Source organism: Theropithecus gelada, unplaced genomic scaffold (assembly GCF_003255815.1).
Source record: "Theropithecus gelada isolate Dixy unplaced genomic scaffold, Tgel_1.0 HiC_scaffold_15883, whole genome shotgun sequence".
In the NCBI taxonomy this organism is placed as follows: domain Eukaryota; kingdom Metazoa; phylum Chordata; class Mammalia; order Primates; family Cercopithecidae; genus Theropithecus; species Theropithecus gelada.
The window spans coordinates 1,359,173-1,840,446 of NW_020257640.1; the positions used below are offsets into that span (position 1 = coordinate 1,359,173).

At 43.8% G+C, this 481,274-nt stretch overlaps 2 protein-coding genes, 1 non-coding gene and 2 pseudogenes across 4 annotated transcripts; 3 read left to right on the forward strand and 2 right to left on the reverse strand.

Annotated features, from left to right (window-relative positions):
• Positions 1-6,905: 6,905 nt before the first annotated feature.
• On the forward strand, positions 6,906-7,417 carry LOC112617127 (annotated as a pseudogene).
• Positions 7,418-17,463: 10,046 nt separating this feature from the next.
• Positions 17,464-321,740, forward strand: LOC112617106 (CLIP-associating protein 1). The gene is made up of 40 exons (XM_025373821.1): positions 17,464-17,653; positions 60,100-60,579; positions 133,544-133,622; positions 135,108-135,211; positions 136,001-136,092; positions 137,960-138,035; positions 148,709-148,806; positions 163,712-163,779; positions 196,545-196,697; positions 201,634-201,707; positions 203,061-203,153; positions 204,127-204,272; positions 205,284-205,419; positions 206,499-206,569; positions 212,731-212,790; positions 213,591-213,668; positions 215,455-215,622; positions 216,155-216,204; positions 216,971-217,141; positions 231,307-231,411; positions 234,039-234,065; positions 236,173-236,340; positions 242,778-242,885; positions 250,503-250,606; positions 253,770-254,014; positions 257,020-257,083; positions 257,681-257,683; positions 259,829-259,992; positions 263,183-263,261; positions 264,300-264,443; positions 273,990-274,133; positions 274,667-274,773; positions 279,364-279,480; positions 284,115-284,265; positions 293,024-293,252; positions 295,542-295,732; positions 297,546-297,674; positions 312,568-312,774; positions 314,109-314,225; positions 320,314-321,740. Exons 2-40 carry the CDS (start codon positions 60,385-60,387, stop codon positions 320,398-320,400), a joined length of 4,602 nt encoding a protein of 1,533 aa, XP_025229606.1. The 5' UTR covers positions 17,464-17,653; positions 60,100-60,384; the 3' UTR covers positions 320,401-321,740.
• On the reverse strand, positions 132,860-132,985 carry LOC112617140. The gene has a single exon (XR_003117856.1). It is a non-coding gene; the product is annotated as a U4atac minor spliceosomal RNA (small nuclear RNA).
• On the reverse strand, positions 311,074-311,749 carry LOC112617107 (annotated as a pseudogene). The gene has a single exon (XR_003117851.1). The product of XR_003117851.1 is annotated as a 40S ribosomal protein S8 pseudogene (transcript).
• A 62,621-nt stretch (positions 321,741-384,361) lies between the features above and the next one.
• LOC112617117 (transcription factor CP2-like protein 1) lies at positions 384,362-446,110 on the forward strand. The gene is made up of 15 exons (XM_025373837.1): positions 384,362-384,423; positions 388,137-388,288; positions 420,866-420,942; positions 421,435-421,540; positions 422,251-422,357; positions 423,561-423,713; positions 428,051-428,161; positions 430,846-430,937; positions 432,667-432,715; positions 432,800-432,893; positions 435,200-435,290; positions 436,305-436,408; positions 438,500-438,642; positions 445,104-445,155; positions 446,064-446,110. Exons 1-15 carry the CDS (start codon positions 384,362-384,364, stop codon positions 446,108-446,110), a joined length of 1,440 nt encoding a protein of 479 aa, XP_025229622.1.
• The last annotated feature ends 35,164 nt before the right edge of the window (positions 446,111-481,274 follow it).

Here is a 481,274-nt window from a genome sequence, read left to right on the forward strand (position 1 = left end):
CAAAAAAAAAAAAAAAAAAAAAAAAAAAAAAAAAAAAAAAAAAAAAAAAAAAAAGGGGTGTTTATAAGCTCGATATAAGATACCTTTTGGAACATGGGTTCAATATGAGTTGTCGAATTTGTCAGCCAGCTCTAAGACTACTGAAATGCAGTCAGGATGATCTAGTTCTAGCTCTGGGTCTGTCACTAACTACGAGTGTGAGACCTTAACAGATCTGGCCTTCAGTTTTTCACCATAAAATAAGGGCAGTGGATTAAATGATCTCTAAGTTACCTTCTAGATCTAACTTTTCATGATTCCAAGGCAGAATTTGAGGCTCTGCCAAGAAATTCCTTGGCTCTGAAGTTTCTCTCTTGTAACAGTTCCACTAAGCTAGTTGGTTCAATACTGGACATCCCCAGGCAACTTTTAGGGAGGCTGTTTTCCATGTGCCCAAGTTGAAGGTGTGGAGTCCAATTACCCCATCTGCCATTAGGCAAAGTCCTGGCAGCTCATCTAGATATACACTAGTTATAGGTTAGCATTGTCTTTGTAACTTACACAGGCGGTTACCTGATAAATCCCTTGAAGTGGTTGATAGTCTCTTTACAATAACATTTTTCTACTTTTCCCGTTTTGCATTAATAGTAATCTAATTTGTTTTCTGAGGTATGGTACAAATACTCTTTGTTTATATTGCAATATTATGTTATCAATGGACAAAGAGGGCCCATTGATAAGAAAGGTATGATTTTGCTTTTTGAATTTATATAAATGTAACATACTAAGTTCAGTGGGAGTAAGAAGTGTCAGCTTCTAGTCAAATCTGTTCATTTCAAGAGGTGGCAACTAACTACCTGCTGCAGTCAGGAATTACAGGTTAAAAGCAACCAACGTTAATTTAATTCATGCGGTGTTTGAATACAAAATAAAGGAGATGGGCAAGCGGGGAAGTTTAAATATTACACAGTTAATAGCAGGAAGGATACCCAATCCCAGATGACTCAGAATGCCAATGCAGTGTGGTCATGATGTAGAGAAATACACTCCATGAGTGAGGGCAGAGCTGGGGAAGTTATGTAGCTATATTATGAACCAGCAAAGGCAAATTTTGGAAAGTGATAGAATCAAATACATTTGAGGATTCGTAACTATGAACAGACTAATGAGAAACTATGCTCAATGTTGTATACACTATATTTAAAAATTAGAGGAAACAATAGGAAAACTAGAAATCCTGGCATAAATATAAGTAGATTATCTGAAGAGATGAAAAAAGACTCAAGTTACTGCAAACAGCAGAAGACAAGAGAATTTCACCCGCAATAGGAAACTCTAAATAAATAATACTAGCTAGGAAATATGGCAAATACAAATCTTGAAATAATTTTAAAATGTGTTGACTTTTTTTTTTTAAGACAAAGGGTCTCACTATGTTACCCAGACTGGATTCAAACTGCTAGGCTCAAGCAGTCCTCCTGACTCAGTCTTCCAAGTAGTTAGGACTACAGGCACACACCACCTTCCTGGCAAAATTTGTTGATTTCTTAATGCATCATCTAACTTTTTAAACTGCAGGCTGACAGTCACAGACTCCACCTTCGTTTCAAGTACTGCATGATATAACTAACGTTGCAAAAACAAAAATAGAAGAAACACAGTCATGAAATTGCTGTAGTTGCAGTCCAAGATTCCCATGCATGACAATCAGGCAGTATGCCAACATTTGTAATAAATAGCTGGAATTATCTTATGCCTAATATAAGTGAACAAATACTGACCAGGATCTGTTGTCCTGAGGATTATCCTGCCTCAGCCTCCTGAGTAGCTGGGACTACAGGCGACCGCCACCACACCAGCTAATTTTTGTATTTTTAGTAGAGACAGGGTTTCATCATGTTGGCCCGGCTGGTCTCGAACTCCTGACTGCAGGAGATCTGCCCACCTTGGCCTCCCAAAGGGCTGGGATTACAGACATGAGCCACCACACCCGGCCTCATTTGCACGTTCTGATCTAGCTAATAAACTGTTTCCTCATTTTGCTGTATGAAAGTGACCTTGAAGTGTGTGTGCATGTGATGGTCCACAAAGTCAAAATATGCCCATTTTTGGAGATATTATCTGTGAAGCTCCATATGCCCTTGTTAAAATGGAAAGATGAAGGGGTGCTCAAAACTATAAGAGTAAACAAACCCTGTCCAAATGAGAACTAGTCTAAATCATTATTGTAGTTCTAAGAGTTTGAAATAGGTCATAATTGTGAGTTGCAATGTTTTGTTTATTTGGTTTAGCTCAAGAATGTTGCCTTCGTTCCTCCCCAGCTCTCTTTGACTCACCCACACCTGTTAGGCGCTCCCTTTTATGTTCCTATAGCACCCTGCACACATCTCCATCACTGTAGTAACTGTATAGTTTAGTAATAGTTGATTTTTTCCTATGAAACTTCCTTGAGTGTAAAAATTGTGTTTTTTCAGGTATGCATACCCATTATCAGGTAAATTTTTGGTGAAAGAGAGGCTAACAGACGGCATACAAATGAAAGAAAATTGCCCCTCATTTGGTTTTGAATGCCTCCAAATGGTTCTCTGCATTTGGATGGGTTGATTGAGCCACTGGCACAAGAGCCCATTTGCAAACTGGCATGGACCAGTGTTGCTTGAGAAATCTCAACGAGGGCAATTCAAAAGGCAATCTCCAAACTCTGTGTCAGGTTACTTACTTTTTGCTATTTGCCCTGGGTCCTTACTAGGTGTAAGAAGAGTCTTCAAAATGCCTGAGCAGGTGCAGATTATAACACACTGGGCAACAGTTAATGTTCAAATGGCTATTCGATCACTTGTTTTACATAAACACTGTCCATAGAACTGCCTGTATTTGTCACGCTTCTCACAAGAACCCTTTCAAACTGCCTTCCTTACTGAGAAGTGGGTTTTCTTTTTTTTTTTTTTTTTGAGACGGAGTCTTGCTGTGTCTCCCAGGCTGCAGTGTAGTGGCGCGATCTCGGCTCACTGCAAGCTCCGCCTCCCGGGTTCACGCCATTCTCCCGCCTCAGCCTCCGAGTAGCTGGGACTACAGGCGCCTGCCACCACGCCCGGCTAGTTTTTTGTATTTTTAGTAGAGACGGGGTTTCACCATGTTAGCCAGGATGGTCTCGATCTCCTGACCTCGTGATCCACCCACCTCGGCCTCCCAGAGTGCTGGGATTACAGGCTTGAGCCACCGCGCCTGGCCTTTTTTTTTGTTTTTTGAGACGGAGTCTCGCTCTGGCCCCCCGGGCTGGAGTGCAGTGGCCGGATCTCAGCTCACTGCAAGCTCCGCCTCCCGGGTTTACGCCAATTCTCCTGCCTCAGCCTCCCGAGTAGCTGGGACTACAGGCGCCCGCCACCTCGCCCGGCTAGTTTTTTGTATTTTTTAGTAGAGACGGGGTTTCACCGTGTTCACCAGGATGTTCTCGATCTCCTGACCTCGTGATCCGCCCATCTCGGCCTCCCAAAGTGCTGGGATTACAGGCTTGAGCCACCGCGCCCGGCCGAAGTGGGTTTTCTAATGTCAATTTTACTAGTCATGATAACACTGGAAACTAGAACTATCCCCTCCATTAAAACTAAGTAACCTTGGAGCTTGTGACCGGGCTATGTCACTCGTCTGGATCAGGCAGTGAGTTGATAGCTGTGAGGGCACCCCTTACTCTACCATTCTCCAGGAACTGCCACTACAGTGCTTAAAGAGGGGCATAGCAGCAGCATAACACCTTTGCACATGGGGAAACCCATAAGAGTAAACCAAACACCTGTATTTTCTCCTACAGTGGGTGGTACTTGCCAGGTAAGTCAAGTCATCAGAGTAATTGCTCTCCAGGGAGTGGTTATGAAGATGATTTAGCAAACTAGTTTTTAATCTTCTGCTTTCATCATTTACAAGAGACACACCCTGCCTTTGCCCATGTTTCTGTCACACCACTTCTCTAGCAGACACTACCTGTTCCCCAAGTAGTGCAAATCCAGATTCCATGAGTTATGACACAGACGTTGATAGCATGTATGTGCTATTGTCCTTCCTGAATCTTAATTTCTGTAGGCATAAAATATTTTTTCACTTACCATCTAATCTAGATGATTAAGAAGATTAAGTGAAGCTGACTATCTAATTAGTTACATGTAAGTCTTTATTACTAAAGTATTTAGGTTAACCGAGCATGGAAGATGCTGCCAAACTGAATTATAAGAGAAAGAAATCTACCTAACTCAAGTTTAGTGATTCTTCTTTGCTGGGGCATGTGATCAAAAATATGCTATCAAATCCTTTAAGAATAACTTTTAAAATATAAAAATATGCCTTAGTTGGGCATGGTAGTGCAAGCCTGGAATCCCAGCTACTTGGGCGGCTGAGACAGGAGAATTGCTTGAACCTGACAGATGGGGGTTGCAGTGAGCCAAGATCATGCCATTGCACTCCAACCTGGGTGACAAGAGCAAGACTCCGTCTCAAAAAAAAAAAAAAAAAAAAAAAGAAGTGCCAGCCATAGTGTCTCACGTCTGTAATCTCAGCACTCTGGGAGGCTGAGGTTAGAGGATCCCTTGATCCCAGGAGTTCAAGACCAGCCTGGGCAACATAGCAAGACCTTGTCTCTACTAAAAAGAGAAAAAAAAAATTAAAAAAATATACATACATATGTGTGTGTGTGTGTATATATATATAGAGTGTGTGTGTGTGTGTGTGTGAGACCAAGGGTCTCACTCTGTAGGCGGGAGTGCAGTGGTGCGATCTCGGCTCACTGTAGCCTCTGCCTCCTGGGTTCAAGTGATTCTCCTGCCTCAGCCTCCCGAGTAGCTGGGATTACAAGTACCCATCACCACGCCTGGCTAATCCACCTGCCTTGGTCTCCCAAAGTGCTGGGATTACAGGTGTAAGCCACCGCGCCTGGCCAAAAAATATATGTTTGTAGAATAAAAGAATACAAATGTAAGTTTTAAAATGACCAATAATCTTCCCACCTAGAAATAATAAATTGCTAATATTTTGGTGTATCTGCTTCCAGAAAGTTCTTTATGCCCAAGCTGAATTTGCTATATGAACTGACACCTGGGGCAGGCCTCTGCCAGTTAGTTGCTGAGTAAGACATAATCACAATGCAGACCAAAACCAGTAGGGCTAAAGATATTAACAAAAATAGCATCCTCAAAACTGTGGGAAAAATCAAGAATAGGCATAAAATCATAAAGCTTGCAGGCCTTTAGAGCTACTCATGCAATCTTTTACTCTATGGACAGGACCCTGAGAGGGCATGCTGATTAGCTGAAAAAATAGGCAGAGCCAGAACTAGAATCCAGAAAACAAAGCTTTTGGCCTTGGCTTCCTGCTCTCATGATACTTTTCACTTAGTTTTTATTTTTTTGAGACAGGGTTTCACTCTGTCATCCAGGCTAGAGTGGAATGGTATGTTCATGGCTCACTCCAGCCTTGATCTCCTGGGCTCAAGTGATCCTCCCAGCTCAGCTCCACCAAGTAGCTGGGACTACAGGCATGCACCATTGTGCCGGGCTAATTTTCGTATTTTTTGCAGAGATGGGGTCTTGCCGTATGGGTCAGGCTGGTCCTGAACTCCCGGACTCAATCAATCTGCCTGCCTTGGCCTCCCAAAGTGCTGGGGTTACAGACGTGAGCCACCATACCCGGCCTCATAATACTTTTAATGGACTCTGTTATATACTTTACTGGATTTCATGACTGACAAAGGTTGGCTTTAAAATAAACATTTTTGGTATGAAATGGGAATAACAACACAAGGTCAGCAGTTCCTTTTTAACTCACCCAAATCATTTTTGGTGAAGATCAAGTCCTCTACTTGTTTAGTCAGAGAATGTTAGAATAGCCAAAAGTCCTAGACATAGTATTAGTTTATTCCCCCATTCTACAGATGAGAAAACAGGTGCCAAAGAGGATGCTCAGTTAGTTGGGAGTAGATCCCATCTCCTGATTCCAGGGTTACTTATTTATTTATTTATTTATGTTTGAGACAGAGTCTCCCTCTGTTGCCCAGGCTGGAGTGCAGTGGTGCGATACCTCCACCTCCCGGGTCCACGCAATTCTCCTCTCAGCCTCCTGAGTAGGTGGGACTACAGGCACAAGCCACCATGCCTGGCTAATTTTTGTATTTTTAATAGAGACAGTGATGGATGCAGCTGGAAACCATCATTCTCAGCAAACTATCGCAAGAACAGAAAACCAAACACCGCATGTTCTCACTCATAGGTGGGAACTGAAAAATGAGATCGCTTGGACTTGGGAAGAGTAACATCACACACCGGGGCCTATCATGGGGAGGGGGGAGGGATTGCATTGGGAGTTATACCTGATGTAAATGACGAGTTGATGGGTGCTGACGAGTTGATGGGTGCAGCACACCAACATAGCACAAGTATACATATGTAACAAACCTGCACGTTATGCACATGTACCCTAGAACTTAAAGTATAATAATAATAATTAAAAAAAATAGAGACAGTGGTTCACTATATTGGTAACGCTGGTTTCGAACTCCTGACCTCAGGTGATCTGCCCGCCTCAGCCTCCCAAAGTGCTGGGATTACACGTAGGCTTGAGCCACCGTGCTCAGTCCTGACTCCAAGGTTCTAAGAATGGTATAGAATGTAGTACTCATAATCATCAAAAGACACCTCCCAAAAGATCTTACAGTCAGGACTGATTGATGCCCACTTACTCTGCCTTCTGTTGAACTATTTCAATCGTAATAATGAATCCAGGCAGTGGTCATCGATGACTGCCAACTTCACGAAAAGAGGTACAATTGGAAATTATGTGCCTGATAATCGATGTATAAATAGTTTTGCTGCTTTCAGCTCTCAGCTCGGAGGAGGCCAAGGTGCAACTTTCTTCGGCTGTCCTGAACCCGGGTTCATCCGACACCAGCCACCTCCACTATGCTGCCGAAGTTTGGCCCCAAGGAGATCAAAGTCGCGTACCTGAGGTGCACCGGGGGTGAAGTCGGTGCCACGTCTGCACTGGCCCCCAAGATCGGCCCCCGGGTCTGTCTCCAAAAAAGGGTGGTGATGACATTGCCAAGGCAACAGGTGACTAGAAGGGCTTGAGGATTACAGGGAAACTGACCATTCAGAACAGACAGGCCCAGATTGAGGTGGTGCCTTCTGCCTCTGCTCTGATCATCAAAGCCCTCAAGGAACCAGCAAGCGACAGAAAGAAACAGAAAAACATTAAACACAGTGGGAATATCACTTTTGATGAGATCGTCAACACTGCTCAACAGATGTGGCACCGATCTTTAGACAGAGAACTCTCTGGAACCATTAAAGAACTCCTGGGGACTGCCCAGTCTTTGGGCTGTAATGTTGATGGCCGCCACCCTCATGAAATCATAGATGACATCAACAGTGGTGCTGTGGAATGCCCAGCTAGTTAAGAAGCACAAAGGAAAATATTTCCATAAAGGATCATTTGACAACTGGTGGAAAAAAAAGAAATAGTTTTGCCATAAAAAAATCAAACCTAAATCACAATAAAGAACTACCTATCAACTAGCTAGGGAATAGAAGAACATGTTAATGACTTCCAAGAATACAATCAGAAAAATGCAGAATATGGGAAATATACAAGTAATTTCATTTCTTTTTTTTTTTTTTTTTTTTTGAGACGGAGTCTCGCTCTGTCACCCAGGCTGGAGTGCAGTGGCCGGATCTCAGCTCACTGCAAGCTCCGCCTCCCAGGTTCACGCCATTCTCCTGCCTCAGCCTCCCGAGTAGCTGGGACTACAGGCGCCCGCCACCTCGCCCGGCTAGTTTTTTTGTATTTTTTAGTAGAGACGGGGTTTCACCGGGTTAGCCAGGATGGTCTCGATCTCCTGACCTTGTGATCCGCCCGTCTCGGCCTCCCAAAGTGCTGGGATTACAGGCTTGAGCCACCGCGCCCGGCCTGTAATTTCATTTCTTCAACAAATATATACCAAAAAAAAAAAAAAAAAAAAATGAGATTGAAGGAAATCTATATATTACAAGAGACCTCAGAGACAAATAAATTGATTGTCGTGTATCAGAATTATTTGTCCTGATTTGAACAAACTGAAAAAAAGAGTATTATGGGACAGTTATATTAATACTGACCTTACAGAAATAAAGAGAATCAAAAAAGAATACTATGAATAGCTAAATGCCAACAAAATACATAACTTACATAAAATGGACAAGTTCCTAGAATAACATAAACTACTGAAACGGACTTGAGAAGAAATAGAAAGTCTGAATAGACTTATAATAAAGAGACTGAATTATTAAGAAAGAAAAACTACCCACAACAGAAAGCCCAGGCCCAAATGGCTTCACTGGTAAAGTCTACCAAACATTTAAAAAATAATCGATGTCTGGGCGTGGTGGTTCATGCCTATAATCCCAGCACTTTGGGAGGCTGAGGCTGGCGGATCATGAGGTCAGGAGTTCAAGACCAGCCCCTGCCCAACATGGTGAAACCCTGTCTCTACTAAAAATACAAAAAAACAAAAATTAGCTGGGCTTGGTGGCGGGTGCCTGTAATCTCAGCTACTCAGGAGGCTGAGGCAGGGGAATCACTTGAACCCAGGAGGCAGAGGCTGCAGTGAACCATGATCGCAACACTGCACTCCAGCCCGGGTGACAGAGCAAGAGTCTGTCTCAAAAACAAAGAAACAAACAAACAAAAAAACACAGAATGCAGGCTGCGCATGGTGGCTCACATCTGTAATCTCAGCACTTTGGGAGGCCGAGTGGATGAATCACTGGAGGCCAGGAGTTCGAGACTAGTCTGGCCAACATAACGAAACGCTGTCTCCACTTAAAATAAAAAAAGTAACTAGGCACAGTAGCTCACATCTGTAATCCCAGCACTTTGGGAGGCCAAGGTGGGTGGATCACAAGGTCAGGAGTTCGAGACCAGCCTGCCCAATATGGTGAAACCCCATCTGTACTAAAAATACAAAAATTAGTCGGGTGTGGTGACACACGCCTGTAATCCCAGCTACTCAGGAGGCTGAGGCAGGAGAATTGCTCGAACCTGGGAGGTGAAGGTTGCAGTGAGCCAAGATCACACCATTGCACTCCAGCCTGGGAGCCTGAGTGATACAGTGAGACTCCATCTCAAAAAATAAATAAATAAATAAAATACAAAAATTAGCTGAGTGTCACGGTGCACACCTATAGTCCCAGCTACTCGGTAGGCTGAGGCACGAGAATCGCTTGAACTCAGGAGGTGGTTGCAGTGAGCCGAGATGGTGCCACTGCACTCTAGCCTGGGTGACAGAGTGAGACTCTGTCTCAAAAAAGAAAAGTAATAATAATGAAAGGAAAACTTCACAAATTCTTGAAAAAATAGATGAGGAGGGAGCACTTCCCAACTCATTTTATGTGGCCAGTATTATTTTGATACCAAAAATCACACATCACAAGAAAATTAGAGACAAATATCGCTTATTTACTTATTTATTTTCTGAGACAGGGTCTCACTCTGCTGCCCAGGCTGGAATGCAGTGGTGCAGTTTTGGCACACTGCAGCCTTGACTTCCAGGGCTCAAGTGACCCTTCCGCCTCAGCCTCCCAAGTAGCTGGAACTATAGGCACACATCATCATGCCCAGCTACCGTTTGTATTTTTTGTAGAGACACGGTTTCAACGTGTTGCCTGGGCTTGTCTCCAATTCCTGAGCTCAAGCAATCCTCCCGCCTTGGCCTCCCAAAGTGCTGGGATTACAGGGGTTCATCACCATGCCCTGCCTCAATAGCTCTTATTAACAAAGATGCAAAAATCTTCAACAAAATACTAGCAAATCAATTTCAGTGACATATGAAAAGGATTGTACATCATAACCAAGTGAGATTTGCTCTGGGAATTCCTACACGCAATGTAATGTCCCATATTAATACAGAATAAAAAACACATGATCTACTGGGTGCAGTGGTTCACACCTGTAGTCCCAACTCTTTGGGAGGCCAAGGTGAGAGGATCACTTGAGCCCGGTAGTTTGAGATCAGTCTGAGTGACATGGCTAAATCCCGTCTCTACAAAAAAATTAAAAAAAAATTAGCTAGGCATGGTGGCACATGTCTGCAGTCCTAGGTACTTGGAAGGCTGAGGTGGGAGGATCGCTTGAGCCTGCGAGGCGGAGGCTGTGGTGAGCCAATATTGTGCCAGCCTGTGCACACACCAGCCTGGGCAACAGAGCGAGACCTGTCTCAGAAAAAAAAAAAAAAAGAAAGAAAGAAATGCAAATTGTCCAGGCATGGTGGCTCAGGCCTGTAATCTCAGCACTTTGGGAGGCCAAGGCAGGGGTTCGCTTGAGCTGACTTCAAGACAAGTCTGGACAACATGGTGAAATCCTGTCTCTACAGAAAATACAAAAATTACCCAGGTGTGGTGGTGCGCATTTGTTGTCTCAGCTACTGAGGAGGCTGCGACGGGAGGTTGAAGCTGTGGTGAGCTGTAATTGTGCTACTGCATGCCAGCCTGGGCGACAAAGTGAGACCCTGTCTCTCACATACACACAAAGCAAATCAAAATCACAAACACCACTTCACACTCAGTAAGACAGGTATAATAAAAAAAGGCAGATAATAACAAGTGTTGGTGAGGATGAGGATGTGGAGAAATTGAAACCCTCATACACTGCTGATGGGAATGTAAAATGGAGGCTTCACTTTGGAAAACAGTCTGGCCATTTCTCAAAAGGTTAAATACATGGTTACCATGTGATCCAGCAATTCTACTTCTACATTTATGTCCAAGAAAACTGGAAACACATGTCCACACAAAATCTTATAATAGAATGCTGATAATATCATTCAAAATAGTCCAAAAATGGAAACAATTCAATGTCTGTCAACTGATAAGTGGACAAACAAAATGTGGTATATATACTTAAAATGGAATTTTATTTCACAATAGAAAGGAATGAAGTACAACATGGATGAACCTTGAAAAAAATGCTAAGTGAAAAAAGCCAGTGCAAATGTATGATTCCATTCATATGAAATATCCAGAACAGGCAAATTTATAGAGACAAAAATGTAGATTAGCAGTTGCCTAGGACGGGTGGGTTAGGGGGAAATGGAGAGTGCCCACTCATAACAGTAGAGTTTTTCTTTATTTAAGATTTTAGGACTTTTTTTTCTTTTCTTTTAGTACCATTCTTTAAAGAAAAAAAAAAAAACTTTATATTTTAGAGTAGTTTTGGTTTTACAGTAAAATTGAGCAGAAGATGCAGAGATTTCTCATATACCCTGCTGTTTCCACACATGCATACTCACTCCATTATCAACATCCCTCGCCAGAGCGGTTACAATTAAAGAACCTACACTGACACAACATTGTCACCCTAAGTCCATAGTAATGTTTCTTTTTGGGGTGATGAAAATGTTCTAAAACAAATTGTGGTTGTGGTTGCACAACTTTTTTTTTTTTTACTTTTTGAGACAGGGTCTCACTTTGCTGCCCAGGCTGGAATGCAGTGGCACTCACTGCAATCTCTGCCTCCTGGGCTCTAGTAATCCTCCCACCTCAGCCTCCCAAGTAGCTGGGACTACAGGTGCATGACACCACGCCTAGCTAATTTTTCTAGAGAAGTGGTTTTGCATGTTGCCTAGGCTTATCTCGAACTCCTTGGCTCAAATGATCCTTTTGTCTTGGCTTCCCAATGTGCTGGAATTACAGGCATGTCCTACTGCGCCCAGCCTGCACAATTCTTTGAATGTACTAAAGTTGTTGAATTGTATACTTTAAATGAGTGCATAGTATATATGAATTATATCTCAATAAGCTGGTAGCAAAAAATGTTATGAGACAGTTGGGTTAATTTGAAGAACAACAGGGTAGTTGATATAAAGGAACGATAGCGGTCTGAAGTTCTATTTATTAAAAAAAGAGTTCTTTTAGAAATACTAAAAAATTTATGAAGTAATTTTAAAACCACTGTCTTGACCCCTTGCAGTTATCACTTTTCTGCCCCCTGTCCTTACAACCAACTCCGTCCCCAAATTATTCTTCCTCTCTCCAATTCCGTTCCCACCACTCTATTCTAAAGCCATTCCCATCAGGCTTTAGAATACTTACTACTTTACTATCATAAGCAGTGGCCAGTTAGAGCCCAGCAATTGACATGGTTGTCTTTCCTTGAGCCATTCTCCCCACCCAGTTCAACTGGGATTCTTTTCCTGGTTTCCTCTGATTTCAGTGCCTAAGATACCTTTCTCAAACTTCTGTCCCCACTTCATATGTAGATTATTTCGTGGCTTCCAATACTCTCTACATGCTGTCTCCCAAATTTACATCTCCAGTCTGGACCTTTCTAAATTCCAAACTCCTACATATCTAACTCTCTTCTCGATATTTTCATGTGGTATTCTAACAGGCATCTCAAATTTAAGTTCCAAAACAGAATTTTTGTCTTTTTGAGACGGGGTCTCATTCTGTCACCCAGGCTGGAGTGCAGTGGTGCTATTTTGGCTCACTGCAACCTCCACCTCCAGGGCTCAAGTGATCCTCCCAAGCAGCTGAGACTATGGGCATCTGCCACCATGCCTGGCTAATTTTTGTGGAGACGGGGTTTTACCATGTTACCCAGGCTGGTTTTGAACTCCTGAGCTCAAGCGATCTGCCTGCCTTGGCCTCCCAAAGTGCTGGGATTACAGGTATGAGCCACCGCGCCTGGCCCCAAATGGAATTTCTCTCTTCCCATCCCCAACTTGCTCCTCCATCTTTCCCATTTCATTTAATGGCAACTCCATTCTTCAAAATGCTCAGGCCGAAAATCGTAGTCACCTTGGACTCCCTTCATTTTCTCACATCCTATATAAATTGTCATCAAGTTCTGTGTGCCACTCTGAATATATCCAGATACCTCATCCCTCCACTGCTTGCACCTTTTCTATGCAACTTATCTCTCACCTAGAGTATTACAATAGCTTCCTAAGTGGTCCCCCTTGCTCCTCAATAATCTAGTGTCAAAATAGAAGTCAATATGATTCTTTAAATATGTAAGTAGAATTTCATTACTTTTCTACTAACGATGGCTTCCCATCTCCCTCAGAAAAAGCCAAAGAAGTCCTTAAAATGGCCTGTAAGTGCATACCCAATTTGAATTCCTCTTACCTCTCTGACTTCATTTCCTCTTTTACCCTCCTGTAGTTGGACTGCTTTCTGTTCTTCGAATGTAGTAGGCATCTTTTTGCCTCAATGATTTCCACACTTGTTATTCTACCCGGAATGTTCCCTGTCCACCCAAGGCACATTTCTTGTTCCTTTGCCTCCTTTAGATCTTTGTACAGTTTGCCTTCTCAGTGGGGCTCCTCTGCCTCTGGGATAAACAAAAACCTCTCTCCCTACTCTCGGCTCACCCTATTCCCCTCTCACTGCTTCACTCTTTCCTGCCAACACTTATTCTTAGTATATACTTTACTTATTAATATTTTTAGTCTCTGCTATGAGGACAGGATTTTTCCCTGCTTTGCTAAGTGTTTGGCACAGGGTTGGCACGCAGTATTTTTGAGTGTATGAATGCTATTTATAATGCACTATATTCTCTGCCTCTTTGTTTAACTATCACTAGCTCCATGGGAGTCTGGATATGCATCCCTGAGGAAGAACAGACTGACTAAATAGAAAAATTGTCCACTCACTCTGACTACCGTTATCTATCTCTTTAAGGGAGACGAAAGCATAGCAGCAATCCTGGAGGCTCAGGTTCCAGTCAAAGCTTTGAGACCAATTAGGCATGTGACATTGAGAAGATAATTTTTCCTCTCTAGCCCTTAATTTCCTCCTCCGCCAAAAGGAGATCATTTCCTTAAAAGACCTCACAGTATTTTTGAGAATGTAAAATGAAAGATGAAATGTTGAGTAGGGAAGGGTATGTCTTATTAATAAATTTCTCTACTACATACAAAGATATATTTACCTGGCATTTCATATTTGTTAAAGGTAATAAACCTAAAAGTAAACCCCAGGGTTCTTTTAGGAATCTTGCAAAATGTACTTCTGTTGTGCTGTGCCCTTATACTTACCACTAATGTAACAGCAAAGACTCTGATGTCAGCCTATTCTTTCTCCTGAGAAAAGTCACTGTTACATGTCATTTTTTTCTTTCAGTATCCTCATCCAAACCAATGAATAGTCAGTGCCTGCTGGGGCCTGGCTCCAATGGCAGTTTTCTTTCCTATTCTCTTGTGTGTACATGTGGTTGGTGAGCCTTTTCTCAGCCCATCTGTAACACAGAACCTTGATATTCTTGTCTGTAAATTGGGGTGCATAACAACTGGCTCGCATTTATTTTAATGGATTCATGGACCCATTGATAATTTAAATAAAGCAGTAGTACAATGCCTGGCACATCTAGAGGCCTCCATAAATGCTTTATAGAAATGGAGTATGTGTTCAGCTTCCACTGCCAGAGTTGCTTGCTAAAACAGATCTTTCTAGCCGGGCGCGGTGGCTCATGCCTGTAATCCCAGCACTTTGGGAGGCTGGATCACGAGGTCAAGAAATCGAGACCATCCTGGCTAATATGGTGAAACCCCAACACTTTGGGAGGCCAAGGTGGGTGGATCACTTGAGGTCAGGAGTTTGAGACCAGCCTGGCCAACATGGTGAAACCCCATCTCTACTAAAAATACAACAATTAGCTGGGCCTGGTGGCGCGTGCCTGTAGTCCCAGCTACTCAGGAGACTGAGGCAAGAGAATCGCTTGAACCCAGGACGCAGAGGTTGCAGTGAGCTGAGATCGCACCACTGCACTCCAGCCTAGGCAACAGACGGAGACTAAGTCTTGGGAAAAAACCAAACAAACAAACTCAAAACAGTTCATCATGTTACTATGCCTAGTCAAGGACCTCAAACAATATAAAGTATGAATTTCTATACTTGGTTTCAAATCTCCCACATTCTATTAATATTATTAATTTTTGAGACGGAGTCTCACTGTCAACCAGGTTGAAGTGCAGTGGCAAGATTTTGGTTTGCCGCAATGTCCACCTCCTGAGTTCAAGCAATTCTCCTGCCTTAGCCTCCTGAGTAGCTGGGTTTACAGGTGTGTGTCACCACACCTGGCTAATTTTTGTATTTTTAGTAGAGACGAGGTTTCACCATGTTGGCCAGGCTGGTCTCAAACTCCTGACCTCAAGTGATCCACCAGCCTCGGCCTCCCAAAGTGTTGGGATTATAGGCATGAGCCACTGTGTCTGGCCCCACAATCTATTAAAATCAGGGCTTTTCTTTTTTTTGTTTAAGACTAGTCAAGTGCAGTGGTGGGAAGTGGAGCACAAGTCGAATAAGGAGTTTGGTCTGTAACCGACAGTGAACAATCACGATAACTTACTATCTCTGTATCAGCCTAAAAGGATCTTGAAGAGTTATTTGTACATTCATATCAAAGCAGTATTATTCACAATAGCCAAAAGGTGGAAATAACACAGACGGTATATACATACAATGAAATACTATTTAGTCTTAAAAGGGAAGGAAATTCTGACACATCCTACAACATGGATAAACCACAATGAGATTATGCTATGTGAAATATGACAGTCACAAAAAGACAAATACTGTATGATACCACTTACATGAGATACCTAAAGTAGTCAAATTCATACAGACAGAACTAGAATGGTGGTTACCAAGGCTCGCTGGAAAATGAGGAATGAGAAATTGTTTAATGGGTGCGGGCTTTGTTTTGCAAGATGAACAGAATTCTGGGGACTGGCCGCACAAGGTAAATGTACTTAATACTAACGAATTATTCACTCAAAAATGGCTAAGATGATAAAGTTTGTTGTGTCGATAAAAAAATTTAAAAATCTATTTCATCTTTCTCATGAAATCTTACTTTTTATTTTTCTCTCGTTTCTATTTTTCCCATTTCAGTTAGACTGATCTCTTCATTGTACTTCCAGTATGCCTCTTGAGCCTTTGCACCACGGTGTTTCTTCTCTGGAATGGTCTTTCATTATCACCCATCTATTTTCAAAAGGTTGCATGTGCTTTCGTCCCAAAGACATTACTTTATAGATCCAACCAGGAGTCGCATCCTCCATGTCATCCCTACTCTTTGAAACCACAGACCTCTCCCTTTTCTACACTACACAGAAGAGCCTACACATGGCTTTCATGCTTTAGCTTAGCCTCTCCGACCATACCTCTTAAGACCCTGAGGATCAGGGGGCGTTATCTCACAGTTCTCCTGCACTTCTCTCCCATCCCAACACATACACATGATACTAGCGAGGAGCTCCGCACACAAGCTCCTCCAGTAAAAACGACGCACTAGGCAGTGCATCTCAACACATCAAATTACCGGCGCGCACAGGAGCCTGATGAGGCAAAACTGTGGGTCCTTCGGGATCCTTCAAAGCAGCACTATAATTTGCAGTTTTCTACCCTCCAAAACACTTTCTGGGCCGGATGTGGTGGCTCACTCCTGCAGTCCCAGCACTTTCGAAGACCCAAGCAGGCGGGTCACTTGAGGTCAGGAGTTTGAGACAAGGCTGGGAAACATGGTGAAACCCATCTCTACAAAAAAATATAAAAAGTACTTAGGAGTAGTGGTGCGCGCCTGTAATTCCAGCTACTCGGGAGGCTAAGGCAGGAGGATCACGTGAGCCTGGGAGGTCCAGGCTGCAGTGAGCCGTGATCGCGCCCAATGCACTCCATGCAGCCTGGGCGACGGCGGTGAGATCCTGTCTCAAAAAAATAAAAGCCACCACTTTCCTACTTGTTATCCCAGGGAAACGCACGCGACAGAGGAGCGAAGGAGCGTTTATTTGTGGAGGCGCTCAAGTAAGAAACCCTGCTCGCAGGCCGACTCAAGGCTCTCCGAAGCCTTCTCAGGGCTGTCTCCCCTCCCCAAAAGGTAAAGAACCGTTACAAAGTTTACTTCCGGCACAAACGTCCGCGCCTGCTCAGAAAAGGGAGCGTGGACGCACAGCTCTGTTACGGGAAGTCGCAGGGCACAATTTCCTTCATTGCAGTCGCCTTGTAGGCGGCCGCACCAACCCAGAAGTGAAAGACCCTTTCCTTCGAGTATCACACCCCCGACCAAAGGAAGTTCCACTTGGACGACTTTTACCCAGGGTTTCCCGACTTCTCTTTAGCTCTTCCTATCACGCTCCCTGCTTACTGGTGCATTGTTGCTGTGGCCACTTAGTTCCGACCTTCCTTGTGTAACTCGAGTTTTGTCGCAACTTTCCAAGGGGCCTAACTACACTGGGGGCACCCTTTCCTGAAAAAAAAAAAAAAAACCAAAAAAAAAACCAAAACCTTTACCCTACGGGTACCCATCAGGGTCAACCAACGTTCTCCGTGAGGGGCAAAGCTCCAGGGGACTTTACGCCCGCGAAGCCTAACACGGCCAGGCCGGCGCGTGCGCGGGGCGTTACCATAGAGAGGCAACCGCCTCTCTGGTATCGGTTTACGCTCTCTATGGTGCGGCCGGGTCGGTGGCGGTAAGAAGAAAAAGGGGGACCGCACTGCGCAGGCGCCCTCGGCGTCTCTCTCGCTCTCTCGGTCTTTTTTTTTTTTTTCCTTTTTTTTTTTTTTTTTAATCCCCGCACCAAGCGCTTAACCTCATTGGGGTGGAGGAGAAGGCGGCGGCTCTCTGGTCCGCAGCGGCAACAGTAACGAAAAACAGGGCTGTAAGTACCCGGTCAGGGGGTGGAGGGTCAGACCCGAGCCCTCCCGCGGCCCTGGCCCCTCCCGCGCAGTGGCGGGCGCTGGGTCTGGGTGGGGGCGATGTCCAGCGCTGTCATCGGCTCTTGGGTGCACTTTGGGGGGATGGGGCGGCTTTGAGGTGGGAGCCTGGCGAGGAGCGGGATGCGAGGGTTGTTTATCCAACCAGTAGGTCGCTGAACCCAGGCTGCTTTGCAGAGGGAGGGGATCGGCCGTGGGGTCAGTCGGCTTTGTGTGCCCCTCTCTGTTTCCCTTTTCCAGACCCCACCCGGGCCCCCTTCCTAACCCGAGTCTCCCCGGCCGGGTGGGAGAAGCCAGCGAGCCCGGGGCGCGTTTGAAAGGAAGGGAGGGGGCGAGGGAGAGAAACCCACAACAACTAGTCATCGGCGAGTGATGGGTGTGGAGAAAGATCCAGAGAGAAGGGGTGCCGGGAGGCGGGCGGCCCGGGCTCCCAACCGGGCCAGACAAAAGCTGCGCGAGCGGCGCCGAGCAGAGCGGCCGGCTTGATGGGATGCACAAGGTCCCCTTGGTCCCCGGGGCCTTCGAAGAGCTTCTTTCTGAAGCTGGGAAAGCGAACAAGTGCTGAGTTAAGCCTGTGCAGACTTCTCAACTTGCCTTTGTTGTTCTTTGGTATTGGCAGAGACGCTCTGACGAAGATGAGTGTGTGATCTTGCACGTTAGCCTGGCTAGATACAATGGAGCTAATCGAATTTTGCTTTCCATTTTCCGAGCTGCTGGGATGAGTATGGGGCTTTCCAGAGTTTAAATTATTACATAATATTTTTAAAATAGTTGTTCCTAAAATTAAAAAAAAAATTAATGTGGAGTCTGAAAGCACGCTGTGATGAGTTTGCAGCTGAGTTTGCAGCTGGGTGAGTTTCTGTGTAGTGGGGTGCTTTCATTAAATACTGACCATTCGTAGAAACTGTGAGCTCTTTAAACATGATACTTTAATTTGTAGATGTGGCAATGAGAGCTTCAGATTCTCTAGTCCTTTGGGAGACAGTGATGCAGAAGAATCAGAAGCGAGAAATAGTTTCATGCCGTCACGTACCTTGGACCCTATTTGGGTGGCACAGTCCGTTTTCAATTCTGGCATTAGAAATTGTTTTTATTGCTATGATCATTTACGACGTTAACTGATGTCTCGATATGAGGGGTCCTGGACATTGCCTCTGTTTGCTCATCAAGGGAGTGGGAGAATAGCAACATTGATGTAGAGACCATATAGATAAAAGGTAGCACAATGCCTCAGAGTACTGAATATTATTTATTTTTTACCTTTGTTAAGAAAGATTTAAATTTTGATGATTTGGTTATCTTGTTAAATTGTGTAATACACCTTTTTAGCAGTTGTTACTCAAATCTCAGTTTCTGTAATTCATTGTTTATTATGGGCTAGATGGTATTCATTGTTTATTATGGGCTAGATTGTAACACCATTTTAGACTTCTAAAGTTTTAGTTTTTATGAAGGAGTTTTCAGCCATAGCATTTAATTCTCCCAAGTAAGGTTAACCAAAGTCAGAACTCCTTAGAAAAGACTTTGTTGGTGGTGGAGGTATCAAATATTGTATCTCTGTGTTATAATTGAATTGGCAAATACAGAAGAGGCTTTTGCTAAGTTTGCACCATAAAGTTGTGTTAGAACGGAAAACCCAGATCTCCTAGTATGTCAGGCTTTTGAATTAACCTACCGATTAAACTTTATTTATGTAAAAGAGGTAAGCATTTTTTTTTTTTAATTGATAGCAAGTGAAACTCTCAAGCCTGGTGTATTATGCTTCAGTAACTAGTGGGATAGATCTCTTTAAGTGTAGTTCAGATGATGGGAACTTGCTTTTTATAGAGCAAGATTTCAGACGCTTAAAATAGTTTGACAGGGATGTTGAGAAATGATTGGCCAGAAGAACATTAAGTTTGTCATTTAAGTGTGTTGTATTTTGTTTACTGGTTTTATTTATTATTTATTTTTATTTTTGAAACAGAGTTTTGCTCTTGTCGCTCGGGCTGAAGTGCAATGGTGCAATCTCAGCTCACTGCAACCTCCATCTCCTGGGTTCAAGCGATTCTCCTTCCTCAGCCTCCTGAGTACTGGGATTACAGGCACCCACAACCATGCCCAGCTAATTTTTGTGTTTTTAGTAGAGACAGGTTTCACCATGTTGGCCAGGCTGGTCTTGAACTACTGACCTCCGGTGATCTGCCTGCCTTGGCCTCCCAAAGTGTTGGGATTACAGGCGTGAGCAGTCATGTTGGGCCCATGTTTACTGGTTTTAGATTGAGATTTTTTGCTTCAGTCTTGTTTATTTTCTTAAGTAGCTTAGTGTCATGATTTATAAGTTGAGTGAGATGGCTTCTTGGGCCTGAGACTTAAATTTACTGTTTGAGACCCGTCTATTCTTTTTTTTTTTTTTTTTTGAGACGGAGTCTCGCTGTGTCGCCCAGGCTGGAGTGCAGTGGCCGGATCTCTGCTCACTGCAAGCTCTGCCTCCCGGGTTCACGCCATTCTCCTGCCTCAGCCTCCTGAGTAGCTGGGACTACAGGCGCCTGCCACCACGCCCGGCTAGTTTTTTGTATTTTTTTAGTAGAGAGGGGGTTTCACTGTGTTAGCCAGGATGGTCTTGATCTCCTAACCTCGTGATCCGCCCGTCTCGGCCTCCCAAAGTGCTGGGATTACAGGCTTGAGCCACCGCGCCCGGCCGAGAGACCCGTCTATTCTTAATAATCTTCTACTTAATAATTTTTAGATTATAATTTTTTTTTATTTTGTAGTGCTATTGGTAAATAGAAACATTTAAGTGATTACAAATATTAGGTTCAACTGAGTTACTGAAACTGTCAGTTTTGGTAACTACATCTAGTTGTCAAATAGTGGAAACAGTAGACAGAAGTAAAACTTAAATGTTTAAAAACAGAACATTTAAAATATTTCCTAGAAAACAAGAAAAGAGGCTGGGTGCAGTGGCTTACGTCTGTAATGCTAGCATTTTGGGAGGCCAAGGCAGGCGGGTCGCATGGAGTTTGAGACCAACCTGGGCAACATAGTGAAACCCTGTCTGTCTGCAAAAAATACAAAAATTAGCTGGGGATGGTGGTGTGCACCTGTAGTCCCAGCTACTCGGAGGGAGCGGGGGATGAGGTGGGAGGATTGCCTGAGTCTGGGAGGCTGAGGCTACAGTGAGCCGAAATCATGCCACTGCACTATAACCTGGATGACAAAGTAGGTTGTAGTTACCAAACTGTAGTTACCAAAACTGACAGTTTCAGTAACTCAGTGAGACCCTGTCTAAAAACAAAAACAAAACAAGGGAAGGATCTGTTAGTCTTAAAAACAAAAACTAAGCGAAGTAGAAATCATTGATGATATAGTTTTTGGTTTGTAAGATGTAATTTTAAAAAATGAACTAACTGTTTTAGCCATTGCCAGCGGGGCATCATCGACAAAGTATGGGTATATGTGTTTGACTAAATGACCTCTAAAATGCCGGCATTTACTGCTTGTTTCTCGCTTGTTCTTCACCTCCCCAGGGCTTTTCTGCCCCCTTTATGCCCAGACCATTACTGCCACACAGTGATTTTCCTCCCCACATTCTTATGACAGCCCTCCTCCCACCTCCCCTCATGGATCCTAAAGTTCTAGCTCAGGTGTGCTCAAATGGTGACATTTCTTCCATAATACCTTTGTTAACTTCTGTCTTGTTTCCTGCCTGGAAGTTTCCTCACTGCTTGCTGCTTCCTGTTGTATATATCACCTTCCTGCTTGCTTAGATTCACTCTTGTGCATTTACTCTTCTCTAGATCTTTGAGGGCACAGGGAGTTTGTAGAACACAATGTGGTGTCCTCTGTTGCTTACTACGTGACTAAGTGACTTGTATAACTAATGGAAACTGTAGAATGTATGAAAGAGTAAACAAATGTATCCTAATGTAGACTAATAAAATTTGAGCGTTGGAGGAGTTGTTAGAGGCCCAGTAGTCCAACATCTTTCCTTTTGTCTGCTACATTCTGATCATCAGTGTCAAACTGCAGGCATCTGTCCCTGGACAGGTCTTGGTTGCCAGAAATGTTTTTAGACTACTCCAGTCTGCTCCCTCCCTTTCACCTATTGACCTTAGTTATACTTCCTGAAGCAACCTGAATTAAGTCTGTTTCTTCTTCACATAATAGCCCTTCATATTTCCCATGACAGATATGACACTTCTAGACTTATTGATTATTTATTAAACTCTCTCTTGAATTGAGCACCAGGTACCAAGAGGGTACAGTTGAAGAGACATCCATGGCCCCTGCACTTCAGGGGCTTGCAGTCTAGTTACGGAGACAACTATAACATGAATCGATGACTGGTTGTAATGCAAGTATGCAAACAGCCCTAAATCGTTAGTTCTTTCCTGGTTTGTTATGGCTCACCGTGCTTTCTTTAGGCAACTCTGTTTTTTGTTTTGTTTTGTTTTGTTTGAGACGGTTTTGCTCTGTTGCTCAAGCTGGAGTGTAGTGGCATGGTCACGGCTCACTGCAGCCTTGACCTTCTGAACTTAATCAATCTGCCTGCTTCAGCCTCTTGAGTAGCTGGGGCTACAGGTATGCACCACCACACCTGGCTAATTTTCCAAATTTTGTTTTAGAAATGTTTTGTAGAGGTAGGGTCTCACCGTGTTGCCCATGCTGGTCTCGAACTCCTGGGCTCAAGTGATCCTCCTGCCTTGGCCTACCAGAGTGCTAGGAAGCCCGGCCCAACTGTTTTTTTTTTTCCCCCTGAGACGGAGTCTTGCTCTGTTGCCCAGGCTGGAGTGCTGTGGCGTGATCTCGGCTCACTGCAGCCTCCATCTCCCAGGTTCAAGCAGTTCTGCCTCAGCCTCCTGAGTAGCTTGGGACTACAGGCGTGTGCCACCATGCCTGGCTAATTTTTGTTGTATTTCTAGTAGAGATGGGGTTTTACTGTGTTGAGCCAGGCTGATCTCAAACTCCTGACCTCAGGTGATCTCTGCCCGCCTCAGCCTCCCAGAGTGCTGGGATTACAGGAGTGACCCACCACCCCCAGCCGTTGTTTTTGGTGTTTTAATGTCCTTTAAATGCAGTGTCTGAAACAAAACAGAAGATATGACCTGACCAGAATATACAGCTGTTTTCTTCAGTTAGGAAACTGAATCAATGATTTTCAAATTTCCTTGTGCATTCTGGCTCTGCCACTTACAAGTGCTGTGATTTTAGGCCAGCTAAATAATCTCAATAATTTTAGTGTCTTCATCTGTAAACCGAGGGTGAGGGAAGGGCGGTGTTAATTGTAGCACCTACCTATGGGTTGTTGTCAGGATTAAATGAGATAATACATGTAAAGTGTTGAGGGCAGTGACGGGTATGTGTTAAGTGGGTAATACATGGTAGGAGTTAATAACCATGTAGTAATAGTTGCAGTAATCAAGTCACTGGACTCTCTTTGGGACCTTGTTAAAATACAAGCAGCCTGGCCTCATTATCTTCTACCCAGAGAATTTGTATGGTACCTGGGTGACCACAGTTTTAACAGTCCCCAGATGATTCTTAGATGACCCAGAGGTGGAGAACTCTGCACTTTACATGCATGATATCATTAGCTTTTACAAATTAAAATTTTAAAATTCCCCAAGTAATAGATGAATAGATCTTCCTGAAAGATTCAAACAATGCAGATACAGGTAAAGGCATGGCTCCCAATTTCAGAGTCCTGGAGAAGCACCCACTTAACCAGTTTGGAATGTATCCTTCTAAACATTGTTACCCTTTTTTTGTAAATTTATAAATAAATGTCTTCATAATAATAATGGCCAGATTTAAAAGATAAAAATGATTTTTTTTTTTTTTTTGAGACGGAGTCTTGCTCTGTCGCCCAGGCTGGAGTGCAGTGGCCGGATCTCAGCTCACTGCAAGCTCCGCCTCCCGGGTTCACGCCATTCTCCTGCCTCAGCCTCCCGAGTAGCTGGGACTACAGGCGTCCGCCACATTGCCCGGCTAGTTTTTTGTTATTTTTTAGTAGAGACGGGGTTTCACCATGTTAGCCAGGATGGTCTCGATCTCCTGACCTCGTGATCCACCCGTCTCGGCCTCCCAAAGTGCTGGGATTACAGGCTTGAGCCACCGCGCCCGGCAAAGATAAAAATGATTTTTAGTGCACTTTTACAGTCATAATCTTTGTTCCCTTCCAAGTCCTATGAGATGGGTAGGGGAAATAGCATCACGATCCTATCAATTTGCAGATGAGAAATCAAGGCCTGCAAGTGAAATTCGCCCTGATTGATCTAGAATGAGAACTGGGCCTTCTGTCTCTCAGCCTAATGTCCTTTTCGTGTGAACCACACTGTTTCCTAGCTGCATCATCTCGGCTTCTATTGAAGTTGTGGCTCATGAAGTCTTCTAGTCTTTTTGCCATGCCAATAGCTGTCAAATCAGATTTCCTCCTTTGCCTTAGTGTGTATATACTTGCTTTTAGAAAAATACTACTTTTAGAGTAAAGAAAAGAAAAAAAATAGGAAAAAAAGTAAATTCAAGGTTTTATATTTTTGTGTATCTGTTAAGATTGATCTTTTGGGGACAGAAATCTAGAACGGGCCTTGTGGCCATCTGATAGCATGGTGCGTTTAGGTGAGCCTGTCTAGCTGAGGTCAGTGTAGGACTTTTCCTCACTGCTGTCCAATTAACTCTCCAGGCAGAATCAGTTAAATTTATTTAGTCTTACTCCAATAATGTAGCAATAATATGGAAAGTTGAGAGACCAGTGGAGGAAAACCACATCAGACCATTTCAACATGAGCTGTTACTTCCCAGTGTATCACTCTTTGAGACTGTCCATGTGTCCATTCTTTTTGTAAGTAATTTTAGGTCTTCCATGTTTTATGAATGGTTTTCTTATAATTACATAAGATATGTAATTTTAAGTTTTAATAGCTTTGTCATTTTGAGTTAATATGGCAAATGTTGGTAAACTGTTTGAGATTTTTTTTGAGACAGGGTCTCACTCTGACGCCCAGGCTGGAGTGCAGTGGCGCGATCTCGGCTTACTGCAACCTCTGCCTCCCAGATTAAAGCAATTCTCTTGCCTCAGCCTCCCAAGTAGCTGAGATTACAGGCGTGCGCCACCATGCCCAGCTCGTATTTTTAGTAAATACTGCGTTTCACCATGTTGGCCAGGCTGGTCTCGAACTCCTGACCTCAAATGATCTACCTGCCTCAGCCTCCCAAATGCTGGGATTACAGATGTGAACCACTGCGCCTGGCCTGAGAGTTTTGACATGAAGATTTTCTTTCTTTTTTTTTTTTCTTAGCAAAAAGATACTTGCTCTGTCACCCAGGGTGGAGTGTGGTGGTATGATCATGGCTTACTGCAGTCTTGACCTTCCACCTCAGCCTCCTGAGCAGCTGAGATTAGCCAGGTGTATGCCACCACCCTTGCCAATTTTTGTATTTTTTGTAGAGACAGGGCCCCACTATATTGCCCAGGCTGGTCTCAAACTCCTGGACTCAAGCAATCCTCCTGCCTCACCATTCCACAGTGCTGGGATTATAGGCATGAGCCACTGTGTCTGAGTAGTTATTTATTTATTTATTTATTTATTATATGTAATCCAATAGTGACTATCTTTTTTGTGTAGTTTCTCCTGTGTTATTCCCTTAGGATAAATTCAAAGAAGTGGGATTATTGAATTGAAGGGTATTTATGACTTTTTTTTTTTTTTTTTTTTTTTAAAGAAGCAGAGTCTTGCTGTGTTGCCTAGTCTATATTTTTGCTATTATATGAGGTGTAGCTGGTACATTATTTTTATTTTTCATTACTTTTTGTGTTTATTTTTAAAAAGAATAAGCAATCATGAGGGCTTTCTGTATGAAGAAACCGTATGAAACTCACATTGGGTATTACGTGCAGGTGGTCTCTGTTACTTCCTTGGTTTCCAATCCTGTCTGGCATGACCAAAATTATTGCATTTCTTGATGGGCATAGAGGTGAATGCAGCCTTTGCTTTGTGGGACAGATTGTTGGAGTTAGACTGTCCACATCAGAATGTGATCTTACTACATTTTTGTGGCCTACTTTCTAGTGTTTCTTTAAACAGTTTTGTGCTAGGCTCCTGTGTAAAATATTTAGTAATCAGAATATCTGTGGATGTGGGCAATACCTGTTTTTTTTTTTTTTTTTTTTTTAACAGGTTCCCCAAGTGCTTCTGGGGCTACACAAGTTTGAGAGCATTCTCTGGGGAGTACGTTTTAGCTAATTTTCTTCACTGACTGTGTCTTTCCTGTGGATAGAGGCAGACTCTGTTACGAACAGTAGCCCAGACATGCCAACAGAGGCCTGTTGTATAGAGAGAATGAATTGTGTAGCAGTGCCTTCCTAAATGAAGAGTAGCTGGGTTCGTTCTTGGAACAATAAACCAGTCTTTCCTAAGAGAGTGGAACTGCATAAAAACAGCTCCTTCTCTGATGTTTCTCTGTGGTGCTGGTGGCTGTTTTATTTAAGTTCTGATAAGTCATAGTGTTCTCCCAACGCAAGCCATATCCTGCTCAGCCCTTGGTTGGCCGAAAGGTGGCACATAGACCTATTGTCACATGAGCAATTACCATGGGCTAGAACACTCACCATTTGCCAGGCAGTTGGATGGGTGCTAGAGGTATACTTCTGCCAGTTCTTACAGTCACATTTAAAGGCAGGTGCTATTGTCATTTTATAATGAGAGAAAGCAGAGACTTGGAGAAGTTGAGTAATTTGTTCATTGTCACACACCTGCAGAATAGCAGAATTTGGCTTTCAAAATCTTCAGCATGCTTTTCATTTGTCCCATTTTTTTTTTTTTTTTCCCCAGCTCAGGTTGTTCTTCCTTCGTGAAGGTCAGCAGGCTGCCTTGGGGAAAGGTCTGCTCCCACTAGCTGGCAGCATCTGGAAACCCCTCGCTAGTCAGGAGGGATGTAGAGATGCAGACTTCCGACTAGGGTTTCCATGAGGATTAGATCAGTGACTGTACAGCTCTTTTTAGATTTGAGTTCCTGATACGAAATCTAACCTTAGACAATCCAGATAACTGGAGACCTGATAAAGTTTTTTTTCCTTTTAAGTGTTTTATTGTAATAAAATGTACATAACATAAAACTGTCCATTTAAACCATTTTTTTGTATTATACTTGAAGTTCTAGGGTACATGTGCGCAATGTGCAGGCTCATTACATAGTTATACACGTGCTATGCTGGCCCGCTGCACCCATCAACCCATCATTTATATTAGGTATTTCTCCCAGTGCTATCCCTCTCCCCACCCCCTACCCCATGACAGGCCCCAGTGTGTGATGTTCCCCACCCTGTGTCCTAGTGTTCTCATTTTTCAGTTCCCGCCTATGAATTAGAATATGCGGTATTTGGTTTTTTGTTCTTGTGATAGTTTGCTCAGAATGATGGTTTCCAGCTTCATCCATGTCCCTGCAAAGGACATGAACTCATCCTTTTTTATGGCTGCGTAGTATTCCATGGTGTATATGTGCCACCTTTTCTTAATCCAATCTATCATTGATGGACATTTAGGTTGGTTCCAAGTGTTTGCTGTTGTGAATAGTGCCACAGTAAACATACGTGTGCGTGTGTCTTTATAGTAGCATGATTTATAATCCTTTTTTTTTTTTTTTTTGAGATGGAGTTTCCCTCTTGTTGCTAGGCTGGAGTGCCACGGTGCAATCTTGGCTCACCACAACCTCCGCCTTCTGCGTTCAAGTGATTCTGCTGCCTCAGCCTCCCGAGTTGCTGAGATTATGGGCATGTGCTGCCACGCCTGGCTAATTTTGTATTTTTTAGTAGAGACGGGGTTTCTCCATGTTGGCCAGGCTGGTCTTGAACTCCTGACCTCAGGTGATCTGCCTGCCTTATTCCCCTCCCAAAGTGTTGGCATTACAGGTGTGAGCCACTGCGCCTGGCCTAAACCATTATTAAGTAGCATTAATTCATTTATGCTGTTGTGCCACCATTGCTATAATCTGTTTCTAAATCTTTTCCGTCATCCCAAATGGAAACTCTGTAGCCATCAAGAAATTAACTGCCCATTCCTCTGTCTCCTAGCACCTGGTAACCTGTAATCTACTTTCTGACTCAATGGATTTGCCTATTCTGGATATTTCATGTAAATGGAATCATACCATATTTTCCTTTTGTGACTGGCTTGTTTCATTTGCACAGTGTTTTTTTTTTTTTTTTTTTTTTTTTTTTCTGAGGCAGAGTCTCGCTCTGTCGCCCAGGCTGGAGTGCAGTGGCACAATCTCGGCTCACTGCAAGCTCTGCCTCCCGAGTTGACTCCATTCTCCTGCCTCAGCCTCCCGAGTAGCGGGGACTACAGGCGCCCACCACCATGCCCGGCTAATTTTTTGTATTTTTAGTAGAGATGAGGTTTCACTGTGTTAGCCAGGATGGTCTAGATCTCCTGACCTCATGATCCACCCGCCTCAGCCTCCCAAAGTGCTGGGATCACAGTCGTGAGCCACTGCACCTGTCCCCATTTGTGCAATGTTTTCAAGGTTTATCTGTGTCGTAGCATGTATCAGAACTCCATTCTTGGCTGGGCACGGTGGCTCATGCCTGTAATCCCAGCATTTGGGGAGGCCAAGGTGGGTAGATCACCTGAGGTCAGGAGTTCAAGACCAGCCTGACCAACATGGTGAAACCCTGTCTCTACTAAAAATACAAAAAGTTAGCTGGGTGCGTGCCTGTAATCCCAGCTACTTGGGAGGCTGAGGCAGGAGAATCGATTGAGCCTGGGAGGCGGAGGTTGCAGTGAGCCGAGATCGTGCCACTGCACTCCAGCCGGGGCAAAAAGAGCAAAACTCTGTCTCAAAAAAGAAAAAAAGAACACCATTCTTTTTTTTTTATTGCTGAGTAATGTTCTATTTTATGGATATACCACATTTTGTTTATCCATTAATTTGTTGGTGAACGTTGGCTTGTTTCTGTTCTTTGGCTATTGTGAATAATGGTGCAGTGAACACTTGTACAATATCTGTTTCAATCTCTGTTTTCACTTCTTTTGGGTATATACCTTGGAGTGGAATTGTTGGGTCATTTGGGTGATTCTGTGTTGTAACTTTTTTTTTTTTTTTTTTTTTTTTTTTTTGAGACTGAGTCTGGCTCTGTCGCCCCGGCTGGAGTGCAGTGGCCAGATCTCAGCTCACTGCAAGCTCCGCCTCCTGGGTTTACGCCATTCTCCTGCCTCAGCCTCCCGAGTAGCTGGGACCACAGGCGCCCGCCACTTCGCCCGGCTAGTTTTTTGTATTTTTTAGTAGAGACGGGGTTTCACCGTGTTAGCCAGGATGGTCTCGATCTCCTGACCTCGTGATCCGCCCGTCTCGGCCTCCCAAAGTGCTGGGATTACAGGCTTGAGCCACCGCGCCCGGCCGTGTTGTAACTTTTTGGAGCAATTGCTGAACTGTTTTTTCACAGTGGCTGTACCATTTTACGTTATGACTAGCTATGTACAAGGGTTCCAGTTTCTCCACATTCTCACCAACACATGTCATTTTCTGTGTTTTTTTTTAATTTTAATTTTTATTATAGCCATTCTGTAATATAAGTAGTATCTGATTTTGGTTTTGATTTTCATTTTTCTAATGACTTAAGATGTTAGGCATCTTTTCATGTGTTTATTAGTCATTTGTATATCTTATTTGGAGAAATGTCTGTTCAAGTCTTATTTTTAAATTGAATTGTTTGCCTTTTTGTTTTTGAGTTTTACGATTGATGTATATCTTCTGGTTACAAGTCCTTTGTCAGATATATGATTTGCAAATATTTTCTCACACTGGGTAGGTTGTCTTTTCACTTTCTCGATAATGTCCTCTTTTGTTGCTTGTGTTATCTCCTTTTTTGTTTTTTTTATTCTTTTTAAAGTTACCTCTTACAGGAAGGATTTTTTTTTTCTTAAGAAAATAAAAAAATTTTTTTTTTTGAGATGGAATGTCACTCTGTCGCCCAGGCTGGAGTGCAGTGGCATGATCTCAGCTCATTACAACCTCCACCTCCTGGGTTCAAGCCATTTTCCTGCCTCAGCCTCCTGAGTAGCTGAGATTACAGGCATGCACCACCATTCCTGGCTAATTTTTGTATGTTTCATAGATACGGAGTTTCACTATGTTGGCCAGGCTGGTCTCAAACTCCTGACCTCAGGTGATCCACCTGCCTCGGCTTCCCAAAGTGCTGGGATTATAGGCGTGAGCCACCATGGCGGCCTAATTTTTTTTTAAGCTTTGTGTTTATGTTAGCATATCTAAGAATTTATTGCCAAATTCAAAGTAATGAAGATTTATCCATATGTTTTCCTCTAAGATTTTATAATTTTAGCCCTCACTTTGAGATCCTTGATCCATTTTGATTTAATTTTTGTACATGGTGTGAGGTAGGGGTCTGACTTCATTTTTTTTCATGTAGATAGCCCATTGTACTAGCACTATTTGTTGAAGACCAATATAAACGTTTTAATTACTTATTTTCTGTATCACTGAGTGGCATTTATAGTTTGCTTTGGGATTTTGACTTCATTTCCTATCCTCTCAACCTCCTCCTCTTTTCCTTATTTTATTCCCTCAAAACACAAAATGTTTTGTGTGTGTTATTGTTTTGCTGCTTGATATATGAGGCACTTAATAAATAAGAATTCCCCTCCTTTCTTTTAACTTTGTGTAGTTAACTTTTAAATAGTTTGTGTCCCAAAAACAGATTGTAAGGACCTTCGGAGTAGGAGAGTATATGTTCTGTTTCTTTCTCAATTTCCTCTTCTCTTGAGGAGAGGACATCACTCTGGTGTCTAGTCTAGTACCATACAGGTGGTATGCTTAACCTATATTGACTGAATTGTGAAGCTGAACATAGATCTATGTGAATACATTTGGGGTAGTTGCAGAAAATCATTCTTAAAAAATTACTGGGCCGGGCGCGGTGGCTCAAGCCTGTAATCCCAGCACTTTGGGAGGCCGAGACGGGCGGATCACGAGGTCAGGAGATTGAGACCATCCTGGCTAACACAGTGAAACCCCGTCTCTACTAAAAAATACAAAAAACTAGCTGGGCGAGGTGGCGGGCGCCTGTAGTCCCAGCTACTCGGGAGGCTGAGGCAGGAGAATGGCGTGAACCCAGGAGGCAGAGCTTGCAGTGAGCTGAGATCCGGCCATTGCACTCCAGCCTAGGCAAGATAGCCAGACTCCGCCTCAAAAAAAAAAAAAAAAATTACTGGTCAGTGTATTAAAAAGTTCTTCAGAGTTTTTTACTCTGGTCCTTTTAAGTCATTTTCCCAAATGTAGGGATTGACAATAGTATCTTGGTCTTTCAAATGCCTTAGGACTTTTTTGTGTGTGTGACACGTGGTATTTGGGTAAGCTCTAGTTAGGTAGCACAATATAGGGCTCATTTTATGGATGTCTGAAATTTAAAAAAAAATTTATTATTATTATTGTTATTTTTTTGAAATGGAGTTTTGCTCTTGTTGCCCAGGCTGGAGTGCAATGGCGTGATCTTGGCTCACTGCAACCTCCGCCTCCTGGGTTCAAGTGATTCTCATGCCTCAGCCTCCTGAGTAGCTGGGATTACAGACATGAGCCACCTCATCCTGCTAATTTTGTATTTTTTTAGTAGAGACAGGGTTTCACCATATTGGTCAGGCTGGTCTTGAACTCCTGACCTCAGGTGATCCACCTGCCTCGGCCTCCCAAAGTGTTGAGATTACAGGTGTGAGCCACTGTGCCCACCCTAAAATTTATTATTATTATTATTATTATTATTTGAAATGGAGTCTCACTCTGTCACCCAGGTTGGAGTGCAGTGGCGCAATCTTGGCCCACTGTAATCTCCACCCCCCGGGTTCAAGCAGTTCTTCCTCAGCCTCCTGAGTAGCTGGGATTACAGGTGCCTGTGCTGTGCCTGGCTAATTTTTATATTTTTAGTAGATACAGGGTTTCGCCATCTTGACCAGGCTCGTCTTGAACTCCTGACCTTGTGATCCACCTGCCTTAGCCTCCCAAAGTGCTGGGATTACAGGCATGAGCCACCGCGCCTGGCCTCAAAAATTTATTATTTTTTTAGAGACAAGGTCTCATTATATTGCTCAGGCTGATCTCAAACTCCTGGGCTCAAGCAGTCTGCCCGCCTGTGCCTCCCAAGGGGTTGGGATTATAGGCATGAGCCACTGTGCCTAGCCTGAAAATTTGTTAACTATTTATTTAAGATTCTGGTAACTGAATTTTGAATTGAGAATATACTTATTTTAGAGGTTATTTTGTATGTCTAGATCTTGCTTTTTCATTTTTGACAAATACTCTTAGTTTCAAAAATTATTTTGAGTTTGAGCAATGAGTATGTATTACTTTTCTAACAAAAAATTAAAATAAACAGCCTTAGAAAATTCTTGTCTAGAAATTCCAGAAGTTAACTAGTGAAGTCTCTGATCTTTCTCTCTGAATCTGTGTTATCATAGTTCCCTCCATCACTCTCTTTAGTGTTCGGTAGTGGCTAATGTTACTTGCCCTAAGAGATCAGACCTCCCTGGGGAGTCCATTTTGTAATCTACAGTCCAGATGTCAAAGAAGGGAAAGATTCAGCTTGAAGGTTGGCCTTTGCTTTTTGTTTTCCAGTAAATTTTGACTCTTAAGTAGGTATTTCTTATTATCTTGTTATGTAAACACTTTTATTATCTGAGGTGTTGGTTATTCATCTGTTGTCTTTTTTAGAAGCTATTTATTATTAACAGTGGAAACAAAGGAAGGAATTACTGTATTCTCTTTAATTCCAAGCAACATAACAACATCAGAGAGGCCAGAGCAAATACAGTATTTCATATGCTTTCCAGATAATTGTCAATCAACAGAGGGATTTCTCCCTTCCCTCCCCTCCCCTCCCCTTCCCCATTTCCCCTTTCCTTTCCTCTTTCCTTTCCTCTCCTTTCTCCTTTCTTTTATTTTCCTTTCCTTTCCTTTCCTTTCCTCTCCTTTCTCCTTTCTTGTTTCTCCTTCCCTTCCCTTCCCTTCCCTTCCCCTCCCTTCCCCTTCCCTTCCCTTCCCTTCCCTTCCCTTCCCTTCCCTTCCCTTCCGTTGGAGTTTNCCCTTCCCTTCCCTTCCCTTCCCTTCCCTTCCCTTCCCTTCCCTTCCCCCTTTCCTTTCCTTTCCTTACCTTTCCCCTTTCCTTTCCTTCCTTTTCCTTTTCCTTTCCTTTTCCTTTTTCTTTCCTTTCCTTCTCAGATACAATCTCACTTTGTTGCCCACGTTGGAGTGCAGTGTGGTGTGATCATAGCTCACTGCTGCCTGGAACTCCTGGCTCCAAGTGATCCTCCCTCCTCGGCCTCCTGAAGTGCTGAGATTGGATTGTAGGAGTGAGCCACAGTGCCTAGCTCTCTGAGAGAGTGATTTAACAAGAGTTTAAACCCACTTAGTAGGAAGCATGATTTTTGCCAGGGAGAGTAGGAAGGAGGGATGCAAACTTTTTTACTACCTCTATCCTTCTTTATGGAGAAGTTGGACTGGTATGTATCTGAATCTATAGCTATTGCTATACTTTTGTGCATATATTTTGTCTAAAAAGTTTGACAGAAGAGGCATTCTTTTTATTTAATAAATTATTCTCCAGACATGGGATCCTATTCTGAGGAAGGTAGCCCTCTAAAAAATGCTTTCAATGTGAGCTGTCTGGACTTACTGCTGATTGAGCGTACCTGTTGGCAGTGATTGGTGTGCCAGGCAGATTTCTTGTGATCTGTGACTGTGTTTCTAAAGTAAACGTAGTGGAGAAAGCTTGCCATTCTGTCTTTCTTTTCAGAACATGCAGTAGATTTCTGAAGTGGCCAAAAGAGAATTTGTTTGGACAGAGGGACAGTATTTAGTTTAATTGTAGAGTTACTGATTTTATGGAGTCATGAAAGAATGACTAAGCACTGGGAGATTAGAAACGTCTCATTGTAATCATCTGGTTACTAGACCTCTTTTGGGGTGGGGTAGGGAGACTGGAGGTGATGCAGAAAGGCTGTACACAAGGCATTAATGAGAAATGGACCTAAAAACAGAGAGTCTTTAATGAAACTGCTGACATTAAAATAAGAGCATTATTCTAGGGTATATCCTAGGTAATTACTAGAGATTGAACAAACTGTATAACTTGATCAAAATCTTCATTCAACAAACTTTGCTGTTATGCTTAAGGGCAGAGAGAAAGGCTGTTAAGCCTTGTTTCCAAGGAGCTCCATGCCTTAGAGGGAAGGCAGACGAGTAATGGTTATTATTCTGTGTATTAAGCATGCTACTATGGGAAAACTGAAGAGGGATGGGATCCTAATCTGGGGCTGGGGGAAGAGATGTGGCCCCTTCCTGTTTTGGCCTGAAGGATGTGAGGCCGTGAGCCAGGTGCACACTCTCCTGGTGGGGTACTCTGGGGTCTGTTTCGTTGTCTTCCATTTTTGAGAGAGCAGTGTTGGCTGGGGACCTAGCTTGTCACCATAAGACAAGGAGATTGACTTTTCGCTATAGTAATGTCATGGTCTCATTTTGAGAAGTGGCCGCAGATAAGAGGCAAGAAAGCACTCTTGCTGAGAGAAGAAGGCTGTTTGAAACTAACGTGTTGTAGAGAGTCCTAAATGTTGATGAAATCAGGACTCTTGTATTTTCAGATCCTTACTTGAATTATAAACTGGTCAGTGATTCAGTTTTGGAATTTGCAGGGCAGGGGTTAGACATTGTTCTTTTAGGAAACTTGTTGCTGTTGTGTTTGCTTCTGAATAGTGATGGCATTATTATTTTGAATTGTAGTTACAAGTTTATTATGTGCATTATTGAACATAGAAGTTTTAAGAAGGTATCTAAGGGATATATTTGTTTCTCTTTTTATTATGAGTGAATGTAAATGTATTATAGTTATATGAGAATTCGCTTCATCTTGCTCAAATTATCCAGAAGTGAGAAATAGGACTATTAGTTAAATGCATGAAATTTTAATATTATAGCTGTAGCCCAGGCTGGAGTGCAGTGGCACCATCTCGGCTCACTGCAAGCTCTACCTCCCGGGTTCACGCCATTCTCCTGCCTCAGCCTCCCCAGTAGTTGGGACTGCAGGCGCCCACCACCGCGCCTGGCTAATTTTTTTGTATTTTTAGTACAGACGGGGTTTCACCGTGTTAGCCAGGATGGTCTCGATCTCCTGACCTTGTGATCTGCCCGTCTTGGCCTCCCAAAGTGCTGGGATTACAGGCGTGAGCCACCACGCCTGGCCAACCAATGTTATTAATTATATTCATGAAAAAAAAAAGCCCATATGTATATATACACACCCATACATATATACATATATGCACACATACCTCCCTCCATTTTTGTACAGATCGTGGCTGATTATAGACTACTTTTGCATTTTGCTTTTTCTTTTCCTTTTTTTGGGACGGAGTGTCGCTCTTGTTGCCCAGGCTGGAGTGCAATGGCATGATCTCGGCTCACTGCAACCTCCATCTCCCAGGTTCAAGTGATTCTTCTGCCTCAGCCTCCCAAGTAGCTAGGATTACAGGCATGCGCCACCATGCCTGGCTAATTTTGTATTTTTAGTAGAGATGGGGTTTCTCCATGTTGGTCAGGCTAGTCTTGAAATCCTGACCTCAGGTGATCCGCCCACCTTGGCCTCCCAAAGTGTTGGGTTTACAGGCATTAGCCACTGTGCCCAGCCGCATTTTGGTTTTTTGAAACTTAGTATATCTTGGAAATCATTCTACATCAGTACATTAAAGACTTCCTCCTTTTTTTAATGAATAGTATGACTGAATAGTACGCTGTTGCATGGCATATCATGATTTCCTGAGTCCTCTATTGATGAACATTTAGTTTTATCTAATCTTTTGCTTTTATAAACAATGCTGCAAAGAATAATTCTATAATATATTATTTTTGCACATATAGGAATAAATTCCCAGAAGTTCGACATTTTGGGTTAAAAGTTATGTGCCTCAACATTGATATAAATAGATATTAGATATTCCCAGATTATTCACCTTGGAAGTTTTAATGAAATTCAGTGTGCAATATAGATACGTTTTTGTTTGTTTGTTTGTTTTTTGAGACAAAGCTCTATCGCCCAGGCTAGAGTACAGTGGCACCGTCTTGGCTTACTGTAACCTCTGCCTCCTGGGCTCAAACCATTCCCCCATCTCAGCCTCCCAGGTAGGTGGGACTACAAGTGCATACTACCATGCCTGGCTGATTTTAATATTGTTTATTTTATTTATTAATTTAATTTAATTTTATTTGTTTTGAGATGGGATCTTCTTCTGTTGCCTGGGCTGGAGTGCAGTGTCGTGATCTCGGCTCACTGCAGCCTCTGCCTCCAGGGTTCAAACAGTTCTCCCACCTCAGCCTCCCGAGTAGCTGGGATTACATGGGCATGCCACCACACCTGGCTAATTTTTGCATTTTTACTAGAGACAAGGTTTCACCATGTTGACCAGCCTGGTCTGTAACTGTTGACCTCAGGTGATCCACCCGCCTCGGCCTCCCAAAGTGCTGAGATTACAGGTGTGAGCCACTGTGCCCGGCCTGATTTTTGTATTTTTTGTAGAGCTGGGGTCTCAGTATGTAGCCCAGGCTATTCTCAAACTCATCAGCTCAAGTGATCCTCCCACCTTGGCCTCCCAAAGTGCTGGGATTACAGGTGTGAGCCACTGTGCCCGGCCTGCGATATGTATTTTAAAAATACATTTAAAAAATGTAATTTCAGGCCTGGCGTAGTGACTCATGCCTGTAATCCCAGCACTTTGGGAGGTTGAGGTGGGCAGATCACGCGGTCAAGAGATTGAGACCATCCTGGCTAACATGGTGAAACCCCGTCTCTACTAAAAATACAAAAATTATCTGGGCCTGGTGGCATGTGGCTGTAGTCCTAGCTACTTGGGAGGCTGAGGCAGGAGAATTGCTTGAACCCAGGAGGCGGAAGTTTCAGTAAGCCAAGATCGCAGCACTGCACTCCAGCCTGTGACAGAGCAAGACTCCATCTCAAAAAAAGTGAATAAATAAATAAATAAATAAATAATTTCAAAATGGTGCAGAAACATGTCATGTGTCATTTTTTGAGTGAAAACATGACCATAGTTCAGTGATCAAAGGCAAATTGGTCACTCTTCTCATTTCTTTCTTTTTTTTTGAGGCATAGTTTCACTCTTGTTGCCCAGGCTGGAGTGCAGTGGCAAGACTCAGCTCACTGCAACCTCTGCCTCCCGGGTTCAAGCGATTCTCCTGCCTTAGCCTCTTGAGTTGCTGGGATTACAGGCATCCACCACCATGCCTGGCTAATGTTTTTTATTTTTAGTAGAGACAGGGTTTCACCATGTTGGCCAGGCTGGTCTCAAATTCCTGACCTCAGGCAACCCACCCGCCTCGACCTCCCAAAGTGCTGGGATTATAGGTGTGAGCCACCTCGCCCGGCCTCTTCTCATTTCTTGTTTGCTTTTCTGTTTTGACTTGGCAAGAATTTTGTGACTGGACGAGGCAGGAATAAGTTTTGTTTCCTTGTAGGTGTCACCAATACTGCCTTCTAGAGATGAGTACTAGATACAGAAGATTTACTGAATAATTGCTTCTGTGTGTGTGTGTGTGTACGTGTGTGCACGTGTGTTTCTTTCTAATATGGTGATCTACCAAACTTTCTGTGGTTTTCAATACTTGTAGTAATGGATGATGATTGTGATATCAGGATTACAATTTGATTTAACTTTAAAAACAACTTTCTGGTATTTATTGGATAGATTATGATTTAACTAAAAAGAATAGGAATAGAGGCTGGGCGCAGTGGCTCATGCCTGTAATCCCAGCACTTTGGGAGGTGGAGGCGGATGGATCACTTGAGGTCAGAAGTTCGAGACCAGCCTGGCGAACATGGTGAAACCCTGTCTCTACTAAAAATGTCAAGTTAGCTGGGCATGGTAGTGTGCACCTGTAATCCCAGCTACTCAGGAGGCTGAGGCAGGAGAATAGCTTGAACCTGGGAGGTGAAGGTTGCGGTGAGCCGAGATCATGTCACTGCAGTCCAGCCTGGGTGACAAGAGGGAAAACACAGTATTAACATTTTGGTGTGTTCCCTTCCATACGTTTTCTATGCATGATGCATATAAATAAATACTTTTTATTTTTTATTTTTTTGAGATGGAGTTTCGCTCTTGTCACTCAGGCTAGAGTGCAGTGCCGCAGTCTTGGCTCACTGCAACCTCTGCCTGCCAGGTTCAAGTGATTCTCCTGCCTCAGTCTCTCAAGTACCTGGGATTACAGGTGCCCGCCACCATGCCCAGCTAATTTTTGTATTTTTAGTAGAGACGGAGTTTCACCATTTTGGCCAGGCTGGTCTCAATTTCCTGACCTGAGGTGATCCTCTGGCCTCGGCCACCGAAAGTGCTGGGATTACAGCCGTGAGCCACCGCTCCTGGCCTAGTTTGCTTTTCTAATTGTTTTCTGGATTGCTTTTTTCACTAAAATGATTGCAGATATCTTTACAGACCAATAAGAACAGATTTTTTATTTTTATTTATTTATTTATTTATTTATTTATTTATTTATTTATTTATTGAGACGGAGTCTCACTCTGTCACCCAGGCTGGAGTGCAGTGGTGCGATCTTGGCTCACTGCAAGCTCCGCCTCTTGGGTTCATACCATTCTCCTGCGTCAGCCTCCCGAGTAGCTGGGAATACAGGTGCCCACCACCACACCCGGCTAATTTTTTGTATTTTTAGTAGAGACGGGGTTTCACAGTGTTAGCCAGGATGGTCTCAATCTCCTGATCTCATGATCCGCCCCCCTCTGCCTCCCAAAGTACTGGGATTACAGGCTGAGCCACTGCGCCTGGCAAGAACAGATTTTTTATTATCATTCTTGGTAACTGCATGGTTTGCTGTTGTTTGGATGTCCTGTAATTTATTTCCCAATTCCCTATTCATTAACATTTAGGATTATTTCATTTAAAAAGGATGACCAAAATAAAGAAAGAAAAAAAAGAAGTAAAAGAAAGGATGACCAGCTGCAGTGAACAACTTGATATGTTCAGTTTAGTATACCTTTTTTTTTTTTTTTTTTGAGATGGAGTCTCGCTGTGTCAGGAGCCATGGCATCCAGCCCATTTTAGCATACTTGCTAAATTATTTCCTTAGATGCATTCTTAGATTTGGACTGATTGGATCAAGAGATGTTGCCAAATTGTCCTATATATTATTACTTTTTATTTTCATCAGCAGTGCATTTAATTGTTTATTTGATTATATTCAATTACACTCCTTTTTTTTTGAGACGGGAGTTTTGTTCTGTCACCCAGGCTGGAGTGCAGTGGTGTGATCTTGACTCTGCAACCTCTGCCTCCCTAGTTCAAGTGATTCTCGTGCCACAGCATCGGGAGTAGCTGGGATGACAGGCATGCGCCACCACACCTGGCTAATGTTTTTGTGTTTTTAGTAGAGACGGGGTTTCACCATGTTGGCAAGGCTGGTCTCGAATTCCTCACCTCAAGTGATCCACGTGCCTCAGGCTCCCAAAGTGCTGGGATTACAGGTGTAAGCCATCGTGCCTGGCCTCAATTACATTCTTAAGTGACCATTTTTGAAAATGTAGGACTAGAGTGATGGTTAGGTCTTTTGATATTTTAAGGAAAACCATGTTAATGTTGAATAGGAATAAGTTTATGTTGGAAAAATATTGAGGCAATCACAACTCATTTTGGAAACCGAGCTGCTGTATGTAGTACAACCCAGTTTATACTAACATTGTTAAGGCACAGCTCTCTTTTTGCACTTTTCTTTTGGAATTTATTTTTTGTAAGTCCATAAAACATAACTATAAAAATTTCATTTTAGTAAAAGCAGTGTCTTTCTATAGCTTATCTGAGAAATATAGCAAATTTTTGTTAGGTATAAGCTTAGTAAAGTACAGACTTAAAAGTATATGAGCTTGAAATATGATTGAATAGTGGTAGACAGGGTATGAAATTTCACAGTATTTCATAGTATATGAAATTGTATACAGTGTATAAAATTGCTTATTTTATAGTATATGAAGTTATCTTTTCAGTAGCCTTTGTCATTGCTCAGGTGACGTTCCACATTATTTTTCCCTAACAGGTCACTTAAATTGCATTGAAAGGGTTTGAAGTAACATAATAAGATCTAAATTGTCAATGAATAAATGAATCTCTAAAGCCCAAAATGAAGTTCTCTTTCTTTAGCAGACACAAAGTTCCTTATCTTTGAAGGTTGTCTATGACTCTGCACATTTTCCTCGTCCATCAGATTCGTACTGAGGAGTATGAATCTTGCCTAAGCAAGGTAAATATGCTTGGATGGTGAGGGACAATAAGCAAGGCCTGCATTCTCATGCTCAGGTACACCTAAGATGTAGCTTTATCTAGTGGTGCCCTTATATTTGTTTCACTGTTGTAGCCTTTCTTTTATCCATGTTTGCTAAGGAATTAGAAAAGTAGAGCCTTGCAGGAAAGCATCTTGATATACTGTGGTGGAATAGATTATCTACTTGTCTCTCTCTGCAGTGAACATGGAGCTTGTGGAGGGCAGTGCCTGGCAGATTGCCTGGTACATTAGGTACTCCATGAACTTAGGAAACTGGGACCAAGAGCCTTTTCATTTCATGTCTGTCTTTCCACTTTTTTCTTCTTTTGTTTTCTTTAACTTCTTATTTTGAAATAATTATAGATTCACAAGCAATTGCAAAAAATGTACGGGAGTTCATGTTTACCCTTCACCCAGTTTCCCCCAATGGTTACGCATATTTTGTTGTTTCTCCTCTTTTTCTTTCCCTACATTTTCCAAGTTTTCCTCTCTTTTTCCTATTTTTGATCATGCTTTTGGCTCACCATTGGCATCTATGGGATGTCCTGAACTCTCTGAACTAAATGTTGCCGATTACTGTCCTAAGCTACTTATGGGAATGCATGTGATGGTTCTTTCTCTTCATTTATTCTTTGTGGATCACTTGCTCAGTATGTGGTGCTGGGCCAGGTACTAGTTGTTCCTCTATATTCAAGCTTTTCGGCTCTTATTTTGAGAACATTAAATATGGTGCATATATCTTTCTTTTGTAGGTCTTTTTCCTAAATGATATGTATGTCTAAAGTACTCAGAGATGTGTGTCTGTTTTTGGTGAGAAGAAGGAGCTGCATTTTGGTGAAAATAGCCCTGGATTTTGAGTTAGAAAGCAAAATTCAAATCTTGGTTCTGGCCAGGCGTGGTGGCTCACATCTGTAATCCCAGTGTTTTGGGAGGCCAGAGTGGGAGAAACACTTGAGGCCAGGAGTTCGAGACCAGCATGGGCAACGTAGGAAGACCACATCTCTCTAAAACAAAACAAAACAAAAAAGGAATCGAAATCCTGGTTCTGTTTCATACTTGCTGTGTGACCCCAGAAGTCACTTTGCTTCTGAATCTTTTCTTCTCTGTAAAATAGGCATTATAATTATAATCTGACAGATTTTGTAGGGGATAGAGAAAGTAGCATTTGTATGATCACTTAACAAATTGGAAGGTACTGCTTCAAATATGAAGTAGCTATGGTTATTTTATTGATGAAATGAAAGGCAAGTTTTAAACTATTGGTGTGTTAATTATTTATAGCTTGACTTCTTTATTCGGTAACACAGAAAGACTTCTCTTGTTTTTTTAAATCCTCATCCTTCTTACACCTTCTGTCTTCACATTAAATACCCAGGACTTAATAGAGTTTTGTTTTTTTTCAACTGGGTATAACCTAGCTCCCTTGGGAAATTTGGGATGGCCATGTCAGCTGTCATACTGTATCAAATGACATATCAGATTTCTCTTCTCTCTCTCTCTCTCTCTTTTTTTTTTTTTTTTTTTGAGATAGAGTCTCGCTCTGTCGCCAGACTGGAATGCATCTCAGTGGTGCCATCTCAGCTCACTGCAGCCTCTGCCTCCCGGGTTCAAGCGATTCTCTTGCCTCAGCCTCCTGAGTAACTGGGACTGTAGGCACTGCCACCACGCCCAGCTAATTTTTGTATTTTTAGTAGAGATGAGGTTTCACCATGTTGGCCAGGATGATCTTCCTGCCTTGGCCTCCCAAAGTGCTAGGATTGCAGTTGTGAGCCACTGGGCCTGGCCTGTTCTCTTATTTTCTTACTCACCTAAGTCTGGGGATTTTTCTGTTTCGTGAACCTCTTAGAAAATCTGTCAAGCAGGCTGGGCGCGGTGGCTCACGCCTGTAATGCTAGCACTTTGGGAGGCTGAGGTGGGCGGATCACCTGAGATCAGGAGTTCAAGACCAGCCTGGCCAACATGGTGAAACCCTGTCTCTACTGAAAATACAAAAATTAACCAGGCCTGGTGGTGGGTGTCTGTAATCCTAGCTACTTGGGAGGCTGAGGCAGGAGAATCGCTTGAACCTGGGAGGCGGGGGTTGCCGTGAGCCGAGATTGTGCCACTGCACTCCAGCCTGGATGACAGTGCGAGACTCCCTCTCAAAAAAAAAAAAAAAAAAAAAAAAAGAAAGAAAGAAAATCTCTCAAGCCAGCATATGTGCTCCTTTGTGCTTAGCTTTTTAGTGGATTTCACTGTTAGAAACCAATTATTCATGTGTTACCAGAAACATTTTTAGTTTTGAAGGGAGACTTTCTTTTTATTTGTATATGCACATGGAATACTTAGTATAGAAAGTCATAAAATGAAAATTTAAAAATTGAAATAATTGACAATTTTTTTTTTTTTTTTGTAAACCTGATCTAGATACAGGCAAACTTTTAAATCATTAAGGTACAAACATTTATAGAACACCCCTTCCAATAATAGTAGGATACACATTGTTCTGAAATACATATGGAACATTTCAGGATAGACCATATGTTATGCCATAAAACAAGCCTCAATTAATTTAAAGGATGGAAATCATACTATGTTCTCTGACCATAATGAAATGAAATTAGATATCAATAACAGAAGGAAATTTGGGAAATTCAGAATATGTGAAAATTAAACTACACAAACTGAAATCACCAATGATTCAAAGAAAAAGCCACAGGAAAATTGGAAAATACTCTGAGATGAAGACGAAATGTATCATATCATGATGATGATGGTTGCAAACAATGTGAATGTACTTTATACCACCTAATTAATTGTATGTTTAAAAATAGTTAAAATGGCAAATCTTATGTATGTTTTGCCACAATTGAAAAAACAAAAACAAACAAAAAAACCCTGGGCTGGGTGCGGTGGCTCATACCTGTAATCCCAGCACTTTGGGAGGCCAAGGCAGGTGGATCACCTGAGGTCAGGAGTTCAAGACCAGCCTGGCCAACATGGCGAAGCCCCATTCTACTAAAAATACAAAAAATTAGCTGGGCTGGGCATGGTGGTGGGTGCCTGTAATCCCAGCTACTTGGGAGGCTGAGGCAGGAGAATAGCTTGGACCCAGGAGGTGGAGGTTGCAGTGAGCCCAGATCACATGACTGCCCTGATATAGCGAGGCCATTTCACAAAGCGGGTGAGGTCTCTTTTGGGCTGGATGTCCTGTCCAGTGCCGAAATTCTTAGGCCTTTTCTCAAACAGGGGATTCACCACTTTCTTGGCCCCTGCTTCTTCACGACAGCAGGGGCTGGAGCCACCTTCTTTCCCTTGGCCTTCTTTCCTTTCGGCATCTTGGGCAGTGGGAGGAGAGCTAGAGATATTTTTTATATAGATGGGGTTTACCATGTTGCCCAGGCTGATCTCGAACTCCTGAGCTTAAGTGATCCACCCACCTCAGCCTCCCAAAGTGCTGGGATTATAGGTGTGAGCCACTGCGCCTGACCAAGACAGGTATAGTCTCTTTGACACTTAGCTTTAATATTGTATTGGAGGTTCTAGCCAAGACAATTAGGGAAGAAAAAGAAAGAAAAGGCATTCATATTGGAAAGGAAGTAAGAGAATCTCTATTTGCAGATGGCATGATCTTGTATATAAAACATCTTAAGGAATGCACTATAAAATTGTTATAAGCTCCTCAAAGTTTCAGAATACAGGATCAATATACAGAAAGTAATTTTATTGTTATACATTTATAATGAATAATTCAAAAATGAAACCAAGGAAACAATTCCATTCACAATAGTGTCAAAAAGAATAAAACATTTGGGAATAAAGTTAACAAAAGAAGTGCAGAACTTACATTCCTTTTTTTTTTTTTTTTTTGAGACAGGGTGTCACTCTTGTTGCCCATGCTTAAGTGCAGTAGCACAATATCAGCTCACTACAAATTCTGCCTCCTGGGCTCAAGTGATCCTCCCACCTCAGCCTTCTGAGTAGTTGGTACCAAAAGGCGTATACCATCACGCCTGGCTAATTTTTGTTTTTTTTAGAGACTAGGTTTCTCCATGTTGCCCGGGTTGGTCTCAAACTCCTGAATTCAAGCAATCCACCTGCCTCGACCTCCCAAAGTGCTGGAATTACAGGCGTAAGCCACTGTGCTTGGCCAGAACTTACATTCTGAACTGTAAAACATCATTGAAAGATCTAAATAAATGGAAAGATACTCTATGTTCAGGGATTGGAAGACTTATTATTGTTATGATGGTAATACTCCCCATATAGATTTAGCACAATCCCTATTAAAATTCCAGGCCAGGTGTGGTGGCTCATGCCTATAATCCCAGTGCTTTTGGCGGCCGAGGCGGGTGTGAGATCGAGAGTTCGAGACCAGCCTGACCAGTATGGTGAAATCCCATCTCTACTAAAAATACAAAAATTAACCAAGCGTGGTGGTGTGCGCCTGTAATCCCAGCTACTTGGGAGGCTGAGGCAGGAGAATTGTTTGAACCTGGGAGGCAAAGTTTGCAGTGAGCCGAGATTGTGCCACTGCACTCCAGTCTGGGTGACAGAGTGAGACTCCGTCTCATAAACAAACAAACAAACAAACCCAGTTGCCTACTTTGCAGAAACTGATAAGCGGATCTTAAAACTCATGTAGAAATGCAAGGGACCCAGAATTGCCAAAACAATCTTGAAAAAAAAGTTGGAGGACTTTCATAACTTACTACAAAATTACAATAATTGAGACATCTGATACTGGCTTAAAGATAGACATATAGATCAATGCAATAGAATGAGAATCCAGAACTAAACCCTTTCATTTATGGTCAATTGGTTTTCCACAAAGTGGAAGGACAATTAAGTGGAGAAAGAATATCTTTTTCAACAAATGATGGTGGTACAGGTGGATATCCACATAACAAAAAGGAATTTGGACCCTTACCTCACTTATATATATAAATTCAGAATTCATCATAGACCTAAATGTCAGATCTGAAACAATAAAACTCAGGCTAAGCCTAGTGGGTCACACCTGTAATCCCAGCACTTTTGAGGCCAAGGTGGGAGGATCACTTGAGCCCAGGAATTCAAGACCAGTCTGGGCAACATAGTGAGATGCCATCTCTATTAAAAAAGAAAAAACAGGCCGGGCGCGGTGGCTCAAGCCTGTAATCCCAGCACTTTGGGAGGCCGAGACGGGCGGATCACGAGGTCAGGAGATCGAGACCATCCTGGCTAACACGGTGAAACCCCGTCTCTATTAAGAAATACAAAAAAAAAAAAAACTAGCCGGGCGAGGTGGCGGGCGCCTGTAGTCCCAGCTACTCGGGAGGCTGAGGCCGGAGAATGGCGTGAACCCGGGAGGCGGAGCTTGCAGTGAGCTGAGATCCGGCCACTGCAGTCCAGCCTGGGTGACAGAGCGAGACTCCGTCTCAAAAAAAAAAAAAAAAAAAAAAGAGAGAAAAAACAACTCTTAGAAGAAAACATGGTTGTAAATCTTCATGTCCTTGTATTGGACAATGGTTTCTTTTTTCTTCTTTTTTTCATACAGGGTCTCACTCTTGTCACTGAGGCTAGGGTACAGTAGGGGAATTGCAGCTCACTGCAGCCTTGACTTCCTGCTGGGCTCAACGATCCTCCTACTTTAGCCTCCCGAGTGGCTGGGACTACAAGCATGTACCAGCTAATTGTTGAATTTTTTATAGAGATAGGGTTTGCCACATTGCCTAGGCTGGTCTCAAACTCATGAGTCAAGCAATCTTCCTGTCTCGGCCTCCCAAACCTGCTGGGATTACAGGTGTGAGCCACCATGCCTGGCTTCTTCAGTATGACACCTAAAACATAGGCACTAAAAGAAAAACAGATAAGTTGATCTTCATTAAGACGGAAATTTTTTTTTTCAAATGGCACCATCAAGAAAATGAAGACATCCCAGAATGAGAAAAAGTATTTGCTTGTCATATATCTGATAAAGGACTTTTATCCAAAGTATATTTTAGAAATTCTTAAAATCAACGGTAAAAAGACACATAACCCAGTTAACAAATGAGCAGAGGATTTGATCAGATATTTCTCCAAAGAAGATATCCAAATGGCTAATACATCATGAAAAGAAGCTCAAGTCCAGGCTGATTACACCTGTAATCTCAGCACTTTGGGAGGCCAATGTGGGTGGATTACTAGGTCAATAGATCGAGACCATCCCGGCCAATATGGTGTAACCCCTTCTCTACTAAAAATACAAAATTTGGTTGGGTGTGGTGGCATGTACCTGTGGTCCCAACTACTCGGAATGCTGAGGTGGGAGAATTGCTTGAACCTGGGAGGCAGAGGTTGCAGTGAGCTGAGATCGTGCCACTGCACTCCAACCTTGCGACATAGCGAGACTTCATCTCAAAAAAAAAAAAAAAAAAGGAAGGTCAGTATCCTTAGTCCTTAGATGAAAATCAAAAGCACAATTAGATGCCACTTTGATTATAGGTAATTTCTGATCCCTAATCAGGCATGTGCCACTGGTCCTGCTAATTCTGGATAATTTCTTTCTTTCTTTTTTTTTTTTTGAGACGGAGTCTTGCTCTGTTGCCCAGGCTGGAGTGTAGTGGTGTGATTTTGGTTCACTGTGACCTCCGCCTCTGGGTTCAAGCAGTTCTCCCGCATCAGCCTCCTGAGTAGCTGGGATTACAGCCATGCGCCACCACTCCCGGCTGCTTTTCGTATTTTTAGTAGAGACAGGGTTTCGCTCTGTTGGCCAGACTGGTCTTGAACTCCTGACCTTAGGTGACCCACCCACCTGGGCCTCCCAAAGTGCTGGGATTACAGACGTAAGCTACCGAGCCCGGCCCTGGATAATTTCTAACAGATATAAAAGTAAAGAGATTTTAACAAACCTTGGAATACCCATCCCCAAGCTTCAGCAGTTCTCAGTGGATGTCCATCTTGTTTCATCTTTGAGGGAGTTTCAAGGAGTAGAAAAAAATAGAAGCAATTTTAATCCAATAGCCTAAATCTGCCACAGGAGGAGAAAAAATAGAATGAAACTGTGTTCTACTTTTACAGTTCACATTTAGGGAAAAATATATTTAAAATATCTGAGAGAGTTTTAAAAATTTACTTTATTAAAATACTAGTGAAGGTAAATTCTAATCACGAGTACCTTATCTGACACCTGTGTAGTATTTTTTTCTGTTATTTTCTGATGGCAAGTGTACTGTAATGCAGTGGCCTTTTTTGTTGTTGTTTGTTTTTACAGTTATTTGTGTTGACCAGCCTGTAGTATTTCACAACATGTTTTTATGGAAATAACTGATCTGCTAGCTCCATTTTCTTAGGAATTTTTTTCTTATTGTTTACTTCACTATATTCCGTAGTATTGAAAGGTAGGTTTCCCTCCACTATGAAATGATAGTGCCTGAGTTTTGAATACCATTTTTCTAGTTGTAATTATAAAAGTAATATGTATTCATCTTAGAAAAAATTTGGAAAACACAGGAAAGCAGAAAGATAAGATTAAGGAACCTGTAATTTTATCAGCTGAAAATTAACCAATGTTAATGATTTTATTTTGTTGTTCACGTGACCTGCCTTTTTAATGTAATGTGGTGAGCCTGAACCTTTTATTCATTTTGGTGCTTTTACATTGTGGTTGGGTTTTGTCGTAATTACATTGTAGTTAATCATTGTGCACACTGGAGTGAGGGATACAGAATGAGAGAAAATTAGTTTAACTTTGATTTTTTCCCTACTGCAGAATATTCTTGAATATACTTGAGTAATTCCAGCTTTTAATGTTCTTTCCAAGTTACACAATTATATATTCATCCAGTTTCTACATTCTCCAGTTCAGAGATGACTTGTATAGATTTCCCTGCAAGACCAAAGCACTGTTGACTTTTGGTGCTAGAAATTGACTGTTGGGTCTTATCTCTGTCCAGTCTTTCTGCTGTATGCCTGACTGGTATTTTATAGGCTTTTTGATAATTATTTCATCTTCTTAGTATCTAGAATTACAGAGCTCTAGAGAGCTCTAGTAGAATTTCTAGTATTTGTTAATTGAAATAAAAACATCAAACTAAGAATTTCGAAGCACTTTTTATGTTATTTTTGCGTTAAAAATTCATAATACATTCATAATGCATAAAGGTAAGCTTGAAAATATGAATACTTTCTCAGTATTGAAACACGAATATGAATATTTTGTCTGTATAGGAATTCTTGGTGTATGTATGGAATAATTATCAGACATCCTTTTAATAACTTTCCCCTTTCAGCCCAGGAGTGGGGATCAGTAATGTTTACAGGTTGGGAACCAGTTCTGTGATCTTTCTAGATTGCTTGTTTCCTCTGAACAGGCCACACACTCTTGCGTCTGTGCTTTGTCCATATGTATTTGCACATTCCTTTTACCTGTAATGTTTTTTGCCTTCTCCCTTACCTCTACTTCTAAGAAAGAATGGAACTCAACTTATGACTGCCAGTGACTGTTTGTCCTTTGATTTTCAGCCCGAGCAAACTTTATTCTTTGGACAAGTATTTCTGGAGTACCTTGTTTGGAACAGGCATTATAGGCATTAGGTGAACAAAATAAATTAAGTCCCTACCTTCTTGAGCCTGACAGTCCTGTTGGGAAATCAGACAGAAAATACGTGATAGAATTGCACCTTAAATGCTTGAAAGTAGAGAACAGCATGCAGTGACAAGGGAGTACCCCTAGAATGGCCTTCCAATGGGTCTCTGAGGAGACAGCATTTAAGCTGAAGTCTGAAAGATGAAAAAGAGGTAGCTGGGCCAATATAGGTGTAAGGAGAGTTTTTGGCAGAAGGAACAGCATAAGCAATAGCCCTCTGAAGTAGTAAAGAGTTTGGAACCAAAGGAGGCCAGTGTATATGACAGAGCCCAGAGGTATTTGGCTTGGAGATACAAATTTGGGAGACATCGGTTTATCGGCATGGGAATGGTTGCTGGTTATTTTGGAGTGAGCAGCATGAGGGGACAAGAGGCACTGGACTGAGCCCACCAACAGAGATCTGGAAGGTGGGTAGAGATGAGAGATGGTTTAGTAGATGCAACCAGAGAAGTAGCAAGAAGGCATAAACATTTATTTTCACACAAGTAGGGAATTTTTCAAGAAGGAAGGGGCGATCAACTTTGGATTGCTGCTGAGGGGTGCAGTTTGTTAAGTACAGAAAAGTCTTCCTTGGATTTGCCAACATGGCTGTCATTGGTGATCCTGATAAGAGCTACTCTTGTGGAGTGAGCGAGTGGAGCCAGATCAGAGGGTCTATGAAGGGGACAGGAAGTGCATCAGTGGAGCTGGCTGGTGTAGACAACGGCTTAAAGAAGCTTCACTGTTGATGGTGTCATTGATGAAAGGCATGTGAGCTCAAGAGAGGGCCTTTGTAAGATGAGTGATTTAGAGGACATTTACAGGCTGCTGGGAATGAGCTAGCAGAGGAGAGATTGCTGATTCCTGGGAGTAGACAACTGGAAGGTCAAAGGTCTGAGGAGGCAGAAAGGAGGAGTTGTTGTCATCTGTGTGGGTGCTGAAACCATTAAGGAAGCTGAGAGGAGATAGGGAGGGAGTCAGGGAGGCTGGAGTGTGAGTCTGCAGTGGAAGACAGGGAAGGACCTGTGACTGACAGATGAGAGCCGGGGCTGCCACAGTGCTGAGCTGCGTGGTGCTTAGTTGATAGGTGCAGTGCCCCATCCTTGCAATTCCTGATTGAAGCATTACTGAGTTCCCTTAGGCAGTTTTATCTTCCTTTCTCTTCTACCTACAGCACCTTCTGCAAACTTCTGGTTTAAGACTTGACAGCATACTATTTTGACTGTTTGTGTTTGTCTCTTTCTTCTTTCAGACAGTGACCTTCTTGAAGGCCTTAATGAAGTCTTTACTTTCTGTGATTTTTAGTAGTTAGCATAGTTTAATACCTGTCAGAGTAAATGCTTGCTCACTGAGTGAATGTGTGGGCCTCAAAATGAGTGGGACAGTGGGAGGGAGAAAAAAGAGAAGGAAAGGACAGAAGGAACAGGTAGAGTAAGAACAGACTTCCTGCTGGCAGGGCATGGCAGCGCATCTGTCTTTCTTCGTTTTCAATCATATTGTAATTGTTGCAGAAATCATCCTAATGCAAAAAAGCTTGTCTTATTGATAGAAACGTGCTGACTTAGTGTGAGTAAATCCTGCTAATTTCTGGCTTTAAACTATCATACCTTCTTTCTGGCATGAAACTATCATACCTTCTTCCAGAACTGGCTTTAAATTATCATACCCTCTTTCAATCCTATTTTCCAGGGAGATTTTGTTTTTTAAATTTTTTGAGACAGAGTTTTGCTCTTTGTTGCCCAAGCTGGAGTGCAGTGGTGCAATCTCCGCTCACTGCAACCTCTGCCTCCCAGGTTCAAGTGATTCTCTTGTCTCAGACTCCCGAGTAGCTGGGATTACAGGTGCCTGCCACCATGCTAATTTTTGTATTTTTAGTAGAGACGGGGTTTCACTGTGTTGGCCAGGCTGGTCTCGAACTCCTGACCTGAGGTGATCCACCTGCTCTCGCCACCCAAAGTGTTGAGATTACAGGCGTGAGCCACCGCAACTGACCCCAGGGAGATTTTTTAATGTGGTTATTGATTTATTGGTGCTGGTAATTTAATTCCTTCTTGATACTTTCGTATGGAATATTATTTTATTAAGGCTTCTTGAACTCCTTATTTATGATTTGACTTCATGTTTCTTAATTTTCTCCGTCTTATGCCCCACATGCTGTAGCTGAGACATTTTCATGTTTCAGTTAGTAAATGCCCATGCTTTGAACTTTCAGTGGAGTTTGTAGTATAGTGAAAAGAACACAAACTTTGGGGCCAGGCAGCTCTGGTTTTGAATTATTGCTTGACAGTTGTTTTAAAACCTTAGGCAGGTTTTTTGGTTTTGTTATTTATTTATTTATTTATTTTATTCTTATTTTCTGAGACAGAGTCTTGCTTTGTCACCCAGGCTGGAGTGCACTGGCACGATCGTGGCTCACCGCAACTTCCGCCTCCCGGGTTCAAGCGATTCTCCTGTCTCAGCCTCTTGAGTAGCTGGGATTACAGGCGTGTGCCACTACACCCTGCTAATTTCTATATTTTTAGTGGAGACAAGATTTCATCATGTTTGCCAGGCTGGTCTCAAACTTCTGCCCCCCTTGGCCTCTCAAAGTGCTGGGATTACAGGTGTGAGCCACCACGCCTGGCCTGTTTTTGTTTTTTTAACCTTTCTGAGTTGCAGTTCTGTATCTTCAAAATGAGAATAATAATGCCTACTTATCTCACAGGTATCTCACTGTGTCTGCCTTACCACACTTCACCTCCCTCATTTTGCTTATGCTGTTTTTCCTTAAGTGCCATAAGTATTTTTTTTTGTTTGTTTTTGTTTTTTTGAGATGGAGTCTCATTCCCGTTACACTAGCTGGAGTGCAGTTTTGTGATCTCGGCTCACTGCATCCTCCACCTCCCGGGTTCAAGCGATTCTCCTTCCTCAGCCGCCCAAGTAGCTGGGATTACAGGCATGCGCCACTATGCCTGGCTAATTTTTGTATTTTTAGTAGAGATGGGGTTTCGCCATGTTGGCCAGGCTGGTCTCGAACTCCTGATCTCAGGTGATCTGCCTGCCTTGGCCTCCCAAAGTGCTGGGATTCCAGGTGTGAGCCACTGGGCCTGGCCACCATAACTATTGAATGCACATCCTAGCCACATTTTAACACAAAGCTTAAGCTGAATCTTGTTTATATAGTTTTGACTTGGTCATTCCAAGCCTTCTTAATCCATTCCTTCCTCTAAAATTTTCATAGTACTTATTCATATTCCTTATTTGGCAGGTGCAGTGTTTTACTCATTAAAGCTACCAATTATCCATCTTGTGTTTGTGTTGACCTCCGACATTGATAAGCCTTTTGTGTGTATGTATGTCCTGTCCTCTCCAAGTATGTTGGAAGCTCTTTCAAGTGAAGTCATAGACTTATTTCTTTAGTATATTCTACAGTGAGATTTTATATTTGATAAGTTGATGAGTAAATAAAAGTGATTGAGATAGACTGGTAATGGATAAACAGGGTATGTGAATATATTCACTCCATCCATTTATTCATTCGACAAATACCCATTGCGTACATATGTGTTAGATTGAAAAACATGTCACAGTATTTTGTAGCTCCTCCTGTTGATTGGTAGAATCCATTTCCTCACACTTTTTTGTTTGTTTGTTTGTTTGTTTTGTTTTTGAGACAAGAGTCTCACTGTGTCGCCCAGACTGGAGTGCAGTGGTGTGATATCAGCTCACCACAACCTCTGCCTCCCAGGCTCAAGTGATTCTCCTGCCTCAGCCTCTCGAGTAGCTGGGATTACAGGTGCGCACCACCACGCCTGGCTAGTTTTTGGTAGAGATGGGGTTTCACCATGTGGACCAGGCTGGTCTCGAACTCCTGACCTCAGGTGATCCACCTGCCTTGCCCTCCCAAAGTGCTGGGATTACAGGCATGAGCCACTGCCCCCGGCTTCCTCACACTTTCAGTGTGGACTGGCCTTGTGACTTGCTTTTACCAGTAGATTATGGCAGAAGTAACATGCAAGTTGTGGATCTCAGGCCTCAGGAGGCCTGGTAGCCTCCCCCTTTGCCATCTTGGAGTGCTCCAGCCACTACATGATGAACTCTAGGCTATGCCACTGAATGGTTACAGATCATGTGTGGAGAGAGGCCCAGCCAAAAGCCAGCACCAGAGTCCCAGACATGTGAGTGACACCACTGTAGAGCCTTCAGCTGCAGTAAAAATGCCAAATGACTCAGCTGCATGAATAATCCCAGGAAAGGCTAGCACAGGATCTTCCCAGCTGAGCCCAGCCACCTCGTAGACTTATGAGAAATATTAATTCATGATTGTTTTAAGCTACTAAGTATAAATGGTCAGACTTTTAATTTCTTACAAAGAAGTCTACAGTAGACTAAAAATGTTGTCAGAGCTTATGGTTGATTCTGTTCTTCTTTCCATCCCGCATTGTTAATAGTTCTTTACTGATAGTGTGTGTAAGTGCCACAGGTAAATATGGTAATTAAGGGGCTGGAGATAGGTGCTATTTTTTTTTTTTAAAGGCTCTGTGCATTTCCTTTTCCATTCCTAATTTTATTTGATGCATGCTAGAGCTGGTATTCTCCACAGTGCTACTCAGGATTCAAGACCAGAGGCCAAAATTCCCAACTTGATGCCTCTTTTCATTACATCAAGATGTCTTTTTTTATTGTGTGTTCCTTCCTTTTTGTTGAAGTTGGTATTTTTAAACTTTTTCCTGTTGGCCTGCAGCAGAGTTGGCCTATTGTTCTGGTTCCTCCGATAATTTCTACTTTCCAGGGTACTATAAAGGAGCAAGACTAGGACAATTGTCTTGACCTTTTATTGTTTTGTCCCTGTGGACCAAGATGATGTGACAGGAAAAGGTTGAGCTGCTTGGAACCTAACTACTGTAGTGGGGGCATAGAATGTTGGTGTTGGGGAATGAAAGGGGTTTGGGTTTGGGAAGAGTTGGACCATTTTTTTAGAAATATCTGAAATGTGTCCCTTTTCTCAGGTGACGACTGATACAGTGACATTTAATGTGTTCAGTAGCCTTCATAGTAGATCTTGCTAAAGGAGAAAACTTTTCCTGATGAAGAATAAAGATGTTTTGCTATTGTCACCTCCTCTACTGTTTCTTCTGTATCATTTTAATGTCTCTCATGTTCTTTAGGAAAATGTATGAAAATTGAACTTTTTTTTGGACTCAGAAATAGTGTTACCTTCTGAATAATCTCTGATGTGAACACTGCTGTAAGATAATTCTCTGTAACACTACTCTTTTGAACATTGATTATAGAACCGACTGCAGGGATTGTAAATGGTAGTTCATGATCTCACTAAGGGCAGGCAAGGGCTGAGTCCTGTTTTGTTTTGTTTTGTTTTTTTTGTATCCTAGTGCCTCCCATTATGTCTTGAATATAATAGACCTGATTTTTACTTAGCTCAGCCATAAGTGACCACTGGTTATGGTTAACTTGAGACCTAGGTTTCCTTAATCTACCTTTCCCTCATGGAGAGTCTGGGCAGGATATGGGTGGATGGAAGAGAGTTTTACTTCCTCCTCCAGCTCCATCAGCTCCTCTTCCTCCTCCTCCAACTTCTCTAACTTCACCTCTTTCTCCTCCTTTTTCTCCTTCTCCAACTCCCTCAACTCCTCCTCCTCTTTTCCCTCTCCAACTTCTCTAATTCCTCCTCTTCCTCTTCCTGCCACTTTTCCTCCTCCTCCAGGTCCTTCTCCTCCTCTTTCAATTCTTCCAAATCCTCCTCCTCCAACTCCTCCAATTTCTCCTTCTCCAGTTACTCTTCCTCCTGTAACTCCTCCTCCTCATGCTCCACTTCCTCTTGTAACTCCTTCTCCTCCTCCAGTTCCTCTTCCTCCTGTAACTCCTCCTTCGTCTCATGTTCCTCTTCCTCCTGTAACTCCTCCTCCAGCTCCTCTTCCACCTGTACCTCCTTCTCATCCTCTTCCTCCTGCAACTCTTCCAACTCCTCCTCCTCCAGTTCCTCTTCTTCCTCCTCCTGTAACTCTTCCTCCTCCTTATCCTCTTCCTCCTGTAACTCCTCCAACTCCTCCTCCAGTTCCTCTTCCTCCTGTAACTCTTCCAACTCCTCATCCAGTTCCTCTTCCTCCTGTAACTCCTCCAACTCCTCCAGTGCCTCTTCCTCCTGTAATTCCTCCAACTCCTCATCCAGTTCCTCTTCCTCCTGTAACTTCTACTCCTCCTCCAGTTCCTCTTCCTCCTGTAACTCCTCCAATTCCTCCTCCTCCAGTTCCTCTTCCTCCCGTAACTCCTCCTCCTCCTCTTCTCCAGTTCCTCTTCTTCCTGTAACTCCTCCAACTCCTCTTCCTCCAGTTTCTCTTCCTCCCGTAACTCCTCCTCCTCCTCTTCTCCAGTTCCTCTTCCTCCTGTAACTCCTCCACCAGTTCCTGTTTCTCCTGTAACTCTTCCACCTCCTCCTCCAGTTCCTCTTTCTCCTGTAACTCCTCTCCTCCTCCAGTTCCTCTTCCTCCTGTAACTCCTCCAACTCCTCCTCCGTCAGTTCCTCTTCCTCCTGTAACTCCTCCAGATTCTCTTCCTCCTGTAACTCCTCCTCCTCCTTCTACAGTTCCTCTTCCTCCTGTAACTCCTCCAATTCCCCTTCCTCCTGTAACTTCTCCACCTCCTCCAGTTCCTCTTCCTCCTGTAACTCTTCCTCCTCCTCCTTATCCTCTTCTTGTAACTCCTCCACCTCCTCCTCTTCCTTCTCCAGTTCCTCTTCCTCCTGTAACTCCTCCTCCTCTTCCAGCTCCCCTTCCTCCTGTAACTTCTCCTCTTCCTCCTGTAACTAACTCTTCCTCCTCCTCCTCCTTATCCTCTTCCTCCTGTAACTCCTCCAACTCCTCCTCCTCCAGTTCCTTTTCCTCCTGTAACTCCTCCTCCTCCTCCAGTTCTTCGTCCTCTCCTAAATCATCCTCCTCCTCCTGCTCCTCTTCCTTCTGTAACTCCTCCTCCTCAGGCTCCTCTTCCTCCTGTAACTTCTCCTCCTCCAGCTCCTCTTCCTCCTGTAACTCCTCCTCCTTCTTCTCTTACTCCTCCAAGTCATTCTTTTTTCCTCTTATTTTCTAAGTTTTCTGCATTTTAAAATACAATTATTTTTTGATTTGTCTTTTTATGATTTAATTGTAAATGTTTAGAAAACTCTTCCTAGAGTATACAGGGAGGAGAACACATATATTTATTTGTTTTGATAGCTAAAAATATTTCTGAAAGGATACATGGGAAACTGGTGACATTACTTGCTTATTATTTATTTATTTATTTATTTTGAGACGGAGTCTTGCTCTGTCCCCCAGGCTGGAGTGCAGTGGCGCAATCTCGGCTCACTGCAACCTCCGCCTCCCGGGTTCTGAAAGGATACATGGGAAACTGGTGACATTACTTGCTTATTATTTATTTATTTATTTATTTATTTATTTTGAGACGGAGTCTTGCTCTGTCCCCTAGGCTGGAGTGCAGTGGCGCAATCTCGGCTCACTGCAACCTCTGCCTCCCAGGTTCACGCCATTCTCCTGCCTCAGCCTCCCAAGTAGCTGGGACTACAGGCGCCCGCCACTACGCCCGGCTAATTTTTTGTATTCTTTAGTAGAGACGGGGTTTCACCGTGTTAGCCAGGATGGTCTCGATCTCCTGACCTTGTGATCCGCCCGCCTCGGCCTCCTAAAGTGCTGGGATTACAGGCGTGAGCCACCACGCCTGGCCTTATTTATTTATTTTTTGAGATGCAGTCTCTCTCTGTTGCCAGGCTGGAGTGCAGTGGCGTGATCTCGGCTCACTGCAACCTCTGACTCCCTGCTTCAAGCGATTCTCCTGCCTCAGCCTCCCGAGTAGCTGGGATTACAGGCACGTGCCACCATGCCCAGCTAATTTTTGTATTTTTAATAGAGACGGGGTTTCACCATGTTGGCCAGGTTCGTCTCCATTTCCTGACCTCGTGATCCACCCGCCTCGACCTCCCAAAGTGCTGAGATGACAGGCGTGAGCCACTGCGCCTGGCCATTACTTGCTTTTAAGGAGAGACACGGGGTGGCTGGGAGGGTCAGGGGTGGAAGGCGGGTCTTGCACTTTTGTACCTTGTGAATTTGGAACTATGTGATTAATATTCCCTGAAAGTAGAGATGTAGAAAACACACAAAAGCATAAAAAAAGTCCAAAAACATCAGTTTAGTAAGAATAAGTGTAAGAGATAATAGTTACCTTGTTTTAGGAAGAAAAAGGAGAATTCAATCCGCTTAAAGCCTAGGGGCTTCCAGTCTCTTTCATTGTTTGCATTTCGTTCATAGGAATTTGTGACCTATTTCTGAGTGTACAAAGCCTTTATTGCATAATTACGTTCAAGAAGCATAAGCTTATTTGTTAGAAATCTTATTCAATTCTAGTTGACGGGGAGGTTTTCTGATGATATATTTTTATAAATCATGGTAGGGAGACCTGAACAAATGGGATCTTTCCTAGTGTTTACTTAAGGAATGGAGACCTTGCTCTCTTGCCTGTTGCTTCCTAGCTAAACAGGAAATCTGACCTCTTCTTGAGTCAAAACAGAATTAGGCTAAGACTTCTAATAATGTTTTCAAGGTGGGGAAAGGAAACTCATTGTCCATGCAACCTTGGAAAATTGCTTACCTTTACTTTACCTCAATTTCTTAATCTATAAATAAGGATGTTAACACCTACTTTATAAAATTGAAGAATTAGAGATGGTATTGTATAAATCAGTATTACATAAGCACAGAACCTGACACCTCATGTAGCTCCTTAAATTTTATTATTTTATTATTATTATTATTGGTTAGTATCTGTTCATTTTAGGCCCCTTGAAGGAGTAAACACTATGAAATTGTTTTTCATTGAGAATGAATGAAAATGAATGATAGTTGTTTAGGGGAAGAAGGAGTAGTATATCAGTTATCTGTTACTGTGTAACCAACTGCTATGAATATAGTGGCTTAAATAAAACAACAATGAAGTGTTATTTCTCATAATTCTGTGGTTTGGCTTGGTGGCTTTTCTGCTTATTTCCTTACACTTACTGGCATCACTGCAGTCGGATGACGACTGGAATGGGTAGATGGTCCCAGATGGTCTCACTCACATGTCTGGCAGTTGCTGCTGGCTGTTGGTCAGAGCATGTTGGTTCCCCACGTGGCCTTTCATGTCCAACAGGCTAGACCAGCTTCCTTACAGCATGGCCATCCCAGGGCAGCATTCTAAGAGGGCAAGTTCCATTGCTTGCATAGCAAGTCTCTGCTTGCTTTTGTAGTTGCTGATTTCTCAGGGTTAAGCCCAGAGTCACCGCAGGAGGGAACTTGGACTCCACCTTGGTGAGGGAGGAGTAGCAAAGAATTTGTGCCCATTTTTAATACACCATCAGCCTGGTGCTTATTTGGTCTGCTTCTTGGACTAATATTAGGTCTGGAAGAAATCCTTTTGGTTTCTTAAGTTTTCCCGTGTCGTTGATACCTTCTTTCGTCCAACATAAGAGATGATAAAGGAACTGGAAGTATCATATTTGTACTAAAAATTGGAATGAAGGATAATAGCTGCTTTTGAAGCTCTTTCCTGTGAGGGAGGGACTAGTTCCAGCATTTGGAAGTGACTGGAAAGCAGATCTCTCCTCAATATAAGGAAGGATTGCTCTGTGAGCTACTAAGTCCTGTTGAATGCTATCCCTCCCTCACTCTTCTGTGTTGTTGGAAGCAGTAAAGTAGAAGATGGATAGTTATGTGCTGGGGCTTTGAAGGAGGGTTTTCCTCACTGAGTGACTTGATGTATGTGATTCCATACCTCAGAAAGAATCTCAATGTTTTTATGTTGAGATGAGGGGTGGGGATGGGGTGGTATTAGAAAGGGAGAGAATTGCTGTGTTCAGACTGTGAGTTATTCTACTGAGAATTTTAATTTTACTTTATTTAGAAAACAAAGATATATTTTCTGGAAACTTTGAAAGTTGGGACTTACTATTGGTGTGAAAAAAACTTCAATTTGGCACAGTATCAGGGAGGTACTAAATCTTGAAGATAGGTTTCCTATGGGTCTTCTTGGTTTAAAATGAAAGGAATTAAGTAATGGTTTTAGGATAAGTAAGAAATAAATGTGTACAATGCTCCAGCAGCTGTAGGTTAACGAGAGAGCTTATGCAATTTGTGTAGTTAAAACAGTTTTGGGTACTTTTCCCATATCATGTACTTTGCCCTACTCAAACATGATTTTGCGATCTCCTAATTTTAATATCAAAACACTAGGCCCAAATGGTGCTATTGTTAGCCGAGAATACTGTGTCAATAACTGATCAGAATATGAGCCTGTTGCCTTTCTCTTTTTTTATTGAGACAGAGTCTTGCTCTGTCACCCAGGGTGGAGTGCAGTTTCACTGTGTCAGCTTACTGCAACCTCCGTCTCCTGGGTTCAAGCAATACTCATGCCTCAGCCTCCCGAGTAGCTGGGATTACAGGTGTCTACCACCACGCCCGGCTAGTTTTTATATTTTTAGTGGAGATGGGATTTCACCATGTTGACCAGGCTGGTCTTGAACTCCTGACCTGCCTTGGCCTCCCAAAGTGCTGGGATTATAGGTGTGAGCCACCGTGCCCAGCCTTTTTTTTTTTTGAGACGGAGTTGTGCTCTGTCACCCAGGCTAGAATATAATGGCGCGATCTTGGCTTACTGCAAGCTCCGCCTCCTGGGTTCAAGCAATTCTCCTGCCTCAGCCTCCTGAGTAGCTGGGACTATAGGCACTGCCACTATGCCCAGCTGATTTTTGTATTTTTAGTAGAGACGGGATTTCACCATGTTGGTCAGGCTGGTCTCGAACTCCTGACCTCAAATGATCTGCCTGCCCCGGCCTCCCAAAGTGTTGGGATTACAGGCGTGAGCCACTGCGCCCACCTCCTTTCTCTTTTTGTGTCTTTCTTTTCTTTGTTGTAGGGAGGAGGAGGTGGAGGCTACCACTTACTCCATTGTAAAGTAGTGTGATGTAGGTGCTGCCCTTGACTTTGTTTAATGTGACCGAGCCAGCCACTTTGGTCAACAGTGTTTTCTGTGGAGCCTTCCTCATTTCCCATACTTGGTTTTTTTTTTTTTTTTTTTTTTTAAGAAGACTGAGAGTAAGGCAATAAGCTGCAGTACCTACAGTGATTCAGACACAGAGTGGTGTTAGATTTCTGGTGGGAGATAGAATTGAAGTTACAAATAAATACTCTAGCTAAAGCAGAAGATTGCTTTCCTGACTGGTGCATTTACAAGCTGGGAAATTGTGGAAAACATCGACCCGCCAACTGTGTGGCTCATTGGCTCTTCTTTGGGCTTCGATGTTCTTCCTGATAAAAATAATAATTATGTTATTCCGATATGGTTGCCAAGCCGTTCGTGCTTCTCACTCTGCTTGTGACTATAAATGATTCTGCAGCATGAATTGCTTTGTCTTTGATTTAATGTTTCGTAACATTTGAGTGTTGTGTTATCTGTGCTAATTTGTCGTTCTCTTCTCTTACTTTTCAGAATGGACTGCTGAATTATGAAGTATTTCAGACCCAATAGTAGACCATCACTCTGCCACTCACTCCTTTATCTCCTACTAGTTATTTAAATTGGACTTTTAATATCCTACCAGCTGCTCTTCAGACACACATGGTGCATTGTTGCCATTCCCCAGATTGCATCTTTGAAACACAGGCTCTTAGTAACCTTCAGCGAACAAAGAGGCAACCTCCCAGATACGTCTGCTGGGAGGGAGTCATCCTGACTGCCCTCTAGCTTTTGCTGGATCTGGATTTGAATTCCACTATGGAGCCTCGCATGGAGTCCTGCCTGGCGCAGGTGTTGCAGAAGGATGTGGGGAAACGATTGCAGGTTGGCCAAGAACTGATAGACTATTTCTCAGACAAACAGAAGTCTGCTGACCTTGAGCATGACCAGACCATGTTAGATAAACTTGTGGATGGACTTGCTACCTCTTGGGTGAACTCTAGCAATTACAAGGTAAGCTGTGCTTTAGAAGGCACTTTTGGAGGTGGCTGGGCTGCACTGGTAGATCAAAATTGACCCTTATAAAAATGCCTTGTGAGCAGTCAGCATGCTTCCTTGGTTTCCAGTAAGATACTCAATCAGATTGTGGCCTTGGGTTGTTTCATTCTGGAGAAAGTAGAGTTTTCTTTGATACTCATTGAAGATCAAAAAATTCTTATCCTTTAGCACTTTGACAGAAGGTCAAGTGAACAGATAAGGGGAGGCTTTTTTTTGTTGGAAAGTTGGCAAGCATTTGTAGCCTTGAAGTTAATGTGTATGTTGTGTTTTGCAGCAAATAGGTCCTGAGACCTTGGTGAGTTGCCCTTTATAAATAACAAATGTCTTCACTGATTTTCCCTGGGGGATTGAATTGGTAATAGCGTGTGGAGCATTTTACCTTCAGGTCACTGTTGTGAAGCTGGCCCAGGTACCTGGACAGAAATAGGTTGTCAAGGACTTTTCTGTGACCTATGTGTAATGGCCTAGAGGATATCCTTCAGGATATAAAGGTCAAGGCTGTTCATGTGACCTTGGCAGGGGCTGGGGGTGGGGGCCAGGTCCCATGGGTCAAATGAGTTGTGAAGGTTGACCATTTTACCTTTCAGAGACAGTTTTTGTGAATGAAAACTAGATTGAACTTGAAGTGCTGAAGAGGTGGTGTTCCTTTCTCTGCTTCCTCCCCTATCCCCATCCCCTTACTCTCTCTTTTCATTTCCCTAGAGGGTGGCCCCTTTGGGTCAAGGTTGAGATGGAAGGAAGAGTGGAAAGCTTGCACGACTGCTAATAGGTGCTATAGACATTATAGAAGGGGCTTACAGAAATAGAATATTTTGTGCTGTTTTCATTGACTCAATCTTTTGAGATTGGTTTGGACTTAAAAAGTCACAGGACTCCTTTGCTCTGGTATGTACTCTGTTTTCTAAATACGTTACCTATGGCGCTAATACTTCACTCATCACTGGATATAACATTTATCCTACCTGTCTTCACATATTTATTTTCGAGACTGAGTCTGACTGCAGCCTCTACCTCCTGGGCTCAAGCAGTCCTCCCACTTCAGCCTCTCAAGTAGCTGGGACTACAGACGTGCACCCCCATGCCCAACTAATTTTTGTATTTTTGTACAGACAAGGTTTTGCCATGTTGCCCAGGCTGATCTTGAACTCCTGGCCTCAAGTAAGCCACCCGCCTCCTCGTCCCAAAGTGCTGGGATTACACTTTGGGACGAGTGCTGGTACGCCTGTGCCACCGCGCCCAGCCTATCCTACTTGTCTTAAAACTCTGGCTAAAATTCTATTTCATTCATCTGTTTATTCACTTAGCTGAAATTATCAGTTGCTTCTTACGTGTTTCGCATTGGTGCTGGATGGTGGGAGTGTTAAAAGAGATGAGAGGTGATAGAGTCTAGTCACTACAATTTTGTTCTTTCTTAAAAGTTATTTGTAAAAATTGACAAATAATTTTACATACTCGTGGGATACCTAATGATGTTTTGATGAATATAATTTGTAGTGATCAGGTCAGGGTAATTAGTATATCCATCATCTCAAACATTTATCATTTCTTTGTGTTGGGAACGTTTAATATCCTCCTTCTAGCTAATTGAAACTATATTACTGTTAACTCTAGTCATCCTACAGTGGTATATAACACCAGAAGTTATTCCTCCTGTCTAACTGTAATTTTGTATTCTTTAACAAATCTCTTCCTACTCCTCTCTTCCTCCTATCCTTCCCAGCCTCTGCTATCCTCTCTTCTGCTTTTAACGTATGCGATCAACTTTTATTTAGCTTCACATATGAGTGAGAACATGTGGTGTTTAGCTTTCTGTTCCTGGCTTATTTCACTTAAGATAACACCCTCTAGTTCCATCCATGTTGGCTGTGAAGGACAGGATTTTATTCTTTTTCATGGCTGAATAATACTCCATTGAATATATATACCGTATTTTCTTTATCTATTCTCTGTTGTTGGACATATAGGTTCATTCTTTGCTGTTGTGAATAGTGCTGCAGTGAACATGGGGGAGCAGATATCTCTTCCATATTCTGATTTCTTTTCATTTGGATAAATTCCCACTAGTGGAATTGCTGGATCCTATGGTAGTTCTGTTCATAGTTTTTTAAGGAACTTCCATACTGTTTTCCATAGTGGCTGTTCTAGTTTACTTTCCCACCAACAGTGGGAAAATGATAAATGCTGCATCCTCATCAGCATTTATTATTTTTTGTCTTTTTGATAATAGCCAACCTAACAGGGGTGAGATGATACCTCAGTGTGGTTTTGGTTTGCATTTCCCTCATGATTAGTGATGTCGAACATTTTTTCATATGTTTGTTGGTCATTGGTATGTCTTTCTTTGAGAAATGTCTGTTCAGATTATTTGTCGATTTTAAAAATTGGATATATATATTTTTTTCTGTTGAGATATTTGAGTTCCTTGTTTATTCTAGATATTAACCCCCTGTCTGGCTGGTCCAATGGTAATGAGTTATCAGAATTTAACATAGTGTCACTAAAGTTGGTATATGACTCCCCACTGCTAAATTTGACTGGCTTCAAAAAAAAAAATCTCCTGTCAGAGGAGTAATTTGCAAATATCTTCTCCCATTCTGTAGCTTGTCTTTTTACCTTGTTGTTTCTTGGTTGCCCTGAAGTTTTTTAGTTTATTATAATCCCATTTGTTCATTTTTGGTTTTGTTGCTTGTGCTTTTGAGGTCTTATTTATAAAGTATTTTCCCAGACTAATGTCCTGAAACATTTCTTAAATGTTTTCATCTAGTAGTTTTATCGTTTTGAGTCTTACATTTAGGTCTTTGATCCATTTACACTTGATTTTGTATAGAGTGAGAGATGGGGATCTAGTTTATTCTTCTGCATCTGGATATCCAGTTTTCCCAGTATCATTTATTGAAGAGACTGGCCTTTCCCCAGTGAGTGTTCTTGGTACCTTTGTCAAAAGTCAGTTGGCCGTAGATACCTGGATTAATTTCTGTGTTCCCTGTTTTGTTCCATTGGCCTATGTGTCTGTTTTTATGATAGTACCAGGTTGTTTTGGTTATTACAGCTTTGTAGTTTACTTTGAGGTCTGTTAGTGTGATGCCTCTAGCTTTGTTCTTTTTGCTCAGGGTTGCTTTGGCTATTCAGGGTCTTTTGTGGTTCCATACAAATTTTGGGACCTTTTTTTCTATTTCTGTGAAGAATGTCATTGATATTTTGGTAGAATGGCATTCAATCTGTAGATTGCTATTGTCATTTTAACTATATTAATTCCTCCAATCCATGAGCATGTGATGTCTTTCTATTTGTTTGTATCCTCTTCAGTCTCTTTTATCAGTGTTTTGTAGTTTTCCTTGTAGAAGTCTTTCATCTCCTTGTAGAGGTCTTTCATCTCCTTGGTTAAATTTATTCCTAGGTATTTTATTTTTGGTAGCTGTCATAAATGGAGTTGCCTCCTTCTTCTTCTTTTGTTTTTTGGAGACGGAGTCTTGCTCTTTTGCCCAGGCTGGAGTGCAGTGGCATAATCTCAGCTCACTGCAACCTCCGCCTCCTGGGTTCAAGCGATTGTCCTGCCTCAGCTTCCTGAGTATCTGGGACTGTAGGCGTGCACCACCATACCCGGCTAATTTTTGTATTTTTAGTAGAGACGGGGTTTCACCACATTGGCCAGGCTGGTTTCGAACTCGTGACCTCTGGTGATCCAGTCGCCTTGGCCTCCCGAAGTGCTGGGATTATAGGCGTGAGCCACTGTGCCCTGCCGGAATTGCCTTCTTGATTTCTTTTTTAGCTAGTTTGTTGTTTGGTGTATAGAAATGCTCATTTTTGTATATTTTGTATCCTGTAACTGTACTGATTTCGGTCATCAGTGGTAAGAGTTTTTTGGTAGAATCTTTGGGTTTTTCTGTATATGAGATCATGTCATCTGCAAATAGGGACAATTTTACCTACTCTTTCCAATTTGGATGCCTTTTATTTCTTCTCTTGCCTAATTGCTCTGGGAAGGACTTCCAGTACTATGTTGAATAAGAGGGTGAGAGTGGGCATATTTATACTGTTCTAGTTCTTAAAAGCTGAAAGCGGGCTGGGTGCGATGGCTCATGCCTGTAATCCCAGCACTTTGGGCGGCTGAAGCAGGCAGATCATGAGGTCAGGAGTTCGAGACTAGCCTGGCCAACGTGGTGAAACCCCATCTCTACTAAAAATACAAAAATTAGCCGGGCATGGTGGCACATGTCTGTAATCCCAGCTTCTCGGGAGGCTGAGGCAGGAGAATTGCTTAAACCCGGGAGGCAGAAGTTGCAGTGAGCCAAGAGCATGCCACTGCATTCCAGCCTGGGTGACAGAGCAAGACTCCATCTCAAAAAAAAAAAAAAAAAAAAAAGCTGAAAGCTTTTCCTCATTCAGTCAGATGTTATCTGTTATCTACGGTTGTTACATTTTTAAGGTCTGTGAAATCACTTTGTCTGTGTTTTTGAGTCACAACTCCACCACTTTTTCTATGTGCATATTAGTATGCTTCTAAGAGTAATTGGAAACTGACTCAAATGACCTAAAGTTCTCCAAGGAAATCTAGTGTCTCAAATAAATCCAGTAGTAGTTAAGGCAATGTCCTGGGAAGGAGAATATCTTCTTGTGCCTTTCACTTGGGGAAGGAAACCTTTCTCAGAAGCTCCCCAGCAGACTTTTCTTTCATCACATTTGCCAGAGTGGCTTTGCGTGCCCACCTCAGCACCACTGGAAAACGAGTGTCCGTAATTTCTTTTGAATGTCATGCTTAACCTACTGGTCTTAAGTAGGGGCCTCCCTTGAGTGAAGCATGTGACCATGTGAAAGAGGGCGGATACTTGAATAGTGTCAGGCTCGTAATAGGAAAAGGAGGTTTGGGATGGAACTGGGTTAGCATGGATGTTAAATTATTAGGTTGGTGCGAAAGTAATTGTCTTCAAGGAACTCGTAGTCTATGGAGAGGAAACTGATAAATAAACAAGTTACAGAACAGTGTAATGTGTGCAGTAATGCAAATATACAGAGTTCTGTGGAAAGACAGAAGAAGAAAGTAGTAACACTGTCTAAAGGAAATGAGAAGTTTGAAGGTTGGTTGGTTTTTCCAGAATGACATTTGCAGGGTTACAGAGGAGTGAAAGATTCAGACTTGACTCTTGGTGAAGTAATTCCTAAGCAAAGACAGATTAGTGTGAAGGAAAGTCAGGAAGTTGGAGTTTACTACTAACTTGCTTGTAACCATGGACAACTCAGTTAACCTGTTTGTACGATGCAGATGTTAGACTAGATAATCTCTTGGGAGCCCTCAAGCTCTAATATGTTATATGACTTAATAGAGGTGGTCTTTGCACTCAAGGGCCATGTCTTATGGTTTGTAAGTTCTCTAAGTGTAGTGGCAGCATCTGCATGTTCACATCTGGAGCCCAGAGTATGGAACATTGTGGGTGCTCAACAAGTACTGGTTCCATGAGTGATCTCAGGAACATAGACTCCTCAGCCACGTGTTGCTGGTTGCTTTACCGAAACCTGGAAACTACCTTTTAGGTCCTACTTCCCTTTTTTTCTTAATTATAAATCAAGATTTTAAAAATTGAATTCCTGAGGTACAGTTTCAGCTTTATTTGTCATTTCTTTAATAGATAATTCCTTTAATATTTTAGATTAAAGGGATTAGCTTTATATTTAACAAAACTTTGAAGCTTGGCTTCTTGAATTTTTTTTTTTTTTTTGACAGAGTCTCACTCTGCCACCCAGGCTGGAGTGTAGTGGCACGATCTTGGCTCAATGTAACCTTTGCTTCCTGGTTCAAATGATTCTTGTGCCTCAGCCTCCTGAGTAGCTGGGATTACAGGCGTGTGCCACCATGTCTGGCTAATTTTTTTCTGTACTTTTAGTAGAGACGGGGCTTTGCCATGTTGGCCAGGCTGGTCTCGAACTCCTGACTTCCAGTGATTTGGCTGCCTCAGCCTCTCAGAGTGCTGGGATTACAGGCATGAGCCACTACACCTGACCTTGTAACCTTGGCTTCTTGAACTTTTTTTTTTTTTAGACAGAGTCTTGCTCTGTCGCCCAGGCTGGAGTGCAGTGGTGCAATCTAGGCTCACTGCAACCTCCGCCTCTTGGGTTCAAGTGATTCTTCTGCCTCAGCCTCCCGAGTAGCTGGGACTACAGGCATGCGTCACCACACCAGGCTAATTTTTGTATTTTTAGTAGAGACAGGGTTTTACCATATTGGCCAGGCTGGTCTTGAACTCCTGACTGCGTGATCCATCTGCCTCGGCTTCCCAAAGTGCTAGGATTACAGGGGTGAACTGCCATGCCCGGCCTTTTATTTATTTATTTATTTATTTTTTTAATTAAGGACTTTCTTTTAAAAAGAGAACGGAAAAGTAATTTTGGCTTGCCCAACAATAGTACTTGTGTGTTGTTATTTCTTTTCTTAACAGGGAAGGTAGATGAATGTCAGCTCAATTGCTTATTTAAAAAAATATGGCCAGGTGTAGTGAATCACGCCTGTAATCCCAGCACTTTGGGAGGCCGAGGCGGGCGGATCACAAGGTCAGGAGTTCAAGACCACCCTGGCCAACATGGTGAAACCCCGTATCTACTAAAAATACAAAAATTAGCCGGGCATGGTGACACATGCTTGTAGTGCCAGCTACTCAGAGGCTGAGGCAGGAGAATTGCTTGAACCTGGGAGGCAGAGTTTGCAGTGAGCTGAGGTCGCGCCACTGCACTCTAGCCTGAGCAACAGAGCGAGACTCCATCTCAAAAAAAAAAAAAAAAAAAAAAAGTGGCTGGAGCTTCAGTATCTTTGCATTTAACTGTTTCTTAACAGATAAATGTGTATGTGGTATTAATGGCAATTTAATGGCTACCATTTATTCCTTACTTAGTTTGAGGTATGTTAATCTGTCTTACCTCATGTAGTCTTTATAACAACCCTGCAGGGTAAATAGATAGTGGTGTCCTAATTTTATACAGGAAGTAACTGAGGCCCAGAAATAATGAGGCAATTTTGACTAGTGATTATGGAACTAGATTTAAATATAGGTCCCTGATTTTCTGGCTAGTGCTGCTTTCATAAGAACAGGGTTTAGTGAACTTTTCCTTAAAACCCAGATAGTACATATTGTAGGCTTTGTGAGACCATATGCTCTTTGAAATATTCAACTAATATGAGTCACTGTATTGCAAAAGCAGTGACAGGTAATAGGTAAATGAACGGGCTTGGCTGTGTCCAATAAAACTTGATCTGCAGAAACAGGCTGAGGGCCACTTTGGCCCTTGGATCATGGTTTGCCTATCCCTTCACTAGAACATTGAGTACCAACTGTGTGCCACTTAGGTAAACACTTTTTCCTTCAGTGGTGAGAACCATTAGTGATTCATCTGGGAGATGGGTAGGAAGGCTTATCATTTGCATATAATTTGGGAATGGGGGAGAGCATTCGTTTGGATTAAATAGATCACGTTTGGTTTTAGACTACCTTATGTGATACTTCAGAAAAACTTGCCTCTCTCACTCAGACTCGTATTAGGATCAGTTTGAATTCTGTTAGCTTACTGCTAATCATCTACAGTGAGCTGGCTTGGACTTTCTTTGGTGGTAGAAGCCATCTGTGGGTTGAGTAATTGGTTATTTAAATAAGCATACATTCAGAACAGCACTGTGCTACACCATGGGGGTGCTGTTCAACATGGAAGAATTTGTGAAGGTTCCATGTTGTCATAGTGACCATGGGAATCCTGGCAGGAGACATTAAATAATAAAAATAACCCCAAATTTGGAATATGGCTGTCCTCATTGATCTGTTCTCCTCTTCCTGTCTGCCTTGATTAAAACTTTCTGAAAGGGAAAAATGGTGGGGATAGGTTCTTGCACTCATTTCCAGCTGCTTCTGTTCTTCCTTCTTCCCTCTTCAGGTGAGAAGAGATGAAATGTTAAGAATGACCTGTCCTGGAGAGACTGCCTGGGCTATACAACCGGAGGGAACTGGGGGGAACTTACGCTACGCAGTTTTCTCGGGTCATCTTGACAGCTTTGATTCTGCACAGCAGTGCAGTAACATGCAGCCTCACATCCACACCACACCACACCAGTGCAAGTACCTGCACCTTTACTGGGCTCATTGGAAACAACGCTTCCTAGCAGGGGCTTGGTGCTTTTTGTGAATACAGCCCCACAGGCCTTCCTCCGCAGTTTCAAAATTCAAAACACTCTGAAAGCCTGCTGTTTTTCATTACTAATTTGCCATTTTACCTGAAGTGGACTGACATGAGACTATTTATGGTCTGTATTTACCTGGCTAGGCTGTGTTTCACTACAAAATATTAATGTGCTTGATTGTGGGTTGCTGCCCTGGATTCTGTTCAAGGGGCTATATTACACCACCCCCCTGACACACACACACACACTCTCTCTCTCTGTGCACTGTTTTACCTTCCTAAAAATTTGAAAAATTCTGTATTCCAGAATGTATCTGGCCTCTAGAGTTTTGGATAAGCAATTGTGGACCTGTATTTAATACTGTAGAATAATAATGATAGTCTATGGCTGTGGTGCATTTACTGTGAGCCAGAAATTGTGCTAAATATGTGTTCATTTTTTAAATTATAATTACCATATGAGACAGACATTGTTTTTCCCATTTTACAACTGAGAAGACTGATGCTGAAAAAATTAGCTAACTTGTTCCAGGTGATAAAGCTAGTAATTAAGATTTCTGAGACTTGAACTCAAGTCCTTATGCAGCAATCAGAGTTAATTAAACACGTATGATGTGCCAGTTGCTACACTTATGCAGTAGGGAAAAACTGGGTATGGTCCCGGCCTAGTGCCTAGGCTGTCTAGGTCTGTCCAATCTGTGTGGGCTTCATCTCCATGCACATTTGTCACAAGGCCATTCTGTGCTGCCTTATATTTGAAATTTGTGGATTCCCTATTAACCCAGAGTTTCCTTTGTCTCTGCCCTGTGGTCTGATTGGAGGGACACGTAGGGCATATGAGAGGACAGCGCACAGTGTAGGATAGGAAATAATTCAGTGCTAAATTGCATCATAGGAATTTGTATAAATTCTGTCTTGTGGAGAAAGAAAAAATGTTAGGGTATGCTTAGTTGGAGAGGCCTTGACAGAGAAGTGGGATTCAATGGGGTTATAAAGAACCAAAAGGTGTAAGCTGCAGAGGGTTCTGAAAAAGTCTCTCTTCCTTTCCTGTTTCTCCCTTTCTGGGTAGCATTTTCTTGGTAGACTGTAGAAGATTTAGTCTCTCCTAAGCTGCTTTACAGAGCACATGATACCCCTGGATCAAGTGTGTTTATGGGCAGGAGGACACTGTGTTGACAGATAAGGGAGGTTACTCTCATTTCCTTTGCCTATCTCCAAAACCTTGGCTTTCATTGAGGGTTTTATTTTCCCCCTTGTGTCCTTGAGAGGAGAGCCAGAAAAGATTATTGGATTCATATTAAGTGACTTCTGTTTCCTTTTCTGGCAGTCCCCTTGCTGCTGCCACCAAGTGACACATCCTTTCAGAGACTGTCCATTCTTTCCAGGTTTTCCTTGCAGTGTTTGTCCTGTTGGCTGTAGGAGGTGAATTTCCATGGTGTAATCTAAAAAGACAGGTGCCTCTGTCATAAGTAGAAAAGCTACAGTTAGCAGCACTAAGCAAAAGCAAAAAACCTTAGGAAAGGTTATTTCAAGAAAATTTATGTGGATTGTTGGTAAAAATGGTGTCCTTGATGTATGTAATTAGTGGCATTTCTTCCTAAATGTGTTTACCTATATGCAAGGGCAACAAAGTGTACTGGAAATATTTTAGATTTGAGTGTGAATTGTCTGGATTCCTGTTCTGGCTCTGCCACTCATATCTTTGAGCAGGTAGCTTTCTCTCTAGAATGTATTTCCTCACCTGTAAAATGAGTCTGATGATATTTACTACATAGAGGATTCAGTAAGCCCATGTATATAAGGTGCCAGTGTAGTCTTTTAATATGTGGCATGTGGTCAGTAAAAGGAAGTTGACGAAAATGTATGTTATTGGGCCAAATAATCATAAAATCTGAGGAAAGTTAACTTTTATGTGGGACTGAGGTTACATGTTTTCTTGTGGCCTTGTCAGTTAGCCTTTGCCCTGGAACAGAGGCCTTGGGTCTCTTGTAATAAGATATGAATCCATCAGTTGTGCAGTGTTGATAATAAACTCCCTGAGTAGAGCAGCAGCTGGCTGGGAAGTCTGTGAAAGGTGAGTTAAAAACCGACTGGTGTAAACCAACCCATTGACTGAGGCCCCCTGTTTTAGGAAGATTTCACTTGTTTGTAAAATTTTTAACACTTATACTTTCCCTTGTTTCTGAAAACTAAAAATTTAAATAAGGATACATGCAACAGAAGAAGTAATAAAAATTGAATGTCAAGACAGAAAGAAAAACAGCTGGAGTGAGAACATGAAGTCAACAATGAGGCTAATAATTAACAGCTAATGTTTACTAGTAGCTAACACTTATTAAGCACCATTATGTGCTAGACACTGTTAAGCGTTTTGCATGCATTGCCTTGTAATTATGACATAGATGCTGTATGATAAGCCCTGTGATTATTCCCATTCTTTAACTGGGGACACTGAAGAAACTTGCCTGAGGTTACATGACTAGAAAGTGTCAGAGGCAGGATTTTAGTCTGAAGAAAGTGTCAGAGGCAGGACTTTAGAACCCACCACTGAAGCAATATACAGTATTTTCTTTATAATTTTGTAGCAGAGGTAATAGTAGCATTTATTGGAGCATAAAAGAAAAGGGTGTGGATGCACCCCATAGATCATTTCTTAAAGGGAGCGAGTTTTGAATGAGAGAGAAGCAACTTATTTTCGACTTTAATAAAAGATATTTAAGAGGAATATATTTAAAATAGTTCTTTGGTCCTATTAGAATCATGACCATACATACTTTTTAAACTTTTTATTGCAGAAAATATTCAGACATGTGGGAAAACATCAGAAAACAGTTAAAAGAATTTTCATGTATGTTTCACCTGGACCCCAGTGTTAACTCTTTATCACATTTGTCTTATTTTCTCTATTATTATGCTTATTGTAATCATTTGAGAATAATAGACACAGTGCTCCATTGCAATACACACATGCTGTGTTCTAAGAACAGTGGTTCTTAGAAATGAGGTCATTCATTTATATAATGTTAGTACAGCTATGTAAATCAGGATTAAGATTGATTGACTACTAATACCTTTGATGAGACATACTCACATTTCACCTGTTGTCATGGTAATGTCCTTTATAGCAACAAGAAAAAAATTTTTTAATCCTGTTTCATGATCTAGTCCTGGAGCGCAATGGTGTGATCTCGGCTCCCTGCAACCTCCCTGTCCCTGGATCAAGTGATTCTCCTGCCTCAGCCTCCCAAGTAGCTGGTATTATAGGTATGCACCACTTTGCCCAGCTAATTTTGAATTTTAGTAGAGGCAGAGTTTTACCATGTTGGTCAGGCTGGTCTCGAACTCCTGACCTCAGGTGATCCACCCGCCTCGGCCTCCCTAAGTGCTGGGATTACAGGCGTGAGCCACCGCGGCCGGCCATAGTTTCCTTTACCCTGGAACAGTTCATTGTCAGTCTTTCCTTATTTTTATTGACTTAATAATTTTGAAGAATTAGGTCACCTTACTGTGTGTAGTTCTTCAATTTGATGTTGTATGATGCTTCTTCCTGGTTAGATGAAGTTTATACAGTTTTGGCAGGAATTCTGTAGATATGACATACCCTTCTCAGTGCTTCACATCAGGAGGGACACGATATCTCTTCCTCCTATGTGGTTAAAGAGGTGTTTGCCAGGTTTCAAAAAGTTACTTTTTTCCCGTCTTTCTAATTAATAGGTATCTTGTGGGGAGATACTTCAAGACTGTATGAATATCCTATTACTCATCAAACTTTCACCTGTAGCTTCAGGATCCGTTGATGATTTTTACCTAAAACAGTTATTAATTACTATGCTGGTTGCCAAACGGTGATTTTCTAGTTCAACACTCCTTCTTCATTTATTAGTTGGATTCATATGTTTTTGAAATGCATATCCTATGTTGGCTTCATATATTTTTGAAATGTATAGAAAGAGTGAAGTGTATATTTTTTGGTAGTTATCACAAAAAGGAACTACTGTGAAGGAGAAAAAAGTGTTTAAAATTAATGTTACTTAGGTACATTCATATTCATGCATTATTTAAGGCAACCTAATAATTTAGTGAACATGTAATAATGCGATGAAGTTTGGTTTGAGCCTGAAGTTAAAATGGAGCGACGGCTAGCTAAAAGTTTTCATAAATATTATTAAGGGAATATAAAAAGACATGTAATAGCAAAATATCTTCCTGGAGTTAGCAGGATATTAAAGGACGCTTTGTAAGAGGGGAAGAATAGCAAAACATGCACATGGATGACATGGTCTGAGTGTAAGTGAGATCCAGGTTATTCAGCTGTAGACAGAACTCACCAGCTTGAACTGTGGGCTAAGGGAATTGTCAGACAGCATTGGAGTAAAAAGAAAACCAAGCTGGCAGGCCCTACCAAGTTACCTGTTTAACAGGTTAGACAGAGGGAGAGTCTGTGACAAGGATCATGGTAAGAAATCCAGAAAAATCAGGTGAAAATGGCTCCAAGTAGAGAATGGGAGGTCAACCTGGAAGAATTATTTCAGCTACAGCTGCATTTTACATGGGATTTTGGGAAGGAGCAAAGAGGGAGCTGTTAAAAGGTAGCTGTCCATTGTGGAACAAATAGATATGGTTATACATGGGGAGGAAGTTCTTTGATGATTGGTAGGAATCTCTCGGTGTTTAACCATCCTTAAAAGATTTGTGGATGAGATGGCCTTTAGGATTCTTTTGGATGAGGGACAAGAGATAGCTCAGCCGGCTCCATGAAGGAAGCTGTTCAGTGTCCTTAGTAGAGATAATATTCTGAGATACAAGTGGCCTGGCTGTGCACCAGTGAGGCTGAGCACATTTCCTAGGTGGGGGAGCCCTGAGGGCAATCGAGAGACTTCCCTGCAGCACTGTAGTGTAGGACCTTAGTACTGATTTGCAGGGCAGTGGAAGCCATTGAAAGACCTCAGGGAGAGGTGTCTGGGTCTCACCCAGACGCCGCAGCAGTGGGTGCTGAAGATTGTCTGATGAAGGCTTTGTGGACTAGGACTAAGCGGAAGTGAAGGAGAAGCTAATTTGAGTAATGGCATTAGGGAGGAGGACGACCTGGTGGTTTTTGGTATTAGTGTGCATATATGTGAAGGACTGGGATAAATTTGATAATTGTTTGAGATTTCAGGCTTCATGATACAATTTATTGGCTGTGGATAGCCTTGTGAAAAAAAGATGTCCAAGTTCTTTTTCTGCATGGTGCATCTGATTTCTTTTTGATTTAGAGAAGTAATTTTTAAAAATCAAATAATTTTTGAAGAACATTTAGAAAAATAGCCATGGAGATATTTTTGTCTTTGACTTCTTACTTTGGCTGAGAATCCTAAGCTTATGTTCTTTGTGATTTATACATATATCTTGGGAACAACCTTTTTCAAACACATTTCTGGAGGCTGCTTAGAGGATTTTTGCAAATGATAATAAATTTTTTTTTGTTTTTATTACAGTAAAAGTAATGTGTACTTATTGTATAAACAGGAACATATTTTTTAAAAGTTGTAATGAAAAAATTAAAATCACTCAGTCTTTTGCCCTGAGATAAGTATCTTATTGTTTATATCCATAGAAAAAAGATGGAAAGAATATTTATGTAAGACCGATCATGCTCTCTTGTCAGCTGTTTGAGTTAAACGTGTGTCATGATCATCTTAGCAATAAGTAAGTTATATCACTTATAAGATGATTTAAAATATTTTTAATGTAACACTCTTTTCTATACATGTGTAGCTTTCATTTCCTTTTCTGTACATGGTTGCTATCATCCAAGTGGTTTCTCATCTTTTGGCCAGAGCATCACTGCACTGACATCCCTGTACATACGTGTTTCTGCCTTCTTGTGTACCTCTGCGCTGGAAGTTCTGAAAAGCTGACTGCTGGTTCAGAGTCTGGCAGATTGCCCGCCCGTCAGTGTTGCAGGAGTGCCTCCATATTAATCCTGGGTGTTACCATTTCTCTTGATATTTTTCCTTTGGAATGGACCAAAGATATCTGTTTGTTGCTAGGTGCAGCAATGGAGACTATTTCTTCTGCTTCTAATCTTTCAGATAAGAGCACATTTTAAGAGGAAATAAGGTAAATAAAATGGTTTTATTTTTGTTGATCTCGTTTCCCCCTTAACTGATTGATGAAAATTGTCTGTCTGAGGTGTATTACACATTTGCAGAGCAGGAGATGCCTATATGCAGAGGAGGAAGACCTGATACCTCAACGATGTGCACATTGAAATGGATCTATTTGGGTCTATTTGTTGTTATTTAATCCAGTTATCTTTTTTTTTTCCCTCCACAAAATGAGGATAGTATTGATTTATCTCCCAATGGAGTTGTGAGAAAAAAACATCAAAATTCATTTCTTTGGAATATTCCACTCTTTTTTCCAAGTGCTTTCACACCTACTATAACCTAATAAATATCAGCTCATCTTAACTGGGCTAAATTGGAAGATGGTAAATAATACTGTCAAATACATAGTGGTATTTTTTGTTGTTGTTGAGACAGAGTTTCACTCTTGTCACCCAGGCTGGAGTGCAATGGCGTGACCTCGGCTCACTGCAACTTCTGCCTCCTAGGTTCAAGCGATTCTCCTGCCTCAGCCCCCTGAGTAGCTGGGACTACAGGCGTGCACCACCACACCCGGCTAATTTTTGTATTTTTAGTAGAGACAGGGTTTTACCATGTTGGCTAGGCTCGTCTCAAACTCTTGACCTTATGTGATCCGCCTGCCTTGGCCTCCCAAAGTGCTGGGATAATAGGCGTGAGCCACCACACCAGGCCCATAGTGATATGTTTTTGTTGGGTAGTGAGGGGTAAGTATGTGATTTTATTTGATTCTCCATATGATTCTAGCCTAACTAAAGAATGTTTTTCAAAAAACACCTTTGTAGAGAAAACGATGGTCAGTAATCTTTCTGATCATAGGGGGCAAGTCAGATGGATGGGCATGTCACTGGCCAGCGTGGTGGTTGAGATTGCTCTGGAGACAGCACTGCAAACTTGGTGGCGAGAACCGTGTTTCTGTCTGCCCCGTGGCTGCATTCTTGGACGTAGGCCTCTCTTCAGTGTTGTGTTCATGCTGTTTATGACTCCAGCTCACGTCTTGCAGCTCCACTATCAGAAGACTGAGTTTCTCTTTTCCCAGCTTGGAGTGAAACCACCACAAATCCCCAAACAATCCCTGTAAACCCTCAGCCCATACATTGTAGCCGGGGAGACATGGCTGTGCACGAAAATGGTCGCTCCCACTCATGTAAAGGGACAGGGCAAGGAGTACCAGGTTTCCTAAAAGAAGCGGGGCTTGGCTGGGGGCAAATGGCCCATGTGCGACCCTCGGGGGAATCATGAACTTCATACTTTAGATTGCTTGGGGGAAGCCTGGGGTCTAGTGGAAGCCTCAGGCATTGGGATCAGAGGTCAGGGTTTGAATCGCAGCTCTCTACTTACTGTTTGTGTGGATTTAGACATGCCATTGAGCCTTCATTTATTGTCCATAAGAGGAGACTACTGCATACTTCGTGGAGACCCGAGGCATGCCCAGGCACTGCACAGTGCTTGGCATAATACGTCTCTGTGTTTGTACTTTATTTCCTTTATTTTCTCTTCTGATGATCCTTCATTATTTGGGCTTTCAGCTGTGTTATCAAGCAAGAACTTTTCCAACTTTCCAACCTGTTTAAACCGAAGATTTATCCTTAGTGATTATACTAAATTTTGTAATTCTACTTGCAAAATACTAGTATTTTTATGGCATGATGCCATTTTTTCTATATAAATGTGAAGTTTGAATTCTTTAGGTATTGATATGTATAAGGGATTATATTCTGCTTTAAGACATCATACATAACACTTACCACATAAATTTAAAACCATGTTGTTGTTTTAAACTTGTTTAAAACCATCACAGGTATTGTGTTGTAGGGAATGGGAGTTAAACTAGTGAAGTTCAGCTTCTTTTTTTTTTTTAATTTTTTGAGACTGAGTCTCACTCCGTTGTCCAGGCTGGAGTACAGTGGCGCGATCTCGGCTTGCTACAGTCTCTGCCTCCTGGGTTCAAGTGATTCTCCTGCCTCAGCCTCCTGAGTAGCTGGGACTACAGGCGCGTGCCAGTACACCCGGCTACTTTTTGTATTTTTAGTAGAGATGGGGTTTTCACTATGTTAGCCAGGCTAGTCTCGATCTTCCTGACCTCAGGTGGTTCGCCTGCCTCAGCCTTCCAAAGTGTTGGGATTACAGGCGTGAGCCACCTCGCCCGGCCAGCATTGAGCTTCTTGTTTATTCATCACATATTTTTCTAAGAGCCAGTTTGCGCTCTTCTTTTAGAGGTCCCAAATGGAGGGGTTTTAAAATGAGAAGGGAAGGGGAGATGTTAAGGAAATTAAGAGGAGGATGTGGTAGTGGGGGTTAGGAAAGGGATGCTCCAGGACCAATTTCCAGCCCTGCCCTGGATCCAGGCAGGGGGATGTTCTAAGGATGGAGGGAGGGCGGGATTCCCTGCATACCTCTTACCCCTTGGGGTTCTGATCTATTCTCTCTCTCTCTTTTTCTTTTTTTGAAACAGAGTCTCATCCTGTTGCCCAGGCTGGAGTGCAGTGGCGTGATCTCAGTTCACTGCAGCCTCCGCCTCCAGGGTTCAGGCAATTCTCCTACCTCAGCCTCCCAAGTAGCTGGGACTACAGGCTCACACCACCGTGCCTGGCTGATTTTTGTATTTTTAGTTTAGACAAGGTTTCACCACGTTGGACAGGCTGGTCTTGAGCTCCTGACCTTGTGATTCGCAAGTCTTGGCCTCTCAAAGTGCTGGAATTACAGGCGTGAGCCACTGTGCCCGGCCCCGATCTAGTCTTTTAAGGCCAGATCTTTCTTCCCTGGGATACTTTATTTTAGCCAGGATCAGCCAACTTGCTTGGTCATGCTACTTTGAGAAAAGTATGTTCAGAGCAGCTGGGAGAAAGCTGTGCGCTTCACAGTACATACTGCGTGGGGGCTGAGTGTATGCTACCAACCTAGGCCTCAGGGGCTTCAATGTGCAGCTCTTCATATACAATGAAGGAGAAGGATTTATGCCCACAGGGCCCCAAAGCACAGGTGGATGTGGACACAATGGAAACACATTCGTGCACACTAAGGACAGTTGCCTTTTTTTAAAAAAATTCATATTGAGCATAGTTTAGTTTAAGAAAACCTTATGCCTATGCATACAGAAAAATCTGGTATGGCATATGCCAAACTATTAATAGCATATTTTTTAAGGGAGGTAGAGAGAATTATAGGGATTACTACTTTATAACTTTTTTTTGGAAAATTTTTAATACAACTATGATTTAAAATTTTTCTTTCTTTTTGAAGAATAGGGACCGGGTACAGTGTCTCACTCCTATAATCCCAGCACTTTGGGAGGCTGAGGCAGGTGGATTACTTGAGGTCAGGTGTCTGAGACCAGCCTGGCCAATATGGTAAAACCCCATCTCTATTAAAAATATAAAAAGTAGCCGGGCGTGGTGGCATGTGCCTGTAATCCCAGCTACTTGGGTGGCTGAGGCAGGAGAATTGTTTGAACCCGGGAGGCTGAGGTTACAGTGAGCCGAGATCATGCCACTGCATTCCAGCCTGGATGACAGAGCAAGACTCTGTCTCAAAAAAAAAAAAAAAAAAGAATAAGGTCCTCAAAAATGTCAAAGTACATGTCAGCCATATTTGTATTAGGTATGTGTTTGTTTCTTTCTGCCTGTGTCTGTTATCTTTAACTAAAGGAGCAAGTAGAGTGGTCAGGTTGAATGTGGCAGAATGGAAAGCCATCCAGAAGTCTGTTTTTCCCCCCAAGTAGCTATGCTGTTAAGAAACCTTAAGTATCTTGGGAGAAAGACTTTTTTTTTTTTTTTTTTTTTTTTTTGAGATGGAGTCTTGCTCTGTCGCCTAGGCTGGAGTGCAGTGGTGCGATCTCAGCTCACTGCAACCACCTCTGCCTCCTGGGTTCAAGTGATTCTCCTGGCTCAACCTCCAGAGCAGCTGGGACTACAGGTGCACACCACCATGCCCAACTCATTTTTGTATTTTTAGTAGAGATGGGGTTTCACCATGTTGGCCAGGATGGTCTTGATCTCTTGACCTCGTGATCTGCCTGCTTCGGCCTCCCAAAGTGCTGGGATTACAGGCAGGAGCCACCGCGCCCGGCCGAAAGACTTATTTTTATAGACTGAGATCTTGATTGCTTTCTCTATAAGGAAAATTGATCTGTTTTTTTGTTTTTTTCCCATCTCCAAAACTAGATACACCCTGTTTAGGGCAGGGGATGCAGTCCTAGAAATGGGAACACAGGCAAAGGAGAGCAGATGTACTTAATTTATGTGGAGCTGTGTTCTAATCTCACTTCGCAGTTGCTTTCTATACCTGCATATCCTTTGAAATCATGACCTACCTCTGGCTATTCCATCTGTTGTTTTTTGTAACCTGCTGACAAATGCTTTCAAGCTACAGAGATGTCTTAAAAACATTTTGTAATGTTGGGGCTTCCACTCATCAGTTCCTAGTGGTGTTGGTGTTCTTCTTCCTCTTTTTTTTTTTTTTGAGACGGAGTCTCGCTCTCTCGCCCAGGCCGGAGTGCAGTGGGGCGACCTTGACTCACCGCAAGCCCCACCTCCCAGGTTCACGCCATTCTCCTGCCTCAGCCTCCCGAGTAGCTGGGACTACAGGCCCCCGCCACCACGCCCGGCTAATTTTTTGTATTTTTAGTTGGGATGGGGTTTCACCGTGTTAGCCAGTATGGTCTCTATCTCCTGACCTCGTGATCTGCCCGCCTCGGCCTCCCAAAGTGCTGGGATTGCACACGTGAGCCACCGTGCCCGGTCTTCTTTTGTTTGAAGGTGACTCCAGCTATGTAAAATAGGCAATTTACAATTGAAAAGTTAACCTGGGGCCAGACTGTTTGGGTTAGAATTCACACTCCCCCTTTAGACCTTCCCTCACTAGCTGTGTGGTACTGGATAAGTTTCTTAACCTCTCCGTAGTTTTTCATCTGCAAAATGGGGACAGTGTTGATCCGTAGGGTTGTTGTGAGTATAGAAGAGTTCATGTGTAGAAAGTGGTTGACATATCGTAAGTGCTGACGTGTAGTAAGTACTTGTTAGCTTTATGATCATGTTATAGCATCCAGTGTGATAGCCTTCTTTCATTTCTTTGTGGTTGATCCGACATTCCAGCACTATCACTGCTGGCCTTTGATGACCTGTTACGGATTTAAATTGTACCCAAACAACCAAACAGTGGTAGAGAGGCCACAGATGGATAAACAGTTTGTTTGCAGAGCAGTCTCATTTTAAGAGACGGTAGTTGAGGGTGCATTGGCTGAGTGTCTTTGCAGTGCAGTGGGTGAAGGCTACTGGGCCAGGTTTCTCACTGCGTCAAAATGTGTACTAAAGTGGATTGTGGACTCCCACCTGGGTGACAGAGTGATACGCTGTCTCCGGAAAAAAAAAAAAAAAAGGATTGTAGGGTACATACCCCGCCTTTTTATTTTTTTAAATTTCTTCTGGAAATAAGCAATCATCTCTTTGTGAGGCATATCAGAATCACCTGGAGGGCATTTAGCCTCCCTCTCCACCTTTCCTTAAAAACCAGGCTTAGATCATGTCTAAGCTTCAGGTAGTTGATTCTCAACCAGGCTGGAGTAAGGGGGAGACTTTAAGTCACCATGTCAGCAGTAATTTGACTATTTAACTAATGGAGTGCCCTTCAAGTTTTTCAGTGTTGGAAGAAATTGCATCCAAATGAGCATAAAACTGATCATAGAGAATATCTTAGTCTGTTTCTGCTGCAGTAACCAAAGAACCACAAACTGGGTGATTTATAAATAATGAAAGTTTGGCCAGGTGCAGTGGCTCATGCCTGTAATCCCAGCACTTTGGGAGGCCGAGGCGGGAAGATCAGTTGAGCCCAGGAGTTTGAGACCAGTCTGGGCAACAAACAAAGTGAGATGCCCATCTCCACAAAAATAAAAAATAAATGTATTTCTCACAGTTGTGGAGGCTGGAAGTCTGAGGTCAAGGTGCTGGTAGGTTGAGTGGTGAGGACCTGGCCTTGGCTTCCAGGATGATACCTTGTTGCTGCATCCTCTGGAGGGCACAAACGCTGCGTCCTTACATGGCAGAAGAGTGGAAGGGAAAAAAGGGGTCTAGCTAGTTCCTCCACCTGCCCTCCCCCCCATTTTTTACATAAAGATATTTCAGAAAAGATCCTAACACTTTTATAAAGTATTAGTCTCATTCATGAGAGCTCTGCCCTCATGACTTCATCACCTCCCCAAAGCCTCAACTCTTGATGCTATCACATTGAGTGTCAGTTTCAACATAAATTTTGGAGGGGACACAAACATTCACACCATGGTAGTGAAGAACTAAAGAGAATACAGATGAGCAAGAACAGGGACGGACTTGAGAGGGGAGATACTAGCTTTGATAAACACTCTGAGTACTTGATGGGCATGCTGTGAAAAAAGGGAGGTGATTTTGCTTGAGTGAAGTCAAGAGTGAATTAGAAATGTTTGCTTTGCATATTTTGCCAAAATGGATAAATGGCGGTGGGGATTGTAGAAAAGAAATGGTCTGAACATTATGAAGATAATCACCATGTATTTGACTTCCTGCTCTGTGTCAGGTTTTTATATATATATATGCATTATTCTTCAATCTTATCACAATTCCCAGAGGTTGGTTAGCTCTGGGACTCCTCCGGGTTAAGTAATAGTCTCTAAACCACATAGTCAGCATTTAACTGGAATTTGAATGGTCCTTCATGCAGCCTCTGACTAATAGGTATAACTTTGCTTTGTAATCACGTTGTTTAGGGAGTATAAGAAAAATAAAACAAGTCTTGAATTTCCCTCAGGCTAATAGTAGTACGTAGTACGTTTAAATTTTCAGTGGAGGGAATAAAAAATTTCAGCAGATGCTCAGAAGAACAACAACAGTCCCTTATCACAGTGACTGGGTTCTGGCTTGGCATGCACAGATGAATAAGAAAAACACAGGCCAGGCGCGGTGGCTCACGCCTGTAATCCCAGCACTTTGGGAGGCCGAGGTGGGCAGATCACAAGGTCTGGAGATTGAGACCATCCTGGCCAACATGGTGAAACCCCGTCTCTACTAAAAATACAAAAAATTAGCCGGGCGAGGTGGCGGGCGCCTGTAGTCCCAGCTACTCGGGAGGCTGAGGCAGGAGAATGGCGTGAACCTGGGAGGCGGAGCTTGCAGTGAGCTGAGATCCGGCCACTGCACTCCAGCCTGGGCGACAGAGTGAGACTGCGTCTCAAAAATAAAAACAAAAAAGAAAAAGAAAAACGCCTTTGGCCGGCGCGGTGGCTCACACCTGTAATCCCAGCACTTTGGGAGGCTGAGGCGGACGGATCACTTGAGGTCAGGAGTTTGAGACCAGCCTTGCGAACATGGTGACACCCCGTCCCTACTAAAAATGCCATAATTGACCGGGCATGGTGGCAGGCACCTGTAGTCCCAGCTAGTTGGGAACCTGAGACAAGAGCATTGCTTGAACCTGGGAGGCAGAGGTTGCGGTGAGCTGAGATCACGCCACTGCCCTTCAGCCTGGGTGACAGAGCGAGATTCTGTCTCAATTAGAAAAAAGAAAAGAAAAGAAAGAAACCATTTTTTGAAGGTATACAGATTTTAAGTGGACTAGCACTTTAATAGCCAGAAGAATAATTTTGACTACCTTAGAACCAAGTTTAGGAAGAAAACTAACCCTTTCCCTTCCCTTCCCCTCCCTTCCTTTCTGTCTTTCTTTCCTCCCTCCCTCCCTCCCTCCCTTCCTCCCTGCTTTCTGTCTGTCTGCCTGTCTTTCTTCCTTTCTGTCTTTCTGCCTTTCTTTATCTTTCTCTTTCCTTCTCTTTCTCTCTCCCTCCTTCCCTCCCTCCTTTCCCTCCCCTTCTTCCCTCCCCAACTTGTTTCCTTCCTTCCAAAAACATGAATCTTTATTTCTCTCTTTTCCTCCGTCTCTCCCTCCCTCTTCTTTCTTTCTCTCTTTTCTTTCTGTCTTCTCTTTTCGTTTCTTTTTTGTCTTTCTCTCTCTCTCTCTGTCTTTGTCTTTCTCTCTCTCTCTCTCCTTCTCTTTCCCTTTCCTGTCCTGCCCTGTTCTGTCCTGTCCTCTCTCCCTCCCTCTGTTCCCTCACTTCCCTTCTTCTTTCTTTCTTCTTTTCTTTTTTTCCTTTCTATAGATTCTCACTCTGTCGCCCAGGCTGGAGTGCAGTGGCATGATCTTGGCTCACTGCCACCTCCATCTCCTGGGTTCAAATGATTTTCCTGCCTCAACCTCCCAAGTAACTGGGATTACAGACACCTGCCACCACGCCTGGCTAATTTTTGTGTTTTCAGTTGGGACAGCTTGGTCTCGAACTCTTGGCCTCAAGTGATCTGCGTGCCTGGGCCTCCCAGAGTGCTGGGATTATAGTTGTGAGCCACTGTGCCTGGCCTTTTCTTTTTTGAGACAGTATCTCACTTTGTCATCCAGGCTGGTGTGCAGTGGCACGATCTTGGCTCACGGCAACCTCTGCCTCCCAGGCTCAAGCAATCTTTCTAACTCAGCCTTCCAAGTAGCTGGGACTATAGGCATGTGCCACCCTGATCACCTGGTTTTTAAATTGTTTGTAGAGATGAGGTCTCACCGTGTTGCCTAGGCTGGTCTCAAACTCCTGGGCTCAAGCAATCCTCCTGTCTTGACCTTCCAAAGTATTGGGATTATAGGCTTGAGCCACCCTTCCTGGCCTTATTTCTTACTTCAGAACAAAAGGCCTTTGGTAGGCAGATAAATTATTCTAGGGTACTGTATAATAGTTCCTGAGATCCTTAGCTCTGCAGAGTGACCTTTGTGGAATGCTGGTCTGCCTGTGAATAGAGTCTAAATTAGAAATTCAAGGTCAGCTATATACGATAGCCATTACCAAAATGACATACAGGTAAACAAAATGAATCTTCCTTCCTCATGTGTTTGGTATTAAAGGTCAGGAGAGGGGTCTGATTGCACGTTTAAGATAGGAGAGAATGCTTTTCGACTGATTGAGGGCACGGCCTTTAATTTCTAAGTGGTTTAAAGAATGTATGGGTCATTGTTTGTTCATTCCAAAGTCCTAATGATATGGACGATGTTTTTTCTCAGATGGGAATGTAGTTTTTGGCAGTTACTCTGCATCACAATGGCTTGAAAATATCCAAGTCCTTTGGAACCAAATTATACGGCCTTTGTGCATGAGTTATGTGTCCAAGAAAAAATATGTGCATGATGATTTAAAAAAATCACTTGAAATAAGAAATAATGACTTTCAAATCGGGAAATCTTAACTACCCAGCACTAGGAGAATATAAGATAAATGTGTATAAGTGTTTACATGTTTATCCAGGTAATGGTGCACTCTGCAGCAAGTATAGTTTATAAAGAGTTTTCAGTGATGTGGGGGACATGCTAATGGAATAATGTAAAATGAAAAAGGCAAGTGCAAAATTTAAATACAGCAAAGTCTCAACTTTGTACAAATGTGTAGAAAAATGATCTAGAAAGAAATGAAAATGTTAATGGTGTTAATCTAATTGATGAAATTATAGATAGGTTATATTTCTGTCTTGCATGTTTAAAATACCTTGCACTAGGCATACATTATTTTATAAAGAGAAATTTAAAAATTTTCTTCTACAAGTGCTTTTGAGAAGGTATTTGTCAGGATATGATCAAGGATGATACATTATTTATGTTGTCTGCTACATGAAGAAATAAAAAATTTGTTGCAAAAAGTAATGCCCTTGTTAGGTATATAGTTGCAGTTCTGAAATTAAGGAAGATCACTGGTACCTCACAGTGATTTCTTAATGTTTTCTCTTGGAATTCTGCTCATAATAAAGTAACTTTGCATCTTTAACATATGGGCAATACCCAAACAATGTTACAGTTAGGATCAGGGATCCACTAAAGCATATTCCACTGCATCAGTCCCACTTTTTCCCTTAAATTTTAATCTGGTTGCTCTAAAAAGACAGAAATAAAAATCTGTAGAAAATCTCTTACACACTACATTTAATACTTGAACTGTTTTGATGAGTTTTGCCAGTGAGATGAGCAAACACTGGTATGAATTTAGCTTGTTTTAATGACTTCATTTACTACTTTTTACATTTAGTTTATTTTTTCATGGTAATTGCTGCAGATTTTCTTTTTTTGTTATTTTTGCCTCAGACTTTTGAGATAGAAGATTATGAAATATGCCATGCCAAATGTTCAGAGTTTATTAGCAATGCAGTCAGAGTAAGCCAAATCTGGCAGTTTGGTTTGATTTCTGCTTTATAGTAGAAGGATTAATTCAAGAGGAAGATGCTTATTTATCTTCCTCAATGCATAATGGTACATGGGGAATTAAAGCATGTTCTTTGTATATTACAAACCTCATAGAATAGAGATCCTTTGACTCAAGAATGAATGTCTTGCGTCTTCCTCTCCCCTTCACCAACAAAATAGCCTTAGTGAGAATGAGAATTGCATTAGTGGTTGCCAGGGACTGAGGGGAGGAGGAATCGGGAGCAGCTGCTAATGGATAACAGTTATTTTTGAGATGACGAAGATATTTTAGAACTAGATAGTGGTGATGGCTGCACAACCTATGTGTGTACTGTAAATTACAGAGTTGTACACTTTAAAAGGATGAATGTTATGGTATGCACATGAAACACCAATTTTTAACAAGTGAGCTAGAAGAGGGGAAGGGATTCCATATGTGAAGGAATCCCATACATGTGAGAAAGCTCCTTCAGATCCCCCCAGTCCCCTGTCTTCTTCATAGTAAATTACGGAGAAGCCTGGTTCTGAGAGAATGCTGCATTTTCACAGGCATTTGATGTGAGAGTAAAAAACCACTTGATTAAATGACTAGGCTCACCTCTAACATGTTGTGAAGTGACGGTCTAAGGACATGGATAATACTGTATTTTCAAAGATTTGTTTCAGAAGATACCTTATGGAGATGTATTAAGGAAGACTGAATTCTATCTTTAAAATGAAACAAATGTATATTAGGTGTCAACAGATAATTAAGTTACTGAACTGTACACTTTAACAGGATGAATTTTATGGTATTTATGGAGGAAGAGGGAAAGTGTATAAGCATATGAGTTTTAGACTTACAGAGTGAAGTTTTTTTGTTTGTGTGTATGTATTTTTTTAATTCCTCTTACTGTCACTTCTAAATGTTTGTGTTTTTAAGAAGTGATTGCTTTATTTTGGTTTTGGAATGTAAAAAAGCAAAAAGAAGAGGTCTAGCTTTTTTTTTTTTTTTTTTTTTTTGAGGCGGTGTCTTGCTCTGTCGCCAGGCTGGAATGCAGTGGCACAATCTTGGCTCACTGCAGCTTCTGCCTCCCTGGTTCAAGTGATTCTCCTGCCTCGGCCTCCCAAGTAGCTGGGACTGCAGGCATGCGCCACCACACTCAGCTAATTTTTGTATTTTTAGTAGATACAGGGTTTCACCGTGTTGGCCAGGATGGTCTTGATTTCCTGACCTCGTGATCTGCCTGCCTCGGCCTCCCAAAGTGTTGGGATTACAGGCGTGAGCCACTGTGCCTGGTGTGACTTTTTTTTTTTTTTTAAGATAGTCTCTCACTGTGTTGTCCAGGCTGGAGTGCAGTAGTGTAATCATACCTAGAACTCCTGGCCTTTAGTGATCCTCCCACCTCAGCTTCCTGAGTAGCTGGGACTGCAGGCATGCACCACTATGCCCAGGTGTTTAGTTTGTTTTTCATCTTTTGTAGCGGCAGGGTGTGGTGGCTCATGCCTGTGTAATCCTAGCACTTTGGGAGGCCGAGGTGGGCGGATTGCATGAGCTAATGAGTTCGAGACCAGCCTGGGCAACATGGTGAAACCCCATCTCTATAAAAAATTAAAAAATTAGCTGGACGTGGTAGCAGGTGCCTGTAACCCCAGCTACTCAGGAGGCTGGGGTGGGAGGATCACTTGAACCCAGAAGGCAGAGGTTGCAGTGAGCAGAGATCATACCAGTGCCCTCTAGCTAGAGTGACAGAGTGAGACCCTGTCTCAATCAATCAATCAATCAATCAATAAAATTTTTGTAGCGATGAGGTCATCTGTGTTGCCTAGGCTACTCTTGAACTCCTGGACTCAAACACTTCTCCCATCTTGACCTTCCAAAGTGCTAGGATCACAGGCATGCACCACTGCACCTGGCCTCTAACATGTTTTGAGTATCTAGTTATATGCCAGATCTTGTGATAATTGCTTTCAGTATTTTATTCATTAAATCACCACAAGAACCATATTTTCAACCTCATTTTAAATTTGAGGAAACTGAAGATAAACTTGAACCCTCTTGCCTCCCAAAGAATTACGTGGGTCAGTGTCTTTATGAGAAGTTCCCACAGAACAGTGAGGAAAATAACTTGCCTAATACATTACCTCCCAGAGATGCACACAGCATGGGGAACAGCGTCGTGGCATTTCTCTCTGCATATATCACATTAGAATTTCACCATATATGCTATTCTATAGCCTGTTTGTTTGTTGTTTTCTTTTACTCCGTGTAAAAAGTTAGCCAGATATGTTTTCTTGTTGAAATATGGTCATTTTTATGGCCTCATAGTATTCATTTTATGTGTTACAATCTACTTAATTTGTCTCCTAGTGATAGAGATTTAGGTCCTTTGCACATTTTTGCCATTTGAAGTATGCATTGTGATGATTATCCCATGCATAAAGGTGGATCTTTTTTCTCAACCTTTTGTCATGGATTTTTTTTCAAAAATACATAAGAGTAAAGAAAATGAAAGAATGAACCTCCATACTCATCATCCAGCTCCAACACTGTTAGTGTTCTGCTGCTTTTGTTTCATCTGTCTTCCCTCCGCTGGCCCCCAGTCCCCTGGAGAATTTTAAAGCCCATTCCATGTGTCCTATCGTTTTACCTATAAATATTTTAATATGTATCTGTAATAAGGTCTTACAAAATAACCATGGTACCGTTATCACGCCTAACAAAATTACCGCCAGTCCCTTAATGTCACCTACTAATTAGTTTGTGTTTGGTTATCCTCAGCTGTCACAAAAATAGGACATTTTCTAATTCTGTCATTTCCTTTAGTTCTATTATTTGGTAGCTGTGATTCTTCTATAAAGAACTTTGCCTCTTCAACTAGTTGATTATTCTGAAATACATTCTGTGTAGGAAAGGTAGTTTGACTGTTTTAGTGTTTCCTTAGATTTTCAGAACATGAGTTAGTGTCTACCAGTCTCCGAAAGTAAGAGGATCTTTTTAGTATTAATATAACTCATGAATTTAAATATACGTGGGTTCCATTCCATTTGAGCATCTTCTTGAGGTCTCATATTAGCCAGTAGGAGCCCTTTCAAGCCATGTCAGAGGGCACAGAGCTAATCTGAAAGGGCCAATTCCTAGTGAAAGGAATTGAGGCTCCTTGGAGAAATGGCTGGTTTCAAATCTAAGCAGGAAGTGTCCGAGATAGATAAGCCTAGAACATCTTGTCAGACTTGAACACAAGGAAGCACTTTACCTGGTGTTGCACTATATTGAAGCCTCTTTGTACAAGTCTTCCTCACTACATGATGAGCTTCCAGAGGGCAAGGACTGTGTTTTGTTTTTGAAGTCCCATAACCTAGATCTGTTCCTGCTGGGCATTCCTGCATCCCTTTTGTATGCCTTCAAAGCTTTACCTTGTAACATTTACCATGGCTTAATTTATGTTGTGATAATTTGAGTAATGTCTGTACCTCTCACCCCATATCTACCCCCTTTCTAAAAAAGTAATTTTACGTGTAACACCTTGCTTAGTGCCCGGGCACATAGTTGTTACTCAGTAAAATCTGTCTAATAAATGAGAAGACCCCTAACCCCTCCTGTTCATGGTATTCCACAAGATTTTTTCATGGTCAAATACGAATAATAATTGCAGGCCAGGTTGTGTAATACCTTGCCATTATAGAGGCCTATCCATCAGGGATTCAAAGGTTAGCTTTGGCCTGGGTCTTAGCAACGTCAATCATTTTTTAGTTGGGGGTGAGAATCTGCACCCTCTGGTGCTGGGTAGGGACACATTTAACTGTGTCTCCTTCTCTAAAGCTCATAATATGAAGCCCTGTAGCAGGTCATGAGCCTGGATATTTACACCGATGCTTTGGAGATTATGCCACTTAAGTAATGTTAGCTTAGGTGTATTTATCCGTCCTCCTCCTTTCTGCCTCTCCTCACCCACTCCTCTCCTAGTAGGAAATTACTTTTCCTTTTCGTATTTTTATATTGAGTTGTGAACACTTGCTTTACTCTGGTGTGTAGACTTGGGCAGACCACTTTATGTCACTGAGTCTTTGCTTCCTGGTTTGTACGATGGAGAGCAATAATACTACGTGCCCTACCTCTTTACGGGACTGTGTAAAGCTTATTATTCACGAATCTTCTCTTCCTTTCTCCCTTTTACTTTGTGGTCTGTGAGCTTCAGAATATGATACATTGTTATGCCTTTACGTATAAGCAATTAGCTCTAAAGCCTCCCTTTTTTGAAAAAAGTGTTTCATTAAAAAATTAATGTAGCTAGGTATGGTGGCTCACCCCTGTAATCCCAGCACTTTGGGAGGCCAAGGCGGGCGGATCACCTGAGGTCGGAAGTTTAAGACCAGCCTGGCCAACACATGAAACCCTGTCTCTACTAAAAAAAAAAAGCCAGGCATGGTGGTACGTGTCTAATCCCAGCTACTAAGGAGGCTGAGGCAGGAGAATTGCTTGAACCTGGGAGGTAGAGGTTGCAGTGAGCCAAAATTGCTCCACTGCACTCCAGCCCTGGGCGACAGAGGGAGACTTGTCTCAAAAGAAAAAAAAAATGTATTTTTAATTGACAAAAATTGTATATATTGTGTACAACATGATGCTTTGAAATACGTATATATTTTGGAATGGCTAAATCGAGCTAATTAGTATATGCGTTACCTCACATAGTTATCTTTTTGTGGTGAGAACAGTTAAAATCTCTCAGTGATTTTTTTTTTTTTGAGACGGAATCTCCCTCTGTAGCCTAAGCTGGAGTGCAGTGGCATGATCTCAGCTCACTGCAACCTCCACCTCCCAGGTCCTGGTTCAAACAATTCTCCTGCCTCAGCCTTCCTGAGTAGCTTGGATTATAGGCATGCACCACCATGCCCAGCTAGTTTTTGTATTTCTAGTAGAGACGGGGTTTCATCATGTTGGCCATGCTGGTCTTGAACTCCTGACTTCGTGATCCGCCTGCCTCGGCCTCCCAAAGTGCTGGGATTACAGGTGTGAGCCACTGCGCCTCGCTTTTTTTTTTTTTTTTTTTTTGAGATGGAGTCTTGCTCTGTCCCCCAGGCTGGAGTTCAGTGGCACAATCTCGGCTCACTGCAACCTCCACTTCCCTGGTTCAAGTGATTCTCCTGCCTCAGCCTCCCAAGTAGCTGGGATTACAGGCGTGTGCCACCACACCTGGCTAATTTTTGTATTTTTAGTGGAGACAGAGTTTCACCATGTTGGCCAGGCTGCTCTGGAACACCTGACCTCAGGCGATCCACCCATCTCGGCCTCCCAAAGTGCTAGGATTACAGGTGTGAGCCAGGGCGCCCAGCCATCAGTGATTTTTAAGAATACAGTACATTATTAATAGCTGTAGTTACCATATTGTACAATAGATCCTTTAAACTTACTCCGCTTGTCTAACTGAAATTTTGTATCTCCTCAGCAGAATCCCCCAGACACCCGGGTAACCACCACTCTACCCTCTGCAAAGCTTCCGTTTTTGTTGCTGGTCTCTGTGTGGTGAGAGCAAATAGGGTTTCACAGGACAGAGCTGTCCATTAGCATTTTTTTTGTTTGTTTTTTTTTTTTTTAAGGCTACCCTCTCCCTTTTAAAATCGAGGTAATCATAGATTCACATGCAGTTATAAGGAAATACAGAGATCCTTTTTATAAATGCCCAGTTTCCCAAAATGGTAACATTTGGCCAAACCACGGTATCAAATAACCACCGGGATATTGATACTTATACAAACCAATAATTTTACTCACATGTATTCAGTTTTATTTGTACTTAAGTTGTGTGTCTGTTGGCTTTTGAACAGAAAAGTCTTCTAATTCAGCATTTCAGATTTAAAGTGACAGGGTGATAGGAAGAAATATCAATTAATATGAGAGAATTAACTTAGACTTTGAAGAAATGTGATCTAACTGTAGTGAATGTGGTAATCCAGACCATGATACTTTTGGGCCAAATAGTGCAATAATGTTATTTAACAGGTGTCTTAAAAATTAGAGAACTAATTTATTAGCATATACATTCTTGGCATGCTGAAGACACTTAAAAAAGGACTTTAAACTTGAAAACTGTTTCTTAACCATATCCTGCTGTCACATTGTTTACATATTCCTTTGTTTATATTTATTTTGCTTAGAAAACTGTGTTTTCAGCTGGGTGCGGTGGGTCACACCTGTAATCCCAGCCCTTTGGGAGGCCGAGGTGGGCGAATCACCTGAGGTCAGGAGTTCAAGACCAGCCTGGGCAACGTGGCAAAACCCCATCTCTACTAAAAATACAAAAATTAGCTGGGCATGGTGGCGGACGCCTGTAATGCCAGCTACTAGACAGGCCAAAGCAGGAGAATTGCTTGAACCCGGGAGGTGGAGATTGCAGTGAGCTGAGATTGCACCACTGCACTCTAGCCTGGGCGACAGGGCGAGACTCCATCTCAAAAACAAAACAAAACAAAACTGTGCTTTCATGAGCATTGCAGAGTAATTTTAGTTCATCTCTGGGTTAGTGGGACCTGAGCTAGGTTTAATACCCTTTCCCTTTTCTCATTGGTCAGAAGAAGGTGGTGGATGAACTATGCATCCTTTCCTCCTTTGTTCTTGTTTAGGTTTGAGGCATGACCGGTCACCATCAATGGAAGTCTTTTAACTTAAAAAAGAAAATTTAGCATATATATATTTTTGATAGAAACGTGTTTTCACCATGTTGCCCAAGCTAGTCTCAAACTTCTGAGCTCAAGTGATCTGCCCTCCTCAGCCTTCCACAGTTCTGGGATTAGAGGTGTGAGTCACTGCCCCTGGCCCTAACTTTTAACTCTTTATGTCTCAAATGTTCCGCTCTCCCAGCACACACAATCCAATTGTCAATAAATTTTAGTACTTTTGTTTTCTCTGAAATAATTATTTTTTGTTCCCCCGCCCGCCTTAAGAATGTGTGCCTATTTGAAAATGGCAGAAAAGCATGAAGAAAATGTCATCTTTTTAAAAAAATTTTTTATTTTTTGAGATGGAGTCTCGCTCTGTCACCCAGGCTCTAGTGCAGTGGCGCAACCTCGGTTCACTGCAAACTCCGCCTCCCTGGTTCATGCCATTCTCCTGCCTCAGCCTTCCGAGTAGCTGGGACTACAGGCGCCCGCCACCATGCCCGGCTAATTTTTTTGTATTTTTAGTAGAGATGGGGTTTCACCATGTTAGCCAGGATGGTCTCAATATTCTGACCTTGTGATCTGCCCTCCTCGGCCTCCCAAAGTGCTTGAATTACAGGCCAGAGCCACTGTGCCTGGCCCTACTATTTTATCTGAAATGTCTGCCTGTCAGACTTCTGCCTTTTTTTCTTCTAAGTCTGCCTCTGCTGTAGGAATCAGATGCCATTTTTCTCTTCCCTAGCCTTTTGAAGCTGCTTTCCAACTAGTTTCCCTCCCTAGGCCAAGTGGTTTTCTTTCTTTTTTCTTTTTTTTTGGTATTCAGAACTACATCTTTTATAGGTGAGCTTTCTAAAACACAGACTTGTTTGTCCATCCCTGCTCCAAAGCCTTGAGTTCTCTGCTGCCTAAAGAAGAAAGCCCAAGCCCGTGAGCATGATACTCAACACCACCTAATATTTCTGTCCTAAACATGCCATTCTTTGCTTTTCTTCCACCACGTTCCCTCCATATTGTAGCCACACTGATTTGGTGCATCCTCCCGCCACCCCATTCTCTTTCCTCTGTATGGATTGCCTCTTGTTGGCCTTGTCAAGCTTCTTTTCATGTTTGAAGACTCAGCTTACATGGTATGGCTCCTGTGAAACCTGTGCTGATTTTTCCCAGTTGAAATGGCTTACCCCCATACCACTGAGCCCACACCACACTTTGCCAGACCATGTTTTGCTTTATGTCGTTGCCATTCGCATACTTGTTTCAGCTAAAATACTGATATTTTTGCAGAACAGGGCCATAGTTTGACTTTTCTTTGTGCGTCTCAACCCGTTGCTTGCACAGCAGTGCCTAGCATATAGTAACTGCTTATTAAATTTAATTATATTAGCTTGGGCAACATGGTGAAAGCCCATCTCTACCAAAACAAAACAAAACAAATGAAAAAACTAGCCGGACATGGTGGCGCACACCTATAATCCCAGCTACTTGGGAGGCCGAGGTGGAAGAATTGCTTGAGCCTGGGAGGCAGAGATTGTGGTGAGCCAAGATCACTCTACTGCACTCCAGACTGAGTGACAGACCCCATCCCAAAAGAAAAACAAGAAACAAAAACTAAATAAATACATTTAATTATAGTAAGCTGCATTATAAGTGTCTCCTGCTTGCTTGTATTTGAGGTGGCCTTTTCTTTGTGTTTTTTGCTTAATGTACCATGTCATTAAAAAAATAGAAATCCCCATGACAATTTCCTTTCTTATAGTTGTATCCTAATTCAGTATAGCTTTATGAGGGGGATGAATTTGTAGCCACGGTTTCTGTAAGGCAGGAAGATTCTAATGGGCATCCAGATCCCCTGGGTGACTTTCATTTCTCATGAGAATGAAGTGGGGAGGGGTAAGTGAGTGGGAGGGCCACCTGGGAATCAGCCAGGAATATTCCTTGTTTCCTTCCTGTCCAATAAATCCAGAAAATGAGTTTTAGTTGGATGAAAGCCTTGGCATCCATCCTAACCTTTGTTACTAATTGAAGAACTTGAATTTAAATTGTGATTTGTTCTCAGAAAATTCCAAATAGAAAAATCATGGTATTATATCATACAGGGTCCTAGTGAAGGAAATCTAGACATAGAAATTCTAGTTTTCACACTGTAGAAGGAATATTGATACACTCACCCCCTCTTGCCTTTTGAAGGGAGAAGCCGGGCTCCCTGATATTGAAAACCGCATGCTTGCTGTGATAGAGGATGCATGGCAGGCTGAAAGCCCCGTGGATCATTAAGAGTTCACTAGCTTCTGCCTGCAGCTGTTAGAAAATGAACAAGCAGGCGTGTGGGAGTCTACCATGTTGCTCAAATGCTCAGCTTTAATGACTTTAGCCACAGAGATATTTTTCACTTTGAGAAGGAAAACCTTTTTACGCAAGCTGGGCTTTATCTTTAAGGAACAGTGTTCCACTGAGTGCTGCACTAAATTCTAGGTCACATTTTGGGCATACCTCTTCCTCCCACCCTAGTGATAGTCTCCAGCAATAAAAAGGAGAGGCACTTTTTACTTTGTTAACAAGATTGTGCCGCCTGTCTCTTTCCTTTGGGGATTGGGTGGGGAGGGAAAGGAGGGAAAGAGAGAACAGACTGATATGCTAGAGGCCTCTTGGAAAGAAGTGTGTGCATATTAGTACATTTAGACACTTGGATGCCCCCCCTTTTTACCTTTTTTCCTTAACACGGAAACTAAAACAGCAAATATCTTCCTTTGACAGATGCAGAAACTGAGGCACATAGAAGAATTAATTTGCTCAAAGTTACACAGTTAGTACGTGGCAGAATCTAGGTCCAGAGTCTGCACTCTTAACCACCATGTGTTATTGTCACATCAGCACAGTTTACAAACAAGGTTGGCCATGGTGAGCCTCCAGTGCACAGAGCATTCCAAGTAATCTTTGTTTTTGAGACAGAGTCTCACTCTGTCCCCCAGGCTGGAGTGTAGTGCTGCGATCTTGGCTCACTGCAACCTCCGCCTCCTGGGTTCAGGCGATTCTCCTACCTCAACCTCCCAAGTAGCTGGGACTACAGGCACGCACCACCATGCCCTGCTAACTTTTTGTATTTTTAGTAGAGATGAGGTTTCATCATGTGGGTTAGGCTGGTCTCAAACTCCTGATCTCAGTAGATTTGCCCTCCTTGGCCTCCCAAAGTGCTGGGATTACAGGTGTAAGCCACCACGTCTGGCCCCAATAAATCCTTTAACATCATAAATTGGGTTTTATCACTTGTCAGCCTAACCTTCTCCAGTGTCTTCCCATTGTACTTAAAATAAAATTAAAATAGTTACTTTACAAGGGTAAATGGCCTTGTGCCCAAGGCCTAGCCCTAGCCGTCTCTTGGCCTTGTTCTCGTTCCTGCTGTCTTTTACTGTACTGCAGCCACCCTGGTCTCTCTGGCTCTAGACTGTGCTTCAGAGGGCTTTCTAATGGCTAGTTGGCTTTCCCTCGGTCTGTGTTACGAGCTGTATCCTGTCATTTGGGTCTCCGTTTCAATTCACTGTTTAGAAACCTTCTGGGACGTCGCTAGCTGAAATAGCCTCTACCCTCAGCCAGTTACTTTGCCACTATTTGAACTTCTTTCGACTTGAATGTAAGATTCTTGAGGCAGAGACCTCTGATGGCAGTTAAGCAAGACAGGCAAAGTCATTAGCGTTCTCTATTGCCCAAAACGGTGCTTGGGACATGGTGGCCACTCAATAAATATTTATTGAGTAACATTTATATCTCCGGAAGGCACATGGCTTTCCTGAGAGCAACCTTTTAGATCCCTCTGGCTTCAAGGATATATGACACCAGCTCAGGACAGCCAGAGGCTACCCTACCAATTCTGTTCCTCCACACTTCCTGCCACCTCCCTAACTAAAACTTGTGTGTAAGTTTGTCTCCTGCAGTGTCTCAGCAGTATGTGAAGATAGGGAAGACCAAGGACCTGGATATGACAGAGGTCTTCTCTGATTTGCTCTATTTTATAGGACCCTGGAAAGCAACTCTTGGACTTGAGCTCCACACAGTGGCTCTATTTGTAATGGTGACTTCAAGAAAAGCCAAACTCTAGAATATTCTCTATAATAGACATGTCTCGTACATTTTAGGAGATTTCTATTAACTAAATGGAAACTTAAGACATTTAGAATCGGTCCTCAGTTACGTGGAAAAATCCTTTCTCCAGATAGACTCATCCCTTCTTTCAGCTGTGAGCCTGTTACTTGCTTAGTGCTGGGCAGTCTTCACTAAAGTTGAGTTATGGTTATTAAAGACATGTTTGTTCCATTTGTTCTTTTGCTTATCTAGAATACAACACGTTTCTTATTTGAAATCAAAGGCTGAGTTTTCTGAGGGTCATTTGTTATCTGATTGGACTGCCCCGATGTGAGGACCAGGGGGCTCTGAAGGCCGCTGACCACCCGTCTCTGGTCCATTGTTACAGGTGCCCGCAGGGTTCCAGGAGGAATGGAAGCTAGGTCTCTTTGGCCCTGCTTAGCAGTAATGTGCTGTCTCTGAGCTCTGAATCATACTGAACCAATTCTGGCTGGATGTCATTAGCCACCCCTGTCCATTACTGACTCAGCCCTGAGTCTGAGAGCACAGTACACATCTGTCCGAAGCCCTCTGGAAAAGTGGATGAATCCTCCCTCTGTTCTGTAGTGGCGCTGTTCAATGCATGTTGGAAACTGGATACTCTGATGACATCCTGAAAGTCTATAAAGCCTTGATCTTTGTCTGTTTTTGATTCATGGGTGTAAAAGCATGAAAATCTTAGAAGTTCACCAGTCCACCAAAACTTTACCAGCTTCCCAATCCCATCTCGGAAGACAGAAGTAGTCACATAAAGAAAGAGACTTTATAACTTCTTAGCCAAGATAAATCACTAAACTCTGATATTGTGTATTTGTATTATGTGGCGCTCCAAAGGTACTTTTTTTCTTTCCTAACACCTCTTTGTAGTCCAGATTTCTCTTTAGGTTTCATAGGCTTAATCATAGCATGATGAGAGGATAATTAGGTTAGAGATTTATTTGCCTGTTTCACACATTTTGTATTTGTGTGTGTGTGAGTTAAAGGGAGAAAAATTCTATTCGCTGCCTTAGAACTAGTGATTATAGCAGAGGAGACGTTTGCACGGGAGGACCTCGTGTCGTACGTTACAGCCAACCAGTTACAAGAGATGCAGAGTGCTAAGTCCAGGCTGCCCTTCTGTGGGAAATAACTAGCAAAAGCTTCTGGAAAGGTGGCCCTGGAGCTGTATCTTATAAGATAGGCAGGATTTGGGCATGTAGAAGTAAACATTCCAGGTGGAAATAGTGCTGAGCAATGCTGGAGCAGGCTGGGGAAATTCCACGTTGGCCCATGGATCATGTGTAGTGAAGCTCTGGGGTACCCTCCCTCCCCCTATTCTTGGGTAGCTCCCGGAGGGAGGGCAAGGGCTTTGTTTTGTTCCATCTGTAAGCTGAGCATGGGGCAGGACAGTGCCTGGCCCACAGTGGTGCTCGACTGTTTGTTCAGTGAGTGGAAGAAGCCGAGGATCATGAAAATAGCTAACGTTTATGAAACAGTTCTGCATGCCAGGCCTGTGCTGAGCTCTTTTAGGCAAATTATTTTCCTGCATCCTCACAACCATCTTGTTAGTTGCTGTTGTAATTCCCCTTTAATAGGTGAAGATAAGTGGTAGAGCTGGCATCTGAAATGGGGCTATGGGTTCAGAACCCAAACCCTTCCCCTGAACTGCGCTTCCTAAAGAGAGATTGGTGCCCAACCTCAGAGGGCATGAAGGCCACACCAGGGCTGTTAAGCTGTTTTTTAAGCAGGCTCTGAGGGTTCATTGAAGGTTTTTGAGCAGGCTCCTAGGGTGTTCCAAGTTGCAGCTTGGAAAGTAAAAAAAAATTATGGTGGGGTGTCAGCCAACTTGAGGATGAATAAGAGGTTCCTAGAAAATAGTTCAGTGGGTAAGAGGTAATGAGATTGAGGGTGGGTTACTGGAATGTTAGGGGAGCTAATTGGGTACTAGTTTGAGCATTTGGGATTGGTAGGTACTTATCAAAATCACTAGTGGCATCTGAAAGTAATTTAAGACATGAGCTTATGCTTTGCACACAGTAAATCCTCAATAAAATGATTGTAATTTGTCTACAATGCTTACTGTTTTGGAACTTTGAATCTCCCTCACCTAAGGAAGTCCTGTTTGCAGACATCTTGGGCATCATGCTTATAAACAATATTTTTTTAGTTCTCTGCCATAGTTCTACTTGAAAACCCAGCCTTTCAAGAAAAACAGAGAGGACCAGGTTGTTTCCACTAACTGCTTACATTTTACAAACTATTACTTTTAACACAAAGTATGGTGCAACACAGAACACATTACAGAGCAATATAGTTTGCAAAGTAATTATAGGATTTATAAACATGGGAATTCACATTACACACCTACCATGTGATCTGATAATGGGGTCTAAGAAGTGCAAGGCACCTTGAGGTCTGGCCTGTGGTCCCACTGCTTTCCTCCCCATTTCTCTTTTTGCACCCACACATCTACCCCCTCTTGTGGGAGGACTTTGAGATGATTGCTTCAGAAGCACCTGAATAGTTTATGGGCTGGTCTCATTAGAATTGTTTGGTAGCTTGGATTAAAGCAGTGAAATGTAAGAAGGGTGCTGGAGGTCCATTAATAGGACTCACAGCTGTCAGTCTCAGAGCCCAGTGCTAGCTCCTGCTGTGTGCTTGTTTCTGGCCTTCCCTGAAACACCCCTGCAAGAAAGTTCACTTGTGCTTTTTGGGTATTTTCTCCTCGGAAAAGAGATAAATCCCAGGGCCCTTGTTTTAGTACCTTACCTGTGGATAGCTATAGCAAACTGATCTAAACAGGGAAAAGACTTAGAACAAGCTTTAGGATCGTTCTGCTCTTAATGTGTGTTCTGACTCTCAGTATTGCTGTCAGCATCTAGACTTGAGCATGCAGATCTGCTGGTCATGCCTGATGATCTTTGATTTGAGTTGCTAAGCCAGATAATGCCAGAATTGGAGCAGCCAAGTGAAAAAAGGTTCTGGGCTCACAGTATGGGGCATCAGCTGTCTCTGCAGCTCTCAGGGCTGTGACAGCCTGTCCCTGCCAAGGGAAGGATGAACCTGGAAGGTCACAGCAAGTTCAGTGGGAAAGTGGCTTCAGGGCAGAGCTTTGGTTGGCTGTGGATGTGGAGGAAGTTCATTTCAAAGCTCATTTAGAGAGGGTTTAAAAACAAATTTCTTAAAAAAAGTGCATCTCTTCTGTGAACACAGCTGCTGCATGGGGCTGTGACAGCGCCTCCTGGACTTGTGCAACAAGGCAGCCCTGGTAGAAATACTATACAGATTGCTGTTGGCAAATTCGATTTACTGGAGAAAGTAGTCACATCAGTTATTCTGCATGTTTACTGAGAGCCTCCTTGGTCTTGAGAATACGGAGCAGAATGAGACATGGTTCCTGCCCTGAGGAACTCATGCCTAGGGAGACCCTATGTCCACATGGCCCGGACATTCCCTATTTATGCCTCTTGTCCTGGTATAAGAGTGCGTCCTTTGAATCTCAAAGTTCCCCACTTCAGATGACAAATTATGTGGTTACCTTATTCATAGTCTAGTGGTAGGAGGCAATTATATGAACTCTCATCTCATCACAGAATCGATCCTTTGTGCAGGGGGCCCAGCCTGGCCTGTCGATAGGCCTCCTCCTCGTCTTTCCTCACCAGTGTATACAACTTATTTTCTCTGGCAGTGGCAGTCCCCTTGTCCACCTGCATTCTCCTGCTTATCCCAGTGTCCCAGTCCTTCTTGCCCCATAGCTGCCACAGGAACCCAGAACTTATTTAGGGACCAGGAGGATAAGCTTTCACGTCAACTGCAGCCCCTTTGGAGCATATTCTGAGTTGCGGCTTTCCCTCTCTTTTTTTCTTCTCAAATTGTGTTTGGGGAAAAAAATGTATTTGCTAATGGCTGCTTATGTTCTACCAATGTCCCAATTCTTTAGGTTGTTTTGGCGATGATCTGTACTTCTGTCATTCTGATGGACTGTCAGGAGTAAAAGTTGATGAAATTGTGTCCTTGGCTTCGCATGTTTAACTGGCATAGCTTTGGACTTGGATTCCTAATTCTCTCCACCCCTGGGAATAATCATCGTACCGTAGAAAGAGCCGGGCTTTGGAGCGCCTTGGACTCTTGGACTTGGATGTGAGTACAGGTGATAAATCTGTCACTAAAACAGGGTAAATCAAATACAGGGTGATGACCCAGGCCCTTTCTGACTAAAATCTTTGATAATTCTTCTTCAGTGGTTCTAAGTTAGGGTGAAGTCCTTAATTATAGAAATCAAACCATTTTAGTCATGATATGAGATTGTCCAGTGCTGGGCCAGAGAGGTTAAGTGACAGGGTCTCAGAAAGAATAGATTTGTAAAACATGGTTCATACAATGGAACATTTATAGAAGAATGGATAAATGTTAGCCCCCCTCCCCCCAGCTTTTTTTGTTTTTCATCAATGCCTTTAGCTAAGCAGTGAATTCCTCACTTGGAATAATTCCATCATGAATGATACGGTTTGGCTTTGTATTCCCACCCAAGTCTCATCTTGTAGCTCCCATAATTCCCCCATGCTGTGGGTAGGGCCTAGTGGGAGATGACTGAATCATGGGGACAGGTCTTTATTCCCACCCAAGTCTCATCTTGTAGCTCCCATAATTCCCCCATGCTGTGGGTAGGACCTAGCGGGAGGTGACTGACTCATGGGAACAGGTCTTTATTCCCACCCAAGTCTCATCTTGTAGCTCCCATAATTCTCCCATGCTGTGGGTAGGGCCTAGTGGGAGGTGACTGACTTATGGGGACAGGTCTTTCCCATGCTGTTCTTGTGGTAGTGAATGGGTCTCACGAGATCTGATGGTTCTGAAAATGGGAGCTTCTCTTGACAAGCTCTCTCTTTGCCTGCTGCCATCCACGTAAGATGTGACTTGCTCCTCCTTGCCTTCCCCCATGATTGTGAGGCCTCGAACTGTAAGTCCAGTCAATCTTTCTTTTGTAAATTGCCCAGTCTTGGGTATGTCTTCCTCAGCAGCATGAAAACAAGCGAATGCAATGAACTTTCATTCTCACCCCTTGCTCGTTCTGTTTTGTTTGTTTCTCCCAAATTTGGTCTTACTTACTTCTGAAATCTGAAATCAAGATTAGATAAGAGTGGGAGGTAATACAAAAGAAGCTAATTTCCCCAGAGCTGAGAATTTGTTCCAAGTTCTCAGGGCTTTCTTGTTTTACAAAAAGTTGGAAGTTAGAAGAAATTAGAGCAGCAAATTTATTTTTGATTTCCATATCCTACCTCTAAGCTTTCTATGCTAGAACAAGTTAGTATATTTTTTTAATAAGAGAATTCATTAAGTGTGTCGGCATGTTAATTTTTTATTTTTTGGCTAAAAGCATGGTATGTTTGAAAGCATGAATGAAATCCTGAAATGGAAGAGGTGACACTCAATCCAGATGTGAGGTTTCTACTGATTCTTTCTGCCTCCTCTTTAAAACTGCTACTGGCCTGTGACAAAGTCTTGTTGCTTTACCCATCTCCTTTTTCCGTGTGATGCAGACTCTGTCAACAAATCATCAGGCAGTGGTTTCTTGACAGCCTGTTCAGCATGATATAAACTACCCTATGAAAAAAGTGGAGAAAAATCAAGTGCCCACTTATGTTGTTCTCGAGGATTGTGGTTAGAGGTCAGAGAAGGGAGAGGGAAGTGAAGGCTGCTTGGCATTGGGGGAAGCCTCTAGTTGAGAAGAGATGCCTTGTACTTGATTTGAAAGGGGTCAGTTGGGAGGGAGGGCACACCTTAGGAGTGTGATGCCAGATGGGGCAGATACACTGCCCACCCCAGACCCCAAGGGCCTCAGCCAAGTGCCTCTGGGGAAGTGTCGGTCACACGATTAGCTTGGCCTGTGTTGGGACTGTCATCAGGACTCACAAACGTGCGTGCATATAATATTTTAAATTTAGAAGAGACATGAAAAATAATTTAGAACAACTTCATTTTACAGATGAAGGAACTGAAGCCTAGAAAGGACAGCTGGCCTCCTTTCCAGATTCTGAAAGAATAAAATCAAAAGCAGGAGAAAGTTCTCTGTACCAAGCCACATCACTGAAAGACAAAACTTAAAAACAAAACCTGAGCAATAATAAAACACCAGAGGGCAGAAGCCAAGCTTAAGTGAAATTTGCCTGTTGTGTTTCTGTGCTTGTGTTTGATCCCCTAGTACATAATTGAAGAGTTTGATGAGATAGCTCCCAAGTGGAAAGGTTTCTAGATTAGATTTGTCTGAAAATGTTCAGAAGAGCTGTTCAGTATTCTACTCAGTTGATTTTATGGAGGGAGTCATAGGACTCCATCAGTGTTGCAGTAACTAGTTGTGTTCTAGCCTGCCATGGCTTCGGAGTGATTTGTTCTTTGCTGGGTGACTAGATAAATCAGTAAAGACAGAATTCAGGAAAAGGGATGAGAGTTGGAATGGGGAGGAGACTCAGATTTAAAGAATGCCTCATGCTAGGCCACGTGCTGAGCATTTTCTGTAAGTCAATTCCCCCAGTCCTCTGAAGAACTCATATCCTTCAGCACATCTTTGTTCTGCACAGGTTAGCAGGGGTCACAGGCAGTCCCTGAGGGTGGACTGCCTGTCCAGGTTCCTATGCTGTGGCCGGCCCTGGGCTTTGCTCAGAGGAGACTAAGAGAAGTCACTTGGCCTCGGCTCTCAGAAGGCTTGCTGTCCAGGACAAAGGTTGCCAAGCTCTTTCTCTAAGGTTCATAGGGAGAAATCCGTTTTATGTTGCAACCTGTAGGAACACGTTAGTCCCACAGTCAGAAGTAAAGCGTTTCATCTCAAGAAAAACCACAGAAGACAAAGAATACTTGTCTAACATTAAGCCTTAACATAATGTAGTTTTGAGCCCCTTTCTTGTAAGTTGCCAGATTCCCTAATGAAAACAACGTTATCTCTGATTTTTGCAATCCTGATGTCTGCAGACATGTAACAACCCTGTAGATAAGCCACTCAAAGGTAGGAAACTGATGATTTTCTTCAAGGGAGAATAGTGAGTGTATCAACTCTAACTGTGGCATTTTTTTTCCTCTTTAAATACCTGCACCATCCTTTATTTAGGCAGCGCAGTGTTTTAGAAGGCGGGATTCACTTGCCCTTATCTCCATCTAAATCAAGCTTTCCAACCGCTGGCTCGGAGGCCCAGGATAGCTTTGAATGTGGCCCAACACAAATTCACAAACTTTGTTAAAACATTATGAAATTTTTTTGTGATTTTTTTTTTTTTTTTTTAAAAAGCTCGTCGGCTGTCATTAGTGTTAGTGTATTTTATGTGTGGCCCAAGACAATTTTTCTTCTTCTAGTGTGGCCCAGGGAAACCGAAAGATTGGACACTTGATCTAAATATTTGTCTTTTTGTTTCATTTTGTCTCTAGTTTTTCTGATAGTGATTGTATGAGATCAGTGCACTGCAAGCTACTCTCTTTAGTCACTGCAGTATTTAAGGTAAGAGAAAAGAAGGCTTTAGGATAGATTGTACAGTAGGGATTCTTTGCCTAGAATAATAGTCACGAGCCTTAATCCTGGTTCCCAGGTAATTAAGGAGAGATAGTTCCTGAAGATCAAACCTATAGGACACCTTTATTATTACTTTTTTAACTTTGTATTATGAAAATTGTGAAACATTGGGCTGGGCGCAATGGCTCATGCCTGTAATCCCAGCACTTTGGGAGGCCGAGGCAGGTGGATTGCCTGAGGCCAGGAGTTCGAGACCAGCCTGGCCAACATGGCGAAACCCTGTCTCTGCCAAAAATACAAAAATTAGCTGGGCGTGGTGGCAGGCACTTGTAATCCCAGCTACTTTGGGAGGCTGAGACAGGAAAATCACTTGAACCCAGGAGGCAGAGGTTGCAGTGAGCCGAGATCGTGTCATTGCACTCCAGCCTGGGCTACAGAGTGAGACTCTGTCTCAAAAAACAAAAACCAAAAAAACAAAAAATTAGCCAAGTGGTGGAGGGCGCCTGTAATCCTGGCTCCTTGGGAGGCTGATGCAGGAGAATTGCTTGAACCCGGGAGGCAGAGGTTGCAGTGAGCTGAGATAGCACCACTGCACTCCAGCTTGGGCGAAAACAAAAAGAAAATTGTGAAACATACACAGAAGTAGAGAGAATGTTATAAGGAATCCATGCACCCTGCATTTAACTTCAAGGATTCTCAGTAACTTGCTGTTCTTAGAATGCCTGGTACTGATGTGATACCCCTTATTCCCCGAGGTGGAAGTCACCGCGGAGCGGAGGGTTGTTCTTGGGTGTGGATTCCTTCTCCACTTTGCAGAGAAAACCTAGACGGAAGACCATCTTCCATTCCTTCCCGGCAGGCAGCTTCTGAGGGGATTTAAATGTGTGTGTTTAAAACTTGAAATGTTAAAAATTGTTTTGATTGTGGCTTTCTTAAATTTCAAATTTATGTGTATCTGCTGTGAAAATTGCATAATGCACACATGTATGAAGCACACGGTGAAAATCCTGTTCCCCGGCATACAAACACATTGCTCACAACCACGGCATGTAAGTGTTTAAGGAAATGTAGTCATACTCTTCTGCATACTGTTCTGCAGCTTGCTGTTTTTAAAAACTTCATAACACAGACATCTTTCCATGTTAAGTACATGTAGATATAAATTATTCTTTCCTGTAGCTGCACTGTGTTCTGTGGTATTGAAGTATAGTACTTTAAGTTTTTTCATTATCATTAAATTTTTTTTTTTTTACTTTTAAATGATTTAAGAGTTCCCATGTACATTTCACCCAGCTTCCCTTAGTGTGAGCTTCTTACAGTGCCATGGTACATTTATCAAAACTAAGAAATACAAGGGACTTGGTACAACACTATTAATCAAACTACAGGTTTTATTTGGATTTCATCAGTGTTTCCACTAATGTCCTTTTTCTTTTCTTGGTTCCAATCCAGGGTACCGTATTTCATTAGCCATTATGATGATGACATTGATGATGATGATAATTATTAATGTACTAAAATATAATTTATATATCATGAATTATAAAATTCTCCATTTTATAGTATACAATTAAGTGGGTTTTTTGGTATTTTCCAAGTTGTATACTCATCACCACTGTCTAATTTTTGAAGATTTTCGTTGTATTGAAAAGGAACTGTACCCATCAGCAGTCGCTCCCCATCCTCTCTGTCCAAAGCTTCTGGCAAACGACTAATCAACTTTCTGTCTTTGGATTTGTTTTTCTATCTCTATTCCAGATGTTTCATAAACTAGAATCATGCAATATGTGGTCTTTTGTATCTGACTTCTTCCATTTATATCGTAATGTTTTTAAGGTTTACCCATGTTGTAGCATGAATTCAGTACTTAATTTTTTTATTGCCAAATAATATTCCATTATGTAGGTATATCACATTTTGTTTACCTATTCATCCGTTGTTGGATATTATGTTTTCACTTTTTGACTATTATGAATAATACTGCTTTGAACATTCATGTTTTTATGTAGATGTAGATTTTTAAATCTCTTGGCTATATACCTAGGAGCAGAATGTATGAGACGTGGTAATTTTATGTTAAACATTTTGGGAAACTGCCAGATTGTTTTCCAGAGTGGCTACATTATTTTATAATCCCACCGATAATGTATGAGGGTTTCAGTTTCTCCGTGTCCTTGCCAAAAGTTGTTATGGTCTATATTGCTGTAGCCATGTTGGGTTTCTAAAGATTGAGCATTCTGCTGGGTTTGTCGTGAGCCATGTTGTTTGCACATCTCATGAGGTGTGGTCCACACCTTCTTTCCTTCCATCACAGTGCCATGGCTCTAAAACCTTTCTGTGTGATTTCAGACAAAGGATGGCTTTCAGGTACTCTGTGCAGTTAACCGGGGTCTGCTGATGCGTACAGTTCAGTGGATTGATTGTTCATAAAATATTCTTAAGGTACCCAGACCAGGTTGAAAGCTTCAGTTTGCAGGGTCATTCTTATGAAACGTTCTGAGCAGAACCATGAGAGAATCTGGCTAGCTCTGAAATTCTTCATGATTTGGAGTCTGAGGCACTTGGGAATATATCACCTTACCTGTCACTTTTGCCTGGTTGGCAGCAAGAGTGTATTAGTCCATTTTCTTTTGTTTATAACAGAATACCTGAAACTGGATAAGTTATTTTAAAAAGAAATGTTTTTTCTTACAGTCGTGAGGGGCAAGAAGTCCAGAGTCAAAGGGCCGCCTCTGGTGAGAGCCTTCTAGCTGGTGGGCATTCTCTGCAGAGTCCTGACGTGGTGCAGGGTATCACATGGTGAGGGGGCTGTGAGTGCTTTAGCTGAGGTTTCTCTTCCTCTTCTTATAAAGCCATTAGTTCCACTCCCATGATAACCCATTAATCCATTCATTCATTTGTGAAGACAGAGCCCTCATGATGCCGTCACTTCTTTAAAAGCCTCGCCTTTCAATATTGTAGCATTGTAGATTAAATTGATAACATGTGAAATTTGGGGGGCACATTCAAACCACAGCAGAGACGCTTCCTAGGATGCCTGGAGGATTTCTTTTTTTCTGTTGCTTTCCCATTTTCAATCTGCGTGATGCTGCTTTCATTTTAGATTAGTGGGTTCTGTGAGGGACAGGCCGGTGATTGGGCTATAGGAAGAACATTACAGCTCCTTGTTAGTATTTATTTTTCACCTAATTCTTTGAAGTTATTCTGTTTTGCATATGCTTTATAACTAAATTTACATAACAATAGATTGTATGATTTATAAGTAAATACACATAATAGATATTCTTTTTTTTCCTTTTTGAGATGGAGTCTCACTCTGTCACCCAGGCTGGAGTGCAATGGCGCGATCTTGGCTCACTGCAAACTCCACCTCCCAGGTTCAAGCAATTCTCTGCCTTAGCCTCCCAAGTAGCTGGGATTACAGGTGCCCACCACAACGCCTGGCTAATTTTAGTATTTTTAGTAGAGACGGGGTTTCACCGTCTTGTCCAGGCTGGTCTTGAACTCCTGACCTTGTGATCCACCCCCGCCCCACCCCCGCCTCCCAAATGCTGGGATTACAGGCGTGAACCACTGCTCCCGGCCTACACATAATAGGTATTCTTTTTTTCCAAGATGAAGTATTGCTCCATTGCCCAGGCTGGAGTGCAGTGGCGCAATCTCAGCTCACTGCAACCTCCGTCTCTAGGGTTCTACAATAGACTAAAAAGTTAGCAGAGCTTATGGTTGATTCTGTTCTTCTTTCCGCCCTCCATTGTTAATAGCTCTTTTATTTATTTATTTATTTAGAGACAGAGTCTCACTCTGTCGCCCAGGCTGGAGTGCAGTGGCGCAATCTCAGCTCACTACAACCTCCATCTCTAGGGTTCTACAATAGACTAAAAAGTTAGCAGAGCTTATGGTTGATTCTGTTCTTCTTTCCGCCCTCCATTGTTAATAGTTCTTTTATTTATTTATTTATTTAGAGACAGATCTCACTCTGTCACCTAGGCTAGAGTGCAGTGGCGCGATCTTGGCTCACTGCAACCTCTGCCTCCCAAGTTCAAGCGATTCTCCTGCTTCAGCCTCCTGGGTAGCTGGGATTATAGGTGCCTGCCACCATGCCCAGCTAATTTTTGTTTTTTCAGTAGAGATAGGGTTTCACCATGTTGGCCAGGCTGGTCTCGAACTCCTGACCTAGTGATCCATCTGCCTCAGCCTCCCAAAGTGCTGTGATTACAGGTGTGAGCCACTGAGCCTGGCCACATAATAGGTATTCTGTGTAATCAAAAAGTTTAGAGGCCACTGCTTTAAGCTATCTACTGAGTGAAGAAAGGCACAAACAAAACTTATCGTCTGAACTGAGAACCAGGTAAGAGTAAGTTCTGTCACGTGCTCTTGAGAAAGGCAGCAGTAGAAACCTAGGGCAGGCCCAGCAACAGGAATTGGCAACACTCACAGTGAGCAGAACTGCAGAACGGGGAGAATGAAGAACAGAATTCAAGCCACAGAGCTTGCAGAGTCTCACAGACCACTAGTTTTAGTTTCGTAGACAGTTGCCTCCAATGATGCAAGTATTAATAACACACCTAGAGTCATTTGGTAGCAGAACTAAGATGCAGGTCTTGTGACCCAGTACAGGACAACTTACATGGTACCACTGTTTTCATGGTGCTTTAGTTGTATTAGTTTCTCTTTATTTGTATTTTGGTATCACTTTTTAGCCGCAAGAAGTATGGGAGGGGAGTTGCATGTCAGGAGTTTTCATTCGTGTTCAACTTAATTTAGAACCCAACAGAAAGACATTTTCCCAGGTGAGCATTGAGGCCTGTCAGTGGGATTTGTTCATTTATTCAACAAATATGATTCTAGACAATAGCAGTGATAATCAGGTGAATATTTCTGTTTTCAAGGAGCTTATGTTTTACTTGGGGGAAGGAGCCAATAAGCATGTTAACCGTGAATTTTATGACATTTGAACAAAGACTTGAAGGAGATGCTGGAACAAGCTAGGTAGGTAGCTTGGGGAAGAGCATTCCAGGCATACAGAGCACCCGGTGCAGAGAGCGGAAGGGGTCTGGCACATCTGATGAACAGCCAGGAGGCCAGTGAAGGGAGCGGGCAGGGCCACTAGATAAGCTCAGAGAGGTAATGAGAGGTCAGATCATGAGGGCTTGTAGGCCATAGTAAGACTGGCTCTTACCCAAGCTGGGAGCCATTGGATGGTGTTGAAGAGAGGAGTGAAACGATATGACTTGCCTTTCAAAAGGACATTCTGTGGCTGGGCCTGGTGGCTCACACCTGTAATCCCAGCACTTTGGGAGGCTGAGGTGGGCAGATCACTTGAGGCTAGGAGTGTGAGACCAGCCTGGCCAACATGGCGAAACCCTATCTTTATATAAAAAATACAGAAATAAGCCAGGCTTGGTGGCGTGTGCCTGTAATCCCAGCTACTCAGAAGCCTGAGGCCGAGAATTTGCTTGAACCTGGGCGGCAGAGGTGGCAGTGAGCTGAGATCGTGCCACTGCACTCCAGCCTGTCTTCAAAAAAAAAAAAAAAAAAAAAAAAAAAAAAAAGCGGCAGGTAGGGGGCAGCTGCGGTGGCTCATGCCTGTAATTTCAGCACTTTGGGAGGCCGAGGTGGGTGGATCATAAGGTCAGGAGTTTGAGACCAGCCTGACCAACATGAAACCCCATCTCTACTAAAAACACAAAAAAATTAGCTGGGCGTGGTAGCGCATGCCTGTAATCCCAGCTACTCAAGAGGCTGAGACAGGATAATCTCTTGAACCCAGGAAGTGGAGGTTGCACTGAGCCAGGATCACACCACTGTACTCCAGTCTGTGTGACAGAGCGAGATTCTGTCTCAAAAAAAAAAAGGACATTCTGCTTGTCTGTTGAGAATAGACCTTGAGCGGGCTGGGATTGAAAGCAAGGATACAAGTAGGACAGAGTGATAATGTCTTGATGGCAGTCATTGTATTTGGGTTTGTTAATTGGAATACATAGTTCATGATATTTACGTTCTTTTCTGTTTGTCTTATTCAGCTTCCCTCCATCCTCCTCCTCAAAATTTGCTATCATTATAGTTGATGCTGGTGATAGAAGAATAAAAACCTGTCTTCTGGAAGGTTGCAGTCTGGACTCTTGGCATTAAAGAAATAGATGGTTTTAAAATCAGAGGTCACAAACGAGTCTGACTGCTGGAAGAACAGTATAATAGGTGGCTGGAAACAGCTTCTGTCTCAGACTAGTGGATATTGGTGGGAGGCCAGTGGAGTTGATGAGGCGTGAAGCGAGTCCTGAAAGAGGCACAAGAGCAGACAGCAGAGAGAACGCACAGTGCGGCAAACGGGAGCATGCGAGAGCACAGCACATCCAGGACAACTGCAGGGGATTCGCGGGCCACAGAGAGACCTGCTGAGGTTTGTGTGCAGCGTGAGCTCTCCAGGGTGTTCTCGGCTCCATTAGGACTCTGGGTCTGCACAGACCATGCTGCTTTCCCCCCACAACTCTCAGCTCCTGACCCAGGGCCTTCCACAACAGCTAGTATTTCTGGATAGAGAAATAAGAAATACTTGTTTTGGGCAGGTATGATAAGTTCTGTGCATAATTCAGTCACTAGAGACATCATAGGAGAATGATTTTAAGCCTAGTAACAGATTTTGCTTTTTTTTAAAAGTGGCTTTATTGAGGTATAATTTATATAGCATAAAATTTATCTGTTAAATGTACAGTTTAATTATTTTTAGTAAAATGACAGAGTTGTGCAACCATCTTCACGTTTCTCTATCAGCCCAAAAAGATCCCTCATGCCATTTGCAGTCAACCCTCACTTCTACCCCCAGCTCTAGGCAATGATATATCTATTTTCTGTTTCTACTGATTTGTCCTTTCTGGCATTTCCTATAAATGGGAACATACAATATGTAGTCTTTTAGTCTAATTCCTTTTTTTTAAGACAAGGTCAGGCAGGTATACAGTGGTGCCATCTCAGCGCACTGCAGCCATGAACTCCTGGGCCCATGCTGTCCTCCCACCTCAACCTCCTGAGTAGCTGGGACCACAGGCAAGTGCCACCCCTCCTGGCTTTTTTTTTTTTTAATATACTTTTTGTAGAGGCGGGGTCTTCCTATGTTGCCCAGGTTGGTCTCAAACTCCTGGGCTCAAGCGATCCTCCTGCCTTGGCCTTCCAAAGCATTGGGATTACAGGTGTGAGCCACTACAACCAGCCTATCTGATTTATTATACTTTACATCATGTTTTCATGCTTCATCTATGTCATAGCATGTGCCAGTAGTTTGTTACTCTTTACTGTTGTGTTATTTATTTTTAATTTATTTTTTGAGACAGGATCTTGCTTTGTCGCCCAGGCCAGAGTGCAGTGGGTGATCATGGCTCACTGCAGCCTTGACCTCCCAGGCTCAACTGGTCCTCCCACCTCAGCCTCCAGTATAGCTGGGACTACAGGCACATGCCACCACACACATCTAATTTTTTTTTTTTTTTAAAAGAGATGGCATCTCACCATGTTGCCCAGGCTAATCTTGAACTGCTGGGCTTAAGCAGTTCTCCCACCTTGGCCTCCTAAAGTTCTGAAATTGCAGGTGTGAGTCACTGTCTGTAGCCTGTTGAGTGTTATTTAACTATATGGATCTACCACATTTTGTTTATCCATTCATAATTTGATGGACATTTGGCTTATTTCTGCCTTTTGCTATTATGAATAATATGGCAGTATTTCATAATTATGCATTAATTAATAATTAATGCTGAATAATTAGAGATACAAATCTTTATGTGACCATACATTTTTATTTTTTACTTTTTTTTTTTTTTTTGAGACAGAGGCTTGCTCTGTCACCAGGCTGGAGTGCAGTGACACGATCTCAGCTCACTGCAGCCTCTGCCTCCCAGGTTCAAGCAATTCCCCTGCCTCAGCCTCCCTAGTAGCTGGGACTACAGGCACATGTCACCACGCCCGGCTAATTTTTTGTATGTTAGTAAAGACAGGGTTTCACCATGTTGGCCAGGATTGTCTCTATCTCCTGACCTTGTACTCTGCCCACCTCAGCCTTCCAAAGTGGTGGGATTACAGGCATGTGCCACCATGCCTGGCCCATTTTTCTTCTTAAAAAATGCAATACCTTGCTATTTTATTTTTTTTAAATTTTATTTATTTTAAAGTTTTATTTTAGGTTGCGGGGTACATGTGAAGGTTTGTTACAGAGGTGAACTCATGTCACAGGGGTTTGTTGTACAGATTATTTCATCACCCAGGTATTAAGCCCAGTACCTAAAAGTTACCTTTTCTGGTCCTCTCCCTCCTCCCATCCTCCACCCTCAAGTAAGCCTCAATGTCTGTTATTCCCTTCTTTGTGTTCATGTGTTCTCATCATTTAGCTCCCACTTATAAGTGAGAACATGCAATATTTGGTTTTCTGTTTCCGCATTAGTTTGCTAAGGATAATAGCCTCCAGCTCCATCCATGTTCCCACAAAAGATGTGATCTCATTCATTTTTATGGCTGCATAGTATTCCATGGTGTGTATGTACCACTTTTTCTTTGTCCAGTCTGTCATTGATGGGCATGTAGGTTGATTCCATGTATTTGCTATTGTGAATAGTGCTGCAGTGAACATATACATGCATGTGTCTTTATGGTAGAATGATTTATATTCCTTTGGGTATATACCCAGTAATGGGATTGCTAGGTCGAATGGTAGTTCTGCTTCTAGTTCTTTGAGAAATCGCCAGACTGCTCTCCACAGTGGTTTAACTAATTTACACTCCCACCAATAGTGTTAAGTGTTCCCTTTTCTCTGCAACCTCACCAGCGTCTGTAACTTTTTGGCTTTTTAATAATAGCCATTCTGACTGTGTGAGATGGTATCTCATTGTGGTTTGGATTTGCGTTTCTCTGATGATCAGTGATGTTGAGCTTTTTTTCATATGCCTGCATATTGACTGCATGTATGTCTTTTGAAAAGTGTCTGTTCATGTCCTTTGCCTATGTTTTAATGGGGTTGTTTTTTCTCTTGTAAATTTAAGTTTCTTATAGATGCTGGATATTAGACCTTTGTCAGATGCATGGTTTGCAAATATTTTCTCCCATTCTGTAGGTTGTCTATTTACTCTGTTGATAATTTATTTTGCTGTGCAGTGCTCTTAAGTTTAACTAGATCCCATTCGTAAATTTTTGCTTTTGTTGCAATTGCTTTTGGTGTCTTTGTCATAAAAACTTTGCCCGTTCCTGTGTCCAGAATGGTATTGCCTAGGTTGTCTTCCAGGTTTTTTATAGTTTTGGGTTTGACATTTAAGTCTTTAATCCATCATGACTTGATTTTTATGTATGTTGTAAGGCAGGGGTCCGGTTTTAATCTTCTGCAGATGGCTAGCCGGTTATCTCAGCACCATTTATTGAATAGGAAGTTTTTTTCCCATTGCTTGTTTCTGTCAGTTTGTTGAAGATCAGATGGTCATAGGTGTGCAGCCTATTTCTGGGCTTTCTATTCTGTCCCATTGGTCTATGTGCCTGTTTTTGTAGGAGTAGCATGCTGTTTTGGTTACTGTAGTATAGTTTGAAGTCAGGTAATGTGATGCGTTCAGCCTTGTTCTTTTTGCGTACGATTGCCTTGGCTATTCGGGCTTTTTTTCTGGTTCCATATGAATTTTAAAATATTTTCTTTTAGTTCTTTGAAGAATGTCATTGCTACTTTTGATAGGAATAGCACTGAATCTGTAAATTGCTTTGGGTAGTATGGCCGTTTAATGACATTGATTCTTCCTATCCATGGGCATGGGATATTTTTCCATTTGTTTGTGTCGTCTCTGATTTCTCTGAGCAGCGTTTTGTAATTCTCATTGTAGAGATCTTTTACCTCCCCGGTTCGCTGTATTCCTAGGTGTTTTATTCTTTTTGCGGCAGTTGTGAATGGGAGTTCATTCATGACTTGACTCTCTGCTTGCCAGTTGTTGGTGTATAGGAATGCTAGTGATTTTTGTATATTGATTTGGTATCCAGAAACTTTGCTGAAGTTGTTTATCGCTGAATGAGCGTTTGGCTGAGACTATGGCGTTTTCTAGATACAGAATCATATTGTCTAAATAGGGATAGTTTGACTTCCTCTCTTCTTATTTGGATGCCCTTTATTTCTTGCCCTTGTCTGATTGCTCTAGCTAGACCTTCTAATACTATGTTGAATAGGAGTGGTGAGAGTGAGCATCCTTGTCTTGTGCTGGTTTTCAAGGGGAATGCTTCTAGCTTTTCCCCATTCAGTATGGTGTTGGCTATGGGTTTGTCATAGATGGCTGTTACTTTGAAGTATGTTCCTTCAATACCTAATAACATGAAGGGGTGTTTAATTTTATTGAAAGCCCTTTCTGCATCTGTTAAGATAATGTGGTTTTTGTCTTCAGTTCTGTTTATGTGATGAATCAGTTTATTGATTTGCATTATGTTGAACCAATCTTGCATCCCAGGGATGAAGCTTATTTGATCATAGTGAATTAGCTTTTTGATGTGCTCCTGGATTCGATTTGCAAGTATTTTGTTGAAGATTTTTGTATTGATGTTCATCAAGGATATTGGCTTGAGATTTCCTTTTTTGTTGTGTCTCTTCCAGGTTTTGGTATTAGGATGGTGCTGGCTTAGTAGAATGAGTTGGGTAGGAGCCCCTCCTCCTCAGGTGTTTGGAATAGTTTCAGTAGGAATGGTATCAGCTGTTCTTTGTACATCTGGTAGAACTGGCTGTGAATTTGGTTGGTAGGCTTTTTATTACGAATTCACTTTTGGAGCTCATTATTTGTCTGCTCAAGGAATCAAATCATTTTCTTCCTGGTTCCATCTTAGGAGATTGTATGTGTCCAGGAATTAATTAATCTCTTCCAGGCTTTCCAGTTTGTGTGCATAGAGGTGTTCATAGTAGTTTCTGATGGTTTTTATTTTTGTGGGGTCAGTAGTAACATTTTCTTCATCATTTCTAATTGTGTTTATTCGGATCTTCCCTCTTTTCTTCTTTGTTAGTCTAGCTAGCAGCCTATTTATCTTATTAATTTTTTTTTTAAACTCCTGGATTTGTTGATTTTTTTAAATTGTTTTTCATGTCTCGATTTCCTTCATTTCAGCTCTGATTTTGGTTATTTCTTGTCTTCTGCTAGCTTTTGGGTTGATTTGTCCTTGCTTCTCTAATTCTTTCCGTTGTGATGTTAGGTTGTGAATTTGAGATCTTTCTTTTTATGTTGGCATTTAGTCCTATGAATTACTGTCTTAACACTGCCTTAGTGTGTCCCAGAGATTCTGGTATGTTGTATCTTTGTTCTCATTAGTTTCAAAGAATTCTTGATTTCTGCTTTAATTTCTTTATTTACCCTAAAGTCTTTCAAGAGCATGTTGTTTAATTTACATGTAATTGTATGATTTTGAGCGATTTTCTTAGTCTTGACTTCTGTTTTTAATGTGCTGTGGTCTAAGAGTATGTTTGGTATGATTTCAGGTTTTGGTTTTTTTTTTTTTTTTGCATTTGCAGAGGATTGTTTTATGTTCAATTATGTGGTTGATTTTAGAGTATGTGCCATGTGATGATGTAAAGCTTATATATTCTATTATTTTTGGGTGGAGAGTTCTGTAGAGGTCTATCAGATCCATTGGTCCAGTGTTGAGTTCCGGTCTTTAATATCTTTATAAATTTTCTGTCTTGATGATCTAATATTGTCAGTAGAGTGTTGCCATCTCCCAGTATTATTTTGTGGGAGTGTAAATCTCTTTGAAGGTCTCTAAGAACTTTCTTTATGAATCTGGGTGCTCCTGTATTGGGTGCATATATATATTTAGGATACTTAGGTCTTCTTGTTGAATTGAACCCTTCACCATTATGTAGTGCCCATCTTTGTTGTTTTTTATCTTTGTTGGTTTAAAGTCTGTTTGTCTGAAATTAGGATTGCAACCCTGGCTGTTTTCTGTTTTCCATTTGCTTGGTACATTTTCCTCCATCCCTTTAGTTTGAGCCTATGGGTGTCATTACATGTGTGATGGATTTCTTGAAGACAGCATACCATTGGGTCTTGCTTTTTTATCCAGCTTGCCACTCTGTGCCTTTTATATGGGGCATTTAGCCCATTTACATTCAAGGTCAGTTTTATATATGTGCATTTGATCCTGTCATTGTGTTTGTAACTGGTTATTATGCTGGCTTGTTTGTGTGACTGCTTTATAGTATCACTAGTCTGTATATTTAACACTGGTCTGTGTTTTTACATTTGTTGGTAGTGATCTTTCCCTTCTATTATATTAATACATTTAGTGCTCTTTTCAGTATCTCTTGTAAGGCAGGTCTGGTTGTAACGAACTCCTTCAACATTTGCTTATCAGAAAAAGGTTCCTATTTCTCCTTTGCTTAAAGAGCTTAGTTTTGGCTAGATATGAAATTCTTGGTTGAATATTTTTTTTTTAATTTAAGAATGTTGAATATAGGCCCCCAATCTCTTCTGACTTACATGGTTTCAGCTGAGAAGTCCATTGTTAGCCTGACAGAGTTCCTTTTGTAGGTGACCTGCCATTTCTCTCTAGCTGCTTTTAACATCGTTTCTTACATTTCAACCTTGGAAAATCTGATGATTATGTGTCTTGGGGATGGGGATGATCTTCATGTGTAGCATCTTGCAGGAGTTCTCTGTATCTCCTGAATTTGACTTTTGGCTTCTCTAGCAGGGTTGGGGAAGTTTTCATGGATGATACCCTGAAATATATTTTGTAAGTTGTTTGCTTTCTTTTCCTCCCTTTCAGGGATGCCAATTTTTCATAGATTTGGCTTCTTTATATAATCCCATACTTCTTGAGGTTTTATTCATTCCTTATTCTTTTTTCTCTAGTTTTGTCTGACTATCTTATTTCGGAGAGCCAGTCTTCAAGTTCCAAGATTCTTTCTTCAGCTTGGTTTATTTTGCTGTTAATACTTGTGATTGCATTGTGAAATTCTTGTATTGTGTTATTCAGCTCTGTCAGATCCTTTAGGTTCTTTTTTATACTGGCTATTTTGTCCTTCAGCTCCTGTATCATTTTATTTTGGTTCTTAGTTTCCTTGGATTGGGTTTTGCTGTTCTCCTGAATCTCAATGATCTTGGTTCCTATCCATATTCTGAATTCTATTTTGGCCATTCAGCCAACTCAGCCTGGTTAAGAACTCTTGTTGGAGAACTGGTGTGGTTGTTGGAGGACATATGACACTCTGGCCATTTGAGTTACTGGAGTTCTTGCATTGCTTATCTCTAAGCAAAGTTTTTTTGCTTATCTCTAAGTCTGGGTGTTCCTTTAACTGCAGTGTAGATTCAGTACAGTCAAGTGACTTCTTTGCTGGATGTTGTCACAGGGCTGAGGCTTTGTGTAGGGTCTTTGAAGCTGACTTCTTGTCTTTGGTTTCAGAGGGTGGTATGTTAGCGAGGTATTTTTGGTGTTGAAGCTTTGGGTTATGATCCCGTACGTGGCACATAGGCATACTGAGTCATGGTAGACTCTTGCTTGGTTGTGTGGCTCCCCTGTATTTCCTCACAGTTGCAGCCGTGTTCCCTCTCAATTCTCAAAAAGTGTGGGTTTCTCTCCACCTTAAGTGCTGGCTATAGATCGCAGCTTGGCACTCCTGAGCTGCCCACTGCAGCTCTGGGACAATCTCGGTGTTTATGTTTTTTTTCTAGTTTGGAGGCAGCAGAGGAAGGGACCTTAGCAGTGATTGTAGCCGAGGGTCATTTGGTTGTCTTCTGTGGGCTCCACCCCAGAGAGATGCAGGTCAGCAGTCACTCAGTGCCATCAGCCTAGGATGGCGGGTCTGTGCTGTGAGCCCAAGCTGGGGGTTCCCTGCCTGGTGAAGAGTAGGGGGGTGGGTGGGGCCCTTGGGAGACGGACCAGCTTCCCCTCCTTGTTGGAGGTGTGGAGAAGGCACTTAGGGTCTTTGCTCCTCTGTTAGTCCGGGGGTAACAAGGACAGTTCCACCGCAGAGGCAGTGGCAGAGAGGCTTTCAGCTGCTGTGTGGTCTCTGTCCAGGGAGTTGCTGAGTCGCTACTGGCAGGATAGCTCTGCTGAGGGGGTGACTGGAGGCCCAGGCCTGGAGGACCTGCCGATGAGGAGATACGGGAATGGGTGCCCACGTGATGGTCTGGCCACTTTTCTGTAGGGCTGCTGCAATATGTTGGGGGTCCACTCCAGTCCCCAGTTGCCTTGGGTTTTCCAGTACTGGAGGTATCAACCGTGAAGGCTGCAAAACAGCAAAGACAGTGGCCTGCCCCTCCCTCTGGGAGCTCTGTCCCAGGAAGGTACGGATCTGTTGTCAGCCCAAAGGCACCTGTAGGTGGTGGTTGGAGACCTTGGTTGGGAGGGCCCACCCACTGAAGAGGAATGGGATCGGGGACCTGCTTAAAAAAGCAGTCTCACCTCTTTTTCATAGAGCAGCTGTGCTATGCTCAGGGTCTGCTTCAGCCCCCAGTTGCCTCGGTCGCTTCAAACCCAAAGATGGAATTGCAGCTCCTTTTGCTCTGAAGCCCAGAAAGCCTGGGTGTCCACGGCTCTTGGGTCTTTGTTCACGCCTGAGCAACCACTCTGCCAAGATTCCACGTAGCTCTGTGTTGGACTGAAGACCCTGGTGGAGTGGGTTCGTGAGGCGGTCTCCTGACCCGAGGGTTGCAAAGAGATCTGTGGAAGAAGCGTGGGTTCCTGGGGTCCCATATTCTCTCACTGGTTCCCTGGATGGGGGAGGTTCCCCTGGCTCCGTTTCACTCCCGAGTGGGCCGTTGTCCTGTCTTGCTTTTCTCCCTTTTCCATGGGTAGAATTGTTTCCTTGATTGGTCCCAATGCGCGTACCTGGATGTTTAATTGGAGGTGCTGTATTTACTCGCCCCTTCGTTCCTCTCTGTGAGAGCTGCGCACACTAGCTGCTTCTGGTCAGCTATCTTGGCCACCCCCCTACACTTTCATTTCTGTATTTCATTTCTACGTGGATACCTAGGGATGGAATTGCAGTCATATGGTACATGTTTAGTTTTTAAATAAACTGCTGAGTTATTTCCAACATAACTGAGTTTTTTAGCTGTTCCTTGTTTTTACTTTTTCTGGGTATCCCCTGAAAGGTAGTCTCATGGCTAAAGTATAGAGATGTGATAAATCACAGGAAATGTGGTGGGGTGAGATGTGAAAGGGAAAGGGCCTTGAAATCCATCATTGGAAAGTACCTTGAAAGATCATTTCTGTTTCCAAGAGGCATTGCATGTAAAGCATGCCATACTTCTAAGAATCTTTCAGTTTTAAAAGGTGTATTTGAAGCTGTCATTCTATAGAACTATAAATGCAATTAAAGTTTTTTATTTTTTTAAGTAATGAGCAAACTATGATAGAATTTCAATTCTGAGACACTTTTTTTTTTTTTTTAACCTCTACAGTTTTACCATCTCTGATATCAAGATGAGTCTTTTCATCAATTGCGTCACTAGTTATTTCTTTGGTGTTCTTAAAGTCGGTGGTGTCTTAGATTTGATGAAATGTGGGAGATATTATTGGAATAAAGATTATAGTACCACCTATAAAATATTCTGGCCAGAAATGTTGAATCTGAGTCTAGTCAGATCTCTGGAGCTGACTTCCATCTGCAGGAAATGCACAGATAGAGGGTCAAGTTCAGTGATGCCCGAGGAAACAGACAAAGCTGACTGTGGCTGTCTCCGTAACAGAACTGACCGGATTTCTGCAGCATGAAAATGACACGCAAAGAAATGGGGTAGGAGGGGCCAGCTCTAGAGTCAGAGAGCCTTTAGAATAACCTTGAGTTGCCGTGTGCCACACCTGCTAAACGTCCTGTATGGATTTTTTTGGATCATAATTCAAGCAAATATCTGCTCCGTACCCACCCCAACCCCACAATAAAAAAACCAAACAAATAAAATAAAAACAAAAAGTTTTTGGAGACAAACTTGGAGATTTGATTTTGGAGCATCAGCTTCGTGTTCCCCTGTTGATTTCTGACTTGCTCTCATTCTCTCCCCTCGCTGTGCTGATTTTAATTAGGTGCCCAGGCCGGGTGCAGTGGCTCACACCTGTAATCTCAACACTTTGGGAGGCCAAGACGGGTGGATCACTTGAGGTCAGGAGTTCAAGACCAGCCTGGCCAACATAGTGAAACCCTGTCTCTACTAAAAATACAAAAATTAGCTGGGTGTAGTGGCTCACGCCTATAATCCCAGCTACTCGGGAGGCTGAGGCAGGAGAATTGCTTGAGCCTGGGAGGTGGAGGTTGCAGTGAGTCAAGATCCCATTACTACACTCCAGCCTGGGTGACAGAGCAAGGCTCTGTCTCAAAAAAAAAAAAAAAAAGAAAGAAAAAATTAGGTGTCCTGCCATCGTTCTGAGAATCCCTTTTGCTGTCATCTTGGTAATTGCCTTCACCTCTCTTTTGAGTAGGCCCCTCTGTTTCTAGGATCCCATGTTTTTCTCTTTTTTTGTTTATTTTCTTGTTTACTGACCCAGATCTTTATGTATGGAGTGGAATTGCAGTCATGTGGTACGTGTGTGTTTAGTAACTCCTTATATGTCTAACAGCTTGTTCATCCTACCCTTATACTTGATTGGTATTTGATCAAGTATATAGAATTCTAATAAGTGATCAGTAAATTCTAAGTAAATAAATGAATGCACCTTCCCCCTTTAAAAAAAAAAACATGCATTGCATGAGTTAGAGAGTATGTTAAGCACAGACTATTGTTACATTTTTCCAGATTTCAGTATTTCAAGAAAGGGTAGTAATATTATACATTTTTTTGTATTTTTTTTAAAGTAATAAAATGTCATCCTGGAGCTAAGATTTTTGTCGGGATTTCACCCTGGCCTGAACTCGGAGAAAAATCAGTGGACGGAGATGACTCCTGACTTCAGGAAGGAGTGCACTCGTTTCCCACAGTGCCTCTGTGGAGATTGGCATGCTGGGAGCTAGAACTAATTAGCCAATTCACAGATATTTTGGTCTCTAAAATTAGTTCCAGTACACTCTGGGAACAGCTTCTGTTACACACTTTTTGTCAGAAGCACCACCAGTGGGCAGATGGTTCTCTGGAAAAAGTAGACACAGAAGAGTGATTTACTTGGGTGTCATTACAAACGTAGTGTTCTTGGTTTGCCCTTTTGTAAGACTAACGGATTAATGTTATTAAACCACATAACCATGGAGTGACCTTGCCTCATTATTTGTTCATCTTTGGGGCTTAGTTTCCTTATCTGCAAAGTAGGCATATTTATAGGTATGATACTTGCCTCAAAATGTCGTTGTGAGGATTAAATAGAGAATCTCTGCAAGATAGAAGTTCACTGCCCCATGATTTCCCGTCCACCCCCACTTTTTTTTTTTTTTTTTTTTACAGTCTCTGGGCAAGTGAGTGGGTGAAAAAGGTTGTGTAAGAATCTGCTCTGCTTTGAGTAGTTTGTGGTCTTTTTGGAGAGTTGCTTAGTATGCATATAAAGGAGATAGAAAAAAGTACTATTCAGATTGGGGTTTAGAGAAATTAGGAGGCTGGAGACCTTGTGGAGGGGGCTAGCTGCAACTGTCTCTTAGAAGGATTGGGACCTGGGCTTTGGAGGAGTCTAGGGAGACTCCAGGAATCTTGGACCGGAGGAAGAGCTGTGAGTTCTGCTGGCGGGCTGGGGGCTGCTGGGAGAGAGAAACAGGTAGATCAGCTTGGAAGCATATTAGGGAAAAATTTGAAAGTCCATATGGGAAACTTGGATCTTTGTTTATTTCCTTAAACCATCACGAATGTCTTGGTGCCTGATCTCATGTTTATGGGATGTGTCTGGATGAGAGAGATTGCAAATTTAGAGGTCTGTGGCTGGATATGACCCGCAGATATGTTTTGTTTGGCCTCCTCAGTGCTTTAGAATTCTTTGGATAAGTTGGCAGGGTTTAAAATCTGGAGATGGGGCCTTACTGTTCTTCAGTCCCACATGTTATCAAGTGACTGGAGCTTTAAGAGGTACCCCAAGTTTCCATGGTCCCTTCACCTCCATCACATGACCGGCCATATTTCTTCTACCTGTGTGTCCGAATTTGCAGCCAGTGGTGTAGAGCAGCACTGTCCAGCACAGTAGCCAGGAGCCTCCTGTGGTGGTTTAAAGTTAGATTAAGTGAAGTTAAATGAAAAGTCCTGTCTCACATTTGCACTAGCTACATTTCGTTTGCTTAGTAACCATATGTGGCTAGTGGCTACTGTACTGGACATCACCGATGTAGAACGTTTCTATCATTGCTGAAAGTTGTATTGGATTGGTCTAGGTCTTCAAACAAAGGTTACTAACTCTGCCTCTCATTGTATTGAAACCTTGTCTCCTAGCGTGACTTGGCATATTGCTGCCTCATGTGTAATAAAAAAAAAAGTGGTTTGATGGTGTGATGATCCTAAATACCTTTTGAAGGGTAAAATCCTTTATATGGACGATTACTGGTAATAGCCCATAACTTTGCAAGTCCCAATAATCTAATATTAATTATGTATTTTAACAGACATTTACTTTTATGGTTCATACACTATCTCTGGAGGGCATTCAGAAGAGGAATTTTAAAAATAGACTGCCCAGTGGCATTGTTGTTGGGTTGAGCACCCAGGCATTTCCTAGGTGACTGCTTTGAAGGATGACAAGTTTGGGTAACGGTAACTACTTCTCCCATCTACGCGTGTATATGCAAAGTCACTGACTATCACACTTTTCTTGAGGGGGTATTTGTGTTGTGCTTTTATTCTTGAATGTGAAAGTAAGTACAGTGTAGGGTGCTAATTTCTCCTTACTTAGTGAGGTTGCAATCTAGAGTCTTTTAAAATAACTAAAAACTGTGTAGAAATCAGCAGGGCATAGTCCTGTGTTTAAAGCAGCACCTAGTGCATTACATTAAGAACAGAGCTAACAGTGTAATGTACAGTGTGTTTTCTTTTTGACCCAGCAAAGGTTTTCAGCATTTGTGCTAAGGGGATGATAGCACATGTGTGGAAGTGTGTGTCCATCATCATACTGTGTAAAATAATGAAAACCCTGCATGTTAGTAGAACTGGGTGAGTGATGATGATACCTAGGTACAGTATTATAAAGCCACTGAAAATAGGGGTGTAGATCTGTATTTATTGACTTGGGAAGATGTCTGTTGCACATTGAATGGAAAAATGTGCATGTGAGTGTGCCTAGATGTCACCAAAATAGTAACGGGGGTATTGTTGTGATGGAATTTTAGGCAACCTCATTTTCTTTTCTAGATTTTGTACCTACTTTGTTTGCCCCTTAACTCAGTAAGCCATGCTTTTTTATTATTTTTAAAAGTGCTGCTCTCATAAAGAAGGGAAATAGTACTTACTGGGTGCCTGTGATATTCTGAGCATTTTGTTAGGACTTTGTTAGCCTCATGTGTACTCTTTAAGGTAAACGTGTTGTTATTCTGGTTTTACTGATGAGCATTTGAGGCTCAGAGATGGAGCAGCGGCCACTGGGGGGAGAGCTGGACGTCAGCCCCGAAGCGGTGCATGCAAAGCCAGCGTGTTTTTTCCTAGCTAAGGCATTCCCAGAGTCTCAGACGGGTGCAGCGCCGAGGCTGACATTTGAGGTTATCTGATATTGGCAGAGAAGGTCTTAAGCTAGCTAGAGAGAGAGAAAGAGAGATGAAAAACACTAAAACTGTGGGGTTTTGTGTACATCATTATTATGTTATAGTGAAAATGGCTTTGGTGTACTCAGGAGGCTCAGGCTTGTTTGCAGTTTGGTCATTAACCACACTTTACAACCCTGGGTAAGTCTTTTGGTCTTTATTTTCCTTATTTCCAAAATAAGGATAATATATTCTCCATCTCAGGATTACTGTGAGATTGCTCAGATTCATGCAAAAATATCTTAAAACAATAAAATACAGTATGAGTGTGAGCACTGTTTTTACCTTAGACATCCAGTCTTCTGAAGCTTAAGAAATGGCCTTTTTTTTTACCACCTGGTTTGTCCCTTATGGATGTTTTTTGGAGAAAAGGATTGAGTATTCCTTTCACTGCCAATGAGCAGACCTCATGTATCTGGAAAGAGAACTGTTCCATTTTGGGGCCTTTACAAGTGTTTTGGAAAGGCAGAGACAAGGTCTAAGCCACTTGTTATAAACTTACAGGTCTGGTGGTCAGCATCACTCCCACTGCTCTAATTTTTAAAACTTAAAACTGTGAAGTGTGATAGAATGTGCACAAAACACAAAGACACAGTTTAAGAGTGTATTTTAAAGCTAATAGCTGTTTAATTGATCTTCCGGACAAGAAATAGAACATTGCTTAGGACATCGCCACCAGGACTCTCCTAAGTAACCACTCTTCTGATTTTTATGGTAACTGCTTTCTGGCTTTTCTTTTTAGTTTTATTATCTAAATATGCACCTTAAGATTACAGTGTATGCTTTTTTTTTTTTTTTTTTAAATGGAGTCTCACTCTGTTGCACAGGCTAGAGTGCAGTGGTGCGATCTTGGCTCACTGCAATCTCCGCCTTCCGGGTTCAAGTGATTCTCCAGCCTCAGCTTCCCAAGTAGCTGGGATTATAGGCACCTGCCACTATGCCCAGCTAATTTTTTGTATTTTTAGTAGAAACGGGGTTTCACCGTGTTGGTCAGGCTGGTCTCGTACTCCGACCTCTTGATTCACCCACCTCAGCCTTCCAAAGTGCTGGGATTACAGGTGTGAGCCACCGCGCCTGGCCATGTTTACTTGTTTTTTGAAAATTAATTATTTTTAGAAATGGGGTCTCACTATCTTGCCCATGCTGGACTTGAACTCCTGGGCTCCAGCGATCATCCAGCCTCAGCGTCCCAAGTAGCTGGGACTCTAGACACCACCGTGTCCACTTTATTTGCTTGTTTTTGAACTTCGTACAAATGTGGGTATGTTTGTTTCTGGCCTTTTGATTCATTCTTACAAGATTTTGTATTGCTGAGTGTAGCTATGATTCATTTATTTTCAATGTTTGTTGCATCTCTTAGTATGAAACCCACAACTTCAACATTCCACAGTGGATGGACTTATGAATTTCTAGTTTTTGGCTACTGTAGTACTATTGCTCTGAGCATTCTCGTGCATTTCACCTGTTATGTGTATACCTGTGTTTCTGTTGGGCATATTCCTAGCAGCAGTATTGCTGCATATCTTCACATTTGTTAGCTAATGCCAAGATGTTTTCTTCAGCGTTGATTATGCCAATTTACATTCCTGCTAGCATGTAGGAGGGTGTCTGTGGTCCCACATCCTTGTTAACGCTCAGTCTTGTGGGTCTTTTTCATTTTAGCCATTGTGAGTGTGCAGTAGTGTCTCCTTTAATTTGCATTTCCTTGATGACTAATGGAAATGGAACAGCTTTTCTTAGAATGATGACCGTTGGTATCTTTTGTGAAGTGCGTCTTCACATATTTTGCCGGTTTTTCTACTGGCTTGCTTACCATTTGCTTTGCAGAGCACCTTTATATATTCTGGAAACAAGCCTGTTGTTGCTGATTTGTTTGTAGTATCTTCTTCTAGTGTGACTTGACTTTCACTTTCTTCAGTGGTTTTGATATGCCAAAGTTCTTAATTCTGATTTGGTCCAGTTCATCAATCTTGTCCTTTATGGTTTGTGTTTATTGTGTCTTGGTATTTTCCTCTGTCCTGGGATCATGAAGCTATTATGTTATTTTCTAAAAGGTGTATTGCTTTGCTTTCTGCACATTTATCTACTGTCAGGAATTCATTTTTGTGCAGGGTGTGAGATAGGAGTCAGCTTCTTTTTAAATCCGTGTAGACACTCAGTTGATCCAGGGGCATCGATTTAAAAAGTAGCCCTCTTGTCACTGCTCTGTAATGCCTACTTTGTCATAAAATTCCCCATAGGCCCGAGTCTGTTTCTTTATCCTCTCTGTTGGTGTATGTGTCTGCCCATCAACTGACAGCACATTGTCTTAATTCCTATGATATTGTAATAAATCTTGATATCCACGGGGAGCAAGTTTTATCACCTTATTTTACCAAAAGAGTGCCTTGCCATTCATATTATCACATGTATTTTGGAATCAACTTGTTCTTAAAAAAAAATACATGTTTGTGTTTATTGGGGTTTTGAGTGGAATTTTATTGAATGTTTAGATCAATTTGGGAGAACTGAAAATTTCACAATACTGAGTATTCCAACCTATACTTTTTTTTTTTTTTTTTCTAATGTAAACACTGATTTATTTAAAAAATACTACAGAGGACAGATTTGGATTCAAAAAAAACACAGAGAATCATATACAGAAACAAAATGCACTGGACCCAGAGAAGCAGAGGAACCACCACAGGCATCCGAGGGAGCCAACCTATACTTTTATCTTTGTATTTATTTTAGCTATCTTAAAAAAATTTAAAAATTGTTACATAACTTTTTGGGCAGATATTTATTTTGGCTAGATTTATTCATAGGTGTTTATTTTTATGCAATTAAAAATAGGAACATTTTTGGCTTGTGAGAATAGAAATGTAATTTTTTTCATATATATTGGCTTTGTATTAGTCTTACAAAGCTTATTAATTTTATAATGCATCTTTAGATCTTTCAGTGTTTTTCTTTTTTTTTTTTTTTTTTTTCTGGAGACTGAGTCTCCCTCTGTCACCCCAGGCTGGAGTGCAGTGGCATGATCTTGGCTCACTGCAAACTCCGCCTCCTGGGTTCAAGCAGTTCTCTGCCTCAGCCTCCCGAGTAGCTAGGATTACAGGCGCCCGCTGCCATTCCCAGGTAATTTTTGTATTTTTAATAGAGATGGGGTTTCGCCATCTTGGCCAGGATAGTCTCAATCTCTTGACCTCGTGATCTGCCCTCCATGGCCTCCCAAAGTGCTGGGATTATAGGCATGAGCTACTGTGCCCGGCCCCTTCTAGATTTTGTTTTATGCAGTTATATTTTCCATTTAGAATGATAATTTTTTCTTTTTTTGCTAATTTTCATACTTTTATTTTTTTCTTGCCAAAATTAGTTTGCTAGGACTGCAGACACAATGTTGAACAGAAATTGTAGAGTGGATATTTTTATCGTGTTCCACTCTCAGAGAGAAAGCTTTCAGCACTTCATCATTAAGTGTGATGCTTTTTGTAGGTTTGAAAAAATATATCCTTTGTGAAGTTAAGGAAGAATCTTTCTCTTCCTAATCTGCTAAGAATTTTTAATCATGAATGCAGTGGATGTTAAATTTCTCAGATGCTTTGCATCTTTTGAGGTGATTAACATAATAAAGGGGAAAATCATGCTATTAATATGGCAAGTTATATGGAATGATTTATTGTTAAGCCAGTAGCACCAGGACAGTCACTAAAATTGAATTTAAAAGAATGGATAGCTTCTAAGATAAGTATTGAAAAGTTCTTTTAGTTTTTGTATGAGAATTATTTCACTTTCTAGGAAGGTGTATTTTACAGATCATAGAATTATAGGTTGGTGATTAGTAATTGTCTATTCACTTTGCTGATGCATTTCTTTACTGTTGGCAGTATTGGTCTTTATCTTTTAAACAATGTAGCTAATGTATCTAGGTATGGATTTCTTTTTCCTTAGTGTACTGTGATACACTGGGCTTCTTGCATATGTGGCTTAATGTTTTTCTTCAGTTTTTGGAACATTTTCAGCCATTATCTCTTCAGGTATTGATATACTCTTTCTTTTTCTTTCTTTCCTTCTTCTTTCCTTCTCTCTTTCTTTCTCTTTCTTTTTCCTTCTCTTTTTTTTTTCTTGGACACAGGATCTTGCTCTGTCACCCAGGCTGGAGTGTAGTGACAAGATCAGAGCTCACTGCAGCCTCAACCTCCTGGGCTCAAGCGATCCTCTCACCTCAGCGTTCCGAGTAGCTGGGACTACAGGCTTGTGCCACCAGGCCTGGCTAATTTTTGTATTTTTTTGTAGAGACAGGGTTTTGCCATGTTGCCCAGGCTGGTCTCAAACTCCTGGGCTCAAGTGATCTGCTCGCCTTGACCTCTCAAAGTGCCAGGATTACAGATGTGAGCCACTAGCCCGGCCTTTTATTCTTTTTGAAGGTATAAAATTCAGTGGTTGATAGTACCTTCACAGAGTTGTACAACCCATCACCACTAATTTTAGAGCATTTTTATTGCCGCATAACACAAGCTTCATAACCATCAGCTATTGTTTAAATAGCTGTTTAAAAGTTATTTCTAATTGTAGTAAGATATACAGAACCTAAAATTCACCATGCAACTAGTTTTGTGTACAATTCAGCGGCATTAAGTGTATTTGAATTGTGCAACCATCACCAACATCTATCTCCAGAATGTTTTTCTCTTGTAAAACTGAAACCCTGAAGCCATTAAATAATAACTCCCCTTTCTCCCTTCCACAACCCCTGGCAGCCACCAGTCCACTTTCTGAATCAGTGACTTTGACGACTCTAGGTGCTTCATGTAAGTGGAACCAGACAACATTTGTCTTTGTGACTGGCTTACTTTACTCCACGTAAAGCCTTCAAGGTTCATCATGTTGTAGTGTTTCAGAAAAGGCCTAAAGTTCCATTGTATGGGCAGACTGGTAGACTCCATTTTGCATATCCATTCATCTGTCAGTCAACACTTGAGTCGTTTCCACCTTTTTACTGTTGTAGGTAATGATGCTGTGAACCTGGGTTTACAACTGTCTTTGGAAACTCTGCTTTTACTTCTTTTGGGTATAGGCCCAGAAGTAGAATTGCTGGAATCATATAGTAATACTATGTTTAATCTTTTTTGAGGAACTGCTGTAACCATTTTCCACAACAACTCTACCATTTTACACTTCACCAGCAGTGTTCAAGAGTTTCAGTTTCTCTACATCTTCACCAACACTATTTATTTATTATTTTTTTAAATACCATTCTGGGCTGGGTGCAGTGGCTCATGCCTGTAGTCCCGGCACTCTGGATGCCAACACAGGCAGATTGCTTGAGTCCAGAAGTTCAAGACCAGCTTGGGCAACGTGGCAAAACCCATCCTCTACAAAAATACAAAAAATTAGCTAGGTGTGGTGGCACGCGCCTGTAGTCCCAGCTACTGGGGAGGGGGCGGGGTGCTGAGGCGGAGGATCCCTTGAAGCTGGGAGGTGGAGGTTGCAGTGAGCCGAAATCACGCAACTGTACTCCAGTCCTGGTGACAGAGTATGATCCTATCTCAAAAAAATAAATAAAATAAAATAAAAATAAAATTCTAATGAATGTCAGCCATTGCTTTATACCTATTGTGTCATTTCTTTTTTTGAATTCCATTTAAACTTTAACATTTTCTCTCTATTCTCTCTTCCCTGTTCTTTTGAATTTTCCATCTTTTTGCCTTTCTTTACTTTATTCTGGATTTTTTCTGCAGACTTAGTTTCCTGTTTAGTTCTCTTCATGTATTTACAGTGCACTTAGGAAAAAGAGCCCATTCGTTGAGTATTTAACTTTCTCTTGTATTATTTGTTTAATCTGTGTAACTTTAAAAGTTGTCATTTCTCTACCCAAAACTTTAATCATGTGTCTTAATAACAAGACATAATAAGGCTTGTTATTTAATTTAATTTATTTATTTATTGAGATGAGGTGTCTCTGTCGCCTAGGCTGGAGTGCAGTGGCACGATCTCCACTTGCTGCAACTTCCGCCTCCCAGGCTCAAGTGATCCTCCCACCTCAGCCTCCCAAGCAGAGCGGCTGGGACCACAGGCGCCCGCCACCACGCCCAGCTAGTTTTTGTATTTTTTCATAGAGATGGCATTTCGCCATGTTGCCCAGGCTAGTCTCCAACTCCTGAGCTCAGACAATCCGCCTGCCTCGGCCTCCCAAAGTTCTGGGATTACAGGTGTGAGACACCACACCCCGCCTGACTTGTTATTTTGAAGTCTGTTTGTAATTACTCTCCTATCCAGGCATCCAGAGTTCAGGTTGGTCTTTGTTTCTGCTAGTTTTCATTTATTTTGTCCTGTGTGCCTGGTTATCTTTGCTTGTGTTTCACATGTTCTCTGTGAAAAATTGTTACAGGAATAGGCCAGGCGCAGTGGCTCACGCCAGTAATCCCAGCACTTTGGGAGCTGAGGCAGGCAGATCGCTTGAGGTCAGGAGTTCGAGACTAGTCTGGCCAATGTGATAAAACCCCATCTCTACTAAAAATACAGAAATTAGCCGGGCTGATTACACATCCCAGCTACTCGGGAGGCTGAAGCATGAGAATCTCTTGAACCCAGGAGGCAGAGGTTGCAGTGAGCAGAGATCGCACCATTGCACTCCAGCCTGGGCGACACAGCGAGACTCCGTCTCAAAAAAACAAACAACAACAGCTACAAAAGAAAAATTGTTACAGGAATAAACCAAGGACTAGATTATTAAGATGATGTTTTCTTTATCCAGAAATGACATGTGTTTTTATCTGCTAAGGGCTTTTGGACACAAACAGTCTAAACTCACTTTAATCTGATGTCAGGGATTAGAATTTTTTTCCGGGCCACCCAGATGCTTGGAAACTGGGCTGCAGTCCCTGTGAAGGCTGTTTTATTTCCAACTCACTCTCCTCCTAAAGTCTAGCCATTTGGGTTTCCAGCACACGTGGTGGGGGTTAACTAGGCCACCAACTTTGGAGGGCTTTGGAATGTAACCTTTGCCCTCCTAGATGACCCACAAGGTTATTAAAGTGATTCTCTGCACCCTTTCCCAGTATATACATGGCCCCAGGGCAAAGAGAACCAGCTGTTGCAGGCTCATGTCTGTGGATTTTAGTTGTCTGTGTTTCTTGACCTGGAAGTTCTTCTGTGCCTTCTTACTTCTCTGATGCTGCAGATGTTCTTTTATATCCAGCATTCTTAGTTGTGCTCGGCAGGAGTATTGGTCCCAGTGACCTGGTCAGCCCTCTTCTCTCTTTTACAAAAGGGTCTTTTAAAGGATTTTAGGATAAAGAAGATGTTGGACCTTGAGAGCTCATCTATTCCAGTCTCCTTCACATCAATACAGTAGGGTTTATCAATCACCTACCTTGTACCCAGCGCTGTGCTATTTATTATGGGAATTCTGAGGAAATGCAAGATGGTAGTGTTCCTTACATTCAAGGAATGTAGCTGGGGAAACAAGCACAAACGTAGATAATTAAGTAAAATGTTGGAGGCAGTGCTCAAGGGTCACGCAGAGCTAATGGTGTTGGAAGAAAAAAATTACAAAAAATTTAAAGATTTTGAATGACTTTTATTTGTGATTTTAGAATCAGGTAACACCTCATTTCCATGAAAGATAATTGTGTATTCCATTGAGCCATGGAGAAGAAGTTGGTTTTATAGACCTAAGGGCTGAAGAAAGCAGAAACAGGAAAAAAAAGAAAGTACCCTTACCACGTGCCAGGCACAGTTTACATACACACTTGATTTAATCCTCACAACAACCCACGAGGTAGCTGTTACTATTGTCTCTGTTTTACAGATGAGGAGGTTTAGGCACAAAGAGGTTTTTACAGTTAATTATCAGAGTGGTCTTCTGGGCAAGGACTTTTTCATGTATCCCTTTCTTCAGTAGGGAAATGGAAGCCCAGGAGAAGGGCTGCGAAAGTCCCTGGAACTGCCTTTTGTCCTCCTGGCTGGCGCCCTGGGCCTCTCCTGTTCTGTTTCTCTGGGGACTCAGGTGCATCTACTCACTCAGTCTTCTCTGGGAGTTTCCACGCTCCCCAGTTCATCTAGGCAAGGCATTGAAACTTGACTGTCCGGGGCCTCGCGAGGCCTTCTCTGCTCAGACCTACCAAGTAAACTGCCGTCCTGGAAAAGCTGATGTCAGCCTTCCCCCAAGTAAACAACAGTCCTCTTCACCTTAGCCTTGAGCGATGTATGAAGGGATGTTTCTGTCATGAATAATACCCCTACTCGCAACCAGTAATGCAGCTGTGCAGATAAGCTTAAGATTTCACCAGACAAAAGCTAAATAACTCACTTCCATGAGGGGCTGTTCTTCTTAAAAAATAAACTACTTTTTTACAGAAAAATTGCAAAGGTAATATCGTCTCATTGTAATATCTAACATTAGTGTGGTTTATGACAATCAATGAACCAGTATTGATGTATTATTATTAACTAGATTTCATGCTTTATTCATATTTCCTTAGTTTCTACCTAAGGAAAAATGTCATCTTTGTGTTTCAGACTCTCTTCCAGGATACCTCATTACATTTAGTTGTTATGTTTCCCTCGGCTCCTGTTGCCGAGACAGGTTCTCAGAGTTCTTGTTTTTGATGATCTTGACTGTTTTGAGGGGTACTGGTCAGGTGTTTTGTAGGATGCCCCTCTATCGGAATTTCTCTGATGTTTTCCTCATGCTTAGACTGGGCTTAAGGGTTTTGGGAAGGACTGTCACAAAGGCAAAATGCCGTTTTCATGACATCATACCAAGTGTGCTTGATGTTGACCTCCACTGTCTGGCTGAGGTTGCGTCTGTCAGTTTTCTCTGCTGGATAGTTACTCCCCCACTTCATACTGTACTCTTTGGAAGGAAGTCATAGTGTGAAACCTAATCCTTTTTAGCTCGAAAGTAGAGTCATTATTTTAAAGTGTTTATACCATTATTATATTATTAAAAGAAAAATCTGTTTATAAATTGTCCTCTCTATAAAAGTTTTAAAAATTGTTTTCTTCAATATTGTCAAGTAGCCAGTTTCTTGCAAGAACATTTTATACGTTGTGGGGATTATTGGGCCAATTTGGATTCCTTCAGTTTTGAAGCAGTGGATTTCAAAGCTGAATAGAAAAGTCTGCAGTTTTTGCTTTTATCAGCCGCCAGACGCAGGCACAGGCTGCATGCAAGAAATCCTAACTGTTGCCCCGTCCTGTTTGGTTGTTGTGTGAACACTGGGCAGTGCTCGGCTTTGTGTTGGAAGCGTGTTTAATGAAGTCTCCCAGTGCAAAACTGCTTCCTACAGAGGAAAGGTTTACTCTGGCTATTGGACCATTCCACAGAAAGCTCACTATTTAACTTTTTTTTTTTTTGATACCGAGTCTCGCTCTGTCGCCAGGCTATTGCAACCTTCGCCTCCCAAGTTCAAGCGATTCTCCAGCCTCAGCCTCCCGAGTAGCGGGGACTACAGGCGTGCGCCAGCAGGCCCGGCTAATTTTGTATTTTTAGTAGAGAAGGGGTTTCACCATGTTGGCCAGGATGGTCTCGATCTCCTGACCTCTTAATCCGGCCGCTTCGGTCTCCCAAAGTGCTGGGATTCCATTTTATGTGGTACAAAGGCCCACTGAAACTTCGCCTCCTATGGAAACTTGATCTAGACTACTAGGCTGGCTCAGCGTAAAGCTGGAGTTACATGACAGTCGAAGTAGATGACCAGGGTAAAGTTACGTGGAAACCCTCCCCGTTTGCACAGCGAAAACTGAAAGAGTTTCGGTAAGAAAGTAAAATCATATATATTGTGCGCCACCTACTGGTTTAACGCACGACTACAGGAGTTCAGCTTATTTGCAGTTTACTTTCCTTTGAACTCACAAATACTGGGAAAAGCGGTTTTTCATTTTTCCAAAAATTGCACCAAGGTAAAGCAAAGCTTTAGTTGATGCGGGTGTGTTGTTTAGGCGTTAGCAGTACTGCCCTCACTATGCGCTCATTGGACAGTAGCGCAACCCCAAGAAAAGGATGGTTGCGGTGAGGGGTGCGTGCGCTGCAAGCAGGAAGCGCCAATACCTGATTGGCTTGTGGTGATTAATTTGTGAGTCCCGCCTTAGTCGGTCTGGTAGCTAGCTTACCTCCAGCCTCCACGGCTTTCGACGATACCACCAATTCTTTGTTTTCTGAGGCTCCTGAAGGGTCGCAAAAGCGGCGGCTCGGTTTTACCCAGAAGACCGCGCGTCGGCCGCTCGAAAATTTGCATACGTTTTCTCGCCGGGGCGGGGCTGGAGGGGGCGGGGCCACGGCGCTCTCTTGAACTCCACGGGCGGCTAACCTGGGTTTGGCTACGCTGTACTGCCTTTCATTTCGTTTCTCCTCACCGAGTATTTTCCATTATAGCTGTACACAGCTCTTTTTGTGGAAGATCATCCTTCCTCGTGCTAATCTCTTTGGTCCTCCAGTCGGCATGCGCGCTCTGGACTCTCGGACTGCGTCTGGGCCAGAAATGTCGAGGCGTCCCCGGAGCGGGTGGGCGGGAGCGCTGCCCCGCAGGCCGGCCGCTAACGGGCTCCCGGTGTTTCCCGCTGCAGGTGGTTCTGCTGGGCATGGACATCCTGTCCGCCCTGGTGACCCGGCTGCAGGATCGGTTCAAGGCGCAGATCGGCACAGGTGAGCTGCGGCACTTGTGGAGCGGACCCGGCCCCTTCAGACCCCCAGCCTTCCCTCGGTCTCCCGGCTTCTCCACTTAGCTGCTCCCAAACCCTCCCGGCCGCCACCCTGCCTCCCCTCCAGCCCCCTCGGCCTCCCTTCCGCTCCTCCCAGTCAGTCCGTCCCCGCCCTCCCCCGCAGCCCCCGTAGCACCCGCAGCCCTGGCCGGCCGCCCCGCTGCCTTCCCTTCCCGCTGGGCTTCCTGGCCTCTGGCCCTTCCCCTTCCCCATACCTTGTACTGGCTTCACTGTGTTCTCATACGGAAATTAGTAATACGTGTTCTAATATGAAATATTAGTGCCATTTTTATTTCTTATGCTAAATTAGCTGTCACCCTTTGTGCCAACCAAGTCATATTTGACCCTGACCGCGGTCCCCTTTAATGAGAGGCGGTTTTCTTTGAGAAATCCTGTAAAACCAAGCCAGTTGTATTTTTCCCCAGATGACTATGGTTGGCATTACTATTTTCACCTTGATTGTAAATGTCATTACAAGTGTATAGTAAACGTTCACTGTTATTCTGAAGGAAAAACGATGTGTCAGCAAAATGGAACAAACCCCACAGATTTCATAGATTTAAATACCTCTAAATTCCTGACCTCCGGTGTTTCATGGGGGCAGTATAAACACTAAGCAGCTCTATGCAACCATTTCCTTATGGAATTTCTCTGTTTTACATTGGTATACATGTATTGTTTTCTGTTAAGTTTCTGACCAATATGCTCCTTCTGAAAAGGTCGTGAGCTATTTTCCCATTCTAGCACCGACTGTTTACAAATTTTTTAAAAAAAACCTTTACTTTTAGAAATTTGATATTTTAATAGGGTTCCATTTTCCTCCTAAATTAGCTGAATTATTCAGGGATAGCTCTTGTTATAAAGGTTTGCAAGCTCTTAAAATAAGCTGATCTCTGGTTTATAGGTGCACTTGGAGCACTGGTGGGAGGGTCCACACTGGGTAGGTGGGGGAAGATGGAGAGCTGGGCTCTGTCTCATGTGTGTTTGGGTGTGATGTAAAACTAAAAATACACAATGTTGATGAAATGTAAGATTATTCATAAGTGCCTACCCCTTCCACCCCCAAACACATATGCTGGAGCCCCTCTCCTTGTCTTTTACCTAAATTTTCCTTTCTATTGACTCTTCCTATCAAGGTCTTCAATTTTTATCAGCTTACAAATACGTTTGGAACTGGCTGGAGGAACGTGGGGTAAGGAGGAAGACAAATAGTATATCTTTCCATTCAAAGGATTTTGCAGACTCTTTTGGTGACTCTCATGGATTTCAGCAAGGAGAGTAGTGCTGTGAGCAAAGATGAGTGGTTTTAGGAGGAGATACATCATTTGGGTCAGGGGTTTGTCTTCCCACGTAATTGAAATAGCAGTACTTGGTGACCGCAGACCCCCAAATAGGGTTTCATTTGATCAGTTTCCGTTTTGATTTTCAGTGCTGCCAAGTCTAATAGACAGACTAGGAGATGCTAAAGACTCTGTGAGGGAGCAGGACCAAACTCTGCTGCTAAAGATCATGGATCAAGCTGCTAATCCCCAGGTAGGGGCAAGAGATGTGTTTTGAGGTCAGCTGGCCAGTGCGCATGCATGCAGTTGCGAGGGTGTGTGTGTGTGCTTGCACAAACGGTGTGACTCCATAGACTTAAGCTGATGTATTACAGATAAAAATTTTCACAGCATTCCATCTGTTTACTCATGCAAGATAGTTAAATAAATAAGTCACAAAAGTATGAGATGAATAGTGGATTTAACATGGGGGTATTGAATAAATTAGTGAATCTAATATATTTAGTTTTAATCCATTAGACCCTTCAGCTCATTTATGTAACCGACTCTCCAGTTGTCTGAAAAGAGGAAGCCGTGGTGTCTGGGAGTCAGGAGGCCTGGCTGGAGCCCTGGCCCCTGTCTTCTGGTTAATTGGGGCTGCTGGGATGGACCGAAACAGCCTTGCCTTCCCAGCTTCCACTGTCCTTTATTGGGGGGTGATGAGAAAAAGCAGAGGGTGAGTGTGTGATCTTTGGCAACTCACTGGCTCTTTTGGCCTGGCTTTCCTCACCCATAAAATGAGGACAGTTGTACCTCCCTTTTAGGGTTCTTGGGAGAATTAAATGCTTGTGTAAATGAATGTGTTTTAAAAATTATAATTTAGTATACTTGGTAACATGATAGATGTCATCATTTTCCAGTATGCTCTTGAGAGGATTAAATGTGTTGGTAGAGGATGGGACTAATTTGGCACCCGTTAAGAGGCTTGCCTTCTGTTGCTCCCTTACTAAGTGACAGCTGCAGCAGTCTTCTCCTTTCCTCACCTGTTCTTTGTCATCTACAGTACGTATGGGACAGAATGCTCGGAGGCTTCAAACACAAGAATTTCCGTACTCGAGAAGGCATCTGTCTCTGCCTTATAGCAACACTCAATGCGTAAGTCTGGGATGAGCCTGACATTTTTACCTGGCTGAATTTTTTTTAACTTTTTACTTAGAAATAATTACAGATTTACAGGAAGTTGCAAAGAAGTGTAGTATGAGGTCTCACACCCCCTTTACCCACCCTTGCCCAGTGTTAGCACCTTGAATAACTATAGTACAGCATCAGTCCCAGAACATTGAGATTGATACAATCCCTAGAACTTGTGCAAGCGTCTCAGGTAAACACATGTGCATTTGTGTGTATATGTAACTGTACAGTCACTGCAGGGCTCCCTCATGCTGCCATGTGTAGCTACATCCTGACCCCTGGCAACCGTGAATCTGTTTGAATTTGCACGAATCTGCTCTCCCTGCCTATGATTGTGTCATTTCAAGAGTGTTATGTAAATGGAATTATACAATATGTAACCTTTTGAGTTTTATCTTTTTTTCACTCTGCATGATACCCTTGAGGTTACACATCACATTGATAGTTCATTTTATTGCTAAATAGAATTCCTTGGTATAGATGTATCACAGCTGGTTAAACTATTCACCTGTTGAGGAACATTTGGGTGATTTCCAGTTTTTGGCTTTTATAAATGAAGCTGCTGTGAACATGCATGTACAAGTTTCTACACGAACATAAGTTTCCATGTCTCTTGGATCAGGGCCCAAGAGTACACTTGCTGGGTCATTTGGTAAGTTCATTTTTAGTTTAAAAGGTACTGCCAGTTTTTTCCCCAGAGTTGTCCACACTGTTTTACGTTCCTACCAGCAACGTCCGAATGATCTGGTTTCTACATACCCTTGCTAGCCATTGGATGTTGTCACTTTTTTATTTTAGCCATTTTTATATGTGTGTAGTAATACCTCATTGTGGTTTTAATTTGTATTTATCTAATGGCTGTTGATGGTGAACATTTTTTTCATGTACTTATTTTTAGGAGAGGCTTTTTTAAAATTATAAATTTCAAGACTTTTTTTCTGGTTATGAAAATAATACTGTATATATCATAAAAATTTACACAAGGAAAAAATAAAGATTACTGTAATTCTGTTACCTTCAGATAATCATTTTATCCTAACCTGTAAAGTTATGTTATTTTTAAAAACAAAATTGAGATTGTAATGTTTATATTACTTGTACATTTTTTCCATCTTAATATGTTAGCTTTTTCAGTGCCATTAAATTTGGCCATAAGTAGCTGAAGCTTTAAAAACAAAAACAAAAAAAAAACCTCTAGCCTTTGATCACAGTAGCTCCAGTTCTAGGAATTTATGGTAAGGTAGTAGGCAGATTAACCAAGAGATTTTTATTCTCAAAGGCCATTTGTCATGGCAGGGATGGTGATGGTGAAAATTGTAACTCAAATGTGCCCCAGTACGGTAGTACTTGGCTCAGATGTGCCCCAGTAGGCAGATGCTCTGATTTGATTGCAGTCTTTTCATCCAGCAGTATTGCCTGACTGTCTACCGTAGCAGAGGGCTCTGCCACAGCACATGGGAGAGTTAAACAAAGTCCCTCCAGTGACTCGTAGTTGGCTTACAGTGACAGAACAGTACTGCAGAGGCAGCACCTGTGAGGCAAGCGGGACCGGGGGTGCTCTGGCCCAGCCTTAAAGGGGTAGGGCCGGATTGGCCAGAGCCCTGAGGGACAGGAGGAAGACTCATCTGGGAGAAGCCACCCTAGGTTTTGAACTCTGTGCAAAGGGGCCATCGGACACATTTACTTTGGAGCCAGTGTGGATGGGATGGAGAGAGACTTGGTATGAGGTGGTGATGGGGATTGGGGAGACACAGGAAGGGCAGGTGTGGGCAGACAGGCGTCTGTCTTTCTTCAGTTCTCACTAACAAGAAAGCACTCCTTTTGTTTTCAGCTCTGGAGCGCAGACTTTAACACTAAGCAAGATTGTGCCACATATATGCAACTTACTTGGAGATCCAAACAGCCAGGTGAGTGGGAAGGAAAACCCGCGGGGGAGGTCATTGCTTACAGACTGTTGAGATGCATTCTGGTGCTCTGTGTATACCCAATAGGTGGGTGGGACTGGAGTCCTAATCTTCATAGAACAATGATGATTTTTTAAGAGATCCAGTACCCATTAGCATTTATAAAATATTTATACATTTAAATATATAAAATAAGTTTGCGTTTACGTTTAAAATTGGTAAATGTGGTGGCCACTCTGCGCTCTTCCATACACAGGGCTGAGAAATCAACTAGCCTAGAAACTGATGTTTTCCAGACCAGCCTCCAGGATAAGATGTCTGGCCACCACCTCTGCAGCCAAAAGGGGTGGTGCTGGGGGTGGTGGTGCAGAATCTGCTGAGGTGGGGGAGAATGATTGGAAGAGGGTCTGAGGGGACTTTTCTGAGGTGATGGGAATGTTCTACATTTTGCTTTGTGGGGGTGGCTTCACTGTGTATATCATTGTGGAAACTCCTTGAACTCTGAACCCTTAAGAACTGCAGATTTTAGGCCGGGCGCGGTGGCTCACGCCTGTAATCCCAGTACTTTGGGAGGCCAAGGCGGGCGGATCACGAGGTCAGGAGATCGAGACCATCCTGGCTAACACGGTGAAACCCCGTCTCTACTAAAAATGCAAAAAATTAGCCGGGCGAGGCGGCGGACGCCTGTAGTCCCAGCTACTCGGGAGGCTGAGGCAGGAGAATGGCGTGAACCCGGGAGGCGGAGCTTGCAGTGAGCCGAGATCGCGCCACTGCACTCCAGCCTGGGCGACTAAGTGAGACTCTGTCTCAAAAAAAAAAAGAACTGCAGATTTTACGTAAATTAACGAAAAGTACCACTTTTTTAGTGTGAGGGTAGGAGAGGAGCTGGCTGTCTCACCTGTGAGTTACCAGGCAATTCAAAAGTTGTACAAGTCTGGACTGGAGAAGTAGCATTGAACTCTCCTCCCAGTTCAATGCTATTTCTCAACCAGAGTCATTTTTATTATGTCATCTCATACAAACTGATAAGAATGATACTTCATTAGAAGAAGGGACAGAAAGTGGAACAGTAATTTACAAGGTAAATATATATGGGCAGTGGCCTCTCTGTGAAATCTTGGTTGATAATTGCTAAGTTACCCTCCCAGGAGGCTGTATCAGGCTGGCCTTCCACCCAGCCTCCCTTGGCCTCTAGCTCCCCTGAGTCTGCACCCCTCCCCTCCTGCTCTCCAGGCGCTTTCCTTACCTTGCTCTTAGTTCCAGCAGCAGGTGTCTCTCCCTTCTCTTTGGCTGTTGTGCTGCTCCTTCCACTCCAGCCTCTCCCCTCCTCACTGCCTGTCGTCTGCTGTCTCCCTGCTTGCTTATTCCACTCATGCCGTTTTTCAGCCTTTGTTGAAAATATATAGCATTAGGCTGGGCATGCGGTGGCTCATGTCTGTAATCCCAGCACTTCAGGAGGCCAAGGTGGGTGGATCACTTGAGGCCAGGAGTTTGAGAGCAGCCAGGCCAACATGGTGAAACCCCGTCTCTACTAAAAATACAAAAATTAACCAGGCATGATGGCATTCACGTGTAATCCCAGCTACTTGAGAGACTGAAGCATAAGAATCACATGAACCTGGAAGGCAGAGTTTACAGTGAGCCAAGATCGTGCCACTGCATTCCAGCCTGGGCAACCCAGCAAGACTTTGTCTAAAAAAAACAAAAGAAAAGAAAAGGAAAATACATGGCATTGGAAAGAAATGCTTAGGATTTTTTTTTTTCTTCTAAGAAAGAAAAAGGCGAAGCCTCGCTCTGTCATCCAGGCTGGAGTGCAGTGGCGTGATCTTGACTCACTGCAAGCTCTGCCTCCCGGGTTTACGCCATTCTCCTGCCTCAGCGTCGCGAGTAGCTGGGACTACAGGCACCTGCCACCACGCCCGGCTAATTTTTTGTATTTTTAGTAGATACGGGGTTTCACCATGTTAGCCAGGATGGTCTCGATCTCCTGACCTCTTGATCCGCCCACCTTGGCCTCTCAGCGTGCTGGGATTACAGGCGTGAGCCACCACACCCGGCTAGACATTTTTATTTACTTAATCATACTTTATATTCAACGTTAATTTAAAAATAAATGGAACTATTTTTTAAAAAGATTCTAAATTACCAAATAGATGATTGTTTTGTACCCTTCCCCCTTTGGGTTTTGTTCCTGTTTTTGTTTTCCGTGGGAAAAATCCTTTGTAGAGACGGCACTCTGGGGGTGTGGCTGCTGCCACGTGGAGTGCTCTAGCAGAACAGAAAAGCCAACTTGCTGAGGTGATTCTGTCCTCTTGCTGAGGTGATTCTATCCTCTTTCAGTTGCTGACTTTGGCCAGACAGGTGATGTGAATGTTCACACTGCCTGTGGAGATCTTAGAACCTGGGGTGTGTGGTGCGGGGCTGGCTCCTCTAAATGCACTTCCGCGGTGGAGGCAGTATAAAAACACAGGCCAGACCTACACCGTCCAGAACGACAGCAAGGGACGTCGTCTAGAATCCGGTTTGGGGAGGGAAGCACTGTATGGCTGTGCACCACACTGCCGTCCATCCCACAGGGTCCCCTCACTAACCCGTTTCCCCTTCCTCCTCTTTTTCTTCCACGTATATTTAGCGAGAGCTCGTGCTGTGGGCCTGCCTTGTGTGTCTGGATCCTTGGGCTTTTTGGGGAAGGGGATGGAGATTACTAGCTTAATTTTGCTTCTGAGACTCAGATTTTGCTTCTGTGACTGAGGTGGACCACATCCTCTAGAGGAAAGTGAAGGAAATGCCTCGTTGTCCTAGGGCTCTTCACTGATGTATAACCTCAGTATTTCCCTGCCCAAAAGATCATGCGTTCGGTGTAGATTTTAAGAGACATTGGGAGTGGAACGTAAGCACATTTAATATTTTGAATGGGTCCATTCTCATCCTTGAAGCTATTCAGGTGAGCCTCGGAGAGTACCTTACTCTTCACAGGGTTTCCTTTTCCCTGAAGTTCTCTGCTAGAGGAGGCCTCACTTAAAGGTTCCCTAAAGCTTCGGTAGAAAGGAGACAGGTAGGGCCTAGTCTGCTTTTGTGTTGGGCTACTCTCTGATACTATTTTTTTCCTTTAGATCTAGAGTTAACTTGTAAGTTCTTTAGGGATTTTAACAAGATTTCCTTTATTTTAGAAGTACACAGATTAAATTTCAAACGATCAGCACAATCCCACATTCTCAAAATGCTGATTCAGTTGTTTAAGAATTTAAGATAATGTTGAGTCTTTAACAGTTTGACATACTGTTCTGAAGTTGCCAAAAGGCAGAGTATGTTAAATATTAATACTTGAGCTACCTGACGCAATGTAAGACACCTAGGTTAAAGGCATAGATCCCTGCTTTGTATGTAATAGCTGACCTTGGGGTCACTTGGATCTTGAACCTCAGTTTCCCCTTTAAAGTGGAGGCAGTGGTAAGTGCCCCACCCCTCAATCCTTATGAGAGTCCTTGCAGTGAATGTTCTTAGGTGCTGGCGTGACCTGTTGGTCCAAGTAGAAGACTCTCAGAAGGCCAAGTTACTCAGTAGTCTCCTCCTCATCTGAGATGGCCATTTTCATTTGCAGAAATCATGCACCTACCATGTGCCAGTGGGTTTCTGAGAAACTTAGGTGTATAGTGCTTTAAATATATGAAAAGCCTTAATTGTAGGATAGCCTTAGTGTCTTGAGATGTATTTGTGATACTGACATAGCCATACTTACCCCAAACATTGGCAGCCCTGGAGTAGACTGTGCACATACTGCCACATACCAGACACTAGTTTCACTACCACAAATCAGGTGCTCCTGACTGATTGTGGGTAATAGTAATAATACAACTGAAAAACAAAAGTAGTACATTTAAATGGATCACATCTTACTGCTGTATAAATCATAAATAGATCGTATAATTTTAAAAAAAATTTATGAAGAAACAGATAGTTTTTAAAAATAAGATAGAAAATGTGAGACTTGTTTAAAATGTTTCATTAAGTCAAAAATTCAAGTTAGCACTTCTTGCCTAGTGTCTTTAATGGCAGTTACACTTTTTGTGCCAGGAAGCCCTAGGCTTTGGCCAGGAGTTTGGAACCTATAGTGGTTTTGTGGGTTGAGTTCTAGGCCTGTGTGTCTGCTTTTGAGAAAATTCTTATTATTTGTTTTGTTTTTTAATTTCCCCCACCTCATCCGTAAAATGAGATTGTTACTCTATGGGCAGCTTTCAGTATTCTGTAGTAGACAGGATTTACGGCTAGAGTATTCCAAACTGAGACTCTGAAAATAATCCATATATTCACATGTGCCTTAGGAATGGTTTGTCCGCACATATATTTGCACACATAGACATGCACATACACAGACATACAGTCAATCCATATCTCTCTTCTGCCAGGAAGTTCTGCCATCCACCTCCCCGATACTAACCAAGTTAATTATTCCTGCTTCTGGGGTTCTTGTGTAGCTTGCATGTGCTTTTGCTGTTGCCTTTATTTTAATTTTTTCATTAACCTTTCCTACTAGTTTCTGATCCTCTAGATTTAGGATTATAGCTTGTTCCTCTTTGCAGTTCCCAATGCCCCATAATTATTTGAATAACTTTCCTTTATTTGCCAAGTCTCAGACCAGAGGGGACACTGTTGTATCAGCGTTGTCTCTGCCCTCAGGCGCCTCATCTAGTGGTCAGCCTCCAGCTCTTCATTTCCATACAGCCAGTGTGCAGAGAATCCTCTCAGCTCTTCGTTTCCTTAGTGGTCTGAGTGCAGTGACTCAGAGCAGGGAAGCCTTTCAGAGGGGGCCACAGGTGCACAGTGTGTGTGGGCTAGGATGCTTTTGGTTACAAGTGACTGAAAGCCCAACTGAGAATCATTAGAGCAGTGGGGAAATGTGTCACTCTGCATGATGACGGGTCCTGACATAGGAAGTTTCTGGGATCTGCCTCAGGCATCTCAGGCTGTGTGTGTTGCCCCCTGGAGCTCTTAGCACAGGTACAGCTGCTGTACGCATGCACAGTTGGCCTAGCAGAGGGGAGGCACTTCCTGAGCTCCTCTTCTGTTTTCAACTTTCATATTGAAAGGTTCAAACATACACATAAGTAGTGATAGTGCCATAAAGCGTCCCCATGTGCCATCAGCTCATTTGACAAGGCCAGTTCAGTTTTGCCTTTTTTCCCTCCTGCATCCCATTATTTTGAAGCAAAAGTTGGATTATTTTGAAGCAAATCTTAGGCCACATTTATTTAACTCTTAAATATTTTAAAAGATAGACTTTTTTTTCCTTCAAAAACATAACCTTAAATAACATTGTCACCTCGTATGCCCCAAGAATCAGCAGTTCTCTCCTATCGTCAAACACCCAGCCAGTGTTCACTTTTCCCTGAATGTCTTTTTCCAAGAGCAGAGAAATATTTTCCAGAAGCTTTCCTACAGACTCCCGTCATGTTTCATTGTTGGAGAGTTGCGTTCCATGCTCCTGTGTGACCCAGCTGCTGGGAAGGGATTAGAATTATGTGACGGCCATACACTAAGCCTGTCCCTCCTGAGCTGAGAGAAGCTTTTCTTCCCGGAGGTGTGGATTTCAGTACAAAGTCTGTGCTTGTTGATGAGGACAGGGCAGTGGCTGTAACAGAGGCAGCCGGTGGTCCAAGGCATCCTGACACTAGGAATTCCCTTGACTAGATAAGAAAAGCCTGAGTTCTGCCTGAAAACTTTTGATTTCATCTTCACAGCACCTCACCTCCCTTTTTGCAGGCAGGCTGGCAGAGGGTGGCATCCAGTGGGCCTCCCCATGCTGACTGCTGGCCCTCTTGTTGAGTTTGGTCATGTTTTCAAAGCCTAAAACATCTTGAAACATATGATGACCATTGCTCATTCCATGCTCTCTCCAGCTAGACAGAGCTCAGGAGGAGGGAGGAGCACCTCTGCTGCCGGCTTGCCAGAGCTCCCATGTGGCCCGCCACAGTTGTAGCCTGGGAGCTGGGGTGAGCTCTTGGGCCGGGCTGAGCTCTTGGGCCCAGCTGTGTGGGGTGCTGGGGTACCCATGCTCCAAGGCACTGGCTGTGGGGCTGTGCTGGGTTCTAGGAGGACAGGGTGGGTTTAGGGTCTCATCAGTTTATAGACTGCTTCCCTGTCCCGCACCCTAGGGCAGAAGCCTTCCTTTGAGTTTTTTCCTTTGCAGGAAGCCCTTATTTTGGCATCTGCATTAAGGTGCAGTGTGCTGGTAAGAATGTTGGCTTGCCCCAGAGAGGTAGGATTTTGGACCCCAGCCTGCCATTCCTGATCTGTGGGCCTTGGGCAGGTGACTAACCTTGCCAACCTCTACACCCTCCTCTGTGCAGTGACTATGAGGAAGGAAGGAACAACATGGTCAGACGTTGGAGACCTTAGATTCTGTAAAGCACGCATATGAGACCTGGCAGAGCATGCTGCCTGTATGGGGCTCTTGTCTTTTTGCAGTCTTCATGGCCTGACACGTTGCGGTGCCTTTCTGGGGTGAGCCTGAGGGCTCAGCAGGGAGAGGCAGTGCGAGACCAGTGAGAGCCTGTGTAGAAGCGAATAGCTGCATTGTCCTTCAGTCTCGGCTGAATGGCTTTTATTTAAACCTCTTCTCTGTTAGAGTGTCCTACTTTGCAGTACCGAAGAATATCTGTTCATCTGCAGTTCTTCAGTAAAGAATAGTTTAGACCCCTAAATGCTATCTGACCCTGTAACTTTCTAGGTCCAAGGAACAATTATTTTAAAGGATAAAGATGTTGGTTTAAAAGATGTAGATAACACTAGCCAATGTGTTGATTGCTTTATAGGTACAAACTATAGGCCACAAACTGCTGGCGTAAAGCTGGTTTCAGCCTGTAGATGTGTGGGTGTGTGTATGCTTGTGCCTGCAGAGTGTTTTAATTTTATATTTTGAATTCAAATGATTTTATATTTGGGAGATTTATATTTTTAACTTGTCTTGAAAGAATAGAAGGTCTGGTACAGCTGTGCTTCCATTCCTCTGTGGCCCGGTGGTGCTGGCCCGTCTGCCTGAACCTCTGCACCTTATCCCTGTTCTGTCCCTGCCTCCAGGGTTTCCTGCCAGTGCCATTCGTCACCCTGCACTCAGCCTGCTGCAGTAATTCATTCCTCATGTCACTGCCTGGCCTGTGTAGGCATTTCAGTTCATTTTCACGTAGTAGGCCTTCAAATATTTGTTGAATGAAACTGTTATTTCTTCCAGTCCTCAGAGCAATCCTCAATTTACAAAGGAAGAAATTGAGACCAAAGGAGTTCTAGTGTTTTGTCTAAGGTTACACAGCTCCCTAAATGGCCAAGTAGGTCCTTAAGTCTACTTATTAATAATTGACTCTAAAGCTAGTAATTTTTCCAGTAAATCTCTTAAACGTTTATGGCCCAGACTTTCTAAGTAGCTGACTGGGTGTTGATTGTTCTTTAAAGAGATCACCCATTGAGATTTGCTCTGAGCAGATGTGTTATCCCTAGAAAATAAGCAGTGGCGATACACGTTAATAATAATATTCAAGTTGTAGTAGCATTGACTACTTCTGTAATATGTGCATTTTTCTTTTTTTGTTTTTTTGAGACAGCATCTTGCTCTGTCACCCAGGCTGGAGTGAAGTGGTGTGATCTTGGCTCACTGCGATCTCCACCTCCTGGGTTCAAGCGTTTCTTGTGCCTCAGCCTCACAAGTAGCTGGAACAAACAGACAGACACCACCATGCCTGGCTGATTTTTTCTTTTTATATTTTTAGTAGAGACGGAGTTTCACCATGTTGGCCAGGCTGGTCTCCAACTCCTGACCTCAAGTGATCTGCCTGCCTCGGCCACCTAAAGTGCTGGGATTACAGGCGTGAGCCACTGCACCTGACTGCATTTTTCAATGTAAAAATGTTTCCTAACATTAGAAATTACTTTTTTTCCCCCCAAAATAAACTGATAATCTGTGTTTGTCAGCTCTGGCTGCCATAACAAAAAGCTGTTGACTGAGTGAGTTAAACAACAGAAATTAGTTTTCTTATAGTTTTGGAGGCTGAGTTCTGGTTGGGGCTCTCTTCCTGGCTTGTAGATGGCTGCCATCTCACTATGTGCTTATATGACCTGTTCTATGTGCCTACACAGCTCTCTGGCTTCTCTTATGAGGACACTAATCCTCTAATTTTAGGGTCCTGCCATCATGACCTCATTTAACCTTAATTGCCTCCTTTTTGTTCTTTTGTTTTTTGAGACGAGGTCTCACTGTGTCGCCCAGGCTGGAGTGCGGTGGCGTGATCTCAGCTCATTGCAACCTCTGCCTCCCAGGTTTAAGTGATCCTCCTACCTCAGCCTCCCAAGTAGCCGGGATTACAGATGTGTGCCACCACGCCCAGCTAGTTTTTGTATACTTTAGTAGAGACGGGGTTTCACCATGTTTGCCAGGCCAGTCTTGAACTCCTGACCTCAAACTCGCCTGAACTCGAACTCCTCAACTTGAACTCACCTGCCTGGGCCTTCCAAAGTGCTGGGATTATAGGCACGAGCCACCATACCCGGTTACCTTCTTTTTCTAAAAAAAAAAAAAAGCCTGAGTCTTGCTTTGTCTCTGAGGCTAGAATGCGGTGGTAGGATTATAGCTCACTGCAGCCTCCAACTCCTGAGCTTGAGTGATCCTCCTACCTCAGGCCCCCCAAGTAGGTGGGACTGTAGGTGAGTACCAACTGGCCCAACTAATTCAGAAAAAATTTTTTTGTAGAGGTGGGTGCTCACTTTGTTGCCCAGGCTGGTCCCACACCCCTGGGCTCTGGCTGTCCTCCTACGTTGGCCTCCCAAAGCACTGGGATTACATGTGTGAGCCTCTGTGCTCGGCCCTTAATTGCATCCTTATAGGCCTTATCTTGAAATATGTTGGAGAGTTAGGGCTTCATCATTTGAATTTTGGGGGCACACAGTTCAGTCCATAGCATGAGGTTTTGGGGGACAAGATAATATAGCCTAAGATTTGCCTTTTTCCGCTGGAAGAGATAAAAATTATGAGTAAAGTTACCTGTCATGTAACACTGCAAAATCAGAGGGCTACCTTCAGTATTTCAAACTGTAAATTTTTGTTTGTATTCCTACTTCTTTTCTCTCCATTCTGCACTACCTTGATGTTGTACTCCCATCTTTGCTTACTGAATTAAGCACAGCCTCCCCCAGTACCACCTGGCCTTGGTTCCATTTTATATTTTAAAAATGTTTTTCTTCCTACCTTTTTATTTGCAATTTTTTTAACGTACAGAGAAATTGAGTGTATTTACCAGTTAACATTTGTCACATTTGTTCTGTACCTCTGTGTATACACATACATACATATACAGACACACACTTTTTTCTTGAACCATTTGAAAGTAACATGCAGATACAATGATTTTTTTTTTAGTTGTTTTTTTTTTTTTTTATTTCTGAGACAGAGTCTCGCTCTGTTGCCCAGGCTGGAGTGCAGTGGCACGATCTTGGCTTACTGCAAACTCCGCCTCCTGGGTTCTCCTGCCTCAGCCTCCTGAGTAGCTGGGATAACAGGTGCATGTGCCACCGTGCCCGACTAATTTTTTTGTATTGATAGTAGAGACAAGGTTTCACCATGTTGGCCAGGCTGGTCTCGAACTCCTGACCTCGTAATCTGCCTGCTTCGGCCTCCCAAAGTGCTGGGATTTTAGGCGTAAGCCACCGCGCCCAGTCTATAACGATATTTTAAACCCTACACGTATCAGTGTGTATCATTTAATAACAAGGATATTTTCTTATATAAACTCGTCATTTTTCTCACCCTGGAAATTTAACATTGATACAGTGATGTGTAATATACAGTCAAATTTTCCCAGGTTAAAAAAAAAATATACCCTGTCTCTCACACCTTATTTCGTATTTCATGCTGCTTTCTTAGCTTGTATCTGGTCTGGCCAGACTGGTGTACTTCCTCTTCCTGAAGCATGTGCCGTACATGTCTGCTTTCGTGCCTTTGCACAGGCTGTGTCTTATTCGGCATCCGCTCATTCCATCTGGACCTGGTGAAATCCTGCTGTTCCAAGCACTTTGCAGTGGTTTTTCCTCATATGGCATCCCTTGACATCCCCTAATGTGTTTGCTCCCTTCTTTAAACCGCAAGCTCTTTATGCTCTTGAATAATGTCTATTGCATCATGCCCTGTAATGAATGTAGAATTTTAGGACTTTTTAAAAATCTCCTTCTTAGGACTAGGGGCTTCTTGAGTATGGAACTTCATATAGCCTGTACTCTCCATTTTTGTTGCTCATTAAGTATTTGTTTAGTTGACTTAAACCCAGAGTGTTTCACATGGTATTTTATTTTTAGTATAATTTATTTATTTTTAGTGTTGTTTCTTAATTTGGAAAGATGGTCTGAAAATTCCAGTTTTCTGAAATTATCTTAAAGAATGCAAAGAACTAAGGATATGGACTTTACTGTGTATATAGGGATGGGGGTCCCACGGTTTTACTACCCTTTGACATTGTATCAGCAAAGTGAAAACTGTCAAACATGGCTTTCTCTAGACAAATGTATATAAGGATTGTATTCACAGTTCCACTGGTAAAATGGTGATAAATTGGGGTGGTATATGGCCTGTTGTATCCCAGCAGGACTTGCTGGGGGATGACACAGAGCAGCTGTAAGATCTCTTCTTTTATATCTAGGTTCGAGATGCAGCAATAAACAGCTTAGTGGAAATTTACAGACATGTAGGAGAACGTGTGAGGGCAGATCTCAGTAAAAAAGGATTGCCACAGTCCCGGTGAGTGCAGATTTTTTCCTTTCTTCTGCTCTACCCCCCATTCTTTTCCAGTTAATATCTTGATTTGCAGTACTTTTTCTGTTGTGGTTATTTTATTCAAAGAATATACGGTTAGAGGGTAGTTGGAGATTTTGTCCAGATCATACATCAGGGGTCCCCTCCCATTCCACTTCCTCAGAAATGAGACTTTCTCACCCAGACTGGCCAGGTCCCATGCCACATACTGATTTTAAAAGCAATTGGTATTGAAAAATTCAGCACTCTTACAGTTTTATGGTTCTATATCTAAGATTCTGTATCTATATCTGTACAGACAGCACTTAGTATAGTAGGTGCCTAGAATACATTTGAATGAATGAAGCCATTCCAGGATGTGTTTGGATAAAAATTCATAAGTTATAATTTTAGAAATCATGTTTTAAATGTAACTTTCTGTTTTCATGTCATTCTCAGTGTGTATAATTCCATGCAAAGGGATCAGCGTCTCATCAGACCCAAGACAACTGGAGTCCAGAAATGTGACTTTGTTATAGTCCAAATTTTTAAAATAGTGTAATGATCAGATATGTATAATTTTAACTGTGATGGAGAAACTTAACACCAAATTAATTCCAAACTTTTACCCTAGGTCATTCCTTTAAGGGGGAAAGTAGTGTTAAAATTCCAGACAGAACTGGAGTGGACTCACAGGGCAGCTTATCTGAGCCTGTCATTTTGTCCATGCAAACCCCAGAGGCCTAGAGACATGAAGTGACTTTTGAGAGATTACACAGCTACTAAGAGTCAGAACCAAGTCCAAAACCCTGTTCTTCGGACTTGCCTTTAATTTTCTCTGCCCTGTTTCACAAAATAGTTGATGGCGTACTGGGTATCTGGAAATGGGATGGAATACTGAAATATACAGGAGTTAACTGTCTTGATATCTCCAAGGCAAATATGACAGCAGTGGGCCCCAGACCCTCAAGTGGCGGCTCCACGGGCAAACAAGTGGACTATGTTTCCTTGTGGTTGAGAGTCATGCCTGATCTGGAATTGCTCTCACCATCTGTGCACAGGATGATTAGATGGGAATAAAACTACTTTTCATGTTCTTTACGAAAGATAATCTGTGAGAATAGTTTTGTTTTTTTTTTAAAATTCCTTTGTTTTGTGAACCTCAGCCTTCTGGTCTTTGAATATACGGTGAGAACACAGGAGGAAAAAGAACTCAGCAGCAATACTGAACAATCTCTCAGGGAAAATTGGAGGGCACAGATGATCAGGGAAGGCATGATATCAAGGGAAGGGACTGTTAAATGACGAAGTCACCATGGTTGTTCAGGAAACAGGTCTTGAGAGTGAAACCCTGCCCTGCTGCAGGGCTGGCCTCACGCCATGCTGTGTAACGTGATGTGACCCCAGACCGTGAATCCACCATTTTACACAGTTTCCATCTTAACAGGAGGCTTCCTCTGTATGTTTGGAAAGTAACCACAGCAAACTAGCAAATCAGGGAGAAACGACATGGTAGAACTGAGGTCTAGAGAGGTGAGAGTACAGGAAAGAGTTCATGCAGCCAGCCTGAGACTGCTGTCCTTAGAAAGGCCTGCTTACAGGCCTGGCCCCAGGCTGGTGTCTAGAAATGTGGGTTTGGGGAGGGCCCCCACCATTCCCAACAAGTGGGATAAGAGTGGCTCACTGTGTCAAACTGCACAGCACAGTGTGGTTTATGCTGGATACCTGTAACCTCTCTGCCTGTTGGTCCCTAAAGCCTGTTTCCACCTGGACTGGCTGCCTTCACTGCCTCTTGGAAACCCATCATCCTGACATCTCTTTGTCATACTGGGTCTTTGCTTCACCTTTCTCGGCAGGTGCATCTGCTGTTTCTTGGAGACCAGGCCTTTTCTTTCTTGGTTCATTCATTCATTCATTTGTTCATTTGTTCATTTATTTAATTTTAAAAATTATTTTTATTTGTTATTATTATTTTTTGAGGCGGGACCTCACTCTGGTACCCAGACTGGAGTGCAGTGGCATGATCGTTGCTCACTGCAGCCTTAACTTCCTGGGCTCAAATAATTGTTCCACCTCGGCCCCCCAAGTAGCTGGGACTAGAGGTGCATGCCACCATGTGCGGGTAATTTCTGTATTTTTTGTGCAGATGGGGTTTTGCCATGTTGTCTAGGCTGGTCTCAGGCTGATTTTTTTTGAGTCACTGATTCAATCTCTACTTGTTAGAGGTCACTAATTCAATTTCTCTACTTGTTAGGGGTCTATTCAGGTTTTCTGTTTCTTTTTGAAGCAGTTTTGGTAGCTTGGGTTTCTGTAGGAATTTAGTCATTTTATCTTGGTTATTTAATTGTTGGCATATAATTGTTCATAGAATTCCCCTGTAATCCTTTTATTTTATTTTACATGCTCAGCAGTGATGCCTTCCCTTTCAAGGTTTTTATTTGATTAATTTGAGCCTTTGCCCCTCTGGTCAGTCTGGTTAAGGTTTGTCAATTTTTGTCTTTTCAAAGAACTAACTTCTGGTTTCGTTGATTTTTCTCTTTTTCCTGTTGTATATATTTTGCTTATTTCACTCTAATCTTTACTTTTGATTGGTTTGATGTACTTGTCTTTTTCCAGTTTTTTAAGATGGTTATTGATTTGAGATCTTGTTTTAATGTGGACATTTACACCTATGAATTTCTAAGTACTGCTTTAGCTGTATTCCATAAGTTTTGATATGTTAATGTTTTCATATATCTCAAAGATTTTCTAATTCCTTTTTGTTTTCATTTTTGAGTTGTTACTTAGGAGTGTTTATTTGATTTCTACATTTTTTGATTTCTCATTTCTTTTTGTTATTAATTTCTGATTTTATCCTATTGTAGTTAGAAAAAATAATTTGTATGGTTTCAGTCATATGAAATTCTTTTCTTTAAATTAAAAACATTTTTTTTGAGACAGAGTCTCACTCTCTTGTCCAGGCTGGAGTGGAGTGGTACAATCTTAGCTCACGGCAACCTCTGCCTCCTGGGTTCAAGCGATTCTCGTGCCTCAGACTCCCAAGTAGCTGGAATTACAGATGTACACCACTACACCTAGCTAATTTTTCTAATTTTAGTAGATATGAGGTTTTGCCACATTGCCCAAGATGGTCTCGAACTTCTGCCCTCATGTAATCTCCCTGCCTCAGACTCCCCAAGTACTGGGTTTACAGGTATAATCCACCATGCCCGGCTTGAAATTTATTGAGGCTTATTTTTGTGGCCCGGCATGTGGACTCCTGGATAATGTTCCGTGTATGCTTGGAAAGAATCTGTAAGCCAGGCCCAGTGGCTCATGCGTGTGATGCCATCCCTTTGGGAGGCTGAGACAGGATTGCTTGAGCCCAGGAGTTCAAGACCAGCCTTGGCAATGTGAGACCCCATTTCTACAAAAAAATAAAAAAATTAGTTGGGTGTGGTAGCATGTGCCTGTGGTCCTAGCTAGCTACATGAGACGCTGAGGCAGGAGAATCTCTCCAGCTTGGGAGGTTGAGGTTGCAGTAAGCTGAGATTGTGCCATTGCACTCCAGCTTGGGTGACAGAGAGAGACCCTGTCTCAAAAAAAGAAGAATCTGTATTCTGATACTGTTTGTTTGAATATCTTAGAGATGTTTGTTCTAGTTGGATTATAGTGTTATTGAAGTCTTTTATTTTCTTGTTGAGCCTCTTTCTGGTTTTTAAAATCCATTAAGGAATGTACATATTGAAGTTTCCAGTTAATACTGGTGAATTATCTATTTCTCTCTTCAGTTGTCACTTTTTGCTTCCTGTATTTTGGGCTCTGTTCTTAGATGCATGTATGTTCATAACTGTTACTTTTGTAACAATTATTTACATTAGGTATATCTCCTAATGCTATCCCTCCCCCCTCCCCCTTCCCCACAATAGGCCTCGGTGTGTGATGTTCCCCTTCTTGTGTCCAAGTGATTTCATTGTTCAGTTCCCACCTATGAGTGAGAACATGTGGTGTTTGGTTTTCTGTTCTTGTGATAGTTTGCTGAGAATGATGGTTTCCAGCTGCATCCATGTCCCTACAAAGGACACAAACTCATCCTTTTTTACGGCTGCATAGTATTCCATGGTGTATATGTGTCACATTTTCTTAACCCAGCGTGTCACTGATGGACATTTGCGTTGATTCCAAGTCTTTGCTATTGTGAATAGTGCTGCAATAAACACACGTGTGCATGTGTCTTTATAGCAGCATGATTTATAATCCTTTGGGTATATACCCAGTAATGGGATCGCTGGATCAAATGGTATTTCTAGTTCTAGATCCTTGAGGAATCGCCACATCGTTTTCCACAATGGTTGAACTAGTTTACAGTCCCACCAACAGTGTAAAAGTGTTCCTTTTTCTCCACATCCTCTCCAGCACCTGTTGTTTCCTGATTTTTTAATGATTGCTATTCTAACTGGTGTGAGATGGTATCTCATTGTGATTTTGATTTGCATTTCTCTGATGGCCAGTGATGATGAGCATTTTTTCATGTGTCTGTTGGCTATATGAATGTCTTCTTTTGAGAAGTGTCTGTTCATATCCTTTGCCCACTTTTTGATGGGGTTGTTTGTTTTTTTCTTGTACATTTGTTTGAGTTCTTTGTAGGTTCTGGATATTAGCCCTTTGTCAGATGAGTAGATTGCAAAAATGTTCTCCCATTCTGTAGGTTGCCTGTTCACTCTGATGGTAGTTTCTTTTGCTGTGCAGAAGCTCTTTAGTTTAATGAGATCCCATTTGTCAATTCTGGCTTTTGTTGCTGTTGCTTTTGGTGTTTTAGACATGAAGTCCTTGCCCATGCCTATGTCCTGAATGGTATTACCTAGGTTTTCCTCTAGGGTTTTTATGGTTTTAGGTCTAACATTTAAGTCTCTAATCCATCTTGAATTAATTTTGATATAAGGAGTAAGGAAAGGATCCAGTTTCAGCTTTCTACTTATGGCTAGCCAATTTTCCCAGCACCATTGATTAAATAGGGAATCTTTTCCCCATTTCTTGTTTTTGTCAGGTTTGTCAAAGATCAGATGGCTGTAGATGTGTGGTATTATTTCTGAGGGCTCTGTTCTGTTCCATTGGTCTATATCTCTGTTTTGGTACCAGTACCATGCTGTTTTGGTTACTGTAGCTTTGTAGTATAGTTTAAAGTCGGGTAGCATGATGCCTCCAACTTTGTTCTTTTGGCTTAGGATTGTCTTGGCAATATGTGCTCTTTGTTGGTTCCATATGAACTTTAAAGCAGTTTTCCAGTTCTATGAAGAAAGTCATTGGTAGCTTAATGGGGATGGCATTGAATCTATAAATTACCTTGGGCAGTATGGCCATTTTCACAATATTGATTCTTCCTATCCATGAGCATGGTATGTTCTTCCATTTGTTTGTGTCCTTTTATTTCACTGAGCAGTGGTTTGTAGCTCTCCTTGAAGAGGTCCTTTACATCCCTTGTATGTTGGATTCCTAGGTATTTTATTGTCTTTGAAGCTATTGTGAATGGGAGTTCATTCCTGATTTGGCTCTCTGTTTGTCTGTTATTGGTGTATAAGAATGCTTGTGATTTCTGCACATTGATTTTGTATCCTGATATGGTCCATCAATACCGAATTTATTGAGAGTTTTTAGCATGAAGGGCTGTTGAATTTTGTCAAAGGCCTTTTCTGCATCTATTGAGATAATCATGTGGTTTTTGTCTTTGGTTCTGTTTATATGCTGGATTACGTTTATTGATTTGTGTATGTTGAACCAGTCTTGCATCCCAGGGATGAAGCCCACTTGATCATGATGGATAAGCTTTTTGATGTGCTGCTGGATTCGGTTTGCCAGTATTTTATTGAGGATTTTTGCATTGATGTTCATCAGGGATATTGGTCTAAAATTCTCTTTTTTTGTTGTGTCTCTGCCAGGCTTTGGTATCAGGATGATGTTGGCCTCATAAAATGAGTTAGGGAGGATTCCCTCTTTTTCTGTTGATTGAAATAGTTTCAGAAGGAATGGTACCAGCTCCTCCTTGCACCTCTGGTAGAATTCGGCTTTGAATCCGTCTGGTCCTGGACTGTTTTTGGTTGGTAGGCTATTATTGCCTCAATTTCAGAGCCTGCTATTGGTCTGTTCAGGGATTCTACTTCTTCCTGGTTTAGTCTTGGGAGAGTGTAAGTGTCCAGGAAATTAACCATTTCTTCTAGGTTTTCTAGTTTATTTGCGTAGAGGTGTTAATAGTATCCTCTGATGGTAGTTTGTATTTCTGTGGGGTCAGTGGTGATATCCCCTTTATCATTTTTTATTGCGTCTATTTGATCCTTCTCTCTTTTCTTTATTAATCTTGCTAGCGGTCTATCAATTTTGTTGATCTTTTCAAAAAACCAGCTCCTGGATTCATTGATTTTTTGGAGGGTTTTTTGTGTCTCTATCTCCTTCAGTTCTGCTCTGATCTTAGTTTATTTCTTGCCTTCTGCTAGCTTTTGAATGTGTTTGCTCTTGCTTCTCTAGTTCTTTTAATTGTGATGTTAGGGTGTCAATTTTAGATCTTTCCAGCTTTCTCTTGTGGGCATTTAGTGCTATAAATTTCCCTCTACACACTGCTTTAAATGTGTCCCAGAGATTCTGGTATGTTGTATCTTTGTTCTCATTGGTTTCAAAGAACATCTTTATTTCTGCCTTCATTTTGTTATGTACCCAGTAGTCATTCAGGAGCAGGTTGTTCAGTTTCCATGTAGTTGAGTGGTTTTGATTGATTTTCTTAGTCCTGAGTTCTAGTTTGATTGCACTGTGGTCTGAGAGACTGTTTGTTATAATTTCTGTTCTTTTACATTTGCTGAGGAGTGCTTTACTTCCAACTATGTGGTCAATTTTGGAGTAAGTGCGATGTGGTGCTGAGAAGAATGTATATTCTGTTGATTTGGGGTAGAGAGTTCTGTAGATGTCTATTAGGTCTACTTGGTGCAGAGTTGAGTTCAATTCCTGGATATCCTTGTTAACTTTCTGTCTCGTTTATCTGTCTAATGTTGACAGTGGGGTGTTGAAGTCTCCCATTATTATTGTATGGGAGTCTAAGTCTCTTTGTAAGTCTCTAAGGACTTGCTTTATGAATCTGGGTGCTCCTGTATTGGGCGCATATATATTTAGGATAGTTAGCTCTTCCTGTTGAATTGATCCCTTTACCATTATGTAATGGCCTTCTTTGTCTCTTTTGATCTTTGATGGTTTAAAGTCTGTTTTATCAGAGACTAGGATTGCAACCCCTACTTTTTTTTTGTTCTCCATTTCCTTGGTAGATCTTCCTCCATCCCTTTATTTTGAGCCTATGTGTGTCTCTGCATGTGAGATGTATCTCCTGAATACAGCAGACTGATGGGTCTTGACTCTTTATCCAATTTGTTAGTCTGTGTCTTTTAATTGGAGCATTTAGTCCATTTACATTTAAGGTTAATATTGTTATGTGTGAACTTGATCCTGTCATTGTGATATTAGCTGGTTATTTTGCTCAATAGTTGATGCAGTTTCTTCCTAGCATCGATGGTCTTTACATTTTGGCATGTTTTTGCAGTGGATGGTACCAGTTGTTCCTTTCCATGTTTAGTGCTTCCTTCAGGATCTCTTGTAGGGCAGGCCTGGTGGTGACAAAATCTCTAAGCATTTGCTTATCTGTAAAGGGTTTTATTTCTCCTTCACTGATGAAACTTAGTTTGGCTGGATATGAAATTCTGGGTTGAAAATTCTTTTCTTTAAGAATGTTGAATATTGGCCCCCACTCTCTTCTGGCTTGTAGAGTTTCTGCCGAGAGATCTGCTGTTAGTCTGATGGGCTTCCCTTTGTGGGTAACCCGACCTTTCTCTCTGGCTGCCCTTAACATTTTTTCCTTCATTTCAACTTAGGGTGAATCTGACAATTATGTGTCTTGGAGTTGCTCTTCTCGAGGAGTATCTTTGTGGCGTTCTTTGTATTTCCTGAATTTGAATGTTGGCCTTCCTTACTAGGTTGGGGAAGTTCTCCTGAATGATATCCTGAAGAGTGTTTTCCAACTTGGTTCCATTTCCCCCCCTCACTTTCAGGCACACCAATCAGACGTAGATTTGGTCTTTTCACATAATCCCATATTTCTTGGAGGCTTTGTTCATTTCTTTTTCCTTTTTTTTTCTCTAGACTTCTCTTCTCACTTCATTTCATTCATTTGATCTTCAATCATTGATACTCTTTCTTCCAGTTGATCGAGTCAGTTACTGAAGCTTGTGCATTTGTCACGTATTTCTCGGGTCATGGTTTTTATCTCTGTCAGTTCGTTTATGGCCTTCTCTGTATTGATTATTCTAGTTATCCATTCTTCCATTCTTAAAGATTTTTAGTTTCTTTGCGCTGGGTGCATAGTTCCTCCTTTAGCTCTGAGAAGTTTGATCGACTGAAGCCTTCTCTCAGCTCGTCAAAGTCATTCTCCATCCAGCTTTGATCCGTTGCTGGCAATGAGCTGTGTTCCTTTGGAGGGGGACATGTGCTTTGATTTTTTGAATTTTTTGAATTTCCAGCTTTTCTGCCCTGCTTTTTCCCCATCTTTGTCATTTTATCTGCCTTTGGTCTTTGATGCTGGTGATGTACTGATGGGGTTTTGGTGTGGGTTCCTTTCTGTTTGTTAGTTTTCCTTCTAACAGTCAGGACCCTCAGCTGTTGGTCTGCTGGAGATTGCTTGAGGTCCACTCCAGACCCAGTTTGCCTGGGTATCAGCTGCAAAGGCTGCAGAAGATAGAATATTGCTGAACAGCGAGTGCTGCTGTCTGATTCTTGCTCTGGAATCTTTGTCTCAGGAGTGTACCCCACCATGTGAGGTGTGAGGTGTTGGTCTGCACCTAGTGGGGGATGTCCCCCAGTTAGGCTACTCAGGGGTCAGGGACCCACTTGAGCAGGCAGTCTGTCCGTTCTCAGATCTCAACCTCCGTGCTGGGAGATCCACTGCTCTCTTCAAAGCTGTCAGACAGGGTCATTAATATCTGCAGAGGTTTCTGCTGCATTTTTGTTTTTTGCTATGCCCTGTCCCCAGAGGTGGAGTCTACAGAGACAGGCAGGCCTCCTTGAGCTGCGGTGGGCTCCACCCAGTTCGAGCTTCCGGGAGGCTTTGTTTACCTACTTAAGTCTCAGCAATGGCGGGCGCCCCTCCCTCAGCCTGGTTGCTGCCTTGCAGTTAGATCTCAGACTGCTGTGCTAGCAATGAGGGAGGCTCCGTGGGCATGGGACCCTCCGGGCCAGGTGTGGGATATAATCTCCTGGTGTTCCATTTGCTAAGACCCTTCTAAAAGCGCAGTATTAGGGTGGGAGTGACCTGATTTTCCAGGTGTTGTGTGTCTCAATTTCCCTTGGCTAGGAAAAGGAATTCCCTTCCCCCTTGCCCTTCCCAGGTAAGGCGATGCCTCGCCCTGCTTCATCTCTGGCTGGAAGGGCGGACCAGACAGACTCTAGTGAGATAAACCCGTACCTTGGTTGAAAATGCAGAAATCACCATCTTCTGTGTCGCTCCTGCTGGGAGCTGGAGACTGGAGCTGTTCCTATTCCGAGTCTTATTTGTTTATGCAGTCTGACTTTTAAAAACTTTTCATTGGAGTGTTTAATCCATTTATATTTAATGTAGTACTGGTAAGGTAGAATTTATGTCTGCAGGTGTGCTATTTATGTTCTATATATCATGATTTGTTTCTTTGTTCCTCTGTTACTGCCTTATTTTGTGTTAAATAGATATTTTCTAGTGTAACACTATAACTCTCTTACTGTTTATTTTACTTTTTTGGAGAGGCTTATTTGCGGTTGCTCTGGGGCTTACAATTAACATCTTAAACAGCCTAGTTAAAATTGATACTATTTCAGTGTTAAAAAGCTTTACTCCTACTTAGCTGTTTTCTTTTTTGCTGTTGTCATGTAAGTTATATCTTTATACATTATAAGCCCACCAATGCATATAGTTCTATACTTATTGCTTTATGCAGTTTCTTTTTAAGTTATGTAGAACAAGAAAAGAGTTAAGAACAAAAAGTACCTTTATACTATATTTCGTATTTACCTATGACTACATAGGTATAACTATATTTTTACTTATTTTCTTTATTTCTTCATGTGAATTTGAGCTGTTGTACAGTGTCCTTTCATTTCAACCCGAAGGACTGTTGCTTTTTGTTTATCTGGTAATATCTTAAGTTCTCCTTTGTTTTTGGTGGATAGTTTTGTTACATATAGAATTATTGGTTGATTGTCTTTTTAATTTCAGAACTTTGAATATATTATCTATTCTCACGCTGCTCCACTCTGGCTTTCATGGTTTCTGATGAGAAATCAGGTATTGACCTTTTTGAGGATCCCTTGTGCACAATGAGTGGGTTCTCCATTGTTGCTTTCAAGATTTTCTCTTTGTCTTCTCTTGTGACAGTTTGGTTATTGTGTCTAGATTTGAATCTCTTTAAGTTTATCCTGTTTGGAGTTGGTTGTTAAATATATAGATTGTTTTATATCAAATTTGTGAAGTTTTTAGCCATTATTCTTCATATCTTTTTTGATAATTTTTCAACGTGGTAGTTGCCTGAGGCAACAATAACAACTAGGGCAAAGAATTGGACCCAAAAAGTCTTTGAAAAGTACCATATGGCCTTGTCTTTTTTCTCTTTTCCTGGGACCTCTATTATGTGACTGTGTTGGTACATTGGTTTTGTAAGATGATCTCTTGGGCTCTGTTCATTTTGTTTGTTTGTTTCTGTTACTTAGATAGGATATAATAACAGTTGACTCATCTTCAAATTTGTTGATTACTTCTTGTCCCAGCTCAGATCTGTTGTTGAACTCCTCCTAGTGAATTTTTAATTTCAGTTATTGTACATTTCGTCTCCAGAATTTCTATATGGTTCTTTTAAATATGTTCTTTCTCTTTGTTATTATTCTCTATTTGGTGAGACATTGTTTTTGCACTTTAATTATTCAGAAATAGTTTTCTTTAGATCTTTCAACATATTTATATTAATTGACTTGAAGTCTTCATTGAGTTAAGCCAATGTATAGGTTTCCTTACAAATAGTTTTTGTTGACTGAATTTTATTTCCTTTATATGGGCCATATTTTCTTGTTTCTTTATCTCACAATTTCTTGTTGACTCTGGACACTTTAAATAATATATTGTGGCAACTCAGGAAATCATATTCTTTCCCCTCCCCAGAGTTTTTGTTGTTACTGTTTATTGTTTTTGTTGCTTATTTTGGTCTAGTGACTTTCCTAAATGAATTCCTTAAAGTCTTTGTTCTTTATTTTATGTGGCCACTGAATTCTCTGGTTGGTTAGCTTAGCGATTAGCTAATGATTGCACAGAGGTTTCCTTAAGTGTGTTGAACCAGTAAGTCTCCCAGACTCTAGTGACTGGCTCTGTGTTTTGGGGGCATGCTTTCAGTGCTGTGAGAGGTGTTTTACACCTCTGTCTTCCTTTTTACTTCCTGCTTGTTCAGAGTGTCAAAGTCAGCCAGTGGGGGACATTAGAGCCTTCAGGGGTCTTTCCTGGGCCTGTGCATTTGCATAGCCTTGCACATATACCTCCCAGATTCCCAGGAGTATGTCAGTATATTCAGAGTTTGCTGTGGACATCTCAATTTCTAGCCTCCGCCCTCTTTTCCCGCCCCCCCACCCCCCATTTTTGGTCAGTTTCTTTGCTCCAGTTGTTATTTCTGTCTCGGGTATCCACCATATTGAACAGTTGTCACTGGTTAGTTTTGATCATCGCCTCAGGGAAAAGGCCTCTAACATTGAACAAGCTCTAAGTCAGGTCAGATAAAGACAAGCCCTACAATTGGGCTTGCAGGGATGTGCCAGGTAGGTGGAATGATAGTTCTTTGGGAATGGGGACTTTTAGGGAGCTCCAGACTTGGGAGCTTCAGCTCTTTCTAGTGGCTGCCAGGCTGCTTGTTTTCACTCTTACCATGATGGTAAGTTGATTTGGACAGTTTTTGCCAATGTTTTCTTTGCTTCTTTGAAGCAGATTTTCGAGGGTCCATACTCTGCCATTTTAAAGGGCTCCTCTCCTGTTTTATGATCACAATATTTTCTCTTATCTCTTTGGAAGCACTAATGACATTTTTTTTTAAACTTTTTCTTTCTTTTCAAAATCTCGTCTGTCCTCCAAGTTTGGATTTCTAAGTATGTGTTTATGTCGATTTCTCTTTTTCATGCTAGAAGCTCAAGTATATGGATGCAGCTTATTGACTGAGATTGCTGTGTTTAAGTATTTGCTTCCAGGAAATTATTTAAAATGTATATATAAAATTTTCTAGGAAGGAACTAATTTGAACTAAATCTTATAGTAAAATAAATTCCAATTGGATTGAAGAGTTTAATATGGAAATTTAAATTCAGAAAAAGTAGGGGAAGATGGTAGTTATTTGTCAAACCAGTAAAGAAATTTATTTTAAATGGAAATCCAGAGATTTAAAATAAAACAATTTGGTGGCTTCAGAGGGTAATCATTAGTTATGTATTCAATGTCTTTGAATATATAAAACTCATCCTTTTAGATTTGTGTGAATCAGTAGTTCCCAAGAGAGACATTTTATATTTTTGTGCTCAGAGCTAGCAAACAAAACCAGTCCTTTCATTCCTAAGGAATACTTTGTTGGTGTTAGACTGTCTCTTTAGGTGGTAACCTTGATAGGAGCTGTTGTAGCAGCATTAATGAGCAGAGAATGAGGGAGCTAGTGAGACAGGATTGTGAAAGCAGAGGGAATTCTGAATTAAGGTGCACATACCAATAATAGTTATGTTTATAGTGTTCTCATACCTAGTTGTTCAGGCCTGCCAGGTCGTGGGTAATGTGACCGCAGTGAGCATGCCTTACCACTGAGAACGAATCCACAGACTCCGTACACAATTACCATTTAGAATGCTGAATACTCTCCCAGGAATGGGAGAAATACTTGCCCTCTTCCAGTAATTTCAGGAACAACCAGACTAGAGGTATACCTTGGCTCCAACTTACAAACTTGCAGGCATGCTCACATCAGAGGCTGTGGTTGTGACACAATCAAGTAGTGCCTTAGTGAGGGCATGCCCTGGCAACCTGTGTCATGATGTTATTTATGAGTTTGTCAAGCCGTTGAAGATCTTTGTTACTTTAAAAAAGGGAAGATAATGGAAACATCATAAGAAACACAATCATGTAAGGCATCTTTCCAGTTCTTTAGTAACTGCTGGAGTTGAAAGTGAGTTATAGTTTTACTCATTTCTGGTCCTGAGATGGCAGTTGGAGTTTTATTCAGTGCCAGTTTTAACTAATGGGTAGCGTCTGCCTGGAATAGTTTTGAGAAGGATTCTGAGGGAACATCTGGGCTTGGTGGAAAGATGGCTTGAAAAGATTGTTGGTGTCACCTATGGAATGGGGAGAGGCAGTGCATCAGGCTGGTTCATCCCCTTCATTTGCTGATGTGTAATTTTGGCCTCTCTGTTACTTAGAGCATGAGCTCCAGAGGGTAAGAACTCACTAGCTCGGTGTTGGGCTCATAGTGGCACTCTAGTTTTGAGTGAATGAACAAATGAATGAACAAACACCAGAGCTTGTGTGAATACCCACAGTTTTCCAGAGTGAGGAGTTAGGTTTCAGCTGTCTAACATAGAGATGTAACTCCTGAGCGAGCATCTGCATGGCATACGTAGTGCTTGATACAAATACCAAGAGAGCATAGCTCACATCTCTACCCCTGAGGAGCTTCCATTCGCTTGAGAAGAAAAGACAAACATGTTTGAAATGATGAGAGCTGGCAGGATAGGATGGTGTGCTAAAAAGCACTAAAATGTCCCTAAAATTGAAGGCATAGATACATTACTTTGGAATCTCAACACTTACTCCAATATACCTGTGCTGTGCTTGAGAAAACCTCTTTTTTCTTTTTCTTTCTTTTTTTTTTGAGACAGAGTTTTGCTCTTGTTGCCCAGGCTGGAGTGCAGTGGCGCAGTCTGGGCTCACTGCAAGCTCCACCTCCTGGGTTCAAGCGATTCTCCTGCCTAAGCCTCCCTAGTAGCTGTGATTACAGGCACCCACCACCACATGCAGCTGATTTTTTGTATTTTTAGTAGAGATGGGGTTTTACTATGTTGGCCAGGCTGGTCTCGAACTCCTGACCTCAGGCAATCCACCTGCTTCAACCTCCCAAAGTGCTGGGATTACAGGCGTGAGCCACCACGCTGGGCTCAAGAAAGCCTCTTTTTAAACTTTTTCTATTAAGTATGATTGCATTCTCCCACCTTTTTCTTTCATTTTTGGTGTCACTAGGATGGAGTATTTAGACTGGTTAAGGAATTTTGCTTTAATTTAAATGCCAAGGTGAAATGATCCATTAATAGAAAATAAATGTAATACAGATTTTTTTTAAGCTGAAGATTATCCAGTCACAGCATTTGTTTCTAGAGAAATTATTTCTAGCATTTTTGGATTGAGCATGAATCACAGCAGGAAGCACAAGCCTTTGTAATGTACTATTAGTGCATTTTGAAAAGCTCCATCCTAAGTAATTGATAGTTTGCACTAAGAGAGAAATAGGAGAAACACACACTTCTCATAATATATACATTTTGTGTAGAGTAGTCAGTAATGTCTGAGAGCAGGGGCTCTGGATTACTACTGTCAGGGCTAGAATCCCCACCCCACACGTATGTCACCTTAAGGAGATTAAATGAGCTCTTTCAGATAGACTTCTAGGCCCATTCTTTACCCATAGTAAGTGCTCAGTTATTGTTGGCTGTTGTTAATGTTATTGATTTAGTCACTGTGTTTCGTTCTTAGGTGGGTCTGTATCATTGATTTTTGGGGGGCGGTGGGGATCAACTTCACATTAGCATTTTAATGTAATTGGCTATGAGCAGTGATGGTTAATAGTTTGTTTACATTTTTGCTTTCATACAGATTGAATGTAATTTTTACAAAATTTGATGAAGTCCAGAAATCTGGAAACATGATACAATCTGCAAATGGTGAGTAGAAAAAGCATTCTCTGCTTTTGCTTTTTCAGTTTTACATTTGTATCATTTATGTTATATGTGAACAGCTGAATTAGGTAATTTAGTAAGAGTTTCTAACTCTTAAAACTTAACCTCCATTCACCCAGTTTTCCAGGCCAGAAACAGTGGAGTGAATCATCACTGACTTTCATAACCTGTACTGAATTTAACTAATCCTGTTGGCTTTACTTTTAAAATTGCATCCTGAATCCCAGGAACTCTCATCATCACTGCTACTGTCTTCCCAGCGCAAGCTGTCATGGTATTTTACCTGGGCTCTTGTGTTTCCCTCCTAAACAGTATCTTTTCTTCTACTGTTTCCCCATACCTAAAGCCTGTTTTTCATATAGCAACCAGAGTAATCCTTTCAGAATACAAGTCAGGTGATGTGAATCTTCTTCCTAAACCTCCAAAGGCTTCCCATCACTCCCAGGCTGCAATTCAACAACTCACCATGGCTCACTGGGCCTTGAGTGATCTGGCACCCATCACCATTCTGATGTCATTTGAATTGTTCTTTGTGAAAGTTCTCTTTGCTCTAGCCACGTTGACCTCCTTGCTAATTTTGAACATTTTGAGCATCTCCTGCTTCAGGACCTCTGTGCTTATAATTCTTTCTGCCTGAAGTGTTTGCCCTGTGGGTATCATTGTGGCCTCCTGCCTCCTCCCTCCTCCCTCCTCCCTCATGCCATGAAGATCTCACTTCATACAGTATCACTGCATTACTGAAGGCCACCGGAATAGCACGCTCTGTGCCCTCACCCTGTTGGAGTGTTCTTCTTAGCGTGTATCACTAGAAAAGTATGTGTTTACTCATGAGAGCAGGACCTTTACTTTATTCCCTTTATTGTTCTTTATTTGTTTCTCAATGAGCGTGAGTTCAATGCCTTGAAGAGTCCCTGGCTTGTGATAGGTGTGCAGTAAGTATTGTTGAATAAATAAAGTAATGATTTTGATGTGAATCGTAACCTGTTGTTTCCGGTTCCTATATTCCTTTCCCTATACTTTGTGATGATATTTGAGAACTAGTGGGTAATTCTTGTGAGTCCAGGAGAGGAAAAGACAGGAATGAATTACTCCTGTATGAAGGAAAGAATATCAAAAAGTTAATTGCTGAGAAAAACTTTTCTAACTCTGGATACCTCATTGTATCATAGCTAGGCTATTTTAGAATTTTTAGGTATATTAGATTACAACCAGTACCGAATTCATTAATCATGTTGGATTTACTTTTAAAACTGTACCCCGAATCCCAGTAATTCTCCTCATCACTACTCCTGTCTTCCTAGTACAAGCCTTCACATTTTGAATATCTTGAGATTGTAAAGAAAAGTCTGAGTGCTTTTCCTCAAAGTAAGTTGGTACATAGGGCAGAGCGGGTAACCGAATGCAAGGCTTTTGACTTGCGCTCTGCTGTGTACCTATTATTATTCCAGAGGAATTTTTCTTTGAACAGCATGTTTCCTATATAAAATGCTTAAAGTGATCTAAAAATGCTTCCGTTAATCCTCCTTATCTCTTTTTCGTAGATTGTAAAAAATAATAGAAAACAAATATCATAATTCAGCTATTACCATCAAAAATCATTTTTGCTATATTAGTTCATTTTCCTGTAACAGTATAATTTGTATATAACTATGGTGTGATTTTCTCTACTTTACCCTGTACTTTAGTGTACATACTTTGATATGTACTTTAAAAAACATATCATTGGTAGAGCCAATGGCATCTGAGTGGTGCACTCGTGATGAGTGGGGTTGCTTGGTGTCCACAGGCAGGTCTTCACAGGCAGTTAGTTGATGGACACATGCTTTTACTTTTGTGTGGGTGTATTTGTGTGGTTTCTCAGTTTAAAAATTGTTGGCACTGGGACAGAGCATGCTGGGCAAGTAAGTAAAAGCAGTGGCAGGAAAGTGAGTTTGTGCTTCATAAGCCAGTATAACGGCTGTGAAACAGAATCTCATTATAGTGCTGGCATTGGGGAGAAAGACTGCATCCACATTGGGGATCTTGCCTAAAAGAGTGTACGTACACTCCATGGGATCCAGTGATGTGACAAATATGATTTCACCCTCAGGAATGCCAAAACTGTGTGGCATTGGATGTATCACAAGCAGCATTTTCTATGTGGTTAGGTATAAATATTGCCCCCAAATTCCCTTTTGTGTGTGTGTGTGTGTGTGTGTGTGTACGCGCGCTCATGCACACACATAGGTGTAGGGTTGAGAATGGAAACAGTTCTTTTAAACATCTGTGTTAAAAATAGCAAATGGTAAGGAAGCCTTAACAAAATTTCTTGGAGGTCGATAATTTCAGCTTTTTGCTTTATATATATATAGTATTACTGTTTTAATTGTTAGAGCCAAAATGTTTAAGGAAACTAATATATAGCCATATGTGTAAAATTTTAGAATTTCTAACCTAAATGATTTTCATCTCTTTACAGTAACTTTGAGAGACCAATAAATTGTTCAGTTGCTGTCAAAAAACAAACCACCTGATATCCTTCATTGCACATTTAGATGGCGTAGAGAAACTGCAGTAGTGATGGAATAAAACCTGTCTCCCTCTTTTATCTAATTCTCTCTCTCTCTCTCCCTCCTTTTCTCCTCCTCCTTCTTTTTCTCTTTTCTTTTCCCTTCCTTCCCTCCCTCCTTTCCTTTTTCAACTCTTTTCTTCTCTTTTCTTTCTCTCTCTCTCTTTCTCTTTTTCTCTGTCTCCCTCTCCCTCTCTCTCTCTCTCTCTCCCCCCCACCCTCCTCTTCCTTCGTGTTTTTTTTTTTTTTTAACACAACTCCCGGTGTAATTCTTTGATCTCTTTTGAACTTCAAACCTTTGACTGTTCAGCTTTCTCTAGATCCATCCATCCTCTGCTTTCTCCATTTCTTACCTTATATGGCTTATATTACAACCTTTTTGAACTTATTAGTTGTAGGAGTTTTTGTAGCGTCTGTGGAGTTTCCTACATATACAGTCTTGTGATCTGCAAATAGCAACAGTTTTATCTCTTTCAGATACGTGTGCTTTTAATTTCTTTTTCTTGCCTTATTGCACTGGCTAGAACTTCCAGTACTATGTAAAATAAGAGTGGTGAGACGGGACATGCTTGTCTGGTTCCTATCTTAGGTGCTAAGTATGGTATTAGCTGTAGGATTTTTGTAGATGTTCTTTATCAAAATGAGGTAGTTTTCTATTTACTTCTGTTTATCTTATCTTTTTTTTTTTTTTTTTCCCAGAGCAGGAATAGAAGTTTATTTAAAAAGGCTCAGAACAGGAAAGAAAGGAAGGTGTGCTTGGGAGAGACCCAGGTGGGCACATGAAAGTTAAAGAAAGAAAGTTAAATGCCCTTATCTGAGTTTTTGTCAGAAATAGGTGTTAGGTTTTTTGTGAAGTTATCAGTATATTTTAAAAATTGAGATACTTTCTCCTAGTTGCCGTTCATTTAAAAATTAAAAATTGAGATTATATATAATTAACCTACTGGTGTTTCACTTTTTAAAGTGTGTGCTTTAGTGTTTTGTTTTGTTTTGTTTTTTTTTTTTGAATATTCACAAAGTGTGGAACTGTTACCACTATTTAAATCTAAAATACTTCACCCTCACATCCCATTCCCATTAGCACTTACTCCTTATTTCCCTCTCTCCCCAGTTTCTGGCATCCTATTTTCTGTCTTTATGTTGCCTATTCAGGACATTTTGTATAATTGGAATCATGTAATATTTGGCTTTTGTGTCTGGTATCTTTCACTTAGCATGGTGTTTTCAAGGTTCATCCATAATGTAGCATGTATCAGAAGTTCGTTCCTTTTTATGGCTGAGCAAGATTCCATTGTATGATTAGACTACATTTTCTTTATCCGTCTGTTGATGGACATTTGGGGTTGTTCAACTTTTTGGCTGTTGTGAAGAATGATTCTTTGAACATTGTTGTAAAAGATTTCATGTGGATATGTATTTTCATTTCTCTTGGCTGTATACTTTGCAGTAGAATGGCTGAGTTGTACATTTAACTTTTTGAGTAACTGCTCAAACACAGTAAACACACAGTTTTCCAGTTTTGCGGCACTATTTTATATTCTTACCAGCCACCTGTAAGAGTTTCCAGTTTCTCCACATCCTCGCCAATAGTTGTTATTGTCTGTCTTTTTCATTATTTTCACCATAGTGGGTGTAAAGTGGTATCTCATTGTGGTGTTGATTTGCTTTACCTTGACGAGTAATGGTACTGAACATCTTTTTCATGGGCTTGTTAACCCTTTATATACCTTGGTTGGAGAAATGTCTATTCAAATAAATCTTTTGCCCATTTTCTAAAGGGGTTAATTGCCTATTTATTGTTGAGTTATAAGAGGTCTTTAGATGTGCTACATACCAGACTCTTAACAGATGTGATTTATTTGCAAATATTTCTTCCCATTCTGTGGGTTTTCTTTTCACTTTCTTGATAGTGTCACATGAAATATGAAGTGTTAAATTTTGATGAAGTCCAATTTATCTGTTTCTTTTTTCTTTTGTTATACCTAAGAAACTATTGCCTATTTTTGGCCAGGTGTGGTGGCTCACACCTGTAATCTCAGCACTTTGTGAGGCCGAGACGGGCAGATTATCTGAGGTCAGGAGTTTGAGACCAGCCTGGCTAATATGGTGAAACTCCATCTCTACAAAAATACAAAAATTAGCCAAGTGTGGTGGTGCACCCCTGTAGTCCCAGCTATGGGGGTGGCAGGTGGGGCCCTGAGGTGGGAGGACTGCTTGAACTTGGGAGGCAGTGGTTTCAGTGAGCTGAGATCGTGCCACTGCACTCCAGCCTGGTCGCAAGACTCTGTCTCAGAAAAAAAAAAAAGAAGAAGAAGAAACTATTACCTATTTTTACCACAGAAAAGAGGCCAGGCATGGTGGTTCATGCCTGTAATCCTAGCACTTTGGGAGGCCAAGGCGGACAGATTGCCTGAGCTCAGGAGTTCCAGACCAGCCTGGGCAACATGGTAAAACCCCGTTTCTGCTAAAATACAAAAAATTAGCTGGGCGTGACAGTGTGCACCTGTAATCACAGCACTTTGGGAGGCCAAAGGCGGGGGATCATGAGGTCAGGAGATTGAGACCATCCTGGCTAACATGGTGAAACCCCGTCTCTACTAAAAATACAAAAAATTAGCCAGGCGTGGTGGTGAGCGCCTGTAGTCCCAGCTACTCGGGAGGCTGGGGCAGGAGAATCGCTTGAACCCGGGAGGTGGAGGTGGCAGTGAGCAGAGATTGTGCCACTGCACTCCAGCTTGGGCGACAGAGCCAGACTCCATCTAAAAAAAAAAAGAAGAAAGGAAAGCTGGGTCTGACCTCCTCCTGGTTTCTTCCTGCTTTTTGGGCTGCACCTTCTTAGCTTCCTTTATCTAATGTCTACTAATTAGTCATTATATTCCTAAAGCTTGATTCTAGGCCTTTTCCCTTCTCAGGCAGTGCTTTTTCCCTGGTTACAGATATCCATAGCTGTAATTTTATTTATTAGCTATATCACATTTTTTCATAAATGTTTGTCTCCTATACAGATCTTGGGACAGGATTGGAACTGTATGTGAAACAGCTGCCTGTCTGACATTTCCTCTTGTATTTGAAACATATATCTAAAACCAAATTTATATTCTACTTCTGGCTGAAAGACAAAACACAAAACAGTAAATATTGCTCCACCCTAAATGTTTTCTGTACTCCTTATAAGCGTGATTGCTCCATTATTCATCCTGGTATGTTAAAGGTTGGGTGTCATTTTTGATACCTCCCTCTCCCTCGCTTTTCATAAATATTACCACTGATTCGTATGGAGTTTAACTCAAATATTGCTTTTTTATTGAGGTAAAATCTACATATATAATTAACTATCTTTACCATTTTTAAGTGTACAGTTCAGTGGTAATAAATACATTTATATATATATTTTTTCTCTTCACTCTTCCCCCCCCCCTTCCTGGCCTTTGGTAACCACCAGTCTAATCTCTACCTTCGTGAGATATACCCTTTTAGCTCCCACATATGAGTGAGAACATGTGATATTTGTCTTTCTGTGCTTGGCTTATTTTATGTAATATAATGGCCTCTAGTTCCATCCGTGTTGCTACAAATAACAGGATTTCATTCTTTTTATGGCTGAATTATATACCATTGTGTATATATACACATTTTTCTTAATTCCATTCATCTGTTGTCCTCCCAAATGGTGTCAGATCCCTCTGTTAAATGTGGGCAGGCACCCCCTACCCCACTGCCTGGTAGGCATCATTTTTGCAGGTTTACATTTGGCGATTATTTGACTAATACCTATCTCGGCACTGGACTGTAACCCTTCTGCATACAGGGGACTGTGTGTCTGTTTTTGCTCATTCTGAGACTCGGATACCTTGCAGGCTGTCCTCTTAGTCCCAGTGTTCTCTGTGATTGGTTTGTTTCACAGGAACCAGCTTTTCTTCTTTGTCTCTTAGTAAATCTTGAGTGCGTGTACGAACATTTAGTATCTGAGATGACTAGATTCTTTTTCTCTCTGCTTTTTCCCATGGATTCTTATATACCCACTGGGTTCTGGAGTGTTGCATATGAGCTGGAGCTGAGAGAGAACTGAGCAAAACACAGGAGAGAATGAATGACAACGTGGGGCTCATTTCCAGGCTCCTAAACGACCTCTTGGGCAGAGGTTCTGATCACTCGATAGCTGCCTTGGTTGGTTAGCGCTGCATGTCCACAGAGGGGCTTCCTAGGCTGACTCAAAAGGGTGTCTATTAAATGATCTATGTCCTTCTAATGCCCATTTGTGAAAATTTAGCAGCCTGTACTCAGCATAAGGACTTGGCAACAAGTATCTGTTTAATAAATGGTGACAGTAGTTTTGGTTGTTAATTGTGGAGTGTGGGTGCCCCCATGCCTGCATGTGGAGAAGTGTAGGCAGTGTCAGGGAGCAAGCCTAAGGGGATTGCTTTGGAAATGTGTGACTGTCCTTCCTCCTTAGGAAAGGCATCTGTGCCCTGCTCTGCAACGCTTTAGCTGTGGGACTTTGGGCAAGTGACTTAACTCTTGTGAACCACATGTGCTCATCTGTAAAATGGAGTGAAGACCTTACAGAGATTTGGTGGAGAATAAATGAGATTGTGTGTAAAATTCTTAGCACAGTGCCTGGGACATGGTTGGTGCTCAGAATAATAGATTCTCCTCCAGTTGCTCGATTTTAGGGGTATATTCATTTTTTAAATAAAAATAATATTTGAGAATAACTGTCATGCTTGTAGACTTTCAGATTATTTTGGAGTACATGTTTAAAATTTAACATTTATTTACTTTTAAAATTGTTATTATTATTTTTTGAGATGGAGTTTTGCTCTTGTTGCCCAGGCTGGAGTGCAGTGGTGCGATCTTGGCTCACTGCAACCTCCGCCTCCCGGGTTCAGGCGTGTCTCCTGCCTTAGCCTCCCGAGTACCTGGGATTATAGGCGCTCACCACCATGTCCAGCAAATTTTTGTGTTTTTGTCTTTTTAGTAGAGACGCGGGGTTTCACCATGTTGGTCAGCTGATCTTGAAATCTTGACCTCAGGTGATCCACCCTCCTCGGCCTCCCAAAGTGCTGGTATTATAGGCGTGAGCCACTGCGCCCAGCCATTGTATTCTTTAAAGTGACAATACTCTTTAAAGATTTTTATATTTTATCTTATTTTGTTTTATTTTATTTTATTTTATTTTACTTTTTGAGATGGAGTCTTGCTCTGTTGCCCAGGCTGGAGTGCAGTGGTGCAGTCTCGGCTCACTGCTACCTCCGCCTCCCAGGTTCAAGGGATTCTTCTGCCTCAGCCTGCCGAGTAGCTGGGACTACAGGCACCCACCACCATGCCTGGCTAATTTTTTGTATTTTTAGTAGAGACGAGGTTTCACCGTGTTAGCCAGGATGGTCTCGATCTCCTGACCTCAGGTGATCCGCCCGCCTCGGCCTCCCAAAGTGCTGGGATTACAGGCGTGAGCCAATGTGCCTGGCTCAAGATTTTAAATTTTTATGGGCATATAGCAGGTGTATGTATTTATGGGTTACATGAGGTATTTTGTATAACAGTCACATCAAGGTAAGTAGGGTATCCATCAACCCAAGCAATTGTCATTTCTTGTGTTACACTCTTTTAGTTATTTTAAAATGTACAATAAATGTTGACTGTAGTCACCCTGTTGTGCTATCAAATACTAGATCTTATTCTAACTATGGTTTTGTACCCTTTAACCATCCCCACTCCCTTCCCCACCACCACTATTCTTCCCAGCCTCTGCTGGTAACCGTTATTCTTCTCCCTATCTCTATGAGTTCAGTTGGTTTAATGTTTAGCTCCCACAAATGAGTGAGAACATGTGAAATTTGTCTTTCTATGCCTAGCTTCTCTTAACATAATTTCCTCCAGTTCCATCCATGTTGTTGCAAATGACAGGATCTCGTTCTTTTTATGGCTGAATAGTGCTGCGTTGTGTGTAGGCATCGCATTTTCTTTATTCTTTCTCCTGTTGATGGACACTTAGGTTGCTTTAAAATCTTAGCTATTGTGAACAGTGCTGCAGTAAACATGGGAGTGCAGATATCTCATCAATATACTGATTCCTTTCTTTTGGGTATATACCTAGCGGTGGGATTGCTGGATCATATTGTAGTTTCAGTTTTAGTTTTTTGAGGAACCTCTATACTGTTTTCTGTAGTGGCTGTACTAATTTAACATTTCTGCCAACAGTGTACAAGAGTTCCCTTTTCTCCACATCCTTGCCAAAATTTGTTATTGCCTGTCTTTGGATTAAAGCCATTTTAACTGGGGTGAGATGATACCTCATTGTAGTTTTGATTTGCATTTCTCTGATGATCAGTGATGTTGAGCACTTTTTTAATATGCCTGTTTGCCATTTGTGTGTCTCCTTTCGAAAAATGTCTATTCAGATCTTTTGCTTATTTTTAAATTGGATTATTTGGTTTTCTTTCTATTGAGTTGTTGGAGCTCCTCATATATTCTGGTTGTTAATCCCTTGTCAGGTGGGTAGTTTGCGAATATTTTCTTGCATTCTGTGGGTTGTCTTACACTTTGTTGATTGTTTGCTTTGGTTGCCCATACTTGTGGGGTGTTACTGACAAAATCTTTGTCCAGACCAATGTCCTAGAGAGTTTCCCCCATGTTTTCTTTTAGTAGTTTTATAGTTTGAGGTCTTAGGTTTAAGTCTTTAATTCATTTCTATTTGATTTTTGTGGTGAGAAATGGGGGTCTAGTTTTATTCTTCTGCATATGGATATTCAGTTTTTCCAGCACCATTTATTGAAGAGACTGTCCTTTCCCCAGTGTGTGTTCTTGGCACTGTTGCAAAAATGAGTTCACTGTAGATGTGTGGATTTTATTTCTGGGATCTCTATTTTGTTCCATTGGGGTCTGTGTGTCTGTTTTTATTCCAGTACCATGCTGCCACAAAAACAGCAATGGTAATAGTATAATTTGAAGTCAGATAATGTGATTCTTCCAGTTTTGTTCTTTTTGCTTAGGAAGGATGGCCTTGGCTATTCTGAGTCCTTTGTGGTTCCATGTAAATTTTGGGATTACTTTTTTTATTTCTGTAAAGAATGTCATTGGCATTTGATAGGGATTATGTTGGATCTATAGATTGCTTTGAGTAGTATGGATAGTAATGCTCTTTTAAAATTGCTTTATTGAAATATAATTTACATACCATGACAGCATTCATTTCAAGTGTATAATTCAGTAATTTTTAGTATATTCACAGATAGCTGTAACTGTGCATCTATTGATGGACATTTGGATTGTTTCTACCTTTGTCTATTGTGAATAGTGCTGCTTTGAACATTTGTTTACAAGCTTTTAAACACCTGTTTTCAGTTCTTTTGAGTGTATATCCAGGAGTCGAATTGCTGTATTATATGGTCATTCTATGTTTAACTTACTGAGGAACCACTAAACTGTTTTCCACAGTGGCTGCACCGTTTTATATTCTCTCTAGCCATTGCCCAATTCTCCACTTTCTGGCAATGCTTGTTGTTTTTTGTTGTTGATGTTGTTTTAATTTTTTTTTTATTATAGTCACCCTAGTAAATACGAAGTGGTATCTCATTGTGGTTTTGATTTGCATTTCCCTAATGACTAATATATTTGAACGTATTTCCCGTGCTTCCTGGCCATTTGTAGATCTTCCTTGGAAAAACATCTATTCAAGTCCTTTGCCCACTTAAAAATCGAATTGTTTGTCTTTTTGTTGTTGAACTATATATGATTTGCAGATACGATTTGTAAAATTTTTTTTTTTTCTTTCTGTGGCTCATCTTTTCACTTTTTTTATTTTTTTGGAAAGGGAGTCTCGCTCTGTCGCCCAGGCTGGAATGCGCTGGTGCGATCTCGGCTCACTGCAAGCTCCGCCTCCCGGGTTCTCACCATTCTCCTGCCTCAGCCTCCCAAGTAGCTGGGACTACAGGTGCCCGCCACCATGCCCGGCTAATTTTTTTGTATTTTTAGTAGAGACGGGGTTTCACCGTATTATCCAGGATCGTGTCGATCTCCTGACCTCGTGATCTGCCCGCCTCGGCCTCCCAAAGTGCTGGGATTACAGGTGTGAGCCAATCTTTTCAGAATTTTTTTTTGGGATGGAGTCTTGCTCTGTTGCCCAGGCTGGAGTGCAGTGGCGCATCTCAGCTCACTGCAAGCTCCGCCTCCCGGGTTCCTGCCATTCTCCTGCCTCAGCCTCCCGAGTATCTGGGACTACAGGCGCCTGCCACCACGCCTGGCTAATTTTTTTTTTTTTTTGTATTTTTGTAGAGACGGGGTTTCACCATGTTAGCCAGGGTGGTCTCGATCTCCTGACCTTGTGATCCTCCTGCCTCAGCCTTCCAAAGTGCTGGGATCACAGGCGTGAGCCACCACGCCCGGCCTCTTTTCACTTTTAAGTATCTTTTGGTGTATGAAAGTTTTAAATTTTGATGAAGTCCAATTTGCTTTTTTTCTTTTGTTGCTTGTGAACAACAGTGTCCTTTTGAGTAAGAAATAACCGTTCTGGATTTTAGCTAAGTTGGAAGAACCATATTTAATGGTGATACTCCTAAGAAATAATAGGGTTTTATCCAGGGTTTGTATATCTTGACATGTTCAAAATTATGTTGTTCTCTGATGCTTAATATTTATATGAAACCCATGGACTTAATTTTTAAAAGCGTAATCAAATTGTGACTAAAACAGCAATGAAAAAGCAGCCGAGTGGCAATTTGAAATGGGCTTCCTGTCTGTAATAGAATACTTCATCTTTGTGTGATTCCTTCTTGTTGCTAGGTTACCCGAAGGCCTTTCGGCTTTGAATGGTGAGAATATGAGAGTTAAAAATATGTTGCTATATAGATGTTTCTTCTTTTTTTCATCTCTGTGTAATTAGCAAGCCCCTTGAAGCAAAAATTACAGTTTTTCTTTCCATGAGTTTCAAAAGGCAAATTATTTGTAAGTTTTTAAATCATGCAGATGTGCTTATGCTCATGGGAGAATTGGATTTTCAGAATGAAAGAGCCAGTAATTATGGACTACTCAGTGTCCTTTATCTGCAACCACTTAATGATCTTTAATTGGATTTGATTGAAGCGAGGCCCATGAACATTAATTTGGTTAAAAAATACACAAGCTTTTGAGTTTCTTGAGCAAAACTAACATGTTTATGAGGAAAGATACAAACTATCATTTTGGTTAAATCCATGATAATTCTATAATAAATTTGTAGCTAAAGTAAAAGACCCAATATTTATTTGCTAATAAAACTATAAAGTAGGTAACAAGTAATCATAACATTATTGACTTTTATACGTGAATGTACCGAGTATCATTTTGTTACCAAATGCATTCTGCCTTATGGTTTTACACTTAAAAAACTGTAACTTGAAAAATATTACAGGTATCAGTTCTACTTTGTTGGAAATGAGAAATACCTGTTCAAGTCTGAAAACAGACCATTGACAGATTGTGTTAGATAAGATCGGAATTATTGCCTGGTGTAGCTAGGACAAAGCATTCATTTAAAGGCAAATCAGTTGTCTTTTCTTTATTAAGAAGCCAAGCCATTATTATCCATGCTTATCCTTTAAAAGCAATGATTGTGAATAAGTGGATCAGGTGCCAATACTAGGTTCACACTCTCTCCCTGTGCTTGTTTATTAGACTATGCATATTACAAGGTTTGGGATAGTGGTTCAGTATCTTAGGAAAGTGTTTCCATAGTCACGAATACAAGGATAATGTGTTTGTTACAAGGCTGGCATATGTGTTGAGCTGTGCTAAGAAGCCCACCTAAAATAGCCTGGAAGAGACTGCTTCTGATGGCAGCATAAGTCACGTAAGCTGCAGCGGACAGCTTATTTTATTTTCTATGTGGAAATAAGATTGCTTTTTGATACTTTTCTATTTAAGATTTGTGTTAGGAATATTCTTCTGTTTCTTGAGGGGGAAGAACTGATTAAAAATTTTTTAATAGCACTTTTAAAGAAGACTCTCTTACATGAGTAGAGTTGGATGGAGAAGGCTCACACCTCCCCCCAGCCCCCACCCCCCAACCCTTTTTAAAAAATCAGTGTTAGTCTAGGCTTTTATTTTGGAATAGGGTGGCAGTTGTCATTGGTGCCGCCGGATCACACTGAACAAGTGTGGGTGGAGGGTTTGCTGATGCTTAAGTTGCTGTGAGTAGGTATAGCTTTCAGAGCAGTGTTTTTATTTGGTACCAGGACTACTGACAATCATGACTACTGGTAAAGGTAGGCTGTTCTAATATATTCTGAAAAGTGTTTATAATTATTGCTGCTTGGCTAGGAAATGCTTGAATATTTTTATAATTCCTTTGATAACTAAAAATCCTGGGTGAAATATGGGAAAGATTGTTATGAATTTTGTTGGTATTTAAGCAGGGAAAAATTGTGAAGCCTACAGGGAAATAAACATCAATGTTAACCTTCTAAGACTAGGACCGAGGAAGTAGGCACAGTAGGCTGAGGCTAGCTGTGTTTTTATCTTCTGTTTATTTCATGGGCTTTTAATTTTTCTCTGCTTTCCTATGTTCACAGTATGAGGGTTATGAACATAAATCTATTTGCAATTGCAGGGTATTTGTTAATAAAGCTAAGCGGTCTGGAAAGGAATCTACTGGCTAGAAATTTCTAAGTTTTCCCAGTAGCATATAGAGGAAAAGCATAAATGATAGCAGTGCAAGGATACTGCTTCTGTCTTAAGTCATTATTTATTTTTTTCCCCTTTAAAAGATTTGCATTTTTAAAATGCAGAAATGTACAGGAAAACTACAAAAGAAGTGTTGTTCACAAAAAATCTTATTGATTAGCTGTCAGTCTTTCCACATAGCTTTTTCCCAGGTTTGGCCAGTATCGAAGTGATTTTAAAAGAGTCTGTGTAAACAGGGTTTGCATTCAAAGGTGTAGGGTGCAGTTGATGTGATGGGAACAACCTGTATCGCTGTCTTGCTTTCCTAGGGGATGGTTTTGCTGGCAGGCTCTTAATTTGTTGTCTCCAAAGGGTATTTCCAGACTCTTCTACTGAAACAGGTATTGCACAGAGGAAAATTGCATACAGTAACAAGTGTTTATTTGTCTCCTGCTGTGGGGAATTGGGCCCACATCCAGGACTTTTGCTCAGTGTTTATTTTGTAGTAGATTATTAAAGGTTTCTACAGCTATTTTCTTAAATTTGGTTAAGTTGGGCTGAAAGTACTGGAAGATGCTACATTTCTGCTCATATTTTTAAATCGAGAATTTAAAGTATATTTGTATTTTTTAATTGAGGATTTAAGGTATACAGTGATAATATTTTTATTTCATACCTAAGTAGCGTATGCTATTTTCAGGTTAAACTGCTGCAGGAAATCAATACCTGGGCAGGAGAGTTAAATAATTCATGTTCTGAAGTAACCTCTCCCAGAGCCTTTCCTTTGAGGATTTGAAAGTGTGTCACTTATAAGTGGCATTTGTCTTAAGTTGTGATATTTTCATTTGTATTTAACAACAGGTCAACATAATATGGGAGCCAACTTTTTCATGTTAAAAGCCATGGAGATAGCCTCCTGAATCTGAGTTTAAAATAAAGACTGTTCTTTCACTTAATATATTTTTTCAAATTGCCTGCCTCCTTAGTCACTGTCACCTGGAATTCAGGCTTAGATGCTTTGGTAACTTTTACCCTCAGTAACTGTAATCGTGATAGGAAACAAGGATTAAAATACTGTTTCTTATGGAAGTGGCATATTTGAATCATATATTAATTCATGACCATTAAAAATCTGCAAAATGTAACAGCATGGGTCTTCCAAGGTGTGTAGGGTACTTTAGTGTTTTCAGAACTCTTTCCTGCATTTTGTGTTTTATGAATGTCACAGCAGCCCCATGAGGAGTAGGAAGGGCGGCTTTTCAACACAGATACCAAAGGGTTTGGGTTTTCTAGAATTGGGTTAGTTGCAGGATAGGGGAGAGCCCTAGTTTTTGCCATCTTAGACCTAAGTCTTTCTTCCAGAAAGCCATCTTGTCAGGCCAAGTGCTCTGGAATCCTTCAGACAGGGTATGAGTGCCACCACTGCACGGGCAGTATGTGATCTGGGACTGGCAGCATGGCTGTCCACCTTCATTTTCTCATGTGCAAATTGGGGATGATAGTCCCTATGCTAAGGAGCCAGTGGGGGCCTTGGGCCTGGCACATCAGTCTTACCCTATTGATATAGGAACACATCCACTGTGGCAGCTCCAGATGATCTCCTAACAGGAGGTGTGAAGGTTGAACTGAGGTTTAAAATAATACAATTGATCTTTTTGTGTAGATAGGGAAAACTAAGAAAACAAGATGCGGAATCAAATGTATCCTAAGATCTTATAAAAAGAAACCGCCATTCAGTACGCAGATCTTGGTCACTAATACCACCAGGGCTCCTTGGGGAAATGGCTGAGTTTAGGCCTGGAGCAAGGTGAGCCAGTGTATCTCGCAGGGCTAGAAAGTAGGGAAGTGGTTGAAAAAAATCAAGGAAAAAGCAAAACAAAACAATAGTATGGGTATCTCTGAGAGACACAGGAGTCAACTGAAAGTGCTTCCAATAGCCAAAGCTAGAACACTTGAAGCAACATAGTAAAGTAGTGTTGGGTTTTAACCCAAAGTATAAAATAAATGTTAATGATCCATACTGATGTAAATAAAATGACTGAAAAGTGTGTAAATGGAGATGAAGAGATGAACCTCTTGTGCAGAATTATTCCAAATCATTTATGCAAATATCCCACTCTAAAGGAGGGGAGCATAACTTGCTAGTCTGTCAGTGTGGTGGGTGTTCTTGATAGGATGTGATGAGAATGGCATTTTACGTCTGTGGTCTTCCTCCCAAAGCCCCATAAGCTCTGTGGAAACATGGCAGAAGCCTCAGACCAACCCAAAATGAAGGATATTCTATAAACTCCCTAACCATGTCAAGGTCATTGAAAACAAAGTCTGAGAAACTGTCACAACCTAGAGGAGCCTAGCAAGGCAGGATGACTAAATGGTGTCCTGAATGGGATCCTGGAGCAGATAAAGGACCTAAGTTAGGGAAAAACTAAGGAATGCTGAATACACTAGGGACAGTAGTTAAAGGTAACAGTTGGTCTGCATGTTGGGTTATGTGCTTTAAGAAAATCTTTTTCACTGTTTCGTGTCTTTAAAACATGTCATTAAAAAAACAAAACACACAAAGATTAAAGACATGGACACCAGTAAGGATACTATTTGGTAATACAGATTACCTGAGGGATGAGGAAGACCCAAATTAGGTCGGCCTCAGTAGGACTGGAGAGGAACTGGAAGTGAGAGGTGGTGGTTCGAAGCAGCACTGACCACACCCAGTGCTTATTTAGGGCAGTGGGTGGAGAAAGACCTGATAGGAGATAGGAGGGGAAGAGTTAAGAACAATTCCATATTTTGGCCTGGACAAATGGTGGTAGGACCAACTGAAGTGGGGAGCCTGGAGGGAGAGCAGGTTTTAAGGGTAAGATGATTATAGGTGATTATAGTTCTGGATACTTGGACATAGAATTTTGTTTGTACGTGAGTTTGATTCAAATGGGTTTGTATCTTGGAGTAGAGTTGAGATTGCTATTAGAGGAGTAAGTATTATTGGAACATGGATATTTATGTTAAATTGTCATCTTATTTATCTTTATCTTCGTATGTAGCAGTATGGTATTTGCCTCTCTAGCTAAACAGGGTTCTGGAGAATGAGATCGTTAAAGCAGAGATGGATGATTCGAAGAATTATTATTATTTGCACAAATGGCAAGTAGCTCTTAGTGTAATTACTTTAAAGTATGAGAGAACATTCTGGTAGGAAACCTTTTCCAAATTTGGCTCTAAGTTTTCCCACCTGATTTACTTTTGTGCCTATGTAGTGATTGTCAAAAAGAATTGGGTCAAGATTGGTACAGTGTTAATTAAAATGACATTTCCAAAAGAGCGCAGGGTGTAGATCTGATATCTGTGGGATTTGGGTTCTGACATTTATAACTTTCAGGGCAAGTTGGAAGGTAAAATAAGTACTGTGATCAAAAGGAGAAATGAACATTTAATCAATGAAAGGATATATGGTGACTCTTACGTAATATGACACTCAGATTAAGGTGTTGAAATTGTAGTTGTTGACTTCTGGAAGTCTCAGTTTTCAGTCATCAGTATGCCAACTTTATTCACATCCCTTCGTGTTGCTTAAAACTTTCCCCTTTTCCATGAAATAGTAAAAATATAAGTTAGAATATGTCCACTTAAGGCCTGCGTGGTACCTTTTCCGTTCCTTTTTAAGGGATAAATGATGATTTCACTGTCCTACTATCCTCTAACCTATTACAAGGAAGAAGTTTGTGGTTGTCATTATTATTGTAATTATAGTCACCCATTCTCGTTCATTAATGCCTTTGTGCCTTTGCCATTCCTGCCTTGTCCCTTTCTTGCCCCAGGAAGCTTGCACACATTATTTTCACCTAGAATGCACTTCACTTTCCTCATGCCTGCCTAGTTTTCAGGTCTTGGTGCAGAGGCTTCCTCAGAAATGCCTTGCCTGGACTTCTGTGGCTTCTAGGAATTCGCTTTCCTAAGGCTCCTTATGCTGGCTTATGATCGGCTTTGTGGAATAAAGATGGGAACTGCTGTGTTCACCTCTGAATTACCAGCAGCCAACCGAGTGCCAGGCACAGGGTGGGCATTTACAAATATCCTGGGCATACACAAAGGGTATGTGAGCTGGGTGTGGTGGCCCATGCCTGTAATAGCTGGGATTACAGGTGCCCGCCACCGTGCCCTAATTTTTGTATTTTTTTTTAAGCAGGGATGGGGTTTTACCATGTTGGCCAGGCAGGTCTCAAACTCCTGACCTCAAGTGATCCACCTGCCTTGACCTCCCAGAGTGCTGAGATTACAGATGTGAGCCACCATACCCAGCTCATGGGTCTTTAAAATACAAAATTTGAAGGAAAAAAACACACACACAATTGGAAGGCCCTCTTTTCTTTGTAAAAACAATTTTTGGAGTCTTTAGTGTACTTGGATTTCTTTGTACAGAAATGAAAATGGTGTTTGAGCTTGGCTTACTGTATTCAGTTATCTGCAGTTAGGCCAGGCTCTGATAACCTTTGTGCATGTGCTGCTGGCTGTGAGGCTAGACCCACAGGGTAAGTAAACCCATTCCAAAGAGAAAGAGTACATACACTTTTTGTAGGACCTCTCTCCCTGTCAAAACAATGAGCCTTGCCCTGCTGCTTAGTCAAAGGCATTCTTTTGCTTCATTGTTCAAGGCAAATTGGAACCTTCCTTCTACCTTTCTCTGCCTCCTACTCTTAAATTCCGTGTCCATGACAGAGATGCCTGAGTAATCCTGTCCCACGTAGATGAGGTTATGCCTTTGGTAAAAGGCCTGCAGCATAGTGTGATTTGGCCTTCTCTGAGCCACCATGTCCAAAATGCCTCTCACCACCCTCTGCCTTTCCCCTCACTTTGTTACAGAACACTGTTCTTTTCCTTCTTCGCCTTTATCACAGATTTGTCTTTACAAATGTTGTTCCCCTTTATAGTGGAAAGTCCCTTTGGGCAGTTAGCATGAATGTTTTGTTCACACCGTATTCCCAGGAACTAGTGAAGTGCCTGAAATGTAGTAGATCCTCATCCTCAGTGAATAAGCAAAAGAGGGAGACAGTTATCCAAGTCAGGTGGCAACAAGCCATCTCCTCCTCCTGTAAATTATCTTGGCTGTTATTTCTTGAAGTAAATTAATGCTTTACTCATGAACTCAGAGCTTAAGAAAGAGAATCTGTTCTCCTCTTCCATTCTCCATTTGTTCCTTTCTTTTCCCCTTTTCTCCCACCTCTTCCCCACCATGTTCTCTTGTGTCCTTCCCTTGTTTCCTCCCACTGCTATCAAGAGGTCCATCGTCAGCTGGAAGAGAATCCTGGCCTCCATAGTCACAGCATATTTGTGAGCTGGATGGAAGGCCTGTGATGGGGCCCAAGACCCTGGCCCCGCACCATTCGTGCTCAGAAGTTCCCTGCATGGTGGTGTTTGTGCTCAGCAAGGCTGACTTTTTGGCATGCAGGACAAAAGGGAGCATGGGATGTTGGTGCTTATAAATTGGGTGTGAAATTTCTCACACAGTGGTTGTCTTTGGCATAAATTGGGCAATGTGATTATTACGTGGGCGGTTGGCTTGGGAGCTGGGGAATACAGATGGAAGCTGAAGGTAGTGGTGAGCAGGCCTCAGTGGTGGCCGAGATGATGGAGATGTGGTGTGTGGCACACTCACTTGACCTGTTTGGGCTAGAAAATAAGCATATGATCAAAGTGTGGGGACAGTTATCAAATAAGTACTTTCAGTAATATAGCTATAATTTACAAAAATCTCTTTAAGGATATCCTGTACCTTACATAGAATAATTGCACTTATCTGCACTTCCTCCTCCTAAAATATACTTGTTGAAACCTCTCATGATGTTGATTCCTCCTAAGCTTTGCTTTCTTCCTGTTTTTAGCCTGCAGTTGTGTGGCCTGTATACCCGGCCATGCATCAGAATGTCTGGACAATTATCTAGACAAATGATAGCAGGGAAGCTGAGTGCCATTTACATTTAGGTTTGTAATAATATCCACATATAATTAAAAGAATTTCAGAAAGCTAACTACTTTGAAATTTTGAGACAAGTTATTTTTGGTTTATGTTAACTCTTTATAATTATGTAAATACAGCAATGAGCACTCTAGATAGCTTTTGTTTTAAGTGTATGTATGCTATAGTTATCCAAAGGTCTTATTAAAATCATTGAAAATCATCAACTAAAATATGACTTTAACGTTTCAAATTGTAGGACTGGAATTATTCAGATTTGAATGAACATTGCACCAAAAAAACAGACATATTAATATTGATTGGACAAAATAAACCCAAGTTCTTGTGTGTGTGTGTGTATATATATATACCCTTAGAGACAAAAAGCAAAGGAAGGGAGCACAAAGAGACTGGTACTTTAATATCCAGAGTACCAAAGAGCTCCCTGGGGGTGAATTAGGGAAGATGGGAATAAACTATCCTTCCTGCTGGAATAGCTAGTCCCCGACACAAAACCCTCTGAGCACCTGAGCTGAGCCCACAGTATCATTTCCTGGAACGACACTCACACTGAAACATCCACAGGAACTCAATTCTCCATAGAAATATCCACCATTCCTCAACATCCACAAGAGCTCTTAGACCAGGCCCTGTGCGGGGTGTGGAGGGGGAAGAGGGGCAGCTAAAGCAGGATGCCCAGATGGCGGAGGTCAGTTCTTCTGCCAAAGCCCAGGAGAGCTTTGGTATCTAAAATATATATATATATATACACACACACACACACACACACACACATACACACACACACACACATATTCATTCATTCTCTCTCTCTGTCTCTCTCAGATAAATGCTAGGAGAAACCTTCAGATTCGTAAAGTAAGAACTAATTTTTTCCTTCACTACAATGGCTAATTCTTTTCATCCTATCCTGAGCTTTACTGAGCTATTGTAGATGTTTATAGTCATCATGTTTCCACAGAGACAAGCTTGAAAGCAGCTAGAAATTCATGACCAGAGAGTACAAAAGTCAATAGTGAGGTGAGTCACAAACTAGCTTTCTACCAGGCCCTGTGTGGGGCGGGGAGGGGGAAGAGGGGCAGCTAAAGCAGAATGCCCAGATGGATGAGGTCGGTTCTTCTGCCCAGAAGAGCTTTGGTATCTAAAAGAGGAAGATTCCTATTGATGACCACTTATTTCAGCCCCTTTCCCCTCCCTCTCTTGCTGGATGAACTCTGAGTTAAGTGACTGATGGAGGGTACTAGAGGACAGTCCCAGCTCCGCGAACCTGGCAAGTAGGAGAAGCAGAAGCAGCTCTCTTGGGGAAGGCTCTGTCTGTTTTCGTCTTACCCTGGGTCTGTCCGGTCCTGGGCAGAGTTTGAGGCACTAATACACTTAGGTCTGGGAATGATGGTCCTTAACGACACATGAAGCCAGGCTTTCAGTCTAAGAGCTCTTGTGGATGTTGAGGAATGGTGGATATTTCTATGGAGAATTGAGTTCCTGTGGATGTTTCAGTGTGAGTGTCGTTCCAGGAAATGATACTGTGGGCTCAGCTCAGGTGCTCAGAGGGTTTTGTGTCGGGGACTAGCTATTCCAGCAGGAAGGATAGTTTATTCCCATCTTCCCTAATTCACCCCCAGGGAGCTCTTTGGTACTCTGGATATTAAAGTACCAGTCTCTTTGTGCTCCCTTCCTTTGCTTTTTGTCTCTAAGGGTAAGTTTATAGTCTTTCTGACATATGTTTGGAGATACTCTTCTTCAAGACTGATCTTAAATACATCACTCTTGGCGTGTTGCTGTAAGTTCTTTTCTCTGAGGAAGGCTTAATATTAACAGGGTTAACTTAAACTGGGCCTCCAGTTTGGCCAAGAGATTCTAACTTCAGGAATCCTAACTCCTGGGCATGACTTGGGAACTTTGCCTTTAATTCTCTGTTCCGTAGTGTCCAGGATGGGCACACAGAGTAGTGGGGGCAGGGGGAAGCTGGCTCATTTTTTCATTATCCCGTCAGGAATTCCTTGCCTCTGCTACATCTGTTCAGCAAGAGTCTTTGGAATTTGTTCTCTTTCGGTGTATATTCACTGAGCCTGGTAGCCCAGGGTGTTCCTGAGTTAAGTAGGATGTACACACATTTAAAGCCTGTCACACTTTTAGTCAATGTTAAGTGGACCAAAGTAGTACGGATCACATCCGAGGGTTGGTTGGAAGGCACAGTGGATCCTTTCTAAATCTGTCTGGCCCTACTTTGGATTCATATGTCATATTGTGTGTGTGCTGTTAGGAAAACCTCACACTGAATCCTACGTGCTGTTGACTGTGTTCCCACGTCGGACTGTGCACTCCAGAGTGAGAACCATGACTTCCCTTTCTACATGCCAGCTCCCAACAAAGTACCTGGGACACAAGTGTGCTTACTAGAGAAGTGCTAGAGGTATTCAGAGGTGGTATGCTCTCCAGTAGCCTCCCAGTAGTAGAGGCTAGGGTGCTCTGGGAGTCCAGTTTTCTTACAGAAGTAACAAAATGATTACTTTGAGACCAAATCACCTGTAAGGTGACCCTGTGCTCTGGACTCGAACTTTCAAGTTCCAGGACATGGAGGGTTTGGAGAGAGTTTAAAACATTGATGCCACTTGATGGAAGCATATTCCTAATTGAGTTTTTTCCTTTTGCTTACAAATGACAAATTTCTTTCTTGTGACCCTGAGAAACTTGTCATTGAGACCTCTTAAGGACACTTGACAAGGGGGAAATGGGTACTTTCCCTTTGGAATCAGTTCTAGAGAAGGTGGTTTTAACCATGCCTTCCTCCATTTCTCTATAATGTCCATACATTTCTTTCGGCTGCCTAACTTGAATTAGGTGTATGGCCTTTTAAGCACATTTTTAAAGAAAATTCTGTTCCTAATTCCTCACTTCTGTTGAAATATTTTTGAAGAGCTGATTTTTTTGCATGCAAAGCATAGCACAAATAATGAGGGTGTAAAATAGCTGCCATTTGTCCAGTACTTATGGTTTTCCTGTCTTTAATGCATTTTGTCTAATCTGCATGACATCCCTTTGATATAGTACAGAGATGCTTTGGGTTGCCAGCAATACAGGCCTCATTCCAAGTGGTATAAGGGAGAAGGGGAGTGACTTGGCTCGTGGAACTAAGTCTGGGTGTGTGGGTCTTGCTGCCCTCCTTTGGACACATGCCAGGCATTAGGCCTCAACTCTCACTGCCTCTCACTCTACTTTCTTTTACTTTGCCTCTCTCTTGGGCAGGCACTGCCGTTGGTTGGCTCCAACAGCTCTAGGCTTGTACCTGCATAGCTCTAAGTCCACAAGAAGGGAGGTTCTAGAATTAATTGCTGTGATGGGTTGGGAGAGCCCGGATGCTGTGGCCAGGATCCACTGAGGCAAACAAAGGTGTTGTCACTCTGAGAGTGGGGGAGGTGGTTACCCAAGAACTGCCCTGGGCCGTCAGTAGAAGAAGGGGGTTGATACTGGGTGGGCAGCGCATTGCATAGGTAGACAGGATCATCCTTTTTTCAGACAGGGAAACAGAAGCCTATCTCTTTTCATTTTCTTTTTATACCTCACATGAGGTTGGTCTTGCTGAAAGTGCAGGCCTGTGACATTACAGCTCTGTCCCAGGGCAGGCTCACTGCCCAGTGCGAGCTGTGGATTTCTCCCTGCACAGAACCATCCCTGGGCTCCTCTGTTGTGAGTATGCCTGCATCTCTCTGGAGCCTGGTTGTAAGTTATATAGCAGCAGCCAGGGCCTTTTCCCCAAGACCCAAAGAGGAATTAATTGTGCCTTGATCTGCACCTGCAGAAGGCACTCAGCAGCTCTTACCCAGTGTGAACTTTGAGCTCCTACAGTGCCTTCAGGAGCAGGTATCTATGGAAGTTTGTTTTCTGCCCTCCTCACAGTTCATTTCCCTCTCTGGTTTCTGTTGGTGTTTTCCTTGCCTGTCTTTCCCAGCAGAAGGTTTTGTCCCTTTTTAACTCCCTTTGTGAAGGACTAGTAAAGCTGAAATGAATTTGTGAGTTGCCACCTGTCTGTGCTCCAGTTCTCTCTTCTCACATTATCTCTACCAGTGGTGTCATTGTTGAGATCGTCTTAAAATGCCAGCCCAGCTTTTTGGCAGCAAGCTTTTGGGCGGAAGGAATGAAACGTGATCCCTAACTGGCAGCTTGATTGCATTCCAGGCTCACTTCTGTGGTAGAGGATGGATTACTGGTGCCAAAGGGCAGAAGTAGCACTCTGCTAGCACCCTCAGAGCTTCTAGTATGCCATTTCCACTTTCGTGTTGTCAAAAATGCCAACATTTCCAGCCAAGTTGGAAATTTTTATGTTCCCTGTGTTCTGACAAAAGCCTTCTTTAATTTTGTAAACAGGGAGAGGAATTTTTGTTTCAGAATATGGATATTGAAGGATTTTTTTGTACAGAGTGGTAGAACCGGCCCTGTTTAACGCTGGTCCATATTGACTGGATTGGGGGTGATACGTGTACCCCGCTTCCCATACTTTGATGGAGAAAGGGAGGTAAAAACTTGGAAGAAAAAGTCTTTATCCAGCCGTTCAATTCATACAGTGTGTTTTGCACTTTTATACTTTTCTATTTATCCAACTTTGGTTAAAATTAAGAGGGAACAGTTGGGCAAGGAATATAGTTTAGATAATGAGCAAAAATTCCTCCGATATGTGAACATGGAATATCTTTCTATTTATTGGTTTGTCTTTAGTTGATCTTAACAGTGTTTTGTAGTTCCCTTTTGTTAAAGTTGTTAGGTGTTTTTATTGATGCTATTGTTAATTGTTTTCTTAATTTGATGTATAGAATATACAATGGATTTTTTAATACTGGTTTTATATCCTACAACCTCACTGAACTTGTTTATTGGTTCTGATTTTTTGCGTGCATTCTTCAGTGTTTTCTACATACCAAATCAAGTCATTTGTAAATGGAGATAGTTTTAGTTCTTCCAATTCAGTCTGCGTGCTTTTTTTTTTTTTTTTTTTTCTTTTTCTAGTCGGATTTCCCTGGCTAGAACGTCTACCACAATGTTGAATAGAAGTAGTGAGAGTAAACATCTTTCCTCGTTCTTGATCTTAGGGGGAAAGCATCTGGTCTTTGACCATGTTGTTGATGGTGTGTGTGTGTGTGTGTGTGTGTGTTTCTTTTTTGAGATGGAGTCTGGCTCCATTGCCCAGGCTAGAGTGCAGTAGCGCAATCTCAGCTCACTGCAACTTCCACCTCCTGGGTTCAAGCGATCCTCCTGCCTCAGACTCCCGAGTAGCTGGGATTGCAGGAGTGCACTGCCACGCTGGGCTAATTTTTGTATTTTTAGTACAGATGGGGTTTCACCATGTTGGTCAGGCTGGTCTGGAACTCCTGACCTCAGGCAATCCGCCCGCCTCGGCCTCCCAAAGTGCTGGGATTACAGGTGTGAGCCACGGCGCCTGGCCTGGAGGTGGTCTTTATCAGGTTGAGGGAGTTCTCTTCTAATCCCTGCTTGTAGTGTTTTTAGCATGAAAGCATTTTACTGTGTTTAGAGAATATGTTGTTTTTTGCCTTTTATTATATTAATATGACAACTATGATGTATACTGAACAAACATTACATTGCTGGGGTAAGTCGCACTTGGCCATAATGTTAATTCTTTTGATATGTTGCTGAATTGGGTTTGCTAGTATTTTTTTGAGGATTTTTAATGTTTACATTCATAAGAGATACTGAAGATACTGTACTTGAGAAATTATCTTAAACAAATAATTTTAAGTAAGCAAACATCTGCAGTAGGAATTAAACAACACAACGTGCGGAACACACTTAGCACAGTGCCCAGCACCTACTAAGCATCAGCTTATGGGAATTGCTTTTTTTTGGCAGATGGTCGTTTAATGTCGTGACTCAGAGCATAGGATGTTGAGTTGAACAGGCCTGGGTTTGAATCCTGGCTTCCTCCACCTCCTTGTTAGCGGTGTAGCTTTGGGCATATTGTGTCCGGATGCCTTAAGTTTTTTTATTTTTAAGACCAAAGTGACAATAGTCCTTCTCTCAGGGTTGTCAGGAGGATTTAATGTGACTATGCACAACCAAACCTAGGACCTGGTACACAGTTAAGTGCTGTGATTCTATTAGTTGTTACTTTTCTTGTTACTTTTAAAGATACTGACTGCAGTGGTATTATGAGGGTGAAAAATTGAAAACAATTCAACTATCGATAAACAGATGATTGATTAAATATAGTAAATGCACACAGTGTCATAGTAAGTAGTCTTTAAAATTGACTAGATTAATACTGATCTAGAAAAATATTGGTGGTGTGCAAAAAAGCAGTTTTTATACGTGTGTATAGAATTCATGTTTATGAATGCATTAAAGTCTAGAAATGCATATATATCAAATTGTTAGTTTAATTTGGGGAGCTTATGATTGCTTATAGTGGAACTGTGACTTAATTTAAAAATAGGTGTATGTTTTATTGGGAAAGAAGGATATACATTTCTTTCTAGCAGGAAAATTTGGAAGCTTAAAAAGTATTTGAGGTTTTAATTGTGTTTGTTGATTTGTCCTCAGTTATTTTCATAACCTTGTTTGAATTTATTATCTAATTAAGCCATATGCATGTTAAAAAAAGTAATAAAAGCTTCTAAAAAAGATATATGAGAAAAGATTTTCATCCATTCACAAATTTTGCCTTTCTTCATGTGGACTACCAGAATTAAATTTTTTTGACTGTCTACTGGTTGTTGGCCCAGACTCTGTTCTAGATGTTGTAAATACCAAGAAGAATACAAAGTGGTCTCTACCCCGGGGACAGAGAGACCAAACAGATCTGCAGCCAGCTGATTTCAGGGGGCGATGGAGTAAATGTTTAGCACACGCGTGGTCAGAGCCGAGCAGGGTCTCAGGCTAGCAGTAGACTTGTGTTTTCAAGAATGCATAGGGGTGTGTCTGGCAGACAGGACAAGAATTGCAGATAGTAGAAACAGCCTTTGCAAAAGGCCTGGAGCTCTGCAAATTCAAGAAGATATTTATGAAAAGCAGCCAGCCTTCGGGCTCATTATCCTGTCTCTGTGCAGCTTCCTCTTGAGAGAGCTAATTATAGTCTAGTTAGTAGGCTGCCACATTTCTTACTCCCTTGGAGAAGAATCTCAATTAGCAGGGAGTGGGTGAATCTGAAAGCCTGTCAGGATAGCAGCTTCTTCAAAGTGACCCTGCTGCAGTGAAGCAGATAGTTGTCTTTTCTTTAGAAAATGAGGCATTTTCTCCCCGTTGTGCTTCTGTCCGTCAAAGCCTGCCTCAGGAGAAGAGAAGGAAAAGCTTTGTAGTTTAGGTTCTGGCTTTCCTGGCAGATAGGCAATGAGCAGATATTTCTTAGTTTCTGTGACGTTTTGTTGGTCCTCATAGATGAGTGTTTAAATTTTCTAAGCGAACAGTATGGCCCAAAGCTTCTAATTCCAAGTTCCAGACCTCAGACTTGAGTTCATGTTTGTCTTTAGACTGATAGCACCCTGGGGTGATTCAGGGTTGGGTGAAAATTATAATATCACTCTGTAGAAATTTCATGAGTCATTTTTAAGTGGTTTATCCTGATTCTATAAAAGGTGGAATGGAGCTCAGATGATTTTTAAAGAATCAAAGGAGGTGATGCTTGCTGGGAACTGAAGGTTCCCATCTGCTTATTTCGGATTTCTACCTGAGACTATCAGATGAAAGAAGTGGCCCTCCGATGGCCGTCTTTGCAGTGGTGGCTGAAGATACAGTTAATTATTTCTTTGGGCTTAAAGAGAACTTCCCCTTAAGATGATTTTATGTGTAACACATGCTCTTGTATTATGTGAAAATGTTAAAATTGATGTAATGGCACAAGCCTGCAGTTAAAAATACTCAATTTCACACGTTTCTGCCTTAGTTAAAGCTCTAGAAAAAGAGGTTAGATACTGCCAGATGTCTGCTTAGCAGAAAAGCCTAAAGAAAATGGGAATCCAAATGGCTAGTAGAGTTCAGTACTGGTTAATTTAGCTGAGAAATACTGAATGTTAAACCTGGGTGTGAGACTCTTCATCTTCTGCTGTAACCATGGTCCAGTTGCAGATACAGCTTATTTGTCCAGTTAAAGAATGGCTCATTCTACATAGTAGAATTTCCTAGTTAACTGAAACTGGGTACCTTTCTGATGATCCAGCCCTCCTTTTAAATTTAATCTTAATTTCTGGTGTCCAAAAAGCTAGGAAACATAGGCTAAACTTATTTTTAAACAGTATGTTAGTTAAGTTTTCAAGTAATTGGCTCAGTTGGTTTTTATCCTCCAAAAGCCTTTGCAGGTGTTTCAGTTCAAAGCATTGTGTCCAGCTCTTAATCTAGAAAATAAATATACTTTTGTCCTTTGTTTTCCTGAATTTCCAATTGAAATGGGAAGTGTGAATTACATTCTTCACTAGCACACAGATCACTGAAAAATTGAATCTTAAGTTGTTGTGCGGGGTCATTGTGCTGTTATTGTACAGATATGATTTGACCCCTGTACTGTCAACCGTATTCTAAGCATTTTGGGTTTAGGTGTTTTTATGTGCATGTGTTTGCTTTTCGTAGTTTCTATTAGGCTATTAGGCCTTCAGCTCACTTATTAACATTACTTTGCACGTCCTCCTTCTCACTATCTCTGTAGTTAGTTGCTTCTAATCTGCTTAGGGAATCAGCTAAGTAAGCTTGTTAAATTTGTTTCCAAAGGGTAAGTAAAAAGACAGGTAGAACTCCTAAAGTTCAGTTTAAAAAGCCCTTCATTGGCTGCTTGGTATGCCCTTTCCTCCTTCCCTTCTTATTTTTTATTTTTTTTATTTTTTTTTGAGACGGAGTCTCGCTTTGTCACCCAGGCTGGAGTGCAGTGGTGCTGTCTTGACTCACTGCAACCTCTGCCTCCTGGGTTCACGCCATTCTCCTCCCTCAGCTTCCCGAGTAGGTGGGGCTACAGGCACCCGCCACCACGCCTGGCTAATTTTTTGTATTTTTAGTAGAGACGGGGCTTCACCGTGTTAGCCAGGATGGTCTCGATCTCTTGACCTCGTGATCCGCCCGCCTCAGCCCCCCAAAGTGCTGGGATTACAGGCATGAGCCACCGCGCCCGGCGTCATCCTTCCCTTCTTTGGGAGACATTTCATACAGGTGTTGGTGATGAAGGGCGTGCCTTCTCGGTATGGTTTGTGATACACTGTTGTGTGACATCTTCAGGCAGTTTAGACAAGTTATGATCAACTTTGAAAAATATATGCTCTTTGAGGACCGAAACGGAACTGCTTCCATTTTCTTCATGCCTTCCCTGTGCCTTATTTCCCGTATTGTTTTGTGTGTGTCATCTAGTACAGCAACATATATCCTAATTATGGTTCCTCTGGCCCCCAGGTTATTGGCCTATTACATGAGAATATAAAAAGAATGAAAGCTAAATATTTTTGCTTTAAACAGTCAGTCATCTTTTATAGAAATGGTAGTGTGAAAGAATTAAAACAGGAGAATAAATAATAAAATATGAGAAGAAGGTCTTATATTCACATATTTACCGTATCTACTGCTCTTTATTTCTTTATGTAAATCCAAGTTTCCAACTGGTATCATTTTTCCTTTTGCCTGAAGATCTTCCTGTTACATTTCTTGAAGTGCAGGTCTGCTGATGACAATTTCTGTTTGAGTTTTTATTTTGCCTTTATTCTTAACAGATGTTTTCACTGGATATAGAATTCTAGGTTACTTCTAGGTGAATACCATTTTCAAGCTGCCATTTCCATTGTGTTCTGGCTGGCAGGGTTTCTGATGAATTCTGCTGCTGCTGTTATGTTTGTTGTTCTGTGTACTATGTCTTCCCCTGGCTGCTCTTGTCTGGGCCTAACAGTTTGATTATGGTGTGCCTCAGTATGCGTTTCTGTGTGTGTGTCTTGCTTGGGGCATGCAGCTTCTTGGATCTGTAGGTTTCTAGTTTCTCTCAAATTTGGAAGTGTTCTGGCCATCATTTCTTAATCTTTTTCTGTCCTTCCCCTTCTTCCCCTTGTCCTTCGGGCCTGCAGTGTTGTGTGTGTTAGACTGCTGGATATTATCCTTCAGGTCTCTGAGACTCCATTCCTTTTATTTATTTTTTCAGCCTATTTTGTTTCTGTGCTTCTGTGCTTATTTTGGATAAATTCTATTGCTATATGTTTAAGTTCCCTGATTTTTTTCTTTACTTCTGCAATGTCTAGCCTGCACTTAATCTCAATCAGTGAAATTTTCATTTCAGATAATTATGTTTTCTTAAAATCTGTAAGTTCCACTGGATTCTTAAAAAAACTTTCTTTTTTCTTATGAATATCTATGTATTCTTTTAATATTGAACATAGTTATAATAGAAGTTTAATGTCTTATCTCATCATTTCTCAGAAGTTTACTATTTTCTGATTTTTTTTGCCCCTCCTGATTATGGGCCACATTTTCCTCCTTCTTGTCATGTTTAGGAAATTTTTTTTTTAAGGCTTCTCTGTACATAGTGAAGGAATTTTATATTAGATGTTGTGTATTGTGAATGTTACCTTGTTGAGTGTCTGTGTCTTGTTTTATTTCTTTTAGGAATATCACGCTTTGTTTTGGCAAAGCAGTTAAGTTACTTGCAGGTCTTTCTAATGCCCTGTAGGCCTGCTTTTAAGCTCTGATAGGGCAGATTTCATTTAACTTTCACTCCAGACATACTTCAATCTCACTAAGACCTGACCTCTCTGGGGGTCTCCATTGAATGCCTTGGGTGGGTCACCAAGAACATTCCACTTTGGCTGGTTGGAGCTTCCCTACTTGTGTAAACTCTAAGAGTTGTTCATTTCACACCTTCTTGGTCATTTTCTGCCTTGCTTCGTGGAAGTTCACTCACACATGTGAGGCCTAGAACTCAGCACATTTCTGTAGCCCTCTTTCTGTGTAGCTTCCTGTAATTTCTAGCACCCTCAACCTCTCTGAACTCTGTTCTTTATTGTCTGCAGTATCTAGTCTGCAGGGCTACTAAGTTTAATTTGAGGTCCCCTTCCCTGTACTTGGTGACCTGGAAATTATTAACACCTCCAGACAGAAAGTTGGGGTGATTGTATAGCTTACCTTGTTTGTTTCTTTTCTTGCAGGGAGAAACAAATAAATCTATATCTTTATGCAAATTAGCTGAGCAGCCAAGTTCTGCACTGCCTAGTATCCAGTGCCTGCACGTAGTTCTTTCAGATATACTCTCAGGTTTTCTAGCTATTTATTGCAGGAGGTTAAGTCTGGTCCACACCTAGTCTATCACTGATGCAAGCAAAAAATTTCAGGAATTCCATTGAAATTGGTCCATTGAAAATAATTCTTGGCAGCTGAGTACTGTTCTAAATGACATGCCTGCATGTGTTAGAAGACCGAATTAAACATAATTTACATGAATTTGTGAGTGAAGCATGATAGTGTCCTCATGTCTCCCATTTATTTTTTACCTGTCCCACAGACTAGAACTGTTCCTACTCAGCAGAATGATTATGGTTTAAGGTAGTAGAATAATGACATCTGTTCAGATGTTCTTAGAGCTCCCCAGAGGACAGATAGGCTGAGTGAGATCTGTCCTTGTCACCGCTAATGCTGACAGTACTCAGTGGGTGACTTCTCCTTTGGGTTGTTCTTATTCTTTACGTTAGACTTAAATTTTCATTTTGGGAAGGCCATTATGAACCACTTTCTGAATCCACGGGAAGTCTGTGCTAATAGCACTGTGCATGTGAATCAATAAAAAATGGATGTATGGGTTGAAAGAACCATCTTGAAATAGCATGGCATAACAAGACAATCTGGGGGATTTAAAGGCACAGTGAAAGGAGCTAATTTGCATAAGGACATGGATTTGTGAGGATGTCTTTCTCTCCTCCTCCCCCTACCCTGTGTTGAATAAACTGAGCCTTGTAATTTGGAGTGCATTGTTGTTGAGTTTCAGGGAGCATTGGGGTCTTGAGTAGACACAAGACTTCGCTGTTGATAATTTAGCTTAAGAAGCGACTAGATCAAGGAAAACAGGAATTCTGTATATTTTTTGGATCACAAAGATTTATTTCAAACTTATTGGTAAAGAACTAATGCCCCTTTGAGAAATCATGAATATTGCCAGCTACAGATGTTGGTTTTTGTTTTATTTAAATTACTCTTAAGTTCTTTGTTTAGCCTCCTAAATGACTCACTCTTATACTTGATGCATAAACTTTAATTTTGCATCATTGAAGTGTTGTTATAAATTTGTTGATTTTTAAGAATCCAAAGATGTTTCTTTTTTCTTGACACAGGGTCTTGCTCTGTCACTCAGGCTGGAATGTAGTGGAGTGACCCTGGCTCACTGCAGCTTCAGGCTCCTGGGCTCAAGTGATGCTCCTGCCTCAGCCTTCTGAGTATCTGGGACTACAGGCACATGCCACCATATCTGACATATTTTTTTATTTTTAAGAGACAGGACCTTGCTATGTTGCCCAGGCTGGTCTTGAACTCCTGGCCTCGAGCAGTTCTCCCATTTTGGCCTCCCAAAGTGGTAGGACTACAGCTGTGTTTTTTTTTTTTTTTTTTTTTTTTTTTTAATTTTAAATGCAACTTGAGGAGTATTGATTGAATCCACTGCTGTTTAAAAAATTTAAAAGTTAATGAGCTTATGAAAAAAATGTTCATCTTCACTAAAAAAGAAATGCAACATAGAAGATGAAGTCTTTTTTCCACCTGTCAGATTGATTAAAGTTTAAAAATGGTAATATTAAATGTTAGCAGTGGTGTGGAAGGATGAGTACTTCTTTGAACTTCTAGGGGAAATGTACATTTATATGACCTCTCTGATAATTTTGGCACTATGCATCAAGAACTTTTACACTCTTTGACCCACTGTTGTTGCTTCTAGGGTTTTCATTCCTAAGACGATTGGAAATTCAAACAAACAAACAAAAAATGTAGGAAGGCATTTGCAATATTGCATTTCTAATGGTGAGGAATTAGAAACACCCTAAATGTCTAACCATAAGAGTGCTTCACTTGTGCCATTTTCCAATTACAAAGTACCATACAATTATTAAAATGGTGGTTATGAAAAATATTTCATCACAGAGGAAAAATTTACATATTTGAAGTAAGCACTATTCCAATATGATACATACTCATCTCAGCTGCTACTTTAAAATACCCAAGTGACCAAGTACAGTGGCTCATGCCTGTAATCCCAGTACTTTGAGAGGCCAAGGTGGGAGGATTGAGTGACAGTAAGACCCTTTATCTTAAAGAAAAAAAAAAAGCATGGATGGTCAGAAATGTCCCAGAATGTGAAAATAACTGTTTCTAGGTGGTGGTTTTATGAGAGATTGTTTTCTTCTTTTTATTTGTTCTGTTTTTCAAAATTTGAGTGCAAAAGTATTCTGGGTATGTGAAAGCAAGTATGATCTTTGTAGCTTCATTCTGGGCTTAACCTAAGGCTTTCCAGACCCTAGAGGGGCACCTCAGACTCCAAAAGAGTATGCAAAAGTATGAAAAAGTGTGTGTGTGTGTGTGTGTGTGTGTGTGTGTGTGTGTATAGTTTTTGTTTTTTAAAAAACATTGGTTTCTGTGCTTACTGTTCAGATAAAAATTTCGATGATGAAGATTCTGTGGATGGTAACAGACCTTCCTCTGCTAGTTCTACGTCATCCAAGGCGCCACCAAGTTCTCGGAGAAACGTTGGAATGGGAACCACCCGCCGGCTTGGTTCATCCACCCTGGGATCCAAGTCTTCAGGTTAGTCTAAGCTCTGTGTGGCGTTCTAGGGTCAGCTATGCCAGCTTTTCAAACCAGAGATGCAAGTACTTGCCTGTGGTAGCCCTCAGAAGTGATACAGTCCCCGTATGCAGCAGGTTTCTGCCTGCTATTCTTTAATTGAATTAGCATTGCAGTACTGATGCTGATTAGCTGGTAAGTTGTAAATTTGAGCTACTGTGTTGACTTTTGCCACATTCTGCTAAGGCGGAGCCTATAGAAGAAGGAAACTAGCACAGAGGAAAGCATAGCTCCGAGATAAAAGCAAGAGCGCACCCTCATCGCATTGTTTAGTTATCTGGATCCAGCAATGCCTGAAACCACTAGGGGCGTTTTAGACAATTTCTATTTAACAAGACTGAGAATAATCCAGAAGTCACACTGTAACTCCTGTCTTTAAAATACATCTTGTGGACCGGCCCCTAGGTATTGGGGCGTGTGTGCATGCTCCGCATGCAGGTCGGGCTGTGGGTGGTGGAGACAGCCACCTCTGCTCCAGTTCCCGGTGAGCCATGGTGAGGTGGCAGCTGTTGGTGTGTCTGTTGGATGGTAGCGTGAAGTGAAGCTGGGCCAGCGGGAGGTAGCTCTGTGGGAGTGGAAGGCCCATGTTTCTCTACCTGGACTGCAGGCTCTTCATGCAGGGAGGGCAGAGCTCAAGACCTCAAAGACAATCTGTAGAAAGCTGGGTAGCAGCAGCTCCACAGAAGAGTGACCAGACTGTTAAAAGAAAAACAAACAGAAAACGGCAACCACAAAAAACCCCATCCAACAGGCCACAACCTCAAAGATCAAAGGTAGATAAGCCCACAAAGATGAGAAAGAATCAACACAAAAGCGCTGAAACATCTTTTCCTTCAGATAACCGCAACCCCTCTCTAGCAAGGGCTCAGAACTAGGCTGAGACTGAGATGGCTGAAATGACAGAAGTAGGCCTCAGAATATGGATAATAATGAACTTCACTGAGCTAAAGGAGCACGGGGTTGGGGTTAGGGTTAGGGTATTCACATAGGAAGAGAGGAAGTCAAACTATCTTTATTTGCAGATGACATGATCCTATATCTAGAAAACCCCATTGTCTCAGCCCAAATCTTCTTAAGCTGATAAGCAACTTCAGCAAAGTCTCAGGATACAAAATCAATGTGCAAATATCGCTAGCATTCCTATACATCAACACCAGGCAAGCAGAGAGCCAAATCGTGAATGAATTCCCATTCACAATTGCCACGAAAAGAATAAAATACCTAGGAATACAACTAACAAGAGAAGTGAAGGACTTCCTCACGGAGCACTACAAAACACTGCGCAAAGAAATCAGAGACGATACAAACAAATGGAAAAACAGTCGGTGCTCATGGATAGGAAGAATTAATATTATGAAAATGGCCATACTGCCCAAAGCAATTTATAGATTCAAGCTATTCCCATTAAACTAACATTGACATTCTTCACAGAATTAGAAGAAACTATCTTAAAATCCATATGGAACCAAATAAGAGCTCATATAGCCAAGACAGTCCTAAGCAAAAAGAACAAAGCTGGAGGCATCACGCTGTCCAACTTTATACTATAAGGCTACCCCTAACCAAAACAGTGTGGTACTGGTACAAGAACAGACACACAGACCAATGGAATAGAATAGAGAACCCAGAAATAAAGACCCCACGACTACAACCATCTGATCTTCAACAAACCTGATAAAAACAAGCAATGGGGAAAGAATTCCCTGTTTAATAAATGGTGCTGGGAGAACTGGGTATCCCTATGCAGAAAATTGAAACTGGACCTCCTCCTTACACGCTATACAAAAATCAACTCAAGATGGATGAAAGAGTTAAAATTTAACTCAAATTGTAAAACCCCAGAAGAAAATCTAGGCAATACCATTTAGGACATAGGCATGAGCAAAGATTTCATGACAAAGACGCCAAAAGCAATTGCAATGAAAGCAAAATTTGACAAATGGACCTAATTTAACTAAAGAGCTTCTGCACAGCAAAATAAACTATCAGAGCAAACACACAACCTACAGAATGGGGGAAAATTTTTGCAATCTATCCATCTGACAAAGGCCTAACATTCAGAATCTACAAGGAACTTAAATTTACAAGAAAAAACAACCCCATTAAAAAGTGGGCAAAGAAAATGATCAGACACTTAGGAAAAGAAGACGAACATGCGGCCAGCAAACGCATGAAAAAAAGCTCGACATCACTGATTATTAGAGAAATGCAAATCACAATGAGATACCATCTCACACCAGTCAGAATGGCTATTATTAAAAAGTCAGAAAAACAGTAGATGCTGGCGAGGTTGTGGAGAAAAAGGAGTGCTTTTACCCTGTTGGTGGGAGTGTAAATTAGTTCAACCACTGTGGAAGAGACTGTGTCAGTTCCTCAAAGACCTAGAGGCAGAAATACCATTTGACCCAGTAGTCCCATTACTGGGTATATATCCAAAGGAATGTAAATCATTCTGTTACAAAGATACATGTGTGCATATGTTCATCCCAGCACTATTCACAATAGCAAAGACCTAGAGTCAACCTAAATGCCCATTAAGACTGGGTAAAGAAAATGTTGTACATATATACCATGGAATACTATGCATTCATAAAAAGGAACAAGATCATGTCCTTTGCAGGGACATGGATGGAGGTGGAAGCTGTTATCCTCAGCAGTTTAACGCAGGAACAGAAAACCAAATACTGCATGTTGTCACTTATAAGTGGGAGCTGAATGATGAGAACACATGGACACATGGGTGGGGAAAACACACACTGGGACCTGTTGCAGGGTTTGGGGTGGGAGGAGGGAGAACATCAGGAAGAATAGCTAATGTGCTGGTCTTAATACCTGGTGATGGGGTGATCTGTGCAGCAAACCACCATGGCACACGTTTACCTATGTAACAAACCTGCACATCCTACACATGTACCCCTGAACTTAAAAGTTGGGAATAAAAATAAATAAGATAAAATACATTTTGTTCTTACAAGTAACGTGGTTCCTTGTGAGACCAGTAAGGATGTTGCATTAAATAAATTGTAGGAGATTTCTCCCATAAATTCTTCCTTTCACTCCTAATGTAGACAGTTTAGTTGTTATATACAACTCTCATTTTCTGTCAAGTTTCACATTTACATGCCAATTCCTTCCGAAATTTACCTCAGAAAAATTGTGTAGCTGCTGCTTTTAGAACCATTTTCACTGATGGCTTTAGCTTTTGCGCTCTTGGTGGTGGTGGGGATAGTGGTGGATGGGGAATCCCATGAGCCAAAAAAGATGAAGCCGAAAGGACCAAATAAAAGCTATACTTGTGATTAGCATTAAAATGCTGTCTCCTGATGGCCTCTCCTGAATTCTGAACTGGCCCTAGAATATTGGTATCTTGACCAGACCAGCATGGGACCACTCTGCCTCCTGACCCCAGCATCCGTGATAGAGGAGCTGTAGGAATGTTAATTGTACTTATTTCCAGTTCTTTCTAATCACTTTTTTGGTGTATTTTAAAACATTTTACTTTTTGTTATTGAGTTTAAATTCACATAACATAAAATTAGCCATTTTAAAGGGAATGTTTTCAGTGTTTCATCTACCTTGTAGCATATATCAATACTTTGTTCCTTTTAATGCCTGAACAGTCTTTCTTTTTTCTTGATCTATTCTTGGGTAATTTTCCGTTGCACAAACAAGGCTTAGAAAATTACTAGACTGGTGCTTTCCTTCCCATCCCGCATCCATACCCTTTCCAGAAGTCCCTGCTGTGTAGATTATGTACATATCAGCTCGGTTTTCCCTTCAGCCCTGCACTTATCCTTTTTTCCATGTTGTTTAAAACCATAGTCATGAATTTCCTGGTTTGCTCCTCCTCATCAGATACCCTAGGCTCAGGGACTGTTGTTGGCCTGTGAGTCCTCTTTGGTATGTGTGAGTACATGGTGTAGGGCTTCATGCAAAGGAGGCATTCAGGGCCTATCTGCTCAATGGGATCCGGTTTTTATGCTGAAACAGACACAGAGCACCACATCACAGTGAGTAACTATTGGCCTTTAGAGTAGTTAGCTTTTCCACGGTGTGAGTGATCTTCAGCAAGAGTGATGACACACATTTACTGCTACCTGGGATTGTCTTTAAAGCTCCTTTCTGTCTGGATAATTATCAGGACCCCGAACACCAGATACATGTGTGGTAAGAAAGTCTTAGAAAAGCAATCAGACTAATCCATGTAAATCATTAATGGGGGTTATGAAGATGACTATAGACACCAGTTTTTAAAATGTGAAAAAATCTGATAAAGCATCACTTGATTTTCATGCATAAAAGGGAGCTCAGATTAGCGAAAACAAATACTTTCTTCACATACTTTTAAGTATACAAAGCATCTTAGGATAACTTTGTAGGAGAAACTTGTAACTGATTCTTAAATGAAAAAAATGACAGTTATCATGAGTTCAAGGAAATAGAAATGTTTTCAAACTAATATAAAGTTAAATAAAACTGAAATTATTTAGGACTGGTTTGAATAGTCACAAATTTGTAATGCTGAATTCCTAGTAATTACAGTTTAAGTTATTCCCTGAAGAATTAAATTTTCTGCTTGATCCATTTATTAGGAATCTTTCAAAAGACTTGTATATTAATACAATATCTAAACCCTTTAAAACCATACCCTCCCTGCTTAAACAGGTAGTCTAAGTGACCTTAAGCTAATGTATATAGCATTGTAGAATTACTATATTTCATCTTGATATGAAGTCAGTAATGTTTGTCAATTTCATGACACTCCAAAGTTATATAAAGCCTTTCTAAAAAATAGTTCTGAATCTTCCAAAACAGAATTTTGATTGTGTATGTTTAGATTTCTTCAGTGTATGTGTTATATACATTGTTTCATATTTTTTGAAATTCTTTTTTACAGCTGCAAAAGAAGGAGCTGGTGCTGTGGATGAAGAGGATTTTATTAAAGCATTTGATGATGTACCTGTAGTACAGGTCAGTGAGGATATTTGAGTATGATTACAAACAAGGGTAGACTTTCTTCACATTTTATTTTTCAAGTATGCCTGTGTAATGTTCTTTACTAGGTCAGGTAATTTTAACTGTCAACACTACAGGAGATCTGAGGTGCAGACTAGAAAATGTTGGAGCAAAAGTCAAGGCCCAAGATCATCTTTCAGTAAGAACAGGAAAGACATTGGTTGCTCTATTATTAAGTTTATGAATCAGGTCACATAAAAGAGAAAGAAATAGGTGATGCTCAATTAGAAAATAAAAAAGGCATATTTATTTAGGGATTTTTTTTTTTTTAGAAAAATTCATAAATTTGAAGGATTTTGGTGTCTGAAAAGTTACAGAGAATGATTTAATAAGAGCTTAGTTTATACCTTGTTTGATGCTTCACTTTAAATACCTAACAGATGAAACAAAGATTATTTATAAAAATTGGGATACAGCCACAAGTTTTTGACTGCTTTGTGCCTTAGTATCATCTATTGCTGGTTGAGACTAATACTTTTCCTCAGCCTACACCGGCTGTCTGTGCTCTGGATTCCTGTGGCACTTACAAGTCTGTTATGTACAACTCTCTTTGCCACCTTCGTTGCCGTATGTGTATAAAGCAGGTAACAAGAATCTCAGTGGCCTGGGCAACATGACAAAACTTCATCTGTACAAAAGATACAAAAATCATCTGTGGTGGCAGATGCCTGTAGTTCTAGCTGCTCAGGAGAGTGAGCTGGAAGGCTCCCTTGAACCCGGGAGGTGAAGTTTGTTGTGAGCTGAGATTGCGCCACTGCACTCCATCCTGGGCGACAGAGTGAGACCCAGTCTCTTAAAAAAAACAAACAAAAAAACTATCTTGGGTTCAGGTTCATCCTTAAGTACTTGACCTGACCTTCCCAGCATACATCAAGATTGATTATACCCTATACCCTACCTGTTTTCTAAGTAAGATGTGGAGATAAATGAGAGTGTACATTTGAAAGTCTTTAAAATTATAGGTATAGTGTCATGTTATAAATAATACTAAGAGTAAGAAATGACTTAGGCATCACTGACTGTTTCCCATTAGGCTTGTTTCTCTTTGTACATGAAATCATCTGTTAAGTTTATAGTAAAGCTACGTTTGAGGCAGGGTTGTTCACATATGGCAGCAAATCTTGTGGGTACACATTTATAGTGAGAAAGATCCTCATTATAGACAAAACTCTGCAGATATTTTCTCATAGGTGTTTCTTAAAAATTAAATAATTTCTTTTATTAAATGGTCTTGACTTCATGTATTTAAGAAGTAATCTGTTTATTCTGCATGTTTTTATATTGATTGTAAATTAATTTTGCTTACAGATTTATTCCAGCCGAGACCTTGAGGAATCCATAAACAAAATTAGGGAAATACTATCTGATGACAAGCATGATTGGGAGCAGAGAGTAAATGCTGTAAGCTGTTGACCTCATGTGATTACATTTTCATAAGATGTATTTAAATATCTCATACTTTATTATGAAATCAGGGCACAACTCTAATGAATTTTAAATAGTATATATTTTAAATACAAATTATCGTATTTACACTTCACCCTTTTAGTAGAGTATCTCCTTTTATTTTTATTTTGGAAACACACCAACTTAAACCTTTATGAATCATCTAGTCTTTTAACAAAGACCTAACTGTGGAGTGTATGGTGACAGCCTCCACTCTCACCTTAGGAGAAATTTCATTCTGTGATTGTTTGCCTTTAAAGTGGCTTTTTTGTGGCAGTTTTAGTATATGTCCCCCAATATTCTTTTCTTTCTTCATATCACTTGCTAGAAAGTTGTGTCTCCTTTATTTTTAAAAGTAGATTAATGGAAAGTGGGCTGGGCGTTAAAGCGAGGGTGTGTCTGATCTGAGAAGGCTATTTTCTACTGGTTGGCTGGCAAGAAGGGAGGTGGTACCATTGCCATTGTATTGTATTTTAAATTCAGACCAGCCAGTTAATGGTTCAGTGGAGGATAATGGTTCAGGTAGGAATGCTGCTTCCTTTGGTTCATTAAATAAATGGCAGTTGAAGCGGGGTGTGAGGGGAGGTAAGCTTAGGAGGGGCTTTTCACAAGCCAAAAGTTTTTAGTTATTTATCATTAGTGTTGTAGGATCTATAAATACTTTAAGATATTTCAAATGTAAAACTTTTTTTGCAGAAATTACAATATATGTGTCACAAATACTCCAGTTAAAAATTATTTAGTCTTATTTGTGGTATGTAGATTTGTTTATTATATTAGCTAATATTTAACTGGCTGAATTCTTTTGGGAAAGCTTTCTAATCAGTTGAACTTAAACAATTATCTCTTTTGTATTTGATGGCTTCTGTTTTGTATATTCTGTGTTAGAATTGTTTTCTGTTATTCTGAATTTTCTCTATTCCATTAGCTAAAAAAGATTAGATCTTTACTTTTGGCTGGTGCCGCTGAGTATGATAACTTCTTTCAACATTTGCGTCTTTTGGATGGAGCCTTTAAACTCTCTGCTAAGGATCTGCGGTCTCAGGTAGTGCGGGAGGCTTGTATCACGTTGGGGTAAGGACTGCGACGCTCCATATTCTCACCATAAAATAGTGTCACCACAGAGCTTCAGAGATGTCTCCTTGAACTTGTGAGCTGGGTCTCTTTAATGTAACTTCTGACTAGTCTTCAAGACCCATTCCAGTTAACACTTCTGTCAGTGGTTTTACAATACTTTTTGCTCAATTATGTGAAGTGTGACAGATTTTAAATTTTATTTTATTCAGTGATATAGCTCTGAAGCCTTTATTTCAAACTTTGAAGCAGTTATTAATATGGAAAGATGAAACTCTATGAAATCCTGTTTCTCTCATTTTTCATTGATTTTTGCTGGCAGGCAATAGTGTGGTTATCAGAATGTTTGTTCCTAGAAGAGTACTGTAGTTATAAAGTTAAAGGCATTTACTGCAGTAAAATTTTATTCTAGCTATATGTGTACTGGTGATCAAAGCTAATAAAACTTTGTGTTAGAATGTATCTCAGAATATCAAAGCAGCAGCAGCAAGAGGAGGCATCACAGCTGTTTAAAGTTTTGGCTGCAGTCAGATTTTGAAGCCTGAATATTTTATGTTAAGATAAAAGAAAAAATATGAAAAAGGAGCCAAGGGTGCTTTTTCATATTTGTGTTTTATTAATATATCATCAGTTTGTTTGGTATTTTCAGACTAGTTGGGGCAGGTGGGCTGGTATCTGCCTGGAGTCCCTTCTACTTGGAAAGCCAAAGTGGGAGGATTGCTTGAGCCCAGGAGTTCAAGTTCAACGCGGGCAACATAGTGAGATCCTGCCTCTAGAAATCAAAAAGCTCCACAAAGACTAGTTGGAAATTTAAAAAAAAAACAAAAAACAAACAAAAAAACACTTTTGGGCTAAGAACTATTTGCCAAGTTCTCAACATGCACATTAGAAATCTTAGACCCTGGTCCTTTCTAGATAACTTTAAATGAAGGCTCTAGATGTTAAATGGTTTATGTGCTTCACTGTTTCTAAGAAAAATAACTACAGTCCAGTATCCATTTCTTGTTTTAGGCATCTGTCATCAGTTCTGGGGAATAAGTTTGACCATGGAGCCGAAGCCATTATGCCAACTATCTTTAATTTAATTCCAAACAGTGCCAAAATTATGGCCACGTCTGGTGTTGTAGCTGTTAGGTTAATTATTCGGGTAAGTATGTTATAGGCCATACATGAAATAAGCAAGTGGTAAATACCGATGGTTGATAAATATTAGAGGCATTTTTGTTAACATAATTATATTGAGTAATTAAATTTATTAGCATAATTATATTGGAATTTTATATATATATATATATCATCTTTTCCCCCTACTTAATTGTGGCATATGAGCTTTTTATAATCCATAATGTGAATTATGGATGTGTTATAAAGTTAATGAGGTATTGATTGTTAGCTCACTATTGGTTTAAAATATTCGAACATCCGGTGTCTGCTTCTGAGATTATATTGTATTCTTGTTACTTACATATTACTCTTAGTCTTAACCTCCTTAATCCCAGTCCTTCCATTTTAGGTATTGGTACTTGTGGTTTTGCGGTTCACCCAAAAGTTCAATTAATTGCACATAAGCACAGAAACAAAATATTCTCTTTGGTTAGATTTTCTAGGCACTTATTTGTTCAAATTTAAATAATTATCCAAGTAATTTATACACAAGTTTTTAATAAAATCTAATAGTTCACAAAGGTTTAAAATGGTTTTCCACGTTACCTCCCCACCACTTTCAAGTCCTTTTTGCCCAGAAGCAGCTCTTGAAGCTTTGAGGCTTGATGATATTGTCTAAAGTCTATCCAGAATATTCTTGATTATTTTGGTTGTTTACTTTGTATTATTAGTTCTTACTGTTCTTACTTGCACTGCCTACTTTAACTGTTAAACCCAAGGTCATTATTGGACATTTCCGTTGAAACAATATCAAAATACATTGGTCTGATGACTCCTTTCAAACCCACTCAGATCTCTACAGCTGAGATAATTTAGACCTCATAGTAATGATTGTTTTAGGCTTACCTTCATGTCATCATGTTGCCTGTTCTTAACTCTGTAAATTTTCTAATGCCTTTTGACAATATCCTGTGAATTATTTTTTTCTTTTAAAACTCACTGACATTCTAATCTGAATGTATATGTGCTATATAAGTAGATTAGTGAGGAAGTGATTCCTTTAATTTTGTTTTACTTTTGTATTTGCAAGTGTTCACCTCTGTTTTTTGTTGTTCTTCACAGCACACACACATCCCTAGGTTAATACCTGTCATAACAAGCAACTGTACCTCTAAGTCTGTCGCTGTTAGAAGGTAAATTTTAAAGGGTTTTCTCATTGTTTTTAAATTGTTTAAAAACCAAAACAAATTCCAAATCTCCGTCCATGGATAAAATTTCATGTTTAAAATGCTTAGTATTACTTAAAATCACTGCAATAAATGATTTTGAGTTGAAGAATCAAGATCTAAATATTTTGGGAAATGAATATGGACAACCTCTATTATGTTTCTCTCTGTGTGTGTGTGTGTGTGTGTGTGTATGTGTCTGTGTGAGAGAGAGTGAGTTTGGGGGCTAGTGGCAGAAGGAGAAGGGGAGAGGACCCCCTGTACATTTTTTTCCTGTGATAATCCTCCTACCTTTGTCATTGGTCTGCCCTATTCCCTGAGTAAAAGCAGTAACTGCATGCAAGAAAAAAATACCGTAAACATCAATGGCAGTAGTTTCATATTTGAAAGGTAGGTGTTGTTTGCATCTTCTGTTTAGCGATTTCTGGGATTCTGAATCTTCACTATTACTTAGTTCTGTGCAGTTGTGGGAGATATATCCAGAAGACACAGGCAAATACAACCTGGGTAACTAGCTAGGGGTTTGTTCCCAAGTCCCTGTCTTACATGTGCTGGTGAGCTGCCCTAAACTACGTGTGAGGAGTAAAGACTGTGTTATTTTAGCTCAGACCTATGAAAGAATCCTTCACTCTAAGATTTAGAGCCCGGATGACTTTTGCTAGCTGTTTGCCTTTTTCCCTGGGGTGTCATGTTGATCCTGCTGGGTTTCTATGGGTACAAGACCCTCTTAAGCATGCAGCAGCTCTGGATTTGTCGTTTTAAAATTTATTTTATTATTTTTAGCAAATTGGCCACAGACTGCCTTTTTAAAAATTTTCTTTCCTTTCCTTTTCTTCTTTTCCCTTTTGTTCTCTTCCCCTTTTCTTTTTCTTTCCTTTTTCCTTTCCTTCCTTCCTTTCTTGCCTTTCTTCCTTTATTGCTTTCCTTTCTTTTCTTTTCTTTCTTTTTTTTTTTTTTGAGATGGAGTCTGGCTCTGTTGTCCAGGCTGGAGTGCAGTGGCCGGATCTCAGCTCACTGCAAGCTCCGCCTCCCGGGTTTACGCCATTCTCCTGCCTCAGCCTCCCGAGTAGCTGGGACTAGAGGCGCCCACCACCTCACCCGGCTAGTTTTTGTATTTTTTAGTTAGAGACAGGGTTTCACCGTGTTAGCCAGGATGGTCTCGATCTCCTGACCTCGTGATCCGCCCGTCTCGGCCTCCCAAAGTGCTGGGATTACAGGCTTGAGCCACCGCGCCCAGCCTCTTTCTTTTCTTTCTTTCACCCAGGCTGGAGTGCAGCACACTGTAACCTCAAGCTCCTGGACTTCCGAGTAGCTGGGACTACAGGCACACCCCACCATGGCCCACTAATCTTTTTTTTTTTTTTGTTACTGTTTTTAGAGACGGGGGTCTTATTCTATTGCCCAGGGATGATCTCGAACTCCTGGGCTCAAGCAGTCTTCCCACCTTGATCTCCCAAAGTGCTGGGATTATAGATGTGAGCCACCATGCCCAACCTTTATTTTTTTAATTGGCAAGTAAAAATTGTGAAGACTTATGGTGTACAACATGCTGTGTTGATAATGTGTATACATTTTGGAATGGTTAAATCAAGCTCTTTAACGTGTATCACCTCACATACTTACTTTTTTGTGGTGAGAACACTTGAAATCTACTCTCAGCAATTTTAAAGTATATAATATGTTGTTACTAACTATAGTCACCATCACTATGAAGTACAATCGATCTCTTGAACTTACTCATATCTGCCTGACATTTTGCATACTTTACATCTCCCCGTCTCCCAACCCCCAGCCTCTGGGAACCACCATTCTACTTTCTGCTTCTGTAAGTCCAACTTTATTTGCTTTAGAGGTGGTACCTCACTCTGTCACCCAGGCTAGAGTGCAGTGGCACACTCATGGCTCACTGCAATCTCTAATTTCTGGGCTCAAGTGATCCTCCCGCCTCAGTCTCCCAAATAGCTGAGACCATAGGTGTGTGCCATCACGCCCCCAGCTAATTTTTAAATTTTTTATAGAGATAAGGTCTCACCATGTTGCCCAGGCTGGCCTCAACCTCCAAAGTGCTGGGATTGCAGGTGTGAGCCATTGCACCAAGCCTGAGTCGACCTTTTTGGATTCCTCCACACATAAGTGAGATCATGCAGTACTTGTCTTTGTATGCCTGGCTTATTTCTTTTAAGATAGTATTTTCCAGGTTTATCTGTGTTGTCTTAAATGACAGGCTTTATTTTGTTGTTGTTGTTAAGACTGAATAGATTCTGTTGTGTATGTATGCTGCATTATCTTTATCTCCTCATCTGTTGATGGATACTTAGGTTGATTCCCTATCTTGGCTATTGTGAATAGTCTTGTAATAATCATGAGAGCTCAGATATCTCTTCAACATACTGACTGCATTTTTTTGCGATATATACCTAGTAGTTGGTTTTAGATCCATCTCATTAATAGCTACATGAAAGACAAAAAGAGAAAAGAGGAATAATCCAGCTATCTAAAATCATGAAAAAAGAAATTTATACCTTTCACTGAAAAAATATAACTCCATACTGTGTGACTCAGGTGTGTACCCCCAGCGAATGCAATCTACCCTTGACCTAGGGTTCAGCTTCTCCTGGGGTTAGAGTGGAGCAGCTTCAGCTCCCCCTAGAGATGAGAATGTAAAGTCAGCACACCAGAGGGATGATTGTGAACTTCAGAACCTGACGAGCATCAGTTGAAACATTCCTCTCCCACTTACTCGTCTGACTCATTAGGTATAAGGGTACCCCTCTATAAGGTTTGGAGGATTCAGTCATTAGGTAAAACATTTAGTGAAAGCTTAATTTGTTGCAGCTGTGGCTGTTATTTTCATCTTGCTGCTGTTTTCATTTCGCTAATGTTAGGTTTCCAAGAGAAATTCAGAATGTGTTTTTCCTTGTGTAAGGCAAAATTTCTCCAATAAGATGACACAGATCTTTGTTGTGGAACGTTGCAGGATGTTTAGGGGATTCATCATCTTGGGCTGCCATTACAAAATACTACAGACTGGATGGCATGAACAGCAGATTTATTTCTCACAGTCTAGAGCAAGCTTGTCCAACCATGCAGCCCAGGACAACTTTGAATGCCCAACACAAATTCGTAAACTTTCTTAAAACATTATGAGATTTTTTTAAAGCTCATCTGCTATCATTAGTGTTAGTGTATTTTATTTGTGGCCCAAGTCAATTCTTCTTCTTTCATGGTGGCCCAGAGGAGCCAAAAGATTGGACACCCCTGGCCTAGAGGCTGGAAGTTCAAAATCAGCGTGCCAGCAAGGTCACATTCTGGTGAGGACTCTCATCCTGGCCTGTAGACCAGTGTCCTCCTGTGTCCTCACATGGGAGAGAGGGAGAGCAGGGTGGGAGGGAGGAGAGAGCAAGCTACCTGTTATCTCTTCTTATAAGGACACTAATCTCATAATGAGGGCCCCATTATCATGCCTCATCTAAACCTCATCACTTCCGAAAGGTCCCATCTCCAAATAACCGTCACATTGAGAGTAAGGACTTCAACATATTAATTTGGTGGGGCAGGGAGATAAAATTCACTTCATAACATTTAGCATTTCTGGCCTTTGACACTAAATATGAGTAGCACCCCACAGTCATTGTGACAATAGAAATGCCTCCACCCTCACCAATTTCTGAACCACACACTCAGATTGTTGTTTCTGTATTTAGCCAGTGGGTGTCAGTCAGAACTGTATGTCTTAATGCTGAGAGAAGTAATAGGGACCATCTTGCCCAGTCCCTCTGCCCTCTGCCCTCAGAAAGGGAGAGGGAGCTTAAGAGTGCAGTGTAAGCAAAGCAGTGCACCTTCTGTTACATATGCAGCCTGTACTTAGCTTGGTTGTGTAGAATTGGTAACAAATGGATTACACACACTCTGATGTTATCATATATATTGTGGAATTAGGAGTTCAGATACAGCAGTGATTAAAGCTTGCTGATGTTTTCCCAAGAAGCTTCATAGATGGGTTAAAAATGAGCCACATTTTGAAAGATGAGTAGGAATAAGTGCAGTAAAGAGCCAAGAAAAACCTAGACTGGGAAATGCCACAGGCAAAAAGGTGAAAGTAGAATAAACATGGTCTAGATTGGGGCAGGAATAGGGAAGGTGATGGTGAGGAATGGGTGTGTGTGTAGTTGGTGTCTTTTCCTTTGAAAAGACTTGCTCACCCCTCTGGCCCCACCACTGCCAGCCCTAGGACCAAGCTGCAGGGCTCTCCTGTGAGCTGCTGGAGCCCCAAACAGTCTAGCAATGTGACTGTCTCTTTTGTTCTCTGGGCTGTGTCTTGGTTATCATTGGATCTCCAGCATCTGACACACGGTAAAGGGTTAGTAAATAATTATTTTTATTTATTTATTTTTGAAACAGGGTCTGACTTGGTTGCCTAAACTGGAATGCAGTGGTGCAATCATAGTTCACTGCAGTCTCAAACTTCTGGGCCCAAGCAATCCACCCACCTCAGCTTCCTAAATAGCTAGGACTTTATTAGCGCATGTCGCCGTGCCCAACTAAATTTTTTTTTTTTTTTTTGAGGCAGAATCTCACTCTGTCACCCAGGCTGGAGTGCAGTGGCGCGATCTCGGCTCACTGCAAGCTCCGCCTCCCAGGTTCACGCCATTCTCCTGCCTCAGTCTCCCGAGTAGCTGAGACTACAGGCGCCCGCCACCGTGCCCGGCTAATTTTTTGTATTTTTAGTAGAGATGGAGTTTCACTGTGTCAGCCAGGATGGTCTTGATCTCCTGACCTCATGATCCGCCCGTCTCAGCCTCCCAAAGTGCTGGGATTACAAGCGTGAGCCACCGCACCTGGCCCAACTAATTAAAAAAAAAAAAAATTTTGTGGAGAGATGTCTCACTTTGTTGCCTAGGCTGATCTCAAACGCCTGACTTCAAGTGATCCTCCTGTCTTGCCCTCCCAAAGTGCTGGGGTTACAGGCATGAGCTGCTGCTCCCAGCCTTGATGTATTGAATGATTGTGTATGGATTATAAGTTGTGACTTGGGAAGATTGTAGGAAAGAAAGACTGGTCATTTCTTTAGAGAAAGATTTTACTTCTGATTTGTGTGTTCTTGAATGGGTTCCTAGGACTATTAGGATTTATTCATACAAAAATAGAAATGCTAGACTTAGGAAAAAGAAAATTTTATTTATTTGTTTGTTTGTTTATTTGACAGAGTTTTGCTCTGTCGCCCAGGCTGGAGTGCAGTGACACGATCTTGGCTCACTGCAACCTCTGCCTCCCAGGTTCAAGTGATTCTCCTGTCTCAGCCTCCCAAGTAGCTGGGATTACAGGTGCCCGCCACCATGTCCGGCTAATTTTTGTATTTTTAGTAGAGACGGAGTTTCACCATGTTGGCCAGGCTGGTCTTGAACTCCTGACCTCAAGTGATCCGCCTACCTTGGCCTCCCAAAGTGCTGGGATTATAGGCATGAGCCTCTGTGCCCAGCCAGAAAAAGAAAATTTTGTAGAGGTAGAACCTGAAGTGGTGATGTAATCTAAATTGTTTTTGTACACAAATCAGACCAAGAAAAATCATAAAAGTGAAAAGGCTTAAAGAAGAATGCTGAAAGGTTGGTCAGAGGAAAGCATAGTAGTTGGAGAAAATCCATTGTAAGCACTACTTAGGGCCTCCTTAGCGTGAAAATATAGAGAGCACTTAGTTTTTCAAGGTACTTTTAACTTTTTTTGTGCAAAGCATTTTCTGAAATTAATGCAAAGACCTGATTCTGTCGTGTTTCTTGATCTTCTGTGCATGCGTACATTTTCTATTAACATATTACTTAGGATAGTGTAAAAACGAATGACAGTGGTAAGTCCTTTTAGTGATATTGCCATGAAGTGCAAGCTTCTGATTGGAGAGAAATGCTTGGATCCTAGCCCTGTGTCCCTGTGGTACCAGTAGGTGCTTCATTACTTTCATTTGCTTTGGTTTTTAGTCAGTTCTGATTCATTCTTTATGTTCTGTTTTTCTAATCACAAAAATCAGAAGAAATTTACTAATTATAAAAAGCAGTATTGGGTCACTTAAGAAAAATGCTGTTTCATTTTCACTAAAATATATATTAATAAGTTGTGTATTTCTTAATACTTTTTAGGCGCTGTTTTGAATTTTTAGATTTGCTTTTACAAGAATGGCAGACACATTCACTAGAACGGTGAGCATCTGATTTGAAACCATTTTTCCCTCTGAATTGAATCTTGAGAGTGAATGCTTTGGTGAGTGGTCCAGCTGGCTTTCTGTAAGAATGGAGGAATATATGCGTTTGTTTTCATGACTACGTCTGTTGTTTTACTGATGTTGGTCACATAATATTCGCAGACACTTTTAGTGAATTTCATTGGTTGAAATACTACTATGTCCGTGTGCATTCTGACAGGTGCAGAGCCAGTAGAAACTCTTACTGACTCTGGCCCTGCTGCTTGACATCCCCTTCAGTTCCCATGAGGTAACTGTTTAAAGTTGCTGTTAGTAGACAAGTTGTAGCTGTTAGGTCCTTCAAGGAATTTCATTCATTTGAAAGTTTTCTTTTTCTCCCTCTGTATTTGATGTAGACAGCCTATTCAATATTAAGGTCATTATCTCATAATTTCCTTAGAAACTAGTTCTGATATGAAAAACACAAGATTTTGTTTTTGGGGTTCATAAAAGATTGAGCTGTAAGTGCAAATTTTGAAAAATCAGCCTTTGTTTTTTAAAAAAATCCCACAAGAGAATAGAGTTATGAAAGTCTTTAGGTATGGGTGGGTTGGAGTGGAGCTAGGGTGTTGGGGCAGGGCTGAAAATTAAAGGATTGTAGGAGTGCTCTGCTTTGCCCAGCCACCTGGGAATTGACCAGCCTTGGCACAGAGACTCCCAGCTCCATGTTGCTATTTGGAAGTTATTTCTCCCACCTGGTTTCATCCGCATTAAACCATACATTTATGATTGTTACTGCTTTCTTTTCTAAATATCTAGACACATATCAGTATTAGCTGAAACAATAAAGAAGGGAATACATGATGCTGATTCCGAAGCAAGAATAGAAGCCAGAAAGTAAGTTTTTATTGTACCCCACTTTTTAAATTAACTTCTTCTGTATTTCACATGAATTATATGGATTGCCTTATTAAAAACTTGTTAAGTTACTTGAACATATTTGTTAACCATGAATTTTAAACATGACCCCCAATAGGCCATTTTGGAATATTTCTGTCTTTTTTAAATAACATCACTCAACCTTGTGAATAAACAGGACTGAGGGAGACAAAAGAATGCTCATTTTTACATTCATCACAAATTATCACATAGCTCTGGAAGGCACTTGTATACATGCTGCATGTATTCATTTATTCATTAAGCCATATTGTAATCCAAAGCTGCTTTAATGATTTACCATGAAAAATCGTGGCCACAGGGAATTCTCTTCCTGCAGTCACTTCTTTGCAAGCATCTGTGATTCCTTGGTGTGAATCATATTAAGGGGAGCTGAATTGACCTAATGCCTGGGATTATCACAGTGATAACTTGCTGTTTCTGTCTCACAAATGAGGTACTTTTGCCATTAGAACTGTTTCCTCCAATCATGTGGGCATGGCCTCTGTATTTGTTACCTCCTTGGAAATTTTTTTTTTTTTTTGAGATGGAGTCTCACTTTGTCACCCAGGCTGGAGTGCAGTGACACAGTCTCGGCTCACTGCAAGCTCTGCCTCCTGGGTTCTCACCATTCTCCTACCTCAGCCTCCCCAGTAGCTGGGACTACAGGTGCCCGCCACCACGCCTGGCTAAGTTTTTGTATTTTTAGAAGAGTCATGGTTTCACCATGTTAGCCAGGATGATCTCAATCTCCTGACCTCATGATCTGCCCGCTTTGGCCTCCCAAAGTGCTAGGATTACAGGTGTGAGCCTCTGCGTCTGGCCTTGGAAATAATTTTTGCTACTGTGACTGTAAATACCAGAAGTTTGATATTAAGACATTCTCTCTTGGGCAGTGCATCGATAACTGCTGCCAATGTTGCATCTGTGGTTTTTTTTTGAATTTACTCTCATAGTTGACCAACTCTCCTAATTGATACATGCTAAAATCTAATCTGCATCATTATGGTTTTGCTTAGCTGCAGTGATGCATCCTGATCTAGTACTTGTTGATCTTTGACTGCCTTCACAGTTAAATTATATTTCACTTGTTTCTGAGCTTATTATAACTATGAAGTGTTCGTGCCAATTTTTTCTTGGCTGGTTTCTACCAAAATAAGTGACATAATTAGTCATTGCTGAAAACTGTTAGGAATGGATTTGTTAATGATCTGTTTATGCTGTTTTTATCCTTGTATTGGACCCTTCCCATCCCCGGCCCATTTTTTTCTTGGTCTTTAGTCTTAATGTGATACCGATTTCAAGTAGCTCAGAACATTTTAAAATTTTTCTTTTGCACATGTTACCTAAGGCAATTTTAAATATTTTATATCAAGAGATGTGTAATTGAATTTATAATAGCTGCCATTTTAATGAGCCTGTCCTGTGTTCTAGGTATAGTCCTAGATGTTTAGCTGCACCTTCCCTAAGATTCCCCAGTTTTGCAAGTTAGACTCTTTAATTCCCATGTTATAAATGAGGCTGACATTGAGAGAGGGTAAGTGACTTGCCCATTGTCTAAAAGACAGTAAAATTGTGAGGCTGGGATTCGTACCAGGTCTCCTTTGTTCACCCTCTCCTCCTGCTACTATTAGCAGCTAAACTGAGGCTTCCAGTCCTTGAAAATCCTCTGTGGTGTACTCCAGAGTTCAGCGAAAGACCTGTGTGGATCCTTGGATTAGAACAGGATTTTGTGTGTTTCCTCTAGATGTTACTGGGGTTTCCACAGTCACTTCAGCAGAGAAGCAGAACACTTATACCACACCTTGGAGTCCTCCTATCAGAAAGCCCTGCAGTCCCACCTGAAGAACTCAGACAGCATAGTGTCTCTGCCTCAGTCAGACCGCTCGTCTTCCAGCTCTCAAGAGAGTCTAAAGTAAGGGATTCATCTTTGCTTATCATTCTCGTGAGAATTTGTGTTTCAAAGTTTGTCGCATGAGAACACAAATTCTAGCTATGTTTTTACATGTGTGCTTGTTACAACACCCCCTTACTTCAGGTAGATCCTGGTGCAAAGTAAGATACCACCACGGAGTGGTAAGAAATGGGTTGCTTTGGTCTCTGCCATACTATTTTTCAGTTAAATTGATATGGCAGTCCTAGAATACAGTTTTAGAGTAACGTAAGTGAATTATGGAGTAGTGTGAACTATACACACCAGTGCTTCAGAGAGTCTTCTCAGAGGATGTAAGTGTGAACCTGGAGACAAGTTTGGAAATGGAGGGCGTTCAAACTCCGTGAATTAATATATTGTCATCTCTGCTCTGTGTTTGATTTCTGTCTGTAGTGACTATGTCACTCTCTGTGTTTGAAATAATTCTTCATCGTAATAATTTCCTGTTGTAGTTTGTATTTGTATTAATTCGGATAAAGTACATGTAATAAATAGTATACATCTTTACTTTTAGTCGTCCGCTGTCTGCCAAAAGAAGTCCTACTGGAAGTACCACATCTAGAGGTGAGACTGACAGCCGCGGAGAAGGCCTGTTCTCGGCTCTGGTGGTCTGTACGTGCAGCTGTGAGAGGCTGCCCAGGCACGGGAGGCCGGCAGCCTGCTCTCAGTTCCTTCTTAGGCTTGAACATAGCCTGCTGTGCCCTGCTCTGACTCTCCGGCAGAGCTCCGCTTTGTCAGGGCCACTCACTGCTGAGGACAACATTGACGGGGTGACTTAGGGTTGAAGCTCTGTGACCTTTTCTCCCCACCTCCCCTGCATGTTGACACTGCCACAAACTGCACCTCCTGTCTCTGATCCTTTGATGAGACAGTGAAGACATCTTGGTGGCATTTTGAGCAGCAGCAGCAGTGTGGTGGTGGTTAGTGGTGGGAGAGTGGCGTGTTCCAGAAGGAGGAGGGTGTCTAGGTAAGAGGGCGTGGCGCAGTTATGTCATTTCATGAGGAGACTCCATATACGTGAGCATTTTTTCCTTATCTCACTTCTTCATAGCAAGCAGAAACATGGTCCGTTTCCTTGGGGTTTATAGTCTTCGATAACAAGAAAACAAATGTAATTGATACATTACAGTTGAGGTCACTTTTAGTTTCCTTCAGCATTGCCTGAACTCTCTTCTGGGACCAGGAAAAACTGTTGGTCAGTTTTTTATGCTCCAACATTTGTTAAAACGTGGTATTTGTTTTCAGGAAAGCAAAACAACATCAAACTTTAGCAGTGTATTTTCAAAATTCTATGTAGTCCTTATTCATATTTCCTCCTTTATCACTAAAGCTTCTACAGTTAGTACCAAATCTGTGTCAACGACTGGGTCCCTCCAGCGATCTCGAAGTGATATTGATGTGAATGCAGCAGCCAGTGCCAAATCCAAAGTCTCCTCATCTGCGGGCACGACGCCTTTCAGCTCTGCAGCAGCTTTGCCTCCAGGGTCATACGCATCCTTAGGTAACCACACCACTGTCACCCTTTCCCTCCTGCACTGCTCTGCGAGAGATGACTCTTACCTCTTAGCAAAATACAAAAACCCATGATTGAGGCAAGTCTCACTGTTGCAGGGCTACTGTTTAAATCTAAGTAGCTTTGTGCGCTTGCTGCTGATCAGCCAGCTACCCTTGTTGAGTGTCCCTTTCTTTGGTGCATCATCCGTTTTAGTGATGAGTAAGTACACAGTACATGCGTGCTCAGAGGGTGGGTGGCACTGAGCACATCCTTTCCTCAACTCTTCCTCCTCCTCCATGGCAAGCCCAGCCACCTCCCATATTGTCAAAGCTAAGTTTTTTCCACCTCTGACTCTGGTGGGAGCAGAGCCAGCAGGTTCAGTGAGGAATTCACCAAAGGTAGTGTAGTTAGGTATTTCTCAATTTGAGAATATAACCAGAGCTGGTAGGGATCATTGGATTGGGTTGTGGGGAATGGCAGGAGGAATCTGAAGGAATGTGATGAGCTCATGAATCAGCATAATCCTGTCTGTGCAAACGAGTGTTGTCCTTCCATGTATCACTTTGGGAGGAGCATGCCTTCTGAGGATTGCCCAAAAATGTTTTAAAAAATTACTTTCAAAATTTTTACTATCTCACATAGTGACAAATCAGCTACTCATATTTTTTAGCAAATGCTTAACACGTACTATGTGTCAGGCTAATTGTTTGTTTCGTTTTGTTTTTCTAAGAGCCAATTCATCCAAAGCCAGAATCTAAGGATTTAGCTGGATTGGTTCTAGTTTAGATTTTACGGAAATGAACAAAATTTAAACTTCCTGAAATATTGAGGTGGAGTTACTCATGTAACTTTCAAACAAATTCCGGAGTCAGTTCTAAAACTAATGTTCAGAAAACGTTTCCAACGTTGGAAGTACAGTGAACAGATAGCATTCAGAGAAGATTTTAGGGTCTGCCATTTATTAGCTCTGTGACCTGGAGCAGGCCATGGAATCTGTAAGTCTATTTTCCATACCTGCAGATTACTTGTAATAATAGCCACCTAACTCATATATGAGGCAAAACAAAATTATATAAAGGTTCTTTATAAACTATTGTCCTGTAAGGTGGAAGACAGTGTGATTGTGATAGGAACATTATTAATTTGAAAGATACGTGTTCTGGAACATCTGCTCAGTCAGTCTTGTTTTTATGGAAATACCTCATACACACATGACAATTGAGAAGAAACAATGTCATTCAGAACTCTCTTTTTTAAATCGTTTTAACTATTCCAACATTATGTAGGAGTGTTGTCCATATGTAACCATTGAGAAGAGAAAGGAGAAGTAACAACTCTTCCCTCCTACGCTGAATTAGTTCTGTTAATTTTAGTTCAGTTTTTCAGTACTTACCTATGCTTTAGTATATTAGATCCACCTTTAGTATTTGTAATTAGTGTTTGTTTCATTGCTGGAAAAAGTGAGTAAAAATCAGCCATTAAAATACTCAGTGTTTTTGTTTCTCTGTCTGTATTTGGAGTGTTTGAATATGACTGGTCTAGACTTCCCCCAGTGCTAGTGAAAGCCCTCACATCTTTTGGTATGATAATATGGAACTGACCCTTCAGAAGCACTGATGGTAAGTTTTCAGTCAAGTATTAACCTCTTCAAAGAACGAGACTGGAGTATTCAAATTCTCTGTTTCCTGAGAATTCTACCTCAATTTCCCTTATTTTGTCCCCAAACGAAAACACCAAAAAATTGAAATATGACACAATCCTAGTGAGAATTTGTTACAGTTGCTACTTAGGTTGACACATGACATCTTTGCAAAAGTGTAGCATTAAAGCTGATGATCCTTTTCCAAACTTCTAGAGTCCAGACACATGAGGGAAGACATGGAGTACATAGGCCTGGACTCAGGTACCATGCTCGACAGCTTTCGCTGCTGGACGTGTAGTTGGGATAGGCATTGCTAGAGCAAGCTTCTCTGAGCTTCTTACTTGGCTCTGCCCTTTGGGTAACTCTTCAGTATTTTATCTTCTAGTTCCTCCTCTCTGCCCTGTTCTGCTGGTACTTTCTTCCAAGAAAAAGGAACTCTTAAGAGGATTAGAGTTGGCTAAAACAAAAAACAATCTTTCTTTCAACTGTGGCACTACCCTGGGTTGCCCTTCTATGTTTTATTTTCCAAAGGCAAAAAAACCATTATGCTATGTCAAGCTAATTTCAATACAAGGCACACTTACTTGCTTCAGACTCTGCTTTGCTGTTGAACTTGTTTCCCTTTTAATTTTGTTTTAAATTGTACTTTTGCTTTTTTAGTAGCTAATAACATTTGGCTTTTTAATTTTTTGAATGTTACTAACTGTTCCCTGTTATCCCTTCCCTTGTTTTTTAATTTGCTTAAAGATGGTACTACCACTAAAGCGGAGGGTAAGCGGTTTGTTTCTGTGATTGAGGTGTGTCTCACTTTCTCTGGTCCTCTGTTCTCACCGAGTGTTGCCCAGTACCCACTTGTCCTCACCAAGGTCCCTGCATGAGATGTTGCACGCTGTCCCTCCTCCTCTCTTTTCATTCTGTCTCCATTGGGTTTTTGCCCTACCTCTACCTAAGTTCTCCTTCCCTTTCTTGTTCAGTCTTTGTTCTTGTGAATTTTAGCACTAAAGTATGCTGTGCGTGGTTTTTCATGCTGAGTCCACACTCTGGGGAGGAGCGTCGATGTCACACTGTGTGCTGCTGTCCTCATGGACTGCCTGTCTTGGGTTTTATTACTCCTGAAGCACTACCTTAGCTTTTGTTTCCTTTTCTTTCCTTTTGTGCTTTTGTGGGCCTCTCAGGATTTGCCTTTCCTGTTTTGAAAGTAAATTTCAATGTCAATTATTCAGACTAAAGGCTGGTAAACGTTTTCTAACAGGTAATTTAAAGAAATTTAAAAAAAATTTTTTTTCTCTCCTCTAAAGGTACTACTGACTTACATGATGCTATTTTTTATTTGTCTCATGGACACACGCCCCATTCATTTATTTACTCTCATTCATCCCCTCATCAACCATGTATTAAATGCCTTCGATGTGCCGTGTTCTGTACTACACACCAAGGATATAACAATGCTGAAAGAAATAGGCATATCCAAATCCATTTTATTTTCTTTTTTATGCCATTCTCAAGAAGCTCTTCCTATTTTTGCATTACCTTTAGAATTTTAGACATAGTTGTTTTAGTCTCTGCAGGTTTTTGATAAGTGCATATAAGACTATTATTCCTTTGCTAGATAGAACGCGTGATAATGCTTTAAGTAATTGAAATTTAGAGGAACAGTCTCTGCCTAAATAGAGGCTTAGACCCACCAACCTTCAGGATAATTACTTAACAATTAGGAAGAGCTAGTTCATTTTCGTATATTATTTAGTCGCCCCAAAGGGCTAGCAGGCAAAGTTGGCTGGGTTTAGCTTGATGTGTGCAGCTCAGTTCCTTTAATCCATGTGTTACTTTCTAAGGACTCATAAAGGAAAGAGAGGAATGGATTTTTTTTTTTAAAAGGTGAACATGGTCCCAAGATCAGTCTTTCTTAAATTTATCACATCGTGAGAATTACTTGGATGCTTACTAAAAAAATACTCTTAGCTCCTTCCCCCTGAAGATGCTGATTAAGTTTGGAAGGAACCAGAGAATCTGAATTTCTACTCAGCCTCATTGGTGGTTCTTAGGGTTGGACAAGTTTGTAAAACAAAAAATTTCCAGAATTAAAATAAAGACAAGAAACCTCTGTCCCGATGAGCACGTCATGTCTGACAGCAGAAGGCAGAGGCTGGTGTGATTGAAAAGCTGGTTGATAATTTTCTTCATTTCTTAAGCTGATATGGGCAAATTTATGTTTCTCCTCCCCAAAGAAACAATCCTGAATGTTTTCTCAGCCTTGCTGGGAGGGGAGTAGGAGAGTGGAAGAGAATAATGTAGATGAAATGGAAAGCAAAGACGTTACATGGGAAATTATATGTTTTTCCAGAATGTCCTGATTTCCATGCCTATGTAACAGAATCGAAATCAGCCTGTTGTTCCACCCAGCCCTAGAAGTTTTTAACCTTTTTTTTTTTCCCCATCAGTTCCACAGTCCTGAGTAAGGTCAGAATTGCCGCCTCAGTTATTGCACAGGAGATTAACTCTCTGGTTTTCCTTCTGCTGGGAGAAATTGCTTTTCTAGAGAGCTCAGATTCCGACAATAGAGACCCTTGCTGGAGAAGCACAGAGAGTGTCAGTGTTTGTGTACTGGGGCTGCACAGGCTGTGCCAACACCTGGCTAGTCAAGGCCTAGAGGGACCCGTGAGTCTGAACACTTCTAGGTTGTCATTGTTCTGTTGGTTTCAGCAGTGAGACTGAGAGAGCCTGTTCTGTTTAGAAACGCCACAGTGGTTTTTAGGTAAAGTCTGCAGGAAATGTCACTTGGTGCCTTTTCAATATGAGTTTTCCATCTGCATTTTTGGAACCATTATGGGCCTTTTAAAAATTTATTAATAAGTCTCTTAAATATTTTATAATCTAGCTTATGAGACAAGATGATTTTAAAACAGTTGTATGCTCTAAATTAAAAACTTACAGGGTGGGTGTAGTGGCTCACCCCTGTAATCCCAGCAGTTTGGGAGGCCAAGCAGGTGGATCACCTGAGGTCAGGAGTTCGAGACCAGCTTGACCAACATGGTGAAACCCGGTCTCTACTAAGAATACAAAAATTAGCCAGATGTGGTGGCATGCGCCTCTAGTCCCAGCTACTCAAAAGGCTGAAACAGGCCAGGCACAGTGGCTCATGCCTGTAATCCCAGCACTTTGGGAGGCCGAGGCGGGTGGATCACAAGGTCAGGAGATCGAGACCATGCTGACTAACACGGTGAAACCCCGTCTCTACTAAAAATACAAAAAATAAGCCGGGCATGGTGGTGGGCGCCTGTAGTCCCAGCTACTAGGGAGGCTGAGGCAGGAGAATGACGTGAACCCCGGAGGCGGGCCTTGCAGTGAGACGGGATCGTGCCACTGCACTCCAGCCTGGGAGACAGAGCCAGACTCTGTCTCGAAACAAAACAAAACAAAACAAAAGGCTGAAACAGGAGAATTGCTTGAACTCAGGAGACAGAAGTTGCAGTGAGTGGAGATCATGCCACCGCATTCCAGCCTGGGCAACAGAGCAAGACTCCATCTCAAAAAAAAGAAAGAAATTTAGGCAGTACATTTGAGTTTATTGGCAATTTTATTACTATAGTAATTGAGAAAAATATATATTCCTTAGGAGCTATTCATTGTCTACATCAAGGAATCCTAACACTTATGGCTAATTAGAAAAATACTTTTTGTAAAGAACAAAAAACTCAACTTCTGGATGAAAGTTTATTTTTAGGTTATTGTCTTCAGTATATTATGTTCAGTAATTTTGGAGATTTTGATGAGGGAAACATAATGTCTTTTATGTTGCACATGAGGAAGTTTATGATTAGATTGTCATATGGTAAATGAATGCATTCTCATACTTTTTAAAAAAGCTATTATGCTTAGGAAAAGCATTCATATTTTTCCCCAAATAAGTAACTTTAAATGAAAAGTTACAGTGCTTGGAATGGCCTGTGGGACTGACAACCATTGTTTGTTTTGGGTAATAATCATGTTTATTAAAATGTTGTCAAAAGCCATATCAACTTAACTTTCGGTGTTTTTAATTAAGATTACACAATAAAAACCATATAGCCTTGTCTTCAGGAAAAAGAACTTAGATTTTAGTACAGTTTTACTGGGAAATAAAATGTAAAAAATTATCCAAGAACTGTAAATTTTAGGTAATTGGTCTTTTTATACAATGGGAAAAGTACACATGTCTATATATTGAAGTAAAAGGGTGTTAAGCCTCTTTTAAATTTTTAAAATATGAAGGATTTTTTTTTTTTTTTTTAAGGCAGGGTCTCATCTGTCACGCAGGCTCTGGAGTGCAGTGGTGCTATCACAGTTCACTGCACCCTTGACCTGCCAGGCTCAAGTGATCCTCCTGCCTCAGCTCCCTAACCTGCCCATCAGAGGTGGGGAGCTGGGACTACAGGCATGCACCACCATACCTGCCTGGCTAATTTTTAAATTCTTTTGTACAGATGGGGTCTCCGTATGTTGCCTAGTCTGGTCTTAAACTCCTGGGCTCAAGTCATCCTCCTACCTCAACCTCCCAAAGTGCTGGGATTACAGGTGTAAGCTACCATGCCCAGCAGGAAATTATTCTTTTGGGGAGAATAGTCATAGGTAGCGAAATTTAGAAATGATCAAGTTCCTCGGTTTTGGTTCTATGAAAGATGTCAGTGTATGAGTAAAGGCTGGTTTAATTATGCCCCCAAGCAGTGAAATGTACAACAGATAGGTATGCCAACACGTCCCAGTGTGATGAGAACGGAGACTTACTTTGAAGACCTTTTAATTTTATAATCTGTAATCTGGGAATTTGCTGAAACATTTGAAACATGCAGGGAACAGAAAAACCCTAGTGACATGAGGCTATTTAGTGGTTTTTCATTTGCCTAACAAGGAAATAGGGAAACCAGGCCCACAAACTAGACTTGGTACACAGGCTGAATTTCTCCTGGTTTGGAGTCTTTTCTAGAAGGAATGGCAATGTGAGTGAAAAAGAATCCTTAGGAGCAGTATTTAAAAGTCATGAGATGAATGATCTTTCTTTATTCCATGAAAGTTGAAGGCTTTGGGAGCCGCTGTGGCTCAGGCGGGTTGCCCTGGGACTCGAGGAGGCGAGGCTACACGTTCGAGGCCAACCTGGTCAACACTGATTTAAAAAAAAAGAAAAAGAAAGTCGAAGGCTTTGCGCTCCTCTTACAAGTCTTTGTTTTCCTCTGAGTCTGGCTTTGCTCTGGTTAGGTTTGTTTATTGTTGTGTATCTCGTTCATCCCTCCCTCCAAAATTCTTTTTGCCGTACAGTTCTTTACCTCTTTTTTTTTTTTCTGTTACTTGTGCTGACTTTTTTTCTTCCTTCACATCTATCTGCTTGTCTCTGTTACTTAATAGATCATAATATAGAACTGAAGTATATTTTTACTGTTTGTTGCTTTATTTTTATTTATTTATCTGTATTTTGAGATAGGGTGTCACTCTGTCACCTAAGTTAGAGTACAATGTCATGATCATGGCTCACTGCAGCCTCGACTTCCCAGGCTCAAGTGATCCTCCCACCTCAGCCTTCCAAGTTGCTGGGACTACAGGTGTGCAACACCATGCCTTGCTAATTTTTTGTGTTTTTTTGTAGAGATAGGATTTCACCGTGTTGCCCAGGCTGGTCTCGAACTCCTGGAATCAAGTGACCCTCCCTCCTTGGCCTCCCAAAGTGCTGGAATTGCAGGCGTGAGCCACTGCGCCCAGCCTGCTTGTTTCATTTATTGAAACTTTTTTCCCCTAATTACCACAGAGCATTTTATGTCATCTTTTAAAAACGTACACAGGTACTCATAGTAATATTACCAAATCAATAGACTGAAAACAAAACAAAATGAAACAAAAGACACCTCTTCCTATAAAATAAATATATATCTGAGTTTTACACAACAGAGACCCTTTAAGCTGCATAGCTGTGTTCCCAAAAAAGTAAGGAAATGTTCAAAACCAAGAGGTTCACAGACTGGAGTGACAAGCTTGAAGTGATTTTTAAGGCTGTCCCCGAGGGCTCAGTTATTGATGTGAATAGCTAGACACACAGATCACAAGACCTTGAGTTGACCCAAGGTGAAGATTGAGAGTTGGCATTAAGCATTGACAAGGGGCTATATATCCATGACAAGATGGACAAGTGAGAAAAACAAAACAACACAAAAACTCCTCTTTATCTTCAAATTGATATGATGTCTGTCTTGACTTTGCCTTAGACAGAGGGGGGAAAAAACCCCTAATCTTTTTTCATAATTTGTAACTAAGCTCTCTACTCACACAAGTTGTGGTTTTAAATTTACTTCACCTGTGGTCTTTGGAAGACTCCAAGCTAATGAACTAAAGTAGTTTGTGTTTATAGCCCCCAAGGGTGCTTGCCAGGAACAAACATTAAACTTCTGTAGCGGAAGCGGCTGTCAAATCTAGTTCCTCGGGTTTCCTGCAGATGGAAGTCAGCGAAGTAAGAGTTCATATGCTGAGTTATATCCATTATGAGTAAGAGACAGCAGAGAAAAAGAATAAAAACAGAATGTACCCTTAAGGACTTAAGGATCTGTTACAAAATGTAAAGTAAGTGTTTAAAAGAAATAAGAAACTTGTATTTTTTAAGGATATATACAACTTAGTAGCCAGAATAATCCTCCCAATTGAGAATATATTACTGTTCTAGAGTAAAAGCAGTGAATCCACACAGCTTCAAACCTAAGCGTGACAGGAGCCTTGGTGTGTCAGGGCTAATGCTGGCCGTCACCCTAAACTCCTTGGGCATTTGATGTGATGATTGTGCAGAACAGAAAGGACAGAAAGCCCAAGCCCACTTAAGACCTACATCGTCATTGGTGAACAAAAAGTTAACTCTACTAAACTGAAAAGAGCAATGGAGAAATTTGCCCATCTTAACTCTGGTACTGGTTAGAGGGGGAAAGTAATCTCCCTCGAGAATGCACAACCAAAATCTTGATGCAGGATTCTGGTCAGAATTTACATTACCTTTGTAGTCTGAAAAACCCAAATAGATAAATCATTTTAAGTTGACTGTAGATTACTTCTGTCCACAGGACACAAACAAAATCAGAGATCTTCTTTGGAGTAATTCAGCTTTAATCTAGATCTTAAAGAATTTCCGTAAATTTCCAAGAAGAGTAATCATTTCATTGTCTTAACAGTTAAAGAAATAAAGTGAAATTTTAGAAAGGGAGTTAAGAGGCTGTCAAGAATGACCAAGCAGATTTTGAAAAAGAACAAATGGAACTTCTAGAAATGAAAATATAATAAATTTTTAAAATAAAAAACTGGTCAGGCACAGTGACTCACACCTGTAATCTTAGGAATTTTGGAGGCTGAGGCAGGAGGATTGCTTGAGCCTGGGCAATATAGTGAGACCCCATGTCTACCAAAAAAATTTTTTTTACAGTTAACCAGGCATGGTGGTGCACACCTGTAGCCCCAGATACTTGTGAGGCTGGGGCAGGGGGATCCCTTGAGCACAGAAGGTTGAGGCTGTAGTGAGCCATGATCATAACTGCTGTACTACAGTCAGGACAACAGAGCAAGACTCTGTCTAAAAACCTGCATGGGTAAATTGAGCAGTAGAATCAGTGTAACTGAAGAGAGAACTCATGAATTAAGAAAGCTAGGAAGAAATTATCCAGACAGAGTTAGAAAATATGACAAAGTTGTTAAGTTACATGCAAGATAGTAAAGCAATTTAACATGTCTAATGGGAGTTTGAGAAGAAGAGGGAGAATGGGGCACAGACAATATTTGAAGAGATGATGGTTGGGAATTTTTCATAATTGGTGAAAGACACTGAAGCCAGGCACAGTGGCTCACGCCTGTTTTCTCAGCACTTTGGGAGGCTGAGGTAGGGCTCTCCATGTTGCCCAGGCTGGTCTCAAACTCCTGGCCTCAAGTAATCCACCTGCCTCAGCCTCCCAAAGTGCTGTGCTTACAGGTGTGAGCCCCTGCAACCAGCAAAATTTCAGTTTTTGAAAATACTGATAAAGTAGGCAAACTTTTGAAAAATGACGAAATACAGAAAAGGTACAAATTAACTGTTAAGAATAATAAATTAGGCATAAATGTGGATCAGTAGAGTTTTAAAGGTAATAGGAAGCCAGGTACAATGGCTCATGCCTATAATCCCAGCACTTCGGGAAGCCAAGGTGAGAGGATTGCTTGAGGCCAGTTTGAGACCAGCCTGGGCAACATAGTGAGACCCCCGTCTCCACAGAAAATTCATTAATTAGTTTGTCGTGGTGACATGCACCTGTAGTCCCAGCTGCTCCCAGCTACTAGAAGGCTAAGGTGGGAGGACAGCTTGAACCTGGGAAGTGAGGCATCAGTGAGCTGTGATCACTAGCCTAGGCAGCAGAGCTAGACTCTGTCTCAAAGAAAACATAATAATAATTTTTAAAAATTAAGGTAATAAGATAAATTTATGACAGCTTTGTTAACAATTCAAAAACAAATTGCACAAATTTCAAGAAAACCCAAAACTGTTTCTTCAAAGAAATGAGCCATGTGAGTGGTTTTAAGACTGCTCATTAAACAATTTGAATCAGTAGTTAAATTCGTTGCCCTATTCCCGCCCTGCCAAAATAAACTTAATAAAAATGGAAAAGATACTCTAAATTCCTGCCATGCTCAGATGGTTCCACACGCAAGTATCAAACATTGGATAATTGCATTGTCAGTTTATCAGTGGAGATGCAAAAAAACATAATAAAAACAGGTAATTCCAAGCTTACGTAAACTCAGAGAAAAGGAAAAGAGGGAGTACTTCCCTCACTGGTTTTATGCAGCTAGTATGACCAGAGTACATACAAACATTGTGTATGTGAGTGTATATGTCATGACCATGTAGGTTCAGCCCAGGTTTAATTTTTCTTCTTTTCTTTTTGAGACAGAGTCTCACTTTGTTGCCTAGGCTGGAGTGCAGTGGCACGATTTTGGCTCACTGCAACCTTTGCCTCCCAGGTTCAAGCAATTCTCGTGCCTCAGCCTTCAAAGTAGCTGGCATTAGAGGCCCGCACCACCATGCCCGACTGATTTTTTGTATTTTTAGTACAGATGGGGTTTTGCCATGTTGGCCAGGCTGGTCTCAAACTCTTGTCCTCAAGGGATCTGCCCACCTCAGCCTCCCAAAGTGCTGGAATTATAGGCGTGAGCCGCTGCGCCTGGCCTAATACTTTAAAATTTATTAATGTAGTTCAAATTCAGGAGAAAAACCCTCTTATCTCAAAAGATCAAAACATCAAAAAATTCAAACGTTTGTGATAAAAATTCTTGGCAACTAGGCACAGGAATGAATTTTCTTTTTTTTCTTTTCTTTTTCAGACAGTTTTTTTCTCTTTTGCCCAGGCTGGAGTACAGTTGCACAATCTCGGCTGACTGCAACCTCTGCCCCGGGTTCAAGAGATTCTCCTGCCTCAGCCTTCGGAGTAGTTGGGATTACAGGCGTGTGCCACCACACCTGGCTAATTTTTGCATTTTTAGTAGAAACGGGGTTTCTCCACATTGGCCAGGCAGGTCTCGCACTCCTGACCTCAGGTGATCCAGTCACCTCAGCCTCCCAAAGTGCTGGGATTACAGGCGTGAACCGCCGCACATGGCCACATTTTCTTAACCTGTTGACAGATATACTTTCTGTGAAATTTCAGAAATTCTTTTAAAAAATCTTGTTTGAGTCAACAGTGCTTACCCTCACTGCTTCTATTTTGCATTGTATTACATGACCAAGACACCACAATAAAGGCAAAGAAGTAAAAGTGAATTATTTCAGGGGAATAAGCTGATGAGTTATTTGTGGGTTTTATTCTATTTAGATAACCCCAAATCTGTATACAAATTAGTAGAATTAATAAAAGTTTAGCAGAATCCTAGTGTGTTAAGATCAAAATATAACGATTCCATTCTTACCTGCCAAGAACAGACAATATAATTTAATAAAATATAAAAATAAAGCAACTTTAAACAAGTCTATAAAAATTGAGTAAGAACTTTGAAAAAATGATCAAACTTTACCAAAAGACATTGAAAAAGTTAAACATAGAAGATACAATGAATGAGAAGACCAATGTTATAAAGCTTTTCCCCTTAACCCAGACTTTCACATAATGCCAGTCAGCATTTCAACAGGTATTATTGTGTCTGCACGTACATATGGAAGAGAGCAAAGGGCTTAGGAAAAGGTGAATTTACTTGTCCTGCCAATTAGCAGGATGTCCTTTAAAAAAAAGCTCATCACAGGCCAGGTGCAGTGGCTCCCGCCCATAATCCCAGAACTTTAGGAGGCCAGGGCGGGTGGATCACTTGAGGTCAGGAATTGAAGACCAGCCTAGCCAACATGGTCAGATCCTGTCTCTACTAAAAATACAAAAATTAGCCAGGTGTGGTGGTGTGTGCCTGTGATCCCAGCTACTGGGGAGGCTGAGGCAGGAGAATCGCTTGATCCCAGGAGGCAGAGGTTGCAGTAAGCCAAGATCACACACCACTGCACTCCAGCATGGGCAACAGAAAGAGACTCTGCCTCATATATTAATTAATTAGTTAATAAAAAGCTAATCACAGTATTGTGATGTCATGTAGGTATGAACACATTGACTAGAAGGCTGAGAAACCCAGACACACATAAGTGCTGCTTGATAAACAATGAAGGTGGCATTTTAATCAGTAAGAAAGCTGTTAAGTAAATTTATTTCAACATTAGTTAGTTATATGGAAAAAATAAAGTATATCCGCTCTTATCCATACGTACATAAGTGACTTTTCCAGTAAAATACTAGCGAAATAGTATGCTTTAGAAAAATATAGACCTTGTGTTATAATTTTAAAACTTTCTAAATATGTAAAACAAAACCACATAGTTACTGGTTGTGAAGACATGTATTTACAAAAAAAAAAACAAAACAAGGGAATGCTGAACACTGCGTTTAGGTTCATGTTACCAAATGCTGGGGGAAAGTAGAATACAAGAGGGTTAGCAAAGAGAGTTTGTATTTTTTAAGCTAAATAAGTATACATGTCCATTTAAAAAGTCATTGTGACCTAAATATTTTATAATGAGTTTAAGAATTTAAATTCAGTTGGTTTTTCATGTTCACTTTGCCTTTGTGACTGCCTTGATTTAGCTCGGTGACTTCCTTAGGAAAGTCAAAGGTCATCACTCATAGCCTTGCCAGCCAGCCAGGCAGGCACAGGTATCTAGACCAGTAGTGTCACATTGGACAAATTGATTTATTTCCCTGTTTCTCGGTTTTCTCATCTGTAAAATGGGAGTAATTACTTTATGTGCTGTGAGGATTCTGAATTGACTCATATATAGTTGTTAGTAAATGGTATAGCTTTTCACTTCTGTATAGATTCTAGAGTTTGTTTATAAGTTTTTCCTTAAACTGTTATTAAAAGTCATTGATTCTTAACTACTTTTACTATTTTTTTAATGCCAGCTTTCTTTCATTGCTCTTTACCTTCCTTTCTTGAACCTTTTTCAAGCTTTAGGATTTGCTTTCTGCGTTACTTCTCTGTAAGCTTTTTTGCTTGCGGGGGTGGAATTGATTTTGAACAACATAAAAAGCCAGTGGGAGTTCAAGTTGGTTGTGGTTTTCCCATTGAATTATGACTGGAGAGGCATTTTGTGCTCTTTGGAAACCAAAAAGGCCAATTTTTTTTTTTTTTTAAGTTTAATCGCTACTCATACTAGTCTGATCACTAATGATTTTGTGTTTCTGAATTCATTTTCAGTTTTATGTCTTCATGGTTCAATAATTGCTGTAATTTTTTCATAACTGCCTACAGCATTGAATTATCTTTGGGCCATCATTTCTCTTGGTACTCCTAATACTGATTCTTTTTAGCTGTATCTCTCTCTTTAGCTTTATCTTTTCTTTATCTTAGAAACTTACTGACATACATGCTTTAAAAATAGAAGTTTAATGCTACATATCAAAAACACGTTTATTCACTGGGGAGCTATCGCTTCTATGATGGCTGAGTTAAGAAGGTAGACTTTTTTGTTTTGGGTTTGTTTTTTGTTTTTTTTTTTGCATTACTCTTATTTTCTATAGTTTTTTTTTTTTTTTTTTTTTTTTTTTTTTTTTTTTACAGTGACAGCTAATATTTTCTGTTTTTGGAAATTTGCCAGATTCGTAGACCATAGAAAAGAAAATTTAATCTGGAAAAAATTATGGGAAATGTCCTCAAATGGATATCACTTCCTTGTCTGAAGAGATAACATACTAAGATAGTTGGAACCTACACAACTGCAGGTCCATGGCTCCATCTCAGGAGTTCCTGCTGTGTCCGTAGAACAGTTACGCGTGGATCATATGCACGTGTGTGTGCATTCTCACACAGGGGGACGTGGCAGACCTCATGTGGAGGATCTGCTCACACATGCCGTTGCTCCCCTGTAGTTGGCTGGTCAGTGCCTCTCTTCTGGGGCGTGGGTTCTTTTCTTGAGTAGGTGGCACTTACTGGAAATGTTGTGAAACCCTCTTTTTGCTATGTCCTCCAGGTCGGATCCGCACAAGACGGCAAAGCTCTGGGAGTGCCACCAACGTCGCCTCTACACCTGATAACCGGGGCCGCAGTCGCGCTAAAGTGGTTTCACAGTCCCAGCGTAAGAAACATATTTTATGCTCTTGCTTACCTCAGTTTTATTCAACAGCTCATTCTGCGGTTGAACATTTTACAATCTTTATATTGACTTCAGAGGGAAAAACACATTTTTTGTGGCTCTAAGATACTGTGAGTATTCTTACTGTTTGTTGGGTAAGCTTAAAAAATGAAACATTCCAGGCATACATTTGTCTCCTGTCCAGGTGATTTACATTTTCGTATTGTTAAACATTAAACATTAAAATGTAGTTTTTCTCCCTCCTTTGAAGCCTGTCAAATTGTAACTTAACCTGTTCTGTGACTCATTTTTGCATTGATAAGGAATCCTTCTGATGTAATTTTAGAACGGTACCTGGGCAGAAAACTATTAATGCTATGTTCTTTCCAGTGGTAAATAAGCAAATCCATTGAAAGCTCTCCCCCTTTAATTCTGTGCTCTAACATTTGCAGCCCACACCTCTCTTCCTGCCATGTGGGCTCTTGCTTTGCCTAGCTGCTTCCATGATTGCGTCTCTGTATATGTGAAGTCAGTTGGTTTGTTAGCCTTAGCCATGAAAGCAGCCACAGCTGGAATGAATTTATTCTGGCCACTCTTCAGATCCTCCCTTGGTGTCTCACTTTCCAGCCACACATAAACTTTAAGGGGCCCGCTTCCCCTGTGTGCATGTCGAGTAGAGCTGGGTAGCAGAGTGCTCCTGGGCAAGGTGAGCATGGGAAGGAAGTCTTCCTGTCCCCAGGAGCTGCATGTGGTCCCACAGCATAGCACTCACTAGCTGACATTTGTCTGCCTCCTTGGTGACCCAAGGAACTGTCTGTCTGTTGTAGAGAGTGCTCAGTCTGCACCAAACTTTAAGAGCTCTCTTAGTATAGAGAATGGCCTTGCTTAACACCTTCTGAATTTAAATTCTTTCCCTTTGATAACTGCAGTCCTCATGTTATATAATTTCTGCAAAGAAAGCAGAAGATCACTTATAGTGCTGCCTTTGGTGAGGCTACAGAACCTTCCTGTGGCCTAGGTTGTATTGTGTAGTGTGATACACTACAAGCATGGGCTTCAGTGTCAGACAAAACTGGGTTTGCATCCTGGTTCCAGTGTGATGTTGGGTGAGTCTTTTAACCTTTGTGAGCCATTGTTGCATTGTCTGTAAATTGAGTGATAACAATTCCCACCCGCATGGGGTTTTCATGAGGATTTAATGAGCATTAGGAGCTTAGCATGTGATAGACAGTAAATGGACACAAGCTTTATAGTCATAATTGCTTCAGATCAGCAGACTCCCATCCTAGCTGAAGTTGAGCGTCCTTGATCCCTGTCTACTTCAGTAGGTTTAGGAAATAAGGCTAGGAATGGAGTTACATGATAAGGGATGCAGTTGAAGATGGCTTTTGAGTCCATTAAGACCAAGAATGCTCTCCTTACTGTAGAACTTAAACCGAGTTTTCATTCAGATCCAGGGTGCAAGTGTAGTCCGGAAGTGTCTATCTTGGGAACAACTTCTTGGCTCTGGTTATTCTGTTGAACCCTAGTGATGCCTGGAGACACAAAAGGTTATTTGACTCATACATATGGGTCAAATTTTACTGCAAAGGAATTGTTGACAAAAAGTGTTCAAATCTCAGAACCTAGGTCGATATAATGAAATTAAACCAAATAAAAAATGTCTAAGCGTGTAACTATGCAGTGTTACTTCCCTCTGTGGAGGCTGAGGGTTGAACAGTATTTTACGTGTTTCATTCTAATGCTGTTTATCAGCATTGGGGTCTTTGGGATTCCCTGCCCCAGCTAGGTCAATGCTGTAGTTTTCTCTCTTATATTGTAGGTTTTAGGAATGTGTGGGTTACCTTGGCAGGTGGTGAAGATTACACTTCCTTCTCTAATAGTGGTTAGGGTGATAATACAGCTTTAATTTTTCAGTCTTATAAAAATACTGTACCTAGCCTTGGGGCTCCCCTTTTAAAACTCCTTAGTTTTACTTCACTCACCAAATTATACTCAGGAAGAGTGACCACACTAGCCAGTGATCAAGCCTGTACTTTCAACTTATGCATGTAAATTAAAAGTTTAAACAATTATTTTAATAAGTGGTAAATATAAGCATATATATCACAAATGTAGATATACTAGTATTCATAGTCCTGATTTAATACTAAGTAGGCTTCATTAGTATTAGATTTAGGGCCCTTAATAATTGGCATATTTTAAATATTTGAGGTTTAGGGGAAGTCAGGACAGGTGAAACTAGTTAACAGCAGTTTCAGTTAGTTGATGTTTATTGAGCACTTACTATGTGGTAAGCACTTTTGAAGATGGTAGTGATACACAGATGAGTACGTTACAATCACTTCCCTCAGGTTGCTTAAAGCTAGAAAGCAGATATGAGCCTCGCACATTGTAGGTTTAAAAGTGTTTTATGAACAGATCTGAAATAAATGCTAATGTAGAATGACAAAGATAAACATAAACATAAGTACAAAAATAGGAGGAACAAGTCCTAGGAAATATAGCTGTTTTGCTAATGTATTTGTGAACAAAGACCTTTGTGTCGTGTTGCATGCTGACCTTCTGTATTGTGTTATTGTCTTTTAATCCACTTTTTGCCTGTCCTTTGGTCTGCTCTCATAATCAAGGATCCAGATCTGCTAATCCTGCTGGTGGTAAGCCGTTTCTCTTCTTGCCTTTTTGTTGTTGTTGTTGGCATTCTCCCCGACCCCATGCTCCCTGCACAATATTAATTTCTCTCTTTATTGTAAGCTTAGTTAATCTTTCTGCATTTTTCTTTGTGTTCAAATTCTAGAGTTTGAAATGGATTTCTTTCCCCTTTATACATAGTTTAATAGTTTATTAGTATGCCCAAATTTTATGGGTAAGATTAGTAGGTCCTGAGACAAATTCTTCATTGGTTTTTATAATGATTTTTCACTTCAATTTGTAGTTAAATCATTATAAACTATTAATTTTTGTGAGTATTCACCTAAGTGTTTCATTTGAATGATGGTGGTTTTGATTTATATAATACTTATTTTTAAATAATATATATTTAAAATAAACACACATATAAATTTACAGGTAAGTGTTGCTTCAAATGTTTTCTTCCTCTGGGTCATTCTATTCTAGTACATAAAAAATGCATCCTTTATATTTTAGAATTGTATTGCCTTCTCTACTTAGGGAGGTAATCTATCAATGCAAATGATTGCCATTTGAGTGTATTGGTGTGATGCTTAAAATTTTGTTGTTTTCTCTAAGAGAGAATTATGTCCCACAAGAAATAGTAATATATGTATCTAGCTACTTATCTATTAATAAAAATTATCAGCCATATTATTTGTTTTCAATTTCCAGTTTTATTGCATACTTCTCAGAGATTGTGGTCCATGTTATTTCTACTTTTGTAGACTTTTTTTTTGAGATTTACTTTGAGGCTTAATACACGATTTTTGTTTTTAATATTCATGTGCGGAAAGGTAAAAAGAATGTGTGTTCTATTTGTTGGGATATATATGTGTATGTGGGAAGTGTGTGTTTGTATACATACATGTACACACACAGACACAATTTTGACTGCTCTGTCAATTTCTGTGAGGTATATAGTTTTTCAGTAGTATTAGTCTTTCCATGAGGTCTTTCGGTAGGTGTGACTTTTTCCATTTCTCCCTGTACTTTTATCATTTTTTAGTTTTATATTTCAAAGCTGTGTTGTTTGCAGCATAAAGGTTCGTGATTATTGTATCTTCATGGACAATTATTCTTTCATAAATATTAAATATCCTTCTTTGTCTTTTTTAAATGTTGTGTTTTATTCTATTTGTTTTTGTTTGTGGTGTATTGTTTGACTCTTAAAAATACCAGGCAGCTGAATTTCATTTTATTTTACTTTGCATTTTCTTTTCTTTTTTCTTTCTTTTTTTTTTTTTTTTTTTTAAAGATACAGGGTCTTGCTCTGTTGCCCGGTCTGAAGTGCAGTGGTGTGCTCATGGCTCACTTCAGCCTTGACCTCCTGGGCTCAAGTGATCCTCCCACCTCAGTCTCCTGAGTAGCTGGGACTAGAGGCATGTGCCACCATGCCTGGCAAATTTTTAAAAATTTTTGGCGAAATGGGGTCTCCCTGTTGTTGCCACACTGGTCTCAAACTGCTGGGCTCAAGTGATCCTCCCACCTTGGCCTCCCAAAGTGCTGGGACTACAGACATGAGCCACCAGCCCAGGCTTGTTTTAATCTCTTTTAAATAGATGAATTAGTCCTGCCACCTTTGTTATGATTAACTAATATGTTTGAACTTCTATCTTATTTTGTGATTTTTATTTACCAGGTTTCTGGTTATTTTATCCCCCTACTCCCTTTTATATCATTTGTCAGATTAATAGAATTTTCTTGGATCTATTTTCTGTAGCTAATGCTTAAGAAAATTGTTATAGTTCTACTTCTGCTCTTCTAGCAGTGACACCTAAAATTTTTAACATAATCAGCTCTTACAGAATAAAAAAACCAGAACAAGAATAAACACCTTTGTAGTATTTGTAGATATTTACTGTGGAATAAGGAGGCTATTCTACCAGTAATTCTTCTAAGTATATTCTTTTATGATATTCAGTTGTCTTTTATGCTCCTACATTTTAAAAAATTACCACCAAATAAAAATTTATTTTTATATAAAATTCTGTATTTTAGCCAAATTAATGTGTAAAACCTGGCTTTTGAAAGTATTATAGTTTATTCCTACATTTACATTTACTATTCATTGTCATTTTGCTTCACTTTTAGCTGGCAGCCGGTCAAGTTCCCCAGGAAAATTGTTGGGAAGTGGTTATGGTGGACTTGCTGGGGGCTCCTCACGAGGCCCACCTGTGACACCGTCCTCAGAAAAGCGAAGCAAGATTCCCAGGAGCCAGGGATGTAGCCGGGAAACAAGTCCAAACCGAATAGGATTAGGTAAGGATTCTCAAAGATCTTGGAAAACCATTCCCAGCTTGGTCATAGTTTTGATTATAAGCTAATGACTATGTCTAATGTAGGAAATATAGATCTATTTTTTGAACTGAGGATGTCACTTTGCCTGCGTGTGCTTTATACAGATTTTGGCACATTGAGGTTTCAGTTAGAAAAATATGTGAGACTTAACCATTCAAATTGATGGGAAGGAATTATGTCATTATAGGCTTTTGTATTTTGCAGTCGTTGTACCAAGCACTGGAATTGGGGAAATAGGGTGATTCCCCCACAACTAGAAGCAGTGTTGCTTTTCATTTTCCTTTTACTGATTAGCACTAAGTAGACATTAACCTATATGAATTTTTCAAAAACAACATTTAGGGTCCACATTTATTTTAATTCTGATCTTCTCTAATTGGTGAAACTTATGGTTAAAAAATATGTATAGTTACTTTTGACATAGATTTGTTTAAGCATGCAAGCTAGGAATTGATTCAAACCAATATATAATATTTATTTTTGTGTTACTTAGCTTCTTTGTAATAGTGTGTAGAATCATGTGAATTACTCTCAGTAGCTTAAATATATTTTACTCCATTAAAATCTAATTCATATACTACCTTTTTAAATATAAAATTTAGAAGTCTTTGTGATATAATACAAAAAATCTAAATTAATACTCTATGACTTCTTTACTTCCTAAGGGTAAAATGTATTAATATAAAATCAGACTACTGTATTCTTACATTGTGTTGGCTTGTCTTTCTCATTTATTCATTTATCTCATCAACAGTGTTTACTGTGATGTACCAGGCACTTTGTTAGACCTGAGAATTAGAAGATACATGACATAGATTTAGATTCTGACTTCAAAAAGCTTGATATCTGTTGGGGAGAGGTGGAAATGTAAGACAGTAAGACAAATACTATGATGGGGTGCTCCCCATAATCAAAACTATGACCTAAAAAAGGAGTATCTTAGACCCTTGGCCACCCCAGATTTCCTGCTAGGGGAGGCTGCCCAGTGTAGGTTCTGGTTTCATGAAGTACAAGATGGGATTGGTCCAGGTGGGGAGATAAGGGAAAGGTTTCCAGAGGAGAGAGAAGCATCTGCAGAAGCAGTCAGGCAAGAGGCAGCCATACGTCATTCATTTGGCTACTGTACCGAAAGTCAGAGTGGGTGGGAGTTGGGGGCAGAGACTGGTAGAGTCCAGCTCATGAAAGTCTTTGAAGGCCACCTTAGCTACGAGAAGGCAGGAGAAGATATTTAAGAATGGATAAGGTTTGATTTGAAATCCTATTTCCAAAGCAAGTAGAAAGTATTTCGTGGTTTTAGTAATTCTCTATGATGCCAGCTTTTTACTGGCATTGCGTAGTGTGGTCTCTTAGCTGACAAGTTATTTGGTTGGCGATGTGGATTCAACAATAGAAAAGGGCACAGCTGGAATATCTGAATTTTATGTCTGATGCTGTAACATATTTGTGTTTGGAAAATGCATTTGATTTTAAATCTAGGTGTTATGTTTTAGCTGTCTTTTTCCATAGTTAGTTGTTTAAGTTTATAGGATGTCTGTCTGCAATCCATGTTAGTTTTATACATTGAAAGATTCTTTTCTGTTTTGAGATTTTTTTCTTTTTATATTATTGAAGATGCCAATTTAATCTTCTTCTGAAAACTGGGAGATAACCCAACTTCATTTATCTAACGTAATTCTAATGTGTTCCATGATTTTAACTAAGAGGTTTGTGTTGTGTGTAGTTGAAAAGACAGTATTTTATACGTTTTTAAAACAGGTATTATGGAGCATCAGTAGGAACTTAAGAGAAGCCTGTTCCCTTCCAAAGAGTTATTTGAACCTTTATTTGAAGAAAGTTACTTCCTTGATGCTAAAGGGATCAGTTATGTGTGGAGCTTTGAGGTCATATGAAGGAAGATATTTTCTTTAAATTTCCACACATTGTGAGAATATATGCTTATAAAGAAATATATATGAATAAAATGTATTTTCATTTTTTTCCTGTGGTATTGCTTAGAAATTCCGTTTAATAGGGTGGCAGACGTAATAGCATTATTCAGTAATAGATTATATATTACTATTATCGTTTAGTATATACTGGATATATGCCTATGTTTCTTAACATTTGACTCATTGTATAGCAATTTTCAATATAATTGTTGAAAAAAAGAGGAGGAACATCTTTTAGGAATATTTTCTATAATTCCCAAACCAACGAATTCAACAGTTTTAATGATAGCTAAACTAGGTTTGGAATTCGCACTGAGAATTAATTGTAGTTATCTACAAATTGTGTTTGGTTCACCTATGCCTCTTTTTGTTTGAAATGATACTTCTTAACAAAATTTTCTTTTTTCATTTGTTTTAAAACTAATGCCAAGGATCTTCTTTGGCATTTAAATTTTCTTAAGCAAAACAGCCTGCAATTCCTGTTGAATATTCAAGAAGCAAAATATATCCCTGCTGCTCTCTTTTTTCTTGGTGATTTGTTCCCTCATAAGCTGTCCGAGTAGGAAAATATATTTTTAAGTTGTTTTATTTCTGTATGTCCTAAAGATAATACTTTATAGATACAATAATGTCACATAAATCACCAATATCTGTAGTGATTATATTTTGGAAGTTTGCCCTTGTTCTCTTCTCCCACTCATCTATGGAAAGGCTATGAAAACACATTTGATATTTTTGCAGCTTTCATTCTGTGGATGTGTATTTAAAATGTTCTTAAAGTTTTCTGGTTAAAATACTTTGAAATAATTAAACATTAATAATAGTTCATTTCAACTGTGAAATGAGACTACTGTCTTAAGACCAAGACATGAAAATGTCTAGACCAGAGAGACATTTCATGTCTTTAACTTCTGGTGCTTTTTATTAATTCTCTTATATTCTGCTTTCATGAGTCCTGGTTGGACCCTTCCTTAAGATGTAAAAGTCAAGATTACCATTAAAACACTGAAGTAGGGTAGAGTGTCTATCAAGAAATGTAAACCAATTAAGTGGGTATCTTATGGATCTTATGGCTTCCCAGCATTTCATGTAAGCAGAAGACCCCAGAGGTACCTAGGAATACTGCTTTTTTAGGAAGTTCACCGTACAAGTATGTTTTCCTTGTCTCTCCCTCTTATGCCTTCTCCTCTGTAACATATTTTCACATAGAACATTTACTTTGGCACCTAAAGAGACAAATTATTTTGTTGTTGTTTTTTTCTTTTAGTTTTGATCACCTAATTAATTCATTTATAAAAAATCATGTATATACTTATTTTAGGCCAGGTGCATTGACTCACGCCTGTAATTCCAGCACTTTGGGAGGCTGAGATGGGTGAATCCCTTGAGGTCAGGAGTTGAGATCAATCTGACCACCATGGCAAAACCCCATCTCTACTAAAAATAGAAAAATTAGCTGGCTGTGGTGGTGCGTGCCTGTAATCCCAGCTACTTAGGAGGCTGAGACAGGAGAATCACTTAAACCTGGATGGCGGAGGTTGCAGTGAGCCAAGATTGTGCCACCAAATCCCAGCCTGTCAACAGAAGGAGACTCTGTCTCAAAAATAAAATATAGGCCGGGCTCAAAAATAAAAAATAGGCCGGGCGCAGTGGCTCACGCCTGTAATCCTAACACTTTGGGATGCTGAAGCGGGTGGATTGCCTGAGTTCAGGAGTTTGAGACCAGCCTGGGCAACATGGTGAAACCCCGTCTCTAAACTACAAAAAATTAGCTGGGCGTGGTGGCGTGCACCTGTAATCCCAGCTACTCGGTAGGCTGAGACAAGAGAATCACTTGAACCTGGGGGGCGGAGGTTTCAGTGAGTTGAGATCATGCCATTGCAGTCTAGCTCAGGTGGCAGAGCGAGACTCCATCTCAAAAAAAGAAAGAAAGAAAGAAATGAAATAAATAAATATGCTTATTTTAAATTCTTTTATATTAGTCTTTCAAAGTAGTAGTATAAGTGAGTTTGTATTTCTCTTGTATTTTAAATTATTTAACATTTGAACCATTGATGTCACCACTAGATTTACTTTGAAGAGTAAATGATGCCAGAGCTCTTGAAGTTTAGGGTAACTATGGCCATATTTTCACAAAATCATAAACAGACAGAGTTATTTTTCTTTATATTGCTACTAGCCATATGTTAAAGGAGAAAATCAGCTCAAATGGGTGAATAAACTGTCTCTGGGTGAAATACGGGGGGTGGGGGGTAAACCTTGTTAAGAAATTTATGCATACTGTTATTTCAGAGCATATCTGTTTACTACTGTTAATGCTTTTTATTGTATTCACAAAACAGACTCAGACCAAAAAGAGAGCATTTTTTCCCCGTTGTTCTAGCATGTATATGAATTTAAGGAAGGAGATGGGGCTGGGAAAAATTCAGAAATAATCAGGCAAGAACTATTAAGAAAATGCTCAACTAAGCATGAACTTGTTTAAACAACTATCAAGACTTTTTATAGCTTTTTTATCATTTGTTTTGGAGTGAGCAGTGGAATACGACAAAATTTTCACGTGTGCTCTTCAGCAAGAGACTTGGAAATACTTATGTATGCGCATTATCTCACAGTACCCTTCTCATTTAAGATGAGGAGACGTGTTCTTTTTCCTCGTTTTCCTAATGGGAGGCTTGAGACCCAAAGAGGCCAAGTGGCTGGACCAGTGAGATGGCGTGGAACTGGAATGGTCAGTTTTTGACTCAGATTTGGCACTGGTTTTCTAAGGATGAGTGGTATTGCTATGTACATTCTAGGAAAGTTTTCCAGATTGGTAGAGCCAGTACATGTTCCCTAGTTTTTTAAGCATTTAATTTGGCATCTCCTTTTGTCATCATTGTAGGAGCTGTTTAGAATGTCATCAAGAATTGCTGATTAAATCGTCACTACTACTTTGAGTAAAAATTCAGTGCTTTCACATCACTCTGGCAAAATTAAGGAGAGCTTAAGAATTTCTGGTGAACCCCCAAATAAAGCCCTTTATGTCTACATTGTTGAGATTATGTTCCTGTGCTTGACTTCTTTTTTTTTTTTTTCCTGACCAGTACTAAGCATTTGGATTTCACTTAAATGCCTTCAGAGTCTAGTTCTACTCTAGCACTGAGCAGCTGAGCACAATAGAAAGTTGACTTTGGTTTTCCCTTTCATATTCTTTTTTTTTAATCAGGGAGTGTTATGATTCTGGTTTATAAGACATTCTTGTTATACTTTCGCTGTATAACAAATCTTTGCTCTTAAATAATAGACAATGTTTGTTGCAGGATGGAAACATACTTGTTTTTAGATCAGTGATGCAAGTATTTTCTAAAATCTCTTGACATTTTTTCTAGTCCATCCTCTCAAGATGGAAGCGTATATTGTCCCTATCAGCTGTTACATTAGGCAGTCCACGTTCATGTATTCAATATCTAAGGTCGTTTTGGAGTATTTTGCCAGTAATGTATCTCCATTTTCTCAGATGGAGAAACAAGGGTATTTTGTGAGCTTCACAGCCCCGTTTTTATGAGACCCTGGGCTATCCATGCAATTCTGTCTTGTAGTCTCGGTGTTTTATAACATGAGAATGATTAACTGTATCCGTAGATGATCAGAAAGTTATTTGCTGTTCTCAGGTCAGTGGAGGGATCTTTCCCCCAAGTACTGAGAGTATTGATCTACTTGCTGTAGACACAGTGTGGAAGACTGGGTCAGTGGCGGTGCTTGGTAGAGCACAGGCAGATCTTTTTGGATTCTCATAGAAAAAGCAGGGATAAAATGTTGGGATCAGTTAAGGAAAGGATAACAGTCCCCACTTTTTCTACCTGCTGGTTTCGAGAATTGGATATGTGTGAAGCATCTGCACACTTACTTGGAGTGGGTAGGCTGTCTGGTTATGTCAACCCTTATGGCTTCTCTTGGTGAAGATGGCCAGCCTGGGAGCAGTGAGCCCTCTTCCTTTTCATTAGGTAAGTTCATGGACTTCAGTGACCGACATGGTTGTTCTGTTTGTTAATCCAAATTAAATTACCTTTCTAAGAAACAAGTGCATATGAATACAGCTTTGGTTTTTTGTCCTCTTGTTGAGAATCTCGTTTGCTAAACTCATAAAAACTGATCGTTTCTAAAAGGCCTTTGATCTTGTATTTTCTGATGCCAGTTTGTTGTTCGGAAAGATTTCTTTTCACTTCTTACATTTAGGTGTAATTTCACCTTCATACTGAAATTCACAGCTTTCTGAGGCATTGAGCATAATCACATTTTACCCAAACCCTCCCCTGTTGGCATGTCAGTCAGTGAGACCTCAGCATGGATAGGTGGCTCAGTCATCAGAATTCCCCAGCGTGAACAATGTTGTAATTACATTAACCAAATGTGACTGACATTTTGTGAGTTTTTCTGTCTTCATTAAACTTGTTCACCTTCTCTGAAACCCTTCATGCTGCACGCTAGCACGGAGCAGCCGTATCCCTCGACCCAGCATGAGTCAGGGGTGCAGCCGCGATACCAGCCGTGAGAGCAGCCGAGATACAAGCCCTGCTCGGGGCTTTCCTCCACTTGGTGAGTACACGTAGGCGCTGGCTGAGGAGCAAAGAGTTCCTTACCCTGCTTGTCCAAGACACTGCTAGGTGGAATGACCTGCTTTTCCTCCTTTACTGTCCTTGTGGTCCTTTCTTCTTTCTTTCCTCTTCCTTAGTTACCCCGTTGTCCCCCTCTGCATGCTTGAATTCTGGCAACTTCGAATTTTTATATATTAGAGGAAAAAAACACCACTTCACTCTGTACTGTTGTCATTGATGACCACTTGCTCTCAGCAAGCCCATCTGTGTTGTCATTTCTAACCGAAGGCAAAACTCAGCCGAAGTTCGTTGCTGCTTAAAAATAAAGTTAATCCAAAGTTTATTCTGAGTCATTGACTTTTTACAATTTATCTTTAATTCTACTACAGATCAGTCTGTGTGTAATTTAATTCAAAGAAGGAACAAAAGTACAATTGCAATAATGTTTAGAAAAGTAAATGAGTTTTCTGTTTAGTGTTAATAGTCCTGCCTTCTAAAATGGACACATAATAAACCCTTTTTAGTTAGTATAAACTGTTGATCCCCAAAAGACATCTGTCAGCACATACTTTTGTGAAAAGGAATATTTTGTATTCTTCAATAATTATTTTTGGCTGCTTGCCATGTTAAGTGCTGTACAGATGTCCATTTTCCTCTTGATAAGCATAAACGTAGAAATCATTTTGTAATAATTAGACCTAGACCTGAAATTATATGGATCTTTGGACTCCAGCAGTCTGTTAATTTTAACTATGTATTTATATAACTGGTCTTTTGAAAACTATACATGTCACTACGAAAGAGGGATGTTAAAAGCATAAGGTCTTAATATATGCCTCTACCTAGCTCGTTCTAAAAATGTTATTCACTGCTTCTGATCTTTTTTCCCTAATCAGTATCGATAATAAAAATCTAGATACATTTCTTTATGACCCATTGTCCTTAATGAGATTCTGAAAAAGAACAGGCAACCACATGCCAAAGCCCTGCTAGACGGTCCCTGTGATTTAGCGAGGCAATACCTGTTGTGAGGTGTTCCACCTTGTTAGCATGAGCCCCTGAGTGGGGCAGCTTACCTATTGCATGTCACCTATTCCACAGCAGTCTGAAGCATTACAGCAGAATTCTCAATAATCAGAGGTGGCAATGATGATTTTTTTTTTTTTTCTGAATGAACTGGTGATTTTTCCTTTTAAATTAAGGCTGTATATCTTTGCATCCTTGCTCACTATTTGAACTTCTGAACAACCTATTTATGAGTGAACAATTCAGTCCTTTATTCGTTATTTTGTCTCTTAGAAGCAATTCAGTGTTTTCCTTTCAAATATGTACTGTTATTTTTGATACTGTCCGTGGAAGCCTCCTTTGGTATCTGGCACGTGGAGCAGGCGAGGTGTGCTGAATTCTTGAGACCCTAATTGAACTCTGAGTGGTTGAGTGAATCTTGTCTGTTTTGTGCATTGTTTGATTAAGTGGATCTGCTTAGCTGTCTTGGTGACAACCCAGAATGTTGAAATGTGTAATTGCCACTACCAAGGCAGAAGGTGTGGGTCCTCACAAACTCTAGCATCAGCACATGTCTTCTGTTGTGGTCAGGGCAGTAGTTAAGTTCTTCGAGCTAAATTTTTGTATCATGCGTTTCCCCTCCTTAGGTTAAACCTAACCCTAAAACTTATGTCCGGCAAGAACAACAGCATTGCTCATGTGTATGCACACCATTTGGAGCAGTCAGCAAGCATAATGCTGTGTGGTCCCTGTTCATCCTCTGGGACAGGTATCATCATCATCAGAGTCTTAGGGAGAATAAGCCACTTTCTCAGGATCACACAGCTAAATGGTGGAGCCAGGGTTTGAATTCAGATTTGACTTCAAGCCTGCCTCATTTGGAAGTAGTTTGGATAATTCAGTGTTTTTCATCTGTTCCTTGAAAATATATTAAATGCTCGTTCTGAGGCTTCTTGATGGGAGGGTGATTAGAAGATGTTTCTGAATCATTTATTCCCAGGCTTGGGGTTAGGACCTGGGAACTCAAAGATACATCCCAGAAGGTTGTTGTCCTCAGGGGAGCTTACTACACATCCTCTGAAGGTTTCTTCTTTAGCTCATTAATTTTAATAATCTCTTCCCACCCCTTTTGGAAATTAGTGAGATCGTGTGTCAGTGCTTCTTTGAATCCACTTACATAGCCAACTCTTTAACAACAACAAAAAAAGAGTAAAAGTACTTATATTCTAGTGAATATATATTTTTAAGTTTGCATTTTTATTGTTTTGGACCATTTCGATGGTACGAATGTATATGGTTATGGTGAGAATTTTTGATTAAGGGAAATAAGGGCTCTGGGGTGCTGTAAATTAGGCTCTCACATAAGTGGGTCTGCCTAGGATTCCAGTGTTGGGTGTTAACTTGTGAATGTGACAGAGGACTCATGGCATGACAGATTTTTTTTAGAATATTCTGTTGAAACTGAACCAAAGGACCACCTGGTAAGGAACCTGCATATCAGGTACTGCTTAAAAACTATTTCAGTCTGAACTATCAAGATAGTGATGTGCTTGTACAAAAATGTATAGTTTGCTTCAGTCTTAACACAAGATATTTTACCAACTTCCTTTTTTAGGGAAAGTGATAATTTTATAATATTCTTTGCCAATTTAGTTTTAATTTTTGTGAATCTTGAGAAAGGGATATTTTCCTTTTTTTGCAAACTGGTAAAATTTGCCAGGTAATCTTTGCTATTTAATACCACATGTGCCATAGGGACGCACATTTTACAAAGTAACATGGACCTTAAAAATTATATTAAAGAATTCGAGGTATTGATATTTTATGACTGAATGTGAGAGCGTTAACATGTACAGAATAGTAGTGTGGATAAAATGTGGCACTGCTCAGTATTATTTTGTTAAACCTATACATTTTCTGTGGTATAATCACTGTGAATTTTTCAGAGTAATGAATGGAAGAATATTATCTTTTGTTTTTTCCTGAGGTTAAGGAAAAGCCATATGTTGCATGGAACTATAGTCAATAAGTTAATGTTTTGAACCAAGTCTTTATTTCATAATTATTTCTAAAAGTTATTTTCTGTCCACATGAGGACAGAATTTAGCATGTATTTCCTCAGGTTGATGAAGTAATATGCTCTTTAGGAATACTTGTTAATAAAATGGTACTATAATAATGTCAGATCGTAAATTGGAGGTTGCTCTTATCTGTTACTGCCACCACCAGCACTACCAACGCTACTAACCATTGTTTAAGTGCTTTATAGCCTCTTTTAATCCTCTCACTAACTCCCAAGAGGTAGGTAACATTAACCGTTATTAGCACCATTTTACAGATAAGATACTGAGACACAGATAGATTTAGTACTTTGCCCAAGGTCAGTCCTATGGCTAGTTGTGATCCAACCAGGGTTTACAGCTGCATTACTGAGCTGGTACTCATAACCAGTGTACTGTAACTGCTTCTCCAGGGAAAAATCATTAAACTTAATACAACCAAATTCCAACAATTACACAAGTACTAATAATTAGGATATGGTCGGGCGTGGTGGCTCACGCCTGTAATCCCAGCACTTTGGAAGGCTGAGGTGGGCAGATTGCTTGAGCCCAGGAGTTCGAGACCAGCCGGGCAACATAGGGAGACCTCGTCTCTACAAAAAAAATAAAATAAAATAAAAAAAATAAAAAGCCGGGTGTGCTGGCACATCCCTGTAGTCCCTGCTACTTAGGAGGCTGAGGCAGGCGGATCTGCTTGATTCTGAGCCATGATTGCGCCATTGCGTGTCAGCCTGGGCAACAGAGTGAGACCTTGTCTGAAAATAATAGTAATAATAATAATTAGGATATTCATGCAACAGAACAACAAACATTTTGACTGGGGAAAATGGAATTCCAACTGTTGAATCCCCTTCCTGTGATTTCATTTTATTTCCGTTGAAGTAACATTATGAACTTCTATGCTTGTTTTTGGTGCATGGTTGCATATGCATCACGTACTGATAAAACATCTCGTGAGCTGAGTTAACAGTCCGTCTTACTGCCGTTCCACTCTGGGATGTAGACGGTGCTCTGTGACTCCTGCTGTTCTTCATGTTGCATATTTCCATACTGGCTGATAGAGGCTTCATGGCGTGAAAATAACCCTGGAGTCCGAGTTGGTTGATGCATAGTTTGGAGCACCTTTAAGAGTGCCTTTGTTGTGCCTGTGTGTTTAATAGCTGTGCGAGAGCCAGCGGGCCACTGTGGAGTTTGGGGACTGGCACTTGCTGTCCATTCATATCCAGCACCATTTCTTCTCATGAGAAAACATGGCCTTGTTGGTAGCAGTCCCTGCATTTCCTTTGGACTGTGGCGTTTTCTGTCTCTGGTACTTCTGTGTTAATCCTGTGGGTGTTGCCATTCCTTTTACCTGCAGCCTCTCGACGTCATTCCAGGTCCACTAGTGCTCTCTCCACTGCTGAATCTGTTGGGCAGTCAGGTGAACAAGTGCTAACTGCATGACTTGGCTTCTTCATATGTTCTAGTTTCACACCCATGTTAACATTTGTTTTCATCTGTGTCGGCTAGCACTTGGCATGTATGCACCTCATTTTTTTCCCCAATGTGCTTTAATTTTTTTAAGTTATTGAATGTTTATAGTTCTGTTAATAGGCTGTAGATGCTTTATAGCCTGTTTGACAACATCGTTTCTCCAGTATTCATATTTACGTTAAAACAAAACATAAAACAGGGAAGTAATTCCCTTCCTGCCACTCTGTCCCCAGGAAAATAACCAAAATTAGGTATTATTTAGGGTTCCTGTGGGGCAAGGGGGCATGGATATCACCCAACAGATTCCCTTCCAAAGTCTTTACTCCGAATAAACTGCCAAATATTAATGCTAGTTATTAATGTCAAGTTCACATTTTTTAAGGTACCATTTAGTTAACAGTGTTGCAAATTATAGCATACATAATTTCATATGTATGAAAATAAGTGTATTGTTCTCAAAGTTTTATGGAAAAACAAGATCAGGATTCAGGTAATCAATTCAGGCCAGAGGTATCCTTTGCAGCCTGCAAGCCCCAAACCTGCTCCCTCAGTTCTGTTTAGCAATACTCAACATCCACTGGTTAGCCACAGTGGCAAAAAGTAAGCATACAGTAATATATCAGTTTGTTAGATTTCATGCTAACAGTCCCTAATGACTACAGTTTTCTCAATTGAGTAAGGTAGAATCTATGAATTTGCAGACCGTTGATGGTGACAATTGTTACCAATTCACTGAGTCTGGTATTTTCTCTTTTTTCCTCTAGATGAAGCCCCCTATACTTTGTTTGTTTGTTTTTGGTTTTTGGGTTTTGGGTTTTGCAACAGGGTCTCACTTGTTGCCCAGGCTTGGAGTGTAGTAGTGTGATCTCGGGTCACTGCAACCTCTGCTACCTCTGCTACCTGGGCCCAAGCGGTCCTCCCACCTCGCTCCCCAAGTAGCTGGGACTACAGGTGCGTGCCACCACACCCAGCTAGTTTCTGTTGTTTTTGTAGAGACGGGATTTCACCGTGTTGCCCAGGCTGGTCTCGAAACTCTTGGGCTCAAGCGATTTACCCACCTTGGCCTCCCAAAGTGCTGGGATTACAGGCAAAGCCACCATGCCCTGCCTCCTGTATATTCTGATTATGTACATTTCCCTGAAGATTAGGGGCCAGACTGAGAGCACAGTCATATGTGTTCATCTCTTGGAAAAATTGAACTTTTAATAGTATCAGAGCCTTGAGACTATGGAACAGATTTTGCTCTGGTGAAAACACAAAGCTTATAGTTTTGCTTAGATCTGGATAAACATTTCCCCTTAAGATTTGAAATTCAAATTGTCTATGATATATATCAAATGATCTGTAGTCACTATGTATGGCAAAGCTGTATGCATCTTGGAAGCACAGAATAATTGCATTGTTCTTATAGTTTTAATTTTGTGTCTGAAAAAATCTGTATTCTCCCTGGAGCAAGAATTGCTGGCATGAGATTTTTTTTTTTTTTAATTTTGTTAGACTTCGTTTTATTTAAGTTTATGCTGGGTAATTTTTTAATGGCTTATAATTGAATTACTTTCATTCTGTTACTCATAAATCTACTATCTACCCTTTTTTAATGAAAAAAAACTTGAACAAAGATCGTCTATAAAACTATATGTGCACAGTAAATCTCACATTTATACTTGTTTCATATTTCAACTGATAAATATAGATATATGTAATTTTTAGTGGCCTGTTTTAGTTTATATGGCACATTACCTTTTAAACATAATGACTAAGATGACAGTTGGAATGACCAGCAAATGCATTAAAAAAGGGGATAGTATAACATACAGTTTTTGTTTCTTTTAAAAAATTCATGACTGTATAACTATTGATAAGCAGTGTTTAAATTTTTCTCCCTTTCTATGGTGGTGGAAGGTATAATGTTTTGAAATTGACATTTTTAAAAAGCTAAATAACAATTCGCTTTTTAAGTTCACCAGTTTGTAGGCACTGTCTTGTTACATATCTAAAATTTTAAATATGTTGTTTTATAGGAAAGATCAATTCATGTAAAATTAGCTTCCCTTTTATTTTAGATGCTTCTAGAATGTGGCTAACATAGAGATTTTCCTTGTCCAATGTCTTATTTGTTAACACAGAGAAAATAGAAAATATTTTATCGTAACATTTTTCTTCCAAAGGTTTTTATATGTTAGACTTTTTAAATAAGAAATTTTTTACTGGTAGATAATGTATAACTCACTTAATGAAGATACGACTTACACTGCCTTTCTCCTAGTGTAGTTTTAATCTCCAGCACTTCCTAAGGAAAGCTGGTCAGCTAATTTAATGGGACTTTAAAAAGTGAGTTTTCATTTCCATGTTCACAAATAAACTTAAAATTATTGTTTGAACTACTAAATTTGTTTTAAATTCTTTGGATTCTTTCTGTTATTTTGTTTATCTGTATAAAGATTACCATTCTAAATTATTTGAGGAACCCAAGTAAAACTTATATTATCTAAATTTTTAATGTTCATCAGTGAAAGTGCAAGATTTTTGGTGATTATTAATTTTAATAAATTGATTTTTAAGTAATTTTTGTTGACACAGGTATCATGACGAACAAATATCTAAAATGAGTTTAGCAATAAACAGTAGTGACACTAATAAAAATTTGCACAGAAATCAATTTGTTTCAAATTTTAATTTTTTACCACACATTGCATTAGAACTCTTATGAAACCATGAAGCTTTCTAATTAGTTTGACCAAACATCAAGGCCACTTGCCTCTATAGGGAAAGCTAAATAGATTAAAAGATTCAACTCATAGCCCAGCTCCCATAAGTTCCCCCTTCCCTCTCATATCTCAGAAACTTTTCAATAATAAAATATCATGTTTGAACAATTTTGAGTGACAGTGCTTTGTGGCACAATAGCATTAAATGTGAACAGCTTAACCTCTACCACTGGTAAAGTCAAGTGTAGTTAAAATTGGCTAGAGATTTTTCAGTGCTTCTGTCTACTTGGTGGGAAGAGGCAGTAGTCCTTGCAAGGAATTGAGATAATTTCAATTAAAGTGACACATCTTTTGCTTTTGTTTTTTAAATAGATCGATTTGGGCTTGGCCAGCCAGGAAGAATACCTGGTTCTGTGAATGCCATGAGAGTTCTGAGCACAAGTACAGATCTTGAAGCTGCTGTTGCCGATGCTTTGGTAAGAGGCACAGTATGTATGTAAACAGAGTCTGTTTGAAATACTCATCTGCATTTCTCTCTGTCTTAACAGGAAATTGCCCCCAAATCAGGTTATTAAATCATCTTTGACACTCTTTAAAATTGTGTAACTGTTGGGTAAATTTATATTGTTATTGTTTGCTCCTTAAACTTTTATCTCTGCACACATATAAGTGAAAATGGACTTTACAGAAAATATTAGCGTCAAGTATTTCTTATCGGTGCTCTTCAGTATCAAGGAGCTTTTGATGACACTGGACTTCTCAGATGTCACTGGGCTTCTTTTTTTCTTTTTAACCATGTTTTTTTTTTTTTTCCCCTGGCACTTCCTTTTTTCCATTCTGTTGCTTCTATTGCTTTACAGACTTTGATGGCATAACCTAGACATTTTATTATAATAATAGGTAATAGAGTTTGAGGTTTGAAAGTCTTGCGTTTATTCTATTATCTTGTCCGTTTGATTTTATGTTGTTTTTCCTAAATCTTTGAGGATGTGAAGCAATGGTGGAGTATGTTTTTGCATCATTATAGTGTAATATCTGAAAACCATAAATGATCATGGATCCTTTAATTTTTTGGTTATGCCAAAAAGTTCCTTGGTAGAATCGGCTTGTGGTCAAATTGCTTTTTAAAGATGTGTTTCAGCTAGTCACACAGTCTCTTGCATATTCCGGTTTATGTGCTCAGCATTTGAAATGGATGTTCTTTAGAACTGTCTGATCACTGGCCTTGCTCTTGCTGTTTTAAGATTTATTCTCTTGTAAAGGAAAAAAGTATGTAATATCCTGCTTTCAGATTCTTAAGTTTTTAATCCAGCCATGTTTTGTCAGATCAACATTTTACAGTTTATGGCTATGGTGATTCCAGTTTTCGTTCCTTCTTGTCTCGCCCTCATTTATTCCTGCTCAGTCAGGTTCTTTGACAAGTATCTGTGAGCAAGCAGTTTGCTACTCTCATAATGCTTTTCCTGTAGGCAAGCTGCCTGGCCATGTTATTCCTCAACCTTATGTATAGAAAGACTTTTTTCTGGCAGGTGCTAGAGTTCAGAGTAATTGCTCTAACTATGGCTTTAAGAGTCAAGAGCTTGAACAGAATTCTCTGAAACTGTTTGTCCTTCCAAGTTGCAGCATTTAGAATCTGTATCTTATTCGTTCAGAGACCCTGGGAAGTGGAGGTCAAAGGGGTGGGAAATGATGGATGTGAAGCCCTTAGTTGAGATTTCCACTTAAGTCAGGGGAATTTCTTAGTTCTTTAAAGAACTGCATAAGGGACTGTGTGTAAAGTTCTAGGAGGCAGAATAGGACTTGAGAGTTTGAGCTTTGGCTTGACTTGACTTGAGCTTTTCTCTGAGCTCTGGCTCCCATTAGATTCATACTGCCCTTGTTACTTTTTGTCCAAACTTTAGTCTCTCCAAGTGACCTGCTTCTGAAGAGAAAACACAGAAATGGTACAGAATCTTTGCCTCACTGAATAGACACCACGGTGCCAGACAGAATGTCTCAGAGGAAGAGATAGAATTAATGGTGACCTTAGAGATTTGCCTCACTGGTATGGGAAAAGTTTTAGCAAAGAATTACAGCAAGTTACCAGAAGGTCTTCTGAGACATGGAGGAGGGTTAGGAAATGCCATTTTGAAAGCATTCTTTATTATTATTCGCTTGATATGAAACGCTTGCTAACCTGTGTTTTTGGTTTGCTAAGATATGTTTTGCTGTACACTTTTGTTGCAAGAACAGTCCCTACATATGCTTCTGACATAATTCTCTATGCTTTTTCCCCATCCTTCAATATTTTCCTGCCTACAGCTGTTAGGAGACTCCAGGAGCAAGGTACCAGTGCTTTAACTTTTGTTTTACAACTTTATTTCTTCTGTTGCAAGTATTTCTTTCAGAAGCTAGTGAAAACCAAAAAATATAGTATAGAAATTCTGATCTGAAACATGATTTTGCTGAATCATAACAGTGATTCACCATCATTGTTGTCTTTATTCATGGTGGAGTCAGTCACCTTTCATGTACATCTGTTTGAGTATTTATTTCGAATGTCAAGCTCTGCTCGTTCGCCTAGTAGTGTTTCATTTTATTAACTCAATTTGTGCCTATTCTTACGTCGTCATGATTTCATGAATGGATTTATCAACATTTTTCTTATTTTAGGAATCTGGTTTTTGTGTGACCATATAATTTATTATCCAAACAAAAATGCTTTTGAGATTAAAAGGGAGATGCTATTAATAATTATGACAATAGGCTTAAGGCAGAACAGTCCTGAGCAAGTTGGATTAATAATAATATGCCATATTATTAGAGAAGTGTATTTGTATGGTTTAAGCCAATAGCTATTTGTTTTGCTTCTATCAATTTTATATAGTTGCTGCTATATCATATTTATGGGTATAGCAGTTTTGTGTTCAGGGTCAGAGAAATGAATAAAGTGGGTATTATAGTCTACTTTCAGAGAAGCCTATTTGTGTTTCAAAACCCTAAGTCTTTAATAAAAGTGGCCAGGAGTTAGAAACCAGCCTGGGCAACAGAGGGAGATGACTTAGGAATCCTTTTACATGGGCTGCTTCTGCCACTGACATTTCAAATTCTGACTTTTTCAGGAAACATAAATATTCACACAAGTTTATCCATAGACCATGCTCAAGATATATTGCTTTTGACTGCGGAGGGGCTGTTGGCTGCATGTATTTGCATTGTGCCAGGTGCCCAGCTGAAATATTTAACATATAATTTCATTTAATCCTCACAACAAGCCTGTATGATAGGTATAATTATTGTTGTCTTAAAGATGGGGAAACCGAAGCAAAAGGCCTAGGAGGCTTTCAGAAGTCATGCAGCCCAGTCAGTGTTGGCACCAGGATTGTGATCTGTCTGTCTTCCTGTAAAGTCCACACACTGTACTAGAGGCCACACTCTTTCCTCTCTACTACAGAGTGCTTTGCTTATTAGTTATTTTACCTAATGGAAAACTGCTTTTCTGTTTGTATTTCCATAATCTGTAAGCACAGGAAAAGTGTGTGTGTGCATATGTCTTTCTACACTTAACTCTTTGTTGTAGATTTTGTTTGGTATGACTCACGGTCATTTCACCTTTCTATTTCTTCCTCAATCACTCCCATCCCTCATTGGTCCTGTCAGAAGAAGCCTGTGAGGAGGAGATATGAGCCGTATGGGATGTATTCTGACGATGATGCCAACAGTGATGCCTCAAGTGTTTGCTCTGAGCGCTCATATGGCTCCAGGAATGGTGGCATTCCCCATTATCTGCGGCAGACTGAAGATGTAGCAGAAGTTCTCAACCACTGTGCTAGTTCAAACTGGTCAGAAAGGAAAGAAGGGCTTCTGGGCCTGCAGAACTTACTGAAGAGCCAAAGAACACTGAGGTGAGGACCACAGCAAGAATATGAGCTAAGTTTGAATCCCCTGTTGAACTCTTCAGGGGCTTAAAGGGTTTTCCTATAATTAATGGAGTTTTCAAGAGGTCGCTTGCAGGAACAGGCACTAAAGGTACCAAGATGACTGAGAGACAGTCCCTGCCATCCAGAGGCTTTGAAATATCTGGCAAATATCCTTTTTCTCTTTCACTTTTTTTTTTTTTTTTTTTTTTTGAGATGGAATCTCGCTCTGTTGCCTAGGCTGGAGTGCAGTGGCATGATCTTGGCTCACTGCAACCTCCGTCTCCCGGGTTCAAGCGATTCTTCTCCCTCAGCCTCCTGAGTAGCCGCGCCACCACGCCTGACTAATTTTTGTATTTGTAGTAGAGACAGGGTTTCACCATATTGGCCAGGCTGGTCTCAAACTCCTGACCTCGTAATCTCTGCCTGCCTTTACCTCCCAAAGTGCTGGGAATACTGGCGTGAGCCACTGCGCCCAGCCCATCTGGCAAATAGTCTGTAACTTATTAGGCTGATAAAAGATTTAGGGTGGACACAGTGGCTCATACCTGTAATCCCAGCACTTTGAGAGGCCAGGGCAGGAGGAGCACTTGAGTCCAGGAGTTTGAGACCAGCCTGGGCAACAAAGGGAGACCCCCATCTTTTCAAAAAAGTTAAAACGTTAGCCAGATGTGGTGACATGCATCTGTAATCCCAGATACTTCAGAGGCTGAGGCAGGAGGATCACATGATCCCAGAATTGGAGATTGCGGTGCATTATGGTTACACCAGTGCGCTCCAGCCTGGGTGACAAAGCAAAACCTTGTCTCAAAAACAAAACAAAACAAAACAAAAACCCCATGTTTGGTTCCCTTCTGTTTCATATTTGTCCAGTAGATGTTATTTGAGAAATGTCTATGTACAGTATGCAATTCAGGTTTAAAATAAATAAATAAAACAACCCTGCAGGTTAGTACGGTTCATTATACTTTAGAGTCCTAGATAGGATGTTATCAGTCTTAGTCTGGAAAATGTTGATGCACATGTGCATATATGTAGCTTATAAATGTACATAGTAAGGAGGTAACAAAATGGAGCACTCTAGTAACAGCATTGTCTTTTAAATGGATTGTTTTTGCTTTTTTCTTTGTTTCTGTTTCATGAATTTTCTAAAGTAAGCGTGTATTATACATACCAAAAAAGTATGTGGTTATACCATATTTTGTCAAATCTAAGGCACCGTACACACACACCCTTATTTTTAGCCCTTTAATAAATGTCACGTGTATTAAACCGTGACAGCACAAAAATGTCATTGATTATAAGATGACTCAGTTACAGAGATGTGAAAATTAGAGAAAGGAGATGTGAATGGGAACTAAGAAATGGGCGACTTAGAATACATGAAATGCAGTCTACTTTATCCTTTGGATAGTTTTTGTAAGATAAGTTAATGGTCATAGATGGGCATCCGTCTTGGGTTCTGTAAGGCTAAGTGAGCACTGGCTGATAAGTCGCCCAGCTCTCACTGTGGCTCTTCAGGCCATCTGACTCCAGCCTCCTGTACTCATACCTGACCCCCATTATTCATCTGTTCATGAAGGCGATATAGGAAGTTTTGTCATGTGCCTTCTGAAACACAGGCATCCTGTGACGCTCTGGTCACCTGTCAGAAACAGAAGATGGTTTGTCACGATTGTTCCTCAAGAATCTGTTTAATCCTGGTGGTCCCACTTTGTAGATTCTTAGTGTTCACTAAGTACCTATTAAATAATTTCTAGGAATCTGTTGATTGGCATTGGTCTAATCTAGGTTATATCGTTAACAATATTGAAGGGTCCTTGAACCAACTGTCTCATCCACATAAGAAGGCATTAATCAGGGATGATTTGTGGAAGAGAGGACCCTTCTATCAAACTTTAACCATGGGACTTGGTGGTTGTCAAGGATCAGAAAAGACAAAGGGCACCAATGTGAAATGAATGTTTGCTTTGTCCTAGGTGCAGTAGAAGGTACAATGTGTTATCTTTTTTCATCCTCTCAGCAGCCACATGACATGGCTTACCCTGTTTGACCAATAAGGAAAAACCAGGCTTAAAGATAGCAGAGTACTTATTTATTTTATGTATTTATTTTTGAGACTGAGTTTCGCTCTTGTTGCCCAGGCTGAAGTGCAATGGCGTGATCTCGGCTCACTGCAACCTGTGCCTCCTGGGTTCAAGCGATTCTCCTGCCTCAGCCTCCTGAGTAGCTGGGATTATAGGCACTCGCCACCATGCCCAGCTGATTTTTGCATTTTTAGTAGAGACGGAGTTTCACTATGGTGCCAGGCTGGTCTTGAATTCCTGACCTAAGGTGATCCACCTGCCTTGGCCTCCCAAAGTGCTGGGATTACAGGTGTGAGCCACTGCGCCCGGCACAGAGTACCTTATTTACAGCAGAACTGAGATTAAAATCCAGGTCTGTCTGACCCTGAAACACATGCTGTTTTGTTTTTTGCCTTTTTCGTTTTGTACCTCTCATTACAATGCAGGATAGACATGCTTTTTAAACTTTATTCCATTGCTTTTCAATCGTGGCATGTGGAAGACACAGCTGGGATAAAATGAAAAAGATTTTGGTGCATGGCTTTATCACTTCCAGATGTGTCCCCTTGAGTAAATCACTCAGTCTTAGTTTCCTCATCTTAAAATGAGAACCGATCTCTGGTTTTGTATTCCTATTTGATTTAGCTACAAATTAAGTAAGAGTTTGTGAAAAAAAACCTTGTTATGTAGATATAAATTATGTAAAGCTTATGTAGTTGACTGATCAAACAGATTACCCAGGTGTGGTAGTGTTCACCTCCCAGCTACTCAGGAGGCTGAAGTGGGAGGAACGCTTGAGCTTGGGAGATTAAGGCTGTAGTGAGCTATGATTGCACCACTGCGCTCCAGCCTGGATGATAGAATGAGACCCTGTCTCAAAAATAATACGAGTAGTCAATTCATTGAATCCTGTTTTATTTCTTCTAGTCGAGTTGAACTGAAAAGGTTGTGTGAGATCTTCACCCGGATGTTTGCTGACCCTCATAGCAAGGTAGGTCTGGAAGTCATGCCTGCCCTGTCTTTCCCCCTGCATGTCTGTGTGCTCTGTGTGATATACTATCCAAGAATGAGAGCGAATTCCCGATAGTGCAGTTCCGACCTTACAGAGTAACACCAGTTTCAGCACTAGTGTATGTTACATCTTTCAAAAACAGAATTCTTGGAAACTTACATGTGCATAAAATTTCAAGTTAATTAAGTGTGCTTCAAGTAAGAGTTATCAGGGAGAGAATCAGATGGTCTTTCTTACATTCAGCAAATATTTCTGTATGTCTCCTGTTAGCCAGACAGTGAGGTAGGTGCTAGGGTATAAGATCGTATTATAATATCATGCATTTTTTAATGTTATAGTATATAGTGAAGAAAATAAGTGTATAATTATTTTTGTATCCCATGTAGAATATGTCTGTATAGGACAAGATAGAAAAAATGAAAGTATTTAATGGATTTATTGAAAAACCAGATTATTTCTTAAAATAAGATTTTGCTGTTCCCAAGAACTTGCTGAATTGGTGATCACTTAGGTGGTGCCCACACCTCCTGAGGGCCATAGGGAACACTAAGCCTGAGGAATGCTTTTTCTGAGGAGAGAGTCCCAGCTGAGGGGGAAACGCCCATGCGTATGGGACAGAACACTTTCCAGGGGTGGTGGAAAAGGGGTGAGAGAAGGACTCTTTACAGAAATTTACTTGGGGTCTAGATTTTAAATACCATTGTTTGGGAGGAGGCCCTTAGAGACTATTAAATGCTTTTAGAGGAAGAAAGTAGAGGGCAGGATGAAGATTTAGGGAAAGGGGTAGATAAAGGACAAAAGTAAGGTATGGAAATGGATAGAACCTTAAATGAGCAGAAGCAAATCTTTAATGCTGACATGCAGGATCAACTAGTTTTCCTAGTAAAGATGGCCTCCTCCGAGTCTTCCTGGAAGAAAGAAACCGGTGGCGGCCAGAGAGCCCAGCCAGTTAGTCATCATCATCTTTCTTTTCCTATCCTTGCTTCCTCGTAGGAATTGTCCTTGAAATATCAAACATCCATCCACCCATTCATTCACCCAGTCATTTAACATTTACTGAGTAACTGCTTTGGGGCGGGGATATAGAAAAGAAGATATGGCCCCAGCCTTTTGAGGTGCTCAAGAGCGTAAAGGGGAGTGAATGCAAGGGTTCTCCTCCCCTCTCCCCACAGCTCTCCTCACTCAGTGTCATTCTTGAAGCATGTCTTAAACTTTCTGCTATGACCCTCACAGCAAAGTCAACATTAACAATATTAATAAAAATCCACTGGGCACGGTGGCTTACAGCTGTAATCCCAGCACTTTGGGAGGCTGAGGCGGGTGGATCACTTGAGGTCAAGAGTTCGAGACCAGCCTGGCCAACATGGCGAAACCCTGTCTCTACTAAAAATATAAAAATTAGCTGGGTATGGTGGCGTGTGCCTGTAATCCCAGTTATTTGGGGGGCAATCACTTGAACCTGGGAGGCGGAGGTTACAGTGAGCTGAGATCGCACCACTGCACTCCAGCCTGAACAACAGAGTGAGATTCTGTCTCAATAAAAATTCAGGAAAGACTGAGCTTAAACCTTTAAAGGCCACATAGATATCCAAATTTAAAATGTATCAAGATTCTTCTCTAAGGTAGTGTTAAAAGCAGTAAGATTTAATGCATAAGCATAATTAGATTCTTAAGATTTAAAACATAAGCACTATTAGATGGTTTAGAACATTGATAAATTTCTGTTACCTGTCACCCCTAGATTGCTGATTCAGAAGCAGAATGTGAGGATAAAGAAGGAAATTTGTTTCCATCAGAAGTCTCTTGTACAGTGAGTTTGGAGGTCTCAGTTTAGTTAATATTTGTTAGCTGCCTGTAAGCTAAGCCAGGAATCCCACAGCTAAATGACCTTTTTCCTGAGCTGTCTCACAGGAGACCCCTGGTGGTGAATAGTTGCTCTACTAGAAATGAGGCGGTATAGGGTTCATGGGCTGTCCAAGTAGAACAAGTTTCGTTAGCAAGGTAGGGATACTCAGTGCTACTTTTCTCTCTGAAATTGGTTCAGAGATATTCCACTATGCACTCTATTTTGCCTTAGCAAAAATTATTACACAACAGCATGAGAATTATGTTAATATCTTTTATTCTAAGCTGTAACCATCTGTTACTTTATGATAGCTGAAATTGGTGTACATCAAAATATCTGACGTGAAAAGCAATAGCTACACACTAGTGAGTAGGTGTTTTTATTGGCTTATTTTATAATAGTATGTGTTGACTGCTAGATAGTGAATAAGAATACTATAGAATTAGGACACAAGGATTTGTTGTTGTTTAAGAAAGAAAAGCCTTCATGATTAAACTCAGAAAAGTTCATTTCTCTCTGTACTGCTTTTTAAAGACGTATATTGAGGGAGGAGAGAATATTTCATTGGTTTGTAGCCTTTTCAGGTTTTCTTAAACGCATGAAAATGGTATTAATTCACTGCCAACTAACATGGAATTTGTTTTGTTGCATGGCCTCGTTTGCGGTGGAATTCACAACAGAGAGTAAGTTCCATTCCTTTTTCCTTTATCTGTTTTCTGCACTACATTTTCCTTCTGTACTAGGAACAGTTGTTGACAGTGTTAACCTAAGTTACAAGAGTCTGGGCAAAGCACGTATGGGCATTTTTAATGTTTTGTAGACTTTGGAGGAAATTGTGAATTCAATATGTGAAGTACTTGGTTTTCATTTGTGTCTAGGTTTTCAGTATGTTTTTGGAGACTCTTGTGGATTTCATAATAATTCATAAGGATGATTTACAAGACTGGCTTTTTGTTCTTCTCACACAATTACTTAAGAAAATGGGAGCAGATTTACTTGGATCTGTGCAAGCAAAAGTTCAAAAGGCTCTAGATGTCACAAGGTAAGTGTTTAAGAGTTAGTTTTGACATTACAGGATACTTGTAGGTGACTTTTTGCCATTCTCTTTTGTTACCCATGGCGTTTGTCACTCACTTGAATATCTTTTACTCAGTTCTCACTTTCTGTTGTTGACATACTTGTTGACATGTCTCACCAATCCATGAAATGAAATACCATATCTTCCTTGTGTTGATATTACTTTTGTATTTAAGACATACATAACAAACAAATGTAAAACTTTGGAAATTGATTCTCTTCTCATTAAAAAACATTTAAAGAAAACATTTAGAATATTTGTTTACATTTTTCTGAAGACCTTAGTGTTTTTATTACTTCAACTTACAAGTCATACTAGAAATTGTTCTATCAGTGTATGATGTAGAGTTTCCATTGGTCCAGGAAAATTCTCTAAATTGACAGTACATTGGCTCAGAGATTAATAGCACATTTGCAGTAGTTGTGACCCTTCTGGCTGTTATGAGAAAAGGAAAACTGCTGAAACCCAGAAAAGTTAGAAAAGACTACGTGCTGCTGCTGTTCAGAAACTGCTTCTCTATCGTCTGCGCAGTTGTGGGTCCTCAGTATGCAAGTATGAGAATTAAAAGATCTTGGAAGACACTTTGCAGTAATGTCTTGGTTGTGATTTGGTGGAATATGGATGGGGGGGAATGTCAAATTGGTGAACTTTTTTAAAGAACAAAGGAATAACTTCCAAGTGACTCAGAAAATTATCAGGGCGATAACTTTTATAAGTTACTACAACCTGGAATAATTATAGTTATCATAGAATTTCAAGATGAAAGGACCTTAAAGATGATGCTCATTTTATCAGTGAGAAACAGACACTTTACCTTGACTTTGTGTTAGTGGCTGTTTGGGAATGAAAATCCAGGATTTCTGATGATTGCACTGTTGTCTGTTCTTATTGTTGCAGGCTGTCTTGTGGGTGTGTGTCCTCACCTCCTGTCAGGGCAGGGGGGTGGTATGGATAGCACTAGAGCCTTCTCTTCCCTTTCTGGCTCCCTTGACTAGCACAGTAGCATATCCTGCCCTGCCAGCTTCCCTATATGTGCAGCTGTTACATGACTCTGACTTCCAAGTATGCATCTGTTCCTCTACACCATGATGCCAGCTGTTTTCTTTTGGCCCTTGACCCTGTCAATCTGTGTAATTGCATTGCTCTAGAATTCTATTATCCAGAGAGATTTCCCTTCTGGTTTTTAATGAACTCAAAGTAATGTACTTGCGTCTGTTGGTGAGGCCTTAAAAAAAGAATAATAATAAATAAATAAGAATGAAAGTAACGTACTACATTTGCAATAAAGCCTTCAAACTTTGTCATTCCTTTGCATGGCTAAACTTAGTGGAGTTAGGGGGCATTACAGTACACCATTATACCAGTGAATTATAAAGGTTTAGCCAAGATTGACTGAGGGGTAGGCTGATAAGCTGGTATAATCGAGTGGAGTAGATAGGAGGGCTCTTGAAAGGCTGGGGCCAGTTGTGACCACATTGGGACATGGGCTCAGTAGTACCAGACTTTTAAAGAAATGTGAGAAATGTGGATTTGGGCAACATATTTGAGAATTTTTTAAGATACTGTGAAGGCCAAATAAAACACATATGAGCCAGACTTGGCCTATAGGTCACTTAATTTAGGTGAATTAACCAATGACCAGATCCATTTCATATTTTTAGGAATGGTAGGACTATTAAGATTGTATTCCTAAACTTTGGTGATTAAGGAATACAGTTGTGACTTCCTGTTAGTTTTCCTGGATGCCCCTTTAAGAGTCCTCATCTCAGTAGATTTGGTCTGAGTGCCTAAAGCATTTTTAATATTCCCTTCTTTTTCTCAGCAGTTGGGATACACAGTTGTTTAAGCTGATCTACAATAGTCAGTGACTATTAATAGGAGGTTTTAGTGATGGCTGAGAATTGCTTCTCAGTTTATAGACTTCAGTGCTAATCTGCCTCAGTTTCCTTTCCTTTGCCTGTGCCTAACAATGGCGTATTTCCCGATTATACACACCCATTACTGAAATGTCTTCTCCATCCACCCCATGCTGCCAGAAAAAGGGAGGGACATTTTGTGGGTGGCTTGTTGACAGTCACGTAAATCAGGTATACTAAAGTGTACTTTCCTTCCCGAAGCAATCTTCAGAGATTCCAGGGTACAACTAGATGGTGGGAGGAAAGGGTACTATTGGATCAAATTCACTTTTTATTAGTAATTGTATGTAGGCTAACACTGGTACCTAATATATGCCATGTGCTTTTTATTTTTGTTGTATGATTTTATTTACTTTTCAAATCAATTCTATTTGCTTCATTTTAAAGAGTCAAACCTACTTCTTTATTTTACTACATTTATGTAGATTGGGAAAAATCTCTAAGGGGGTCCAAAGAAAGCAGTGTAGATACTTGCCTTGCATTTATCTTTCCTGTTAATATGGACGTTACATCACCATTTTCCACATGGGCCCCATTGTGCAATTTTTAACTAATACTAGTAATTACAGCATTTTAACAGAAAGAGCACTGACTCTCTGGCCAAGAGTCCCTGAGGGCTACTTGATTGGATCAGAGATGCATGATGACCACGAGAAATAAGATCAGCAAAGGCAAGAATGGAGCAAGAGAAGGGGCTCCTGGGGCCCCAGGCTTCTGTGTGTGATTTGTGGCTGGATGGGAAATGTTTTGTCGCCGTCTCACAGGCGACACACTTTTGTGGTGTGCAGGGACCCTAAGCCGTGACCAGGACCAAAGAGGATGGTGCGGTTAGTTTAAGCAGGGTCAGCTGTAAGCAGCCCAGTCAGGATGTAAAAATGAGATTTGGGTAGCAGAAGCGATTTTTATGTTGACGCAATATCCAGAAAGGTAGCTGGAGGGAAAATGAGCAACTCCCTAAAAAGGCGGGTAGAAATTTCTTCCTTAGTTTATTGCTTAGTCTTAATTTTTTGAATAGCCACTCAAAGTAAGTTCAGTTTGTGTTTGGGGACTGCAAAAAGATTTTCCTTTTTCCATATTTTCTGTATAACATGTATTACTTTACATAAAACGAAAAGCACTGTTAAAAATGTGAACAGGGTTTTACATACATTAACTTACAATGATATGCTTTTGTTAAATAGTTTTATATTGTTTTGTAATAAATTTCTTTAAAAATCACTTTTTTCCCACCATCCTAGGGACTCCTTTCCATTTGATCAACAATTTAACATTTTGATGAGATTTATTGTGGATCAAACTCAAACTCCAAACCTCAAGGTCAGTAATTATTTGTCGTTACAATTCAACCCTGGAACTCAAATTTGCTTAAATTTTCTTTTGTTTGTACATGACCCATGTTTAGCTATTGTGAATAAATCTGCTGTGAGCATTCTTGCTTGATTCTTTGTGGACATGTTCCTGTTTCTCTTGGTTTGGTACCTAGTAGTGTATTTGCTGGTTCATCGGATAGGTATATGTTTAGCTTTTTTAGAAACCACTAAAATGGTGGTACCATATTGTATTCCTACCAGTAGTTTATGAGAGCTCTAGTTTTTCTGCATCCTCACTAACATTTGGGCAGTACTAGTCTTTTTCACAATTAATATTTAAACTAGAAAATTAAGACATTCTTATGTGTGGAAATAGGTATCTTGTTGGAATGTTTAATATTAACATTCTAAGCTATGCAAGTTAATTGTTACATGTTGTGGAAAATCATACCTGTAATAACAAGACCAAGTTTGAGGGAGGATGTGTGTTAATTTGAATTAGGTCACGTTCATTGTCTGTTCTTTGATCATTAACTTTTTGGAGGTTTTAGGATGAGCCTAATAAATAATTACCTTTTTCTCCTGAAGTCAAAACTAGTTGAGAAGTTGATGGTGAAGTTAGGGCAGAGCATCAGCTTGATTACTGAAAATGCTGCCTTACAGAACATGGCCTAGAATGTGTGACAAGACTAGAGCTGAACGTACCCTGCAGTCAGTGGCAGAGCTGGAAATCCCACAGGCCTCTCGCAAGGGCTCCTGCCCCGGAAATGTCTTGCAGCATAGGTGAGGGGGAGAGCACACTTCTCTACAGGCACCTAAAAATGAAGAGAACTGGAGTCGTGTGCTTCTTCCTGTCCCCAGACTTACCAGTCAGTCATTTCATGCTTTTTCCCCTGTTGGATGTCGCTCCATGTGGAAACTATCAATACAGGAGAAAGAAAGGAGATCCCTCTCAACAGGGTTTACTTTTCTCTAGCACCTGATAAGAACTGTGTTCAAAGATGCATCAAGTGTACTTAATGTTTATAGTTATTGGCTCTTTCAGGTCAAAGTTGCAATCCTGAAATACATTGAGTCTCTGGCCAGACAGATGGATCCAACAGATTTTGTAAACTCTAGTGAGACAAGGCTTGCTGTTTCTAGAATCATAACCTGGACAACAGAACCAAAGAGTTCAGACGTGAGAAAGGTATGTCCGAGAGAACTGATGTATAATTACAGATTGTTCCTGGGCTTGTGGTAGACAAATGTATTTAGAAACTTGAAAACCACGCCGCCCACACACAAACCTTTTGTCCCTAAGGCTCTGCTGTTGCTCTTTTCTCTCTCTGGCTCTGCCCAGTTTTGAACATAAAAATGAAAATCTGAGCTCTTGCACGATGGCCTTGTGGTTTCCCCAGGCATCTATTTTATATATTTTCTAATATGAAATCACTAGTAAATTAGTGTCTTTTACACAGATGTTTGTTTTCCTTATATCAGTTTGTAATACATACTTTGAAGACAAAATTGCAGACCTAGGGCTGGCTGGCTACAGGGTCCCTGATCGTTAAAATGTAGTTGAAAAGTTTGATAAGATGCAATAGATTCTTAAAAAAGAGCAAACGTCTTTCAATATGTAGCACATAAGTATGGGTGTGATATGTGAGTATGTGCTTCTGCGATGGAATGTTACTTAAGTATTGCCTGCTACAGGCTGAAACATATTTTAGATTTGCATATTACCTCGATTAGGGCCTGTTTGGAACAAACGAGCTTTGATGATAATGCCCACTCCCTGTGGACGTGCACATTAGAATATTTGAACAAGGACTTATTGTCCTTACTATTCTATTCAGAACATTACAGATAATTTTGAATTATTAGCCTGAGGCTCCAAAAACCTCAACTTATTTTAATACTAGCTCAAGCCAAATATAAATAGAACATTAGATATCTTGCCAGAAATCACTTCGTTCATTTACTGTTTGAATGAGCTTCAACACTTGTTTCAGTTATTTTGGATTATACAGTGTTACTTCGCAAAGCTTTATCTCCACTGACGTGCTACTTTCCATGCCTGCCCCCCTACTTCTCCTTTCCCATTGTGAGGTGTACTTAAATCCTCACCTTCACACCTAACTTATACCTAGGTTCTAGGACAATAATCCTGATCTTCAGAGGAATTTGAGAAGATTCAGATTTAATAGTTCCCAGTCCTGGCTGCAATTAAAATCAACGTAGATTTCTGAGCTCTATTCCCAAGGAATTTGATTTCATTGGTATAGGGCAGAACCTAGACACTCTGTTGTTTTTTTGATGGGCGTTCCTTTCACTCTTGGCTGATTTTTAATACACAGACAAGGCCTAGTATTTTGGGCCATGGCCCTGGAATGAACCTCAAGACATACAGACTACTGATGTAGTCTTGATCTGTTTCTTGCAAATTCTCTTGCTAGGCAGTGTTGCTCCTCAGTATCTTCAGGACTAGGCTTGGCCTCTGTGTTCCCTGGCATCTTCCCCACCACCCTGCCTTGGACCTAGAGTTTTTGTGCTTCCTCTAAACCCACTTTAGTGGTTAGGGCCCTGTTACCCTGGGCAACTTCCTTCAAACTGATGGAATACTGGCCTGGTTTTCTGTATGTTGTCACTCAGTGCACTCTGTATTAATCATAGAAAGCTTCCTAGAGAAGATAAGATTCATCCTCAGATGTGGAATATGGATGCAGTTTGCTTAAGCGATGAGTTTAGGGGAAGGACAATAGTCCTGTTTAAGAAATGAGATTTGTCTGGGAACAGTGAAATAGACTGATATGTCTGAAGCAGAGGGTTTGGGAAGTTGAGCAGTAAGGAGACTGTTTTGCTCACCCTGCATGCTCAGTGCCTGGCATATGCCTGGAGTAACATAGTAGGCATTAATATATTTTGAATGAATTAATGAATGATAACTACCCATATGGAATGATTTCATTTCAAATGATATTTTGAAGCCATCATTTTTAAAACCATAGTTTTGGAAGTTCCCTTCTTTTGACTTCTTTATTCGTTTTCTATTGTATAACAAATTACCACATACTTCCCTTGAAACAATACAGATTATCTCACGGTAATAAATCAGGAATCTGGCATGTGTTCTCTGGGTCCTCTGGTCGGTGTCTCAGAGGCTGAAACAAGATGTCATCTGGATCTGCAGTCTCATCTGAGGCTGAGATCTTCTTCCAGCTCATTGGTTCTTGGCAAATTTCAGTCTCTCGCCGGTGTAGAACTCAGCCGCCTGCTTTCTTGCTGACTGTCAACTGGGGAGCCATTCTCAGATAGTAGAGGCTACCAGGAAGTTTGCTTATTCAAAGCTATCGGGAGAATACATGAAGAAATAATAACTAAGAAACTCCCCAAATTCGACAAAAAACATTATACATCTAAGTAGCCCAACAAACTAAAAAAATTTGGATTTTTTGTTTGTTTGTTTATTTGTTTGTTTTGAGATGGAGTCTCGCTCTGTCACCCAGGCTGGAGTGCAGTGGTGCGATCTCAACTCACTGCAGTCTCCGCCTCCCGGGTTCAAGTGATTCTCCTGCCTCAGCTTCTTGAGTAGCTGGGATTATAGGTGCACACTACCACACCTAGCTAATTTTTGTATTTTTAGTAGAGACGGGGTTTCACCATGTTGTTCAGGCTGGTCTTGAACTCCTGACCTCGTGATCCGCCCGCCTTGGCCTCCCAAAGTGCTGGGATTACAGGCGTGAGCCACCGCGCCCAGCCAAGATCTTTTAATAAAAGGATTCACACCTAGACACATAATATCTAATTGCTGAAAGCCAAAGCTTGCTGAAAGCAGCAAGAGGGGAGAAACTCATCCCATGCACAAGATCCTCAATAAGATTAACAGCTCATTTCTCTTCAGAAACCACGGAGGACAGAAGGCAATGGATGACATTGAAGGTGCTGAAAGAAAAAAAGCGATTAGCCAAGAATTCACTGTTTGGCAAAACTCTAATTCCAAAATGAAGGAGAAATTAAAACAAAGCCAGCCATAGAATCTCTCTCATTTTGAATCTCCCTGATGCCCTTTTTTTTTTTTTTTGGTGAGACAGAGTCTTGCTCTGTCGCCCAGGCTGGAGTGCAATGGCCCGATCTCAGCTTACTGCAAGCTCCGCCTCCCAGGTTTACGCCATTCTCCTGCCTCAGCCTCCCGAGTAGCTGGGACTACAGGCGCCCGCCACCTCGCCCGGCTAGTTTTTTGTGTGTTTTTTTAGTAGAGACGGGGTTTCACCGTGTTAGCCAGGATGGTCTCAATCTCCTGACCTCGTGATCCTCCCGTCTTGGCATCCCAAAGTGCCGGGATTACAGGCTTGAGCCACCGCGCCCGGCCTCCCTGATGCCTTTTAAGGGCTTGCCTGATTAGGTCAGGCCCACCCAGGATAATCTTCCTTTGGATTAACTCAAAGTCAACTGATTAAGGGCCTTAATTACATTTTTCGAAAATCCCTTCTGCCATGTAACACAGTCATGGGAGTGATATCCATTATATTCACAAGTCCCGCTCACTCTAAGGGTGGGAGGGATTATATAGGGTGTAGTACGTTATGGGGAATCTTGGGGGCCGTCTTAGTGTCTTGACTACCAGGACTTCGATGTCTCTTTTAGGGGGTTGGCAGAAGGCTACCGTAGTTATTCCATAATTCCTTGGCTCTTATTTTAGGAGGGAGCTTTTTTACCTATCTATGCAAATTATGATGTGGTTCAAGTTACTTAGCAGACGCATTTCTGTGTTCTGTCACCTAGATTTTTTTTTTTTAAATCATCTAAGATATCCGTGGCTCTAAACTATTTGGCTTTCAGTAACATTCCGCACTAACTAGTAAAGCATTACTTTTGATTCAAATAGTTGTATCATAGGACAGTATTAAAATAGATGTCCTCAAACTCTACATTAGGGCGCTGCAGATTAATCCTTTTTGGAGGTAGTTTCACTTTTATTTAAATTCCCTGTTTTGATGTACCATCCATTGAACATTTATAAATATAGTTGCTTTTGTCAGTGATGCAGCTGCCTTACCCAGGAATATGAGATGTTCTTGAAGTACTGTCAAAATGAAAGTAGTGCCTAAATAAATTAAAATACTTAGAAGAATTGTGATATAGCATATATCACTGCTCTAAGATCTAAAATTGATAAGATTTAAAATTATTTTAAAGCTGTATAAAAATAAAACTAATACCATTCTTATCTAGATCATTTAGCACACTAAACGTAAAATACATGTCTGTATAAATAAACTTTGTTCTGCCTCATCCTTCATTTCCAGAGTTTTTTAAAGGTTATATTAGGGATTATGGAAATCTTGGTGATTTAAAAGCATTTTGTGACCTTAAACCAAGTTCTTCTGTTAATGTCCTGCTTTAATTTTTTTAGGGTGGGTGTTCTAAATACAGAAGAGCCCTTCAGTCTGAAATTTATACAGTAAATTCTCAGACTCATCTCTGGAGAATATTTTATGTAAACAGAGTACCTGGGGACTTTTCAGACATTCTCTAAGTCCATACAACCATGTTTGTGAAAGCACTTTTGAAGCATTTTAAACTAATACAAGCTGATATAACTCAGATTCATTGATTTTAGCATTTTTAATATTTTGTTTTCCTTCTTAGTATATTGGGGTGTTTCACATTGTGGAGGGAGGGGTGCTTAAATTGTTAAGGTGTTTTTAAAATCAAAACACGAACGAATCACCAGTGAGGTGTGCTTACCACACTGAGACTGGTTTGGACAAGACGAAAAAGCCCAACCCAGTCTGTAACTGGCCTACTGTATTCCAAAAGTAAACTTTTCCATTTTCTCAGTGTGGGAGCCCTGACTAATTTAGTTGTGTGATGAAACTATGCAGACATACACTAGACCTTTCTTAATGCACTGTATTGACATAAGATAATAGTATATATTACTGATAGAAGGTGGGTTCTGGAGTTTGACCTCCATTTGACTTCTGCGTCTGCCACTCACTGGGGTCAGAGCAAGTAATTTAATCCCTGAGTTCTTGTTTATTGTCTATAAAATGGGAATAATAATACTTGCCTCAAACTGGGCATGGTGGCGCGTGCTTACAATTTCAGCTTCTTGGGAGGCTGAGGTGGGAGGATTGCTTGCACCCACAAAAAGAGACCCATCTCTAAAATACATAAGTAACACTTGCCTCAGGCATTACTAAGCGGATTAAATTTTTATTAATATATTAATAAAATATATTAAAAACTAGACATTTTATTTGCAGTTGCAGCTCTGCTATTATTTTTTGGTGATTGTTTTGGTTTTGCTGCTGTTGTTATTTATGGAATAAACTGAGTACCAGAATTTTTTCTAAGATTAGGAAGCCATGTGATCAGTCAGAGGGAAGGTGGTAATGGCAGTAGAATTTTAATTGTATGTTTACATGTTGGAATTTAGAATGCCTGTATGTTAGCTTATCACATGTGATTCTCTTTGTCAAATGAAGCAACAGATTTAGCCCCCAAACCTTGTTTTGAGAAGTGTGGGCAATGAAGGCATGGCAAAGAAACCTAGAAGTATAAAGATGCTGTTGGCTAGAGCAGGGAGAAGTATTAATGCATAAATTGCATTGAAAAGGTGAGATTTCTAATTGACTTTAAAAAAATATATGATTATAAAGGCAGCATGCCTCTAGTCTGAAAGCTAAGGGTTTTACTATCAAATAACTGAATCTCAGCTTAACTGTGACTGTGAGTCTCTTTCAAGTCTTTTCTTGTTGTTGTTGTTGAGACAGTCTTGCTCTGTCATCCAGGCTGGAGTGCAGTGGCACGATCTCAGCTCACTGCAACCTCCGCCTCCCAGGTTCCAGTGATTCTGCTGCCTCAGCCTCCTGGGTAGCTGGGATTACAGGCACATGCCACCACACCCAGCTAATTTTTGTATTTTTAGTGGAGATGGGAGTTTCATTTGTTGGCCAGGCTGGTCTCAAACTCCTGACCTCAGTTGATCTGCCCACCTTGGCCTCCCAAAGTGCTGGGATTATAGGTGTGAGCCACCATGCCGGACTCTTTCAAGTCTTATTTGGACATCTTCCATTTCATCACCTGAAGCAAGAATACTACTTTTAAGTTTATTAAGTAAAAGACCTAGTGATGCTACTGAGGGTTAAAACTGGCAGCTACTGTTATTATTCTGATTCTTCCTAACTTTCAATCATGTGTGTCTCGCTGATTTTATCTAAGAAGCCAAATGCTTTTGTAGCTAACAGATTGCCATGTTTAGGCACTTTCTGCTTCTCTCTGATTCAATCCTCCCACCTTTCCTGTTTGCCAGTCCTCGCTTCAGCGTAGTCGAGTAGGTGAGGATTTCCCCACTAGGTCAGCTTCAACCTGCTCTGGGCCTGGAGAAGGAAACTTGGAAGAAAGTTGTAAACAGGTAGATTGAAAACTGTGTACTAATTTCAAACAGCACACTTCACTGTTTGCATTTTAGATTATTAATACCAGTTGCCCTTATGAAGGCACTGGGAAGCTTTTGATAAATCTAAAATTAATATAATACTATATCAGCGTGTGTATGTGTGCCTGTGTCAACCTTTGTGTTGTGGTGTGTTTTATGATTAACTACCTTCTCAGTGATATAGCCATGTTTGTGTCGACTGCTACCATATTTTAATAGAATAGTAAAAAGGAGAGATAGTAGGCTGGAGCAGTAGCACACGCCTGTAGTCCCAGCTACTTGGGAGGCTGAGGCAGGAGGATTGCAGGAGTTCGGGTCTGCAGTGCACAGTGATCATGCCTGTGAATAGCCACTGTACTCCAGCCTGGGCAATATAGCAAGACCCCCATCTCTTGAAAAAAAAAAAAAAAGGAGAGATGCTAAATGAGAAATGACTGAAGGTTTTGAAATAGTTTCTCTTTGGTGACTTCATGAAGCAATTTTTATTGAGAGTCTGAAGGGAGCAGTGAGTTGTTTAATAAATTGGAAAACTCTGCTTTTCCTCTCAAATTTTGTTTTCCCAAATTAATAACAACACTGAAGTGTTTGGCAAAGCTTTATTTTGGTCTGATCTGCTAGGAAGAATTCCTTTCTGCTATAAGGTGTGCAACATTCAAGACAGTTGATGTCCCTGGGAGTTCTCTTCATATGGTAGCAGTGAGATATGAAGAACCTTTTACAAATCCCACCTCTCAAATTCCTCTATGAGGGTGTGTGTGAGAATCATTTCATTTTAAGTTGCCATGTGATCCTTAAAATAAATTGCCCTAGGGTTGCCCATTAGAAAAAGTCAGCAGTACTCTTGAGTTTTTCATCTGGCTGCCTAATGGTCTTGCCTCTTACGAAGACAACAGTTCAGATATGCAGACAAGAACAGTGGCGTACTCCGCTTTTTGAGTCACTGGTGAACATGAGCTATGCCCCAGGCTTTTTAAATGCATCTCTCCAGCCCAGTTCTATATCTGGAATTACTTGTTTAATGAGATCATATTGATGGTAATGATAAATATAACCCAGTTTTCTTCCTTGCTTGGATTCCATTTTAACTTCTCACTAATTCAGAGGGTCAGAGATAAAATATTTGAAAATAATAACAGTCTAATTCCTTGCAAAACTCTGATATAAAATCTTTTAAAAATTGGATACTTGGGCCGGGCACTATATGCCTATAATCCCAGCTACTCCAGAGACTGAGGCAGTAGGATTGCTTGGAGCACAGGAGTTCGAGCTGCAGTGCACTGTGATTGGACCTGTAGATAGCCACTGCACTCCAGCCTGGGCAATGAGACCCCCGCCTCTTTTCGTAGGAAAAAAATGTATATTTCAATGATACTTTCTACCAGTTTCTAGAACTTGGATCTTATTTTTAAAAGATTTTACTTTGGAAATACTTTAAGCTACTAAGTTTATAATTTGCATCATGAAAAGCCTCAAGTTAGCTTGAGACATTAGATAACATTCTGGGAAGAAATATTGTCTCTTAAATAAAGGCAGTGGCACATTTGACATAAAAAGCATACTATTCAAGAAGGTAATTATATGTTTTATAACCTTCAGATGCCATTTTCAGTCAACAAAATTTAAGTGCCAATATTTTTTAATTAAATTGATGACATCGATGTGTTTTTCCTGCTGCAATTCCAGGCTGCTGCTTGCTTTCTTCTTGTAGTGCATTATTTTTCTGCATGCATTGGTTTTTTCCTAACACCTAATACAATGTGTTTTAAAAATATGCAGGCTATTTCGCATGAGTTTTGGAAAAACTTGTTCTGTTATACAAATGTACATATCAAATTAACAGTACATTAAATTGTTGGTGAAGTAGATTCCTTCAGATAATTTGTTTAAAATGTTTCCAAAATGAAATGTAGAAAAGCATATTTTAGTAAAATCAATAATAATGTTTTTTGCCCATGTCATAAAAATATTTTGGCCACTTATGATTTAATTTGGGTGGAAAAGGTATTGATGACTGTATTTGAAATTAAAGGGGGGAAGAGTAATGTACTTTTGCCCAATGCTTTGATGAATGATTTCAAAATGTTAAAGTAATTTTTGATTATATTTTTAAATTCATAATTCTTATTTTTGGTTAAATACCTTTGGGTTTTTGGATTTCTTTTCCTTCTCCATGCACAAAATAGTAATTTTGTCCTAACTGGACGTATAATTAATTGTAGCCTTATAAAATCCTTGAACTATTTTGTGATTTTTATTTCCAAAAGATTCTCTCTGCAAGCACATTTTTTGTGTAATATTCTATGTCATGGAAAGAAATTCTGAATAATTACTGCAATCTTAAAAATTACGGTCTTTGGAAAGACTTTATGTTTGTAAAATCTTTATGGTTAAAAACGAAAAAGAAGTGATTATATTCACAGACAGTTTTTTGTGTCTTTTTCTTTCCCTTGACTCTTAGAAATTAATAAGAAATGCCAATTAGTATTTACTAAATTTTTTTTGGCTTGGCTTTTGTAAATGAAAACTATTATAATTAATTCCTCAGGCATTGTGCTTTAAGCTCAGATTGCCTGCTACTAAATCCATAGAAAGCACATCACTTACTAGAAGCCCAAGTCTTGTTGACTACTCTTACTGCTTTGCCTACCTCGCTACCGCAGTCATTACAAGCAGGCTTGCAGTGTGTTGACTCAATTAATAAGCAAAAGTAGAACATTTTCCAAAAGGCAGAAGAGCACGTTTTTAATGTAGACTCCTTCAAAGTCCGGTTTGCTTCTCAGAAGTCTCTCTCCTTGGTTTATAGGTGTAAAAGTAGAAGTTTTTCGGAGGTATTTATACTCGTTTTCTCGTGTTTCTTAGTCAAGAGAAATGTGGCTTCTCAGGATAACCTAATGCAGCTTGTTTAAAAATATGTGCTCTCCAAGGTGCACTGAGATCCCTGTTCAGTTCTGAATTATTCAAGTGGGATCAGTCTTAAACTTTTTAAACTTTTTAATTGTTTCATTTAGCTATTTACCAGCTTCCTTCCTAGTACCAGATAACGAAAGAAAAGTTCTAGGAATTTATTATTAGTGTGCTGTGGAATTCCAAGGCCAGGACATTAAAGTGAAGCCAGAGTTTATTTTCCAGATTGAAGTCAGACTAATGATTGATATTATTTTCTTCAGATGCTTCTTTGTTTTTGATGCCTAGAATGCCCTCTTGTTAGTGATTTTATGTATAAAATATTTTTTAAAAACAACTTTTATCAACATTTTGATGAAGGACCTATTGTACGTTACATAGATTAATCATGGTTCCTTTTTCTAGGCAGCACAAATTGTGCTAATCTCTCTGTTTGAATTGAATACTCCTGAATTTACCATGTTACTTGGTGCCTTGCCAAAAACATTCCAGGATGGTGCCACCAAACTCCTGCACAACCACCTCAAGAATTCCAGTAACACCAGTGTGGTGAGTGCTTTGGTCACGGTTGGTGCCTCTGTGATGTCCATGACCTCTGCGGAGCCATTACCTAGAACCTACTCTCATAGAGTACCCCGTTTCCTTGTCCTCTTTCGGGAAATGCCGAGCATCCTGAGGATGGGGCCATCCTGAGCCCCGTGAATGAATGAATCTGATATTTAAGTATGGCCTTTTTCCTTAGGTTGTTCAGTCAGCTACGTTTTCACTAGGCTATCCAATTAGTCATTCATTCACTGAGTTGGTCTTATTTTTCAACACTGGAAAGATGCAGATGCTCAATTTTGTCTGTCACTCTGGCACACCCAACATCAGGCACTCGACTCCAGGAGTGCCTGTATGATGATTATGCATTTTTGGTTTATATGCACTTAAAATTGGCCTTATGATTCTGAGGGGCGGGGGAACCATCCTGGGCAGATTCTACCCATTTATTTACATGTGGATTAAAAGACCAAGGAGAGAATAGAATAATATTCTATGTACAGCACTGGAATAATGATGCCTATTCTGCTTCACCCCAGGGCTCTCCAAGCAATACGATTGGCCGAACGCCCTCCCGACACACCAGCAGCAGGACCAGCCCCCTAACCTCACCCACCAACTGTTCCCATGGGGGTCTGTCTCCAAGGTAAGGTCATTTCTTTACTTTCCACAGAATTAAACAAACTAAAGCACCTTAATTGCTGTGCAGCCTATTTCTAGATTTTTTAGACTAAGCTAAATAACAAAAAGAATATTGAGTATCAAGAACCATGGGTTCTAGTCCTCACTCAAATTGTAACTGTATAATCTTCCGCAAAGGGGTTAACTTCTATGGTAAGATGAGTGGTGTGTGCTGAATGTTCTCTGGTTCTAGTAGCTCTAAACACTCACTGGTACCTAATAGTACCTACAACTGAAAGTTTACATTTAGTACTGTTTTGCATAGAATCCATGTAGAAGCTCATTACCTGTTCTGCAAGTGGTAGAACCTGAAGGTATTTAGTCATCCAAGCCAACTTGTTATAGTCAGTTACACCAAGTCTGGGATCGTTTTTTAACCCAAGTAGTCATTCTAAACATAGGTGCTGTCATGTTTGAAGCAGAATGCTGCTCTGAAGTACTGTGATTTAGAATCTGAGAACTAAAATTGGGTCCACATTTCATACTCTTATTGGGACCATGCAAATATTGGCCCTATAGAAGCTGAGGCAGTGACTTAAAAAGAGAACCTGCTTTGTCGGGATCTTTAGTAATACTTCACCATCTGACCAGAGCCTTTAGAAGTCTGTGTGGTGGCTTTAGTGACCCCCCTCACATGAGCTGGGAGTGACCCATGGCCCCACTCAAAGTAGTTGCCCTACAGGCGAGAATTTTGATGAAAGAGCCAGTGTCTGGACCAGCAAGGGGCACACATGCTCTGTCTACAGGATTAACTCTTTGGGATCACTAACAATACAAACCAGTAAGCTTTTGTCCTGAAGGCTGCTGGCACCGAGATCTGAAAATGAAATGAAGTACGACAAGTATGCTGTTTTCCTTTTAATAGGACCTTGTTACTAGGAAGATATCAAAACATAATTGCTTTTACATTTAGTTTTTTAAATGATCGAGAGTCTCCCACACTTCTTCCTTATCACTCTAGATTTCCAGTTCCTCATATCCTTTAAATACTTTGGAACATAAGAAATGTGTATTTTCCTCTTGGTGAAACCAAGTATTTTCTGTAGCTGTCTTATCTTGCTGTTTAGATTGCCCTTATGTTTACTCCCCCAAATGTCTCTCTGCACTATATTTAGGTAGATGGCAATGTGATATTATGTCTCCAGATTTGGTCTGTATTGTCATGGCTTCAACAGGCTGTTACAATTAAAAAATTGAGACCAGAGACTAATGAAAATATGCTTGACTTTCCCCAGGTGTGACTGAGGTTTAGCCATTTTTTTTTTTTTCCTTAATACTACCATGTATGTCTAAAGAATATGGTGGTACAGTGGTGACAGTAAAATCATAAAATTGTCTTTCCTAGTGGAGAAACTTATATGCAAAACTTGAATTTTCTGTAAATTGTTGCCTCTGTCTAGAAGAGATAGTTACACAATATTAATTGGGAAGTCTTTTCTTCCATAACATACAGTTCATACGTCTTTTAGTTATTGCATTCTTAGGGTGGCACATTCTTTAGATAGTAAGTCAAAAGGTATAACTCATATTAAGCATTTTATTATTATTTGTGCTACTAATCTAAGTAAAAACTTGTTAATGCTGTTAGTATCATTCATCAGAGCTGAAACTGGCTAAGTCAATCTCCATGGGTCCTCAAGTCATTAAAAATTTTGTTTTTCAAGGTCATTATCCCTTCTTAATTGGCCTCATCTTAACTTTTATTTATAGTTACAGATCAGTGGAGGAAACGAGATTTATTTTCAATATTCGGTAGTTCATGTGTGGTCTAAATATTTTCTTGTTTTCAGATTCTTCTTTAGGGAGTTATTTATGTAGTTTCTTTCTTGGAAAAATACATTTTTTTAAACTTGCCATCATTCAGTGCATAGATAGCCAGATGGCCTCAGCCAACTTGAGCTCACGGAAGAAATAGTTTTTCTTGCAACTAAAACTGTCCGGCAGTGGGAAAAACTGCCTCATGTTATCATGTCACTAGAAATATTCAAATAGGCTACATATTTTCTAAAGGAAAATGATAAAAGAAATGGATTACTGCACTAAATAGAATTGAGTAGGTTACCTCATTTAAGGAGACTATAGAAAGGTAGACAGATCTGTTTTATATAATCTCAGCTATTTTTTCTGAGCATTGCTCTTAAATTGTTGATTTTCTGCAACCTGCCATTCCTTTGAGTTATCTTGACCAAACAGTGTTAGCCTTTTATTCTGTAGGGGAAAAGCTATTACCAATTATTTGTTTTCAGTCAAATTTATTTATTTATTTATTTGGAGACTGAGTCTCACTCTGTCACCCAGGCTGGAGTGCAGTGGCATGATCTCTGCTCACTGCAACCTCTGCCTTCTGAATTCAAGCGATTCTCATGTCTCAGCCTCTTGAGTAGCTGGGACTACAGGCCTTCACCACCACGGCAGGCTAATTTTTGTATTTTTAGTAGACGGAGTCTCGAACTCCTGACCCCAGGTTATCCACCCACCTCTGCTTCCCAACGTGCTGGAATTAAAGGCATGAGCCACCACACCTGGCCTGTTTTAAGTCTAATTTTAACTGTCAAAATGAACTTATACTTGGATCATGATGATAGTAAGAAACTATTCTAAAATGATAAATCTGATAATTGTTTAAAAATACCACTAGCGGCTGGACATGGTGACTGATGCCTGTAATCCCAGCACTTTGGGAGGCCAGTGTGGGAGGACTGCTTCAGCCCAGGAGTTTGAAAGTAGCCTGGGCAACATAGTGAGATCCTGTCTCTACAAAGCGTAAAAAGTAGCCGGACATGGTGCCACACGCCTGGGAGGCTGAGGTGGGAGGATTGCTTGAGCCCAGGACATGGAGGCTTCAGTGAGCTGCACTCTAGCCTGGACAACAGAATGAGACCCTGTCATATTTATTTATTTATATATATACATATATAAAAAATATATATGGATATATCTCTCACCAGTGAGGAAGTAATTTTTTTTTTTTTAATCAACCCAGTAGTAGTAGAGATGCTGTAGATAATAGGTTAAACTTTTGTAAAACATTCTGTTAGACATCATTTCTGTGTGAAAGAGTAAACTGCCTATATAAATATGTGAAGTACATATTTATATTTTACCCAATGTGATTTTATGGTAAATGAAACACTGAGCTGCACGGGGCTTCAGAAATCATCTGAAGTCCATTTCCTTTAAGAGAAAAAAGTATATGGTGGTCCTTGCTCTGGTCTGCCATCTGTTCTTGGCAAACATGTCATAGAGCGGGATGACTCTGTAAATAGCGTGCGTGTCCCTAGCAATAGGAAGTCATTTTTAGTGGCCCTCTTGTGAGAGGATCCAGAGTATGGATCGAATCAAAGTGGGCTTAACAGGGAGACTCCGCCCCACACTCGGAGGTGGGTGTGTCTGCCCCTCCTTCCCCAAGCAGACGCCCAGCCGGAGGTGTCACCTGCATCCCTCCTGTGCCCTCACCTCCAACCCACTGTGTGTGTCTGACCCAGTGTGTGCCTCACATAGAGGCCAGTGTGTCTTTAGGCCTCTGTACGGCAGTGACTTCACATCTCCATGACTTATTTTCCTTATAAAGCAGAGCTATACCTGTGCTCAGGGAAGACTAGCATGCAGAGGCTCCCGCTGTGATGATGCCAGTGAATGCCAGTGGCAGGCAGGGCTGTTCTGTAGGTGCCCTGGCGCTGATGCCATGGACTCCACCCTGGCCTTCCCCCACATCACCAGCCAGCCCAGCTCCCCACTTTCCCAGGCTTTCCCTCAATCCTTTTGAATTGCAGCAGTTGTTAGAACTCTCCTTCAGAGCCTCTGCAAGCCCAGGCACCCAGTGACATTTGCAAAGGGAAGATGAATACTTGTGTTCCCAGAAGAATTTCAGTTCTCATATTAGGTGACATGAGCAGAGAGGTTTGTTTTTTATGACCTGGTACTCTGAGCTGGCCAGCTGAGACTTAACACACTAGCCCTCTAGTGGTGCTACTCGTGTTTCAGAAGGAAACAGCTTGTGCTGTTTCTGAACACCATCCAACTGGATCACAGCCCCAGAGAATGCACTGCTCCACATTGGAGAGTTCTGGTCAGAGTAGCACGGTCTCTGAGTCCTCCTTCTGGAGTCCCTCTGGTCCCATTTGAATTGAGGCCCCATGATTTTTATTTGGTTCTTTCTAAAATAACTGATGAGTTAACTGAAAGTGAACATCCATATTTTCTTGTGTATTGTGTTATGTCCTTCCCAGTGCATGCAGATACACACACCCCCTCATACTCCCACATACACACAGTCTCTCACATAGACACTCTTGGAATCTCATGTGATTTTAAGTAGTAAACACATTCCATGGTTGGGAGGGGAAAGAATAAACCAGTCTCATCAAGGACCAAATTGTAAAACAAAATTTGTTCTTTTCTCTGTATGATGAAGTGCTAATTTTGCTCTGATTAACTTTAATAGAACTTTGTCAAGGAAAGAAGAGACTAAGACACTTAGTGTGTAGTGCTTTCCTGCTCCCCTCCCCTTTGCTTTTTGTGTTTCTCTCTGATTTTCCTCTTCTGATCACTGCAGTCGGTTATGGGGTTGGAGTGCCGACGGGTTAGCGAAGCACCCACCTCCCTTTTCTCAGCCTAACTCCATCCCCACCGCTCCCTCCCACAAGGCTCTCAGGCGCTCTTACTCTCCCAGGTAACAAGCTACCTGTCAAACTTGTCTGAGGTGTCACAATATTATTGCGTTTCCAAGGTCGTCTCAGGTCTTTGGGAAAGCCTCTAAGCTGCCTCCAGTGTGGTCCCTTTCTTGGTGTCACATAGCAGGAGTAGAGCCTTGGTGAGAAGTGTGAGCAGGTGCGTGATCTTTGCCAAATCTCACAAGTACGGTTCCTGCTGTGTCACAGGGACAGATGACCCTTTATAACCTGATCAGATTCATCACCGCCCACTATTGTGGGCCTTTCTGTACATGGCAGTGCTCAGCCCCCAGAAAGAGCTCAGGAAATGCTGTGAGGTCAGCGTGGGCAATAGTGGGAGCTGTTTCCTTAGCATGTGTCTAAAGTGCAGAAGGCATTCCCCTGAGAAGCCAGGAGACCTACTCTTTCCCAAACCACACCTCTCACTCTCAGCCATGCTATTGACTATATATAACTGATTTCTTTCCTAATATACTGTCATATGAGGGTAGTCTGAGCACACACATCCAGAAAGGAATCCCCACGAGGCAGGATAACTGTTTTAGCTCACTAAGGATGCCCTGCCTCTAAGAAGGAGAACTGTCAGTCACCTCATGCACCCCCACAGTTGATGCCGAGTGCAGCATCATGGACACTGGTTATGCAACAGTTATTTATGAGTCTGGAAGACGGGGTGGGCTTCCCTCAGATGCTGACAGATGGTGCAAAGAAGGGTCCACATAGTACTGCAGATGTCTATTTCAGGGTCTCTTGGGGATGCTTTTTATAAGGTCCAAAGATCAGAGAATCTCTTCCCTAGAAACCTGTTAGAGCACCGGGCAGTCCAGCTGTCATTGTGCTTTGTGAGATGAGTTTCTACCCTCTATGATAGAGGGTGTGATAGGAAAAGGGTTAAAAAAAACAAAAAACAAACAAAAAAAAACGGTCTGTTACTTTTGAAATGCTTCATAGATAGCTTTTGCACAGATTTGTATTCTGACTTTTGTGGAATACAAATAATCTACATAGTGAAGCCAAAAACAGTAAATGAAATATTTTAACAACACCTTCCTTTTGAAGCTCTTATACCTCTAAAAGTCATTTCTAAAGTGTACAGAGAACCCTGCAATGAATGTTTCTAGATACACAAGGTTAGGGCAAGCAGACGAGGAGACGGCTACTGTCTTTAATGTTAACAAAGCAGGTCACTCCTTTTTCTTTTTTTTAAGGTTAGCTGTGCCTCCAAGTGTAAGATCAGTTTGTTGACTATCTCCCAGTATGTTGACCCGTATGCCCTCATGGGCACTCAGCTTCACTGCCAGCCACACATCAGGATTATCCCACCAGAGCACATCCCATTCCTAGGATCATGTTTCACATATGTACACAATAATACGTGTTGACCTAACTCATTAAGAGAGAATGCTTACTAAATGCTTACAACTTCTGTTGCCCATTGGAGGCAGGGATAGTTGACTAGAGACTTTTACATTTAGAAAACCTATCAGTTACATAAAACTAAGAGGGAATCTATATGCCTGTTTCTTTGCTCTGTGCCAAAATCCTGTTGATTCCATAACAAAGAATGACTATGCTCAATCTATACATTGTACCCTTTTGCTACAAAATGACAAAGAAGGCAGACTTCTCTCTCCAGTTTCTCTCTCTTGGAGACCTGACCCCATGCCCTCCTCCCTCCCCACGACATGAATCCTTCAGCGGGCAAGCCCAGGGCCGCATTCAGCTTCCATGTTGGGTGGCATGGCCTGACGTAAGCCTAACCTTAGGTCAGTGACTATTGACTGATTAAGGAATTCTCCCTAATCTAAAAAACCCTAAGAGAACCCTTCTGGAGTCTAACCAGAGTATTTACAGGTGATCAGGGCCTGACCTCTAACCCAAGAATTATGTCCTGGGGTTGTCTCAGGGCTGAAACAAGACGGGCTGTGGGGCAGATGGCAGACTGAGGTTTCCCCAGTTCTCTTCTCAGTCCACTTCTGAGGCCGTCCTGCGGCTCCCTCATATACCGCTTGTGAGGACATAATATCTACCCTCCTTGATAATGGCTTTCATGGGAAATTCCTTTTTCCTTTAAGTGAGAACTTAACAGATACTGATTTGGAAAACTACAAATCAAGCCAAAGCATAAAAATAGCAAAGAAAGTAGCATGGTCCATTTCCTCCTAGAGCTAAGCAGTTATGCCTCTCACCTGCAGCTCACTGTTTTAGCTTCATACCAAGGAGATACTTCAAACCTCAGGCTAGTGCGTCTAAAAGAAGACACCTTCGATTGTTCTTAGTTCTGCAAATGGTGCTCCTAAATTGGGAGTTTGAGTTGGTTTATTAATTCAAAGTGAGAAGGAGGAAATTACCTGGCAGAATCCTTTATTTTCTTATTCTAAAAAGAGGCTATTGTAATAGTGAAGTGATGTGATCTGAAATGAAATATTTTTAGGAAAGTTCAGGTTAAGAATAATGAGATGAATTATCTGAAAGCTGACATTATCTGAAGCGACATATGGAAAATAATATTGTGACATCCCTTAAAAAACTTGAACGTTCCGCCAGACTTCCTCTTGTCCATCCCATCGTTCTTTCAGTTTTTTGGATTTTTTTCTTTTGCATGGGCTATGCTGTTATTTTTGGTTGTTGTGATTAAAAGTATTTTAAGGCATTTTTTTTTTTTTTTACATCTTGTATATATATTTTTTGTTTGAGTCATAATACTCAGTCTTTATATATAAAACATAGTGTACTGGCCAGATGTATAAATGCCTTGTCTGTACATGAGCTAGTATTGTGGTGTCCTCAGAAGGAGGAGGGGAGCCTCTGGCCCCTTGGTCCTGCCTTCCTCACGTCTAAGGAGTGTTGCCTCTTTGACAGACAGCCTTGTGAACATAGAAGAGGTTGAGATCTTAAATTCTGTTCAAATTTTTTATTCTACCTCCTATCAGTTGAGACATGGAATTTCAACAGCATACCTGTTTAAGGTTCACATTTCTTTTTGGTTGATGCTCAAGTCAATCTTCGAGTTGAAATTTTTTTGTTGTTGTTGTTTGTTTGGTTTTTTTGTGAACGCTCCGAATACAATTGGGTTATGTATTTTCTTTCATTCATCAGGAAAAGTGGGTTTTATCTGGGCCGTATTTGCAATTCTAGACAAATAGCTCCCATCTTTGAGATTGTGGTCAGCTCTTGGGCTCTAGAACTTACCAGCCCTAGAAAACACTTGGATCATTGCAACATCAAGCCAGTAGAGATCTGGCCACTCCAAGTGAGAGCTCTCCAAATCTTACCTTGCTCATCTGCCCAAACCTTTTTTTTTTTTTTTTTTAAGGGCAGAGTACTTAAGGAAGAGTACTTAGTAAATATTCATCATTTTTACATTACAGGAAACTCACTTTGGGGGAATGTATAGGATTGGTCGTGTAGGAAGGATACTTAGTTTCTTCAGTTACTACTCTCTTGAAGAACAGGAAGATTGCTTTTCTTTAGTCCTTAAACAGTGTTGCATGCTTACTTACATACAGCCAAGGATTCTTTGCGTGTCCCTAGCAATCCTCAGTATAGCTCAGGACTATTTTAAAAATTAAATTAGGTGAATTCATCTGATCTTTTCTTGAAACAAGTGACATTTAAACTAAGATTTTTTTTTTTTTTTTAACTTGCCCTTGGTTGACTGTTGCTTCATGTTTTGTTTGCTTTATGCTGGTATATCCATCCCATGCTTTTAAAACTTTTATATTCTCAGGATGGTTTTTGTTCTCAGGATTCTCCCTGTTTCAGTGCACTTTCCAGACATCTACAGGGCACTTGTTGACAAACTATAGTGCACCAGAAAGGATTGTTTGGCTTTTTTGCTTCATGTTTTGCTATGCCCAATGTCTATAAAGACAGCAGTCAATAACACTTGTCCATGAACAACAAAGATTTCTTGCTTTTATGAGGATTCTTAGATGTCCATCCAGGAATGTGACTTTTTATAAAATCTGCTTTGGTTCTAAAACTCCAAACAGAAGCATGTAGAAGAGTCAGGCTCCTGGGTGAGATGATGTGTGACTTAGACTTTCTGGGCCCGTTTGTAGGGTGGATCTGACTTTGAGTCTAGGATTGTTTTGTTTTTTTGTTTTTGTTTTTGTTTTTTTAATAGGGTTTTATTTGTTTTCTGGATTGGATACCTGGGAGTATAACCTTGTCTCGTGAGGTTATTTACTTTGCCCCTTTGAAATTTGCTAGTAGTACTAGCTTTATTTCCAACTGCCCATTCCTCTTAAGTTTGTACATTTGGGACCAGTAACAACCAAACTCCTTTTTTCCATCTTCAAAATGAGAAAGTTATTTTTCCACTTTCATTATCTCGTGCCTTCAGTCACCAGTGTCACTCTTTGAGTTCCTACATTCTCGTGGTTACTGTTGTTTCCCGCTGGTTTTTATTGAGTGCTGATGTAATGTGTTTGGTAGTTTTAACAAGGAAGATGTGTAATTGTCCGGTGGTGGTACTCTAACAAAATATGCCTCCTTTTCATTCCAAATCACCTGATAAACAAAACTATAAATATGTCTTATTCTTTAAATTATGGGAAGTAACTTATGCCCACCTCTCAGTTCCATGTATGTACCTCAGTTTAAGAAATAAATTATTTTTTATCTTTAGCATGCTGGACTATGATACAGAGAACCTGAACTCTGAAGAAATCTATAGTTCTTTACGTGGAGTTACAGAAGCCATTGAAAAGTTTAGTTTTCGAAGCCAAGAAGATCTGAATGAGCCCATTAAACGAGATGGCAAAAAGGAATGTGATATTGTAAGTATGCCTAGGCTAAAAGAGAACTCTGTATCAGTTAAATGACAGATAATGAGACTTCTGAACACTGAACATCATGATTACTGAGCTTCATCATTATTTTTTTCCTGTAGTTAAAATAATGTTTTCCTTTTCGTTTTAGTTGGCATGTAATAATTGTACACATTTATGAGCTACAAAGTGATATTTTGATACATGTGTAGAATGTATAATAATCAAGGTAATTAGTACATCCATCACCTCATTTATCATTCCTTTGTGTTGGGAACATTGAAAATTCTCTCTCCTAGTGTTTTGGAGGTACACAATAAACTGTTGTTAACTGTATTTACCCTACAGTACTATACAGCAGCAGTCCCCAACCTTTTTGGCACCAGGAACTGGTTTTGTGGAAGATAATTTTTCCACAGACTGGGCCACATGTTGGGAGGATGGTTTGGGGATGATTCAAGCACGTTACATTTATTGTGTACTTTATTTCTGTTATTACTATATTGTAATATATAATGAAATAATTATACAACTCATTATGTTGTAGAATCAGTGGGAGCCCTGAGCTTGTTTTCCTGCAACTAGATGGCCCTATCTGGGGGTGATGGGAGACAGTGACAGATCATCAAGCATTAGACTCTCATAAGGAGCACGCAATCTAGATCCCTTGCATGTGCAGTTCACAACAGAGTTGACGCTCCTATGAGAATTTAATGCTGCCACTGATCTGACAGGAGGCAGAGCTCAGGCAGTAATGTGAGCAATGCGGGGTGGCTGTAAATAAGATGAAGCTTCACTCATTTGCCCACTGCTCACCTGCTGTGCTGCCCAGTTCCTAACAGGCCACAGACCAATACCAGTCTATGGCAAGGGGGCTAGGGACTCCTGCTATAGAGGATTAGAACTTATTCCTCTTACCTAGCTGTAGTTTTGTAGCTATTAACCAGCCTCTTTTCCTCCCCCACCCCCACCTTTCCCAGCCTCTAGTAACCACAGTTCTACTCTCTACTTCTATGAGCTCAACTCTTATTAGTTCCCAGAAATGAGTGAGAATATATGATTTTGGTCTTAATGTACCTGACTTTTTTCACTTAACATAATGTCCTCCAGTTCATGCATGTTGCTGTGAATGATAGGCTTTCATTTCTTTTTATGGCTGAATAGTATTCCATTGTGTATATATGTCATATTTTCTTTATGCATTCATTTGTTGAGGGACACTTAGGTTGATTCTGTATCTTGGCTGTTGTGAATAGTGCTGTAACAAACATGAGGGTGTAGGCTTCTCTTTGATATACTGATTTCCTTTTCTTCGGATGAATTCCCAGTAGTGGAATTGTTGGTTGTACGGCAGTTCCATTTTTAGGTTTTTGAAAAACCGCTGTTCTGTTTTCTATAATGGCTATACTAATATACATTCTCACCGATGGTATATAAGAACTTCATTTTCTCCACATCCTCACCTTTGTTATTTTTTGTCTTTTTGATAATAACCATAAAATAGTAGTAAGAGGCCCAAGGTAATTAATTTTACAAAATTTCAATTTCAAAAGAGTAGCCCTCAGCTATCTTTTCAAGGAATGTTAAGTGCCTTTTTTCTCAGTTTGCTTTTGTTTATTCTGGACATAGTTATGTTTCATGATGTAATAAAAATAGTGAGCCTGAACCAGACACCACCATGGCTTTCTGAGAGCTCCAGTCTCATGGGAGAGGCAGACAGATAAGCACAAGATCCTGGTGCAGTGAGTATGGCCACTGCTCAGCATCCAGGAGACCCGTGGCTAGTTGTGGTACCTAGGGAGGATGTTGTATTAGTCGGTTCTCACACTGCTATAAAGAACTATCAGAGGCCGGGTGCGGTGGCTCACACCTGTAATCCCAGCACTTTGGGAGGCTGAGGCAGGCAGATCACAAGGTCAGGAGATTGAGGCCATCCTGGCCAACATGGTGAAACCCCGTCTCTACTAAAAATACAAAAATTAGCTGGGCTTGGTGGCGCACAGCTGTAGTCCCAGCTACTCAGGAGGCTGAGGCAGGAGAATCACTTGAACCCGGGAGGCGGAGGTTGCAGTGAGCCGAGATCACGCCACTGCACTCCAGCCTGGCAACAGAGTGGACTCTGTCTCAAAAAAAAAGAAAACTACCAGAAACTAGGTAATTTATAAAGAAAAGAGGTTTAATTGACTCACAGTTCCACAGGTTATACAGGAGTTGTGGCTGGGAAGGCCCCCGGAAACTTACAGTCATGGTATAAGGGGAAGCAAGCATGTCTTCACATGGTGACAGGAGAGAGACAGTGAAGAGAGAAGTGCTGTACAGTTTTAAACAACCAGATCTGGTGAGAACTCACTATCATAAGAACAGCAAGGGGGAAGTCCACCCCCATGATCCAGTCACCTCCCACCAGGTCCCTCCCCCAACACTGGAAATTACAGTTTGACATGAGATATGGGTGGGGACACAGAGCTAAACCATATCATTCTACCCCTTGCCCCTCCCAGATCTCACGACCTCACATTTCAAAACACAGTCATGCCTTCCCAACAGTCCTCCAAAGTCTTAACTCATTCCCCCATTAACTCAAAAGTCCAAGTCCAAAGTCTAATCTGAGACAAAGCAAGTCCCTTCCAACTATGAACCTGTAAAATAAAAAACAAATTAGTGACTTCCAAGATACAATGGAGCTACAGGCATTAGGTAAATGCTCCCATTCCAAAAGGGAGAAATTGGCCAAAACAAAGGGACTACAGGTCCCATGCAAGTCTGAAACCCAGGAGGGCAGTCATTAAATCTTAAAGCTCCAGAATAATCTCCTTTGACTACATGTCTCACATCCAGGACACACTGATGCAAGGGGTAGGCTCCCAAGGCTTTGGGCAGCTCCACCCTTGTGGCTCTGCAAGGTACAGCCCCTACAGCTGCTTTCATGGGCTGATGTTGAGAGCTGTTGGTGGATCTACCATTCTGGGATCTGGAGAACTGTGGCCCTCTTCTCACTGCTCCACTAGGCAGTGTCCCAGTGGGGACTCTGTGTGGGGGCTCCAACCCCACATTTCTCCTCTGCACTCCCCTACTAGAGGTTCTCCATGAGGGTTCTGCTCCTGCAGCAGACATTTGCCTGGACATCCAGGCATTTCCATACATTTTCTAAAATCGAGGTGGAGGCTCCCAAACCTCATTTCTTACCTTCTGCATACCCACAGGCCCAACACCACATGGAAGCCACCAAGGCTTGGGGTTTACACCCTCTGAAACAACAGCCCAACCTGTACTTTGGCCCCTTTCAGCCATAGCTGGGGCTGGAGCAGTTGGGATGCAGAGCACCATGTACCAAGGCTGCACAAAGCAGCAAGGCCCTGGGCCTGGCCCACAAAACCATTTTTCCCTCTTAGGTCTCCAGGTCTGTGATGGGAGGGACTGCCATGAAGGTCTCTGAAATGTCCTGGAGACGTTTACTCCACTGTCTTGGCTATTCACATTTGGCTTTTAATTACTTATGCAAATTTCTGCAGCCTTGAATTCTTTCCCAAAAATGAGTTTTTCTTTTCTGCTGCCCGGTTGGGCTGCAAATTTTCCAAACTTTTACCCTCTGCTTCCTTTTTAAATAGAGGTTCTAGTTTCAGGTCATTTTTTTGTTTGTGCAAATGAGCAGAGGCTTTTAGAAGCAGCCAGGCCACATCTTGAACACTTTGCTGCTTAGAAATTTCTTCCACCAGATACCCTAAATCATCTCTCTCAACTTCAAAGTTCCACAGATCTCTAGAGCAGGGGCACAGTGCTGCCAGTCTCTTTGCTAGAGCATATCAAGAGTGACCTTTACTCCAGTTCATTATCTTCATCTGTGACCACCTCAGCCTGGACTTCACTATCCATATCACTATTAGCATTTTGGTCACAACCATTCAACAAGTCTCTAGGAAGTTTCAAACTTTTCTTTCATTTTCCTGTCTTCTTCTGATCCCTCCAAATTGTTTCAACCTCTGCCCATTACCCAGCTCCAAAGTTGCTTCCACATTTTCAGGCATCTTTATTGTAATACCCCACTTCTGGTACCAATTTTCTATATTAGTTCTTACACTGCTATAAAGAACTACCTAACACTGGGTAATTTATAAAGAAAAGAGGTTTAATTAACTCACAGTTCTACAGACTATACTGGAGGCATGGCTGGGGAGGCCTCAGGAAACTTACAGTCATGGCAGAAAGGCAAAGGAGAAGCAGGTAGGTCTTCACATGGTGGCAGGAGAGAGAGAGCAAAGGAGGAAGTGCTACACACTTCTAAACAGCGAGGTCTTATGAGAATTCACTCACTATCATGAGAACAGCAAGGGGGAATTCCATCCCCATGATCCAATTACCTCCCACCAGGTTCCTTATCGAATATTGGAAATTGCAATTTGACATAAGATTTGGGTGGGAACACAGAGCCAAACCATATGAGCTGTGCAAAAGAGAGGATGTCGTCACCTCTGAACTGAAGCCTGGAGGTCCAGAGGAGTTTGTCAGGTTGAGTAGGAGGGTTGTAGTCAGAGGAGGGCCTGTTCGAAGACTAAGACATGGCCGTGGGCATGGTGTGATTTCCTGTTTGAAGTGGATGAAGTGGAGAAGACTGGGCATGAGGAGTGGTTGGGGAGATTCAGAGCAGAGCTGCAGAGGCCAGCTCAGTAAGGATGTGCTCACTGGGGTATTCCCAACCAATGCTGTGACTTTACCCTGGTGATATTAGAGTCATTGAAGGATCTTTAAGCAGCGAAGTGGCATAGTCATACTTATATTTTAGACAGGCTACTGTTAACTTTGGAATGGAGAATAATTCAGGAGGAAGTGGGGTTGAATAGGGCATGAGCAGAAACAAGAATCAGAAGTCTTCTGGGGCTATTGAGCAAATGCTAGTGCAATTCAGTGAAATATTACTCTAGAAGGAGATGCTGTCTTTGAAATACAATGAATGCTCTTTTGAATACATGCAAGTTGCAGAAATTGTGGAATATCTAAGCAAATATATCCATCAGGACTTTGGATATACCAGTCTGTTTCAGCCAGTGATTCAGGCTGAAGTTCGACATTTGAGAGATATTGATTAGTTGCTTGAACATAACTAAAGAAAAGTGAGTAAGTGAAATCACCAGGTAAAGGATAAGGACAGAATCCTAAGGAGCATCAGCACTAAGGGAAGGACAGAAGCTAGAGCTGACAGGAGGGAGACCAGGAGAGGGTAGTGGCATAGAAGATAAGGGAGACTATTTCAGGAAGGACATTCTAGCCAAAGGGGCCATGCTGCAGAGATAACGGGTCACATATGAAATGAAAAGGCTCCATTGGATTATTTGTTTATTATCCACGTTAAATGTTCTATTTTAACCTAAAAGATATAAAATACACATTTACTTGCCAACGTTTTGATGTAAAGTTAAGACCTTTCCTTTGAGAATGGACTCACTGGACTTGCATGTTTTTTCTTCTTAAATAAACTTTACACGTAATTACAGTCTGCAATATCCAAATTTAGTTTCTTCCAGGAGTACATTGGCTCTTGTGAGCATAGTTGAGTGCAGGGTTGAGAATGGAAACCAGATCACAGTGGATGAAGACGTTGAGGAACAAACTGGAGAGAAATGAGGATCACGGGGCATTTCAGATGGGAAAGATCTCTCCCAGCAGGGCCGGTGGAGAGAAGCACCTTGCCTACACAGCGCAGGGGAGCAGATGATTGGATGCGGATCCTTCGGGATGTGGGGATCTGAGGTTAGGACCCAGGTGGAATGACTGGTCTTAGCTAGGGAGGAGGGCAGCTTTAGGGGCTTGAAGCAGGAAGTAGAGCGTCTTCCCACTGCTGGTTTCCCAGGGCAGTGGAAGGAGGCCTGCTTTGAAGCGGGGGACTTGTTGTGAGGAGTGTGAGGAATGGAGCAATCTGACTAGGGAAACAGAACTACCAAGAACAGTAGAAAAGGTGGATGCATGAGGGGTTACTTTTTCCAGTTACGGTGGCTCACGCCTGCAATCCCAGCACTTTGAGAGGCCGAGGCGGGTGGATCACCTGAGGTCAGGAGTTCAAGACCATCCTGACCAACGTGGTGAAACCCCATCTCTACTAAATACAAAAAATTAGCCAGTCGTGGTGGCACATGCCTGTAATCCCAGCTCCTTGGGAGGCTGAGGCAGGGCATTGCTTGAACCTAGAAGGCGGAGGTTGCAGTGAGCCAAGATTGCACCATTTGCACTCCAGCCTGAGCAATAAGAGCGAAACTCTGTTTCAAAAAAAAAAAAAAGAGAAAGAAAATCGAAGAATGAAGGAGCTTCAAAATTGACTTAGCCACCACTTACCATATTTTTAGCTAAAACATTGAGGTGAATATAAAACTGTTAAATGTGAAAGATTCAGGAGCCAGTACATCTCCTCTTAAGCCTAACAAGGAAACCAAATCTAGGGAGACAAGCCATAGGATGAATGTCAGATGCAGTAGGAGGGTGGTGCACACAGCAAAAATGAAGACATTCAACATAGGGAGAAAGCCCATCCTTATGGTCACTTACAGAAATACAGCAGACTTATATCAAGGTTCCCTTCTGCTCTGCTTTAATAGAAATTATAACATTTAATACTAGAAAGAGTATAAGGATCTAGTGTAATGTTGGTGCGATGGGAAATTGATACAATGTTTTGGAACTCAGCAAAATTATATTTAGCAAAAGTGATTTGCATATTCTTTACCCAGTATGGTTAGTCTACACTAAAGAAAGAACTCAACAGAAGAAAAAAATATATATGTCATTTCCATAAGGTAGCTTATTTCAGCATTATCTACAGTAGCAAAAATATTAAAGGGGAACATCTGAGTAAATCTTTTTAAAACCCAAGTAGAGGTAGTGGTGTGATTAAACATGGTGGTTACAAAAACTTCATCCACGTGGGAAATGCTTGCACTGTAAGGAAAAAAAAACAGAAGGCAGCGTGCACACAGGATTCCTGCTGCGCAAAGCCTGCGTGGAGACACACACTGAGGTAGTAAGGTTTTGTTGTTAACAGTGATTAGAATTGGCAGTTGAGCTTTATTTTTAAAATGTCTGAAGTTTTTAAAACCTTTCTCTTTTTTTGTTGTTTTTTTTAAACCTCCTGTTCAATGGCTTACCTTTTTCTTTTATAAATAATTTTTCATTATAATAGTAGTATTTTTAGAAGACTTATAAAAAGAAGCAATTAAAACCATCCGTGAATTTTCTTCCACCCAGAGAAAACCTCTGTTAAGATTTGATTTATACCTTTTTAGTCTTAATTTGTTTCTGTCTATGCATATATTATGAATTCTTTTTACATCTTAATTAATATAAAATTTTGTTTGTGGGTGTTAAAAACCAAATGCATCCTAGCACCTCCACTAGATTCAAGTCCAAAAGAATTGAAAGCAGGGACCTGAACAGATATTTGTGCACCATTGTGTCATAGCAGCATTATTCACAAGAGCCAAAAGGCGGAAGCAACCCAAGTGCCCATCAGCAGATGAACAGATAAACAGAATGTGGTATATACACACAGTGGGATGTGCTCAGCAATTCCACTTACCTGAGGTACCTAGCATAGGCAACCTCCGAGAGACAGAGTAAAATAAAGTTTATCAGGGATTGTGGGGAAGGGAGAGGGATGAGGATGCAGGGTTTTTGTTGGGGATGATGAGAAAGTTTTGGGTATACATAGTGGTGATGGTTACATATCATAAATGTATTTAATGACACTGAATTATATACTTAGGAATGATTAAAATGATATGTTACATCTACTTTTCTTTTACAACCAGAAAAAAGTGTAAATGCATTAGCACAAGTTGAGAGAAATGTATCCTGTCATCAGCACAAGTAAAAATTTTGCCATACGTGTCACCGACGTGTTCTGGCTGCCTGGAATGTTTCCACCGTTGTTGGATAGTCAGATGTCTGGGATGAGGAAAACAGTCTGGCCCCGTTGCCAGCACCAGCCCACACCCGCTGGGCTACACTGCCACCTGCAAAGGGGCTAGACCAGTGGTGTGCCCCATATGAGAGGACCCTAAGAGTAAAAGTGATTTGTTCTTGTCAATACCATGGCAAGGGGCCAGTCAGAAGGCCAGCGGTTGAATTTGTTGAAGACAACATTCAGAATATACTAGCAAAGAAAAACAAAATTCGGAAGATACTAAAGACCTGTTCTTTGACCCAGCATAACAACTCTGAGTCAGAAATATCTAAAAGAAGGATGATATGCCTAGGAGGTGCTGAGTTCTCTGTCACAGGAGGTTGTGACACATTGAGGCCCAGCACTAGGCAGGAATACATAGAGTACAAGGAATTAATTTGGGGATGGATGACACCCATTAGACTTAATGATGGCGGTTGGAAGAGCTTCTGTCTGTGGATGTGGGCAGGGCCGCAGTGCGAATCCCCCATTGCTGATCTGGTCCTTGAGAGCAGGGGTGTGAGTGGACAGCCTTTCCTTCTCAAGGAAAGGCTTCTGAGCCTTTCATCCCTCAGGAAACGTCTTGGTAAAGTGAATCACCAAATTACAAAGGAAAGGAGATTTGAAGTGTAAAGACTAGATGCAAATGCAGGCATATTGTTCCTTTTATGGTAGTTTATGGATTTGGTGTTTTTACACTGCAATACTAATAGCTGTCCTTTTGTCACTGGCCATACATATTTCAAGTGAAAATCTCTGGCCCTCTTAATATTTCTGAACATTCAAAGGAAATGTCCATTACAAGTCCCAGAAGGGAACTGACAGTGTGCTGTGCTCCAGGTGTCCCGCGATGGGGGTGCTGCCTCTCCTGCCACCAGCGAGGTAGAAGGAGGCCGGACAGCTCTGGATAACAAGACCTCGCTACTCAACACCCAGCCTCCGCGCGCCTTCCCGGGACCGCGGGCACGAGACTACAACCCGTACCCCTACTCAGATGCCATCAACACCTATGACAAGACTGCCCTGAAAGAGGCTGTGTTCGATGATGACATGGAGCAGCTTCGAGATGGTTGGTGTCTCTTTGCTTAACTGTCCCCACCCAGAAGTGCTTCCCTTGTGCTCCCTCCTGTCTGGCCAGTACCAGGCCCACTGGTCAGATGTAAATGGAGACGCTGGGTCTGTTCTTTCTGCTTAGTCATTTGTTCAGGCACTACTTACTGAATCCCTACTGTGTGCTTAGGCACGGGGAACACGGCAGTGAACAGAAGCACAAGTGGCAGGGCAGTGAGGAAATAAACAGTCACACATGATATGAAGTAGCCACTGCCACAGCTGAGCGTGAGGGAAGGCCAACTCTACTATCAGGGAGGCTCTGCTGCAGAACCCAGGGCCCAGGCAAGCCAGGGGCGTAGGAACAAACATGGCGAGCATGGGCTCAGCCTTTGTGAAGGCCTTGGACCTGCGCTTCCCAGCTCCCTGAGCTGTGGAGTGAGATCCTGAAGCACCGCTCCGAGGCTTCCCTCTCCTCTCACACCTGCTTTGTAACCAGGTCTTCCTGGAGCTGTGTTGACCTCCGTGCTGCATTTGGGAGGCAGGGGTTTGGCATACACTGACCACTTGCATTACCGTGTGTGGTGCTAAGCTAAGCGTGGGGTCAGAAAGATTTGCCCAAAATGTAACGTAAGCACATAACATAGGAAGTAGGGAGCAGAGGCAGAGCTAGTCTGGTTTCTTTCTGGCTCCTGTGTTAAGACCAGTGTCCATTATTGAATAAACTAGTGAGTGATGAGTATGTATTTGTGCAACAGTATTTTTATCCAAAACTTAATTATTTGTTTTTTCATCTCTCATGTTACATGATTTGGTTTATTTCAATTTGATAGTGCTTTTAAAAAATTATGGTTTTGAAGCCTGTTTATTTCTCAAGCTTGAATGAGTCATTAGAACCTACATTAGAATTCTAAATAGTTAAAATTCACTGAGGGCCTACTGTGTGTCATGAAGTGTATGGGTTGCCGGGGACTGAGGCACAGGAGACACAGTCCCTGGCCTCAGAGAGCTGACGGTCTGTCAGGGAAGTAGACTGATAGCGCCAGAGAAGGCCTGTGCTGGAGGCAGATGCCAGATCCAGTGGGGGCCCAGAGAAAAGAAAGCTGATCCTCTTGCAGGGATCAGATAGTAGGGGAATGCTAAGATAGAAGAGAAGTTCTCTGTTTGAAAGCAGAAGCGGCTGTAGGGATGAAAAGCCAAATCACTTGGCTATTCATTGCTTATGGACTGGTGGGTAGCGTCTCAGACTCTGCCCACACTCTGCTTACTGGGCAGTGAGCGAATAGGGTGTAGTGTTTGTAAGGACTGGCACTTCTTGGGAGAAGTGGACTACTTGTTTTCATTGCTTATAGAATTGTTTACCTTATCCTTGATAGATCTCGGTTAAGGTAGAAATTACAATGTTGGTTATTCACCAACTGTTTACTAAAAGGCTTAAAGAAAAGGAGAAAAAGGTAGGAAGGCAGGAGGAAATGACAGAGTTCTTTACCGTTTCAGGCTTTCTTGTGTGTTTGCTACCCCATCTTAGAGGCTAAAGAAGTATGCAAATACCCGTTTAAGTAGTTCCTAATAACTTGTCTGATGTGTTTGTTTTTTCATCCTCTCTATTTAAAGTTGAATATTCAGAGTTGAGGTTTCTTAAAAGAACATGGAGGAGAAAGGATGTGCCTTTCTGCCATAGAAACCGTGTTCACAGCCCTGCAGGTAACTATGTTGAGTCATCTTGGGCCAGTTTTTAGTCTCCACATAGATAGTCCACCAGTAGTCCAAACACCTTGATTGGTGTTTGTTCACCATGCTGGTTCCTAAGCTATAGACATTTGAGAAGGGGATGGATGATAATCAGATGTGTTGGTGAGGAGGCCTTGAGGAACATGTGTGTATGGGAGTGGATTTGACCCTGGTAAAAGGCTGTCCAGTGGTGGGGCTGACTCAGGACCATGGCAGTGGGAGAGAGTTTCAGAAAATAAGAGGGTTGAAAAGGGACTTTGGTGGATGCAGGCATTTCTCCTCTCTATCTGAAGTAGAAGGGAAAAGATAGCAAGGAAGGGTGAAGACGTTGACTGTTGGTACTGGACAGCTGGTCTCGCACCTCTGCTTTCACAGTGAACTTGGTGAGAAGGTTGGTGGAGGGTGTGTAGGCTGAGGCCGGACAGTGAAGTGGAGTGGAGGTTGGGAGGGGAACCATGAAGGAGGTGTCGCCTCTGGGAGATGAGGCAGGAAGGGAAGGACCACTGGGCACCACTGAGGAAGCCCCTGTGCCGGGCATTTCCTCACGAGGTGATGTATGTGTGGTGTGTTTCACCAGTGCCCATCGACCATTCTGACCTGGTGGCTGACCTTCTGAAAGAGCTGTCCAACCATAACGAGCGAGTGGAGGAACGGAAGGGAGCCCTGCTGGAGCTGCTCAAGATCACGCGGGAAGACAGCCTGGGTGTCTGGGAGGAGCACTTCAAGACCATCCTGCTCCTGCTGCTGGAGACCCTCGGAGACAAAGACGTGAGATGCTGGTTTGGCCTTACCTTGCCCCTTTCCGTGTAATGGGGTCACAATGTCCTTTTCTTGCTGGGCTTGGCTTCAGCTTTACTTTCTGGGTTGTGCTTACTGTTTACATCAAAACATTTATTTGTTCATTTTTCACATATTTTCTGAGCACGTTTAGTAAGGTCATGTTTTTATCAGCAACAAGCTGCTTCTTGGCTTACGTGCATGGTCTGTAACTGGGTTTATAGTAGTTGAGGGAACCTCGTTCCTGCATCTAGTTGCTTTAACACAGAATTTCTTAAAACTTCATTAGCATAGAATGTGGTCTTTTAGGATACACTTTTTCACTTGTGAGTTTGATTTTTGTTTCATATGTAATTGAGAAATAAAAAGGTCCATTTTAAAAGACCTAATTAAATGCTACATTCCATGAAATTCCATCTTGGTTCCCCCCTACATATGTTAAGAGTTCCAATAATTTTAATCAGTCAAGTGGCAGGTTCCAGAAGCATGATTCTGATTTTTGTATTATTAATTTTAAAATTAAAAAACTTCATTATGCTGGGACATTTGAATGTGACAAACTAGGCATTTGTGACATGCCTGGTCTGTGATCTGCACATCGCACATAGAGAACTCTTAAAAGGGGGAGTAATCTGGTCAAAGTCCTGCCTTCTCCCACCTGTGGAGCTGGTCCCTTATATGGAAACAGGAATAGATGCTGGGAATTACCAGAATTAAACCTCTGCAAGAAAAACTTTCTCCATCCACATTGGCTTTGTGTAGGCCAGCAGAAATGAGAAGAGAGTGCTGTGGTGAGGGGCTGGAGGAGGGGGATGGGAGGATTGCCAGGAGGTGACAGGCCATGCCCACGGCCAGCTAGAGGGGACTTGCATGGCCACCGAGTGACAGGGAGGCTGCTGCGTGCCATGCTGTGGAGACTCAGATAGCTTTCTGATGCTTCGGATTAATAGTTTGGTTTAGGGATAAGTAAAGATAGAAGAATGGTAATAAGTAATCTGTTTTACCTTTTTTTAAAAAAAAACTTCTTAAAAATACTTTTTAAAAAAGACAAAGTATTGGCTCGTAAGGCAGTTATGCCTTGTTAGCTCTGTTGGGAGACAAAGTGATGTCATGTAGAAGACAGGTAAAATGGTGTATTAGTGTGTGAATTGTACAGATGAGTGACAAAGAATCAGGATGTACTTTCTGGCTCTGTTTGGTGTAAACTCCATTCTCTTTTATTGAGATTAGGAGTCTGTTTGGAATGGCTTTCCTCCAGATGCATGACTCTGGCCTTAACCAACTTGAGGCCTCTACACACCCAGTGATCTCATCACATGGAAGGTCAGGAATAATGACAGGCCTTCCACTGTCCTTAGGTGGAGTTCAGTCTTACAGGCTGTGTTGATGAAACATCCAGGTGCTTTGTACACATTCTTTCATACATTTTACAGAAGCATAATTTGTAGGCTGAAGCCTCAGGAAATCTGAAAATCCCCAGAAAACTGGTAATGAACTTAGGTGTATCATCCTCATTTGGTCTCGAGTGCACGGCTTGTTTGAGAAGCTTTTTTCAGTGCCTGTCAGGCACTGGGTCCTGGGAATGTCACCCTGAGGCACAGTGCCTGCCTTCATGGAGCTGATGTCTAGAGAGCCAGTGTCAAGTAAAGCTGATTTCAAGTAAACCATGTGATCTGTGTAGAGGGTTCTGCAAGGTTCCAGGGAACCCAGAACTGGGTGCTTGGCCTTGCCGAACCTGCTGACTGCCATGTGTGAAAGTGCAGTGTGGTGTTTGGTGATGTCTTCCTTTCCCCTTGTACTCTAGCATTCAATTCGAGCACTGGCATTGAGAGTTTTGAGGGAAATTCTGAGAAATCAACCAGCAAGATTTAAAAACTACGCCGAGCTGACGATTATGAAGACTCTGGAAGCCCACAAAGACTCCCATAAGGAGGTGAGTCAGTCACGTGGCCGGGGGTGCTGAACAGGCGGGTCATGGGGAGCTGCTGGGATATGGAGATAGAGGAATCAGAATCAGCCCACGGCTTAAGAGCCCCTTCCTTGGGTCTCGGCCATGTCGAGTCCCATTGCGGTCGTCCTTGTTGAGCAGTGGCGCAGTTCCAGGGCCAGTGCCATTTGTTCAGTTCCCAGCTCCTTCTCGCTGTTTCCAACAGGCCTGCCCTGTTCCTTAGATGTGTTCCACGCCTGGGCTTCCGGCTGCCTTTGTGGGAGGGAAGGGTCTGCTGCTGCTTTCTGGCATTTAGCCTCTAGTAGTCTGGTGTGGGAGGTGGAGACCAGCTTTGGAATCACAGACATGCAAGTCCCAGAACCAATGCCTCCTTGCTCCAAATATGTGGACCAGTCATTTCACCTTCTGAGCCTCCGTTTCCTTGTGTGTAAAACAGGAATGGATATTTCCACAGAGTTTTTCATGAGAATTAAATGAGACGGCCAGGGGTGGTTCCAGCCCAGCTCCTGCCAACAGCGGGTAGCACGCTGCTGTACTGACCTTCCTCCCTGCCGGCATTCAGTGTGCTTGTCTCTGCAAGATGAGGCTGATTGGAGGTAGCCCTGCTATGCCCCTTCCACTCGCTGTTGAGTATTTAAAACGCTAGCAAGCCATCTCTGCAGTTTCTGGCATTGGGACGTCAGCTGCCTGGTAGAGAGCGGCAGAACATGTCTCTGTATCCTGCACACGTGCCATGGAGGGTGCACACACAGCAGAAACTCAGCCTGTTACTTACTGGATTGTCCAACCCCTGTGCCTTACCAGGCTTTCAAGTAGCTAGAAGCCTACAGAGAATGGGGAGGTGGCTGGAGCTGTCCTGATACAAATGATTCGGTGACACCCTTCAGTAAAATGAACTGTGGGAAACAAAATCATATATTGGAACTTCAGAAAACAGCCTGCCAGATAATGGGTTTGACCCCAAAGTGAGACATAACTACTCGCCCGGTTTGATCTCTTGGCTCATGTGTGACTGTCATGTGAGCACACTCATGGATTAAGGGAATTGTAATCAACACAATTCTTCCATCTACATAGGGAGACCGTAGATCATAGTTCTGTTTGGCATTTGTGTGGCTGCTTGAGCAGGGACTGATGTGACCTCTTCAAAACTCCACCACAATTGTAGCTCAGCAAGGGCGAGGGTCTTGTCCTCAGACTGGGCCTCTCTCCACCTGCTAGTCCTAGAAAACAGCACACAGTACACAGGGGATGGATGTGTTTTCAGACTAATAACTGGGCTTCCAAAATCTGGCTTGGTTGCATGATGGCGATAATCACTCACATTTGAACAAAGCACTTTTCATTTATAATAACTCATTTAAAAAACGTGAAGACCAGGTGAGCTGGTACGATCAATATAGTGATTCCCAGGTGAGGAGGGAAGGTCCTAGATTAGGGGGGTCCAATCTTTTGGCTTCCCTGGGCCGCATTGGAAGAATTGTCTTAGGCCACACATAAAACGCACTAATGATAGACGATGAGCCTTAAAAAAAAAAAAAAAATCACAAAATACTTTCATAATGTTTTAAGAAAGTTTTTGAATTTGTGTTGGCCGCCCTGGGCCACGGGTTGGACAAGCTTGTCCTAGAGGAACTGTATGCACAGTAGTTACTGGCAGAACTGAGATATAGCTAGGTTTTGTGTCTCCTTTAAGGGGCAGCTGGCATTTGCTAACTTTTTAAAACCATAATTGCTTCTCCTTCATGAGAATACATGATCAAAAAATGAAATTAAAATGTTCTTTTTGTTTTGCTTTGTTTTTGAGACAGGGTCTTGCTCTGTCACCCAGGCTGGAGTGCAGTGGCACAAGCTGTGCTCACTGTAACCTCCACCTCCCAGGCTGAAGCAGTCCTCCTGCCTAAGCCCCCCGAGTAGCTGGGACTACAGGCATGAGCTACCACACCCGGCCTGATGTTCTTTTACATAGAGATGATATCAGTTGTTTTCATGGGGCAGTACATACTTAGACTTGGGCATTTAAATGAAACGCCAGGCCGTCCATGGTGTCTTGGCACGCACTTACTGACTCTCCAGTTGGAAGATATCTATCTAAAGTGAGTCCTAAGAAGTATAAGTTAACAACATTAAGTAATTGATTTGTTATTTGCTGTTTTCTTGGAAGATCTTTTGTTTTTTCTGCAAAATTAGAAATTTAGGAGAGAAAATTCTCAGGTATGAGGCGCTTTAAATTGCCCAAGGGAAAAGAGCAGAACATATGTCCTGCTTAACATAAACTTAGCAGCACTCAGGTTCAGGGGCCTCCATGCTGCCGTTACTGACTTGTGGTAGAGCCGGTGGAGGAGATGTGTTGGGAACGGTGCCTGCATTGGCAGGCCTTCCTGCTTTGCATAGTTTGACTCACCTTGACTCATTGCCCTTGGAGTTTCCTTATAAAACTTTACTCTGTCACTTTGCCAGGAGCCACTATAATAACTCAAGAATCTGTATATTTAGGTTTGGGGTTGGGTTTTCCTTTTTCGTTCCTTTTTTTTCTTTTCCCTTGAAGTTCTTAGCTTCCTCTTATTTTAACCAATCTTTTTCCATTCCTTTTTGCTGTTTTTTTAGGGTAGAAGGCTGAGATGCGCATAAAGTTTGTGTTGTAGGCATCTTGTTGGCACATAATTGTTCTCTAGTCCTTCCATTTTCTCATCATTGTATTCAATTCTTACGACTCCAAACATTTATTGAAAAGGATCTGAAATGTTTCTAGACTTACTTTATTAGTCATACAAAGACATAGTCTATTTTCCTGTCTTACTAATACTTCCAAAGTATGTTTATCCCAGAGTGAGCTCTCTTGGAACTTCCTTCTCAATAAGAAGCTGGTTGGTTTTGTATTCCCAGACAAAAACTGGGCTTCAGCAGGAGATGAAGAGCATAAAGACTCGGCAGGTTAACATGGGGCTGCTTGTAGAGACACTGGCACCAGCTGCCCTGCTCTTGCCAGCGTGATGTTACCACACCAGCACGTGCACTGTGGCTCTGACTGTGTGACTGCAGTGAGGAAGGACAGCTTCTTGAAATACAATTTCTGTAAACTGAAATTTGTCACAAAAACTATTTGGGAAGATGGATGAGGTAGGACTGATGATAAGATGGCTTGTTTTCTCATGTAAGCAAGCATCTGCTTTCTCAGTTTCTTTTGAAAGGAGCTATATGTGCAGAATGTGTTTCTTACACACTGAAAATGTGCCAAGTACCAAATCTGTCTCAGACACCATTCATCCAAAGCTAACATACATGTTCTGTAGTAAGCAAGATAGATGAAGGATTTGGACACCGATTTAGAGTGTTTATTTTAAAAGTTGGTGTTTCTGAGCTTAGACATAATGTTTTCATAGTCCCTATTTGAATAAGTCTCTTTCATTATCTAACTTCTTTTTTATGTTTTTAGTAAACAGATTTTGCTATTGAGTTTCAGTGCCTCATTCATGAAGCCACTGTGGTCTGCAGTAGAGTTGGCACTTAGCAAACACCTTAAAGGGCTAAGGCCTTGAGAGCGATCTTTTAAAATTTTGAACCCGTTTTCTGTTTCCAAGAGAACTCCATTTATTTAAACTCTTCTTATGTTAGAATTTGTAATCTGTTTCTTAGAGCTGGTACAGAACCTCTCCTTTGGTGATTAAAAAGAGAGGATTAAATAAGAAAATTGATACTACAAAGAGATTCTGGGGTCAGTGTGAGATACGAATCTTGAGGCAGAAAACCTGGTTTTTAGTCTCGCGTCTCCTGTTGTCCAGCTGTTCCCGGTTTCTTCATCTCAGCATAACCCTGAATAAGCAGTTCTGTTGTGAGAATGAAAGATATTATGATATAGAAATACACTTTTAAAATTGTCATATGCTCTACAAATGTTGCTACATAGAACTGTTCTCAGACATCCTTATTCATTTCAGAAGTGCCCATTTCTGAGGAAACATACTAATTATAAATCATTGTATGCACATTTAATGCAAGAATATTTGTTGCTGCCAGTCATTGCGATGTGCCTGTAGTACCCATAATGTTGAAGTTCGCAGTAAATGTTTTATTTAAACCGGAAAGAAGCCCAACTCGAAAGAAGCCCAACTCTGTTTTTTGAAGATATTCTGTAATTGAGGTTTTCCGATCACTAGACTTAGCTTATTCTGAACTTTGCCACGTTAGTGCATATCCAGTTACACTTGTCTGTTAAAAGAGGAAAATATTAGCATCATTCATGTCACCGTGCTGGGTCACCAAACATTTCTTGCTACACACACAAAGGTCGTGGTGTTTAAGGCACCAGAATCCAGCTTCAAGTGGTTTGACTTGTTTTGGGAAGTTTGATTCTTAGATAAATATAAAACCACCAGTATTATGTCTTCAGGGGTTTTATTTTTAAATCATTTCTGGTTAACTTTTTATTTTATGACTTTAAAGAATTAAAATGGCAAAATCAGACCAAAGTTATTTATAAAAGAAAAGAGAACTTCCTGGGAACTTGTCTGGTTTCTGATTCGCCCAGCCAGCATGGTGTCTCATGCAGTCCTTTAGACAAACACCGTAGCCAGAGAAAGGCACCGGTGTGCCAGAGGTCTGTGATCAAATACCGGTTAGAATCACTAGCTGACCTCATCTCAGCCAGATCCCCTGCACTCAAGAATGGCCCTTAGATGCCTTTCAGGGCAGCAGTCATTTGTATCCGTGGACACTGGGAAATAATACACTGCATGAACTCTGGAGAAATGCCTTTACCCCTCTGTACTTTGGTTTTTCCTTATCTTTTATCGTACCAAGTGGACTAGATGATTATCTGTGTTTCATCCAGCCTTAAGATAATACAAGTTGCTATTGAGTAACAAACCTAAATCCTCAAATTCTAAATTTTCAGTTTTCCCTGGGCCCAACCTTGGGATGTGACCAGAAGCCCCATTTTCTTTGTAGGTTTTTGCTTTTTAATAAAAAGACAAAACCCCAAAACCTGTATAGCTTCATCGAGAGGTTCCAAGTTACTGAGCCAGCAGTCACACTAATAGCACAAACTCCAATAAATGTTTTATAATTGATGGGTAGTGGTGTACTGTAGTCTTCAAGGGCCTTGCGATTTAGTTGAGATTAAAGCAAAGAGTCATGTGTGCTTCCAAGTGAAGTGCACCAGGAGTTTAGGAGTGGGCCAGAATAGTCAAGGAAGAGTTCCTTAGGGAGTTAGAACCTGAGATGGGCTGAGAAAGAGCAGATAGGGAGAGAACTCTAGGAGCCAAGGCCACGTGGTCAAGGGAGGGGGCATGGGTTGGAAGACACTCCTGGGTTGAACCCCGCTGAGCCAAGACGGCAGGAGACTTACCATTTTGTGAGCCCTCATATTCTCTCTGGCGAGTGAAGAAACATAGCCCACCTCACAGGCTTGTGAAGTGCCAGGCACGGTGTCTAGTTCTGAGTGGCGGCTGTGGTGGCGGCTGCTCCTGCCGTTACTCATGGGTAGTTCCGCCTCGCCAATGAACTGACTCTCAAGGAGCCAGAGGTGACACCTGCCCTTTTAGCTCTTGTAGCTTCAGAAAGAGCCATTGCTTAATGTTAACACCTTTGGGTTTGGGGTTTGAAGGCCTGGGTTCCCATGCTGCTTTTGCTAGCTCGGGCTGCAATTGTGGACAAGTCACAGACACTCTGGATATCTAAAGCACTTGTATGCTGGGTGGGAGGTGGGGGGCAGGTGCTTTATACCCTGCCCTGAGAGGCTGGCATTAAGTCAAGTGAAGTAAGGTGGTTGACATTGTTGAAAATTGAAGATAGTATCTTTTTTATACTCTTCCATTGAAGAAAGTAGACTGATTTTGAATACAATTGTCAAGTTTTAAAAATTCTACATAAAGCAGTTACAACCGCATTTCTCTAAATACACCTAAGAAGCTATTAAATGCAATTGAGCAAATTCTAAAACACCAGCAAAAATACGACTTGTATCTTTTGGCTACTGCTTTGTTTGGAATCCGTCCATATTTGAGCTAGGGTAGCCAGTACATTGTCCGCGTTAGGCTAGGAAATGCCATGGGTGTTTAGAGATGGATACCAGAATTAGAATGCCGAAGAGGAGCCTTACACGTGCTGCCCAGCTTCCCATCTAATGCTGAGCACCTCCTGAGAGGCCAGCCCAGCCTCTGCAGCATCTCCAGGACAGCAGGACACACCACCTCCTGGACTCTCTGCCACTCTTTCCACTTCTCATCATGTGCCCCGTTGGCCCTAATTCTACCCCTTAGAGTAGAACAGAATAAATCTCCCACGTAAGAGCCCGACCGCATTTGAAGACGTCCATTGTGTTGCCCTGAATCTACTTTTCCAGGCAAGGATGTGATGACTGTCTTGTTAGAGGTCATTTCATATAGACACTACTCCTCAGGCTCTTCAAAGTTCCTTGGAATTTTGTGCATGCACATTTTTCAGGGGAAGAGACTCATCAGGTAGAGTTGGATGATAAGATGTCATAATCTGAAATACCTTTAAAATAATTGATTTAGGTTCTCCCTTTCATTTTACTGATAAGGAAAACCAAGGCATAGAGATTGAAGAAATTTACCCCAACCTCACTTGGCTAGTTGATGCCAGAACCAGAGCCAAAACTCAGGTCTCCAGACTTAGAGCCTGGAACTTTTATTTCCCCTCCCACTGGTACTGAGCCTAGCTAAGTGAGGACTCTTGTCCCAGGTTCAGGGCCATGCTGGCACTCTGTTGTAAATCTCAGGACCATGTCAGTGCCAATCTGGGACATTGGTCGTTTTTTTTCCCCCAGTCTACTGGTGGATACTTAAACTCATAGTCAATCCAATTTTTTACGGTCTTCCTGGCCTTTCCCAGAAGGTGGCGCTAAACTCTTCCTTAGCTTCCACACGATTGAGGAGCTACGCTCAGGACATCTACTATGAAGAGTTCTTTGATTCCAGCCACTGTTGTTCCTGGACCTTTGCTTTTTTTTTTTTTTTTTTTTTTGACTCAACCAGTTATTCTGGTGTGTCTGTGACAGAGCCAGATCACAACCTTGTGAACCTAAACCATGCAATCCAAAGTTTGAAAACTTTATGTGCTAAAAGAAAGAAACCTTTAAGCAAACACTCACCAGTATTCTGAGTAATAATCCCATTTTTAAAAAGCTGGATGTGAAAATTATGTTTTTCTTAGCTAGACACTATTACTTCACTGACTCTGAAAGGGGAAGGAGTCCTGTGTTTCTAATGAGACTGTAGCAGAATTGGAACAGTTTTTGATGACTTCAAGGCAGATTAGAACCCAGAAGGCTTTTTGATCCTGTCCTCTTTGAATAGTCCCTCACCCCTTTCTAACTCCTGCCACTTCTGGCCACCGTGTGTACTAAGTGGTATTGTCTTCCTTTGTTTCTGCTGCCCATGTTGACTTTTGCTCTCTGTTTGCTTACATTTATAATCTTTGCTTCTTATGTTACATAGAACACAGGGGCAGAACCTAAAGTTCACCCTGATTCAGGCAGCTCGCCAAAGCCAGGGGTTTGGCATATAGAGGGAAGTTGAGAACACCTACCTGCCTTGCCAAAACCAGCGTCTGTCTTGGGAAACTTGCTGTAACTCCAGCGAAAAAGAGGACCTCAAACTACCCATCTTAATGTGCAGCTTCTGACTTTATTTTCAGACATTTTAGAACCAAAGCCCTCATCCACGTTAGATACATTTGATCATCCGGGTGTGGTGGCTCACGCCTATAATCCCAGCACTTTGGGAGGCCAAGGCGGGCAGATCACTTGAGGTCAGGAGTTTGAGACCAGCCTGGCCAACATGGTGAAACCCTGTCTCTACTAAAAATACAAAAAAAAAATTAGCTAGGCGTGGTGGTGTGCACCTGTTGTCCCAGCTAGTTGGAGGCTGAGGCAGGAGAATCACTTGAACCAGGAGGCTTCCACCAAGATGGCGCCACTGCACTCCAGCCTGGGCAACAGAGCAAGACTCTGTCTGAAAATAAAATAAAATAATAGATAAATTTCACCAAATGCTTCCTGTAGGCCACATCCAGAATTCCTGGATTTTTGTAAGATGAAGGGCTCCTTGGGTTTGGGTTTCAGCACAGCAGATCTGAAACAGCCTTTTTTCCCAGCAGCTGCCTGTAGGGTAATTCACTTTAACCTGCATGGCAATAGAGTGCGGGAGATGGGGAGGAGAGAAGGAAAACTGTGAGTTCTCACCATGAACCCCACAGTCGATTGCCTGGTCTCACTAATCCTCGTTGCAACCCCAAAGAGCACCAGGAGGCCTTAGCTTGCTCCTGTCAAGCCTGGAAAGCAACGCTGCCAACTCTTGAATCCTGTCTCCAGAGCCGTGTTCTTTCCATCCACTGAGCTGTTTCCCACCTCCCAGGGGACCTCAGATACTGACTTCTGTGCTTCAGGGCTTTCTAACTTTGATACGCTACAGAATCATCCAGTGTTTCCTGACCTTTTATTTCTTTTTCCAGGTTTAAAAACAGAGGCCTAAAAGTTCCTCAGCTTTTAGGCTGGTGTGTTAGGACACTCGTGCAGTGATTTCTTACAGTAGAAAGCCAGCAGTTTCTGAGCATGGTTTCATTGCTGGGCCAGATTAGAAAAGAGAGGGACTGTCTCCTTCCACTTTTCACCATCCACTCAGCCGTGTGTAACTCAGCCACATAGGTGCACAGCCACGTGCTTGGCTCTCCCAAACACACACAGATTCAGAGAAGCCCTCAGGACCTGCACAAATGGGGGAGGAAGAAGAGTACCCCGTCTGAGGTAACCCATTACCCGACGGAGCTCTTCCAAGAAACACGCCAGTCCTCCTCAGACAACTGGTGACTGCAAAGCCTGAGCTGAAGTCTCTTTTCCGAAGAACTAGTCTGTTGCTTTGCCAGTGTGTCACCTGGAATGGTACTCTCTGGGCCTTGTACAGTTGATTTTTCCACAGCCCAAGCTGATCATTTGTAGATAACCTGCCGTGCTCCTAGTTTTCTGTGCTAGCTCTTTAGGAAAAGTGTAAATCCAAGTCAATGCGGCATGCTCCAGATGTGACTTTGTGAGTCATGAGCATTAAAAATATGTACGCTGGGCTGAGTGTAGTGGCTCATGCCTGTAATCCCAGCATTTTGGGAGGCTGAGGTGGGCAGATCATTTGAAACCAATTTGGGTAACATAGCGAGACCCCATCTCACATACTGAGACCCTTCAAAAAACTTAAAATATTATGCGTGCCTGTAATCCCACCTACTTGGAGGCTAAGGTAGGAGGATCTCTTGAGCCCGGGAGATCGAGGCTGCAGTGAGCCATGATTACACTATCGCACTCCAGCCTGGGCAACAGAGCATAGACCCTGTCTCTCTCTGTGTGTCTGTGTCTGTGTCTGTGTCTGTGTGTGTGTGTGTGTGTGTGTGTGTGTGTGTGTCCCACGCTATGGGGAAAGTAGTTCAGCTATTTATTGAGCACCTGGTATATACTGGACATTGTGCCAGGCATGGGGGATAGAAAGATGGCTGAGATGGGATCTTGCCTTCAAGGAACTTTTAGTCTAGTGGGAGGGAAAATTTCAGCAAAATATTTACCTGCAGTGATAAAATGAAGCGTACACATGATGAGGCTTCCTGGGAGTTGTGCTGCAGTAAGTCCTCAAGGTGACTTAGGCCAGGGGCATAGAGATGTGGCTGGGCAGGGTGTGGGCAGGGAGAGGAGGCACCACATAGGCAGGAAGGAGCCAAGCCTTGCTGAGGAGCCTCTGGCATCTTAGAGGTCATTGGAGAGGGCAGGCCCGTCATGATGTTGGCACTGGACCCCAGGGAAGGAGCTGGCTTACCAGTGTTATCCATTCTTAGAACATTCAGTGTGATGACTGGCCCTCTGTGGAGTCTCGGGGTCCCAGAGCTCTGCCCCCCTCACTCCCCATCCCCAGCAACTTGGGAGCTCCCGGCTCAGCGGCTGTGCCTTCTGGTAGCGCCTGTGCTGCTCAGCTCCACTCTGGTGTCATTCCTCCACCAACACCTAGCTTGTGTTTTGTTTTTGTTTGCAATGGGGTTTCTCCATGTTGCCCGGGCTAGTCTCAAATTCCTGGGCCCAAGTGATCCACCCAGCACAGCCTTCCAAGTTGCTGGGGTTATAGGCGGGAGCCTCCATGTCTGGCTTAGCCATCATGTGTTTTGTAGCTGAAATATACCAAGCTGGTTCACATCTTGTCTCTCTTAATTCAGATAACTGTCAAAGTAGATACTTTAAAATCCTCCTTTTAGGCTGGGCGCTGTGGCTCACACCTGTAATCCCAGCACTTTGGGAGACCAAGGTGGGTGGATCACTTGAGGCCAGGAGTTTGAGACCAGCCTGGTCAACATGGTGAAACCCCATCTCTACTAAAAATACAAAAACTAGCCGGGTGTGGTGGCGGGCACCTGTAATCCCAGCTACTTGGGAGGCTGAGGCATGAGAATCGCTTGAACCTGGAGGCAGAGGTTGCGGTGAGCCGAGACGACTCCATTGCACTGCAGCCTGAATGATAGAGTGAGACTCTGTCTCAAAACAATAAAAATAAAATCCTCATTTTAGGAGTTTTTAATTTAAAAATGGAAGCTCAGACCAGGGAGGTTTTTTGCCAGAGGATTGAACTAAGGTTTGTCTCCTGTCCTTCCCTCAGAGGCTGAGAATGTGCTCATCTAACTCTGGAGGCTGCCCTTGTTGGGGCAAAAAAGTTAAAGGTCGTGTATACACACCAGGGTCCAAACAGTACTCTGCTTTCAGGTGACCTGTGTGGCAAAAGCTACCTTTGGCAGGAGTTTGAATTGGCAAGAAATAGAAATCACAGTGGGCTTTCTTCAAATAGGCTCCTTCCTGTACGTTCGTGGCATGCAGTGAATGCCATCAGCATTGAGTCTAACACTTTGGCTGGCAAGGGAAGGCCTGCTCACTGAGGTGCCTGGATGAGGCAGAGGCAAGGTAGGCTGGCCGTGCATGGCCGAGGGCCCTTGAGCTGGAGGAAGGCCCGCAGAACACCAAAGTAGCCTTCTGCACACATCCATTCTCCTTCCTCCTCCCGTCTAATCCTGGCCACCCACAGGAAGTGCATCAGGTAGCAGGTCCCCGCCATCTGGTTCCTTCCTGGGTCTCCGCACCCTCGTGCTGCCCCTCTGCATAGACTACCCTCACTCTGCCCTGAACCACCAGAGCATGGCCCAGTCCTCAGCTCTGTGGCCAGAGCTCTGAGCTCAGTCTCTGACACACAGGAGGCACCTGGTCAGTGCTGGGTGAACAAACGTCCACACAGAGCACAAATGAGAGGAAAGAATCCTGTCAGGTGCTTGAGAGTTGGACATGACTTTTAAAATAAAATTGCCTCTCTACAGTGCTTTGTCCTCGAGCCTGACCTTCACATTCATAGTGAGCATAGGCGAATCTTGGGTGTTGTGACCTGTACACAGTACTTACCCTTAAGCCATGCTGACCCGGGGCTCCATCAGGGATTCATCCATAATCCCGGTGTAGGCCCCAGAGGTGGCTGCAGTGTGTTCACTGTAGGGTGCCGGCTACGTGGTGATGCATGTGGTGATCTTACTTCATGAGACTCCTCGCCTTTCCTCCGCGCTGCAAGGAGTTAGCGGGTCCTCCCAGAGAAAGTACAAAAGGTCTCCACAAGAAAGACTTGAGGGAGGTAGGGCTTCTTTAAGTGGGACATAGTCTCGGACAGCCAGGAGAATGAATTATCAGTCCCTCAGTAAGTACTAAACTCCTGGTAAATGCCCAGCTTAGTGGGTACTTAGGTATGACAGAAATGTTTCAGTTCCTAGCTGTTTGGTAAGAAGAAACACACACGGAAATGCCACCAAAAATACAAAGCCGTCTGCATGTGATGCCATATGAGTGTCACAGACAGAAGAACAGAAGTTGGGGGAAAAGTGTCACCGGTCTGATAGGGAGGCCTAGGCAGGGGCTGGGACATGTGTGTCAGCCACATCTGAGGGACGGTGAGTTTTGTAGTTCAGCGGACGGGCTTTATGGAGAGAGTGGGAGGTCAGCAGGAGCAGTCATGATGATGGTGCTGGCTGCACCACAGAGCACCTCCCATATGCCGGGGTGGGGTTCCCTTCAGGAATCCAATGAGGCGCAGCCTGCTCCTCAAGTGCACCGCCCTGCCACCTTCCACCCTGAGCCAGGGCTGGGCTGCCGGCTTTCCCTGGCCTCACACAATTCAGGTAGATTTTCTGGAATACATTTTCCTTGCTACCAAGGTTATATTGTAATGGTAAAAACTGCAACTAATTTTGCACTAGCCTAATGTTCATTGCAATTTTTCTATCTAAAAAGTATGAAGAGGAAAACAGTTACCCATAATCTTACCGCCCTGAGAGAAGCAGCGTTAACCCTTGGTGCACTTCCTTCCAGGGGTTTTGTAGTGATAAGTGTCAGGTAGTGGGTGTGAGTAGCCAAAGCTCATATGGGGCTTTGTAATGAAAAACCCACTGTCAGCAGCACGGCCGGCCCCAAACATGTCCATCGTGAATGGGATGAACTCAGCTGTCTAGTTGGAAAAATTTCCCTTTGCCATTCCACAGAGCAGAGCTGACAGCGTGGACTCACGCACACTCCCTGAAGTGAGCCGTGCTCGTGCGGCAGTGTAGCCCTGGGCCGAAGGTGAAGCCGAGCCTCTTCTGTGCCACAGTCTCTTCCCAGAGCCCAGGAGAGCCTCAGTGAGGGCCCCAAAGTGACCCAAAGCAGCTTGTATGGCCTCTGAGCCCAGCCCTGGGCCTGTCTGCTACACAGCTCAGGTGGCCTCTCTGTGGGCCTCCTGTCCATTTGCCATGCTCCCTGACTTGTGCAGACTTCTTCACCCCCTCCATGCCCATAGCTAGAAGCAGCTTTCCAGATGATCCGTATGCTGTTTCCACGGGCCTGTCTTGCTTCAGTCACAAGGGCTGGGATGACTGGAGCTGTGGGCTGGTGGTCTTCACCTTTTTGTTGTATGAAGTTAGAGCTGAGTTACTTTGAGTAGCAGAACATAATGCAGAGAGGAATCTGGATGGAATGAGCAGCCCAGCCAGGGCAGGCAGTAGGCGGAAAGTGTTTTGAGTTCGGTTGTACTTTGTAAGAAAATGCATGTGCGTATAGCCTGGTGCCTGTCTTTATCTGTCATTTATACAATGTGGACTCTGTGCCATTGATAGGAGGAAGCATCCTTTACTGACTACTGTATCTTGAGTACTGCTTACCATTCATCTCTGTGACATCCCTGTTTTACAGATGAGGACATGGAGTTTTAGCATTTGGGACTGGCGTGACAGGGACTTGCTCCCTGAGCCCAAAGCCCAGGCTCTTTCCACAGGGCCTTCAGCTGTCCTCTTTCTTCCTCACTGGGTTTTTTGTTTGTTTGTTTGTTTTTTTAACAGAATAATAAACACCTTTATTACACGGGTGAAGACAAAATGAGGATTTATTTGCCTTTCCGGGCCTTGATTTTCCTAAGATAGAACTCCAACTCTTTGCCCTCTAGCACATAGCCATCTGCTCGGCCACACTGTCCCGGCCTGGAAGCAATGCACGCAAGAAGCTTGTCCTGCTGGAACTGCTCCTCCAGGAGACTGCTGATTTTGACATTCTTTTTCCTTTCATCATATTTCTTCTGAATTTTTTTAGATCGTTTTTTGTTTAAAATCTCTTCTTCCTCAGGAGTCAGCTTGGCTCCCTTCTTGCGGCCCAGGGGCAGTGCGTGGTGGGACTCGTACCACTGTCGGTACGGTGTGCTGTCGATGAGCACGATGCAATTCTTCACCAGAGTCTTGGTACGGACCAGCTCATTATTAGATGCATTGTAGACAACATCGATGATCCTTGTTTTACGAGTACAACACTCTGAGCCCCGGGAGAAATTCCCTACGTCCAGCCTCAGGGCACGGTATTTCTTGTTACCTCCCCGCACACGGACTGTGTGGATGCGGCGGGGGCCAATCTTGGTGTTGGCAGCCGGGCGCCCCAACTCATACTTCCGCTTCTTGTGGTAGGGCTTTCTCTTGCCCCCGGTTTTGCCGCGCTTGTGCTAGTTGTCCCGAGAAATGCCCATCGCTCGGCGCTGGCTGGAAAGACTCCTCACTGGGTTTTGCATTTAGCTTCCATCTTTATTACAAGAGGGTCTTGTGGCCCTCCAGAGGTCAGAGGCTGCTCCTTTGACCATGAGACGGCCATTTCACGAACCTCCCTAAAAAATGGAAGGCAAAGGGGTCATCGTGCACAGAGTCGTAGAAAAGCAACTTTCCAGCAGAGATTCCTCAGGAAAACCCTTTCAGGGGCTTCTCTCTGTGCCTTCCCAGCTGCCTGGCAGGTGGGCCTCTTCCAGGAAGTGTCAGCATTGAAGTCACTGATCTCCTCCAGGCTGCTTTCCAGATGCTCCAGTTGTAGGTGTCCCACAAGCCATTGGGAAGCATTTCTGTATTCAGGTCCTAGTCTTCTAGGCCAGAGGTTCTCCAATTTTAGTGTGTCTAGAAATCACCTGATACTTACCAACACAGCTCGCTGCACCCCCTCCCTCAGTTGGGGCCCACCTCTGAGTAAGCAGGTCTGGGTGGGCCTGAGAAGTTGCATTTCTAACAGGCTCCCAGCACTGCTGCTGGCGCTGACGGGGGGCCGCACTTGGACTACCACTTTTCTAAGGTTTTTGCCAGAATCCCCCAGACCTGCCTTTCCGTGGCCCACACTCCCCTTTAAAATCGCCCTGCAGACCACTCTGTGTTTACTTTAACAATTGAGCCAGGCGAAGCAATGGCTGTCGTCTGACGTTGAGTGAGGTCATTGTCCTTTGGCCTCTGAAATCAGAAGCGATGTTTGATCTTTTGCTTCGTGTGGCCTGTGGAGCTCACTGTCTTGGGGAACTGGGTGTTTCAGGTGGTGAGAGCGGCTGAGGAGGCTGCGTCCACACTGGCCAGTTCCATCCACCCGGAGCAGTGCATCAAGGTGCTCTGCCCCATCATCCAGACGGCCGACTACCCCATCAACCTTGCTGCCATCAAGATGCAGACCAAAGTCGTCGAGAGGATCGCCAAGGAGTCGCTGCTGCAGCTCCTCGCCGACATCATCCCAGGCTTGCTGCAGGTAGGCCCGCGTGTTGGTGGGGCCTGCCCCCGGCCTGGGTGGGGCTGCCTAACTTGAACTAACGTTTAAGGGCTTTGTGCTCCTCCTTCACTGGCAACCAGGCAGGACCTGTGAGGCCGTGCGGCAGGGACACTTTACAGCCTCCTCTGCGGCTTCCAGCTCACCCCCTCTCCTGAATGCACTGAGAAGACTTTCCTGGCGGCTCCCAGAATGAACTTTCTGTTTACTATAAACATATTTTGATCATTTTTTTTTGTCCATTCCTTCAACAAACCCTTGTTGCACACCTGCTGTAGCCGCAGCCCTGGGCGAGGTGGGCCATTGAGTGTACATCAAACAATGGTCCTTGGTCTCACGCAGCACACAAATACTTACTGAAACTCTTCTAAGCATGAGACAGTGAGTGAGACAGACTGGCATCAAGCAGCTGTGTTCCACTGTGTGGACGGCCTCAGAAGATTTTCAGCCTACTCTGCAGCCACACAGACAACGATAGGTGTCACCATGGGCTCCATGACAGTAGAGAAGTGGTTCCGGGCTGGGGTGGGGGAGAGAGGGTTCATAGAAGAGGTGGGTTCAAGTTGGCCCTTGGCGAGGGAGTTTCACTGGGGAAAGGTAGAGAGGAGTCAGCATCACTTTTAATCATTGCTGCTGTTTGCTGGGTGCTTGGCTTGGGGATTAAACACTTAACTGTTGAGGACTAGATTATTCCAAACCAAAGGAAAGACACAGAGGCTGAAGAGTCCCCAGCTGTTTGGAGAACAGCAGCAGGTAGCCCCAGCTGGGTGTGGGCCAGGATGAGGCCGACAGATAGATGGAGGCCCAGCTGCAAAGGGACACGGACATCAGGCTGTGGGACCAGACGGTCCCCAACAATTCCTGGAGGGTAGAAGGGTTTGCTCACAAGAGCGAGTGATGTTGTTCTCATTTCTTTAAAGGCGTTTTCACAGGGAAATTTGCTTGACCTTTGGGAGAAATGGGAACAAAGCAAGTTCTTTTTCCCCTTCATTGCCTTTTCTCATTCTCTCTCCCCTGCAATGTTTCTTGGGTGGCAGCTTGTTACACGGTGGTGCCTGTGCAGACGCAGAGACCAGTCTGGGACTCGCCACCCTCCTGCTTCCGCGCCCCAGAAACCAAGTTTCTGTTGATGCTAAGTTGTGACCTCTTTGGGGTGAAAGCTGTCTGGATTCCATTGCGGGGCTGAGGTCTATCCTGGTTGTTACTGACAAGTCCAGGGTTGAGCTCAGAGGGCATTTGTGGAAACGCTGATGAGATGTTGGCTAGGGACTGAATCTTTGATCTGGTTTCCTTTTCGTGTTCCTCTGGCTCTCCAGGGTTACGACAACACTGAAAGTAGTGTGCGCAAGGCCAGCGTGTTTTGCTTGGTGGCAATTTATTCCGTAATCGGAGAAGACCTGAAACCTCACCTTGCACAGCTCACAGGGAGCAAGGTATGTATAGTGTTACCTGGGCTGAGAAGCACACCTGGGCTCTGCCAGCTCGTCCTAAACCCATTTGACTGCAGCTCTGGATTCCAGACAGGTTTTGTTCATTGTGTTTTAGCGGGGCCTTATTTCCCCAATAGCATTTTTCTAAATATAAAAATGAACTATACAGTGAAATCAGTTGAAGGTAACACTAACATTATACAACATAGTCTGCCTCAACTCCTGTTTATGAAATGCTGATTTTGAGCTGCTGCTTTATTTCCAAAAGAAAAACAGCTTTAATCAGAAACCATCCGGTTTTTCATGGAAACACTAAAGAAATGTACCTGCTTGCTTAGCAGTTGCTGAATCAGAGCTGAGTCCCTCATGGGCATCAGTAGTGGCAACAGCTGGCTCTCACCCTGAGCCTGCGGGGCAGCCCCACGCACTCTGCATGTGTTGACTCATGTTTACAGCAACATCCCTGTGGGCATGGTCATCCCCTTAACCTGCCCCGGGCACAGACCTGACTCCAGGAGGCAGACTTCTTCCTCACACTGCTGCCTCTCATGTTCCTTTAAGGGTGTCTGGAATTAGGGGAAGAAAATGGACCAAAATGGGTGTCACTGAAAATGAGAGTGGCTGGACTGCTTATTGGTTTTAGTTAAAAGAACAATGACATCACTCAAATCTGACGTGCTAGGCTGGTGAGAGCAGATTAAAAACCCGGCCTCATGCTGCAGCAGGAGAGGCATGGCGAAGAGGTGAGGCCTTGGCTCCCGGAGAGGAGGCCAGCTGTGCCTGGGGCCTCAGGACCTGCCTGTGGAGAAAGCACATCTCTGTGGGGTTTAAAATCCCCGCCTTTTTATACAAACCACTCTATAAGACAAAGCCAGTGGAAAGCATGAAACCAGAAGCGCCTGCTCTTACGAGAGGAGGAATTGGCAAGTGGGGCCCATTTCATTTCAGATTGAGCTGTTGCTTTGATACAGCTGGTGAGCATTACAGCTGGAGCCTTGCTTCTCCAGAGTTCTGGGGAAGCGAAGCTCTGGCTGGGGTGTTCAGAGCAGGGTTTCTCCACCTTGGCTCTGTTGACACTCTGGGCCGCCTTGTTGAGGTGGGCCGTCCTGTGTGTGGTAGGAAGTTTAAGCAGCATCTCTGACCACCACTGTCTATACCGACATGTGCCAATAGCACCCCCTGCCATCGTAAGCATCCCTGCTGTCTCACACCTGCCCAGATACCCTCTGAGGGGCAGAATCACCCCTGTTTGAGAACAGGTGGTCCAGAGGAGACACTTTCCTCTTTTTGTAATCAGGAATCAGCAGATAGGCTGGAAGAGGTGTATGAGGCAGGTGTGCAGTGCATAGTTTGGGAGTGACCTAATTCTGTTCTCCAGTTCCTTCTCCTCGCCCTACTGCTGCACAGGCTCCTCATCAGATCCCCTTCCTGATTATCTGAACGGTCCTGAGCAAAAGTCCCCCCAGCTCTCCTACCTCCATCAGGGATTTGTAGGTGATTCCTGCTGCCCGGGAGGACCTTCAATGGTACAGTTCACAAAGGAAATTAGATTTAGAAAATGGAAAATTCATCCAAAAATAACATGAGTCACACCTTGGTTTTGTCTGGCACTTTTTACTTTCCTGAGTAAGAGAGTTGCCCCATCAACTCATTTGACCCTTTGGATGAGGGACGGAAAATCCAGGCGCTTTCTCCTCCCCATTTGGCAGTGGACCCACTGCTGCCACTCTTGGTGAAGCTTTGGGTCCAGAACCCACGTTCCTGACCAGGAGCCAGCACCTTCCCTCACCCAGTTACAACCTTAGTTCCTCAGGGGTTTGGAGAGACTGGCCTTCACATCTTTCTGCTTTGGTAGCCCAGTTCATCCAGCCATTAAGATTTTTATTGTTATTATTATTTTTTTTATATATGGAGCCTCGCTCTGTCACCCAGGCTGAAGTGCAGTGGCACAGTCTCGGCTCACTGCAACCTCTGTCTCCCAGGTTCAAGCGATTCTCCTGCCTCAGCCTTCCAAGTAGCTGGGATTACAGGCGTGTGCCACCACACCTGGTTAAGTTTTTGTATTTTTAGTTGAGGCGGGGTTTTGCCCGCCTGACCAGGCTAGTCTCGAACTCCTGACCTCAGGAGATCCTCCTGCCTTGGCTTCCCAAAGTGCTGGGATTATAGATGTGAACCACCATGTCTGGCCTAAATTTTTTTAATGTAATAGCTCTGGTATATTCGTATGAACTTCATAGACTCAGGTACACATCTCCTAATACAAACTCCCTCCCTTCCTCAACTGGATGGTAGCTGGCAGAACCTGGTGCTAAGTCTGTCTCAGTTTCCTTCACCAGAAACAAAGAGAATGAAGTCATGGCTCCCTGTGTTCCAGTGTTACAGGCCTATGGGAACACCCTCTCCTTGTGCTTAAATGAGGTTAATAAATGAAGGCCGGGTGCAGCGGCTCACGCCTGTAATCCCAGCACTTTGGGAGGCCGAGGCAGGCGGATCATCTGAGGTCAGGAGTTCAAGACCAGCCTGACAAACATGGTGAAACCCCATCTCTACTAAAAATACAAAATAAGCTGGGTGTGGTGGCGCATGCCTGTAATCCCAGCTATTCAAGAGGCTGAGGCAGGAGAATTGCTTGAACCCGGGAGGTGGAGGTTGCAGTGAGCCGAGAACGCACCACTACACTCCAGCCTGGGCAATAGAGCAAAACTCTGTCTCAAAATAAATTTTTTTTAAAAGAAAAAATAAATGATACCAGGGCCTGTAGGAAGAGGTCTGATGAAGGGAAGGAGCCTGTGTAGTACATTTGGAGAGATGCCATGTTGCTAGGGCAGCAATACTAGCTTCGGGGTCAGCTTGCCTTCTGGTCTCTGTTCCCCACTTATGAGTTTTATTATCTTGAACAAGCATTCTTTTCTTCCCCCCGCCCCCAATCTTTTTATTGTGGTATAATAAAATTTACCATTGTAACTTTCTTTTTTTGAGATGGAATCTCACTCTGTCACCCAGGCTGGAGTGCAGTGATGTGATCTCAGCTCACTGCAACCTCCGCCTCCCAGGTTCAAACGATTGTCCTGCCTCAGCCTCCCAAGTAGCTGGGATTACAGGCACCTGCCACCATGCCCAGCTAATTTTTGTATTTTATTAGAGACAAGGTTTCACCATGTTGGTCAGGCTGGTTTCGAACTCTTGACCTCAAGCAACACCCCCCACCCCCCAACCTCCACCTCCCAAAATGCTGGGATTGCAGGTGTGAGCCACCGCACCCAGCCCATTGTAACTATTTTTAAGTGTGTGGTTCATACTGTTGTATAACCATCACTACCATCCATCTTCGAAACTTTTTTCATTTTGCAAAACCGAACTTTTGTACCCATTAAACAATAATTTCCTATTTCCTTCTTTCCCAACCCCTAGCACCCACCATTCTACTTTCCATCTCCATGAATTTGACTACCCCAGGTATCTCATATACGTGGAATTACATCCTACGTGTCCTTTATGGCTGGCTTATTTCATTTAGCATAGTGTCCTCAGGGCTTATCCATGTTACAGCATTTGTCAGATTTCCTTCCTTTTCCAGTCTGAATGTCCATTGTGTGTAGATAGCGCGGTTTGTTTATCTGCTCGTCTGTTGATGGACCCTGGGTTGCTTCCACTTTCTGGCTCTTGTGAATAATGCTGCTGTGAACACTGGTGCATCTGTTCAAGTCCTTAAGGTTTCGAGGAACCTCCCTGCTGTTTTCCACAGAGATTGCACCATTTTACATTCTGACCAGCAGTGCACAAGTGTTCCAATTTCCCCACTTCCTCACCAACACTTGTTACTTTGTTTTTATTTTTCATTTTTCTAATTTATTCTTAATTATTTCTAATAGTCATCCTCTATGAGATGAGGATGGGTGTCTCGTTTGTTGAAAAGACATACCCAATGGCGATTTCTCATCTGTTAAAAATGATCCTCTCCCCATTGAATGGTCTTGGCACGCTTGCTGGAAATTATTTGATTGGGCCAGGAGCGGGTGGCTCACGCCTGTAATTCTAGCACTTTGGCAGGGTCACTTGAGGCCAGAAGCTCCAAACCAGCCTGGGCAACAGCAAGACCACGTCTGTGCAAAAATAAATAAATAAATAAATAAACATAATTTTTTTTGGTCACCCAGGCTGGAGTTCAGTGGCACAATCATGACTCACTGGCACCCCTGACCTCCTGGACTCAAGCCATCCTCCCGTCTCAGCCCCCTCCCCAAGTAGCTGGGACTACAGGCACACATAATCCAAGCTAATGGTTTAATTTTTTGTAGAGATAGGGTCTTGCTGTGTTGCACGTCTGGTCTTGAACTGGTTCCAAACGATTCTCCCACCTCAGCCCCCTACAGTGCTGAGATCATAGGCGTGACTGTGCCCAGCCAGTTTTCTCTATTTTTCTATTCTCTGTTTTGTTTATCTCTGCTCTAAATCTTTATTGTTTGCTCCTGCTAGCTTTAGATTTACTTCTTTTTTCTAGTTCCTTAAGGTAAAGTTTAGCTTGTTGATTAGAGAGGTCTTTTTTAATGTAAACATTTATAACTCTAAATTTCCCTCTTCAGCGCTGCTTTGCTGCATCCCCCAAAATTGTCTTTTCATTTTCATTTGTCTCAAGATGTTTTCTAAGGCCAGGTGCGGTGGCTCATGCTAGTAATCCCAGCACTTTGGGAGGCAGAGGCAGGAGGATCACTTGAGCCCGGGAGTTCAAGACCAGCCCGGTCAACATGGCAAAACCCCATCATACAAAACACAAAAATTAGCTGGGCATGGTGGCGTGCACCTGTGGCCCCAGCTAGTCAGGAAGCTAAGGTGGGAGGATCACTGATCCTGGAAGGTCGAGGCTGCAGTAAGCTGAGGTTGTGCCACTGCACTCCAGCCGGGGCTTCCAAGTGAGACCCTGTCTCAAAAAAAAAAAAAATTCTGTTTTAAATATGTTTTCTAGTTTACCTTATGACCTCTTCTTTACTTATTGGTTGTTTAAGAATATGTTACTCAGTTTTTACAAATTTATGAATGTTTTAGTTTTCCTTCTATTATTGATTTCTTACTTCATCCCATTATGGTTGGAGAAGATACTTTGGTATCTTTTTAAATCTATTGAAACTTTATTTGTGATTTAACATGTGGTCTATCCTGGAGAATAGGATAAACCATATGTTAAATCACACATTAAGTTTCAATAGATTTGAAACTTGACGTATCCTTTGAGAAGGACGTGTGTTCCGTTGTTGAGTTTCATATACATCTGTTAGATCAAGTTGGTTTAGGGTTAAGTCCTCTATTTGCTTGCTTATCATCTGTCTGGTTCTTTTATCCATTATTGAGGGTGGGGTATCGAAGTCTTACCTCCAGAAGCTTTTTTGATGCCAAGTCTGTTTTGTCTGATGTTAGTATAGCCAGCCTTGCTCTCTTTGACCACTGTTCCATGGAATATCTTTTTATATCCTTTCATTTTCAATCCATTTATGTCTGTGGATCTGAAGTGAATTTCTTATAGACAGCATATAATTGGATCAAATGTTTATCCATTCCACCCATTTCTATCTTTTGATTGAAGAGTTTAATCCATTTACATTTAAAGTACTGCCAGGCATGGTGTCACACGCTTGTACTCCCAGCTACTCAAGAAGCTAAAGGTGTGAAGGTTAGAGGATTTGCCCTCTGACCTTGGCCCAGCCACTTCACCCCTGTGGAGCGGGGTTCTCACCCTACTTTTCCCCTGGCTCTGATGGAGCCTTTGGGCTGCAGTCGCCCTTGAGATGAATGGCCCTGCCCCCGTATCCCTTCCTCCATGAGCTGCTGCGGCCCACCTAGTTGTGACACCTGGTGGTGTTCTTGTAATTGCCCACTGCTTTTCCCTCTCCTCCTCTGTGTCGCTCTGTGTCCCTAGCATCTGGCAGATGCATTGGATGAGCAGCAGGCACTCAGAACATGTTTTTATAATGAATTCCTGAACCAAGGGAACGAAGGGACTTGCTGTTTTCTTACTGTCACCTGGGATTCTTTTTCCTGTCTTCTACTTTCTGACTGCTTTTCTTCCTGCTAATTCAGTTTCATCTTCTCTTTTCAGATGAAGCTACTAAACTTATATATCAAGAGGGCCCAGACCACCAACAGCAACAGCAGCTCCTCCTCCGATGTCTCCACGCACAGCTAATGGCAGTACCTGTCTCTTGTGTAGACCTAGAAGCAATCGGTGGTGCCTCTCAGAGACCTCTCCCCACCCCCTTCATCGGCTGCCCTGTCAGTACAAGGAGGCCCACAAATATTTATTACAATCAGTATTTTGGTCCCTTCCAGCTTTTCTGTAGAATCTTACTGGTATTGAATGTAAAGGAAGCAAGGCCTGTATTGCAGTCTTCATACAAAATGAAAGGAGTAAGAACAGAAAAGAGCCATGCTGAAACATGTCTTGTACAGCCTGCTGCGATGGCGAAACCATGTGTGTGGGGTGCAGTTTTTAAAAATCAGAGCGCTGTAGCCACTACTTGGTAGAAAGTAGCATTTTTTTTTTCAGTTAATAACGGATTTGGGGGTGGGGTGGGGTGTTACTTTGTGTTCCTCCTCCTTAGCCTATTTTCTTGTGAGTATGGTCTGTGTGGGGCCCCTTTCACAGCTGACACCATGAAAGGTGACACATCTTTAAGTTGTGTTCTGAGACCTACTAAAAATGGGAATCAAGTCTTGGCAAGAACGGTCTGAAGATGGCCTTTTAACAAACGCTGGGAATTTTTCTTGTCATATCCGGACTGGAGGCCGACTGCCCTGGCTTTCAGCATAGAATTGGGAGTGCACTCCAGGAGTCTCCTTCCAGCCCTCCCTAATCAACTCCACAGACAAGGTCCACCCAGAGCTTCCATGCAAAGGAATTCTTCAAATTTAAATCTGGACACAAAAATAAGATAAATGTATGGCATCATGTAGGGATGCCTGAGATGGCAGTTCGTGAAGCACAGAAGATAAAAGAGAAGTCTTTCATCTTTACTGCTGAGATTCTTGGGAACACTGTTGTCATGGGGGTTCTGCCAAGATCACATCCCTGGGCTACTTGGTGATTCAGATTTAGCAGCAACCTCTTTCCTCTCCCCGAAGTTCTGCTGAAGCTGTTCAGTTCTAACATGGTCTCAGTTAATCTGGTAAATGCCATCTTTACCATCTTAGTTCTGACTTCTCCATTTAATGTGGGATTAAGAGCAAAGAAAAGCCTAGAGAGACTGGATATCACAGTTTTCTTAATGTTATAAACTGAAGTCGTTCCTTGAATGTCTGTTGATGAAATAGTCACTGTTTAAGGAAAATAATTATGAGGTGTAGCAGATTGCAGAAAAACAGGATTAGAAATACACTTAAAAAGAACACACGTTTAGAGTCTGTCTTCCTCCTCAAGGAACCACTACCCCCTTTTACACACACCTTTAGAGCCTGATTACTCCAATAAAAGCAACTAGAGGTTTGCAGTCGGTTTAAATAAATTTTGACTAAAATTCTTAAGCCAAATGGAAATTCTTAATGCAATCATGAGGACTTCTATTGTCTCTTCCTGTTGTATTAGATCCCATAAATTGAACTGATTTTTCCATAAGGAAAACGCTTGTTTTGAGATTAATTCTAATAATGTATTTGCTATTCCAGTGCAGAGCCCACTGCAACTGCTAGGACTGAAAGCAGACGCTGGGTGCCAGAGCACATGGTTCTCACCATCATTTCCACAGACCCCTCTGCCCTGACCCTCCAGATTGGATGTAGGAAGCTGGGAAAGACTGATGTTGTATTTGGAAACATGCGCTGAAAATGAAGGCCTCATAATGTGTAGGAACAGTGAAGCCAGGGTGCTGACCGTGTGTGTGTGTGTGTGTGTGTGTGTGTGTGTGTGGGGCGTGTGGTGTGTGTGTGGCATGTGGTGTGTGTGTGTGGTGTGTGTGTGTTTGTGCGTGCACCCTACACGTGTGGTACCTCACTGCTGCTGTTTAGGGAACTTGAGGGATGCATTTCAAGGGGTTGGGTATTCCTGACTAGCTTTGGCTTAAAATATAGCAGGACCAGGTCTTTTGTTGATAAATACTGTTGGTTTATTAAAATGTCATGAATAGTATTTCTTTTTTACACTCTACAAGTGAATTAGGGAGTCTTTTGTTGACGCGTCTGTTGTGGGAATGTGCGTCGGGCTAGGTTATCCGTGAGTGTCTTTATGCCTCATGCAGTTAGAAAGACCTTTCCTTGAGCTCTTTGACTCCAGAAGGCCCTGCAGTCCCCGGTGTACTGAGAAAGGATCTTGAACATCGCTGGACATCCTCATAGTACTCACAAAGGGCTAGCCTTGAATGTCACTTGCCCAGTCTTCAGTCTCCTGACAAAGAGAGATACAATCACGTCACAGGTCTCTTGGCCTCAATCTGAAAACTGCTGCCGCCGCGCCGAGGAGACTCGCATGCCGCCACCACCTCACTGGGAGGGCGCCGAGCCCACCGTCGCCCCCTAGACCCTGACAGCTGCAGCTGCCTTGCCTTGCCGCCGCCTCCCTGCAGGGCCCCTGTTCCAACGAAAAACAGAACACACAAGAGCAGAGCACCTAGGCCTGTCTCTGCCTCCCCGTCTACCTGACTGGCCAGGGCCGGAGAGCCCTGCTGCTCCACTGCGGGGCCGGGAGGGCTGACTCCCTGCTTCCTCCAAGCTGCTGCCTCCCCTGCAGCCAGGGTCTGGGCAGGGTGCGGCCAGTCCTTGGGGCACGCAGCTTCCTTCAAGTGCACTGTGTGTGCTTTCCGGACCTGCGGCGATGCCGCGGGCCTGCCTTTTCTACGCGCCTCACTAGCTTACACCCTGTGCAGGTAATGCAACTGACTTTGTCTCATCAGCCTTTTTCTTTCCCTGCCACCCTTTATTTATCAAGCATAATGTTACACTTTAAAGGACAGCAAATAAGAACTTTGTAGAATCCCACCAGGACTTTGCTAACAATAATGTTTGGAAATAAAGAAATGCTCTGAAAAATATCAGCCACCAAAATAGTTTTGTTGGCACTGTGTTCACACGCATGGTCCCCACATCCCCAGGTTGGGTGGGTTTTTTGGGGGTTTTTTTTGGTATTTTTTTGTTTTTGGGCTTTTTCATGTTACATCCATATCTGTATTTATATCTTATTTGTTTCACTTTCAAGTGTATCATGGCAAATGTACAGATTTTTTTTGTTAATAATGTGCTAGGATTTGCTAAAAAAGAAAACAAACAAAAAAAAACCCTTTTGAGTTTGCCCTAGAATAAATGAGACTTAATTCAATGTTCTGCTTGATGATGTCTTGATCACCGCCATGCGCTGCAGATAGCTGATCCCCTCCCCCTGCCACCAGAACACAGCCATTTCTATAAAGGGTCTGGGAGGACTCATACATCAGGAGAGCTTCTTCCCCTCGTGACATCAAGAGGTCAACCTGTGTGATCCCAGCATTCTGGGAGGCCGAGGCGGGCGGATCACTTGAGCTCAGGAGTTTAAGACCAGCCTGGGCAACATGGCAAAACCCCGTCTCTACTAAAAATACAAAAATTAGCTGGGTGTGGTGGTGTGCCTGTAATCCCAGCTACCCAGGAGGCTGAGGTGGGAGAATCACTTGAGCCCGGGAGGCAGAGGCTACAATAAGCCGAGATCGCGTCACTGCACTCCAGCCTGGGTGACGGAGTGACACTCCATCTGAAAAAAATATAAATATATTTTTTTATTTAAAAAGGTCAACCTGGGGAAATGTCACACTTGATGGAGTCGCCTGGGAGCGGGTTGCTGTGCCGTGTGTGCAGTGACAAGGTGGGAGATGAGACGCATGGGCTGGAATCCCAGCCACGCTCCCAGAGGCCGCGTGAGCAGGGGCCTCCCTCATTGGCTCCATTTCCTCCACTGAGCAGTGAGAACAGTAGCTCCCGGAAAAGGTGGAAGCAGGAGGAAGCCTCAGCCTCGAATCCTGAGATGAGCTGGAGAGCCGCTGAGAGCAAATCAGGCTCCACTGAGAGCAGCCGGGCTCCCCTGCGTGCCTGCAGTTCTTCTCTGCCGCTCACTGGGGCCTGGAGCAGGCTGGGCAGGGCAGGAGCGGAGCCTCTGGGAGCCAATGCACATCACGGTCTCCACAGCCACTTCTTTGAAGCCCTTTTTTCCTTCAATTCTTAAAATTGTGGCAAGATACACATAACACAAGATTTACCATCTTCACAATTTGTAAGTGCGCTGTTCAGCGGTGGTAAATATATTCAGGTCATTGTGCAACCATCATCATGGTGTTCTGGAATCCCTCTATAGGGCTCTCAGCTAGTGAAACAAACCCTGTCCCCATGAAGGGTAACTTCTCCATTCCTCCCTCCCGCCAGCTCCTTGGCAACCAGCATCCTACTTTCTGTCTCTCTGAATTTGACTATTCTGGGCACCTCGCATAAGTGGATCACACAGTATTTGGCTTTCTGTGACTGGCTTATTTTGCTTAACATGTCAACGTTCATCCATGTTGTATGTATCAGAATTTATTTTTTTATTTTTTCTTTAAACACATGTTCACCTGCATTTTTTCACATTTTTAATTTCCTTCCTAAGGCTGAATAATATTCTATTGTATGGATAGACCACATTTTGAAGCTTTTTACTAAAAAGTTGTTTTCCATCGTGTTCCATGATATATCCCGAGTGCCACTATCCAGGGACTCTGTGCTCCTTTCTCCTGTGGCCCACCACCTTGCACCCCTGCCTGAGACACCACAGCGTGCTCCGGATCGCAGATACGTGGATTGGAATCCCAGCTCCACCCCTGCCCCCCTTGGGCAGGTCATTTCCTGCCTTAGTCTTTTCATTTATGAATTGGGTTAAGAACTGCCTGGCTGTGTTCGAAACTATAGAAAAAAATAAAAAATAACTGCCTAGCAGAGGTGCCATGAGAGTTCATGGAGATGATGTAAGTGAAGCAGCTGGCCTGAAGTAAATGCTTCCGATGGTCACCTGCCCTGCCTCCTGTGGACCCGGAAATGCACAAGAGGGTGATGTCACCCCCCTTCCCTCCCCACAGGCACACCTGCGTGTGCAGAGCCCATTATTCATTAGTGAAAGAGACACCCCGGGGGGTGGGACCAGGTTCAGGCACAGCAGCCTGTTCAGCTTTCTGTATGTGGTTCTCCAACCCTGGTGCCATTGCCCTGCCTTACCAAAGGCTGCCAGGAAGTCCTTGCCATTTTTCAGAGGGTCACAGGCCACCCGTGAAGAGTGGGGTACTGAGGCTCTTAGCATTCCTGACTGACGAACTTCACACTTTGCAAGATTCTGGTCTGTAGCATCTTGCTGATTTTCACAGCAGTCCTGAAATGCCATCGAAGGACACACTGTCGTGTTCGGTTTCCAAATGAGGAAACAGGCACAGGAGGAGCCCCGGCTAAACAGTGACTGATGGAGTTGGGGCCAGGCCCCGCTCTGCTTCTGGTCCGGCAGTGCTCCCCCACCCTCGTCAGGCCTCGCACCCTTCCATCTCCCCTGGAGTTACCAGGACTCTCCTCAGAGTGCACCTCAGAACCCCTGGGGCCTTGTGAAGCCGATCATGGCCGGCCTGTGCTGCTGACCCAGTGGGGCTGGGGCAGCCTGAAAACGTGCATCTCCACAGAGCGCCCAGGCAATGCCGCCCCTACAGGGCTGGGGACCCCACTGGGGGTACCGCTGTAGAGCATTTTGCTTACAATGTGACAGGTGGTTTGACCCCAAGGTTGGGGACGATCCCACAGGCTGTGGCTGAAAACAAGGCATGGCCTCAGGAATGTCAGGCCATCCCTGTCATTACAGGTAAGTATAGTGACCAGCTAACTCAGCACTGGTCTGGGATGCCGTTAGCAGAGGAGACCATGAGGGCCTAGGCCGTGGGGGCCAGAGCTCCCTCCTCAGGGCACAGCTCTTCCCCCGCAGGCTCGGCCCACCTCCTCCAGTATTTATTAACTCACTGCAGCGGCTCCAGGCAGGAACGGACAAAGGTCGTGTGAATGGGTGTCTCATCCCAGCTACGGATTTAAAAGACATTAAAATGCCTCGTGCTGTGCTCTGCTCAGCTGCAGGGGCCCGGCCTCCAGGTGGACTTGCCGGGCCCTGGAGCCCCGGGAGACAGTGTTCCTGGGTCACTTCCCAGCAGCTCCGGGATGCCCTGCCTCCCCCTGTGCCCTGCCAAGGGAACAGTCTGCGTGGGGCGGGCAGTGCGGCCTCCTACAGCGGTGGTTCGGGCTCTGCACCACAATGGCCTCTGCTCCCCCACCGTGAGGACTTGGAAGGGTCCAGAGGTATGTCCAGGGCCAGCACCCAGGCCATGCCTCTCCTCTGGTCTTCTGCTTTCCTGTCTGCTGTCCTGCCATTCCCACTGGACACTTGCTCATTCTTCAGTGGGGACAAGAGCTGGGACCTGTGAGTGCTTACTACTGCCAAGCTGGCCGGGTGCAGTGGCTCATGCCTGTCATCCCAGCACTTTCGGAGGCTGAGGCGGGAAGATCAATTGAACCCAGGAATTCAAGACCGGTGTGGGTAACAGAGGGAGACCCCCGTCTCTACAAAAAGTTTTACAAATTAGCTGGGTGTAATGGCAAATACCTGAAGTCCCAGCTACTCAGGAGGTGGAGGCGGGGGGATCGCTTGAGCCCAGGGGATCGAGGCTGCAGTGAACCTTGACTGCACCATTGCTCTCCAGCCTGGGTGACAGCGAGAGACCTTGTTTCAAAATGACAAAACAGAAAGCAAACTCTGTTCCGATGCTGTGCTGAGCTTTCTGATGTAATCCTCACAACAGCCGCATGAGGCAGTTCCTATGATAATTCCCATTTTGTACATGGGAAACAGTGGCACGGAGACTCTCAGTAACTCACCTGGGGTCACAGGTCTCTCTTGTAAAGGAACTGGGATTCAAACCCAGGAAGTCTAGCTCTAGACTGAATCGGAGCCTTTTGCTTTGTAACTCTGTCCCTTCCCTGAGCCTCTGTTCCATTCACATCCACCTGACTTCTTAGCAAGTTCAGATGGGCCGTGGTCAGAGGCAGGCCCGCCCAGCGTTTGACACCAAGCTCATGGTAAACATCTCCACAGCACTGCCCGGGGACTGCTCACTGGGCCTGGGTGGGGAAAGGCCCACCTGGGTGCTGGAATCTGGGGCTTAAATCCAATCCTGAGTGTTTTGAAACCTGTGACTTTAGCCAAATGACTCCAGCTTATGACGACCTCAGTTTCTTCCTCTGTAAAACCCTAGGAGATGGGAATTGGGGAGGTAGGGCTGGGGTGTGAGGGTGTGAGGATTAGCGCACTGTGTTAAAGTCCCTGACACCCTTCCAGAAGCCTGAGCAAATGTCAGCCATCATAATTCCTGTATTATTACTATCCTCGAGGTCCCTGCCCCCGTTTCTGACACATGACGCTCAACAAAGGTCTGGACAAATGAACAACCAATGTAAAGTCTCTGCCCCATCACCCCTCAGTCCACGTGAAAGATTCACACGACAACTGTGGGCTTTCAGGCACCTTTCCCTACCTCGGGGGATGATGGGGCTGGGGACAGAACGGGGCCAGCATCCCCTCCCATTCACCCCTCACCCCCTACGCCTGCCGGGAGCCTCCTCCGCGCTGTCCTTGGGCTCCTCAAACCTAGCGCAGCCCGGCCCGGCTTCCCTGCCCGTCTCCCACTGCTTGCTGCTCTCTAGTCTGTGGATGCTGATGCCAGGCTCTCCCCACCCTGCACTCCCCCTTCAGCGCCCCCACAGCCCCCCGCAACCCGCCTCCCATTGAACAGATGCTGCTGGGACCCTCTCCTACCCGGCCCTTCGCTCCCAACTCCCTACATCCTCCACCCCTTCTATCCTCTTCCCCAAAGCTGCATGGCTGCTGGGTTTTTCTTTTGTATTTGTATTTTTTGTTTGTTTGTTTTGTATTTATTATTTTGAGATGGAGTCTCACTCTGTCGCCCAGGCTGGAGTGCAGTGGCGCGATCTCAGCTCACTGCAACCTCCTCCTCCTGGGTTCAAGCCATTCTCCTGCCTCAGCCTCCCCTGTAAGCTGGGACTACAGGCATGTGCCACCACGTCTGGCATGTATTTTTAGTAGAGACAGGGTTTCACCGTATTGGCCAGGATGCTCTTGATCTCCTGACCTCGTGATCTGCCCGCCCCAGCCTCCCAAGGCGCTGGGATCACAGGCATGAGCCACCGTGCCCAGCCTTTGTTTTTTGTCTTTTAGAGACAGGGTCTCACTCTGTTGTCCAGGCTGGAGTGCAGTGGCGCCATCATGGCTCACTGAAACCTCAGCCTCCTGGATTGGAGCACTCTTCCTGCCTCAGCCTCTTGAACTCCTGGCCTCAAGTGATGCTGCTGCCTCTGCCTCCCAGAGTGCTGGGATTACAGGCCCGTGCTGTTTAAAAAAAAAAAAAATGCTCCTCTGATGTATCATTCTTTCATGTCAAACCTTGCAATGCCTACCTCCTACCCGTCACTGCCATACACACTCTATGGGATAAAATTCCAAAATCTTGAACATGGCCTACGGGGCTTGCCACCTGGCCCCTGCCTTCTCCGCCACCCCATCTTGTGCCACTGTGCCCCAGGCACTGCCTCCCGGCCTCGGGGCCTTTGCACTGCTGTTGGCTGTGTCTGGCCCCCTGTCTACACACACACGCATGCACTCACCTACACAAGCACTCCTCTGGCTAACTGCACAGATCCTTCAGGTCCCAGCTTCAGTGCCAGGCCCCCTTCCTTTTTTGGAGAACATTCTAAATTAGACCCTTTTGCTTTTCCTTCCTAACACTTGTTACGCATTTTGTATCTATTTGTGCAATTATTTGTCATCTGAGTCATCTCTGTGGCTAAGAACTGGACCTGCATCCTTTACCTCTGTATTCCTAACACTTAGCCTGGCCCATGGTAGGTGGCGGATGGATGGATGGATGGATGGATGGATGGATGGATGGATGACTGGTTTATGGTTCCCCAACTAGGATGTGGTCTCAGAACGTGACTTGGGGCTTCGAGTGTTTTCTATTTAGCTGGGAGCCCTGCCATGGTACTTGAGAACACAGTGGCTGCTACTAAACTGCCTGGGCTCAATTCCTAGCTCTTGTGTGACCATGGCAAGTTACTTCACTCTTTGTGCCTCAGTTTCTTCCTCTGCATGGAAAAAGTGCCAATGGCAGCAGTATCTACCTCATGGGATATTTGTAAATCACTGAAATATAACAGCACATGGCCAGGCGTGGTGGCTCACACTTGTAATCCCAGCACTTTGGGAGGCCGAGGTGGGCAGGAGTTCAAGACCAGCCTGGCCAATATGATGAAACCCTATCTCTACTAAAAATGCAAAAAATTAGCCGGGCGTGGTGGCTCACGCCTGTAATCCCAGCTACTCAGGAGGCTGAGGCACAAGAATTGCTGGAACCCAAGAGGTGGAGATTGCTGTGAACCCAGATTGCGCCATTGCACTCCAGCCTGGGTGACAGTGAGATTCCATCTCAAAAAAAACAAAAACAAAAACAAAAACAGCAAATATGGCTGGGCACAATGGCTCATGCCTGTAATGCTATCACTTCGGGAGGCTGAGGTGGGAGGATCATTTGATCACAGGAGTTTGAGGCCAACCTGGGCAACACAGCAGGACTCCCATCTCAAAAAATAAAAAACAAAAATAAATGAAATATAAGAGCACGCAGCCACCGCCCACACATCCTGGCAGCCATTGTGCTTTGTCTGGTGGGCAGTTGAGCCGGTTCAGTGGGGGAGCATGCTTGGCCGTAGAGGTGTCCTGGGGTCCAACCCAGCTTCCCCATTTTTATCTGCAAACTCAGTGAGTCTTTTGGCTTCTATTAGCCCTACAGTTGCAAGCAGCATGACCATTGTGGAAAACAGTCTGTAAAGTAGAAGATGTACGTACCTTACAACCCGCAGTTCTGCCTCTGGGACACACCCTGCAGCAAGGGTGTGCGAAACAGGACACAGCCCAAAGGCACCTGGGGAGGAGAAGGGATCAAGAAACTGTGGACTGCCCACATAAACAATACCATGAAGGGAAAAGGAAGGACCTGCAGCTGCGTTTATCACATGGGGAATTGAAAACGCCATTTTGCGGGGAAAGAGAAAGTCACAGAAGAAAGCATAGAGCATCTTGACTTTTTCTCTTTGTCTTTTTTTTTTTTTTTTTTTTTTGCGGGATTTTTCCTTTTTTTTCCCCGGCTGGGGGGCAATGGCGTGATTTTGACTCACAGCAACCTCCGACTCCCGGGTTCAAGCAATTCTCCTGCCTCAGCCTCCCAAGTAGCTAGGATTACAGGCGCCCGCCACCACGCCCGGCTAATTTTTTGTATTTGGTAGAGACAGGGTTTCACCATGTTGGTCAGGCTGGTCTTGAACTCCTGAGCTCAGGTGATCTGCCGGCCTCGGCCTCCCAGAGTGCTGGGGTTAGAAGCGTGAGCCACCGCGCCCAGCCGCATCTTGCCTTTTTTAAAGGCCAAAATAACTAAAACAAAACCACGCATTTTCTTAGAGACACACGTGCGTGGTAAAACTCTACAAAATGAGTGGTTAGGAAACAAATTCAGGAGAGTAACTGCCTATCTGGGGGAGACGGGACTGAGATCGGGGGAGCATGTCATCAGTTTCAACGACCAGATGATGTTCTGCTTCGTAATTTGGGAGTGGGTTCACAGGTGTGTGTTTTGTTGTTATATAGCCCATAACTCTCATTTATGGTCTATGTTTTCTTTTGCATTATCAAATGTTTCATAATTTAAAGACGAAAATTGTGTGAGAATCCCAAGTTATAAGGTGGTCATTTAGGTGAGTCTCCTGTTGATTCTTTAGACAATGACAGACATGAAAACCCCCAGGTGTAAAATTCCTGTAGAGAATTTACAGAGCCTTGAGAGCACCTGTGTGGAACTCCCATCCAAGGAAAACCACCCCACGTGAGACAGCCCAGTGTCCTAACAGGCCTGTATCCACACACAGGATATTGTCAGCCTTTGTGGGACACTTTCTGCACATGGCGGTGGGGAAGGGCTGGGCATTGCCCTCCGGCCTGAGCATTAATGGGCTCTGTCTCCTTCACCACCTGCTCCTCCTTGGCTCCTCTCTGCCTGGTTTTGCCTCCTAACAAAAGCCAAAGGGATTTGAAATGGTCTTGATGCCGTCCAAATTAGCACTAATCACACAGGCTCCTGCTTTTCCAGCCAAGTCTGAGGTCCCTTATTCTCTGTGAGACATTTTCCGAAAGTATACGAAAGAGGACCCAAGAGAGACACACTCAGAGAGGCAGGTGCACGTGGGGTGAGGGCTACTCTCGAAGTGTCAGGTTGCAGCGGGGAGAGGTTGAGTCTCAGGGCCATCCCCCCATCATGCCTTCCTCTATGGTGGGACCCAGCTTCCTCTCCCTCAATGCTAGGGCTTTGTGTATGGCCAGGTTCTGCCAAGGAGATAGCTGAACCTCACAAGATGAGAAGCAGCTTTTGTTGAGGATGGACACAGTGGTGGTGACATTTGGTTTTTGTGGGGCATCTCAGGTGCAGGTTCTAGCTTGTCCTCAGTTTCAAAGCTACCAAGCTGCAAGTGGCAGCCACTAAGATTTGGAAAGAAATTTTCTCTGTCTCTTGTTGTTCCTGGTTGAGTGGCACCCAGCCCTGGCACCCTGGCCCTCCCAATGATGATGTCCACTACCTGTCTGTAAGAAGTCCCATTCTGCTTAAACTAGCTGGAGAGGGGCTGGGCGTGGTGGCTCACACCTGTAATCCCAGCACTTTGGGAGGCCGAGGCTGGCAGATCACTTGAGCTCAGGGGTGTGAGACAAGCCTGGGCAACATGGCAAAACCTCATCTCTACCAAAAAAAAAAAAAAAAAAAATTAACCAGGCATGGTGGCACATACCAGTATGCCTATAGTCCCAGATGATACTCCGGGAGGCTGAGGTATAAGGATCACCTGAGCCCATGAGGCGGAAGTTGCAATGAGCTGAGATTGCACCACTGCATTCCAGCCTGGGTGACAGGATGAGATCCTGTCTCTAAATACATATATAAACTAGCTGGAGGGGGCGCCATCATCTGTAATAGAGAACTCTGAGCCATGGAGAGACAAGACCACTAAAGCATCCAACTGAAGAGAAAACATCTCAATAAATGATGGCTTAGCCTTTTGGTGGAAGACCATCCAGCCAGTTAAAAGTGTATGTCCTACGCACAGGCAAAGATTTCATGAAGAAAACACCAAAAGCAATGGCAGCAAAAGCAACCATTGAAAAATGAGATCTAATTAAGGAGCTCCTGCACAGCATAAGAAACTATCATCAGAGTGAACAAACAACCTATCAGAATTAGGGAAAATTTTTGTAATGTATCCATCTGACAAAGGCCTAATATCCAGAGTCTACAAGGAGCTTTAACAAATTTACAAGAAAAAAAAAAGACCCCATTAAAAAGTGGGCAAAGGACATGAACAGACACTTCTCAAAAGAAGACATTCATGTGGCCAACAAACATGAAAAGAAGCTCAACATCACTCATCATTAGAGAAATACAGATCAAAACCACAATGAGATACCATCTCACACAAGCCAGAATGGTGAATACTATTAATAGAAAGTCAAAAACCAACAGATGCTGAGGTTGTGGAGAAAAAGAAATGCTTTTACACTGTTGGTGGGAGTGTAAATTAGCTCAACCACTATGAAAGACAGTGTGGCAATTCCTCAAAGATCTAGAGGCAGAAATACCATTTGACCCAGAAATCCCATTGCTGGGTATATACACAAAGGAAGGTAGATTATTCTATTATAAAGATACATGCACACATATGTTCATTGCAGCACTATTCACCATAGCAAAAACATGGACTCAACCTAAATGCCCATCAGTGATAAACTGGATAAAGAAAATGTGGTGGTACATATGCACCATGGAATACTATGGAGACATAAAAAGGAACAAGATCATGTCCTTTTCAGGGACATGGATGGAGCCGGAAGCCATTATCTTCAGCAAACTAACACAGGAACAGAAAACCAAACACAGCATATTCTCACTTATAAGTGGGAGCTGAATTATGAGGACACATGGAAGAGAACAAAACACACTGAGGTCTGCCAGAGGGAATGGGGGAGGGAGAGCATCAGGAAGAACAGCTAATGCATGAGGGGGCTTAATACCTACGTGATGGGATGATCTGTGCAGCAAACCACCACGGCACACGTTTACTTATGCAACAGATCTGCACATCCTGGGCAGGTACCCCTGACTTAAAATAAAATTTGAAGGAAAAAAGTGTATGTCCAAAAAATTATTCAAGACATAGGGATTACTGACAGTTAATATTAAGTGGAAAGTAGAAAGGTAGGGAGGATTTCCTCTTCTGATAATGGTACGCTAGATGATTTTGGGTAAAGCCTCCTGCAGAGGGTAACTAGAAAAGCTGGACAAAATATTTTGTACATTTATTGACAGTATTAGAGAGTTAACGAGGTAGTAAACAATTTCCAGGAACTTGCAGGAGAGAATGAGAGGATGACAATCTGGAGAGATGAGCCTAGCATTTAGGACAACTTGTGTCCCAGGGGTGTTCACTGCTCCAGAAGAGACAATTGAGATGCCAGGCAAGGCTTTTGACAGCCACATTACCTTTAATAGAAACAACTGGATCCAAGTTGTTAATGCCCCAAGTTCCTGGCAGAAACAAACCTAAAGCTTCTCTGGAGGAGGATAACATCATTCAGGCCACAAGATACTTATGCGATTTTCAGGTACACTGTTTAGCCCACCACATGAGGAGACAGCGTCCACAAAGACCCATGGAAAAACACACAATGGATGAAGACCCACAAAAGGCTCCAACTATCTGAGTTATCAAACAGACTTTAAAATAACGTTAACAAGTTTGAAGAGATAAATGACAAGATTGAGGGTTTCTGCAGAAGACTGACTAGAAATTTTAAAAATTTGTCATACTATACTAAAAAAAAGAATATGACAGAATTTAAAAATTTTTTACAATTGAAAGACAAAATAGGCCAGGCACAGTGGCTCACGCCTGTAATCCCAGCACTTTGGGAGGCCAAAGCAGGTGGATCAGGAGGTCAGGAGATGGAGACCATCCTGGCTAACACGGTGAAACCCAGTCTCTACTAAAAACACAAAAAATTAGCTGGACGTGGTGGTGGGCGCCTGTAGTCCCAACTACTTGGGAGGCTGAGGCAGGAGAATGGCATGAACCCAGGAGGCAGAGATTGCAGTGAGCCGAGATCGCGGCACTGCACTCCAGCCTGGGCGACAGAGAGAAACTCCGTCTCAAAAAAAAAAGAAAAGAAAAGAAAGATAAAATAGTTGAAATTAAGAACTCAAAGGATAACTTTACCAGTAGATTAGATATAGCTGAAAAGATTAGTGAACTGGAAGACAAGTTGGAAGATGATATCAAGAGGGAAGCACAGAAAAACAGAAAGATGGAAATACAGAAGCCATGGGAGGAAGCATAGCAATAAAAAGAATACTCAACTTCACTTAATGGGGGTCCCAGAGCCAGGGAGAAACAGAGTGCAGCAGAAGCAGTATGTTAAAAGATAATGGCAGTTGGGCACGGTGGCTCATGCCTGTAAACCCAACACTTTGGGAGACCGAGGCAGGTGGATCACCTGAGGTCAGGAGTTCAAGACCAGCCTGACCAACATGGTGAAAACCCGACTTTACTAAAAATACCAAAAAAAATGAGACAGGCATGGTGGTGCGAGACTGTAATCTCAGCTACTCGGGAGGTTGAGGCAGGAGAATCATTTGAACCCAGGAGGGCAGAGGTTGCAGTGAGCTGAGATTGCACCATTGCACTCCAGCCTGGGTGACAGAGCGAGACTCTGTCTCAAAAAAAAAAGGACAGAATACACCAGTGAAATGACCAACATTTTTAGATTGGATTTTTAAAAACCACAACTATATTCTGTGGCACATCTAAATATAAAGATATACATAAGTTGAAAACAGATTGGAAAAAGACATATGATGAAAACACTAACCAAAAGAAAGCTTTGTAGCTGCAGGAAAATTCATAAAATTAGGGAAAGTAGAGTTAAGCAAAAAGCAGTATTAGAACTAAAAGATAAATTTCAAAATGGTAAAAAGTTTGATTCATCAGGGAGCTAACACAGTTCTAAAGTTGATGTACCTGATACATCAGCTTCAAAGTGCATGGAGAAGAGAGCTAACAGAACTAAAAGGAGAAATGGACAAAAACCTCAATCATAGTGGGAGATTTTAATACAACTCTCTCAAATACTAATAGCAAAAGCAGCCCAGCTCCCTTACCAAATTAGTAAGGATATAGAAAATTTGAACAATACAATTAATAAAGTTGACCTAAATGGCAAATATATCAAACTCCAACCAGCAATGGTATAGTCCACATCCTTTTCATGCACACAGGAACAATTCATAAAAATTAAGCACATACTGGGCAATAAAGTCTCAATATATTTCAAAGAACTGAAATTATGGCTGGATGCAGTGGCTCACACATGTAATCACTTTGGGAGGCTGAGGTGGGTGGATCACTTGAGTTCAGGAGTTTGAGACCAGCCTGGGCAACATGGCAAAACCCCGTCTCTACCAAAATACAAAAATTAGCCTGGTGTGGTGGTGCACACCTATAGTTCCAGCTACTTGGGAGGCTGAGGTGGGAGGATCACTTGAGTGCAGGAGGTGGAGGTTGCAGCAAGCCAAAATCTTGCCACTACACACCAGTCTAGGTGACAGAGTGAGACCCCATCTGGAAAATAAAAATCAATAAACCTGACCAGGTGTGGTGACTCATGTTTATAATCATTTCATTTTCAGATGCTGAGGCAGGAGTTTGAGACCAGTGTGGGCAACATAGTGAGACTGTCTCTACACATTTTCTTTAAATTAATAAACCTTTGGCAAGATTAATTGAGACAGAAAGGAAAAGGCATGAATTGTCAGTATCAGGAATGAAATGAGGAACATTATCAGACATCCTATAGATGTTAAAAACATAATTGGGAGCAACTGGAATTCACATGCAAAAGAGTACATTTGGAACCCTATCCCACACCATATACAAAAAGAGTACATTTGGAACCCTACCCCACACCATATACAAAAATTAACTCAAAATGAACCAAAGACCCCCAACATGAGAACTAAAACTATAAGCCAGGCATGGTGGCATGCCTGTAGTCCCAGCTACTCAGCAAGCTAGGGAGGGAGCTTTTTCTGTTTGTTTGTTTGTTTTGTTTTTTGACAGTATTTTTCTCTGTCACCCAGGCTGGAGGGCAGTAGTGCAATCACAGCTCACTGCAGCCTCGGCCTCCTGGGCTCAAGTGATCCTCCCACTTCAGCCTTCTGAGTAACTGGGACTACAGGTTTGTGTCACCATGCCCTACTAATTTTTTTTATTTTTTGTAGAGACAGGGTCTCACTATGTTGTCCCGGCTAAGGGAAGATAGCTTGAGCCCAGGAATTCAAGGCCAGCCTGGGCAATATAGCGAGAACTCCATCTCTAAAATAAAGAAACGATTAAACAAAAACTATAATACTCTTAGAAGAAAGCATATGTTAAATCTCTGTAACCTTGTATTAGGCAATATGACACCAAAAGCACATGCAAACAAATAAAAAATGGATAAATTAGACTTCATCAGAATTAACATTTTTTTTTGCTTCAAAAAAGCAAAAATACAGACCGGGCACAGTGACTCATACCTGTAATCCCAGCACTTTGGTAGGCCAAGGCAGGAGGATCGCTTGAGCCCAGGAGTTAGAGACCAGTGTGGGCAACATGGCAAGATCCTGTCTCTACTAAAAATTAAAACTTTATATGAATTCACATTATAGATTGAAAAAAATTAAAAATAAAAATAAGAAATTTAGCCAGGTATGGTGGCACATGCCTGTAGTCCCAGCTACTGGGGAGGCTGAGGGAGGAGGACCTATTGAGCCCAGGTCATGGAGGTTGCACTCCAGCCTGGGCAACAGAGTAAAACTCCATCTCAATAAAAAAAGCGAGGGCTGGGTGTGGTGGCTCACGCCTGTAATCTCAGCACTTTGTGAGGCCGAGGCAAGAGGATTACCTGAGGTCAGGAGTTCGAGACCAACCTGGCCAACATGATGAAACCCTGTCTCTACTAAAAATACAAAAAAATTAGCCGTGGTTGTACACACCTTTAATCCCAGCTACTCAGGAAGCAGAGGCAGGAGAATTTCTTGAACCCGGGAGACGGAGGTTGTAGTGAGCTGAGATCGCCCCACTGCACTCTAGCCTGGGCGACAGAGTGAGACTTGATCTCAAACAAACAAACAACAAAAAAGTGAGAAAACAACCCACAGAATAGAAGAAAATATTTGCAAATCACAAGTCTGATAAGGGACTTGTGTCCAGAATATCTAAGAACTCTTACAAGTCAACAATAAAAAGATGAACCAATTTAAAAATGGGCAAAAGATCTGAATAGACATTTCTCCCAAAAGACACATAAATAGCCAACAAGCACATGAAAAATGATCAACATCATTAGTCATTAAAGAAATGCAAATCAAAACCACAATGAAATACAACTTCGCACCCACTAGAATGGCTAGAATCCAAAAGACAGACAGTAACAAGTGCTGACAAAGATGTGAAGAAACTGGATCCTTCATATATTGCTGGTGAGATTGTAAAGTGGTACAACCACTTTGGAAAAGAGTTTGGCAGATCCTAAAAAAGTAAAACATAGAGTTTCCATATGACCAGCAATTTCAAGCCAAGGTATTTACTTAAGATAATTTAAAATATATGTTACATAAAAATATATACAAGAATGTTTGTAGCAACATTATAAAAGTCAAAAAGTGCAAACATAAATGTTCATCAAGTGCTGAACAGAGAAACAAAATATATAGCTATACAATGGAATATTATTTGGCTATAAAAGGGAATAATGTACTGATACACACTGTAACGTGGATGAACCATGAAAACATTACACTAAGTGAAAGAAGCCAATCTCGAAAGACTACATATTATATAATCCCACTTATATGAAATGTCCAAAATAGGCAAACATATAGAGACATAAAATAGGTTAGTAGTTGACAGGAGCTGGGGGAAGGGGAGAACGGTGAGTAAGTGCTAGTGGATGTAGTTTCTTAGGAGAATTATTAAAATGTTCTGGAATTTAAATAATGGTGATGGTTTCACAACTCTGTGGCTATAACAAACACTACTATATTGTACACTTAAAGATAAAAAAGGCCAAGCACAATGGCTCACGCCTGTAATCCCAGCACTTTGGGAGGCCGAGGCGGGCAGATCACAAGGTCAAGAGATCAAGACCATTCTGGCCAACATGGTGAAATCCCGTCTCTACTAAAAATACAAAAATTAGCTGGGCGTACTGGTGCGCGCCTGAAATCCCTGCTACTTGGGAGGCTGAGGCAGGAGAATCGCTTGAACCCGGGAGGCGGAGGTTGCAGTGAGCCGGGATTGCGCCACTGCACTCCAGCCTGGCAACAGAGTGAGACTCTGTCTCAAAAAGCAAACAAACAAAACAAAAAAGATAAGTATATACAATATAGCAACAACAATATTATGCCAAAATGTAGATGAAATGGACTAATTATAGAAAAATAGAACCCAAGACTAATACAAGAAAAAAGCAACTGTTAATGGTCTTATTACTTTTTTTTTTTTTTGAAATGAAGTCTCAATCTATCGCCCAGGCTGGAGTGCAGTGGCACAATCTTGGCTCACTGCAACCTGTGCCTCCCAGGTTGAAGTGATTCTCCTGCTTCAGCCTCCCAAGTAGCTGAGACTACAGGTGTACACTACCACACCAGGCTAACTTCTGTATTTTTAGTAGACATGGGATTTCACCATGTTGGCCAGGCTGGTCTCGAACTCCTGAGCTCAAGTGATCTGCCCACCTCAGCCTCTCAAAGTGCTGCGATTACAGGCGTGAGCCACCGTGCCTGGCCAGTCTTATTACTATTAAGGGAATTTAATAGATAATTTAAAACTTCCACCTGAAGAAAACTCCAAACCCAGATGCCTGCACTTGTACATTGACCAAACATTCAAGGAAGAAAATAATTCCAATTCCATGCAAACTCCTCCAGAGAATAGAAGAAACACTACCTTATCAGGTCAGCATAACCTTGATACCAAACCTGATGAAGACATTATGAGAAAGGAAAATTACAGGCCATCTACTCATTAAACATAGATACAAAAATCCTGCACAAAACATTAGCGAATGGAATCTTGTAACATATAATGATCAAATAGTGTTTACTCCGAAGTTGGTTTAAATTAGAAATCAAGGCTGGGCGCGGTGGCTCACGCCTGTAATCCCAGCACTTTGGGAGGCTGAGGCAGATCATGAGGTTAGGAGTTCGAGACCAGCCTGACTAACATGGTGAAACCCCATCTCTACTAAAATTACAAAAATTAGCCAGGCGAGGTGGCATACGCCTGTAATCCCAGCTACTCAGGAGGCTGAGGCAGGAGAATCACTTGAACCTGGGAAGCAGAGGTTGCAGTGAGCAGAAATTGTGCCACTGCACTCCAGCCTGGGTGACAGAGTGAGACTCCGTTTCAAAAAAAAAAAAAAGAAAAGAAAAAGAAGAGAAAATCAGTTAGTGGAATTTATCACATGAACAGAGTATAAGAGAAAAATCATAATCATCAGACATATAGAAGCAGCATTTTATAAAATTCAACATCCATTTATGATTTTTAAAAATACTTTTAGCAAACTCAGAATAGTAGAAAATTGTGTTAATCTGATAAAATGAACTTATGAAAAAACCTACAGCAAATATCATACTTAATGATGAGATGTTGAAAGCTTTCCCTCTGAGATCTGAACAAGGCAAGGATGCATATTATCACTACTTCCACGAAATGCTGTGGTGCGGTGTGAAGGGCAAGAAGAAAGATTAAAGGCATAAGGATCAGAAAGAAAGAAGTAAAACTGTCATAATTTGTGACTGAAATGACCATGCAAATAGGAACCCCCAAAATATCTAAAGATAATTATGAGAATTCATAAAAAGTTTAGCAAAGTTGCTGAATAAAACTCAGTTAAAACTGTCTATAAACATAAGAAGAAAGTGAAATTTTTAAACAAATAATGTTTACACAGAATAAAAATTTTGAGTATCTAGAAATAAATATTTTAAAAATGGGCAAGACTTTGAAAAAAACTATTAGAAAAATTTTTGCGGTAAATTAAAGGTTTAAGTAAATGGAAAGATATGTTCATGGATCGGAAGACACAGTATTGTAAAGTCACCAGTTCCCCCCAAATGATCTGTACATTTAATGCAATTCTAATAAAAATCCCAATGGGAATTATTATACAGCTTGGTAAGCTGATTTTAAACTTTATATGGAAGTGCAAAGGAATAACAATAGCCAGGACACCCTTAAGGAAGAGGAAAATAAAGGTGGGAGGATTTGTTCCATCAAAATCAATAATTTTGGAGGCAAGCTGGGCCGATCACCTGAGTCCAGGAGATCAAGACCAGCCTGTCCAACTTGATGAAACCCCATCTCTACTAAAAATACAAAAGTTAGCCAGGTGTGGTGGCGGGTGCCTGCAATCCCAGCTACTTGGGAGGCTGAGGCAGAAGAATCCCTTGAACCCAAGAGGTGGAGGTTGCAGTAAGCTGAGATTGTGCCACTGCACTCCAGCCTGGGCAATAGAGTGAGACTCTGTCTCAAAAACAAACAAACAAAAATCAATAATTTTTACAAACTTCAAAATAATTATGGTAGTGTGGTATGCGTCAGTAATAGACAAATAGATAAAGAGAAAATAGACCCGTGCATGCTTTGGTTTAAAACAAAGGTGGCACTGCAAACAAGTGGGAAGAGGAGAGCATTTTCAATAATAATCTGGGCCAACTAGATACACATGGGAAAAAAAAAGAAAAGAAAAATGTGACCCCTACCTCACACCATGCACAAAATTAATTCCAGGAGGATTATAGGCCTGAACATGAAAGACAAAACAAATAATTTAGAAGATAATTAAGGCAGATATCATCATGCTCCCAGGGTAGAAAAGATTTCTTAAATAGAAAACAAAGAGCAATATTCATTAAGGAAGGGATCAATAAATTGACTCATTAAAATGAATAATTTCAGTCCAGGCATGGTGACTCAAATTTGTAATCCCAGTATTTTGGGAGGTGGGAGGATCACTTGCACCCAGGAGTTCAAGACCAGGCTGGGCAAAACTTCATCTCTATGAAAAAGTCAAAAATTAGCCAAGCATGCTGGCATGTGCCTAGGCTGAGGCTGGAGGATTGCTTGAGCCCAGAAGGCCAACGCTGTAGTGAGTCATGATCACACCACTGCCCTCCAACCTGGGCAACAGAGTGAGACCATGTTTCAAAAATAAAATAAAATACATAAAATATATAGTTTCCTGTCATCAAATGAGTTATTAAAAGAGTGAAAAAGTAACCTAATGTAAATGACGAGTTAATGGGTGCAGCACACTAACATGGCACATGTATACATATGTAACAAACCTGCACATTGTGCACATGTACCCTAGAATATAAAGTATAATAAATATTTAAAAAAAAAGAAAAAGTAACCTGGATAATGGAAAAATGCATTCGCAATATATTTAACCAATAAACCGTTCAATATCAAAATATATAAAAGAAAAACTCTTTTAAATCAATAAGAAGGAAAGACAATTTAGAAGAACAGTGGGCTATAGAGTAGTGGTGTTCACAAAACTAGAATCCAAATGAGAGTATAAGAAAAGGTGCCCGCCGGACGCGGTGGCTCATGCCTGTAAGGCCAGCACTTTGGGAAGCCAAGGCGAGTGGATCACCTGAGGTCAGGAGTTCGAGACCAGCCTGGCCAACATGGTGAAACCCTGTCTCTACTAGAAATACAAAAAAAATTAGCCGGGCTTGGTGGCACATGCCTATAGTCCCAGCTACTCAGGAGGCTGAGGCAGGAGANAAGAAAAAGATGTTGGCTGAGCCAAGTTCCTTTCTGGAGCTCGGCGTCCTCTTGCAGGCTCACATGGTTGTTAGCAGAATTCAGTTCTTTGTGGTTGTAGAACTAATGTCCCTGGACTCTTGCCAGCCATCAGCTGGGATATGCCCTTACCTCCTAGGGGCTTCCTTTCCTACCACTGTCTTCTGCCCTGTGGCCCTCTCCACACGTGATGGTTTGCCTCCTCCTCTTGGTCCATGCCAGCTGCTATAACGTCATAGAGTACCATCACCTGGGGGTTTGTCAACAACAGAAATTGATTTCTCACCGTTCTGGAGCCCGGAAGTACAAGATCACAACGCCAGCAGATTCAGTGTCTTATCAGGGCCTGTTCCTTATGGACAGTGCCTTCTTGCTGTGTCCTCCTTAGTGGGAGGGGTGAGGGCTCTCTCTTGGGCTTCTTGTTCTAAGGGCACTAGTCCCATTCATGAGGGCTCCACTGTCATGACCTAATCACCTCCACAAAGCCCCACCTCCGGATACTGTTACCTTGGGTAAGGATTTCAACACAGGAATTTTGGGAGACACAGTCAGACCACAACACTCTTTAAGGCCAACAGAAAAGCATCTGTTGCAGCTTCATCTCTCTCTGACTTCATCCCTGACCTCTAGACCCGGAGGTAAAGGGTTCATGTGATCTGGTCAGGCCTGCCCACAGGCAAGGGAAGGAGATTTTACCACGACCTGGCCAGTGGGGCAGGAATCGTGGAACCCACATTGAATTCTGCCTATTTACCCTGAGTAGCAGAATTAGGGGGTGATCTTTATTAACTTATTTTACATTTTTTTAACTTAGTTGCATTTTATAAAATATTAACTTAGTTTATATTTACCTTTAAAAATAATAGCAGGCCAGGCACAGTGGCTTATGCCTATAATCCCAGCACTTTGGGAGGCCAAGGCAGGTGGATCGCTTGAGTCTACAAGTTTGAGAGCATCCTGGGAGACATGGCAAAACCTCATCTCTACCAAAAATACAAAAATTTCACAGGTGTGGTGGTGGACACCTGTAATCCCAACTATTCAGGAGGCTGAGGTGGGAGGATCTCTTGAGCCTAGGAGGCAGAGGTGGCAGTGAGCCAAGATCATGCCACTGCACTCCAGCCTGGGTGACAGTGAGATCCCATCTCACAAATAAAAATAATAACTTATTTTATATTTAAAATTTTGCATTTTGATCTTTTGATGGTTGTTAACTTACAGTACTAAATGTTTTACAATAAACACGTCATTTTTCATCAAATTGTCATTTTAAAAATTCATTACTTGCTCCTTAGTACAGTGAGGAGAGAGAGGAGCTTTGGCTGTCACCATGCTACCAGTAACTGTGGTCCAATTTTCCAGTGACATTCTGAATGACGTGGGCTCTGGTTAACATCCTGGGATAACCTCTCCACCACTGGGTCTAGGGTAAATAACGTTGCTTGCACTCCATTAGTGAATGTTTAGGCCACAAACCATGTGAATATTTGGCACTGCCAGTGTTGTGATTTCTTACTGAGATCCAGTGTGCAGTACTGGTTTTAAACACGGTAGGCACACGGTTGTGTTTTATGTAATCATTTACTGGTTCATTCAACCATCTGTTGTCCATTCATTCAGCCATGTTGATTGAGAATCTGTGTAGCAGGCCTTGTGATAGTGAGAGGTGAAGCCAGCTAGACTTTCTGGGTTGAGTGGGGACTTGGAGAATTTTTCTGTCTAGCTAGAGGATTGTAAACACACCAATCAGCGCTCTGTGTCTAGCTAAAGGATCGTAAATGCGCCAATCAGCACTTTGTAAAAACGCACCAATCAGCACTCTGTGTCTAGCTAGTGGATTGTAAATGCACCAGTCAGCACTCTGCGTCTAGCTAAGGGATTGTAAAACACCAATCAGCACTCTGTAAAAATGCACCAATCAGCACTCTGTGTGTAGCTAAAGGTTTGTAAAAGCACCAATCAGCACTCTGTAAAATGGACCAGTCAGCACTCTGTAAAATGGACCAATCAGCACTCTGTAAAATGGACCAATCAGCAGGACGTGGGTGGGGACAAATAAGGGAATAAAAGCTGGCCACCCCAGCCAGTGGGTCCCCTTCCATGTTGTGGAAGCTTTGTTCTTTCACTCTTCATAATAAATCTTGCTGCTGCTCACTCTTTGGGTCCGCACCACCTTTAAGAGCGGTAACACTTACCGGGAGGGAGAACCCACCAGAAGGAAGAAACTCCGGAAACTTCTGAAGGAACAAACTCCAGACACACCATCTTTAAGAGCTGTAACACTCACCACGAGGGTCTGCAACTTCATTCTTGAAGTCGGCAAGAGCAAGAACCCACCAGAAGGAATAAATTCCAGACACAAAGGCCCTCGATTGTCCAATGAAGACCCCATCTGAATCCCACTCCAGTCCCTAGCAGTCCTACTAGTGCTGGAACTGGGTGTCTGACAGTTTAGATCCATGAGGTCGTCTGGAGAGAGATAAGCCTCAGGGAAAAGAAATGGAAACAATGGCTCAGGAAGACAAACATGGGCACAAGTCCGAGAAATGGGAGATGAGTCGAAAACTGGGGTGGAGCCCATGAACAGAAGACAGGGGAGGCCAGAGGAGAGGCGGAAGTGCCCAGTGGATCAGAGGAGAGGCGGAAGTGCCCAGTGGATCAGAGGAGAGGCGGAAGTGCCCAGTGGATCAGAGGAGAGGTGGAAGTGCCCAGTGGATCAGAGGAGAGGCAGAAGTGCCCAATGGATCAGGAGAGATGTGGGGTGGGTCCTGGGCCTCTGCCAAGCAGGCCTGAGGGTCTACAACTCGTTTTGAGAAGGCTTTTGCCCATGGTAAATGGATAGCCAGGGCAATATGAAGCAGGAGGGGCGGACAGAATGCTGAGCACCCTGGGATGTTAGCCCCAGAAGCGGTTTACGTTTGTGTTTGCTGCACGTGTCAGGAATAGCAGGGACAAATTATGCAAGGTAGAGCCCATGTGTTCTCCTGTGCAAGTCCTGCCCCAGGGCTCGGTGCTGGAGCGGTGGCGGCACAGTCATCCGAAGCAAGGCTGCTTCCCTCCCTGCCGCCTTCTGCATCACCCCTAGACTCTGGACTCCAGAGACCAGAGGGAGTGCCGGCCAACCACCCAGGCTCCAAGAAAGGCACAAAGGCAGGCGGCGAGTACCCCGGGATTTCAGGCCGTGTCCGGGTACTGAGGTCACTTCCCCTCATGTCCCATTGGCCAGAACTCAGTCACATGGGTTCGCCCAGCACAAGGGAAGTGGGGTCTGCCTTCCGAACTTCCACCCATGTGTCCAGCGGAAGGTTGGGGTTCATGGTAGAAGGGAAGAGCAGATATTAGGGGCAATTAGGAGTCTCTGCTACCACATTCTTGGCAGCCTTCCTTTCTCTGGACTACCTTCCCCAGTGGCATGGGGAGCTCCAAAGGTGAGTGTCTCCATTTCCAATTTAATTTAATTCTTCTAGTGGATACATTCATCCCTTGAGTGTGGATACATTCATCCCAAGACCACTTAAATAATAGAGCCCAACATAGTGGCGATGTAAAACAGGTGTCAATCAAAACCACAATGAGATACCGTCTCACACCAGTTAGAATGGTGATTATTAAAAAGTCAGGAAACAACAGGTGCTGGAGAGGATGTGGAGAAATAGGAACAATTTTATATTGTTGGTGGAATGTAAATTAGTTCAACCATAGTGGAAGACAGTGTGGTGATTCCTCAAGGATCTAGAACCAGAAATACCATTTGACCCAGCCATCCCATTACTGGGTATATACCCAAAGGATTATAAATCATTCTACTATAAAGACACATGCACACGTATATTTATTGCAGCACTGTTCACAATAGCAAAGACTTGGATCATCCCAAATGCCCACCAACGATAGACTGGATAAAGAAAATGTGGCACATATACACCATGGAATACTATTCAGCCATAAAAAAGAATGAGTTCATGTCCTTTGCAGGGACATGGATGAAGCTGGAAGTCATTATTCTCAGCAAACACAGGAACAGAAAACCAAACACCACATGTTCTCACTCATAAGTGGGAGTTGAACAATGAAAACACATGGATACAGGGAGGGGAACATCACACACCTGGGCCTGTCGTGGGGGCGTGGGGGGCAAGGGGAGGGAGAGCATTAGAACAAATACCAAATGCATGAGGGGCTTTAAACCTAGATGACAGATAGATAGGTGCAGTAAACCACCAAGGCACATGTGTACCTATGTAACAAACCTGCACGTGCTGCACGTATATCCCAGAACTTAAAGTAAAATTAAAAACAAACAAACAAAAAAAAAAAAACAGATGTCTTGTGAGTCGGTTATTAGTTGTAGAGTGAGGTACACCTGGACCCTTTCGGGCTGAGAGGAAAAAAAAGGGCCAGATATTCAGATATTAATAAGGGATTCAGGGCATATGCCATGTTGTCTAGAAGAACAAAACTTTGAGAGGTGTCATCTCTTAGCTGGTGCTGCAACTGAGTCTTCAAGAGGCCATTCCACCGTTCTATAGGACCAGCTGCTTCAGAAGGATCAGGTACATGGTTAAGCCCGTGAATCCCATTGGCATTCTTAGCCCATTGCCTTACTTTTCTTCACGCTGGGAAAGACATTTCTTGATCAGCAGCAATGCTGAGTAAGGCCTCCAGCAAGTCCACAGATGGTGCTAGCAGGAGAAACATGGCAAATAGGGAAGGAAAACTCACTTGCAGAATTTTATTTTATTTTTTGATGGAATTTCACACTTGTCGCCCAGGCTGGAGTAGAGTGGCACAATCTTGGCTCACTGCAAACTCTGCCTCCCGAGTTCAAATGATTCTCCGGCCTCAGCCTCCTAAGTAGCGGGGATTGCAGAGGCGCATCACCACACCCGGCTAATCTTTGTATTTTTAGTAGAGACGGGGTTTCGCCATGTTAGCCAGGCTGGTCTCCAACTCCTGACCTCAGGTGATCCTCCCACCTCGGCCTCCCAAAGTGCTGGGATTACAGGTGTGAGCCACTGGGTCCAGCCTCACTTACAAAATTAATCACTACTTCAATAAGGAAAAAAAATCACTGCCCCCTCAATAACCGAGGGAACTCAGTACAATCAACCGCCAGCAGGAGTCAGACTGGTCCCCCAGGGTATGATGCCATTTTGAAGGCTTAGGGTTGATTTTGGCGGTAGGCTGCTTGGGCACTCAGTAGTGGCCGTTGCTAAATTGGCTCTGGAACGGTCAACTCCATGCTGCTGAACCAATATATAACCTCCATCCCCTGCCACTGTTCCACTCTGTCGATGAGTAGGTACTGGTTAGGGAAAGCGATTATTTAAAACCTCCTCCGCAATGGGCACCCTTTGGGGAACATTCACAAAAGACACAAATATCCTCATATTCTGGGTTCATTCTACCTCTTTCTTTCTTTCTTTCTTTCTTTCTTTCTTTCTTTCTTTCTTTCTTTCTTTCTTATTATTATTATTATACTTTAAGTTCTAGGGTACATGTGCATAACGTGCAGGTTTGTTACGTATGTATACTTGTGCTATGTTGGTGTGCTGCACCCATCAATTCGTCAGCACCCATCAACTCGTCATTTACATCAGGTATAACTCCCAATGCAATCCCTCCCCCCTCCCCCCTCCCCATGATAGGCCCTGGTGTGTGATGTCCCCCTTCCCAAGTCCAAGTGATCTCATTGTTCAGTTCCCACCTATGAGTGAGAACATGCGGTGTTTGGTTTTCTGTTCTTGTGATAGTTTGCTAAGAATGATGGCTTCCAGCTGCATCCATGTCCCTACAAAGGACACAAACTCATCCTTTTTTATTCCATGGTGTATATGTGCCACATTTTCTTAATCCAGTCTGTCACTGATGGACATTTGGGTTGATTCCAAGTCTTTGCTATTGTGAATAGTGCCGCAATAAACATACGTGTGCATGTGTCTTTATAGCAGCATGATTTATAATCCTTTGGGTATATACCCAGAAATGGGATGGCTGGGTCATATGGTACATCTAGTTCTAGATCCTTGAGGAATCACCATACTGTTTTCCATAATGGTTGAACTAGTTTACAATCCCACCAACAGTGTAAAAGTGTTCCTATTTCTCCACATCCTCTCCAGCACCTGTTGTTTCCTGACTTTTTAATGATTGCCATTCTAACTGGTGTGAGATGGTATCTCATTGTGGTTTTGATTTGCATTTCTCTGATGGCCAGTGATGATGAGCATTTTTTCATGTGTCTGTTGGCTGTATGAATGTCTTCTTTTGAGAAGTGTCTGTTCATATCCTTTGCCCACTTTTTGATGGGGTTGTTTGTTTTTTTCTTGTAAATTTGTTTGAGTTCTTTGTAGGTTCTGGATATTAGCCCTTTGTCAGATGAGTAGATTGCAAAAATTTTCTCCCATTCTGTAGGTTGCCTGTTCACTCTGATGGTAGTTTCTTTTGCTGTGCAGAAGCTCTTTAGTTTAATGAGATCCCATTTGTCAATTTTGGCTTTTGCTGCCGTTGCTTTTGGTGTTTTAGACATGAAGTCTTTGCCCATGCCTATGTCCTGAATGGTACTACCTAGGTTTTCCTCTAGGGTTTTTATGGTATTAGGTCTAACATTTAAGTCTCTAATCCATCTTGAATTAATTTTCGTATACGGAGTAAGGAAAGGATCCAGTTTCAGCTTTCTACTTATGGCTAGCCAATTTTCCCAGCACCATTTATTAAATAGGGAATCCTTTCCCTATTTCTTGTTTCTCTCAGGTTTGTCAAAGATCAGATGGCTGTAGATGTGTGGTATTATTTCTGAGGACTCGGTTCTGTTCCATTGGTCTATATCTCTGTTTTGGTACCAGTACCATGCTGTTTTGGTTACTGTAGCCTTGTAGTATAGTTTGAAGTCAGGTAGCGTGATGCCTCCAGCTTTGTTCTTTTGACTTAGGATTGTCTTGGAGATGCGGGCTCTTTTTTGGTTCCATATGAACTTTAAAGCAGTTTTTTTCCAATTCTGTGAAGAAACTCATACAAGGGATGTAAAGGACCTCTTCAAGGAGAACTACAAACCACTGCTCAGTGAAATAAAAGAGGACACAAACAAATGGAAGAACATACCATGCTCATGGATAGGAAGAATCAATATCGTGAAAATGGCCATACTGCCCAAGGTTATTTATAGATTCAATGCCATCCCCATCAAGCTACCAATGAGTTTCTTCTACCTCTTTCTTTAACCCTCTTGTTACCAGTCTTTCCCCATCTTGCTTTTTCCAACTTCCTGACCACTGACCATTAGCTACCACACACAAATTAGGGAGGTCCACACCTCATATCATCTCTCCTGGACAAGAGGATCATGCATGATGTAATCCTTGAGGTTCCACACTTTAGGGAGGATTTCCCATCTCCACTGTCCTCAGAACCCCACTGAGTAGGGCTGAGCTCCGCGGAAGTTCATCTTCTTTTTTTTTTTTTGAGACAGAGTCTCGCTCTGTCACTCAAGCTGGAGTGCAGTGGCGCGATCTTGGCTCACTGCAACCTCTACCTCCTGGTTCAAGTGATTCTCCTGTCTCAACCTGCCAAGTAGCTGGGATTACAGGCACGTGCCACCACATCCGGCTAATTTTTGTATTTTTAATAGAGACAGGGTTTCACCATGTTAGCCGGGATGGTCTCAACCTCCTGACCTCAGGTGATGCGCCCACCTCAGCCTCCCAAAGTGCTGGGATTACAGGAGTGAGCCACTGCGCCTGGCCCAGAAATCCATCTTCTGCTGGTGCCAGCATATTGTTCAGAGCCATCAGACACCAGACTCCATTGCTTTCCTCCCTTGTCCACTGCTCCTGGTGTGTTTGAGGGGAGGAAAGATGACAGGAGTAGGCATACGGGTGGGTGACCACCTGCTCATGCAACTTGCCTGTGCCCTCCAGGATTGCATGAGCCTGCTCCCATCCATTCGAGGGCAGGGTGCTGCTGGCACACAGACTGCATGGCTTGGTGGATCAGAAAACATTCAGTGCACGTTGGGATGTTCAGTTCCACGGTCACAGTCATCTGGTATCCCATGGATATTCACTCTCAACCACAATGGAAGCTGTTTCTCAGGAGACTGGCCACTCACAGAAGAGCATATGGCTGGCCAGGCGCGGTGGCTCACGCCTGTAATCCCAGCACTTTGGGAGACTGACGCAGGCGGATCATGAGGTCAGGAGTTTGAGACCATCCTGGCTAACACAGTGAAACCCCATCTCTACTAAAGATACAAAAATTTAGCTGGGCATGGTGGCGGGTGCCTGCAGTCCCAGGTACTCGGGAGGCTGAGGCAGGAGAATCGCTTGAACCCAGAGGCAGAGGTTGTAGTGAGCCGAGATCGTGTCATTACACTCCAGCCTGGGCAACAAAGTGAGACTCCATATCAAAAAAAAAAAGAAGAAGAAGAAAAGAAGAAAGAAGAAGAAAGAAGAAGAAGAAGGAGGGGAAGGAGGAGAAGGAGGAGAAGGAGAAAGAGAAGAAGAAGAAGAAGAAGAAGAAGAAGAAGAAGAAGAAGAAGAAGAAGAAGAAGAAGAAGAAGAAGAAGAAGAAGAAGAAGAAGAAGAAGAAGAAGAAGAAGAAGACGACGACTACAACGGAGGAGGAGAAGGAGGAGGAGGTATGGCTTTGCTCCAAAGCCACCACAGACACATTGAGCACCACTGGATCCATTGAGGTATAAGTGCGTCCTGTAGGATGGACAGTGAGATGGCACGGTTCTCTATGTCGTGGGCCAGAACCAGAGAGGTGACATTGTTCCAAGGCACAGTGCCAAAGGAATGTTTAGTTCCTTGTCAGGTACAAGTAAACTTCTGCATCTTTTTGGGGTCATAAAAATGTTCCAATGTAAGCATAGTGATAGTGGCACAACTTTGAGAATATACTAAAAATCACTGAATTGTATACTTTAAATGGGTAACTACTATGGTATATAAATTATGTATCAATTTAAAAGAAAACTCCCAGCCAGGTGCAGAGGCTTGCACCTGTAATCCCAGCACTTTGGGAGGCCGAAGCAGGTGAATAGCTTGAGTCCAGGAGTTTGAGACCAGCCTGGGCAACATAGGGAAACTCCATCACTACAAAAAAATACGAAAATTAGCTGGGTGTGGTGGTGCATGTCTGTATCCCAGCTACTTGGGAGGCTGAGGTGGGAGGATTGATTGAGCCTTGGAGGTAGAGGCTGCTGTGAGCCGTGATAGTGCCACTGCACTCCAATCTGGATGACAGAGCAAGACCCTGTCTCAAAAAATAAAAATAAAAATAAAATTCCTAGTGTTTCCTGTTTCTATTGGGATCAACAGCTGAATGCCAGGTACCAGGATCAATGATTTGTATCAGTGAGGAGAGAGTCTGTGGAAGAGCTGCATTTGAAGTCACCACCTGATTAAATTTTCCAGTACCCAAGACGTGGTGGCTCACGCCTGTCATCCCAGCACTTTGGGAGGCCGAGACAGGCAGATCACAAGGTCAGGAGATCGAGACCATCCTGGCTAACATGGTGAAACCCCGTCTCTACTAAAAATACAAAAAATTAGCCGGGCGTGGTGGTGGGCGCCTGTAGTCCCAGCTACTCGGGAGGCTGAGGCAGGAGAATGGAGTGAACTCGGGAGGCGGAGCTTGCAATGAGCCAAGATCGCGCCACTGCACTCTAGTCTGGGTGATAGAGTGAGACTCCATCTCAAAAAAAAAAGAATAATAAATAAATATATTTCCTCCTTCTCGTGATTTTCTTAATAACATTTTCTTTTCTCTGGCTTACTTTAAGAAAAAAAAAATCAGTTGTCTTGTCTACAGGCTAAATATATGAAGTCTGTGAGGCCACGGTATGGATGACCTCTGCATCTTTGAAGTCTTTGATGGTGGTATTAATCTTTGAAGTTCAAACAGGGATGTGGTGCAGCTTTCAATAAATTATTTTCATAGACAGGAGGAACCCAGAGGTCTCTGTTTGGCTCTTCCAACAGTAACAGCACTCACTTCTGGGTCAAAGTGCCCCAGCGAAGATTCTGAAAGTTGTTAAGGGACAGTAGCCACAGGATATGTTTACAGACCTACCTCACACAAGATGCCCGTGGGCCTGAAGTCCACCTATTATCACCTGATGTCCATAAACCCCCATTTGACCAATGGACTGCAGCAACAAATTTTTTTCCTTCCTAAGAATTTGCATGAGCTCAGATTGTGGCCAGACCAGGTGCAGTAGCTCACACCACCTAGCACTTTGGGAGGCCAAGGTGGGAGAATGGTTTGCATCCAGGAGTTTCGGACTAGCCTGGGTAACAACAGAGGGAGACCCTATCTCTACAAAAATAAAAAATAAGCAATTAGCCGGGTGTGGTGGTGTGCACCTATAGTCCCACCTACTCAGGAGGCTGAGGTGAGAGGATTGCTTGAGTCCAGGAGGTGGAGGCTGCAGTGAGCCACAATCGAACCACTGCCCTCCAGCCTGGGTGACAGAGTAAGACCCTGTCTCAAAACAAAAACAAACAAACAAAATAATTGAAAAAAAAGGTTGTGTCCAGTGCACAGTTACTCTGGTAAACATCCACATGCACCTTTAGGGAAGACCCAGAGGAGGACTGAGAGTCCATCCTCGTGATGATAGCATGGGGTTCTTTCTCAAGACTTCTAGCCTCCCGTGCACTCTGCGGAACCCAGGCTGGAGCTCTGGGAATTGGGTGAGGGGCAGGGACTCTGTATCCTGCCTTCTCAGGTCACACATCCATCCTCAACATCTGGAGCTTCTCGGTTGCATAAATCAAGTAGGAGCTTAGCTGGGCTGCCACATCTCATTCAGTCCCAGAGAACCCAGGCTCAGACAACGTCACCAGAAGGCTCATGGACTTGCCTCTGGAGGAGGTGCTACATGGCCTCTGCCACCCATGATCTCTCCATCCCTGCCAAACACGGCCCCTTTCATGGCTGCGTTGTCCATGTCACCACAGGCTTTTTTTTTTTCTTTTCCTTTTTCTTTTTTTTTCAGACAGGGTCTCATTCTGTTACCCGGGTTGGAGTGCAGTGGTACAAACATGGCTCATTGCAGCCTCAACCTCCCAGATTCAAGGAATCCTCCCACCTCAGACTCCGGAATAGCTGGAACTACAGGCACACATCACCACGCCCACCTAGTTACTTTATTATTTCTTGTAGAGATGGAGTCTCACCTTGTTGCCTGGGCTGGTCTCGAACTCCTGGGCTCAATCAATCCTCCTGCCTCAGCCTCCCAAAGTGTTGCCATTACAGGCATGAGCCACCATGCTCAGCCTCAATATGTTTTTGAAATAGATCATGCAGATTGAATATAGAGCGAGAGAAAAAAAAAGAGCTCAGGCTGACTCCAACATTTTTGGCCTGAGATCTTGAAAGGCAGGATTAGGCAATTATAGTTGATCCTTGAACAGCATGGTTTTGAGCTGCATGGGAATACTTATGCATGGATTTTCCTCTGCCTCTGCCAAGCCCTCCTCTTCCTCCTTCTCCTGAGCCTATTCAACGTGAAGAGGACAAGGATGAAAATCTTTATGATGATCCACTTCCACAGACTGAATAATACATGTATTTCCTCCTTTTTGTGATTTTCTTAATAACATTTTCCTTTCTCTGGCTTGCTTTAAGAATACAGTAATATATATACACACACACACACACACACACAAAATGTGTTACCCAACTCTTTATCATATTGGTAAGGCTTCCAGTCAATGGTAGGCTATTAGTAGCTATGTTTTGGGGGAGTCAAAAGTTATATGTTTATTTAGGCCAGGCACGGTGGTTCACGCCTGTAATCCCAGCACCTTGGGAGGCCAAGGTGGGCGGATCACTACTTGAGGTCAAGAGTTCAAGACCAGCCTGGCCAGTGTGGTGAAACCCCATCTCTACTAAAAATACAAAAATTAGCTGGGCGTGGTGGCGTGCACCTATAATCCCAGCTACTCAGGAGGCTGCAACAGGAGAATCGCTTGAACCCAGGAGGTGGAGGTTGCCGTGAGCCAAGATCGTGCCATTGCACTCTAGCCTGGGCAACAGAGTGAGACTCTGTCTCAAAAAAAGAAAAAGTTATATGCACGTTTTCAGCTCATGCAGGGTGGGGATCAGTGCCCTAACCCCTGCACTGCTAAAGGGGCAACTGTACAGAGATGGGGAGGGCTGTCAGGGGAGCAGATTCAGGAAGTACAGTCAAGAGTTTTGGGAATCCCAAGATCTGAAGGAAGTACACCTATTTTCAGAACAGATCCAGGTCTGAAATTTTGTTCCTCCCGACTTCATCTTTCATTCTCAGAATCCACTCCCACGTTGACTCCCTGAGTGCTTTTTGTTCCTGATATAAAATACCAAAATCTTACCATCACTTCTGTGCGTAAGCTTGTCCCCCCAGGCTTTCTTTGTAAGTATTGTCCTAAAGTATGCTGGGATTTGGAGGACACTCAAAGGTCAGGTAAGGATGGGCGTAAGGAGGATTGTCACACCTGTGCAAGGGTCTTCAAACATGGCGGGAGCAGCCTCCTCCCATAGGGGAGTGAGTATCTCCACTGGCAGGACAGGGAGATGGAGAGGGCTCAAGACTGTGGGATCCTTTGTGTCCCTGAATCCTCCTAGGCAGTCCTCCGACACCTGAGGTCCTGCTTTTTCTCTGTCCATGCCTTATTAAAAGAGGGACCTAGGCTGGGCGCGGAGGCTCACGCCTGTAATCCCAACACTTTGGGAGGCTGAAGCAAATGGATCACCTGAGGTTAGGAGTTCAAGACCAGCCTGACCAATATGGTGAAACCTCGTCTCTACTAAAATTAAAAAATTAACCGGGAGTAGTGGCATGCGCCTGTAGTCCCAGCTATTTGGGAGGCTGAGGCAGGAAAATCGCTTGAATCCGGGAGGTGGAGCTTGCAGTGAGCTGAGATCATGCCACTGCACTCTAGCCTGGGCAACAGCGAGACTCTGTCTCAAAATAAATAAATAAATAATAAATAATAATAAAAAAGGAACCTAGTGAGGCTGGAAGTTCAACCTACACTGTGATTCAGGGGCCTATAGAGTCAAGTCTGCTCCCAAGTTCTGGCTACATCAGTCCCAAAGTTTTAAGACATAAAAGATTCTCAGTGGTTCTCTACTGGTGGTGACTTGGAGATGTGTGGTATTTTTGGTTGTCAAAAATTATCAGAGGGGTCAGCGGTGGTGGCTCACGCTTTTAATCCCAACACTTTAGGAGACTGAGGCGAAAGGATTATCTGAGCCCAGGAGTTTGAGATCAGCCTAGGTAACATAGTGAGACCCCCATCTCTATGAAAAATTAAAAAATTAGCAAGGTGTGGTGGCACATGCCTGTGGTCCCAGCTACTTGGGACTGAGTCGGGAGGATCACTTAAGCCCAGGAATTTGAGGCTGCAGTGAGCCTTGATTGTGACACCTAGGTGACAAAGCAAGACTCCAGCTAAAAAAAAAAAGAAAGAAAAGAAAATTACCTCTAAGACTGACATACTTTTTGATGGTATAAAGGGAAATTATTTTAATTTAAATTTTTAATTATTTGCACACTAAACTGTATTGTGTGACGTTTCTAAATTCTCTTTTAAATTCTTGTAATTATTTTGCAGAGTTCTCAAGAATGGAGACAATTTTAATTCTTTCTTCTGGTCTGTGTGCCTTTTTTTGTTTGTTTGTTTTTGAGACAGGGTCTTGCTCTGTCACCCAGGCTGGAGTGCAGTGGCACACTGAAGCTTCAACTTCCCAGGCTCAAGCAATCTTTTCACCTCAGCCTCCAGAGTAGCTGGGAATACAGGCGAACATCAGCAGGCCCCACTAATTTTTGTATTTTTTGTAGAGACAGGGTTTCCCCATGTTACCCAGGCTGGTCTTGAACTCCTGGGCTCACACAATCCATCCTCCTCTCCCTCCCAAAGTGGTGGGATTTTAGGGGTGAACCACTGCACCTGGCCTGCATTTTCCCCTCCCTTTTTCTTGCCTTCTTGCACTGGCTAGGGCCTCTAGCACAATGTTTAGGGAAAGCAGACATCCTTACCATTGTCTTGATATTAGGTGGAAAACAAGGTACACGTTTACACTGAAATAAACTAGATTCCAGGCCATAAAACAAATCTGAATACTTTTTTCTTTTTTGAGACGGAGTCTCACTGTTGCCCAGGCTGGAGTGCAGTGGTGTGATCTTGGCTCACTGCAACCTCCATCTCCCTGGTTCAAGTGATTCTCCTGCCTCAGTCTCCCCCAGTAGCTGAGATTACAGGCATGTGCCACCATGCCCAGCTATTTTTTTTTTTTTTTGTATTTTTAGTAAAGACAGGGTTTCACCATGTTGGTTGGGCTAGTCTTGAACTCCTGACCTCAAACGATCCGCCTGCCTCGGCCTCCCAAAGTGCTGGGACTATAGGCATGAGCCACTGCACCCAGCCACAAATCTGAATAAATTTTTTAAAAGGACTGATATCACGCATGGCATGTCCTCTGACCACAGTGGAATTACACTGGAAATAATATAGTCCCCACCATGTAAAATGCAGAAACTTTGGCTGTGCTTATGTAGATACATGTACTCTCCCCATCCTTTAGTAATTGTCATATGTATCACCTCGACATATGCTGTAAACCCCATACACAATGCTATGATTTTTGCTTTACACAATCAAATGCATCTTAAAGTCATGAAAAGGACCAGCCTGGGCAATATGGCAAAACCTCATCTCTACAAAAAATGCAAAAATTAACTGGGCCTGCAGGTGCACCTGTACTCCCAGCTACTTGAGAGGCTGAGATGGGAGGATAGCTTGAACCTGGGTGGTGGAGGCCGCAGTGAGTTGCGATCACGTTACTGCACTCTGGCCTGGATGGCAGAGCAAGAGCTTGTCTTAAAAGAAAAAAAAAAACAAAAAGTCAGCCAGGCACAGTGGCTCATGCCTATAATCCCAGCACTTTGGGAGGCCAAGGTGGGTGGATCACTTGAGGTCAGAAGTTCAAGACCAGCCTGGCCAATATGGTGAAACTCCATCTCTAATAAAAATACAAAAAATTAGCTGGGCATTGTGGCCTGTGCCTGTAATCCCAGCTACTCAGGAGACTGAGGCAGGAGAATTGCTTGAACCTGGGAGGTGGAGGTTGCAGTGAGCCAAGATCACACCACTGCACTCCAGCCTGGGTGACAGAGAAAGACTCTATCTCAAAAAAAAAAAAAAAAAAAAAAAAATCAAAAGAAAATTGTATATTTATATCTATACACATTTTGTTTTTCTTTGAGACGGAGTCCCGTCTAGGTCAGAGTGCAGTGGCATGGTCTCAGGCTCACTGCAATCTCCATCTCCCGGGTTCAAGAGTTTCTCCTGCCTCAGCCTCTCGAGTAGCTGGGATTACAGGTGCCCACCACCACGCCTGGCTAATTTTTGTATTTTTAGTAGAGATGGGATTTCACCGTCTTGGCCAGGCTGATCTCAGTCTCCTGGCTTCAAGTGATCTACCCACCTTGGCCTCTCAAAGTGCTGGGATTACAGGTGTGAGCCACCTCGCCTGGCTATATTGATACACATATTTAGGATTTCTGGAGCTCTTCATTCCTTCCTAGATATTCTTTCTAGTATTACTGCCTTTCAACCTGAAGAACATCTTTTTGTATTTATTATAGAGAAGGTCTACTAGTGATTAATTGTCTTTGTTTTTATGTATTTGAAAATATCTTTTTTTTTTTTTTTGTGAGACGGAGTTTCACTTTTGTTGCCCTGGCTGGAGTGCAATGGTGCGATCTCGGCTCACCACAACCTCCGCCTCCTGGGTTCAAGCAATTCTCCTGCCTCAGCCTCTTGAGTAGCTAGGATAAAGGCATACGCCACCATGTCCGACTAATTTTGTATTTTTAGTAGAGACGGGGTTTCTCCGTGTTAGTCAGGCTGGTCTGTCTCGAACACCTGACCTCAGGTGACCTGCCTGCCTCAGCCTCCCAAAGTGTTGGGATTACAGGCATGAGCCACCGCACCCAGCCAATTCTTGTTTTGTTTTGTTTTGTTTTTCCAGTACTTCAAAGATATTGTTCCACCATCTTTGACTCTCATTGTTACTGATGAGAGGAACACTCAAATTTTTTATCCTCGATCTTCTATATATTATGTATTATTTTTCTCTATTTCCAAAGTTTTTGCTTTATGTTTGATTTTCACTTATTTGACAATCATATGCCTTGTGATTTTTTTGGTATTTATTTGGTGTGGGGTTTGCCGAGCTTCTTGAATCTATAAATGTATGCCCACAAAATTTGAGACTGTTATCATGTCTTCAAATATTTTTGAGACCTCATTTTCTTTCTCTTCTTTTTCCAAGACTCCAAATACAAGGGAATTAGGGTTTTTAAATGTTGTTTACAGTTCCCTGAGATTGTGTTTTTATTTTCAATTTTTTGTTGTTGTTCTGTCCTTCAGATTAGATCCCTTGATCTAGCTTCAAGTTCATTTATACTCTGTCATTTATAATCTGGTGTTAAGCCTATCCAGTAAATTTTCGTTTCAGACGTTATCTTTTTTAGTATAAAATTTTTAATTGATTCTTTTTTGTAGTTTCTGTTTCTCTGCTAAAGTTTTAAATTTCGATGTAGTCCCATTTGTGCATTTTTGCTTTTGTTGCCTGTGCTTTTAGTGTCATTATTAAGAAGTCATTGCCAAATTCAATGTCATAAAGTGTTCCTCCTATATTTTTAGAAGAGTTTTTATAGTTTTAGCTCTAACATTTAGGTCTTCTATTCATTTTGAGTTAATTTTTGCACATGTTGTAGGATAAGGACCCAACATAATTCATTTGTATTTGGATATCCAGTTTTCCCAACACCATTTGTTTAAAGTACTGCCCTTTCCCCATTAAATGGTCTTGGCATCCTTGTCTAAAATAATTTGGCCATACATTCAGGGTGGATTTGTAGGCTCTTTATTCTGTTGCATTGTTCTATGTGTATGTCTTTATATCAGTACCATGCTGTTTTGATTACTGTAACTTTGTAGGAAGTTTTGAACTCAGGGAATGTGACACCTCCAAATTTGTTCTTTTTCAATATTATTTTGACTGTTTAGAGTCTCACAGATTACATATGAATTTTTTTTTTTTTTTTTTTGAGATGGAGTCTTGCTCTGTCACCCAGGCTGGAGTGCAGTGGCACAATCTCAGCTCATTGCAAACTCCACCTCCTGGGTTCAAATGATTCTCCTGCCTCAGCCTCCCAGGTAGCTGGGATTACAGGTGCACACCACCACACCTGGCTAACTTTTGTATTTTTAGTAGAGTTTTGCCATGTCAGCCAGGCTGGTCTTGAACTCCTGACCTCAAGTGATCTACCTGCCTTAGCTTCCCAAAGTGCTGGGATTATAGGCGTAAGCCACCACACCCAGCCCCAGGATTTTTCTATTTCTGCAAAACACAATGTAGGGATTTTAATGTGAATTGCATTGAGTCTAGATCACTTTTAAGTAACATTGGCATCTTAACAGTATTAAGACTTCCAATTCATGAACATGGGATGTCATTCCACTTATTTGTGTCTTCTTTAATTTCCTTCAGCATATTTTGTAGTTTTCAGTATAAGTTTTTTGCCTCCTTGGTTAAGTTTATTCCTAAGGATTTTATTCTTTGTGATGCGTTATAAATGGAATTGTTTGCTTAATTTCATTTTTGGATTCTTCACTGTTAGTGTATAGAAGTTAACTGATTTTTGCATACTGATTATGTATCCTGCTACTTTGTTGAATGCATTTAGTAGTTTGTATATGTGTGTAATCTTTAGGGTTTCCTACATGTAAGATTATATTGTCTGCAAACAGATAATTTCCCTTCTTCCTTTCCAATTTTTATGCGTTTCACTTCTTTTTCTTGCCCAGTTTCTCTGGTTAGGACTCTTCCAGTACTATGTCCAATAGAAGTGGTGAAACCGGGCATCTTTGTTTTCTTTCTGATCTTAGAGGAAAAGCTTTCAGTCTTTTGCCATTCAGGATAAAGTTAGCTTTGGATTTTTCATATATGGCTTTTAATATGTTGAGGTATTTTTCTTCTATTTCTAGTTTGTTGAATGTTTTTGTCATGAAAGGCTATTGAATTTTGTCAGGTGATTTTTCTTCATCAGTTGAGATGGTCATGTTTTTTTTTTTTTCATTCTGTCACTATGGTGTATTACATTAATCCATTTTCATATGTTAAACCATCCTTGGAGTTTTTTATTCCAGAAGTAAATCCTATTTAGTCGTGGTGTCCCTTTAATATGCTGTTGAATTTGGTATATCAGAATTTTGTTGAGGAATTTTGGATCAATATTGATAAGCAATATTGGTCTGAAGTTTTATTTTCTTGTAGTGTCTTTTGTGTCATGGTAATGTTGGCCTTACAGAATGAGTTTGAAAGTGTTCCTTTCTCTTCAATTTTTTGGAAGACTTTGAGAAGAAGTGGTGTTAGTTCTTCTTTAAATGTCTGGAAGAATTCACCAGTGAAGCTATCTGGTCCTAGGCTTTTCTTTGTTGAGGAGTTTTTGGTTCTGAATCCAATCTCCCTCCTACTGATAGGTCTTTTCAGATTTTTTGTTTCTTTATCATTAAGTCTTGGTATGTTGTGTGTTTCTATGAGTTTGTTCACTTCATTGAGGTTATCTAATATTTTTGGCATGCAATTATTCTAGTACTCTTTTTTTTTGTTTGTTTGTTTTTTGAGACAGGGTCTCACTCTGTTGCTCAGACTGGAGTGCAGTGGTGAGATATTGGCTCACCACAACCTCTGCCTCCCAGGATCAAGCGATTCTCCTGCCTCAGCCTCCTGAATAGCTGGGATTACAGGCACACACCACCACACCCGGCTAATGTTTGTAATTTTAGTAGAGACGGGGTTTCACTATGTTGGCCATGCTAGTCTCGACCTCCTGACCTCAAATGATCCACCCACCTCAGCTTCCCAAAGTGCTGGGATTATAGGGGTGGGCCACTGTGCCCAGCCCTCTAGTACTCTCTTATAATTTTTTTTCTGTAAAGTTGAACGGCCTTTCTTTCATTCTGATATTATTTTACATTTCTCTTTTTTTCTTAAGTCTACTTAGTTAAAGGTTTGTTTTCGATTTTGTTGATCTTTTCAAAGAGCTAGCTCTTGGTTTTGTTGATTTTCTGTATTGTTTTTCTGTTCTCTATTTTATTTATCTCTGCTTTAATCTTTATAATTTCTATCCTTCTGCTAGGTTTGGGATATTTTTCTAGCTCCTTAAGGTGTAAAATTAGGTTGTTGATTTCATATCTTTCTTCTCTTTTAACTTAAGTGTTTATAGCTATGAATTATCTTAGTGCTATTTATACTACATCCCATAAGTATTATTTTGTGCTTTTATTTATTTTATGCTGTTGTCCCAGGCTGACTGAAAATATTATAACATGGCAGAAAGAGCCAAACAGCTCCATGTGGCATTTTACAATTCACCCCAACTTCAGGCTGAGTGACCTGCAGGTTGGACAGACTGCCAATGTCCAAAAGCTTTAGCATTTCCTCAGTGTCAGAATTTACTTCAATGATCTCCTGATACAGGACTGAGACCTCAGGAACAGAATTCTCTCTCCTTTTTCTCTCCTCCTCCTGAAACGTCATGAAGATATTTCTCACTGGGACCCTCTGAATCCTCTGCATCAGATGTGTGACATAGCCTGCTATCTTGTTGCAGGGCTTCCTACTGGAGATAGTAGCAATCTACACACACAGACACACACACACACACACACACACACACACGTTCATGTGGAAGTTGTTGCCCAGGCTCATGTACGGCTTTTCTGTGATGACCCAGGCCACCTTATTCATGGCTTTGGTGTGAACATGACTCATCTTGGTGGGTCCCTGGTGAAAGAGGAAACCTGTTGTTGTTGTTTTGTTTTGGTTTTTTAATGGTAGCAACGGCCTTTATTGGCTGCAGCAGGAAGTGGAAGAGGGGATGCGGTATCTGCAGATTAGATCACTGCTCTCCAAAACAGCAGAACCCTGTTTTCATTTTAATTTGTCTGAAGATATTCTCTATTTTCCCTTGTGATTTCTTCTTTGACCCATTGGTTGTTTAAGAGCGTGTTGTTTAATTTCCACATATTTGTGGATTTTCAAATTTTCCTCCTGCTATTGATTTCTAGTTTCATTCCATTGTGATCAGAAGAGACTCTGTGCATAATTTCAATCTTTTAAAATTTATTAAAAACGTATTTTGTGCCCTAACATACGATCTCTTCTGGGTAATGTTCTTTTTTTCTTTTCTTTCCTTCCTTCCTTCCGTCCTTCCTTCCTTCCTTCCTTCCTTCCTTTCTTTCTTTCTTTCTTTCTCTTTCTTTCTTTCTTTCTTTCTTTCTTTCTTTCTTTCTTTCTTTCTTCTTTCTTTCTCCTTCCTTCTTCTTTCTTTCTCTCTCTTTCTTTCTGTCCTTCCTCCCTTTCTTCCTTTTTCTTTCCTTTCTTTCTTTCTTCTTTCTCTCTCTTCCTTTCCTTTCCTCTTCCCCTCCCTCCCTCTCTCCCTCCCTCCTTCCTTTCTTTCCTTCCTTCCTTCCTTCCTTCCTTCTTTCCTTTCCTTCCTCCCTCTCTCCTGGACGCCCTCACTCCTTCTTTCCTTCCTTCTTCTCTCTCTCTCTCCTTCTATTTCTTTTTTTTTTTTTTTTAGAAAGGATCTTGCTCTGTTGCCCAGGCTGAAATGCAGTGGCATGATCATGACTCACTGTAACCTTGACCTCCTGCGGTTAAGTAATTCTTCCTCTTTAGCCTTCTAAGTAGCTGGGACTACAGGCACTTACCACCACCACACCTGGCTAATTTTTTACATTTCTTTTTGTGGAGATGGGGTCTCTCTATGTTGCCCAAGCTGGCCTTGAACTCCTGGGCTCAAGTTATCCTCCCATCTGAGCCTCCCAAAGTTCTGGGATTACAGGTGTGAGCCACCCTCCCTGGCCTTTGTGCACTTGAGAAAATTCTGTGTTGTGATGTTGCTGGGTAGATGTTCTATATATATCTTTTAAGTCAAACTTGTCTAAAGCATTGTTCAAATCCCCTATTTTCCTATTGATCTTCTGTCTGGTTGTTCTATCCATTATTGAAAATTGGGTTTTACAGTCTTCTACTGCTATTGTAGCGCTATTTCTGCCTTTAATTCAGTTGATACTCATGTCATATAATTAGCAGCTCTGATGTGTGGTGCATATATGTTTATAATTGTTGTGTCTTCCTTGTGAATTGACCCTTTTATCATTAAAATCGATTTTGTCTAATATTAGCATAGTCATTCCTGCTTTGTTTATTACTATTTCCTTAGAATATCTTTTTCTATCCTTTCACATTTAACCAATGTATATCCTTCAACCTAAAGTGAGTCTCTTATGCTGTTAACATAGAGACACTGCTTTTTAAAGCCATTCTGCCTATCTATGTCTTATTATTGGGAAGTTTAGTTCATTCACTTTTAAAGTAATTACCCACAGGGAAGAATTTACTATTGCTATTTTGTTATTTATTTTCCATATGTCTTGAATAATTTTTGTACATCATTTCCTCCATTACTTCCTTTCTTTATGTTTACTTGATTTTTTGTTGTGAGATGTTTTGATTCCCTTCTTATTTTCTTTTGTATGTATTATATATCTATTTCCTTTGTGGTTACCATGAGGATTGCATATAATATCCCAAAGCTATAACAATGTATTTTGAACTGCTATAACTTCACTTGAATTTCAAACAAAATCTCTTCCTTTATAGCCATGCCCCCTCCACTTTACATTATTGATGTCACAGATTATATCTGTATATATTGTGTACCCATTAACATAGATTTATAATTATTTCTTATCCTTTGGTACTTAAATTACATAGAAGAATAAAATGTGAAGTTCTAAAATAAAATTGCAGTAATACTGGTTTTACATTTGCCCATTTATTTACCTTTACCAGAGAATTATATACTTTCATACAGCTTTTAAGTCACTATCTGGTGTTCTTTCATTTTAACTTCAAGGATTCCCTTTAGCCATTTTTGTAGGGAAGTCTAGTGATAATAACCTCTCCCAACTTTTGCTTATCTAAAAATGTTGTAATTTTTTCCTCATTTTTGAATGATGGTTTTGCCAGGCATAGAATTCTCTACTGACAGGTTTTATTCTTCCAGTACTTTAAACATATTATCCCATTGCCTTCTGGCCTGCATGGTTTCTGCTGAGAAATTTGTTGGTAATACTGAGGACTGCCTGTGCTTGATGAGTTGCATCTCTCTTGCAGATCTGAAGATACCTTCTTTGTCTTTGGCTTTTTGACAGTTCGATTATAATGCATCTTGGTGTGGGTCTCTTTAGATGTATCCAGTTGAAGTTCATTAAGCTTCTCGAATTTGTATATTCATGTCTCAAATATGGGATGTTTGGGGCCATATCATTTCTTAAACTTTCTCTGACCCTTTCTCTCTCTTTTTTTCTGGGACTCTCATAGTGACTGTATTGGTCCACCTAATGGTGTCCCACAAGTCTCACAGGCTTTGATCACTTTTTCCTTCACTCTTTTTTCTTTTTTGCCCATCAGACTCAAGAATTTCAAGTGACCTGTCTTCAAGTTTCTGATTATTATTTTTCTGCCTTTTTGAATCTGTTATTGAATACTGGTAGCAAAATTTCCAATTCAGTTATTGTATTTTTCAGCTTCAGAATTTCTGTTTGGTTCTTTTTATGTATACATAATTTCTATCTCTTTGTTGATATTCTCTGTTTTCCGGCCTTCTCTTACTTCTTTGTCCATGTTTACCATTAGTTCTTTGAACATATACAAGGCAATTGTTTTAAAGACTTTGCGCAATAAGGCTGATGTCTGTGTTTATGGAGATTTATTTGGGTCCTTTGAATTAGCCATGTTTTGCTCTTTATTTGTACACTTTATGATCCTTTGTTAAAAATTGGGCATTTGACAAAACAGCCACCTTTCCCAGTCTTTGCAGACTGGTCTCATGCAGACCACTAGTCAGCCAGGCATGAAGGCATAAGGTGTTCCCAGGTCTTTTCATAGGTGCAGTCGTAACACACTACTGCTTCAAACTCCTGGGCTCAGACAATCCTCCTGCCTCAGCTTTCTGAGTAGCTGGGACTATAGTCATGTACCACCTACCTTTAAACGTCCCTTAAGATTAAGGGAACTTAATCTTAAATTCCCTTTAGATTCTCCCCCTGCTTCCTCTCAAGGTCTTAGGTATTCTATTGTATTTCTTAATCAGTAATTTCTTAGCTCAGAGGTCTGCAGGTCAGTTTTCAGAAGCTATGACCATTGCGTCCCACAGGTTCCTCCAGCTCGAGATCTGAGCATTGTCACTTTTGGCTGTCTGAGCTCCAACTTAGACAATTACAGAGACCAATCCCTCAGGCAGCCCCTGAGGCTAGAATGTGGTATACTTGATTGGTTCTTCTCCCTCTGACTTGTGGAAAGAAGCAGGAAACCAGGACACTGCCTCCCCCAAAATGTACCATCTGGGGAGGGGATGGAGCACAGGCAAGTAAAAACATCATGAAATTTTCTTGTTTGCTTTAAACCTTGACTGATTTCCAGAGCTTCCATAAAGGCATTTTAACCAGTCTCCAGTTGTTTATTTAATGTTTCCATGGAGAATAATGACCTGGATATTCCTGGTCTACCATCTTACTGATGTCTGTCCTGCATCCATTTTTTTTGTTGTTGTTTTTGAAATGGGGTCTCACGCTGTTGCCCAGGTTGGAGTACAGTGGTATGAATGTGGCCTCCTGCTGCTCTCAACCTCCTGGGCTCAAGGGATTCTCCCACCTCAACCTCCCAAGTAGCTGGGACCACAGGCGTGCACCACCACACCTGGCTAATTTAAAAATTTTTTTTTGTAAAGATGGGCTCTCACTATGTTGCCCAGGCTAGTCTTGAACTCCTGGGCTCAAGCAACCTTCCCACTTCAGCCTCCCAAAGTGCTGGTATTACAGTCACGAGCCACTGTGCCCAGCCCATCCATGAGTTTTGATATGTTGTTTTCATTTTTATTTGTCTCAAAGTATTTTCTAATTTTCCCTGTGATTTATTTAACCCATTCTTCATTTGACTGCTTAGGTATATGTTGCTTAATTTCCACATATTAGTGAATTTCCCAAATTTTCATTTTTTACTGATTTGTAATTTATTTTAATTTCTATTTATTTATTCATTTCGACACTGGGTTACGAGACTGGCTAATTTTTGTAATTTTGGTAGAGGCAGGGTTTTGCCATGTTGCCCAGGCTGGTCTCAAACTTCTGGCCTCAAGCAATCCACCCACCTTGGCCTCCCAAAGTCCTGGGATTACAAGCGTGAGCCACCACACCTGACCTGATTTGTAATTTAATTCCATTGTGGTGAGAGAACATACTTTATATGATTTCAATCTTTTAAAATTTACTGAGGCTCATTTTATGACCTAGCCTGTGGTCTATCCTGGAAACAGTTCCACGAGTGCTTGAGAAGAATGTGTATTCTACTGTTGTTGGGTGGAGTGCTCTATAGATGTTTTTTTTAGGACTAGTTGGTTTATAGTGTTGTTAAAGTCTTCTACCTGCTCAGTTCTATCCAGTATTGAAAGTGAGGTGGAAGTCTCCAACTACTAGTATTGAATTATCTATTTCTTGGCTCCTTGATTCATCACGGAATTCTTCCATCTTTCTGTGCTACCATCTAATGATAACACACGATTTCTGTCCTAGTCAGCTCGGGCTGCCATAACAAAATACCACAGCCTAGTTGGCTTAAACAGCAGAAATTTATTTTCTCACAGTTCTGGAGGCTGAAGATTCAACATCAAGGTTCTTGGCCAGGGTTTGGTTTCTGGTAAGGACCCTCTTCCTGGCTTGAAGACAGCCACTTTGTCTTCATATAGTCTTTCCTCTAAGTATGGAAAGTGGCACACAGAGCCAGTGGGAGCGAGCAAGGGAGCTCTGATTTCTCTTCTTCTAAGGTCACCTATCCTATAGATCAGGTTCTATCCTTATGGCCTCATTCAACCTTCATTACTTCCCTACTCTAAATGGAGTCTCACTGGGGTTTAGGGTTTCAACATATGAATTTGGCGGGAACACAGACATTCTGTCCACACTTCTATCATTAAAATGCCTCGGCCAGGCACAGTGGCTCACGCCTGTAATCCCAGCACTCTGGGAGGCGGAGGTGGGCAGATCACCTAAGGTTGGGAGTTTGAGACCAGACTGACCAACATGGAGAAACCTTGTCTCCACTAAAAATACAGAATTAGCCAGGCGTGGTGATGCCTGCCTGTAATCCCAGCTACTTGGGAGGCTGAGGCAGGAGAACTGCTTGAACCCAGGAGGCGGAGGTTGCAGTGAGCCGAGATCACGCCATTGCACTCAGCCTGGGCAACAAGAGCGAAACTCCGTCTCAAAAAAAAAAAAAAAAAAAAAAAATGCCTCATGATCACAAGATTTCTACTGCTGTTTCAACATTCATGTCCATGTTCCGGACAACAGAAAGAAGGCAAAGGTAGAAGGGTACTTGTTAGCTGAGTTATATATATATATATATATATTTTTTTTTAAGACGCTTTCCCTGATGCGTCACTCAAATTTCACCTGATTTCATGGGTCAGGACCTTGTCACATGGTTGCCCAACTGCTAGGGAGACTGCTAAATACAGTTTTTGTGTTTGTTTTAGCTAAGCACATTGTTCCCCCAACAAAATCAGGGTTTGATTAATAAAGAAGAAAGGGGATGTTTATAATGGTGACCAAGAGCAGTCTCCACTCTGTCTTCTCCCCCGTTCCATCTACCACCCATCACGTGCTCTTCCCATCCACGGAACACATGTGCCCTGCCCACCTCTCATCCAGTGACTGTAACCAGCTCAAAGTCCAGGGTTCCTGGGCGGTGTGTCGTCCTCCTCTCCATCAGGGTGGATGTGTCTTGTTAGGGACCTGCAACTCATAATCTGAAAGATAAATCATCGGGGTATCCACAACAAAAACTCACTCAAAAAAGAGACACTAGGAAATACGTCACAATCACCACCCCAGAATGTGATCACATTCTGAAGCCTTGCTGCCTGGGCAGTGGAGTGAGTCCTGTGGCCAGCTCATGAGGCACTGCTGGGTGTGCCATCCATGGGGATCTTCCTGACCCATTATCCCTCCAGGCCACGGCTGGTGTGGGCATTGAGGAGGTGCCCCTCCCAGAAACCATAATTAGGGCTTTAGCAATGGCTTCCTCTTGGCATGAGTTCAGGGTCAGAGCCTTGTGGCCAGCCTTTGATTTTCTATTTTTTTGTAATATAGTAACTTTGCTTGCAGGGTATATTACTCTGGCCAAATCTATGTGCAAGTCACCACAGGCCAATAGCTTGCTTCTCCCAGATTTTTTGTTTTGTTTTGATTGTGATTGATTTTGTTTTGTTTTGATTGTGAAACGTATCATATGTAAAAGAGCGCATATCATAGATACGGACATTTCCAAATGAAAACAAACCCCCACGTTCTCCCTCCACTCCCCACACTTAGGTTAAGAAGTGGAACATATAATTTAGAAGCCTGGGTCCCCTCTCCAGTCACATCCTCTCTCTCTCCCCAGGGAGACTTAAATCCTGATTTTGTATTAACCATTCCTTTACTTTTCATTTTCCCACATATTTACATATTTCTTTCTATTATATTGTTGAGTTTTTCCCCTTTTTGCCCTTTCTACAAACAGAAAAAAAATCCTCTTACAACTTGAGTTTTTTCTTTCAACATTATGCTTCTCAGATTGAACCCTGTTGATGGATGTGGCTACACTGATTCCATTTTCACTGCTAAGAAGCATTATGCCATTCTACAGTTGAGCATGGGTCCTTACTGCCCCTATTTTTCTTTTCTTTTCTTTTTTTTTTTTTTTGAGACAGAATGTCGCTCTGTCACCCAGGCTGGAGTGCAGTAGCACGATCTTGGCTCACTGCAGGCTCTGCCTCCCAGGTTCACGCCATTCTCCTGCCTCAGCCTCCCAAGTAGCTGGGACTACAGGCGCCCGCCACCACGCCCGGCTTATTTTTTGTATTTTTAGTAGAGATGGGGTTTCACCGTGTTAGCCAGGATGGTCTCAATCTCCTGACCTTGTGATCTGCCCGCCTCAGCCTCCCAAAGTGCTGGGATTACAGGCGTGAGCCACCGCACCTGGCCAACTGCCCCTATTTTTACATGCACTGCCGCTCTAAAGATTTTTTGCAAGTGATCCCTGGTTACATGTTCAAGCGTTTCTCCAGAAAATACAAACGTTTGTCAACTTAAAATGGGGTTACATCCTGATAAACCTATTGTTAGTTGGAAATACTGTAAGTTGAAAATGCATTTCATACACCTGAGCTACCGAGTATCATAGCGTAGCCTAGCCTAACTTAAATGTGCTCAGAACACGTACATTAGCCTGCAGTTGGACAAAAACATCTAACATAGAGCTTATTTTATAAAGTATCAAAGAGCTCATGGAACTTATTATTACTATTTTTTTTTTAGATGGAGTCTTGCTTTGTCTCCAAGGCTGGAGTGCAATGGCGCGATCATGGCTCACTGCAACCTCTGCCTCCCAGGTTCAAGCGATTCTCCTGCCACAGCCTCCCGAGTAGCTGGGATTACAGGCATGCGCCACTACGCCCAGCTAATTTTTGTATTTTCAGTAGAGACAGGGTTTCACCATGTTGGTCAGGCTGGTCTTGAACTCCTGACCTCAAGTGATCTACCTGCCTCGGCCTCCCAAAGTGCTGGAATTACAGGCATCAGCCACCATGCTCGGTCTTCATGCAATTTATTAAATACACTACTGGAAATGAAAAACAGAATGGTTGTGTGGATTCTCGAAGTACAGTTTCTACTGAATGTGTATCACTTTCGCAGCATCACAAAGTCGAAAAATCATACGTCAAATCACGGTTAGCATAAGCAGAGAAGGTGTGCATATTTAGGAGTGGAATCGCTGGGTCATGAAGTATGTACATGTTCGACTGTTTCCCGATAGACTATTTTCCGCAGCGTTACATCAGTGTACACTATCACATCCTGGCCAATACTTGATGTCTTCCGAAAATGTTTGCCAGTCTTCTGACTGTGAAATCCTATCTCATGGCCAGAATTTTCATTTTTCTGATTACTAATGAGGTTGAGCAATGTCTGATCTATTTATGGGCAATTTGTGTTCCTTCTTCTGAGCAATGTCCCTTCAATTCTGTTGCCCATTATGTGATTGGGTGGTTTGTTGCATTCCCATTGATTTATGGATAGTCTTAATATATTCTGGACACTAATCCCATCACTATTATACTTACTGCCAAAATCTTTTTTTTCAGTCTGAAAATGTGGAGCTCTGTAACTGATTATCTCTGCTGTTTGCCCGTGCCCCTCTGCCCATGCCCCTCTGCCCATGCCTTGAGGTCATTTGAAACATAATCCAGGTGGAAAGGCAACACCTTCAATTAGATCTTGCCGGTGGGCAGAAAACTCCCTTCCTTCCTTCCTTCCCTTCCTTCCTTCCTTCCTTCCTTCCTTCCTTCCTTCCTTTCCTTCCTTCCTTCCTTCCTTCCTTCCTTTCCTTCCTTCCTTCCTTTCTTCCTTCCTTCCTCCTTTCCTTCCTTCCTTCCTTCCTTTCCTTCCTTCCTTCCCTCCTTCCTTCCTTTCCTTCCTTCCTTCCTTCCTTCCTTCCTTCCTTCCTTCCTCCTTTCCTTTCCTTCCTTCCTTCCTTCCTTCCTTCCTTCCTTCCTTCCTTCCTCCTTTCCTTCCTTCCTTCCTTCCTTCCTTTCCTTCCTTCCTTCCTTCCTTCCTTCCTCCTTTCCTTTCCTTCCTTCCTTCCTTCCTTCCTTCCTTCCTTCCTTCCTCCTTTCCTTTCCTTCCTTCCTTCCTTCCTTCCTCCTTTCCTTCCTTCCTTCCTTTCCTTCCTCCTTTCCTTCCTTCCTCCTTTCCTTTCCTTTTTCCTTTCCTTTTTCCTTTCCTTCCTTCTCTTTTCCCTTCTTCCCTTCCCTTTCCTTTCCAGCTCACCAAAACTTAACGTTTACAGCCCCAAACCCAACCCTCTCCATTCAGCCAATTCCCAAACTGCAGATTCTATAACTTGCAGCCCCGCTTTGAGATACCAAATTGGGATCAATTAGTATCAACTAGGATCTGATGGGTAATCCAAGGCTGAAGTGATGGCTTTGGGATGTCTCCAGGGATTCAGGCTCCTTTTGTATTTCTGCTCAACCTTAGAATGGGCATCTAGCTTTCCCAAGATGGCTGCCCGAGCTCCAGCCTTCACATCAGCCTTCAAAGCAGGAGGGAAGCAGAAAAGGCAAGGGCAAAGGGAGGCTGGTCAACTGATTCGGCTCTCTCTCCCAACTTCCTTTGTTTTAAAATGTATTTGTATAAACTATTAGGAGCTTTTAGGTGGGAAGAATGCTACCAGATTTCACCACTAGGTTCAATAGAATATAACGAGCCAGTGCTGTATCCAGTGTTAAACAGGCGTGGCGCATTGCAACAAATGCTGCACACGACCACCTAATCTGCAAAAAAACTTATAATCATATTTTAAAGCTTCAGGAGGTAAAACTATTCCAATTTAAAACACTAAGAAACAGTGCCATCATGAAAACCAAAATCAACTTCTGAGGGTACCAAAAGGGGTACAGGACAAACGTGAGGAAAATCAGCATTTGTTGAGTTACAAATATGGGTTTTCTGTAAGACAGACATTAAAGAATTCAATGACAAACTTGAAAATACAAAATAAAACCCAAGTCAGTGGTCATATAATTCAAAATTTACTTCAGAAAAGGCAAGGCAGGCCAGGTGCGGTGTCTCACGCCTGTAATCCCAGCACTTTAGGAGGCCGAGGCAGGAGGATCACTTGAGGTCAGGAGTTTGAAACCAGCCTGGCCAATATGGTGAAATCCCGTCTCTACTAAAAATACAAAAATTAGCCAGGCCTGGTGGTAGGTGCCTGTAATCCCAGCTACTTGGGAAGCAGAGGCAGGAGAATTGCTTGAACCCAGGCGAAGGTTGCAGTGAGCCGAAATCATGCCGAAATCGTGCCACTGCACTCCAGCCTAGGCGACAGAGCAAGACTCTGTCTCAAAAAAATAAAAAACGAAAAATAAAAAAAAAAGAAAAAAGAAAAAAAGAAAAGAAAAGGCAAGTCAAGGCAATAGAGTCAGCTTCTAGCCTGTCAAATCTTTCCTGCACTAACATTATCTACAGAAACACGTGGCCGATTTCTGCCTAGAGACTCCTATCACGCTGAATGGGAATCAGGTACAAACCTGTGTACAGAACCAAAAGAATGTCCCCTGTCTCCTGTGGGGGTTATCAATAAACAGCAGGAAACCTAAAGCTTCATATTTTTGTTGCCTTACCAGAATTCCAAATTTAGTCATATGGTTAGCCCTCTCATGGAGGAGCCTGGGAAATCCAGTTTTGTTTTTTTTTAGCTGGGCACACACTGCTGACACCCCATAAAATCAGGGTTTTGTTAACAAGGAAAAAGGAAATAAAAGATCTTAAGTGGGCCTGGCACAGTGGCTCATGCCTGTAATTCCAGCACTTTGGGAGGCCGAGGCGAGTGGATCACCTGAGGTCAGGAGTTCCAGATCAGCCTGGCCAACATGATGAAACCCCGTCTCTACTAAAAATACAAAAATCAGCCGAGTGTGGTGGCGTGGGCCTGTAATCCCAGCTACTCAGGAGGCTGAGGCAGAATAATTGCTTGAACTCGGGAGGAGGAGGTTGCAGTGAGCTGAGATGGTGCCATTGCACTCCAGCCTGGGCTACAGGGCAAGACTTTGTCAAAAAAAAAAAAAAAAAAAAAAAAATCTTCAGTGGGCAATTCTAATTAGTCGAGGCAGAGAGGAATTTATCCCCACCAGAATTGCTAGAAGGGCTAAAAGAGCAGGTCCAGGCAAAGCTTCCAGAAACAACGCATTGCTCAATTGTTGTGATGAGCCTCAGAAACACTGCCTCTGCTGCCTCCTACACCAGCAACAGACCACCTCCGCCCATCCTGCTTCCTCATGTTGCTTCCAAATCAAAGTCTCCTATGGGTGCATCTTATTGATGGAACTTGGAATCCAATGAATGGTGTGACTGAAAGAGCTGTAACACAAACAAGACTGAAGCATGTCCCCTGCGTACCACGTGATGGGCAACAAGAAGGAGAGACGAGCTGTGGCCCTTCTGGGAGCCCAGACCTCAGGGCTCCCCAAATCAGGACTGTGACATGCTGTAACACCCTTTTTGGGGCTCTGTGGTTCCCAGTGTCTCCGAGTTTTCGGGTGCCATTGCATTCCCCTTGTCCAGATGCTGGTGCCCGCAGCGGAAGCCACTTGCGGTATGTCTGGTCCACCCTCAGCCTCGCACAGAGCCAGTGCCTAGAGCTGCCCTCCGTGCCATAGTTGGTGCCCCTGGCCGTGAGCAGTAGCCGGACCCCGCACGCGCTTGCTCACACACCCCTCAACGCTCCCACCTGGCTCAGCCTTAGCAGGTGTGGCATCCAGGCTCGCCGTGCAAGCCGAATGCAGCCTGCCAGGCTGAGTGGGAGGAATGAGCCCAGCAGGTGCAAGCAAAACCCAAGCAGAGGTGCCACCAGCCACAGAGGTTTCTGGCTGGCGAAGCAACGCCCTAAGGATCCTGTGACATCTTCAGCCTGGGCTTGTGGGGCTGTGAGGTTGCATTGAACCAACATCTACAGAGCTTAGAGTGAAGGAGAGGAGCACCTGGCCTACTCTTCTGGGCGGGTACGGAAGGCTTCCTGGAGGAGGTGATGCTGAGCTGAACCTCATGAAAGTCAGCTAGGCAAACTAGGGCCAGGGAGGAGGACGCTGAGGAGCAAGTGCTCTAGGAAGTGGGAACAGTAGAGAAGCAAAGAGCTGAGGTGTAAAAAGTACACAACCTTAACAGCCTGTGTGGCCCCAGGTGGGTACTGACCTGGGCATTCAGATGAATGAGCAGGTGGTACTTTTGGTGATTTTCCTCTGGGTGGTGCAGCCACATGCCAGGTACATGGCTTGGTGAGAGGAGCATGGGTTGAACTTCAGGTCTCCCATCCCCCACCTTGGCTAGTGCTTCCTGCAGAGCACCAACTCTGCAACCATATGCTGCAGACCTGCTACCATGCGCCGTGTGTGTGCTATTCATGGGGGCTGGCCCAAAGGACACAGTGACCATCCATTGCCTTCCTGAGCTAGAGCTCGGGGATGGCCAATGCCGACACTAAGAGATTCCTTTTTTAATTTTTTTTTTTTTTTTGGTAGAGACAGGTCTCACTATGTTGCCTAGGATGGTCTTGAACTCCTGGCCTCAAGAGATCCTCCTGCCCCAGCCTCCCAAAGCACTGCGATTACAGGTGTGAGCCACTGTGTTTGTCCCCAATAGATTCTTTTTTTTTTTTCCCTTGAGACAGGGTCTCACTCTGTCACCCAGGCTGGAGTGCAGTGGTGTGATCTCAGCTCACCACAACCTCCACCTCCTGGTTCTAGCAATTCTCGTGCCTCAGCCTCCCGAATAGCAGGGAGTACAGGCGTGCAACATCATGCCCAGCTATTTTATTTTATTGTTTTTGTATTTTGAGTAGCGACAGAGTTTTGCCATGTTGACCAGGCTGGTCTCAAACTCCTGGCCTCGAGTGATCCAACCCACCTCAGCTTCCCAAAGTGCTGGGATTACAGGAATGAGCCACTGCACCCAGCTCCTGACAGGTTCTTAATGGCTTCTCTCTGTGCGCAGTCTCTAGTTCCTCCCATTTGGTTCCGGTCCTCAACACTCCGTTGCTGCATTTGTGTTTTGGTCTCTTTTACGGTAGAGCCCCTTCTCACGTGCTGAGCAATCCACGATTACCTGCTCATATTAGGGGGTGCCCTGGTAGCTCAGAGTGTATGGGAGCGGCTGTTGACACATTGTCACTACAGGGTGATCTGGCTGTGCTCTTTCACTGGGGAGCCCCCAGTGCGTCGAATTCTTCAAGAAAATTCTTCCAACTTCTTGTCTGACCTGTCCTTTCAGCTTGGCACAGCAGATGAGGCCTGGGCCAGACCACCCCGGGCGCTGTCCTGGCTCTACTGTCCTCCAGCTGTGCAAGTTTGCACAAGTTGTCGAATCTCAGGGGCCCGGTGTTCTCATCAGTGAAGTGGGTGTGACGACATCTGCCTCCCTCGGATGGTGAGAGTGAACTGGGCTAACGAATGGGGAACATTTGCGTTTTCTCCTTCCGTGGCCTCAGCCGTGCCCCCAGCCAGAGTCTTTGTGTAGTCTCACTCACTGTTTTCCTCCGTGTCTCTGGAGCCGCAGTCCCTGGGTTAGAGGTGCTCCCCGGGGCCCCTGCAGAGACTGGCACCTGTACCAGGGCGGTTTGCAGAAGGAGGTGTGAAGCAGATAACAGGGTGCTTGTCTGGCCCTAGAGGGAGGGCACTGTGCCAAAGGGTGTGTGGCCAGCTCCACCCAGGGCAATTCGCCGTGACTACTGAGCGGGGAGCGGGGCAGCCCTTGTCAGAATGAGAATACTTAACCTCTGTTGGAAGGACTGATGGGAGCAATCTAGGCCAGAGAGGGAGGAGGAGGAGAGCACAGCGGGGTCTTTGCATGGGAGGTTCATCCAATCCTTCTGCCTTGAACCTCTTGACTGGGGTTCAAGGCAGAAGGATTGCTTGAGGCCAGGAGTCAAGACCAGCCTGGGCAATACAGTGAGACCCCATGATATGGCTTGGATCTATGTGCCCACCAAATCTCATGTCAAATTGTAATTTCCCCCAACCCCAGTGTTGGAGGTGGAGCCTGGTGGGAGGTGATTGATCATGGGGATGGAGTTCTCAGGAACGGGTCAGCACCAGCCTCTTGCTGTTGCTCTCGTGATAGTGAGTGAATGAGTTATCACGAGATCTGGTTGTTTAAAAGTGTGTAGCAACTCCCCCCTTTCCTTTCTCTTCCTCCTGCTCTGGCCATGTGAAACGTCTCACTCTCCTTTTGCCTTCCAGGACTGGAAGTTTCCTGAGGCCTCAGTGGAAGCCAAGAAGAAGCCGTTATGCTTCCTGTACAGCCTGCAGAACCATGAGCTGATTAAACCTCTTTTCTTTATAAATTATCCAATCTCAGGTATTTCTTTATAGCAATGCAAGAATGGACTAATATACCCCATCTCTTCTGAAAAAAAAAAAAATATATATATATATATATATATACACACACACAAATGTACGGCCAGGTGTAGTGGCTCATGCCTGTAATCCCAGCACTTTGGGAGGCTGAGGCAGGAGGATCACTTGACTCCTGTAGTTTGAGACCGGCCTGGACAACATAGTGAAACCCTATCTATAAAAAATAAACAAAATTAGCCAGGTGTGGTGGTACGTGCCTGTAATTTCAGCTGCTCAGGAGGCTGAGGTATAGGGATTGCTTGAGCCGGGGAATTCGAGGGGGCAGTGAGCAAGCTCACACCACTGTACTTCACAATCCAGCGCTCGCTCTCTCTGTCTCTCTCTTTCTCTCTCTCTATTTTGTCATGCACCAAATAGCCCAGGTTGGATGGGGACTATCTATCTATCTATCTCCCACCCAGTCTGGGAGGAGTTGCTATACCCACCGTGCGGGGATGTATATATATATACACAGGCGCGGTGGCTCATGCCTGTAATCCTAGCACTTTGGGAGGCCAAGGCAGGTGGATCACCTGAGGTCAGGAGTTCGAGACCAGCCGGCCAACATGATGAAACCCCGTCTCTACTAAAAATACAAAAATTAGCCAGGTGCGGTGACAGGTGCCTGTAATTCCAGCTACTCAGGAGGCTGAGGCAGGAGAATTGCTTGAGGGCTGTAGGTGGTGGTTGCAGTGAGCCTAGATTGCACGACTGCACTCCTGCCTGGCCGACAGAGCGAGATTCCATCTCAAAACAAAACAAAAAATATATATAAATAGTATGCCCCCACCCAGTCTCTGCCCTGCCCCCATTTTGTCATGCACCAAATAGCCCAGACTATATACCCCCACCCAGTAGTAGCCCCACACCAAGGCTACTTGGTGCATGACAAAATGACTAATGTCAATGATGCAGGTGAGTTTTGCTTCAGGAAAACCAAACCACACTTGCCCAAATTTTAAGTTGACCATTTGAATTCTGAAGAAAGATTTTTAAAAGAAATGTTTGTATTTTGGCATAATTCTAGATTTACAGAAAAGTTAACAATATAATAAACAGAACTCCCATATCCCCTTCCCCAGGTTTCCCCCTCTGTTAACATCTCGTATGACCATGTCCATTTGCTAAAGCGTAGAAACTGAGCTTGGGGTTGTCCTCTGAAGGCCACATCAGACTTTATCTGAATTTGAAGAAACATCTTGGAAAACTAATTCTCCTTTCTTGAGAAGCTAGGATCAGACATGAAGATGAACCACGTCTGAGGTGACAATACGGGACGTTGGCAAATAGGGTTCAAAGGACACAAACATGATGGAGCCAAGTCTGCAGGACAGCAGGGTGTGATGAAGAGACAGTCAGGAGTGGGGAGGCCTCAGTTCCTGCTTGGGTCTGCCATTCACTCTGTGTCTTGGCAAGTCCCCTCACCCAAGTGCCTCAGTTTCTTCATCTGTAAAATGGGAATAACATTCCTTGCCTGGTGCCCCGGCAGAGTATGGCTGGTACTAGTTTCCCCCTCAAATCCATTCTCCCAACTTCCTCAGTAAGGACGTCTGCTTTTTGGCTGGGCACATGCCACTCCAATAAGCACTACATTCCCCAGCCTCCCATATAGCAAGGAGAGGCCAGGTGACTATGTTCTAGTCAATAGGAAAAAAGCAGAAGAGGTGTGTCCATCTTCCTCGAAGAGAGGTGTGCCGTTTTCTCCCATTCCTTCAGCCTGTGGCCGGCAGGAATACTGTCACAGTGGCTGGAGCTCCAGCAGCCATTTTAGACGGTGCCATGACCTGGCAAATGCAAGGTTCACCTGGCAAACAAACACGGCATCAGAAGGCTTCCCTGACATTGTAGAACCTACTACCTTTAGACCAGGGTTTCCCAGCCTGAGTCCTATTGACACTGTGGGCTGGATAATTCTTTGTTGTGGGGGCTGTTCTACGCATTGTAGGACGTTGAGCAGCATCCCTGGCCTCCACCCACTATACACCAATAGCACTCCCACCCACCAGACTGCCATTGTCCTCTGGGGGCAAAACCACCTCTGGTTGAGAAACTGCTGCTCTGGGACAAACTGCATCCAATAAGAATATAATGCAAGTGGTTGCACACAGTGGCTCACGCTTGTAATCCCAGCACTTTGGGAGGCTGTGGCGGGCGGATCACCTGAGGTCAGGAGTTCGAGACCAGCCTGGCCAACATGGCAAAACCCCATCTCTACTAAAAATACAAAAAAAAATTAGTGGGGTGTGGTGGTGGGCACCTGTAATCCTAGCTACTCAGGAAGCTGAGGCAGGAGAATCGCTTGAACCCAGGAGGTGGAGGTTGCAGTGAGCCGAGATTGTGCCATGGTACTCCAGCCTGGGTGATAAGAGAGAAACTCTGTCTCAAAAAAAAAAAAAAAAAGAAAAAAAGAATACAATGCAAGCCACAAATACCAGCTATGTATGTAAATGTTTAAAAAGTAAAAATAAGCCAGGCGCGATGTCTCACACCTGTAATCCCAGCACTTTGGGAGGCCGAGGTAGGAGGATGACCTGAGGTCAGGAGTTCGAGACCAGCCTCGCCAACATGGTGAAACCCTGTCTCTATTAAAAATACAAAAATAAGCCGGGCTCAGCTACTTGGGAGGCTAAGGCAGGGAGAATTGCTTGAACTCAGAAGGCAGAGGTTGTGGAGAGCTGAGATCGCGACATTGCACTCCAGCCTGGGCAACAGAGCAAGACACTGTCTCAAAAACAAAACAAAACAAAACAAAAACAACTAAAAATAAACAGGTAAAATTAATTTTCATAATAATATTGTATTTAACCAAATATATTCAAATTGCTATTTACTATATGATCGGTATAAGAATTACTGAGGGGCTAGGTTACATTCTTTTTTCATATACAGGTTTTACATTTCAAGCACATCTCGATGCAGACCAGCCAGATCTCAAGTGCTCAAAAGCCGTACGTGCCAAGTGGGTACCCTAGCAGGTGACATTAACTCTAGACTTCTGGTTCTCGAGGGAGAAATAAGGCTCTATCTCTTCTAAGCCACTTCATTTTGGAGTTTCTGTTACTTACGGAGAATGTAATCCTTACCAGCACACAGGGTTTTTGATGAACCACACGCTGTTGGACACTCAAGAAGAAATTAAAGCAAGACTGCTGCCCCAGGGCTGAAAAGCGAAGTGCCTTAGAGAAGCCAGGCGAGCCTGCCCTGCACACTCCGTCACTGTCTTGGTGCTCCCAACGTCTCCATCAGGGAGGCATCATCATCTTCATTCCATAAACAAAGATTCCGAGGTTGGAGAGCGTAGTAGGTGCCGCCATGTCCAGCCAAGGTGTCCCCTCTCCAGCCACGGCACTCAGGCCCCTGCTGCAGGGAGCCTTGGCAGGTGGTAACCCTGACAGGTCCCTCTTCAGGACTCAACTGAGCCGCTTTGCCCAAAGTGATGTCCTTTCCCCAGGGCAACCACATCTTTCCATGACTGGTCAAGGTAATGTATAGAGGCTTGAACCCCTGACCAAATTCTGGACAACTCGGAGTGCCAGCCTGGCCCCGGAGCTTACATAGGATCTACCGAGGCCACACAGCTTAACTCTGTCCTCTGCTCACTGCTTCTCTCATTCAGAGCTGCTGATCCCAAGATAAACTGTGATAAACACTGTGAAAAACATGTGTGCACTCGCTTTCCCTCTGGCTAAATCCCACCCTCTACCTTGGCCCATCTTCAACTTCTCTTCATGCCTTAAAACCATCGGCCTGGCGCGGTGGCTCATGCCTCTAATCCCAGCACTTTGGGAGGCCGAGGCGAGTGGATCACCTGAGGTTGGGAGTTCAAGACCAGCCTGGCCAACATGGAGAAACCCTGTCTCTACTAAAAATACAAAATTAGCTGGGCATGGTTGCACATGCCTGTAATCCCAGCTACTAGCGAGGCTGAGGCAGGAGAATCGCTTGAACCTGGGAGGCAGAGGTTGCGGTGAGCCAAAATCACACCATTGCACTCCAGCCTGGGCAACAAGAGCGAAACTCCGTCTCCAAAACAACAACAACGAAAAACCATCTTCTCAGACGTGAAGCCCCCAGTCTTCATCGTGACAACTTCCGAGAGCAGCTGGGAATCCCTTGCGGAGCTGCTAAGGGGGTGACTCCTGAGTACTCAGCGGGCCCCTTTCCGCTGTCTCTGCAGGAACCCTGGGGTGATCCTGGGAGTAGACGACATCTGGTCGCAGCACCTTTGCCTAGCGTGGGGCGAAGAAAGGAATGCTGGGCCTTCAGACAGGAATGGGTGAGAGCCAGAGTATGATTGCTGAATTTACAGGCCTGGCCCCAGATCCCAGCTGTGGCCTCCCAAGCCTGTTTCTTCAATGGGAAGGTCAGATGATGTTTCTACTTCTCCGTGTCGGGAGATGTCAGTGCATGGCTCCGGGTCTGGTGCACAGTAAAAATCAATGGGAATTGTGAACATTCATAAAATAAAAAGGAACTGGCCGGCCACCCCCTGCACATCTGCCTCCTCCTCCTCAGCAGACTGGAAGCCCCAGGGGTCCAGACTAGGCCTAATTGTGCCCTGTAACACCCAAGAGTCATGGGCAGAAATATGCACTTTGGTTCACACAGTGTGACTCAAATGCTGTCTCTGTAGGCATTGCTGAATTCTACCCTCCCATAGCTAAAAGCCTACAAAGAGAGAGAAGGTAGGCAGTGACCCAAAATACACAGAGTCATACTTAGGTCATGAGAGCCATCATCCCTGAGAAGCTAAACTCACCTGAACCTAAGCTTGACCACAACCATGGAATGAGGCCTTATTATTCCCATAGCAAAACCCAGATCCAAAGGGCCCAGTGTATCATGTTTCCATTTGCATGAAACAAACCAGCCCACAACTTAGTGGCGTAAGGCCACAGCCATCCATTTGCTCACAAGCCTGCATTTTGGGCAGGGCTTGGGCGGGCAGGGCTTGCCTCAGTTCTATGAGGTGTGGTTGGAGGCAATCTACTGGGGCATCTTAGATGGGCTCTGCTGGGTGGCTGGAGGGATTGGAGGCTGGCCAGATCTCCCTCTCCAGTAGGGCATTTGGACTCTACCTGGTGGCTCAGAGCTCCGGGAGAGTTCAGAGAAGCTGCCTATCATGCCTGTAATCCCAGCACTTTGGGAGACTTAGATGGGTGGATCACCTGAAGGTCACGAGACCAGCCTGGCCAACATGGTGAAACCCCGTCTCTAATTAAAATACAAAAAATTAGCTGGGTGTGGCGGCAGGCACCTGTAATCCCAGCTACTCAGGAGGCTGAGGCAGGAATATCGCTTGAACCCAAGAGGCAGAGCTTGCAGTGAGCTGAGATCCCGCCATTGCACTCCAGCCTGGGCAACAAGAAACTTCGTCTCAAAAAAAAAAAAAAAAAAAAGAAAAAGAAAAAAGAAAAAGAGAAGCTGCCTAGGGGCCAGCCCAGAAGAGAAGAGTATTACTGCCACTGCATTCTATGGTTAAAGTAAGTCGCAGGCTCAGCCCAGGCAGAAGGGGGAGGAGAAGGAAACAGACACCACCTCTTGATGGGAGAAGCAGCATGAGGTCAGTTTACTCCACCAAAGGTCACATATTCAGATGGAGCTAAGTAGTAAACCCAGGTCTGAGCCATCTAATAATATTGACTGCCCTTCCTCCAGGCTTCTGCAGGAGCGTCTACTGTGGGGGAGACCTCCCTCCATCCACAGATTGCTTTCACTTCCACTCACCCATCCATCAGGAGACAGCACTTCACGCTCGAGCCTCTTCGGAGCTCCAGAGTCGTCCTCTGCGTTCCCAGGGCAGCCTCTACGTCCCTGATCACACTGTACTATCACTGCTGCTTACCCATGGGCCTCTCCTGTTAGAACTCAAGGACGAGTCCAGCAAAGGACATGCTCTTTCCAGACCACCCCAGAGTGCCTCCCATTTAAACAATGGGTTTGGCATGGACCCTGATGGGGTGAGTTTTGTTGTGGGGGTTGGTGTTCAGGATGTTTCTTTGGAAGCTCCCATAAGAGTAACCCCTGGGCAAGGAACTGGAAGGAAGCAGGAGGGAGACCCTGAGCAGGACACAGGTCTTGTGACAGCTTCGACTGTCTTCATGGGGAGTCTTGGGGCTAGAATACCCCATCAGCACTGTCCCCAATCGGGCAGAGATGGCCAGGCTTTTATACTCCGGCTGGGATAGTCCCTGGGATGTGGGCTATCCCAGGAGGGACATGACTGCTGGAGGGCAAGGCTGCTCTCTGAGCAGGGGCAGTTCCTGGAGAAGCCGATGGCTGGGGGACTGTCTGCTGACAGCACCACCTGTAGCCGGGGAAATATTCCCATTCTCCTAACAGGGCAGAACAGTGGGGAGGTGGCAGTCCTTGAGGGCTGCACGGAGGAAGTGGTTTGCCAGTTGTGACCTGTGGCTGGAGGGAGAGGGGCAGGAACAGCAGAGGGAGGGAGGGTTTTACCCACATCCATGCTTGGGGAGCGGGGAGTTCTGGACCCAGGTCCCCAAGGGATGTCATTTGACTGCATTAATAGTCAGGGACGGAATCCCCATCTCCTCTGTGCCAGGTGCTGTGCCATGTACTGGAGGACCAGATAGCACCTGGATGTGGGTCAGGGCTCCATGGAACTCCACTCCCTCCTAATGGCCCTCCACACCACCCCATGACCCACTGTCTACACTGCTGCCAGACCGATCTTTCCAAAAGGCAAATCATACATGTGACTCCTCTGCTTAAAACACAGAATAAAATCCTAGCTCCTTGTCCTGGCCTGCCAGGCCCTCTGATCTTCCCCACCCTCCTCACCTCACCTCCTAAGCTCTCCCCAGGACCAGCCATGCCAAGGTCTTCCTCAAGGCTTTGGCAGTCACTGTTGCCAAGGGGGTGGGGAACTATGCTTGGAACTATTTTTCTCTAGGTGTTGTTCACAGACAGCTTCCTCTGCATCCATCAGGGCTCAGCTCAATGTCACCTCCTCCAGGAAGCCTTCTCCGATTACTCTTTTGGTGCATTCCTTTTTTTATTTTCATGTTTACTCAACAAGTATTTATCTTAACTATGTCCCATGCACCCTTCTATGCAGTGCAGGTAACGGGGTGTTAAGAGAGCCAGGCCCTGTCCTCTTGGAGCTTACAGTCTAATGGGAAAGACAATCAGTACACAAGTAAAAATAAAAAATAAAAAAATGTCGGCCCGGCTCGGTGACTCACGCCTGTAATCCCAGCACTTTGGGAGGCCGAGGTGGGCGGATCACCTGAGGTCACGAGTTCGAGACCAGCCTGGCCAACATGGCGAAACCCCGTCCCTACTAACAATAAAAAAATTAGCCGGGCGTGATGGGGGGGCGCTTGTAATCCCAGCTACTCGGGAGGCTGAAGCAGGAGAATCGCTTGAACCTGGGAGCCGAGGTTGCAGTGAGCCCCGAGATCGCGCCACTGCACTCCAGCCTGGGTGGCAGAGTGAGACCCTGTCTCAAAAAAAAAAAAAAAAAAAAAAAAAGCCATGATTTCAGAGCGTCTGAAGTGCTATGAAAAAACAAGAACAAGGAAAGGAGACAGAGAGAGCCTAGGCTGGATATCTAGGAGCCGCTCTGGAGACTGGCCTTGGGCGTAGAGTGGGGAGCAGAGGGTAAAGGGGCCGCGTGGGGCAGGTTGGCGGCGGCAAGGGTCACCTGAGCCCCACATCGGGGGTTGGGGGAGAGCGCCCAGCCGGCCCTAGGTCCCTGTGGTCTGGCCGCCCCGGAGGCGCGCTCGTTCGCCGGAAAGGCACGCGCGCGTGTCGGCCAGGTGCGGCGGCCGTGGGGAGCCTTCCTCCCGGCCGAGGTTCCTAGGGGGCGGGTCCCGCCGCGGTCCCGCCCCTGGGCCGCCCATAAATGCGCCCAGCCGGCCGGCACCACGGGTTCGGAGCGCGAAGCAGTCGGTGGGAGCTCCGCGCGGCCCGCGTCTGTGCTCGCTGCCGCGCTCAGGTGGGCGCGCTGGGAGCTCCAGCCATGCTCTTCTGGCACACGCAGCCCGAGCACTACAACCAGCACAACTCCGGCAGCTACCTGCGGTAAGGGCCGCACGCCGTCTCCGCGGGGCTCGGGGCGGGCCGGGCGCCGTTGCACGTCCAGGGGCGGAGAGAGGGCGCCCCTGCTGGGTCCTGGCCTCCCTGCTGTCCGCCCTCTGGGGACCGAGAGACCCGCCCAGCGTCCCGCCTAGGGACTGACAGACGGACGCCGGCGGGACCCGACGTGCGGAGTTGGGGGCCCTCCGGGGAGGCGGGCGCGCAGAACCCTATGCCTGCGAGGGCTCCTCCCCGACGGCGGAGAGGGTGCAGGGCGCGCACCTGCCGGCCCGCCGCCTCCCCTGGCCCATCCACCTCCCGCGGCCCTCCTCTCCCCGCGCGTATCGGAGTAGAGGAAACTTCCTGCCAGCAACCTGGTGCCCGGCCCGGGGAAGTTCGTCCCCTGCTCTTTGCCCGTCTCCGCCGGGGCCCCTCTCCCAGCCTTGCGCCCTCTGCAGTGCCCTTGGTCGGACCAGGTGCGGGCGGCGGCCTGGGGCGGCGCGCTCGGAGGGGCACGCCGCCCCGCTCCCCGCGGTAGTCTTGCGCGTGTTCGCCCGAGGCCCGCGTGGTTATTGCCCATGATGGAAATCTTTCTTCTTCTGCAGGGATTTGAGTAGTGCCCTTCGGAGGGGAGAGTAAGTCCTGCGTGTTTTGCACGGTTCCCCACAACCCCCTCTTAGCAGTAGGACCCCGTGTGCCCTGTCTGCCGGAGGATTGTTTTTCCCTGTTCTGCCGCTGGCCGGGACTAATGGGCAGTCATTTCACTTTGTGAACTCGCCTGAACCAGCTTTAGCCTGTCCTTATTTCCATCCTAGTCACAGTTTATGAAATGTGCCTAATTTAACCCAAAAGGCGTTTGATATGGGCTCAGGGAAAATGAATTATGAGGCCGAAGGAGTCACAGGCATTGACAGTCCCCATACCAGAGCTACATTTAGTGCTAGTTTTGGCCCCAAGAAGTTCCCACTTAGTTCTCAAAACGTTATTTGTAATTCCTGGCTGCTGGTAGGTATTTGCCCTCCCTGAAGACGTCCCCTTTTCCTGGAGGCGGGGGAATGATTGGGTTTAGCGGACGTATCTGCTGTTTTTATTCATGGGCCAAAGTAGTTGGAGATGGCAAAGGTCTGGAGCCTTAAAGGCTGGCAGCCACCCGGCAGACCACGGTGATGTCACCAGACGGAAGCTGCTCTGGGGGATGTTGGAAGCCCAGGAGGAGATGTTAATCACCCACAGATTAAGTGTCCATTCACTTACAAGAAATGCTACAATGGAATACATTTTTACTGAAGTTTTAGTTGTAGCTTTGCCTGAATTTTAATTTGCAGCCATTAAGTATGTTGCCATATCTTAACAATGAGTTTCAAGGTGACCCTGAGTTGAAGGTGAGTGTACTTAAAACTTCTAGATACCCGCAATGTCATCACCCCATTAGGGAACAGTTGTCCCTTGCCTGGGAGGTACAGTTCTGACGTCTGCTACCAAGATGGAAATTTGTCCCGAGTAGCTCAGATACCTTTTAGGATTTGGTGAAAGGAGGAGGGTGAGCATTGGGAGTGGGTGGTGCTGTAAAGCCATATTGGCTTCTGGGGTCATCGGGGGACTGTGGATAAAGAAGTCCATGCTCTTTTTTTTATTTCACTTCTTGGAAGCTGGGAGTTTTTCCCTCAGTGAGGGCCCAGGTGGGGGTTTGTGCATATGTCCTTGGTTCCCCTGACTCTATAGAGAGGGAGGGTCTTGTCCTTTTCCTTGCGTTTTTTGTATTTTATTTTTGGTCATCTCGTCACTTGGCAGAACTTCTGCAAGCTGTCTGACCTCACCAGGGTAGAGGCCTTTACTCCCTTCCCCTTTTCTGTTTGATGTTCTCGTGACTTTTATTCCTTGGCAAATAAGGATGCCAGGCTTGAAACAAGTTACTGTTGAGCGATGGTTCTTAACTTCCTCCGCCCTCCCGCCCCTTTTTAAAAAATTTAAAGGCAGCAGTCCATGGATTATTAACTTGACATGGTCTGGGCAAACATGAAATTATGCAATCCCCAGTGTTCCTAGAGAACCACCCGGGCTGGGAGCGTGCCCTGCCCTCACAAAAGGAAGACGCCCTGTGGGGGAAGCCGAGATGGCCTTGCACCCTTATTTTTCAGTAGTGGATAGTGACAGGGGAGGCCCACACAGGGCAGGTTTTCCAGGTGTGTGCTCAATGCCAGGCTTTTTCTTCTGAAAATTGATTAGATGTTGATAGAGTGTGTGCTGGGTTTGTGTTGTAGAGACGCTGGTTTATGATGTGCGAGGAACAGATTGTACCAGTGACTCTGTTTATACAGACAAGTGGGGTTAGGTAATTGGATTCCTAGTCAGGGACCCACGAAGGGAAGAGGGTTATCAAGATAAGAGCATTGGTACTTTTTTGGCACCTGTTTCTGTGCTGCTCATAATTTAGAGGCCTTAAACAAGCCTTGCCTGCCTGTAGGTCATTCATGTTCTCAAGGAATTCTTTGTCCTTTGTAAGGGCATTTTAAAAATGCTAGGTTTTTTGTTTCTTTTTCCTTTTTTTTTTTTTTTAAGAGATGGTGGGGTCTCACTATGTTGCCCAGACTGGTCTCAAACCCCTGGCTTCAAGCAGTCTTCTCACCTCTGTGTCACAAAGTACTGGGATTTCCGGCATGAGCCACCGTGCCTGGCCTAAAAAATACATCCAGAAACAAGTTCCTCACTAAGTCGCAGGATGATGACTTCATTTTTTTTTTTTAAATGTGGGGAGTTTTGTTAAGAGGTGGAGGAAGAGAAACTTAAAGCAAGGATTTCAAGATTTCCCACTTGGATAAGAAAACGGACTGGGCCGGGCACGGTGGCTCACACCTGTAATCCTTGTACTTTGGGAGGCCAAGGCGGGTGGATCACCTGAGGTCAGGAGTTCACGACTAGCCTGACCAACATGGTGAAACCCCATCTCTACTGAAAATACAAAAATTAGCCAGGCGTGGTGGCTCATGCCTGTAATCCCAGCTACTCGGGAGGCTTGAACCTGGGAGGTGGACGTTGCAGTGAGCCGAGATTGTGCCACTGCACTCCAGCCTGGACAACAAGAGTGAAACTCCGTCCACCACCCCCCACCCTGCCGCCCCCCCCAAAAGAAAAAAAACCATACACACACAGACGTGAAGCCAAGGTCCTTCCTTCCTTCCTGTTTGCCTTTTGGACAGATTAGAATGACCCTGAAAACAGTGTCCGGTTGTCCTCTCTTTAGAAGGGATGGAGGAATGTCTCAACCTGGGTACTCAGGGAGGGAAGGAAGTGGTGTGTTCATTTGCATAGTTTACAGAACCTGGAGGACAGGCTTGTATTGCTATGAGAAGTGGCTAGTTAATGGAATTGTTGATTAAAAAATGAAAACGTTTGTGTAGATTTTTATTCTAAAAGTGAAACCTTATGAGTGATCGCTTGTGGATAGAAACCAAATAAATGGAACTTTGCCCTTTTACCTCCTTGGTGGGCTGATTGAATCAGTGTTTTGGGGGGTCATTGAGTGAAATTAGAGTCATGAAGGAGTGGGTTCCTCTGTTTTAAAGCATCTGGAGTGTGCAAGGGTTGCAGGAGTGCAGCCTGCGTGCGATGTGCATGCTGTGTCGCCCTGGGTCCTGGTGGTCTGCGTCGTCTCTCCAGCCCTGGCTCTGCAGGAGCCCCCTGGGGCTCTGTTCCTGACCTCTGCTTCCTGTGTGTTGCAGTGATGTGCTCGCTCTGCCCATCTTCAAGCAGGAGGAGCCCCAGCTGTCCCCTGAAAACGAGGCCCGCCTGCCACCCCTGCAGTACGTGTTGTGTGCTGCCACGTCCCCAGCCGTGAAGCTGCATGAAGAGACGCTGACCTACCTCAACCAAGGTAGTGACCAGAGGCCCGGGCCCAGTGGAACCCGGAAGCAGTGGGGAGTTGATGTGAAAGGCCCACTTGGGCCTTGTGACTTTGTTACGGTGGGTGAGGTGGGGCTCGGGAAAGAGAACAGGTGCAGGTTCAGGTTCCACTTCCCAGCTGCGTGACCCCTCCAGCCCCAGTGTCCTCATCTGAAAAATGGAAACATCAGATACCTTACGTGGGTAACAGGGTAGCACTCTGCATTCCTCCTGGAGCCCCTCCATGGAGGAAATGCTCAGAGACTGGTAGCATTATTACTGCCTCCCTTCCTTCCCCTCCCCTCCTCTCCCCTTCTCTTTTTGAGACAGGGTCTTGCTCTGTGGCCCAGGCTGGCATGAAGTGGCATGATCATGGCTCACAGCAACCTTGACCTCCTCAACCCGAGTGACTCTCCCACCTCAACTTCCCGAGTAGCTGGGATCACAGGTGTAGGCCACCATGCCCAGCTAATTTTTAAATTTTTTTGTAGAGCTGCAGGGGGTCTCACCATGTTGCCCAGACTGGTCTCAAACTCCTGGGCTCAAGTGATCCACCTGCCTGGGCCTCCCAAAGTGCTGGGATTGTAGGCCTAAGCCACTGCACCTGGATATGTTGTGACTCTTTATTGTGACCATGATCATGTCCTTTGAAGGCATAGACTGAGTACGGTCAGCATCCCAGGTCCTGGAGCCGCACCTGGCAGTGGTGGGACGGCTGGCCTGTGTCCTACGCAGCACCGGAGCAGGGTTCCATCCGTGCTAGACAAAAGCCCTCTGGCAATGGAGACAAGTTCCCTCACCATGTCCTGAGAGAAATGGGCTTTGGAGTTTGAATTCCAACTCTGGCACTTCCTGGCTCTGTGACTTGGAGATGCCTCTTCTTTTTCTCTGAGCCTCAGTGTTTTCGTGGGTAAAACAAGAAGTATAATTTTGCGGAGTTAGAAGAACGAAGGTCTGTGAGGTGCCTGGAATGATAGTGGTTGTTCAGTTGCTGGTTCCCTTTTTCAGAACACGTGGGCGAGTGTCCTGATGGATGGTGTTTTTTGATTCTATCATGATTATGAGTATGCGTTTTTTGCACTTTCTTTCTGGGTCATCTCATGACCACCCTGGCGTTATGTGGATTCGTCACCTTCTACTTTATCTTCTATTGTGTGTGTGCCCCAGACATGAAACAGTTCTGGCCACCCACCCAGGCATCCAGCAAGGATGAGCAAAGGACTGTGTCTCTGCTCTACCCCTGACTGGTGTGATACCCCTCTACTTTCAATGGGCAGAGCAGACGAGCAGAGGAACGCTGGTTTCTGTGGGGTCACAGGGAATTGCAGGGGAGCTGCAGTGTCGTAGCAATTTGTCTTACATGTGCAGCTTCCTCTCTGCGAACTTTGATTCCTCAATTTGGGGAGCCAGCCAGGGCGGAAGTCCAACGTGGTCATCGGGCTCTCTGCTTACTGCTGAACTTGCCAGCTTCTGGGCCAAGAAACTAGCTCAGAAGCAGCCGCTGGCTCGGTCTGTCTCCCTCTGAGTAGAGGTACCCATTCTCATTGTGGAGGGGCCGCCGTGGAAGGTGATGCTGTATCCGCGGGGGCAGCTCTGCTGGCCTCAGTGGGTCTTGCTCAGCTGAACTCCCTCAGCTCTAGAGCTTCCTGCTCAGGCCCTGAGACCTGTGCACCATCTGCAGCGGACGGTGGCCATGGTTGGTGGGTGGTGTGGCCGAGTGTGCGTGTGTGCTGTTGTGTGGAAAGGTTTCTGCTCTATGCCTTTCACTTTCATGGAAGGTCAAGTGCTACCAACTGGTTACGCACCTTTAAGCACTTTCTTTCCTCTTTGGGCCTCTTTTTTTTTTCTTTGCTTAAATTTAGCAGGGAAAAATGAGATGTTTATAGCATCCGTTGAGCTTTGATGTGGTTCTTCTTGTTGGCTACGTCCTGTGGTGCTGAGGAGTGGGTCCAAGGTCTGAGGTCTTGCTCCTGGACCAAGATATTGGGTGTCTGTCCATGCCCTGGCCCCTGCTGTAGTTGGTAAGGCCATTAGCTGAGTTCCTTACCTTTCCTCCACCCCTTCCAACTCCTTTTTTTTTTTTTTGAGACAGAGTCTTGCTCTGTCTCCCAGGCTGGAGTGCGATGACACGATCTCAACTCACTGCAACCTCCGCCTCCCCGGTTCAAGTGATTCTCCTGCTTCAGCCTCCCAAGTAGCTGGGATTACAGGTATGCGCCACCACACCCGGCTAATTTTTGTATTTTTAGTAGATATGGTGTTTCACCATGTTGGCCAGGCTGGTTTCGAACTCCTGATCTCAGGTGATCCACCTGCCTCAGCCTCCCAAAATGCTGGGATTACAGGCGTGACAGCCACCGTGCCCGGCCTACTAGGTTTTTTTAAAAAGAGTTTTAGGCCGGGCGCAGTGGCTCACGCCTGTAATCCCAGCACTTTGGGAGGCGAGACTGGTGGATCACGAGGTCAGGAGATCGAGACCATCCTGGCTAACACGGTGAAACCCCGTCTCTACCAAAAATACAAAAAATTAGCCGGGCGCGGTGGCGGGTGCCTGTAGTCCAGCTACTCAGGAGGCTGAGGCAGGAGAATGGCGTGAACCCGGGAGCCGGAGCTTGCAGTGAGCCAAGATTGCGCCACTGCACTCCAGCCTGGGGCACAGAGCGAGACTCAGCCTCAAAAAAAAAAAAAAAAGTTTTAAAAGTTGATCCTCTCATAGATCAGTTAAAAGAGAGAAAAAGGAGTTACCCCTGTGGTCTCATCATCTTATGTTAATTTGGTATATTTAGATATTTTTAAAATTATATTTTGTAGGTTATTGAAATAATCTACTTTATAGAATGTTTGAATAATTTGGAAAAGCAAAAGGAAGAAAATTAAAACAAAATTAAAATCCCCTCCAATTTCACCAGAAACCACTGCTAACCTTATTTCTACATGTTTGTGTGTATATCTTTCTGCTACAGACATTTATCCTTTTTTTCATTTACTATATTTGTCACCCTTCTCATGTCATTGAAAATGATTTGAGGACTTACATTTTTGTAATGACTGCATAGTGTTACGTTGTATATTTCTATGACTTTAACCTGTTTCCTTTTATGGCCACTTAGTTTCCAGTTAGAATTTAAATACTGCAATGATGAATAACATCCTTGTATATAAATCTTCCTGTGAAATGTTGATTATTTATGTATTTTAAAAATAAATACTTAAGAGGTAGAATTTCTGGATCAAAGGGTTTGAACATTGAGGCTTTTGATGCGTATCACCAAATTGCCTTCTCAGAAGAATGTACCAATTTATGTGCCAGCCAGCAGTATACATTTTATTGTCTCTTTTCCAATATTGGTTATTGTTTTTTATCATCTGATTAGTGACACATGGAATTTAATACTAAACTAGCATTTCTTTTCTTTTTTGAGCTCGGGTCTGGCTTGGTTTCCCAGGCTGGACTCAAATTTCTGAGCTCAAGTCATCCTCCCTCCTCAGCTTCCTGAGTAGCTGGGATTAAAGGTGTGTACCACCACCACCCCGGCCTTAAATTAGCATTTCTGTGATTGTTAATGCAGTTAGATATTTTGAAATACATTTATTGATCTTCTTAATTTGTTTGTTATATTCCTGTCCTTTGCACATTTCTCTGTTTGGGTGTTTATGTCTTACGGATAAGAGCATACTATTTATGAAGAATACCAACCTTTTAGCTGCCATTTTTTCAAGTATTTTTCTCTGATGGTTGCAGGCCATTTAACTTTTATTGTGTGATAACTATATTTATGGTGTAAGGTATATGTTGTGATTTTTTTTCTGTAGAAATTGATTTTAAATGTCTATAGTCAAATCTTTCATTCTTTGAAAATAAACTTTTCTTTTATGCTTAAAAGGAAATGCCTGCTTATCCCAAAATCACTTAGCTGAGTAGTTTTCTGAATTTCATTGAGAGGTGTCTAAATTTTAACACTTACTGAAATGCATTTGGAATTTATGATGTGATATGAAGATCTGAGTTTGTTTATTTTCTAGTTATTGCCCGACTTTTCCTACCTTTATCTCACAAATTTAAAAACATCAATTCTGAAACATTTTTTGTTGGCTTTTTTTTTTTTTTTTTTTGAGACAGGGTCTGGTTCTGTCACCCAGGCTGGAGTGCAGTGGCTCCATCTCAGCTCACTGCAGCCTCTGCCTCCCGGGCTCAAGGAATCCTCCCGCCTCAGCCTCCTGAGTAGCTGGGACTACAGGCATGTGCCACCACACCAGGCTAATTTTTGTAATTTTGGTAGAGATGGGGTTTCCCAGATGATGTTTCCCAGGCTGGTCTTGAACTCCTGGGCTCAAGCAGTCCTTCCACCTCGGCCTCTCAAAGTGCTGGGACACTTGTGAAACATTAAAAAACCCATCATCCTCAGCAAACTAACACAGGAACAGAAAACGAAACTCCACGTGCTCTCACTCATAAGTGGGAGTTGAACAATGAGAGTATATGGGCACAGGGAGGGGAAATCACACGCTGGGGCCTGTCCGGGGGTGGGGGGCAAGGGGAGGAGGGATAGCATTAGGAGAAATACCTAATGTAGGTTATGGGTTGATGGGTGCAGCAAACCACCATGGCACATGTATACCTACGTCACAAACCTACACATTCTGCACATGTAACCCAGAACTTAAGTCTAATTAAAAATATATATATTCTAAATTGGAAGGCAAGCAACACACAGACTTGTCCTGTGCTGCTGATATTCTTGCCGAATTCCTCATTGAACTAATTTTTGTAGCTTAGAAATATGTTTTTCTGTGTCAGAGAGGTTCCTTTCGTTATTCTTTTTTTTTTTTTTTTTTTGAGACGGAGTCTCGCTCTGTCGCCCAGGCTGGAGTGCAGTGGCCGGATCTCAGCTCACTGCAAGCTCCGCCTCCCGGGTTTAGGCCATTCTCCTGCCTCAGCCTCCCGAGTAGCTGGGACTACAGGCGCCCGCCACCTCGCCCGGCTAGTTTTTTATATTTTTTAGTAGAGACGGGGTTTCACCGTGTTCGCCAGGATGGTCTCGATCTCCTGACCTCGTGATCCGCCCGTCTCACCTCCCAAAGTGCTGGGATACAGGCTTGAGCCACCGCTCCCGGCCTCATTATTCTTTGTAGCCACTCCCAATAATTTATTCTTACAGAGGGTTACAACCATTAAGACTTCCTTCTCGGCTGAGTATGGTGGCTCATGCCTGTAATCCCAGCACTTTGGGAGGCTGAGGCTCTTGGATCATCTTAGGTCAGGAGTTCAAGACCAGCCTGGCCAACGTGATGAAACCCTATCTTTACTAAAAATACAAAAATTAGCTGGATGTGATGGTGGGCACCTGTAATCCCAGCTACTTGGGAGGCTGAGGCAGGATAATTGCTTGAACCCAGAGGGCAGAGGTTGCAGTGAGCTGACTGCACTGCACTCTAGCTTGGGTGATAGAGCGAGACTCTGTCTCAAAAAAAAAAAAAAAAAAAGACTTCTATAATTTTTCTTAAAAAAACAAATGGATGAGATTATATGCTTTATGCAGTTGTTTCTTGCTCTTATTAAATACTGTTCTTGTAATAATGTTTTCCATTATTATTAAAAGTATCCTAAACATGTAAAATGTCTACATGTTATTTCACTATTTCCTTTTGTTATTTAGGGCAGAATATTGTCATAACTGCTGGAAAAAATACACAACATAATTACATAATTGTTTTAGTGTCTGCCTCCCATAATAGAATGGAAGTTCTATAGGGCTGAGCCATGGATTAAATAATTTTTTTTTTTTTTTTTTTGAGACAGGGTCTTACTCTTTCACCCAGGCTGAATGCAGTGGCACAGTCATGGCTCACTGCAGCCTCTACCTCCTAGAACAATTAGTCCTCCTGCCTCAGCCTCTCAAGTAGCTGGGACAAACATGGGCTACCATGCCCAGCTAATTTTTCTATTTTTTTTAGAGACAAGATCCCACTATGTTGCCCAGGCTGGTCTCAAACTTCTGAGCTCAAGCAATCCTCTTTGACCTCCCAAAGTGTTGGGATTACAGGCATGAGCCACTGCCTGGCCCCTAAAATTTTAAAGTACAGGCTGAAGAATACCCCTTTTCCTAAATACTTGGGATTGGAAGTATTTTGGATTTTGGATTTTCTTGGATTTTCGGATATTCGCATATCCATAATGAGGTGTTTTGAGGCTTTGACCCACATCTAAACACAAAATTCACTTATGTTTCATATATACTTTAGGCACATAGCATTGAAGGTAATTTTATACAATATTTTAAATAATTTTGTTTATTAAACAAAGCTTGTGTCCATTGAGTCATCAGAAAAGATGGTCCCAGCCACCCATGTGGACAACATGTGGGGTCACATCAGGACTCAAAAAGTTTCAGGTTTGGGGCTTTTGGATTAGGGATGCTCAACCTGTATCCTCAGTATTAAGCTGTGGGTGCCTTGAGAGTATAGTAGGTGCTCTGTAAATATTTAGAAAATCTAAAAATAGGTGTGATTTTATCCCCCCCCCCCATCAGTAATGCTGCACTAGATATCTTTTTCAGCGTACCTCATTTAAGTAGCCTATTCTACATCATATGACCAAAAGGCATTGATACAATTGGCTTGTTTTTTTCTTTTTCTTTTTTTTTGAGACAAAGTCTCACTGTGTTGCCCAGGCTGGAGTACAGTGGCACGATCTCGACTCACTGCAACCTCCGCCTCCCGGGTTCAAGCAATTATCCTGCCTCAGCCTCCTGCGTAGCTGGGATGGTGTCCACTACCACACCGGGCTAATTTTTGTATTTTTAAATAGAGACTGGGGGCCAGGCTGGTCTTGAGCTCCTGACTTCAGTTGATCCGCCTGCCTTGGCCTCCCAAGATAAAATTCTTAAAAAGTAGTTTTGACACATCAGTCAAGACGTTTTTGAAAGCCTGCTATTAAGTGTTTATAAGGCTTTATGGTAGTTATTGCATTATTCTTGTGAAGCCATCACAGGTCCTCTCCTCTTCCTTGTAATGATGTGTTTAAAGTTCTCTGAAAACATGGAGAAGATGCTATAGGCGTAAATCAAAAAGTCACTTAAACCACTGGATGCCCATTTCTCAGTGCAGTGTCAAACCAATGCCTTGAGGACATGTGGCTTGGACATGTGTGTTTCATAGGGATGTCCTATCGCCAAGCCCAGTGGCTGGTTTTAGATATGGTAAAAATGATTTGAAAAACGAAGTCTGTCCTCTTCCTCTGAAAAAGTCCTTCCAAGGGGCGGATAGAGAGTTGAATAGAGGTTTGCAAACTTCCAGATAACCTCCTCTTTGTCAGTGACCAAAGGTCATTGTAGACAGATCTTCCTGAAGGCTGGAGCCTGAGGGAAGGGATGATGAGGGTGTGGAGGGATGAGAAGGGATGTGGAGGAGGAGGAGTCCGGGAGAGCAGAGAAGAGAGCACCCCAGGCAATCTGCGTAGGGATTTCTGGCTTTGAGATAAGAAATAACATTGCAAGAATGACTTGCGGTGGGGAATGCTTTGATATTTTCCATCAAAACAACTCTTGAGTCTTAAGTATAGTAATGAATTTTCATAATATGCTTACTTTCATTCATTCATGGAGTAAAATTTCCTGTTGGTTGGAGGAGGATGGTGGCTTGGTGAGAAGAGAGAAAAGCCACGTGCAAAGGCAAGCATGGGGGTGCAGTTGAACACAATGTCTATCCCAGGAATCCTAAGTGGTTCAGGATGACGAGGGTTTCAAACACAAGGGGAAATAGGACTGATATGGCTGGAGAGGTAGACCAAATATCTGACCTAGAACTCTACCTGTCTTGGTTAGGCCAAACTATCTGGCAACCATCTGGGCAAGTCAGTTAACCTTTCTTTACCTCCAATTCCTTACCTGTAAGATGGGGGAAGTAAACTCCCTACAAAGTAGGTGCTGCTATGTGGGTAAAATGAGCTATTGCATGTAGACCACTGAAATGCCGGGCACATAGCAAGCACTCACGTGTCACCCATTGTTATTAATAAAGAGGAAACATCTCACCAGTCCTGTTTTGGAAGTTAACAAGGTCATCGAGTTGGGACTTTGCTAACTTTTGCTGATTTTTATCCCTTCTTTTCCCAATTCAAAGATTAATACAGGGTTGGCTCTAAAGCTGAGAACTGCATCTCTTAGAGTTGAACGGCGGTAGCTTTGGGAAGGCCTGCTTCACTTTTCCATTCATTCTTCACCCGCTGTACAGCCACATGGTGGACATAACCCTGAGGAGAATTTCCTGTGCAAGGTGTTGAAATACCATTTTAGAAATAAAGATCTCTTGGCCGGGCGCGGTGGCTCACGCCTGTAATCCCAGCACTTTGGGAGGCCGAGGCGGGTAGATCACGAGGTCAGGAGATCGAGACCATCCTGGCTAACACGGTGAAATCCCATCTCTACGAAAAAAATACAAAAAATTAGCTGGGCATGGTGGCGGGCGCCTGTAGTCCCAGCTACTCTGGAGGCTGAGGCAGGAGAATGGCGGGAACCCGGGAGGCGGAGCTTGCAGTGAGCCGAGATTGCACCACTGCACTCCAGCCTGGGCAACAGAGCGAGACTCCGTCTCAAAAAAAAAAAAAAAGAGAAAAAAGAAATAAAAGATCTCAAAACGCACTGAACTCTTAAATGCCGTAAGCTGTCATATTAAGGAGGGTTTGTATTACCTGGTAGGTGAGAACCTCAGGCTTTAGGGTGGTACTTCTTTGTTAGCACTTGAGAATTTGGAAAGCACTTTCTGATATTCTCTTCTGAGCTATTCCCGCAAGATGCGTTGTTCCCATCTTACAGATGACCAGCTGAGAGGTGAAATCAGGCTCCCCTCCTATATCACATAAGTTTGAAAGCCAGGGGAGTGATTGAACTGGGATGCAGTAAGAAAGGGAGTTCTGGAAGGGGAAGCACCTGTTTTTTCTGGCTGATATTTCTTGGAATTCCTGCAGGCAGGATTCTAGGCTAGGCACTTCGGTGCAGGGACTCTGCCACTTGGTACTCCTGATGCAGTTCTGAGGGGGAGGGTGGATGAAGCTTTGTCGGGGGGAAGGAATGGAGTGGGGAGAAAATGCCTCCTTGGAGAGGAAAAAAAACATCCATTATCAGTTGCTCCTACCCTACCCCAACCCTCCTGTTTTCCACCCACAGCAACCCCAGGGAGGGAGATAAGAGCTCCAGGGGAAGGTCCTGTCTTCCCTGCCCCTAGAACCAAACAGATTTGCAGTTCTGTCTTTTTGACCAGCTTCTGCTCCAGGGAAATCACTTGATCCTTTGGAGCCCGAGTTTCCTCATTTATGAAACCAGGACAGTTTCACTTTGTGGGTTTCACTTTGTGGGTTACATGAATAACAAATGTCTGGCAAACAATAAGTAGCCAGTTATATTTTTCCTTCTTACCAATTATATCAGTGACTTTGAATTTAAGGAATGAGGCAAAGGATTAGTTATTTTGTTTATTATCTTTTCTCCATAGCTGAAGTTTTCTTTCCAGATTAAATTTTAGCCTGAAGTTTGGAAATATAAGCTGAATAAACCAAATGACTCTAAAATATATTACTTAAAAAAATGTTTTCCCCTTATTTTTTCCTGAGTATAAAGTAGTATTCTTTATTCCCGAGTATAAATATTTATTCCTGAGTATAAATAAGTATTCTTATTATAAAATAGAACAGCCAAACCATATATACTCTAGAAAATGCGCAATAGTCCTGCCTTTCAGATTTTTCTTAGTCATACCTTAACCCATATATATCTACTTCCATAGACAAACATGCACATAACCTTATATATGTTCCCAAGTGTACCTTTTGCTTTTTAAGAGAATTGGGATCATATTATATTCACTGTTTGACAACTTGCTTTTTTTTGTTTTTGTTTTTATTTTGAGACAGAGTCTCGCTCTGTTTCCCAGGCTGGAGTACAGTGGCGTGATCTCGGCTCAGGTTCACGCCATTTTCCTGCCTCAGCCTCCCGAGTAGCTGGGACTACAGGCGCTGGCCACCATGCCTGGTTAATTTTAATTTTAGTTTTTTGTATTTTTAGTAGAGACAGGTTTTCACCGTGTTAGCCAGGATTGTCTCGATCTCCTGACCTCATGATCCGCCCACCTTGGCCTCCCAAAGTGAGCCACCGCGCCCGGTCTCAACTTGCTTTTTTAAAAAAAAAAAAAAATTGTGTGTTTTAGAGACAGAGTCTCACTCTGTTGCCCAGGCTGGAGTGCGGTGACACAGTCATAGCTCACCACAGCCTGGAGCTTTTGGGCTCAAGCAGTTTTCCCCTCCTCAGCCTCCTAAAGTGTTGGGATTATAAGTATGAGCCACTGTGTCCTGCTACTTTTTTTTTTTCCCCCAAACAAAATATCTTCAATGTCTTTCCACGTGGGTACATTAAAAAATATAATAAGCAAAATCTGATCTTTACTGGTTATACTACGATCATTGTATGTCTGTTGTATAGCTTGTTCTGTTGAGGAACATTAGGCTTGTTTCCATTGTTTTCATAGTTATAACCCAGTGCTCTAGTAATCCATGAACATCTATGTATATCTTTGTGTTTCAGCGGGAGTGAAAATAGCTCTAGGATACACACCTAGAAATAGAATTGCCAGCACGACGTTTTGGGAGATACTGCCATATTGCCTTCCAGTGAAGTGGTGCCAGTTTGTACTTTGTGAACAATAACTATCTGAATACTTGTTTATTTTCTCCTCCCTTATCTTTTTCCAATCGCTACCACACCTGAAATATAAACTTGAGGGCAGAGAACTTGGTCATCTTGTTCACTGCGAGGCCTATCCCAGTGTCTAGCGTACATAACTTCTTTAAATGACTGAAGAAAGTCGGTTTTTCTTTACCTTTGCCAACACTGTTTACCCTTTGGTAACTGGTGGGGAAAATATAGGGTCTTCTTCTTTTAATTCTCCTTTCCTCAGTGATGTTAAATATTATTTTTTCATTTTATTATTCTTTTTGCCTTTCATGTGATTTACCCATTTTTCTAGTGAGATTTTCATCCTTATTTATTTGTAAGACCTCCTTGTATATTTGGGATAGTATAATATGCACTGGAAATATTTTCCCACTTTTTCATTCATTTCATTCCTTTTTAAATTAGTTTATTTCTTTTACTTTTTTTTTTTTTTTGAGATGGAGTCTTGCTCTGTCGCCTAGGGTGGAGTGCAGTGGCGTGATCTCTGCTCACTGCAACCTCTGCCTCCCAGGTTCAAGTGATTCTCCTGCTTCAACCTCCCAAGTAGCTGAGATTACAGGTGTCTACTACCACGCCCGGCTAATTTTTGTATTTTTAGTAGAGTCAGGGTTTTGCCATGTTGGCCAGGCTGATCTTGAACTCCTGAACTCAAGTGACCCACCGCAGCCTCCCAAAGTGCTGGGATTACAGGCATGAGCCACCACGCCAGGCCTCTTTTACATAATTTTTGCTGTTTGTTTTTAATTTATAGAGACAGGGTGTTGGCCAGGGTGGTCTACAACTATTGGCCTCAAGCAATCTTCCTGCCCCAGCCTCCCAAAGTGCTGGGAGTATAGGCATGAGCCACTGCACCTGGCCCATAATAAAAGCTTTTTTTGTTGTTGTTTTGCCAGGGTCTCACCTCTGTCACCCAGGCTAGAGTGCAGTGGCGTGATTACAGCTCACTGCAGCCTCAACCTCCTGGGCTCAGGTGATCCTCCCACCTTAGCCTCCCTAGTAGCCGGTACTACAAATGGCTGCCACCAAGCCTGGCTAATTTTTGTATTTTTGTAGGATTGGAATTCTGCCATGTTGCCCAGGCTGGTCTGGAACTCTTGGACTCAAGCCATCCACCCCGCCTCAGCCTCCCAAAGTGCTAGGATTACAAGTGTAAGCCACCGCGCCCAGCCATAAAAGTTTTTAAGATAAATTTTTATTATCGGGTTTATTGGACTTCACCTTAATTATTTTTGTGTTTCATGTCCCATTTAGAATATGCCTTCTTCACTTTAAGATTTTAATAATATCCATCCTTTTTTTTTAATTAAAAAAAATCCTTTCCTTAATCGTTGATACTTTTACATTTATTATGGTGCATAAGGAATAAATTAAGGCTCCAACTCTGTTACTTTCTATATGGCCATCATCACATTGTCCCACAATAACTGACTGAATGTAGAACCTTGATATAGTGGAATAATATGCAACCATAACAAGAGTGAAGGTCCTTTTGTATGGCCGTGAAAGGTGTCTAGTATGTGTTATTAAATTAAATACCTTTCCCTCATTCCCTCAAACGCCAGCCTGAATGGCACTATTAATTAGCCTTTCGTAGAAACTGAGTGGCACATTGAAAGTGGTGAATGTTGGAGTTGGATATACCCAGCTCCCAATTCTGGTTCTTCTCTTCTTTCCCAAGCTGCTGAACCTGTCAACTGCGTTTTCTGTAAAATAGATATAACACTGACCTCAGTATAGCCTGGAGAATTATATAATATTTTTGTTGTTTTTCTTGCCACATAAGGATACTTTATTTTGGCCATATAAAATTTAGACATGTTAGCCGAGCCTGGTGGTGCACGCCTGTAGTCCCAGCCACTCTGGAGACTGAGGCAGGAGGATCGCTTGAGCCCAGGAGGTCGAGGTTGTAGTGAGCCGAGATCGTACCACTGCACTCCAGCCTGGGTAACAGTGAGACCCTGTTACTAAATAAATAAATAAATAAATGGGAAAGATACTATAGGCAAAACTTAAAAAAAAATTTATAAGCACATATAAAAATGTTTAATCGGCAAAGAATGTGGTAAACCACATGCAAAGGTTTAAAAGAAGAAAACAACAAAGAACAAATGCGTTCCAAAATGTCACCTCTCCATAGTTTGTGAATATCAGGCTAAACTAATAAAAATACCAATAAATTAACAGGGGGTGTTTTTTGTTTGTTTGTTTGTTTTAGAGAGGCAGGCTCTTGCTGTGTCACCCAGGCTGCAGTGCAGTGCAGCCTTGAACTCCTGAGCTCAAGCAATCTTTAGCGTGGCTCATTTGTATATTTTATAGAGACAAGGTCTCCCGTGTTGCCCAGGTTGGTCTTGAACTCCTGCTTTGGCCTTCCACAGTACTGGGATTACAGATGTGTGCCACCATGCCTGGAATTCTTTGTTATTTTAAAAACCAATCAGAATATATTAAAATACGTATGAGGTTACTTATACAGATTGCTTATCACAGCTTATAGCACATAGACATGATTTTTAGGGCCGGGCGTGGTGGCTCATGTCTGTAATCCCAGCACTTTGGGAGGCCCGAGGCAGGTGCATCACTTGAGGTCAGGAGTTCGAGACCATCCTGGCTAACATGGTGAAACCCCATCTCTACTAAAAATACAAAAAATTAGCCAGGTGTGGTGGCACATGCCTGTAGTTCCAGCTACTCCGGAGGCTGAGGCAGGAGAATCGCTTGTACCCGGGAGGCGGAGATTGCGGTGAGCTGAGATGGCACCACTGCACTCCAGCCTGGGTGACAGAGTGAGACTCTGTCTCAAAAAAAAAAAAAAAGAAAAAGAAAAAGAAAAAAAAGATTTTTAATGTTTCATAGGTGTCTACATGGTCATGTCAAACTTTAATTATGTTTTAAATAGTAATGGGCCAATTAATTAAAACGTCCTACTTACATGATTGAATTCCAGACAGTCCAATTCCAGAATAATATGTTCTTAATAATCACATTGCTGGGTGTGGTGGTCATGCTACAGTACTAGCTACTTGGGAGGCTGAGATAGGAGGATCCTTTCAGCCCAGAGTTCAAGAGCAGCCTGGGCAACATTGCAAGACCCTATCCGTAAAATAATAAATAATGTGGTTGGGTGCGGTGCCTCATGCCTGTAATCCCAGGGCTTTGGGAGGCAGAGGTGGGTGGATTGATTGATCCCAGGAGTTCGAGACCAGCCTGGCCAACATGGTGAAACCCCCTCTCTACTAAAAATACAAAAATTAACTGGGCGTGATGGCACACGCCTGTAGTCCCAGCTAACTCGACTTGGGAGGCTGAGGCAGGAGAATCGCTTGAACACGGGAGGCGGAGATTGCAGTGAGCCGAGCTTATGCCACTGCACTCCAACTTGGGCAACAGAGCGAGACTCCATCTCAAAAAAAAAAAAAATTTTTTTTAAATGAAAAAAAGAGTTATATTAAAATCATCTATAGTTTGGAAATACTTTGAAGGAAAAAGAGTCAGCCAAAACATTTTCTGTCCAAGTTGAAGTGTGTCATGAAGCACAGACAAAGCATTGGAGGCCCTGGCGAGTCACTCAGCAGCCGTTAGTACAGGTCCACCAGGGCAGGTCACCCTTTCACTGGGGAGGTGGCAGACTTCGATTGAGAACAGATTAAAGCAAGTCCCTAAAATTTCATTTCATGACTTGATGACCCATCTGGAAAAACAGACACACAGTCACTCACTGAAGCATCAAAACCTTTCTAGTCCCAAGTGACTGCAGCTGCCTGCCTGGAACCCTGCTGGTGGCTGCCCCTAAACCAGACAGACACCTGCCAGTCAGGACAGACCGTCAGTGGGACTGGAGGAGAGGACCCTGGCTTAATAACCTTGACACTCTCACCTTGCTCCGGTCACTGCAGAAATAGGGTTTTGATTTACATGGCACGTTATGGAAAACCCACATTAATGGGCCAGGTACCTCCAAGGCGCTCAGTAAGTGTTCCTTTTCTTCTGCCACTAACTCTGGCAATTTTCTGTGGATATTTAGAGGAGGAGAGAGGGAAGGAAGATCGGGGGTGGGAAGACCCACTTTGCTCTTAGTAAAATGGGTTCCTGGGTCAGGCTTCAGGGGCCACTGCGCTGTGTTTAGAATTACTACTTGGAAAAAAAAAAAAACAACTATTTAAAAAAAGATTAAATTCCACCACTTCGAGAGGCCGAGGTGGGCAGATCACTTGATCCCAGGAGTTTGGGACCAGCCTGGGCAACTTAAGGAGACCCCATCTCTACAAAAAATATAAAAATTAGCCAGGTGTGGTGGCACGCATCTGTGGTCCTAGCTACTCGGGAGACCGAGGTGGGAAAATTGTTTCAACCCGAGAGGTCGAGGCTGCAATGAGCTGAGACTACATCGCTGCACTTCAACCTGGGCCACAGAGCGACACCCTGTCTCAAAAAAAAAAAAAAAAGAATACTGCTTGGAAGAATGTGTAGAGTCTCTGCTCTGAATGAGGAACGTGTTTTGTGTTTTGTTTTGAAGGAGCCACTCTTGGCCAGGCATGGTGGCTCACGCCTGTAATCCTAGCCCTGCAGGAGGCCAAGGCGGGCAGATCTCTTGGGGTCAGGAGTTCGAGACCAGCCTGGCCAACATGGCGAAACCCTGACTCTACTAAAAATACAAAAATTAGCCAGGTATGGTGGCTCTCGCCTGTAATCCCAGCTACTTGGGAAGCTGAGGCAGGAGAATCACTCAAACCTGGGAGGTGGAGGTTGTGGTGAGCCGAGATCAAGCCACTGCACTCCAGCCTGGGTGACAGAGCGAGATCCTGTCTCAAAAAAAAAAAATAAATAAATAAATAAAAGAAAGGAGCCACTCTACACAAGTAGCTACCATGATTGTTCCAACCCCATCATTTCACAAGGAAGGAAGCCCAGAGTCAAGATGGGGAATGTTCGTAGGTCATACAGCCTGCAGTGGAACTGGGAGGGGAGGGGTCTGTTCACTAAGCACCACAGTGATCAATAGGTGTATTAGGGGTTGTTAGCCACTGCATTGAGGGTGTAACAGGTGACTTGCTGCTCTTCTTCACCTCTTTCTTTCCATGGGCAAAGAAGACAGCCGTGCAAAGAAAATGCCCTGGCTTTGTGCTTTGCAGGTTGGGGATCTCTCCTGTGCCCAGCCAGGTGCACTGTGCTTGGGTGGATTGGGGAGATTCTTGACCTTCCTCTGCCATTCTCCAGCCGGTGACTCTGCCTGGAAACTTCCATTGGGGTGCTTAGAGGACCCTGTGAGTCCTGAGTGGTACAGAGAAACCACGCAAGCTCTAGGAATTCACAGAGCATGGGCGAGAGTAGATTCCTGAAGCATAAGGGCTGGAGGGAGCCTACTTCCAGTGTTCATGGACCAGCATCATCTGCAAGTTTGTTAGAAATGCACAATCTCAGGCCTGCTGCAGGACAACTGAATCAGAATCTGCAGGTTGCCCCGCGGTGATGAACATATTACAGTTTGAGAAGCACTGATCTGAACTTTCTACCCCCGACCCTCCCATTTTATAGGTGGGTATAAGTTGAGGCTCAGAGATGCTGAGTGACTTGTCCAAGAACATAGACTGGTACTTCAGTAGTTTCTTTTTTTTAAAAAAAAACTTTTTTTTTTTTCTTTTAAGAGATGTTGTCTTGCTCTGTCTCCCAGACTGGAGTACAGTGGTACAATCATGCCTCACTGTAACCTCAAATTTCTAGGCTCAAGTGATCCTCCTGCCTCAGCTTCCTGAGTAGCTGGGACTATAGGAGCGTGCCACCATACCCAGCCAATTTTAAGAAATTTTTGTAGAGACAGGGTCTTGCTATGCCTGCTGGTCTTGAACTCCTGGGCTCCTACCTCAGCTTCCCTAGCAGCTGGGATTACAGGTGAGAACTGTGGTGCCTGGTTTAAAACATTTTTATTTTTATTTAAAAGAAATATATATCTAAAAAAAAAAAAAAAAAAAAAGACAGGGTCTCCTTATATGGCCAAGGCTGGTTTTGAACTCCTGGGCTCAAGGGATCGTCCTGCCTCGGCCTCCCAAAGTGCTAGGATTACAGGTGTGAGACACCATGTTTTTTAAAAATAGCTTTACTTGTTGTCCCAGCTACTTGGGAGGCTGAGGCAGGAGGATTGCTTGAGCCCAGGAGTTTGAGGCTGCAGTGAGCCATGAATTGCCACTGTATCCCAGCCTTGGCAACAGAGCTAGATAACATCTCTTTAAAAAAAAAAAAAAAAAAAAAGGCTGGCTGCGGTGGCTCATACCTGTAATTCCAGCACTTTGGGAGGCTGAGGCAGGCGGATTGCTGGAGTCCAGTAGTTCAAGACCAGCCTGGGCAACATAGCGAGACCCCATGTCTACAAAAAATACAAAAATTAGCCAGTTGTGGTGGTATGCGCCTGTAGTCCCAGCTACTTGGGAGGCTGAGGTGGGAGGATCACTTGAGCCTGGGAGGTTGAGGTTGCAGTGAGCCATGATAATGCCACTGCCCTCCAGCCTGGGTGACAGAGTGAAACCCTGTTTCAAAAAAAAAAAAAAAAAAAAAGCTTCATTGTGATATAATTCACATGCCCTACAATTCACCCATTTACTGTATAAAATTCAATATTTTTTAGTATTCAAGTTAATATACTAAGCCATCACAGCTGATTTTAGAACATTTTTGCCCCGTCTTAGAGAAATCCTGCACCCCTAGCAGTCATTCCCCATTCTCCTTTCCCTGGCCCTCAGGCAACCAGTAATCTCCTTTATCTCTACACACTTGCCTATTCTAGACTTTTCGTATAAATGGTATCATTTTGGTCTTTTGTGGCTGGCATTTTTCTGTCACCATCATGTTTTTAAGGGTCTTCATGTTGAACATGTATCAGTATTTCATTCCTTTTTTACTGCTAAATAATACTCCACTGTGGGATGTACCACGTTTTATTTAAACTAAAAGTTGATGGACATTTGGACTGTTTCTACTTCGTGGCTATTGTGAATAATGCTGTTGTGAGCCTTTGTGTAAAAATTTTTGTGTGGACCTATGTTTGCACTTCTCTTGGTTATATTTGTAGGAGGGGAATGGCTGGGTCAAATGGTGACTCTGGAACTGCCAGACTGTTTTCCAAAGCAGCTCTACTATTTCACATCGTTACCAGCAATACAGGAGGGAGCCAGCTTCTCCCCGGCCGACACTTGTGATTTGTTGTTGTTTATTGTTTAGTGTGTGTCTTCATGATGGAGAAGGTATGGGTAACAGGCTGGCAGCCATCTGCCAGCCTCATAAAGCAGGGTGCCCCAAAACTGGGCCCCTGTAGCACACGGGAAGCAGGGGCTCAAATGCTGGGAGGATTCTTTGACTCTTCAGTCTGTTCCTCTCTGGGCAGCTGCCTTCTGCAAGCTCTGCCCACCAGCATCCCTGCCCCTGTGGCCAGACAGCAGACAGCAAGGCCACCAGAGCTTCCTGAGAGCACACGGCCTCAGCTGCCTAGAGAGACAGGTGCTCTCGTTCCCCTCCTGATTCTACACTCCCAGGAGGGGACTGCGGGTCTGGCTTGGTCACCTCCTCACCTAGACCAAGGTGGCCCAAGAGGTGGGCCTGGTGTAACTGACCCTGCCTGTTCCCACCTTCCCCATCTCCACTCTGCAGCCAGAGGCTGGGAGTAGAGGAGCAGTTCCAGAGAGGGTCCTTAGATACCCCGGGTATGAGAGAGAAGCAGGCTCTGTTGCCCTAGGAGAGACTGTTCCAGAAAGGCCTTCTCACCAGAGGCTGGGACACGAAATGGGGCTGCCTGGGGCAGGCAGGTGGTCGGGGTTGGATATGAGCAAGTACAAAGCCAGTGGCCAGGTGGGCTGGGCCCTGCCTTTGAGACCTGGGGTCAACTGATGTGGTCATGCAGCGACCCTCAGCGCAGCACACGGGTCCCCCCTTCTGAGCCCCAAGCCTATGTAGGTGGCAGGGCTTGGAGGGGAGATGCCTGAGTGAGTCATGATTCTGCCCTTATCTTTAGAGATTTGGTTTTTCTCCTCTTTACTATCCTTTATCCCACTAACTTACAGGGCAGGTTTTTTTTTTTTTTCTTTTTTCTTCAGGTTTTCAAAATTTATTTTTTGGCAAGTTAATGCATTGACTTGGTTCAAAATTTAAGTGGTAAAAGGGATTGTGGTAAGTCTCCCATCTCTGCCCCAGGCACCCAGTGCCCCTTCTCAGAGGCAGCTGATGTTATCCCTGGCTCCAGTACATTTTCAGGGATAAACAAGCAAAGATGCGTATCTGGCCTTGTCTTTTTTTTTTTTTTTTTTTTTTTTTGAGACGGAGTCTCGCTCTGTCGCCCAGGCTAGAGTGCAGTGGCGCAATCTCGGCTCACTGCAAGCTCCGCCTCCCGGGTTCACGCCATTCTCCTGCCTCAGCCTCCTGAGTAGCTGGGACTACAGGCGCCTACCACCGCGCCCGGCTAATTTTTTGTATTTTTAGTAGAGACGGGGTTTCACCGTGGTCTCGATCTCCTGACCTTGTGATCTGCCCGCCTCGGCCTCCCAAAGTGCTGGGATTACAGGCATGAGCCACCGCGCCCAGCCCTGGCCTTGTCTTAAACACACACACACAAATGGCAATGATATATGTGTTTAGGATTTCTGTAGTCCTTGTCCAATCACCCTCCAAAGAGACAGTACCTGTTTATATCCCTTCCTCTGGTACAGGAGGACACCTGTCTCCACACTTGGCATTGTCAAACATTTTGAGTCCTTTCTCCTATGCATGGAGAACAGCAGCATCTTATTTTGATTTGCGTTCGTTTGATTTCTAGTAACTGTTGCAAGTGAAACTAAGCATCTTCCTGTGTTTGTATGCCCTTTGTATTTCTTTTGCCAAAAACTGACAGTTGATATCCATGGCTCATTTTTCTTTTGGCTTTTTGCTTATGGGTCTGCAAGAACCATGATATTAGGTTAAACCATATGCACTTGCCATTTTGTAAATCAAAATCAGTCAATTACCTATGGTTTCATATTGTTCCTCTGCTATGGATACAAATTCAACTAGCAAAACTGGTGAATTCCTATGTACCAGCAATAACAAAGTATAAAATAAAATAGAAAAGGGCCAGGCGTGGTGGCTAACGCCTGTAATCCCAGCACTTCGGGAGGCCAAAGCAGGCAGATCACCTGAGGTCGGAAGTTCGAGACCAGCCTGACCAACATGGAGAAACCCCACTCTACTAAAAATACAAAATTAGCTGGGCATGGTGGTGGCTCACGCCTGTAATCTCAGGTACTTGGGAGGCCGAGGCAGGAAAATTGGTTGAACCCGGGAGGTGGAGGTTGCGGTGAGCCGAGATCGTGCCATTGCACTCCAGCCTGGGCGACAAGAGCGAAACTCTGTCTTAAAACAAACAAAAAATAGAAAAAAGAGACACTATTCCCAGTATGAGAGCAAATCAAACAATTTAAAAAATGGTTATTAAGTGTCCAAGTACTTATGAGTGTGTCAGTGTTCCTATAGGGACCCGGTAGATTTTGTGGAGGGGAAATACATTTAGACATAAAGGTATCAAAAATAGTAGTGAGAGTTCTGGGTACCCTGTCCTCAGCTTCCCATAATGTAACCTATTACATAACAATAGTACAATTACTGAAACGAGGAACCATCACTGGTCTGATTCTGTCGTCTACTGCAGTGTTTGTGTGCATTTTACCATTTCTCCCACCACTGTCTGTTGTTCCGGGATCCCACAGGGGAGTTGTCATGTCTCCTGAGCCTTCATCGATCTGTGACAGTCCTTTTGTCTTTCCTTGTCTTCCGGGAGCCTCAGACTTAAAGAGCTTTATTATTATTTTATTTTATTTCTTTTTTATTTTATTTTATTTTTTTGAGACAGCGTCTCACTCTGTCGCCCAGGCTGGAGTACAGTGGTACGATCTCGGTTCACTGCAACCTCCACTGCCCGGATTCAAGCAATTCTCTTGCCTCAGCCTCCCAAGCAGCTGGGATTGCAGCCGCCCGCCACCATGCCCGGCTAATTTTTGTATTTTTAGTAGAGACGGGATTTTCAGCACGTTGGCCAAGCTGGTCTCAAACTCCTGACCTTGTGATCCGCCTGCCGCAGCCTCCCAAAGTGCTGGGATTACAGGCAAGAGCCACCCACCGTGGCTGGCCTATTATTACTTTAATTTATTATTATCATCTTTAATAAATAAGAGATGAGGTCTGTCTGTGTTGCTCAGGCTGCTCTCAATTCCAGAGCTCCAACAATCCTCCTGCCTTGGCCTTCCAAAGTGTGGGGATTATAGGCATGAGCCACCATGCCTGGCCAAGAGCTTGATTTTGTAGAATGCTTCTCAATTTGAGTCTGCCTGATGTTTTTTAAATGATGAGATTGGGGTTATACATTTTTGGCAAGACTGCTACTGAAGTGACATCGTGTCCCCGGCAGTGCTCTGGGGATCATGGTGCTGATGTGTCCTTTGCTGGTGCTGTTCGCTTGCTGATTTAGTTAGGGTAGAGTCTGCCAGGTTTCTCCACCGTAAAGTTACCTTTCCTCCTTTGTAATTGATAAATATCTTGGGGTGGAGGATGTGACTTGGAGACTGTTTACAGCTTGCTTTTTCCCTCCATCTTTTGCCCACTTATTTTAGCATCCACTGTTGGATTGTGTCCACACCAGTTATTATTGTGATGTTTGCCTAATGGTGATTTTCTGTTGATTTTCTTCTCCTTTCTATATTTGTAATTGGAATGCTACTATAAAAGAATTTTTCCTTCTCTACCATTAACTTATTCATTCATTTACTCTATCAGTATAGACTCAAGGATAGTTATTTTATTCTGTGGGCAAAAATGAAATCATTTTGCTCTTTCTTTGCTGTTTACATTGTTCAGCTGTGGCCATCGAGAGCTCCTTTGCGTTGGTGCCTGTGTTGCTCTGACATGGCTTCGTTCTTCTTTGAGCATTTCCTCACTTTTTGGCACTACAGGTGCTTAAGTCTCATCTTGTAATCTGCCTGCCCCAGCTCTGTAAACAGTCCTTTCTCTAAGGAGCCTCCGGTAACTATCTTGCAAGTGTCTACTTGGATTCATCTTATGCCAGACGTGATGCCTAGCCTGTGGCATTCGTGAGCAGCTGCAAAAAGAAGGCCAGATGCCTTGCCCAAGGTCATGCAGGTGATGGTCCATCAGGCTCAGGATTAGGGTCTGTTCCTGGCAAAGCGTTTTCCCTGAAGCATGCTGTCTTATGTGTGAGCGTTCTGTGTCAATAGACACTTGCATAATATTGCACGTGTGCAAGTGACAAGGTAGGCCATGCGTGCTGGGCATGATGAGTTCAGGATTGCGCTTTCTGCATCTCCCATTATTACAGGACTGTTGGCATCCAGCCCTCCTTTCTCAGTGGTAATGACGGCCTCCATTATGTTTTATGTGGCATTAATTACCCAAACCAGTAACTGTTGGAAAGTAAACAACCTGTAAATCTTGGCTAGCTCAGGCAATTGCCTCCTGTTTTTGGGAACACCGTGATCCAGGCAGGAGGCCCTGCGCGGGGTGCTGCTCACTGGGGCACAGCCACTCTAGCTGTCCATGCTGCTCTGCAGGAGCACCTGGTGGGCACCACCCAGGGGAGGCCCTCTGGGAGAGGGGCAGCCTGCTTTGGGCAGTGCTGTGGTTGCAGCAGCAGACCCTGCAAGACAGTGGATGGCCTGGTGGAGTTATCCCTGCCTGGGGGCGTGTCCCAGCTGGCTCTGTGACCTTGGCAATGAGGTCACTTGGTGTGTGGAGCTGTGTGAAGGCTGGAGGACAGTTTCTGTGTGCAGCGCAGAGTACAGTGACCTGTGCTTGGGTGGGGCTCTGTAGGAGGGCGCATACAGTACCTGTTATTTGGCTGGCCCTTGCTGAGTACTTACTATTAATACCTGTGGGAGGGAAGTACATTATCTCATTTAATCCTCACAAGACTTCTGCAACAAACATTTTGCAGATGTTGAGAGTGAAATGCTGAGAGGTTTAAGAACTCAGCTGTGGTCCTGGAGTATGGCCGCGTCTGACTCAACCCGGGTGGTGTATGTGACCTGACCCCAGCTCCCTTTCCCCTCTTGTCCTGGGCCAGGCTGTAGGCTACTGAGTCTTTGCCATTAACTTGCATTGTGATCTTGGGCCCGTCAGCACCTCTCTGGGCCTTAGTTTCTTCATCTCTGAAATGGGCGCAGTCACAGTGTACTGTGGATTCTTCAGGGTGATCTCTCAATGAGACCCTGGGTTGATGGGACCTCTCCCTTGTCCCTGTCTTACATGGACTGTGTGTGTTTCGTGCTCTATGAACTGGACTCCCTTCCCCAGATACCACCTGTCTGATTGGCCTTTGGGTACCAACCTGACACTGGGAAAATAAATACCAAGCACTGTATTGTGAACATCCATTATGTACTTGGAACAGTGTGGAGTATGTTCCCCTCTTTTCTTTGTTTCATATTTTTCAAATTCAGATGCAATATGTCCCTAGTTTTTTTTTTTTTTTAAGCCAATACTGAAGATATATCTAATGTAACAGGGAAAAGTCCTTCTCTGCCCATTGTTAGATGTATATATTAGACTTACAAATATACAGGTTTGAGTATAACTTATTTTAAAACAAAAGTGCAGTCACACTGTATACGTACTCAGCAACTTGCTTTTTCGTGTGTGTGTGGTGGATGGTTTTTTACATCTATAACAGATCTAGGACTGCCTAAGCCTTTTTGTAATCCTAATTTTAAAATTATTTTTTAACTTCTAATTCAAAGTAATTTTCAATTTCAAACTATAGAAGAATTAAAAAGTTATTATGGTTAGTATGTATATCCTCCACCAGATTCACCAGTTTTTAATGTTTTGTCATACTTGCTTTATCTCTATAGATGCACCTATGTGCATTTATGTGTATCTATCTATAGATGTATATATATCTATAACTCTATAGAGGGATGTATAGATAGGGATAGCTATTGATTTAGATATCTCTATTATATATATTTTTCCTCCCTGAATATTTTGAGAGTTAGTTGCAGACAACATGTTTTTTGTTTTTTGTTTTTTGTTTTTGACAGAGTTTCACTCTACTGCCCAGGCTGGAGTGCAGTGATGCAATCTCAGCTCACTGCAACCTCTGCCTCCTGGATTCACATGATTGTCCTGCCTCAGCCTCCCAAGTAGCTGGGATTACCCACCTACTCCCAGCCTCCCAAGCCTCCCAAATAGCTGGGATTAGCCACCACGTCCGGCTAATTTTGTATTTTTACTAGAGACAGGGTTTCACCATATTGGTCAGGCTGGTCTCGAACTCCTGACCTCAAGTGAGCCACCGCGCCTGACCAGACAACATGATCTTTTATTCATACTTTAGCATGTATTTCCTAAGAACAAGGACATTCTTTTATATAACCACAAGCACATTATCAAATTTGGGAAATTTAACATCAATATAATACCCTCACCTATCATCTATCCCTATTAAAATAGGGCCAGTTGTTCTGATGTCCCATAGCAGATTTTTGGCTGGATCCAGACCCAGTTCAGGACTGGACGTTGTGTTTAGTTGTGCCACTGCTGACCCCGCTTGAATCTGGACGGATCCTCAGTCTCCCGTCGTCTTTCATGATGTTGATGCCTCTGAAGGGACAGGCCAGGAGATTGTAGGCGTTTGCTTGTGTTTCCTCATGATGAAATTCAGGCAGTGCACTTTGGGCAGGGACAAGAAGTAGGTGATGCCGTGTCCTCAGTGGTCCTTGCAGGAGGTGGACATGCTGCAGACCACTGGGTGAAGCTGTGCGCCTATTCCTCTGTGATGGGTCCATGGTTCAGTAGTAACGTGATTGCTGACCATTTTGTTGATTTCCAGTTTGGGGCTGTAGCAGTACTGCTGCTTTGAACATCCAGCCTTGTTCAGGTTTTTTTTTAGCACATAAGCTGGCAGTTCTGTAGACTGGAGTCCTGGTGATGGGATGGCTGGGCGCTTATTAATATTGATGGGTATTGGCCAAAGTGCCCCATAGGCTGTGGCTTGTTATCTCCCAGCTCCAGCATGTGTGAGGCGAGGGCCCGTTTCCCCACATCGCTGTCCTTGTGGGCTGCCAGCAATCTGTTAGTTTTTTGCCATCTGACAGATGATCAGGCACTGGCTGCATTGTTTTCATCTGGCATTTCTTTATATGAGTGAGGTGGAGCATCTTTTCGTGTTCCTCATGGTTTGGCTAACAAGTTCCAGCTCTGTTATTTGCTGTAAGGAATTTAACACCAAATTCTGCCACTGTTAATTAAAAACTGACCACGTACCAGTATTGTCCATGGCGCTGGGCGTAGGGGTGACCTGGTTCGGGTGAACTGGTGGCGGGCCTGTTCTCAGAGCTTTCCGTTGTCCATTGAGGGGCTGTGACTTAGCCCTCATTCAAGGAAGAGGGGTGGGCAAAGTTGCAAAGTGCCAAAAGAAGTTGGGAGGAAGGAAGGAAGTCAACAGGAAGAAGAAAAATTACATGAAAGTTCCAAGTTTAGTGTCTAAAAACACAGTGCTTGAATGGATTGCCACCCTGCCCATTCATTCCTGTGTGGTGTGTGACCGCTTCCTGGCTGCAGTGGCAGAGTTGAGTAGTGTGGGCGGTCTCAGGTCCCACCAAGCTGACGATGGTTGCTATGCAGCCCTTGACGGGGAAGGTTTGCTGATGCTTGGGCTGGAAGGTGTTGGACTTGTGGGTTGCAGGTGAGAAGAGGGAGAGCACAAAGGTTAACTGAGTACTTGTGTATTTTATCTAGCCTTCCCCCTGCCCCCTGCTGCTCTTCAGGTGGGTAGAGGGCAGGAGGGGCCAGGGGGCGGAGTCTGAGCACAGCTGTGAGATTGGGGTAGAGAAGTTTCCGCACCCATTTGTGTGGCTCAGGCCATCCTTCTTGTAGGGTGGTGGGGTGTGGCAGGGTGTGGCAGCCTAAATCCAGCTGAGGAGCCCCACCCCTCCCTTGGGAGGGACAGTATTGCCTGGACACCCTCAGGCTATAGCTGGAGGGGAGGCAAGAGGGGGCCTCAGCTCAACCTGCAGTGGGGGTGGGTGGTGGGTGGAGCCTGTCACTGCCCCTCCCCAGCCCCTGCCACTCTCAAGGTCACCTTGGCTCCTCTGGGCTGGGCTGGGCTGGCAGCTACCTGCTCGCTAGTTTTCATCACAAAGTAACCTGGGGCTCCTTCCCTGCTAGCTTTTAAAAGGCCTTTAATAGCCTGACAGTATAGGGTTGGGCCAGGTCTTTGGAGGGAGTCGCCTTGAAGCCTTTCCAGGCACTGCATGCCCAGTATGGTTCTACCTCCTGCTGAAGCTCTTACTGGACCCAGAGATTTCCTGGGGCCATTGCAAGGCCTCTTATATGCCAAAGTCTCTGCTGGCTGCACCTGTAACCCTCCAACAACCTAAGCTCCGCCTCCCGGGTTCAAGCCATTCTCCTGCCTCAGCCTCCCGAGTAGCTGGGATTACAGGCACCGCCACCACGCCTGGGTAAATTTTTGTATTTTTGTTTGCTTTTGTTTTTGAGATGGAGTTTCGCTTTTGTCACCCAGGCTGAAGTGCAATGGCGTGATCTCGCCTCACTGCAACCTCCCCGTCCCAGGTTCAAGCAATTCTCCTGCCTCAGCCTCCTGAGTAGTTGGGACTACAGGCGCCTGCCACCGTGCCCAGCTAATTTTCGTATTTTTAGTAGAGATGGGGTGTCACCATGTTGGCCAGGATGGTCTCGAACTCCTGACCTCAGGTGATCCTCCCACCTTGGCCTCCCAAAGTGCTGGGATTACAGGCACGAAGCACTGTGCCCCAGCCACCTAGAATTTGTTATATATATTATGTGGTCAGGATTAATTTTTCCATATGGATAACCAGTTATCCCACCCTATTGAGGAAAGATGGACCCATCATCATTTATAGTGTCATATATCAAGTTTCCAAATAAGGAAGTCTCGTCTGGGCTCCTCGTTCTCTCCTATTGTTCTGTTTCTCCCCGTGCCAAAACAGCATGGTTTTAGTTGCCATGACTTTATAGTATGTTCAGAGTATGGCAACATATGTTTCAGGGGGACTAGTGTATCGCAAGGAAACAAATATCTAAATTTTATGCCGCAGTGTGGTTATACATCCATGAGAGTTCTAGCTTCATCTTGGTTCAGAGAGCTGAGGGCATGGGACAGTAGGGATTTGAGCCCTGGGAGAAGCGGGAGGGTTTAGATGTGTCAAAGAAGGTCCTGAAATAAAATGAATATCAAGAAGTTCAGGGGAAATGTAATAGATACACTCCTTGAATATTAGAGCCAGGTGGGACCTTTGCAGTAACGAAACATTGTGTGCAGGTGCGGAAGGGGCGGCCCGGTGGCCGCGTGTCCCACCTTTGGTGTCAGACAGACCAGGTTTGATGTTTAACAGGACACTTCACCTCTCTGGAACTTAATTTCCTCGTTTATAACATAGGGCAGCAATAGACTTTTCTTATAGGATTGTTGAGAGGACTAAGTGAAATGATGTACATACGGGGCTCGCAGTGTACTGGCACACAGCTACATGACAATTCAGTTTTGGTTATTTTTAGCCTATTTCCTTGATTCTAAGACCAGCTCCACCCTGCCCCCCAACACACATTTTACAATTCCTAAATTAGAACAAGCTTTACCACCACCTTCTACAATGATCCGTTTTCCCTCCTGGATCATTGTTTAGAACGTAGGAAACAAACAAACAGAAAGCTTAACTTGGGGAGTTACACTGTACGACATTCGGCACACTTTAATCTGTGTGCAAAATGGAAGCAGATGCCTTCCAGAAAGGAGAGGTTGAGAGAGAATCATGGGCAACTACAGCTGTCCTGTGCCCAGCACGTGACACCCACCAGGTGGGATGTGGCAAGTGTGGAGGGTTCTGGAAACCGAGATTTCCGCCCCGGGCTCTGCCACTTACGAGCTGTGTGAGCTTGCCCCAGTCAGGTCACCTCTCTGAGCCGCTGCTTCCCCCATCCAGCAGGGCGGGTGATCCTAACTGCTGCTGCCACTCATCTGGAGAGCCAGGTGAGTGACTACCTGAGTGGGCCTTGCCACACATAAGCACTCTGTGAATGGAGCTGTTTGCAGCTGTTCCCTAGAGGCACTCCTCCCCCTCTGCCTGGCTGTGCTTTGCTTTGGGGGATTTCTTCTCGTGTTTTTTTATTTTTTTTATTTTTTAATTTTTTGAGACAGAGTCTCGCTCTCTTGCCCGGGCTGGAGCGCAGTGGCACGATCTTGGCTCACTTCAACCTCTGCCTCACGGATTCAAGCGAACTCTCTTGCCTCCGCCTCCTGAGTAGAGTAGCTGCGATTACAAGATGCGCCACCACGCCCGGCTAATTTTTGTGTTTTTAGTAGAGACAGGGTTTCGCCATGTTGGCCATGCTGGTCTCGAACTCCTGACCTCAGGCGATCCATCTGCCTTGGCCTCCCAAAGTGCTAGGATTATAGACGTGAGCCTCTGTGCCTGGCTGGCTTTGGGATTTCTTTATCATTCTTCCCCTGAATTACAGAAATCCTGCCCACTCTTCAAAGCCCATGTCACATGTTTTCTCATCCCCTGGTTTGAACCTGTCTCACACTCCCCGCCTCATCTTGGATGCCTATTGGTCACTTTTGGGCCCCCTTCCTCACTTATGGAATTTTCAGCGTTATAATATGGCTCTTCCAGGACTGTTTGATATACTCTAGAGGATTGTCAACCCTTTGAGGGCAGCAGTGTGTCTTAACTTTGGCAAACCCTGTAATGCTAACAGCGAACAGCACTATAGCACTGTAAAGAAGGTGAAATCACATGTATGCATTTGCTGAGTGCCTACTGTGTGCACACAGTGCAGTGGTGAGCAGAACAGACACAACCCGCGTCTTCTCATAGCCCACTGTTCTGGTTCCTACCCATGCCCAGCAGTGATGCCGGCCAGGCAGAGAAATGCCCTTGTGCCCTGGGTCAGTTCAGCCTGCTCGTCAGCCTGTGTGTGAGCTTCTGCATGGCTTTTGGGATGGTGCTGTTGTGCTGTGTGAGTTAGGTGGGAGGTCAGCTTGGGCCCACCGTGTTGGCATGGGGGTAGGCATGCAGAGGGTGGCTGGATGTCCATCTGCATGGCTAGAAAGGAGGATCTGGTGGTGAAGTGTGTGGATCAGGACCCCGCTGCTGGTGGAAAAAGCTCATGCAGCCGTGATCCCTGGCCCAGGAGAAGCTGTGATCCTGAGCCTAACGCCTCCCTCAATGGCTTTACCCTCCAAGTGGCTGCCCTTACGTTCAGGCCTGGAAATTACTCTCTACAGGACAGGAGGCCCCTGCTGTTTGGCATAAGTGGAGGTTGCCCTGCAGAGCCTGGAGGTCAGTGCTAATTGGGCCCTGTGGCACCCGTAAACTCACTTAATGACCACCTGGATGTTGGGCCTCATGCTAGGGCTTGCGTTCTTTATCTGCAAAGGCAGAGGACACTGGAAAAACCAGTTAGGGTGTGTGAGGAGCATTTTATGTCGATATCAAGGGAGTGCTGGACTCTTGGTTCAGGAGCCTGGAAATATATGCGATCTGGCTTTTTCAGAAAGTCGGCCATGTTGAATACGGCAGCAAGACCTTTTTAGGAGTCACATCTGAACAGGCAAGTGGGCAGGACGAGAGTTTGGGGTTTGCTCCTCTTCCCTCTGATGGGAAAGGTGCCCAGCATGTGACCATGAGCAGCACTGGGGTTCGGCGTGGTCAAGAAGTGTTCACTGGCATGGGACCAGAGACCTTCGGAATAGCTGAGACGGAGTATGGCCCAGTGGGCATGGCTGTGCTCGGCCAGCGTCTTGGCCGGTGGGGAGCTGTGGTGAGAACTCCAGGAACATGCGCCGTGTGGCTCTGCTGCCCTCCCTGTTCCTAGGATTCCCACCCACCACATTTGGCATCAAATTATTGCTCAGCAAACCTTTCATTTTTATTTTTGTAGAGACGGCAGCTCGCTCTGTTGCCCAGGCTGGAGTTGGAGACCAGCCTTCCTCAGCCTCCCAAAGCACTGGGATGATAGGTGTGAACAAACGTTTGGAATGAATGATTTAATTTCATATTCTTTGTCCATTCCATTATTCGTTGGTGAGGGTGGGAGTGTATTTGCTTTCTGTGGCTGCTGTAACAAGTGGATACAAACGTGTTAATTACAGATGCATTAACTTAAAACAACAAATGATTCTCTCACCATTCTGGAGACAAGCAGTCGGAAATTCAGCAGGGTTATGCTCCTGGGGGATCTTGGGGAGACTTCGAGCTTTGGTGGCCCCAGGCTTCCTTGACCCGTGGTGCCGTCACTGCAGTCTCTGCCTCTGTGGTCACATGGTGCCTCCTCTCTTTTCTGTCTCTTGTGTTTCTCATAAGCACACTTGAATTGAGGGCCCACCCCGATAATACAGGGTGACTTCCTCATCTCAGAATCTTAATTGTGTCTGCTAAGACTACTATTCCAAATATAAGGTCACATTTCCAGGTTCTGGGGATTAGGATGTGATATCTTTTTGGGGACCACCATTCAACCCACTACAGGGGTATTTTAGTACTAATGAATTGCTTTTTGAGCTATATAATGGTTCTTTTCTGGGCGTGTTGGCTCGTGCCTATAATCTTAGCACTTTGGGAGGCCAAGGCAGGGGGATCACTTGAGCCCAGGAGTTCGAGACCAGCCTTGGCAACATAGTGAGACTCGGTCTTTACAAAAATAACAAATTAGGCATGCTGGCGTCTGCCTGTAGTCTTAGCTACTTGGGAGGCTGAGGTGGGAGGATAGCTTGAGCTGGGAGATTGAGGCTGTAGTGAGTCGATTGCACCACTGCACTCTAGCCCGGGTGACAGAGCAAGACTCTGTCTCAAAAAATAAAATAAAATAAATAAAAACCCATAGTCACTGGGTTTGCTCTTCCTAGTCTGCAGTTGCATTAAGTTTTTTATATTCATATATAGAAATAATTTTAAATTTTATATAGCCAGATGTCCTTTTCTTTCCATTGGTTTTAGGTTCAGAAAGTTCTTTCTTATTGAGTATCTGATAAATAGTCATTCATGGTAAAATAAAACCTTAAGAAATTGACTTTTAAAAACATCGACTAATGAGAATTGTATTTATCATGTGCAACATGATGTTTTGAAATACGTATCCATTGTATATTGGTTGAGTCTAGCTAAGTAACATAGACATTACCTCATATTTATTATTTTTTTGTCGTGGGAGCACTTGAAATAGACTGTTACCAATTTTCTAGAATACAATTAATTGTTATTAACAATAGTCACCATGTTGTTCAATAGATCCCTTGAACTTATTCCTCCTGTCTAATGGGAATTTGTATTCTTTGATGAACATCTTCCCTATTCCTCCACAAGAAATTGACTTTTTAATGTAATGATAACTTGTTTTGATATTTGCTGTGAGGATCTGCACTCGGAAAGAAACAGCTAGTCTCCACATGTGATAAAATTTCATAGATCTCTACACATACTAGCCTACAGAAAAAGAGAGAGGGAACATGCAAAATCCAGAGACATCGAAATAAGATCTGCAGTTTTGATAGTGTACCATGGTTCCATCAGATGCTGTGCTGTGATGGGGGATGCTGGCACAAGGTACATAGGACTTTAATGTCCTTTTTTTTTTTTTTTTTTTTGAGACCAAGTCTCGCTCTGTTGCCTAGGCTGGAGTGCACTAGTGCAATCTTGGCTCACTGCAACCACCGCTTCCTGGGTTCAAGTGATTCTGCTGTCTCAGCCTCCTGAGTAGCTGGGACTACAGTCGCACGCCACCACAGCTAATTTTTATATTTTTAGTAGAGACGGGGTTTCACCATATGGGTCAGGCTGCTCGAACTTCCTGACCTCAAGTGATCCCACCTGCCTCAGCTGGGTGCTGGGATTACAGGTATAAGCCACTGTGCATGGCCATATTTTTATAACTTCTTAAGAGTCTATAATTATTAAAAATAAAAAATTAAAAAGCTAATTAGATATACCAATACCAATTATTAAATTATTTATTGTATTATTTGTAAAACACCCTTTGTTAAGTTGCGATATATGCTAGAGTCTTGTAAAATTGTAGTTCAACATTTAATTTTGGGAAAATTGACATCATTTGAGATATATATATATAAAAAAAACAGTCTTCCCTTCTGGGAGCATGGTGTGTCCTGTTTATTCATGGTATATTTTATATTTCAATAAAATGTGTGTAGTTTCCTTCAGATTTCATAGATGTTTTTAAATGTTCTGTTATTATGGCTGGATGTTTTTTCCATTTATATTCTTTGTCCAGCCTGTGCTGGTTATATGTCCCTGAATATAATTTCCATACCCTTTCAAATGCATGGAATTCTTTTAACTGGGGAACATGCTTTGCATTCTCCTATTAGAGACAATGTTTAACAGGCTTCTTCGTTCCTTCAAACCTGCTCTCAGAAAGGCTGTGGTTGGTTATTTACCCTGTAATGTGAATTTCAGTAGCTGTGTTCTCCATCCTAATGTATTGGAGGGTTTGTAGAGACGTATGAGTTTGTGTTCAGAGATTTTAATGCTAACTGTATTTTCCTGGATTCTGTTTGTTTGAACATTGTAGAGGTGCTGTCTCTAGTAGGGTCACACGGTATATTGCCTGGGGTATCCTAGGCTCGACCAGGCGGGGTGGACAGACTGATGTCAGTCCAGAGAGTGAGCTGAGCTAGCTGTGGGCTTTCTTCTCTGCTTTGCTCCCCAGGGCCTTGAGGCCTGGATGGGCACTGAGGGTATTGAGAAGGCTGCTAGCTGGATGAACCCCAAATTTAGGAACACTCAGAAATGGAAAATGTCCCATTAACCCCCATCCAGGTCAGTCTTACGAAATCCGACTACTGGAGAATCGGAAGCTGGGCGACTTTCAAGATCTGAACACAAAATATGTCAAGGTAAGCCTCACAGGCCGTTCTCACCGCCTCAGGGAGAGGGACCTGATTAGGGTCTGGGCACCTGGGCTTGCTGGAGTTGGGCACGAGTAACTGGAAGGTTAGGGAGAGGCCAGGTTCAGCTCAGCCCTCAATGGTGAGACAGCCCCTGTTTGGCTTCTCTGGAGCCTGTTGCCTAGGTGGGGGTTAGATGGGCTGGCAGCATTGAACTTTTCTGAGCCTCAGTTTGCTCATCTGCACAAAAGGGTTAATAAATTAGACATAAACACACAGCATTTAGTAATACCGGGACAAATGGTAGTCATCGCTGTTGTTGCTGTTGTTAGTGTTACTGGGATCTGAGGAGGGGATAGTGGGCGAAGCTTGAGAACTGGGAAAGGAAACTCCAGGAGAAGGGGCCTCAAAGGTGGGAGGGTTTGCTGTGGCTCAGGGAAAAGAGGCGGGTTCCTCTTGGTCCCCACGGTCACTTGTTCCCCTGCTGGCCTCCCTCCCCAGAGCATCATCCGCGTGGTCTTCCATGATCGCCGGCTGCAGTACACGGAGCACCAGCAGCTGGAGGGCTGGCGGTGGAGCCGGCCGGGAGACCGGATCCTGGACATCGGTGAGTCTCCTGGCCGGGAGAGGCCAGGCAAGGCTCGAGGCACCCACGCCACGTTGGGTTCTTCCTGGATGCCACTGGGACTTATGCCGAGAAGGCGTTTTAGCTCGCGCCTGCTCTGTGTAAAACCCCACGGGAGCTTGCAGAGCTGACCATACACTGGGTCCTGCCCTCAAGGAGTACCCGTTTTCAGTGGAAAAGAAAGGTCTGTGGAATTGAGAGACCTGCTCACAGGGAGTTCCGGGAAGGCTTTGCGGAAGGATGGTGCCTTAAAGGATTTTGATAAGTGTTGAAGATAACCGTGAGCATCACAGAGATAGATCGGCAATGGAAATGGAATTTGGGGCCTCAGGGACTGGCCCACAGTCCTTTACCCATAATCCTTGTGGCCAGGTGGGTTTTGAAATTCAGAAGCTAGAATGCCAATACGGTGTGTGTACCCAGAGCATTAGGGAACATCTCCAACAGGTAGCCAAGCACGGTCATATTTCTGTAGCAAAATAAAATGACGGTTCATACATAATGGGGTGAAGACGACACAGTGCTTGTGGTTCAGGTCAGGCTTTCCGTCCAGTAAGTTATGCAAAACTTTTTCAGAGCTTTCGGCATTTCACATTGGGGTGAAGGAATTGGGACCTGTAACGGGGGTCCTTCCCGAAATATTTGGGAGAGGCTGACAATTGCACTTTCTGTGTGTGTGTGTGTGTATGCAGATATTCCACTGTCTGTTGGTATCTTGGACCCCAGGGCCAGCCCGACCCAGCTGAATGCAGTGGAGTTTTTGTGGGATCCTGCGAAGAGAGCTTCTGCATTCATCCAGGTGGGCCACAGGGAGCTTGCCCTCCAGGGGAAGACCTAGCCTTCGGGGTGGCCGGCTTGCAGTTTCTCAAAACTAACCCATCTGGAAGGGTCTGGATGAGCTTCTGCTCCCTGTCACTGAGAAGGAAACTGCAGGAGAGAGAGAATGAGTGTTGCAAAGAGTCACAGAGCTCGTTGGTCCATATTTAGGGAACAGAGTGGGGAGGGTTTTAGAATTCTATCTGGGTTTTGCCCATAGAATATATAAGCTTTATACATGAGTATTTCCCAACATAAATCATTTGAAAGTAAACATGTTTTCTATTATAGTTTCTATTATTGAATGAATTATTTTGTTGTCAAGCGCTGGTGTGGATCCAGCCTTTTGTTACATGCCACGTGAGATCACGGTGGTGAAGGATGTGACTGTGTTGTTGTGGTTGTGGTTCTGCCTTGATCCCGCCTCTCTCGCTTGCTGTGTGTCCTTGAGCAAGTCTCCTCCCCTTTCTGAGCCTCTTAGTTTTCTAACCTCCCATCTTATAGATCAGATAATGAATACAGAGCTGTTAGCACTGCCTGGTCCCTAGGAATCACTCAATAAAAGTTAGCAATCTTTTCTTTCTCTCTTTCTTTCTTTTTTTTTTTTGCAATTACAATATTCTCAATATATTTAAAAATTATTACATTGTTATTATTGTAATTATATATTGGATTCTTATAATATTATTGCAGTATTATAACAATACATTGATATCGAGTCCATTTATGTAGTAGGAACTTACCAGAAATACAGAAATGGTTCCAGCCTTCTGCTTATGCTTCCAGCCTGGCCTGAGTAGCTTGGACACCAGGACGTTAGAGAGGGGTTAGGGCTGTGCTGTGGTCCCTGCCCTCCATCTAGGATTTGCCAAGGGAAAGGAATCTGGGTGAGGAGTTAGGCTGAGGTCATTGGGGTCAGTGACCTGGGGAGTGGTGGGGACTTAACTGGTCAGGCAGGGCCTCCACAGTAAAGAGACAAAAGTGGGGATGTGTGTCTTTTGCAGGGAGGGGAGCAGGGAGGCCACCGGCCTGATGGAGTGGACAGAGTATCGGGGAGAGCAGGAAGGTCGGGGCAGGCCTGCACTGACCAGGCAGGGAAGGACACCTCCACATACAGGGGGCGCTTGGGGGATCCAGGGCCCTGCTTGGTACTGCCTTGCCACCTGCCCAACGTTTCTCCTCCCAGGTACACTGCATCAGCACAGAATTCACCCCCAGGAAGCACGGGGGCGAGAAGGGAGTGCCCTTTCGGGTCCAGATTGACACGTTTAAGCAGAACGAGAATGGGGAGTACACGGAGCACCTGCACTCAGCCAGCTGCCAGATCAAGGTGTTCAAGGTAGGATGGCTTCACAGGCTCTGCCCTGCCCTGCTGCTGGCCTGGCCCGTGGTCACAGTCACCCGCAGAGACCCTGGAGATTCCTCTTAGAGGCCCGGCAAGGAACGCAGCATCCCTTTAGCACATGGCTTCTACCTGGACTCCTAATGTGCACAAGCTGCAAGTCCAGGCACCACAGGCTGCTGCTGCCCTGCTGGGGGCATATTTTCACCTGTGGCACCTGCTCAGCTTCTGGCAGAAGCATCGGCGTGGATGTCCGTCCTGGCTGTCGGTCCTCAGCGCTACTCTATAAGAATGATTGGATTTGTACATTTTAGCTTTTTTTCCTCCCAAGCACATTATAGTAGCTCACGGGTGCTCACGTCTGGATTCTCCTTAAAAATCAAAGCAAGAGTCCCTCCCTGCTGGAGACCTGGCCTCAGATCTTCCTGTTTAGGACTTGAAGCCATTTTTCTCTTTGCAGTGACTTCCTGTTAGAGAAACATTTTCAGGGGGACCGTCTCTCTTTTCTCTCCTTGCTTCATTCCTTACAGTCGCCTGTCACTATTTTCCATCTCTTCAATCTGGACTGATTATTTCCTGAAGATAGTAGCCAGCGAAACAGCTCAGTGTCCTGTGTGGCCTCAGGGAGATGTGGAGGGTTGCATGAGCTTGCATCATTCTCAGGGCGTGAGGGCAACCCATGTCCAAGCAGGCCCTAGCCCCACAGTCCCCAGCCCCTATAGGCCCTGTCTGCCGGGGCCACTCTGGCAGATGTCTGCAGAGAAGTAGTGGACCCACCTTCTGGGCCGGAATTGCCTTGAGTAACCAGCCCTGGTGCTTATTCCAGCTTCCTCTTGTTTCCCATTCAAGTGTATTTGGAGCCTGCTGAGAAAGTTCCATCTTCTGGGTCTGGAGACCCAAGAGGCAGTTGCTTTAGACCGGACCCTTTAGAAAGCTGGGTGTGTGCTGATCTTCCCCCAGACCGAAGGCACGGGCCTGTGGAACACCCATGCTTGGAATGGAAGTGGGAATAAATGCCCACGGGTAGAACCATAAACCGGGGGGGCAACCCTGGAGACAGGGATGGTGCCATTTCTCAGAGCCTGGGCCACAGTGAGCACTGGGCTGTGATCTGGGGACACTATCACCATCACAGCTGCAGGAGAGGGAGCTGAGGACGAGCTGATGGAGTCTGCACTCAGGAGACCACACAGCCAGGCTGCCTGGGAGTTGTGGCACAGGGTTCTGAGGCCCCGGCCCAGCTCTGTGGTTTGGGACGCCTTGGTTAGTCAGTGATGTCGGCCCCAAGTGGGAGGCAGAAGTGGCAGGAGGGATGTGTGTTCGTCTTTCCTGGCAGAGCAGTGGCCTCCAAGGGGAGCTGTGCTCCTCTGCTCTGCTTGTTTCCTATTGCTGCTGTCACAAATGGCCACAACTTTTGACTTAAAACTGTGTGCATTTATTATCTTCCAGTGCTGGCAGTCAGAAGTCCGGAATGGTCCTCACTGGGCTAAAGGTGTCAGCGGGCCTGTGTTTCTTTCCCAACGCTCTGGGCGGGGCTCTTGCCTATTCCAGCTTCTAAAGCCATTTCTAGGTTCACGGTTCTTCCTTTGTCCTCAGAGCCAGCAAGAGCAGGCTGAGTCCTTCTCACATGGCAGCCCCAACCTCTCGTCTGCCTCCCTCTTCCTTTTGTAAGGACGCTGTGATTACATGGGGCTGTGCAGTTAATCCCGGATAGTCTTCCCATTACATCAGTTGCGTAGCACTCTTAATTCCATCTGAAACCTCGATTCCCCATTTGCCATGTTAGGTGACGTATTCACAGGTTCTGGGGATTAGCAAACAGCCATCTTTGGGAACCATTATTCTGCCGACCACGTCCACCAAGCAGTGGGCATGGCAGCCCCGTGGTATCACTGTCTGCTCCGGGATCTGACGGTCCTGGACACCTGCATGGCTGTGTGCTGTGGTCTTTGCCTAGCCTGCGGTTCACTGTTGCTCTGACTACCACCTCCCCTCATGTGCAGACTGCGTCTCTGCCAGCCTTGGCCCCGGTCACGTAGCGGTTCACTCCCTCACCAGGGATGTCAGGTTAGTTCTGCTGCTGTCAAGGTGTGTGCCCTGGGGAGACATTGTGCTGGGCAGTAGGAGAGAAGTGAGGTGGCATCTCCACCCCCATGGGGTGCCCTGTGCACCCCTTCTATGCCTTGGGTCAAGCTTAGGAGTGGGGGCTCTGTCTACCAGGCTCCTCAACCCATGCCAGGCATTGCTTGGGGAGTCGGGCTGGAAGCTGCCTGGTCTCAGTGCCCCGAGGAAGGCCTTGGCATCTCCCGCAGAGAGTAGGGGTGGCAGCAGCCCCTCGTCACCCCAAACTGGCTCCTCAGAATGCCTGAGGTGTCCTCCCACCTGCCTGCCCCCACTCACATAACAGATGCAGTTGGTGCGCACCAGCCAGGCTGAGCTGAGCCAAGTTGCCTGTCACCTCTCCCTCTGCCAGTCACCCCAGTTGCTGGGAAGCCTGGCTTGTTGATGCCACTCCCTGGGATGCTGTGTGGGGTGTCAGGGTCACTGAAGGGAAAGGCAGGGCTCCTCTCTGAGCAACCAGCTCCCTCCAGGCCTCATCAAGGCCCAGTGCGTGCCCCGCATGCAGGCTCCGCCATGGTCTGGCTACAACCCCCCCTTGCCTGTGCCCTCTGTGCGTAGAAGAGGAGTCTCCTGAGGGACAGGAGCTGGAGGTGGGGCAGGGAGGCCAGGTCGTGGGAATATGGCTGCCACACACCCCACTCTCACCCAGGATGCTGGATCTGTTACTCACATCCCGGTGTGACCTCTGCCATCCTGCTTCATCCAGGGCAGGCATCACTCCAGGGCAGCGGGGCCCCAACCTTTTTGGCACCAGGGACTGGTTTTGTGGAAGACTCTTCTTCCATGGAAGAGAGGGGGATGGTTTCAGGATGATTGAAGTGCATTACATTTATTGTGCACTTTATTTCTGTTATGATTATTTGTAATATATAATGAAATGATTATACAACTCATCATAATGCAGGATCAGTGGGAGCCCTGAGCTTGTTTTCCTGCAACTAGATGGTCTCATATAGGGGTGAGGGCGGACAGTGGCCCATCATCAGGCATTAGATTCTCATCAGGAGCACACAGCTTAGATCCCTTGCAGGTGCAGTTCACAAAAGGTTTTGCCCTCCTATGAGGATCTAATGCCGCCACTGGTCTGACACGGGAGGCAGAGCTCAGGCGGTCATGTGAGCAGTGGGGAGCGGCTGTAAGTACTGTGAGGTATTTACTTCACAGTAAGATGACGATGAAGCTTTGCTCACTCACCTCCTGCTCACCCGTTGTGGGGCCCAGTTCCTAACAGGCCGTGGGACCGGCACCAGTCCGTGGCCTGGAGGCTGAGGACCACCGCTCTAAGAGATGCTCCCTAAAAACCCTTGATCTGGGAGCCAAAAGCCGTAGCCTGAGAAAGGTGACCCTGGAATGAAAATCCCTCAAGGTGCCATTGAGCTTGAACTACTGTTTTCATCATCTGCCCACCACACGTAGCCTGCTGTGTGTGTAGTAAAACTGCTCGGTTCCAGCACTGCTCGGAGTCTTTACATCTGACTTCGCCAAGTAGGCGTGAGCTCATAAGATGCAAATATTCAGCAGACTACATAGTGAGGTCGAGAAGGCCCCCATGGTGGCACCTGCGGGCCCAGCCTGCGATGCAGCACACCTGGCCACTCTCACTTGGATCCTCTCCCATCCTGATGAACCCCTAAAGCCTCAGTTTCCCACTCTGTAAATGAAGGGAATAATAGTAGGCGTGAGGCCTACACACCCTTCGAAAGTTGCCCCGGTTTGCAAAGCACCTGCAATTGTCAGGCTCTCTCTCTGGATGGAGACGTTCCCCTGCAGACAGAGTATAAGCTGGGCCTCAGCAGGTGTCCTGAGCATTGAGGGTAAGGAGGCTTTCAGCTTATGGCCAGGATTTCTCAGGTTGCAAGCACAGACTAAATCCAGACCAGCAGCCTGTACTTCTTCCACTTCCGTCTGCTCTCCCTGGGTAACCCAAGGAATGCACTGGGATTCCTTGTGGGTCCCCAGGGTTCCTTTTCATAAGCGAGTGGCCCTGGGAAACCATCTTTTCCCCTTGAGCAGCAGAGTGCAGGACCCGTGGCAGGTTCCGAGTTCCTCAGGTGGGGAAACAGTCAGGCGGAATGGGAGGGGAGATAGGTGCTGTCCTGCCCCTGAGTTCCTGCACCCTGGGGCCCTGGGTGAGGTGGGAAGCAGGAGAGGGCTTGGGGGCTGCTGCCTCTGTCAGTTTGGGACTAATTGGACTCTATCCTCTGTGCTCGCAGCCGAAGGGAGCCGATCGGAAACAGAAGACTGACCGGGAGAAGATGGAGAAAAGAACTGCCCAAGAGAAGGAGAAATACCAGCCGTCCTATGAAACCACCATCCTCACAGAGGTGAGCCGGCTGGGTGCGGGGACAGAGCCTCAAGGGCCTTCCACCAGGAGCGGGACTGCTGGCTTAGATTCTTGGAAAATGGCCCATCTCGGCTGAGTGCTTCTGAGAGTGCTTATTCCGCCGTGGTGGGTTCCAGTGTCTGGAGCTCGTGTCCATCTGATAAGACCCAGTGGCCCGGGAGGCATTTCAGAAATAACTTCCAGCTCTGCTCCCTGTGAACGCGTTTGTGCTTTCCCAATTTAGGTTCCTTTGTGTTTTTGAGTAGGTAATGTATTCACATAGTTTTAAATTCCAAAGGTACGACAGAATGTACAACAGAAAATATCCCTCTCAGTGCCATCCCTGCCTCGTGGCGTCTCCCCTCCAGGTCAGAAACCTTGTGCATCTGGCCCAACTTTGTCTGCAGGTGAAGCCAGTGTAGACACATGTTTGCCCCGTGCCTGCATTTATACACCAGCAGTGTACATAGACAGACCTTGCTTTTTTCCATTATTAGCTTATCTTGGTGCCTGATCCCTACAGCTTTCTAGTTCCTTACCCAGCTGCGTGGCATCATGTGTGATGGCCTGTTGGTGGATGCGGGGTCGTTTCTGAGCTCCTGGAGTTTCAGGCAGTGGTGTAGTGAATAACTGCGTGTGAAGGTCTGCACACGGGAAGCAGTCGGCAGGCTTCCTTTCTCAGTGGGATCTCTGGGTTGGAGGGTGTCGGCACTTGTTATTTTGCTGCCTGGTTGTATTTTCTCTTAACCCGGACAGCAATGCCAGCCTGCTCCAACTCTCCATATGTCCATGGGAACTCCTGAGGAGCTTGCTCTTCCTCTTCCCTTTTTCCTTTCTTTTTGAGACGGAGTCTCACTCTGTTGCCCAGGCTGGAGTGCAGTGGCACAGTCTTGGCTCACTGCAACCTCGGTCTCCTGGGTTCAAGTGATTCTCCTGCCTCAGCCTTCCCCAGTACCTGGGATTACGTGCATGTGCCACCATGCCCAGCTAATTTTTTTGTATTTTTAGTAGAGATAGGGTTTCACCATGTTGGCCAGGCTGGTCTTGAACTCCTAACCTCAAGTGATGTGCCTGCCTTGGCCTCCCAAAGTGCTGGGATTATAGGCGTGAGCCACTGTACCTAACCTCTTCCCTTTCCGAGTTGCAGCTAGTGCCTCCTTTTTCACTGGGAATTTTTGTGTGACTCTTTCCCACTGTGTTCTGCAGTCAGGCTGACTAATTGGTAGTGCTGTTTGTTCATTGAGTAATTGGACTTCCTCAGAAGGCCCTCCACGTGGGTAAGGTCCCTGCCAGCCATGGTAGGATTAAGGCTGTTAGGGGTGGGGCTTGGAGCATCTAAGAGAATGGTGGCCCAGTCTTGGCTGACGAGCAGCTGCATGTATATGCGTGTGTGTACATGCAGAAGGATATTTGCAACAAGACAATGTAAAAGCTAATTTTGTGGTCAGACAGATGTGCACTGGCGTTTTATCTGACTGAAGGTCAGTCACCTGCCTCCCCCTCAGCCCACAAAGGAGTGGCAGGATGCAAGGACTGCATTTATGGATTAGAGGCCAGACTAGTTTCTTCCCATACTTGGTTCATGCCTGTGCTGGTGCCACTGCCCAGTGTCCCCACCTCTTGATACCATTCTCTCCCTAACTGAGCCTCAACCTCTCTGCTCCTCTGCTGACTGCCCCTGGGAAGAGAGGTCCTGGTGAGCCGCTTGCCAGGTCTGTCCGAGCCCTTGCCACAGTGCAGTCTAGTTGAAAGCCCACCCTGGGAGGCGCTGGCTGCCTCTTCTACCGGCTGTTCAGCTTTCCTCCTTGGGCTGTAGGATTTAGCACCAACAGATTCGAGCCCACACTCACAACACTTAAATATTTACCAACACTGTAGTTTGGCGGGTGATAGTAAATCTTCAGGAATGCTTCAAATTGTCCCTCTCTGAAGAGGCATCACTGCAGGCAAGGGAAGAGAGGAACTTTTTCTGCTGGATGGACTTTCTCCAGCAGGCAAAACCTATACATCCTTGCTTCCTTTGGGAGACTCCACATGCATCTGTTTTTGGCTTCCATAGTAGCATGTTTTTGAGGGCAAGGATCACATCTTTCGTGTTTGTGGATCTCCCGTAGCCCCTAGCAGAATGCCTCAAATGGAATGAGCACGGTTGAATCTCACCGAGAAGAGCTGCTTTTGGTGATTGCGCAAGGACCTTTGCCCCTGTCGGCAGGTTCTTTTTGCACATAGCACAGGTTGTAATACTGACTCTTACTGCTTATTTTTTTTTGTTTGGAAGTTGCCTGTGGCCCAGCACTCCCTATAACAGACGTTTACACGAATTTGTGTCTCCCGGGAAAAGCTGTTTCTGAGCAATTGGCCGGTTTTGTTTTTTCTCTCTCCTGGACCGACTCAAGAATCCCATGACTGTGAGGTTTCCTCTCTGGTGTTACTGCTGGGAAGCCCAGAGAGACCCCTTGCGCGCTTCCCTTGCTCGAGGGGTGACTTCTGAACATTTCTGCTGTTTTCCTTCCTGTGGCCCTCAGAACCTGCCTGGCCATGGCTCGTTGTGGGTGCTGGGGAAGCGCAGTTTGACAGGTCGGGGTCTCATGCATTGGTGTCAGTGCGTGCCTGCTGGGGAGGACCTGGGGATCACAACTCAGCACCTCTCCAGATCTCAGCTCGGCCCTGTGCTCTCTCCTGCAGTGCTCTCCGTGGCCCGACGTGGCCTACCAGGTGAACAGCGCCCCGTCCCCAAGCTACAATGGCTCTCCAAACAGCTTTGGCCTCGGCGAAGGGTACGTCCCACCTTTCTTTCTCTGGGTTTCCTGGAATGAAGACGGGCGTACTTTCCTTTCTTAGTCTTCCTTTCTGGGTCTCCTCTCCTTTCTGTTTGGGTCTCAGAGTAGCTAACTCGTGTTGCAGTCACAACTGTCTTTAGCATTTACACAACTTTTAGTGCTCAGAAACACCCCTGTAAACGCTGTCGGGTGGGGCAGCGGCCCAGAACTTAACCTGGTGAAACCAGGACTGGCTTGAGGAGGGTGCATGAGGTCAGCCACCCGAGACAGCCTCTGGTGCCCTCTGGGGCAGAATGGCCCTCCTGACAGTGGAGCCTTAGGGAGCAGCTGTCTGGGGGGCCCTTCCTGGCTCTTTGTCCAGCGTGATCACTGAGTGTGGGGGTGAGGGGGTCTGGCTAGGGTCCTCTCTGCCTTGGGTTGCAGGCCTTACAACACAGAAGCTGGCTTCATTGCTGTCCCACACAGCTCTGCAGACACACAGGCCACATGGACCCTGAGGACACTGTGACGGGACAGTGCTGGAGCTGCAGGCAGTTTCCTAACTGTTGGGGGCTGCACGACATGGGGCCATGGGTCACCGTGAGGGCTCTGCATGCCCTGTGCTGGCAGCAGGGGTGGAGGCAGGAGAGTGCCGGCTGGGAGGCTGCCTGTTTCCTGCCTGCAGGTTCGTCAGAGCCCGTGTGTGGCAGACAGAACTTTTCTAATAAGAAAGCGAGACTGTCTGTGAACCTGATTTTACCAAGGAGTCCCCAGGGAAGTGAGGGTAGACACAGAAACAGTGTTATGTTTAGATTCAGGCAGACCTAGTCTTCAATCTTTGCCTTTTGCGGGGTAACTCCCTTAACCTCCCTGAGCCTCAGTTTCTCTACTGCCAAAGGGGGGTAAGAATTCTACACAGGGTCGGGAGGAATGAGTGTACGATGCTCGCACCCCGTAGACACTTGGTGAGAAGTGGCGGCTGTCTTCACCGATGACCGGTCTGGGGATCAGCCCTGCAAGGGTCTCTTTTTCCCGTTATGGAGAAATAGGCATAACACAAAATTTACCGTTTTTAAGTGTGCAGTCTGGTGGCATTAAGTCCATTCACACTGTTGTGCAGCCTTCACCGCCATCCACCTGGAGAGTGCTCAGGTCTGTGCCTCCTCCCCAGTCTAGCCCCTGAGGAAGCTTGTGCACCCCCTCTCGGGAGAACAGAACCGTGCTTTTCCTCGTGGATGGATGTCAAGCCGCGGGTGCTTGTTCACTGCAAAATGACTCCCCATGGGATCCCTCCGCCCTCTCCTCTCACCACCCGGCAGGGGGTTCGGTGGAGGACCCTTGGGTTTGGCGGCAGCCTTCCAGGCGCTGAGGCGCTGGGTGCCCTTGCTCAGCCTGTCCTTCCCTGGGGCTGGGACTTGAATCTCCAAGTTCGAGACCAGCAGGGGTCAGCCCACAGGGGCCTGGGGTGTGCTGCTGCTGACTCGGGTAGGGGAGTATCGTTGACTGGGGCAGTGTAGCCTCTCAGAACTTCCTGTCTCCACTGAAAAAGGCTCAGTTGGGAATTCTGAGGGATTGAACGTTGGCTCCTGCTGTGTTTCTGTGACTCAGGAAATTCTTGAGGACTCATTCCGCCTAGAACAAATCCTGCACCTAACGGCAAGTGGAAGTGCCAGGCTGGGTGCCGGGACGTTGGCCATGGCCCTGGGAGCCTCCTCCGTCCTCATCACTGGTTCCTTTTCCTTTGCAGCAACACCTCTCCGACCCACCCGGTGGAGGCCCTGCCCGTGGGCAGTGACGTAAGTGTCTGAGCAGGGCTTTCCGGCTGGCGGTCCCTGGTGGGCCCTGAGCCGTCATCTCAAGCCTCTCCCCTCTGCCCACAGCACCTGCTCCCATCAGCCTCGATCCAAGATGCGCAGCAGTGGCTGCACCGCAACAGGTTCTCGCAGTTCTGCCGGCTGTTTGCCAGCTTCTCGGGTGAGCATCTCTGAATTGTGTTTAAAGCCCGTGAGCATCTTGGAAACACGTAGCAAGGCTGGCCACCTTCCGGGACTTGCTCTCGACCCAGGTAGCGCTGTCGTTTCGGCTGGGAGACCCAGGGCAGTGTGGGTTCACTCGCTCACGTGCCCCAGCCCTGGGCCAGGTGCTAGACGTAGGAGACGCTGTCCCCAGAAGGTCCCAGGTGAGCGTGACTTCAGGGGGACCATCTGGGTGACTTGGTCAAGATCCCCTCTCCTGCAGGGGATGGTGGGCTCTGGTCTGCCCGGAAAGAGTCCCCTTAGCCCCGCAGGGTGATGTAAGGCCCCTTATGCTTTTCCTACCCAAATACTGTTCCTCGCACTGGCTCCAGAGCCACGACCTGGGAGATCGAGGTAAAGCCATGGGTGAGACAGAAAGGGGCCTCTTCCTTCTTTAAAACGTTTCAGAGCCCTTCCTGATGGGCCCTCAGACAGAAGTCCCAAGCTGGGTATTGTGGGGTGCAAAGGTGAACTGAGCAGTGAGCCTTGCCAGCAAGTAGAGCTCATCCACAGTGACAGAGTAAAGGCTTGGCCACAGCTAGAGGGGCGGATTCCACAGACATCTGTGGCAGTGGAAGAGAAGTGGCGCCTGCGCACCCTCAGCTCGGCCTTGCTGAGAGCCTGTTGGGGGACGGTCCCTGGGCGGGGAAACACAGTGACTCTGTCCTTGGGAGCTTGTAGCTGTAAGTCAGTACAGATGCATAGACTGCTCATTTCAGTGCGGTGCGACCTGTGTGATTGGGGTGGGGGTTCAGAGAGGACCCTGAGCTGCACTGGGTGGAGGAGGGGGAGGAATGGCGGCTGTGGTCTTAAGGAGGGCAGTCAGCCACCTTGTGGGCACCTGCCTTGTGTGGTCACAGAGCAGGGGACCCAGGTGGAGTGGAGTGGCCCGGGGAGGAGGGGTCAGAAAGGTACCGAGGGACGCGGACAGGATGGGGGCCCTGGAAGAACAGTGGAAGGACTTCGGCTTTTACTCCCAGTGGAAAGGAAGCCATTGTGTCTATAGAATTGTACCTAAAACCGTATCTTATTGTGGTGGGAAGAGAGGGGTGGGAATCGTGGCCTTGGGCAGGCTTTCAGCTGAGGCTGAGATACTCGTACCTTGGAGAGTGTGTGGGACCAGGCTCTCGGGGACCCCCTTGGACTTTGAGGAAGGGGCAGCCCTCACGCTGTGCTCGCTTCTGTCCCCATGAGATAGTCGCCTTCCCGTGCTCCTTTAAATGTGGGCCCGTCCTCACATGCTGCTGGTGGGACCATACATGGATGTAACAGTGTGGGAAACTGCTGGCAGTATCTGCCAGAGCCAAACACACCCTACGGTCCCACAGGCCTCTCCGGGGCTGCACCTGGCAGCCACGCACCTGTGCAATGAACAAAGACATGTATGAGAGCATTCAGAGAGCCTGTTCCTAACAGTCCAGACCAGAATCCCCCACAGCGCCCATCCACACAAAGTGGTTATGTGAATTGTGGTGTGGACATACAATGATAATAGGTGATAACGGGCACGAACAGTCTGTGACTGCATTCCACACAAATGCACCGTGAAACATGACTAGGAGAGAGGGAAGCCAGACCAGGAGGAGTGCCGACCGTTCAGTCCCATGTACAGAAACTTCAGAGAACATGCACAACGTGTCTGCACTGTAGCAAGTCAGGATAGTGGCTCCCCTGGGTGGGAGTAGGGGTGGTGGCTGGCACAAGGGGCCTACAGGAGGCTGGTAATGTTCCACTGCTTGCTCTCAGTGCTGGGTCCCGGGGTGTATTCAGATTGTCAGCATCCAGCGAGCCGTATACTTCCATATACAGACAGATGCACACGTGGCCAGTGCCCTGTGCCGATGACATCTGTGCATACAGATTATGTGTCAAAAAAAGAGAGAAGAGGCCAGATGCAGTGGCTCATGTCTCTAATCCCAGTACTTTGAGAGGCTGAGGTGGGTGGACTGCTTGAGCCCAGGAGTTCAAGACCAGCCAGGCTAGGCAATATAGTGACACCTCATCTCTTTTAAAAAAAAAAAAAAAGAAAGCGGGGCAGGCGGTGGGGGCCCTTTGGCTTCTGTTGTACACACTGTTGTGAGCCCTGGCAGTTCCTGGGCTGTGATCTTCTGATGTTGTTGGGCATTTTGCCATTTTCTCTCTGTGAGGTGGTGCATCTGGCTCTTCCCCACCCCTTACCCCCAGTGCTATGGGGTCTGCCGGTGCTTGGGGAACGAGCACTTTCTCTGTGTCCCATGTAACAGGCATCGCCATTTTTCTGCTTAGGTGCTGACTTGCTGAAGATGTCCCGAGATGATTTGGTCCAAATCTGTGGTCCCGCAGATGGAATCCGGCTCTTCAACGCCATCAAAGGCCGGTAGGTGTTGGTTTCTCTGTGAAGTCAGCCAGAGGCTCATGTGGTGGGAAGCTCCTACCTCAGCCTCTTGGACGGCGGGTGGTCTGGCCTGGGGGGGCAGGGCTCCTGCAGTGTGGGGTCAAGTGTAGGAGGAAGTGTGGCAAGTGGGGTACAGGCCACAGCAGGGGAGTGAGACACTGCAGTGGGAGATGTGACCGGCTGCCGCAGACCCTGCCTGGAGGTCCCTCCCTCTTCTTGGTTGGATGAGAGCCTTGGCCTCTGGATCTTGGCCTCTGAGCCCCTTGCCCATGTTCCCAGATGCTTGTGTGGTCCTGGGCTCGGAGCTGCTCCCTCCCTGAGGGGAGCTGTGGACTGGGGCCAGTCCGATGGTATCGAGCAGCCATTTCAGGGCAGACTCCAGAGCAGCGCCATGCTGCACACCTTCCTGCCGTGGCAGAGACGTCCTGCAGCCGTGCTGGCCACGTGTGGCTGTGGAGCACTTGGACCGAGGCTGACGTGATGGACAAAATTTTTATTTAACTTTAGTGAATTTAAGTGTGAATAGCCACACATGGACAGCATGGTTTTAGAGTGAGAGCCTGGGTTCGAGTCCCAGATCTGCCTCTTAGGTGCTGTGCAGTGAAGGGAAAGCCCTTTGCCCTGCGAGCCTCAGTTTCCTCAACTGTGGAATGACAGCAGTGGTCCTAGCTCCCTCGCAAGTTGTGTGAGGATGAAATGAGTTACGCGTGTTCCGAGAACAATACCTGGTACACAGCAAGCCACAGACAGCGCTTGCTCTAATTGTTGCCTGAAAACGTCTTGTATGTTGAGCTTCGTGGTCTGGGGCAGAGCGCCCCTTGGCAGGCTGCGGGGCCTGGGAGGGTCATTCACCACCCCATGACGGGCCCTCCTCGTCACCACCGCTGTCTTTCTTCCTCCCCAAGTTCTGCCCACTATTGTTTCCATCCTGGAATATTCTGAAACAACTGCGCCTGGTCCACCACACCTAGTATTTATTTTCTCTTCTCCTGCCAGGAATGTGAGGCCAAAGATGACCATTTATGTCTGTCAGGAGCTGGAGCAGAATCGAGTGCCCCTGCAGCAGAAGCGGGAGGGCAGTGGAGACAGCAACCTGTGTGGTGAGTTGTGGGGAGCAGAGCTGGGACCCACACATCGGGTCCCGCAGCCTGGCTTTCAAGCCTGCAGTCCGGCCTCTGTTCATTTCCAGTGAATATACAGGACAGTCCTGGGCTCCCACGTGCCCACATGTGGAAAGGGCAGCCCAGTGCATGCTCCTTGCATGGTGCATGGTCTGACCTCGTGATAGCCCTGCAGTGTGGGTGCTGCCTCAGTGCACACCCCGAGGCTTGGGAAGGTGTTGGGATTGTCCCAGATCTTGCTTCCAGTGAGTGGCAGTCGGGACTGGAGCCAGGAATGCCCACCCTGGAGCTTTGTTTCCTCAAACTGCTCCCCATGCAGCTCCTGATGAGAGGAGGCTCTCTCCAGGACCTAAGAGGCGTGGCCGTCTGCCTTTCCGCTCCCATCGAGCACTCCCAGTGGCCATGGTGAAAGGCGTCAGCCTGGGATCCTGCTACTTCTTTTTGCTGGCAGCTTGGTTTGTTTTAGGAGCAAAATTATGGCTGGGTGTGGTGGTTCACACCTATAATTCCAGCACCTGGGGAGATGGGAGGATTGCTTGTGCCCAGGAGTTCAAGGCCAGCCTGAGCAACATACCAAGACCCAGTCTCTAAGTATTGAAAAAGTAGGCCGGGCGCAGCGGCCTGTAATCCCAGCACTTCGGGAGACCGAGGCGGGCAGATCACTTGAGGTCAGGAGTTTGAGACCAGCCTGGCCAACATGGTGAAACCCCATCTCTACTAAAAAAAAAAATACAAAAATTAGCCATGCATGGTCGTGCCTGTAATCCCAGCTGAGGCAGGAGAATCATTTGAACCTGGGAGGCGCAGGTCGCAGTGAGCTGAGATCACGCCACTGCATTCCAGCCTGGGTGACAAAGTGAGACTCTGTCTCAGGAAAAAAAAAAAAAAAAAAAAAGAAAAGTGCATACCCCCACACCTGGCTAATTCTTATATGTTTTTGTAGAGATGGAGTCTCATTCTGTTGCCCAGGCTGGTCTTAAACTCTTGGGCTCCAGAAATCCACCTGCCTTGGCCACCCAGAGTGCTGGGATTGTAGGCATGAGCCACCACGCCCACCTGTGTGTGCTTTTAAAATATTGGGCCTCTGATGAGGTTTATTGGTTATTGAACCAAGGGTTTCTCAGGTGAGGGAAAGGCTTGGGAATCTTGAATTGAATCCAATTGCATTTGCTTCTGAGGAACTTGAGGTCCCTTGAAGTTGAGTAACCCACCTTGGGTTGTTGGTGGCATTTGCTCCTGCCTGGTTGGTGTGGGCTGTGTCTGTCAGTGTCACTGTTTTCTTCCCACTTGGTGACACTGTGGTGCCTTCCTGGTGCCCTCTTCTCTCCTTAGGTTTACTGTATTGAGGCTGAGTATGGTCTGTGTTTCAGGGAGGGAAAAGACATTCACTCATTGCCCTCCAGCTATCCAAGAACGCTTTAAACAGCAAAGGAGCTGAAAAGAGACAGAATTTGTTCCTTTCTTCTGACGTGGGTTCACATGTGGCTGATATCAGAATTGCCTGAAACTCCCTTTAGCCCAGCTGGGTGTCACTGGGCCGGGGATGGGTCTAGGGATCTCTGCATTTCACATAAGCACCCCAAGAGAGACCAAGAGGACTCAAGAGTGGCAGCTTGGCTGGGTGTAGTGTCTCATGCCTGTAATCCCAGCACTTTGGGAGGCTGAGGCGAGCGGATCACCTGAGGTCAGGAGTTTGAGACCAGCCTGGCCAACATGGTGAAACCCCATTTCTACTAAAAATACAAAAATTAGCCAGGTGTGGTGGTGCACACCTGTAATCCCAGCTACTTGGGAGGCTGAGGTAGGAGAATCACCTGAACCTAGGAGGTGGAGGTTGCAGTGAGCCGAGATCACACCACTGCACTCCAGCTTGGGTGATGGAGCAAGACTCTGTTGCAAAACAAAACAAACAAAACAAAAAGAGTGGCAGTGTGGCCCTGCCCCGCCGCCCTGGGCGTGGCGTTTTGACAAAGGACTTACTGCTTTCTCAGGGCAGGTGGGAGGGCACAGGCAGGCTCATGCTGACGGAATGGCCACTTGGAAAGCAGCACTTGTTCTTCCTTTCCCCAGTGTACCACGCCATCTTCCTGGAAGAACTGACCACCTTGGAGCTGATTGAGAAGATCGCCAACCTGTACAGCATCTCTCCCCAGCACATCCACCGAGTCTACCGGCAGGGCCCCACGGGCATCCATGTGGTGGTGAGCAATGAGGTGAGGGCTGCTGCCCGGCCTGCCCCAGTAACGGGCTCTGGGCCACGAGAGGAGCGTCAGAGCCCCTGCCCCGGAGACACACTTGGGTTTGGGAGTGACAGACAGGTTCATCTGCATGCCACCTGCAGCTGGGGCTGTCCAGGGCTGCAGTGGAGAGTGCGGAGGCCCCTTCTGGGTCTGAATGGCTGCCATGTGGAATAGGCACTCCTTACCCCTCCTGGGCTGGATGCCCTGTGGGAGCCAGGAGGACAGACTCCACTCTGGCCCACGGTGCTTACAGTCAGGGCTGTGGAGGTCACGAGAGGGGCGTTCCCCCAGGGTGGGCGACAGGCCCCAGGGAGAGGTGAAATGGACTCGGGGGCCAGTGATGGCAAGGCTGTGGCTTGTGGGAGAGGAGAGCAGAGGCCTCTGCCAAGTGGTGAAGGTGCCACAGCCTTCCCGGGTGGCACAGGGCAGTGCAGAGCACACGCAGCTACTGGCAGAGGGCTCAGGTACTGTGGTCTGCAGGGATCTGATCCCACTCATGGCTAAGAAGGGAGTGTTGAATATGCTTGCTGACAGGGTTAGGCATTCTTTGCATGTTGTAGAACAGAGGCTTTTAAGTTTGTTCTATCCTGTACCCCTTCCACCTAATAACAGGAGTGTATGCTTATTTTAAGTGTATGCATAGTGACTCATTTAATCCTGCCTGCCTCTATATGATGTGGGTGCTATTATTATCCCATTTCACAGATGGGGGACTGAGGCACAGAGGCTGAGTAATTGCCCCAGGTTGCACAGCGGGTAAGGGGTGGAGCTATGGTGGGAACCCAGGGACTGGAGCTGCAGGGCCAAGCTCTGAGCCTGCAAGGTACCTAGCCCCTGCTGAAGTGAAACCTTTATTTATTTATTTTAAAATTTTTGTGTTAGGGCTGGGCGCGGTGGTTCCCACCTATATACAATCCCAGCACTTCGGGAGGCCGAGGCGGGTGGATCATGAGGTCATGAGATCGAGACCATCCTGGCTAACATGGTGAAACCCTGTCTCTACTAAAAACACAAAAAAATAGCCAGGCGTGGTGGCAGGTGCCTGTAGTCCCAGCTACTCGGGAGGCTGAGGCAGGAGAATGGCATGAACCCAGGAGGTGGAGCTTGTAGTGAGCCGAGATTGCGCCACTGCACTGCAGCCTGGCGACAGAGTGAGACTCTCTCTCAAAAAAAAAAAAAAAAAATTGTTCTGAAAAAAAAATTGAGACAGGATCTTGCTGCATTCCCCAGGCTGGTCTTGAACTCTTGGGCTCAAGCCATCTTCCTGCCTCAGTCTCCCAAAGTGCTGAGATTACAGGTGTGAGCCACCACGCCCAGCCTTTTGTTGTTGTTGTTTTTGAGACAAGGTCTTGCTCTATCACTCAGGCTGGTGTGATCTGAGCTTACTGCAACCTCCACCTCCCCAGGCTCAGGCCATCCTCCCGCTTCAGGCTCCTGAGCAGCTGGGACTACAGGCACTTACCACCACGCCGGCCTAATTTTTTGTAGAGACAGGGTTTTGCCATGTTTCCCAGACTGGTCTCAAACTCCTGGGCTCAAGTGGTCCACCCACCTTGGCCTCCCAAAGTGCTGGTATTACAGGCGTGAGCCACCGCACCAGCTGAAGTGAAGCCTTTAAACATAGAGCTGTGGCTGAGCACGGTGGCTCATGCCTGTAATCCCAGCACTTTGGGAGGCCGAGGTGGGCGGATCACCTGAGGTCGGGAGTTCGAGACCAGCCTGACCAACATGGAGAAACCCCGTCTGTACTAAAAATACAAAATTAACTGGGCATGGTGGTGCACGACTGTAATCCCGGCTACTCAGGAGGCTGAGGCTGGAGATCGCTTGAATCTGGGAGGCGGAGGTTGCGGTGAGCTGAGATCATGCCATTGCACTCCAGCCTGAGCAACAAGAGCAAAACTCGGTCTCAAAAACAAAACAAAACAAACAAACAAAAAACATAGGACTCTCCTGGTGGGAGTGGGATGAGGTCGTATGCCCGCAGTTCAGCCCCCAGCAGACCCGGAGCACTTCTGGGAACTCTGAAGGCGTCTGTAGAGCGGGTTACAGAGCCCCGCCTGACCCTGTACCAGCACAGGAGTGGTAGGACACAAGGCCAGCATTTGTGGATTAAGACTCCGATTTGTTTCTTCCCATCCCTGGTCCTTGCCTTTGCTGATGATGCTGCCAAGAGTGTTCCTGACCTGGTGACACTGAGTATAGAAACAGTGGCTGGGAAAAGTAGAGAAAATACAGGCTTTGGAATTGGACTGATGTCCCCACCCGAAGCTACCTCCTAGTTGCTGAATGACTTTGGGGAAATTTACTGAACCTGTCTGTGCCACAGTTTCCACATCTGCAAAACAGGGATACATATACCTGTCAAACAGGCTGTAGTACAGATAAGGTGGGAGAACAGTGGCAGGTGCCAGGAGACACTAAACAAGTGGTGGGTGGTGTCATTGACCGTGATTCTGCGGGGCACTTGTTATTTGGGGGAGTGAGTGGTGGAGAGATCTTTTGAGATTTGGGGATGTATAAAAATGTCAGGCTTTTCAGGGTTTGTATATTTCACAGATTGACATTACTAGTAACAATCCTCTTGCCACTTGTCATTACAACTGCCAGAGCCCTTGAATGTTCATGAGCACTTCATCTCAGTCCTGGAGGCCAGCAAGGTAGACTTCCCTGTCTTTTACATTGAAAAGTAATTTGTAGACCGGGCGCGGTGGTTCAAGCCTGTAATCCCAGCACTTTGGGAGGCCGAGACGGGCGGATCATGAGGTCAGGAGATCGAGACCATCCTGGCTAACACGGTGAAACCCCGTCTCTACTAAAAAAAATACAAAAAACTAGCCGGGCGAGGTGGCGGGTGCCTGTAGTCCCAGCTACTGGGGAGGCTGAGGCAGGAGAATGGTGTAAACCCGGGAGGCGGAGCTTGTAGTGAGCTGAGATCCGGCCACTGCACTCCAGCCTGGGCGACAGAGCGAGACTCCGTCTCAAAAAAAAAAGAAAAGTAATTTGTAATTAGTATAAGAAGTTAAGCAACATAGAACAGCAGAAGGCACATGTGAAAACCCTTACCTGCCCCATTCTTTTCTCCTGGAAGAGTTTCCATTAGGTTTGATGGGATTCTGAAAGGCAGTTTTTTTGTGCTCTAGTCTCTGTGTGTGCCCTAGTGTACGTAGGTGTGGGTTTTTAAAACACGTAGGCCGGGCACACATCTGTAATCCCAGCACTTTGGGAGGCTGAGGCAGGTGGATCACCTGAGGTCAGGAGTTCGAGACCCACCTGGCCAACATGAGGAAACCCTGTCTCTACTGAAAACACAAAAATTAGCTAGGTGTGGTGGCGCGCCTGTAATCCCAGCTACTCGGGAGGCTGAGCCAGGAGAATCACTTGAACCCTGGAGGCAGAGGTTTCAGTGAGCTGAGATTGTGCCACTGCACTCTAGCCTGGGCAACAGAGCGAGACTCCATCTCAAAAAAATAAAAAATAAATTAAAACATGAAGCAAACATGCAGCCGTACATTTATCTGCAACTTGCTATTTTTGTCACCAGTTCAGCAGTTAAGAATTACTTGTATATTATTACATTCTTACATTCAAATCTAATCCAGCTTTTTTTTTTTTTTTTTTGAGACACGGTTTCACTCTGTAACCCAGGCTAGAGTGCAGTGGCCCAGTCACAGCTAAACTTATTGAAGCCTCTACTTCCTGGGCTCAGGTGATCCTCCTACCTCAGCCTTCTGAGTAGCTGGGGACCACAGGCATGTGCCACCATGCCTGGCTAATTTTTTTTTTTTTTTTTTTTTTGTAGAGACAACATTTCGCCATGTTGCCCCGGCTGGTCTTGAACTCCTGGGCTCGAGCAGTTCACCTGCCTTGGCCTCCCAAGGTGCTGGGATTACAGGCGTGAGCCACTGTGCTTGGCCTAGCTATTTTTTTTCTTGAACTCCTATTTTACAGAGGAGGAAAATGAAGCCTGAGGTTCCTAACCTGAAAGCTGACTTTAGAATAGCCAGGAAGGTGGACATGCTGTGAGCAGTGGACAGCTGTAGTGTCACCAGAGGCTTGTCACTTTGCATTTCAAAATGAATTTCCTTTTGTGAAGACAAAAACCAAAAATGTGGGGAACCCTTGCAATTTCACAGGTCCTGAAGGCCGTTCCTTCCTCAGCTTGTCCTGTGTGCTCAAGAGTAGGCAGTGAAGCAAGTGAAGCAGAGAGCAGAACCGAAATGCCACCTTGCCTAAGTAGGCGATTCTCATTCCCGAAAGTCTCCTTGCCTCTTAACCCCGAATCTATTGGAAACCTTTGGTTCTTAATTGCCCGGAGTGCTGGAGGCAGCCTGGCCAGCCGCGGAGCCGGCCCCTGGGGTGCAAGGGCACTTCATTAAACAAGAGAGTTACTGATTAAGCCCATGTGGGCTCTGCGTAGGGCTTTGCATGCCCAAGTGGCTGGGCTGCCAAGAGTCCTAGATGGAGCAGGCCAGCAGAATAGAGTAAATGTACTTCACGCATCATTAGGTCCTGTGGGAGGGGCAGGGGGCGACAGGTGGATGGATTTGCAAGATTCGAGGCAGTAATCCAGAGCAGGCCATAAAATGTGGATGGCATTTTTTCAGTTTGAAAAAGGGTTCTGCCATTGTGTTAGCTAGTGTGTGTGTGTGTGTGTGTGTGTGTGTGTGTGTATTGTGTGTATGTTTATATATTTTATTTTTGTTTTTTTGGAGACAGTCTCGCTCTGTCGCCCAGGCTGAAGTGCAGTGATGTGATCTCAGCTCATGGCAACCTCCGCCTCCTGCGTTCCAGCAATTCTCCTGCCTTAGCCTCCAGAGTAGCTGGGATTACAGGCACCTGCCACCATGCCCGGCTAATTTTGTATTTTTAGTAGAGATGGGGTTTCACCATGTTGGCCAGGTTGGTCTGGAACTCCTGACCTCAGGTGATCCACCCACCTCGGCCTCCCAAACTCCTGGGATTACAGGCGTGAGCCACCGCGCCCAGCCTGTTTATATATTTTAAAAATATTCTTTAAATGTAAATTGTGAAATGCAGTATAAATATGGAAAGAATTTATAAAACTTACTTGTACAGTTAAAGAACCATTGAAGTACCCATGTACCTGCACTCAGGGTACCAGAATGTTGTGTTAGAAGTCCCTTTGTGGACTGATTTCATAACAGCCAACTGGCTGGTATGAATTTTCTATGAAGCATTCCCTTGTTCCTCCTCGATATATTGTTTAATTTTGCTATTTAAAAACTTTCTGTGAGTGAAATCATAGTGTATTCTTCTGTGACTTCTTTCATTTCACATTTTGTTTGGAAGGTCAGGCATGTTGTAGTATACAGCTGGAGCTCACTGGCACCGCTGAGGAGCACGATTCCATCACAGCTGGTTCGTGCTTCTGCTGTTGATTGACAGGGCTGGTAGGAGTTTGGTGTTACTGCAGACGATGCTGCGCTCACCAGCCTCATGCCCGTCTTTGTGATGTAGGAGTTTGTCCAGGGCTCATGACTTGGAGGAGAATGTAGGAAAACTTCCTTGTTGGAAATGCATGGTCATTCTTACTGGGTCCCATGAACAGTGTTAGAAAGATTTACATCCCCGTCAGTAGTGGACACCAGTTCCTGTCTGCATTCTGGTTATATTTTTATCACTAAATCAGCGCCGTTTTACAGATAGGGCTATGGAGACAGGAAGTTAAAAAGGTTGGCTTGTGCAAGGTCACTGGGTAGTTCGTCAAAATTACAACTCCAGAGAGGAGGCTCCTGAGCAGAGCCGTTAGTTTCCTGCCACATTTATAGACACAGGTAGTGGAACCCTCCTTTATATTTTGTCTTTGGAGGATGCTGATGTGTAGATCCTACTAAGTACCAAGGTTTCTATTTTTAAAAACATTTTATTTAGTTGTTTTTATCTGTTGCTGTCAGTCACATACACATTCCTATAAAGTGTCCGTTACAGAGACTGGAAGAGTCAGTAACTAGGAAAAAGCAAAAACAGTGCAAACAAACACAAATCAAGTGGTCCAGTATTAAATGCTAACATCTTGATTCCCGTTTGGGCCTCTTTCCATCCTTCATATTCATACTAGATGGTTGGGGTTATGTTCAGCTTTCTGTTACTTAAATTGCAATCATGTCACACTTTGATTCTGTGTCCTCATTTTTCAGTGAATGTTGTAGCAGAACCGTGTTCCTACTGTGTTCGTAGGCACCGAGGCAGTGGCGTTTACCGTGTTCCTGCGTGTGTAGGCACCGTGGCAGTGGTGTTTACCGTGTTCCTGCGTGTGTAGGCACCGTGGCAGTGGTGTTTACCGTGTTCCTGCGTGTGTAGGCACCGTGGCAGTGGTGTTTCGGCAGCTGTGCGTGGCTGGGCTCTGCCCCCGAGGCTTTCCAAACTTCAACTCATGGTTGAAGGAACATGTTCTCTCTTTTGTCTTTCAGATGGTGCAGAATTTCCAAGATGAATCCTGTTTTGTCCTCAGCACAATTAAAGGTGAAGCCTCCCCCTCCCCCTGTTTCTTCCCCCTTTCTTGTTTAATTGAAGCGAGTGAGCTGCATCCCTGGGGTAGTCGTGGGGGCAGGTGGAGGGTGGGGCCTTCCTGCAGGATGGCCCTTCCAGAGAGTGCTGACCTGGGAAAAGCCTTTGAGAAAAAGAAAGCACAAACTCTCTGTGAAAGCTAGCCCTAGAAATGGCAGAACAAGTGAGATTGGCCCCCAGGATCACTTCTGAAAGGGAAATCCCAGGCCAGGCAACTTGTTCTCTATGAATTCAGTGTTGAGTAGAAGCAAGATGCGTTGTGGGTTTCCTGGAGTCCTCTAGGAAGATCAAGCCCAGAATACAGCCACTGAGTCTGCAGGCAGCGTGGGTCGGGATGGGGGGCGAGGGGGGCCCACCTGACGGTGTGCCTGTGTTCTGCCGAGGAAGAGCTTGTGGACCGGGAACATGTATTTATTCATTAAAGGTAGAGAAAGACCTACTGTGGCCTTCCTAAGGGCTGGGGTTAGCGTATGTCAGAACAAAAGCCCTCTGACCAACTCATAGACCCTGGACCATGAGGAAGCCACTTCTCACCTTGTCCTGTGGATCTAGCCACTGAGTGTCTTTAGGGTTCTGGGGGCCATAATATCCCTGAGAACCACAGTTGTCCAAATCCTCCTTGGAACATAGGTTTTCATCCTTGGGCGTAGGACTATGGTAGAAAGACCTATTGTCAAAAAGACACTAAACGAGGCAGATGTCAGGGCTTGTGAGATCCCTGCTTCTGCCAGCACACTTTGCTGTATGCGCCCTATTTTGGTGGTCTTTGCTAATACCCTAACAGCATGCCTTTTGGGACTCCCCAGTACTGTGGCACTGCACCTTTCTTCCTGTGAAATACACTCAGTGTTTCTCTCTTGCAGCCGAGAGCAATGATGGCTACCACATCATCCTGAAATGCGGACTCTGAGCAGCAGTGGGCCTTGTACCTGCCTCCAGCTCCCAGCCCTGTGGATCCCCATGGATGTAGAAATTGCCTCACTGTAAGCTGTGGCCTCACCAGGCAAGCTGAGGCCAGGAGGGACCCTGCCCAGTCTGTGAAAGCTACAGAGCACCAACCAGCAGAAGCCTGTGGACACCAAGTACGGTGTACAGAAAGCCAGTGGCTCCTTTCTCCCTTCCTCTTGGCCTCCAGATTTTGAATGGTTCCTTGTGCTTTTCCGTTGGTCCAACCCTGACATTCTAAAAGGGCAACCAGTGGAGACGTCTGCTCTGAAACCCCTCATCCCTTAGTTGGAAGCTGATTGGGTATCTTGGTGCCACCTGTATTGGTCCCTTCTGACCACTCTCCTGCCTCCAGAGAAAGCTCTGCTTCACCCTGGAAGCTGCTACCTTTACCTCCTCCTCTGGGAGTTGGCTGCATGGCCAGCACTGCTGACTTGATGGGAGCAGTTTGCCCTCATTCTCCTGTTTCAGGTTTGCTTCCCTTCTCCGTGACCCTGGTCAACATCCGCCTTTCCTGTTCTTGGATGAATGGATGGGAGTGGGGCTATTCTGTGCCTTCTACCTCTTTCTTCTCTACGTTGTTTCTAAGGATTTGCTGCTGCAGAACCCAAAGATGCGCTCCTGTCTCTGCACTGGTGCCTTGGCGTGGTAGATGCCACAGTGTATGTGCACTGCCTTTCTCACAGACATTAGTTCTGAGGCCCTTTGTGGGGCGGTTAGGGGGCTGGTAATAGAAAAAGACTATTTTATTTCCTGGCAATCATGGGTAAGGAGGATTAGGAATGAGCATCCCATCATGTCATCAGATGACCTTGACCACCACAATACCAGGCCCTCTTGGATGGACTTATAGAAAGTTAGAGAAGACCTTGGTGAACCACTGCTAAACTTGCCACAGGAACATTGTATTTTCTCTGGGTGCCCCTTACTTAAACGTTTATCTTTGTTTGTTTGTAGGGGCTCTGTTTAGGGTCTTTTGCCTGCATCAGAATGGGTTCGTCGTCTTAATGACCTAACTCTGGGGAAATTTGAGTGTCAGTAACTGCGGTAGACTCAGAAATTTGTCTTGGCCTTGCCTCTGGTTCCTGGGATCCAGTGGTCTCCGCTGGCCCAGGGCTTCAGCTCTTTGTTAATTGAGGTTCATGGGAACCTTCTGACCACCTGAATGGGATGTCATAGCTTCTAAATGGAGCTTCTGTGGAATGAAGTGCTAGACTGAAGGATTACCAGAATAAAACAGGGTCTACCATGGGTAGAACTTGTTTTATATATGAGGAAGCCAAGGCTCAGAGGAGCAAAGTCACTTGCATGGTAGCACATAGTGATAGGGTAGTTATATAAATTTATCATTATGAACCAGGACATTTCAGAATAAAAGGGGCTCTGTTAGTCATTCTGTTGGATAATAGCCATGGCATTCCTACAGAATAGAGTGAGGACAGGCTCCTGATTCCTCTTCCTTCTTTAGAGGAGAAGCGGGGAGTGGGTTAACTAACAGCTTTATTGAGGTATCATTCACATGCCATACAGTTTACCCATTGCTAGTGTCCAATTCTATTGTTTTTAGTAAATTCACAGAACCACAGTCAATTCACAGAATTACAATCAACGTTGGTACATTTTCATCACCCCCAGTAGAAACCCTGTACCCTTTGTCTGTCACTCCCCTACTTTCCCAACTCCTGCAGTCCAAGGCAGCCATGAGTCTACTTTCTATGTAAGATTGACCTACTCTGGACATTTCATATATCTGGAATCATGTGATATCTCTTTTGGGACTGGCTTCTTCCACTGAATGTTTTCTAGGGCCGTCCAAGTTGAGCGTGTATCAGTACTTCATTCCTTTGTATTGCTGAATAATACTTCATTGTATAGATAGACTACATTTGTTTATTGATTCATGAGTTGATGGACATTTGTGTGTTTTTACTTTTTGGCTACTCTGAATGATGCTACTATGAACATATTTCTACAAGATTTTATGTGGACATATGTTTTCATTTCTTTTGGGAATATACATAGGAGCGGAATTGCTAGGTCTTACAGTAACTCTGTGTTTAACTTTTTGAGAAACTAGCAGACTGTTTTCTACAGCAGCTGTACCATTTTACATTCCCACCAGCAATGTATCCAGGTTTCAATTTCTCTACATCCTCACCAACACTTGCTATTATCTGTTTTTTTGCTTTTAGCATCCTAATGACTATGAAGTGCCATCTTGTTGTGGTTTTGATCTGCATTTCCCTGATGGCTACTTATGTAAAGTGTCTTTTCCTGTGCTTATGGGCCATGCATATTTCTTCTTTGGAGAAAGGTCTATCCAGATCTTTTGCCAATTTTTAATTGAGTTGTCTTTTTTTTTTTTTAAGTTTTCTATTTTCCTAACCACTAGACTACCAGGGATGGGCCTTCTTTTTATTATTGAGTTGTGTGAGATATTTGTATATTCTAAATGCTAGTCTTTTATTATCAGGTATATGATTGGTAAAAACGTTCTCCCATTCTGTGGATTGTTTTCACTTTCTTGATGGTGTCCTTTGAGACACAAAACTTTTTAATTTTGATGATTTCCAAGATACCTTTTTTTTTTCTATTGTCACTTGTGCTTTTGGTGCCATATCTAGAAAACCATTACCTAATCCAAGGTCGAAAAATGACTGTATTTTCTTCTAAGAACTTGTATAGTTTTAGTTCTCACAATGGTCTTTGATCCATTTCGAGTATATTTTTATATATGATGTGAAGTAGGGGTCCAGTTTCATTCTTTTGCTTGTGGATCTCCACTTGTCCCACTGCTGATTATTGAGAAAAATATGCTTTCTCCACGGAATTGTCTTGGCACCCTTCCTAGAGGCCTCTGCTTCTTACTGGATCTTCTTTCCTGGGACGTGGTGGTGGTGGGAAGCTTACCTTTTTTTTTTTTTTTTTTTCCCCACTTAGTCTGTGTTTGGTTCCACCAGTTTTACGCTGCCTTTCTACTCTGTTCTTGCTGTCTCCCTCTTTACCTGAGTCAACGGTACCGAGTCCTCTCTCTCTCCAATGTTTCCCAGTCTTTCTTGGTGCATGTTCTAGCTCTACACACTAGTCCTTAGAGGAAGGTCAAGACCAGTGATTTCCTGCTATGAGTCATGAGGAAACTGAATCAACTAGAAGTGGAATAATGTGCTCAGGGTCACACAGCGGAAGGATCAGGACTAGACCTTTGGTTTTCTGAGGTCCAGCCCCTCAGGCTGTCATCACTGTACCCATGTGATGTCACTACCAAGGCCAAATGATGGTGGGCTCAATTTTAATTCTCAAAAGTGTGGGAGGCTAATATTTTACTTCTTAGTTCCAAAAGAAGATGTAATAAAAGTCTGTTACCTGAAGTGTGCTATTAGTAGAGTCTCCCATTTTTCTGGCATGCCCCTGGCATCTGCTCTTCTTACCTTCTCGTGGTTATGGTTAAAGCTTATAGCTTATGAAAGAAGAGAAAATAATAAATACTCAAAAAAGCACACATGGTAATTTGGTACCAAAATGTCTCAGATGCCTAATGTAGCAGCTCATCCCTTTCACAGGGGTCAGATGAGCGAAAGCTCCAGGTTTTGATGTACAGAAAAGCCATAGCCCTTCCCACGGCTGTCCAGGGTCTTTCCTGCGAGTCCAGAGGCCCTGGCCTGTTGAGCGGGACAGCTTTTCCCAGGGCACTGCCACCAACCTGTGGCTTCTGAACTGCAGCTTCTTTTTACAGTGAACCCCAGAGGGAAATAAGACAGACACCTGTGCTCAGGCCACCATCTCGAACTGGAAGCCCAAAGCTGAGTTCCTTACTCTTCGGTCATCACGGTTTTTGCGGGGTATCTGTTTGCAAGGTTGAGATAAACCCTTTCCTCTTTACCAGGTTGTCCCTTCCTGATGTAGGGACAGAGGCTGTTGAGTGGAGGAATAATAGGTTTGCTGGAGGAGGGGCATGGTATGCCTGTGGAAAGGACAGGATGGGGTGGGGAGGTCGAGGCTTTGGCTTGGGGTCCTAAGCAAAGGTCAAGCGTTGCCCTAGTGACCTCTTGCCCAGGCAGCCCGGAGCCCCTTACACAAAGCTGTTAACCTAGAGAGGGCTTTACCAGCAGCGGACTGGAGCCAGCCAGGGTCACAAGTTTCCAAGTCCAGCGTTGCTTCAGGGGCTGGCCTGAGTAACTGAAGATCTGAAAATCATTAACAAGTCGATGAAATAAACGGAAAAGCCTCTTAGGCTGTTGTCAGTGGAGCAGAGGGAGAAAGCCCCTAGGCGCTCAGAGGGGGTGGGAAAACAGTGGATGATTGGGTGGGGGTGGGAGATTAGATGTTGGCACTGCCTGGGATGTAGGAGGAGGGACAGGGAAGGTCCTACATCCCAGTCCCTCACTCAGTATAAGTCTCTTTGCCTCTCTGGATCTCCATCTCCTCCTGTTACAAGTACAGGCTTGGCGATCTCTGCAGATGGCACCAACCTGCCATGAAATGAATCTGAGGGGCACCAGGGCTTTCCCATTTTTCCCTCCATCAAAATCGTACAAAAAGCTGGACATGGTGGCTCATGCCTCTAATCCTAGCATTTTGTGAGGCCAAGGTGGGAGAATCGCTTGATGCCAAGAGTTCAAGACCAGCCTGGGCAACATAGTGAGACTCATCTCTGTCTTTTTGGAAAAAAAAAAATCTTTGAAAATTGCATAACAGGCAGGAGACCTTTATGTGTACCCATCCTGATGGTACACAGTGCCACCAGTGCTCCTGCAGTGCAAGGCGGCATGCTTCTTGACATGAGTCAGATTGTCTCCATCGTGTCTTTGGGAATCAGCCCTGGCTCCTAACTGGGCTGACTACTCCTTCCGCAAACTTATAGGGGCCCCCAGATATTCCTTGCCAGCCAGGGACCAGACACAGTGCAGGCACAGTCTGTGTCATTGGTGCGCATGTGCATGTTTACATGTGTACCTGGGTCCCTTCCCTCACTCCTGAATTTGCCATGAGCACAGCCAGAAGCAGCCTTAGCTTGGCAAGGTGTGGAGATGGCTGCTCTTCCCTTGGCATTTGGGGAAAACAGGCTTCCTCTGTAGCTTGATGATTCCCTTTTGATCTTATGTGACCTCCTGGAGAGTGGATGAAGCTGGCGGCCTTAGCTCTTCTAGAGAGTGTAAGTGGCACTGGGCGAGGCCCCCAAGAGCAGGGCAAGGCCTCTAGTGTGGATCTTCCACACGACTGGCTTCACACAGGCACTTCCCCTCGGGTTACATGCTCTGTGTCATCTTACCAGTCCAGCGTTGCAAGTAGGAAATGCTTGTACCTTCTTCTGATTGCCACCTCCTTCCCATTGCCCCTTAAGGACAGTGCTTGAGGACCAGTGAGGTGCTGGTCAGGCACCCCAGGCCTCCTTCCTGGGCCCTGCCCAGGGGCACCCTGAGAGCTCCTGAAACCCCCACTTAGCTTCCAGATCTTTCTGCAAAAGCTCCTCCTGGCTTTCCTCCCTCCCCCAATCTATAGGTCACAGCTAACAGAGCTGAGGGCAACTGCTGTGCTAGTGGCCAGGGCTGCACCTGCCATCCCCGGCTCTGCCATTTTAGGGCCTTCGAGAGGCAGTGTCCCTAGGAAGTAGCTCTGAGGCATGGGTTTTCTGCTCCATGCAGGGCAGCTGATGGGATGAGGTGGGGAAGGGCGGTCACTGCTTGGGCCCCAGCTGGCCAGCCCTGTGATGGGGTAACCAAAGCATGTCCCTCCGCAAAGGGCCAGAGAGGGAACCTGTCCTCATGCCCTTCGTCCTGAGGGGCCCTGACGTGGGCAGCAGGGGTCGGGGGAAGTTTTCAGGTCTTCATCAAAGAGAACAGTATGATATCATCGGCTCCGCACCCCTCATCCTGTATCAGCACTCAGCGGTGTGTGACTGCCCTTGTCAGCCAGCACACGATGGCCCCACCCAGCCCACTGCCCGTTTATGCCACCGATTTATGATAGGGAATGTTATCTTTGAACCCAATTGTTTTCTCCCCCATCAAAAAAAAAAATTATTCTTATTAGTAGACATGTATTTACCAAAATATGTACTCAATTATTGTATTTTGGATTTTATCAATTTAAAAATTTGTGGAAATGTGTTTGCTCTTATGCCAACATAATATTGATTTTGCCTCTTGGATCTGAAAGCCCAAAATATTTACCATCCAGCCCGTTACAGAAAGAGTCTGCTGACTACTGAGCCAGATCTCCATTACCTCCATCCCTGCTGGATGATTTAAATAAAGTCTCAGACAGCAAGGGCTTTTGTAAAAGAATAAAACGACTTGGTTTGAGCTTGGAAGCAGGGGAAGCCCTCAGATGGGCAGTTTCTGCGTTAACCCTGCCTGTCACGCATCTCGTGTTCTGTGTGGCTGGTGAGCCCTCCTTGGAAGGTTCTGGTGCTCCAGCTGGATCCTGCAGAGTCCGCCCCGCCTCGTGGTGGGAATGCAGAGCCCTTTGCTTTCCTTCTTGCCGCCTGCTTCCTGTTCCTGGAGACCCGTTGGGCCTTTGGCCTGCATCCCCTGACCAGGCCCCTCAGGGTTGATGCGTGGGGAAGGCCTTTGAGCGGTGGTGGGCAGCAGTGGCCTCCTGGCCGGCGCACACTCTTGTCCTGGGAGGGGCAGCCTGATCTCACCTCCACCTAGTGCCTTGGGGATTGAGGACCTCTTGGTTTCTCTGGAGCCTGCAAACCTCTTCCCATGTGTCCAGCTGCTCTTCCTGCTACAAAGGGGACCGCTCACAGTGGCCGCAGCTTGGTGGTTTGGAGGGGCAGCCCCGGGTCCTCCATAAGGGTATCCTGGGCCTGAGAATTCTGCATCTGCCATTGGAGGATGGACAGCCTCAAATGGAAGGAGTTCCACAGGATGGGTCTGAGGTCCAGCTGTGGCCATCCAGCCCCCTGTGACTTGTCCAGCCTCTGTGCACTGCTGGTGTCATCACTCCAGGGGCAGACAGCAGCCACTGCGCTCCTTTTCTCCATGAGTAACAGCAGTGGTCGCAGCTGGGGCTAACGGGCCAGGCTTTGTGTTCTGTGCATTTGCTCAGCTTCTCACTTGATCCTCCCTAAAGCAATGGGGAGGCCCCCGCTAGCCCAGTTTGCAGGAAGTCAACAGGGAGGTTAGATGGGGGCCAGGGTCCCACAGCTACTGATGGCCTGAGCCAGGTGGAGCTTCCTGGTGTCCAGTCCGGATCCCACTTGCAGACCTCATGCTGTCCAGATAGGTGGGATGAGTTCTTTTGTCACAGTGCTGGCTCTGTCCTGAGGCCTCATTGCTGGGCCGGGTGTGTTCTGCTGGGGAAAGCTTTGTGGGGCTTGCTTGGTTAACCACAGAAGAGAAGGGGACTCTTTGGGGTGCCTCCCCGCAGCCTCCCCGTGCTGGGTGGAAGCACAGTTACTGTGTTCTCTAATGTTCGTGTATTTAAAGTGATTTCTTTCTAAAGATGTAACCTCAGCACCTTTCTCCAGATTGGGTGACTCTTCTCTAAAGGTGGTGGGAGTATCTGTCGGGGTGACGTGGCCCTTGGATGGGTCAGGTGGGTGTGAGAGGTCCTGGGGAGGTGGGCGTCAAGCTCGAAGTTGTCCTACTGCCATGTTTTTGTACCTGAAATAAAGCATATTTTGCACTTGTTACTGTACCATTGTGCAGACAAGAAGTCTGTATGTGGGATCTGTGCTTGGGTTAGAATGCAAATAAAACGCACATTTGTAAGAAACCTCTGTGGCTCAGGCCTTGAGTTGTTTTGGTTTTTTGTTTGTTAGATTCTGGTAAAATATACAAAACAGAAAATTTACCATCTTCGCTCTTTGAATTGTACAGGTCAGTGGTATTAAGTACACTCACATTGTTGTGCAACCATCACCACCATCCGTCTCCAGAATTCTTAATTTTTTGTTGAGACAGGGTCTTGCTCTGTCACCTAGGCTGGAGTGCAGTGGCATGATCACTGCTCACTGCAGCCTCAACCTCCCCAGGCTCAGGTGATTCTCCTACCTCAACTTCCCAAGTAGCTGGGACTACTGGCGTGTGCCACCACGCCCAGCTAATTTTTTTGTATTTTGTAGGGACGGGGTTTCACCATGTTGCCCAGGCTGATATTGAACTCTTCGCCTCAAGCAATCTGCCCGCCTCAGGCACGGTAGCTGACACCTACCTGTAAATGCTGAGATTACAGGTGTGAGCCACCACGCCCAGCCCAGAATTCTTTTCATCTTGCAAAACTGAACCTTTGTACCCATTAAACACTGACTTCCCATCCCCCAGCGTTCATCTATTTGCATTGCTACAAAGGAATACCTGAAACTGGGTAATTTATAAAGAGAATTGGCTCATGCTTCTGCAGGCTGTACATGGCTTCAGCATCTGCTTCTGGTAAGGGCCTCAGGGAGCTTGCAGTCATGGTGGAAGGTGAAGGAAAGAGCCAGCTTGTCACAGGGTGAGAGAGGGAGCAAGAAAGAGGGAGAAGGTGCTAGGCTCTTAATCAGATCTCATGTGAACTCATAGAGGACTCACTCATTATGAGGACAGCACTAAGCCATTCATGAGGGATTTGCCCCCATGACCCAAACACCTCCTACATGGCCCACCTACTACATTGGAGGTCACATTTCCACTTGAGATTTGGAAGGGACACATCCAAATCATATCACCCTTGTCCCAGCCCCTAGCAACCACCATTCTCATTTCTGACTCTATGAGGGACATCATAAAAATGGAATCATATAGTATTTGGCCTGTGACTAGGGTGTTCTCAAGGTTCATCCATATTGTAGCTTGTGTCAGAATTTCCTTTTTTTTTTTTTTTTTTGAGACAGCCTTGCCCAGGCTGGAGTGAGATGGCATGATCTCGGCTCACTGCATCCTCCACCTCCCAGATTCAAACGATTCTCCTGCCTCAGCCTGCCAAGTAGCTGGGATTACAGGTGCCTGCCACTATGCCCGGCTAACTTTTGTATTTTTAGTAGAAATGATGTTTTGCCATGTTGGCAGGCTGATCTCGAAGTCCTGACCTCAGGTGATCTGCCTGCCTCGGCCTCCCAAAGTGTTGGGATTACAGGTGTGAGCCACCGCGCCCGGTCAGACTCTCCTTCCTTTTTCAGGCTGAATAATACTCTGTTGTATAGATAGCCCACATTTTGTTTATCCACTCATCCTGCAGTGGACATTTTGGTTGCTTCCATGTTTAAATATTGTGAATGATGCTGCTATGCACATGGGCGTGACCAGACAGCTCTTCATGTCCCTGCTTTCAGTTCTTTTGGGTAATGGCCAAAATGGGATTGCTGGGTCAATTCCGTGTTTAATTTTTTAAGGAACCACCATCCTTTTTTCCATAGGGGCTGCACCATTTTACATTCCCTCCAGCAGTGCACAAAGGTTCCAATTACTCCTTGCCAACACTCATTACTTTCTTGGGATTTTTTTTGTCTTTGTTTTTAAATAATAGCCATTGTACCTGGAGGCCTCAGGTGTCTGAAGTTTGATCAGTGGGTGGGCTGGCTGAAGGCTGGTCAGCACGTTTGCAGCACTGCCACCCCAGTCTCTTATCATCTCTTACCAAGATCAGGGCAGCAGCCCATGAGCCACCCACAGTCCTCCCTACCAGCTCCTGCTCTCCCTCCCAGCCCCTACCCTGCTCTGAAGCCTTCCTACCCTAACCACAACTTTCCCAAGCACTTCTGTCTCCAGCATCCATTCTGATCATGTGTGTGCCCATGGCACCTAGAGCTGTGGCTCCTCCGTGCCTGCTGCCCGTGTTCTCCCCAAGCTTCCAAGCCCCAAGGATGGTGCTCCTCCCACCCCGCATGGGTAAAGCCCCCCTCTCCTCTCAAGTTGCCAGCACGTCCCTGTGAGAGGAGCAGAGGGCGTGCACAGTGGGAGGGCCTTCAGGTCTTGGGTTGGAATCCTGGATCCATAGGATTTTGAGCAGGCTACTTAACCTCCCTAACTCTCAGTCTTCTCATCTGTGAAATAGGAATACCGCCTGCCTTGCCAGTTTATGGGGCTGAAATGAGACCATGAGACAGGGAGCCAAAGGCCGGGCAGAGGACGAGGCTCCGGGGGAAATGTGGAGCAGCACTGGCAGGGCCTGTGAGCTGGGAAACGGCTGGGGTGTTCCCGGATCCCAAAGAAGGGCATTGTTGCTGAAGGAGGATGATGCCAGGGGAGGTCAGAGGAGGAGGGGATTGGGACAGATAACGGAATTATCCTCAGAGTTTTCAGTGTTCCCAGTACACACGCGCATATTAACGAGTTTCACAAAACAATACTTGGACTATTCCATGCCATTTTTTCTTGAGGAACGCAGATCTTGACCTGTGGAGCTGAACTTCTGGCCCGCTGGTGGGCTGTGCCCTACGCTTTGACTCTCCTGACACAGGGCCTTGCAGACCATATGGGGGCAGGAGGGTTCTGGTGTGTGTTTTAAGTGCAGTGGGAAACAGCATGGCAGGTCCTTAGGCTGAGAGGGTACGTGATGGCTGTCTTAGCCCATGTGAGCTGCTATAACAGAATGCCCTAAGTAAACTAGGTGGCTTAAAAACAACAGAAAGGTATGTCTCTCAGTTCTGAAGGTGAGATGTCCAAGGTCAAGGTGCTGGTAGATCCAGAGGCTGGAGAGGGCCTGCCTCCTAGGAAGGGGCAAACAAGCTCCCTGGGGCCTCTTTCACAAGGGCACTAACCCCATTCATGCGGGCTGCACCCTGGCCTCATACCTCCCAAAGGCTCCACCTGCATGTACCATCACCTTGGAGGTGAGGCTTCAACATCGGAAGCGGGGGAGGGAATGCAAGCATTCACTCCATAGCAACGGGATTGGGTTCACGAGCTCAGAGTGGAACTAGGGAGCCTGGCAAGCTCAGAGCCCGAGAGTTCCCATGTACCACCGCCTTTCTTTCTGGTATGGCTGCTGGCCGCCCCATCTGCCTGCACAGCCTCTGCCCCAACAGGGAGGCTAGAGGTGAGCCAGGACACAGGAGCCGATGGTGTGCACTCGGGAGCACCTCGCAGCAGCCGAGGCCCAGAGCAGCAAAGGCCCGCAGCAAAGGCTTCTTCCTCTCCATCCAACGATGAGAGCTCGGCAGGCCCCAGTTCATGAGCGGCTCGGGTCGCGGTCCTCGGCCTCCCGGTGGGCAGGAGCCGAGCCGCACTGCAAAGTGGCCTGTTTCCAGCAAACACCCCAGCCACGATGCGAGCGTGAGGCTTTCCGGCTATTTTCCGGGATGTCTCTTCGGGCAGCGGGGTGCAGCGCTGCGGTTCTCAAACTGCAGGGCTTGTTCTGCAGATGGCTGGGTCCCCGCAAAGAGTTTCGGGCTCAGCAGGTCTGATCGGGGGCCTGGGAATTTGTATTTCTAAGAAGTCCCCAGATGATGCTAACACCGTTTGTCCAGGGACCACACTTCGGGAGCCCCCGGTGTGGCGGAGAACGGCCTAGCTTCTCATTCGGCCTCCGGCTGTGTGACCTTGCGCAAGGTCGCCTCACTTTTCTGTTTTGCTTGCCTCATCCGTAAAATTAGTCCACGAGGACTAATACTCGTGCCTGCCTCACAGGACGGTTATAACGAGTAAATAAACTGAATTTACTTCAAGAGCTTGGAGTGGCCCCGGCACATAGTAAAGCGGTGAGAGGCAGGAGGCTTTTATTCACGGCTTAGAGTGGCTGGGTGGTGGCCCAGTGCATCCGAAGCTTCCGCAGGGCTGGAAAGCCACCGGCACCGCACTGCAGGGATTCCCCGCCTGCAGTCTCCCGTTCAGTGGTGGGGTGAGAATGGGCATTTCTAACAGGTTCCCCGGGGGGCTGTTGCTGCTGGCCTGGAAGCTCCCCCTTCTCTTTCTAGGGAGAAACCTCTAAGAGGGAAAGTGAGTCGCTCGGCTGGGGTGGGACAGAGGGGGCCTAGAGAATGTTAGGGTCCGCTGACAAAAGGTGACCCAGAGCCTGACAGCTGGCTGGTAGCTATGGGATCCTCTGCGCCTCCCTGTAGGGGAAGATGATTTGAGTAGTGAAACCTGTTGATGACCCTCCCACCCCCCAGCAGACACACACACACAAACACATACACACAACCCCCACACACAAACACACACACAACCCACACACACAACCCCCCCCACACAACCCACACACACGAACACACACACACAACCCACACACACAACCCACACGAACGCACACACACACAACCCACACACACACAACCCACACACACCCCACACACAAACCACACACACGAACACACACACACAACCCACACACACACAACCCACCCACACACCCCACACACAAACACACAACCCACACACATACAATCTCCCCACACACAAGCACACACAACCCACACACACACAAGCACACACACACGCACACACACAACCCACACACACACAACCCACACACACATACAACCCCCCCACACACACCCCCACACACACAAGCACACACAACCCACACACACACACAAGCACACACACACGCACAAACACAACCCACAAACACATACACACACACACAACACACACACACACAACCCCCCGCACCACACACAACCCACACACAAACACACACACACACGGAACCAGAGGGGTCTCCTGGGTATAGGTGTGGATCCTGCTGGCTCTTGACCACACTGTTTGCTCTGGGTCAGGGGAGTAGCCACACTCAGCACTTCTCCTGCTTCTGGAAATCCTGGGCTGCGGCGGCTCCCACATCGCTGACTGGGGCCGTGCGCATGGAAGACCCGTGAAAGTCACCAGTGGGAAGCAGGTGCATGCACTGTTTGGGCCTCTACCAGGTGGGCTGAAGAGTCCACCTGGAGTGTGGCAGACAGGATAGGCTCTGGGAGGCTGACTCAGGAGGACCAAACCCTGAGGAGCCTGAGGGAATCACCCTTGTGGGTGAGAGAGGAGGAAATCAGCCATATGGCTCTGGAGGATCCTGGCAGCCTGAGGACACTCTAAGGTGCAAAGCAGAATCCTCAAGGGAAGGGTGTCTGGGCAGGTTCTCCCGGCTGAGCCTCCACTGGAACAAAGCTGGCTTTCCCCATGGTCCTCCAGCCAGGAAGTGCAGGCCCTGAGGCTTGGCTCGGACAGTGTTCCTCGGACCTGCCAGGGGCAGAGCCAGGTCTAGACAGGCCCCTCTCGCCCCCCATTCCCAAACCCTCTGATAAACGCGCTTTGGGGGAAGACTGCATGCCCTGCTTGCTCCAGCCCTGCTCAGCCCCACATTGCCTCGCCCAGGGAAGAATCTGGTGGCCGGGAGGCTTCCAGAGCTCAGTTGGGTTGAATATTAACCCGCCTTGATTGGGTGGATCAATATTTAAACTCAATTACAAGAGAAAGGGGTTATCTGGAGAGGGCTTATCAGGCCAGAGCAGCTATTGGAATATCTGATAAGCCCAGAGGTTGACATGGAGTAGGGGAGGGGCTGGTCCCAAACACTAGTCCAGAGAGGAGAAAGGTGGATGGAGGAAAATCGACCAACTTCCCTCCCTTCCTCCTGTCATTCCTTCTTTCTCCTCCCCTCCCTCCGTTCCCTTTGTTCACATGTGCTTTTTGAGTATCAGGGGCAGGCCTAGCTCTTTCCTGGCACCAACAAGTCACAGAACTTACCGGGCCTTACTCTTCCTCTGGGCTCTTCCTCTGAGCTCCCATGGGCTCCTGTGCCTAGGCTGTCACTGTCCGTCTGTCTGTCTGCCTCTCCCACCGGGTGGAGCTCCTAGAGACAGAGTTTGGTCTGCCTGATCGCTGCCACTCTGGAATCCAGCCCAGGGCCTGGCGGGGAGAAGCCTGTTGGGAGTGTTCGTTGAATGAGTAAGAGATAGCAAGAGGTGCTGGGCAAGCGAGGGAGTGGGACCTGAAAGCCACAGTGAAGGGAGCCTGTGCCGGCAGGGGCAAGCTGCTGTGTGGTGATGTGTCACCTTAGCACACAGAGAATGGGGACAGAGGACAGTGAGTTCGGATGGGGCAGTAGGGATTGGAAAGAGGACAAACATGGGCACAGGGATGTGGGGTGGGCCGGCAGGAGGAGGTGTGAGGGGCTCCCCTAGCCAGGTACTGCCTGTGCCTTGTCTGAAGGGATCCAGGATGTACCACACTGAAGACGGTTTTCTGTTTGTTTGTTTGTTTGTTTTGAATTTCCCTTAATCTGCCTAAAAGCAGAGGCTCCCAAAAGAGTTCAACTGCCAGAAATCCTTTCCCTGGAAGTTTCAAAACCAGAGAGATGGACTCCTATCACCAAGGACGAGAATTCAAGAAGTCAGCACTGGCACCAGGACAAGAAATCACCAGAACAGACATAGTCACAAAACTGTCTGAGCTGCCATCTGTCCTCCTAGGGGCCATTTATCTTCCCTAAAAGTAAAATAGTCCTTCTCTTCCCTCTTCCCCTATTAACATGGTATATAAGTCCCAAATTATAACCACTTCCTTGAGTCGCGTCTTTCTTTTCTTTTCTTTTCTTTTCTTTTTTTTTTTTTTTAAACAGAGTCTCACTCTGTCACCCAGGCTGGAGTGCAGTGGCACCATCTCAGTTCACTGCAACCTCCATCTCAAGCAATTCTCCTGCCTCGGCCTCCCAAGTAGCTGGGATTACTGGCACCTGCCACTGTGTCCAGCTAATTTTTGTATTTTTAGTAGAGATGGGGTTTCGTCATATTGGCCAGGATGGTTGTAAACGCCTGACCTCAGGTGATCTGTCCACCTAGGCATCCCAAAGTGCTGGGATTACAGGTGTGAGCCACTGTGCCTGGCCACATGTTTCTTTTTATTTATACTTGTTTTTTTCCTTTTCTCCTTTTTTCTCTTTTCTTTTTCCTTTTTCTTCTTTTTTTATTTTATTTTATTTATTTATTTATATATATTTTTGACAGTTTCTCACTTTGTCACCCAGGCTGTAGTGCCGTGGATCATAGCTCACTGCAGCCTTGAATCGAGTCACATTTTTCTGTGAAATTCCCTCAGAGGTATGAAAATAAAAATCCATCTTTTTTCTCTAGCGAATCTATATTTTGTCCACTTAATTCACAGACCCCTAGTCACTGAACATAAGAGGATAAAGGAAAAGTTTTTCCTCCCTGTTATCTCGTCTGCACTCACAGCACCTTTTCAGGCAGTTGTTAAAGTCTCTACTTTGCCTGTGCGGAGACTGAGGCTCAGAGAATCTGGGCAGCTTCCGCAGGGACACACAGCTAGTCAGGGCACAAAGCCAGGCTTCTGACCGGGGTCTGTCAACTCCAAAGACTGTGCCACCGTCCCATGTGGCTGCGGGGAGGCTGATGCCAGGGAGCTTCGGGATAAGGTGCTGCTCCTAGCTGGGAGGGAGGATGCCATGATATCTAGGTAGCTTGGGAGATGCCCCTCCCGGCAGTTCTTCATGCCCATGGGAAGCACGCCTTTGAGATAAGCTACATACCACGGTTATCCCTTCTCCATCTCAGCCCTGACCCAGCGGTGCCCTTGGGGCCTGCGGAAAGGGGTGAGCTAGAACCGCCTCCTCCTCCCCAGTGCTGCCCCCGCTTGCCTCCCTGGGACAGGGAGGGGTGGGATATGCGGCCAGGGGGCTGGCTTGGTAAGTCTTCAGCTCACAGCCCAGCCCCAGCCACGGGATCCTGAGCCCCAACTCGTTTACGGTCCCTGCATGGGCATCTTCCCCACAGCTGCAACTGTCCCTCTGCCGGCCCTGCTGCTGCCTTCTGGAATGTGGGCCCCAGGAAAGGAAGTCTGTCCCCGGGCACCTGCAGAAGCAGCTCTTCCTCTGGGCTGCTGTGGGCTGCTGGGCTCCAGGGTCCTGCCCCAGCACTCAGGCCACCTCCTCTCAGGTGAGCACTCAGGTGAGGTGCTCACCCCTCTCCAGAGATGGCACCTTCTGCTGACTGTCCCTGCCCCTCGATTGCGGATGCACTTGGGAAGCCAGTTCTGTGCTTCACCTCCTTCCATCTTCCTCCTTCGTCTGTCCCTTTCATTCATTCTTTCCCTCTTGAAGGGAAAGTGGACTCAAAGTTCCAGCTGATCTAGCTGATTCCAGCTGATCTAGGAGACCCTGGCTCTGACCCCCATAGGCTGTTTTCTTTTTTCCTTTCCCTTCCTTTCTTCCTTCCTTTCTTCCTTCCTTCCTTCCTTTTTTTCCTTTCTTTTCTTTTTCTTTCTTTTCTCTTTCTTTCTTCCTTCCTTCCTTCCTTCCTTTCTTCCTTTCTTCCTCTCTTCCTCTCTTTCTCTCTTTCTCTCTCTCTCTCTTTCTTTCTTTCTTTCTTCTTTTCTCTTTCTTTCTTTCAGACAGGGTCTCACTCTGTCACCCAGGCTAAAGTGCAGTGATGTGATTTCAGCTCAGTGCTGCCTCAACCTCCCTGGGCTCAGGTGATCTTCCTACCTCAGCCTCCCAAGTAGCTGGAACTACAGGTGTGTGCCATCACACCCAGCTATTGTTTTATTTTATTTTATTTTGTATTTTTGGTAGAGAGAGAGTTTCACCATGTTACCCAGGCTGGTCTCAAGCAATCCACCTGCCTGGGCCTCCCAAGGTGCTGGGATTACAGGTGTAAGCCACTTCATCTGGCTGGCTGTTAGCCATTTAATCTCCCTAAAGTCTCTTTTTTTAAAAAAATGGGGACTAGGACAAACCTGACCAACATGGAGAAACCCCGTCTCTACTAAAAATACAAAATTAGCCAGGCGTGGTGGTGCATGCCTGTAATCCCAGTTACTCGGGAGGCTGAGGCAGGAGAATCGCTTGAACCCGGGAGGCAGAGGTTGCGGTGAGTCGAGATCGCACCATTGCGCTCCAGCCTGGGCAACAAGACTGAAACTCCATCTCAAAAAAAAAAAAAGGTAGGGGGGACTAGTCATACCTACTTCAGACAAATGAAGACGAATAAATATATATTTTTTAAATGAACAGATATAGAAGGTGTATTGGTCAGGCTGCTTGGAGCTTTTCTGACCTGGAAGTCCCCCTTATGGCTACTGTCATTCTGTGGAAAGCCACTGCTCGCAGGACTAGACTCCTGGAAATGACCTTCAGGGAGAACTCTGCTTTTTCCTTGGGGCCGTAAGAGCTCCCAGCTGAGGAGTAACTGAGGGAGTAGAGGCAAGCCCTGTCCTCCCCGCAGTGAGGAGTTCTGCCAGCATCCCTTTGGCTTCAGCCTGACTCGAGCCGCCAGCTCCGGCTGACTTGTCTGTTTCAAAGTGTGCTGCTCCCGCATGCCCCGGAAGGGAGGGGCGTCTCTGTTTTGAAATTAATCTGTCTTTGACTTTAGGAAGGGGCCATGAGGGCTTTGGGCAGACCATGTGTTCTAAGTAGTGTTTTGGGTACTGTTTTATTTGTTGCTAGTGACTTAAGAGTTTGAACTGGATCTGAAGACCAACTACACTGTAAAGCATTCAAAAGAAGATGACATTAAAGAGAAGACTCCCAAGAGCATAGAATTACACTACTAAGGTAAGCATTTTTAGAAACAGATATTAAGTTGGAAATATCCTAAGAAGATTGAATTAAAATGCAATATTCCCACATCTTGGTCGTATTAGGTAAGTCATATCGGCCACTGCAAAAACAAACCCCAAATGTCCATGGCTTAACATAATAAAGGTTTATTTCCCCTTCAAATCTCAGGTCCATGGGGCGTCCCATGGCCGCCTCCCACATGGTCATTCAGGGACCCAGGTTCCTTCCATCTACTGGTTCTGCCGTCTTCTAGGGCCTTAGAGCCTTTGCTTCTGCCAGAGGAAGGGACAAGGGGGACCCTGGGAGGAGAGGTTTTGGGGACCAGCCTGGAAATGGTGCCCTCACTTCTGCTCGGATGACCTTGGGCAGCACAATCACAGGTCTCCACCCAACAGCCTGGTCGGGCGGTTGGGAAATGAGGTCTAGCCATAGGTCCAGCCTTCTCTGCCACAATGGCATTTAAGACATAAATAAATAAAACCCAGCTGGAATGAGTGAAAAAAGAAATTGCCGACACCTGTGGTGTCCCCTCTGCGCCAGACTTTGTCCTTAATCTATAGATACCCATCCTCACTATAGCCCTGTTTAGACACCAGTATCAGCACTACTTTCAGAAGCAGGAAATTGAAACCAGGAGAGGTTCATTAAGTTGCTGAAGAAGGGAGTCTACTGGCCAGGCCCTGTGGCTCATGCCTATAATCCTAGCACTTTGGGAGGCTGAGGTGAGAGGACTGCTGGAAGGCCAGGAGTTCGAGACCAGCATGGGCAACACAGCAAGACCTCATATGGATTTTAAAAAAAAAAAAACAACAGGCCAGGCACGGTGGCTCAAGCCTGTAATCCCAGCACTTTGGGAGGCTGAGACGGGCGGATCACGAGGTCAGGAGATTGAGACCATACTGGCGAACACGGTGAAACCCCGCCTCTACTAAAAAATACAAAAAAACTAGCCAGGCAAGGTGGCGGGCGCCTGTAGTCCCAGCTACTCCGGAGGCTGAGGCAGGAGAATGGCGTGAACCCGGGAGGCTGAGCTTACAGTGAGCTGAGATCTGGCCACTGCACTCCAGCCTGGGCTACAGAGCGAGACTCTGTCTCAAAAAAAAAAAACAAAAAAAAACAAAAAACAAACAAACAAACAAAAACAAAAAACAACAAACAAAAAAAAAAAGGAAAGAGAAGGAAGAAAGAAAGTTTAAAGAAAGAAAGGGTCCAAAGTGGGCTGATTTTTAGGGAATGGAAGGAAAGGAGGGAGGGAGGGAGGGAGGGAGAAAGGAAGGAAGGAAGGAAGGAAGGAAGGAAGGAAGGAAGGAAGGAAGGAAGGAAGGAAGGAAGGAAGGAAGGAAAAAAGAAAGAGTCAAAAGTGGGCTGATTTTTAGGAGTCCTGCACACTTATTCATTCTTTTGTTTTTAAGCCAGCAGTCATTCTGAGCTCACACTGTGGTGTGCCAGGCGCTGTTGTGTGGGGTGGTGCAGGGTGATTGGCTCCCCCAAGCATAGCCATCGGGTGTGACCCAGGAGTTAAGAGGGGGTGACTGTTGTCTCCCATGTCCTCCAGATTCTTCTTATGGCCTCTATTTGCCTCACAAACCTAAGGATGTGCACCGATGCCTTTAAGAAAAAAAGTGCATTGTTATTGGAAAGACAAAATTGGCCTGCAGGTTTCCTATGACCCACCACGGGTGTTTGTATATAAAACAGAGCACGGGCCTGGGGGTGGCCAGGGGCTGGGCTGCACACAGAGGCCCACTGTCAGCCAGGGCTGAGGCTCCAGTTTCAGGACTGAGTCTCTGGCACAGAGTGGATGGAGACTGGGCGGGAGGACATGGCTCCTATGTGACATAGCTGTGGCATCTTGGCTGAATTTCAGCCAGACTCCAAGTCACGCAGGCCTAGAGAATCAAGGCTGCAAGGAACTCTGGAAATTCAGGCCTGTGGTCTTCAAACTTGCCACACCAAACCCTCTTTGAAGGAAACAGAATGGAGCAGCACATTCAGAACCAAGAGCTGCTCTGAAGGGCCAGATTTGCATGGGCGGAGCTGAGGACCCAGGGCTGCGTGGGCCACGGTGGGAAAGCTCAGAGCTGCTCTAACCTCTTCTGCTGCAGCTGCTGGGGAAATTGAGGTCCACAGAAAGGAAGCAACATGCCTAAGGGGACCCAGTGACTTGGTGGCCCATCAGGCTAAGAAGGAACCCATCAGATGTCACTGGAAGTAGTGGGTCCCAGCTTACCCTTACTTTGCTTTTTTTTTTTTTTTTTTTTTTTTGAGACAGAGCCTTACTCTGTCACCCAGGCTGGAGTGCAGTGGTGCAATCTCAGCTCACTGCAACCTCTGCCTCCTGGGTTCAAGCAATTCTCCTGCCTCAGCCTCCTGAATAGCCAGGACTACAGGCGCACGCCACCATGCCCGACTAATTTTTGTGTTTTTAGTAGTGACAGGGTTTCACCATGTTGGCCAGGCTGGTCTCGAACTCTTGACCTCGTGATCTGCCCACCTCGGCCTCCCAAAGTGCTGGGATTATAAGCGTGAGCCACTGTGCCCAGCCTTTTTTTTAAAAAAAAATTTAAGACAGAGTCTCACTCTGTCACCCAGGCTGCAGTGCCGTGGCACGACTTGGCTCACTGCAACCTTTGCCTCCTGGGTTCAAGTGATTCTCTTGCCTCAGCTGCCCAAGTGGCTGGGACTGTAGGCTTGTGCCACCATGCCTGGCACATTTTTGTATTTTTTGTAGAGCTGGAGTTTCACCATGTTGCCAGGCTGGTCTTGAACTCCTGGACTCAAGTAATCTGCCCACCTCAGCCTCCCAAAGTGCTGGGACTATAGGTGCGAGTCGCTGCGTCTGGCCCTTACCCATAGTTCTGTCTAACTTGGCCATAAAACGCGGGTTCCCACCATTCCCTCCTCAAGTTCAATAATTTGCTATTATGGTTCACAGAACTCAGAGAAGCTTAGATTTACTAGTTGATCCTCTGATAAAGGGTATGATAATGGACACAGATCACAGCCAGATTTTAAAAAGTACATAGAGCAAGGCCCGGAATGGTCCCGAGGGCAGGATCTTCTGTCCCCCTGGAGTTGATGCTCACTAACCCAAAAGCTCTGACCCTCGTGCCTTAGGGATGTGTTTTTTTGTTTGTTTTTTGTTGTTTTTAAAGATGGAGTCTCACTCTGTCACCAGGCTGGAGTGCAATGGCGGGATCTCAGCTCATGGCAACCTCCACCTCCCAGGTTCAAGCGATTCTCCTGCCTCAGCCTCCCGAGTAGCTGGGATTACAGACCTGTGCCACCACACTGGGCTAATTTTTATATTTTTAGTGGAGACGGAGTTTCACCATGTTGGCCAGGCTGGTCTTGAACTCCTGACCACAGGTGATGCACCTGCTTCGACCTCCCAAAGTGCTAGAATTACAGGCATGAGCCACTGTGCCTGGCTCTCAGGGATGTTTATGGAGGCTTCATTATGTAGGTGTGGTCGATTATTAACTCAATCTCAAGGCCCTCTTCCCTCCCTGGAGGATGGGGTTAGGACTGAAAACGCCAGGCTTGGGCTTTCTGGTGACCAGCCCCGTCCAGAAGTCCCCCAAGAGTCACCTCGTTGGAACAAAAGATGCTCCCATCACCCAGGAAATTCCAAGGGCTTTAGAAGCTCTGTGTCAGGAACTGGAGTTAGAGACCAATTATCGGAAAAAAAGACGCTCCTAGCTCCTCTATTGCTTAGGAAATTGCAAGGGTTTTAGGAGCTCTGTGTCAGGGAACACTGGGAGACCCTGGACAGCAGCTGATGACCAACATTCATCAAGGGTAGGAGGTTCAGGAACTTGCTCAGTGCCCTGCAGTGAGGACGTGCCAGGGCTGGGACCGGAGGCAGCCAGTGGGTTCCAGAAAAGCCTCACCAACACTCTGGATGTAAACATCAGTGAAGAAGTTCCAGTAACCAGCGCATGATAGCTCTACACAATATGGATGCATATCTGACAGGAGAGCGATGGAAACGAACCAGAGAGAAGGGAAAATGTGATGGAACAGCCTCCGCAGCTGCTAAGGACGAGCTGGTAAAGTCATATGGAAAGGCAAGCACGCGATCGGCGTGAAGGTCAGCAGAGTGGTTAGCTCTGGGGGAGGGAAGGCCAGCCGTGGGAGGGAGTTGAGGCCAGTGGTGGTTCTGGATAGACCAAAATGTGTTATTTCTGGAGCCGGGTGGTGACTTCTTGGGGCTTCGCTTTGTGATAAGTCATTGAGCTGTGTGCTTGTTTTGTACCCTTTTCCATATGTGTATTACATTTCACAATAGGACAGGCTTAAAGAAAGAGGCAGAAATGCTCAGGAAATGAAGTGCATCACCCCGCAGAGGAAGGACCTGCCCTTGGAGTGCCACCAGCTGGAACGGGCAGCGCCTGTGGATCCAGGGCATCTTCTGCCTTCTCTCTTTACCCACCGGCCTGTCTTCCAGGTTCACCAACAAACTGGTGTTGGTGGCGCTTAGTGGTGGGTCTGCGTTCCCAGTGCCGGCACGAGCAGGTGATGCAGCGTCCTCCCCCGGGTGCCCGACTCCGCTGCGTAGCCAGGCAGTCACGCCAGGCAGTGTCCGGAATGGCCTCTCCACTGTCCTTCCCCATCGAAGCCACTCTGGCTGAGAGCTCAGAAAAATGAGGAGGCCTCACAATAGGTGGGAACAGAAGTGGACCTTTGCCTTTCTGGCCTCCTGCCACCTGATGCCCAGCCCTACGAGCCAGCCTTAGGAGACAGCACTCAGCTGCCCAGCCATGAGGCGTTTCAGCCCACACCTGGGCCAGCTGGTGCAAGGATGGACTCAAGTGGATCTCCCCTCAACCACTTCCCTGGGCCTCACTTCCGAGTCCATTGAGTGAGGATAATTAATCCTGCCTCCCGAGGATGGTTGCCTGGTTTCAGTGCACTGACACGTGAACAGCACCAGGCACTGCACTGACATGGGAAGGCCCGATCACACGGCTCCCTTGCTTGGGACTGCCTTCCCTCCTTGATCCCTCCCAGGTGCATCCAGTGCCACCCACTGTGCTGCCTTCTGGCTTTCATTCTTCAGTTACCTCTCTCCCGCCTTAGGGTACCCTGCTGACCTCCCCTGAGCCCAGGTGGGATAATGAACCCTTCCCTGGCCCTCATGGCCCCCCGTTTTCCCCAGCAGTGGTACTTGACACTCCCCTGTCCTCCCTCTGGGCAGGAGGCCTGGAGCACAGGGACTTGTCTTATTCAGCTTTGGATCCCAGGTGCTCCAGCACCTGCCCAGGGCCTGGACACAGGAGAGTGAGCCATGCTCCTCAAGAAATCCCAGAGGCCCAGAAGTACCAGCAGTTTGGGGGCAGCCACCAGCTGTCCAGGGCAGTCAGTCCCAACCCTCAGTTGGATGTCTTTGGTTCTGCTGATTAATCTGGATACAGCGCACTTTAAACCACAGCGATGTTGCTGAGGGCAAATCGAATGTACTAGTTTAAATGCACCGAAGGGATTCGCCATCCAAAGAAAGCCTGTGATGAGTTAGTACTTCCCAAGAGTAAAAGATGCTTGTGTAATGCAGCAAAGCCCAGCGACTTTTCCCCTCCTGTATAAATTCAGATTCTGGACATTGGGAGAGCCAGGGTTCTCCAGAAACAGACTTTGGGATGGCAATTAGAAGGCAGGACATTTAATAGGGGGTGCTTTTGAGATGCACTGGCAGGAATCAGGGAAGGGGAGGAAACAGGATGGGTGGAGGGAGGAGTTGGGCTATGAGGCAGTCTCCCTGGAGGGTTCCGTGGTCCCCACTGGGACCTGCAAGCTGGAACCACACTTCAGAGTTGCTCCCTTATGGGGTGAGGTAGCTAGACCTTTATATCCCCTGCCAGTCAATCTTTGGGCCACCTGGGAAGGGGCATGACCTTGAACGAGGCAGTCCTTGTAGGGACAGCCCAGGGCTCACTGTGGCACCCCCAACCCAGCAGCTGGGGGAATAAGTCCTTCATCTGTGAAGGGGAATCTGGGTGCAAATTTTCACAGGGAAAAAGAGGGGAACTGCCATTGCTTGAGGGCCTACTATGCACTCAGCCCTGTGCGAGGTGCTTTATTTATTTATTTATTTATTTATTTATTTATTTATTTATTCATTTATTTATTTATGACGCAGTCTCGCTCTTGTCGCCCAGGCTGGAGTGCGGTGGTGCGATCTTGGCTCACTGCAACCTCTGCCTCCCAGGTTCAAGCAATTCTGCTGCCTCAGCCTCCCCAGCAGCTGGGACTGCAAGCGTACACCACCACGCCTGGCTAATTTTTTTTTTTTTGTATTATTAGTAGAGACGGGATTTCACCAGGTTGGCCAGGCTGGTCTCAAACTCCTGACCTCAGGTGATCCGCCTGCCTCAGCCTCCCAAAGCGCTGGGATTACAGACATGAGCCACCAGGCCTGGCTTTATACCCATTCTCCCAGAAAACCCTCACGACGGCTCTGCAAGGTGGCTGTTACTACACTCATTTTTCAGATGAGGAAGCAGAGGGGAAGGAAGGTAAGTTATCAGGCGGTGTGCCCAGCATGGTCCCACTTCCTGCTGCTGGGCTCCCTGCAGAATGCACTCCATCCTCGACACCTACCCCCGCCCCCTTGCTTTGGGACTGGCTGCAGATCTACAGGTTGTCCAGAGACAGTGTCCATGTAGGTGCCAGGTACACACCTCCCGGCTGGTCAGCTCTGCCCCAGCACTCAGGCCACCTCCCAGGAAGCGGTGCTCCCCCTTCTCCAGAGATGGCACCTTCTGCTGACTGTCCCTGCCCCTCCACTGCAGATGCATTTGGGAGGCCAGTTCCGTGCTTCACCTCCTTCCGCCTTCCTCCTTCGTCTGTCCCTTTCATTCATTCTTTCCCTCTTGGAGGGAAAGTGGACTCAAAGTTAAGCTAATCTAACAGGGAGACCCTGGCTCTGACTGTTTTCTTTGTTCTTTTTCAGCTCCTGCTGAATGGGAGGAGGAGCCTGGGATGAGGCCTAGAGAGGTCGACCACAGGGATCCAGGGCCCAGCAAGGGGTCCAGGGCAGGGCAAAGCTGAGGCTTTTCCCAGTCAATTCCCAGGCAGGATCGGGCAGAGACCAGCAGAGTCAGGCTCCCCTAGAAACTGCCCCAATGCAGATCTGAAGGTGGGTGACACTCCAGCCTGTAAGGACAGTCGTGCACAGACACCAAGCACTTCCCATGTACCAGGAGCAGTGCTTAGCCCTGGAGCCCAGGCACAAGCAAGACACCATCCTTGGCTCAAGGGGCTCCTGGCTGGTGAAGATAATGACGGAAAACAACCAACCTGGGAACACTGCCACAAATCCTCTAAAAATGAAAATGGCTACTGTCTGTCTGGAGGCTCCCTGTGCCGGGCACCAGGCCGAGCATCTGGGGTGTGTTAGAACTCATGCTCGTGAATGGCTTTGCAGAGCAGATATCTCTATGTCCATCTTTGCCAAGGAGGTGATTGAATTCTAAGGCTCACTCAAGGTCAAAAATCATGGAGAGTCAAACTTGGAACACAGGTCTGTCTGACTCACCTTCCTTCCTCCCAGCTTTGGCTCCTAATCCTTGCATGAGGAGCCTCTGAAAGTGCCTTTTGCCAACAGCCAGCAGGGTGGGAGGCCCCACATGCACTGAGCAAAGCATCTTGCCCGTAGCTGATCTTGGCTATGACCGCAGGGAAGACCAGAGACCTTGTGTTTTGAGGGTGAGATGTGTGACTGGGGGAAGACAGCCCTGGCAGGGTGGAGGTGGTAGCAGGGGCCACCATTGAGTTCCATGGCTGAGCTCATTCTTGGCCTTTAAAGATAGCCACTGGGTAGCTAGAATGTCACATCTTACTGGGGTCAGAGGGCCCAGGTAACTTCCCTCCAGACCAGGGGTGTGGGTGTCTTTCAAAGGAAACAGGGAGGGTCCCCCAGCCCCGGCTCCCAGGTAGCAACTCAAGAATAGATCCTGGCTCTGTGTCCCTGTGCCATTCTGCCATCTGCTCAGCCTCTTGGATCTGAAGCAGCGTCTTCTGTTGCTACTGGAGCCCACGAATCAGAGTCATCTTCTCACTGTGGCCAGGGCACGCTGAGCGTTTCTCCAGGAATCCTTCATCGATTGGGGAAGTCTTCTGCCGGGAACGTGCTCCTCCTGTGCACCGTTTGCCTGCCTCTCCCTCCTCCGTCAAGGCTCAGCTGAAGTCCCCCTCTGCTGAAGCGTTCTTTGACGACTCAGTCTGGCCCCCCATTTCTCCACACTGTGCACCGTGTCTTAGGCAAGTTGCAAGGTCCTTCAAAGGCAGGGAGCAGAGATGCACACAGAGCCGCTGGAGCAATGAGGGCAACTGTAAGCCTGCACAGCAGGGTCCCGCGGCACTGCTAGCTCTGTGCTCAGTGCTCTACAGCAACACACAGCGGCTCAGCAGCTGCAGGAGCCCACAGCCACAATGCTCACCCTGGCCAGCCTCCCTGGAGTGCCACACCCTGCCACCCCAGGGCCCACCGGCCAGAGACTTAGGCCTCAAGGCCATCCCTTCCCTGTCGCCTGGCCCACCGGCAGCTGGAAACATGCTGAGAGGGAAGACCAGGGCTCAGGCTGGTCAGGGTCTCTGTGTTGGATGAAGTCACGGTGGGCATGTGTGAGGCAAGAGGCTGGTGGGGGAAGACCGCAAGCTGCAAGTGGAGCCGTCAGCCATGTGGAAGCCCGGGAGGGAGTGGGAAGTGGCTGGACTGCAGTGTCGGAGACACCATGGGAAGGAGGCCCGCAGCCCCAGCTTTGACCCTCTTCCTGTCCCCAGCTCCAAGTTCTCCTGGAAGGTCAGCTACACCAGGTGGGGGCTGGATGAATCTCCACCACTGCATTCTGCAGGCCTAGAGTGGCACCTGGCACCCAGTGCTGCCTGGGTGCATGTCTTGCTGTAGAGCGCTAAGCACAGACCTAGAGGTGTCATGTCACCCAGATCACAGATCGGAAGGAGACACTGTCCCGTCCTCCAGGCACTCCCTCCTAAAGTGGCAAACAGGACATGGAGACAAGGGGTGATGGGGACACACATCTTGTTAAGGGGTTGGGGTGTGTCTGGAAGGCAGCCGTGTGGGGAAAAGTCTCCTCAACAATCGTTAACACAGAAGGCCTTCTGTGATCAGATGTGCGGGGTTTTCCCACACACCAAGCAGCGGACTCCAGCTGGGTGTCCTCGAATCCTGACTCCCTACCTGGAGATAGAGTGAGACCCCACAGGTGGAGGGCTCAGTCCCCAAGACTGCTCCCCGCCCCCCACGTCCACTAGTCGCAAGTCCAGGCCTCCGGAACTTCTGACCTACTGGCTTCAAGTTGGGGTTCCCACGACCCCCTCTTTGGGTTTGAGTAATTTGCTGGAGTGGTTCACAGAACTCAGGGAGACACTTACGTTTACTGTTTTATTATAAACGATATGGCAAAGGATACAGGTGAAGAGACGCATAGGGCAGGGTATGGGGGAGGGGTGTGGGGGTTCCATGCCCGCCCTGGGGCACCACCCTCCAGCCTTCTCTATGTGTTCAACTGTCTGGAAGCTCCCTGAACCCTGTTCTCTTGGGTTTTTATGGAAGCCTCATGACACCAGCATTCCTTCCCCCAGGGTAAGACTGTGGTCTTAAGACCCACAGTCAGAAAGGCAGGGAACACAGGCGTGAAGGGAGGGCAGGAGAAGGTCAAGGGCCTGCCCCTGAGGCCTCACACCCCCAACACTATCACCGAAGCCTGTAAGGACGGCTGTGGCAGTTATTAGCCAGGAACTGTGGGTGAAACCCAAGATGGTTACCACAATACCATAGAACCCCTCGTCCCAGCCTCAGTGGTCTGGGGCGCTTCCCGGAGATGAGACTTGAGGTTAGTGGGGTTTTCAGACTTACTTTCCTCCCAAGATTTTGCAACTTGATTTTAATTTTCTATTTTTTAGAGACCGGGTCTCGCTCTGTCACCCAGGCTGGAGTGCGGTCATAGGTCACTATTAACCTCCAGCTCCTGGGCTCAAGGGATCTGTCCCTCCTCAGCTTTCCAAAGCGGGGGCATGCACACATGAGCCACCCAGCCCAGCTGTACATTTTAGAAATAATTTCAAACTTACAGAAAAGTTACCAAAACAGTACAAATAATTTCTGATACAATTCGAACTCCTTAAAATGTTCATGTTTTACCACAGTTGCTTTTTGTCCCCATCTCTCTCCATTCTCTTAATACATTTTTTTTCAAAAATATTTCAGAGTAAGTTGCACACAGGAAGTCCTTTTACCTCTGAATATTTCATTATTTCCTAAAAATATGGACACCCTTTAACATAACCACAGTGCCATAATCGTGTTAGGAAATTGCTATAGCACTATTAGCTAATTTGGATTTTGTTTGAGGAACTCCTCTGGTCAGCACTGGTGAGGTGTGGCGTGGGCAGGCCGGGGGCACGGGGTGGCCTGTGAGTATGCAAGGTCAGGCGGCTTCCGTGCTGGCACCCGAGAGGGGTAGGGGACACGAGATTGCAGAGTAAGCTCATCTCAAATGCCTGGGACTTAATTGAGGGTTGAACTTGACCCCAAAGCACTGGGGAGCCGGCAGATTGGCAGGCTGGCCAGAACAGTCTGGTCCCTCTTGCGTCCTTCCTGATGCCCTGGGCTGGCACCCGTGATTCCAGTCGGCCAAGGCCCCTCCATCCTTGGGAGAAGAATCAAGTTGCCCTGTTCAGTGAGAAGTTTAGAAAGAACAGAATGTACTTACTGTGCCCAAGGAACAGGGAGTGGAAGGGCAGGAAAGGAATTTAAAAAAAAGTAACCGAGTGTGAGTGTCTGGCAGGAGCCTGGCCTGTTTTGTAACCACAAAGTGTCCCGGTGAGTCACCACTCTTCTCCGAGGCCTGCTCCTTCCGTGTCACCCCCGAGCTGGTCTCTTGTTCCAGCACCGTTCTCCTCTCAGCCTGGTGTTCCCGGGGCACGTGGACTCGGAGTTATCCACAGCTCGGTTCGAATTCAACCGTGGCTGGCTCGTGAGCTCAGGCAAGATGCGGTCCTCTCTGAGCGTCCTGTCTTTTTTTTTTTTTTTTTTGAGACGGAATCTCACTCTGTCACTCATGCTGGAGTGCAGTGGCGTGATCTCAGCTCACTACAACCTCCGCCTCCAGGGTTCAAGCGACTCTCCTGCTGCAGCCTCCTGAGATTTTTTGTAATTTTAGTAGAGATGGGGTTTCACCATGTTGGCCATGGTGAAACTCCTGACCTCAAGTGATTCACCCGCCTCGGCCTCCCAAAGTGCTGGGATTATAGGCGCGCGTCACCGTGTCTGGGGGCTCATGTCTTGAGCTCCAGGTGGGATGGGGGGACTTTTGCACAAAGCGGGCCCAATGCCAGCCTGGTTCCATCACTCACTGGCCCCTAAGTCTCTTTGTGGGTAAGGCCCATGGCTCCCGGGCACCTTTTCCCCCAGCTGCGAGGAGGCCCGTAATTACCAGGAGTGCCTTGAGAGCAGGCCTGGGCCCGACTCACCTCAACGCTCCTGCCCAGGCCAACGGCACACAGGTGTGATCAGTTGATGTTTGCCGAGGCCGTGAGGAAGATAAGCCCAAAAGTCTATGCCTAGCCTGCAGCAGAGCCTTGGGAAGCATCGTAGTCTTATGTGAGGTCTTTAAGCCATCCAGCATGCCCCAGAGCCCAGCATGCCCCAGGTGATGGCTATTCCCCTCCTGAGGATGCACCAGTCGGGGAGGAGACCCTTGCTCATGGAATTACTGCGGTTAAGGAGGTGAGAGGCAGGAGCTGCAGCTGGGGCGGCGGGAGGTCGTAGGTAGGACGGCTGGGCTTCACTGGGTGTGGGGCCCTGGGCAATACGTAAGCCAGGAGGGAATGTGGGTGTGTGGGCAGGGGACAGGGGTCTGGCTGCATCCCTCATCTCCTGCCAAGGCTTTTCCTCTGCCTCTGGGGTAACCCGACACCCAGCCATCCACCTGAGGTGCAGGTAAGGGCTGCGCCTCACCTGCCTCTCTTGGCTGCTCCAATTGCATTTTGAAGGTGTTGCAAATTGCTCTATGATGTTCTGGAGCCAAACCATGTCCCTGGCCCACAGCCCAACCCCTGGGGCTTGGCATCAGCGGCATTGTCCCTGGAAGACAAGCTGCCTTTGAGGGTTTGAGGGTTTGGAGAGTTTGAAGGCTTTGGTTTGGCGGGCCCGGTCCACAGGGCTCCACCTGGCTGGGTCAAGCAGAATCAGGGTGGTGAGAGGACACAGCCCTGGGCCACCCAAAGGTGCCCCTGTGATGAACAATGTAGAGGTTGAGAGTGTGTGCTCTGGCATCAGACAGCCTGGGCTCCACTGACAAGCTGTGTGACCTTGGACAACTGACTAAGCCTCTCTGTGCCTCAGTGTTCTCATCTGTAAAATAGAACTGATAAGAGTCCTTACCTCGTAACAGTGTTGTCCAGGTTAAATGAGCTTATACAAGTAGGCCACTCAGAGCATCCCTAACGTGTGTGAGCGCCACACAAATGGAAGCCGGAAGCCACTATGATAGAAGGCAGATTCCTCTGAGCGCAGAATGAGGCCAGCCTCCCCTCTCCTGACTCTCTAGCCCTCTGTGATCTGCCCCTGCCCATCATCCTGCCTCACCTCTTACCCACCCCTCCCTCTCCACAGCAGCTACACTGAGTTCCTGGTGCTTCTCTTGAGCTTACTCAGGCCTCTGGTCCCAGCAGGTGCCCTCTTCTGCCTGGGGCACCTTTCCCCTCTTTGTCAGGTCAACACCTACCTTTCACTTCCCTTCATGACTCAGCTCAGGCGTTACCTCCTCCAGGAAGCCTTCCACTTAATGCTGTGACATGATTAACCTCACTAAAGCCTGCAAGGTTTGAGGAAATGGAGGCTTCTCTGAGAGGCGGAGCTGCTTACCCAGGGGTAAGCGGGAGAGGGGAGTTGGAACTTGGCTCTAAATCTGGAGAAAACCAGCTTTAGGGGTGCTCTTCCCCCTAGCCAGACTGCCTTTTGCTGTCTGCATTTGTGGGGGACGCTGGAACAAGCCATCCCAGTCCTGCTTCAGGACTGAGGGGCTTAGTCCATGGCCGCTGGGAGGCTGCCCATCAGCCTTTCCAGGAATTGCTTTGGCTGAGGGGAGCTTCATCGCCCAGGACCACCTTCTTCCTCAGAGGATACCCGTGCCTGTGCGGAGGAGCCTCATGCACAGATATAAAGGCTCGGTCTCTTGCCCCAACCTGGGACAACTCAGGGCAATGCCAGCTCCAGAGCTGCCTGTGGAGTCAACTGAGGCCTCCACTGAGGCTGCTTCACAACCCAACTTCTGCCTCCACTCAATCCCACCTTCATCCTCCACCCCAACATGGAGTCCCAGAGTGCTTCTTAATGACAGTCCTGGATGCTAATCTAAAGCAGAGTCTGCTTCCAGGGAACCCAGCCTGCAGCAGGTTCTTGCTTGGAGGCATCTGAATCTTGCTGGAAGGGATTTACAGAGATCCCCAGAGCCTGCAGGCCAGGCTTGGGTGCTGTGCAGCAGGACACGCTATCAGGTCCCTGGGATGACATGGGCCAATGCTCCCTCAGTATTGTGGCTGCTCCCAGGGCCGGATGCCAGACCCCCGCCATGCTGTCCCCAGACCAGTGGAATAGCTTCAGCACCTGAAGGGTTGAACTTGACCCCAAGTTCAACCTGGTTTATGGTGTGAGGGATGGGCTAACCCAGGAATGAGAGGGGAAGGATGGCTTGTGTTTGCAGAGAAAGCTTCCTTTGCAAAGGAAATAGTCTCTTAGATTGGCCAATTAAAAATTCCTGAGGGCAGCAATCACAACCAATTCAATTCTGTCTCCAGGGTCTGGCACTGGGTTGCCAGAACTTAGGAGCACTCAATATTTATTGAGTGAGTAAATGAATGTAAGAAAGTGGCAGTAAGAAAAACAAACAAACAAACAAACAAAAAAAAAAGAAAGAAAATGGCATTAGGCGTGTCCCCCACTGGAAGGTAAGCTCATGAGGGCAGGATCACATCTGCTTTGATTACTGCCCCACCCCAGTGCCCAGGACAGGGCCAAACACATATTTGTTGGATGAATGAATATATAAGTGTATTACCTGTTCTAGAGTTTCCCAAACTGTGGTCTGTGGATATTCTTTGTATTTCACAGTCAGTGTCCAAAATAAGTTGGGAAAATGCTGTATGTGGTAGTTTGCTGTCAGAGTCATTCCACACAGGAGCACACTGAAGGCTCTGAGAAGGTCTGCAGTGAAAAAGGCTGTTCCACCCTATTTTATCCAACAGTTACCAAATGGATTCCCTGTGGCCCTGCATTAACTCAGGGACACCAGTGTGCCAGGGAAAACATTTTTGGCAACTGCTGCTTTAATTCGAGAATCTGAGTTTGAGGTCATTTAACCAGGGGTGTCAGAGATTCGCTTGGGATGGGGCAAGGCGGGGAGCAATTAGATCGAGCACGGAGGCGGGAGAGGCTGCCCCTTGGACCAAGGATGTCACGATGTGTGCAGGGTGTGCCCAGCAGGAGTTCTGCTGGTGTGTGAGGGCAGAGTGACCATTAGGAGAGGGACTTGCGGCAGGTTTTACAAAGCTCGTTAACCACAGGGCGCTCCCCGTCCCCCCGACTTTCCTGAGACCCAGCTCCCCATGCTGACACTGATCTCTGCCCTCCATGCGACTTCACAGTGTCCCTCTGACTCCTTTGAATACCTCTCCACTCTGCCTGGTGGGCTCTGGGCTAACACGCCTGTAAATAGAGGTTTCTCCTGATCTGCTGGGGCTGCCCAGCAGGAGCTCGTTTTGGGTATCCTGCCGGAGGGATGGCTGGCCCAAACTTGAAGGGGAAGAGAAAGCACTAAAGACTCAGGCTGACTTGGACCTCACAGGCTACATGGGGGCAGGCACAGGGAGCTGGTCAGGGGCAGTCATGGCCCAGTTCAGTTTGCGCCTTGGTAGGCATTGAAGAAAATACCAGCGAATCAGGGCAGGTGACATGTGGGGCAGTGACAGTTTCTGCTGTGGGACCTTGGATAGTGTTCACAACTCATGCTCTATTTAGGAAGGCTTGTGAAGGTGAGACTTGGGGCAGAGGGGAGTGGGGGAGAGAAAGTTCTGGCTGTCTGACTCTTGAGGAGGGGGCAGAGTTTTGAGGGGTTGCAAGAAGGGAGTTTAGAGAGTAGAGCCATCCTGGAAGGCTTCCTGGAGAAGGTGGGCCTAGGTATGTGGGAAAGGTGGATGGCCATGCATACGCAGAGTGGAGAGCAGGGCACTGCAGGCTGAGACATCAAACGCTGGCATTAGGACCAGAAGCACCCATTCTTGAAGAGCCCTGGGATTGGCTTGGGGAGGGCAGACTGCCACATGGTCGGCACGCTCTCCCAGACCAAGCAGGGCACCTGCATGAAGAAGGGGTCTTAAGTTTCCGGGTTCCCTAATGAGGAACCCCTAACAAAGACTTATTAATGCCAGAAGCAGCCCAGCTTCTGAACACTTACTACAAAGTCCCTTGGAGAAGACACAGCAGCTCCCAGCCCTGCAAGGCTTTGCTGTACGCTGGGTGAAAGTTATCACTTGTCTGATCTGTGACAGACACTGCTGGTCATTTGCCCAGCCTCCCACCCACTGCCACTTCTCCTTGCCTTTCTCTCCTGCAGACCTGGAACACGACATGACTCCATTGCTCAATCTCTCTTGAGGCTAGGAGTAGACACGTGACACAATGGTGGACACCAGGAGTTAGGCAAAAGCCCCCAGGGAAGAACAGAGTTTTGACAAGAAGAAATTTTTTGGCCCCTTTACCTCCTATTTCCTGCCTGGAATGTGGCTGTGAGTCCTGGAGGGGCAGCCGCCATCTTGTCGCCGTGCATCAATAAGCATCAGAGAAGAGGCTGTCGTAGTATCTGAAGCCAAACGTCTTCCTGCTTGTTGCAACATTGGATGCAGGAATGTCTCTGCTACCGCCGCTCGGAAAGGGAGGGTCACAGAGGCAGACACTGGCAGTGCCCATGCCCGCCATGCCCATGGGAAGAGACTTTTCAGCCGGTGCACGGTCAGAACGCTGGACCCATTGACAACATGGCTCAGTTTATCCAGCTCTTCTTTTTATCATTTATTTATTTATTTTTAAGTTTTTAATGAGATGGTCTCACTATGTCACCCAGGCTGGAGTCCAGCGGCTATTCTATTCACAGGTGCGATCCCCCTATTGACCGGCATGGCAGTTTTGAGATCCAGCTCTCTTTGCTCCATGTCCATGCTCGCTAAGCAACCTATACAAATGGTTATTAGTTTTCTTATTTTATTTTATTTTTTGAGATAGCGTCTCACTCTTGTCACCCAGGCTGGAGTGCAATGGTGCGATCTCAACTCACTGCAACCTCCACCTCCCGGTTTCACGTGATTCTCCTGCCTCAGCCTCCTGAGCAGCTGGGATTACAGGCACCTGCCACCACACCCGGCTAATTTTTTGTATTTTTAGTTTCACCATATTGGTCAGGCTGGTCTCGAACTCCTGACCTCAAGTGATCTACCTGCCTTGGCCTCCCAAAATGCTGGGATTACAGGCATGAGCCACTGTGCCCAGACCTGGTTATTAGTTTTCTAATGATGTTCTGCCTGGAATGTCCCCCAAATCAGGTTCCCAAACCTGTGGGCCAATAAATGCTGAGTGAATGAGGGAGCAGCCTTGCCTCCCCAACTGTTGCTGGGGTCTTGAGGGTAGGAGGTGCGTGTCTGCCCTCCTTGCAGCCGGAGTGCCCGGTGCAGGGCCTGGCCCATGCACAAGGCTCTCAAGGGCAGGTTGAGGGTCAATGACTGGCGGAGGCTGGGCAGTGAGGTGTAAGGGGGGCACCCAGAGAACAGAAGTCCAGTTGTTCTTTTTTGCTGTCCACAGACACCTTTACTGGCCTCAGGGCCTAGGGAACCCTCAGCCTGTTTCCAGAAGCACTGAAGGTGCCCATGTCTCTGGGACACTGAGTCTTGGGCAAAGGACCTTGGGCTGTGGGCAGGGTTATAGATGGGTTTTCTACAATGGAGCCGCTCTTTGAATCTGCTTTGTGTTTACCAGAACCTTCCTGTCAGAGTTTCTGAGTTCAGTTTGGCTCCTTGCCATCCAACTGTTTCTGGAGCCCTCTCCTGGGTCAAGATTAAAGTCTGGGTTCAGATCTGATCTCAGCTAGGGTTTAGGTCCAGGTTAGGGTCAGGATCAGATCTAGCCCCTGAGATAAAGTTTGGTTTATTTTTATTTACTTTTATTTTTCTGAGACAGAATCTTGCTCTGTCACCCAGGCTGGAGTGCAGTGACACGATCTCAGCTCACTTCAACCTCTGCCTCCCGGGTTCAAGTGACTGTCCTGCCTCGGCCTCCCGAGTAGCTGGGACTACAGGTGTGCACCACCACACCGGCTAATTTTTTGATATTTAGTAGAGGTAGGGTTTTACCATGATGCCCAGGCTGGTCTCGAACTCCTGAGCTCAGTCAATCTGCCTGCCTTAGCCTCCCAGAGTGCTGGGATGACAGGCGTGAGCCACTGCACACAGCCTGGTTCAGGTTTCGAATCAGGTCCACGTGAGAGTTAGTGCTAGAGGGTCAGCTCCAGCTTTGGGTCGTGTTCTTGTATATCTTGTGGGATGAGGAAGATGGGGCTGAGAAGGAGTCAGTTTTTTTTTTGTTTGTTTTTTTTTTTTTTTTTTTTTTTTTTTTTTTT

Bases quoted from the DNA above. Each gene is read 5' to 3' on its own strand.
- LOC112617106 (XM_025373821.1), top strand. From the start codon at position 60,385: ATGGAGCCTCGCATGGAGTCCTGCCTGGCGCAGGTGTTGCAGAAGGAT. The intron at 215,623-216,154 runs GTAAGGGATTCA...CTTTACTTTTAG, and splicing joins AGCTCTCAAGAGAGTCTAAA to TCGTCCGCTGTCTGCCAAAA. The intron at 231,412-234,038 runs GTAAGAAACATA...CTCATAATCAAG, and splicing joins AGTGGTTTCACAGTCCCAGC to GATCCAGATCTGCTAATCCT.
- LOC112617117 (XM_025373837.1), top strand. From the start codon at position 384,362: ATGCTCTTCTGGCACACGCAGCCCGAGCACTACAACCAGCACAACTCC. The intron at 435,291-436,304 runs GTAGGTGTTGGT...TTCTCCTGCCAG, and splicing joins TTCAACGCCATCAAAGGCCG to GAATGTGAGGCCAAAGATGA. The intron at 436,409-438,499 runs GTGAGTTGTGGG...TCCTTTCCCCAG, and splicing joins TGGAGACAGCAACCTGTGTG to TGTACCACGCCATCTTCCTG.